Source organism: Ranitomeya variabilis, chromosome 4, assembly GCF_051348905.1.
Source record: "Ranitomeya variabilis isolate aRanVar5 chromosome 4, aRanVar5.hap1, whole genome shotgun sequence".
Taxonomy (NCBI): domain Eukaryota; kingdom Metazoa; phylum Chordata; class Amphibia; order Anura; family Dendrobatidae; genus Ranitomeya; species Ranitomeya variabilis.
Window position 1 is genome coordinate 755,397,624 of NC_135235.1, and position 520,723 is coordinate 755,918,346.

The 520,723-nt window shown below is 46.4% G+C and overlaps 3 protein-coding genes across 3 annotated transcripts; 2 read left to right on the plus strand and 1 right to left on the minus strand.

Moving 5' to 3' along the window:
* The first annotated feature begins 1,175 nt into the window (after positions 1 to 1,175).
* LOC143768270 (uncharacterized) lies at positions 1,176 to 461,114 on the plus strand. The gene is made up of 9 exons (XM_077256964.1): positions 1,176 to 1,266; positions 1,972 to 2,015; positions 2,925 to 2,981; positions 11,549 to 11,698; positions 11,828 to 12,007; positions 12,090 to 12,213; positions 12,297 to 12,394; positions 412,240 to 412,330; positions 459,206 to 461,114. The coding sequence occupies exons 1-9, from the start codon at positions 1,176 to 1,178 to the stop codon at positions 461,056 to 461,058; spliced, it is 2,688 nt and encodes an 895-aa protein (XP_077113079.1). The 3' UTR covers positions 461,059 to 461,114.
* Positions 94,046 to 103,976, minus strand: LOC143767111 (gastrula zinc finger protein XlCGF66.1-like). The gene is made up of 7 exons (XM_077255132.1): positions 103,836 to 103,976; positions 101,456 to 101,605; positions 101,147 to 101,326; positions 100,940 to 101,063; positions 100,759 to 100,856; positions 100,470 to 100,560; positions 94,046 to 94,746 (listed from the first exon to the last, which is right to left on the minus strand). Exons 1-7 carry the CDS (start codon positions 103,974 to 103,976, stop codon positions 94,052 to 94,054), a joined length of 1,479 nt encoding a protein of 492 aa, XP_077111247.1. The 3' UTR covers positions 94,046 to 94,051.
* Positions 330,148 to 380,181, plus strand: LOC143766828 (uncharacterized). Its single transcript, XM_077254808.1, has 7 exons — positions 330,148 to 330,201; positions 366,521 to 366,670; positions 366,800 to 366,979; positions 367,053 to 367,176; positions 367,260 to 367,357; positions 367,556 to 367,646; positions 378,360 to 380,181. Exons 2-7 carry the CDS (start codon positions 366,593 to 366,595, stop codon positions 379,796 to 379,798), a joined length of 2,010 nt encoding a protein of 669 aa, XP_077110923.1. The 5' UTR covers positions 330,148 to 330,201; positions 366,521 to 366,592; the 3' UTR covers positions 379,799 to 380,181.
* Positions 461,115 to 520,723: the final 59,609 nt, after the last annotated feature.

Sequence of the window (520,723 nt, forward strand, 5' to 3'; positions counted from 1 at the left end):
TCTACCACTTTTCAGGTGAAAATCACGATTGTAGGTAGTTTCATTGGAGGACCTCCCGCTCTCACTTTCAGATACACTTGAAGCATCGGATGTATCAGTTCCTGTTTGTTGAGATGGAGTTTCTACCCTCCTCTGTTGCCACTTATTGACTTTACATGTTTCATAGTCCTTATTGTCCCGTATGAGTTTTTTCAGTTTACCACCATTGACATCCTCCTCCCATTTATCCACATCTTTCCCTAGTTCTTTGAACCAGGATTCCAGAGATTCCTTACTCATACCTGTCTCCAACAATTTATAAATGGACTCCAATTCTTTATCCATATCTCTGAGACAATTTGTATTGTGCTCAATTATTATTTTGATAAAGTCCAGAGAACAATTGGAGGCAATATCCATCCATTTTGTTGTCAGTTCTTCACTGTTCAAATCAAAAGTCGGATACAACTGTACCCTGAGGCCTCTAGGAATTATCCTCTTACCCAAATAATTTTCCAGTGAGGCTTTATTCCACCAAATTTTTGTTTTTTCATGTAGAATATTTTTATATTTAAACAATAGTTCTCTGCATCCTGCATTGGCATCTTGCGAAACGTGAATGGTATTCTGCTTAAAAGTACTATCAGCTTTTGATCGCCAAGTCAATTCCTTAGCCTTGAAATCCATATTGGGTAGACACTCTGTTATAACAAACAGCACAATAATTAACATTTGTTATATGTCTGAACACAATCAGGAGGGCACTTCACAACACTTTATTCAACTAATCCCACACAAATTCTTGTGGGAAGAACGAAAAGATCCCATAATTAAAACCAAATGTTTATTAATATTGTTTAAAATTCACAGAATAAAAAAGCAAAATTACCATAGGGGACACCAAAAGACAAGGAAGAAATTCAATAAACCATACTCAGTAGCACTGGGATAGTGTCAGTGGATAAATGAACCCCAACACAATGGTTGTAAGGTAATTAGCACAATGGCTTAATATATCCAATATATATGATGGTAACAAATCCCTGTTTACCCACCATGAGGCAACCTCAGTATAACACACACAGTGGATTTGATATGCAATACAATAGTTACAGGTAATCCAGGATTAACCACATAGGAGCAATAAATGACCACTAAATCCCTAAGACTATAACAGATGGTATTAACTTGTGCTGATGGCGTCCACTCACCCCGACACGCGTTTCGCCTCCTGCTTCTTCCGGGGGCGTGCCGAGGTGAGGGGCAACCATGCTGTTTATATGAGAGGTAAGTATCCAGAACACCGGCAAATAGCGGCGCATCGCGCATGGCTCCGCCCCCATAATGACGCGCTTCCCGTCGACGATCTCTTCGTTTTTCCCACAAGAATTTGTGTGGGATTAGTTGAATATAGTGTTGTGAAGTGCCCTCCTGATTGTGTTCAGACATATATAGAGCAGAATAACTTAGCAAAGCTGGACATGTCTGGACATATCCTGCTAGATAAAAAGTATATATATGTGAATTATAAGAATATATCAAGGTGGTCCCTGATTTCTCCATCTCCCCATTATCTTTGTTTGATGGACTTTCTCATGAACTTTGACATATCGTGCTTTGTTTGGCTTTTTTTTTTTCAAAAAGACTCCATATAAACTGTTCCAAGCTTGACATGTTCATCCGCTATCAGGTTTTCTCCTGAGGAAGAGGTCCTGCGTGACTGTAAAACGCGTTGACTTTGAAAACCTATTTGAATAAACGATTTTAAGGAAATCTCCATATCTGATAATCTTCATCAGCAGTGCAGGTACAGACACATTGTACCCGGATCAGCTATTCTGCTCGGTCTTTGGCCCCGTGTCCGGCAGCAGCTGATTTATGCATTGAACATGTTGCTGAGGTGCCGCTCTATCAGGTGAGTGTAATACTCCTCTATTCTCATTAGATCTTGTTATCAGATAAGACCCTATTTTTCGCTTATTTGTTCCTCAGTATCTCGACTACAAGAAATCTCTGTAACACTTTCAGGTTACTTGGTTAGAAGCCATCAAGAACTGCTTGGACCTTAACGGGGTCCATCTGAAACCTCAATGCAGAAGCCAAATGTTCTGAGAACTGGACCTGCTGTACCACAAATTGCCATTTCTCAAGGTTAACAAATAAATAGTTGTCATGTAAAATCTGGAGAACCTATCTGACATGCTCACCATGCTCCTCCAGAGTACGTGAGGAACTCAATATATCATCCAGGAAAATTACCACAAATCTACCAATCAGTGAGAAAAATATAATTAATGACATTTTCACAGACTGCCAAAGCATTGGTTACCCCGAATGGCAGCATCAAATGTTCAATCTGCCCCTCAGGTGTATTGTGTGCGGTCTTCCATCCGTCACCATGGCGATACGTATAAGGTTATATGTCCCTCTCACGTTAAGTCTGTAAAAACATTTATCTCCCGGTAACTGGCTAAACAGGTCAAGGGTAAGGGGTAAAGGACAGGGAAGGTGAGCTGTGATTTTATTACTCTCTCTGAAGTCCAAGCATGGACGCCGCCCTCCATCCTATTACCAAACCCCCACAGCGACTGGAGAGGGGCATGGCCGTATATGACCCTTAGCCGGACACTGGAAGGGGGTAAATAAGCGAGATTTGGGCATTTTAGCTCCTGGTGTGGAGGCGATAGCACAATCATATGCCGCCATATACTAGACGTCCGGTAACCGGTGATAATCCCCTCATGTGTGGGGTCTATTTGTCTCCAGAGAAATCACACGTTACATTCCACACAGAACATTGTGTAGAAAAGGCGGCGCGAGGTGATTGTGCCAGTAGTGAGGGCGAATAATGGCGGGAATGTCACTGACTGAGGAGAAGTCTCCATGTAGCGTCTTCACTGCGGATCACGTGACCCCTGACTCCTCCCCCTGTGACCTCATCACAGGTCCTGCGCGCACAGAGAGAGCAGCCATATCTGTGGAGTGCGGCTCTGCAGGTGGAGGTATGTGGAGATTCCCCAGTACTGAGCGCAGCCGGGGACATTAACCCCTTCTGCACGGAGGAGACTCTTTTGGGGTTGTTGTTGCCCCTTTATAAGAACCATAACGTTGTTGTTCTGTTTCCTGTAATAGATACATACGAGCCAACTATGGAGGACAGGAAGTGAGGGAGCGGAGTGTTCTCCTAGTACAGGGCCCCTTTCTTGGCCCCACACAGTGTAATGCCCCCATTATGCCCTGTAAGCAGGGTTCTGCCCCACACCCAGCTGCCTCGGGCACTTTACCATGAGCTGGTACCTCAGATTCTTCCCCGCACCCCTTTCCTTTGTTGGCGCCAAATCTGTTCTGCCTTTGGGGCTCTGGCCTTTATAATATCAGTAACTGCGCCATCAAGGTCTCCTGACCAGGTGCACCCTCTAGACTCTTCCCTCCGGAAACCCTCCCTCTTCCCATTGGTGTCACATGGTCCCGTCTGGGCGGCAGATAGCAGTCTGTACAAACGCAGCACAGCCCTGAGGAGGCTTTTTTATGACTCTCCTTTTTACACCCCTTATGTAATATATATGATGGCGCTCACACAGTATAATGTTCCTACAGTACTGGCATCTCTCGTAAAAAAGGGATTTTCACACTACCGCCACACAGAGTATAATGTTCTCATAGTACCGCCATACTCCCACACAGTATAATGTTCTCATAGTACCGCCATACTCCCACACAGTATAATGTTCTCATAGTACCGCCATACCCCCACACACAGTATAATGTTCTCATAGTACCGCCATACCCCCACACACAGTATAATGTTCTCATAGTACCGCCATACCCCCACACACAGTATAATGTTCTCATAGTACCGCCATACCCCCACACACAGTATAATTATTATTATTATTATTATTTATTTATATAGCGCCATTAATTCCATGGTGCTGTACATGAGAAAAGGGGTTACAGATAACGTTTACAGTAAACAAATTTACAATGACAGACTGGTGCAGAGGGGAGAGGACCCTGTCCTTGCGAACTTACATTCTACATCATTCCTCATGCGGTATAAGTGATTAGGCAACTTTACTCTTTGGTTCAGTGATACCAGATTTATATTGTTTTTTTGTTTGGCTGCTGTCACACACTTAAAAAATGCTTTTTATTGCGCATCACCATATCATGTGAGGGCAAATTTTTTGCGAGACGAGTTGACGTTTTTATTAGTACCAATATCAGACACATGATACTCTTTGATCGCTTTCTATTCTGATTTTTGGGAGGAAGAATGAACAAAAATCAGCAATTCAGGATTCTTATTGTTATGTCGCTCCGCATGTGGTAAAATTGATAAGACAGGTTGATTACAGTGATATCACAGTTTTATCTTTTTAATGTTTTGGCGCTTTCACACAAAACAATTTATAGAAAAAAGCTTGCAATTTGTTACCATCTTTTCAGTTAGCCATTAAAAGGTATCAACCACTGAGGACTCTCAATTCTAAATATTATTCTATCTACTGGCTAACACGGTACCAAGATATATATCTTTCCTGTTGAACAAAATATTATTTTTGCATTCCTTTATTTTTAGAGCTATAACCTTTTTATTTTTCCACTGATAGATCTGTATGATGGCTCCTTTTTTGCAGGCAAGATGACGTTTTCAGCAGTACCATGTTTATTTATATTTATTTTTTTGATCGCTTTTTATTCCACTTTTTGTTCAACGGTATGATGACAAAGCATTGTTTTTTTGTCTTGTTTTTTATTTAATTTTTATGGTGTTCACTAAAGGGGTTAAATAGTGGGACAGTTTCATAGGTGTTTGTTCTGGGTGCGACGATACCAAATGTGTACTTTTATTGCTTATATTTTGTTATTCAAATATTTATGGGTACAATATATTTTTACTTTTTATTTTTGATCTTTTTTAAATTTTTACATTTTTTATAAACTTTTTATTTACTTTCTTTAACTTTTTTTTTACTTTGTCCCACTATGGGACTTTCATTTTTTCCAGGCTGATCACTTGTATAGCATGGGGATACAGCAGCATCCCTATGCTATGCAAACTGTCACCGCTGCTCTGACACACAAAGTTGCCGATTATGATACAGCAACTTTGCTAGCTCAGGTCATCATCACGACATTGGGTTACAATGGCAACGATCAGGACCCCACAAAGATGTTGCAGGGTCTCCGATCCAAAGGCAAAGAGGCGGTCTGTTGTGAGCTCGATCACATCACTTAGGGGGTTAAAATACCGCAGGAGCAGTGTGGGACCACTCCTGGCACTGAGTGTCGGGTGTCAGCAGTCAGAATCAGGCGAATCCCAGCGGTGATCGCGTTTGCACAGGTCATGCGAGAGCAAAATCGTCGGGATGTCAATATGACCCAGGTTACAGGGATATATGGATACGTCCAAGGTGGGAAAGGGGTTAACAAAGCCAAACATGAGGAATGACAAGAGACTGCCTTAATAGTGGACAACAACTTTAAGAAAATGCAATTATTGGTTAAAACATTTCCAACATTCTGAACATGGAAAAGGCTTCTCCCCTGTGTGACTGCTCTGATGTTTATTAAGAGTTAATTTCTGTGTAAAATATTTTCCACATTAATCACATGAAAGAGGCGTCTCCCGTCTGTGAATTCTTTTGTGACTAACAAAATCTGATATCTGTTTAAAACATTTCCCACATTCTGAACATGAAAAAGGCTTCTCCCATGTGTGGGTTCTCTGGTGCATAACAAAATCTGATTTATGCTTAAAGGGAACCTGTCACCCCGATTTTTCACTCGGAGACAAAAACACCGCTACACAGGGCATGAGCCGCGCTTCACAAAAGTGTCTCTCCTCCACCCTGATTCCCCACCCAAGCCGCCAAAACCACCCACCAAAGTCGCCGTCCTCGCCCGTCAATCATGCCGGTCTGGCCCGATGGGCGCGGCGACAAAGCCGCCTCCTCCCCCAGATCCCGCCCAGGTCTTATGTTCTCATAATACCACCATACCCCCACACACAGTATAATGTTCTCATAGTACCGCCATACCCCCACACACACACAGTATAATGTTCTCATAATACCACCATACCCCCACACACAGTATAATGTTCTCATAATACCGCCATACCCCCACACACCGTATAATGTTGTCATAATACCTCCATACCCCCACACACAGTATAATGTTCCTACAGTACCGCCATACCCCCACACACAGTATAATCTTCTCATAGTACCGCCATACCCCCCCACACAGTATAATGTTCCTATAGTACCGCCATAACCCCACACACAGTATAATCTTCTCATAGTACCGCCATAACCCCACACACAGTATAATCTTCTCATAGTACTGCCATACCCCCACACACAGTATAATGTTCCTACAGTTCCTACAGTACCTCCATCCCACCACAAAAAGTATAATCTCACAGTACCTCCATCCCACCACACACAGTATTTTGTTCCCACAATAGTGGCTTCCCACAGACACAGGATAATGTTTCCACAGGACTGGCATCCCCCTCACACACAGTATAATGTTTCCACAGTACTGCCATCCCCCCACTTTTTAATGTTCCCACAGTACTGCCCCCTACATGCACAATATGATACTATCCACCCAGGGGAGCACCTATCATGATGCAACTTGAGTCTTTTGCCTTAGGCTGCGCCCCCTGTTGATAAGAAGAGGGTCGGCATCTGTGGGGGTCCATAACACTATGGTTCCTACCTCAATAAATGAGAGTGTCAAGAGCAAAGAGAGTCATGCCGGCTCGGACGTTGCCTGGATTAACAAGGTCCGCGTCCGATGTTGAGGAACCAGGACAATCTGATGATAAATGGGCTACTGGACCAAACCATACATGGACAAGGCAAGAGAACCTGGATCTGATGAAATGATACAGTAACAGCAGATGAAATGGGAGAGGATATATGAAACTCTGGATGGATACAAGACCTGCATGTCCACTAACTGAAAAATGACTAGTCACCCAACGTTTCATTATCATAAAGAGAAAGCTATTATCACAACTTGAGATGGATCAACTGCACTGCAGATCCACCTCACATGAAGACCTGGAAGAACAACATGTGCAACTCCCTGAAGATTCTGATCCAACCCTGCAGCTAGAGAGCACTGCAGCTGGTCTGAATCAGAAGATCTTAGATAAACTAAATACCATCAATACCAGAGATCGACTGCCAAGGCCCAGCAAATAAAGACCACCAGACAGTATGCTAGAGGATGCCAATAGAGCAGCTCTTGCATCAATACCTACCACCACCATAACTCAAACTAATAACCTGATCTATGCTACTGCCTCAGCAATCATGGAAATGCTTGGCTATACAACCAGCAAAAACAACAGAAGTACGTGCTCCCGTTGGAAAAGAAGACTGTAGACAAAGATCAAGGTGTCACGAAGGGAAGTCAGCCAACTATCAGAAATACAGTAGTGTGTAAAGACTAAGAATAAGACCAAGCTGGACAAGTACAAAGCCTGACCCCAACTGAAGAGACTGCTAAACAAAGGCTCACAAAACTTGCTGCAAGACTAGGGAGATACATTGGAGAAGCTGAGGCCAAGAAGATAAATGCCCTGTTCTCCAAAGAACCATCCAAAGTGTAAAAAAAACACAACACCAGTGCAATGTGGCTGCAATATCTGAGAATGAAACACAGCAACCACATAGAGCAGGAAGCAGTCACCATTACAGTAGCAGACATCCAAGAACGGGTCAAGGACATGAAGAGCTGGACAGCAGAGACATGATCCTTACCTACTGGTTAAATAAATTCACAGCGGTACATGAATGCATGGCAATGTGTTATGGTTCTCAATGGCAAGAGAACATAGCCCAGCAAACATAAGAACTAGCTCTTGGAAGGATGGAAACTAAACTGACCATGAACTAAACCTGCCGCACAACTAACAGTAGCCGGGTAGCGTAGCCTGCGTTATATCCCTAGACGCCCAGCGCCGGCCGGAGGACTAACTAATCCTGGCAGAGGAAAATATAGTCCTGGCTCACCTCTAGAGAAATTTCCCCGAAAGGCAGACAGAGGCCCCCACAAATATTGGCGGTGATTTTAGATGAAATGACAAACGTAGTATGAAAATAGGTTTAGCAAAATTGAGGTCCGCTTACTAGATAGCAGGAAGACAGCAAGGGCACTTTCATGGTCAGCTAAAAACACTATCAAAACACCATCCTGAAATTACTTTAAGACTCTAGTATTAACTCATAACATCAGAGTGGCAATTTCAGATCACAAGAGCTTTCCAGACACAGAAACGAAACTACAGCTGTGAACTGGAACAAAATGCAAAAACAAACAAGGACTAAAGTCCAACTTAGCTGGGAGTTGTCTAGCAGCAGGAACATGCACAGAAAGGCTTCTGATTACAATGTTGACCGGCATGGAAGTGACAGAGGAGCAAGGCTAAATAGCGACTCCCACATCCTGATGGAAACAGGTGAACAGAGAGGATGATGCACACCAGTTCAATTCCACCAGTGGCCACCGGGGGAGCCCAAAATCCAATTTCACAACAGCAATGCAGATGAACCAACTGCTGGAAGCAGGCCACCACCCAGCTTGGCTAACACAAGGAAGAACAGTGCTGAACATGAAGGATTCTCACAAAGGAACAGTTCCATCTAACTACCGCCCAATAACCTGCCTTACAACAACATGGAAGCTTCTGTCAGGCATCATAGCCACCAAGCTACAGAACCATATGAACCAGTACATGAATCCAGCTCAGAAAGGCATTGGGACTGACACCAGAGGCTCTAAGCACCAGCTCCTAGTAGATAGAGCAGTCACTCAAGATCCAGACAGACCAATCTCAGCACAGCCTGGATTGACTACAGGAAAGCCTATGACACACACATGGATCTGTGAATGCTTGGCTCTGTACAATGTCAACAGGAAATTAAGAACCTTCCTCAGAAACTCAATGGGGCTATGGAGAACAACATTGGAAGTCAACTCAAGACAACTAGCACAAGTGACTATCAAATATAGCTTATACCAAGGTGGTGCACTGTTCCTATTGCTGTTCTGCATAGGCTTGAACCCCCTCAGTCAGATAATTACAGAGTCTGGCTATGGATACAAGTTCAAGAGTGGAAGCTCCATCAGCCACCTCCTCTATATGGATCAAGCTGTATGCAAGAAATGAATGAGACATCAATTCACTGATCCACCTGACAAGGATCTACAGTGAAGACATCGGGACGTTCTTCAGACTGCAGAAGTGCGGCTGGTTGGTAATAAAGAGAGGCAAGGTAGTCAAGACTAATTGAGTGGAATTACCAGCAGGGCAGATAGCAGATGTACAGACGTACTACAAGTACCTCGGCATCTCACAGGGATATGGTAACCATGATGAGGAGGCAAGGAAGGCAGCAACATCCAAACACACACACACACACATTCAGCTTTATATACAACCCCTGGCAAAAATTATGGAATCACCGGCCTTGGAGGAAGTTCATTCAGTTGTTTGATTTTGTAGAAAATAAAGCAGATCACAGACATGGCACAAAACTAACGTCATTTCAAATGGCAACTTTCTGGCTTTAAGAAACACTAAAAGAAATCAAGAACAAAAATGTTGTAGTCAGTAATGGTTACTTTTTTAACCAAGCATAGGGGAAAAATTATGGAGTCACTCAATTCTGGGGAAAAAATTATGGAATCATGAAAAGCAAATAAAAAAACCCTCCAACACATCACTAGTATTTTGTTGCACCACCTCTGGCTTTTATTCCAGCTTGCAGTCTCTGAGGAATGGGCTTAATGAGTGTCACACAGGACTTTTCATCAATCTGGCTCCAACTTTCTCTGATTGCTGTTGCCAGATCAGCTTTGCAGGTTGGAGCCTTGTCATGGACCATTTTCTTCAACTTCCACCAAAGATTTTCAATTGGATTGAGATCCGGACTATTTGCAGGCCATGACATTGACCTTTTGTGTCTTTTTTCAAGGAATGTTTTCACAGTTTTTGCTCTATGGCAGGATGCATTATCATCTTGAAAAATGATTTCATCATCCCCAAACATCCTGTCAATTGATGGGATAAGAAAAGTGTCCAAAATATCAACATAAACGTGTGCATTTATTGAAGACTAGATGGTGGCCCGATTCTAACGCATCGGGTATTCTAGAATATGTATGTGGTTTATTTATGAAGTTTTCAGAATAATGCAATTTATGCACAGGAGTCGGCCGGCCGGGCGCGATCAATTAGCGAAGCGTGGTTCAAATTCCGCGCCAATTCGCGGCCGGACTGCGCCTGTCGCTGATTGGTCACGCTCGGCCGGCCGCAAACAATCAGTGAAGCCAGGGTCAAGTGGAGGATTATCTACAGGAAGAACAAACGGATTATCCTCTGAAATTCAGGATGTCAGATCCTTCTCTGCCCTGACACCATCTGTCGGGAGGCCCCCAAATACATTATATAGTCGCCCAAACCCCCGAAATCAGTGATTTCATGGAACTTTAGTCTAATGTGTATGGGGACGTTAAAATGTAACTTATTGGAAGCTGCCTCTTGCCCGGCCTAATAGACCTTCATACATTGCAGCCCAGACACCATTATTAGGCATGTAAGTACCGTAATAACTAGGCCGCCCCATACTATCGAGTACTTGGGGGCGGGGGGAGTTCAGCCAAACTCTGTCACCTTCTTAGATGCCATTTTTGCTTTTCACAGCAGCAAGTGGATAAAGTGCCAGGGTTTTTATTGAAGCCTCATCTGTGCCGTCCCTGTGGTGCACATCTATGTTCTGTGCACAAAAAGATTAATTTCTTTTTAATAAATGTTTAACAAGTTAAAAATTATAAAATGTGTCTCCTGCTTTTTCCATGTTTTTTTCTTTCTACAAGAATCGTTGGAACCAATTTTCTTTAGAAACATTTTACATCTGTTTTTCTCTGGTGTTTTTCTCGCAATATAGGAAAGCCTAAGGCCAGAAATAAACCCCATAAATCTCTGTACATGGAGACTTTGGGATCAGATCATTTCTGTCCGTGTTGATTGTGGAAACAAAAAATCTTTTCTAAAAGCCTCAAACTCCTGTGTGTGAATCAGAGCTGAGATCTAACGTTATAGAAGATTACAGTGCGGGGAAGACGGGAAACCTTCATATAGACGGCCGGCGGTGATGGAGTCAGTGACCGACTCTGGCCAAATATGTCTCTAGAGCCGTAGTAGAAGATGAAGATGTCGTCCTCATCATGAAGTAGTTATTTCTCATGTCGCGTGTAATGAATATCTCCTGCAGTATTACTAATGCCGATTCCAGGGTCGGTAAATGAGACGAGAATTAGCGTTATGGAAGATGAGTCTATGAGAAACGTATTCAGCTGCCGACTCCGAGGAAGAAACTGCTTGTTGTCTGTGGCCTAAATATATAGGTTTTATTAGTAGATGTAAAGAAGGAAACTAAATACTGTAAAATAATAAATCTCATATGTTTCCCTTACTATCTCCAGTAATTGTATTATTACACAGGATTCTTATGATGTTACATCGGCTCATCTTCTCATTCAGGTCTCTACAATATCGGATCCTCTCAGTGAAGATCTTCTACAAAAGAGAATTTTCCTGATTTTCCCATCACAGATGGATATGGACAGAGACAAGATGGCGGAGAGGATATTACACCTCACCCTAGAGATCCTCTTCCGGCTTACTGGAGAGGTGAGAGATTCTGATGACATCACATTACATCATTCTTATCTATGGTAATAACAGATGGACAGAACTGGAGAGGTGAGGACTCTGGAAATGTCTGTAGTGAGATTTATTAATGTGTCTCTCCATTACCAGGATTACACAGTGGTGAAGAAGACCTCTAGTGATCGCTGTCAGGACCCTGTGTCTGAGGGATGGGGAAAACCCCTGAGCCCAATCACGAGGCCTGCACCTCACCCCCTGATCCATGAGGACATCAATGACCAGAAGATCCTAGAACTCATCTACAAGATGATTGAGCTGCTGACTGGAGAGGTGACACTGCAGGGAATGCTGGGACATCATACAGTAACACTATGAAGGGATCGGGGAATGACGGTATCATTGTATGTGTCAGGTTCCTATAAGGTGTCAGGGTGTCGCTGTCTATTTCTCCATGGAGGAGTGGGAGTATTTAGAAGGACACAGAGATCTGTACAAGAACGTCATAATGGAGGTTCCCCAGCCCCTCACATCTCCAGGTAATAGACAGGACTAAATACACACGGCCTATAATTATCTGTATGTAAAGAATGAATTCACTCCCTGTATGTGTTTCCTCCAGATCTATCCAGTAAGAGGACAACACCAGAGAGATGTCCCCGTCCTCTTCTTCCACAGGACTGCAAGCAAGAAGATCCCAATGCTCCTCAGGATCATCAGGTAGATGGAGAGAAGGTGTCAGGAGATCTCCCCTATGATGTGTAGACGCCGGTGAAGGTCTTGTGCTCAGTCTTGTTTTACCCACCAGTATTATGTTTTATACTTGTGGAATGAGAACGGTGGAGATGGCAGGATTAGAGCTGATCATAGATTCGACTTCTCCATCTGTCGGTGACTTTTACAATATTTGTTTCAGGGTGAAAATCTGACCCATAGTAATACTACAGAGACATATGTGAGGTGGGATGAGTGGTGTAAAGAGGAGATTCCCACATATGACTACCCAGGTGAGTAGTGACCACTAAATGCAGAGAGGTCACAGATTCTTCTCAGTCACTGGCTGTCATTGCTTTATAGGTGGTATAGTCCGGCCGTATTACCATGATTACCATGAATTCTGGCTGATGAGTTGGGACACACATGAATTTGTTTGTAGGACAATATGCTCTAGCAAGCTATGTGTCAAAAAAATTAAAAAAAATTGATTGGTCCAAAATTTTCCACCTCCACATTTATACCAGGAATGGCAATAAAATTAGGGATGAATGGATTAGCCGAATCTGAAGCCTCCCATCTGGGAAATGCTACATCAAGAGGCAAAGCCCTTTGGACATTGGTGTGCGCCAACTCACGAGCACTAGGGACAGCGCTAATACTGGGCATTGTTCCCTGAGTTGCAGACACTTCTCCAGAAGTGCTATTTGTCCTTCTTTTTGTACTGGTCCTTGTGTGTGAGGATGGACCAGGATCACTGCTCATTTCTGAGCTATCACTGTCGCTGCTCCTAAAGCACTCGAAATCCTCATCCCCATCCGGCACTGCGCTATCTTCGCTGTCATAACATAAAAGTGCATAAGCCTCCTCTGCACTATAAGGCCGGCGCCACACTCAGCTTATGAAAATACGGTCCGTATTTTCCTATCGCCACGACAGCACCCACAACGAGAGAGAGGGGATCCGCCCACCTTCCGGACAGGAACCTACAGGTCAAAAAGGGGCGGTCCCCCTCGCCCTCCAGTTTGGGTTCCTGTCCGGACGGCGGGAGCCTACAGGTTTTCGTTCACTTACCTGGGTCTGCCAAGCCTCTGTGCAGTGTCCAGGTGAGAACGGCAGAGTCGGGGGCCCAGAAGCAGCGTCGGGGGAAGTCCTGTGTTCAGCTTCCCCCCTCGTCTGGCAAGGAGCGGCATGACCGGTCGAGGGTGGCGTTCCCGGGGGAAGGCACGCCGCCCGGGTCGTCCACGCGCGCGCGACGCTGCAGGAGCAGGTCGGCGCTTATGACCCGGAAGTGATCTAATGACTTCCGGAGGAGACCGGGAGGAGGAGCGCGGGACCTTTGAAAAGATGGCAGCGCTTGGTGAGTGGTGTGCGGCAACATGTCTTCCACAGGAGATGCCGAACACCGACAGTTAGGAGAACAGAGGAGCAGCAGCAGATCTCGTAGTGGAGATGTGGCACGCGGGCAGCAGGATCCTGGCAACCCGACGTCACGTCACACCTCACCCCCTCAGAAACCGGTACTCTAATTTCATCAGCAGTGGTGAGTTTGATATCTGAGCCATTGGCTGATACAACTGTCTTCTATACTATGCTTTGTTATAGGGGAAGAAGGTCTCAAAGTCTAAGCATAAGCAGTGTGCGTTATGCACGGAGCCACTACCTGACACCTATTTAAAGAAATTATGTCAGTTGTGTATATGCCGTACGTTAGAGGAAGAGGCCCCCCTCCGTGTATCGGATTTGAGAGAAGTAATAAGGGAAGAAATAAAATCGTCCCTTAAAACTAGACGGCATGAGAAGAGTAGTATGGAAATGGTATCCGATTCCAGCCCTTCGTTGCAAGAGGGTGAGTGCTCGGAGAGTTCATCACCATCCTCCTCAGATGAGGAAGGAAGGCCTTGCTTTTCCACCGACAATATGGAGGCTTTAATTAAGGCAGTCCGTGCAACTATGGGTGTGGCAGAGAGTAAAGAACCGAAAACAACCCAGGAGATCATGTTCGCAGGGCTGAGCCAGAAAAGTCGCAAAGCTTTCCCGGTGGTAGATACCATTAAAGATCTGGTCACACGGGAGTGGGACAAGCTGGATAAAGGGTTCTTACCTTCGGCCGCAAAAAGAAGGTACCCCTTTGAGGATGACACCTTATCCCAGTGGATGAAAATCCCGAAAGTAGACGCGGCAGTAGCCTCTACCTCGAAAACAGCCTCGCTACCATTAGAGGATGTAGGACTCCTTAAAGATCCTTCAGACAGAAAGGCTGACATGCTCCTTAAGAAGGTGTGGGAAGCATCGTCTGGAGCCTTTAAGCCCGCAATCGCAGGCACCTGTATGGCAAGATCAGTTATGGTCTGGGTAACTCAGCTGGAAGAACAACTTAAAGCTAAAGTACCTAGGGATAAATTGTTAAACTCCCTGTCTCAGGTCAGAGAAGGAGCGGCTTATCTGGCGGATGCCTCGATTGATTCCCTGAAATTGGCTGCAAGATCGGCGGGTCTCTCAAACGCAGCCCGACGGGCACTTTGGCTAAAGACCTGGAAGGGGGATGCTCAGGCAAAAGCCAAATTGTGCTCCATTCCGTGTAGGGGTGAGTACCTATTCGGCCCGGTGCTGGATGACATCCTTGCAAAGGCAGAAGACAGAAAGAAGGGATTTCCTAAAACTTTTAATCCCACTTTTAGGAATGCCTTCCGGAGACGCATGCCCTTCAGAAAATTCCAGTCAGACCAGCAGGGATACAATCGTGACTGGGAGACGTCGGATCAAAAGAAGAAAGGTGGATACTATAAAAACCCTTCATCTTTCTCAAGATGTAGACGTAATTACAAATAAAACAGATCTACCAGTAGGGGGAAGACTAAGGTTCTTCTCAGCGGAATGGAAAAGGATAACTTCTAGTGCCTGGATAATGGGGGTAGTTGAGTCAGGATTAAAATTAGAATTTTTGAGAACTCCCCCAAATCATTTTGTTATGACATCACTGGACACTCCGGCCCAACAACAGGCCTTAGAATTAGAGATTCAACAATTGCTTACAAAGCGAGTTATTGAAGAAGTACCAGAACATCAGGAGAAGACGGGGTTTTATTCCCCGCTATTCTTAATCTCTAAACCTGATGGGTCCTTTAGGACTATCATAAATTTACGTAAATTGAATAAATATCTTCAGTACCACGCTTTTAAGATGGAATCCATTAAATCAACAGCTAAGCTTTTGTTTCCTAGGTGCTATATGTCGGTCTTGGATCTAAAAGATGCATACTACCATCTTCCAGTTCACAGAAATCACCAGCAATTCCTCAGGATGGCAGTATGGGTAAACCATCAGATTAAACATTTCCAATTTTTAGCAATGCCCTTTGGCCTGTCCATGGCACCTAGAGTTTTTACAAAAGTTGTGTCGGAAGTAATGGCCCATATCAGGGAAAAAGAAACCCTTGTAGTGCCCTATCTAGACGATTTTTTAATAGTTGGAAATTCAATTGCTCAGTGTACGTCTAGGGTAAATGCCATAATATCATCCCTACAGGAACTCGGATGGATAATCAACTGGGAAAAGTCAAAACTGGAACCCACAAGACGTCAATTGTTCCTGGGAGTTCTTCTAGACTCCGAAGATCAGTCATCCTTCCTACCAGAAGAGAAGCAGAAGATCATTCAAAGGATCACGGCCGTAAGGAAAGCTCCAAACTTAAGTTTAAGAGACGCAATGTCTCTACTAGGATCTTTGACTGCGTGTATTTCGGCGGTAAGATGGGCTCAGGCTCATACCCGAATGCTTCAATACGAAGTTCTTCAAGCAGGAAAAGATCTTCACGGTGCTCTGAGCAGAAAGTTCAGTCTATCACCTGCCACTCTTCACGATCTGAGATGGTGGCTTCATCTTGCACATTTATCAAAAGGAGTTCTCTGGACCATCACTCCGGACAACGTAGTTACAACAGATGCCAGTCCGTTCGGTTGGGGAGCCCATATGGGAGACATTCTAACCCAGGGGTGTTGGTCGATTCAAGAGTCCCAGAATTCCTCAAATCTAAGAGAGCTTGCTGCAGTCAATCAGGCTCTTCTTTGCTTACTACCTTCCCTGAGGAATTCGCATGTGCAGATACAAACAGACAATATGACTGTGGTGGCCTACATCAATCATCAGGGGGGGACAAGATCACGATCCCTAATGACCACTACAGCACAGATATTGTCTCTGGCCGAGAATCACTTACAATCCCTGTCGGCAGTTCATATAAAAGGGGAACTCAATACAGAGGCGGACTACCTCAGTCGCCATTCCCTTCGTCAGGGAGAGTGGTCCTTAAACCAACACATATTCGATCAAATAGTCAAGCTGTGGGGATTGCCGATAATAGATCTGTTTGCTACGAGGGAGAACAGGAAGGTCAGGAGGTTCGCATCCTTACACATAGCAGACCAACCATTCATAGTGGATTCCCTTCGTGTCCGTTGGGACTTCCAGCTGGCATACGCCTTTCCCCCTATGTGTCTAATTCCGATAGTTCTCAGGAAGATCCGGGAGGAAAGAGCCAGAGTGATTTTAATCGCCCCCTTCTGGCCCAGGAGGCCTTGGTTTTCTCTCCTCAGGACAATGTCTGTGACCGATCCCTGGGTATTGCCAGTGGTTCCGGAACTCCTTTCTCAAGGTCCATTTCGTCATCCAAATTTGGAGACTCTTCACTTAACGGCTTGGAACTTGAGAGGGAGCTTCTGAGGGAGAGGGGGTTCTCCGATGCTTTAATAGCTACCTTATTGAAAAGCAGGAAGGAAGTTACTACAAAGATCTATACGAAAATTTGGAAAAAATTCCTTATGTTTTATCAGCAACCATTAGGAGATAATGCTCCGATTTCAGCTATTTTAGAATTCCTTCAAAAGGGCTGGGAATTGGGTTTAGCAGTCAACACTCTAAGAGTTCATGTTTCAGCCTTGGGAGCTCTATATAACAGGGATATAGCTGGTAATAGATGGGTTGCTAGGTTTATTAAGGCATGTCAGCGTTCTAACCCAATCCATATTGTAAGAATACCTCCTTGGGATATAAATTTGGTGCTTGAGGCGTTGACCGAGCCTCCTTTTGAGCCATTAGACTCTATTTCGATAAAAAATTTAACCTTAAAGACAGCTCTACTTTTAGCATTAACGTCTGCCAGGAGGGTCAGTGATATACATGCGTTATCAGTAGATCCTCCCTATCTAATAATTCTCCAGGATAAGATTGTCTTAAAACCTGATCCTGCATACTTTCCGAAAGTAGCAACTAAATTTCATAGAAGTCAGGAGATTTATTTACCGTCTTTTTATGAAAATCCAGGTTCAGAAGAGGAGAAAAAATATCATACCCTAGATGTAAAGAGGGCAATATTAGAATACCTGGATAGGACACAAAGCTGGAGACAGAGTAGGGCTCTGTTTATTTCTTTCCAGAATCGGAAAAAGGGTTCTGGTGTCACGAAGAACTCTATCGCTAGATGGATTAGAGAAGCGATATGTCTTGCCTACTCTGCCAAGGGAGTAACACCACCAGAAGGCATCAGGGCGCACTCCACTCGGGCCATGGCATCATCCTGGGCGGAGAAGGCAGATGTTCCCATTGAAATGATATGTAAGGCGGCAACGTGGTCATCACCTTCCACCTTTTATAAGCACTATCACCTTGATCTATCTGCTAATTCCAGCTTACAGTTTGGCCGTTCAGTACTTAGTGCTGTGATCCCTCCCAGTTAAATAGTCTTTGAAAGTCTCGTTGTGGGTGCTGTCGTGGCGATAGGAAAACCGGTTTTTACGTACTGGTAATAGGATTTTACAGAGTCCACGACAGCACCCATACATTCCCCCCCGTGTTTAGTTACTTATTTCTGCACTCTGTTGGAAGGTGTGCCTTAAGGTACCGTCACATTAAAGCGACGCTGCAGCGATAGCGACAGCGATGTCGATCGCTGCAGCGTCGCTGTTTGGTCGCTGGAGAGCTGTCACACAGACAGCTCTCTCCAGCGACCAGCGATCAGGGGAGCGACTTCGGCATCGCTGAAACTGTCTTCAGCGATGCCGAAGTCCCCCTGTAAAAAAAAAAAAAAAACACTACATACGCACCTTCTGTCGTCCTTCATGTCCCTCGGCGCTTCCCGCACTGACTGTGTCTCAGCGCCGGCCGGCTGTAACAGCGGTGCCCAGCGGTGAACCGCTGTTACTGCAGGTTCACCGCAGTCTCTGCTTTACGGCCGGCTGGCGCTGAGACAGTCAGTGCGGGAAGCTCCAGGGGACGTGACGGACAACTGAAGGTGAGTATGTAGTGTTTTTTTTTTACTTTTACCATGGTATCCATGGTAAATATCGGGTTACTAAGCGCGGCCTTGCGCTTAGTAACCCGATGTTTACCATGGATACCAGTGAAGACATCGCTGGATCGGCGTCACACACGGCGATCCAGCGATGTCAGCGGGAGAGTTGCGACGAAAGAAAGTTCGTCCACTCTACCTGCAACCAGCGATATCCCAGCAGGATCCAGATCGCTGCTGCGTGCCAAACATAGCGATATCGCTTATGCAGGACGCTGCAACGTCACGGATCGCTGGCGATATCGCTGCAACCTCGCCTAGTGTGACGGTACCTTTAGAGATCACTCTATAGAGGTGGTGGTATTTATTAGTGTTTAAGATAATATTGTCATGTACTGATTCATTGGCGGTATCCCTTGTACTCTGGAACACAAAGTGGAGGGCGAGGGGGACCGCCCCTTTTTGACCTGTAGGTTCCTGTCCGGAAGGTGGGTGGATCCCCTCTCTCTCGTTGTGGGTGCTGTCGTGGACTCTGTAAAATCCTATTACCAGTACGTAAAAACCGGTTTTACGGCCGTAATACACAGAAATGTTCCCAAAATAGTGGTCCGTATGTCATCCTTAGGCAGGGTGTGTCAGCGTATTTTGCACATGGCATCCTCCGTATGTAATCCGTATGGCATCTGTACTGCGATATTTTCTCGCAGGCTTGCAAAACCGACATGTAATGGATTTATGTGCTCAAATGTTCGTTAAAACATATATACAGTATGTATATATATATGTATGTCTTTGAGACACACACACACACACATATATATATATATATATATATATATATATATATATATATATACTGTATTTATATTTAATTCAGCGCGAGATATGTGAAAAGCCAGTAATTCAATTGCCGGCTTTTTCTTTCTCCTTCCCAAACCTGACATGATATGAGACATGGTTTACATACAGTAAACCATCTCATATCCCTTTTATTTTTGCATATTCCACACTACTAGTGTTAGTAGTGTGTATGTGCAAAATTTGGGCGCGGTAGCTTGTAAAATAAAGGGTTAAATGGCGTGGCTCCCGCGCAATTTTCTCTGCCAGAGTGGTAAAGCCAGTGACTGAGGGCAGATATTAATAGCCTAGAGAGGGTCCATGGTTATTGACCCCCCTGGCTACAAACATCTGCCCCCAGCCACCCCAGAAAAGGCACATCTGGAAGATGCGCCTATTCTGGCACTTGGCCACTCTCTTCCCACTCCTGTGTAGCAGTGGGATATGGGGTAATGAAGGGTTAATGCCACCTTGCTATTGTAAGGTGACATTAAGCCAGATTAATAATGGAGAGGCGTCAATTATGACACCTATCCATTATTAATCCAATAGTACGAAATGGTTAATAAAACACACACATTATTTAAAAGTATTTTACTGAAATAAAGACACAGGTTGTTGTAATATTTTATTATATTGGTAATCCACCCGAAGACCCTCGTTCTGTAACAAAGGAAAAAAAACCAACAACAATATCCCATACCTTCCGTCGCTCAGGTCAAGTCCCACGAAGTAAATCCATCTGAAGGGGTTAAATCATTTTACAGCCAGGAGCTCTGCTAAAGCAGTGCTCGTGCCTGTAAAACCCCGGGGAATGAATGGATTGCAGTGGAATGACCTGTAGTTACCTTGAGTTGAGGTGATGCGCCCTCTGCTGGATGTCCTCATGAACTGGAGCCTGGGAAAAGTTCCCACGCTCGAGTTCATATGAGGACATCCAGCAGAGGGCGCCTCATCGCGACTCAACGTAACTACAGGTCACCCTGCTTTCCATTCAAACACAATTTTTTGCATACTTTATGTCCCATTGCCTTTAAATGAACTACCCTGATGAATCCCCGTGACTGGGGAGGAAACACGTATGGAGACTTATATATTATATGTAGTGGATGGTTGTTGTCCCTAGCAGGTTATACTTCGGGACTGTCCTTGTTAGGACAGGAGCAATACAAGGGGCACGGCAGGGAGTTTAGTAAAGCCCTATACCCCCTCCCTCTCTTTACTCTCCTATCTAGAGAAGGCAACAGGAGTAACCTGCTGTGGACGTTTGTCGTTCCCATTGGTGAGACCAAACCAATTTTTATCTTGAGAACTGGTTTGCATGAGCACCTTATTCACATGTGATAATTTTGTCATGTTAGTTTGTCCATTTTATCTTAGTGATTAAAAGTTACATTTTAATTATTGGGAGACTCTCCGTGCTATATTCTAACCTCTGTTTATCCATTGATTGATGATGGACTTGACAGGGGACTTGTTTTTTTTGTGAGAGGAGAATTGGTATTATTTTTGCCTACATAACATTGATTGATTCTTTTTATTCAATATTTGGGAGGCAGAATGAACAAACAGTTGAACACCACACACTACTGGTTCATCCAACAAGGTTTTCTATTAGACTGTGAACAGTCATTGTTTGGTAAATAATTAAAGTTTTTACATAGCTTGCCATTTTTATGGATAGTTTAAGTTGAAATGTTAAAAAATATAAAACTCAAGGATATTTTATTAAAAAAATGTTTGTTTTTTTATCTTAGCAGATGACTGTACCAGGAGATCAGAGGGGCAGTTGACATCTTCAGTTTTTAAATCTGATGATCTTGAGATCCTACAAGATACAACCGAAGGGAATGCCATTACTCCAGATATATCATCATCCATTCACAGCAAAGATCTGTCATCTGGTCCTATGAAACAGGTCCCGTCTTCTGATTCATTGCTAACTACTAAGGAAAATCAAAGTCATAAACGAGGCATTAAAAAACAATCTGTTTCTAAAGCAAATAAGTCATTTTCCTGTTCAGAATGTGGGAAATGTTTTAACCGGAAATCAGATTTATTTAGGCACCATAGAACTCACACAGGGGAGAAGCCTTTTTCCTGTTCAAAATGTGGGAAATGTTTTAACCGGAAATCAAATTTGGTTAATCACCATAGAACTCACACAGGGGAGAAGCCTTTTTCCTGTTCAGAATGTGGGAAATGTTTTAAATGGAAAATAAATCTTAATAGCCATCAAAGAATCCACACAGGGGAGAAACCTTTTACCTGTTCAGAATGTGGGAAAGGTTTTAACCAGAAATGGCATCTTGTTAGTCACCAGAGATCCCACACAGGGGAGAAGCCTTTTTCCTGTTCAGAATGTGGGAAACGTTTTAAATGGAAAATAAATCTTGATAGCCATCAAAGAATCCACACAGGGGATAAACCTTTTACCTGTTCAGAATGTGGGAAAGGTTTTAACCAGACATGGCTTCTTGTTAGTCACCAGAGATCCCACACAGGGGAGAAGCCTTTTTCCTGTTCAGAATGTGGGAAATGTTTTAACCTGAAATCAGGTTTGGTTAGGCACCATAGAACTCACACAGGGGAGAAGTCTTTTTCCTGTTCAGAATGTGGGAAATGTTTTAATAAGAAATGTCATCTTGTTAGACATCAGAGCAGTCACAAAGAGGAGAAGCCTTTTTCCTGTTCAGAATGTGGGAAATGTTTTAACCTGAAATCAGATTTGGTTAGGCACAATAGAACTCACACAGGGGAGAAGCCTTTTTCCTGTTCAGAATGTGGGAAATGTTTTAAATGGAAAATAAATCTTAATAGCCATCAAAGAATCCACACAGGGGAGAAACCTTTTACCTGTTCAGAATGTGGGAAATGTTTTAACCAGAAATGGAATCTTGTTAGTCACCAGAGAACTCACACAGGGGAGAAGCCTTTTTCCTGTTCAGAATGTGGGAAATGTTTTAACCTGAAATCAGATTTGGTTAGGCACCATAGAACTCACACAGGGGAGAAGCCTTTTTCCTGTTCGGAATGTGGGATATGTTTTAACAGGAAAGCGCTTCTTGTTAGACATCAGAGCAGTCATACAGAGGAGAAGCCTTTTTCATTTTCTTAATGTGGGAAATACTTTACTTGGAAATCAACTGTTAATAAACATCAGAGACATCACATAGGGGAAAAGCCTTTTTATGATCATAATGTTGGCATAGTTTTAACCAAAATTGAATCTTCTTAAATGGGTTGTCTCTTGTCATTCCTCATGTTTGCTGAAAAAAAGGATAAAACTACTCTTTATTACTTCCAAATGTAAAACTATACTCCTAATTCACCCTCTGGAGGTTAGTCAGTAGGTGACTAATAGAAAAAACATATACCCCACAGTTCAGTATATAGAGTGAGGTAACGTATACACACTCACTCTCCAAGCCTCTCATTTCTACAGGTTTCATCGTCCTCACCAAAGGCGACTCATCAGGAGACTATTTAATATTGACCTATATTTAAGCAAAACTAGACAAAAAAACTAAAACCATGTATCATGTTATCCGAAACAGTCAGAAAACCAGCCACATATTGGCAGATCCCAGACCTCAAACTATATACTTCATAAGTTTATAAGCCACTCCAGTGTCAGGAATAGATAGTATGTGAAAAATACAGTATAATTCTTGTGTTTTTATCCTATAATGACTGCCCTAGTTTGGTATTGTAACAGCTGTTAATTAGTAGTGCAAACTGTCCTAGGCTAAACTCCCATTTTCAAATGGCCCAATATGTACCACTCGGGGAAAAACTTACCTACTGCAAAGATCAATAGCAGCTTCTAATGGCCATGCTGTCGAGGAATGAGGGCAATATCGTTATAAAGACTAGGGATATGTGCAACCATAATGTATGGAGGATCTGTGCTATTATTTAGTATGAAAATGTAACGGAGTGACTGGCCCAGTGTGACATGACCCAGCAACATGCAGCATTGTATCTTAATTAACCAGAAAACTATTTTTAGCAAATGAAGAATAATAGAATGTTATCTGTATGTTGGTTTTCAAATTGGTTTTCAAGTGTTGATTTCTGGTTGGTCAAGAAAACAAACTTTTGTTAAGGCCCCGTCTCACTTAGCGACACTAAAGCGATCCCGACAACGATACGACCTGTCAGGGATCGTTGCTGCGTCGCTATGTGGTCGCTGGTGAGATGTCAAACAGTGAGATCTTCCCAACGATCGCAGCTGCGATCTCACTGTTTGACATCTCACCAGCGACCTGTAGCGACCTGTACAACAATGTCACATGGGAGCTATTATGACGATTCAGTGTCTGAGTCGTCAACGAGGTCGTTGGTAAGGTGTCAAACACAGCGATGTGTGCTACCCAGCGGGACCTCAACGATCAAAAAACGGTCCAGGCCATTCCGACACGACCAGCGATCTCACAGCAGGGGCCTGGTCGCTGCTACGTGTCACACATAGCGAGATCGCTACTGAGGTCGCTGTTGCGTCACAAAACTTGTGACTCAGCAGCGATCTCGCTAGCGATCTCGCTTAGTGAGACGGGGCCTTTAGTGTAAGCCTGGAATATTGACTTTTATTGTGGCTTATCCTTGATCACTAGTGATGTTTGCTGTTATGCTAATTATGCATTGTTTTATTGAGCCAGTTTGTTGACTTCTAAAGCAGAGAGGGAAAAGCTATGCAGATAATTTAAATAATCAAGTAATGCTATTTGATCTCGTCTGCATTCTTACCCTTTATGTAAATACTGAATGTGGGCCACTTGTTAAGTCTAAAAATAGGTTACATGCCTCTGTATAAAGATACTGAGAGAAACAGCCAGAGCGATTCTGCCAAGACATCCATACATCTCAAAAGGACCAGAGAATGGACAGCAGCCATTTTACATCATGGCTCCATTACGAGGGACATGGAGCTATCATTCTATATGTAACAACCTAGGGGTTTTCAGCCTGAGTTGGAAGAATACAGATCTGTTCCATAGACCATCGCTGAACCATGAATATGTTTGGAGAAGCCAGGTTGTGATCCTCAGATCAACTGGCCTTGTACCTTGTATGGACTCGGTGGACTGTCATGTTCCTACACTTGTTGTTACCTCCTCTCTGTGTGCGTGCCACAGGTGGAGTAACCGACCCTGGAATATGAAGCCAGGTTGTGATCCTCAGATCCACTGGCCTTGTAGCTTGTATGGACTCAGTGGACTGTCATCTTCCTACGCTTGTAGTTACCTCCTCTCTGTGCATTCCACTGGTGGGGTAGCGACCCTGGAAGATCTGTAGTCACAGCTGCTATTATCCCGGCGAGTCGGCGGAAGTGCGAGTCTCTAATGTGCACCATCTTGGGATGTTTGCTGGGACTGTTCTATGTGTTATCTGCCTGTTTTGTGGTACAATAAAGCATTGCCACACTGTTTTACCCTCACCCTTTGTTGCCTGAGTAGCATTTTGCCCATGTTAAAAGAAGAGCAGTAGTTCGGTGAGACGATCCCTGGTGCATGCATTTTCGGCTAGCGGGCAGCGCTTATAGCAATCCGGCAGTGACAACCATAGACTTATAGACACAAAAGAGCACAGTGAGGTCAAAAATACTCCGTTGTAAAAAAAATCACAGTAATAAGCAAGTGCTAAATCAAAAGATGGAAAAAACATGGTATTTAGTTGATACTTTTTTTTGCAAAAAAAATGTATACTGAGGTGCTCCACCAATCACCAAGGTATACCCATATAGAGCAGTAATACCTAATGTATATAATCTCTATCTGATGCATTTAAAAACCTGATCATCTGTATAGTACCTGTATAAGCAGGGTTCGGAGGGAATTTTCATGTGGATATGCTGGATGGAACAGCTTTGATGCAAATGACCCATAAGGAGTGGTGGACTCCCTAGTCTTGTAGAAACAAGAGAACAATTACAGAACCAGAAACACATGGGCTACTTGCACAATGAGCAAGTCTGTAGGAACCTGTTCACACACCACCAAGAAACTTGAAGACACAAAAGAGCACAGTGAGGTCAAAAATACTCTGTTGTAAAAAAAAATCACAGTAATAAGCAAGTGCTAAGTCAAAAGATGGAAAAAACAGGGTATTTAGTTGATACGTTTTGTTGCAAAAAAATGTATACTAAGCTGCTCCACCAATCGCCAAGGTCCACCACTCCTTATGGGTCATTTGCATCAAAGCTGTTCCATCCAGCATGTCCACATGAAAATTCCCTCTCTGAACCCTGCTTATACAGGTACTATACAGATGATCAGGTTTTTAAATACATCAGATAGGGATTATATACATTAGGTAGGACTGCTCTATATGGGTATACCTTGGCAACAGAGTATTTTTGACCTCACTGTGCTCTTTTGTGTCTTCAAGTTTCTTGATGGTGTGTGAACAGGTTCCTACAGACTTGTTCATTGTGCAAGTAGCCCATGTGTTTCTTGAACCATAGACCTATGCTGGAGACCTCTGGTTGTCATGCCAACCCATCATTGAGCCGCGATCATGTGACGGGATCACTGATGAGCGGGATTTCTGGCGCGCTTGCTGACATGTGCGAGAAAAGATGTGGCTCAGCGCTGGAGCCCACATCAAAGGGAGGGAGTCTGACAATTTCTAACTAAATGGTATTACTGAAATGCTCTGTGCTGCGGGGACACTGCGCCTCCACCGTGTACAGACAGGAGGGAACCTGGAGACGACACACAGGTATATACTGTATACGGGGGAGAGGACACACAGGTATATACTATATACAGGGGGGAGGACACACAGATATATACTATATACAGGGGAGATGAGACAAAGGTATATACTATATACAGGAGGAGATGACACACAGGTACAGTACAGACCAAAAGTTTGGACACACCCCATTTAAAGATTTTTAATTACTATGAAAATTACTATGAAAATTGTACATTCACACTGAAGTGTTGTGAATTTGGATTCTGGGCTCCCCCGGTGGCTACTGGTGGAATTGAACTTGTGACATCATCTTCCCTGTTCACCTGTTCTGATTAGATCTGGGTGTCGCTATATAACCTGGCTTCTCTGTTAGATGCTTGCCGGTCAACAATGTTATCAGAAGCCTCTCTGTGCTTGTTCCTGCTCCCAGACATCTACTAGATAAGTTGGACATTCGTCCATGTTTTGTTTTTGTATTTTGGTTCCAGTTCACAGCTGCAGTTTCGTTACTGTGTCTGGAAAGCTCTTGTTGATCAGGAATTGCCACTCTGGTATTATGAGTTAATGCCAGAGTCCTAAAGTAATTTCTGGATGTGTTTTGTTAGGGTTTTCTACTGACCATGAAAGTATGCTTTCTGTCTTCTGCTATCTAGAAAGCGGACCTCAAATTTGCTAAAACTATTTTCCTGCTGCGTTTGTTGTTTCATCTCATATCACCGCCAATATATGTGGGGGGCTTCTGTCTCCTTTTGGGCATTTCTCTAGAGGTGAGTCAGGTCTTATATTTCCCTCTGCTAGCATTATTTAGTTCTCCGGCCGGCGCTGGGCATATAGGGATAAAAAGTAGGACATGCTACCTGGCTACTTCTAGATGATGCGGTAGGTTTAGTTCATGGTCAGTACAGTTACATCTTCCAAGAGCTTGTTCCTATAGAGGCTTATGCTAGTTCTCTGGCCATGGAGATCATGACAGTTTGACCGGCCCACTAAAGGGTTAAAATCCTTGGCTGAGAAAGGAGAGAAATAAGAAGTCTGCTGAGAGTTTTTTTTTTTTTTTTTTTTCTCTGTGCTCTTGGTTGGATCACTTGCCAGTCTGTCTATGCTGCAGTCTTTCTTTTTTTTCTCTCTCCTTATAATCTTTGAATGGCTTTGTGTTCACCTGTTAATAATGGATCTTCAGAGTGTAACTGCAGGTTTGAATAATCTCACCACGAAAGTACAAAATTTGCAAGATTTTATTATTCATGCTCCGGTATCTGAGCCGAGAATTCCTTTGCCGGAATTCTTCTCAGGGAATAGATCTAGCTTTCAGAATTTTAGAAATAATTGTAAGCTATTTTTGTCCCTGAAATCTCGTTCTGCTGGAGACCCTGCACAGCAGGTTGGGATTGTGATTTCCTTGCTCCGCGGCGACCCTCAAGACTGGGCTTTTGCATTGGCACCAGGGGATCCTGCGTTGCGCAATGTGGATGCGTTTTTTTTGGCCTTGGGCTTGCTGTATGAGGAACCTCATTTGGAACTTCAGGCAGAAAAAACTTTGATGTCCCTATCGCAGGGGCATAGATTTGTCTTTTTCGTCTGCTTTTCACCCTCAGACTAATGGCCAGACCGAGCGGACTAATCAGACCCTGGAGACATATCTGAGGTGTTTTGTGTCTGCTGACCAGGATGATTGGGTTGCTTTTTTGCCATTGGCGGAGTTCGCCCTCAATAATCGGGCCAGCTCTGCCACCTTGGTTTCCCCGTTTTTCTGTAATTCGGGGTTCCATCCTCGATTTTCCTCCGGTCAGATGGAATCCTCGGATTGTCCTGGAGTGGATGCGGTGGTGGAGAGATTGCATCATATCTGGGGGCAGGTGATGGACAATTTAAAGTTGTCCCAGGAGAAGACTCAGCTTTTTGCCAACCGTCACCGTCGTGTTGGTCCTCGGCTTTGTGTTGGAGATTTGGTGTGGTTGTCTTCTCGTTTTGTCCCTATGAGGGTCTCATCTCCTAAGTTTAAGCCTCGGTTCATCGGTCCGTATAAAATATTGGAGATTCTTAACCCTGTTTCCTTCCGTTTGGACCTCCCTGCATCCTTTTCTATTCATAACGTTTTTCATCGGTCGTTATTGCGCAGGTATGAGGCACCGGTTGTGCCTTCCGTTGAGCCTCCTGCTCCGGTGTTGGTTGAGGGTGAGTTGGAGTACGTTGTGGAAAAAATCCTAGACTCCCGTGTTTCCAGACGGAGACTCCAGTATCTGGTCAAGTGGAAGGGATATGGCCAGGAGGATAATTCTTGGGTCACTGCATCTGATGTTCATGCCTCTGATCTGGTTCGTGCCTTTCATAGGGCCCATCCTGATCGCCCTGGTGGTTCTGGTGAGGGTTCGGTGCCCCCTCCTTGAGGGGGGGGTACTGTTGTGAATTTGGATTCTGGGCTCCCCCGGTGGCTACTGGTGGAATTGAACTTGTGACATCATCTTCCCTGTTCACCTGTTCTGATTAGATCTGGGTGTCGCTATATAACCTGGCTTCTCTGTTAGATGCTTGCCGGTCAACAATGTTATCAGAAGCCTCTCTGTGCTTGTTCCTGCTCCCAGACATCTACTAGATAAGTTGGACATTCGTCCATGTTTTGTTTTTGTATTTTGGTTCCAGTTCACAGCTGCAGTTTCGTTACTGTGTCTGGAAAGCTCTTGTTGATCAGGAATTGCCACTCTGGTATTATGAGTTAATGCCAGAGTCCTAAAGTAATTTCTGGATGTGTTTTGTTAGGGTTTTCTACTGACCATGAAAGTATGCTTTCTGTCTTCTGCTATCTAGAAAGCGGACCTCAAATTTGCTAAAACTATTTTCCTGCTGCGTTTGTTGTTTCATCTCATATCACCGCCAATATATGTGGGGGGCCTCTGTCTCCTTTTTGGGCATTTCTCTAGAGGTGAGTCAGGTCTTATATTTCCCTCTGCTAGCATTATTTAGTTCTCCGGCCGGCGCTGGGCATATAGGGATAAAAAGTAGGACATGCTACCTGGCTACTTCTAGATGATGCGGTAGGTTTAGTTCATGGTCAGTATAGTTACATCTTCCAAGAGCTTGTTCCTATAGAGGCTTATGCTAGTTCTCTGGCCATGGAGATCATGACACTGAAGGCATCAAAACTATGAATTAACACGTGGAATTATATACTTAACAAAAAAGTTTGATACAACTGAAAATATGTCTTATATTCTAGGTTATTCAAAGTGGCCACCTTTTGCTTTGATGACTGCTTTGCACACCCTTGGCATTCTCTTGATGAGCTTCAAGAGGTAGTCACCGGGAATGGTCTTCCAACAATCTTGAAGGAGTTCCCAGAGATGCTTAGCACTTGTTGGCCCTTTTGTCTTCACCCTGCGGTCCAGCTCACCCCAAACCATCCCGAGTGGGTTCAGGTCTGGTGACTGGAGGCCAGGTCATCTGGCGTAGCACCCCATCACTCTCCTTCTTGGTCAAATAGCCCTTACACAGCCTGGAGGTGTGTTTGGAGTCATATATATTTAGTCTGGCTGGGATAGCACGCGTGCGGGGTCGCGTGTGCAACAGATATTAAGTGCAACAGTATAAAGTGCTTGGCAGTTAGACAATGGCATTGAAGCTGATGTTCCTCTCTTCTTCACACGGGTAATTTATCCATCCATTTGTGTGCTGACTGCAAGTGTGAACAGAACCATATCTAGCAAGCTTTGCTCATTGTAATTTATCCATCATCCATTTGTGTGCTGACTGCAAGTGTGAACAGAACCATATCTAGCAAGCTTTGCTCATTGTAATTTATTCATCATCCATTTGTGTGCTGACTGCAAGTGTGAACAGAACCGTATCTAGCAAGCTTTGCTCATGGTAATTTATCCATCACTCCTGTGTTGCTTTTTTCCCTCTGTTTTTGGTTTCTGATTTAAAGTGTTCAAAGCTTTTTTTTTCTCCTTTTTCCCACTGTTTTATGGCCTTGTTAAGCATTGGTTGTTTACCCTGCATATTAATGCCTGCTCTGGCCTTATGCTATTTGGTTAGTTGCTGATTGTTGCCATTTGGTTCATGATGCTAGTAGTCATTTCATATATATTTAGTCTGGCTGGGATAGCATGCGCGCGGTGTCGCGTGTGTAACAGTATAAAGTGCTTGGCAGTTAGACAATGGAAGTTGGACAGGGCAGGAGATGGGTAAGGTGCATACGTTTTTCAAACAGTCATTCTTCTTGGTCAGTCATACTACATTATGCCTTGATCATATCAATCTGCTTCTTATTTGTTTTTACTTCTGCTTTCTCATAACTCGCCTGCCCTTTAACACATTCTGGGCACTCTCTCTCTATATCCACATCTCCCTTCTCCCCTCTCCCATCTATAACTGAGGCACTACTGACATTTCTTACCCACTCCAAACCAGCCACAACCTCCATGCAGCACTCAAAAGTTCATACAAATCATCCCACCACCTGCTCTTTCTGTTTTTTTTCCTTCTACTAGTTGCAGGAGACATCTCCCCCAACCCTGGGCCTCCCTCCACCAGCATACATTCCTCCCCTCCAGCTGCATATAGAAACCCTGCTAATCTTATTAACATTCAGTGCATGCCTTCTCCTATCGCTTTCCACTGTGCTCTCTGGAATGCACGGTCTGTGTGTAACCAACTAACTTACATTCATGATCTTTTCCTCTCTAATTCCCTTAACCTTCTGGCTATTACAGAAACCTGGATCCAGCACTCAGACACCACTGCCGCTGCCGCTCTCTCGTTTGATGGGCTGAAATTTTCACATACCGCCAGACCTGAGAACAGACAGGGTGGAGATGTTGGTTTGCTCCTTTCATCACAATGCGCTTTCCAGGTCATCCCCCCCAGTTCCCTCACTTACATTTCCTTCCTTTGAAGTCCATGCCGTCAGACTCTAAGCCCTTCTCCTTGCGAGAGGCAGTTGTATATCACCCTCCAGGCTCCTCCTGCCTGTTTCTAGACCACTTTGCCACCTGGCTTACTCACTTTCTATCCTGTGACATCCCCACCCTCATCACGGGAGACTTTAACATCCCCATCAATAATCCCCTCTCCCAATCTGCCTCTCATCTTCTTTCTCTAACTTCTTCATTCGGCCTCTCACAGTTTTATAATTCTCCTACACATGAGGACGGGAATACTCTGGACCTGGTTTTCTCCCATCCTGGATCGCTGCCCAACTTTACTAACTCCCCTCTCCCACTCTCGGACCACAACCTTCTTTCCTTCTCTGTCAAGAATTGTCTCCTCACCCAGGACTAGTGTTGAGCGATACCTTCCGATATTTGAAAGTATCGGTATCAGATTGGATCGGCCGATATCGGCAAAATATCGGATCTCGCCGATACCGATACCCGATACCAATACAAGTCAATGGGACACAAATATCGGAAGTTATCCTGGATGGTTCCCAGGGTCTGAAGGAACCGCACACACCTGGCAACTTATAGGAACTTCCGATTCCGATTTCCGATATCACAAAAATATCGGAACTCGGTATCAGAATTCCGATACAGCAAATATCGGCCGATACCCGATGCTTGCGGTATCGGAATGCTCAACACTACCCAGGACACCTCCACTTACCACACTTATCAGAATACATGTACCCAGCAGCTTATGGATGAACCAAATCAGCAGCATGGACATCAGAGGCAAAAACCCAAGAATTATCCTCCTGGCAATAACCCTTCCATTTGACAAGATACTGAAGCCTCCGCCTCAATCTCAGAAGCGTCAATCTCAACCTGAAACGGAAGAGAAACATCCGGTTGACGCAACACAGGAGCAGAAGTAAATCGACGTTTAAGCTCTTGAAAGGCAGAAACCGCCGCAGAGGACCAATTCGCCACATCAGCGCCTTTCTTCGTCAAATCGGTCAAGGATTTAACCACGCTGGAAAAGTTAGCAATGAAACGGCGATAAAAATTTGCACAACCCAAAAATTTCTGAAGGCTCTTTACGGACGTGGGTTGAATCCAATCATGAATGGCCTGAACCTTAACTGGATCCATCTCAATAGATGAAGGAGAAAAAATAAAACCCAAAAAAGAAACCTGCTGCACCCCAAAGAGACACTTAGACCCCTTCACAAACAAAGCATTGTCACGAAGGATCTGAAACACCATCCTGACCTGTTCCACATGAGACTCCCAATCATCAGAAAAAATCAAAATATCGTCCAGATATACAATCAAGAATTTATCAATATAAGTCCGTAAGATATCATGCATGAAAGATTGAAAAACAGATGGAGCATTAGTGAGCCCGAACAGCATCACAAGGTATTCAAAATGGCCTTCGGGCGTATTGAACGCAGTTTTCCATTCATCACCTTGCTTAATACGAACAAGATTATATGCCCCCGAAGGTCAATCTTTGTAAACCAACTAGCCCCCTTAATCCTAGCAAACAAATCAGAAAGCAAAGGTAAAGGGTATTAAAACTTGACCGTGATCTTATTCAAGAGGCGATAATCAATACAGGGTCTCAAGGAGCCATCCTTCTTAGCAACAAAAAAAAATCCCGCTCCCATCGGTGAAGAAGATGGCCGAATATGCCCTTTCTGCAAAGACTCCTTAACATAACTCCGCATAGCGGTATGTTCAGGCACAGACAGGTTGAAGAGTCGGCCCTTAGGAAACTTACAGCCTGGAATCAAATCAATCGCACAATCATAGTCCCTATGCGGTGGAAGAGAACTGGACTTGGGCTCATCGAATACATCCTGAAAATCAGACAAAAACTCTGGAATTTCAGAAGAGGAAGAAGAGGAGATGGACATTAAAGGATCATCATTATGGACCCCCTGACAACCCCAACTAGTCACAGACATAGACTTCCAATCCAACACAGGATTGTGTACCTGCAACCACGTAAAACCCAGCATGATAGCATCATGTAAATTATGCAACACCAGAAATCGACAATCTTCCTGATGGGCTGGTGCCATGCGCATGGTCACCTGTGTCCAAAACTGGGGCTTATTTTTAGCCAAAGGCGTAGCATCAATGCCCCTTAAAGGAATAAGGTTCTGCAAAGGCTGCAAGGGAAAACCACAACGCCTGGCAAACTCAAAGTCCATTAAGTTCAAAGCGGCTCCTGAATCCACAAACGCCATGACAGAAAATGATGACAATGAGCAGATCAAGGACACAGATAACAGAAATTTAGGTTGTACAGTACTGATGGTAAATGAACTAGCGATCCTCTTTGTCCACTTAAGGCAGACTGAAATAACATGAGAAGCGTCACCACAATAATAACACAACCTATTCTGACGTCTGAATCCCTGTTGTTCTGTTCTAGACAGAATCCTATCACACTGCATTGGCTCAGGACTCTGCTCTGAGGACAACGCCACAGCGCGCACAGTTCTGCGCTCCCGCAAGCGCCTATAATCTGAATGGCCAGAGACATAGAATCTCTCAGACCGACAGGCGTGGGAAACCCCACCATAATATCTTTAAAGGATTCAGAAAGACCTTTTCTGAAAATTGCCGCCAAAGCAACATCATTCCATTTAGTCAACACAGACCATTTTCTAAATTTCTGACAATACAATTCTGCTGCCTCTTGACCCTGAAACAGGGCCAACAGATTCCAGGGAAAATGCCCAATCCTGTGGATCGCCACGCAGCAGGGAAATAACGATTTTAACCTGCTGAATGAAATCACCAGAGGATCGAGGTCTCAAAGCAAAAAACAGTTTACAGTTGTTTTTAAAACTCAAAAATTTGGACCTGTCACCAAAAAACAAATCAGGAGTAGGAATCTTCGGCTCTAAAACAGGAGTCTGAACAATATAATCAGAAATTCTCTGTAGCCTAGCAGCAAGCTGGTCTACACGAGAAGCTAATTCCTGAACATTCATGCTAACACAAGACTCCTCAGCCACCCAGAGAAAATAGAGAGGAGGAAAAAAAAAAAAGCAAAGCGAAGCGAACTGCAGAAAAAAAAAAAATGACTCAACACCTTTCTTCCCTTCTTCTGAGATGCATTTAACTCATTGTCGGTCAGTTGTACTGTTATGATCCGGTGACTTTGGAGCCGCATGAAACTTTCTCTGGAGTAGGTGGAAACTGTACTGACCGCAATCCCTGAACTCGCACCGCAACTAGAAGTAGCCGTGGGGTGTGCCTAACAAACCCTAGACACCTCGTCACAGCCGGAGGACTAAATACCCCTATAGATAGAAATAGGAATACTATCTTGCCCCAGAGCAGAACCCCAAAGGATAGGCAGCCCCCCATGAATATTGACTGTGAGTAGGAGAGGAAAGACACACGTAGGCAAAAAACAGAATTCAGCAAAAGAGCCAACTCTAGCTAAATAGAGAAAGATAGGACAGAATACTAAGCGGTCAGTATTAAAACCCTTCCAAAAATATCCACAGCAGATAATACAAAAAGTTCCACAATCTAACTAAAGACATGGAATGTATATCTGCAACTCCTGAGAATCCAACAAGACTGAGAAAATACTGACAATCTAAGCTGGACAAAAAAAAACAATGCATAGAACTGAATTATTAAGCACACAGCATGTGTGCTACAAAAACAAACAGAAACTTATCTTTGCTGATTAGGCAGCAAGGCAGAAGGAACCAAACCAGGACTAACTCCTCCAAGAACCATGGACAACTGGCAAGGACTAATGAATCCTGCACGCCTAAATACCCCAGTCAGAACTGCAATCAGCAGAAACACCTGACCAGGACTGCAACCCAGGGACAACTGCATTACCACCTACAACCACCGGAGGGAGCCCAAAAGCAGAATTCACAACAGGACAATCTCCACACATCTTTAGCCCCCATCTCCTCCCTTTCCTGTCCAGACTTAGCATTGTCACACTTCAATAATACATAATAATAAGAATGCCCTAGATGAAGCAGCACCTTCTACATGCAGAAAGACCCGACACTGACAATGCCAGCCCTGGCACACTATGCAAACGCTATGCACGCTTTCTTCAGCGTTGCTCAAGGTGTGCAGAGCGGCAGTGGAGAAATTCTCTCTTAGCATAAGACTTCATCCACTATAAGTTCATGCTGAAAACCTATAACTCTGCCCTTTATCTGGTCAAACAATCTTACTTCACCACCCTCATCACCTCACTATCCAACAACCCAAAACGACTTTTTGAAACCATAAACTCCCTCCTGAAACCTAAAGTACAGGCCCCCATCACCAACCTCAGTGGTGAGGATCTGGCCACTTATTTCCTAGAAAAAATCAACCACATCCATCAGGATATCTCAGCCTAATCTCCTCAGTGCCTGGATCCCCTTCCCTGCCACACCCCAAGCTCACTAAACATCTTTGAGATTGTTTCAGAAGAAGTTTCCAAGCTCCTCGCTTCTGCTTGGCCTACAACCTGCAACTGTGACCCCATTCCTTCACATCTCCTGCATTCTCTCTCACCAGTGGTCACCACTCACCTGACTAAAATATTTAACCTCTCTCTTTCTTCAGGTATCTTTCCCTCCTCATTTAAACATGCCATCATAACCCCTTTACTTAAAAAACCATCCCTGGACCAGAACTTCACTGCTGACTACAGACCTGTCTCTAACCTTTCCTTCGTCTCTAAACTCCTGGAACGCTTGGTCCACTCCCATCTAATCCGCTATCTTTTGGATAACTCTCTTCTCGAGCCCTTAGAATCTGGTTTCCGCTCTTTACACTCCAGTGAAACTGCCCTCACTAAAGTCTCTAATGGTCTAATAACAGCTATATCCAAAGTCCAAAGGTCATTGCTCTCTGCTGACTCTCCTGGACCTCTCTGCCACATTTGACACTGTGGATCACCAGCTCCTTCTCACTATGCTCCGCTCCATAGACCTCAAGGACACAGCCCTCTCCTGGTTCTCCTCCTACCTCTCTGACCACTCCTTCACTGTATCTTTTGCCGGCTCCTCTTCCTCTCCTCGTCCCCTTACTATTGGGGTTCCTCAGGGCTCAGTCCTAGGCCCCCTCCTCTTCTCTCTCTATGCACGGCCCCTATTGGACAAACAATCAGCAGATTTGAGTTCCAGTATCATCTCTATGCTGATGACACCCAATTATACACTTTTTCCCTGACATCACCCCAACCATATTTCAAAATACCAAGGATTGTCTGTCTGCTGTCTCTACCATCATGTCCTCCGTCTGTCTGAAACTAAATCTCTCCAAAATGGAACTACTTGTGTTTCTCCCTTCTACTAACCTCACTCTACCAAACATCGAAATTACCCTGGAGGGTTCAACCATAACTCCCAAGCAGCATGCCCGCTGTCTTGGGGTCATATTCGACACCGAACTTTCCTTTACTCCCTATATCCGATCACTCACTCGCTCTTGTCACCTGCATCTTAAAAACCTCTCCAGAATCCGACCTTTTCTCACCTTTGAAACTGCTAAGATTCTTACTGTCACTCGTATTCATTCTCGTCTGGACTACTGCAACTCTCTTCTGATCGGTCTCCCTCTTATCAAACTTTCTCCTCTCCAATCCATCTTGAATGCGGCAGCCAGGGTCATATTTCTGTCCAGCCGCTTCACCGATGCCTCCTTCTTGTGCCAGTCATTACACTGGCTACCCATTCGCTACAGGGTCCAGTATAAACTCATCTCTCTCACCCACAAAGCTCTCTGTTGTGAATTCTGCTCTTGGGCTCCCTCCGGTGGTTGTTAGTGGTAGTGCAGTTGTCTCTGGGTTGTAATCCAGGGCAGGTGTTTCTGCTGATTTCAGCTCTATCAGGTATTCAAGGGTGTAGGATCCAGTAGTCCCTGCCAGTTGTCAATTGTTCTTGGAGGGATTGCATCTCTGTCTGGCTCCTCATGCCCTGCTATCAACTCAGCTAAGATAAGTGTCTGGTTTTTTGTCCCTGCAGCATACTTGCAGTTTGCTTTTATGTTCAGTGCAATTTATTGTGTTTTTGTCCAGCTTAGACTTTGTTTGGATTTTTCTGTCTTGCTGGATTCTCTGGAGATGCAGATATACATTCTATGTCTTTAGTTAGATGTAGATTATTGTATTTTCTGCTGTGGATATTTTTTAGAATTTTAATACTGACCGCTTAGAATTCTGTCCTATCCTTTTCTATTTAGCTAGAAGTGCCTCTTTTGCTAAATCCTGTTTTTCTGCCTGCGTACGTCCTTCCTCTTAAACTCACAGTCAATATTTGTCAGGGGCTGTCTATCCTTTGAGGCAAGATAGAATTCCCATTTCCATCTATAGGGGTATTTAGTTCTCCGGCTGTGTCGAGGTGTCTAGGCCGTGTTAGGTACACCCCACGGCTACTTCTATTTGTGGTGTCAGTTTAGGGTTGCGGTCAGTACAGGTTCCACCTACTCCAGAGATAGTCTCATGCGGCTCCAGGGTCACCGGTGTTATGACCCCAGTGGACAGGGTCTCAGAGGAACGTGTAAGTCTGCGAGATTCAAAAATCCAGCTCATAGGGCTGTGGTAACTGGGTTGACCAAATAGCTACTCCTAACGCCAACACTAGAAGTAGCCGGGGATCATGCCTACGGTGATCGCTAGATGACTCACGCCAGCCGGAGAATCTAACTACCCCTAGGAGAAGAAAACAAAGACCTCTCTTGCCTCCAGAGGAAGGGACCCCAAAGCAAGATACAAGCCCCCCACAAATAATAACGGTGAGGTAAGAGGAAATGACAAACACAGAAATGAACAAGGTTCAGCAAAGAGAGGCCAGCTTACTAATAGCAGAATATAGCAAGATAACTTATCTGGTCAACAAAAACCCTATAAAAATCCACGCTGGAGATTCAAGAACCCCCGAACCGTCTAACGGTCCGGGGGGAGAACACCAGCCCCCTAGAGCTTCCAGCAAAGGTCAGGATACAGATTGGAACAAGCTGGACAAAAATACCAAACTAAACAAAAGCAAAAAGCAAGGACGCAGACTTAGCTTGAAATACAGGAACCAGGATCATAGGACAAGAGCACAACAGATTAGCTCTGATTTCAACGATGCCAGGCATTGAACTGAAGGTCCAGGGAGCTTATATAGCAACGCCCCTGAACTAACGGCCCAGGTGAGGATATAGGAAAAGACAGAAGCTCCAGAGTCAAATCACTAATGACCACTAGAGGGAGCAAAAAGCAAAATCACAACAGTACCCCCCCTTAGTGAGGGGTCACCGAACCCTCACCACAACCACCAGGGCGATCAGGACGAGCGGCGTGAAAGGCACGAACTAAATCGGCCGCATGAACATCAGAGGCGACCACCCAGGAATTATCTTCCTGACCATAGCCCTTCCACTTGACCAGGTACTGAAGCCTCCGCCTGGAGAGACGAGAATCCAAGATCTTCTCCACCACGTACTCCAACTCGCCCTCAACCAACACCGGAGAAGGAGGCTCAGCAGAAGGAACCACAGGCACAACGTACCGCCGCAACAAGGACCTATGAAACACGTTGTGGATAGCAAACGACACAGGAAGATCCAGGCGAAAGGATACAGGATTAAGGATTTCCAATATCTTGTAAGGACCAATAAAACGAGGTTTAAATTTGGGAGAGGAAACCTTCATAGGAACAAAGCGGGAAGAAAGCCACACCAAATCCCCAACACGTAGTCGGGGACCCACACCGCGGCGGCGGTTGGCAAAGCGCTGAGCCCTCTCCTGTGACAACTTCAAGTTGTCCACCACAAGATTCCAGATCCGCTGCAACCTATCCACCACAGAATCCACCCCAGGGCAGTCAGAAGGTTCCACATGACCCGAAGAAAAACGAGGGTGGAAACCAGAGTTGCAGAAAAACGGCGAAACCAAGGTGGCGGAACTAGCCCGATTATTAAGGGCAAACTCAGCCAACGGCAAGAAGGTCACCCAATCGTCCTGATCAGCAGAGACAAAACACCTCAAATAAGCCTCCAAAGTCTGATTAGTTCGCTCCGTCTGTCCATTAGTCTGAGGATGGAAAGCAGATGAAAACGACAAGTCAATGCCCATCCTACCACAAAAGGATCGCCAGAATCTGGAAACGAACTGGGATCCTCTGTCTGACACAATATTCTCAGGGATGCCGTGCAAACGAACCACGTTCTGGAAAAACACAGGAACCAGATCGGAAGAGGAAGGCAGCTTAGGCAAAGGAACCAAATGGACCATCTTGGAGAAGCGATCACATATCACCCAGATAACAGACATGCCTTGAGACACCGGAAGATCAGAAATGAAATCCATGGAGATATGTGTCCAAGGTCTCTTAGGGACAGGCAAGGGCAAGAGCAACCCGCTGGCACGAGAACAGCAAGGCTTAGCTCGAGCACAAGTCCCACAGGACTGTACAAATGACCGCACATCCCTAGACAAGGAAGGCCACCAAAAGGATCTGGCCACCAGATCTCTGGTGCCAAAAATTCCTGGGTGACCTGCCAACACCGAGGAATGAACCTCGGAAATGACTCTGCTGGTCCACTTATCAGGCACAAACAGTCTGTCAGGTGGACAAGAATCAGGCCTATCAGCCTGAAATCTCTGCAACACACGTCGCAGATCTGGAGAAATAGCTGACAAGATAATACCATCCTTAAGAATACCAACAGGTTCAGCGACTCCAGGAGCATCAGGCACAAAGCTCCTGGAAAGAGCATCGGCCTTCACATTTTTTGAACCTGGTAAAAACGAGACAACAAAGTCAAAACGGGAGAAAAACAATGACCAGCGGGCCTGTCTAGGATTCAGGCGTTTAGCAGACTCGAGATACATCAGATTTTTGTGATCAGTCAAGACCACCACACGATGCTTAGCACCCTCGAGCCAATGACGCCACTCCTCAAATGCCCATTTCATGGCCAACAACTCCCGATTGCCCACATCATAATTTCGCTCCGCAGGCGAAAACTTCCTAGAGAAAAAGGCGCAAGGTCTCATAACAGAGCAACCAGGGCCTCTCTGCGACAAAACGGCCCCTGCTCCAATCTCTGAAGCATCCACCTCAACCTGAAAGGGAAGCGAGACATCAGGCTGGCACAAAACAGGCGCCGAAGTAAACCGACGTTTCAACTCCTGGAAAGCCTCCACGGCAGCAGGAGCCCAATTAACCACATCGGAGCCCTTCTTGGTCATATCCGTCAAAGGTTTCACAATGCTAGAAAAGTTAGCGATAAAACGACGGTAGAAGTTAGCGAAACCCAAGAACTTCTGAAGACTCTTAACTGACGAGGGCTGAGTCCAATCAAGAATAGCTCGGACCTTGACTGGGTCCATCTCCACAGCAGAAGGGGAAAAAATGAACCCCAAAAAGGGAACCTTCTGTACACCAAAAAGACACTTTGAGCCCTTGACAAACAAAGAATTTTCACGCAAAATTTTAAAGACCATCCTGACCTGCTCCACATGCGAGTCCCAATTATCAGAAAAAAACAGAATATCATCCAGATAAACGATCAAAAATTTATCCAGATAGTTCCGGAAAATGTCATGCATAAAGGACTGAAAAACTGAAGGGGCATTAGAGAGCCCAAAAGGCATCACCAAGTACTCAAAATGACCTTCGGGCGTATTGAATGCGGTTTTCCATTCATCCCCTTGCTTAATGCGCACAAGGTTGTACGCACCACGAAGGTCTATCTTGGTAAACCACTTGGCACCTTTAATCCGGGCAAACAAGTCAGACAACAGCGGCAAAGGATACTGAAATTTGACAGTGATCTTATTTAAAAGCCGATAGTCAATACAAGGCCTCAAAGATCCGTCCTTTTTAGCCACAAAAAAGAATCCCGCACCAAGAGGGGAAGAAGACGGACGGATGTGTCCTTTCTCCAGAGACTCCTTGATATATGAACGCATAGCGGTATGTTCAGGTATCGACAGATTAAACAGTCTTCCCTTAGGAAATTTACTGCCTGGAATCAAATCTATTGCACAGTCACATTCCCTATGAGGAGGCAATGCACTGGACCTGGACTCGCTAAAGACATCCTGATAATCAGACAAATACTCCGGAACTTCCGAAGGCGTAGAAGAAGCAATAGACACAGGCAGGGAATCCTCATGAATACCACGACAGCCCCAACTAGACACTGACATAGCCTTCCAGTCAAGGACTGGATTATGGGTCTGTAACCATGGCAGCCCCAAAACAACCAAATCATGCATTTTATGTAGAACGAGAAAACGTATCACCTCGCGGTGTTCAGGAGTCATGCACATGGTAACCTGTGTCCAATACTGCGGTTTATTTTCTGCTAATGGCGTAGCATCAATACCCCTAAGAGGGATAGGATTTTCTAATGGTTCAAGAATAAAACCACAGCGCTTAGCAAATGAGAGATCCATAAGACTCAGGGCAGCACCTGAATCTACAAACGCCATGACAGGATAAGATGACAGTGAGCAAATCAAAGTTACAGACAGAATAAACTTAGGATGCAAATTACCAACGGTGACAGGACTAACAACCTTAGATATACGTTTAGAGCATGCTGAGATAACATGTGTAGAATCACCACAGTAGTAGCACAAGCCATTCCGGCGTCTATGAATTTTCCTCTCATTTCTAGTCAGGATTCTATCACATTGCATCACATCAGGTGTCTGTTCAGACAACAACATGAGGGAATTTGCGGTTTTGCGCTCCCGCAACCGCCGGTCAATTTGAATAGCCAGGGACATGGTATCATTCAGACCTGTGGGAATGGGAAAACCCACCATAACATTCTTAATGGCCTCAGAAAGGCCATTTCTAAAATTAGCGGCCAGTGCACACTCGTTCCAATGTGTCAGCACGGACCATTTCCGAAATTTTTGGCAATACACCTCAGCCTCGTCCTGGCCCTGAGACATAGCCAGCAAGGCTTTCTCTGCCTGAATCTCAAGATTGGGTTCCTCATAAAGTAAACCGAGCGCCAGAAAAAAACGCATCAATATCAGCCAATGCCGGATCTCCTGGCGCCAACGAAAAAGCCCAATCTTGAGGGTCACCCCGTAAGAATGAAATAACAATTTTTACTTGTTGAGCAGAGTCTCCAGACGAACAAGGTTTCAGGGACAAAAACAATTTACAATTATTTCTGAAATTCTTAAACTTAAATCGGTCTCCTGAAAACAGTTCAGGAATCGGAATCTTGGGTTCAGACCTAGGATTTCTGGTAACATAATCTTGTATACCCTGCACACGAGCGGCAAGCTGGTCCACACTTGTAATCAAGGTCTGGACATTCATGTCTGCAGCAAGCTTAAGCCACTCTGAGGTAAAGGGGAAAAGAAAAAAAAAAATGAGAGAGGGGAAAAAAAAAACTCAAAATTTTCTTTCTTATAATCCCACTTCTGCAATGCATTAAACATTTAATACTGGCCTGGCATACTGTTATGACCCCAGTGGACAGGGTCTCAGAGGAACGTGTAAGTCTGCGAGATTCAAAAATCCAGCTCATAGGGCTGTGGTAACTGGGTTGACCAAATAGCTACTCCTAACAACAACACTAGAAGTAGCCGGGGATCATGCCTACGGTGATCGCTAGATGACTCGCGCCAGCCGGAGAATCTAACTACCCCTAGGAGAAGAAAACAAAGACCTCTCTTGCCTCCAGAGGAAGGGACCCCAAAGCAAGATACAAGCCCCCCACAAATAATAACGGTGAGGTAAGAGGAAATGACAAACACAGAAATGAACAAGGTTCAGCAAAGAGAGGCCAGCTTACTAATAGCAGAATATAGCAAGATAACTTATCTGGTCAACAAAAACCCTATAAAAATCCACGCTGGAGATTCAAGAACCCCCGAACCGTCTAACGGTCCGGGGGGAGAACACCAGCCCCCTAGAGCTTCCAGCAAAGGTCAGGATACAGATTGGAACAAGCTGGACAAAAATACCAAACTAAACAAAAGCAAAAAGCAAGGACGCAGACTTAGCTTGAAATACAGGAACCAGGATCATAGGACAAGAGCACAACAGATTAGCTCTGATTTCAACGATGCCAGGCATTGAACTGAAGGTCCAGGGAGCTTATATAGCAACGCCCCTGAACTAACGGCCCAGGTGAGGATATAGGAAAAGACAGAAGCTCCAGAGTCAAATCACTAATGACCACTAGAGGGAGCAAAAAGCAAAATCACAACACACCGGATCATAACAGCTCTCCACAGTTCTGCACCGCCTTATATCTCCTCTCTCATCTCCGTCTATCGCCCTACACGTGCCCTCCGTTCTACAAATGACCTAAGACTAACATCCCCCGTAATCCGAACCTCGCACCTCTGTCTCCAAGACTTCTCTCGTGCTGCGCCAGCTCTCTGGAATGCACTTCCCCAGACGATCAGACTGATACCTAGCCTCGACCTATTCAAGTGCGCTTTGAAAACCCATCTCTTCAAACAAGCCTACCACATCAACTACTCAGTAAACTACCTTTGCCCTGTTTTCTCCTTCCAAATATTATTCTGAATCTGCACCCTACTATTCATCTGTCTCCACACCCTCCATGCACATGATAACTGCACTTGATACTTGACTATTGCACTTAAATACACAGGCTGATGACTAGACCAAGCAGATTTTTATGAAAATCCCTATTTATTAGAATTGCCAGACCTGAAATAACAAGCACTTTTCACCTATTGTGTCCCCCCATTTCCTTGTAGATTGTAAGCTTGCGAGCAGGGACCTCACTCCTAATGTCACTGTTTAAATTGTCTTAACTTGTATTGAATATATTGTCTGTACATATCCCCTCTTAATTGGAAAGTGCTGCGGAATATGTTGGCGCAATATAAATAAAAAATTATTATTATTATTGTCCTGTTGAAAAATAAATGATGGTCCAACTAAACGCAAACCAGATGGAATAGCATGCCGCTGCAAGATGCTGTGGTAGCCTTGCTGGTTCAGTATGCCTTCAATTTTGAATAAATCCCCAACAGTGTCACCAGCAAAGCACCCCCACACCATCACACCTTCTCCTCCATGCTTCACGGTGGGAACCAGGCATGTAGAGTCCATCCGTTCACCTTTTCTGCATTGCACAAAGACACCGTGGTTGGAACCAAAGATCTCAAATTTGGACTCATCAGACCAAAGCACAGATTTCCACTGGTCTAGTGTCCTTTCCTTGTGTTCTTTAGCCCAAATAAGTCTCTTCTGCTTGTTGCCTGTCCTTAGCAGTGGTTTCCTAGCATCTATTTTACCATGAAGGCCTCCTGCACAAAGTCTCCTCTTAGCAGCTGCTGTAGAGATGTGTCTGCTGCTAGAACTCTGTGTGACATTGACCTGGTCTCTAATCTGAGCTGCTGTTAACCTGTGATTTCTGAGGCTGGTGACTCAGATAAACTTATCCTCAGGAGCAGAGGTGACTCTTGGTCTTCCTTTCCTGGGGCGGTCCTCATGTGAGCCAGTTTCTTTGTAGCGCTTGATGGTTTTTGCAACTGCACTTGGTGACACTTTCAAAGTTTTCCCAATTTTTCGGACTAACTGACCTTCATTTCTTAAAGTAATGATGGCTACTCTTTTTTCTTTACTTAGAATTTGTATTACGGCAAAAAAAGCAGCTAACAGTCTATTCAGTAGGACTATCAGCTGTGCATCCACCAGACTTCTGCACAACACAACTGATGGTCCCAACCCCATTTATAAGGCAAGAAATCCCACTTATTAAACCTGACAGGGCACACATGTGAAGTGAAAACCATTCCCGGTGACTACCTCTTGAAGCTCATCAAGAGAATGCCAAGAGTGTGCAAAGCAGTCATCAAAGCAAAAGGTGGCTACTTTGAAGAACCTAGAATATAAGACATCATTACAGTTGTTTCACACTTTTGTTTTTTTTTGGCAAAGTCGGGTTTCATGAATCGCATCGGCCATGCGGTACGCGATCTTCGCACCAAAGTCGCGTTTCATATGACGCTTTCAGCGCCTTTTCTCAGCCAATGAAGGTGGACGCAGAGTTTGGGCAGCGTGATGGCATAGGTCTCTGTCCCCACCATCTTAGAGAAGGGTATGGCAGTGATTGGCTTGCTTTCTGCGGCGTCAAAGGGGCTATAAAGGGGCGTTCCCGCCGACCGCCATCTTACTGCTGCTGATCTGAGCATAGGGAGAGGTTGCTGCCGCTTCGTCAGAAGCAGGGATAGCGTTAGGCAGGGTCCATTCACCCCCAAACCGCTTGTGCTGTAGCGATTTCCACTGTCCAACATCACCTTTTCTTTGCAGGGACAGTGGAGGCTAGATTTCTGTGCATCAGCTCTGTAGCTTATAAGGCTCCCTGATAGCTGCGTTGCTGTGTGTACGCCGCTGTGCAAACCAACTGCTTTTTTAAAAGCAAAAATCCTGTTGCTCCTTCCTTTCTGCACAGCTATCTTGTCTGTTTGTCCTCAATTTTTGTGTGCAGCAGTCCTTTTTATTGCTGCCTGCCATACTTTTCAGAAATTATTGTAGGGAGATAGTAATTGTAGTACAGTCCCCCTTTTTTTTTTTTTTTTTTTTATATCTTCCAGCCACTTTCAGCCTCTGAAACTGTGTAGTGTAAAACAGTGTGCCTGTATTTTTCTGCACTGTCCCACACCTGAAAAGGGAGAATAATATTGCCAAATCTGTGCCAGTCGTGTCTGTGGTTTCTGCCAGTCATTTTGTGCCACAGAAACTATACTGTGATATAGTGGGCCTGATTAAATCACTAGTCTCCCATTTAAAAAAAAAAAAAGAGGGAGATTTATATTGCCAGTGTGTGCATCTGCGTCAGTCCTGTTAGTGGCATATCTGCCAGCCTCTTTCTGCCAATCAAACTGTGTAGTGTAATACAGTGGGCCTGTTTTCTCTGCTGTTTCCCACACATAAAGAGGGAGATTTATATTTCCAGTGTGTGCATCTGCATCAGTCCTGTTAGTGGCATATCTGTCAGCCACTGTCTGCCACTGAAGCTGTGTACTGTTATACAGTGGGCCTGATTTTCCCTGCAGTCTCACACACCTATAAAGGGAGATTTAAATTCACCACAAGTTTGCGAACACCTTTTAACTGGATTTAAAGTACCAAATACCGTTTGTTTGGTTACATTTTTCAAAGAATGAGGAAGTCTGGTGGAAGAGGTCGTGGTCGTGGCCGTGGGCAGTCATTGCCAGCTGGTAATGATGGTAGTGGTGGTGGAGCATCAGGTGGTCGTGGGAAAAGCAATATAGCGCCTAAGTCTAGAGTTGTTGAGCCAGCGTCATCGTCTGGCTACACAAGGCCTCAAACGCTCCCTTTTCTGGGAGTAGGAAAACCGCTTTTAAAGCCGGAGCAGCATGAACAAGTTTTGGCTTTCCTTGCTGACTCTGCCTCTAGCTCTTTCACCTCCTCTTCGGAAAGTGCAAAATGTAAAAGCATTGCATCGTCAGTTGATGTTCCCGGTCAGGGACAAGTCGCTTCCTTGTGTTCTTCACCCAGAACAACAGAGAAGGATGCGTCAGGCGACACAACGGGTTACACTATGGAGCTCTTTACACATACCGTTCCTGGGTTAGAAAGGGAAATTGTTAACAGGCCATGCCCATTACAAGATGAATCGGACCTGGAGTGCACAGATGCACAGCCACAGCCAGATTATTATGCTGTTCCTTTGACTCAGATCAGAACATTGCCCTCGCAGTGTACTGATCCAGAATCTAACCCTGATGAGACTATGGAGCCCCGTCACGAACGCTATAGCACCGGCTTACACGGTGACCCAGAGGAAGGTGCCCAGGACATAGAAGAGGAGGTCATAGATGACACAGTTGTTGACCCCGATTGGCAGCCATTGGGGAAACAGGGTGCAGGCGGCAGTAGCTCTGAATCGGAGGAGGAGGAGCCGCAGCATTCATCAACATCGCAATAGGTTCCATCTGGCAAACCCGTATCTGGCCAAAAACGTGTGGCAAAAACAAAACCAGTTGTAGGACAGCGTGGCCATCCTGTTAAAGTAGCTCAGTGTGCAATGCCTGAAAAGGTATCCGATAGTAGGAAGAGTGCAGTCTGGAATTTTTTTAACCAAGATCCAAATGATCAGTGCAAAGTCATCTGTAAGAAATGCTCAAGGACCTTCAGCAGAGGTCAGAATGTTAAAAATCTAAATACAGGTTGCATGCGTAGACATTTAACCACCATGCACTTGCAAGCCTGGACTAACTACCAAACGTCCCTTAACGTTGTAGCACCCTCTCACAATGAAGCTAGTCAGCAACGCTACATCCCTTCCCTCACTGTAAGCCCACCATTTACCACACCACCTGCAGTAAATGTGGCAGTTTCCTCGCAAGGCCAAAACAGTCAGGGAATCACCAGGTTCGTGGTAGGAAACACTGTATGTAGGGCAACAGCAAGAATACCATCACCAACCCTCTCTCAGTCTGCCATGTCCACTGGCACCCCCGCTAGTTCCACCCTATGCAGCTCTCCTGTCCAGCTCACCCTACATGAGACACTCGTTAGGAAAAGGAAGTACTCATCCTCGCATCCGCATACCCAGGGTTTGAACGCCCACATTGCTAGACTAATCTCGTTAGAGATGATGCCCTACCGGTTAGTTGAAACCGAAGCTTTCAAAGCCCTGATGGACTACGTTGTACCATGCTACGAGCTACCCAGTCGACACTTCTTTTCGAGAAAAGCCATCCCAGCCCTCCACCAGCATGTAAAAGACCGCATTGTCCATGCACTCAGGCAATCTGTGAGTAGAAAGGTGCACCTGACAACAGATGCATGGACCAGTAGGCATGGCCAGGGGCGTTACGTCTCCATCACGGCACACTGGGTTAATGTGGTGGATGCAGGGTCCACAGGGGACAGCAATATTGGGACAGTTCTTCCTAGCCCACGATCAAGGAAACAGTTGGCTGTAGGCGTTCGTCCCCCCTCCTCCTCCTCGTTCTCCAGCAGAAGCGAGAGCTCATCCACAGACCACAGTCGCACGAACACTCCATCCGCAGCTGGCACTGTTGCACACGAGGTGTCCCATTATGGAACAGCTAGTGGCAAGCGTCAGCAGGCTGTATTGGCAATGAAGTGTTTGGGCAACAACAGACACACCGCGGAAGTTCTGTCCGAGTTATTGCACCAAGAAACTCAGTCATGGCTGGGCACTGTACATCTGGAGGCAGGCAAGGTAGTGAGTGATAACGGAAGGAATTTTATGGCTGCCATAGCCCTTTCACAACTGAAACACATTCTTTGCCTGGCTCACGCCTTAAACCGGGTGGTGCAGTGCTTTCTGAAAAGTTATCCGGGGTTACACGACCTGCTCCTGAAAGTGCGCAGACTTTGCTCGCACATCCGCTGTTCGCCCGTACACTCCAGCCGTATGCAGAACCATCAGCGGTCTTTGAAACTTCCCCAGCATCGCCTAATCATTGACGTTGCAACAAGGTGGAACTCCACACAGCACATGCTTCAGAGACTGTGCGAACAGAGGCGTGCTGTTATGTATTTGTGGGAGGATACACATACACGGGTAGGCAGTTGGATGGCAGACATGGAGTTGTCAGGTGTGCAGTGGTCGAAGCTACAAGACCTGTGTCAAGTCCTTCAGTGTTTTGAGGAATGCACATGGCTGGTTAGTGCAGACAACGCCATAATAAGCATGAGCATCCCCCTAATGCGTCTGCTGATGCAAAGTTTGACGCACATAAAGGAGCAGGCGTTTGCAGCCGAGGATGAGGGAAGCCTAGATGACAGTCAGCCATTGTCTGCTCAGGGAAGTCTACAGGACGAGGTGGCGGGTGAAGAGGAGGAGGACGAGGAGGATGATGGGGATGAGTATTTTTTGGATGAGGAATCTTCTCAGGGGGCAATAGAAACTGCTGGCGTTGCAAGGCCGGGTTCAGGTTTTTTGAGGGAGACATGTGACGTTGATTTGCCCGAAAGTGCTCCTCAACCTAGCACATGCACTGATTTGACAACTGGAACATTGGCCTACATGGCGGATTATGCCTTGCGTATCCTCAAAAGGGACCCACGCATTATAAAAATGATGACCGATGACGATTACTGGTTGGCCTGCCTCCTTGATCCTCGCTATAAAGGCAAATTGCAAAATATCATGCCACATGAGAACCTCGAACAAATATTGGCAACCAAACAATCTACTCTTGTAGACAGTTTGATTCAGGCATTCCCAGCACACAGCGCCGGTGATGGTTCTCACACGAGCTGCAGGGGGCAACAGGGCAGAGGTGTTAGAGGTGCACAAATCAGAAGTGGCGTTGGACAGAGGGGTTTTCTGACCAGGTTGTGGAGTGATTTTGCAATGACCGCAGACATGACAGGTACTGCAGCCTCAATTCAAAGTGACAGGAGACAACATTTGTCCAGTATGGTTACTAACTATTTTTCCTCCATTATCGATGTTCTCCCTCAACCGTCATTCCCCTTTGATTACTGGGCATCCAAAATAGACACCTGGCCTGAATTGGCCGAATATGCATTGCAGGAGCTTGCTAGTGTGCTATCAGAAAGAGTATTCAGTGCTGCTGGTTCAATACTGACCGAAAAAAGGACTCCTCTGGCGAGCCAAAATGTTGATGATCTAACCTTCATTAAAATGAACCACTCATGGATTTCTAATTATTTTGCCCCACCTTTCCCGGCTGACACCTAGCTTTCCTGAACAAAGGTCTTGCTTTGAGACTGGTGTTACTGACTGTTCCAATCTCTTAATTTGCAGCTGCTGTTTGTCCAGCATACGACATGTTTACACCTCCCTAAATGGCCTAACTCCCCCCACGAGGCCGTGGTCTCGCCACTTGGCGCAAGCACCCGTCAGAGTGCCGTTTGTCTGAAGAGGTGGGTGTGCCCACTTTTGGTCGACGGCACTGCCACTGGGTCCCTCATAGTACAATGAAGTGTCTCTGGCGGTGGTGGCGCGCACCCAACGTCAGACACACCGTTGTAACATGAGGGGCCCTGGGCCTGTACCGCCGCCCACGAGAGAGTGTCCCCCCCCCAGCTCAAACAATGCCTGGCACTGACAATAACAATTTGGTGACATGTATGATGCTATTTAAATTAGGCAGGGGCCCTGTCCTACATTTACACCAGTAAATACTTTGCGCCAAATTACAATGTCTGAAAGTCAGCATAGGAGCCCACCCCTGTACCTAAGTATGGCACCTTTTTTTTTTGTGAGACATTAACATCTATTTAGTTTTTTGGAGTACTTACTGTCTGAGGTCCCTCCTTCCAATTGTCCTCCACTCAGCACACCAATGCTGCCTGTGTACCCCTGCCACATAATGGAAGCTGTATAGAGCCTATTTTGTTATTTTAGGCCTACTAAGTCTGTCTGCAGTCCCTCCTTCCAATTGTCCTCCGCTGAGCACACTAATGATGCGTGTATACCCCTGTAGCCTAATTTAAACCGCATCAAGACTGCTTTATTATTTTATGCCTAGGAAGTCTGTCTGCGGTCCCTCCTTGAAATCGTCCTTCGCTGACCTCAACAATGCTGCCTGTGTACCCCTGTAGCCTACTTTAAACTGCATAGAGCCTACTTTCTATTGTAGGCCTACTACCTGTGTCTGTCTCGGCCAGTCCACTCCTTGCAGTTGTCCTCCACTGAACAAAGCTATGCTGCCTGTGTACTCCTGTGACCAATTGTGAACTGCATGTATCCTACTTAATTTTTTGTGCCTAGTAACTGTGTAAGCCTGTCATAACAGTTGTCCTCCACCATAGAACCCAGCTATGCCACTTGTGTACTCCTTTTACCAATTTTGAACTTAATATAGCCTTCATTTTTATTTTAGGCCTACTTCCTGTGTCAGAGCCACTAATTACACATGCCCTCCTCCGCTGAACCACGCTATGCTGCAAGTGTACTCCACTTACCAATTTTGAACTGCATTTTACCTAATTACTTATTTAGGCCTACTTATTGTGTCTGTCTCCCATTACAGTTGTCCTCCACTGTACAAAGCTGAGCTTCAATCTTCAGGCTTTCATTAAGTAGTTGTTGTTAAGATAACAGTGCAGTTTGCCTACTATCTTGTTTGGGGCCTACTAACGGTGTCTGCCGCTCCAAGGTGTTCTCCAGGTTTACTTGCCTGAGCTTCAATCTTCAGGCTCTCATTAAGTAGTTGTTGTTAATATAACACTGCAGTTGGCCTACTAGTGTGGTTGGGGCCTGCTAACGGTGTCTGCCGCTACTTTCTGTTCTCCACTGAACAGAGCTGAGCTTCAATCTTCAGGCTCTCATTAAGTTGTTGTTTATATAACACTGCAGTTGGCCTACTATTTTGGTTGGGCCTAGTAACGGTGTCTGCCACACCTTGGTGTTGTCCTGTGTTATTTTCCAGAGCTTCAATCTTCAGGCTTTCGGGCTAGATTTGTAATATTAAACTGCATTGGGCCTACTAGTGTGGTTGGGACCTTAAAACGGTGTCTGCCGCTCCTGGGTTTTCTCCTGTTTTGTTTTCCCGAGCTTCAATCTTCAGGCTTTTGGCCTTTATTTGTAATATTAAACTGCATTGGGCCTACTACTGTGGTTGGGCCCTTAAAATGGTGTCTGCCTCTCCTGGGTTTTCTACTCCACTGAACAAACCAATGCCGCCTGGTTAGTCCTGTTACCAATTTTGAACTGCATGTAGTCCACTTTATTATTTGGGCCTATATCTGTGTTTCCTCCTCATCCTGCCCATTGCCCAGCCAGTGCTAGATGAGTCTTGTGGTACATTGACCCAGACCACTACATTCCCCTTGCGCGCTACACAGCCACAATCTGACCCTGCTGAAAGTCAGGTTCCCCTTCCCGCATACTATACCACCTTACACAGGGACAAAGAGGAAGGTGCAGATGAAAGTGCAGTTTCCTTCATCAGTTGGGGGGGCATACTCATTGGCGATGTCACAGGCACAGGGCCCCTCAGAGTACGCAGAAGTGTTGCTGCCGGTGGGAGGCGCCCCCGCCGTGCAAACACACCGCCGTACTTTGAGGGGCCCTGTGCCAGTGCCAATGCGAACGAGTGGGCCCCCCCTGCTTGCTCAGGATCACAGCACTTGCAAAGTGGAAATACTTACCTGTCACTGCTCCACCGCCGTGACGTAGTCCACGTTTCCTGGGCCCACTAAAAACTTGAACCAGCCCTACCCCCCACAACTTTAGCCAAATGACCCCCAATTTCCAATGCCCAACTATTATTATAAAGTTAATTAAGATTGACAAGCTTCAGAAACAAGAATGGATGTTTTTGCCATTAAAATGGGCACTGTGTTATGATCCTAGTGGGAGAGGATCTCTGGTATTCCGGCTAAGTCTGCAAAAATCATAGAACAGCTCTAGGAAGGTGGAAACTGGGCCAACCGCATACCTGATCCTAACACACAACTAAAAGTAGCCGGTGAACATGCCTACGTTGATTCTAGACGTCTCGAGCCAGCCGGAGAACTGACTACCCCTAAAGGGAAAATAAGACCTCACTTGCCTCTAGGGAAATTAACCCCAAAGATAAAGAAAGCCCCCAACAAATAATAACGGTGAGGTAAGAGGAAAACACAAACGTAGAGATGAACTAGATTCAGCAAAGTGAGGCCCACTTATCTAGATAGGCAGAAAAATAGAAAGTGAACTATGCGGTCAGCAGAAAACCCTGCAAAAACATCCACGCTGAATATTGAAGAACCCCCGCACCGACTAACGGTGTGAGGGGAGAATATCAGCGCCCTAGAGCTTCCAGCGAGCTAGAAAATCACATTTTGAGCAAGCTGGACAAAAAACACTAATAATGCAACTGATCCAAAGTATGCAAACAGAACTTAGCTTTTCTTGCATGAGACAGATGGCAAGGAATCAGGAGGAGACCAAATTGGACTGAATACATCGATACCAGGCAAGAGACTGAGTCCTAAGGAGAACTAAATAGGGAACACCCACAGATTAATGAAACAGCTGAAGCCCAGGCCTGCAGAAAGACATGACTCATACAATACCGTTCGTGACCACAAGAGGGAGCCCAGAAACACAGTTCACAACAGTACCCCCCCCTTGAGGAGGGGTCACCGAAACCTCACCAAGACCCCCAGGGCGATCAGGATGAGCAGCGTGAAAGGCATGAACCAAATCAGCCGCATGAACATCAGAGGCGACAACCCAGGAATTATCCTCCTGACCATAGCCCTTCCATTTAACCAAATACTGAAGTCTCCGTCTAGAGATACGAGAATCCAAGATCTTCTCCACTACGTACTCCAACTCGCCCTCAACCAAAACCGGGGCAGGAGGCTCAACAGCAGGAACCACAGGCACCACGTACCGCCGCAACAAGGACCTATGGAACACATTATGAATAGCAAATGACGCTGGAAGGTCCAAACGAAAAGACACCGGGTTAAGGATTTCCAAAATCTTATAAGGACCGATAAAGCGAGGCTTGAACTTAGGAGAGGAGACCTTCAAAGGAACATGCCGAGAAGACAACCAAACCAAATCCCCAACACGAAGTCGGGGACCCACACCGCGGCGGCAGTTGGCAAAACGCTGAGCCTTCTCCTGTGACAATTTCAAATTGTCCACCACATGGCTCCAAATCCGCTGCAACCTATCCACCACAGAATCAACCCCAGGACAGTCAGAAGGTTCAACCTGGCCCGAGGAAAAACGAGGATGAAAACCAGAATTGCAGAAAAAGGGCGAAACCAAAGTGGCAGAACTAGCCCTATTATTAAGGGCAAACTCGGCCAGTGGCAAAAAGGTCACCCAATCATCCTGATCAGCAGAAACAAAACATCTCAAATAAGTTTCCAACGTCTGATTAGTTCGCTCGGTTTGGCCATTAGTCTGAGGATGAAAAGCCGACGAAAAAGACAAATCAATACCCATCTTAGCACAAAAGGATCGCCAGAATCTGGACACAAACTGGGATCCTCTGTCAGACACAATATTCTCAGGGATGCCGTGCAAACAAACCACATTCTGAAAGAACAAAGGAACCAAATCGGAGGAGGAAGGCAACTTAGGCAAAGGCACCAAATGGACCATTTTAGAAAAACGATCACACACCACCAAGATGACAGACATCTTCTGAGATACTGGAAGATCCGAAATGAAATCCATGGAAATGTGCGTCCAAGGCCTCTTCGGGATAGGCAAGGGCAAAAGCAACCCGCTGGCACGAGAACAGCAAGGCTTAGCCAGAGCACAAATCCCACAGGACTGCACAAAGGAATGCACATCCCGCGACAAGGAAGGCCACCAAAAGGACCTAGCCACCAAATCTCTGGTACCAAAAATCCCAGGATGCCCCGCCAACACCGAAGAATGAACCTCGGAAATAACTCTGCTGGTCCATCTATCAGGGACAAACAGTCTCTCTGGTGGGCAACGATCAGGTCTATCAGCCTGAAATTTCTGCAGCACTCGTCGCAAATCTGGGGAAATGGCAGACAAAATCACTCCCTCTCTGAGAATACCAGCCGGTTCTGAGACTCCCGGAGAGTCAGGCACAAAACTCCTAGAAAGCGCATCAGCCTTCACGTTCTTCGAACCAGGCAGGTATGAAACCACAAAGTCAAAACGGGAGAAAAACAACGACCAACGAGCCTGTCTAGGATTCAGGCACTTGGCAGACTCGAGATAAATCAGATTTTTATGATCAGTCAAGACCACCACACGATGTTTAGCTCCCTCGAGCCAATGTCGCCACTCCTCAAATGCCCACTTCATAGCCAACAACTCCCGATTACCAACATCATAGTTCCGCTCAGCAGGCGAAAATTTTCTTGAAAAGAAGGCACATGGCTTCATCACAGAGCCATCAGAGCTTCTCTGCGACAAAACGGCCCCCGCACCGATCTCAGAAGCATCAACTTCAACCTGGAAGGGAAGAGAGACATCCGGCTGGCACAAGACTGGCACTGAAGTAAACCGACGCTTCAGCTCCCGAAAGGCCTCCACGGCCGCAGGAGACCAATTAGCAACATCAGAACCTTTCTTGGTCATATCCGTCAAAGGTTTAACTACGCTAGAAAAATTAGCGATAAAACGACGGTAAAAATTAGCAAAGCCCAAGAACTTCTGAAGGCTCTTAACAGACGTGGGCTGAGTCCAGTCATGAATGGCACAGACCTTGACTGGGTCCATCTCCACAGTAGAAGGGGAAAAAATAAAACCCAAAAAAGAAACCTTCTGTACTCCAAAGAGACATTTTGAGCCCTTCACAAATAAAGTATTATCACGCAGAACCTGAAACACCATCCTGACCTGGTTCACATGGGACTCCCAATCATCAGAAAAAACCAAAATATCATCCAGATAAACAATCAAAAATTTATCCAGATATTTCCGGAAGATGTCATGCATGAAGGACTGAAACACAGAAGGAGCATTAGAGAGTCCAAAAGGCATCACCAAGTACTCAAAATGACCCTCGGGCGTATTAAATGCTGTTTTCCATTCATCTCCCTGCTTAATGCGCACAAGGTTATACGCACCACGAAGATCTATCTTGGTGAACCAACTGGCACCCTTAATCCGAGCAAACAAATCAGACAACAATGGCAAAGGATACTGAAATTTAACCGTGATCTTATTCAGAAGACGATAATCTATACAAGGTCTCAAAGACCCGTCTTTCTTGGCCACAAAAAAGAATCCTGCACCAAGAGGGGAAGAGGATGGGCGAATATGTCCCTTCTCCAAAGACTCCTTTATATAACTCCGCATCGCGGCATGCTCTGGTACAGATAAATTAAAGAGTCGACCCTTAGGAAATTTACTACCAGGAATCAAATTTATAGCACAATCACAGTCCCTATGAGGAGGAAGGGCACTGGACCTGGGCTCACTAAATACATCCTGGTAATCCGACAAAAACTCAGGGGTCTCAGAAGGAGTGGAAGAAGCAATAGACACCAACGGAGTATTGCCATGAACCCCCCGACAACCCCAACTTGACACAGTCATAGCTTTCCAATCCAAAACTGGATTATGGGACTGTAGCCATGGCAGACCCAAAACGACAACATCATGCAAATTATGCAGAACAAGAAAGCGAATCACCTCCTGATGTACAGGAGTCATGCACATGGTCACCTGCGTCCAATACTGAGGTTTATTCTCCGCCAATGGCGTAGCATCAATTCCTCTAAGAGGAATAGGAAATTCCAAAGGCTCCAGGACAAAACCACAACGCCTGGCAAACGACAAATCCATCAGACTCAGAGCAGCACCAGAATCCACAAAAGCCATGACTGAGTAAGGCTACGTTCACATTTGCGGTCAGCGCTGCAGCGTCGGGCGCCGCATGCGTCATGCGCCCCTATATTTAACATGGGGGCGCATGGACATGCGTTGTGCTGCGTTTTGCGCCGCATGGCCGCAAGCGTTGGACGCAAGAAACGCATCAAGTTGCATTTTTTTTGCGTCCAACTTTCGGCCAAAAAGGACGCATGCGGCGCAAAACGCAGCGTTTTAGCGTGCGTTTTGCCGCGGTTTTGTTTGCATTGTGCGCTGCGGCGCCGACGCTGCGGCGCACAACGCAAATGTGAACGTAGCCTAAGAAGATAATGAACAAATTAAGGTCACAGACAAAATAAATTTAGGCTGTAAAGTACTAATGGCGACAGGATTAACAACTTTTTTTAAGCGTTTAGAGCATGCTGAGATAACATGCGTTGAATCACCACAGTAAAAACACAACCCATTTAGACGTCTATGATTTTGCCGTTCGGCTCTGGTCAGAATTCTGTAACATTGCATAATTGCATAGAGTCAGGTGTCCGTTCAGACAGCACCGCCAAAGGATTAGCAGATTTGCGCTCCCGCAAACGCCGATCAATTTGAATGGCCAGAGCCATAGAATCATTCAGACTTGTAGGGATAGGAAAGCCCACCATCACATTCTTAATGGCTTCAGAAAGACCATTTCTGAAATTTGCGGCCAGGGCACACTCATTCCATTGAGTAAGCACGGACCATTTCCGAAATTTTTGACAATAGACCTCAGCTTCGTCCTGACCTTGAGAGATAGCTAGCAACGCCTTTTCAGCCTGATTTTCAAGATTAGGCTCCTCATAAAGCAAACCAAGCGCCAGAAAAAAACGCATCAGCATTCACCAATGCAGGATCTCCTGGCGCCAGAGAGAAAGCCCAATCTTGAGGGTCGCCACGCAAGAAGGAGATAACAATTTTAACTTGCTGAGCGGAATCACCAGAGGAACGAGGTCTCAGAGACAGAAACAATTTACAATTATTCCTAAAATTCAGGAACTTAGATCTATCTCCAAAAAACAGCTCAGGAATAGGTATTTTTGGTTCAGACATAGGACTATGGATAACAAAATCCTGAATGCTTTGCACCCTAGCAGCAAGCTGATCCACACTAGAAGTCAGAGTCTGAACATTCATGTCTGCAGCAGAGCTCCAAGCCACTCAGAGTATAAGGGGATGGAAGAAGCTAGACAGACTGCAGCAAGGAAAACAACACAAAAAAAAAAAAAAATACTCAGAACTTCTTTTTAATCCCGCTTCTGCGATGCAATAAACATTTCCTTTAACCCTGGTATACTGTTATGATCCTAGTGGGAGAGGATCTCTGGTATTCCGGCTAAGTCTGCAAAAATCATAGAACAGCTCTAGGGAGGTGGAAACTGGGCTAACCGCATACCTGATCCTAACACACAACTAAAAGTAGCTGGTGAATGTGCCTACGTTGTTTCTAGATGTCTCGAGCCAGCCGGAGAACTGACTACCCCTAAAGGGAAAATAAGACCTCACTTGCCTCTAGGGAAATTAACCCCAAAGATAAAGAAAGCCCCCAACAAATAATAACGGTGAGGTAAGAGGAAAACACAAACGTAGAGATGAACTAGATTCAGCAAAGTGAGGCCCACTAATCTAGATAGGCAGAAAAATAGAAAGTGAACTATGCGGTCAGCAGAAAACCCTGCAAAAACATCCACGCTGAATATTCAAGAACCCCCGCACCGACTAACGGTGTGAGGGGAGAATATCAGCGCCCTAGAGCTTCCAGCGAGCTAGAAAATCACATTTTGAGCAAGCTGGACAAAAACACTAATAATGCAACTGATCCAAAGTATGCAAACTGAACTTAGCTTTTCTTGCATGAGACAGATGGCAAGGAATCAGGAGGAGACCAAATTGGACTGAATACATCGATACCAGGCAAGAGACTGAGTCCTAAGGAGAACTAAATAGGGAACACCCACAGATTAATGAAACAGCTGAAGCCCAGGCCTGCAGAAAGACATGACTCATACAATACCGTTCGTGACCACAAGAGGGAGCCCAGAAACACAGTTCACAACAGCACTGTAGGTGTTTTCCTGGCCCCCACTCACTGCCGACTATGCTTCCCCATTGACTTGCATTGGGTTTCGTGTTTCGGTCGATCCCCAACTTTTCGCGATAATCAGCCGATTGCACTCGACTCGACTTTTGAGAAAGTCGTAGTCGGGTTTCACAAAACCCGACTCGACCCCAAAAAAGTTAAAGTCGCTCAACCCTACTCGCCAATGCTCAGAAGTGTTCCTGCTCTGGATAGTATTCAGGAGAGGGTTTATTCTCAAAAAGGAGAGCTCCCACCCTTCCTAATCTGCTGACCCCTTGTTGTGAATTTGCTTTTTGCTCCCTCTAGTGGTTATTAGTGATTTGACTCTGGGAGCGTCTGTCTTCTCTTATTTGCTCACCTGGGCCGTTAGTTCAGGGGCGTTGCTATATAAGCTCCCTGGACTTTCGGTTCAATGCCTGGCATCGTTGTTTTCAGAGCTAATCTGCTGTGCTCTTGTCTAATGATCCTGGTTCCTGCTAGATTCAGCTAAGTCTGCTTTCTTGCTTTTTGCTATTTGTTTTTGTTTGCATGTTTGTCCAGCTTGTACTAAACTATATCCTGACCTTGCTGGAAGCTCTAGGGAGCTGGTGTTCTCCCCCCGGGCCGTTAGACGGTTCGGGGGTTCTTGAATTTCCAGCGTGGATTTTTATAGGGTTTTTGTTGACCAAATAAGTTATCTTGCTATATTCTTCTATTAGTGAGCGGGCCTCTCTTTGCTATACCTAGTTCATTTCTGTGTTTGTCATTTCCTCTTACCTCACCGTTATTATTTGTGGGGGGCTTGTATCCAACTTTGGGGTCCCTTTCTCTGGAGGCAAGAGAGGTCTTTGTTTTCCTCTTCTAGGGGTAGTTAGATTCTCCGGCTGGCGCGAGTCATCTAGCGATCACCGTAGGCATGATCCCCGGCTACTTCTAGTGTTGGCGTTAGGAGTAGATATTTGGTCAACTCAGTTACCACTGCCCTATGAGCTGGATTTTTGTATCTCGCAGACTTACACGTTCCTCTGAAACCCTCGCCATTGGGGTCATAACAGTATGCCAGGCCAGTATTAAATGTTTAATGCATTGCAGAAGTGGGATTATAAGAAAGAAAATTTTGAGTTTTTTTTTTCCCTCTCTCATTTTTTTTTTCTTTTCCCCTTTACCTCAGAGTGGCTTAAGCTTGCTGCAGACATGAATGTCCAAACCTTGATTACAAGTGTGGACCAGCTTGCTGCTCGTGTGCAGGGCATACAAGATTATGTTACCAGAAATCCTAGGTCTGAACCTAAGATACCGATTCCTGAACTATTTTCCGGAGACCGATTTAAGTTTAGGAATTTCAGGAATAATTGTAAATTGTTTTTGTCCCTGAGACCCTGTTAGTCTGGGGACTCTGCTCAGCAAGTAAAAATTGTTATTTCATTCTTACGGGGCGACCCTCAAGATTGGGCTTTTTCGTTGGCGCCAGGAGATCCGGCATTGGTTGATATTGATGCGTTTTTTCTGGCGCTCGGTTTACTTTATGAGGAACCCAACCTTGAGATTCAGGCAGAAAAAGCATTGCTGGCTATGTCTCAGGGCCAGGACGAGGCTGAAGTGTATTGCCAAAAATTTCGGAAATGGTCCGTGCTGACACATTGGAACGAGTGTGCACTGGCCGCTAATTTTAGAAATGGCCTTTCTGAAGCCATTAAGAATGTTATGGTGGGTTTTCCCATTCCCACAGGTCTGAATGATACCATGGCCCTGGCTATTCAAATTGACCGGTGGTTGCGGGAGCGCAAAACCGCAAATTCCCTCATGATGTTGTCTGAACAGACACCTGATTTAATGCAATGTGATAGAATCCTGACTAGAAATGAGAGGAAAATTCATAGACGCCGGAATGGCTTGTGCTACTACTGTGGTGATTCTACACATGTTATCTCAGCATGCTCTAAACGTATAGCTAAGGTTGTTAGTCCTGTCACCGTTGGTAATTTGCATCCTAAGTTTATTCTGTCTGTAACTTTGATTTGCTCACTGTCGTCTTATCCTGTCATGGCGTTTGTAGATTCAGGTGCTGCCCTGAGTCTTATGGATCTGTCATTTGCTAAGCGCTGTGGTTTTATTCTTGAACCATTAGAAAATCCTATCCCTCTTAGGGGTATTGATGCTACGCCATTGGCAGAAAATAAACCGCAGTATTGGACACAGGTTACCATGTGCATGACTCCTGAACACCGCGAGGTGATACGTTTTCTTGTTCTACATAAAATGCATGATTTGGTTGTTTTGGGGCTGCCATGGTTACAGACCCATAATCCTGTCCTAGACTGGAAAGCTATGTCAGTGTCAAGTTGGGGCTGTCGTGGTATTCATGGGGATTCCCTGCCTGTGTCTATTGCTTCTTCTACGCCTTCGGAAGTTCCGGAGTATTTGTCTGATTATCAGGATGTCTTCAGTGAGTCTGAGTCCAGTGCATTGCCTCCTCATAGGGAATCTGACTGTGCAATAGACTTGATTCCAGGCAGTAAATTTCCTAAGGGAAGACTGTTTAATCTGTCGGTACCTGAACATACCGCTATGCGTTCATATATCAAGGAGTCTCTGGAGAAAGGACATATCCGTCCGTCTTCTTCCCCTCTTGGTGCGGGATTCTTTTTTGTGGCAAAAAAGGACGGATCTTTGAGGCCTTGTATTGACTATCGGCTTTTAAATAAGATCACTGTCAAATTTCAGTATCCTTTGCCGCTGTTGTCTGACTTGTTTGCCCGGATTAAAGGTGCCAAGTGGTTCACCAAGATAGACCTTCGTGGTGCGTACAACCTTGTGCGCATTAAGCAAGGTGATGAATGGAAAACCGCATTCAATACGCCCGAAGGTCATTTTGAGTACTTGGTGATGCCTTTTGGGCTCTCTAATGCGCCTTCAGTTTTTCAGTCCTTTATGCATGACATTTTCCGGAAGTATCTGGATAAATTTTTGATCGTTTATCTGGATGATATTCTGTTTTTTTCTGATAATTGGGACTCGCATGTGGAGCAGGTCAGGATGGTCTTTAAGATTTTGCGTGAAAATTCTTTGTTTGTCAAGGGCTCAAAGTGTCTCTTTGGTGTACAGAAGGTTCCCTTTTTGGGGTTCATTTTTTCCCCTTCTGCTGTGGAGATGGACCCAGTCAAGGTCCGAGCTATTCTTGATTGGACTCAGCCCTCGTCAGTTAAGAGTCTTCAGAAGTTCTTGGGTTTCGCTAAATTCTACCGTCGTTTTATCGCTAATTTTTCTAGCATTGTGAAACCTTTGACGGATATGACCAAGAAGGGCTCCGATGTGGCTAACTGGGCTCCTGCGGCCGTGGAGGCTTTCCAGGAGTTGAAACGCCGGTTTACTTCGGCGCCTGTTTTGTGCCAGCCTGATGTCTCACTTCCCTTTCAGGTTGAGGTGGATGCTTCAGAGATTGGAGCAGGGGCCCTTTTGTCGCAGAGAGGCCCTGGTTGCTCTGTTATGAGACCTTGTGCCTTTTTCTCTAGGAAGTTTTCGCCTGCTGAGCGAAATTATGATGTGGGCAATCGGGAGTTGTTGGCCATGAAATGGGCATTTGAGGAGTGGCGTCATTGGCTCGAGGGTGCTAAGCATCGTGTGGTGGTCTTGACTGATCACAAAAATCTGATGTATCTCGAGTCTGCTAAACGCCTGAATCCTAGACAGGCCCGCTGGTCATTGTTTTTCTCCCGCTTTGACTTTGTTGTCTCGTATTTACCAGGTTCAAAGAATGTGAAGGCCGATGCTCTTTCTAGGAGCTTTGTGCCTGATGCTCCTGGAGTCGCTGAGCCTGTTGGTATTCTTAAGGATGGAGTTATCTTGTCAGCTATTTCTCCGGATCTGCGACGTGTGTTGCAGAGATTTCAGGCTGATAGGCCTGAGTCTTGTCCACCTGACAGACTGTTTGTGCCTGATAAGTGGACCAGCAGAGTCATTTCCGAGGTTCATTCCTCGGTGTTGGCAGGTCACCCAGGAATTTTTGGCACCAGAGATCTGGTGGCCAGATCCTTTTGGTGGCCTTCCTTGTCAAGGGATGTGCGGTCATTTGTACAGTCCTGTGGGACTTGTGCTCGAGCTAAGCCTTGCTGTTCTTGTGCCAGCGGGTTGCTCTTGCCCTTGCCTGTCCCGAAGAGACCTTGGACACATATCTCCATGGATTTCATTTCTGATCTTCCGCTGTCTCAGGGCATGTCTGTTATCTGGGTGATATGTGATCGCTTCTCCAAGATGGTCCATTTGGTTCCTTTGCCTAAGCTGCCTTCCTCTTCCGATCTGGTTCCTGTGTTTTTCCAGAACGTGGTTCGTTTGCACGGCATCCCTGAGAATATTGTGTCGGACAGAGGATCCCAGTTCGTTTCCAGGTTCTGGCGATCCTTTTGTAGTAGGATGGGCATTGATTTGTCGTTTTCGTCTGCTTTCCATCCTCAGACTAATGGACAGACGGAGCGAACTAATCAGACTTTGGAGGCTTATTTGAGGTGTTTTGTCTCTGCTGATCAGGACGATTGGGTGACCTTCTTGCCGTTGGCTGAGTTTGCCCTTAATAATCGGGCTAGTTCCGCCACCTTGGTTTCGCCTTTTTTCTGCAACTCTGGTTTCCATCCTCGTTTTTCTTCGGGTCATGTGGAGCCTTCTGACTGTCCTGGGGTGGATTCTGTGGTGGATAGGTTGCAGCGGATCTGGAATCTTGTGGTGGACAACTTGAAGTTGTCACAGGAGAGGGCTCAGCACTTTGCCAACCGCCGCCGCGGTGTGGGTCCCCGACTACGTGTTGGGGATTTAGTATGGCTTTCTTCCCGCTTTGTTCCTATGAAGGTCTCCTCTCCCAAATTTAAACCTCGTTTTATTGGTCCTTACAAGATATTGGAAATCCTTAATCCTGTATCCTTTCGTCTGGATCTTCCTGTGTCGTTTGCTATTCACAACGTGTTTCATAGGTCCTTGTTGCGGCGGTACGTTGTGCCTGTAGTTCCTTCTGCTGAGCCTCCTGCTCCGGTGTTGGTTGAGGGCGAGTTGGAGTACGTGGTGGAGAAGATCTTGGATTCTCGTCTCTCCAGGCGGAGGCTTCAGTACCTGGTCAAGTGGAAGGGCTATGGTCAGGAGGATAATTCCTGGGTGGTCGCCTCTGATGTTCACGCGGCCGATTTGGTTCGTGCCTTTCACGCCGCTCATCCTGATCGCCCTGGTGGTCGTGGTGAGGGTTCGGTGACCCCTCACTAAGGGGGGGGTACTGTTGTGAATTTGCTTTTTGCTCCCTCTAGTGGTTATTAGTGATTTGACTCTGGGAGCGTCTGTCTTCTCTTATTTGCTCACCTGGGCCGTTAGTTCAGGGGCGTTGCTATATAAGCTCCCTGGACTTTCAGTTCAATGCCTGGCATCGTTGTTTTCAGAGCTAATCTGCTGTGCTCTTGTCTAATGATCCTGGTTCCTGCTAGATCCAGCTAAGTCTGCTTTCTTGCTTTTTGCTATTTGTTTGCATGTTTGTCCAGCTTGTACTAAACTATATCCTGACCTTGCTGGAAGCTCTAGGGAGCTGGTGTTCTCCCCCCGGGCCGTTAGACGGTTCGGGGGTTCTTGAATTTCCAGCGTGGATTTTTATAGGGTTTTTGTTGACCAAATAAGTTATCTTGCTATATTCTTCTATTAGTGAGCGGGCCTCTCTTTGCTATACCTAGTTCATTTCTGTGTTTGTCATTTCCTCTTACCTCACCGTTATTATTTGTGGGGGGCTTGTATCCAACTTTGGGGTCCCTTTCTCTGGAGGCAAGAGAGGTCTTTGTTTTCCTCTTCTAGGGGTAGTTAGATTCTCCGGCTGGCGCGAGTCATCTAGCGATCACCGTAGGCATGATCCCCGGCTACTTCTAGTGTTGGCGTTAGGAGTAGATATTTGGTCAACTCAGTTACCACTGCCCTATGAGCTGGATTTTTGTATCTCGCAGACTTACACGTTCCTCTGAGACCCTCGCCATTGGGGTCATAACACCCCTACTCTGGTAATGCATGGTCCTGGTAGAATGACCTGGTTGTCTACTAAAGGTTTCTTCAGCTGCGGGGGCAGATGTGGAGCATGTAAATATGTAGGAAATACCAAGCAATTTATTTAGAAAGTGAGGCCTGACACAATGGTTATTGGTGACATTATGACTTTCAGTAGTACATGTGTCATATACATGGTTACCTGCAGTATCTGTGATCTCCTATATCGGCTGCACAACACGAGAACTCCGGCAGCCTCGGTGAGCCCCTCAGGGATCCAGTGACCAGAGACATAATCCCTCTAATATATCCAGACATTTTATCAGGTGCACGGAGGTGATCTGAGTGGCTTCCAGTTTTACGGAATGGAAAGGGTCAGTAAGCCCAGAAGGGGCGGAGCTTGGCGACAAAAACTTCTTAGCCGAGAATCCCATTGGATCCCGATGATGGAGACCGCCCGTCCCACCGGTGTAAATAAGCGCACAGATAGAATATTGTGTTATTCCTTGTTTATTATTAAACAAAAATGTATTATTAACCCCTTAGTGACAGAGCCAATTTGGTACTTAATGACCAAGCCAATTTTTACAATTCTGACCACTGTCACTTTATGAGATTATAACTCTGGAACGCTTTAACGGATCCTGCTGATTCTGAGGTTGTTTTTTCGTGACATGTTGTACTTCATGTTAGTGCTAACAGTTCTTCGATATTACTTGCGATTATTTATGAAAAAAATGGAAATATGGTAACAAATTTTAAAATTTTGCAATTTTCAAATTTTGTATTTTTATGCCCTTAAATCAGAGAGATATGTTACACAAAATAGTTAATAAGTAACATTTCCCACATGTCTACTTTACATCAGCACAATTTTGGAAACAAAGTTTTTTTTGTTAGGGAGTTATAAGGGTTAAAATTTGACCAGCAATTTCTCATTTTTACAACACCATTTTTTTTAGGGACCACATCACATTTGAAGTCATTTTGAGGGGTCTATATGATAGAAAATATCCAAGTGTGACACCATTCTAAAAACTGCACCCCTCAAGGTACTCAAAACCACATTCAAGAAGTTTATTAACCCTTTACGTGCTTCACAGGAACTCAAACAATGTGGAAGGAAAAAATGAACATTTACCTTTTTTTGCAAACACTTTAATTCAGAACCATATTTTTTTATTTTCACAAGTGTAAAAACAGAAATGTAACCATACATTTTGTTGTGCAATTTCTCCTGAATACGCTGATACCCCATATGTGGGGGTAAACCACTGTTTGGGCGCACCGCAGAGCTTGGAAGAGAAGGAGCGCCGTTTGACTTTTTCAATGCAGAATTGGCTGGAATTGAGATCGGATGCCATGTCACGTTTGGAGAGCCCCTGATGTGCCTAAACAGTGTAAACGCTCCACAAGTGACACCATTTTGGAAACTAGACCCCTTAAGGAACTTAACTAGATGTGTGGTGAGCACTTTGAGCCCCCAAGTGCTTCACAGAAGTTTATAACGTAGAGCCGTGAAAATAAAAAATCGCATTTGTTTACACAAAAATTATATTTTCGCCCACAAATTCTTATTTTCACAAGGGTAACAGGAGAAATTAGACCACAAAAGTTGTGGTGCAATTTCTCCTGAGTACGTCGATACCCCATATGTGGGGGTAAACCACTGTTTGGGCGCACCGCAGAGCTTGGAAGAGAAGGAGCGCCGTTTTACTTTTTCAATGTAGAATTGGCTGGAATTGAGATCGGACGCCATGTCGCGTTTAGAGAGCCCCTGATGTGCCTAAACAGTAGAACCCCCCCACAAGTGACACCATTTTGGAAACTAGACCCCATAAGGAACTTAACTAGATGTGTGGTGAGCACTTTGATCCCCCAGGTGCTTTACGGAAGTTTATAACGTAGAGCCGTGAAAATAAAAAAATCGCATTTTTTCTACAAAAATGATGTTTTTGCCCCCAAATTTTTATTTTCCCAAGGGTAACAGGAGAAATTAGACCAGAAAAGTTGTTGTGCAATTTCTCCTGAGTACGTTGATACCCCATATGTGGGGGTAAACCACTGTTTGGGCTCACTGCAGAGCTTGGAAGAGAAGGAGCGCCGTTTTACTTTTTAAATGTAGAATTGGCTGGAATTGAGATCGGATGCCATGTCGCGTTTGGAGAGCCCCTGATGTGCCTAAACAGTGGAAACCCCCCACAAATGACACCATTTTTTAAACTAGACCCCTTAAGGAACTTATCTAGATATGTGGTGAGCACTTTAAACCCCCAGGTGCTTCACGGAAGTTTATAACGTAGAGCCGTGAAAATAAAAAATCATTTTTTTTCACTCAAAAATGATTTTTTAGCCTGCAATTTTTTATTTTTATCAAGGGTAACAGGAGACATTGGACCACAAAATCTGTTGACCAGTTTGTCCTGAGTACGCTGATACCCCATATGTGGGGGGAGGGCACTGTTTGGGCACACGTCAGGGCTCGGAAGGGAAGGAGCGCCGCTTGGAATGCAGACTTTGATGGGATGGTCCGCAGGTGTCATGTTGCATTTGCAGAGATCCTGATGTACCTAAACAGTAGAAACCCCCCACAAGTGACCCCATTTTGGAAACTAGACCCCCCAAAGAGATTATCTACATGTGTGGTGAGCACTAGGAACCCCCAACTGCTTCACAGAAGTTTATAATGTAGAGCCATGAAAATAAAAAAAATCATATTTTTTCCACAAAAATGATCTTTTCACCCCCAAATTTTTACTTTCACAAGGGTAACAAGGAGAAATTGGACCCCAAAATTTATTGTGCAATTTATGCTGAGTAGGCTGATACCCCATATGTGGGGGATAAACCACTGTTTGGGCGCATGGCAGAGCTTGGAAGGGAATGAGCGCCGTTTTGGAATGCAGACTTTGATAGAATGGTCTGCAGGCATTATGTTGCGTTTGCAGAGCCCCCGATGTACCTAAACAGTAGAAACCCCCCACAAGTGACCTCATTTTGGAAACTAGACCCCCCAAGGAACTTATCTAGATGTGTTGTGAGAACTTTGAATGCCCAAGTGCTTCACAGAAGTTTATAATGCAGAGTCATGAAAACAAAAAAAAATATTTTTTTCACAAAAAATATTTTTTTAGCCCCCCAATTTTTTTTTTCACAAGGGTAACAAGAGAAATTGGCCCCCAAATGTTGTTGTCCAATTTGTCCTGAGTACACTGATACCCCATGTGTGGGGGGGACCACTGTTTGGGCGCATGGCTGAGCTCGGAAGGGAAGGAGTGCCGTTTTAGAATGCAGACTTTGATACAATGGTCTGCGGGCGTTATGTTGCATTTGCAGAGCCCCAGATATACCTAAACAGTAGAGACCCCCCACAAGTGACCCCATTTTGGAAACTAGACCCCCCAAGGAACTTATCTAGATGTGTGGTGAGAACTTTGAATGCCCAAGTGCTTCACAGAAGTTTATAATGCAGAGTCGTGAAAATAAAAAATATTTTTTTTTTCCACAAAAAAAGATTTTTTAGCCCCCAAGTTTTTATTTTCACAAGGGTATCAGGAGAAATTGGACCCCAAAAGTTGTTGTCCAATTTATCCCGAGTACGCTGATGCCCCATATGTGGGGGTAAACCACTGTTTGGGCGCACGGCAGTGCTCAGAAGGAAGGGAGCACCATTTTACTTTTTGAGCACAAAATTGGCTGTGGCGTTTAGAGACCCCCTGATGTACCTAAACAGTGGAAACCCCCCAATTCTAACTCCAACCCTAACCCCAACACACCCCTAACCCTAATCCCAACCCGATCCATAATCCTAATCACAACCCTAACCCCCAAAACACCCCTAACCCTAATCCCAAAGCTAACCATAACCCTAATCAAAACCCTAAACCCAACACCCCCCTAATCCTAATCTCAACCCTAACCTCAAAACCTAACCCTAATCCTAATACACCCCTATCCTTAATCCCAACCCTAGCCTTAACCCTAATCCCAAACCTAACCCTAATCCCAAATGTAACCCTAATGCCAACCCTAATCCAAATCCTAATCCCAACTCTAACCCTAACTTTAGCCCCAACCCTAGCCCTAACCCTAACTTTATCCCAAACCCTAACTTTAGCCCTAAACCTAGCCCCAACCCTAACCCTAATTTTAGCCCCAACCCTAGCCCTAACCCTAGCTCTAACCCTAATCCTAGCTCTAACCCTAACCCAAGCCCTAACCCTAAGGCTATGTGCACATGTTGCGGATTTTGCTGCGGATCCGCAGCGTTTCCGCAGCTGTGGGTCCGCAGCAGTTTCCCATGAGTTTACAGTACAATGTAAACCTAAGGGAAACATAAAACGCTGTGCCCATGCTGCGGAAAAAACCACACGGAAATGCAGCGGTTTACATTCCGCAGCATGTCAATTCTTTCTGCTGATTCCGCAGCGGTTTTACACCTGCTCCATAATAGAAAACCGCAGGTGTAAAACCGCAGCGGAATCCGCACAAAAACCACGGTACATCCGCGATAAATCCGCAGGAAAAACGCAGCGTTTTGGTCCTGCGGATTTATCAAATCTGCTGTGGAAAAATCCGCAGAGAACCATTCTATGTGTGCACATATCCTAACCCTAACCCTAACCCTACCCCTAACCCTAACCCTACCCCTAACCCTACCCCTAACCCTACCCCTAACCCTATTTGGAAAATAGAAATTCATACTTTTTTTTATTTTATTATTTTTTTCTTACTAAGGGGGTGATAAAGGGGGGGGTATTTACTATTTTTTTTTATTTTGATCACTGTGATAGGATCTCACAGTGACCAAAATAAAAAAAGAGGAAGAATCTTCCTCTGCCCGCCGGCAGATCATGGCGGGCGCACTGCGCATGCGCCCGCCATTTTCTTCCCGGAGCAAGAAGCCGGCGGCCAGAAGAAGAAGCAGGAGGACCCAGGGACACCGGTAAGTATAACAGGGTCCCCGAATCCCCCTATTTCTCTGTCCTCTGATGTGCGATCACATCAGAGGACAGAGAATGACATCGCTTTTTTTTTTTTTTGCGGTCGCCGGTAAACAGTTAATTACCGGCGATCGCAAAACAGCGGTCGGTAAAAACCGACCCCGATCATGTTCTTTGGGGTCTCGGCTACCCCTGGCAGCCGAGACCCCAAGTATCTTCCGGGTCCCGGCGGCGGGTGCACTGCGCATGCGCCCGCCATTTTTTCCCCGGAAAAAGATGGCGGCGCCCATCGGGAGCCACGAGGAGCATCGGGGGAGGTAGGTGAGTATTGGGGGGCTATCGGGGACCACATTTCTCTGTCCTCCGATGTGCGATCACATCGGAGGACAGAGAAATTAAATGGAAAATCGCGTTTTGTTTTTTTTTTGTTGCGACCGCCGGTAAACGGTTAATTACCGGCGATCGCAACTCGGGGTCGGTAAAAAAAACCCGAATCATGTTCTCTGGGGTCTCGGCTACCCCCGGCAACCGAGACCCCAGAGAAAATCCGACTCTGGGGGGCGCTATTCACTTTTTCCACAGCGCCGTTAATAAACGGCGCTGTGGTTTAAGTACCCTTAGCGGCCGCCGTTAAAAGGCGTATCGGCGGTCGTTAAGGGGTTAAAAAAAGAAATCTTTTATTATTAAAACAACTACTAAAAAATAGATAAACATATATATAGAAATTCCTGGACAGGTTGTCTCTATTTCTTTTTTGGGGTTGTTCCATTCTATAATATCGGGATTTTTATTTTTTTTATTTTATTTTTTTTAACCAAGGCAAACATTGGAAGTAATTTAACTCAATTGGGAGCGACATGGCACTGAGCTCAAAACAATAAAATATGTCCACACTCCAATCCAGGAGATCGACACCAATACAAACCAATCATCAACCACATCAGGGGGCTATATACACACTAGACTAATTATTTACTAAATATATTTCTCACGAATTAGGATATATAGATTAAATTATAAAAACTAAATAATTAAATAATTAAAAACATTGTTTATATCAAGGGACAATAAATACATCAGACTAATTATTTGATCATTTTCATGAATTAAAAATATACAGTATATATATAGATTAGCATTTATAAAAAATAGACAATTCTGTATATTTATTACCAAATTAAATGAAAGCCTCAGTGATCTCATTCAGACCCTGCGGTTTCAGGCTCTCTAGTTTGTACATCCAATACACCTCCTTTCTATTTAATTTCATAGTTCTGTTGGGAACCTTTTCAGGGATGTGATCAATGGGACTGATTTTCAAATTATTAAAATCCTTATTATGTATTAGAGTGTAATGTCTAGATAGTCCATGGGTAAGGAGGCACTTTTTGATGTTGTGCCTGTGTGAATTTAACTGTAGATGGAGTGGTTGAGTGGTTCTACCAACATACTGTTTGCCACAAGGGCACTCAATTACATCGCTGGATGTCACACACACCGATCCAGCGCTGACAGCGGGTGATCAGCGACGAAATAAAGGTCCTGATCATTCCCTACGACCAACGATCTCCCAGCAGGGGCCTGATCGTTGGTCGCTGTCACACATAACGAGATCGTTAGCGGGATCGTTGCTACGTCACAAAAAGCATGACGTTGCAACGATATCGTTAACGATTTCGATATGTGTGAAGGTACCTTTAACCGATTAACTTAACCAACTGATTACCATCTCTTTTAACTTAATATCCTGTAAATATAAATTAATGCAAGATTATCCTTCGATGAATTCTGTGTCGACAAAGTTGTATTAACCTTTTGTGAACCATGAACTTTGACACCATATGTCATCTGACCATCTGGCTTCTTTTTTTTTGTTTGTTTGTTTGAACTCTGTTGGTATTTAAACAATGTAAGCACGTTGTATCTGTATGTTGTATGTGGAATTTCCTGAAGAAGAGGTCGCACTGACCTTGAAACGCGTTGAATAAACCACCTTTTAAATGTATTATCCTTGGAACTTCATCATTAAGGCAGCGCGGACTTAACCCACACCTCCTGCACAGTTTATATACTCAGCAGAGAAGCAGACCAGACGCAGGCAAGAACCTTGGAGGAAACAAGACACTGAACAATGTGAGTATATCCTAGCCAATGCCTTTATTTTCTATTTTCTTTCTCTACATGTCCTAATTTTTGCCATTTCTCTCTTTCTGCGTGCCTCAGAATGTCATATTCTTCTGATAAGGAGCAACGTCATGGGCCTTCTCAAGCCGAACATCAGTGAAGTGAGTACTCACCTCCTCAGATTGGTAAGTATTCACTGTCACATCTTCACATGTGACAATTTTTTTTTCCTTTTTTTAGAGCACTTCTTCCACTGTGGCAGAGGGTGAGCAGGAGCAGCGGGGTCACGGTCGGGTGGCATGGCGGCAGCGGGTAAGTATACCTGGCTGACTGTTTACTGTATCCTCACTTTAGTATTCTTGAATCTTCCTTTCTTTACTTTCCTCTTTCTTTACATTTTTCTTCTGGACTCCTTTTTTATCTTGACTTTCCTTATTCATGCCATTTCTCAGCCTCTGTTTTCTTTCTTTTCCTTATGTTAATGCATACAACATTAATGTCTTCATTTATGTTTTAGGTTCCAGAACGGGATGAGGACCTCATTGACAACGATATCCTCATCTCCCTGGTCCATGAGCGAGTCCCGTTGTGGGACACCCGGATTCCACAGCACTCGGACAATGTGACGATCTGGCGGCTATGGAATGAGGTGGCCATGCAGCAGCATGATAAAGACAGTGACAGTTTGGCCACTATGACTAGGCCGCAAGAAATGAGCCCGTCGAGGCTCCCCAGACCGCAGTGCCGATCCCAAAAAGGGAAACAAAAAAGTGGACTATTTTTATTCCTCCCCCTCACCTCCCAATGTGTCTGTTATGTCAGGTTTGTCTCACCCTTCCAGTGTGTGTCAGCCCTCTCATGCGTCGAGCCCCATCCTCGATCTGTCAGACCCCAGTAATTTAATTGCCCCTTCTCCTGCCACCCCTGCGTCGTCCACAGTGAGTCAAGCTTCACAGCTACATACCCCCCGTTTCCAGCACTCTACCCCAAGCAGGCGCAGTTAATTTTTTTTTATTTGTTAAAAAAATAAATAATGTTTTTTGCCCCCAAAAAGGTTTGGTTAATTGTGTATTTTGCCGCCAGCAACACACACCGTGCGCCAAATAAAAAACTGCGTCGCACACTCTATTTTTTGCCAACATCATAGCTCCAGTACAACACTGCAGTTTTGTGTGTCTTTAGTACAGAGATATGAGGTGGGCCAAAAAATTTATACTTGTATTTTATCCATAATCTCTTCCTTCTGCTTAGTCTGTGACTACTGTTTCAGACTGAAGAGAAAATGGCGGCAATACAATGCAGAACTATACTCAACAGGTCAGGTGTCCAAAAACTCATTAGTTAGGACACCTGACCTGGTGAGTAGAGATCTGCCTTGTATAACCTCCATTTTCTCTTCTGTGTACGTAATCTATTTCACACAAAGTGAAGGGGCGATGGTGGTCATACACGGCATATCTATGCTCACCTGGACATGCGTCAGAAATAGTGAATTCCTGAGGCTGTTATATGTGCATCATGAATTCATTATTGCTGACACCTGACTTGATGAGCATAGATCTGTTTTGTATTACAAACAGCCATTGTCTCTTCAGTCTGCATCCAATGGATACTGCAGAACAGAATCAGGACGCTATGACATCAACAACCTTACCAATAAGGGTACTGTCACACAGTGGCACTTTGATCGCTACGACGGTACGATCCGTGACGTTGCAGCGATATCCATACGATATCGCTGTGTCTGACATGCTACTGCGATCAGACACCCTGCTGAGAATCGTACGTCGTAGCAGATCGTTTGGAACTTTATTTCGCCGCTGGATCTCCCGCTGACATCGCTGGATCGGTGTGTGTGACACCGATCCAGCGATGTGTTCGCTTGCAACCAGGGTAAACATCGGGTTACTAAGCGCAGGGCCGCGCTTAGTAACCCGATGTTTACACTGGTTACCATTGTAAATGTAAAAAAAAAAAAAACAGTACATGCTTATCTGTGTGACAGCTCCCCAGCGACCACACAATCACGGCCAGGTCGTATCGCAGGTCGTGATCGTTAAATCACGTAAATCGTATAGTGTGACAGTACCCTAACAACCTGGCTGCCGTCACACTAGCAGTATGTGGTCAGTATTTTACGTCAGTATTTGTAAGCCAATTCCAGGAGTGGAACAATTAGAGGAAAAGTATAATAAACAAAAAATAAACAGAGATGCGGCACTCACCCAAAAAGGGTGAGTGCCGCATCTCTGTTTATTTTTTGTTTATTAGACTATATCCTATTAATGCTGAGCACCTCAAACCTGAGATTTCATGCAGGCTGTTAAATTGGATCCACGTACAGTATATCCGAGTCCGGATGGTGTACTGCTCTGGTGCCGTTCATTTTACAAACTTTTTCTTTTTTTGGTCTTCATATTATTAACATATTTAGCACTTCTGCATTTATCACCCACTCCTGGTTTTGACTTACAAATACTGATGTAAAATACTGACAAAATACTGCTAGTGTGAGGGCAGCCTTGGTTTGTAGAGGAAATACATAGGAGACACGGTGAAGATACCTAAAAATAAAGTTTATTAACAACAAATATTAGTAACATTTAAGAAAATAACTGGTACAGACCAAATGCCAACAGGAGATTTACACAACATTGTCCTGCCATGACACACGTCCATTATCAGAATCAAAAAAATGCAGCAAATTGGTCCCGCATGTGGCCAACTTCAGCAGTTGACCGCAGCGGGTGATGCTGGTAATCTGGCAATGGGTTTCCAACTGGTTCATCCAGTTCAATGTTGGGTCGCTCCTTAGTCATTATGTAATTGTGGAGAACCACACAGGCTTTGACCACATCGTCGACTGTCTCCATTTTTAGATTAATGGCTGTTGCAAGAATACGCCATTTTGAGACTAGAATGCCAAAGGTACACTCTACTGTTCTTCGAGCCCTGGTCAGTCTGTAGTTAAAGATCCTTTTAGTGTGGTTCAAGTCCCGACTGGAATATGGCTTCAGTAGATTTTCAAACATCTGAAAGGCCTCATCCCCAACTGTCATGATTCTCAATGGCGAGAGAACATAGCCCAGCATATATGAGAACTAGCTCTTGGAAGATGGAAACTATACTGACCATGAACTAAACCTGCCGCACAACTAGAAGTGGCCGGGTAGCATGCCTACGTCTTTTAACCCTAGATGCCCAGCGCCAGCCGGAGAACTACCTAATCCTAGCAGAGGAAAAGACAGTCCTGGCTCACCTCTAGAGAAATTTTCCCAAAAGGCAGACAGAGGCCCCCACATATATTGGCGGTGATTTTAGATGAAATGACAAACGTAGTATGAAAATAGGTTTAGCAAAATCGAGGTCCGCTTTCTAGATAGCAGGAAGACAGAAAGGACACTTTCATGGTCAGCAGAAAACCCTATCAAAACACCATCCAGAAATTCCTTTAAGACTCTAGCATTAACTCATAACACCAGAGTGGCAATTTCCGATCACAAGAGCTTTCCAGACACAGTAACGAAACAGCAGCTGTGAACAGGAACAAAATGCAAAAACACACAAGGACAAAAGTCCAACTTAGCTGGGAGTTGTCTAGTAGCAGGAACAAGCACAGAAGGCTTCTGATTACATTGTTGACCGGCAAGAAACTGACAGAGGAGCAAGGTTATATAGCGACTCCCACATCCTGATAGGAGCAGGTGAACAGAGGGGATGATGAACACAAGTTCAATTCCACAAGTGGCCACCGGGGGAGCCCAGAATCCAATTTCACAACACCCAACCATAACAAATGGCACCGGTGGACCTTGAGTGTTGGGGAGAGGTCGTGGCCATAGAAAATTAACATTTTTGCCATACAAATGGTGGCCCATATCCAAGTTCTTAAAAGTCTGGGAATCGTTGCCACGGCCAAACGATAGCTCGGGCTAGCTATTCCATACTGTTCAGGAGAAACCCATTTCTCGGGTTCTGTTGTAGCTAGCATTCAGCCACCGGTGTTGCCTTGAAGCTCTATTAATGCACGTTCTGAATATGTTTCTGGCATATCTATCATACTTGTGCAGCGCGTTCTGGCTTATTCAATATCTTCCCGCTTTTCAGCAACCACATGGACTTAGACAAAAGAGACTTACATGGCTAATTAACATTCCGACAGGAGGGGAAAAGAGCAGAGAGGAGTCTCAAGTTACACAGGGATGGTGCCTAGATCAGCAAAGGCAGTGTAAAGGGGAAGGGGGGTTGGAGCCCACAGCTTGTGTTTAGGACCATGGTCACTGATGCAAAAATCCCTCAGAGCATGGTATTTTTATACCTTATAGCGACAGTCAGTAATAGAGGAGGAGGTGATTCATTTTTGTCATGTTCTCTCTGCTCCTTTCTGGGGGCAGACAATGGTGGGAAACTTATATTCCCAGGGATGCTAGATTTCTCCCACCCGGTCAGGGTCTGCTGAGGTGTTGTGGAGTGGGAAAACTGTTGGTCATAGCAACCAATCACAGCTCAGCTCCTTTTAAACAGCTCTAGTGAAATGAAAGCTGCTTAGTGATTGGTTGCTATGTGGAATGGGCGTGACTTGACACACACACATACATACATACACTTTATATATAAAGTACAGACAAAAAGTTTGGACACCTTCACATTCAAAGATTTCTCTGTATTTTCATATTTTCATGACAATGAAAATTGTACATTCACACTGAAGGCATCAAAACTATGAATTAACACATGTGGAGAAAAAGTGTGAAACTGAAATTATGTCTTATATTCTAGGTTCTTCAAAGTAGCCACCTTTTGCTATGATTACTGCTTTGCACACTCTTGGCATTCTCTTAGAATTTGTATTATGGCAAGAAAAAAGCAGCTAAGTAAAGAAAAACGAGTGGCCATCATTACTTTAAGAAATGAAGGTCAGTCAGTCCGAAAAATTGGGAAAAGTTTGAAAGTGTCCCCAAGTGCAGTTGCAAAAACCATCAAGAGCTACAAAGAAATTGGCTCACATGAGGACCGCCCCAGGAAAGGAAGACCAAGAGTCACCTCTGCTTCTGAGGATAAGTTTATCCGAGTCACCAGCCTCTGAAATCGCAGGTTAACAGCAGCTCAGATTAGAGACCAGGTCAATGCCAAACAGAGTTCTAGCATCAGACAAACTACTATGACACACATACTATGAAGGCTGTTGCTTTGTGTTTTGTGTCACTGGTGTTTATGGAGTAATAAACCCAGGTGAATCTTTCAAGAGAAAAAAATGTCTTGCTGTGTGTTATATCGCTGCCAAGCGAGTATTCCCCTACCCGTTTGTAAGCACAATCTTACACATGTGAAAATTATAAAATGTGTCTTCTGCTTTTTCCATGTTTTTTTTTCTAAGAATTGTTGGAGCCAATTTTCTTTAGAAACATTTCAATATCTTTTTTTTCCTGGTGTTTTTCTTGTAATATAGGAAAGCCTAAGGCCAGAAATAAAACTCATAAACCACTGTACATGGAAACTTTGGGATCAGATAATTTCTGTCCCCGTTGATTGTGGAAACAAAAAAGCTTTTGTAAAAGCCTCAAACTTCTGTGTAAGAATCAGACCTGAGATCTAACGTGATAGAAGATTACAGTGCGGGGAAGACTAGAAACCTTCATATAGACGGCCGGTGTAGACGGTCTCTACCATATCGGATCCTCCCAGTGAAGATCTTCTATAGAAGAGAATTTTCCTAATTTACCCATCAAAGATGGATATGGACAGAGACAAGATGGCAGAGAGGATATTACACCTCACCCTAGAGATCCTCTTCCGGCTTACTGGAGAGGTGAGGACACATTACATCATTCTTATCTATGGCAATAACAGATGGACAGAACTGGAGAGGTGAGGACTCTGGAAATGTCTGTAGTGAGATTTATTAATGTGTCTCTCCAGCGTATGAAAATACGGTCCATTTATTACGGCTGTAATACGCAGAAATGTTACAAAAATAGTGATCCTGTCAGGACTCTGAACATTTTTTACCTTTTGTGCATTACTGCCCTTTTCCAACATGGCGTCTTTGGTCTCATGTGCACTTGTCTTCCTGCTATAAAACTTCACCCCAGCCTTCAGTCTGTGCTAGATTATTCTGCTTTGCATCCAGTTCCTGATTACTCCCTGGCCTTGCACCTGCACCTGCTCCTGTGAACCTGTGTTGGAGATCCTGCCACTCTGCTCTGAGTTCCTGCTGCATACACAAGTCTCCAGTAATCCTCCTTCATCTGCTGCTCGTGTTACTTCCATCTGCATTTGCTGGACATGTAAGCTGTTTGCTGCTCTTCAAAACCTGAGACTATTAACCAGGCCTCCCTGGTTGAGCTAAGATATGATTTGAACTGCCTTATAGCATATCTATCTGTGTCTGGACTAAGTCAAGGATCTATTCAAGTTTCCTCAAGAATAACTGTGCTTCATACACTGCTTGTTTGCATCTACCTCTGAAGTTTCCTATTGACTGTTAAGCTGCGTTTATTATTTGCACCAAGTGTTGTGGATTTGAGTTTCTCTCTGCACCTGTTTGAATCACCGTGTGATAATATAAACTTTAGGTTTGCAGTGTAGCAGTGTATTTTGCGCATGGCATCCTCCGTATGTAATCCGTATGGCATCCGTACTGCGATATTTTCTCGCAGGCTTGCAAAACCGACATCTAATGGATTTTTGTGCTCAAATATTTGTTAAAACATATATACAGTATAAATATAAATATATATATATATATATATATATATATATATATACTGTATTTATATTTAATTCAGCGCTAGATAGCTTAAAAGCCGGTAATTCAATTGCCGGCTTTTCATTTCTCCTTCACAAACCTGACAGGATATGAGACATGATTACATACAGTAAACCATCTCATATCCCCTTTTTTTTTGCATATTCCACACTACTGTTAGTAGTGTGTATGTGCAAAATTTGGGCGCTGCAGCTGTTAAAATAAAGGGTTAAATCGCGGAAAAAATTGGCGTGGGCTCCCGTGCAATTTTCTCCGCCAGAGCGGTAAAGCCAGTGACTGAGGGCAGATATTAATAGCCTAGAAAGGGTCCATGGTTATTGGCCCCCCCTGGCTACAAACATCTGCCCCCAGCCACCCCAGAAAAGGCACATCTGTAAGATGCCGGCTTTTCTCTAACACCGGTGCGTATTTCTCGCAAGTCACACACATGGTCCGTGTGTGTAATCCGTATTTTTCTCGCCCCCATAGACTTTCATTGGCGATTTTTTTTTTGCGCACTACGGTGACAAACACAGCATGCTGTGATTTTCTACGGCCGTACAAGACCATATATTACGGATGCGTAATTTACGGCAGATAGGAGCTGGGCCATAGAGATTCATTGTACCGTATTCAATGTGTATTTTACAGACGTAGTTTATGCGCTCATACGTCCGTAAAACTCGCTAGTGTGACGCCGGCCTTACCAGGATTACACCATGGTGAAGAAGACCTCTAGTGATCGCTGTCAGGACCCTGTGTCTGAGGGATGGGGAAGACCCCTGAGCCCAATCACGGGGCCTCCACCTCACCCCCTGATCCATGAAGACATCAATGACCAGAAGATCCTAGAACTCACCTACAAGATGATTGAGCTGCTGACTGGAGAGGTGACACTGCTGGGAATGCTGGGACATCATACAGTAACGCTATGAAGGGATCGGGGGGATGACGGTATCATTGTATGTGTCAGGTTCCTATAAGGTGTCAGGATGTCGCTGTCTATTTCTCCATGGAGGAGTGGGAGTATTTAGAAGGACACAGAGACCTGTACAAGAACGTCATAATGGAGGTTCCCCAGCCCCTCACATCTCCAGGTAATAGGACTAAATCAGTATGTCCAAAGACATACTGATAGGGAATTTAGATTGTGAGCCCCAACGGGGACGGCGACGATAATGTGTGCAACCTGTAAAGCGCTGCAGAATATGTTAGCGCTATATAAAAATAAAGATTATTATTATTATTATTAAATACATACAGCCTATAATCATCTGTATGTAAAGAATGAATTCACTTTAGGTGTTTCCTCCAGATCTATCCAGTAAGAGGACAACACCAGATAGTGCGGCTATAATGGATACAGCACCTGTGAATGAGCCGATACAAAGAGCCGGCTCCCTGCTGTGAATGAAAGGAGCTGGCTCTGCAGTGTGAGTTTTTTTCTTTCTTGGCTGGTGCCTGCAGGTTATCAGATTCAGCTTAGGCCTCTTTCACACTTCCGTTGGTACGGGTCCATAGCAATGCGTCGGGCCGACGGACGTTGTGAAAGTTTTGCACGACGTGGGCAGCGGATGCAGTTTTTCGACACATCCGCTGCCCATTCTGAAGTCCGGGGAGGAGGGGTGAAGCTTCAGCTGCGCATGCGCGGTCGAAAATGGCGGACTCGACGGATAAAAAAAGTTCACTTGGACGTTTTTTTTTTGTGACGACGGTCTGCCAAAACACGACGGATCCATCGTACGACGGACGCGACGTGTGGCCATCTGTCGCTAATACAAGTCTATGGGTAAAAAACGCATCCTGCGAGCACATTTGCAGGATCCCTTTTTTGCCCAAAACGACGGATGCCAAACGACGGAAGTGTGAAAGAGGCCTTATTGAAGCCTGACTGTGACTGATCTGGGAGGAGCAGTGAGGAGAGAAGCAGATGTGGACTGTAAATAAATACATGTGAGTTACCTTGAGTGCCAAATAAAGATATACTTTTGGCTGTGTGCACATGTTGCAGATTTACCTGCGGATTTTTCTGCACTAAATCCGCAGCTCTTGCCAGGAAACACAGGTGCGTTTTTCATGCATTTTTGGTGTGTTTTTGCTGTTTTGATGTGGATTTATATGCATTTTAGAAAGCTTAAGGGTAAGTTCACACAGGGCATTTTTGCTGCGCTTTCTATGCTAATTTTCAGCTGCTTTTTACAATACCAGCAAAGCCTATAAGATTTCTGAAATGTCATGCACACACATTGGGTTTTTGTGTGATCAGTATTTTGTGCTTTGCTGCATTTTTATTGAACATAGAGCATGTTACTGATTTCAGCGTTTTTGCTGCATTTTTTTTCACCCATTGACTTGAATGAGTGTTGAAAAAAAAGCAGCAAGAACACAGGTATCATTATTTGCTCCGTTTTTGCTGCTGAAAATCCAATGTCATTAGCATGTACAAAGAAGAAAAAAACCACACCAAATACGCAACAAAAAAAAGCACCAAAAACGCACCTAAACCTGAGTTTTTGACGCAGCTTCTTTCCTGCGAAGATCAGGTTTTGCTGCAGAAAAAACAGCAACAAAAAAGCCCTGTGTGAACTTACCCTAATAAAGATCTCTTATTGAACAAAAAAACAAACAAATTTGTCCTACCCACACTCTATTCGCACAGATTAGATGGATAGATAGACAGATAGATAGATGGAATGAGATAGATAGAAGGAATGAGATAGATAGATAGAAGGAATGAGATAGAGATAGATAGATATATGTACAGTATAGTTAGATAGATACATGGATATATATATCTATAGATATATCTGTCTATCTATAAGTATATCTATAGATAGATATATCCATATCCATCTCTATACATATATCCATAGATATATAATACAAGGCCGATGCTTATTAATGAACAATATGTTTAATTTTGATTTTAAAAATGGCGTGGACTCCCGCGCAATTTTCTGCACCAGAGAGGGGAAAGCCGACAGCCAGGGGCCAATATTTGTAGCCTGGGAAGGGGGTAATACCCATGGCCCCTTCCCAGGCTATGAATATCAGCCTGCCGCTGTCTGAATAGACTTTACTGGCTATTAAAATAGGGGGACCCCCCCAAAAATGGCATGGGTCCCCCTATATTTTATAGCCAGAAAGGCTAAGCAGACATCTGCAGGCTGATATTCATAGCCTAGAGAGGGGCCATGGATATTGCCCCCCCCCCCCCCGGCTACAAATACCAGCACGCAGCCACCCCAGAAATGGCGCATCTCTAAGCAGTGAAAGAGTTTAAAAAAAAGACACAGCCAGAATAAAGTATTTTAATATTCTTAATTTCACCATACTTACCATACTCGATCACCTGTAAAAAATTAAAAATAATAAAATAACGGTATACTACCTTTCTGTAATAGTCCAATTAATAACGAATGTCCCACAATGATCTCTCCTATAGAACAGTGACATCAGGTGATGTCACTGCTCTATAGGACCTTCAGTGACACACTTACAGGAGACAATGTCTCCTGCAGTGTATCACTGAGGTTACCTGAGTTCAGGCTCTCACTTTATGGCAAAGCTGAGTGGGAATTTATCCACACAGCAAAGCTGCAAGTGAGAGTACTGAGAGAGAACTATTTCTCACAGCAGCGGAGGGATATAGTGCAGAAGGATACCTTCCGCCATTGTATCCCGGGGCCCCTGGAGAGCGGTTGCATCAGCTGATGTGGCAGCTCTCCATGGGAGATTGTCGTGGTACACTCGTATTAATTGGATATCTGCGGTACAGGGAGTATATTGTTTGTTTATTATGTTAATATTTTTTACAGGTGATCAATGGCTTCGGGATCCAGGTGATTGGTGAGTATGTACTCTGTTGTATGTACTGTATGTCTATATGTGTGTACTGTATGTTGTGTGTACTGTATGTTGTATGTACTGTATGTGTTGTATGTACTGCATGTTGTATGTTGTATGTAGTATGTACTGTATGTTGTACGTACTGTATGTGTTGTATGCATTGTATTTTGCATGCACTGTATGCTGTATGCACTGTATGTAGTATTTTGTATGTATTGCATGTTGTATGTTGTGTGTACTATATGTAGTATGCACTGCATGTAGTATGTACTGTATGTTGTATGTATTGTATGTTGTATTTACTGTACATAGTATGTACTGTATGTAGTATTTTGTATGTACTGCATGTTGTATGTACTGTATGTTGTATGCACTGTATGTAGTATTTTGTATGTACTGCATGTTGTGTGTACTGTATGTTGTATGTACTGTATGTTGTATGCACTGTATGTAGTATTTTGCATGTACTGCATGTTGTGTGTACTGTATGTTGTGTGTACTGTATGTTGTATGTACTGTATGTTGTATGCACTGTATGTAGTATTTTGCATGTACTGCATGTTGTGTGTACTGTATGTAGTATGTACTCTGTTGTATGCACTGTATTTGGAATTTTGTATGTACTGCATTTTGTATGTTGTGTGTACTGTATGTAGAATGCACTGTATGTAGTATGTACTGTATGTTGTATGTATTGTATGTTGTATTTACTGTATGTAGTATGTACTGTATGTAGTATTTTGTATGTACTGCATGTTGTGTGTACTGTATGTAGTATGTACTGTATGTTGAATGCACTGTATGTAGTATTTTGTATGTACTGCATGTTATGTACTGTATGTTGTATGCACTGTATGTTGTACGTTGTGTGTACTGTATGTTGTATGTTCTGTATGTTTTATGCACTGTATGCAGTATTTTGTATGCAATGTATGTTGTATGTACTGTATGTAGTATGTATTGTATGTACTGTATGTTGTATCTACTGTGTGTTGTATGTTATATGGAGTATGCTCTATATGTTATGTTCTGTATGTTGCATGCACTGTATGTACTTTATCTAGTATACACTGTATGTTTACTGTATGTTGTATGTACTGTATGTGTTGTATGTTGTATGCACTGCATGTTGTATGTAGTATGCACTGTATGTTGTATGTATGTGTTGTATGTTGTACTGTGTTTGTACTGTGTTGTATGTAGTATGTACTGTATGTTGTACGTAGTATGTACTGTATGTGTTGTATATTGTATCCATTGTATGTTGTATGCACTGTAAGTTGTATGTACTTTACTTTGTATGTAGTATGTACTGTATGTGTTGTATGTTCTGTATGTTGTATGTACTGTGTGTAGTATGCACTGCATGTTGTATATTGCATGCACTGTATCTAGTATGTTCTGTATGTTGTATGTACTGTATGCAGTAGCCGGATGATGGGACTACTACTGTCCCATCATTGGCTAATGTGTCAATCACTGTTACTGTAGCAGGCATAGCCAGATGGGACTTGTAGTCCCATTGGACGATGCCTGCACCGACACACACACACACACACACACAGACCTCCCCCCCCACCCCGCACAGACCCCTGGTCACTGGCCTCTCACCTGCAGCCAGCACAGTGGAGGGCTGACTCCACCCACACGTGTCACTGGTCACATGGTGGTGACATCATTGAAGGTCCTGGAGCTCCGCTGGGATCTACAGTACAGAGCCAAAGTTTGGACACACCTTCTCATTTAAAGATTTTTCTGTATTTTCATGACTATGAAAATTGTACATTCACACTGAAGGAATCAAAACTATGAATTAACACATGTGGAATTATATAAATAACAAAAAAGTGTGAAACAACTGAAATGATCTATCTATATAATCGTCTAAGGGGTACTTCCATCTGTTTGTCTGTCTGTTTGTCTGTAACGGAAATCCCGCAAAATCCCTGTCACAGCGACAGGCTTAGTCTGGCCGCGAATTGGCCCTTCCCTACTCTCCTCCAGTCAGCACCAGTGTGTCGCCCCATCCCGGACCAACTTTTTACTATTGATGCTGCCTATGCAGCATCAATAGTAAAAGGATATAATGTTGAAAATAAAAAAAATTGTGATATTCTCACCTTCCGGTGTCCAAGGCAGCTTTTCCTGCTCCTCACGATGCTCTGGTCCCACCGTTTCGCTGATTGCTCGCGGCCGGCCGCGACCAATCAGAAACATTCACACGGGATTTAAATCACGCTTCAATGCGCGCGATTTAAACACCGCTTCACTGATTGGTTGCGGCCGGCTGGGCGCGACCAATCAGCGACCATCCCGGACCAACTTTTTACTATTGATGCTGCATAGCAGCATCAATAGTAAAAAGATATGTTAGAAATAATGAAAAAAAACCAAAAAAAAAACATTATATTCTCACCTTCCGAAGTCCACCGCAGCCTTTCGCGCTCCGGTCCCAAGAATGCATTGCGGCAATGCCCCAAGATCAAGTGGCGGTCTCGCGAGACCGCTACATGATCACGGGTTATTGATGCTAGGCATTACTGGGAACAGAGCGTCACTAGGAGCATCGGTAAAGACCTCGGCTGGATCCGAGGGCCGACGGAAGGCGAGTATATAACTTGTTTTTATTTTAAATGTTTTTTAACAGGGATATGGTGCCCACAATGCTATATACTACGTGGCCTGTGTTATATACTGCATGGCCTGTGTTATATACTGCATGGCCTGTGTTATATACTGCGTGGCCTGTGCTATATACTACGTGGCTGTGTTATATACTGCGTGGGCTGTTATATACTGCGTGGCTGTGCTATATACTACATGGGCTGTTATATACTGCGTGGGCTGTGTTATATACTACGTGGCTGTGTTATATACTGTGGGCTGTGCAATATACTACGTGGCTATGCTATATACTACATGGGTGGTTATATACTACGTGGCTGTGTTATATACTACATAGGCTGTTATATGCTACGTGGCTGTGCTATATACTACTTGGCTGTGCTATATATTACATGGCTGTGTTATATACTGCGTGGGCTGTGTTATATACTGCGTGGGCTGTTATATACTGTGTGGGCTGTGTTATATACTACGTGGCTATGCTATATACTACGTGGGCTGTGTTATATACTACGTGGCTGTTATATACTACGTGGCTGTGCTATATACTACGTGGCTGTGCTATATATTACATGGCTGTTATATACTGTGTGGGCTGTGCAATATACTACATGGCTATGCTATTTACTGCGTGGGCTGTGTGGCTATGCTATATACTACGTGGCTGTGCTATATATTACATGGCTGTTATATACTGTGTGGGCTGTGCAATATACTACATGGCTATGCTATATGATACTGAGGAGAACCGAGAGTCAAAACTAGCCAATATAGGTATACAACAAATTAAATTTTATTTCAAAAAAGTTACATACATAAAACTGTACCATAAAGTGGTAAATAGCAACTATATCCTAAGTACATCAAAAAGAGCGATCCAGGGAGCAACAGGACATAAGTAAATTCAGTGGACACTACTTCCCAATCGTGTGCATATCAGTAGGTGCTCTCACACACATGGGACCTGCTAGTCAGTGGCAAGCGGTGATAAAACCAAGCAGTGTGCTTCTAATAGCGTTATCAGATCAATTCCCCACATAACATACGGCAATCGTTACTAGTACAACAGACTAACATAGTTAGATGAATTTACCCATTTGTATGCAGGCGTCCTGTGTAAATCCGGGATCGCAAAACCCCAACGCGCGTTTCGCGTGCAAGTCTCGTCGCTTCCTCAGGGGGCGTGCTATGGCTATGCTATATACTGCGTGGGCTGTGTGGCTATGCTATATACTACGTGGGCTGTGCAAAATACTACGTGGGCTGTTATATGCTACGTGGGCTGTTATGTGTTACGTGGGCTGTTATATGCTACGTGGGCTGTTATATGCTACGTGGGCTGTTATATGCTACGTGGGCTGTTATATACTACATGGGCTGTGCTAAATACGTGGGCTGTGTTAAAAACTACATGGGCGGTGTTATATACTACGTGGGCTGTGTTATATACTACGTGGCTGTGCATTCTAGAATACCCGATGTGTTCGAATCGGGCCAACATTTAGAGTCTTATATTCTAGGTTCTTCAAAGTAGCCACCATTTGCTTTGATGACTGCTTTGCACACTCTTGGCATTCTCTTGATGAGCTTCAATAGGTAGTCACCGGGAATGGTTTTCACTTCACAGTTGTGCACTGTCAGGTTTAATAATTGGGATTTCTTGCTTTATAAATGGGGTTGGGACCATCAGTTGTGTTGTACAGAAGTCTGGTGGATACACAGCTGATAGTCCTACTGAATAGACTGTTAGAATTTGTATTCTGGCAAGAAAAAAGCAGCTAAGTAAAGAAAAATGAGTGGCCATCATTACTTTAAGAAATGAAGGTCAGTCAGTCCGAAAAATTGGGAAAACTTTGAAAGTGTCCCCAAGTGCAGTTGCAAAAACTATCAAGTGCTACAAAGAAACTGGCTCACATGAGGACCGCCCCAGGAAAGGAAGAACAAGAGTCACCTCTGCTTCTGAGGATAAGTTTATCCGAGTCACCAGCCTCAGAAATCGCAGGTTAACCACAGCTCAGATTAGAGACCAGGTCAATGCCACACAGAGTTCTAGCAGAGACACATCTCTACAACAACTATTAAGAGGAGACTTTGTGCAGCAGGCCTTCATGGTAAAATAGCTGCTAGGAAGCCACTGCTAAGGACAGGCAACAAGCAGAAGAGACTTGTTTGGGCTAAAGAACACATGGAATGGACATTAGACCAGTGGAAATCTGTGCTTTGGTCTGATGAGTCCAAATTTGAGATATTTGGTTCCAACCACCGTGTCTGTGTGCGATGCAGAAAAGGTGAGCGGATGGACTCTACATGCCTGGTTCCCACCGTGAAGCATGGAGGAGGAGGTGTGATGGTGTGGGGGTGCTTTGTTGGGGATTTATTCAAAATTGAAGGCATACTGAACAAGCATAGCTATCACAGCATCTTGCAGCGGCATGCTATTCGATCCGGTTTGCGTTTAGTTGGACCATCATTTATTTTTCAACAGGACAATGACCCCAAACACATCTCCAGGCTGTGTAAGGGCTATTTAACCAAGGAGAGTGATGAGGTGCTACGCCAGATGACCTGGCCTCCACAGTCACCAGACCTGAACCCAATCGAGATTGTATAGGGTGAGCTGGACTTAAGAGTGAAGGCAAAAGGGCCAACAAGTGCTAAGCATCTCTGGGAACTCCTTCAAGATTGTTGGAGGATCATTCCCGGTGACTACCTCTTGAAGCTCATCAAGAAAATGCCAAGAGTGTGGAAAGCAGTCATCAAAGCAAAAGATGGCTACTTTGAAGAACCTAGAATATAAGACATATTTTCAGTTGTTTCACACTTTTTTGTTAAGTATATAATTCCACATGTGTTAATTCATAAATGAGAAGGTGTGTCCAAAACATTTGGCCTGTACTGTACATTTACCCTGACCTAAGCTGCAGAGCACAGAGCCCCCATGGCCGGGATATTGGGGTTATGCAGGGGAGCACGGAGCCCCCATCGCCAATATATTGGGGGGGGTGTAAGTTGTCCCTGGCTGGCTGCGTCACCCTGTGGGGTCCAGACTGAGCAGGCATGTTGCGCTTGAGCAGTCTATAAAGGCTTGGGACAGAGTGATGCTCCCAGCGTTATGTTTTAGATATACTGTATATATATATATATATAGCATCGTGATTATTCGCTAATCCCACCCCCTGCACAGTAGCTCCGCCTCCCACCACATTACTACACACAATCCCGCCCCCCAACCCATCACCACACAATCACGCCCCCCACCCCATCACCACACACAATCCCGCCCCCCACACCATCAACACACACAATCTCGCCCCCCAACCCATCACCACACACAATCCCGCCCCCCACATCACCACACACAATCCCGCCCCCCACCACATCACCACACACAATCCCACCCCCCACCACATCACCACACACAATCCCGCCCCCCACCACATCACCACCCATAATACCGCCCTCCACCCCATCACCACACAATCCCACCAACACATCACCACACACAATCACGCCGCCCACCCCATCACCACACACAATCACGCCCCCCATCCCATCACCGCACACAATCCCGCCCCCCACCACATCACCGCCCATAAAACATCACCACCCATAATTCTGCCCCCCACCCCTTTACCACCCATAATCCTGCCCTCCCACCCCATTACCACCCATAATCCCGCCCTCCCACCCCATTACCACCCATAATTCCGCCCCCCACCACATCACCACACAATCCCGCCCCCCACCACATTGCCACACATAATCCTGCCCCCCACCACACATAATCCCGCCCCCCCACATTACCACACATAATCCCGCCACCCCCCCACATTACCACACATAATCCAGCCACCCCCACCACATTACCACACATAACACATTACCACACATAATCCAGCCCCCCCACCACATTACCACACATAATCCCGCCTCCACCACATTACCACACATAATCCTGCCCCCCACCACATTACCACACATAATCCTGCCCCCCCCACCACATTATGACACACAATCCCGTCCCCACACATTAAATTGTACCTGGTAGAAGTCAAGGAAAGATCTTTGAAAATGACGAAAATGACTATACATTTAATTGTGTTTACAGAGAAATTTTTACTTAATTTATGTTTCGTTATGAAATTTGTTTAGATGATGGAATGAATAAAAAACGCACATCTTACTGAATCCAGTTTGTTTTTTATTTTACACTGTGAATAAAATGTATTTTTAGTATTATTCAGATTTTGAATGATTATTATTATTAACTTCATTTTAAGTTAAATTACCACCTGCGTAGGCGCCATTGAATGTTGTCATTATTTACTTTAGTTTAATCACTAGCAGCGTTAATTAGCAATGAGCGCGCCGAGCGATAGCTGGCTGGAAACAGCTAGTGTGTGTGTATATATATATATATATATAAGTGTAAGCATAACGCCCAAACCCATAACCCCCAAGGGGGAGTGGGCAACACTTCATATAGCTCTAAAACATACTAGGAGCACAGAAAATTAACTGTGATCCAAGAAGTGCAGAAGAATTATATTTAAAACACAATCTTTTTATTTACAAATTAATTAAAATACAAACATACATATACAATGAGGTGCCTCTATACAACCGAAAAAGAAATGCGGTCAGCTTGAGCAAGACACTTTATTTTAGGAGCAAAAACCTTGGAGTGTGGCAATTTTTAGCAATATCCAGTCATGCATATACTGTAATTCCCTCAATTCAACCACTACATATGTCCAAAATATAAGAAACCAGTGTGGCTGGATCCTAAAATATCAAATCATAAATATGATCCATTATAATTTAAACACTGCATATGTCCCAGTCATATAAATCAGTTGCGAGTACACCGACTAGTCAAATATATAACACACTACTCCCAGTACTGATCAGGGTATAGCTGCAACCACCGCCATATAATATCTTCTCTAATTTGTACTCCAATACAATCCAGACATATTGCGTGGTGTGCCCCCTGCCCCACACATATTACCTGCTCCGTATCTTCTCTCAACGTGCTCAGCCAAATGGCGTGCTGTATCCGCCTGCCCCGACGCGCGTTTCGCGTATATGTTTGTATTTTAATTAATATATTTCTAAGTGTATTCTATTGTAAGCTGTCAGTGTGATTTTACTGTACACCGCACTGAATTACTGGCTTTCCAAAGGACACCGGTGTGTAAAAATCGGACGGCACTCACATGGTGCGAGCGCTGTGCGGTTTTTTGTTTTTTTTCTCGCACCCATTTACTTACATTGGTGAGTCTCATCTGAGAAACGCAGCAATACGCAAATGCTGTGATTTTTTTCTCAGTCAGATTTCAGCTGAGAGAACTTGCAAATGAGATGTCACCCATTGAATAACATTGGTCAGAGTGCAGTTTGATTTTTTTTTTTATATTGGATTGCACTCTTCCATTTTTCTCTCAAATGGGTATGAAGCCTTATACAAACCTCCCATGCTGGCAGTGTTTCACTGGTGTTGGCGCTTGTGTTCTTGGGGAACTTTTGAGGTTATGTCATGTGAGCCCTGTGCCCAATCAGCGCTGACGTCACTGTCCCCACCTTCAGACAAATCAAGCATCATGAGGCAGAGAGCAGCCGCGGCCCTGACTTCATGTTCATGTTCAATACGTCCGAAGGAAGGAACAGTGAAGCTGCCGCTGATCGGGTGCAGGGCTCGTGTGATGTAACAACCTCACATAAGCCTCGGGACAGTGAGTCTCATCACCGCTGAAGTGGAGCCGGCACGCCAGCAGAGTATGAGTGTTTTTATTTTAATGAGGCCAAACATGAGGAATGAGTTCACGGAGAAAAAAAAGATATATATATACCATATTTTTGGACTAAAAGATGCACCTAGATTTTAGAGGAGGAAATTAGGCAAAAAAAGAAACAAAAATTGTAGTCAATTCTGTACTTAATATCCCCTATCCTGGTATATCTGGCCCCCTCATCACTTTCCTGGTATGCATGGATCTCTCATCCTTATCCTGGTATGCGTGGGCCCCCATTTCATTGTAGTATGCAGGTACCTATATCTATTCTGGCCCCATCCCGGTCCTAGTATGCATGGCCCCATCCTTATAATCGGCCCCCATCAGAAAACATAAAAAAAACAAAACATTACACTTACCTACCTGGTACCCCCTCCCAGCAGCTGCTTTATGCTTGTAAGCAGCACATGGCAGGGACGTCACGAGCAGAGCACAGCTGCCGGAGTACTCGCCGGGACTGTGCGCCCAGAGAGAGGTGAGTATTCATTGCTCAGTAGTGCGCAGTGTCAGCCACTGGTTTCCTGCTGCTGCCGGCGATCACGTGTGCTGCTACGTAAGAGAAATGAATATTCATTGGATTCATTCATCAGTAAACTATTTAATATTGAACTATATTCAAGCGAGACTAGACGAAGAAAACCCTAAAATCATGTATCATGTTAAAGGGAACCTGTCACCCCCAAAATTGAAGGTGAGCTAAGTCCACCAGCATCAGGGGCTTATCTACAGCATTCTGGAATGCTGTAGATATGCCCCCAATGTATCCTGAAAGATGAGAACAAGAGGTTAGATTATACTCACCCAGGGGCGGTCCGGTCCGATGGGCATCGCGGTCTGGTCCGGGGCCTTCCTTCTTCTTATGATGACGTCCTCTTCTTGTAGTCACGCTACGGCTCTGGCGCAGGCGCACTTTGTCTGCCCTGTTGAGGGCAGAGCAAAGTACTGCAGTGCGCAGGTGCCAGGAAAGGTCACAGAGGCTCAGCGCCTGCGCACTGCAGTACTTTGCTCTGCCCTCAACAGGGCAGACAAAGTACGCCTGGGCCGGAGCCGCAGCGTGACTATAAGAAGAGGACGTCATCGTAAGAAGGTGGGAGGCCCCGGACCAGACCACGACGCCCATCGGACCGGACCACCCCTGGGTGAGTATAATCTAACCTCTTTTTCTCATCGTTCAGGATTAGTGTTGAGCATTCCGATACCGCAAGTATCGGCCGATATTTGCGGTATCGGAATTCCGATACCGAGATCCGATACTTTTGTTGTATTGGGAATCGGTATCGGGATCGATATAATGTGTAAAATAAAGAATAAAAAATATTGATATACTCACCTCTCCAGAGGCCCCTGCACCTTACCGCTGTTAACCGGCAGCGTGCTTTGCTTAAAATGAGCGCGTTCAGGGCCTTCCATGACGTCACGGCTTCTGATTGGTCGCATGCCGCTCATGTGACCGCCACGCGACCAATCACAAGCCGCGACGTCATTCTCAGGTCCTGAACTCCTCATTCTAGGAATTTAGGACCTGAGAATGACGTCGCGGCTTGTGATCGGTCGCATGGCGGTCACATGAGCGGCACGCGACCAATCAGAAGCCGTGACGTCATGGAAGGCCCTGAACGCGCTCATTTTAAGCAAAGCAGGCTGCCGGTTAACAGCGGTAAGGTGCAGGGGCCTCCGGAGAGGTGAGTATATCAATATTTTTTATTTTAATTCTTTATTTTACACATTAATATGGATCCCAGGGCCTGAAGGAGAGTTTCCTCTCCTTCAGAACCCTGGGAACCATCGGGATACCTTCCGATACTTGGTGTCCCATTGACTTGTATTGGTATCGGGTATCGGTAACGGCGATATCCGATACTTTTCGGGTATCGGCCGATACTATCCGATACCGATACTTTCAAGTATCGGACGGTATCGCTCAACACTATTCAGGATACATCGGGGGCATATCTACAGCATTCCAGAATGCTGTAGATAAGCCCATGATGCTGGTGGACTTAACTCATCTTCGATTTTTGGGATGACAGGTTCCCTTTAACCGAAACAGTCAGAAAACTAGCCACATAGTGGCAGACCTCAGGCCTCAAACTATATACTTCGTACGTTTATACGCCACTCCAGTGTCAGGAATAGATAGCATGTGACAATACAGTACATACCGTTCAGGGAACACAACTTTCAGAGATAATTTCCATATTCATACTAAATAATGGCACAGATCTTCCAGACATTATGATTGCACACATCCCTAGTCTTTAACGATATTGCAGTCATTTCTTGACAGACCGCAGCATGGCCATTAGTTAGAAGCTGCTATTGATCTTTGGAGCAGGTAAGTTTTCCCTGAGTGGTACATATTGGGCTGTCTGAAAATGGAGTTTAGTCTAGGACAATTTGTCTGCGCTACTAATTAACAGCTGTTACATTACCAAACTAGGGCAGTCCCTATAGGAGAAAAAACACAAGAATTATACTGTATTGTCACATACTATCTATTCCTGACACTGGAGTCGCTTATAAACTTACAAAGTATATAGTTTGAGGTCTGGGATCTGACAACATGTGGCGGGTTTTCTGACTGTTTCGGATAACATGATTTTAGTCTTTTTTTTGTCTAGTCTCGCTTGAATATAGGTCAATATTAAATAGTCTCCTGATGAGTCGCCTTTGGTGAGGACAATGAAAACCGTAGAAATGAGAGGCTTGGAGAGAGTGAGTGTCTATATGTCACCTTCACCCTATATACTGAAATGTGGGGTACATGTTTTTTCTATTAGTCACCTACTGACTAACCATTATGGGTATAGTTTTACATTTGGAATTAATAAAGTTTAGTTTTATCCCTTTTGTCAGCAAACATGAGGAATGACAAGAGACAACCTATTTAAGATGATTCATTTTTGGTTAAAACTATGCCAACATTATGAACATAAAAAAGGCTTCTCGCCTATGTGACGTCTCTGATGTTTATTAACAGTTGATTTCCAAGTAAAATATTTCCCACATTAAGAAAATGTAAAAGGCTTCTCCTCGATGTGACTGCTCTGATGTCTAACAAGAAGTGCTTTCCGGCTAAAATACTTCCCACAATCTGAACAGGAAAAAGGCTTCTCCCCTGTGTGGGTTCTTTGATGGCGATCAAGATCTATTTTCTATTTAAAACATTTCCCACATTCTGAACATGAAAAGGGCTTCTCCCCTGTGTGAGTTCTCTGGTGAGTAACAAGCATTGATTTAAGTGCAAAATATTTCCCACATTCTGAACAGGAAAAAGGCTTCTCCGCTGTGTGAGTTTTCTGGTGACTAACAAGATGACATTTCCGGTTAAAACATTTTCCACATTCTAAAAAGGAAAAAGGCTTCTCCTCTGTGTGAGTTTTCTGGTGAATAACCAGATTCCCTTTCTGGGTAAAACATTTCCCACATTCTGAACAGGAAAAAGGTTTCTCCTCTGTGTGAGTTCTATGGTGAATTACAAGCAGTGATTTCTGTGCAAAACATTTCTAACATTCTGAACAGGAAAAAGGTTTCTCCTCGGCGTGAGTTCTATGGTGAGTAACAAGCAGTGATTTCTGTGCAAAACATTTTCCACATTCCGAACAGGAAAAAGGCTTCTCCCCTGTGTGAGTTGTATGGTGCCTAACCAAATCTGATTTCTGGATAAAACATTTCCCACATTCTGAACAGGAAAAGGGCTTCTCCCCTGTGTGAGTTCTCTGGTGACGAACAAGAATCCCTTTCTGGTTAAAGCATTTACCACATTCTGAACAGGAAAAAGGCTTCTCCCCGGTGTGAGTTGTATGGTGCCTAACCAAATCTGATTTCTGGATAAAACATTTACCACATTCTGAACAGGAAAAGGTCTTCTCCCCTGTGTGAGTTGTATGGTGCCTAACCAACTCTGATTTGTTGTTAAAACCTTTCCCACACTCTGAACATGAAAATGACTTCTTTGCTTTACGAGCAGTTTGTTTTTTAATGCCTCTTTTGTGACTTTGATTTTCCTTAGTAGTCAGTAATGAATCAGAAGATGGGACCTGTTTCATAAGATCGGATGACAGATCTTTGCTGTGAATGGATGATAATATATCTGGAGTAATGGCATTTACTTGAGTTGTATCTTGTAGGATATCAAAATCATCAGATTTAAAAACTGAAGATGTCTGCTGTCCCTCTGATCTCCTGGTACAGTCATCTACTAAGATAAAAAACAATTTTTTTAATAAAATATCCTTGAGTTTTATATTTTTGAACATTTCTACTTAGTTTGCCATTTTTATGGACAGTTTATGTAAAAAACTTTAATTATTTACCAATACAATGACAGTTCACTGTCTAATAGAAAACCTTGTTGGATGAGCCAGTAGTGTGTGGTGTTCAACTGTTTGTTCATTCTGCCTCCCAAATATCGAATAAAAAGAAATCAATCAATGTTATGTAGGCAAAAATAATACCAATTGTCATCTCACAGAAACAAGTCCCCACTCAGGTCCATCATAATGGAAAAACAGAGGTTCCCACACTATTAGTGGCTCAAAGGCTATTGAAAAGCAGCAGGGTCTCTATAAACCACTCCAGCAAAATCTGCTCTCACTTCTGAGTCTTGCAGTGTGCTCAAAAAACATTTAAGATCCCTGTATTTAGCAATATTATAGTGAGAAGAATCCACTTAATTTGCGGTGTGTGTCTCCTGGAGCACAATCTGGGCACTATGTGCTGGATAATAAAATGGCAAATGTGTAATTTTCACTCTCCTACATCCACTGCGTGTTAATTTCCGGAAAGTGGCTGTGGATTTAAAATATTCATTCCTCCTACATACATGGTCAAAATTGTTGGTACCCCTCGTTTAATGACCGAAAAACCCATAATGGTCACAGAAATACCTTGAATCTGACAAAAGTAATAATAAATCAACAATCTATAAATGAACAAATGAAAGTCAGACATTCATTTTCAACCATACTTCTACATAATTTAGAAAAAAATAAAACTTATGAAATAGGCATGGACAGGAATTATGGTACCCTTAACTTAACCTCTTTGTGACCGCCAACGGTAGATAAACGTCGGCGCTAGCAGGCTTTGTTCAGCGCCGATGTTTGTCTACGGTCGGTGGTTTTGTGCTCACTGTGACCCCCACGTACTTTAGAAAGAGAGGATTCCTGCGTACAACGCTTACTGTGACCCCCAACCTCATCGAGACCTGAGTGGTTCAGGTCCTGATGACATCAGAGTCACACCAGCCAATGAGGCAAATAACTAGAAAAGTTTGTTACAGCAACGAACTTTCCCGGGTGATCTGCCTCAAAAAAATGCTGTTTCTCCTCAGATCTCCTGTCAGTGAGAGATTAGAGGAGAAACACTGTTACAAGTGCTGCTGGCAACAGCTGTGTCAGTCAGCGATCTTGTTATACAGTAAAAAAAACAGATAAGGCAAGTTAGGGTTAGTGCTATAGTTAGGCTTAGTGTTGGGGCTAAAGATAGGGTCACTGTTAGGCTAATGTTAGGGTTTATTCTAAAGTTAGGGTTAGGCTAATTAATTAGGCTTTTCTCAATTGTCTCCCCAATAATTTGGTCACATCAGAGTTTTCTATTTCCGGAAAAAGAAAAAAACAAATAAAATGGCCCGTCAGTATTATAGTGCAGGGGAGGCTTATGCACTTTTATGTTCTGACAGAGAAGAAAGTGCAGTGACAGATGGCGATGTGGATTTCGAGGGCTTTAGTAGCAGCGACAGTGATAGCTCAGAAATGAGCAGAGATTCTGGTCCATCCTCACACACAAGGACCAGTACAACAAGAAGGACAAATAGCGCTTCTGGAGAAATGTCTCCAACTCAGGGAACAATGCCCAGTAATAGCGCTGTCCCTAGTGCTTGTAAATTGATGCACACCAATGTCCAAGTGGGAGCTGATAACTCCATTATTACATAAGGCTACAATCTGTATGTTGACAACTACTACACCAGCATACCCCTATTTAAAAGTCTGGTTGAACACAACATGGGGGCTTGTGGGACCGTTTTCAAAAACTGTCAGGGGTTTCCACAATCATTGGTCAACAAAAAGTTCTGAAAGGAGCAGACAGGGGCTTCACACAATGGAGAGCTGCTTGCCCTTAAGTACAAGGATAAAAAACATATTTTCATCCTGATCTCGATCCACACAGATGCCACAAGGGCCGCTGCAGACCAACAGGGATCCACTACTCCTAAACCTGTGTCTGTCATTGACTACAACAAATTTAGGGGGGGGGTGTGGATCTTGCAGATCAGGTTCTACAGCCATAACAGGTATCAAGAAAATCATATACCTGGTATAAAAAAATTAGTCATTTATTTGTTTCAGGTGGCCACATATACTTTTGATTATCAGGAAAAGGTCATTGAAAATTTTGTCCCTGCCAATCCTTTAGAATCTGAAGATGTAAAAAAACTCACTGAGCGACATTTTATTGCACTCATTCCAGCAAGTGAAACAAGAAAGATCCCCCAGAAAAGATGTTGTGTATGTTCCAAGAGAGGAATGAGGCATGATACCCGCTATTATTGCCCACAATGCCCATCATTGCCGGCCTTATGCCTCCATGACTGATTTATAATCTTCCACACAGAACCACATTTTTAAACTGTTTTGACATTCAAACATTTGATTTATTTAGTGACAGACACATCTGAGTAGAGTCAATTTAACAATTTCCGGGGGTAGGTGGGGGATGTCTCCAGAGACACAAGCTGGGCACAATATATTGGGTACTACCATGACATTTTTGCAATTATTGCTCCAAAACTTACACTACGTGTTTCTGGAAATCATCCGTGTAGTGAAAATGGTCACTATATCCATAGATGAATAACCAGAGGGTGTCATTTCCAAAATGGGGTCACTTCAGGGGGATTCTGTTGTTCTGGATTCGTTGAAGCGTTTTAGAGTTATGACCTCATAAAGTGACACTGGTCAGAATTGAAAAAATTGGTCCGATTACGAAGGCAAAAACAGGCTCTGGCATGAAAGGGTTAATATTTTGTTGCACAACCTTTTGAGGCAATCACTGCAATCAAACGACTCCTGTAACTCTCAATGAGACTTCTGCACTTCTCGACAGGTATTTTGGCCCATGACTCAAGAGCAAACTGCTCTAGTTGTCTCGTGTCGGAAGGTTGCCTTTTCCAGATGTTTCAGCTCTTTCCAAAGCCGCTCAATAGGATTTAGGTCAGGGCTCATAGATGGCCACTTCAGAATAGTCCAATGTTTCCCTCTTAGCCATTCTTGAGTGTTTTTAGCTGTGTGTTTTGGGTCATTATCCTGTTGCAAGACCCATGACCTGCGACTGAGACCAAGCTTTCTGACACTGGGCAGCACATTTCTGTCCAGAATCCCTTGGTAGTTTTGAGATTTCATTGTACCCTGCACAAATTCTAGACACCTTGTGCCAGATGCAGCAAAGCAGCCCCAGAACATAAGAGCCTCTGTGATCATAGAGCTGATGTGCCTTGCCAAAAAGTTCCATTTTTGTCTCATCTGTCCATAGCACATTCTCCCAGAAGCTTTGTGGCTTGTCAACATGTAGTTTGGCAAATTCCAGTCTGGCTTTTTTTTTTTTTCAACAATGGTGTCCTCCTTGGTCGTCTCCCATGAAGTCCACTTTGGCGCATACAACGACGGATGGTGCGATCTGACACTGATGTTCTTTGAGCTTGGAGTTCACCTTTAATCTGTTTAGAAGTTTTTCTGGGCTCTTTTGTTACCATTCGTATTATACGTCTCATTGATTTGATAAGCATATTACCCAAGCCCATAAACCCTACACGGGAATAGGCTACACTGCGTAACAAGATTTAAACATAACGATCCTCCTGTGATTCTCAACACTAGGATCAAGAAGTGTTTCACAACATGAGATTTAAAACAGTTCAATTTACTTATTTAAACATCAATAGATAGATAGCAAGACAGTAAAAACGAATGGTGCCTCAGACCAAACAAAACAGAACCGGAGGCCAAGCAAAAAGTGGAACACAGCAAAAATTATTAAGAAAATGGATTTTTTTCTTTTTAATCCAGAGTTTGAGAAGGTATATATGTCTATATAGTCTATAACACATTTGCAACGCTCTCAATTGAGCTCTAATAATATAATATTTGCAACAAACAACTGACCATGCTGTCAGTGGACAGAGGGGAAAGAAAGACAAAAAGTCATAGCCATAGTTTCAGAACAGGTGCTAAGGGCGCAATTCACCCATATAGCGGAACACCCCTGACAAAATACTATCGTATAATCCCTTCAAAACCCCACATATACATATTGCACAAGATCAGTTCCTGAACATATTACATTTGAGCGTGTCCCACAGAAAATCCACTGCCAAGTGACAGGCTGTGCCCCCGAACCCCAACGCGCGTTTCGCGGTTGCTTCTTCCTGGGGGTGTGTCTATGGACAGGCCTCATACGACTTATACTATCACGCAACCAATCGGTGTAAATTGGGAGGAGTTACACTATCAGGAAACCAATAAGTGTACAGAGGCAGGTCTACATTTCTGAATAATATGTGCAACTGTAGTCACAGGAACATCATGCTGCTTGGAGATGGTCTTATAACGTTTACATTTAACATGTTTGTCTATAATGTTCTTTCTAATCTCCTGAAACAACTCTTTCCTTCGCTTCCTCTGGTCCATGTTGAGTGTGAAACACACCATGTCACCAAACAGCACAGTGAGTATCTGTAGCCCTATATACAGGCCAGCAGCGCCTATCCAGTAGCATCTATCTCTTACTTATAGATGCGCCTCCACCGCCGGTGACATTCTGCTGGATGTAATTTTTTCTAAGCCTCCCAATAGCCACAATATTATAGGCATTACCAACAATAATATCAACATTATATGCATTATGTAAAAATGGGGGGCAGGTCAGTGAGGGATCAGCGACCTGTCAAAAGCCAATGCAGATGAATATGTAATCAGAGTACAAAATAAAGCCCCGTCTACCGCCTACCCACAGCCTCGCCCCAGATCACCAAATAAAGCCCCGCCCACAGACCCACCCCAGAGCAGCAGATAAAGCCCCGCCCTAGAAAAGAAACAGAAGATTAGAGAAAATAATATTGCTCCCCATTTCAGGAGAGATTGTGCAGTAATCTGAATTTCTTAGGATCAAAAACAATGTAATTTATGAGGTGGAGTGAATCCATGAAACCAGGGCTGGAGCCAACACATCTCCTGCAGGCGGGAATAAATGTATATTACAGCCATCAGCCACGCACAGCTCAGAGATATATCATGGCACCGGTGTGATGGGTTTATGTAGATTATCACAATCCTCCTGGAAGTTAGTCGGTTTTAATACAAATTGAAAAGTCAGGATAAAGGGAAACTCTGTTATTGAGCAGAAATTCACACTTGGCCTCACTGCACATTTAATGTTGTCAATCATAAAAGTGAAGTTTGGACAGAAAAACTGGACCTGGTCTTGTAGGGACCATATGATCACATTCAGCAGCACAGAAGGGAGAGAAGGGAGATTCATCCGAGAAGATCTCAGGGTTCTAGGAAGCCAACAGCATCATTACCCTCTGCTTTCTTGTCAGCACATTCTATGTACGCTGTGATTTGGCTTTGTAGTTCACAGATCTGGGCAGGTAACAGCTCACAACCTGGTAGATCCACCTACCCCCTGGGTTTAGGAGATCTAAACCCAGGGGGTAGGTGGATCTACCAGGTTGTAAGTTCTATAGAAAAGGGCTTTCAATGACAAAAGTCATTTGAACAGTTTTGGGTGGAGGAGAATGTTGTGGTCTAGAGGCCAAATGGTGATCATGGTAATACGGCCGGACTACACCACCGATAAAGCAGCCACAGGCGGTGATGAGAAGAATCTGTGACTTCTCTGCATTTAGTGGTTACTACTCACCTGGGTAGCCATATGTGGGAATATCCTCTTTACACCGCTCATCCCCCCTCACATATGTCTCTGTAGTATTAATATGGGTCAGATCTTCACCCTGAAACAAATATTGTAAAAGTCAACGACAGATGGAGAAGTCCCATCTATGATCAGCTCTAATCCTGCCATCTCCACCGTTCTTATTACACAAGTATAAAACATATAATACTGGTGGATGAAACAAGACTGAGCACAAGACCTTCACCGGCGTCTACACATCATAGGGGAGATCTCCTGACACCTTCTCTCCATCTACCTGATGATCCTGAGGAGCATTGGGATCTTCTTGCTTGCAGTCCTGTGGAAGAAGAGGACGGGGACATCTCTCTGGTGTTGTCCTCTTACTGGATAGATCTGGAGGAAACACATACAGGGGGTGAATTCATTCTTTACATACAGATAATTATAGGCCGTGTGTATTTAGTCCTGACTATTACCTGGAGATGTGAGGGGCTGGGGAACCTCCATTATGACGTTCTTGTACAGATCTCTGTGTCCTTCTAAATACTCCCACTCCTCCATGGAGAAATAGACAGCGACATCCTGACACCTTATAGGAACCTGACACATACAATGATACCGTCATCCCCCCGATCCCTTCATAGTGTTGCTGTATAATGTCCCAGCATTCCCAGCAGTGTCACCTCTCCAGTCAGCAGCTCAATCATCATGTAGATGAGTTCTAGGATCTTCTGGTCATTGATGTCCTCATGGATCAGGGGGTGAGGTGGAGGCCCAGTGATTGGGCTCAGGGGTCTTTCCCATCCCTCAGACACAGGGTCCTGACAGCGATCACTAGAGGTCTTCTTCACCACTGTGTAATCCTGGTAATGGAGAGACACATTAATAAATCTCATTACAGACATTTCCAGAGTCCTCACCTCTCCAGTTCTGTCCATCTGTTATTCCCATAGAAAAGAATGATGTAATGTGACGTCATCAGAATCTCTCACCTCTCCAGTAAGCCGGAAGAGGATCTCTAGGGTGAGGTGTAATATCCTCTCCGCCATCTTGTCTCTGTCTATATCCATCTTCGATGGGTAAATCAGGAAAATTCTCTTCTGTAGAAGATCTTCACTGAGAGGATCCGATATTGTAGAGACCTGAATGAGAAGATGAGCCGATGTAACATCATAAGAATACTGTGTAATAATACAATTACTGGAGATAATAAGGGAAACATATGAGGAGATTTATTATTTTACAGTATTTAGTTTCCTTCTTTACATCTACTAATAAATCCTATATATTTAGGCCACAGACAACAAGCAGTTTCCTCCTCGGAGTCGGCAGCTGAATACGTTTCTCATAGACTCATCTTCCATAACGCTAATTCTCGTCTCATTTACCGACCCTGGAATCGGCATTAGCAATACTGCAGGAGATATTCATTACACGCGACATGAGAAATAACTACTTCATGGTGAGGACGACATCTTCATCTTCTACTACGGCTCTAGAGACATATGTGGCCAGAGTCGGTCACTGACTCCATCACCACCGGCCGTCTATATGAAGGTTTCCCGTCTTCCCCGCACTGTAATCTTCTATCACGTTAGATCTCAGCTCTGATTCACACACAGAAGTTTGTTTATAGCCTGGGAAGGGGGTAATACCCATGGAGCTTTCCAGGCTAGTAACATCAGCTCACAACTGTATACTTAGCCTTTATTGGCTATTAAAAAGGGGGACCTCCCAAAAAAGTGGCATAGGGTCCCCCTATATTTAGTAACCAGCAAAGGCTATGCAGACAGTTGCGGATTGATATTAATAGCCTAGGAAGGGGCCATGAATACTACTGCGCCCCCAGGCTAAAAAGATCAGCTTTCAGCCGCCTGGAAAAGGCACATATCTAAGATGCACCAATTCTGGCACTTAGCATCTCTCTTCCCACTTGCCATGTAGTGGATATCGCTGAAATTATGATGATGGGAAGGAGACGGTGACCAATACCACACCCCACCGAGCCCTGTCAATTCATAGGCATCATAGCAACCGAGTGGGCTACCTTTATGGATGACACACTCCTGTCTATCCAACTATTGTATGGCAAATATCTCATAGATCCTGGGTTCAATTGTATTTGCACCAAGAATGAGGCTAAGTGAGTAGTTATTAATTGTCGGTGGTAGTCAGTGAGGTGGATGGTACCATATTGTGAATGTAGGGTGCAGTACTGTTGGAACATTAAAAAGTGGGGGGATGGCAGTACTGTGGGGACATTATGCTGTGTGTGAGGGGGATGCCAGTCCTGTGGAAACATCCTGTGTCTGTGGGAAGCCACTATTGTAGGAACAAAATACTGTGTGTGGTGTGATGATGGTACTGGGGGAACTTTTTACTGTGTGTGGGGGTATGGTGGTACTATGAGAACATTATACTGCGTGTGGGGGTATGGTGGTTCTGTAGGAACATTACACTGTGTGGGGGTATGGTGGTGCTATGAGAACATTATACAGTGTGTGGAGGTATGGCGGTACTATGAGAACATTATACTGTGTGGGGGAATGGCGGTACTATGAGAACATTATACTGTGTGGGGGATGGCGGTACTATGAGAACATTATACAGTGTGTGGGGGTATGGCGGTACTATGAGAACATTATACTGTGTGGGGGAATGGCGGTACTATGAGAACATTATACTGTGTGTGGGGGTATGGCGGTACTATGAGAACATTACACTGTGTGGGGGTATGGCGGTAATGTGAAAATCCCTTTTTTACGAGAGATGCCAGTACTGTGGAAACATTATACTGTGTGAGCGCCATCATATATATTACATAAGGGGTGTAAAAAGGAGAGTCATAAAAACGCCTCCTCAGGGCTGTGCTGCATTTGTACAGACTGCTATCTGCCGTCCAGACGGGACCATGTGACACCAATGGGGAGAGGGAGGGTTTCCGGAGGGAAGAGTCTAGAGGGTGCACCTGGTCAGGAGACCTTGATGGCGCAGTTACTGATATTATAAAGGCCGGAGCCCCAAAGGCAGAACAGATTTGGCGCCAACAAAGGAAAGGGGTGCGGGGAAGAATCTGAGGTACCAGCTCCTGGTAAAGTGCCCGAGGCAGCTGGGTGTGGGGCAGAACCTGCTTACAGGGCATAATGGGGGCATTACACTGTGTGGGGCCAAGAAAGGGGCCCTGTACTAGGAGAACACTCCGCTCCCTCACTTCCTGTCCTCCATAGTTGGCTCGTATGTATCTATTACAGGAAACAGAACAACAACGTTATGGTTCTTATAAAGTGGCAACAACAACCCCAAAAGAGTCTCCTCCGTGCAGAAGGGGTTAATGTCCCCGGCTGCGCTCAGTAATGGGGAATCTCCACATACCTCCACCTGCAGAGCCGCACTCCACAGATATGGCTGCTCTGTGCGCACAGGACCTGTGATGAGGTCACAGGGGGAGGAGTCAGGGGTCACGTGATCCGCAGTGAAGACGCTACATGGAGACTTCTCCTCAGTCAGTGACATTCCCGCCATTATTCGCCCTCACTACTGGCACAATCACCTCGCGCCGCCTTTTCTACACAATGTTCTGTGTGGAATGTAACGTGTGATTTCTCTGGAGACAAATAGACCCCACACATGAGGGGATTATCACCGGTTACCGGACGTCTAGTATATGGCGGCATATGATTGTGCTATCGCCTCCACACCGGGAGCTAAAATGCCGAAATCTCGCTTATTTACCCCCTTCCAGTGTCCGGCTAAGGGTCATATACGGCCATGCACCTCTCCAGTCACTGTGGGGGGTTTTGGTAATAGGATGGAGGGCGGCGTCCATGCTTGGACCTCAGAGAGATTAATAAAATCACAGCTCACCTTCCCTGTCCTTTACCCCTTACACCTGACCTGTTTAGCCAGTTACCTGGAGATAAATGGCTTTACAGACTTAACGTGAGAGGGGCATATAACCTTATATGTATCGCCATGGTGACAGATGGAAGACCGCACACAATACACCTGAGGGGCAGATTGAACATTTGATGTTGCCATTCGGGGTAACCAATGCAGTCTTTGAAAATGTCATTAATTATATTTTTCTCACTGATTGGTAGATTTGTGGTAATTTTCCTGGATGATATATTGAGTTCCTCACGTACTCTGGAGGAGCATGGTGAGCATGTCAGACAGATTCTCCAGGTTCTACGTGACAACTATTTGCTAACCTGGAGAAATGGCAATTTGTGGTACAGCAGGTCCAGTTCTCAGGACATTTGGCTTCTGCATTGGGCTTTCAGATGGACCCCATTAGGCTATGTGCACACTTTGAGGTTTTTACCGCGGAACCGCCGCGATTTTGCCGCTGCGGGTCCGCTGCAGTTTCCATTGCGTTTACATTTACATGGAAACCGCTGTGCACATGCTGCTGAAAAACCGCGCAGAAACGCAGCGGTTTACATTCCGCAGCATGTCACTTCTTTGTGCAGAATCGCAGCGATTCTGCACCCATTGGAATGCATTGATCCGCTTACTTCCCGCATGGGGCTGTGCCCACTTTGCGGGAAGTAAGCGGATAATGTGCGGGTGATACCCGGGCTGGAGGAGAGGAGACTCTCCTCCAGGCCCTGGGAACCATATTAGGGTAAAAAAAGAATTAAAATAAAAAATAATGATATACTCACCTCTCAGCGCTGCACGCGGCCGTCCGGTCAGGGTTGATGTGCGAACAGGACCTGCGGTGACGTAGCGGTCACATGACCGTGACGTCACGAAGGGTCCTTCTCGCACATCATGTTTGGAACCGGACCGCCGGGTGCAGCGCCGAGGAGATCGGGACATCAGAGGGTGAGTATATAACCTTTTTTTTTTTAATTTTAACATTACTATTGATGCTGCATATTGCTGCATATGCAGCATCAATAGTATAGGCGGAAACCCGCAGCGGAAACCGCAAAACAAACCGCGATAAATCTGCAGGGATAACCGCAGTGGTTTTGCCCTGCAGATTTATCAAATCCGGACCACGCAAAGTGTGCACATAGCCTTAAGGTCCAAGCAGTCCTTGATTGCTTTTAACCAAGTAACCTGAAAGAGTAAAGGTACCTTCACACTCAGCAACTTTGCAACGAGAACGACAACGATCCGTGACGTTGCAGTGACGTTGCAGCGTCCTGGATAGCGATCTTGTTGTGTTTGACACGCAGCAGCAATCTGGATCCCGCTGTCATCGCTGGATCGGTGTGTGTGACGCCGATCCAGCGACGTGTTCACTTGTAACCAGGGTAAACATCGGGTTACTAAGTGCAGGGCCGCGCTTAGTAACCCAATATTTACCCTGGTTACCATTGTAAAAGTAAAAAAAAAAAAACACTACATACTCACATTCTAATGTCTGTCACATCCCCCGCCGGCGTCCACAGGGTTAAAACTGCTTTCGGCAGCTTCCCTGCACTGAATGTGTCAGCGCCGGCCGTAAAGCAGAGCACAGCGGAGACGTCAGCGCTGTTAATGCCAGCGCTGACACTTTCAGTGCAGGGAAGCTCTCGGCAGCAGCGCTCTTGCTGAAAGCAAGATTGGAATTGGCCCCTACACACGTCCGTCACCAACGGACAGGTGACGTCACCACTCTACCACGCCCCCCGCTCACCTCGCTACGCTGTCAGCGGCGCCATCGGCCGAGGCTACCGCTGATCCACGGCGGCGGGCTTCTTTGGGGGACTGCTACCTCAGGGAGGACGCTCCCTTTGCCAATTATTACCGGACTGTGGATGAAGACATCTTTATGCAAGCGACTATTCCTCGTACAGGACTACACTTCACTCAGTGAGTGCCGTTCAGCGCGGCAACCTTTTTCTATACACTCATTTATAAATGGTGTTATTGAGTTGTGTCAGTAGTTTCCTATATGAGATGTGACCTGGTGTTCTGTAAGTTCTGAAGTCACAGGTATAGTGGTGTAAAGCTGTACACCACTAGTGAACTTGATGGATCAGCATTGGACTGAAAAAGTAGGATTATTGGAAAAGAATCCATTGACCCAGAAGACAAATACGTAACCCAATGGTTAATAAGTAGTGATGCGCGAGCACTAAAATGCTCGGTTGCTCGTTGCTCGGGTCGAGCATATTGGAATACTCGGGTACTCGGCCAGAACAACGAGCCCAATGTAAGTCTATGGGAGACCTGAGTATTTTTACCGCTGCCACGATATGGTATGAAATATATAAGTTTAGTTTCTCTGCCAGCACACGTAGGATGGGCATTAACCCCCTTCACTCTGTGTTTTAGCTTGTCTTGTCAATGAGTGGAGAAGGGTTTATTGCTTCTTGCTGCACATTCCTGACTTTCAGCTTCCAAACCCCTCATCCCCCTCGCCAAGGTATTTATGACCGGCATCCCTACAAGTGGAAAGTGTCCAGCTATAACTGGTATGGAAACTGCTAGAATCCAGGAAAGTCCTTTGTTCTGTTTTTGTAAGATATTAGGCAAACCATTTAAGATAGGAACACGAAAATATATATTCTTAATCTCCATTGGCGGATCTAACCGCCACTCTAAGCATGAGCGTCTAACTCCATCAGGAAAAGAAGTAGGGATTTCTCGGTAAATATACATCCCAAATGGGACATATTTGATCTCATTAGAATGCCAACGATAATCCGAGATGAATGCTGGGTGTGATATGATTCTGACATGTTCTGTAGCGAAGATGCCAGCATTAGATATCTTTAGGGGACATTTAGTTACACTGAAGAAAGAGGCGGGCGATCTTAACTCAGCCCTTTCTGTGAGGTCACCGGCTGAAGGTTATAAGTTGCTGGCAGGCTTTCATGAGTCAGTTTTTCAGTCAGATTGGAGTTTTCACCTGAAGAGCCCTGACGCCAGGTCCTAATGAATTGGGATATATGGGAACTCTAATAGCCTGGTTGCCTGCAATGCTCTGTGTTATGACCCCAATGGCGAGGGTCTCAGAGGAACGTGGAAATCTGCAGAATACAAAAATCCAGCTCATAGGGCAGTGGTAACTGGGTTGACCATATATCTACTCCTAACGCCAACACTAGAAGTAGCCGGGGATCATTCCTACGTTGATTCTAGATGACACGCGCCAGCCGGAGAATCTAGCTACCCCTAGTAGAGGAAAACAAAGACTTTTCTTGCCTCCAGAGAAGGGGACCCCAAAGCTGGATAGAAGCCCCCCACAAATAATGACGGTGAGGTAAGAGGAAATGACAAACACAGAAATGAACCAGGTTTAGCACAGAGAGGCCCGCTTACTGATAGCAGAATAAAGAAAGGTAACTTATATGGTCAACAAAAACCCTATTAAAATCCACACTGGAAATTCAAGAACCCCCGAACCGTCTAACGGTCCGGGGGGAGAACACCAGCCCCCCTAGAGCTTTCAGCAAAGGTCAGGATATAGATTTGGAACAAGCTGGACAAAAATACAAAACCAAAACAAATAGCAAAAAGCAAAAGGCAGACTTAGCTGATATAACTGGAACCAGGATCAGTAGACAAGAGCACAGCAGACTAGCTCTGATAACTACGTTGCCAGGCATTGAACTGAAGGTCCAGGGAGCTTATATAGCAACACCCCTAAGTAACGACCCAGGTGCGGATAAAAGGAATGACAGAAAAACCAGAGTCAAAAAACTAGTAACCACTAGAGGGAGCAAAAAGCAAATTCACAACAGTACCCCCCCCCCTTAGTGAGGGGTCACCGAACCCTCACCACGACCACCAGGGCGATCAGGATGAGCGGCATGAAAGGCACGAACTAAATCGGCCGCATGAACATCAGAGGCGACCACCCAGGAATTATCCTCCTGACCATAGCCCTTCCACTTGACCAGGTACTGAAGCCTCCGCCTGGAGAGGCGAGAATCCAAGATCTTCTCCACCACGTACTCCAACTCGCCCTCAACCAACACCGGAGCAGGAGGCTCAGCAGAAGGAACTACAGGCACAATGTACCGCCGCAACAAGGACCTATGAAATACATTGTGAATAGCAAACGACACAGGAAGATCCAGACGAAAAGATACAGGATTAAGGATTTCCAATATCTTGTAAGGCCCAATAAAACGAGGTTTAAATTTGGGAGAGGAGACCTTCATAGGAACAAAGCGGGAAGAAAGCCATACCAAATCCCCAACGCGTAGTCGGGGACCCACACCGCGGCGGCGGTTGGCAAAGCGCTGAGCCTTCTCCTGTGACAACTTCAAGTTGTCCACCACATGATTCCAGATCTGCTGCAACCTATCCACCACAGAATCCACCCCAGGACAGTCAGAAGGCTCCACATGACCCGAAGAAAAGCGAGGATGGAAACCAGAGTTGCAGAAAAAAGGCGAAACCAAGGTGGCGGAACTAGCCCGATTATTAAGGGCAAACTCAGCCAACGGCAAGAATGTCACCCAATCGTCCTGATCAGCAGAGACAAAACACCTCAAATAAGCCTCCAAAGTCTGATTGGTTCGCTCCGTCTGTCCATTAGTCTGAGGATGGAAAGCAGACGAAAACGACAAATCAATGCCCATCCTACTACAAAAGGATCGCCAGAACCTGGAAACGAACTGGGATCCTCTGTCTGACACAATATTCTCAGGGATGCCGTGCAAACGAACCACGTTCTGGAAAAACACAGGAACCAGATCGGAAGAGGAAGGCAGCTTAGGCAAAGGAACCAAATGGACCATCTTGGAGAAGCGATCACATATCACCCAGATAACAGACATGCCCTGAGATAACGGAAGATCAGAAATGAAATCCATGGAGATATGTGTCCAAGGTCTCTTCGGGACAGGCAAGGGCAAGAGCAAACCGCTGGCACGAGAACAGCAAGGCTTAGCTCGAGCACAAGTCCCACAGGACTGCACAAATGACAAGGAAGGCCACCAAAAGGACCTGGCCACCAGATCTCTGGTGCCAAAAATTCCCGGGTGACCTGCCAACACCGAGGAATGAACCTCGGAAATGACTCTGCTGGTCCACTTATCCGGGACAAACAGTCTGTCAGGTGGACAAGACTCAGGCCTATCAGCCTGAAATCTCTGCAACACACGTCGCAGATCCGGAGAAATAGCTGACAAGATAACTCCATCTTTAAGAATACCAACAGGATCAGCGACTCCAGGAGCATCAGGCACAAAGCTCCTAGAAAGAGCATCGGCCTTCACATTCTTTGAACCTGGTAAATACGAGACAACAAAATCAAAGCGGGAGAAAAACAATGACCAGCGGGCCTGTCTCGGATTAAGGCGTTTAGCAGACTCGAGATACATCAGATTTTTGTGATCAGTCAAGACCACCACACGATGCTTAGCACCCTCGAGCCAATGACGCCACTCCTCAAATGCCCATTTCATGGCCAACAACTCCCGATTGCCCACATCATAATTTCGCTCGGCAGGCGAAAACTTCCTAGAGAAAAAGGCACAAGGTTTCATAACAGAGCAACCAGGGCCTCTCTGCGACAAAACGGCCCCTGCCCCAATCTCCGAAGCATCCACCTCAACCTGAAAGGGAAGTGAGACGTCAGGCTGGCACAAAACAGGCGCCGAAGTAAACCGGCGTTTCAACTCCTGGAAAGCCTCCACGGCAGCAGGAGCCCAGTTAGCTACATCGGAGCCCTTCTTGGTCATATCCGTCAAAGGTTTCACAATGCTAGAAAAATTAGCGATAAAACGACGGTAGAAGTTAGCGAAGCCCAAGAACTTCTGAAGACTCTTAACTGACGAGGGCTGAGTCCAATCAAGAATAGCTCGGACCTTGACTGGGTCCATCTCCACAGCAGAAGGGGAAAAAATGAACCCCAAAAAGGGAACCTTCTGCACACCAAAGAGACACTTTGAGCCCTTGACAAACAAAGAATTTTCACGCAAAATTTTAAAGACCAACCTGACCTGCTCCACATGCGAATCCCAATTGTCAGAAAAAACCAAAATATCATCCAGATAAACAATCAAAAATTTATCCAGATACTTCCGGAAAATGTCATGCATAAAGGACTGAAAAACTGAAGGCGCATTGGAGAGCCCAAAAGGCATCACCAAGTACTCAAAATGACCTTCGGGCGTATTGAATGCGGTTTTCCATTCATCACCTTGCTTAATGCGCACAAGGTTGTACGCACCACGAAGGTCTATCTTGGTGAACCACTTGGCACCCTTAATCCGGGCAAACAAGTCAGACAACAGCGGTAAAGGATACTGAAATTTGACAGTGATCTTATTTAAAAGTCGATAATCAATACAAGGTCTCAAAGATCCGTCCTTTTTTGCCACAAAAAAGAATCCCGCACCAAGAGGGGAAGAAGACGGACGAATATGTCCTTTCTCCAGAGACTCCTTGATATATGAACGCATAGCGGTATGTTCAGGTACCGACAGATTAAACAGTCTTCCCTTAGGAAATTTACTGCCTGGGATCAAATCTATAGCACAGTCACAGTCCCTATGAGGAGGCAGTGCACTGGACTCAGACTCACTGAAGACATCCTGATAATCAGACAAATACTCCGGAACTTCCGAAGGCGTAGAAGAAGCAATAGACACAGACAGGGAATCCCCATGAATACCACGACAGCCCCAACTTGAGACTGACATAGCCTTCCAGTCCAGGACTGGATTATGGGTCTGTAACCATGGCAGCCCTAAAACAACCAAATCATGCATTTTATGTAAAACCAGGAAACGTATCACCTCGCGGTGTTCAGGAGTCATGCACATGGTAACCTGTGTCCAATACTGCGGTTTATTTGCTGCCAATGGTGTAGCATCAATACCCCTAAGAGGAATAGGATTTTCTAATGGTTCAAGAGTAAAACCACAGCGCTTAGCAAATGAGAGATCCATGAGACTCAGGGCAGCACCTGAATCTACAAACGCCATGACAGGATAAGATGACAGTGAGCAAATCAAAGTTACAGACAGAATAAATTTAGGTTGCAAATTACCAACGGTGACAGGACTAACAACCTTAGCTATACGTTTAGAGCATGCTGAGATAACATGTGTAGAATCACCACAGTAGTAGCACAAGCCATTCCGGCGTCTATGAATTTTCCGCTCATTTCTAGTCAGGATTCTATCACATTGCATTAATTCAGGTGTCTGTTCAGACAACACCATGAGGGAATTTGCGGTTTTTCTATCACATTGCACCGAATTAGGTGTCTGTTCAGACAACACCATGAGGGAATTTGCGGTTTTGCGCTCCCGCAACCGCCGGTCAATTTGAATAGCCAGTGCCATAGTATCATTCAGACCTGTGGGAATGGGAAAACCCACCATAACATTCTTAATGGCTTCAGAAAGGCCATTTCTAAAATTAGCGGCCAGTGCACACTCGTTCCAATGTGTCAGCACGGACCATTTCCGAAATTTTTGGCAATACACTTCAGCCTCGTCCTGCCCCTGAGACATAGCCAGCAAGGCCTTTTCTGCCTGAATCTCAAGATTGGGTTCCTCATAAAGTAAACCGAGCGCCAGAAAAAACGCATCAAGATCAGCCAATGCCGGATCTCCTGGCGCCAGCGAAAAAGCCCAATCCTGAGGGTCGCCCCGTAAGAACGAAATAACAATTTTTACTTGCTGAGCAGAATCTCCAGATGAACAGGGTCTCAGGGACAAAAACAATTTACAATTATTCACGAAATTCCTAAACTTAAACCTGTCTCCGGAAAACAGTTCAGGAATCGGTATTTTAGGTTCTGACCTAGGATTTCTGATAACATAGTCTTGTATGCCCTGCACACGAGTAGCCAGCTGGTCCACACTTGTAATCAAGGTCTGGACATTCATGTCTGCAGCAAGCATAGCCACTCTGAGGTAAAGGGGAAGAAGAAAAAAAAAAAAACTCAGAATCTTCTTTCTTATAATCCCTCTTCTGCAATGCATTAAACATTTAATACTGGCCTGGCAAACTGTTATGACCCCAATGGCGAGGGTCTCAGAGGAACGTGGAAATCTGCAGAATACAAAAATCCAGCTCATAGGGCAGTGGTAACTGGGTTGACCATATATCTACTCCTAACGCCAACACTAGAAGTAGCCGGGGATCATTCCTACGTTGATTCTAGATGACACGCGCCAGCCGGAGAATCTAGCTACCCCTAGTAGAGGAAAACAAAGACTTTTCTTGCCTCCAGAGAAGGGGACCCCAAAGCTGGATAGAAGCCCCCCACAAATAATGACGGTGAGGTAAGAGGAAATGACAAACACAGAAATGAACCAGGTTTAGCACAGAGAGGCCCGCTTACTGATAGCAGAATAAAGAAAGGTAACTTATATGGTCAACAAAAACCCTATTAAAATCCACACTGGAAATTCAAGAACCCCCGAACCGTCTAACGGTCCGGGGGGAGAACACCAGCCCCCCTAGAGCTTTCAGCAAAGGTCAGGATATAGATTTGGAACAAGCTGGACAAAAATACAAAACCAAAACAAATAGCAAAAAGCAAAAGGCAGACTTAGCTGATATAACTGGAACCAGGATCAGTAGACAAGAGCACAGCAGACTAGCTCTGATAACTACGTTGCCAGGCATTGAACTGAAGGTCCAGGGAGCTTATATAGCAACACCCCTAAGTAACGACCCAGGTGCGGATAAAAGGAATGACAGAAAAACCAGAGTCAAAAAACTAGTAACCACTAGAGGGAGCAAAAAGCAAATTCACAACAGCTCTGAGAACATGTGAGTTATCTTTTCTCCTTTAAATCCCTTTATGTTATAATTACCTTGTACATATTTGCAATTGTCTCATATTGTAAGATCTATATGGAACTTTTTATAAACACTGCATAAACTTTATGAGTATAATATTTAATACTAGATTCGTTCTCCTGCTCTAAAACGTACCCTAAGTGTAACAACTCTGCTGGCATCACGGCATGGCCTCGCATTTCTCACACTATCTTACCCACTGCTCCAGGCCATGATGTGGTTTCTGTTTTATGCCAGCTCCATGTTCTATGTCTCTGCTCTCTGCATGCTTCATGGTTCTGTGTATAGAGGGGCGGCGCCTGAACTCTCTGGTTCTTATAGCAATCAGGTGCATCTGTCCAATCTGTGCCTGACCAATTGCCAGGAGGCCTCCAGTATATAGTGCAGCTCCTCCCAGTGTTCTGGGCCTGTGCAATGTGTTAGCTCAGTTAGTGTCTTGCTTCTGAGTTTGCCTGGCCTTGCTCTGAGTTACTCCCTCTCTGGAGGATTCTCTGTGTTATTTCCTTGGTCTTGTTGTCCGCCCACCAGGAGGCAGAATATCCTGGTCCCAGTGTCTTTGTCCTTGTGTCTTGTTCCATTGCCTTGTCTGTACTTAGTCTTATCTCTGTCTCCTAGTCTTTGGCTTCCTTCCCTGTTGTCTTTCCTTGTATTCTCAGTCTGCTTTCACTCCGCACTCTTGCAGCTCTGCCTGCTCTGAACCTTTGTTACTTTACCTCTGCTCCTCACTTCTGCATTTCTGCTCCTTTCTACTCAGCTTATCTTCTGCTGTTGCAGTTATCCCTTGCTGCAGCTTCTCTCCACATTCTTTGTGGCTCTGCTCAGCTTTGCTGCAGAGACCCCTCCCGCAGCACCTCTCCGCTCCTTGCGGTTCTACCTGGCTCCGCTCCTTGCGTTTCTACCTGGCTCCGCTCCTTGCGTTTCTACCTGGCTCCGCTCCTTGCGTTTCTACCTGGCTCCGCTCCTTGCGTTTCTACCTGGCTCCGCTCCTTGCGTTTCTACCTGGCTCCGCTCCTTGCGGTTCTACCTGGCTCCGCTCCTTGCGGTTCTACCTGGCTCCGCTCCTTGCGGTTCTACTTCTGCACTTGGCTCTGCCACCAGCTCTTGGCTCCGCCTCCTGCCTGTCTGCACTTGGCTCCGCCTCCTGCCTGTCTGCACTTGGCTCCGCCTCCAGCGCTTGGCTCCGCCTCCTGCCTGTCTGCACTTGGCTCCGCCCCCAGCTATTGGCTCCACCTCCTGCGGTTTTGCACTTGGCTCCGCCTCCTGCTCTTGGCTCCGCCTCCTGCATTTCTGTTCTTGGCTCTAGCTCCTGTGCTTTCGCTCTGCATCCGCTCTTGCGGTCTTTATCTACTTATTCCTAGGTCCTCGTGTCTGAACAGGTTCTTACCCGTTCTACATACCTGCCTGCAGACCGGTCCCTACCGGTTCTTCCAGTGTACCAGTCTTGTCCACCAGTCCTGCCAGAGAGCCAGCCATGCCCGCCTGCCTACCAGAGAGCCAGCCGTGCCCGCCTGCCTGACAGTGTTCCTGTTGTACCCGTCTGCCTGCCTATGTGCCAGCCGTGCCCGCTTGCTTGTCTATGTTCCGTTCCCCGGTGGGATCAGCAGCCACAACCAGACTCCACCCTGGAGTGGTACCTGGTAGCTTCCTATTGCACAAGTCTGACCTCACCATCAGAGGCTCCAGCGAACACCTAGGAAGCTACTTAGTTACGCCCCTTCCAGGGAGGTTTGGTCTGTGGTCCAGTGGGGCCACTCCCCCGCACGCCCGCGCCTACCAGTCTGGGCGCGAGCATGACACTAAGTCTTCTGAAGGGAATTTACGCTACTGTTTTGGGTTAGCTTCGGACCCGTTTAATCGAAGCTGGTGGCGGCACTACCGTGTGCAGGCCTTTGGGTGTTGTAGCGACTGCGGCATTGATAATTATTGTTCCTGCCTGAGTGGGAGTAGTTTATCGCATCGCTGCAGCGTGCCCAATAGCCAGTACATAGCAGGCAGCCTTTCTGGCGACTAATTACCCTAGGTGCAGTACCTAATCTGACCTGAGAGTAAGGGGGGCGCCAGAGAGCTGCAAGTTTTAAGTGGGACTGTAAGCGGGATATACACAAATCCCTGCAGTTCATGGTATATTGAAGAGCAGTGGGATATCTAAAATAAGCCCCTGCTGTAAACTAAGAGGTCAATAGCCTTGTGTGTGTTTTTTCATCACATTGCGGCAGTGGTGGGATAACTAAGATAAGCCCCCTGCACATGTGATAGCCGTCTGTTGGTCTAAAGTCACCCTAATCCGTGACATATTGGTGGCAGCGGCTAAGGGATCGTGACAACCGCAATCCCCCCTGGGGTCCTTTTAAGGTCTAAAAACGTCTGAAAATGATGGAAACACTGCTCAAATGACATGGGAACATCATGGGGATTGCCCCTGGAAGCATTCCTGACTCCTAGTTCACAGCTTTAATAATTTTTTCCGAGATTCATGCCATTTTTCCGGTGCCACAAAAGACACATTAAAACGAACCCAAAACGGGTTTTGCTGGGAAATATGTCAAGGTACATCCTTTGCAGGTTAATGACTTGCCTGTAAGGCCAAATAATTAACCCCAGCCCGAAAATTTCCTCTCCCACTTAGGCTTAGTTCAGATGCAGCGTTTTTGAAGTGTTTTTCAACTTTAACATTGCTTTCAATAACTACAAATGCATTCACTGGGAAATGTCATTGTACCATTCAACACCCCTAGCTGGCCATGTGGTGTGTGATACATAAGGAGACACATCTTGTTTCATTTACGAAGGAGGGACTCTTAAAGTCACAGGGCCTATTTTTACTGGTACATCAGGCGGCATTAATCTTCTTAAAGGGGCATTATTAAACAGTGGGTCTCCTAAACTGTTGTAGCCTATGCTGTGAGTGGATGGGCTGCCAAGAATTACAATGCACCACAATACCCCTGTCATAAGATGTCCAGGGGGGACTCCTGAAAAAGTGTTGCATTGAATTCAAGGCCTGCACTGCTACCAATTCATGCACACCCCAATAAGCCTTAGAACCCACATAGTGCATGTGCCCATGAAAATCTACTTCACAATAAGCATTTTGTACTCCCATACTCCTTGGTTTTACACATTGCCAGCAAGGCCAGCCCTGCTGCATAGTCATACGCACCCCATTAGGCCTTGGAACCCACATACTGGATGGGCCCATGAAAATCCACTTCGCAATATGCATTTTGTACTCCCGTACTCCTTGGTTTTACACATTGCCAGCAAGGCCAGCCCTGCTGCATAGTCATACGCACCCCATTAGGCCTTGGAACCCACATAGTGGATATGCCCATGAAAATCCACTTCACAATATGCATTTTGTACTCCCGTACTCCTTGGTTTTACACATTGGCAAGAAGGCGAGACCTGCTGCATAGTCAGTCATATGCACCCCATTAGGCCTTGGAACCCGCATACTGTATGAGCCCATGAAAATCCACTTCACAATATGTATTTTGTGCTCCATACTCCTTTGTTTTATACATTGGCAGGAAGGCGAGCCCTGCTGCATAGTCATATGCACTCCATTAGGCCTTGGAACCCACATACTGGATGGGCCCAGTAAAATTCACAAGTATTTTTTAATGGTATGATGGTTCCCTCCCAATTGTGTTTGCCATGTTTTTAACACTAAGGTTCAGATACAGCTTTAAAAAAAGGCTAATCCTTGCAATACAAAGCAATTTCATTGCAAACTACAAAATTCAAGGAAGATTGAATAGTGGGAGTGCGTACATTTTTGTAACAATAACATACAAAGGTTAATAAGTACATATAAGGATTACATAAATATACTGATTACGTATATATGAAGATTAACTTCATACAGTCTACTTAGATCATCACCAAGAGGCTTTTAAACATCATCCATCTGGAATATCAGAGAAGCAAGGCCAAGACAGAGAACTCCTGGGAGATTACCTACACTGCATGGGCATCCCCAATTATGCAGGTATCAGCACACTGTACATGTACAGGTACCCCAGGTTTGGCATCTATCTTAGTCATGTTTCTCTGGTCTTATATAGTGAATAACAGTATGTAGTAACTCTAGTTTCACCCAGACCTTCAAGTGGCCACTTTTCAAGGTTGGATGAAACTGAGATATCATGGGCTCATCAGACGAGGGGCCATAAACCCCTAGAAAATAAAAGCCACAAGGATTTAGATCAAACCACCACAGGCAAAGTTTCAGTTAAACTTAATGTTTTACAATGACAAACAGCAAACATGTAGAGGCTTTGAACTGTTTGTGAAGTGAGTAAACAAACATTTATCAAGATTGTGTCACTATGAGCATTGCCTGTCACATCTGTAAATGTTTTACAAGAAATGCAGCTATGTGATTGTCTGAATGCATTCAGTGAACAGTATTTCAATCTTGTTTACAAATCGCCATTTGTATATTCGCCATTTGTACATTTGATGCAGACAAAGTTAAGGCTCTCAAAGAGAGAAACTAATATAGTGGACAAAGCTATATTTTTAATGAACTACTGAGCCAAACTAAAAGCATTGCTTTATCAAATTTATATGAAGTGTATTGTGTCCAATTTGTGCAACCAGGCAACACAAAAAGGAGCTTTTCAAGTGAGCTCTTTAAGGTACACAAATGTGAAGTTTTTGCCATCAAGGATGTGGTTTCACCAATTGGGGGTGCCTTTTTTTAAAATATACTATTGCCATCACAGCCTTCCTTGCCCAAACTTCATGGGTCTATAACAGTACAAATCATGTTCACCCAGGTCATGTCGTCGGAGATAAGGAAGAGACATTGCAGGAGACAGAGTTAAGAATGAGGGCCAATGTAGTGGTGTGTGTCTCTGAGACTTGTAATGCAGTGCATGATCTGCCAAACAATTCCCCATTGGGGATACATTTTTTAAAAATACACTAGTGCCATTGCATGTCCCTAGCCCAAACTTCAACGGCCTATAACAGTACTGAGCATGTTCACACTGGTGATCTAGTGGCAGGTACATTTTAGATTGCAGGAGACCGAGTTAAGAAGTCGACCCAATGGAATGTCATGCCCAATTCCCCAATGTGGGATCCTTTTTTAAAAAAATAAGAGTGTCATCACAGCCCCCTAGGTCAAAATGCATCGTACAGAGCACATTCACCCTGGTGAACTACTGGCAGGCACAGGCCAGATTTCAGGCCACCTAGTTAAGAAGTAGGCCCAATGTAATGTCATGCCCAATTCACCAATGTGTTGTCCTTTCTGGACTTAAAAAAATAGTGCCATCACATCCCTCTTGCCCAAAATTCACTGGCCTATAACAGTACAGAGCATGTTCACCCTGGTGATCTACTGGCAGGTTCAGGACAGATTGCAGGCGACCGAGTTAAGAAGTAGGCCCAATGTAATGTCATGCCCAATTCCCCAATGTAAAATCCTTTTTTTAAAAAAATAAGAGTGCCATCACAGCCCCCTTGGCCAAAATGCACCGTACAGAGTACGCTCACCCTGGTGATCTACCGGCGGGTACAGGACAGATTGCAGGAGACCGAGTTAAGAAGTAGGCCCAATGTAATGTCATGCCCAATTCTCCAATGTGTTGTCCTTTTTAAAAAAAATAAGAGTGCCATCACAACACCCTTGGCCAAAATGCACCGTACAGACCTACTTCACCCTGGTAATATAGTGGTTCTGGATGAAGAGGATGAGGATAAGGAGGAGGATAAGAACAAACAGACCAAATCTGGAAGCGTATACCCATGTGTGATTGTGAAGAGGTGCATGAGAATACACCTCCCCAAAAGAGAGAATGTATTTGAGGTTATGTTTTGCTGTTTTCACTTGGTGGTGTACAGAAGTCTTTCCCAATTCAGGCCTTGTTCATTTTTATAAGAGTCAGCCTGTCAGCATTTTCAGTTGACAGGCGGATGCGCTTATCTGTTATAATTCCACCAGCAGCACTAAAAACCCTCTCTGACAGAATGCTAGCAGCAGATCAGGCCAGGACCTCCAAGGCATAGAGAGCCAGTTCATGCCACGTGTCCAGCTTGGATATCCAATAATTAAAAGGCACAGAGGAATCACGGAGGACATTTGTATGATCTGCAAGGTACTCCTTCACCATCTTCCCAAACATTGCGCTTCTTGTGACAGCACCCTTTGCCTCTGTGCCGCCACAATGAGAGGGTCTGAGAAAACTGTCCCAGAACTTGGCCATTGTTCCCCTGCCTGAGCTGGATTGTACTTCTGTCTCTCTTGGTTGTACAACAAACTCTGACGTCTGCTGCCAGCGTTCTCATATGGGAATTTTCTAAGTAATTCCACCACAAGGACCCTGTGGTACTGCAACATTTTAGTACACCACTCTGCCTCAGGCAGAAGAGATTGAAAGTTCTCCTTGTAGCGTGGGTCTAGAAGTGTCACCAACCAGTAATGAGTGTCACTCAAAATTTTGATAATCTGAGGGTCACGTGAAATGCAGCGCAACATAAAGTCAGCCATGCGTGCCAGACTGCTAACAGGCAAGACTTGCGTGTCCTCACCAACAGGACAACTGACGATGCTGTTCTCCTCATGATCATCCTCCTCCTCCCTGTCCACAGGCCATCTCCGCTGAACAGAAGCTGTTGTGAAATTGGATTTTGGGCTCCCCCGGTGGCCACTGGTGGAATTGAACTGGTGTGCATCATCCTCTCTGTTCACCTGTTTCCATCAGGATGTGGGAGTCGCTATTTAGCCTTGCTCCTCTGTCACTTCCATGCCGGTCAACAATGTAATCAGTAGCCTTTCTGTGCATGTTCCTGCTGCTAGACAACTCCCAGCTAAGTTGGACTTTTGTCCTTGTTTGTTTTTGCATTTTGTTCTAGTTCACAGCTGTAGTTTCGTTTCTGTGTCTGGAAAGCTCTTGTGATCTGAAATTGCCACTCTGATTTTATGAGTTAATACTAGAGTCTTAAAGTAATTTCAGGATGGTGTTTTTGATAGGGTTTTCAGCTGACCATGAAAGTGCCCTTTCTGTCTTCCTGCTATCTAGTAAGCGGACCTCAATTTTGCTAAACCTATTTTCATACTACGTTTGTCATTTCATCTAAAATCACCGCCAATATTTGTGGGGGCCTCTGTCTGCCTTGCGGGGAAATTTCTCTAGAGGTGAGCCAGGACTATATTTTCCTCTGCCAGGATTAGTTAGTCCTCCGGCCGGCGCTGGGCGTCTAGGGATAAAACGCAGGCTACGCTACCCGGCTACTGTTAGTTGTGCGGCAGGTTTAGTTCATGGTCAGTTTAGTTTCCATCCTTCCAAGAGCTAGTTCTTATGTTTGCTGGGCTATGTTCTCTTGCCATTGAGAACCATAACAGTTTGACCGGCCAAAAAGGGTTAAATTAATTGACAGAGAAAGGAGAGAAAAGAGAAGTCTGCTGAAGATTTTTTTTTTTTTTTTTTTTTCCTTCAGTTCTGAGTGTGCTTGTAATTGAATCTCTTGCAAGTCTGCCTATATTGCAGCCTTTCTCTCTCTCTCTCCTTCTAATCCTGGAATGGCTCTGTGTTCACCTGTTTAAAATGGATATTCAGAGTTTAGCTGCAGGTTTGAATAATCTCACCACGAAAGTTCAAAATTTACAAGATTTTGTTGTTCATGTTCCTATATCTGAACCTAGAATTCCTTTGCCTGAATTTTTCTCGGGGAATAGATCTTGCTTTCAAAATTTCAAAAATAATTGCAAGTTGTTTTTGTCCCTGAAATCTCGCTCTGCTGGAGATCCTGCTCAGCAGGTCAGGATTGTGATTTCCTTGCTCCGGGGCGACCCTCAGGATTGGGCTTTTGCATTGGCTCCAGGGGATCCTGCGTTGCTCAATGTGGATGCGTTTTTTCTGGCCTTGGGGTTGCTTTATGAGGAACCTCAGTTAGAACTTCAGGCGGAAAAGGCCTTGATGTCCCTATCTCAGGGGCAAGACGAAGCTGAAATATACTGCCAGAAATTCCGTAAATGGGCTGTGCTTACTCAGTGGAATGAGTGCGCCCTGGCGGCGAATTTCAGAGAGGGTCTCTCTGATGCCATTAAGGATGTTATGGTGGGGTTCCCTGTGCCTGCGGGTCTGAATGAGTCCATGACAATGGCTATCCAGATCGATAGGCGTCTGCGGGAGCGCAAACCTGTGCACCATTTGGCGGTGTCTACTGAGAAGACGCCAGAGAATATGCAATGTGATAGAATTCTGTCCAGAAGTGAACGGCAGAATTTTAGACGAAAAAATGGGTTGTGCTTCTATTGCGGTGATTCAACTCATGTTATATCAGCATGCTCTAAGCGTACTAAGAAACTTGATAAGTCTGTTTCAATTGGCACTTTACAGTCTAAGTTTATTCTATCTGTGACCCTGATTTGTTCTTTATCATCTATTACCGCGGATGCCTATGTCGACTCTGGCGCCGCTTTGAGTCTTATGGATTGGTCCTTTGCAAAACGCTGTGGGTATGATTTGGAGCCTCTTGAAACTCCTATACCCCTGAAGGGGATTGACTCCACCCCATTGGCTAGCAATAAACCACAATACTGGACACAAGTAACTATGCGGATTAATCCGGATCACCAGGAGATTATTCGCTTTCTTGTGCAGTATAACCTACATGATGTGTTGGTGCTTGGATTGCCATGGCTGCAATCTCATAACCCAGTCCTTGACTGGAAAGCTATGTCTGTGTTAAGCTGGGGATGTAAGGGGACGCATGGGGACGTACCTGTGGTTTCCATTTCATCATCTATTCCCTCTGAGATTCCTGAATTCTTGACTGAATATCGTGACGTTTTTGAAGAACCTAAGCTTGGTTCATTACCTCCGCACCGGGAGTGCGATTGTGCCATAGATTTGATTCCGGGTAGTAAATACCCTAAGGGTCGTTTATTTAATCTGTCTGTGCCTGAACATGCTGCTATGCGAGAATATATAAAGGAGTCCTTGGAAAAGGGACATATTCGTCCTTCGTCATCTCCCTTAGGAGCCGGTTTTTTCTTTGTGGCTAAGAAAGATGGCTCTTTGAGGCCGTGCATTGATTATCGGCTTTTGAATAAAATCACGGTTAAATATCAATATCCGTTGCCACTGCTGACTGATTTGTTTGCTCGCATAAAGGGGGCCAAGTGGTTCTCTAAGATAGATCTCCGTGGGGCGTATAATTTGGTGCGAATTAAGCAGGGGGATGAGTGGAAAACCGCATTTAATACGCCCGAGGGCCACTTTGAGTATTTGGTGATGCCTTTTGGTCTTTCAAATGCCCCTTCAGTCTTTCAGTCCTTTATGCATGACATTTTCCGTGATTATTTGGATAAATTTATGATTGTGTATCTGGATGATATTTTGATTTTTTCGGATGACTGGGACTCTCATGTCCAGCAGGTCAGGAGGGTTTTTCAGGTTTTGCGGTCTAATTCCTTGTGTGTGAAGGGTTCTAAGTGCGTTTTTGGGGTTCAAAAGATTTCCTTTTTGGGATATATTTTTTCCCCCTCTTCCATCGAGATGGATCCTGTCAAGGTTCAGGCTATTTGTGATTGGACGCAACCCTCTTCTCTTAAGAGTCTTCAGAAATTTTTGGGCTTTGCTAACTTTTATCGTCGATTTATTGCTGGTTTTTCTGATGTTGTTAAACCATTGACTGATTTGACTAAGAAGGGTGCTGATGTTGCTGATTGGTCCCCTGCTGCTGTGGAGGCCTTTCGGGAGCTTAAGCGCCGCTTTTCTTCCGCCCCTGTGTTGCGTCAGCCTGATGTTGCTCTTCCTTTTCAGGTTGAGGTCGACGCTTCTGAAATCGGAGCTGGGGCGGTTTTGTCGCAGAGAAGTTCCGATTGCTCCGTGATGAGACCTTGTGCTTTTTTCTCGCGTAAATTTTCGCCCGCCGAGCGGAATTATGATGTTGGGAATCGGGAGCTTTTGGCCATGAAGTGGGCTTTTGAGGAGTGGCGTCATTGGCTTGAGGGGGCTAGACATCAGGTGGTGGTATTGACTGACCACAAAAATCTAATTTATCTTGAATCCGCCAGACGCCTGAATCCTAGACAGGCGCGCTGGTCGTTGTTTTTCTCTCGGTTTAATTTTGTGGTGTCCTACCTGCCGGGTTCTAAGAATGTTAAGGCGGATGCCCTTTCTAGGAGTTTTGAGCCTGACTCCCCTGGTAATTCTGAACCTACAGGTATCCTTAAGGATGGAGTGATATTGTCTGCCGTTTCTCCAGACCTGCGGCGGGCCTTGCAGGAGTTTCAGGCGGATAGACCTGATCGTTGCCCACCTGGTAGACTGTTTGTTCCTGATGATTGGACCAGTAAAGTCATTTCTGAGGTTCATTCTTCTGCGTTGGCAGGTCATCCTGGAATCTTTGGTACCAGGGATTTGGTGGCAAGGTCCTTCTGGTGGCCTTCCCTGTCTCGAGATGTGCGAGGCTTTGTGCAGTCTTGTGACGTTTGTGCTCGGGCCAAGCCTTGTTGTTCTCGGGCTAGTGGATTGTTGTTGCCCTTGCCTATCCCGAAGAGGCCCTGGACGCACATCTCGATGGATTTTATTTCGGATCTTCCTGTTTCTCAGAAGATGTCTGTCATCTGGGTGGTGTGTGATCGTTTCTCTAAGATGGTCCATTTGGTTCCCCTGCCTAAGTTGCCTTCTTCTTCCGAGTTGGTTCCTCTGTTTTTTCAAAATGTGGTCCATTTGCATGGTATTCCGGAGAATATCGTTTCTGACAGAGGTACCCAATTCGTGTCTAGATTTTGGCGAGCATTCTGTGCTAGGATGGGCATAGATTTGTCTTTCTCGTCTGCTTTCCATCCTCAGACTAATGTCCAGACCGAGCGGACGAATCAGACCTTGGAGACATATTTGAGGTGTTTTGTGTCTGCGGATCAGGATGATTGGGTTGCTTTTTTGCCTTTAGCGGAGTTTGCCCTCAATAATCGGGCCAGCTCTGCCACCTTGGTGTCTCCCTTTTTCTGTAATTCGGGGTTTCATCCTCGATTTTCTTCTGGTCAGGTGGAATCTTCGGATTGTCCTGGAGTGGATGCTGTGGTGGAGAGGTTGCATCAGATTTGGGGGCAGGTAGTGGACAATTTGAAGTTGTCCCAGGAGAAGACTCAGCTTTTTGCCAACCGCCGGCGTCGGGTTGGTCCTCGGCTTTGTGTTGGGGACTTGGTGTGGTTGTCTTCTCGTTTTGTCCCTATGAGGGTTTCTTCTCCCAAGTTTAAGCCTCGGTTCATCGGCCCGTACAAGATATTGGAGATTCTTAACCCTGTGTCCTTCCGTTTGGACCTCCCTGCATCTTTTTCTATTCATAATGTTTTTCATCGGTCATTATTGCGCAGGTATGAGGTACCGGTTGTGCCTTCCGTTGAGCCTCCTGCTCCGGTGTTGGTTGAGGGCGAGTTGGAGTACGTTGTGGAAAAAATCTTGGACTCCCGTGTTTCCAGACGGAAACTCCAGTATCTGGTCAAATGGAAGGGATACGGTCAGGAGGATAATTCTTGGGTGACTGCCTCTGATGTTCATGCCTCCGATTTGGTCCGTGCCTTTCATAGGGCTCATCCTGATCGCCCTGGTGGTTCTGGTGAGGGTTCGGTGCCCCCTCCTTGAGGGGGGGGGTACTGTTGTGAAATTGGATTTTGGGCTCCCCCGGTGGCCACTGGTGGAATTGAACTGGTGTGCATCATCCTCTCTGTTCACCTGTTTCCATCAGGATGTGGGAGTCGCTATTTAGCCTTGCTCCTCTGTCACTTCCATGCCGGTCAACATTGTAATCAGAAGCCTTTCTGTGCATGTTCCTGCTGCTAGACAACTCCCAGCTAAGTTGGACTTTTGTCCTTGTTTGTTTTTGCATTTTGTTCCAGTTCACAGCTGTAGTTTCGTTTCTGTGTCTGGAAAGCTCTTGTGATCTGAAATTGCCACTCTGATTTTATGAGTTAATACTAGAGTCTTAAAGTAATTTCAGGATGGTGTTTTTGATAGGGTTTTCAGCTGACCATGAAAGTGCCCTTTCTGTCTTCCTGCTATCTAGTAAGCGGACCTCAATTTTGCTAAACCTATTTTCATACTACGTTTGTCATTTCATCTAAAATCACCGCCAATATTTGTGGGGGCCTCTGTCTGCCTTGCGGGGAAATTTCTCTAGAGGTGAGCCAGGACTATATTTTCCTCTGCCAGGATTAGTTAGTCCTCCGGCCGGCGCTGGGCGTCTAGGGATAAAACGCAGGCTACGCTACCCGGCTACTGTTAGTTGTGCGGCAGGTTTAGTTCATGGTCAGTTTAGTTTCCATCCTTCCAAGAGCTAGTTCTTATGTTTGCTGGGCTATGTTCTCTTGCCATTGAGAACCATAACAAGAAGCTAATACAGATGTGTTTGTAGTACTGTCTATAGCGCATGAAAGTAGCTCCTGTTCTTCCTCCTCCTCCTCATTGCCTACCAGTCTGTTATGAACTGGTGGTTTAGGAGCAACATAGGACGTGCTCTGGAGGAGGTGGTACCTTTACTGACCGCAGACCCTGAACTCAACACAACAACTAGAAGTAGCCGTGAGATGTTCCTGTCAATCCCTAGACACCTCATCACAGCCGGAGGACTAACTACCCCTAAAGATAGAAACAGGAAAGCTATCTTGCCTCAGAGAAAATCCCCAAAGGATAGACAGCCCCCCACAAATATTGACTGTGAGTGGAGAGGGAAATGACATACGCAGAATGAAACCAGGATGTAGCAAAGGAGGCCACTTCTAGCTAGATAGATAGGACAGGACAGAATACTGTGCGGTCAGTATTAAAATACCAGAAAAATCCACCACAGAGTTTACAAAAATCTCCACCACCTGACTAAAGGTGTGGAGGATAAATCGGCTTCTCCAGAGCTTCCAGCTTAACTGAATAAATCCATACGGACAAGCTGGACAGAAAAAACATAGAATGAACTGAACTATTAAGTCCACAACATGTGGACTGCAAGAACCAAGCCAGGACTTATCTTTGATGATTTGGTCAGAATAGCAGAGAAATCCAAGCAGAGATGTGAATCCAACCAGGAACATTGACAACTGGCACTAGCTGAATGATAGAGCCAGGCTAAATAGCCGAGCCAGAAGAGACAATCAGTGGAAGCAGCTGCTGACTGCTAAATCCAAGGAGCAGCCGTACCACTTATAACCACCGGAGGGAGCCCAAGAGCAGAACTCACAATAGTGCCACTTACAGCCACCGGAGGGAGCCCAAGAGCGAAATTCACAACAGTACCCCCCCTTGAGGAGGGGTCACCGAACCCTCACCAGAGCCCCCAGGCCAATCAGGACGAGCCAAGTGAAAAGCACGAACCAAATCGGCAGCATGAACATCGGAGGCAACAACCCAAGAATTATCCTCCTGACCATAACCCTTCCACTTGACAAGATACTGAAGCCTCCGCCTCGAAAAACGAGAATCCAAACTTTTCTCAACCACATATTCCAACTCCCCCTCAACCAATACCAGGGCAGGAGGATCAACAGAGGGAACAACGGGCACCACATATCTCCGCAACAAAGATCTATGAAAAACATTATGGATGGCAAAAGAGGCTGGAAGGGCCAAACGAAAAGACACTGGATTGATAATCTCAGAAATCTTATAAGGACCAATAAACCGAGGCTTGAACTTAGGGGAAGAAACCTTCATAGGAACATGACGAGAAGATAACCAGACTAAATCCCCAACCCGAAGCCGGGGACCAACACACCGACGGCGGTTAGCAAAACGTTGAGCCTTTTCCTGAGACAACGTCAAATTGTCCACTACATGAGTCCAAATCTGCTGTAACCTGTCCACCACAGAATCCACACCAGGACAATCAGAAGGCTCAACCTGCCCTGAAGAAAAACGAGGATGAAAACCAAAATTACAAAAGAAAGGCGAAACCAAAGTAGCCGAACTAGCCCGATTATTAAGGGCAAACTCGGCCAACGGCAAGAAAGCCACCCAATCATCCTGATCAGCAGACACAAAGCATCTCAAATAGGTTTCCAAGGTCTGATTAGTTCGCTCAGTTTGGCCATTTGTCTGAGGATGAAATACCGAAGAAAAAGACAGATCATTCCCATCCTAGCACAAAAGGACCGCCAAAACCTAGAAACAAACTGGGAACCTCTGTCAGACACAATATTCTCCGGAATGCCATGCAAACGAACCACATGCTGAAAAAACAACGGAACCAAATCAGAGGAGGAAGGCAATTTAGGCAAAGGTACCAAATGGACCATCTTAGAAAACCGATCACAAACCACCCAGATAACAGACATCTTCTGGGAAACAGGAAGATCCAAAATAAAATCCATGGAAATATGCGTCCAAGGCCTCTCAGGGACCGGCAAAGGCAGAAGCAACCCACTAGCGCGGGAACAGCAAGGCTTGGCCTGCGCACAAGTCCCACAGGACTGCACAAAAGAACGCACATCCCGCAACAAGGAAGGCCACCAAAAGGACCTAGCAACCAAATCTCTGGTACCAAAAATCCCAGGATGACCAGCCAACACAGAACAATGAACCTCAGAAATTACCTTACTAGTCCATCTATCAGGAACAAACAGTTTCCCCACTGGACAGCGGTCAGGTTTATCAGCCGGAAATTCCTGAAGCACCCGCCGTAAATCAGGGGAGATGGCAGAAAGAATCACCCCCTCTTTGAGAATGCCAACCGGCTCAAGGACTCCCGGAGAATCAGGCAAAAAACTCCTAGAGAGGGCATCAGCCTTAACATTCTTAGATCCCGGAAGATACGAGACCACAAAATCAAAAAGGGAGAAAAACAGGGACCATCGAGCCTATCTAGGATTCAGCCGCTTGGCAGACTCGAGGTAAATCAGATTCTTATGATCGGTCAAGACCACAACGCGGTGCTTGGCTCCCTCAAGCCAATGTCGCCACTCCTCAAATGCCCACTTCATAGCCAACAACTCCCGATTGCCGACATCATAATTGCGCTCCGCAGGCGAAAACTTTCTGGAAAAGAAGGCACACGGTTTCATCAAAGAACCATCAGAATTCCTCTGAGACAAAACGGCCCCTGCCCCAATCTCAGAAGCGTCAACCTCAACCTGAAAAGGAAGAGAAACATCTGGCTGACGCAACACAGGGGCAGAAGTAAATCGGCGTTTAAGCTCCTGAAAGGCATCAACCGCCGCAGAGGACCAATTCGTCACATCAGCGCCTTTCTTCGTCAAATCGGTCAGGGGCTTAACCACACTGGAAAAGTTGGCAATGAAACGGCGATAAAAATTAGCAAAGCCCAAAAATTTCTGAAGGCTCTTCACAGATGTGGGTTGAATCCAAGCATGAATGGCTTGGACCTTAACAGGATCCATTTCTATAGATGAGGGAGAAAAAATGAACCCCCAAAAAGAAACCTTCTGAACTCCAAATAGGCACTTAGACCCCTTCACAAATAAAGCATTATCACGAAGGATCTGAAATACCATCCTGACCTGCTTCACATGAGACTCCCAATCATCGGAAAAAATCAAAATATCATCCAAATATACAATCATGAATTTATCAAGATAATTGCGAAAAATATCATGCATGAAGGACTGAAATACAGATGGAGTATTAGAAAGCCCGAAAGGCATCACAAGGTATTCAAAATGGCCTTCGGGCAAATTAAATGCAGTTTTCCATTCGTCACCCTGTTTAATATGAACAAGATTATACGCCCCTCGAAGGTCAATCTTAGTAAACCAACTAGCCCCCTTAATCCTAGCAAACAAATCAGAAAGCAAAGGCAAAGGGTATTGAAATTTGACCGTGATCTTATTAAGAAGGCGATAATCAATACAGGGTCTCAAGGAGCCATCCTTCTTGGCAACAAAAAAGAATCCCGCTCCCAATGGTGACGAAGACGGCCGAATATGCCCCTTCTCCAAAGACTCCTTAACATAACTCTGCATGGCGGCATGCTCTGGCACAGACAGATTGAAAAGTCGGCCCTTAGGGAACTTACAGCCAGGAATGAAGTTAATAGCACAATCACAGTCCCTATGTGGAGGAAGGGAACTGGACTTGGGCTCATCAAATACATCCTGGAAATCCGACAAAAACTCAGGAACTTCTGAAGAGGGGGAAGAGGAAATTGACATCAAAGGAACGTCACTATGAACCCCTTGACAACCCCAATAGTCACAGACATAGATTTCCAATCCAGCACCGGATTATGTACCTGTAACCATGGAAAACCCAGTACAACAACATCATGCAAATTATGCAACACCAGAAAACGGCAATCTTCCTGATGTGCTGGAGCCATGCACATGGTCAGCTATGTCCAATACTGAGGTTTATCTTTGGCCAACGGTGTAGCATCAATGCCCCTCAAAGGAATAGTGCTCTGCAATGGCTGCAAGGAGAAACCACAATGCTTCTAAGTCCATTAAGTTCAGGGCAGCGCCTGAATCCACAAATGCCATGACAGAAAATGACGATAATGAGCAAATCAAGGTCACAGATAAGATAAATTTAGGCTGTACAGTACTGATGATAACAGACCTAGCAACCCTCTTAGTACTCTTAGGGCAATCAGAAATAACATGAGCAGAATCACCACAGTAAAAACACAGCCTATTCTGACGTCTGAATCCCTGCCGTTCTGCTCTGGTCAAAATTCTATCACATTGCATAGGCTCAGGACTCTGCTCAGAGGACAATGCCATATTGTGCACAACTCTGCGCTCGCGCAGGCGACGATCAATCTGAATGGCCAGAGACATAGAATCACTCAGACCAGCAGGCGTGGGGAACCCAACCATAACATCTTTAACGGCTTCAGAAAGACCCTTTCTGAAAATTGCTGCCAGAGCATCCTCATTCCATTTAGTGAGCACAGACCATTTTCTAAATTTCTGGCAGTATAATTCTGCCGCTTCCAGACCCCGACACAGGGTTAACAAGGTTTTTTCTGCATGATCCACTGAATTAGGTTCGTCATACAATAATCCTAGCGCTTGAAAAAATGCGTCTACATTAAGCAATGCAGGATTCCCAGATTCAAGGAAGGGCCAGTTGTACAGTTATGAACTGGTGGTTTAGGAGCAACATGGGATGCGCTCTGGAGGAGGTAGTACCTTTACTGACCGGAGACCCTGAACTCAACACAACAACTAGAAGTAGCTGTGGGATGTTCCTGTCACTCCCTAGACACCTCGTCACAGCCGGAGGACTAACTACCCCTAAAGATAGAAACAGGAAAGCTATCTTGCCTCAGAGAAAATCCCCAAAGGATAGACAGCCCCCCACAAATATTGACTGTGAGTGGAGAGGGAAATGACATACGCAGAATGAAACCAGGATGTAGCAAAGGAGGCCACTTCTAGCTAGATAGATAGGACAGGACAGAATACTGTGCGGTCAGTATTAAAATACTAGAAAAATCCACCACAGAGTTTACAAAAATCTCCACCACCTGACTAAAGGTGTGGAGGATAAATCGGCTTCTCCAGAGCTTCCAGCTTAACTGAATAAATCCATACTGACAAGCTGGACAGAAAAAACATAGAATGCACTGAACTATTAAGTCCACAACATGTGGACTGCAAGAACCAAGCCAGGACTTATCTTTGATGATTTGGTCAGAATAGCAGAGAAATCCAAGCAGAGATGTGAATCCAACCAGGAACATTGACAACTGGCACTAGCTGAAGGATAGAGCCAGGCTAAATAGCCGAGCCAGAAGAGACAATCAGTGGAAGCAGCTGCTGACTGCTAAATCCAAGGAGCAGCCGTACCACTTATAACCACCGGAGGGAGCCCAAGAGCAGAACTCACAATAGTGCCACTTACAGCCACCGGAGGGAGCCCAAGAGCGGAATTCACAACACCAGTCTACGTTGAGAAGACATGAGGCTGGGCTGAGTGTAATCCCCCTGTATGTTTCCTTGCTCCATGTCCTCGTGCTCCGCCTGCAATGCATTCTCTTTGGTTGTGAGCAGAAAGTTTTTCAGAATGCTGTGAAGCAGGAAGGTGATGCTAATTATGGCATCATCGCTGCTCACCATCTTGGTGTAGTCCTCAAAGTTTTGGAGGATGTTACATATGTCTGACATCCATGTCCACTCCTGAGGTCTTATGTGTGGAGTCTGACCTGAAATTCGAAGGCCTTGTTGATGTTAGTAGTCAACAATGGCCCTCTTCTGCTCACAAACCTTTTCCATCATATGCAGCGTAGAGTTCCAGTGCGTAGGAATTTCACACAACAGTCGGTGAGCTGGAAGCTGAAAATGCTGCTGTCAGGACCCTGAACATTTTTTATTACCTTTTTGTGCATTACTGCCCTTTTCCAAGATGGCGTCTGTGGTCTCATGTGCACTATGTCTTCCTGCTATAAAACTCCACCCCAGCCTTCAGTCTGTGCTAGAATATTCTGCCTTTCATCCAGCTCCTGACCTCTGGTGACTCCCTGGCTATATACCTTCTCCTGTGAACCTGTGGGGTTATCCTGCTACTCTGCTCTGAGTTCCTGCTGCATACACCAGTTCCAGTAATCCTTCATCTGCTGCTCGTGTTTGCTTCCATCTGCATTTGCTGGACATGTAAGCTGTTTCTGCTCTGCAAGAACCTGAGACTATTACCCAGACCTCCCTGGTTGAGCTAAGATATTATTTGAACTGCCTTATAAGCATATCTATCTGTGTTGTGGACTAAGCAAGTACTTATTCGTGTCAAGTATCCTCAAGAATAATTGTGCTTCATAGACTTTCTGCGTGATTGCATTTTCCTCTGAAGTTTCCTATAGACTGCTGAGCTGCATTTGATATTTGCACCAAGTGTTGTGGACTTGAGTGGACTCTGCACCTGTTTGAATCACCGTGTGATAATATAGACTTTACCACTTATAAAACTGTGTCCTGTACTTGTCTTGTTCCACGCAAAGAGTCTCCTGAGTTATCCCCTATAATTATTACAGCTGCTGAAGCACGGCAAGGGCGGCTGAAGCTGTAGCTGACTTTCTAAAATGGGCAGACAGACGGTGCACTTTCACTAGCAGATCCGGCAGCTCTGGGTAGCTTTTCAGAAAACGTTGAACCATGAGGTTAAGCACATGGGCCAAGCAAGGTACGAGTGTGAACTCACCTTACCTCAGAGCCGCCACCAGGTTACGGCCATTGTCACACACGACCATGCCTGGCTGTACGTTCAGCGGTGTCATCCAAACATCTGACTGCTCTTTCAGCGTTGTCCACAAGTCTTCTGCATTGTGCGGTTTGTCACCTATGCAGATTAGCTTCAGCACAGCCTGTGGCCGCTTGGCTGAGGCAGTGCTGCAGTGCTTCTGACTGATGCGTTGATTTCAGAGATGGAGGAAGAAGAGGAGGAGCTGCAGGAGCTGTACACTGTGGGGGCAACCCTGATAGACATAGAGCCAGCAATCCTCGGCATGTGGAGGATGTGTTCCATCCCAAGGTCTGACTGGGTCCTGGCTTCCAGTATGTTAACCCAGTGTGCCGTCATGTCATTGAGATGTACTGTCCCTGCCCACAAGCACTTGTCCACGTGTCCGTGGTTAGGTGGACTTTCCCAGTAACAGCATTGTTGAGGGCACGAGTTATGTTGTGGGACACATGCTGGTGTAAGGCCAGTACGGCACACTGGGAGAAATAGTGGCGACTGGGGACTGAGTACCTTGGGAAGGCCGCCGCCATCAGGTTGTGGAAAGCTTCCATCTGAAGAAGCCTAAAAGGCAGCATTTCTAGCGCAAGCAGAAGAGAAATATTAGAAATGAGGTCTGCGGCCTGTGGGGCATTGGCTGGGTATTTCCGCTTGCATTTCAAAGACTGAGTTATAGACAACTGAACGCTGTGCTGGGACAAAATGTGGACGGGCTTGCTGATGGTGCTGCTTGACTGTGGGCCACAACAGGTGCAGGGCTAGAGGCATCTTCACATGCACGGTGTACTGGGGATTGGCTTCTACGCAAAACAGTGGAAGAAGCAGTGGTGTGATCAGCAGGCAGTGGTACTGGAGCCTGGGGTTCGTCCCAAAAAGTCTGGTGCTTTGCTTGAATATGCCTGATCATGCTAGTGGTGGTCAGGCTGGTTGTTTTGAGGATCAGGGTGAGGAATATCCTGGCCATACTCACGGCTACTCAGACTTGACGGTGTGGAAGACAAGGTGGTGGTGGCTAAGTGACTGAAAGCAGTATCCGCTATCCAACTAACAACCATTTCACACTGCTCTTGCTTCAATAGTGGTGTGCTGCGTTCCCCTAGAGACTGGGACAGGAAGATCGAGCGAAAAGATGTGGGTCTTTGTTGTTGCCCACTTTCACCTTGCCCACGGCCTCGTCCTCTGAATGCACCATCAGCATCACGTCCACTTCCCCGTCCATTGCCTCTTGCCCCTTGCCTTAACCATTGTAAATGGACTACTGCATTATTTCAAATGCTCAACACTAGGGTTGAGCGACTTTCATTTTTTTAAGATCGAGTCGGGTTTTGTGAAACCCGACTTTGTCCAGAGTCGAGTCGAGTGCAGTCGGCCGATTATCGCTAAAAGTCGGGGATCGACCAAAACAAGAAACCCAATGCAAGTCAATGGGGAAGCGTAGTCGGCAGTGAGTGGAGGCCAGGAAAACACCTACAGTGCCCATTTTAATGCCAAAAACATCCATTCTTGTATCTGAAGCTTGTCAATCTTAATTAACTTTATAATAATAGTTGGGCATTGGAACTTGGGGGTCATTTGGCAAAAGTTGTGGGGGGTAGGGCTGGTTCAAGGTTTTAGTGGGCCCAGGAAACGTGGACTACGTCACGGCGGTGGAGCAGGGAGAGGTAAGTATTTCAACGTTGCAAGTGCTGTGATCCTGAGCAAGCAGGGGGGCCCACTCGTTCGCATTGGCACTGGCACAGGGCCCCTCAAAGTACAGCGGTGTGTTTGCACGGCGGGGGCGCCTCCCACCAGCAGCGACACTTTTGCGTACTCTGAGGGGCCCTGTGCCAGTGACGTCGCCAACGAGTATGCCCCCCCCACCTGATGAAGGAACCTGCACTTTCATCTGCACCTTCCTCTTTGTCCCTGTGTAAGGTGGTATAACATGCGGGAAGGGGAACCTTACTTTCAGCAGAGTCAGATTCTGGCTGTGTAGAGTGCAAGGGGAATGTAGAGGTCTGGGTCAATGTACCAGCAGACTAATCTAGCAGTGGCTGGGCAATGGGCAGGATGAGGAGGAAACAGATATAGGGCCAAAGAATAAAGTAGGCTAAATGCAGTTCAAAATTGGTAACCGGACTAAACAGGCGGCACTGCTTTTTTCAGTGGAGTAGCAAACCCAAGAGCAGCAGACAGGGCCGGCGTCAGCGGACGGCAGGGTCGGGCAGATGCCGGGGCCCCCTGACTTCTGGGGGCCCCCCGGCCCCCAGGATCCGACGGCAATTTTTTTTTATTTTTTTTTTCTTACTTGGGACTGGCCGCCGACTCGCCGATCCAGAGACAGAGGGGACGGAGGAGACGGAGTCCCCGCTGAAAGCCCCACCCAGCCATATGTTGCCCGGCCCCTCCACGCGGAACGTCCTTCAGCCGTTGCTTGCTGGACCCGGAAGCGAGCCACTGCTGCACCCCGGCGGAATTCCGGACGCAGAACCCGCCGGCTCGCAGGACACAGGTGGCTCTGTCTGTGTCACAGTCACAGAGCCACCGGCTCCAGACCACGGCCGTCGGCCGTCCACTTGCCCATCTCGATCTCCCCATCTCCCCTCGTATCGGCAGGTTCACCGCCGCTGTATATACGCTGCACACCACTGTCACCACACCTGCCCGCCAGAACCAGCAGACAGCAGCCAGTAAGTACTCAATTAACGTCCACTATGTATATACATATGTGTTACTGTGTATATATCATATGTATTTGTATATATGTGTGAGTGTGTGAGTGAGTGTGTGCGTGAGTGTGTGTGTGTGTGAGTGCGTGTGCGTGCGTGCGTGTGTGTGCGTGGCAGCGTGAGTGAGAATGAGTGTGTGCGCACACAGCCAATATAATGAATAAACATTACTTTCCTTGACTGAACTACATGTGGAAGTGCTGCGTTATACACTATATATGGGGGAAGGGGGGGCCCAGGACCATTCTTTGAACATGGGCCCTTTGGCCTCTGTGTCCGCCACTGGTCCTATGTGACATAGGAGCGCAGACACAGGGAGCCGTCCGGTCCGCTGGAGCCACGGCGCATGGCAGCGCAAACTGAGCCGCTGAAGCCGCTGTGGAACATCAGCGCACACTCAACGCCGGGGATGCGAGCATCCTGTCCGCTGAAGCCACTGCCGCTCACCGCCTGACAGCATTTTTGTAAGTACACTGCATGGTATATATATATATATATATATGACCATGCTAGTAACGGTTGGACCCCCTTTTGCCTTCAGAACTGCCTCAATTCTTCGTGGCAGAGATTCAACAAGGTGCTGGAAGCATTCCTCAGAGATTTTGGTCCATATTGACATGATGGCATCACACAGTTGCCGCAGATTTGTCGGCTGCACATCCCTGATGCGAATCTCCCGTTCCACCACATCCCAAAGATGCTCTATTGGATTGAGATCTGGTGACTGAGGAGGCCATTTGAGTACAGTGAACTCATTGTCATGTTCAAGAAACCAATCTGAGATGATTCTAGCTTTATGACATGCACATGGCGCATTATCCTGCTGAAAGTAGCCATCAGATGTTGGGTACATTGTGGTCATAAAGGGATGGACATGGTCATCAACAATACTCAGGTAGGCTGTGGCGTTGCAACGATGCTCAATTGGTACTAAGGGGCCCAAAGAGTGCCAAGAAAATATTCCCCTCACCATGACACCATGATGGATCCATGCTTTCATGTTGTTTACGCCAAATTCTGACCCTACCATCCGAATATCGCAGCAGAAATTGAGACTCATCAGACCAGGCAACGTTTTTCCAATCTTCTACTGTCCAATTTCGATGAGCTTGTGCAAATTGTAGCCTCAGTTTCCTGTTCTTAGCTGAAAGGAGTGGTACCCGGTGTGGTCTTATAATGGCGGTGATGCAGAGAATAATGAAAGTGATGTAGAGATGATGATGATGGGGACATGATGGTGCTGATGCAGAGAATAATGGCGGTGATGCAGAGATGATCGAGACATGATGGCGGTGATAGGAAAAATAATGACGGTGATGCGGAGATGATGGCGGCGATCCCTTTTTATTTTTTTTAGGCTAAAATGGATAGCACGGATCAAGGCCAAGAACTGGCAAGTCAACATGGACCTCCTACAAAGAAGTACAAGTCTGGAAGTCAGAAAAGAAAAGATAAACAGTTATTGGAGGACAAAATCAAGAAGCTACCTTCTATTGATCGTTTCTTCAGGAAGAGTGCATCTAAAGAGAATGAAGAATCTGTGATTTCTACCATGTCTGATGTGCAGCCAAATGTTAGTGGCTCATTAGAAGCGTGTTCCAACATTGAGGAAATAGGTGACATGCCTTTGGATTCTCCAGACCAGCCAGTCCTGCCCTGTCATCCTGGACCTGTGCCAGAACTCAGTGATGATCCAGCAAAATGGCCTGATGTAATCACCAACCTTCAGAGATGCCAAACTATCAAAAGGGGACCTAAACAAGTAAATCTTCACGATTTTCCACTCACAGATTTTCCGGATGGTAGTAAGAGACGATTTTCTTCTGTTCATTATTACAGGGTGATAGGTACTGGAGAAAAGGTTCCACGTGATTGGCTAATATACTCAATGCTTGGTGACTCCATATATTGTTTTTGTTGTCGGTTATTTGACAATCAAAGTAGATCAATATTCTCCAGCCCAGGTGGATTTAAAGACTGGAAGCATGTCGGTGGTAAGGGATCTTTGCACCTCCATGAAGTATCTAGCAGCCACATGTCTAATTATGTCAAGTGGAAAGAGCTAGAGGCAAGCATCAGTTCAGAGAGAACTATTGATAAAGATTTGCGCCAACAACTCCGTTTAGAAGAACAGCGGTGGCGTGAAGTATTGTTGAGATTGTTAAAAGTTATTCGATGGATGGCAAAAAATAATCTGCCATTTAGAGGATCGTCAGATACAGTGTTTACAGAACAAAATGGAATTTTTCTGCAGTTACTGGAGTTAATCTCCGATTTTGATCTGGTTCTGAAGGAACACTTGCAGCGTGCTAAAGAAGGAACCAATGTCCACTACCTAAGTAAGGATATGCAAAACAAGTTCTTGCAACTGATCGCAGAAGCAGTGATTGAAATAATAATTCAAAAGGTAAAACAAGCTAAATTTTTCAGTATAATAGTGGACTGTACACCAGACATCTCCAAAAAAGAGCAGTTGTCACTTGTGCTGCGATATGTGGAGATTGATAAAATAACAAAAACAGTGGAGGTAAAGGAAAGTTTTCTGCAATTCGTTCATGTCACAGAAACAACTGGAAGAAGTCTTGCAGGAGTTGTTTTGGAAAGACTGAGCGAACATGGATTATGTGTATCTGACATTCGAGGTCAATGCTACGACAATGGTGCCAATATGAGGGGGCAATACAAAGGAGTGCAGGCCATAATTTTAGAAAAAAATCCCTATGCCTTTTTTGTACCCTGCTCGCCACATAATTGGAACCTTGTCATTGTACACGCTGCTGAAAGTTCGAGCCAAGCCAAACGTTTTTATGACGTCCTAAATCGCCTTTATACATTTTTCTCTGGAGCGACAAAAAGGTGGGAAGTGGCCAAAGAGCATTTGTCACAGTTGACACTTAAGGCTTTGTCTCAGACACGGTGGTGTGCTCGTCTTCAATCATTGAAAGCTGTTTTATTACAGTTTCCCCAGCTTGTCGAAGCCCTAGAAGTATTTGTACATGGTACTACTACTACATATTCAAGTGACACATACAGCGAGGCAAAGTTTTTATTAGACTGCATATGCTCATACCCTTTTGTTGTCTCATTATGTGTTTGGTATGATGTCCTTCTGCAGGTTAATCAAATTAGCCTGGCTGTCCAGACAAAGACCATTAATCTCGCTGATGTCCTTCCACTTGTCGAATCTGTGACTGCTTCTTTTAAAGAATATTTGTCATCAGGATTCAAAACAGCAGAAAGTAAAGCTGCTGGTATTTGTGAAAAGCTCGATATCCCGATTGTGTACCCAACTCACAGAATGAGAAAAAAAACTCGACAATGCAGTGATAAAGATTGTCAAGAGCCAGCATGCCAGCAAGCAAGTAGTGGATCGTCATTTTTAGACACAAGGACTGAATTTGAAGAAACTTACTTCAAGCCTCTGCTTAACACCGTCCTTGAGGAAATAGATACAAGATTTAATTTTTTGAAACAATTCACTACCAAATTTGGATTTCTAACGGACCTCAAGAAATCAGCCTCTGATGGATCGGTGCTGGAGCAACACTGTTTAAACTTTTCTGATCCAGCAGTTGATGGGGAGGATATGCTGGAAGAATGTAAAACACTGGCTAGGATGTTGCCAGATGATCATCTAAGCCCACAAGAGACTTTGCAGTATATAGTGTCTCACTCACTGTACTTGACATTTCCTAATCTTGTTTTAGCATTGCAATTGCTGTTAACTGTTCCTGTCTCAGTGGCATCAGCTGAAAGGAGCTTCAGCAAACTGAAGCTGATTAAGAACTACCTCAGGTCCCAGATGTCTCAGGACAGGTTAAATGCTTTGGCCGTTCTTTCCATTGAGGCAGAAGAAGCTGAGTGTGTAGATTTTAATGACGTTATACACCGTTTTGCTTCAGAGAAATCAAGAAGAAAGGTTTAAAGGAGCACCTAAGAAAAGTAACTACTGTTAAAGATCTAGCAAAAGGCATAAATTGTTTAAATTTGTTTAGAAGTTTACAACTTACAGAGAAGCTAATTTATCAAAAGTTTCCCTGATATATTGCACTTTCTCTATTTTGCACTAGTGTTTTTATAAAGTTTACATAGTTTTTTTCTAAATAAAATATTTGGGTCTCTGTGGTCCCTGCTGTTTTACTGTCGCCACATGATTTGCTCCACAAGGGGGCCCACTGAGGTTCTGTCGCCCAAGGGCCCATGAAAACCTGGAGCCGGCCCTGGCAGCAGACACTGTTTTAAGGGCCCAACCACACTAGTAGGCCAAATGCAGTTTAATATCTGATACTATAGGCCGAAAGCCAGAAGGTAGAAGCTCAGCTGTATTCAGTTGAGGGCAACACCAGGGAGGGGCAGACACCGTTAGTAGGCCCTAAACACCAATTTTTAAAAACACAGCACTTAATGAGAGCCAGAAGGTTGAAGCACAGCTGTATTCAGTTGAGGACAAACACCAGGCAGGGGCAGACACCGTTAGTAGGCCCTAAACACCATTTTTTTATTTAAAACACAGCACTTAATGAGAGCCAGAAGGTTGAAGCACAGCTGTATTCAGTTGAGGACAAACACCAGGCAGGGGCAGACACCGTTAGTAGGCCCTAAACACCATTTTTTTATTTAAAACACAGCACTTAATGAGAGCCAGAAGGTTGAAGCACAGCTGTATTCAGTTGAGGACAAACACCAAGCAGGGGCAGACACCGTTAGTAGGCCCTAAACACCATTTTTTTATTTAAAACACAGCACTTAATGAGAGCCAGAAGGTTGAAGCACAGCTGTATTCAGTTGAGGGCAACACCAGGCAGGGGCAGACACCGTTAGTAGGCCGTAACCAAAGTTGAAGGCCAAATGCAGTTTAATATCTGATACTATAGGCCGAAAGCCAGAACGTAGAAGCTCAGCTGTATTCAGTTGAGGGCAACACCAGGGAGGGGCAGACACCGTTAGTAGGCCCTAACCACCAATTTTTAAAAACACAGCACTTAATGAGAGCCAGAAGGTTGAAGCACAGCTGTATTCAGTTGAGGACAAACACCAGGCAGGGGCAGACACAGTTAGTAGGCCCTAAACACCATTTTTTTATTTAAAACACAGCACTTAATGAGAGCCAGAAGTTTGAAGCACAGCTGTATTCAGTTGAGGACAAACACCAGGCAGGGGCAGACACCGTTAGTAGGCCCTAAACACCATTTTTTTATTTAAAACACAGCACTTAATGAGAGCCAGAAGGTTGAAGCACAGCTGTATTCAGTTGAGGGCAACACCAGGCAGGGGCAGACACCGTTAGTAGGCCGTAACCAATGTTGAAGGCCAAATGCAGTTTAATATCTGATACTATAGTCCGAAAGCCAGAACGTAGAAGCTCAGCTGTATTCAGTTGAGGGCAACACCAGGGAGGGGCAGACACCGTTAGTAGGCCCTAACCACCAATTTTTAAAAACACAGCACTTAATGAGAGCCAGAAGGTTGAAGCACAGCTGTATTCAGTTGAGGACAAACACCAGGCAGGGGCAGACACCGTTAGTAGGCCCTAAACACCATTTTTTTATTTAAAACACAGCACTTAATGAGAGCCAGAAGTTTGAAGCACAGCTGTATTCAGTTGAGGACAAACACCAGGCAGGGGCAGACACCGTTAGTAGGCCCTAAACACCATTTTTTTATTTAAAACACAGCACTTAATGAGAGCCAGAAGGTTAAAGCACAGCTGTATTCAGTTGAGGACAAACACCAGGCAGGGGCAGACACCGTTAGTAGGCCCTAAACACCATTTTTTTATTTAAAACACAGCACTTAATGAGAGCCAGAAGGTTAACCCCTTAACGACCGCCGATACGCCTTTTAACGGCGGCCGCTAAGGGTACTTAAACCACAGCGCCGTTAATTAACGGCGCTGTGGAAAAAGTGAATAGCTCCCCCCAGAGTCGGATTTTCTCTGGGGTCTCGGTTGCCGAGGGTAGCCGAGACCCCAGAGAACATGATTCGGGGGTTTTTTACCGACCCCCGAGTTGCGATCGCCGGTAATTAACCGTTTACCGGCGGTCGCAACAAAAAAAAAAAAAACGCGATGTGCCGTTTAATTTCTCTGTCCTCCGATGTGATCGCACATCGGAGGACAGAGAAATAGGGTCCCCGATGGCCCCCAATAGCCCCCCGATACTTACCTACCTCCCCCGCTGCTCCTCGTGGGTCCCCATGGGCGCCGCCATCTTTTTTCCGGGAAAAAATGGCGGGTGCACGCGCAGTACGCCCGCTGCCCGGCACCCGGAAGATCTTTGGGGTCTCGGCTGCCGGGGGTAGCCGAGACCCCAAAGAACATGATCGGGGTTGGTTTGCACCGACCCCTGTTTTGCGATCGCCGGTAATTAACAGTTTACCGGCGACCGCAAAAAAAAAAAAAAAAAAGCGATCTGTATTTCTCTGTCCTCTGATGTGATCACACATCAGAGGACAGAGAAATAGGGGGATTCGGGGACCCTAAAATACTCACCCGGTGTCCCTGGGTCCTCTTCTGTCTTCTCCTGCCAGCCGGCTTTTTCCTTATGGCGGGCGCATGCGCAGTGCGCCCGCCATCTGCTGCCATCTGCCGGCCGGCAGGAGAAGACGAGTTGGGGCTAAAATTAGGGTTAGGGTTAGGGTTAGGGTTAGAGTTAGGGTTAGGGTTAGGGTTAGAGTTAGGGTTAGAGTTAGGGTTAGGGCTAGGGTTAGAGTTAGGGTTAGGGCTAGGGTTAGGGCTAGAGTTAGGGCTAGAGTTAGGGTTAGGGCTAGGGTTAGGGTTGGGGCTAAATTTAGGGTTAGGGTTAGGGCTAGGGTTAGGGTTAGGCTACTTTCACACTAGCGTTTTTTGGCTTCCGTCGCAATGCGTCGGAGAAAAAACGCATCCTGCAAAAGTGCTTGCAGGATGCGTTTTTTCTCCATTGGCTTGCATTTGCGACGGATTGCCACATGTCGCATCCGTCGTGCGACGGATGCGTCGTGCTTTGGCGGACCGTCGGCACAAAAAAAGCTACATGTAACTTTTTTGTGCGACGTGTCCGCCATTTCCGACCGCGCATGCGCGGCCGGAACTCCGCCCCCGCCTCCCCTCACAATGGGGCAGCGGATGCGTTGAAAAAACAGCATCCGCTGCACCCGTTGTGCGGCGCTTACAACGCTAGCGTCGGTACGTCGGCCCGGCACACTGCGATGGGCCGAGTACGACGCTAGTGTGAAAGTAGCCTTAGGCTTCTATCACACTTGCGTCGGTACGGGGCGGTCGCAATGCGTCGGCCCGACGTACCGACGCACGTTGTGAAAATTGTGCACAACGTGGGCAGCGGATGCAGTTTTTCAACGCATCCGCTGCCCAGTCTATGTCCTGGGGAGGAGGGGGCAGAGTTACGGCCACGCATGCGCGGAAATGGCGGACGCGACGTACAAAAAAAAGGTTACATTGAACTTTTTTGTGACGACGGGGCTAAAGTTATGGTTAGGGTTGGGGCTAAAGTTAGGGTTGGGGCTAAAGTTAGGGTTAGAGTTGGGATTAGGGTTTGGATTAGGGTTGGGATTAGGGTTACATTTGGGATTAGGGTTAGGGGTGTGTTGGATTTAGGGTTTTGATTAGGGTTATGGTTAGGGTTGAGATTAGGGCTGTTTTGGGGTTAGGGTTGTGATTATCGTTAGGGTTGTGATTAGGATTATGGATCGGGTTAAGATTAGGGTTAGGGGTGGGTTGGAGTTATAATTTGGGGGTTTCCACTGTTTAGGTACATCAGGGGGGTCTCCAAACACGACAGCCAATTTTGCGCTAAAAAAGTCAAATGGTGCTCCCTCCCTTCTGAGCTCTGCCGTGCGCCCAAACAGTGGTTTACCCCCACATATGGGGCATCAGCGTACTCGGAATAAATTGGACAACAACTTTTGGGGTCCAATTTCTCCTGTTACCCTTGTGAAAATAAAAACTTGGGGGCTAAAAATCTTTTTTGTGGGAAAAAAAAATATTTTTTTATTTTCACTACTCTGCATTATAAACTTCTGTGAAGCACTTGAGCATTCAAAGTTCTCACCACATATCTAGATAAGTTCCTTAGGGGGTCTAGTTTCCAAAATTTGGTCACTTGTGGGGGTTTTCTACTGTTTAGGTACATCAGGGGCTCTGCAAACGCAACATAACACCCACAGACAATTCTATCAAAGTCTGAATTCCAAAATGGCGCTCCTCTTCCGAGCTCTGCCGTGCGCCCAAACAGTGGTTTACCCCCACATATTGGGTACCAGCATACTCAGGACAAATTGGACAACAACTTTTGGGGTCCAATTTCTCCTGTTACCCTTGTGAAAATAAAAACTTGGGGGCTAAAAATCTTTTTTGTGGGAAAAAAAAATATTTTTTTATTTTCACTACTATGCATTATAAACTTCTGTGAAGCACTTGAGCATTCAAAGTTCTCACCACATATCTAGATAAGTTCCTTAGGGGGTCTAGTTTCCAAAATTTGGTCACTTGTGGGGGGTTTCTACTGTTTAGGTACATCAGGGGCTCTGCAAACGCAACATAACACCCACAGACAATTCTATCAAAGTCTGAATTCCAAAATGGCGCTCCTTCTCTTCCGAGCTCTGCCGTGCGCCCAAACAGTGGTTTATCCCCACATATTGGGTACCAGCATACTCAGGACAAATTGGACAACAACTTTTGGGGTCCAATTTCTCTTGTTACCCTTGTGAAAATAAAAATTTGGGGGCTAAAAAAATCTTTTTTGTGGGAAAAAAAAATATTTTTTATTTTCACTACTATGCATTATAAACTTCTGTGAAGCACTTGGGCATTCAAAATTCTCACCACATATCTAGATAAGTTCCTTGGGGGGTCTATTTTCCAAAATGGGGTCACTTGTTGGGAGTTTCTACTGTTTAGGTACATTAGGGGTCTGCAAACGCAACATAACGCCCGCAGACAATTCTATCAAAGTCTGCATTCCAAAATGGCGCTCCTTCCCTTCCGAGCTCTGCCGTGCGCCCAAGCAGTGGTTTACCCCCACATATGGGGTACCAGCATACTCAGGACAAATTGGACAACAACTTTTGGGGTCCAATTTCTCTTGTTACCCTTGTGAAAATAAAAACTTGGGGGCTAAAAAATCTTTATTGTTAAAAAAAATATATTTTTTATTTTCACAACTCTGCATTATAAACTTCTGTGATGCACTTGGGCATTCAAAGTTCTCACTACACATCTAGATAAGTTCCATGGGGGGTCTAGTTTCAAAAATGGGGTCACTTTTGGGGGGTTTCTACTGTTTAGGCACATCAGGGGCTCTCCAAACGCGACATGGCGTCCGATCTCAATTCCAGTCAATTTTGCATTGAAAAGTCAAATGGCGCTCCTTTGCTTCCGAGCTCAGCCATGCACCCAAACAGTGGTTTACCCCCACATACGGGGTGTCGGCATACTCAAGACAAATTGAACAACAACTTCTGGTGTCCATTTTCTCCTGTTACCCTTGGTAAAATAAAAATTTGGAGGCAAAAAGATCATTTTTGTAGAAAAAATGCGATTTTTTTTATTTTCACGGCTCTACGTTATAAACTTCTGTGAAGCACCTGGGGGTTTAAAGTGCTCACCACACATCTAGATAAGTTCCTTAAGGGGTCTAGTTTCCAAAATGGTGTCATTTGTGGGGGGTTTCCACTGTTTAGGCACATCAGGGGCTCTCCAAACACGACATGGCATCCGATCTCAATTCCAGCCAATTCTGCATTGAAAAAGTCAAACGGTGCTCCTTCACTTCCAAGCTCTGCGGTGCGCCCAAACAGTGGTTTACCCCCACATATGGGGTATTGACGTACTCAGGAGAAATTGCACAACAACTTTTGTGGTCTAATTTCTCCTGTTACCCTTGTGAAAATAAGAATTTGTGGGCGAAAAAATCATTTTTGTGAAAACAAATGCGATTTTTTATTTTCACGGCTCTACGTTATAAACTTCTGTGAAGCACTTGGGGGTTCAAAGTGCTCACCACACATCTAGATAAGTTCCTTAAGGGGTCTAGTTTCCAAAATGGTATCACTTGTGGGGGGTTTCCACTGTTTAGGCACATTAGGGGCTCCCGAAACGCGACATGGCGTCTGATCTCAATTCCAGCCAATTCTGCATTGAAACAGTCAAACGGTGCTCCTTCACTTCCAAGCTCTGCGGTGCGCCCAAACAGTGGTTTACCTCCACATATGGGGTATCGGCATACTCAGGAAAAATTGCACAACAAAATTTGTGGTTAAATTTCTGTTTTTACACTTGTGAAAATTAAAAAAAATGGTTCTGAAGTAAAATGTTTGCAAAAAAAAGTTAAATGTTCATTTTTTTCTTCCACATTGTTTCAGTTCCTGTGAAGTACGTAAAGGGTTAATAAACTTCTTGAATGTGGTTTTGAGCAGCGTAAGTGGTGCAGTTTTTAGAATAGTGTCACACTTGGTTATTTTCTCTCATATAGACCCCTCAAAATGACTTCAAATGAGATGTGGTCCCTAAAAAAAAATGGTGTTGTAAAAATGAGAAATTGCTGGTCAACTTTTAACCCTTATAACTCCCTAACAAAAAAAAAAATTGTTTCCAAAATTGTGCTAATGTAAAGTAGACATGTGGGAAATGTTATTTATTAACTATTTTTTGTGACATATCTCTCTGATTTAAGGGCATAAAAATACAAAGTTTGAAAATTGCAAAATTTTAAAAATTTTCGCCATATTTCCATTTTTTTCATAAATAATCGCAAGTAATATCGAAGAAATGTTACCACTAGCTTGAAGTACAATATGTCACGAAAAAACAATCTCAGAATCAGTGGGATCCGATAAAGCGTTCCAGAGTTATAACCTCTTAAAGTGACACTGGTCAGAATTGTAAAAATTGGCTCGGTCATTAAGTACCAAATTGGCTCTGTCACTAAGGGGTTAAAGCACAGCTGTATTCAGTTGAGGACAAACACCAGGCAGGGACAGACAACGTTAGTAGGCCCTAAACACCATTTTTTTTATTTAAAACACAGCACTTAATGAGAGCCAGAAGGTTGAAGCACAGCTGTATTCAGTTGAGGACAAACACCAGGCAGGGGCAGACACCGTTAGTAGGCCCTAAACACCATTTTTTTATTTAAAACACAGCACTTAATGAGAGCCAGAAGGTTAAAGCACAGCTGTATTCAGTTGAGGACAAACACCAGGCAGGGGCAGACACCGTTAGTAGGCCCTAAACACCATTTTTTTATTTAAAACACAGCACTTAGAGAGAGCCAGAAGGTTGAAGCACAGCTGTATTCAGTTGAGGACAAACACCAGGCAGGGGCAGACACCGTTAGTAGGCCCTAAACACCATTTTTTTTTTTTAAACACAGCACTTAATGAGAGCCAGAAGGTTGAAGCACAGCTGTATTCAGTTGAGGACAAACACCAGGCAGGGCAGACACCGTTAGTAGGCCCTAAACACCATTTTTTTTTATTTAAAACACAGCACTTAATGAGAGCCAGAAGGTTGAAGCACAGCTGTATTCAGTTGAGGACATACACCAGGCAGGGGCAGACACCGTTAGTAGGCCCTAAACACAATTTTTTTATTTAAAACACAGCACTTAATGAGAGCCAGAAGGTTGAAGCACAGCTGTATTCAGTTGAGGACAAACACCAGGCAGGGGCAGACACCATTAGTAGGCCCTAAACACCATTTTTTTATTTAAAACACAGCACTTAATGAGAGCCAGAAGGTTGAAGCACAGCTGTATTCAGTTGAGGACAAACACCAGGCAGGGGAGACACCGTTAGTAGGCCCTAAACACCATTTTTTTATTTAAAACACAGCACTTAATGAGAGCCAGAAAGTTGAAGCACAGCTGTATTCAGTTGAGGGCAACACCAGGGAGGGGCAGACACCGTTAGTAGGCCGTAACCAAAGTTGAAGGCCAAATGCAGTTTAATATCTGATACTATAGGCCGAAAGCCAGAAGGTAGAAGCTCAGCTGTATTCAGTTGAGGGCAACACCAGGGAGGGGCAGACACCGTTAGTAGGCCATAACCACCAATTTTTAAAAACACAGCACTTAATGAGAGCCAGAAGGTTGAAGCACAGCTGTATTCAGTTGAGGACAAACACCAGGCAGGGGCAGACACCGTTAGTAGGCCCTAAACACCATTTTTTTATTTAAAACACAGCACTTAATGAGAGCCAGAAGGATGAAGCACAGCTGTATTTAGTTGAGGACAAACACCAGGCAGGGGCAGACACCGTTAGTAGGCCCTAAACACCATTTTTTTATTTAAAACACAGCACTTAATGAGAGCCAGAAGGTTGAAGCACAACTGTATTCAGTTGAGGGCAACACCAGGCAGGGGCAGACACCGTTAGTAGGCCGTAACCAAAGTTGAAGGCCAAATGCAGTTTAATATCTGATACTATAGGCCGAAAGCCAGAAGGTAGAAGCTCAGCTGTATTCAGTTGAGGGCAACACCAGGGAGGGGCAGACACCGTTAGTAGGCCATAACCACCAATTTTTAAAAACACAGCACTTAATGAGAGCCAGAAGGTTGAAGCACAGCTGTATTCAGTTGAGGACAAACACCAGGCAGGGGCAGACACCGTTAGTAGGCCCTAAACACCATTTTTTTTATTTAAAACACAGCACTTAATGAGAGCCAGAAGGATGAAGCACAGCTGTATTTAGTTGAGGACAAACACCAGGCAGGGGCAGACACCGTTAGTAGGCCCTAAACACCATTTTTTTATTTAAAACACAGCACTTAATGAGAGCCAGAAGGTTGAAGCACAACTGTATTCAGTTGAGGGCAACACCAGGCAGGGGCAGACACCGTTAGTAGGCCGTAACCAAAGTTGAAGGCCAAATGCAGTTTAATATCTGATACTATAGGCCGAAAGCCAGAAGGTAGAAGCTCAGCTGTATTCAGTTGAGGGCAACACCAGGGAGGGGCAGACACCGTTAGTAGGCCATAACCACCAATTTTTAAAAACACAGCACTTAATGAGAGCCAGAAGGTTGAAGCACAGCTGTATTCAGTTGAGGACAAACACCAGGCAGGGGCAGACACCGTTAGTAGGCCCTAAACACCATTTTTTTATTTAAAACACAGCACTTAATGAGAGCCAGAAGGTTGAAGCACAGCTGTATTTAGTTGAGGACAAACACCAGGCAGGGGCAGACACCGTTAGTAGGCCCTAAACACCATTTTTTTTATTTAAAACACAGCACTTAATGAGAGCCAGAAGGTTGAAGCACAGCTGTATTCAGTTGAGGGCAACACCAGGCAGGGGCAGACACCGTTAGTAGGCCGTAACCAAAGTTGAAGGCCAAATGCAGTTTAATATCTGATACTATAGGCCGAAAGCCAGAAGGTAGAAGCTCAGCTGTATTCAGTTGAGGGCAACACCAGGCAGGGGCAGACACCGTTAGAAGGCCCTAAACACCATTTTTTTATTTAAAACACAGCACTTAATGAGATCCAGAAGGTTAAAGCACAGCTGTATTCAGTTGAGGACAAACACCAGGCAGGGGCAGACACCGTTAGTAGGCCCTAAACACCATTTTTTTATTTAAAACACAGCACTTAATGAGAGCCAGAAGGTTAAAGCACAGCTGTATTCAGTTGAGGACAAACACCAGGCAGGGGCCGACACCGTTAGTAGGCCCTAAACACCATTTTTTTATTTAAAACACAGCACTTAATGAGAGCCAGAAGGTTGAAGCACAGCTGTATTCAGTTGAGGACAAACACCAGGCAGGGGCAGACCAGACACCGTTAGTAGGCCCTAAACACCATTTTTTTATTTAAAACACAGCATCTTAATGAGAGCCAGAAGGTTGAAGCACAGCTGTATTCAGTTGAGGACAAACACCAGGCAGGGGCAGACACCGTTAGTAGGCCCTAAACACCATTTTTTTATTTAAAAACAGCACTTAATGAGAGCCAGAAGGTTGAAGCACAGCTGTATTCAGTTGAGGACAAACACCAGGCAGGGGCAGACACCGTTAGTAGGCCCTAAACACCAATTTTTTATTTAAAACACAGCACTTAATGAGAGCCAGAAGGTTGAAGCACAGCTGTATTCAGTTGAGGGCAACACCAGGCAGGGGCAGACACCGTTAGTAGGCCCTAAACACCATTTTTTATTTAAAACACAGCACTTAATAAGAGCCAGAAGGTTGAAGCACAGCTGTATTCAGTTGAGGACAAACACCAGGCAGGGGCAGACACCGTTAGTAGGCCCTAAACACCATTTTTTTTATTTAAAACACAGCACTTAATGAGAGCCAGAAGGTTGAAGCACAGCTGTATTCAGTTGAGGGCAACACCAGGCAGGGGCAGACACCGTTAGTAGGCCGTAACCAAAGTTGAAGGCCAAATGCAGTTTAATATCTGATACTATAGGCCGAAAGCCAGAAGGTAGAAGCTCAGCTGTATTCAGTTGAGGGCAACACCAGGGAGGGGCAGACACCGTTAGTAGGCCCTAACCACCAATTTTTAAAAACACAGCACTTAATGAGAGCCAGAAGGTTGAAGCACAGCTGTATTCAGTTGAGGACAAACACCAGGCAGGGGCAGACACCGTTAGTAGGCCCTAAACACCATTTTTTTATTTAAAACACAGCACTTAATGAGAGCCAGAAGGTTGAAGCACAGCTGTATTCTGTTGAGGACAAACACCAGGCAGGGGCAGACACCGTTAGTAGGCCCTAAACACCATTTTTTTTATTTAAAACACAGCACTTAATGAGAGCCAGAAGGTTAAAGCACAGCTGTATTCAGTTGAGGACAAACACCAGGCAGGGGCAGACACCGTTAGTAGGCCTTAAACACCATTTTTTTATTTAAAACACAGCACTTAATGAGAGCCAGAAGGTTGAAGCACAGCTGTATTCAGTTGAGGACAAACACCAGGCAGGGGCAGACACCGTTAGTAGGCCCTAAACACCATTTTTTTATTTAAAACACAGCACTTAATGAGAGCCAGAAGGTTGAAGCACAGCTGTATTCAGTTGAGGACAAACACCAGGCAGGGGCAGACACTGTTAGTAGGCCCTAAACACCATTTTTTTAATTTAAAAACAGCACTTAATGAGAGCCAGAAGGTTGAAGCACAGCTGTATTCAGTTGAGGACAAACACCAGGCAGGGGCAGACACCGTTAGTAGGCCCTAAACACCATTTTTTTATTTAAAACACAGCACTTAATGAGAGCCAGAAGGTAGAAGCACAGCTGTATTCAGTTGAGGGCAACACCAGGGAGGGTGTTGTGAATTCGGTTTGTGGGCTCCCCCGGTGGTCTGTTATGGTAGTGTCGCTTATTTGCCTTCCTCCATCTCTGATTACCTGTCGCCACCCTCTTGGGGAGTTTCCTATTTAAGGCTGCTTGGCTGTTAGTCACATGCCGGCCAACAATGTGCTAGTAGCATTCTGTTGCATTCACCTGCCTCAAGTTCCAGTTCAGCTAAGTTGTATTTTGTTTCTTGTTTTGCTATTTTTGTCCAGCTATCTGCAATGTGACTCTTCAGTGCTGGAAGCTCTTGTGGACAGAAAATTACTACTCCAGTGGCATGAGTTGTCACTGGAGTTTAAAGTAATTTCTGGATGGTGTTTTTGAATAGTGATTTTTAGGTCGACCGTGAAGTAACTCTTTCCTGTCCTTCTGCTATCTAGTAAGCGGACCTCACTGTGCTAAATCTGCTGTTCATCCTACGTATGTCATTTCCTCTGAACTCACCGTCAATATCTGTGGGGGCCTACTATCATCTTTTGGGGTTCCTCACTGGAGGTAAGGCAGGCCTGTATATTCCTCTTATAGGGGTAGTTAGATCTCCGGCTGGCGCGTGGTGTCTAGGGCATCGTAGGTACATCCCCCGGCTACTGTAAGTGTTGGGTCAGGTTCAGGTCACGGTCGACCTTAGTTTCCATCACCCGAGAGCTAGTCCGTTTTGTATCTTTTTTCCCATGGTCATTGGGGTAACCATAACAGTTTGGCCGGCCTGTAAAAAATCTATGTGTTAAAATATGCACTAAAGTAGGAAGGAGAAGAAAAGGTTTTTTTTTTTCTGTGTTTGAAAGTGCACCTTAGTTTGCTCATTTGTATTCCTTGCTTAAACTGCAGTCTTCAGCCTTTTTTTTTTCTCCTCTCCTCTTAACCTTTGAATGCTTGGGTTACACCCATTTGAAACAGGGATCCACAGAGTTTAGTTGCGGGTTTGAATAACCTTGCGACAAAAGTACAGAACCTACAAGATTTTGTTATACGTGCTCCAATGTCTGAACCTAAGATTCCTCTGCCTGAATACTTTACCGGAGACAGATCCCGGTTTTTGAGTTTCAGAGAAAATTGCAAATTGTTTTTGTCTCTGAGATCTCACTCTGCTGGTGATCAGACTCAACAAGTTAAAATTGTTATCTCTCTACTGCGCGGCGACCCACAAAGTTGGGCATTTGCATTATCGCCAGGGGATCCTGCGTTGTTAAATGTAGATGCGTTTTTTCAGGCTTTGGGGTTGCTTTATGAAGAACCTAATTTGGAGATTTTGGCTGAGAAAGCCTTGATAGCTCTTTCCCAAGGGCAAGATGAAGCTGAGATATACTGCCAGAAATTCCGTAAATGGTCGGTGCTTACTAAATGGAATGAGTGCGCTTTAGCAGCTAATTTCAGAGAAGGTCTCTCTGATGCCGTGAAGGATGTCATGGTGGGGTTCCCTGTGCCTACAGGTCTGAATGATGCCATGAAATTGGCTATCCAGATTGATCGGCGTTTGCGGGAGCGCAAATCTGTGCACCATATGGCGGGGTCTTCTGAGGAAGAATCTGTGCACCATATGGCGGTATCTTCTGAGCAAAAACCTGTGCACCATATGGCGGTGTCTTCTGAGCAAAGACCTGTGCACCATTTGGCGGTGACCTCTGAAAAGGCATTAGAGCATATGCAATGCGATCGTGTTTTGTCTAGAGGCGAACGTCAAAATTACAGGCGCAAAAATGGATTGTGCTTCTACTGTGGAGATCCAGCTCATGTTATATCAGCATGCTCTAAACGTATAAATAAGGTTGATAAAAAGGTTGATAAATCTTTTTCTACAGGTACCTTGCAGTCAAAATTTCTTTTGTCCGTGACATTGATTTGTACCTTATCATCTGTGACTGTGAATGCTTATGTGGATTCTGGCGCCGCTCTGAGTCTCATGGATTGGTCCTTTGCCAAGCGTTGTGGGTTTGATTTGGAGCCGTTGGAAGTTTCTATTCCTCTGAAGGGTATTGATTCTACACCTTTGGCTAGCAATAAACCACAATATTGGACACAAGTGACTATGCGTCTTACCCCAGACCATCAGGAGATTATTCGTTTCCTTGTATTATATAACCTACATGATGTCTTAGTGCTTGGATTACCATGGTTACAGATTCATAATCCCGTCTTGGACTGGAAATCTATGTCTGTGTTGAGCTGGGGATGTCGGGGTATTCATGGGGATGCACCTTTGGTTCCTATTTCTTCATCTACTCCCTCTGAGATCCCAGCATTTCTGTCAGATTTTTATGATGTCTTTCAAGAGCCTAAAGTTGATTCTCTCCCTCCCCACAGAGAGTGTGACTGCGCTATTGAATTGATCCCCGGTAGTAAGTTTCCTAAGGGTCGCTTGTTTAATTTGTCGGTACCTGAACATACTGCTATGCGGGAGTATATCAGAGAATCCTTGGAAAAGGGTCATATTCGCCCCTCGTTGTCTCCACTAGGGGCAGGATTTTTCTTTGTAGGTAAAAAGGATGGTTCATTGAGACCTTGTATCGACTATCGACTTTTGAATAAGATTACAGTTAAATACCAGTACCCGTTACCTTTACTGACTGATCTGTTTGCTCGTATAAAGGGGGCTAAGTGGTTCACTAAGATCGATCTACGTGGTGCGTATAATTTGGTGCGGATTAAGCAGGGGGATGAGTGGAAGACCGCATTTAATACGCCTGAAGGCCATTTTGAGTATTTGGTAATGCCTTTCGGTCTCGCAAATGCCCCTTCCGTTTTTCAGTCCTTTATGCACGATATTTTCCGTGAATATCTGGATAAGTTTATGATTGTGTATTTGGATGATATTCTTGTTTTTTCGGAGGACTGGGAATCTCACGTTCAACAGGTCAGGAGAGTTTTTCAGGTTTTGCGAGCTAATTCTCTTTTTGTAAAGGGCTCAAAGTGTAGTTTTGGAGTTCAGAGAATTTCCTTTTTGGGATATATTTTTTCCCCTTCATCTATGGAGATGGACCCTGTCAAGGTCCAGGCTATTTGTGATTGGATGCAACCTACTTCTTTGAAGAGTCTGCAAAAGTTCTTGGGTTTTGCTAATTTCTATCGCCGATTTATAGCGGGTTTTTCTGCCATTGCTAAACCTTTGACTGATTTGACCAAAAAGGGTGCTGATGTTGCTAATTGGTCCTCTGCGGCTGTGGAGGCCTTTCAAGAGCTTAAGCGCCGCTTTTCTTCCGCTCCTGTGTTGCGCCAACCTGATGTGTTACTTCCGTTCCAGGTTGAGGTGGATGCTTCGGAGATCGGAGCAGGTGCAGTTTTGTCGCAGAAAGATCCTGACTGCTCAGTAATGAGACCATGTGCGTTTTTCTCCCGAAAGTTTTCGCCCGCTGAGCGAAATTATGATGTGGGAAATCGGGAACTTCTGGCCATGAAGTGGGCGTTTGAGGAGTGGCGTCATTGGCTTGAGGGTGCTAGACACCAGGTGGTGGTCCTCACTGACCACAAGAATCTAATTTATCTTGAGTCGGCCAGGCGTCTGAATCCTAGACAGGCGCGCTGGTCGTTGTTTTTCTCCCGATTTAACTTTGTGGTGTCATATCTGCCTGGGTCCAAGAATGTGAAGGCGGATGCCCTCTCTAGGAGTTTTGAGCCTGACTCGCCTGGTGATTCCGAACCTACCGGTATCCTGAAGGATGGGGTGATATTGTCAGCTGTCTCCCCAGACCTGCGGCGTTCTTTGCAGGAGTTTCAGGTGGATAGGCCTGATCGCTGTCCGCCTGGTAGACTGTTTGTCCCTGATGATTGGACCAGTAGAGTTATCTCGGAGGTTCATTCTTCCGCGTTGACAGGTCATCCTGGAATTTTTGGCACCAGGGATTTGGTGTCTAGGTCCTTCTGGTGGCCTTCTTTGTCTCGAGATGTGCGCATGTTTGTGCAGTCTTGTGATGTTTGTGCTCGGGCCAAGCCCTGCTGTTCTAGGGCCAGTGGGTTGTTGTTGCCCTTGCCTATTCCTAAGAGGCCTTGGACGCACATCTCTATGGACTTTATTTCTGACCTTCCGGTTTCTCGTAGGATGTCTGTCATCTGGGTGATTTGTGACCGTTTTTCCAAGATGGTTCATTTGGTACCTTTACCCAAATTGCCCTCCTCCTCTGAGTTGGTTCCTCTATTTTTTCAGAATGTGGTGCGTTTGCATGGTATTCCTGAGAATATAGTGTCTGATAGGGGTACTCAGTTTGTGTCTAGATTTTGGCGGACGTTCTGTGCCAGGATGGGTATCGATTTGTCTTTTTCGTCTGCATTCCATCCTCAGACTAATGGCCAGACTGAGCGTACTAATCAGACCTTGGAGACTTACTTGAGGTGTTTTGTGTCCGCTGATCAGGATGATTGGCTTGACTTTTTGCCATTGGCAGAGTTTGCCCTTAACAATCGGGCTAGTTCTGCCACTTTGGTTTCTCCATTTTTTTGTAATTCAGGGTTTCACCCTCGGTTTTCGTCCGGTCAATTGGAGTCTTCGGATTGTCCTGGAGTGGATGCTGTGGTTGATAGGATGCATCAGATTTGGGGACAGGTTGTGGACAATCTGAAGTTGTCCCAGGAGAAGACTCAACAGTTCACTAATCGTCATCGGCGTATTGGTCCTCGTCTTTGTGTTGGGGACCTGGTGTGGCTGTCATCTCGATTTGTTCCTATGAAGGTCTCGTCTCCTAAGTTTAAGCCTCGGTTTATCGGCCCTTATAGGATTCTGGAGGTTCTTAATCCTGTGTCCTTTCGTTTGGACCTCCCAGCATCTTTTAATATCCATAATGTTTTCCATCGGTCATTATTGCGGAGGTATGAGGTACCGGTTGTTCCTTCTGCTGATCCACCTGCTCCTGTGTTGGTTGAGGGTGAATTGGAGTATGTGGTGGAAAAGATCTTGGACTCCCGTGTTTCCAGACGGAAACTTCAGTATCTGGTTAAGTGGAAAGGTTATGGCCAGGAGGATAATTCTTGGGTGACAGCATCCGATGTTCATGCTCCCGATTTGGTTCGTGCATTTCATAGTGCTCATCCAGGTCGCCCTGGTGGTTCTGGTGAGGGTTCGGTGCCCCCTCCTTAAGGGGGGGGTACTGTTGTGAATTCGGTTTGTGGGCTCCCCCGGTGGTCTGTTATGGTAGTGTCGCTTATTTGCCTTCCTCCATCTCTGATTACCTGTCGCCACCCTCTTGGGGAGTTTCCTATTTAAGGCTGCTTGGCTGTTAGTCACATGCCGGCCAACAATGTGCTAGTAGCATTCTGTTGCATTCACCTGCCTCAAGTTCCAGTTCAGCTAAGTTGTATTTTGTTTCTTGTTTTGCTATTTTTGTCCAGCTATCTGCAATGTGACTCTTCAGTGCTGGAAGCTCTTGTGGACAGAAAATTACTACTCCAGTGGCATGAGTTGTCACTGGAGTTTAAAGTAATTTCTGGATGGTGTTTTTGAATAGTGATTTTTAGGTCGACCGTGAAGTAACTCTTTCCTGTCCTTCTGCTATCTAGTAAGCGGACCTCACTGTGCTAAATCTGCTGTTCATCCTACGTATGTCATTTCCTCTGAACTCACCGTCAATATCTGTGGGGGCCTACTATCATCTTTTGGGGTTCCTCACTGGAGGTAAGGCAGGCCTGTATATTCCTCTTATAGGGGTAGTTAGATCTCCGGCTGGCGCGTGGTGTCTAGGGCATCGTAGGTACATCCCCCGGCTACTGTAAGTGTTGGGTCAGGTTCAGGTCACGGTCGACCTTAGTTTCCATCACCCGAGAGCTAGTCCGTTTTGTATCTTTTTTCCCATGGTCATTGGGGTAACCATAACAGGAGGGGCAGACACCGTTAGTAGGCCCTAAACACCATTTTTTTATTTAAAACACAGCACTTAATGAGAGCCAGAAGGTTGAAGCACAGCTGTATTCAGTTGAGGACAAACACCAGGCAGGGGCAGACACCGTTAGTAGGCCCTAAACACCATTTTTTTATTTAAAACACAGCACTTAATGAGAGCCAGAAGGTTGAAGCACAGCTGTATTCAGTTGAGGACAAACACCAGGCAGGGGCAGACACCGTTAGTAGGCCCTAAACACTATTTTTTTATTTAAAACACAGCACTTAATGAGAGCCAGAAGGTTGAAGCACAGCTGTATTCAGTTGATGGCAACACCAGGGAGGGGCAGACACCGTTAGTAGGCCCTAAACACCATTTTTTTATTTAAAACACAGCACTTAATGAGAGCCAGAAGGTTGAAGCACAGCTGTATTCTGTTGAGGACAAACACCAGGCAGGGGCAGACACCGATAGTAGGCCCTAAACACCATTTTTTTATTTAAAACACAGCACTTAATGAGAGCCAGAAGGTTAAAGCACAGCTGTATTCAGTTGAGGACAAACACCAGGCAGGGGCAGACACCGTTAGTAGGCCCTAAACACCATTTTTTTATTTAAAACACAGCACTTAATGAGAGCCAGAAGGTTGAAGCACAGCTGTATTCAGTTGAGGACAAACACCAGGCAGGGGCAGACACCGTTAGTAGACCCTAAACACCATTTTTTTATTTAAAACACAGCACTTAATGAGAGCCAGAAGGTTGAAGCACAGCTGTATTCAGTTGAGGGCAACACCAGGGAGGGGCAGACACCGTTAGTAGGCCCTAAACACCATTTTTTTATTTAAAACACAGCACTTAATGAGAGCCAGAAGGTTGAAGCACAGCTGTATTCAGTTGAGGACAAACACCAGGCAGGGGCAGACACCGTTAGTAGGCCCTAAACACCATTTTTTTATTTAAAACACAGCACTTAATGAGAGCCAGAAGGTTGAAGCACAGCTGTATTCAGTTGAGGGCAACACCAGGCAGGGGCAGACACCGTTAGTAGGCCGTAACCAAAGTTGAAGGCCAAATGCAGTTTAATATCTGATACTATAGGCCGAAAGCCAGAAGGTAGAAGCTCAGCTGTACTCAGTTGAGGGCACCACCAGGGAGGGGCAGACACCGTTAGTAGGCCCTAACCACCAATTTTTAAAAACACAGCACTTAATGAGAGCCAGAAGTTTGAAGCACAGCTGTATTCAGTTGAGGACAAACACCAGGCAGGGGCAGACACCGTTAGTAGGCCCTAAACACCATTTTTTTATTTAAAACACAGCACTTAATGAGAGCCAGAAGGTTGAAGCACAGCTGTATTCTGTTGAGGACAAACACCAGGCAGGGGCAGACACCGTTAGTAGGCCCTAAACACCATTTTTTTATTTAAAACACAGCACTTAATGAGAGCCAGAAGGTTAAAGCACAGCTGTATTCAGTTGAGGACAAACACCAGGCAGGGGCAGACACCGTTAGTAGGCCCTAAACACCATTTTTTTATTTAAAACACAGCACTTAATGAGAGCCAGAAGGTTGAAGCACAGCTGTATTCAGTAGAGGGCAACACCAGGGAGGGGCAGACACCGTTAGTAGGCCCTAAACACCTTTTTTTTATTTAAAACACAGCACTTAATGAGAGCCAGAAGGTTGAAGCACAGCTGTATTCAGTTGAGGACAAACATCAGGCAGGGGCAGACACCGTTAGTAGGCCCTAACCACCAATTTTTAAAAACACAGCACTTAATGAGAGCCAGAAGGTTGAAGCACAGCTGTATTCAGTTGAGGACAAACACCAGGCAGGGGCAGACACCGTTAGTAGGCCCTAAACACCATTTTTTTATTTAAAACACAGCACTTAATGAGATCCTGAAGATCGAAGCACAGCTGTATTCAGTTGAGGACAAACACCAGGCAGGGGCAGACACCGTTAGTAGGCCCTAAACACCATTTTTTTATTTAAAACACAGCACTTAATGAGATCCTGAAGATCGAAGCACAGCTGTATTCAGTTGAGGACAAACACCAGGCAGGGGCAGACACCGTTAGTAGGCCCTAAACACTATTTTTTTATTTAAAACACAGCACTTAATGAGAGCCAGAAGGTTAAAGCACAGCTGTATTCAGTTGAGGACAAACACCAGGCAGGGGCAGACACCGTTAGTAGGCCCTAAACACCATTTTTTTATTTAAAACACAGCACTTAATGAGAGCCAGAAGGTTGAAGCACAGCTGTATTCAGTTGAGGACAAACACCAGGCAGGGGCAGACACCGTTAGTAGGCCCTAAACACCATTTTTTTATTTAAAACACAGCACTTAATGAGAGCCAGAAGGTTGAAGCACAGCTGTATTCAGTTGAGGACAAACACCAGGCAGGGGCAGACACTGTTAGTAGGCCCTAAACACAATTTTTTTATTTAAAAACAGCACTTAATGAGAGCCAGAAGGTTGAAGCACAGCTGTATTCAGTTGAGGGCAACACCAGGCAGGGGCAGACACCGTTAGTAGGCCGTAACCAAAGTTGAAGGCCAAATGCAGTTTAATATCTGATACTATAGGCCGAAAGCCAGAAGGTAGAAGCTCAGTTGTATTCAGTTGAGGGCAACACCAGGGAGGGGCAGACACCGTTAGTAGGCCCTAACCACCAATTTTTAAAAACACAGCACTTAATGAGAGCCAGAAGGTTGAAGCACAGCTGTATTCAGTTGAGGACAAACACCAGGCAGGGGCAGACACCGTTAGTAGGCCCTAAACACCATTTTTTTTATTTAAAACACAGCAATTAATGAGAGCCAGAAGGTTAAAGCACAGCTGTATTCAGTTGAGGACAAACACCAGGCAGGGGCAGACACCGTTAGTAGGCCCTAAACACCATTTTTTTATTTAAAACACAGCACTTAATGAGAGCCAGAAGGTTAAAGCACAGCTGTATTCAGTTGAGGACAAACACCAGGCAGGGGCAGACACCGTTAGTAGGCCCTAAACACCATTTTTTTATTTAAAACACAGCACTTAATGAGAGCCAGAAGGTTGAAGCACAGCTGTATTCAGTTGAGGACAAACACCAGGCAGGAGCAGACACCGTTAGTAGGCCCTAAACACCATTTTTTTATTTAAAACACAGCACTTAATGAGAGCCAGAAGGTTGAAGCACAGCTGTATTCAGTTGAGGACAAACACCAGGCAGGGGCAGACACTGTTAGTAGGCCCTAAACACCATTTTTTTATTTAAAAACAGCACTTAATGAGAGCCAGAAGGTTGAAGCACAGCTGTATTCAGTTGAGGACAAACACCAGGCAGGGGCAGACACCGTTAGTAGGCCCTAAACACCATTTTTTTATTTAAAACACAGCACTTAATGGGAGCCAGAAGGTAGAAGCACAGCTGTATTCAGTTGAGGGCAACACCAGGGAGGGGCAGACACCGTTAGTAGGCCCTAAACACCATTTTTTTATTTAAAACACAGCACTTAATGAGAGCCAGAAGGTTGAAGCACAGCTGTATTCAGTTGAGGACAAACACCAGGCAGGGGCAGACACCGTTAGTAGGCCCTAAACACCATTTTTTTATTTAAAACACAGCACTTAATGAGAGCCAGAAGGTTGAAGCACAGCTGTATTCAGTTGAGGGCAACACCAGGGAAGGGCAGACACCGTTAGTAGGCCCTAAACACCATTTTTTTATTTAAAACACAGCACTTAATGAGAGCCAGAAGGTTGAAGCACAGCTGTATTCAGTTGAGGACAAACACCAGGCAGGGGCAGACACCGTTAGTAGGCCCTAAACACCATTTTTTTTATTTAAAACACAGCACTTAATGAGAGCCAGAAGGTTGAAGCACAGCTGTATTCAGTTGAGGGCAACACCAGGCAGGGGCAGACACCGTTATTAGGCCGTAACCAAAGTTGAAGGCCAAATGCAGTTTAATATCTGATACTATAGGCCGAAAGCCAGAAGGTAGAAGCTCAGCTGTATTCAGTTGAGGGCAACACCAGGGAGGGGCAGACACCGTTAGTAGGCCCTAACCAGCAATTTTTAAAAACACAGCACTTAATGAGAGCCAGAAGGTAGAAGCACAGCTGTATTCAGTTGAGGGCAACACCAGGGAGGGGCAGACACCGTTAGTAGGCCCTAAACACCATTTTTTTATTTAAAACACAGCACTTAATGAGAGCCAGAAGGTTGAAGCACAGCTGTATTCAGTTGAGGACAAACACCAGGCAGGGGCAGACACCGTTAGTAGGCCCTAAACACCATTTTTTTATTTAAAACACAGCACTTAATGAGAGCCAGAAGGTTGAAGCACAGCTGTATTCAGTTGAGGACAAACACCAGGCAGGGGCAGACACCGTTAGTAGGCCCTAAACACCATTTTTTTATTTAAAACACAGCACTTAATGAGAGCCAGAAGGTTGAAGCACAGCTGTATTCAGTTGATGGCAACACCAGGGAGGGGCAGACACCGTTAGTAGGCCCTAAACACCATTTTTTTTATTTAAAACACAGCACTTAATGAGAGCCAGAAGGTTGAAGCACAGCTGTATTCTGTTGAGGACAAACACCAGGCAGGGGCAGACACCGATAGTAGGCCCTAAACACCATTTTTTTATTTAAAACACAGCACTTAATGAGAGCCAGAAGGTTAAAGCACAGCTGTATTCAGTTGAGGACAAACAACAGGCAGGGGCAGACACCGTTAGTAGGCCCTAAACACCATTTTTTAATTTAAAACACAGCACTTAATGAGAGCCAGAAGGTTAAAGCACAGCTGTATTCAGTTGAGGACAAACACCAGGCAGGGGCAGACACCGTTAGTAGGCCCTAAACACAATTTTTTTATTTAAAACACAGCACTTAATGAGAGCCAGAAGGTTGAAGCACAGCTGTATTCAGTTGAGGACAAACACCAGGCAGGGGCAGACACCGTTAGTAGGCCCTAAACACCATTTTTTTATTTAAAACACAGCACTTAATGAGAGCCAGAAGGTTGAAGCACAGCTGTATTCAGTTGAGGGCAACACCAGGGAGGGGCAGACACCGTTAGTAGGCCCTAAACACCATTTTTTTATTTAAAACACAGCACTTAATGAGAGCCAGAAGGTTGAAGCACAGCTGTATTCAGTTGAGGACAAACACCAGGCAGGGGCAGACACCGTTAGTAGGCCCTAAACACCATTTTTTTTATTTAAAACACAGCACTTAATGAGAGCCAGAAGGTTGAAGCACAGCTGTATTCAGTTGAGGGCAACACCAGGCAGGGGCAGACACCGTTAGTAGGCCGTAACCAAAGTTGAAGGCCAAATGCAGTTTAATATCTGATACTATAGGCCGAAAGCCAGAAGGTAGAAGCTCAGCTGTACTCAGTTGAGGGCAGCACCAGGGAGGGGCAGACACCGTTAGTAGGCCCTAACCACCAATTTTTAAAAACACAGCACTTAATGAGAGCCAGAAGGTTGAAGCACAGCTGTATTCAGTTGAGGACAAACACCAGGCAGGGGCAGACACCGTTAGTAGGCCCTAAACACCATTTTTTTATTTAAAACACAGCACTTAATGAGAGCCAGAAGGTTGAAGCACAGCTGTATTCTGTTGAGGACAAACACCAGGCAGGGGCAGACACCGTTAGTAGGCCCTAAACACCATTTTTTTATTTAAAACACAGCACTTAATGAGAGCCAGAAGGTTAAAGCACAGCTGTATTCAGTTGAGGACAAACACCAGGCAGGGGCAGACACCGTTAGTAGGCCCTAAACACCATTTTTTTATTTAAAACACAGCACTTAATGAGAGCCAGAAGGTTAAAGCACAGCTGTATTCAGTTGAGGACAAACACCAGGCAGGGGCAGACACCGTTAGTAGGCCCTAAACACCATTTTTTTATTTAAAACACAGCACTTAATGAGAGCCAGAAGGTTGAAGCACAGCTGTATTCAGTAGAGGGCAACACCAGGGAGGGGCAGACACCGTTAGTAGGCCCTAACCACCAATTTTTAAAAACACAGCACTTAATGAGAGCCAGAAGGTTGAAGCACAGCTGTATTCAGTTGAGGACAAACACCAGGCAGGGGCAGACACTGTTAGTAGGCCCTAAACACCATTTTTTTATTTAAAACACAGCACTTAATGAGAGCCTGAAGATTGAAGCACAGCTGTATTCAGTTGAGGACAAACACCAGGCAGGGGCAGACACCGTTAGTAGGCCCTAAACACCTTTTTTTTATTTAAAACACAGCACTTAATGAGAGCCAGAAGGTTAAAGCACAGTTGTATTCAGTTGAGGACAAACACCAGGCAGGGGCAGACACCGTTAGTAGGCCCTAAACACTATTTTTTTATTTAAAACACAGCACTTAATGAGAGCCAGAAGGTTAAAGCACAGCTGTATTCAGTTGAGGACAAACACCAGGCAGGGGCAGACACCGTTAGTAGGCCCTAAACACCATTTTTTTATTTAAAACACAGCACTTAATGAGAGCCAGAAGGTTGAAGCACAGCTGTATTCAGTTGAGGACAAACACCAGGCAGGGGCAGACACCGTTAGTAGGCCCTAAACACCATTTTTTTATTTAAAACACAGCACTTAATGAGAGCCAGAAGGTTGAAGCACAGCTGTATTCAGTTGAGGACAAACACCAGGCAGGGGCAGACACTGTTAGTAGGCCCTAAACACAATTTTTTAATTTAAAAACAGCACTTAATGAGAGCCAGAAGGTTGAAGCACAGCTGTATTCAGTTGAGGGCAACACCAGGCAGGGGCAGACACCGTTAGTAGGCCGTAACCAAAGTTGAAGGCCAAATGCAGTTTAATATCTGATACTATAGGCCGAAAGCCAGAAGGTAGAAGCTCAGTTGTATTCAGTTGAGGGCAACACCAGGGAGGGGCAGACACCGTTAGTAGGCCCTAACCACCAATTTTTAAAAACACAGCACTTAATGAGAGCCAGAAGGTTGAAGCACAGCTGTATTCAGTTGAGGACAAACACCAGGCAGGGGCAGACACCGTTAGTAGGCCCTAAACACCATTTTTTTATTTAAAACACAGCACTTAATGAGAGCCAGAAGGTTAAAGCACAGCTGTATTCAGTTGAGGACAAACACCAGGCAGGGGCAGACACCGTTAGTAGGCCCTAAACACCATTTTTTTATTTAAAACACAGCACTTAATGAGAGCCAGAAGGTTAAAGCACAGCTGTATTCAGTTGAGGACAAACACCAGGCAGGGGCAGACACCGTTAGTAGGCCCTAAACACCATTTTTTTATTTAAAACACAGCACTTAATGAGAGCCAGAAGGTTGAAGCACAGCTGTATTCAGTTGAGGACAAACACCAGGCAGGGGCAGACACCGTTAGTAGGCCCTAAACACCATTTTTTTATTTAAAACACAGCACTTAATGAGAGCCAGAAGGTTGAAGCACAGCTGTATTCAGTTGAGGGCAACACCAGGGAAGGGCAGACACCGTTAGTAGGCCCTAAACACCATTTTTTTATTTAAAACACAGCACTTAATGAGAGCCAGAAGGTTGAAGCCCAGCTGTATTCAGTTGAGGACAAACACCAGGCAGGGGCAGACACCGTTAGTAGGCCCTAAACACCATTTTTTTTATTTAAAACACAGCACTTAATGAGAGCCAGAAGGTTGAAGCACAGCTGTATTCAGTTGAGGGCAACACCAGGCAGGGGCAGACACCGTTATTAGGCCGTAACCAAAGTTGAAGGCCAAATGCAGTTTAATATCTGATACTATAGGCCGAAAGCCAGAAGGTAGAAGCTCAGCTGTATTCAGTTGAGGGCAACACCAGGGAGGGGCAGACACCGTTAGTAGGCCCTAACCAGCAATTTTTAAAAACACAGCACTTAATGAGAGCCAGAAGGTTGAAGCACAGCTGTATTCAGTTGAGGACAAACACCAGGCAGGGGCAGACACCGTTAGTAGGCCCTAAACACCATTTTTTTTATTTAAAACACAGCACTTAATGAGAGCCAGAAGGTTAAAGCACAGCTGTATTCAGTTGAGGACAAACACCAGGCAGGGGCAGACACCGTTAGTAGGCCCTAAACACCATTTTTTTTATTTAAAACACAGCACTTAATGAGAGCCAGAAGGTTAAAGCACAGCTGTATTCAGTTGAGGACAAACACCAGGCAGGGGCAGACACCGTCAGTAGGCCCTAAACACCATTTTTATATTTAAAACACAGCACTTAATGAGAGCCAGAAGGTTGAAGCACAGCTGTATTCAGTTGAGGACAAACACCAGGCAGGGGCAGACACCGTTAGTAGGCCCTAAACACCATTTTTTTATTTAAAACACAGCACTTAATGAGAGCCAGAAGGTTGAAGCACAGCTGTATTCAGTTGAGGACAAACACCAGGCAGGGACAGACACTGTTAGTAGGCCCTAAACAACATTTTTTTATTTAAAAACAGCACTTAATGAGAGCCAGAAGGTTGAAGCACAGCTGTATTCAGTTGAGGACAAACACCAGGCAGGGGCAGACACCGTTAGTAGGCCCTAAACACCATTTTTTTATTTAAAACACAGCACTTAATGGGAGCCAGAAGGTAGAAGCACAGCTGTATTCAGTTGAGGGCAACACCAGGGAGGGGCAGACACCGTTAGTAGGCCCTAAACACCATTTTTTTTATTTAAAACACAGCACTTAATGAGAGCCAGAAGGTTGAAGCACAGCTGTATTCAGTTGAGGACAAACACCAGGCAGGGGCAGACACCGTTAGTAGGCCCTAAACACCATTTTTTTTATTTAAAACACAGCACTTAATGAGAGCCAGAAGGTTGAAGCACAGCTGTATTCAGTTGAGGGCAACACCAGGCAGGGGCAGACACCGTTAGTAGGCCGTAACCAAAGTTGAAGGCCAAATGCAGTTTAATATCTGATACTATAGGCCGAAAGCCAGAAGGTAGAAGCTCAGCTGTATTCAGTTGAGGGCAACACCAGGGAGGGGCAGACACCGTTAGTTGGCCCTAACCACCAATTTTTAAAAACACAGCACTTAATGAGAGCCAGAAGGTTGAAGCACAGCTGTATTCAGTTGAGGACAAACACCAGGCAGGGGCAGACACCGTTAGTAGGCCCTAAACACCATTTTTTTATTTAAAACACAGCACTTAATGAGAGCCAGAAGGTTGAAGCACAGCTGTATTCAGTTGAGGACAAACACCAGGCAGGGGCAGACACCGTTAGTAGGCCCTAAACACAATTTTTTTATTTAAAACACAGCACTTAATGAGAGCCAGAAGGTTAAAGCACAGCTGTATTCAGTTGAGGACAAACACCAGGCAGGGGCAGACACCGTTAGTAGGCCCTAAACACCATTTTTTTATTTAAAACACAGCACTTAATGAGAGCCAGAAGGTTAAAGCACAGCTGTATTCAGTTGAGGACAAACACCAGGCAGGGGCAGACACCGTTAGTAGGCCCTAAACACCATTTTTTTTATTTAAAACACAGCACTTAATGAGAGCCAGAAGGTTGAAGCACAGCTGTATTCAGTTGAGGACAAACACCAGGCAGGGGCAGACACCGTTAGTAGGCCCTAAACACCATTTTTTTATTTAAAACACAGCACTTAATGAGAGCCAGAAGGTTGAAGCACAGCTGTATTCAGTTAAGGACAAACACCAGGCAGGGGCAGACACCGTTAGTAGGCCCTAAACACCATTTTTTTATTTAAAACACAGCACTTAATGAGAGCCAGAAGGTTGAAGCACAGCTGTATTCAGTTGAGGACAAACACCAGGCAGGAGCAGACACCGTTAGTAGGCCCTAAACACCATTTTTTTATTTAAAAACAGCACTTAATGAGAGCCAGAAGGTTGAAGCACAGCTGTATTCAGTTGAGGACAAACACCAGGCAGGGGCAGACACCGTTAGTAGGCCCTAAACACCATTTTTTTATTTAAAACACAGCACTTAATGAGAGCCAGAAGGTTGAAGCACAGCTGTATTCAGTTGAGGGCAACACCAGGGAGGGGCAGACACCGTTAGTAGGCCCTAAACACCATTTTTTTATTTAAAACACAGCACTTAATGAGAGCCAGAAGGTTGAAGCACAGCTGTATTCAGTTGAGGACAAACACCAGGCAGGGGCAGACACCGTTAGTAGGCCCTAAACACCATTTTTTTATTTAAAACACAGCACTTAATGAGAGCCAGAAGGTTGAAGCACAGCTGTATTCAGTTGAGGGCAACACCAGGCAGGGGCAGACACCGTTAGTAGGCCGTAACCAAAGTTGAAGGCCAAATGCAGTTTAATATCTGATACTATAGGCCGAAAGCCAGAAGGTAGAAGCTCAGCTGTATTCAGTTGAGGGCAACACCAGGGAGGGGCAGACACCGTTAGTAGGCCCTAAACACCATTTTTTTATTTAAAACACAGCACTTAATGAGAGCCAGAGGGTTGAAGCACAGCTGTATTCAGTTGAGGACAAACACCAGGCAGGGGCAGACACCGTTAGTAGGCCCTAAACACCATTTTTTTTATTTAAAACACAGCACTTAATGAGAGCCAGAAGGTTGAAGCACAGCTGTATTCAGTTGAGGACAAACACCAGGCAGGGGCAGACACCGTTAGTAGGCCCTAAACACCATTTTTTTATTTAAAACACAGCACTTAATGAGAGCCAGAAGGTTGAAGCACAGCTGTATTCAGTTGAGGACAAACACCAGGCAGGGGCAGACACCGTTAGTAGGCCCTAAACACCATTTTTTTATTTAAAACACAGCACTTAATGAGAGCCAGAAGGTTGAAGCACAGCTGTATTCAGTTGAGGGCAACACCAGGGAGGGGCAGACACCGTTAGTAGGCCCTAACCACCAATTTTTAAAAACACAGCACTTAATGAGAGCCAGAAGGTTGAAGCACAGCTGTATTCAGTTGAGGGCAACACCAGGGAGGGGCAGACACCGTTAGTAGGCCCTAACCACCAATTTTTAAAAACACAGCACTTAATGAGAGCCAGAAGGTTGAAGCACAGCTGTATTCTGTTGAGGACAAACACCAGGCAGGGGCAGACACCGTTAGTAGGCCCTAAACACCATTTTTTTATTTAAAACACAGCACTTAATGAGAGCCAGAAGGTTGAAGCACAGCTGTATTCAGTTGAGGGCAACACCAGGCAGGGGCAGACACCGTTAGTAGGCCGTAACCAAAGTTGAAGGCCAAATGCAGTTTAATATCTGATACTATAGGCCGAAAGCCAGAAGGTAGAAGCTCAGCTGTATTCAGTTGAGGGCAACACCAGGGAGGGGCAGACACCGTTAGTAGGCCCTAAACACCATTTTTTTATTTAAAACACAGCACTTAATGAGAGCCAGAGGGTTGAAGCACAGCTGTATTCAGTTGAGGACAAACACCAGGCAGGGGCAGACACCGTTAGTAGGCCCTAAACACCATTTTTTTTATTTAAAACACAGCACTTAATGAGAGCCAGAAGGTTGAAGCACAGCTGTATTCAGTTGAGGACAAACACCAGGCAGGGGCAGACACCGTTAGTAGGCCCTAAACACCATTTTTTTATTTAAAACACAGCACTTAATGAGAGCCAGAAGGTTGAAGCACAGCTGTATTCAGTTGAGGACAAACACCAGGCAGGGGCAGACACCGTTAGTAGGCCCTAAACACCATTTTTTTATTTAAAACACAGCACTTAATGAGAGCCAGAAGGTTGAAGCACAGCTGTATTCAGTTGAGGACAAACACCAGGCAGGGGCAGACACCGTTAGTAGGCCCTAACCACCAATTTTTAAAAACACAGCACTTAATGAGAGCCAGAAGGTTGAAGCACAGCTGTATTCAGTTGAGGGCAACACCAGGGAGGGGCAGACACCGTTAGTAGGCCCTAACCACCAATTTTTAAAAACACAGCACTTAATGAGAGCCAGAAGGTTGAAGCACAGCTGTATTCTGTTGAGGACAAACACCAGGCAGGGGCAGACACCGTTAGTAGGCCCTAAACACCATTTTTTATTTAAAACACAGCACTTAATGAGAGCCAGAAGGTTGAAGCACAGCTGTATTCAGTTGAGGGCAACACCAGGCAGGGGCAGACACCGTTAGTAGGCCGTAACCAAAGTTGAAGGCCAAATGCAGTTTAATAGCTGATAATATAGGCCGAAAGCCAGAAGGTAGAAGCTCAGCTGTATTCAGTTGAGGGCAACTGTTGTGAATTGGATTATTTGGCTCCCTCTTGTGGTCACTAGCGACATGACACTTTGAGTTTCTTTCCCCAGCTTGGTACCCACCTGGCTCGTTAGTCCAGGGGTGTTGCTATTTAAGCTTCCTGGATTTTCAGTCTGGTGCCTGGCGTCGTTGTAATCAGTTCCTTTCTGTTTGCTCCTGTCTGCTGGTCCTGGTTCTTGCAAAATAAGCTAAGTCCTGCTTCCTTGTTTTTTTGGTTATTTGCATTGCTCTTATTTTTTGTCCAGCTTGCACTAAATGTGATTCCTGATTTTGCTGGAAGCTCTAGGGGGCTGATATTCTCCCCCCGGGCTGTTAGACGGTTCGGGGGTTCTTGAATATTCAGCGTGGAAATTTTGATAGGGTTTTTGCTGACCGTATAAGTCATCTTACTATATTCTGCTATTAGTCAGTGGGCCTCTCTTTGCTAAAGACCTAGTTCATTCTTACGTTTGTCTTTTCTTCTTACCTCACCGTTATTATTTGTTGGGGGCTTGTATCCAACTTTTGGGGTCTTTTCTCTGGAGGCAAGAAAGGTCTATCTTTTCCCTTCTAGGGTTAGTTAGTTCTCCGGCTGGCGCGAGACGTCTAGAACCAACGTAGGTACGTTCCCCGGCTGCTGCTATTTGTGGTGCTAGGATCAGGTATACGGTCAGCCTAGTTACCACTGCCCTATGAGCTGGTTTTTTGTGTTTGCAGACTTGGTAATAACTTCTGAGACCCTCTGCCATTGGGGTCATAACAGTATGCCAGGCCGAAGGTGAATGTTTAATGCATTGCAGAAGTGGGATAATAAGAAAGGAAATTCTGAGGTTTTTTTTTTTTTTTTTTCTCTTTCTTCCTCCCCTTTACCTCTGAGTGGCTTGAGCTTGCTGCAGACATGAATGTCCAGACTTTGATTACTAGTGTGGATCAGCTTGCTGCTCGTGTGCAGGGCATTCAAGATTTTGTTACCAGTAGTCCTATGTCTGAACCTAAAATACCTATTCCTGAACTGTTCTCTGGAGACCGATTTAAGTTTAGGAATTTCAGGAATAATTGTAAATTGTTTCTATCTCTGAGACCCCGTTCGTCTGGAGACTCAGCTCAGCAAGTTAAAATTGTTATCTCTTTCTTGCGGGGCGACCCTCAGGATTGGGCCTTCTCGTTAGCACCAGGAGATCCGGCATTGGCAAATATTGATGCGTTTTTTCTGGCGCTCGGGTTGCTTTACGAGGAACCCAATTTTGAAATTCAGGCAGAAAAAGCCTTGCTGGCTATCTCTCAGGGCCAGGATGAAGCTGAAGTGTATTGCCAAAAATTTCGGAAATGGTCCGTGCTTACTCAGTGGAATGAGTGAGCTCTGGCCGCAAATTTCAGAAATGGCCTTTCTGAAGCCATTAAGAATGTGATGGTGGGTTTCTCTATTCCTACAAGTCTGAATGATTCCATGGCGCTGGCTATTCAAATTGACCAGCGTTTGCGGGAGCGCAAAGCCGCTAATCCTCTGGTGGTGTTGTCTGAACAAACACCTGATTTAATGCAATGTGGTAGAATTCAGACTAGAAATGAACGGAAAAATCATAGACGTCAGAATGGGTTGTGTTTTTACTGTGGTGATTCTACACATGTTATATCAGCATGCTCTAAACGCCTAACAAGGGTTGTTAGTCCTGTCGCCATTGGTAATTTGCAACCTAAATTTATTTTGTCTGTGACTTTAATTTGCTCATTGTCTTCCTACCCTGTTATGGCGTTTGTGGATTCAGGTGCTGCCCTGAGTTTATGGATCTGTCATTTGCCAAGCGCTGTGGTTTTGTTCTTGAGCCGTTGGTAAATCCTATCCCTCTTAGAGGTATTGATGCTACGCCATTGGCGGAAAATAAGCCGCAGTTTTGGACACAGGTAACCATGTGCATGACTCCTGAACATCGGGAGGTGATTCGTTTTCTTGTTCTGCATAAAATGCATGATTTGGTCGTTTTGGGTCTGCCATGGTTACAGACCCATAATCCAGTCTTGGATTGGAAGGCAATGTCTGTGTCAAGTTGGGGCTGTCAGGGAATTCATGGTGATTCCCCGCCGGTGTCTATTGCTTCCTCTACTCCTTCGGAAGTTCCTGAGTATTTGTCTGATTATCAGGATGTATTCAGCGAGTCCAGGTCCAGTGCTCTTCCTCCTCATAGGGACTGTGACTGCGCTATAGATTTGATTCCAGGTAGTAAATTTCCTAAGGGAAGATTATTTAATCTGTCTGTACCTGAGCATACCGCAATGCGTTCGTATATCAAGGAGTCTCTGGAGAAGGGGCATATCCGTCCATCCTCTTCCCCTCTTGGTGCGGGATTCTTTTTTGTGGCCAAGAAGGACGGATCTTTGAGACCTTGTATAGACTATCGGCTTCTGAATAAAATCACTGTTAAATTTCAGTATCCTTTGCCTCTGTTGTCGGACTTGTTTGCCCGGATTAAGGGTGCCAAGTGGTTCACCAAGATAGATCTTCGTGGTGCGTACAACCTTGTGCGCATTAAGCAAGGAGATGAATGGAAAACTGCATTTAATACGCCCGAAGGTCATTTTGAGTACTTGGTGATGCCTTTTGGGCTCTCTAATGCTCCTTCAGTGTTTCAGTCCTTTATGCATGATATCTTCCGGAAGTATCTGGATAAATTTATGATTGTTTATCTGGATGATATTCTTGTTTTTTCTGATGATTGGGACTCCCATGTAAAGCAGGTCAGGATGGTGTTTCAGGTTTTGCGTGAGAATGCTTTGTTTGTTAAGGGCTCAAAGTGTCTCTTTGGAGTACAGAAGGTTCCCTTTTTGGGTTTTATTTTTTCCCCTTCTGCGGTGGAGATGGACCCAGTCAAGGTCCGAGCTATTCATGATTGGACTCAACGCACGTCAGTTAAGAGTCTTCAGAAGTTCTTGGGTTTTGCTAACTTCTACCGTCGTTTTATCGCTAACTTTTCTAGCGTTGTTAAACCTTTGACGGATATGACCAAGAAAGGTTCTGATGTTGCTAACTGGGCTCCTGCAGCCGTGGAAGCTTTCCAAGAGCTGAAGCGCCGGTTTACTTCGGCGCCTGTTTTGTGCCAGCCTGATGTCTCACTTCCCTTTCAGGTTGAAGTGGATGCTTCTGAGATCGGGGCAGGGGCCGTTTTGTCGCAGAGAGGCCCTGGTTGCTCTGTAATGAGACCATGTGCTTTTTTTTCTAGGAAGTTTTCGCCTGCTGAGCGGAATTATGATGTTGGCAATCGGGAGTTGTTGGCCATGAAGTGGGCATTTGAGGAGTGGCGTCATTGGCTCGAGGGTGCTAAGCATCGTGTGGTGGTCTTAACTGATCACAAAAATCTGATGTATCTCGAGTCTGCTAAACGCCTGAATCCTAGACAGGCCCGTTGGTCATTGTTTTTCTCCCGTTTTGACTTTGTGGTCTCGTATTTACCAGGTTCAAAGAATGTGAAGGCTGATGCTCTTTCAAGGAGCTTTGTGCCTGACTCTCCTGGAGTCTCAGAGCCAGCTGGTATTCTTAAAGAGGGAGTAATCTTGTCAGCCATTTCTCCGGATTTGCGACGTGTGTTGCAGAGATTTCAGGCTGGTAGACCTGACTCTTGTCCACCTGACAGACTGTTTGTTCCTGATAAATGGACCAGCAGAGTCATTTCCGAGGTTCATTCCTCGGTGTTGGCAGGGCATCCAGGGATTTTTGGCACCAGAGATTTGGTGGCTAGGTCCTTTTGGTGGCCTTCCTTGTCACGTGATGTGCGGTCATTTGTGCAGTCCTGTGGGACTTGTGCTCGATCTAAGCCTTGCTGTTCTCGTGCCAGCGGGTTGCTCTTGCCCTTGCCTGTCCCGAAGAGGCCTTGGACACACATTTCCATGGATTTCATTTCAGATCTTCCGGTGTCTCAGGGCATGTCTGTCATCTGGGTGGTATGTGATCGCTTTTCCAAGATGGTCCATTTGGTGTCTTTGCCTAAGCTGCCTTCCTCTTCCGATCTGGTTCCTTTGTTCTTTCAGAATGTGGTTCGTTTGCACGGCATTCCAGAGAATATCGTGTCTGACAGAGGATCCCAGTTTGTTTCCAGGTTCTGGCGATCCTTTTGTGCTAAGATGGGCATTGATTTGTCGTTTTCGTCTGCCTTTCATCCTCAGACTAATGGCCAAACGGAGTGAACAAATCAGACTCTGGAGGCTTATTTGAGGTGTTTTGTTTCTGCAGATCAGGATGATTGGGTGACCTTCTTGCCATTGGCTGAGTTTGCCCTTAATAATCGGGCTAGTTCCGCTACCTTGGTTTCGCCATTTTTCTGCAACTCTGGTTTTCATCCTCGTTTTTCCTCGGGACATGTTGAGCCCTCTGACTGTCCTGGGGTGGATTCTGTGGTGGATAGGTTGCAGCGGATCTGGAATCATGTGGTGGACAACTTAAAGTTGTCACAGGAGAAGGCTCAGCGTTTTGCCAACCGCCGCCGCGGTGTGGGTCCCCGAGTTCGTGTTGGGGATTTGGTGTGGCTGTCTTCTCAGTTTGTTCCTATGAAGGTCTCCTCTCCTAAATTTAAGCCTCGCTTCATCGGTCCTTATAAGATTTTGGAAATCCTTAATCCAGTGTCCTTTCGCTTGGATCTTCCGGTGTCGTTTGCCATTCACAACGTGTTCCATAGGTCTTTGTTGCGGCGCTACGTTGTGCCTGTGGTTCCTTCTGTTGAGCCTCCTGCTCCGGTGTTGGTTGAGGGCGAGTTGGAGTACGTGGTGGAGAAGATCTTGGATTCTCGTCTCTCCAGACGGAGGCTTCAGTATCTGGTCAAGTGGAAGGGCTATGGTCAGGAGGATAATTCCTGGGTGGTCGCCTCTGATGTTCATGCGGCCGATTTGGTTCGTGCCTTTCACGCTGCTCATCCTGATCGTCCTGGTGGTCTTGGTGAGGGTTCGGTGACCCCTCCTTAAGGGGGGGGGGTACTGTTGTGAATTGGATTATTTGGCTCCCTCTTGTGGTCACTAGCGACATGACACTTTGAGTTTCTTTCCCCAGCTTGGTACCCACCTGGCTCGTTAGTCCAGGGGTGTTGCTATTTAAGCTTCCTGGATTTTCAGTCTGGTGCCTGGCATCGTTGTAATCAGTTCCTTTCTGTTTGCTCCTGTCTGCTGGTCCTGGTTCTTGCAAAATAAGCTAAGTCCTGCTTCCTTGTTTTTTTGGTTATTTGCATTGCTCTTATTTTTTGTCCAGCTTGCACTAAATGTGATTCCTGATTTTGCTGGAAGCTCTAGGGGGCTGATATTCTCCCCCCGGGCCGTTAGACGGTTCGGGGGTTCTTGAATATTCAGCGTGGAAATTTTGATAGGGTTTTTGCTGACCGTATAAGTCATCTTACTATATTCTGCTATTAGTCAGTGGGCCTCTCTTTGCTAAAGACCTAGTTCATTCTTACGTTTGTCTTTTCTTCTTACCTCACCGTTATTATTTGTTGGGGGCTTGTATCCAACTTTTGGGGTCTTTTCTCTGGAGGCAAGAAAGGTCTATCTTTTCCCTTCTAGGGTTAGTTAGTTCTCCGGCTGGCGCGAGACGTCTAGAACCAACGTAGGTACGTTCCCCGGCTGCTGCTATTTGTGGTGCTAGAATCAGGTATACGGTCAGCCTAGTTACCACTGCCCTATGAGCTGTTTTTTTGTGTTTGCAGACTTGGTAATAACTTCTGAGACCCTCTGCCATTGGGGTCATAACAGGCAACACCAGGGAGGGGCAGACACCATTAGTAGGCCCTAACCACCAATTTTTAAAAACACAGCACTTAATGAGAGCCAGAAGGTTGAAGCACAGCTGTATTCAGTTGAGGACAAACACCAGGCAGGGGCAGACACCGTTAGTAGGCCCTAAACACCATTTTTTTATTTAAAACACAGCACTTAATAAGAGCCAGAAGGTTGAAGCACAGCTGTATTCAGTTGAGGACAAACACCAGGCAGGGGCAGACACCGTTAGTAGGCCCTAAACACCATTTTTTTATTTAAAACACAGCACTTAATAAGAGCCAGAAGGTTGAAGCACAGCTGTATTCAGTTGAGGACAAACACCAGGCAGGGGCAGACACCGTTAGTAGGCCCTAAACACCATTTTTTTATTTAAAACACAGCACTTAATGAGAGCCAGAAGGTTAAAGCACAGCTGTATTCAGTTGAGGACAAACACCAGGCAGGGGCAGACACCGTTAGTAGGCCCTAAACACCATTTTTTTATTTAAAACACAGCACTTAATGAGAACCAGAAGGTTAAAGCACAGCTGTATTCAGTTGAGGACAAACACCAGGCAGGGGCAAACACCGTTAGTAGGCCTTAAACATCATTTTTTTATTTAAAACACAGCACTTAATGAGAGCCAGAAGGTTGAAGCACAGCTGTATTCAGTTGAGGACAAACACCAGGCAGGGGCAGACACCGTTAGTAGGCCCTAAACACCATTTTTTTATTTAAAACACAGCACTTAATGAGAGCCAGAAGGTTGAAGCACAGCTGTATTCAGTTGAGGACAAACACCAGGCAGGGGCAGACACCGTTAGTAGGCCCTAAACACCATTTTTTTATTTAAAACACAGCACTTAATGAGAGCCAGAAGGTAGAAGCACAGCTGTATTCAGTTGAGGGCAACACCAGGGAGGGGCAAACACCGTTAGTAGGCCCCAAACACCATTTTTTTATTTAAAACACAGCACTTAATGAGAGCCAGAAGGTTGAAGCACAGATGTATTCAGTTGAGGACAAACACCAGGCAGGGGCAGACACCGTTAGTAGGCCCTAAACACCATTTTTTTATTTAAAACACAGCACTTAATGAGAGCCAGAAGGTTGAAGCACAGCTGTATTCAGTTGAGGGCAACACCAGGGAGGGGCAGACACCGTTAGTAGGCCCTAAACACCATTTTTTTATTTAAAACACAACACTTAATGAGAGCCAGAAGGTTGAAGCACAGCTGTATTCAGTTGAGGGCAACACCAGGGAGGGGCAGACACCGTTAGTAGGCCGTAACCAAAGTTGAAGGCCAAATGCAGTTTAATATCTGATACTATAGGCCGAAAGCCAGAAGGTAGAAGCTCAGCTGTATTCAGTTGAGGGCAGCACCAGGGAGGGGCAGACACCGTTAGTAGGTCCTAACCACCAATTTTTAAAAACACAGCACTTAATGAGAGCCAGAAGGTTGAAGCACAGCTGTATTCAGTTGAGGACAAACACCAGGCAGGGGCAGACACCGTTAGTAGGCCCTAAACACCATTTTTTTATTTAAAACACAGCACTTAATGAGAGCCAGAAGGTTGAAGCACAGCTGTATTCAGTTGAGGACAAACACCAGGCAGGGGCAGACACCGTTAGTAGGCCCTAAACAATTTTTTTATTTAAAACACAGCACTTAATGAGAGCCAGAAGGTTGAAGCTCAGCTGTATTCAGTTGAGGGCAACACCAGGGAGGGGCAGACACCGTTAGTAGGCCGTAACCAAAGTTGAAGGCCAAATGCAGTTTAATATCTGATACTATAGGCCGAAAGCCAGAGGGTGGAAGCTCCGATTTAGACAGTGGAGGACAATTTGAATTAGGGACTGCAGACAGACTTAGTAGGCTGTCCCCTGTGGACCATGCATCCACCACATTAACCCATTGCGCCTTAATGGACACGTAATCTTCCGTGGCCATGCCTACAGGTCCATGCGTCTGTTGTCAGGTGCACCTTTGTACTCACCGATTGCCAGAGTGCATGGACAATGCGGTCTTTTACATGCTGGTGGAGGGTTGGGATGGCTTTTCTCGCAAAAGAAGTGTCGACTGGTTAGCTTGTAGCGTGGTACAGCATAGTCCATCATGGCCTTATTAATAGTAAATAAAATATATAACTAGGCTCTATGAACTTTTAAATAAGTTCCAGGGGTACACGGGCAGCATTGGTGTGGTCAGTGGAGGAGTATTGCAAGTAGGGGCCGCAGACAGGCTATCAAAGGCCTAAAATAACTAACAATAGGCAGGCATGGCAGTTTAAAATCGGTTACATGGATACACAGGCAGGCAGTATTGTGGTCAGTGGAGGAGTATTGCAAGTAGGGGCCGCAGACAGGCTATCAAAGGCCTAAAATAACAAACAATAGGCAGGCATTGCAGTTTAAAATCGGTTACATGGATACACAGGCAGGCACTCCAGGCAGTATTGTGGTCAGTGGAGGAGTATTGCAAGTAGGGGCCGCAGACAGGCTATCAAAGGCCTAAAATAACAACAATAGGCTCATGGCAGTTTTACATCAGTTACATGGATACACAGGCAGGCAGTATTGTGGTCAGTGGAGGAGTATTGCAAGTAGGGGCCGCAGACAGGCTATCAAAGGCCTAAAATAACAAACAATAGGCTCATGGCAGTTTAAAATCGGTTACATGGATACACAGGCAGGCAGCATTGTGGTCAGTGGAGGAGGATTGCAAGGAGTTTCTGACACAGTTAGTACTCCAAAAAAAAAAAATTTAATGTCTCAGAAAACAACTATAAGTAAAAAAAGGGTGGCATGCTTAGGTACTGGGGTGGGCTCATCTGCAGAGTTTATGACAAAGTAATTTGGCAGTAAATTAGTATTTACTGGTGTCAATCTAGGACACTGCCCCAGACTACTTTAACTAGCATCATAGATGCAACAAATTGGTATTGTTTGTCAGTACCAGGCATTGAATGATGCCAGTGCATAGACTAAACATTGGTGGAGCTGTGCGAGATAATTTTGCACGTGGTAGAGCACAGTTTGAGCTGGGGGGGGGGGACTCTCTTGTGGCCGGCGGTACTGCCCCAGGGCCCCTCATGTTACAACGGTGTGTCTGACGTTGGGTGCGCACCACCACCGCCAGAGACACTACATTGTACTATGAGGGACCCAGTGGCAGTGCCGTCGACCAAAAGTGGGCACACCCACCTCTTCAGACAAACAGCACTGTAACGGGTGCTTGCGCCAAGTGGCGAGACAACGGCCCCGTGGGTGGATTTTTCCCATTGGGGGAGGTGTAAACATGTCGTATGCTGGACAAACAGCTGCTGCAAATTAAGAGATAGGAAGACTCAGTAAGACCAGTCCAGAAGCAAGACCTTTTTATAGGAAAGCTAGGTGTCAGCCGGGAAAGGTGGGGCAAAATATTTTGAAATCCAGGAGTGGTTCATTTTAATGAAGGTGAGATCATCCACATTTTGGGTAGCCAGACGAGTCCTTTTTTCGGTTAATATTGAACCAGCAGCACTGAATACTCTTTCTGATAGCACACTAGCTGCTGGGCAAACAAGCTCCTGCAACGCATATTCTGCCAATTCAGGCCAGGTGTCTAACTTGGATGCCCAGTAATCAAATGGGAATGACTGTTGAGGGAGAACATCGATAAGGGTTGAAAAATAGTTAGTAACCATACTGGACAAATGTTGTCTCCTGTCACTTTGAATAGATGCTGCAGTACCTGTCCTGTCTGCGGTCATTGCGAAATCACTCCACAACCTGGTCAGAAAACCCCTCTGTCCAACGCCACTTCTGATCTGTGCACCTCTAACACCTCTGCCCTGTAGCCCCCTGCAGCTTGTGTGAGAACCATCACCGGCGCTGTGTGCTGGGAATGCCTGAATCAAACGGTCTACAAGAGTAGCTTGTTTGGTTGCTAATATTTGTTCGAGGTTCTCATGTGGCATAATATTTTGCAATTTGCCTTTATAGCGAGGGTCAAGGATGCAGGCCAACCAGTAATCGTCAACGCTCATCATTTTAATAATGCGTGTGTCCCTTTTGAGGGTACGTAAGGCATAATCCGCCATGTGTGCCAAAGTTCCAGTTGTCAAATCTGCGGTTGTGCTGGTTGGAGGGGCTGTTACAGGCAAATCTACGTCACTTGTCTCCCTTAAAAAAACAGAACCCGGCCTTGCAACGCCACTAATTTCTGTTGGCCCAGGAGAAGCTTCCTCATTCAAAAAGTACTCATCCCCATCATCCTCCTCTTCGCCCGCTACCGCGTCCTCTACACGGCCCTGACCAGACAATGGCTGACTGTCATCAAGGCTTTCCTCTTCCTCGGCTGCAGACACCTGCTCCTTTATGTGCGTCAAACTTTGCATCAGCAGACGCATTAGGGGGATGCTCATGCTTATTATGGCGTTGTCTGCACTAACCAGCCTTGTGCATTCCTCAAAACACTGAAGGACTTGACACAGGTCTTGTAGCTTCGACCACTGCACACCTGACAACTCCATGTCTGCCATCCAACTGCCTGCCCGTGTATGTGTATCCTCCCACAAAAACATAACAGCACGCCTCTGTTCGCACAGTCTCTGAAGCATGTGCAGTGTGGAGTTCCACCTTGTTGCAACGTCGATGATTAGGCGATGCTGGGGAAGGTTCAAAGACCGCTGATAGTTCTGCATACGGCTGGAGTGTACGGGCAAACGGCGGATATGCGAGCAAAGTATGCGCACTTTGAGGAGCAGGTCGGGTAACCCCGGGTAACTTTTCAGGAAGCACTGCACCACCAGGTTTAAGGTGTGAGCCAGGCAAGGAATGTGTTTCAGTTGGGAAAGGGCTATGGCAGCCATGAAATTCCTTCCGTTATCACTCACAACCTTGCCTGCCTCAAGATGTACAGTGCCCAGCCATGACTGAGTTTCATTCAGCAAGAACTCGGACAGAACTTCCGCGGTGTCTGTTGTCGCCCAAACACTTCATTGCCAATACAGCCTGCTGACGCTTGCCACTAGCTGTCCCATAATGGCACACCTGGTGTGCAACAGTGGCAGCTGCGGATGGAGTGGATGTGCGACTGCGGTGTGTGGACGAGCTCTCGCTTCTGCATGAGGAGGAGGAAGAGGAGGAGGGGGGCTAACGCCTACAGCCAACTCTTTCCTTGACCGTGGACTAGGCAAAACTGTCCCAATATTGCTGTCCCCTGTGGACCCTGCATCCACCACATTCACCCAGTGTGCCGTGATGGACACGTAACGTCCCTGGCCATGCCTACTGGTCCATGCATCTGTTGTCAGGTGCACCTTTGTAGTCACAGACTGCCTGAGTGCATGGACGATGCGGTCTTTAACATGCTGTTGGAGGGCTGGGATGGCTTTTCTAGAAAAGAAGTGCCGACTGGGTAGCTCGTAGCGTGGTACAGCGTAGTCCATCAGCGCTTTGAAAGCTTCGCTTTCAACTAACCGGTAGGGCATCATCTCTAATGAGATTAGTCTAGCAATGTGGGCGTTCAAACCCTGTGTACGCGGATGCGAGGATGAGTACTTCCTTTTCCTAACAAGAGTCTCATGTAGGGTGAGCTGGACTGGAGAGCTGGAGATCGTGGAACTAGCGGTGGTGCCGGTGGACATGGCAGACTGAGAGAGGGTTGGAGATGGTATTCTTGCCGGTGCCCTACATGCAGTGTTTCCTACTGCAAACCTGGTGATTCCCTGACTGCTTTGGCCTGGTGACGAAAGCTGCACAGATACTGCCGGTGGTGCGGGAAATGGTGGGTTTACAGTGAGGGAAGGGATGTAGCGTTGCTGACTAGCTTCATTGGCCGAGGGTGCTGCAACCTTTAGGGACATTTGGTAGTTATTCCAGGCTTGCAAATGCATGGTGGATAAATGTCTATGCATGCAACTTGTATTTAGACTTTTAAGATTCTGACCTCTGCTTAAGGTAGTTGAACATTTTTGACAGATGACTTTGCGCTGATCATTTGGATGTTGTTTAAAAAAATGCCAGACTGCACTCTTTCTACTATCGGATAACTTTTCAGGCATTGCAGACTGAGCTTCTTTAACCGGATGGCCACGCTGTCCTCCAACAGGTTTTGCCACGCGTTTTTGGCCAGATACGGGCCCGGTAGATGGAACCTGTTGTGATGTTGATGCCTGCTGCGGCTCCTCCTCCGCTTCTGAATTACTGCCGCCTGCACCCTGTTCCCCCAATGGCTGCCAATCGGGGTCAACAACTGGGTCATCTATGACCTCCTCTTCTATGTCGTGTGCAACTTCGTCTGTGTCACCGTGTAAGCCGGTGGTATAGCGTTCGTGACGGGGCACCATAGTCTCCGCTGGGTTTGATTCTGCCTTAGTACACTGCGAAGGCAATGTTCTTGTCTGAGTCAAAGGAACAGCATAGTAATCTGGCTGTGGCTGTGCATCTGTGCACTCCATGTCCGATTCAACTTCTAATGGGCATGGCCTGTTAACTTGTTTCACTGTCTAACCCAGGAACGGTAGGTGTAAAGAGCTCCATGGAGTAACCTGTTGTGTCGACTGACGCATCCTTCACTGTTGTTCTGGGTGAAGGACACAAGGAAGCGACTTGTTCCTGACCGGGAGCATCCACTGATGATGCACTGCTCTGACATTTGGCACTTTCCGAGGAGGAGGCGAAAGAGCTAGAGGCAGAGTGAGCAATGAAAGCCAATACTTGTTCCTCCTGCTCCGGCTTCAAAAGTGGTTTTCCTACTCCCATAAAAGAGAGCGTTCGAGGCCTTGTGTAGGCAGACGACGTTTTTGGCTCCACAACTCGAGACTTAGGTGCTGTACTGCTTTTACCACGACCACCTGATGCTCCACCACCACTACCATCATTACCAGCTGACAATGACCGCCCACGGCCATGACCTCTTCCACTAGACTTCCTCATTGTTTGCAAAACGTAACCAAAGTAACGCTATTTGTTACTGTAAAACAACTTATAAGGTGAACTCTAACTTCTGTAGAATTTATATATACCTTTATAGGTGCCTGACACTGAAAGGAAAATCAGGCCCAATGTTACACACTCGGTTTTCTGTGCCCCAAAAATTTGAGACAGATGGCACACACAGGAGCAGCACTCAAGCAGACTTGCCAATATTTATCTCCCACTAACTATTTTTTTTTTGAAAAGGGAGAATTTACCCCCCCCCAAAAAAAAAAAGAACCAGTATTACACACTGCTTTTCGGTGGGACACAATGAGAGACAGAAGCCACACACAGGACTGGCACGGAGGCAGACTTGCCAAGATTTATCTCCCACTAACTTTTTTTTTTTTTAAAAAGGGAGAATTTACCCCCCAAAAACAAAAAGGACCAGTATTACACACTGCTTTTCGGTGGGACACAATGAGAGACAGATGCCACACACAGGACTGGCACGGAGGCAGACTTGCCAAGATTTATCTCCCACTAACTATTTTTTTTTTTTGTAAAAGGGAGAATTTACCCCCCCCAAAAAAAAAAAGAACCAGTATTACACACTGCTTTTCGGTGGGACACAATGAGAGTGAGATGCCACCCACAGCAATGGCACGGAGGCAGACTTGCCAAGATTTATCTCCCACTAACTATTTTTTTTTGAAAAGGGAGAATTTACCCCAAAAAAACAAAAAGGCCCAGTATTACACACTGCTTTTCGGTGGGACACAATGAGAGACAGATGCCACACACAGGACTGGCACGGAGGCAGACTTGCCAATATTTATCTCCCACTAACTATTTTTTTTTTTTTAAAAGGGAGAATTTACCCCAAAAAAACAAAAAGGCCCAGTATTACACACTGCTTTTCGGTGGGACACAATGAGAGACAGATGCCACACACAGGACTGGCACGGAGGCAGACTTGCCAAGATTTATCTCCCACTAACTTTTTTTTTTTTGAAAAGGGAGAATTTACCCCAAAAAACAAAAAGGCCCAGTATTACACACTACTTTTCGGTGGGACACAATGAGAGACAGATGCCACACACAGGACTGGCACGGAGGCAGACTTGCCAATATTTATCTCCCTGCAGTTATCTCAGAAAAGTATGGCAGGCAGCTAGAAAAAGGACTGCTGCACACAAAAGTGTGGACAAACACACAAGATAACTGTGCAGAAAGGAAGGAAATACAGGATTTGTGCTTTGAAAAAAGCAGTTGGTTTGCACAGCGGCGTACACACACAGCAACGCAGCCATCAGGGTCAGGGAGCCTTCTAGGGCAGCCCAATGAGCGACAGCGCTGAGGAAAAAAAAATGTAGCTTCCACTGTCCCTGCAAACAAAAGGTGGTGTTGGACAGTGGAAATCGCTACAGCACAAGCGGTTTGCAGCTTTATGTACCCTGCCTATCACTATCCCTGCTTCTGAAGAAGCGGCAGCAACCTCTCCCTACACTCACATCAGCAGCAGTAAGATGGCGGTCGGCGGGAACGCCTCTTTATAGCCCCTGTGACGCTGCAGAAAGCAAGCCAATCACTGCAATGCCCTTCTCTAAGATGGTGGGGACTGAGATCTATGTCATCACGCTGCCCACACTCTGCGTCCACCTTCATTGGCTGAGAAATGGCGCTTTTAGCGTCATTGAAACGCGACTTTGGCACGAAAGTCGCGTACCGCATGGCCGATGCAACGCTGGGATCGGCTCGGTTTCATGAGACGCCGACTTTGCCAAAAGTCGGCGACTTATGAAAATGAACGATCCGTTTCGCTCAACCCTACTCAACACAAATGTCTTTATTAGTAGCGAAATAATATGTGATCAGTATGCCTGCAAATCTATGATTTTTCAAACCCAAACACCAGACAGGCCTCAGCCTGACCTAACAAACTGTATTCAACTTTTTTTTTTTAAGTTAATTTATGCAAAATAGTGCTGTATAGAATTTGAGTATCACACAGCCAAAAAATAAGTACACCGGCCTCCAATGCCCAAACTTGGAGCACAGAGATATATGACGGCTGTAACAGAAATACCACACTGGCAAATCTGTGGCCTTTCAATTTTTTTTTATGCTAAATAGCGCTGTATAGAATTTGAGTATCACACAGCCAAAAAATAAGTACACCGGCCTCCAATGACCAAATTTGGAGCACGCAGATATATAAAGCCTTTTTCGGTGAATTTAAAACACCAAAAAAAGGGGGGCACAAGGGTAGCACACACAACAGACAGACTGTATATTTATTCTTTTGGGGGGGAATTACAAAAAAAAAATAGATATATAGACAGTAAATAAGCTGCAGCAGGCAGTTATGGAGCTTTGGGAGGGATGCAGTGGGAGCAATGGACACACATACAGTGCCTGCAGGCCTTGCACTAATGTGGATATGCTGTGCACTACCTACCTAGCGCTGCAATATCGGGACCCACGAATTAGCCCTAAAAAAGACTTTTGGTTTCTGAGGAGTTGTGGATGTAAGAGTTGCAGACCTACACTAACTCTAAAACCACGATTCTGACCCTATCTCGGCAGCAGCTCTCCCTACTCTCGCTGAAACAGGAACAGAATGCGGCGAGCAGGGCGGCACCAGGTCTCTTATACTCGGGGTGATGCTGTGCGGCCCAGCTAATCACTGCACGACCAAAACAAAGATGGCTGCGGCGTTTCATGGCCTGGCAGACAATCCCTGCACCGTGATTGGGTCTCTAAAGTCCACCAAAACTGCTGGGTGGAGACTGCAGTTACCGCCGAATAATCCCAGAAATGCTCGCTGCTCGCCGAGTACACCGAGCATAGTGATACTCGGGCGAGTAACGAGTAGTGGCGAGCACGTTCGCTCATCATTATTAATAAGTAATAAGAATGAATGTCAGGTGTTACATAGTGAGAAATGGAAGTGCTGACAAAACAATAATATGATTGAATCTTGTATGTGACGGCTGTCTATTCGAAGAGCGCGTGTTGGTTCCTGATCGTGGCTGTTCTGGTAACAGGAGACATAAACCTAGTGAGCATGTATCGGGGTCAGCTACTATGGTGGAGCTGATAGAATGTGTAGTGAATGGGAGTAAGGGAAAATGAGGGAGGAGTTGTTGATGAGGGGAGCAATGCGATACAAAGAGCGTCAGCTTGGAGCACCCGCCAGATCCTACGGGCACTTGGTACTGGGTCCCGTCATAATTAAAGGGGTGGTCATGGTGGCAGCGACCCGGTCCGTGGTCCTCAGAGTCCAAATTAAAGGGACGGTCTTTAAAGGGGTTATTAAAATAAGAAAATTTGTGAAGCCACCTGTGGTATTCGGTCAGGGGTCAGCGACGCTGCTTAAAGGGGTCCTCTGGAGAGTGATGGCACTGAGCAAGGATTGTATGGCTTACCACAGGTGAAGCTGGGTCCCCAGGGCTCTAGGGTGTATTTGGCAAAGATAGTTTGATGCCAGGAAAAATCAGAGGACCCAAGGTTGCAGTTTCTTTACCTGTTTTACTGGTGGTTTACGGCCACAGTCCAGGGTACCAGCAACAAGTGACAGTGGAGTCCAGGCAGCCTGGAAATGAGTTGAATTCTCCTTGTCAGGTCAGATTGGGAGTCTTCCACTACGCGCTGTATAATAGTCCTTTGCTGCCTATGGCTTCTTTCAAGGTCCTCTCTCACTCTCTGTCCTGAGAACGTTCCTGCATGGTAGTCAACGCGAGCTGTTTTATATCTATCTATCTATCTATCCACGGTGACTCCGGACTCTGTATGTTGCTGTACCTCAGGGTGTAGATGTGGACAAGTTGCTTTCAATCTCCTGCCCTCTAGTTTCTGCTGTGGGGCATGAAGTCCCACACAGCCTTGGACTCCTGGTGTCTGGTTTCTGCACTCTAGTGCAGAGGGAGCCCAATCGCATCTCTCCTCCAGCTCCTCACTTCTCCTGTGCACCTTCTCTCTTTCCAGACTATACTTACTAACTCCTTCTCCAAGCCAGAATATATATATATATCTAGGGAAGCTCCCCTGAAACTGGGTTTAGAGCTCCCCCTTCTGGCCAGGAGTCAGAACATGTTGCATATACAGGTTACGTGTCAAAGGGATCCTTCTCATTTCCAGGCATGGCATCACTGTCACAACTCCCGGGTAATACTGCTGTGGGAAATGCTGCACAGAGCAGCATGGGAGCTGAACAAAACACCGGGCTACCAACCAGGTTACAAACAGGACCTGAACCATGTGACAGAGTGGGAGGTGGTCAGGGGCGGAGCCTGATGCCGGGGTGCAGAGAAGGGATAAACACAAAAGAGTTGTCAAACAAGCAAAGATCGGAGCAAGGAGAACACGAAGTACCAAAGGGGAGAGACAGGGAATTATCTGAAGTGGAGCCAGAGGTCAGAAATCCAGAAGAACAAACAAACAGAGTATCGCAGAGACAGCAGGGAAACACTTTGTAAACCGGGCACACACTCCGGGGGTCAGACACACCGACTAGAAGAACTTATACCTGACAGCTAAACCTAGTCTGGAGTGAGTATAAATACCCCTCCCAGACTGAAAGGTAGGCGAACAAAATTAATCCTGAGAAAACAGGACATTAACCATGTCCTAACCATGACAATCACCCTCCCTGTAATGAGGCAGGGGAACTCATTCTAAACCCCCATCATAGGGGTTGGGCGGGCTGCAAGGCATAACATCCAGACCTTCTTCAGCCATGCCAAATGGTTTTTCTTCTGGTCTTTGGAAACAAACATGGTTCTATTCACGCTGCCAGGGCGTGGTAAAACCAATAGAATGCACCTTAGGAGGTGCCAACTATTTACAAGGGAAGTTTTTAGTTAATTCACTGTCCATTACCTTATTGTCCATTTAAGATTTTCCATAAGCATAAGCAAACATTTTTAAACAGGTAACACCGATTATTGACATTTTTACATTTTTAGTCCCTGTAACGGGCTGGGATCTGACTTCTGGTACTACGGCTAGATCTACACAGCACAGGCACTGAGGGTGATCTGACCAGGCTCACTAGGCTTGCTATCACTGGTGTTATGCGCTCTCTTATGGCTATGCTACTGGGGATTCTATGTAGTACAGTTGTACCTAATCACCTAAGAGTACTTTCAATCACTGTGGGAATGACAGATTCACAGATAGCAGGGGGTGGATTCTTTTGTTCCACTGCTGGTGTTACATCTGCTGCTTGAGCTCTCTGGTGTAGAGTCTCTTCTGGTTCAAATTGATGTTGAGTCACAACTTTCTCTGGTATTTCCAACTGGGGAAAATTCAAAACAGGTACCACTATCGCTTGATTTACTTGAGTCAATAACTGGGGAAAGTCTCCAAGAATGGTATGGATTCTCTTTTCCTCCTCTTCTGGGGATTGAGGGTTATCTTGGCCTTTCTCTCTGTCTCTCAGTTGGTCAAGGCATACCTTAAGATGATCTCTTGATACCGCTGTTGAGGTTTTTTCCTCCATCTTTGTGTCATGGTCCAGTCCGGAGTTTATTTTCTTCTTTCCTCTCTTGGGACTGGTCATGCAGGGGTTAATCTCCTCAGCCTCATTCTTGAGCTAGCTGGGCTATTTCAGTCCTTCACAGCCTGCTGACCAGTGTTAGTGATAGTTCATGCTTCCCAGCTTGAGCCCCTGACCTGTATTCTGGTTTTGGTGATCCTTGTGCCTCTGACTGCCTGTACCTGTGTATGATTCGATCTGATCTCTGGACTTTGCCTCTTGTTTTCCGTCTCTGACACCATGCTCCCCTACTGGTTTCGACTTTGGCTTGAACCTCGACTTTGTCTTACGTCTCAAGTTTTGGTTACCACGTTCCCGGTAGGCTCTGATTTCTTGCGTGTCCCTGACTATTCTCCTGACTGCCCCTGTGTGCAGTGCTGATATCTCTGTGTATGACCTTAGCTTGTCTGACTTCTCTCACTACCTGTGACACATGTGCCTGAGCTCTGTGTTACTACGCTTAGTGTTTAACCTCTTCTCTCACCAGCTCCCCCTGGTGGAGGTTTCACTACATTATCACTAACCATACATTTAAACAGGATTTTGCATTTTTTTTTCCTCTGGTCATGGATCCGCTGCATAACTTGGCTGATCAGGTGTCCAGTTTGACACAGATGGTGCAGGATTTTTCTGTGAAACACCAGTCCCCTGTCACGTCTCATACCCACTTACAGAAAAAACTGACAGACTGTTTTGACCGTGCAGGGAAGCACCTCTCATGTTGTTAGTCTACCTGGTGACTATGTGGATGTTGTTTTGCACTCTCCAGAACCCTCGGTTAAACTTCCAGACACGTTTTCTGGCGAAAAAGATACATTTCACATATTCAGGGAGCATTGTAAATTATGTTTTTTTCTTAGACCTCGATCGTCTGGGGATGAGACTCAGCGGGTAGGGATTATTATCTTCCTACTTAGGAAGGGTCCCCAATCCTGGGCTTTCTCTCTGCCCCCTACTGCCCCTGAACGGAGGTCGGTTTGAGGCCCTAGGACTTATTTATGACGAACCGGACCGTGTCAGGGTGGCAGAGGACACCATTATGGATCTGGTTCAGGGGAAGCATTCAGCTGAATGGTATAGCTCCGAGTTCCGTCGATGGTCCACTGAGGTTTCTTGGGAGGTCACTCAGACTCTCAGGTATCATTTTCTTCATTTGCAAAGATACTGTTAAAAGTGGAACTTGGTGTGGATAACAGCTTTGTTCATACTTCGGCTTTTGTAGACTGTGGGTCATCCCTGAACCTGATTGACTTTAAGCTAGTGGCATGCAGTAGATTAAGGACAATTAGGTTGGAGACTCCCTTAAAAATTGTGGCTATTGACTCTACACCTCTCACAAAGGATGGTCTCCATTTCATTTCTAAAGAATTCACCCTGAGGGTGGGGGCCCTGCACCAGGAGCGTATGACATGCTTTGTTTTGGATAACCTCCCTGCTGGCCTGGTGTTAGGTTTTTCCCTGGTTGCAACGGCATAGCCCGGTTATTGACTGGGGGTCCCGGGATATTGTTAAATGGGGACCTAGTTGTTCTGAAAATTGTCTTGCTACTGTGTCTAAGTAATCCGTCAGTCTGGAGGGTATACCGGAGTACCTGAAGGACTTTGAGGATGTGTTCTCCGAAAAGCAGGCTGAGATTCTACCACCACACCGCCCATTCGATTGTGCCATTGATCTTGTTTCTGGTGCCATATTGCCCAAAGCCCGTCTGTACAATCTCTCCGGCCCTGAGCGGGCTGCTATGAAGGAGTATATCTCTGAAACCCCTCACTGATCTCACTCAAAAGGGGGCTGATCTCAAAAACTGGTCAGCTCCAACGGTGGCGGCGTTTTCTTCATTAAAAAACCATTTAATGACTACCCATGTACTGATTCAACCTTATTTATCTAAACCATTTATCATAGAGGTGGATGCCTCTGAGGTGGGGGTGGGGGCTGTGTTGTCCCAAGGTCCCACCACATTAACTAACTTAAGACCCTGTGCCTTCTATTCAAGAAAATTTTCCTCAGCTGAGAGGAATTATGATGTGGGTAACCGGGAGTTATTGGCCATTAAATTGGAGTTTGAAGAATGGAGGCATTTTTTGGAGGGGGCAGTTCATCATATAACTGTCATTACTGATCACAAGAACCTGTCTTACATCGACTCCGCCAAACGTTTAACTCCGAGACAGGCACGGTGGTCACTTTTTTTTTCCCGATTTCAGTTTTCCATCACTTTCAGACCAGGGTCCAAGAATGTGAAGGAGGATGCCTTGTCTCGCAGTCTAGATCTAGTATCACCTCCTGAGCCTCCTTCCTCCATTCTTCAGCATGGGGTGGTGGTGGCTGTGGTGTCCCCAAAATTGGAACAGGAGATTCGTGAGGCCCAATCTCTTGCTCCGTCATCCATACCTGAAAATAAGCTCTTTGTGCCTGTCCAGTATCGGTTGAGGGTGCTTCAGGAGTTCCACGACTGCTTAGAGTGGGCATCCTGGAATCTCGGCCACTCGTAAAGCCATCACTAGGCTGTTCTGGTGGCCCTCGTCAACTTCTGACGTCAGAGTTTGTGTCGTCCTGTGAAACTTATGCCCACGCAAAAACCTCCTGCAACCGGCCGGCCGGGGAATTGGTACCACTGCCAATTCCAGATAGACCGTGGACTCATCTGTCCATGGATTTTATCACTGATCTTCCCCCTCTAATGGAAAAACTGTGATCTGGGTAGTGGTTGATAGGTTCAGTAAACAAGCACATTTTGTACCATTATCTGGCCTTCCTAATGCTGAGACTCTATCTAAACTATTAATTGAGCATGTTATCCGGTTGCATGGTGTGCCTGTCAGTGTGGTATCTGATAGAGGGGTGCAATTTGTGGCAAAATTTTGGAGGGCTTTTTGTAAAAGGTTGGGCATTAGTCTGACCTTTTCATCGGCCTACCATCCCTAGACCAACGGTCAGACTGAAAGGACCAATCAGTCTTTGGAACAGATTTTACAGTGTCTTGTCACGTCTAGACAGGATGATTGGTTCTCTGCAATTCCTATAGCGGAATTCGCTTACAATAATCATGTCAATCAGTCCACTGGTAGTTCTCCATTCTTCTGCAATTATGGGTTTCACCCTCATTTTGGTGAGTTTTCCCGGCTGGATTCGGGGCGTCCATGGCTGATTCGGCATTTCTGCGGTTGGGGGAGATCTGGAGGGAGGTTCAGAGAAACGTTGGGGAGGCTCAGGGCAAATGGTGGATATAAATATAGCGTGATTAAAATCTTTGCTCAAAGGTGGATGCAGTCATGAGGATAGACAACGCGTTTCGATCTATGCGATCTTAATCATGTCTCATGATTAAGATCGCATAGATCGAAACGCGTTGTCTATCCTCATGATTGCATCCACCTTTGAGCAAAGATATTAATCACGCTATATTTATATGCACCAATAAGGAATTTCAAGATTTTAGGAGCTGGAGTACACACCTTTTCCTCATCTTACGTTAATCTCCTCAGCCTCGTTCTTGAGCTAGCTGGGCTATTTCAGTCCTTCACAGCCTGCTGACTAGTGTTAGTGATAGTTCATGCTTCCCAGCTTGAGCCCCTGATCTGTATTCTGGTTTTGGTGATCCTTGTGCCTCTGACTGCCTGTACCCGTGTATGACTCGATCTGATCTCTGGACTTTGCCTCTTGTTTTCACGTTTTGGTTACCACGTTCCCAGTAGGCTCTGATTTCTTGCGTGTCCCTGACTATTCTCCTGACTGCCCCTGTGTACAGTGCTGATATCTCTGTGTATGACCTGAGCTTGTCTGACTTCTCTCATTACCTGTGACACCTGTGCCTGAGCTCTGTGTTACTATGCTTAGTGTTTAACCTCTCTTCTCTCACCAGCTCCCCCTGGTGGAGGTTTCACTACACTTTGCTTCTGAGACACACCTTGCTGTTATCAAAGTTTAACTGTAAGATGGTGTATGGTTCTGCTTCCCACTGCTCATCAAGTTTGTGCATTCTTTTTTTCCGCTTTAGAACTTTTTCACCTGGTGGCAAGGGGATTGCAGGGGCACGTTAATTATTGTTTCTCTTTTGCCTCTGTCTTGCCTGGGACAAACTTCTTTTCATGCATTCTTGTACTTGGTGGTATTTCTGCTGCAGCTCTATATCCCAATCTGTATCTGGTTATGTTGTTTCTGGAGTTAGGACTCCCATATCAAGGTCAACAGGTAATTTGGTAGGTCTTCCTCTCATCAGATAGGCTGGAGTGCAGTTGGTGGAATTCACCGGCATATGATTGTACAGATCTACCAAGTGCGGCAACTTCTCTGGCCATGTTTCTCTCTTCCAAAGGCAAGGTCTTCAGTAAGTCAATTACCACCTGATTCATCTTCTCACACATGCCATTTGTCTGTGGATGGTACGGTGTTGTCCTGATCTTCTAATCTGTCTCTGATTATCCCAGCCTCCTTCATCTCTAGTAACATACTCTTGGCACATTGGTAGTGAGCTGGTGGTACAGGCCTGCACCTCTCTTTAATGGGCGGATGACCTCCAGTGGAGATAGGATGTTGGACCCCTTTTACCTGCCCAAAATCTAGTGGGTTTTTGCTGAATACTTGCTCATACTCATGAATCACCTGATAAGCCCAACATTTTTGATGTGAAGGGGTAGAGTCAGTGCCCACATGTTAACTTCTGGCACCAATCCTCCAACTGTCCTGCTGAGCCATTGTCCTCCACCTGGTCGGACAGGACCAAGGGTTCTGTTGCTTGTATTGCATTATCATTAACAGTTAACAGTTTAGCAAGTGTGGCATATCTGGGTACATGGACCTCTTTTTCTCCATAATTAAGGAAGCGTACTGGTTCCCTCCCCTTGTGGACATCAACCACTCTTCTGGCTGTCAGGATGGTGGGCCTACTATCTGAATACACAGGTTCTACCAGGGCCTGGTAGTCTTTACTTCTGAGGCCTATTGCTGCCCGACACCAGATCAACATTTCACTCCTGGGGGGTATTGCAATGGGGATCGGATCACTCACTGTGACGCTGCCAACTTCTCCACCAGACAGTTCTACCTGTTGTCTCTGCATCAGGGCTCTGATCTATTTTTGCAGGACATGCTGCTCACTGGAACCAGCAGTTTCGGCCACCTGCTGTAACAAGACAATAACCTCAGCAAGACAGTTTTTACCCTTCGCCATGACAGCACCCTACTGGAGAGAGGCATCCGCCCCACAGGAACAGGAAACCTACAGAAAGATAAAAGGGGGCGGTCCGCCTTTCCTCCTCTGTTTAGGTTTCCTGTTCCTGCGGGAATGATAGGACTTTACAACTACGGAAAGATACCTGGGTTAGGCAAGTCGCCTGTGCAGTATCTGCGGAATGGCAGGGGCTGCAGCCTGGAAGCAGCGTCGGGGGAGTTCCGTTAGATGGCTCCCTCCTTGTCTGGGGAACCATGTAGACGGCTGGGTCCGGGGAAAGCTGCCTGGCATCATCTGCATTATGCGGCGGCAGCGGTACGGGAGAAGCCATGGCCGACAGGAGTCGGGTGAGTGAGGGCAGCACTCCAATTGCGGTCCAGTGCCAGAATCCTGGACCGAACATGCGCCGACCACCATAAGTCAGATTGCCCCGGAAGTATACAGTGAACTTCAGGGGCATCCAGGCTGAGATCAGCGGAGGGGGGAAGCGCGGGTTTGCGCATGCGCAGTGCCGCACAAAAAAATTTAAAAAAGGCAGCAAAAAAGGTGCACTATTTAACCCCTTCATGACCCAGCCTATTTTGGCCTTAATGACCTTGCCGTTTTTTGAAATTCTGACCAGTGTCCCTTTATGAGGTAATAACTCAGGAACGCTTCAACGGATCCTAGCGATTCTGAGATAGTTTTTTCGTGACATATTGGGCTTCATGTTAGTGGTAAATTTAGGTCGATAATTTCTGAGTTTATTTGTGAAAAAAACGGAAATTTGGCAAAAAATTTGAAAATTTCGCAATTTTCACATTTTGAATTTTTATTCTGTTAAACCAGAGAGTTATGTGACACAAAATAGTTAATAAATAACGTTTCCCACATGTCTACTTTACATCAGCACAATTTTGGAAACAATTTTTTTTTTTGCTAGGAAGTTATAAGGGTTAAAATTTGACCAGTGATTTCTCATTTTTACAACAAAATTTACAAAACCATTTTTTTTAGGGACCACCTCACATTTGAAGTCATTTTGAGGGTTCTATATGGCTGAAAATACCCAAAAGTGACACCATTCTAAAAACTGCACCCCTCAAGGTGCTCAAAACCACATTCAAGAAGTTTATTAACCCTTCAGGTGTTTCACAGCAGCAGAAGCAACATGGAAGTAAAAAATGAACATTTAACTTTTTAGTCACAAAAATGATCTTTTAGCAACAATTTTTTTATTTTCCCAGCGGTAAAAGGAGAAACTGGACCACGGACGTTGTTGTCCAATTTGTCCTGAGTACGCTGATACCTCATATGTGGGGGTAAACCACTGTTTGGGCGCACGGCAGGGCTCGGAAGGGAAGGAGCGCCATTTGACTTTTTCAATGAAAAATTGGCTCCAATCTTTAGCGGACACCATGTCACGTTTGGAGAGCCCCCGTGTGCCTAAACATTGGAGCTCCCCCACAAGTGACCCCATTTTGGAAACTAGACCCCCCAAGGAACTTATCTAGAAGCATAGTGAGCACTTTAAACCCCCAGGTGCTTCACAAATTGATCCGTAAAAATGAAAAAGTACTTTTTTTTCACAAAAAAATTATTTTAGCCTCAATTTTTTCATTTTCACATGGGCAACAGGATAAAATGGATCCTAAATTTTGTTGGGAAATTTCTCCTGAGTACACCAATACCTCACATGTGGGGGTAAACCACTGTTTGGGCACATGGTAAGGCTCGGAAGGGAAGGAGCGCCATTTGACTTTTTGAATGAAAAATTATCTCCATCGTTAGCGGACACCATGTCGCGTTTGGAAAGCCCCTGTGTGCCTAAACATTGGAGCTCCTCCACAAGTGACCCCATTTTGGAAACTAGACCCCCCAAGGAACTCATCTAGAGGCATAGTGAGCACTTTAAACCCCCAGGTGCTTCACAAATTGATCCGCAAAAATGAAAAAGTACTTTTTTTTCACACAAAATTTCTTTTAGCCTCAATTCTTTCATTTTCACATGGGCAACAGGATAAAATGGATCCTAAAATTTGTTGGGCAATTTCTCCTGAGTATGCCGATACCTCATATGTGGGGGTAAACCACTGTTTGGGTGCACGGCAAGGCTCGGAAGGGGAGGCGTGCCATTTGACTTTTTGAATGGAAAATTAGCTCCAATCGTTAGCGGACACCATGTCGCGTTTGGAGAGCCCCTGTGTGCCTAAACATTGGAGCTCCCCTACAAGTGACCCCATTTTGGAAACTAGACCCCCCAAGGAACTTATCTAGATGCATAGTGAGCACTTATAACCCCCAGGTGCTTCACAGAAGTTTATAACGCAGAGCCGTGAAAATAAAAAAATAATTTTTCTTTCCTCAAAAATGATTTTTAGCCCAGAATTTTTTATTTTCCCAAGGGTAATAGGAGAAATTGGACCCCAAATGTTGTTGTCCAGTTTGTCCTGAGTACGATGATACCCCATATGTGGGGGTAAACCACTGTTTGGGCGCACGGCAGGGCTCGGAAGGGAAGGCACGCCATTTGGCTTTTTGAATGGAAAATTAGCTCCAATCATTAGCGGACACCATGTCGCGTTTGGAGAGCCCCTGTGTGCCTAAACATTGGAGCTCCCACAAAAGTGACCCCATTTTGGAAACTAGACCTCCCAAGGAACTAATCTAGATGTGTGGTGAGCACTTTGAACCCCCAAGTGCTTCACAGAAGTTTATAACGCAGAGCCGTGAAAATAAAAAATGTGTTTCCTTTCCTCAAAAATATTTTTTTAGCCCAGAATTTTTTTATTCTTGCAAGAGTAACAGGAGAAATTGGACCCCAAAAGTTGTTGTCCAGTTTCTCCTGAGTACGCTGATACCCCATATGTGGGGGTAAACCACTGTTTTGGCACATGTCGGGGTTCGGAAGGGAAGTAGTGACGTTTTGAAATGCAGACTTTGATGGAATGCTCTGCGGGCATCAGGTTGCGTTTGCAGAGCCCCTGATGTGCCTAAACAGTAGGAACTCCCCACAAATGACTCCATTTTGGAAACTAGACCCCCAAGGGAACTTATCTAGATGTGTGGTGAGCACTTTGAACCCCCAAGTGCTTCACAGAAGTTTATAACGCAGAGCCGTGAAAATAATAAATGTGTTTCCTTTCCTCAAAAATATTTTTTTAGCCCAGAATTTTTTATTTTTGCAAGAGTAACAGGAGAAATTGGACCCCAAAAGTTGTTGTCCAGTTTCTCCTGAGTACGCTGATACCCCATATGTGGGGGTAAACCACTGTTTGGGCACATGCCGGGGCTCGGAAGGGAAGTAGTGACGTTTTGGAATGCAGACTTTGATGGAATGGTCTGCGGGCATCATGTTACGTTTGCAGAGCCCCTGATATGCCTAAACAGTAGAAACCCCCCACAAGTGACCCCATTTTGGAAACTAGACCCCCCAGGGAACTTATCTAGATGTGTGGTGAGCACGTTCAACCCCCAAGTGCTTCACAGAAGTTTACAACGCAGAGCCGTGAAAATAAAAAATCATTTTTCTTTCCTCAAAAAAGATGTTTTAGCAAGCAATTTTTTATTTTCACAAGGGTAACAGGAGAATTTGGACCCCAATATTTGTTGCCCAGTTTGTTGTGAGTACGCTGATACCCCATATGTGGGGGTAAACCACTGTTTGGGCGCACGTCAGGGCTCGGAAGGGAAGTAGTGACATTTGAAATGCAGACTTTGATGGAATGGTCTGCGGGCGTCACATTGCATTTGCAGAGCCCCTGATGTGCCTAAACAGTAGAAACACCCCACAAGTGACCCCATTTTGGAAACTAGACCCCCGAAGGAACTTATCTAGATGTGTGGTGAGCACTTTCAACCCCCAAGTGCTTCACAGAAGTTTAACGCAGAGCCGTGAAAATAAAAAATAATTGTTCTTTCCTCAAAAATTATGTTTTAGCAAGTAATTTTTTATTTTTGCAAGGGTAACAGGAGAAATTGGACCCCAACAGTTGTTGCCCAGTTTGTCCTGAGTACGCTGGTACCCCAAATGTGGGGGTAAACCACTGTTTGGGCGCACGTCGGGGCTTGGAAGGGCGGGAGCACCATTTGACTTTTTGAACGCAAGATTGGCTGGAATCAATGGTGGCGCCATGTTGCGTTTGGAGACCCCTGATGTGCCTAAACAGTGGAAACCCCTCAATTCTAACTTCAACACTAACCCCAACACACCCCTAATCCTAATCCCAACTGTAGCCATAACCCTAATCACAACCCTAACCCCAACACACCCCTAACCACAACCCTAACCGCAACACACCCGTAACCCTAATTCCAACCCTAATCCTAACCCTAATCCCAACCGTAACCCTAATCCCAACCCTAACCACAACTGTAACCCCAACACACCCCTAACCCTATCCGTAACCCTAACCACAAGCCTAATCTTAACCCTATTTCAAACCCTAGCCCTAATTCCAACCCTAACTCTAATTCCAACCCTAACCCTAAGGCTATGTGCCCACGTTGCGGATTCGTGTGAGATTTTTCCGCACGATTTTTGAAAAATCTGCAGGTAAAAGGCACTGCGTTTTACCTGCGGATTTACAGCAGATTTCCAGTGTTTTTTTGTACGGATTTCACCTGCGGATTCCTATTGAGGAACAGGTGTAAAACGCTGCGGAATCCGCACAAAGAATTGACATGCTGCGGAAAATACAACGCAGCGTTTCTGCACGTAATTTTCCGCACCATGGGCACAGCGGATTTGGTTTTCCTTAGGTGTACATGGTACTGTAAACCTGATGGAAAACTGCTTTGAATTCGCAGCGGCCAATCCGCTGCGGATCCGCGGCCAATCCGCTGCGGATCCGCGGCCGATCCGCTGCGGATCCGCTGCGGATCCGCTGCCGATCCGCTGCGGATCCGCGGCCGATCCGCTGCGGATCCGCTGCGGATCCGCTGCCCATCCGCTGCCGATCCGCTGCGAATCCGCGGCCCATCCGCTGCGGATCCGCTGCCAATCCGCTGCGGATCCGCTGCCCATCCGCTGCGGATCCGCGGCCCATCCGCTGCGGATCCGCGGCCCATCCGCTGCGGATCCGCTGCCGATCCGCTGCGGATCCGCGGCCGATCCGCTGCGGATCCGCGGCCGATCCGCTGCGGATCCGCGGCCGATCCGCTCTGTGTGCACATGCCATAACCCTACCCCTAACCCTACCCGTAACCCTAACCCTACCCCTAACCCTACCCCTAGTTCTAACCCTAGTTCTAACCCTAACCCTAGTGGAAAAAAAAAAAAATTTCTTTATTTTATTATTGTCCCTATGGGGGTGATAAAGGGGGGGGGGTTATTTATTATTTTTTTTATTTTGATCGCTGTGATAGAACCTACCACAGCGATCAAAATGTACTTGTAAGGAATCTGCCGACTGGCAGATTCGGCGGGCGCACTGAGCATGCGCCCGCCATTTTGGAAGATGGCGGCGCCCAGCGAGCAGACGTACGGACACCGGGAGGATCGGTAAGTATGAAGGGGTGGTGGGGGGGGTGGATCGGAGCACAGGGGGGGGGGATCGGAGCACAGGGGGGGTGGATATGAGCAAGGAGGGAGCGGACAGGAGGACGGGGGAGCCGGCAGGCGGACGGAGGGGACCGGACCCCATAACGGAGGACTGGGGGGGCGATCGGTGGGTGTGGGGGGGTCACTTTAGTATTTCCAGCCATGGCCGATGATATTGCAGCATCGGCCATGGCTGGATTGTAATATTTCACCAGTTTTTTAGGTGAAATATTACAAATCGCTCTGATTGGCAGTTTCACTTTCAACAGCCAATCAGAGCGATCGTAGCCACGGGGGGGTGAAGCCACCCCCCCTGGGCTGAAGTACCACTCCCCCTCTCCCTGCAGATCGGGTAAAATAGGAGTTAACCCCTTCACCCGATCTGCAGGGACGCGATCATTCCATGACGCCACATAGGTGTCATGGGTCGGATTGGCACGGGTTTTCATGACGCCTACGTGGCGTCATGGGTCGGGAAGGGGTTAAATCAGTAAGCCACTGTAATTCGCCGATGCAAGATGTCATCCCCAGGTGCCATGGACCCTACAGCAGGAGACCCAGTACCCCCACCAAGGATCACTCCAGCAGGGGATCCTCAGATACCGGTCATAAAAGCGACACGGTGGACAGATCCAGGACAGGACCTCGGCCTTCTGATACGGTACTAATAGCTTCACCGGGTGAGTTTTTAACTCTGCCTATTAAGCTGACGCCATCTCCCTTCTTTCTCTCTTTCTCCTTCTCTCGCTATGTCTTATTTTGATCAGATTAAAAAACGACAAAAGACTAAACATAAGGAATGCACCTTATGTAGCCAGCCCCTGCCAGACTCATACCCTAAAAAGCTTTGCAAGGACTGTATAACGGAAACAACACACTGAGCAGCAGTGTCCATTACAGACTTACGTGCCATTATTAGGGAGGAGTTAAAAGCTATGTCCCAGGATAAGCCACACAAAAGTCAATCTAAAATACCAACACCTTCGTCAGATTCCGATAATGACCAAGCAGTACTCTCAGAAGCCTCCTCCTCATCATCATCAGAAATCGAGGGACGTTCATGTTTTCCCTTAGATAGTGTGGACAATTTAGTAAAATCAGTAAGAGACACTATGGGGTGTTTGGAGACAATGGGCGCGCAAACCACGCAAGACATAATGTTTGCGGGTTTAGAGGAGAGGAAAAGGAGATGTTTTCCAGTCATCCCGGCAGTGAAAACATTAATTAAGAGAGAGTGGGAGAAGCAGGATCAGAGAAGCTTTCTACCCTCTGCGTCAAAACGGAAATACCAGTTTAGTGACGATGAGCTACTTACGGGGACCAAAGTCCCTAAGGTTGACGCAGCTGTTGCCTCTACTTCTAAACAGTCCACATTACCTGTTGAAGATGTGGGATGACCCTCTAGATCGCAAAGCTGAGTCGTCCCTTAAAAGATCCTGGGAGGCAACTACAGGCATATTCAAACCGGCAATAGCTAGCGCTTGCACCGCCGGATCGATGCTCATCTGGATTGATCAGTTAGACCAACAAATTGAAAATAAAATCTCAAGGCAAAAATTATGGGCTGCTATACGAGGCGCAGCAGCCTTTATGGTGGACGCATCCGCAGATTCTCTCCGCCTGGCAGCAAGATCTGCAGGTCTTGTAAACAACGCAAGACGGGCGTTATGGATGAAAAGTTGGAAAGGGGACGTGCAGTAAAAATCTAAAATATGCGCAATCTCATGTGAGGGTGAGTTCCTCTTCGGTAAAACCTTAGATGAAATACTCAAAAAGGCAAAAGACAGGAAAAAAGCTTTTCCTGACTCCTCTATTCCTTTTTATAGGAGAGCCTTTAAGAGAAGGCTGTTCGGCAAGAGAAGGCAAACGGACAGGTCGACAACATGGGCCACTAAAGAAGACAAACAGAGAGGTACCATGTTCAGAAGACCCAACCCCCCAAAAGAAAACAAGTACTGATGATATAACCATTCCAGTAGGGGGCAGACTAAAATTTTTCGCCACTCAGTGGGAAAAAATAACAACCAGTTCGTGGATTTTAAATATAATCAGAGATGGAATAAAATTACAATTCTCTCATTTTATTCAGTCGCCATGACAGCACTAATGAGAGAGGGGATCCGCCCTTCAGGGACAGGAAACCTACAGAGATAAAAGGGCGGCACCTCTCTCCCGCATCAGTTGGTTTCCTGTCCCTGACAAGGGACCCTGCAGATATACCTTTAGGAAGAAGGTGAAGAAAGAAGATTCTGGACCCAGATCCGACTCACCGATCCTGGAGGCGGGAGTTCCCCTTCCTCGGTGTTGATCGTGATTCTGGAAGTGCCGCACCACAGAGGGCTGTGGGGGTAGGCAGCAGCAGAGCAGAAGCAGCATTCAAGGGGAGTGCTGTCTTCTTTGGTGTCCCATCGCCGCAGGTACAGGTGAGTACTATGTGGGAGGCCCCTTCTTACGATCGAACGGCGGGTGTCAGGTGCTCCCCTCTAGCTGGGGTATTTCCCCTCTGGGGCTGCATAGCGTTCATAGGCGGCATCGGTGTTCCCCTTTGCGGCAGGGTGGTGCAGTGTTACAGGCGGCGCCTGTGCCCCTCTTCAGCCGTCGCCTGTATATTGGGGGCAAACAGCGCCAGCATTCCCCTCTGGTGGGTGGCTGCGTGGTGGTGTCAGGCGGCGCTGGCATTCCCCTCTAGCACGATCGCTGCATTCGGCGTTCAGGAAGCAGTGCAGCACACCAGAAGTGACACGCGAGAAGGGGCGGGGCCTAGAGCGGCAGCAGACAATGACGTTTGGCGCATGTGCGGCGCGCCCCCACACCACCGCAGGGCCAAGGGGTACCCGGAGCCGGGCCTCTGGGATCTCAGTCCTGGGGTTGTCACGGTGGCTAGACCCGGTCCGTGGCCCTGTCCGTCAGTGGGGGACGTCCGGTGAAATAGGTGGTGATAACGGTGGTGTAGCGGTGCAGTTGTGGGGTGCAGGTCGCGGTAAATAACGAGGACACCAGGTTGCAGTCTCTTTACCTCTTTACTGGAGATCTCTGAGTCCTCAGTCCAGAATACGGTTCACCAGGCTGCGCAAGTCCGGCCGGTCCAATGGCACCTCCAGAGCTCTCTTCACAGGTGGAAATCAGTGCCTTCCTTCTTAGCGCTGTGTGTTGTAGTCCTTCCCTGCTGTGCTCACGGAAAGTACCCCACAACTGTTGTGTCTGTTTCTTAAGTTCCCTCACAACTCGATTAGATGTTCCTCTCTTATTCCATCCCTCCCTGTTATTCAGGTTGGAACGGCACCCGTTTGTCAGGTAGGCCTGGAGTTCTTCCGGGACCCTAGTGACGCCCCTCTCCCGCAATTGCCCCCCAAGACTTCATAGGTGATATGTGGTAGACAGCCCGCCTGAGACTGACTGTCCTGCCGCTGTTTGGAGTATGGCTTAAAGCTGTATATTATTCCACTCCCTCGGTGTTCCGGCCACCGGTAATGCGCCTCAGCAAGGTGCTGCCTCTTTCAACAAAACCCCTGCTGGTATTCTCCGTCTGCTTGATTTCGTTTCTCACTCAGCACAATCTATCTCGCTTCTAGTCCTTTCTTGGGCACCGCCGCTATGCTGAGCAGGCACGGTCCCGTTACGTTCTTTCCAATGCCAAGCCTCTGCCAGGATCCCACCCCTGACAGAGACCCTACTGTCTCTTCCTCCACAACACCCTCTCTCACTAGGTGTTGCTTCGTTCAATCCAGTCAGCGTTCTCTTCTAACTTCCTGCCTGACCCCCAGTTTACCCACTATGGTGGGGAGTGGCCTAATGAATAGCACCCTTAGCTCCCCCCGGAGGCCCTGCTGTGAAACATATTGGTGTCTGTGATACCTGATTGGAGGAACTCCTTCAGTGCCATCGAACGCACCATGGCTCCCCTTAGTGGCGGAGCCACAGTACTGCAACGACCAGGACTCTGGGGCGCTGCACATGCGCAATAGGTCGCGCCGGCAAATTATGGCGGCGCCCTTTCGGATTATCGTTGGGAACAGTGTGCTGAGCGATTTCCATCATGGGAGAGGCTGGATAGGGGTAGCGCTTAGCCTGGCTGGCAGAGTGAGTACCATCGGCGGTGGATCTCGGGGGCAGGGGCCTCCCATATGCTGTGTTGTACCAGGCAGTTCACCAGGATTGGCCTGCTGACCCCCACCTGGGGGAGCTACCTATGGGGGCCAGCTACTTAAAGATTCAGTTTGGGCTACCTCATGCTTCGTATCCATTTTTACAATGGAGTCTCAGGAGCAGGAACCGTTGCATTCTGAGCAACAGTGTCAACCCCTGGAGAAGCCCCAAGCAGCGAGCACCCAGCGACGTTCTAGTGGCAGCAGTCGTCCTGGAGGTGATAGAGCTGATCAATCTTCTAAAGCCGGAAAATCTTCAAGCTGTAAAGATGTTGCTTCGGTTGAGAGGGTCCCCCCGCAATCTACGGTACCACTTAGACATTATAGGGGTAAGTGATCGCCGAGAAAGTTCACTTAGTGATATTTGTCTCCCCTTATTTTCCCTCTTTCCGTATCAGGGAAAAAAGCGGTCCTCTAAATCTAGGCACAAGGAATGTGGTATTCCTCTCCCGGATGATTACATTAAGAAACTATGTGGTCCGTGTATTCAGTGATTAATAGCAGAGGAGATGCCAGATTTCGCTACCAGCCTAAGGGTACCGTCACACCGTGCAATTTTCGTCGCTACGACGGCACGATCTGTGACGTCGCAGCGTCGTATGAGTATCGCTCCAGCGTCGTAGACTGCGGTCACACTTTGCAATCACGGCGCTGGAGCGATGCCGAGGTTCGCTGGTAACCAGGGTAAACATCAGGTTACTAAGCGCAGTGCGGCGCTTAGTAACCCGATGTTTACCGTGGTTACCAGCGTAAAAGTAAAAAAAAACAAACAGTACATACTCACCATCTGATGTCCGTCAGGTCCCTTGCCGTCTGCTTCCTGCTCTGACTGAGTGCAGCCGTACAGTGAGAGCAGAGCGCAGCAGTGACGTCACCGCTGTGATCTGCTCTCACTTTCCGGCCGGCAGACAGTCAGAGCGGGAAGCAGACGGCAAGGGACCTGACGGACATCAGATGGTCAGTATGTACTGTTTGTTTTTTTTTACTTTTACGCTGGTAACCACGGTAAACATCGGGTTACTAAGCACGGCCCTGCGCTTAGTAACCCGATGTTTACCCTGGTTACCAGCGAACGCATCGCTGGATCGCTGTCACACACAACGATCCAGCGATGACAGCGGGAGATCCAGCGACAAAAGAAAGTTTCAAATGATGTGCTACGACGTACGATTCTCAGCAGGGTGTCTGATCGCAGTAGCGTGTCAGACACTGCGAGATCGTAACGATATCGCTACAACGTCACGAATCGTGCCGTCGTAGCAATAAAAATGCCACTGTGTGATGGTACCCTAAGGCAGATGGTCAGGCAAGAGATTAGAGGTTCATCAAGATCCCTATCTCATAGTAGAGGGTCTAAAGGAATAGATCCTGGATCCACAAGTTCATTTGAGGACAGTGACTCAGGGGAGCTGAAGTCGGAGGCTTCTCACACGTCACACGTCATCATCTTCCTCAGACACTCAGAGTACGGTCATTCATGCAGGATGTGAGGTTTAAAGGATTAGACAGTAAATCCCGCAGATGCTTTCCGGTAGTAGAAAAAGTAAGCTCTCTAATTACTAGAGAATGGAAAAAAACGGAAAGGAAAGGTTCTCTTCCTCCATCTTTTAAACAAAAGTATCTGTTGGAAGAGTCCGCATCGGCGACATGGGATAAGGCCCCGAAACTTGATGCAGCCGTGGCTAAGGCTTCCAAGAAATCCTCTCTACCGTTTGAAGATCTGGGAACTTTGAAGGACCCACTAGACAGGAGAGCGGATGTGTTTCTCAAGGGAGCTTGTGAAACTTCAGCAGGGGCTCTCAGACCGTCAATCGCAGCCACCTGTACAGCACGTTCTTTGATGGTGTGGTTAGACAACCTGGAAGATCAGCTTAAAAATAAGACCCCGAGAAACTAAATATTATCCTCCCTCTCTATGATTCAGGGAGCTGCTGCTTATCTGGCTGATGCATTAGCGGATTCGGTTAAGTTGGCAGCCAGGTCGGCAGCATTTTCTAATTCGGCCCGTAGGGCCATCTGGCTAAAATGTTGGCAGGGGGACATGCAGGCCAGATCCAAATTATACAGCATTCCGTGTGAAGGGGCACACTTATTCGGTCCGGTTCTGGATGAATTATTAGAAAAAGCGGGAGATAGTAAGAAACGCTTCCCCTACCTCGGTAGACCCACTTACAGACGAGGCTCTAATAGAAGATGGTTTGACCGAGCAAGATCGAATAAGGAAAAGCCCAGATATGATGCCAATAGAAAGAAAGGTAGAGGCTACATGTTTAACTCCTTTCGAGACAACAGAAAGCCACAATGACTGGCGGACCGTGTAGGAGGCAGACTTTTAGCCTTCTATCCGGCTTGGCGTAATATTTCCAATAGCCCGTGGGTCCTGAACATTGTTAAAGTTGGACTAAAGTATGATTTTCAGATCACTCCTAATGACAAATTTCTAGTAACACCTGTGCGTTCTTCTCCTGCAGAACAACTGGCATTAGAGTCTGAGGTACAGGAACTCCAACAAAAGGGCGTATTGGTGGAGGTTCCTGAAGTACAAAGGGGTAAAGGATTCTATTCTCCCCTCTTTTTGATTAAAAAGCCGGATAATGTGTTTCGCCCCATTATAAACCTTAAGGGCCTGAATAAGTTTTTGTGGATCCCATCATTTAAAATGGAGTCGGTCAAAACAGCAATAAAGCTATTGTTTGACAGGTGTTTCATGGTCATCTTAGATCTTAAAGACGCATATTATCATGTCCCTATACACGCAGAACACCAGCGTTATTTAAGGTCTTATTAGGCGAATCGGTTAAACACTTCCAATACAGAACACTCCCCATTGGTGTTGCAGTTGCTCCTCGGGGGTTCACAAAGATAATGGTGGAGGTCATGGCACATCTTCATGAGCAGGATATTCTTGTAGTTCCATATCTGGATGACCTATTAATAATAGGAAACTCTGAATCACACTGCTCGGCCCAACTATACAGAGTAATGACAGCCTTACAGAGGTTGGGTTGGATAATTAATTTTAAAAAATAACGGTCACAGCCTCTAGAGGTTCAAAAATTCCTGGGTCTCATATTGGACTCAAGGTTGCAGGAATGCCGTCTACCTGATATAAAGGTAGAAAAAATCCAACAAATACTCAAAGTGATTGATAATCCATTGGTAACATTAAGAGGAGCGATGTCACTGTTAGGCTCACTCACGTCGTGTATCACAGCGGTACTTTGGGCCCAGTACCACACCAGAGTCCTACAGTGGGATGTTTTGTACAACACTCGTATCTTAGAGGGTCACTTGGATAGTACCTTTTCCTTGTCTATTACCACTATTCAGTCCTTACGGTGGTGGCTACACACTCCAAACCTGCGTAAGGGTGTTCCCTGGATAAACCATATATCGCGTGTGGTGACCACAGATGCTAGTCCCAAAGGATGGGGTGCACATATGGGTGATATGTGGGTCCAGGGGGTTTGGTCACGTTCTGAACAAAATTTGTCCTCTAACCTTAAAGAGTTATTGGCAGTAGAGCGAGCTCTGAGCCATTTCCTTATGTCCTTACAGGGCCATCACGTCAGGCTATTCTCAGACAATCAGGTAACTGTAGCTTACATTAACCATCAGGGGGGAACCCGGTCCAGATCTTTAATGGAAATGGCGGGTCGTGTCTTACAGATAGCCGAAAATCATCTACTGTCACTCACGTCGCTTCATGTAAAAGGGAAACACAATGTCATGGCCGACTCTCTAAGTCGCAGGAAACTCGGGCAAGGAGATTGGATTCTCAATCAGACCATCTTCGATCAGATCACCCTTCTTTGGGGGTGTCCGGAGATAGACCTCTTCGCCAGCAAAGAAAACAAAAAGTGTCGCCAGTTTTGCTCCCTAAACCCCAGAGACAATCCGTATGCGGTGGATGCCCTCCTAATTCCATGGCACTTCAATATGGCGTATGCCTTTCCCCCATTGAACTTGATCCCGATTGTTCTGAGAAAGATTCGGGAGGACAGGGCTCGTGTAATCCTGATAGCGCCGTTCTGGCCCAGGAGGCCGTGGATTCCTTGGCTGAGGAAAATGTCCATTTCTCAACCGTGGATTCTCCCAGAACTCCCAGACCTCCTCTCACAGGGTCCAGTTCTCCATCCACGTGTGTCCAATTTACATCTGACTGGCGTGGGATTTGAAGGGTCATTACTAAGAAAAAAGGGGTTTTCACAAGGACTTATTAATACTCTATTAAAAAGCAGGAAAGTTTCCACGACAAATAATTATGTTAGAGTCTGGAAAAAATTCATATCTGTTTCAGGATCAGATATGAGTCAAAAGGTCAATATTACTAAAATTCTGGAGTTCCTGCAGAGAGGTCTAGAGATGGGTCTAGCTACAAGCACCCTTAGAGTCCATGTTTCAGCCTTAGGGGCATTGTATAATTGTAATTTAGCTAAAAATTATTGGATTGCTCGATTTATTAAAGCAGCAGCTAGATCAAGACCCATCATTAAGAAAAGACTAGCCCCTTGGGACTTAAACCTGGTTCTTTCAGCTTTAACGGAAGCCCCCTTTGAGCCTATAGAATCTGCTCCTATAAAAGTCCTGTCCTTAAAAACAGCTCTTTTGATTGCTCTTACATCTGCAAGGAGAGTTAGTGACTTACAGGCCCTCTCTAGACAGCCTCCATACATTCAGTTTAGAGAAGATAGGGTAGTATTAAGAACTGATCCCCTTTATCTTCCGAAAGTAGCGTCAAAGTTCCACAGACTTCAGGAAATAAATCTCCCCACTTTTTGTCCTAATCCTAAAAACCAAAAAGAACTCAAACTCCATACGTTGGATGTCAAAAGATGTCTTCTTAAGTATATATCTTTAACAGACCCCTGGAAAAAAGATAGTTCTTTATTCATATCCTTTCAGGGAGTCAGGAAAGGGTTTAGGGTGTCCAAAAACACCTTAGGTAGATGGATTACTGTCCACTTGCTGTGGACAAAGAGCACCATGCGTGCTCGAAACGCGTTCAGCTAACTTATGGCTTCTTTTCTGGAATAGTTGTGCAGTTACTTGCAAGCAGCTTTTTCCGAATTTTAAATATGTGGAAATAAAATTGATGACTTTTACTCCGGAGCTGGATTTTTTTCTTACTCACTCAGCAGAGGACGTTGGGCGGTGGCGTTTTCCTTGCTCGGATGTTCCTGTGGACTCTCATGGATTTGCTGATGGGGGTGAGCTGAAACATAACTTTTTCACTGTTCAAGATGGATTAGGGAGGCGATTTCTTTGGCTTATTCAGCAGGTGGCCTATAAGTCCCGGAAGGCGTAAGAGCTCATTCCACTCGGGCCATGGCGACTTCCTGAGAGGAGAGATCGGAGGTGTCGATTGAGACTCTTTTCTCTGTAATTCTCTCATTAGTGCTGTCATGGCGACTGAATAAATACTCAAGCTACTTACCAGGTAGCTGTGTTTTTCAGGAGCCCATGACAGCACTCCTATATTCCCTCCCTTTCTACTGATATGGCTTATCACCACGATATGTATATATTTATGTATAATAAATTTTCTAAAAATTAGTCACAGGGGAAATGTGTTAAATATTTATGTGCTACTAACCAAAGGAGGTCCTCTCATGCTCTGTAATCCAACTGATGCGGGAGAGAGGTGCCGCCCTTTTATCTCTGTAGGTTTCCTGTCCCTGAAGGGCGGATCCCCTCTCTCGTTAGTGCTGTCATGGGCTCCTGAAAAATACCGCTACCTGGTAAGTAGCTTGAGTATTTCTCCACAAATCATATATTATAACATCCCTCAGCTCGCCTATACAACAAGAGGCCCTTGAGGTTGAAATTCAAACCCTATTATCAAAACGGGTTTTAGTCCAAGTTCCTGAAGAACAGGAAGGTAGGGCATTCTATTCTCCCCTATTCTTGATTTCCAAACCCAATGGTACATTCAAAACAATTATAAACCTTAAAAAGCTTAATTCATTTATTACAAATAATACGTTTAAAATGGAGTCTATTAGATCCACCATAAAGCTACTTTTTCCAAACTGTATGATGGGGGGCATTGATCTAAAAGATGCTTATTACCATCTCCCTATTCATGACAGATACCAGAAATTCTTCAGGGTAGCGGTGACAATCAAAGGCAAGATTCATCATTTCCAGTATGCAGCTATGCCCTTTGGCCTCTCTACAGCACCAAGGATATTCACCAAAGTAATTCTAGAGGTGATGGCCTATCTTCGACAAAAAGAGACATTAATAGTGCCCTACGTAGATGACTTTTTGGTCATCGGAAATTCAGTTTCTCAATGTCCTGACCGCTTAGCTCATGCAATTTCATCTCTACAGGATCTAGGTTGGATCATCAATATCAACAAATCCAGACTTACTCCACTGTCACTCCAAGCGTTTCTGGGGTTCCATCTAGACTCTATAACCCAAAAATGTCTTCTCCCTCAGGTAAAAATATCACTCATCAGACATAAAGTCACAGCTGCGATGGATAACCCACACATGTCCCTAAGGAGACCTATGTCGTTACTGGGATCTTTTATTTCTTGTACCCCCGCAGTCCAATGGGCACAATACCATACCTGGACACTGCAACACCAAATCCTCCAAGAGGAAAGACGACTACTTGGTCACCTGAATGCAAAAATAACTTTGTCCCAGGAAGTTTTAACTTCCTTAACATGGTGGCTAGATTCTAACCATTTGATGAATGGTGTTCCATGGGTAATAACACCATCTTACACTATAAGCACTGATGTTAGTCCTCACGGATGGGGCGCCCATATGGGAAGTAAATTTTACCAAGGGTTATGGGACACGGAAGAATGCCACAACTCATCTAACCTTAAAGAATTAAATGCAGTAAAATACACCTTATATCATTTTCTCCCACAGCTTCGGGGAAAAGACGTCAGAATCCTTTCCGACAACACCACCACAGTGGCATATCTAACCAGACAAGGAGGTACTCGATCAGAGACTCTGATGTCTTCAGCTGGGAAAATTTTGGATCCAGCAGAAGAACATCTATTAACCCTTACTGCGCTTCACAGGGGGGAAAACAACCAGCAGGCAGACTTCTTAAGTCGACACACCTTGAGGCAGGGGAAATGGTGCCTAAACCATCATATCTTCCAAGAGATAGTATCCCTATGGGGTCGTCCTCAAATAGATCTCTTCGCCATAAGAAGAAACGGGCAAGTCCGGAAATTTGCCTCCCTATCTTTAGCAGATCATCCGGACATTCTAGACGCTCTCCAAGCCCCTTGGCAATTCACTCTGGCATACGCCTTCCCTCCGATTATATTATTACCACAGATCATACGGAAAATCAGAAAAGATGGAGCGAGAATTATACTGATAGCTCCATTTTGGCCCAAGAGGACATGGTTCTTGTGGCTACAAACCATGTCGGTCTCAGACCCTTGGGTCCTCCCCTCGATACCCAACCTTCTCTTCCAGGGGCCATTTTTCCACCCTCAGGTGGACAATCTCCATCTGATGGCCTGGAATTTGAAAGGCAAATGCTAAGATTAAGGTGGTTCTCTGAGGGATTGATTGACACACTCCTCCAAAGTAGAAAACATTCTACCACAAAAATATATACAAAAATATGGAAGAAATTCTTACAATTTCATACATCTCCCAACACATCAGAAATTCCAATACAATCTATCTTGGAATTCCTTCAAAAAGGAGGGAACTAGGTTTATCCGTAAATACGCTAAAAGTTCACGTATCAGCACTAGGGGCTCTCTATGGCTATAACATTGCGGGAAATAGATGGGTGTCCCGATTTATCACAGCTTGCGAACGGATAAATCCCGTTAACATACCTAGAATTCTACCCTGGGATCTGAATTTAGTTTTACAAGCCCTAACAGACTCCCCGTTTGTACCAATAGACTCAATACCCATTAAACACCTATCACTCAAAACGGCCCTCTTGGTAGCACTGGCTTCGGCTAGGAGAATCAGTGACATCCAAGCTCTTTCTATAGATCCACCTTTCCTACTGACCTTTCAGGATAAGTTGATTCTTAAACCAGACCGCTCCTACCTTCCCAAGGTAGCAAAGAAATTTCATAGATCACAAGAAATACTCCTGCCCACCTTCTTCAGTAATCCCTCCACTCCTGAAGAACAGAAGTATCACACTCTAGATGTTAGGAGAGTAGTTTCAAAATACATTGAAAGGACCAGAAGCTGGCGACAGTGTAGGGCTCTGTTCATATCCTTCCAGGGTCACAAGAAAGGTCATGGAGTCACAGAAAGCACCTTATCCTGGTGGATCAGGGAGTCTATCAGACTGGCTTATTCCGCGAGGAAAGAAAACCCTCCAGAAGGCATAACAGCGCACTCTACCAGAGCTATGGTATCCTCCTGGGCCAAAAGAGGAGACGTCCCAATTGAAACTATATGTAAGGCGGCAACTTGGTCAGATCCTTCTACTTTCTATAACCACTATAGGCTTGACCTATCATCAACTTCTGACCTAGACTTTGGCAGGACTGTCATCAGCACGGTGGTCCCTCCATAGGTGATGGTCTCTGGAAAATCTCCAGTAGGGTGCTGTCGTGGCGAAGGGTAAAAAGCCGTATTACTCACCAGTAATGCTCTTTTAGTGAGTCCACGACAGCACCCTCTCACACCCCTCCCTAGGGTAATATAGTATATACTAATGAGTAAAATTCCTCTTACCAAACATAGAGCAAATAAGGTTGAAATTTAGATAATGATATTTTGCCTAACACTGGCGGTCCTCCGGGTACTCTGAAATCAAAACTGAGGAGGAAAGGCGGACCGCCCCTTTTATCTTTCTGTAGGTTTCCTGTTCCTGTGGGGCGGATCCCTCTCTCCAGTAGGGTGCTATCATGGACTCACTAAAAGAGTATTACCGGTGAGTAATCCAGCTTTTCTAAGACATTAGTTCCTAAGGTCATCATGGGGTTACATTCTCGCTGGTCAATATCTACAATCACCAGGCCTTGTGTTTTTGAATTCTAACTGCCCCACCTTAATGGTCATCTCCTTGTACCCCATTCGTGGCAAAGGCTGACCATTACTGGCTACTATTGTCAGATCATTATATGGGCCACGGGTGTGAGATCTCTTGGAACGCCTGGAGTGGACCCACAGATTCACGACAATGAACCTCCCAAGGGTGAGCTGACCAGGTAGACTGTTATGACCTGGTGGTTACGGAGCAGCACTGATATGACCTGGTGGGTAAAACAAATCATGGACAAGCTCTGAGGAGGTGGTAGCTTTACTGACCGCAATCCCTACTCCTAGCACCAACACTAGAAATAGCCGTGGAGTGTTCCTGACTCTCCCTAGACACCTCTTCACAGCCTAAGAACTAACTACCCCTGAAGATGGAAACGGAAAACTATCTCGCCTCAGAGAAACTCCCAAAAGGAAAGATAGCCCCCCACAAGTATTGACGGTGAATGGAGAGGGAAATAACAAACACAGAAATGAAAATAGATTTTAGCAAAGGAGGCCAATACTATCTAAATAGACAGAAATAGAAAAGGATACTGTGCGGTCAGTATTAAAACACTAAAAATCCACGCAGAGTTTACAAAAATAACCTCCACACCGACTCACGTGTGGAGGGGCAAATCTGCTGCCCCAGAGCTTCCAACTAGCCTGAATATTTCATAATGGCAAGCTGGACAAAAAGAGACATAACATAAACCTGAACAGAAGATCAAAAGCAAGGCACAACACAAGAACTAGCAGAACTTATCTTAAGCTGAAATGAACTGGCCAACAGAGAAGTTCCAGGAGAGGACTGAATCCAACCAGAAAAACATTGACAGCTGGCATGGACTACAGACTAGAGCCAAGTTAAATAGCAAGGCCAGGGAACCGATTAGTGAAAGCAGCTGCTAAGTTCCACTCGAAACCACCAGAGGGAGCCCAAGGGCAGAACTCCCAAAAATACCATTCATAACCACAGGATGGAGCCCAAGAATGGAATTCACAACAGCCCCCCCCCCTTGAGGAGGGGTCACCGAACCCTCACCAGAGCCCCCAGGCCGATCGGGACGAGCCAAATGAAAAGCACGAACCAAATCGGCAGCATGGACATCGGAGGCAAAAACCCAAGAATTATCCTCCTGGCCATAAACCTTCCACTTGACCAGATACTGAAGTTTCCGCCTCGAAAGATGAGAATCCAAAATCTTCTCCACCACATATTCCAACTCCCCCTCAACCAACACCGGAGCAGGAGGGTCAACGGAGGGGACCATGGGCACCACATATCTCCGCAACAAAGATCTATGAAACACATCATGAATGGAAAAAGAAGCTGGAAGGGCCAAACGAAAAGACACAGGATTGATAATTTCCGAAATCCTATAAGGACCAATAAAACGAGGCTTGAACTTCGGGGAAGAAACCTTCATAGGAACATGACGAGAAGACAACCAAACCAAATCCCCAACACGAAGCCGGGGACCAATGCACCGACGGCGGTTAGCGAAACGTTGAGCCTTTTCCTGAGACAGCGTTAAATTGTGCACCACATGAGTCCAAATCTGCTGCAACCTGTCCACCACAGAATCCACACCAGGACAGTCCGAAGGCTCAACCAGCCCCGAAGAAAAACGAGGATGAAAACCGAAGTTACAAAAAAAGGCGAAACCAAGGTAGCCGAACTAGCCCGATTATTAAGGGCAAACTCGGCCAACGGCAAGAAGGTAACCCAATCATCCTGATCAGCAGACACAAAGCATCTCAAATAGGTTTCCAAGGTCTGATTGGTTCGCTCCGTCTGTCCATTTGTCTGAGGATGGAATGCCGAGGAAAAAGATAAATTAATGCCCATTCTAGCACAAAAGGACCGCCAAAACCTAGAAACAAACTGGGTACCTCTGTCAGACACAATATTCTCCGGAATGCCATGCAAACGAACCACATGCTGAAAAACAATGGAACCAAATCAGAGGAAGAAGGCAACTTAGGCAAAGGTACCAAGTGGACCATCTTAGAAAACCGGTCACAAACCACCCAGATGACAGACATCTTCTGAGAAACAGGAAGATCAGAAATAAAATCCATGGAAATATGCGTCCAGGGCCTCTCAGGGATAGGCAAAGGCAAAAGCAACCCACTAGCACGAGAACAGCAGGGCTTAGCCCGGGCACAGATCCCACAGGACTGCACGAAGGAACGCACATCCCGTGACAAAGAAGGCCACCAAAAGGACCTGGCAACCAAATCCCTGGTACCAAAAATCCCAGGATGACCAGCCAATACAGAACAATGAATCTCAGAAATTACCTTACTAGTCCATCTATCAGGAACAAACAGTTTCCCCACCGGACAGCGGTCAGGTCTATCAGCCTGAAACTCCTGAAGCACCCGCCGCAAATCAGGGGAGATAGCAGAAAGAATCACCTTGAGAATACCAGCTGACTCAAGGACTCCCGGAGAATCAGGCAAAAAACTCCTAGACAGGGCATCAGCCTTCACATTGTTAGATCCCGGAAGATACGAGACCACAAAATCAAAACGGGAGAAAAACAAAGACCATCGAGCCTGTCTAGGATTCAACCGCTTGGCAGACTCAAGGTAAATCAGATTCTTATGATCGGTCAAGACCTCAACACGATGCTTAGCTCCCTCAAGCCAATGTCGCCACTCCTCAAATGCCCACTTCATAGCCAACAACTCCCGATTGCCGACATCATAATTACGCTCAGCAGGCGAAAACTTTCTGGAGAAGAAAGCACACGGTTTCATCACAGAGCCATCAGAACCTCTCTGAGACAAAACAGCTCCTGCCCCAATCTCAGAAGCGTCAACCTCAACCTGAAAAGGGAGAGAAACATCTGGCTGACGCAACACAGGGGCAGAAGTAAAACGACGCGTAAGCTCCTGAAAGGCCTCCACAGCCGCAGAGTGCCAATTCACCACATCAGCACCTTTCTTGGTCAAATTGGTCAGAGGTTTAACCACAGTAGAAAAATTAGCAATGAAGCGGCGATAAAAATTAGCAAAGCCCAAACATTTCTGAAGGCTCTTCACAGATGTGGGTTGAGTCCAATCATAAATAGCCTGAACCTTAACAGGGTCCATTTCAATAGCCGAGGGAGAAAAAATGAAACCCAAAAAAGAAACCTTCTGAACTCCAAAAAGGCACTTAGACCCCTTCACAAACAGCGCATTAGCACGAAGGATCTGAAACACCATCCTGACCTGCTTCACGTGAGACTCCCAATCATCGGAGAAAACCAAAATATCATCCAAATATACAATCATGAATGTATCCAGATACTCCCGGAAAATATCATGCATAAAGGACTGAAACACAGATGGAGCATTAGAGAGCCCAAAAGGCATCACAAGATATTCAAAATGGCCTTCGGGCGTATTAAATGCTGTTTTCCATTCATCACCCTGTTTAATGCGGATAAGATTATACGCCCCTCGAAGGTCAATCTTGATAAACCAGCTAGCCCCTTTAATCCGAGCAAACAAATCAGAAAGCAAAGGCAAAGGGTACTGGAATTTGACCGTGATCTTATTGAGAAGGCGATAATCTATACAGGGCCTCAAGGAGCCATCCTTCTTGGCAACAAAGAAGAACCCCGCTCCCAACGGTGACAAAGACGGGCGAATATGCCCCTTCTCCAAGGACTCCTTTACATAACTCCGCATAGCGGCATGCTCTGGCACAGACAGATTAAAAAGTCGGCCCTTAGGGAACTTACAGCCAGGAATCAAATTAATAGCGCAATCACAGTCCCTATGAGGAGGCAGGGAACTGGACTTGGGCTCCTCAAATATATCCTGGAAATCCGACAAAAACTCAGGAACGTCAGAAGAAGGGGGCGAGGAAATTGACATCAGAGGAATGTCACTATGTATCCCCTGACAACCCCGACTAGTCACAGACATAGATTTCCAATCCAGCACTGGATTATGTACCTGTAACCATGGAAAACCCAGCACAACAACATCATGCAAATTATGCAACACCAAAAAGCGAATATTTTCCTGATGTGCTGGAGCCATGTTCATGGTTAACTGTGTCCAGTACTGAGGTTTATTCTTGGCCAATGGCGTAGCATCAATCCCCCTCAAGGGAATAGGGCTCTGCAAAGGCTCCAAGGAAAAACCACAGCGCTTGGCAAATTCTAGGTCCATTAAGTTCAGGGCAGTGCCAGAATCCGCAAATGCCATTACAGAAAAGGACGACAATGAGCAAATCAGGGTAATAGACAAGAGAAATTTAGGCTGTACAGTACTGATGTTAACCGACCTAGCAACCCTCTTAGTACGCTTCGGGCAGTCAGAGATAGCATGAGTCGCGTCACCACAGTAAAAGCACAGCCCATTCTGACGTCTGAACTCCTGCCGTTCCGCTCTAGTCACAATCCTATCAAATTGCATAGGCTCAGGACTCTGCCCAGAGGACACCGTCATATGGTGCGCCACCTTACGTTCACGCAGGCGCCGATCAATCTGAATGGCCAGAGACATTGATTAATTCAAACCAGCAGGCGTGGGGAACCCCACCATAACATCTTTAATGGCTTCAGAAAGACCCTTTCTGAAAATAGCTGCCAGGGCATCCTCATTCCATTTTGTAAGCACAGACGACTTTCTAAATTTCTGACAATATATTTCTGCTGCTTCCTGACCCTGACACAGAGCCAGCAGGATTTTTTCTGCCTGATCTACAGAATTAGGTTCGTCATAAAGCAGTCCAAGTGCTTGAGAAAATACATCTACATTGAGCAATGCAGGATTCCCTGGCTCAAGGGAGAATGCCCAGTCCTGCGGGTCTCCACGTAGCAGAGAAATAACAATCTTCACCTGCTGAATGGGGTCACCAGAGGAACGGGGTCTCAGAGCAAAAAACAATCTGCAATTATTTTTAAAGTTCAAAAACTTAGATCTATCCCCAGAAAACAAATCACGGATAGGAATTCTAGGCTCAGAAACAGGAGTTTGAATAACATAATCTTGGATACTCTGTACCCTTGCAGCGAGATGATCAATACGCGAAGACAGACCCTGAACCTCCATATTAGCACCTAACTCCTGAACCATCCAAAGATCAAGGGAAAAAAAAAAGACAAAACAAGCTACAAAGGAAAAAAAATGACTCAGAACTTTCTTTTCCCTCTTTTGAGATGCATTTAACACATTGTGGGCCAGCTGTACTGTTATGACCTGGTGAATATGGAGCAGCACTGAAATGACCTGGTGGGTAAAACAAATCATGGACAAGCTCTGAGGAGGTGGTAGCTTTACTGACCGCAATCCCTACTCCTAGCACCAACACTAGAAATAGCTGTGGAGTGTTCCTGACTCTCCCTAGACACCTCTTCACAGCCTAAGAACTAACTACCCCTGAAGATGGAAACGGAAAACTATCTCGCCTCAGAGAAACTCCCAAAAGGAAAGATAGCCCCCCACAAGTATTGACGGTGAATGGAGAGGGAAATAACAAACACAGAAATAAAAATAGATTTTAGCAAAGGAGGCCAATACTATCTAAATAGACAGAAATAGAAAAGGATACTGTGCGGTCAGTATTAAAACACTAAAAATCCACACAGAGTTTACAAAAATAACCTCCACACCGACTCACGGTGTGGAGGGGCAAATCTGCTGCCCCAGAGCTTCCAACTAGCCTGAATATTTCATAATGGCAAGCTGGACAAAAAGAGACATAACATAAACCTGAACAGAAGATCAAAAGCAAGGCACAACACAAGAACTAGCAGAACTTATCTTAAACTGAAATGGACTGGCCAACAGAGAAGTTCCAGGAGAGGACTGAATCCAACCAGAAAAACATTGACAGCTGGCATGGACTACAGACTAGAGCCAAGTTAAATAGCAAGGCCAGGGAACTGATTAGTGAAAGCAGCTGCTAAGTTCCACTCGAAACCACCAGAGGGAGCCCAAGGGCAGAACTCCCAAAAATACCATTCATAACCACAGGATGGAGCCCAATAACGGAATTCACAACAGTAGACCACCCCGTATACAGGGAGCATTAGGGGCAGACCCAAGGTAGACTATTGCCGCAGAAGCTGGAACCCAGAGACAGGTAGTAGGAGGTACAAAATAGAGAAGGTGGGCGTAGGACAGACAGAGCGGGGTAAGATGAAGTACAGTTTGGTAAAAGCCGAGTACAGGCGAGACCAAAGGAGCACTGGGAAGGGGAAGACACAAAGGAAGCAGGACAGGACAGACACCAGACTAACAGAGTACAGAGCGGACACTGGGAAGGCTAGACTGGACGAGGAGACAAGGAAGCCTGGGAAAAGCAGAGATGCTGAACTGGCTGGTCAGATCGGAGACTCTGAACAGGCAGTGCAAAGACAAAGGTGGACCCGAGTCACAGAAGCACAAATGACAGACAGGCAAGGAGCAGAGGAAGGAATCACCTTAAATACATGGAGTGCTGAAGGACTTCCGGGTCACGGTCCTCCAGGATCACAGAGAGGAGATACAGAGCGCCTTTAAATCAGAAAGAGGAAGTGCTGGAGTGGGCAGTGTGCACGCACATGCGACGAGAACCAAGGAGCAGAGAAGAATGAAGGAGAGGATGCGCGCCTGCAGGAGGAGCGTGCCGCAGCAGGTAAGTATGAGTGGGGGGAGCGGCCACAAGAGTGGCTGTGACAGTACCCCTCCCCTTTCTCCCCTCCTTTCTAAGATCAGACAGAAACCTGGATAAAATCTGAGGAGCTTGTATGTTCTCACGGGGTTCCCAAGACCTCTCTTCTGGACCAAATCCCTTCCAATTAACCAAAAAGAGAGTTTTACCTCGAGACTTTTTCATGGCAAGAATGTCCTTAACCTCAAAGACATCTGGGTCGGAGACAGGTAAAGGAGTTTGAGCAGGAGAAACATGAAACTAATTGAAGATGACTGGAGAAGCGGGCAATTTCAGTTTGTAAGCAACATCATTGATACGAGACAAGACCTTGAAAGGACCTACATACCATGGACTCAATTTATACGAGGGGATCTTTAAACAAATAAACCTGGAGGACAGCCACACCTTATCACCTGGCCGGTATAAGGGAGGATCCAGACGTCTCTTATCGGCATGTCTCTTAATCCTGGCCTGTGCCCGTTCCAAGGCAATTTTGGTCTCCTGCCAGACCCTGGAGAACTCCTCGGACAGAAGATCAGCCACTGGCACACCTGAGACAGAAAGTACCTGTAGAGGGATACCAGGATGTTGCCCATAGAAGATGAAGAAAGGAGATTTGGAAGAAGACTCATTGATTTGGTTATTGTACGCGAACTCAGCCCATGGAAGAAAATAAGACCAGTCATTTTGATGACCGTTGGAAAAATGATGGCGATAAGTCATCAGTATTTGGTTTGTGGGCTCTGCTTACCCATTGGTCTGAGGATGATAAGCTGTAGAGAAATCCAAGGTAACATTCATTAGTTTGCATAGAGCTCGCCAAAAACGAGAGGTGAACTGAACTTCTCTATCAGAGACTATGTGCAACTGAAAACCGTGAATCCGGAAGATATGAGCAATGAAGATTCTCGCCAATTCAGGAGCGGAAGGTAATCCTGGCAAAGGGACGAAATGAGCCATCTTGGAGAATCGATCCACGACTACAAAAATGACCGTATGACCAGAAGACCGAGGAAGGTCGGTAATAAAATCCATAGTGATATGCTGCCAGGGAGCCTAAGGAACTGGAAGCGGATGTAGGAGATCAGAGGGCAGATGTCTGGGGATCTTGTTTTTTGCACAGGAAGGGCATGAGGCGACAAAACTTTGAACATCCAGAAGAGACGGCCACCAATAGTGGCGCGTGATGAGAGCGAGTGTCTTCTTGTATCCTACATGGCCTGCTAGTTTTGAGGCATGGCCCCAACATAGGACTCGAGACCTTTCGTTCACCTGGACAAAGGTTTTACGTGGTGGTAAAGAAGACATGCTGACCGGAGCCACAAGAATAATTTTGCTGGGATCCACGATGTGTGCCGGCTCCTCCTCAACATCTGATGCGAGAAATGACCTAGACAAAGCATCGGCTTTGAAGTTTTTGTTTCCAGGACGAAAATGTAATTTGAAGTCAAAACTGGCAAAGAACAGCGACCATCTGGCTTGTCGAGGATTCAATCTTTGTGCCGAGCGGATATATTCCAAATTCTTAAGATCTGTGAAGATCTTGAAAAGCTCCCTCCAACAGATAACGCCACTCCTCCAGCGCCAATTTTATGGCCAATAGTTCCTTGTCACCAATGGTGTAGTTGCTCTCTGAGGGAGAGAAGATTTTGGAAAAGAAACCACAAGTAGCCAGATGTCCTGAAGAGGATCTTTGGGAAAGTACCGCACCAGCACCAATGGCAGAAGCATCTGCCTCAAGAATGAAGGGCTTGTTGACCTCAGGCTGACGGAGTACAGGAGCCGAAGCAAAGGCTTGTTTCAGAGAGCGAAAAGCATCTTCAGAAGTCCAGGTGTGGGTGTTGGACCCCTTGCGAGTCAAAGCAGAAATTGAGGCAAACAGAGTGGAGAAATGTGGGATAAACTGCCGGTAGTAATTTGCGAACCCGAGGAAGCGTTGGATAGCTTTTACACCCGGGGGACGTGGCCAGTTAAGCACAGCAGACACTTTCTCCGGGTCCATTTGCAAGCCAGAGTCAGAAATGATATAGCCAAGAAATGGTAGCGAAGACTGCTCAAAAACGCACTTCTCGAGTTTGGCTTAAAGACGGTTCTCTCTAAGACGAGACATCACTTGGCGGACATCCCTTCTGTGGGAAGCAAGATCTGAGGAGAACACCAAAATGTTGTCTAAATATACCACCACACAGGAGTAGAGTAGATCACGGAAAACATTATTCACAAACTCCTGGAACACCGCTGGAGCATTACACAAGCCGAAAGGCATGACTAAATAGTCATAGTGGCCATCTCGAGTGTTAAAAGCGGTTTTCCATTCGTCACCTGAATGAATACGGATTAGATTGTAAGCTCCGCGAAGATGCAATTTTGTGAAAATTCGGGCTCCCCTCAGGCGATCAAACAACTCAGGAATGAGAGGTAGCGGGTACTTGTTCTTGATCGTGAGATTGTTGAGGCCACGGTAGTCAATACAAGGACGAAGGGACCCGTCCTTCTTAACGAAGAAGAAACCCGCACCTGCAGGGGAGGAGGATTTGTGAATAAAACCTTTGGATAAATTCTTCCGGACGTATGCAGTCATGGCTTGAGTCTCGATAGGAGACAACGGGTAGATTCAACCTGGGGGAGGAGTAGAGCCCGGAACAATATCAATTGGGCAGTTGGAGGGTCGATGCGGAGGTAAAGTCTCTGCCTCTTATTGAAGACATCCAGGAAAGACAAATACGAAGAAAGTAAATTTGAACACACTGAAATTGGACGAGAAGGTTTTTTTTTGCAAAACAGGAAGCTGACAGTTACTATGGCAGAAGAGCCCCCAATGCAGGATTTCGCCAGACCACCAGTCAATACAAGGCTCGTGAGTCCTTACCCAAGGATGTCCAAGAAGAAACGTGTGGGATAAAGAAGGCAGCACATAGAAGATGATCTTCTCACGATGCAGGATTCCAATTTGGAGTTCCAATTCTTCGATTACCAATGTAACGGACTCCCGTAGAAGTTGGCCATCGACTGACGCAATCTGTCGAGGAGTCTCCAGGGATCTGACTGGAATCCGCAATCTCCTAACTGCCTCAAGTTGAATAAAGTTCCCGGCTTCCCCGGAATCTATATAAGCAGAGTCAGAGAAACGTTTATTACCCAGATGTAAAAGAACAGAAAGAGTAAAGGGTTGAGAGGGTTCTGGGATACCTAGGAAGACTTCTCTTACCAGTCCTAGGTGAAGGCGTTTCCCGGCCTTAAAGGACAGGAATGTGACAGGAACGCAAGAGATGGGACGTGCTACCACAATAGAAACAGAGACCTTGAGTTAGTCTCTCTTTCCGACGTTGCTCCACAGGCTTAAGATGATCCACCTGCATGGGTTCTGGGGCAGAATTAGCAGAAGAAAACTCAGACTGAGGACAGGAAGAGCTAGGAGAAACAGGAGGAAGTCGAGGAAATCTCTCTCTAGCGGATTCTCGAAAACGTTTTTGAAAACGTAAGTCAATGCGGGATGCCAACGAGATGAGATCCTCCAAGGAAGTCGGAGTATCACGACCCGCCAATTCGTCCTTAATTCGAGGAGAAAGCCCCAGCCAGAAGGCTCCCACTAAAGCCTCATTATTCCATCCTAATTCGGATGAAAGGGTGCGAAACCGGATAGCGTATTGGCCCACCGAAAGCTTACCTTGTTGAAGGTTGAACAGAGACTCGGTGGTAGAGGCCAAACAACCCGGTTCATCAAGCACCTTGCGAAAAGTATCAAAGAAGGTGGAAAGTTGAGAAACAAGGGGATCATCCCACTCCCAGAGAGGAATAGCCCATGCCAAAGCCTCACCCTCTAAGTGAGAGATTATAAAAGCCACTTTAGAACGGTCAGTGGAATACTGCATGGGAAGTAACTCAAAATGAAGCTGGCATTGATTTAAAAACCCTCTACACAATTTTGGATCCCCACTATAGTGATGAGGTTTAGCCTGACGGGGAGGTGGGTGAGGAGCCAAGGCAAGAGAAGAGACGGGAGCTGAAGACTGGAGGGCGCGAAGACGATCATCAACAGAAGCCATAAAATTTGGAATATATGAGCTTGAGTGTCACGCTGTTGGGCCAGCTCCCGTTGGAGACTTGCTAACTGAGAAGCGTTCCCTGGATCGGAGGCCTGCTGGGATGAGAGACGAGATTCCAAGGTTTTCAAAAAAACATAATCCTAGACTGATTCTCCCTAAGGAACAATAATTCCTTCTGGGTAGAAGTCGGGGTACCAGCAGGGTCCATGACCTGTCTGTACTGTGAGATCTTTTGGAACACCTGGAGTGGACCCGCAGATCCATGACAGCGAAGCTCCCAAGGGTGAGCTGACCAGGTAGACCACCCCCTATACAGGGAGCGTTAGGAGCAGACCCAAGGGAGACTATTGCCGCAAAAGCTGGAACCCGGAGACGGGTAGTAGGAGGTACAAAATAGAGAAGCTGGGTGTAGGATGGACAGAGCGGGGTAAGATGAAGTACAGTTTGGTAAGAGCTGAGTACAGGCGAGACCAAAGGAGCACTGGGAAGGGGAAGACACAAAGGAAGCAGGACAGGACAGAGATACCAGACTAACAGAGTACAGAGTGGACACTGGGAAGGCTGGACTGGACGAGGAGACAAGGAAGCCTGGAAAAGGCAGAGAAGCTGAACTGGCTGGACAGAGCGGAGACTCAGAACAGGCAGTGCAAACACAAAGATGAGCCTGAGTCACAGAAGCACATATGACAGACAGGCAAGGAGCAGAGGAATCGCCTTAAATACATGGAGTACTGAAGGACTTCCGGGTCACAGTCCTCCAGGATCACAGAGAGGAGATACAGAGCGCCTGTAAATCAGAAAGAGGAAGTGCTGGAGTGGGCGGTGCGCACGCTTACCCGACGAGAACCAGGGAGCAGAGAAGAATGAAGGAGAGGATGCGCGCCTGCAGGAGGAGCACGCCGCAGCAGGTAAGTATGAGCTGGGGGAGCGGCGGTGGTCCTGGCAACAGGCACGGCCGCAGAAGGAGTGGCCGTGACAATGGGTAATATCATAGAACCATTGAATCATAGTATATTAGAGTCCGAAGGGACCTCCTGAGTCATCTGGTCCAACCACCTGCTCAAAGCAGGATTCACTAAATCATCCCAGACAGATGTCTGTCCAGCCTTTGAAGACTTCCATTGAAGGAGAACTCGCCACCTCTCGTGGCAGCCTGTTCCACTCATTGATCACCCTAACTGTCAAAAAGTTTTTTCTAATATCTAATCTGTGTCTCCTCCCATTCAGTTTCATCCCATTGCTTCTAGTCATTCCTTGTGCAAATGAGAACAAAGATTTTCCTTTTACAATGTGACGGCCCTTGAGATATTTGTAAACAGCTATTAAGTTTCCTCTCAGTCACTGGACATAGTATTTCAGATGAGGTCTGACCAAAGAGGCGTAGAGGGCAATAATGACTTCACATGATCTAGACTGTATGCTTCTGTTAATACATCCCAGAATTGTATTTGCCATTTTTTGCTGCTGCATCACACTGTTGACTTTCAGTCTGTGATCTATTAGTATACCAAGTCTTTTTCGCATGTGCTGTTGCTTAGCCCTATTCTTCCCATTCTGTATATGCTTTTTTCATTTTTATTGCCCAGGATGTAGTACTTTGCATTTTTCCCTGTTAAAAATCATTCTGTTAGTCGCTGCCCACTACTCCAGTTTATTTATATCTTTTTGAATCCTCTCTCTTCTCTAGTATTAGCTATCCCTCCTAGCATTGTGTCATCAGCAAATTTGATCAGTTTACCCTCAATTCCTTCGTCTAAATCACTCATAAAAATGTTGAACAATACAGGGCCCAGGACAGAGCCCTGTGGTACCCCACTTGAGACATTCTTCCAACTGGATGTGCAGCCATTTTGGACTACTCTTTGGGTCTGATCACTAAGCCAGTTATGAATCCACCTAACAGTTGCCTTGTCCATTCCATACTTAGTCATTTTTTTCAATAAGGATTGTGTGAGATATTTTGTCAAATGCTTTGCTGAAGTCAATATATGCTATGTCTAGAGCATTTCCCTGATCCACCCAGTCAGTGATTCTGTCATAAAGAAATTAAGTTAGTCTGACATGACTTATTAGTTACAAACCCATGCTGACTCTGTTTAACACTTCATTTTTATCAAGGTACTTACATACATGTTGTTTAATAATTTGTTCAAAGATCTTTCCTGGTATAGACATCAGACTCACCGGCCTATAGTTCCCTGGGTCCACCTTCTTCCCCTTTTTGAAGACAGGAACAACATTTGCTCTTCTCCAGTCTTCTGGGACTTTTGCTGTTCTCCATGAATTTTCAAAGATTATGGAGAGTGGTTCAAAAATTTCTTCTGCTATCTCCTTCAATACTCTGAGGTGTAATTCATCTGGACCTGAAGACTTGAATTCATTTATGTTAGCTAAGTTTTTCCTCACTATTTTTCTGTTTATAGATATCCTGGATTCTTCTATTCCCTTAAAGGGAACCTGTCACCACGTTTTTGGAAGATGGGATAAAAATAGCGTTAAATAGGGGCAGAGGTGGGCGTTACATTAGTGTGTTTGTTATGCGTTTATTACCCACCTAAGTTGCCGAAATACCTTTGCAAAGTCTCCGTTTTCGCCTGTCAATCAGGCTGGTCTGGTCAGATGGGTGTGGTGTCTTCACCCAGATTTGGCGTAGTTTTCCGTTGGTGGCGTAGTGGTGTGCGCATGCCCAAGGTCCCGAATCCTCTGCCAGGGGATTTCAAAGAGCGCGGCGTCCGTTATTGCATTGGTGATCGGTGGGCGCGGCCATCTTCCTTTGGCCGCGCGTGCGCAGAAGCGGCGCTCTGCTGGCCGCGGCTTCAGGAAAATGGCCGCCGCGATATCCATCTGCGCACGCGCGGCATCCCGCGGCCATTTTCCTGAAGCCGCGGCCAGCAGAGCGCCGCTTCTGCGCACGCGCGGCCAAAGGAAGATGGCCGCGCCCACCGATCACCAATGCAATAACGGACACCGCGCTCTTTGAAATCCCCTGGCAGAGGATTCGGGACCTTGGGCATGCGCACACCACTACGCCACCAACGGAAAACTACGCCAAATCTGGGTGAAGACACCACACCCATCTGACCAGACCAGCCTGATTGACAGGCGAAAACGGAGACTTTGTAAAGGTATTTCGGCAACTTAGGTGGGTAATAAACGCATAACAAACACACTAATGTTACGCCCACCTCTGCACCTATTTAACGCTATTTTTATCCCATCTTCCAAAAACGTGGTGACAGGTTCCCTTTAATAGGACAGTGAAAATCAGTTGATGTTAGATTTTCTTTCTGAGAGAAAACAGATGCAAAATAGGAATTTAAACGTTCGGCCTTCTCAACATCCTTTCTTACCATTTCATAATTTTCATCCTGTAAAAATCCTATAGCATCTTTGACTTTTCTTTTACTTTTGATATATCCCTAAATCCTTTTTTATTGCTTTTGATGTCTCTTGCAAGCCTTAATTCATCATAGTCAGCCCAGTACCATTTGTAAAGAATGTAAGGCATAGTCGTCACCAGTGCCGGAGTCCAGTAAGGCGTTCATCGGGTTAACATCGATCATAATGGGGAGGAAAGGTCATCCTCTGACGTACTTGGCTCGCCAACTTCGTGGGCCTCCTGGTCGTCTTACTCCTGGGGTTGGCCCTCTGCCCCAGGAGTCGCTTGTTTAAACTGCAGAACCTTGCAATGTGTCCCGCCTGGTTGCAGCGGCGACAAATGGGTCGTCTGTCCTGATGATATCGGTCGTTGTCTCTGATCGGTGGGATCCTCTTCTGTTGTCACCAGGGGAAGTCATCTGGACTGGAAGCCAGCTGGATTTTCTCCTTTGGGGATTCCTGCAGGGACTGCATGGTTCTGGCTAGTGCAGCTACGCTTTTGGTCAGTTCCTGGACCTGGAGGCGCAAACCTGCAGAGGGGTCGTCATCCAGGGTCTGCGCATTGGCCTCAACGTGGGCCTGATGAAAGGATGCCACCTCCTGGTGGTACATAATCACTGGGTGCCTAGGGGCACTGCACGGCTGGAATTTGGTTCATGCAGCCCCCGGATGGCCCTGTCTTTGAAGTGTGCAAAGTCCAGGTCAGGGTTTTGCAAGGCCAGGATGCTCAGCTGTGTCCTGTTGGAACTGGGCAGGAGTCCCTCAAAAAACTGTTCCTTTAATAATTTGTCCCCATCATGCACACTGTTTGGATCAACCTGCTTAATGGCCCGTAGTGCCTCCTGGAGATTAAGGGCATAGTTTTGTGTAAAATCCTGCGCCCTTTGTTTGCACTTAAAAAACCTCATCTTGATTTAGTTTGGCTAATATCTACTCCACAGTTCCTTTTTCAATATCCAGCCAGGATTTTACTTCCTTTGTGCTGCACCAATTAATTGGCCAGTTAGAATGCTGACCTTTCGATGTTCCATCAGGCAGCATTCTTCAAATAGGCTGCAGAGTCTTTCTTTAAAGTCACTCAGCGTGTCGTATTCCCCTGAATATTGTGGTAACCAGGCCGCTTCTGGTATATAGGGCGTGGATAGCTGCATTATGGGAGCTGTAGCTGTGGCTGGGTTCAGCCAGTTCATAGGGGCTGCGGCCAACGCAGGGCCTGGTGACATCATGGGGCCTGTGGCTGCGACCACCACGGGGCCTGGTGGCACCGTGGGGGCTGCAGCCGCCACTGGATCTCCTCCCAGGTCAGACATCTCCCTTCCCCCATGCTAAACTCAACCAGGGAGAGAAACCAACCAACCAATCTATGGATAACCAGAGAAACACCACGCAGGAAATGTATTAAAAAATGCCTTTATTTAATATTGATAGTGGCAATTAAAATAATAAAAATAATAATGTAACTGTGCGCGTAACAGGACTGCAATTATTCTATATAACTAGGACAAATGATAGTAGCAGACCCTATATTTCAATACTCCATCCCTCATGGAAAAAACTGAAAAATTTGCAAAAAGATATATGTAAAATCGTGCACTCCAATCACTCCTATAACTGAGTGTATTAATTCTAAGTAAAATGTATAAAGTGTAAAGTGCAATGTGCAAGGTCATCAAAAACGCATCTCAATAGTGATTGTATTACAAAAAAATCAATATAAGCCAAAGTGCAACGTGCATAGAGAGATTGAGAAAAATAGGCATATACCTTTCAGGGTCGTCCCGTAATCGCGAACCCCAACGTGCGTTTCAGAAGATTTCCTTCATCAGGGGTCTCTATCCACGGTGACTCCGGGCTCTGTATATTGCTGTACCTCAGGGTGTAGATGTGGACAAGATACTTTCAATCTCCTGCCCTCCGATTTCTGCTGTGGGGCATGAAGTCCCACAAAGCCTCAGACTCCCGATGTCTGGTTTCTGCACTCTAGCACAGAGGGAGCCCAATCACAGCTCTTCTCCAGCTCCTCGCTTCTTCTGTGCTCCTTCACTGTCTCTCCAGACTACACTAACTCCTCCTCCAAGCCAGAATATATATATATATTTTTTGTAGCATTTCACCCGCTACGGATCTTGGGGATACTCGCTCAGGTGCGTAGGAGAAAACAGGAGGCACATTCTCATCAGCGTTCAAGTGGGTGTATTGCTCCATAAACCACAAAGCAACAGGAACAACAGGAAAACAGTCTTACATTAGACAGATGAATCCTCAGAATCCTCAGTGTCCATAGTAGAGCTCTCTCTCAGACCTGTAGGCATACAGGCTGTGCTATGTCCAGCACGTAGGCTCTCCAGCCTAAATATGGTCTCTGTGTGCTTCCAGGACGTCTCCACTCCCAAGAGACTCCAACACACAGGCCACACTGCAGTGTCCAGCCAGGACACATGGAAGTGTGTCCACCCTGACAGACTTCCAAACACTCACACCATGTGCTACACACACCTCCCTTACATAGGTGTAACCACACCCAGGTACCTGTCACATGGCCAGTCAGGTGAGCGTGACATCACCACAGGTCCTTACACACAAAACCACCTAACGTGTTCAGACACACCTCTTTGGGTGGGTTTGTAGGTGACTGGACCCACCCATCTCTCCAATCACCTGGAAGCCTTCGCAATGTAAACAAATCCCTCCGCAGTAGATCTGCTTGAGCAAAACATACCCAGGCTTCCATCACAGGGCCACCCACCTCTGCGATACATACCATCCATTAATCACATGACCAGTCGCTATGCCACAATATATATATAGGGAAGCTCCCCTGAAACCAGGTTTAGAGCTCCCCCTTCTGGCCTGGAGTCAGAACATGTTGCATGTACAGGTTACCCGTCAAAGGGATCCTCCTTGTTTTCAAGCATGGCATCACCATCCCCGAAAGGAAGGCAATACCATTGTGGTACCGAAACTCCTGGGGTGCCACAGGCTGATCATTTAGGCTACAGAATGAAGGATCCATAGAAGGAGCAATCTGGATGCCAGAGACAACAAAAAACTGGGGGAACGAACTACACTAATGATGAGCGAGCACACTCAGTAATGCTTGTTACTCGCCCAAACATCGCTGTACTTGGCGAGCACCGAGCATTTCCGGGTTTGCTCAGCAGGAGTTCGGGTCCCCATCTTGCATGTTTGGCGCTCTATAGAGAGCCAATAAACATGCAGGGATTGTCTGCCATGCATTGTAATGCCGTAGCCATGTTGGTTGTGGCATTACAGTGATTGGCTGGCCACACAGCATCATCAGGTCTATAAGAGACCTGGCCCTGCCCTGCTCGTCGCATTCAGCTTCAGATTCAGACAGTGTTGGGAGAGCTTCTGCTGAGATTAAGGCCGGCCTCACACTAGCGAGTTTTACGGACGTATGAGCGCATAAACTACATCCGTAAAATTTGCATAACACATGGCCCAATGATTCCCTATGTCCCAGCTCCTATCTGCTGTATATTACGCATCCGTAATATACGGTGTTGTACGGCCGTAGAAAATCGCAGCATGCTGCGTTTGTCACCGTATTGTGCAAAAAAATTGCCAATGAAAGTCTATGGGGGTGAGAAAAATACGGATTCCACACGGACCAGCAGTGTGACTTGCGAGAAATACGCAGCGGTGTTAGTGAAAAGCCGGTAATTCAATTGCCGGCTTTTCATTTCTCCTTCACAAACCCGACATGATATGAGACATGGTTTACATACAGTAAACCATCTCATATCTTATTTTTTTTTTGCATATTCCACGCTACTAATGTTAGTAGTGTGTATGTGCAAAATTTGGGCGCTGTAGCTGCTAAAATAAAGGGTTAAATGGCGGAAAAAATTGGCGTGGGCTCCCGCGCAATTTTCTCCGCCAGAGTGGTAAAGCCAGTGACTGAGGGCAGATATTAATAGCCAAGAGAGGGTCCATGGTTATTGGCCCCCCCTGGCTACAAACATCTGCCCCCAGCCACCCCAGAAAAGGCACATCTGGAAGATGCGCCTCTTCTGGCACTTGGCCACTCTCTTCCCACTCCCATGTAGCGGAGGAATATGGGTAATGAAGGGTTAATGCCACCTTGCTATTGTAAGGTGACATTAAGCCAGGTTAATCATGGAGAAGCGTCAATTATGACACCTATTCATTATTAATCCAATTGTATAAAAGGGTTCAAAAACACACACACATTATTAATAAGTATTTTAATGAAATAAACACACAGGTTGTTTTATTATTTTATTGCTCTCTCAATCCATCCGGAAGACCCTCGCTTGGCAAAATAATAAACCCACAATATACATACCTTCTGATGACCTGTCACGTCCCACGAGGTAATCCATCTAAAGGGGTTAACTCAATTTACAGGCAGGAGCTGCGCTAAAGCACTCACTCCTGCCTGTAACCCCCGGGGAATGAAGGAATGCTGGGTGATCTGTACTTACATTGAGTCACGGTGAGGCGCCCTCTGGTGGATGAACTCATATGAACTCGAGCGTGGGAACTTTTCCAAGGCTCCAGTTCATGAGTTCATCCACCAGAGGGCGCATCACCGCAAATCAATGTAAGTACAGATCACTGTGCTTTCCTTTCAGCACCCGGGGGATTACAGACACGAGCGAGTGCTTTAGCGCAGCTCCTGCCTGTAAATTGAGTTAACCCCTTCAGATGGATTACCTCGTTGGACGTGACAGGTCATCTGAAGGTATGTATATTGTGGGTTTATTATTTTGCCAAGCGAGGGTCTTCCGGATGGATTGAGAGAGCAATAAAATAATAAAACAACCTGTGTGTTTATTTCATTAAAATACTTTTTAATAATGTTTGTGTGTGTTTTTTAACCCTTTCATACAATTGGATTAATAATGGATAGGTGTCATAATTGACGCTTCTCCATTATTAACCTGGCTTAATGTCACCTTACAATAGCAAGGTGGCATTAACCCTTCATTACCCCATATCCCACCGCTACACGGGAGTGGGAAGAGAGTGGCCAAGTGCCAGAAGAGGCGCATCTTCCAGATGTGCCTTTTCTGGGGTGGCTGGGGGCAGATGTTTGTAGCCGGGGGGGGAAATAACCATGGACCCTCTCTAGGCTATTAATATCTGCCCTCAGTCACTGGCTTTACCACTCTGGCGGAGAAAATTGCGCGGGAGCCCATGCCAATTTTTTCCGCCATTTAACCCTTTATTTTAGCAGCTACAGCGCCCAAATTTTGCACATACACACTACTAACATTAGTAGTGTGGAATATGCCAAAAAAGGGGGTATGAGATGGTTTACTGTATGTAAACCATGTCTCATATCCTGTCGGGTTTGGGAAGGAGAAATGAAAAGCCGGCAATTGAATTACCGGCTTTTCACATATCTCGCGCTGAATTAAATATAAATACAGAATATATATATACACTCACCGGCCACTTTATTAGGTACACCATGCTAGTAACGGGTTGGACCCCCTTTTGCCTTCAGAACTGCCTCAATTCTTCGTGGCATAGATTCAACAAGGTGCTGGAAGCATTCCTCAGAGATTTTGGTCCATATTGACATGATGGCATCACACAGTTGCCGCAGATTTGTCGGCTGCACATCCCAAAGATGCTCCATACAAGGCAGGATGGATCCATGCTTTCATGTTGTTTACGCCAAATTCTGACCCTACCATCCGAATGTCGCAGCAGAAATCGAGACTCATCAGACCAAGCAACGTTTTTCCAATCTTCTACTGTCCAATTTCGATGAGCTTGTACAAATTGTAGCCTCAGTTTCCTGTTCTTAGCTGAAAGGAGTGGTACCCGGTGTGGTCTTCTGCTGCTGTAGCCCATCTGCCTCAAAGTTCGACGCACTGTGCGTTCAGAGATGCTCTTAGGCCTACCTTGGTTGTAACGGGTGGCGATTTGAGTCACTGTTGCCTTTCTATCAGCTCGAACCAGTCTGCCCATTCTCCTCTGACCTCTGGCATCAACAAGGCATTTCCGCCCACAGAACTGCCGCTCACTGGATTTTTTTTCTTTTTCAGACCATTCTCTGTAAACCCTAGAGATGGTTGTGCGTGAAAATCCCAGTACATCAGCAGTTTCTGAAATACTCAGACCAGCCCTTCTGGCACCAACAACCATGCCACGTTCAAAGGCACTCAAATCACCTTTCTTCCCCATACTGATGCTCGGTTTGAACTGCAGGAGATTGTCTTGACCATGTCTACATGCCTAAATGCACTGAGTTGCCGCCATGTGATTGGCTGATTAGAAATTAAGTGTTAACAAGAAGTTGGACAGGTGTACCTAATAAAGTGGCCAGTGAGTGTATGTGTCTGAATGACATATATATATATATATATATATATATATATATATGTATATATATATATATATATATATATATATATATATATATATATATATATATATACTGTATATACAGTGGGGCAAAAAAGTATTTAGTCAGTCAGCAATAGTGCAAGTTCCACCACTTAAAAAGATGAGAGGCGTCTGTAATTTACATCATAGGTAGACCTCAACTATGGGAGACAAAGTGAGAAAAAAAAATCCAGAAAATCACATTCTCTTTTTTTTTAATCATTTTATTTGCATTTTATGGTGGAAAATAAGTATTTGGTCAGAAACAAATGGAGCGCCCCCAGACACAGGGCCACAGCGTACTCAGTACCGGGTCTCTCTCTGCTGGCTCTGTCGATGTCACGGTGGCTAGACCCCGGTCGGTGACCCTGCTAAGAAATAACAGTTCGGCGTGTGGTGCAAGGCGCAATCAATAACGAGGACACAGGGATGCAGTCTCTTTACCTCTTTACTGATGGTTTCAGGATCCTCCATCCAGAGCACTGCCAACCGAGTTGTCCGAGACCGGCCGGTCCAATGGCACATCCAGAGTCCCCTTTGCAGGTGGAAATCGGTGCCTACCAACTAGCGCCTGTATGTTGCAGTCTTCCCCTGCTGAGCACCACGGGAAAGTCCCCACAACTGTTGTGTCTGTTTCTGATGTTCCCTCACAACTGATTCTGATGTTCTTCTCCATCCCCCAGATGATTTGGCTAGGACGCACCCGTATGACGAGTAGGCCTGGAGTTCTTCCGGGACCCTAGAGTCGCCCCTCTCCCACTGTTGCCCCCAATGTCTTCATAGGTGATTTGTGTGAGACAGCCAACCTGTAATCAACTGTCCTGCCTCTGTTTGAAGTAATACTTGGAGTCAATTACTTCCTCGGCGTTCTGGCCACCGGCTACGCGCCTCAGTAGGAAGTTGCTCGATCTTTCAGCACTACTCCTACTGGCTTATCTCCTTGTTGCTTTGATCTCGTTTCTCACTCTTCTCAATGCACCTCGCTTCTTGTCCTTTCTTGGGTACCGCCGCAAGGAAGTGCAGGCGCGGTCCCGTAACGTTCTCTCTTGTTCGCTAGGTCTCTGCCAGGATCCCGCTCCTGACAAGGACCCTCTGAGTCTCTCCCCGCAACACCCTCTGCCACAGGATGTTGCCTGTTTGATTCCCAGTCAGCTTCCCTGTTGTGAATTTGGATTCTGGGCTCCCCCGGTGGCTACTGGTGGAATTGAACTGGTGTCTTCATCTTCTCTGTTCACCTGTTCCCATCAAGATGTGGGAGTCGCTATATAACCTTGCTGCTTTGTTAGTTGCTTGCCGGTCAACAATGTTATCAGAAGCCTCTCTGTGCTTGTTCCTGCTCCTAGACAACTACTAGATAAGTTGGACTTTTGTCCATGTTTGTTTTTGCATTTTTGTTCCAGTTCACAGCTGTAGTTTCGTTACTGTGTCTGGAAAGCTCTTGTGAACAGGAATTGCCACTCTGGTGTTATGAGTTAATGCCAGAGTTTTAAAGTAATTTCTGGATGGTGTTTTGATAGGGTTTTTAGCTGACCATGAAAGTGTTCTTTCTGTCTTCTGCTATGTAGTAAGTGGACCTCAAATTTGCTAAACCTATTTTCATACTACGTTTTGTTATTTCATCTTAATTCACCGCCAATACATGTGGGGGGCCTCTGTCTCCTTTCGGGGTATTTCTCTAGAGGTGAGCTAGGACTTATTTTCCTCTGCTAGCATTATTTAGTCCTCCGGCTGGTGCTGGGCATCTAGAATCAACGTAGGCATGCTACCCGGCCACTGCTAGTTGTGTGTTAGGTTTAGTTCATGGTCAGCTCAGTTCCCATCTTCCAAGAGCTAGTTCCTATATATGCTGATGCTATGTTCTCTTGCCATTGAGATCATGACAGTTTGACCGGCCCACAAAGTGTTAATTGTTTGGGCTGAAGCAGGAGATAGAGAAGTGTTTAAGGGAAATTTTTTTTTTTTTTTTTTTTTTTTTTTCCCTTCAGAGTTTTGCTGTCTAGCCCTTAATTGCTGTCTAGCTGCTTCTTACCTCCTCTTAACCCTTGAATGGCTCTGTGTCCACCTGTTTGTAATGGATCTTCAGAGTGTAACTGCAGGTTTGAATAATCTCGCCACGAGGGTACAAAATTTGCAAGATTTTGTTTGTCATGCACCTGTATCTGAGCCGAGAATTCCTTTGCCGGAATTTTTCTCGGGGAATAGATCTGGGTTTCAGAATTTTCGAAATAATTGCAAATTATTTTTGTCCCTGAAATCTCGCTCTGCCGGAGACCCTGCACAGCAGGTCAGGATTGTGATTTCCTTGCTCCGGGGCGACCCTCAAGACTGGGCTTTTTCATTGACACCAGGGGATCCTGCGTTGCTCAATGTGGATGCGTTTTTTCTGGCCTTGGGGTTGCTTTATGACGAACCTCATTTGGAGCTTCAGGCAGAGAAGACTTTGATGTCCCTATCTCAGGGGCAAGATGAAGCGGAAATTTACTGCCAAAGATTCCGTAAATGGTCTGTGCTTACTCAGTGGAATGAGTGCGCCCTGGCGGCGACTTTCAGAGAGGGTCTCTCTGATGCCATTAAGGATGTTATGGTGGGGTTCCCTGTGCCTGCGGGTCTGAATGAGTCCATGACAATGGCTATTCAGATCGATAGGCGTTTGCGGGAGCGCAAACCAGTGCACCATCTGGCGGTGTCCGCTGAGAAGTCGCCAGAGAGTATGCGGTGTGATAGAATTCTGTCCCGAAGCGAGCGGCAGAATTTTAGACGTAAAAATGGGTTGTGTTTCTATTGTGGTGATTCTACTCATGTTATATCAGCATGCTCTAAACGCACTAAAAAGCTTGGTAAATCTGTTTCCATTTGCACCTCACCGTCTAAGTTTATTCTATCTGTGACCCTGATTTGCTCTTTGTCATCTATTACCACGGACGCCTATGTCGACTCTGGCGCCGCTTTGAGTCTTATGGATTGGTCCTTTGCCAAACGCTGTGGGTATGATTTAGAGCCTTTGGAGACTCCTATTCCTCTGAAGGGGATTGACTCCACCCCATTGGCTAATAATAAACCACAATACTGGACACAAGTAACTATGCGTATTAATCCGGATCACCAGGAGATTATTCGCTTTCTGGTGCTGTATAATCTACATGATGATTTGGTGCTAGGATTGCCTTGGCTGCAATCTCACAACCCAGTCCTCGACTGGAGAGCTATGTCTGTGTTGAGCTGGGGATGTAAGGGGGCTCATGGGGATGTACCTGTGGTTTCCATTTCATCATCTATTCCCTCTGAAATTCCTGAGTTCCTGTCTGACTATCGTGACGTCTTTGAAGAATCCAAGCTTGGTTCGTTACCTCCGCACCGAGAGTGCGATTGTGCCATAGATTTAATCCCGGGTAGTAAATACCCAAAGGGTCGTTTATTTAATCTGTCTGTGCCTGAACATGCTGCTATGCGAGAATATATAAAGGAGTCCTTGGAAAAGGGACATATTCGTCCATCGTCATCTCCCTTAGGAGCCGGTTTTTTTCTTTGTGTCAAAAAAAGACGGCTCTTTGAGACCATGTATTGATTATCGGCTTTTGAATAAAATCACTGTTAAATATCAATACCCATTGCCGTTGCTGACTGATTTGTTTGCTCGCATAAAGGGGGCCAAGTGGTTCTCTAAGATTGACCTTCGTGGGGCGTATAATTTGGTGCGAATCAGGCAGGGGGATGAGTGGAAAACCGCATTTAATACGCCCGAGGGCCACTTTGAGTATTTAGTGATGCCTTTTGGTCTTTCAAATGCTCCGTCAGTTTTCCAGTCCTTTATGCATGATATTTTTCGCGATTATTTGGATAAATTTATGATTGTGTATCTGGATGATATTCTGATTTTTTCGGATGACTGGGACTCTCATGTCCAGCAAGTCAGGAGAGTTTTTCAGGTTTTGCGGTCTAATTCTTTGTGTGTGAAGGGTTCTAAGTGTGTTTTTGGGGTACAGAGGATTTCCTTTTTGGGATATATTTTTTCCCCCTCTTCCATTGAAATGGATCCTGTCAAGGTTCAAGCTATTTGTGATTGGACGCAGCCCTCTTCTCTTAAGAGTCTTCAGAAATTTTTGGGCTTTGCTAACTTTTATCGTCGATTTATTGCTGGTTTTTCGGATATTGCTAAGCCATTGACCGATTTGACTAAGAAGGGTGCTGATGTTGCTGATTGGTCCCCTGATGCTGTGGAGGCCTTTCGGGAGCTTAAGCGCCGTTTTTCCTCTGCCCCTGTGTTGCGTCAGCCTGATGTTGCTCTACCTTTTCAGGTTAAGGTCGACGCTTCTGAGATCGGAGCTGGGGCAGTGTTGTCGCAGAAAAGTTCTGACTGCTCCGTGATGAGGCCTTGTGCCTTCTTTTCCCGTAAATTTTCGCCCGCTGAGCGGAATTATGATGTTGGGAATCGGGAGCTTTTGGCCATGAAGTGGGCTTTTGAGGAGTGGCGCCATTGGCTTGAGGGGGCCAGACATCAGGTGGTGGTATTGACGGACCACAAAAATTTGATTTATCTTGAGACCGCCAGGCGCCTGAATCCTAGACAGGCGCGCTGGTCATTATTTTTCTCTCGGTTTAATTTTGTGGTGTCATACCTACCGGGTTCTAAGAATGTTAAGGCGGATGCCCTTTCTAGGAGTTTTGAGCCTGACTCGCCTGGTAACTCTGAGCCCACAGGTATCCTTAAGGATGGAGTGGTATTGTCAGCCGTTTCTCCAGACCTGCGGCGGGCCTTGCAGGAGTTTCAGGCGGATAGACCTGATCGTTGCCCACCTGATAAACTGTTTGTTCCTGATGATTGGACCAGTAGAGTAATCTCTGAGGTTCATTCTTCTGCGTTGGCAGGTCATCCTGGCATTTTTGGTACCAGGGATTTGGTGGCAAGGTCCTTCTGGTGGCCTTCCCTGTCACGAGATGTGCGAGGCTTTGTGCAGTCTTGTGACGTTTGTGCTCGGGCCAAGCCTTGTTGTTCTCGGGCTAGTGGATTATTGTTGCCCTTGCCTATTCCTAAGAGGCCTTGGACGCACATCTCGATGGATTTTATTTCAGATCTGCCTGTTTCTCAGAAGATGTCTGTCATCTGGGTGGTGTGTGACCGTTTCTCTAAGATGGTCCATTTGGTTCCTCTGCCCAAGTTGCCTTCTTCTTCCGAGTTGGTTCCTCTGTTTTTTCAAAATGTTGTTCGTTTGCATGGTATTCCTGAGAATATCGTTTCTGACAGAGGGACTCAATTCGTGTCTAGATTTTGGCGGGCATTCTGTGCTAGGATGGGCATAGATTTATCTTTTTCGTCCGCTTTCCATCCTCAGACGAATGGCCAGACCGAGCGGATTAATCAGACCCTGGAGACATATCTGAGGTGTTTTGTGTCTGCTGACCAGGATGATTGGGTTGCTTTTTTGCCATTGGCGGAGTTCGCTCTCAATAATCGGGCCAGCTCTGCCACTTTGGTGTCCCCGTTTTTCTGTAATTCGGGGTTTCATCCTCGATTTTCCTCTGGTCAGGTGGAATCTTCGGATTGCCCTGGAGTGGATGCTGTGGTGGAGAGATTGCATCAGATCTGGGGGCAGGTGGTGGACAATTTGAGGTTGTCCCAGGAGAAGACTCAGCTTTTTGCCAACCGCCACCGTCGTGTTGGTCCTCGGCTTTGTGTTGGGGATTTGGTGTGGTTGTCTTCTCATTTTGTCCCTATGAGGGTCTCTTCTCCTAAGTTTAAGCCTTGGTTCATCGGCCCGTATAAGATATTGGAGATTCTTAACCCTGTTTCCTTCCGTTTGGACCTCCCTGCATCCTTTTCTATTCATAACGTTTTTCATCGGTCATTATTGCGCAGGTATGAGGTACCGGTTGTGCCTTCCGTTGAGCCTCCTGCTCCGGTGTTGGTTGAGGGTGAGTTGGAGTACGTTGTGGAGAAAATCTTAGACTCTCGTGTTTCCAGACGGAGACTCCAGTATCTGGTCAAGTGGAAGGGATACGGCCAGGAGGATAATTCTTGGGTGAATGCATCTGATGTTCATGCCTCTGATCTGGTTCGTGCCTTTCATAGGGCCCATCCTGATCGCCCTGGTGGTTCTGGTGAGGGTTCGGTGCCCCCTCCTTGAGGGGGGGGTACTGTTGTGAATTTGGATTCTGGGCTCCCCCGGTGGCTACTGGTGGAATTGAACTGGTGTCTTCATCTTCTCTGTTCACCTGTTCCCATCAAGATGTGGGAGTCGCTATATAACCTTGCTGCTTTGTTAGTTGCTTGCCGGTCAACAATGTTATCAGAAGCCTCTCTGTGCTTGTTCCTGCTCCTAGACAACTACTAGATAAGTTGGACTTTTGTCCATGTTTGTTTTTGCATTTTTGTTCCAGTTCACAGCTGTAGTTTCGTTACTGTGTCTGGAAAGCTCTTGTGAACAGGAATTGCCACTCTGGTGTTATGAGTTAATGCCAGAGTTTTAAAGTAATTTCTGGATGGTGTTTTGATAGGGTTTTTAGCTGACCATGAAAGTGTTCTTTCTGTCTTCTGCTATGTAGTAAGTGGACCTCAAATTTGCTAAACCTATTTTCATACTACGTTTTGTTATTTCATCTTAATTCACCGCCAATACATGTGGGGGGCCTCTGTCTCCTTTCGGGGTATTTCTCTAGAGGTGAGCTAGGACTTATTTTCCTCTGCTAGCATTATTTAGTCCTCCGGCTGGTGCTGGGCATCTAGAATCAACGTAGGCATGCTACCCGGCCACTGCTAGTTGTGTGTTAGGTTTAGTTCATGGTCAGCTCAGTTCCCATCTTCCAAGAGCTAGTTCCTATATATGCTGATGCTATGTTCTCTTGCCATTGAGATCATGACACTTCCCCCTAACTTCCTATCCAACCCCCAGTTTTACCTAATTGTGAGGAGTGGCCTAATACATAGCGCCCTTAGCTCCCCCTGGAGGCCAGACTGTGAAGTGTATTGGTGTCTGTGATACCTGGTCAGGTGGACTCCTTCAGTGCCATCAGACGTACCATAGCCCCCCTTAGTGGCGGAGCAACAGTACTGCAACGACCAGGACTCTGGGGCGCTGCACAAACAATCAAGATTTCTGGCTCTCACAGACCTGTAACTTCTTCTTTAAGAGTCTCCTCTTTCCTCCACTCATTACCTGTAGTAATGGCACCTGTTTAAACTTGTTATCAGTATAAAAAGACACCTGTGCACACCCTCAAACAGTCTGACTCCAAACTCCACTATGGTGAAGACCAAAGAGCTGTCAAAGGACACCAGAAACAAAATTGTAGCCCTGCACCAGGCTGGGAAGACTGAATCTGCAATAGCCAACCAGCTTGGAGTGAAGAAATCAACAGTGGGAGCAATAATTAGAAAATGGAAGACATACAAGACCACTGATAATCTCCCTCGATCTGGGGCTCCACGCAAAATCCCACCCCGTGGGGTCAGAATGATCACAAGAACGGTGAGCAAAAATCCCAGAACCACGCGGGGGGACCTAGTGAATGAACTGCAGAGAGCTGGGACCAATGTAACAAGGCCTACCATAAGTAACACACTACGCCACCATGGACTCAGATCCTGCAGTGCCAGACGTGTCCCACTGCTTAAGCCAGTACATGTCCGGGCCCGTCTGAAGTTTGCTAGAGAGCATTTGGATGATCCAGAGGAGTTTTGGGAGAATGTCCTATGGTCTGATGAAACCAAACTGGAACTGTTTGGTAGAAACACAACTTGTCGTGTTTGGAGGAAAAAGAATACTGAGTTGCATCCATCAAACACCATACCTACTGTAAAGCATGGTGGTGGAAACATCATGCTTTGAGGCTGTTTCTCTGCAAAGGGGCCAGGACGACTGATCCGGGTACATGAAAGAATGAATGGGGCCATGTATCGTGAGATTTTGAGTGCAAACCTCCTTCCATCAGCAAGGGCATTGAAGTTGAAACGTGGCTGGGTCTTTCAACATGACAATGATCCAAAGCACACTGCCAGGGCAACGAAGGAGTGGCTTCGTAAGAAGCATTTCAAGGTCCTGGAGTGGCCTAGCCAGTCTCCAGATCTCAACCCTATGGAAAACCTTTGGAGGGAGTTGAAAGTCCGTGTTGCCAAGCGAAAAGCCAAAAACATCACTGCTCTAGAGGAGATCTGCATGGAGGAATGGGCCAACATATTAACAACAGTGTGTGGCAACCTTGTGAAGACTTACAGAAAACGTTTGACCTCTGTCATTGCCAACAAAGGATTTATTACAAAGTATTGAGATGAAATTTTGTTTCTGACCAAATACTTATTTTCCACCATAAAATGCAAATAAAATGATAAAAAAACAGACAATGTGATTTTCTGGATTTTTTTTTCTCAGTTTGTCTCCCATAGTTGAGGTCTACCTATGATGTAAATTACAGACGCCTCTCATCTTTTTAAGTGGTGGAACTTGCACTATTGCTGACTGACTAAATACTTTTTTGCCCCACTGTATGTTTTTCCGAACATTTGAGCACATAAATCCATTAGATGTCGGTTTTGCAAGCCTGCGAGAAAATCTCGCAGTACGGATGCCATACGGATTACATACGGAGGATGCCATGCGCAAAATACGCTGACACACCCTGCCTACGGAGGACATACGGACCACTATTTTGGGGACTTTTCTGCGTATTACGGCCGTAAAAAACGGACCGTATTTTTATATGCTGAGTGTGAGGCCGGCCTAAGTCAGATGTGGGGGTTTTCAGTTAGTGAGGGTCTACCATCATAGAATCCACAAATCCAACTAAACCAACAGTCCTAAGGACTAATTACGGAGTATATAGATTGCAGTGCTAGCTAAGCAGGGTAGTGCATGTGGCTCTATACATATCAGTGCAAGGCCTGCAGGCACTGTATTTGGGTAAATAGATATCATTGCATACATCAAGAGGGTCCATTCCATTACTGTCTGGTGCTGCCTATTACATATATACATAGCCCCAGGTATCAGTGGCCAGGAATAATTGTTTTTGCATCTTAAAGGGAACCTGTCACCCCGTTTTTTCGGTATGAGATAAAAATACTGTTAAATAGGGCCTGAGCTGTGCATTGCAATAGTGTAGTTTGTGGACCCCGATTCCCCACCTATGCTGCCGAAATACGTTACCAAAGTAGTCGTTTTTGCCTGTCAATCAGGCTGGTCTGGTCAAAAGGGCGTGTTGCCTTCCCCCAGATTTTGCGTAGTTTTCCGTTGGTGGCGTAGTGGTGTGCGCATGCCCAAGGTCCCGAATCCTCTGCCAGGGGATTGAAAAGAGCGCGCTGTTCGTTATTTCATTGGTGATCGGTGGGCGCGGCCATCTTCCTTTGGCCGCGCGTGCGCAGAAGCGGCGCTCTGCTGGCCGCGGCTTCAGGAAAATGGCCGCGGGATGCCGCGCGTGCGCAGATGGATATCGTGGTGGCCATTTTCCTGAAGCCGCGGCCAGCAGAGCGCCGCTTCTACGCACGCGCGGCCAAAGGAAGATGGCCGCGCCCACCGATCACCAATGAAATAACGAACAGCGCGCTCTATTCAATCCCCTGGCAGAGGATTCGGGACCTTGGGCATGTGCACACCACTACGCCACCAACGGAAAACTACGCAAAATCTGGGGGAAGACAACACGCCGTTTTGACTAGACCAGCCTGATTGACAGGCGAAAACGACTACTTTGGTAACGTATTTCGGCAGCATAGGTGGGGAATCGGGGTCCACAAACTACACTATTGCAATGCACAGCTCAGGCCCTATTTAACAGTATTTTTATCTCATACCGAAAAAACGGGGTGACAGGTTCCCTTTAATCCTGATTATTTTATTACAAAGCAATCCAGAGCCCCCTTTTTTTCTCCATTTGCTTGTTGACACTGCAGACTACAGCCAGATCCTTTTCATAGGTCAGCGTAAAAATCCAGCTATTTTCAACGGGTTGCCCATCACAGTGATCACATTTGAGTGCGCAGAAAATTCTCCCATTTTTTGTGGTGCTGTAAATTTTTTTGGAGTGTCTTATACAATTTCTTGACATCATTTTGCTGCCCAAAAAATATTTAGCCACCAGTGCAGATATTTTAAATTGAGTTTTGTACGCCACATGGATCGCATATCATTGCGCTCAAAATTGTGCCATTTTAGGGCTCCATAGAATTTTTTTAGTTGTGCCATTGCCAACTTATTAACACAATTTTACTGGCCAAAAAAAAAATAAAAATACAGGCCTGATATTTGAAAGTGGCCTCTGTCACACTTCTCTATCTGTGGACTACAAATTGTGGCATTTGAGGTTTCCATTTGAACTGTGTTTGCTGTGTGTTACTCTAGTTCTATACACTATTTTGCTGTAAAAAAAACAAACAAAAAAACAAAACAGGCCACATATTTTACCTTGTGGTATCTCCATGACATGCCTCATCTATCTGGGGGCTACAAATTGTGGCATTTGAGGCCTCCATTAAACTATTTTTGCTGTGTGTTACTCTAGTTATTGATACCAGTTTGGTAAAAAAAAATTGTTACCTACAGGGCAGATATTTTAAACTGTGCTTTTCCCACACACGGATCACATATAAGTTCGCTCCAAATTCAGCCATTTGGAGTGAATGTGGAAAATATTGTAGTCCATTTAAAATGGGCAAGGCACGTGGCAACGGATGGGGAAGTGGACGTGATGGTGCATGCAGAGGTCGTAGGCAAGCTGAAAGTGGGCCATAACAAACACCCACATTTGCTGGCTTGACCTTCCTGTCCCAATTACTAGGGGACTGCAGCAGGACAGCAGTATTGAAGCCAGAGCAGTGTGAAAAGGTGGTTGGTTGGATAGCGGATAATACTTCCAGTCTGTTTCACAACAGCACCCTGTTCTTCACATGGTCAAGTCTGAGTAGCTGTGAGCCTGGACCGCATATTCCTCACCAGGGCCGTACTGGGACTAAAATTCAGCCCTGGCATTTGAAGTTACACAGGCCCACTTGTCACATGGTGACTGTATAATATCTTTGTACACTTGTAGGCAGGGCCGGTTTTAGGCAAAGTGGGGCCCTACGCCTAGGCAAAGTTTAAAATGGGACACAAAATGCTAACATATTGCACATCACACAAAAGCATTTCGGTTGTATTTACAAGCGCTGAGTTCAGGCTGCTAAATGAGTTTGATCGACAATACTGAAGTTGTTCAACACTTGTTTCCCGGCCTCTTTCCACCATCTGAGAAAGAATGATGGGACAGAACGATCACTAACAGATCACCATACAGTATCATGTTATCAGCAGCACATCTACAGTTTACATCGGCGATGTGCTGCTGAGAACAATGATTTTTGTTCGGGCAAAAACAATCTGAATATGCAGCATTTTACTTGTTTAGTAAAATACACCCCATAGTCCTCCATATATTATAATGTGCACCACAGTCCTCCATATAGTATAATACACTCCCTATAGTCCTCCATATATGAAAATACACTGCTCAGTCCTCCACAGAGCATAATACACTCCTCATAGTGCTCCATATAGTATAATGCACCGCCATAGTCATCCATGTAGTACAATTCACTTCCCATAGTATAATGCACCCCATAGTTCATATAGTATAACGTATTCCCCATAGTCCTCGATACAGTGTAATGCAGCCCACATATAGTATAATGTAGCCACCACCCTACAGAATATAATGCGGAAACCACAGAGTATAATGTAACCCCATAGAATATAATACAGCCCACCTCCCCATAATATATAATGTAGCCCCCCATAGAATATAATGCAGCCCCCCATAGTATATAACACAACCTCCCCCATAGAATATAATATAACCCCACAATAGTATATACCACAGCCACATAGTACATAACATGGCCTCCCCATAGAAGATAATATACTCCCCATAGTATATAGCAAAGCCCGCATAGTATATAGCACAGCCCGCATAGTAGATAACAGCCCACACAGCAGTATACAGCACAGCCCGCACAGTGGTATATCCAGCACAGCCCGCACAGTGGTATATACAGCACAGCGGTATATTCAGCACAGCCCGCACAGTGGTATATACAGCACAGCCCGCATAGTGGTATATAAAGCACAGCCGCACAGTGGTATATAAAGCACAGCCCGCACAGTGGTATATACAGCACAGCCCGCACAGTGGTATATACAGCACAGCCCGCACAGTGGTATATACAGCACAGCCCGCACAGTGGTATATACAGCACAGCCCGCACAGTGGTATATACAGCACAGCCCGCACAGTGGTATATACAGCACATCCCGCACAGTGGTATATTCAGCACAGCCCACACAGTGGTATATAAAGCACAGCCCGCACAGTGGTATATAAAGCACAGTCCGCACAGTGGTATATAAAGCACAGCCCGCACAGTGGTATATTCAGCACAGCCCGCCCAGTGGTATATCCAGCACAGCCTGCACAGTGGTATATACCGCACAGCCCACACAGAGGTATATACAGCACAGCCCGCACAGTGGCATATAAAGCACAGCCCGCAGAGTGGTATATTCAGCACAGCCCGCACAGTGGTATATAAAGCACAGCCCGCACAGTGGTATATTCAGCACAGCCCGCACAATGGTATATTCAGCACAGCCCGCACAGTGGTATATTCAGCACAGCCCGCACAGTGGTATATAAAGCACAGCCCACACAGTGGTATATACAGCACAGCCCGCACAGTGGTATATTCAGCACAGCCCGCACAGTGGTATATACAGCACAGCCCGCACAGTGGTATATCCAGCACAGCCCACACAGAGGTATATACAGCACAGCCCGCACAGTGGTATATCCAGCACAGCCCACACAGTGGTATATCCAGCACAGCCTGCACAGTGGTATATAAAGCACAGCCCACACAGTGGTATATACAGCACAGCCCGCACAGTGGTATATACAGCACAGCCCGCACAGTGGTATATCCAGCACAGCCCACACAGAGGTATATACAGCACAGCCCGCACAGTGGTATATCCAGCACAGCCCGCACAGTGGTATATCCAGCACAGCCCCACAGTGGTATATAAAGCACAGCCCACACAGTGGTATATAAAGCACAGCCTGCACAGTGGTATATAAAGCACAGCACACACAGGTATATACAGCACAGCCCGCATCTCCTCTCTCCTCCTCCTCCCCCCAATAATGGCCCCACAGTCCAGTAAAAAAACAAACAAAAAAAAAAAAACACTCTCCTCACCTTTCCTCGTGCCCCGCGTTGCTTCCTGCTCCTGTCTTGGCGGCTGCAGTCTGCCCGGGACACAGCAGGTGCGCGATGATATGACGTCATCGCACACCCGCAGTATCAGAGGCATAGCAGGGAATGATGGGAGAGGGAGCGTCTGTAGACACTCTCTCCTCCATCATTGCATTCAACTGTACCTGCGTCATAGACACCGGTATAGTTGAATGCGACGGCGGGGGGGTCAGTCGGCGGCGGCGGGGGGAGGCGGATCGAGCAGCCCACGACTGGCACAGGCCCTTCTGGCATTTGCCAGAAGTGCCCGATGGCCAGTCCGGCCATGTCCCTCACCCTGATCCTCCTTCCTCCCATCATGCTGAGTGCCCAGAGACAACTGATCCCACACTTGGACACTGCGAAGAGCTGTTCACTTTTCCATTTATAGATTCAGGCCTCTCGCCCTCTCTACTTAAAGCAGGGCAAGATGAGATTCCATGTAGCGATGCCCAAATATTTGAGCAGCCACAGTCACACGAAGGCGACAGTGGGAACGTGTCACAAGGGGTGGATGATGATGAGACACAATTGCCAGAAAGTCAGGAGGACCAGGGTGTGGAAGTGGAAGATGAGGTGTTGGATGATATAGTAACTGACCCATCCTGGCAGGAGGACATGCAGAGCTACGACAGCAGCACACAGGGGGAGGGAGGCGTAGCACCCCAACAGGCAGGACGAAGCAGTGTGGTAGCTGCAGACAGAAGGCGGGCAACCGTTCCCCGTAACACCAACATGACGGAAGTTGCCAGTCCAACTGTTAGGTCTTCCTGAGTCTGGTTGTTTTTAAAAAAAACTCTGTCAATAACCCCAATTAGGCCATTTGCACCACCTGCCATGCCAGCATCAGCAGGGCTAGCAAAACTAGCAGTCTGACGACCACCCGCATGATCAGGCACATGGCAGCAAAGCGTCTGACATTGTGAGCCGAACCCCAGGCTCAAGGGACAGTGTCTGCGGGTTACACCACTGCTTCATCCACTGTTTTGCGTGCAAGCGAATTTCCTGTCCACGGTGCATGCGAAGAGGCCTCCTGCCCTGCCCTTTCGTTGCCCACACTCAACTAGCACCATCATCAAGCATGTCCACGTCCCTGTCCCAGCGCAACCTTAAGTTGTCCATACTGGGGAGTCATTGAAACGAAAGCTGAAATACACAGCCAATGCCCTACAGGCCTAAATTTACACAATTCTCATCTGCTTGCGCTCAAAATGTTGCCCTTTAGGCTTGTGGAGATGGAAGCTTTCCACAACCTGATGGTGGTGGCCATCCCAAGGTGTACGGTTCCCAGCTGCCACTATTTCTTCCGTTGTGCCGTCCCGGCATTACACAAGCACATGTCCCACAACATTACCCTTGCCCTCAACAATGCTGTTATTGGGAAATTCCTCCTAACCACGGACACATGGACAAGTGCTTGTGGGCAGGGACAGTACATATCACTGACAACACACTGGGTAAACATAGTGGAAGCCAGAACCCAGTCAGACCTTGTGATTTAACATATACTCTTGTCACCGAGGATTGCGGGCCCTACATCAATCAGGGTTGCCCCCACAGTCTACAGTTCCTGCACTTCCTCCTCCTACTCCTCAACCTCCATCTCCGAAATGAGCACATCAGTCACAAGCTTAAAGTACTGCAGCACTGACTCATCCAAGCGGCAACAGGCTGTGCTGAAGCTAATCTGCTGAGGTGACAAACCGCACAATGCTGAAGAGTTGTGGACAGCTCTGAATCATAGAATAATAGAATGGTAGAGTTAGAAGGGACCTCCTGGGTCATCTGGTCCAACCCCCTACTCAAAAGCAGGATTCACTAAATCATCCCAGAAAGAGGTCTGTCCAGCCTTTGTTTGAAAGCTTCCATGGAAGGAGAATTCACCACCTCTCATGGCAGCCTGTTCCACTCATTGATCACCCTCGCTGTCAAAAAGTTTTTTCTAATATCTAATCTGTGTCTCTTCCCATTCAGTTTCATCTTATTGCTTCTAGTCTTTTCTTGTGCAAATGAGAATAAAGATGATCCTTCTACAATGTGATGGCCCTTTAGATACTGTAAGAGTCATGTCGGTCTGGTAGTCGGGGGCAGGTATATCTCGCCCAGGTATTTGTCCTATGTGAATTAGGCCGCTCAGTATCTTCAGGATACCGAGGGGTTAATAAGTGCAGGAATAAAGGCTGACCAGCTGAAGGTTTCAGGTGTCAGCCTGGGGCACACAGAATGCCTGTCTGTGTGAGGCAAACGTGAGTGAGAGCTGTGCTTGTGACCTGTGTAATGTTAGCTGGGTGGGAGAAGCCCCCCCAGTTGTTAGATAGGAACGTATTTGTATAGTTAGCGCCGGACAGGCAAGGATTTATTTTTATGTTTTGTTTTCTGTATTTGCTTTCACTTTAATAAACCTGACCTGAGGTCAGTCTACTTGGAAACCTGCTGTTGTCTCAGAGTTTAATGCACAAACCACGTGACCTTTGACCCCAGCAAAGGCGATCCCGGAGTGTTTTGTTACATTGTGGTGGAGAACGCGGGCACTCCGTGGCACAGGCGACAGTATGGAAGACGTGGTGAAAGCCCTAGTACAGTCCGCTGCCGTACAGCAGGAAGCTAACCGCTTGATGGCCGCACAGCTGAAGGACTTGGTGGACGTGACAACTGCAGACCGCCAGCTTCTCCAACAGGTGGCGCAGCGCTTGGTGAGCATGCCTGAGGCTAACCCGGAAGCAGAGTCCAGGAGAATCCATGTGAGTCGGTACTGGCAAAAGCTGACCGCAGAAGATGACGTCGAGGCGTACCTGACAACGTTTGAGCGGACAGCGTTGAGAGAGAAGTGGCCGAAGAAACGATGGGCTGATCTAATTGCTCCGTTTCTCTCCGGTGAGGCCCAAAAAGCTTACCATGCCTTGGACCTGGAAGTCGCTCAGGACTTTGAGAGGCTGAAAGCTGAGGTCCTGGCCCGGCTGGGTGTGACGACGGCTGTCCGTGCGCAGAGGGTACATCACTGGACCTATCAGCCAGATAAACCACCGCGATCGCAGATGTTCGACCTGATCTACTTGATAAAGAAATGGCTGCAACCCGAGGTACTGACAACTCCGGAGATAATCCAGCGGATCGTTCTGGACAAGTACCTGAGAGTACTACCACCGGCGCTGAAAAAGTGGGTGAGCCAAGGAAATCCCGCGACAGCGGATCAATTGGTGGACTTGGTGGAGCGTTATTCTGTGGCGGAAGGACTTCCTGATGATACCGCTACTACCCGAACTGTACCTCCTCCTCGTGGAACCGGTAAGACTGTTCCAGGGACTGCGGGGGAAGGAAAATTGCCAAAAACTGTGGGGGAGGAACACAGGACTGCTCGCACCCCGAGATCAAGGGTGTCGGACTCTGGTTTCAATAGGGGGCCTGTTAGGTGTTTACGTTGCCATGAGAAGGGCCATGTTTCTGCAAACTGTCCTGTTACCACTGAACCCATGCAGTGCGACGTTACGGACTCTAAGAAACGCATGTCTTTGGTTACACGGCTAGTAAGTGTGAATGCGGGTCAAAATGATACAGCGAAACACCTGCGTGAATTGTCTGTAGATGGGAAAAATGTTGTGGCATTGCTACACTCTGGAAGTGTGGTGACTCTGGTGAAAGCCAGTCTGGTGGCACTTCCATCTGGTCTGTCTGATAAATTTTCTGTAACGTGTGTGCATGGTGACACCTGCTCATATCCTACAGCGGTCATATGTATCTCCACTCCCAATGGGTCTGTGCAACACAAAGTGGGACTCGTTCCCGCATTGTTACATGATATAATCCTGGGCAGGGATTTTCCTCATTTCTGGCAGTTGTGGGAGAATCAGTTGCTCCTTCACGGTAGCTGTAACCGTGAATCTTCCCCCATGCCATCTGGAGGTCCCGAGTTCCTAGACGAGACCCCACAGGAAGATGTTGCTGGGGAGGTTATTGAATCTAACCTTCAGTTCCCCTTCTCAGTTATGGCGGGGGAAACTGAGGAAACTGAGGAAACTCAGCGAGAGGCGGAGGCAGACAGCCATCCAGCACCCTGCCTACCCGATTTGGGAGTTCAGTTGGATGACTTCCACAGCGAACAAATGAAAGATCCTACCCTGACTCAGGCTAGGAAAAATGTAAAAGTGATAGATAGCGTACCCGTAGAACCTGACACTAGGCTAGCGTACCCGTACATGGTTCTTGAGAATGATTTACTCTACCAGGTAGAGAAAAAAGGGGAAGACACTGTGCAACAGTTAGTGGTACCCAAACCTTATCGGCGGAAGGTACTGGACCTGGCCCACGGACATATAATGGGGGGACATCTGGGGGTACAAAAAACCACAGAAAGGATATTGCATTGTTTTGTGTGGCCCGGAATACACAATGATGTGCGTAACTATTGTGAGTCCTGTCCAGAGTGCCAAATCTCTGCACCTAAACCTCGGTTCTGTAGCCCTTTGGTACCCCTCCCTATTACTGGGGTCCCGTTTGAGAGAATTGGGATGGATTTGGTTGGGCCCCTTCCCCGGTCCGCACGTGGGCATCAACATATCCTCGTCATCATGGACTATGCCACTCGTTATCCTGAAGCCATACCTTTGCGTAACACTGCTACCAAAACGATCGCCAAAGAGTTGGTACAAGTGTTTAGTCGGGTGGGAATTCCAAAAACAGATACTCACCGACCAGGGGACTCCCTTTATGTCAAGGGTGATGAAGGAGCTCTGCGGGCTCTTACAAATAGACCAGTTGCGTACGTCTGTCTATCACCCCCAAACAGATGGCCTGGTTGAGCGGTTCAATAAAACCTTAAAACAGATGCTCCGGAAGGCGATAGACAAAGATGGGAAGAACTGGGATTACTTGTTACCCTATTTGCTGTTTGCCATTAGGGAAGTTCCCCAGTCTTCCACAGGATTCTCGCCTTTCGAGCTATTATATGCTCGTCGTCCCCGTGGACTGTTGGACGTCGCAAAAGAAACCTGGGAAGGTCAAGTCACTCCCTTTAAAACGGTGATAGACCATGTAACGCAAATGCAGGACCGGATTGCTGCTGTCATGCCCCTTGTTAGGGAACATATGTTACAGGCCCAGGGAGCCCAGAGGCAAAGTTATGATAGAGGCGCCAAGGTCCGTACGTTTGCACCCGGGGATAGGGTGTTGATCCTAATCCCTACGGTGGATAGTAAATTTCTGGCGAAGTGGCAAGGCCCCTTTGAGGTCATAGAACGAGTTGGAGAAGTGAACTATAAAGTGCACCAGCCTGGTAAGAGAAAACCAGAGCAGATTTATCATGTGAATCTGATAAAACCCTGGAAAGACCGCCCTGCCCTAACAGCGGATCTGCCCCGTCCGGTTTGCTCACCTACCATACCGGAGGTGCAGATTGCCGAGACTCTCTCTGAACGACAAAAATCTGAGGTTAAGCAGTTTTTGTTACAGAACCAACAGTTTTTCTCGGAAAAACCTGGCCAGACTAGGCTAGTGAAACATGAGATTGTCACAGAACCTGGTGTCACAGTTCATGTGAAGCCATACCGGATTCCGGAAGCACGCCGTGAAGCCGTCTCCCGGGAGGTGAAGGCCATGTTGGACTTAGGAGTCATTGAAGAGTCACACAGCGCCTGGTCCAGTCCAATCGTGTTGATACCTAAGCCGGATGGCTCTATACGGTTTTGCAATGACTTTCGAAAACTGAATGCGGTTTCTAAATTTGATGCCTACCCTATGCCCCGGGTCGATGAGTTGATCGATCGGCTGGGTAAAGCCCGATATATTACGACCCTGGATCTAACAAAGGAGTACTGGCAGATCCCTCTGGCCGAGGCGGCCAGGGAGAAGACGGCATTTGCTACACCGGAAGGGCTGTTCCAGTATATCTACATGCCGTTTGGACTTCACGGAGCCCCAGCAAGGTTCCAGAGATTGATGGATCGAGTCTTGAGGCCCCACAGGCAGTACGCCTCTGCCTACCTAGACGACATCATAATTTACAGCGTGGACTGGGAAGCTCACCTCCGGAAGGTACAGGCGGTGATTGATGACCTGAGAGACGCAGGTGTTGTGAATTTGGATTTTGGGCTCCCCCGGTGGCCGCTTGTGGAATTGGACTTGTCATCCTCTTTCCTGTTTCACCTGGTTCCATCAGTAGTGGGTGTCGCTATTTAAGCTCATTTCTCTGGTGGTTTCTTGCCGGTCAACAATGTTATCTGATGCCTCTCAGTGCTTGTTCCTGCTTCTAGACTACTACTAGATAAGTTGGACTTTTGTCCATGTTTTGTTTTGCCTATTTGTTCCAGTTCACAGCTGAAGTTTTGTTACTGTGTCTGGAAAGCTCTCGTTGATCAGGGATTGCTACTCTGGCGTTATGAGTTAATGCCAGAGTTTAAGGTAATCTCTGGATGGTGTTTTGTTAGTGTTTTTCTGCTGACCATGAAAGTATACTATCTGTCTTCTGCTATCTAGTAAGCGGACCTCAAATTTGCTAAGACTATTTTCCTGCTGCGTTTGTTGTTTCATCTGAACTCACCGTCATTATATGTGGGGGGTTACTGTCTTCTTTGGAATATTTCTCTAGAGGTGAGCCAGGTCTTATATTTCCCTCTGCTAGCTATTTAGGTCTTAGGCCAGAGCTGGGCATCTAGCTATAAATAGGAAATGCTACCTGGCTATTTCTAGTTGCGCGGCAGGCTTAGTTCATGGTCAGTATAGTTCCATCTTCCGAGAGCTTGTCCCTCTATAGGCTTGCTGTGATCTCTGCCTGCAGAGATCATGACAGTTTGACCGGACTCTCCTGGTAATTCTGAACCCACAGGTATCCTTAGGGAGGGAGTAATTTTGTCGGCCGTTTCTCCTGATCTGCGGCGGTCCTTGCAAGAGTTTCAGGCGGATAGACCGGATCGTTGTCCGCCTGATAGACTGTTTGTTCCGGATGATTGGACCAGCAGAGTCATCTCTGAGGTACATTCTTCTGCATTGGCAGGTCATCCCGGAATTTTTGGTACCAGGGATTTGGTGGCAAGATCCTTCTGGTGGCCTTCCCTGTCACGAGATGTGCGAGTCTTTGTGCAGTCATGTGACGTTTGTGCTCGGGCCAAGTCTTGTAGTTCTCGGGCTAGCGGACTGCTGTTGCCCTTGCCTATTCCTAAGAGGCCTTGGACACACATCTCGATGGATTTTATTTCAGATCTGCCTGTTTCCCAGAAGATGTCTGTCATCTGGGTGGTCTGTGACCGTTTCTCTAAAATGGTCCATTTGGTTCCTCTGCCCAAGTTGCCTTCTTCTTCTGAGTTGGTTCCTCTGTTTTTTCAGAATGTTGTCCGATTGCACGGTATTCCTGAGAATATTGTTTCTGACAGAGGTACCCAATTTGTGTCTAGATTTTGGCGGGCATTCTGTGCTAGGATGGGCATAGATTTGTCTTTTTCATCTGCTTTTCACCCTCAGACTAATGGCCAGACCGAGCGGACTAATCAGACCCTGGAGACATATCTGAGGTGTTTTGTCTCTGCTGACCAGGATGATTGGGTTGCTTTTTTGCCATTGGCAGAGTTCGCCCTCAATAATCGGGCCAGCTCTTCCACCTTGGTGTCCCCGTTTTTCTGTAATTCGGGGTTTCACCCTCGATTTTCCTCCGGTCAGGTGGAATCCTCGGATTGTCCTGGAGTGGATGCGGTGGTGGACAGATTGCATCACATCTGGGGGCAGGTTATGGACAATTTGAAGTTGTCCCAGGAGAAGACTCAGCGTTTTGCCAACCGTCATCGTCGTGTTGGTTCTCGGCTTTGTGTTGGAGATTTGGTGTGGTTGTCTTCTCGTTTTGTCCCTATGAGGGTCTCTTCTCCTAAGTTTAAACCTCGGTTCATCGGCCCTTATAGAATATTGGAGATTCTTAATCCTGTTTCTTTCCGTTTGGACCTCCCTGCGTCCTTTTCCATTCATAACGTTTTTCATCGGTCGTTATTGCGCAGGTATGAGGTACCTGTGGTACCTTCAGTTGAGCCTCCTGCTCCGGTGTTGGTTGAGGGTGAGTTGGAGTACGTTGTGGAGAAAATTTTGGACTCTCGTGTTTCCAGACGGAGACTCCAGTATCTGGTCAACTGGAAGGGTTACGGCCAGGAGGATAATTCTTGGGTCAATGCATCTGATGTTCATGCTTCTGATCTTGTTCGTGCCTTCCATAGGGCTCATCCTGGTCGCCCTGGTGGATCTGGTGAGGGTTCGGTGCCCCCTCCTTGAGGGGGGGGTACTGTTGTGAATTTGGATTTTGGGCTCCCCCGGTGGCCGCTTGTGGAATTGGACTTGTCATCCTCTTTCCTGTTTCACCTGGTTCCATCAGTAGTGGGTGTCGCTATTTAAGCTCATTTCTCTGGTGGTTTCTTGCCGGTCAACAATGTTATCTGATGCCTCTCAGTGCTTGTTCCTGCTTCTAGACTACTACTAGATAAGTTGGACTTTTGTCCATGTTTTGTTTTGCCTATTTGTTCCAGTTCACAGCTGAAGTTTTGTTACTGTGTCTGGAAAGCTCTCGTTGATCAGGGATTGCTACTCTGGCGTTATGAGTTAATGCCAGAGTTTAAGGTAATCTCTGGATGGTGTTTTGTTAGTGTTTTTCTGCTGACCATGAAAGTATACTATCTGTCTTCTGCTATCTAGTAAGCGGACCTCAAATTTGCTAAGACTATTTTCCTGCTGCGTTTGTTGTTTCATCTGAACTCACCGTCATTATATGTGGGGGGTTACTGTCTTCTTTGGAATATTTCTCTAGAGGTGAGCCAGGTCTTATATTTCCCTCTGCTAGCTATTTAGGTCTTAGGCCAGAGCTGGGCATCTAGCTATAAATAGGAAATGCTACCTGGCTATTTCTAGTTGCGCGGCAGGCTTAGTTCATGGTCAGTATAGTTCCATCTTCCGAGAGCTTGTCCCTCTATAGGCTTGCTGTGATCTCTGCCTGCAGAGATCATGACACGCAGGCTTAACGGCGAATCCTAAGAAATGTCACATCGGCCTTGAAGAAGCCCGATACTTGGGCTACGTGATTGGCAGAGGAGTGGTTAAACCCCAGATCGACAAAATACAGGCAATTCAGGGCTGGCCGCAACCAGTGAACAAGAAACAAGTTCAAGCTTTCCTGGGCATTGCCGGCTATTATCGCCGGTTCATACCCAACTTTGCGGCCATGGCTACCCCCTTGACGGATCTTACCAAAGGGAGGGATTCCGTCATGGTAAAATGGACCTCAGCGGCTGAAGAGGCCTTCCACAATCTGAAACGGGCTTTGTACTCTCAGCCCGTACTAGTGACTCCTGATTTCAGCAGCGAGTTTGTGGTGCAAATGGATGCTTCTGATACTGGTATCGGAGCTGTACTTTCCCAGGTAAGGGACGGAGTCGAACACCCGGTCCTCTACCTCAGTCGGAAACTGAATGTACATGAGCAGAGGTATGCCGTGATTGAAATGAGTGCCTAGCCGTCAAATGGGCTCTCGACTCCCTCAAATATTACCTGGCAGGTAGGAAGTTTAGGCTGGTCACGGACCATGCCCCTCTCAAGTGGATGCATCTCCACAAGGACCGTAATAGTCGGGTAACCCGGTGGTTCCTTGCTCTGCAGGCTTACTCGTTCACGGTGGAGCACCGCCCCGGGGTGCAGATGGGGAACGCTGATGCCCTGTCCCGAGTACACTGTTTCGAGAGTATTCTTGCTCGACCTGAGTGGTCTGAGCAGGGGGGTAGGATATGTAAGAGTCATGTCGGTCTGGTAGTCGGGGGCAGGTATATCTCACCCAGGTATTTGTCCTATGTGAATTAGGCCGCTCAGTATCTTCAGGATACCGAGGGGTTAATAAGTGCAGGAATAAAGGCTGACCAGCTGGAGGTTTCAGGTGTCAGCCTGGGGCACACAGAATGCCTGTCTGTGTGAGGCAAACGTGAGTGAGAGCTGTGCTCGTGACCTGTGTAATGTTAGCTGGGTGGGAGAAGCCCCCCAGTTGTTAGATAGGAACGTATTTGTATAGTTAGCGCCGGACAGGCAAGGATTTATTTTTATGTTTTGTTTTCTGTATTTGCTTTCACTTTAATAAACCTGACATGAGGTTTGAAAGAGCAGGCAGATTGGTGGCTGACACAGCTGAACCTACAGCCAGGCATGGTTGTGTGTGACAATGGCCGGAACCTGTTGGCAGCTCTGAGGAGAGGTGAGCTTACACACATGCCATGCCTGAACCTTTTGGTTCAGTGGTTTCTCAAAACCTACCTAGAGGTGCCGGATCTGTTTGTCAAAGTACGCTGCCTGTGTGCCCATTTTAGAAAGTTAGCTACAGATTCAGCCGTCCTTGCCGTGCTTCAGCAGCTTTTGCAGCTTCCGGTTCACGGACTGGTGTGTGATGTCCCCACGCATTGGAACTCTACACTGCATATGTTGGAAAGGATTTGTGAGCAGAAGAGGGCAGTTGTTGACTACCAGCATCAACAAGGCCGTTGGCATTCAGTTCAGACTCCACACATAAGACCTAAGGAGTGGACATGGTTGTCAGACACATGTACTATCCTCCAAAACTTTGAAGACTCCACCAAGATGGTAAGCGGCGATGATGCCATAATTAGCTTCACCATCCCGCTTCTCTGTGTTCTGAAATGCTCTCTGCTCACAATGAAAGAGGATGCATTGCAGGCGGAGCATGATGAGATGGATCAAGGAACCATACAGGGTGATTACACACAGCCCAGCCTCATCTCATCCCAATGTGGCTTGGGTGATAATGAGGAAGAGGAGGAAGAGGAAGATCAGAAGCTACTTTCTTGCGCTATAGACGGTACTACAAGCACTACTGTCATACCGTCTGTTCAGTGTGGATGGCCTGAGGATGAGGAGAGCATGGTCAGTCTTCCTATTTATGAGGACATGGAAGGCTTTCCTGTTACCAGTCTGGCACACATGGCTGACTTTATGTTGCGCTGCCTTTCCCGTGACTGTCGTATTCTCAAAAATTTGGGTGACAGTCATTACTGGTTACTGGTTTTAGACCCACACTACAAGAAGAACTTTCAATCTTTTCTTCCAGAGGCAGACATGTCTACTTAAATGGTGCAGTACCAAAAAGCCCTTGTTGCAGAATTATTTAAAAAAAATTTCATCTCTAAACGATGGTGGCAGAGGTCATAGTTCGTTGGACAACCAAGCAGCACGGGTGAGAGACACAACTCCAATCCAGCAGAGGCAGGGGAACACTGGCAAAGTTCTGGGAGAGTTTTCTCACACCCTCCCATCGCAGTGGCCATGAGGCACGAGGTACTGTCACAAGGAGTGCAAAGTTTTGGAAGATGCTGAGGGAGTACCTTGCTGACTGTACCACCGTCCTCCATGATTCCTCCATGCCTTATAATTATTGGGTCTCAAAGCTGGATAGGTGGCATGAACTGGCACTCTACGCCTTGGAGGTCCTAGCCTGTCCTGCCACTAACATTTTGTCAGAGCGCGTTTTTAATGCCACTTGTGGAATTATAACTGAAAAAAGAGTTAAATTGGGCCAGACTTCTGTACACCACCGCATGATAACAGTGAAACATAAACTCAAATCCAGATTTTTTGGGGGGAGGTATATTCCCATGCACCTCTTCAAATCCACACATGGGTATACGCTTCCTGATTTTTGGCTATTTGCTGTTATCCTCCTCCTTGTCCTCATCCTCATCATTCACCACCACTAGATCACCAGGGGTGCTTATGATGCCCTTAAAATAAATGTTGACACAGTAAGTTGATGCGTACCCCCCAGGGTGAAATGTTTGCCATCCCATACACTTAGTGTATGGGCATTACAAGTATAGGACACCCCTCCTTTAAACTGGGAAAACATTTTTCGGAGGCTGTTTTCCGCGTCTCTTCCAACACCACCACTAGATCTAGATCGCCAAAGTGAACGTGTTCCGTGATGCATCAGCCACATTACTGTTGGCAAGGGTGTTTATGATTCCCTTAAAATAAATGTTGACACAGTAGGTTTATGTGTACCCCCAGAGTAAAATGTTTGTTAGTATATGGGCATTACAAGTAAAGAACACCCATTCTTTAAACTGGGAAAAAAATTTCAGAGGCTATCTTCCACGTTTCTTTCAACACAACCACTAGATCACCAGGGTGAACATGTTCTGTCATGAATCCCACCGTATACGTCCGGGATCCCACTGCTGCCATAAATATGTCACGGATCCCTCTGTGCTGCCACCGATCCCACCAGGATCCCAACGGATATGTCAGGGATCCCACCAATCTGTCACAGTTCATGGGGAATATATCTTTATCATCACCTCCACACACACCAATTTGTCACGAACCGGGGTTGTTTGGTTGCCCCTGGTTCCTTCTGAAGGGGATTTATCTATATCCCACTTCCCAGTTATGGTTTGGAACTTGCAGCTCTCTGGTGCCCCCTTACCCTCAGGTCAGACTAGGTACTGCACCTAGGGTAATTAGTTGCCAGAAAGGCTGCCTGCTATGTACTGGCTATTGGGCATGCTGCAGCGAGGGCGATATAACTACTCCCACACAGGCGGGAATTATAATTACCAATGCCACCGTTGCTACAAAGCCTCCCAAATGCACCGAACAAAGTATGCTGTCACCAGCTCAGATTCTCTTAATGATTAACGGGTCCGGAGCCAACCCAAATTAGTAGCATGATTCACTTCAGAGGACATGACAGTTCGTTTAGAGCATGAAGAGACAAGCTAGCAATTTTATATTTTACTCCATAAAAAGGTAGGCAGTCTTTACAAAGTATTAAAAAGATATTACAAAGAAGAGAAATCATGTGTACATTACAAATAAAAGAAGGATTAAAATTGAAAAATCACTTACATAGTTTTCAGATCATTTCATATAATCATGGCTAGCCTGTGGGCTTTGTAGGATCCACACATCTGGATGCATGTCCCATCTATATACAATCCCTGGCAAAAATTATGGAATCACCGCCCTTGGAGGATGTTCATTCAGTTGTTTAATTTTGTAGGTAAAAAGCAGATCCCAGACATGGCACAAAACTAAAGTTATTTCAAATGGCAACTTTCTGGCTTTAATTAACACTAAAAGAAATCAAGAATAAAAAATGTGGTAGTCAGTAATGGTTACTTTTTTAATCAAGCATAGGGAAAAAATTATGGAATCACTCAATTTTGAGGAAAAAAATTATGGAATCATGAAAAACTATCAAACAAAAAACACTCCAAAACATCACTAGTATTTTGTTGCACCACCTCTGGCTTTTATAACAACTTGCAGTCTCTGAGGCCTGGACTTAATGAATGTCAAACAGTACTATTCATCAATCTAGCTCCAACTTTCTCTGATTGCTGTTGCCAGATCAGCTTTGCAGGTTGGAGCCTTGTCATGGACCATTTTCTTCAACTTCCACCAAAGATTTTCAATTGGATCGAGGTCCAGACTATTTGCAGGCCATGACATTGACCTTATGTGTCTATTTCCAAGGAATGTTTGCACAGTTTTTGCTCTATGGCAGGATGCACTATCATCTTGAAAAATTATTTCATCATCCCCAAACATCCTTTCAATTGACGGGATAAGAAAAGTGTCCAAAATATCAACATAAACTTGGGCATTGAATGAAGATGTAATGACAGCCATCTCCCCAGTGCCTTTACCTGACATGCAGCCTCATATCATCAATGACTGTGGAAATTTGCATGTTCTCTTCAGGCAGTCATCTTTATAAATCTCATTGGAACGGCACCAAACAAAAGTTCCAGCATCATCAGCCTTGCCATATGCAGATTCGCGATATGACTTTCATCCAGTCATCCACAGTCCACGATTGCTTTTCCTTAGCCCATTATAACCTTGTTTTTTTCTGTTTAGGTGTTAATGATGGCTTTCGTTAAGCTTTTCTGTATTGTAAGAGTCATGTCGGTCTGGTAGTCGGGGGCAGGTATATCTCGCCCAGGTATTTGTCCTATGTGAATTAGGCCGCTCAGTATCTTCAGGATACCGAGGGGTTAATAAGTGCAGGAATAAAGGCTGACCAGCTGGAGGTTTCAGGTGTCAGTCTGGGGCACACAGAATGCCTGTCTGTGTGAGGCAAACGTGAGTGAGAGCTGTGCTCGTGACCTGTGTAATGTTAGCTGGGTGGGAGAAGCCCCCCCAGTTGTTAGATAGGAACGTATTTGTATAGTTAGCGCCGGACAGGCAAGGATTTATTTTTATGTTTTGTTTTCTGTATTTGCTTTCACTTTAATAAACCTGACCTGAGGTCAGTCTACTTGGAAACCTGCTGTTGTCTCAGAGTTTAATGCACAAACCACGTGACCTTTGACCCCAGCAAAGGCGATTCTGGAGTGTTTTGTTACATTGTGGTGGAGAACGCGGGCACTCCGTGGCACAGGCGACAGTATGGAAGACGTGGTGAAAGCCCTAGTACAGTCCGCTGCCGTACAGCAGGAAGCTAACCGCTTGATGGCCGCACAGCTGAAGGAGTTGGTGGACGTGACGACTGCAGACCGCCAGCTTCTCCAACAGGTTGCGCAGCGCTTGGTGAGCATGCCTGAGGCTAACCCGGAAGCAGAGTCCAGGAGAATCCATGTGAGTCGGTACTGGCAAAAGCTGACCGCAGAAGATGACGTCGAGGCGTACCTGACGTTTGAGCGGACAGCGTTGAGAGAGAAGTGGCCGAAGGAACGATGGGCCGATCTAATTGCTCCGTTTCTCTCCGGTGAGGCCCAAAAAGCTTACCATGACTTGGACCCAGAAGTCGCTCAGGACTTTGAGAGGCTGAAAGCTGAGGTCCTGGCCCGGCTGGGTGTGACGATGGCTGTCCGTGCACAGAGGGTACATCACTGGACCTATCAGCCAGATAAACCGCCGCGATCGCAGATGTTCGACCTGATCTACTTGATAAAGAAATGGCTGCAACCCGAGGTACTGACAACTCCGGAGATAATCCAGCGGATCGTTCTGGACAAGTACCTGAGAGTACTACCACCGGCGCTGAAAAAGTGGGTGAGCCAAGGAAATCCCGCGACAGCGGATCAATTGGTGGACTTGGTGGAGCGTTATTCCATGGCGGAAGGACTTCCTGATGATACCGCTACTACCCGAACTGTACCTCCTCCTCGTGGAACCGGTAAGACTGTTCCAGGGACTGCGGGGGAAGGAAAATTGCCAAAAACTGTGGGGGAGGAACACGGGACTGCTCGCACCTCGAGATCAAGGGTGTCGGACTCTGGTTTCAATAGGGGGCCTGTTAGGTGTTTCCGTTGCCATGAGAAGGGCCATGTTTCTGCGAACTGTCCTGTTACCACTGAACCCATGCAGTGCGACGTTACGGATTCTAAGAAACGCATGTCTTTGGTTACACGGCTAGTAAGTGTGAATGCGGGTCAAAATGATACAGCGAAACACCTGCGTGAATTGTCTGTAGATGGGAAAAATGTTGTGGCATTGCTAGACTCTGGAAGTGTGGTGACATTCTGTGAAAGCCAGTCTGGTGGCACTTCCATCTGGTCCGTCTGATAAATTTTCTGTAACGTGTGTGCATCCTGACACCTGCTCATATCCTACAGCGGTCATATGTATCTCCACTCCCTATGGGTCTGTGCAACACAAAGTGGGACTCGTTCCCGCATTGTTACATGATATAATCCTGGGCAGGGATTTTCCTCATTTCTGGCAGTTGTGGGAGAATCAGTTGCTCCTTCACGGTAGCTGTAACCGTGAATCTTCCCCCATGCCATCTGGAGGTCCCGAGTTCCTAGACGAGACCCCACAGGAAGATGTTGCTGGGGAGGTTATTGAATCTAACCTTCAGTTCCCCTTCTCAGTTATGGCGGGGGAAACTGAGGAAACTGAGGAAACTCAGCGAGAGGCGGAGGCAGACAGCCATCCAGCACCCTGCCTACCCGATTTGGGAGTTCAGTTGGATGACTTCCACAGCGAACAAATGAAAGATCCTACCCTGACTCAGGCTAGGAAAAATGTAAAAGTGATAGATAGCGTACCCGTAGAACCTGACACTAGGCTAGCGTACCCGTACATGGTTCTTGAGAATGATTTACTCTACCAGGTAGAGAAAAAAGGGGAAGACACTGTGCAACAGTTAGTGGTACCCAAACCTTATCGGCGGAAGGTACTGGACCTGGCCCACGGACATATAATGAGGGGACATCTGGGGGTACAAAAAACCACAGAAAGGATATTGCATTGTTTTGTGTGGCCCGGAATACAAAATGATGTGCGTAACTATTGTGAGTCCTGTCCAGAGTGCCAAATCTCGGCACCTAAACCTCGGTTCTGTAGCCCTTTGGTACCCCTCCCTATTATTGGGGTCCCGTTTGAGAGAATTGGGATGGATTTGGTTGGGCCCCTTCCCCGGTCCGCACGTGGGCATCAACATATCCTCATCATCATGGACTATGCCACTCGTTACCCAGAAGCCATCCCTTTGCGTAACACTGCTACCAAAAGATCGCCAAAGAGTTGGTACAAGTGTTTAGTCGGGTGGGAATTCCAAAACAGATACTCAACGACCAGGGGACTCCCTTTATGTCAAGGGTGATGAAGGAGCTCTGCAGGCTCTTACAAATAGACCAGTTGCGTACGTCTGTCTATCACCCTCAAACAGATGGCCTGGTTGAGCGGTTCAATAAAACCTTAAAACAGATGCTCCGGAAGGCGATAGACAAAGATGGGAAGAACTGGGATTACTTGTTACCCTATTTGCTGTTTGCCATTAGGGAAGTTCCCCAGTCTTCCACAGGATTCTCGCCTTTCGAGCTATTATATGCCCGTCGTCCCCGTGGACTGTTGGACGTCGCAAAAGAAACCTGGGATAGTCAAGTCACTCCCTTTAAAACGGTGATAGACCATGTAACGCAAATGCAGGACCGGATTGCTGCTGTCATGCCCCTTGTTAGGGAACATATGTTACAGTCCCAGGGAGCCCAGAGGCAAAGTTATGATAGAGGCGCCAAGGTCCGTACGTTTGCACCCGGGGATAGGGTGTTGGTCCTAATCCCTACGGTAGATAGTAAATTTCTGGCAAAATAGCAGGGCCCCTTTGAGGTCATGGAACGAGTTGGAGAAGTGAACTATAAAGTGCACCAGCCTGGTAAGAGAAAACCAGAGCAGATTTATCATGTGAATCTGATAAAACCCTGGAAAGACCGCGCTGCCCTAACAGCGGATCTGCCCCGTCCGGTTTGCTCACCTACCGTACCGGAGGTGCAGATTGCCGAGACTCTGTCTGAACGACAAAAATCTGAGGTTAAGCAGTTTTTGTTACAGAACCAACAGTTTTTCTCGGAAAAACCTGGCCAGACTAGGCTAGTGAAACATGAGATTGTCACAGAGCCTGGTGTCACAGTTCATGTGAAGCCATACCGGATTCCGGAAGCACGCCGTGAAGCCGTCTCCCGGGAGGTGAAGGCAATGTTGGACTTAGGAGTCATTGAAGAGTCGCACAGCGCCTGGTCCAGTCCAATCGTGTTGATACCTAAGCCGGATGGCTCTATACGGTTTTGCAATGACTTTCGGAAACTGAATGCGGTTTCTAAATTTGATGCCTACCCTATGCCCCGGGTCGATGAGTTGATCGATCGCCTGGGTAAAGCCTGATATATTACGACCCTGGATCTAACAAAGGGGTACTGGCAGATCCCTCTGGCTGAGGCGGCCAGAGAGAAGACGGCATTTGCTACACCGGAAGGGCTGTTCCAGTATATCTACATGCCGTTTGGACTTCACGGAGCCCCAGCAACGTTCCAGAGATTGATGGATCGAGTCTTGAGGCCCCACAGGCAGTACGCCTCTGCCTACCTAGACGACATCATAATTTACAGCGTGGACTGAGAAGCTCACCTCCGGAAGGTACAGGCGGTGATTGATGACCTGAGAGACGCAGGCTTAACGGCGAATCCCAAGAAATGTCACATCGGCCTTGAAGAAGCCCGATACTTGGGCTACGTGATTGGCAGAGGAGTGGTTAAACCCCAGATCGACAAAATACAGGCAATTCAGGGCTGGCCACAACCAGTGAACAAGAAACAAGTTCAAGCTTTCCTGGGCATTGCCGGCTATTATCGCCGGTTCATACCCAACTTTGCGGCCATGGCTACCCCCTTGACGGATCTTACCAAAGGGAGGGATTCCGTCATGGTAAAATGGACCTCAGCGGCTGAAGAGGCCTTCCACAGTCTGAAACGGGCTTTGTGCTCTCAGCCCGTACTAGTGACTCCTGATTTCAGCAGCGAGTTTGTGGTGCAAACGGATGCTTCTGATACTGGTATCGGAGCTGTACTTTCCCAGGTAAGGGACAGAGTCGAACACCCGGTCCTCTACCTCAGTCGGAAACTGAATGTACATGAGCAGAGGTATGCTGTGATTGAAAAAGAGTGCCTAGCCATCAAATGGGCTCTCGACTCCCTCAAATATTACCTGGCAGGTAGGAAGTTTAGGCTGGTCATGGACCATGCCCCTCTCAAGTGGATGCATCTCCACAAGGACCGTAATAGTCGGGTAACCCGGTGGTTCCTTGCTCTGCAGGCTTACTCATTCACGGTGGAGCACCGCCCCGGGGTGCAGATGGGGAACGCTGATGCCCTGTCCCGAGTACACTGTTTCGAGAGTATTCTTGCTCGACCTGAGTGGTCTGAGCAGGGGGGAGGATATGTAAGAGTCATGTCGGTCTGGTAGTCGGGGGCAGGTATATCTCGCCCAGGTATTTGTCCTATGTGAATTAGGCCGCTCAATATTTTCAGGATACCGAGGGGTTAATAAGTGCAGGAATAAAGGCTGACCAGCTGGAGGTTTCAGGTGTCAGCCTGGGGCACACAGAATGCCTGTCTGTGTGAGGCAAATGTGAGTGAGAGCTGTGCTCGTGACCTGTGTAATGTTAGCTGGGTGGGAGAAGCCCCCCAGTTGTTAGATAGGAACGTATTTGTATAGTTAGCGCCGGACAGGCAAGGATTTAATTTTATGTTTTGTTTTCTGTATTTGCTTTCACTTTAATAAACCTGACCTGAGGTCGGTCTACTTGGAAACCTGCTGTCGCCTCAGAGTTTAATGCACAAACCACGTGACCTTTGACCCCAGCAAAGGCGATCCCGGAGTGTTTTGTTACAGTATGTAAAACCCATTTCCTTAAGGCGGTTTCTTACAGTTCGGTCACAGTCGTTGACTCCAGTTTCCAACCATTCGTTCATTTCTTTTGTTGTGCATTTCCTGTTTTGGAGACATATTGCTTCCGGACTTGACGCCTTGATGTCTTCCTTGGTCTACCAGTATGTTTGCCTTTCACAACCTTCCCATGTTGTTTGTATTTGGTCCAGATTTTAGACACAACTGACTGAACAACCAACATCTTTTGCAACATTGCGTGATGATTTACACTATTTTAAGAGTTTGATAATCCTCTCCTTTGTTTCAATTAACATCTCTTGTTTTGTAGCCATGATTCATGTCAGTCCACTTGGTGCAACAGCTCTCCAAGGTGTGATCACTGCTTAGATGCAGAATAAAGAGCAGATCTAATTTGATGCAGGTGTTATTTTGGGGTATGAAATTTTACAGGGTGATTCCATAATTTTTTCCTCAGAATTTAGTGATTCCATAATTTTTTCCCTATGCTTGGTTAAAAAAAGTAACCATTACTGACTACCACATTTTTTGTTCTTGATTTTAGTGTTTCTAAAAGCCAGAAAGTTGCCATTTGAAATGACTTTAGCTTTGTACCATGTCTGTGATCTGCTTTTTTTGTCTACAAAATTAAACAACTGAATGAACATCCTCCAAGGCCGATGATTCAATAATTTTTGCCAGGGGTTGTAGCGGCTACACCCTGGACACAAAGACACTGCAAGAATGCTGTCTCACTAAGTTACTCTAGCCCAAAACCCAGGCACTACCCCTGTGGTAACATCACTTAGAGGCTGACACCTCCCATTTACGTAGAGCTATGTTAACTATTTTTATGCATAACTTGCTGTGTGAACCTCGCATAAGTACGACTCCATGCTCATGATGTTCCCCACGTCAGGGGCGTTCTTTTAAGTGTGAACACGGAGAAATTACATGAACCTCTTACTGAGAAATCCGCACTTTGCACTCGTTGTGTTTAGCTGCTAGCACTTGCAGTGAGTGATAGATCTATCGATGGACATCTGGAATGTATAATTCTTATAACCCTAGCCCCGATAGGTGCCCTTATATATCACATTAATAGAACAAAGAAATGCCTGCAGTTGAAAGTGGCTATACCAGTTTTGGCTGGTATTGGTTGGGAGGAGGTAATGAGTAGTTTTCACAGAGACTGGTATTTGCAGCTAAGCCATAAAACTTCAGTGATTCTAGTGAGGGTTTTGAATTACACACATAGAAGCAGCAGGCAGAGAGAGAAGAGGGGGGTCAGGATGGCCCACAGCGTGTCTTGTAAAGTTAGGTAGATACTCAAACATGGCATATTCACATTATAAATGTTAACACGGTAGGTTGATGTGTACCCCCCAGGGTGAAATGCTTTACAAGTATAGGACACCCCTCCTTTAAACTGGGAAAAAAAAAATTTGAGGCCATCCTCCATATTTCTTCCTTGGGTGATTGGAGTGCGTGCAAATTTGGGGCAGGCCTTGTATTCACTTCATGAGCAAACTTTATGTGACTTAAAAAAAATAAATAAATAATGTGAACTTGGTTTTCCTGTGGCCATCCAGTACATAGGTTCAAAGGCTTATTGGGGTGCGTGTAACTTTGTGGCAGGTCAGGCCTTGCACTTAATGCATAGGCTAACAGTATGGTGGTACCAAATGAAAAATAATGGGAGCTTTGGTTTCATGTGGCCATCCAGGATGTCTGTTCAAAGGGTTATTGGGGTGAATGTAATTTTGGTGCGGGGCAGGCCTTGCATTCAATGCATATGCTAACAGTATGGCAGTACCAATTAAATAATGTGAACATGGTTTTCCTGTGGCCATCCAGTATGTGGGCTCAATGGCTTATTGGGGTGCGTGTAACTTTGGGGCAGGGCAGGCCTTGTATTCAATGCATAGGCTAACAGTATGGCGGTACCAAAATGAAATGAAAAATAATGGGAACTTTGGTTTCATGTGGCCATCCAGGATATCTGTTCAAAAGGTTATTGGAGTGCGTCCAAAATTGGAGCAGGCCTTGCATTCACTTCATGGGCAAACACTATGGGAGTACAAAATTAATAATAATGTGAACTTGGTTTTCCTGTGGCCATCCTGGAAGTCTGTTCCAAGGGTTATTGGGGTGCTTGTAACTTTGGGGCAGGGCAGACCTTGCATTCAATGCATAGGCAAACACTATGGGAGACCCACTTTCTTATAATGGGAACATTTTTTTCAGGAGGCCCTCAGGTATGTATCATAAAAGGGTAATTGGGGTGCGTCCTAATTTTTGGCAGCCCAGCCACTCACTGCATAGGCAATAACAGTAGAGGAGACCCACTGTATAATAATGGCCCTTTAAGAATATTAATGCCGCCTGATGCCCCTATAAAAATAGGCTTTGTGACTTTAAGAGTCCCTCCTTCTTAAATGAACCAAGATGTGTCTGATGATGTGTCACACACCACATGGCCAGCTAGGGTTGTTAAAGGTTACAATGACATTTCCCAGTCAATGCATTTGTATTGGTTGAAAGCAATGTTAAAGTTGAAAAATACATCAAAAACGCTGCGTGTGAACATAGGCCAAGTGGTGGAGGAACATTTTTTGGGGGGTACTCTATTTTGCCTTACATACAAATTATTACCCTGGAAACGATGCTCCTTAACATATTTCCCAGGAAAATACATTTTGGTTTTGTTTTTGTATGTTTTATTGTGCGCCTGTAAAAGTGGCGTCACACTCTGACAACATTGGTCACATCTATGACCGAGGAGCCAGAAATGCTTCCAGGGGTCTTCCCCATGATGTTCCGGTGTCATTTGAGCACTGTTCCCATCGATTTCTGACATGTTTAGACCCTAAAATGACCCCTGGGGGATCGCGGCAAAAATGCTCTGGTTTCCCATAGACTGACATTGGGCTCTTTGCTTGGGTCGAGTTCCCGAGTATTCCAATTTGCTCGACCCTGAGCTCGCCCATCACTAAACTACACACACAGGAATTGTTGACAAGTGTGCAGTATATAATATAGTAAATATCGGGATCGGAAAAGAATAGTTACTCGATGTGATATAAATAAACTATGTGTTATTATAGTAGAAATGTATGAAAACTATATTATAAATAAGAGCGATAAATATGACAATGACATTTATGGAAGTATTAGAAGTATGGTAAAAATATTACAATAATTAAGATCCCCAATGAACAGACCAATAAAATGTATTATGAATATGACAATAAACTGTTATAATAAATAATACAATTTATGAAGTCACAAAAATACATCTGTGATTTCACTGAGTCCATTTGCAGTAAGGTGTTTAGTTTATAAATCCACAAGATTTCTCTCTGATGTAGTTGTCCAGTGCGATTCTGAGCCTGTGGGGGAATCTCCTCTGTGGGGAATATTTTCCGTTGTTTGTCATCTTTATTGTGTTTGATGGTGCAGTGGCGTGAAAGCCCATGTTTGAGAAAACCCTACTGAATCTTGGAACGGTGTGAGCTCAGCCTTTTGTGGGGGGTTGGGTCGTCCTTCCCACATATACATTCTGACATTAGCATATAATCACATAGATGACAGAACTGGTGGAACATGACATGGGACTTTTCATAGGGAGAATGTCACCTGTAGAAATAAGGGTGAATTCAGAGAGACCATGGCGGGTCACATGACAACATAGACAATTTGTCAGATCGCACGTAATGACTTTATTCGGAAGACACGCCGCTTTTAGTGAATCTTCCATCTTCTGTTTTATCTTTCTTGGTGCTAGGACATTTTTTAACCCCTTTACCCCCAAGGGTGGTTTGCACGTTAATGACCAGGCCAATTTTTACAATTCTGACCACTGTCCCTTTATGAGGTTCTAACTCTGGAACGCTTCAACGGATCCCGGTGATTCTGACACTTTTTTCTCGTCACATATTGTACTTCATGATAGTGGTAAAATTTATTTGATATTACCTGCGTTTATTTGTGAAAAAAATGGAAATGTGGCAAAAATATTGAAAATTTTGCAATTTTCCAACTTTGAATTTTTATGCAATTAAATCACAGTGATATGTCACACCAAATACTTAATAAGTAACATTTCCCACATGTCTGCTTTACATCAGCACAATTTTGGAACCGAAATTTTTTTTGTTAGGGAGTTATAAGGGTTAAAATTTGACCAGCAATTTCTCATTTTCACAACACCATTTTTTTTTAGGGACCACATCTCATTTGAAGTCATTTTGAGGGGTCTATATGATAGAAAATACCCAAGTGTGACACCATTCTAAAAACTGCACCCCTCAAGGTGCTCAAAACCACATTCAAGAAGTTTATTAACCCTTCAGGTGTTTCACAGGAATTTTTGGAATGTTTAAATAAAAATGAGCATTTAACTTTTTTTCACACAAAATTTACTTCAGCTCCAATTTGTTTTATTTTACCAAGGGTAACAGGAGAAAATGGACTCCAAAAGATGTTGTACAATTTGTCCTGAGTACGCCGATACCCCATATGTGGGGGTAAACCACTGTTTGGGCGCATGACAGAGCTCGGAAGCGAAGGAGCGCCATTTGACTTTTCAATGCAAAATTGACTGGAATTGAGATGGGACGCCATGTTGCGTTTGGAGAGCCCCTGATATGCCTAAACATTGAAACCCCCCACAAGTGACACAATTTTGGAAAGTAGACCCCCTAAGGAGCTTATATAGAGGTGTGGTGAGCATTTTGACCCACCAAGTGCTTCACAGAAGTTTATAATGCAGAACCGTAAAAATAAAAAATCATATTTTTTCACAAAAATTATCTTTTCACCCCCAATTTTTTATTTTCCCAAGGGTAAGAGAAGAGATTGGACCCCATAAGTTGTTGCAAAATTTGTCCTGAGTACGCTGATACCCCATATGTGGGGGTAAACCACTGTTTGGGCGCATGGGAGAGCTCGGAAGGGAAGGAGCGCCGTTTGACTTTTCACTGCAAAATTGACAGGAATTGAGATGGGACGCCATGTTGCGTTTGGAGAGCCACTGATGTGCCTAAACATTGAAACCCCCCCACAAGTGACACCATTTTGGAAAGTAGACCCCCTAAGGAACTCATCTAGATGTGTTGTGAGAGTTTTGAACCCTCAAGTGTTTCACTACAGTTTATAACGCATAGCCGTGAAAATAAAAAAAAAAAAAATTTCCCCCAAAATTATTTTTTAGCCCCCAGTTTTGTATTTTCCCAAGGGTAACAGGAGAAATTGCACCCCAAAAGTTGTTGTTCAATTTGTCTTGAGTACACTGATACCCCATATGTGAGGGGGAACACCCGTTTTGGCGCATGGGAGGGCTCGGAAGGGAAGGAGCACCATTTGGAATGCAGACTTAGATGGAATGGTCTGCAGGCATCACATTGCGTTTGCAGAGGCCCTAATGTACCTAAACAGTAGAAACCCCCCACAAGTGACACCATTTTGGAAAGTAGACCCCCTAAGGAACTCATCTAGATGTGTTGTGAGAGCTTTGAACCCCCAATTGTTTCACTATAGTTTATAACGCAGAGCCATTCAAATAAAAAATATTTTTTTTCCACAAAAATTATTTTTTAGCTCCCAGTTTTGTATTTTCCCAAGGGTAACAGGAGAAATTGGACCCCAAATGTTGTTCTCCAATGTGTTCCGAGTACGCTGATACCCCATATGTTGGGGTAAACCGCTGTTTGGGCGCACGGGAGAGCTCGGAAGGGAAGGAGCACTGTTTTACTTTTTCAACGCAGAATTGTCTGAAATTGAGATCGGACGCCATGTCGGGTTTGGAGAGCCCCTGATGTGCCTAAACAGTGGAAACCCCCCAATTATAACTGAAACCCTAATCCAAACACTCCCCTAACCATAATCCCAACGGTAACTCTAACCACACCTCTAACACAGACACACCCCTAACCCTAATCCCAACCCTATTCCCAACCGTAGATGTAATCCAAACCCTAACCCTAACTTTAGCCCCAACCCTAACCCTAACTTTAGCCCCAACCCTAACTGTAGCTTTAACCCTAACCCTAACCCTAACCCTAGCCCCAACCCTAACCCTAACCCCAACCCTAGCCCTAACCCTAGCCCTAACCCTAGCCCTAACCCTAGCCCCAACCCTAACCCTAACCCTAGCCCTAACCCTAACCCTAGCCCTATCCCTAGCCCTAACCCTAATGGTAAAATGGAAATAAATACATTTTTTATTTTTTTTATTTTTCCCTAACTAAGGGGGTGATGAAGGGGGGTTTGATTTACTTTTATAGTGGGTTTTTTAGCGGATTTTTATGATTGACAGCCGTCACACACTGAAAGAAGCTTTTTATTGCAAAAAATATTTTTTGCATTACCACATTTTGAGAGCTATAATTTTTCCATATTTGAGTCCACAGAGTCATGTGAGGTCTTGTTTTTTGCGAAACGAGTTGACGTTTTTATTGGTAACATGCTCGGGCACGGGAGATTTTTTGATCGCTTTTTATTCCGATTTTTGTGAGGCAGAATGACCAAAAACCAGCTATTCATGAATTTCTTTTGGGGGAGGCGTTTATACCGTTCCGCGTTTTGTAAAATTGATAAAGCAGTTTTATTCTTCGGGTCAGTACGATTACAGCAGTACCTCATTTATATCATTTTTTTTATGTTTTTGGCGCTTTTATACGATAAAAACTATTTTATAGAAAAAATAATTATTTTGGCATCGCTTTATTCTGAGGACTATAACTTTTTTATTTTTTCGCTGATGATGCTATATGGCAGCTCGCTTTTTTGCGGGACAAGATGACGTTTGCAGCGGTACCATGGTTATTTATATCTGTCTTTTTGATCGCGTGTTATTCAACTTTTTGTTTGGCGGTATGAGAATAAAGCGTTGTTTTTTGCCTCGTTTTTTTTTTTTACGGTGTTCACTGAAAGGGTTAACTAGTGAGAGTTTTATAGGTGGGGTCGTTACGGACGCGGCGATACTAAATATGTGTACTTTTATTGTTTGATTTTTTTTATTTAGATAAAGGAATGTATTTATGGGAATAATATTTTTTTTTTTCTTTATTTAGGAATGTTTTTTTATCTTTTTTTTTTTTTTTACACATGTGGGAATGTTTTTTTTTACTCCTTTACTTTGTCCCAGGGGGGGACATTACAGATCGGTGATCTGACAGTGTGCACAGCACTCTGTCAGATCACCGATCTCACTTACAGCCGTGCAGGCTTACAAGCACCTGCACGGCACCAGAAGTAATCCCTGCAGGACCCGGATGCAGCCCCACGGCCATTTTGGATCCGGGGCCTGCAGGGATAGGAGGTAAGAGACCCTCGCAGCAACACGATCACATCGCGTTGCTGCGGGGGTCTCAGGGAAGCCCGCAGGGAGCCCCCTCCCTGCGCGTTGCTTCCCTGTACCGCCGGCACACCGCGATCATGTTTGATCGCGGTGTGCCGGGGGTTAATGTGCCGGGGGTGGTCCGTGACCGCTCCTGGCACATAGTGCCGGATGTCAGCTGCGATAGGCAGCTGACACCCGGCCTCAATTGGCCGCGCTCTCCCCGTGAGCGCGGCCGATCGTGCTGGACGTACTATTCCGTCCTTGGGAATTAAGGCCCACCCCACATGGACGGAATAGTACGTCCAATGGCAGAAAGGGGTTAATGATGGAGTCGAAATGTCAAAAACGGATTTAGGTAATGTTTTTCCCACTCCAGCTGTCTGACATGCTCACCATGCTCCTCCAGGGTACGTAAGGCCGGAGTCACACTAGACCGTAATACGGCCGAGTGCAATGCGATAAAAAAATAAAATAAAATAATAATAACCGCATAGCACTCGGCCCAATGTTAATCTATGGGGCACTCCTATTATCCGTTGTTTTCTCGGCCGTATTCAGGATCTGAGTGAAATCACAGCATGCTGCGATTGTCAGCGTATCTCGGCCAAGAATGGCCAATGCAAGTCTATGGGTGTGAGAAAAAAATAAAAAATCGGATTACACACGGACCATCAGTGTGACTTGCGAGAAATACGCACTGGTGTTCTATAGAAAAGCTGGTAATTCAGTGCGGTGTACAGTAAAATCACACTGACAGGTTAGAATAGAACAGATAAAGTGAATGTCTACACATAGTATAGGTAATATATATTTCATACAGTGCTAGATAACAGAAGAGCTGGTAATTCAATTGCCGGCTTTTCCTATCTCCTTCCCAAACCCGACAGGATATGAGACATGGTTTACATACAGTAAACCATCTCATATCCCTTATTTTTTTTTTACATATTCCGCACTAATAATGTTAGAAGTGTCTGTGTGCTAAATTTGGGGGCTCAAGCTGTTAAAATAAAGGGTTAAATCACAGAAAAGACTGACGTGGGCTCCCACGCAATTTTCTCCACCAGAGCGGTAAAGCCAGTGACTGAGGGCAGATATTAATAGCCTAGAGAGGGACCATGGTTATTGGCCCCTCTCTGGCTAAAAACATCTGCCCCCAGCCTCCACAGAAGAGGCACATTTGTAAGATGCGCCTATTCTGGCACTTAGCCTCTCTCTTCACACTCCCGAGTAGCGGTGGGATATGGGGTAACAAAGGGTTAATGTCACCTTGCTATTGTAAGGTGACATTAAGCCAGGTTAATAATGGAGAGGTGTCAATAAGACACCTATCCATTATTAATCCTATATTAATAATGGGTTAAAAAAAACACACACATTATGAAAAAATTATTTTAATGAAATAAAGACACATGGTGTTGTAATATGTTTTTATACGCTCAATCCAATTGAAGACCCTTGTCACCTGAAACAAAGTTAAAATAAAAAAATTCAATATCCCATACCTCTCCGGCGTTACAGTCAAGTCCCACGATGTAAATCCATCAGAATGGGTTAAATAATTTTACAGCCAGGAGCCTGCTAATGCAGCTGTGCTCCTGCCTGTAAAAACTGGGAAATGAATGGAATGAAAATTGCGCGGGAGCCCAAGCCAGTTTTTTCTGTGATTTAACCCTTTATTTTAACAGCTAGAGCCCCCAAATTTTGCACACAGACACTTCTAACATTATTAGTGAGGAATAGGTACAAAAATAAGGGATATGAAATGGTTTACTGTATGTAACTAGTGTTGAGCGATACCTTCCGATATCGGAAAGTATCGGTATCGGATTGGATCGGCCGATATCGGCAAAATATCGGATCTCGCCGATACCGATACCCGATACCAATGCAAGTCAATGGGATGAAAATATCGGAATTAAAATAAACCCTTTCTTTCCTTGTAGGTTCATTCTACATAAAGGAAAACATCTAAGAATAATGTAGGATGTATTGGGGGAGGTGGCGGAGACATTAAAGGCATAGAGGTTTAGCCCAATCAAATAGAATAGCAGGAATTTTTTTTTTTTTTTTTTTAAGACGTTCGGAGTTACAAAGATATTGACTATGTTAAGATTTTTTTTATTTTGTCAGATATTGATGTTTCACTACTTCCACGCCCTTCACCTTTTTTTTTTACTTCTCCCACACTTTCTTCTTCATCATCAGCATCTTTGACATCAACTTCTTCACCTTATTCATCTTCTTCTTCATCTTCTACCTATTATTTTTTTGGGTTACATTCTTCATATTCTTTTTATTCAACTATTATTCTTCTTCATATTCTACTTCATCATATTCTTATTTGTGACAGGCATTCCTGTAGTTATCTATAAAACTTTGCAGATTACACCTTCCGTTCTGCCTGTCACAAAAGAGTTACATTTGTCCGTGTTCAGTTTGGCCTGCAGCATCAGGCTTTATCCAGGGGCACCACGAGGAGGAACGGACTCACCCCCATACACTGCTTAGTCTTCTTCTGCTTATAATTTAGATAATATATTTTGCTCTGATATTTAGTGTTATGCTTAATGTTCTTCTGCTCTTTGTTCTGCAGCCACTTGTTCTTCTGCTTCTCGGTCTTCCATGTCATCTCCAGGGTCGTCGTCTCCGGGGTCTTCGTCGTCATCGGGGTCGTCGTCATCTCATTGGTTGTCGTCTCTGGTGTCGTCGTCATCTTAGGGGTGGTCTTCCGGGTCGTAGTCTTTAGGGTCTTGAACTTGGAAATGTAGCAGAAGGTAAAAGAAGGCTGAGAAATTGCCGAGAACCAGCTGATGGAACTGGAACTCGGATGGCTACCCGAAGGTCCAAGAGCCAATGGAACTACCGAGGACCAGCTGACATTACTGGAACCCGGTTACTAAGCAGGAGGTACCCATGCCAGAAAGCACTACCAAGGACCACCTGACGTTGGTGGAACTCGGATACCCAGAAGGAGGCACCTAAGTCAAAGGCTCTGCCTGGAACCAGCTGACGGTACTGGAACCAGGATGGGGAGCAGAAGGTACAAGAGCAAAAGACACTGCCGAGAACCAGCTGACGGTACTGGAACCCAGATGGGTAGCCGAAGGTCCAAGAGCCAATGGAACTACCGAGGACCAGCTGACGTTACTGGAACCTGGTTACTAAGCAGGAGGTACCCGTGCCTGAAAGCAGTACCAAGGACCACCTGACGTTGGTGGAACTCGGATACCCAGAAGGAGGCACCTAAGCCAAAGGCTCTGCCCAGAACCAGCTGACGGTACTGGAACCAGGATGGGGAGCAGAAGGTACAAGAGCAAAAGACACTGCCGAGAACCAGCTGATGGTACTGGAACCCGGATGGGTAGCCGAAGGTCCAAGAGCCAATGGAACTACCGAGGACCAGCTGATGTTACTGGAACCCGGTTACTAAGCAGGAGGTACACGTGCCTGAAAGCACTACCAAGGACCACCTGACATTGGTGGAATTCGGATACCCAGAAGGAGGCACCTAAGCCAATGGCTTTGCCCGGAACCAGCTGACAGTACTGGAACCAGGATGGGGACCTATTCAAGATTGTCTTCCTAGAGCCCCAACTAGCGGTGTTGGAGCAAAGGGTCAGCAGGGGGAGCAGAGTGTAGGCTGAAGCCTGCACTGGAGGCAGTTTTAGGTATGTTGTGTCTGCGTGGCGTTTGCAGGACACGTTGCCGGCTACACAGCAGGGGAACAGCTGGCGTTGCTGAACCCCACTGACACATTGGCGGGTGTTTTCTCTGTGCAGCTAGCACTTCTGGGCACCAACTGGCGGTGTTGGAGCCCAGGGTCTGCAGGAGGAGCAGAGTGTAGGCCGAAGCCTAATTGAACCAATTTTAAAGGTAACCTTTAACCCCCCCTCAGGTGGTACAAACTAGAAGAGCCACCTTGTGCAGCAGTAATACTGCACAAGTCAAAGGTTGCTCTTTTAATTTTGTTCCTTGCACACGCTAAATGAAACACGTATAACATTTAGCCCCTTATACAGTCAAACTCTCTTGGAGGCGGGAGTTTCCTTCTTAATGAGACACAGCACAGCTGTCAAAAATACCACCTTGGTGCTGGGCGCGGCCTCCTGAGCATCGCTTTTTGCTGTATAGGAGTATGCGCTGTTGTGTTTTCCCTTGGCCATGCGCTGTTAGCGCTGCCCGTCATCTGACATCATTCGATGTCAGCCGCCGGTGCGGTTCGCGATGCCCACGAATCCCAGCCCCGCAGTGTCTTTTCATTTATTCACACTGCGGGGCTGGGATTCATGGCCTTGCGCAGTAAATATGTTCGCCTCTCACTCGTGTCCTTACACCTGCTTCAGACTGTGCGGCGTCAGCTGATCCCATATCGCATGCCACGGCCATGAAGCCACACAGTCTGAAGAAGGCGGAAGGAGATGAGTGACAGTCGAAGATATGCATTGCTCATGCCCATCAATCACACCCTCACAGTCAAAATAAATAAGACACCGAGGGGCACTGTGTCTGGCAGGGCGGCCGCAGAGGCGCAGCCAGCCAACCAATGATGTCAGAAGGTGGGCAGCGCTACCAAGGGGGTTGCTGTGTGTCATTACAAAGGAAAGTCACACCTCAGGGACGGTTTAATGGTCTCAGGGGACACATTTTATACGTGTTGAGTTCGACGTGTGCAAGGAGAATAACTTAATGAGCCACCTTGTACAAATGCAGCATTACTGCTGTACAAGGTGGCTGTTATACATACAAACGCCTGGGGGGGGACAGGTGTTATGACCCCAATGGCAGAGGGTCTCAGAAGTTATAACCAAGTCTGCAAACACAAAAAACCAGCTCATAGGGCAGTGGTAACTAGGCTGACCGTATACCTGATCCTAGCACCACAAATAGCAGCAGCCGGGGAACGTACCTACGTTGGTTCTAGACGTCTCGCGCCAGCCGGAGAACTAACTAACCCTAGAAGGGAAAAGATAGACCTTTCTTGCCTCCAGAGAAAAGACCCCAAAAGTTGGATACAAGCCCCCAACAAATAATAACGGTGAGGTAAGAAGAAAAGACAAACGTAAGAATGAACTAGGTTTTTAGCAAAGAGAGGCCCACTGACTAATAGCAGAATATAGTAAGATGACTTATACGGTCAGCAAAAACCCTATCAAAATTTCCACGCTGGATATTCAAGAACCCCCGAACCGTCTAACGGCCCGGGGGGAGAATATCAGCCCCCTAGAGCTTCCAGCAAAATCAGGAATCACATTTAGTGCAAGCTGGACAAAAAATAAGAGCAATTCAAGTAACCAAAAAACAAGGAAGCAGGACTTAGCTTATTTTGCAAGAACCAGGACCAGCAGACAGGAGCAAACAGAAAGGAACTGATTACAACGATGCCAGGCACCAGACTGAAAATCCAGGAAGCTTAAATAGCAACACCCCTGGACTAACGAGCCAGGTGGGTACCAGGCTGGGGAAAGAAACTCAAAGTGTCATGTCGCTAGTGACCACAAGAGGGAGCCAAATAATCCAATTCACAACAGACAGGTTCCCTTCAATTTCAGTTGTTGTGTCTGTGTGGCGTTTGCAGGACACGTTGCCGGCTACACAGCAGGGGAACAACTGGCGTTGCTGAACCCCACTGACACATTGGCGGGTGTTTTTCTCTGTGCAGCTAGCACTTCCGGGCACCAACTGGCGGTGTTAGAGCCCAGGGTCTGCAGGAGGAGCAGAGTGTAGGCCGAAGCCTGCACTGGAGCAAGTTGAAAGGGAACCTTTAACCCCCCCCAGGCGTTTGTTGCTGAAAGAGCCATCTTGTACAGCCCTAATGCTGCAAATGGAAAAGGTGGCTCTTTTAATTATGCTCCTTGCAAACGCTGAACTAGACACTTATGAAATGTGTCACCTCACACCGTAAAACCGTCCCGTAGGTGGTACTTTCCTTTGTAATGTGACGCAGCACAGCCATCATTCCTACCCCCTTGGCGCCGTGCGCCGCCTTCTCAGCGTTGTTTGATTCTGTCATGGAGCCTGCGCTGCTATGTTATCCCTTGGCCAGGCACACTTAGCGCTGCCCGTCTTCTGACATCATTTGTTGTCAGGCTGACTGCGCCTGTGCAGCCGCGCTGGCCGAGATCCCGCCTCGCAGTGTCGTCTAATGTAATCCCACTGCGGGCCTGGGATCCATGGGTATGTGCAGTGCATATGCTCAACTCTCACTCCCCTCTCTCCGGCTTCTTCAGACTGTGCGGCGTCACAGCCGTGGCATGCTATTAGGGATCAGCTGACGGCGCACAGTCTGAAGAAGGCGGAGGGAGATGAGTGAGAGCCTGAGGTGAAGATATGCACTGTGCATGCCCATGGATCCCAGGCCCATAGTGTGATTAAATCAGAAGACACTGCGAGGCGGGATCCCGGGCAACGCGGCCGCACAGGCGCAGCCAGCCTGACACCAAATGATGTCAGAAGACGGGCAGCGATAAGTGCGCCTGGGCAAGGGATAACATAACAGCGCAGGCTCTGTGACAGAATCAAACAATGCTGAGGAGGCGGCGCACGGCTCCAAGGGGGTAGGAATGACGGCTGTGCTGCGTCACATTACAAAGGAAAGTACCACCTACGGGACGGTTTTACGGTGTGAGGGGACACATTTCATAAGTGTCTAGTTCAGCGTTTGCAAGGAGCATAATTAAAAGAGCCACCTTTTCCTTGTACAGCATTACTGCTGCACAAGGTGGCTCTTTCAGTAACAAACGCCTGGGGGGGGACAGGTTCCCTTAAACTTCAGTAGTTGTGTCAGCGTGGCGGTCGCATGACACGTTGCCGGATGCACAGCAGGGGAACAGCTAACGTTACTGAACCCCAATAACAGAGGAGGGACTTGACTGTGCAGACAGCACTTCCGGGCAGCAACTAGCGGTGTTGAAGCCCAGGGACAGCAGGAGGAGCAGATTGGAGGTATTGCCGGATACACAGCAGGGGAGCAGCTGACGTTACTGAACTACAATAACAGAGGAGGGACTGTTGACTGTGCAGACAGCACTTCCGGGCACCAACTGGTGGTGTTAGAGCCCAGGGACAGCAAGAGGAGCAGATTGGAGGTATTGCCGCACACACAGCTGGGGAACAGCTGATGTTACTGAACCCCAATAACAGAGGAGCGACTGTTGACTGTGCAGACAGCACTTCTGGGCAGCAACTGGCGGTGTTGAAGCTCAGGGACAGCAGGAGGAGCAGAGGAACAGAGTGTAGGCCGAAGCCTGATTGGAGCAAGTTGAAAGGGAACCTTTAACCCCCCCCCCAAGGCGTTTGTAGCTGAAAGAGCCATCTTGTGCAGCACTAAGGATGCAAAAGGAAAAGGTGGCTCTTTTAATTATGCTCCTTGCAAACACAGAACTAAACACTTATAAAATGTGTCCCCTGATACCGTGAGACCGTCCCGGAGGTCAGACTTTCCTTCATAATGGGACGCAGCACAGCCATCATTCCTACCCCCTTGGTGCCGTGCGCCGCCTCCTCAGCGTTGTTTGAATCTGTCCCGGAGCCTGCGCTGTTATGTTATCCCTTGGCCATGCACACTTAGCGCTGTGTTGTGAATAGCACTTTTGTGAGTTCTGCCCTTGGGTTCCCTCTGATGGTTGCAAGTGGAACTGCTGCTTCTTGGGTTTAGCTTTAGCAGCTGTGTTCACTTATCGCCTCTGCTCACTCTACTATTTAACCTGGCTCTGGACTTCAGTTCATGCCAGCTGTCAATGTCTCAGGATTGGATTCAGTTTTCTCCTAGGATATTTCTCTTGGCCTGTCCATTTCAGCAAAAGATAAGTTCTTGCTAGTTCTTGTTTTGTCCATTTGCTTTGGACTTAATTGCTCTGTTCATGTTATGTTTCTTTTGTCCAGCTTGTCATTATGATACTTTCAGGCTAGCTGGAAGCTCTGGGAAGCATATTTGCCCCTCCACACAGTGAGTCGGTGTGGAGTTCATTTTTGTATAATCTGCGTGGATTTTTAGTTTTTAATACTGACCGCACAGTATCTTTTCCTATTTCTGTCTATCTAGACTAGAATTGGCCTCCTTTGCTAAAATCTGTTTTCATTTCTGTGTATGTAATTTCCCTCTCCACTAACAGTCAATATATGTGGGGAGCTATCTTTCCTTTTGGGGAATTTCTCTGAGGCAAGATAGTTTTCTGTTTCATCTTAAGGGGTAGTTAGTTCTTAGGCTGTGACGAGGCGTCTAGGGAGAGATAGGAACGCTCCACGGCTATTTCCAGTGTTGGCGTTAGGATTAGGGTTGCGGTCAGTAAAGTTACCACCTCCTCAGAGCTTGTCCCATGTTTCGTTTTAACCACCAGATCATATCAGTGTTACTCCTTAACCACCAGGTCATAACAGCGCTGCCCGTCTTCTGACATCATTTAGGTGTCAGGCTGGCAGCGCCTGTGCGGCCACGCTGCCCGAGATCCCACCTAGCGGTATCGTGTAATGTAATCCCACTGCAGGCCTGGGATCCATGGGCATGCGCAGTGCATATCCTCGCCTCTCACTCCCCTCCTTCCAGCTTCTTCAGACTGTGCGGCGTCACGGCCGTGGCATGCTATTAGGGATCAGCTGACGGCGCACAGTCTGAAGAAGGCGGAGGGTGATGAGTGAGAGCCTGAGGTGAAGATATGCACTGCGCATACCCATGGATCCCAGGCACGCAGTGTGATTAAATCAGAAGACATTGCGATGTGGGATCTCGACCAGCGCGGCCGCACAGGCGCAGCCAGCCAGACACCAAATGATGTCAGAAGACTGGCAGCGCTAAGCGTGCATGACCAAGGGATACATAACAGTGCAGGCTCCAGGACAGATTCAAACAACGCTGAGGAGGCGGCGCACGGCACCAAGGGGGTAGGAATGACAGCTGTGCTGCGTCCCATTACGAAGGAAAGTCCCACCTCCAGGACGGTCTCTGTTATGATCCTTAGTGGCTGAGGATCACAAATAGACCAGCAAGTGAATAAACTAAGGACTAGCTCCAGGGAGATGGTAACTGGACTGATCGCAAATCTGAACCTATCCAACACAACTAGAGGTAGCCAGTGAACGTGCCTAAAAAATTCCTAGACGTCTCGAGCCAGCCTGAGGAACTAGCTACCCCTAAAAAGAAAGAAAGACCTCGCTTGCCTCCAGAGAAATAATCCCCAAAGATATAGAAGCCCCCAACAAATATTAACGGTGAAGTAAGAGGAAGGCACATACATAGGGATGAAATCAGATTCAGCAAAAGAGGCCCGCTAGTACTAGAAAGCAGAAAATAGAGCAGGGGTCTATGCGATCAATAAAAAACCCTTACAAAATATCCATCCTGAGATTTCAAGAACCCACGACCCGACTAACGGTGTGTGGGGAGAAACTCAGTCCACTAGAGCAACCAGCAAGCAAGGGAATCACATTTTAGCAAGCTGGACAAGAAAACATGATAAACACTGCTGATCAAAAAATGAGCAAACAAAACTTAGCTTGTCCTGGATGGACTGGGAGCAAGGTAGTCAGAAGGAATCTGAGTAGCACTGATTACATCGACAGCCGGCAACAAGTGAAAGTAAAACAGAGCTATATAGGAACCTCCCAGAGGATAACGAATCCAGCTGATAGCCAGAGACCAGCAGGATAACAAACAAAGCCACCAGGGGGAGCCCAAAGCAAAAGTCACACCATACCACCAGTGACCACAAGAGGGAGCCCGAAAACAGAGCCCACAACAGTACCCCCCCCCCTTGAGGAGGGGTCAGCGAACCCTCATGAAAACCCCCAGGGCGATCAGGATGAGCCACATGGAAGGCACGAACCAAATCGGCCGCATGAACATCAGAGGCGACAACCCAAGAATTATCCTCCTGACCATAGCCCTTCCACTTAACCAAATACTGGAGCCTCCATCTAGAAATACGAGAATCCAAGATCTTCTCCACCATGTATTCCAATTCTCCCTCAACCAGCACCGGGGCAGGAGGCTCAACCAGAGGAACCACAGGCACCACATACCTCCGCAACAACGAGCGATGGAACACATTATGAATAGCAAATGATGCCGGGAGGTCCAGACGAAATGACACAGGGCCAAGGACTTCCAGAATCTTATAAGGACCGATCAACCGAGGCTTGAACTTAGGAGAGGAGACCTTCATAGGAACGAAGCGAGAAGACAACCACACCAAGTCCCCAACGCGAAGTCGGGGACCCACACAGCGACGGCGGTTGGCAAAGAGCTGAGCCTTCTCTTGTGACAGCTTCAAATTGTCCACCACATGATTCCAAATCTGATACAACCTATCAACCACAACATCCACTCCAGGACAGTCAGAAGGCTCCACCTGACCCGAGGAAAAACGAGGATAAAACCCCGAATTACAAAAAAAAGGAGAAACCAAAGTAGCAGAACTAGCCCGATTATTAAGGGCAAACTCGGCCAACGGCAAAAAAGTAACCCAGTCGTCCTGATCAGCAGAAACAAAACATCTTAAATAAGTCTCCAAGGTCTGATTAGTTCGCTCGGTTTGGTCATTCGTCTGAGGATGGAAGGCCGACGAAAAAGACAAATCAATGCCCAATTTAGTACAAAAGGTCCGCCAAAATCTAGACACAAACTGGGATCCTCTGTCAGAAACAATGTTCTCAGGAATCCCGTGCAAACGAACCACATTTTGAAAAAACAGTGGAACCAACTCGTAAGAGGAAGGCAACTTAGGCAAGGGTACCAAATGGACCATCTTAGAAAAACGATCACACACCACCCAGATGACAGACATTCTCTGAGAGACAGGGAGATCTGAAATAAAATCCATGGAAATGTGCGTCCAAGGCCTCTTCGGGACAGGCAAAGGTAACAGCAAACCACTGGCACGAGAACAGCAAGGCTTAGCCCGAGCACAAATTCCACAAGACTGCACAAAGGAACGCACATCCCGCGACAAGGAAGGCCACCAAAAAGACCTGGCCACCAAGTCTCTGGTACCAAATATTCCAGGATGGCCTGCCAACACCGAAGAATGAACCTCGGAGATGACTCTGTTGGTCCATCTATCCAGGACAAACAGTCTCTCCGGTGGACAGCGGTCAGGTCTATCCGCCTGAAACTCTTGCAGCACACGTCGCAAATCTGGGGAGATGGCAGACAAAATCACCCATTCTCTAAGGATACCAGCCGGCTCTGAATCTCCAGGAGAGTCAGGCACAAAACTCCTAGAAAGAGCATCAGCCTTCACATTCTTCGAACCAGGCAGGTACGAGACCACGAAATCAAAACGAGAGAAAAACAACGACCAACGAGCCTGTCTGGGATTCAGCCGTTTATAATTTTGCCGTTCACTTCTGGTCAGAATTCTGTCACATTGCATAGATTCAGGTGTCTGTTCAGAAGACACCGCCAAATGGTGCACAGGTTTGCGCTCCCGCAAACGCCGATCAATCTGAATGGCCAGAGTCATTGACTCATTCAGACCTGCAGGTGTAGGGAACCCCACCATGACATTCTTAATGGCTTCAGAAAGACCTTCTCTGAAATTTGCAGCCAGGGCACACTCATTCCACTGAGTAAGCACCGACCATTTCCGAAATTTCTGGCAGTACACCTCTGCTTCATCTTGCCCCTGCGAGAGGGCCAATAACGCTTTTTCAGCCTGGTTCTCAAGATTAGGTTCCTCATAGAGCAATCCAAGGGCCAGAAAAAACGCATCCACACTAAGCAATGCAGGATCCCCTGGTGCCAATGCGAAGGCCCAATCTTGAGGGTCACCACGCAAAAAGGAAATGATAATCTTAACTTGCTGAACGGCATCACCAGAGGAACGAGGTTTCAAAGAAAGAAACAACTTACAATTGTTCATAAAATTCAGGAACCTAGATCTATCTCCAGAAAACAACTCCGGAATAGGTATTCTAGGCTCAGACATAGGACTGTGAACAACAAAATCCTGAATACTTTGAACCCTAGCAGCAAGATGATCCAGACTTGAAGCCAAGCTCTGGACATCCATGTCAGCAGCTGAACTCAGAGCCACACCAAGATTAAGAGGAGGAGAGAAGCTAGCCACAGCAGCTAGACACACGGCAACAAAAAAAAAAAAAAAATCTCAAGGCTTCTTTTCTTCTGCTTCTGCCATGCAATTAACACTTTATGGGCCGGCTGTACTGTTATGATCCTTAGTGGCTGAGGATCACAAATAGACCAGCAAGTGAATAAACTAAGGACTAGCTCCAGGGAGATGGTAACTGGACTGATCGCAAATCTGAACCTATCCAACACAACTAGAGGTAGCCGGTGAACGTGCCTAAAAAATTCCTAGACGTCTCGAGCCAGCCTGAGGAACTAGCTACCCATAAAGAGAAAGAAAGACCTCGCTTGCCTCCAGAGAATAATCCCCAAAGATATAGAAGCCCCCAACAAATATTAACGGTGAAGTAAGAAGAAGGCACATACATAGGGATGAAATCAGATTCAGCAAAAGAGGCCCGCTAGTACTAGAAAGCAGAAAATAGAGCAGGGGTCTATGCGATCAATAAAAAACCCTTACAAAATATCCATCCTGAGATTTCAAGAACCCACACACCGACTAACGGTCTGTGGGGAGAAACTCAGTCCACTAGAGCAACCAGCAAGCAAGGGAATCACATTTTAGCAAGCTGGACAAGAAAACATGATAAACACTGCTGATCAAAAAATGAGCAAACACAACTTAGCTTGTCCTGGATGGACTGGGAGCAAGGTAGTCAGAAGGAATCTGAGTAGCACTGATTACATCGACAGCCGGCAACAAGTGAAAGTAAAACAGAGCTATATAGGAACCTCCCAGAGGATAACGAACCAGCTGATAGCCAGAGACCAGCAGGATAACAAACAAAGCCACCAGGGGGAGCCCAAAGCAAAAGTCACACCATACCACCAGTGACCACAAGAGGGAGCCCGAAAACAGAGCCCACAACAGGTCTCACGGTATCAGTGGACACATTTTATAAGTGTTAAGTTCTGCGTGTGCAAGGAGCTAAACTAAAAGAGCTACCTTTTCCTTGTGCAGCATTACTGCTGCACAAGGTGGCTCTTTCAGTAACAAACACCTCGGGGGGGGGGGACAGGTTCCCTTAAATTTCAGTTGTTGCGTCAGCGTGGCGGTCGCAGGAAACATTGCCGGCTACACAGCTGGGGATCAGCTGACGTTACTGAAACCCAATAACACTGGGTCGTATGTTTTGACTGTGCAGACGGCACTTCTGAGCCTCAACTGGCGGTGTTGGAGCCCAGGAATTATAGTTCAGATGGTAGAAAGATGAACACAACAGGAGACCTGGATACTGTAGACACCAAATTATTTAATGAGGAAGAGGAGTGGCAAATTCCTGCGAGATCCAGGCCTGGTTCATTTTCAGAAAAGTAAGCCGGTCAACGTTATCGGAGGATAGTCACATGTGACGGTCTGTTAGTACACCACCTGCAGCACTAAAGACGCGTTCCGATAATACACTAGCCGCAGGGCAAGCCAGCACCTCCAATGCATACTGGCTTAGCTCTGTGTTGTGAATTCCGTTTCCGGGCTCCCTCCTGTGGTCATGAGTGGTACTGTGTGAGTTCTGTTCTTGGGCTCCCTCTGGTGGCCTTTAGCGATACGGCTGGTCTTTAACTGGGTTCCAGCTGCCTGGTTTTCTGCTACTCTGGCTGCCTATTTAACTCCACCTGGACCTTTACTTGTTGCCTGCTGTTGTTGTATTCAGTACTGGTTTGATCTCTCTTGGACTTCCCTTGTGACCTGTCTCCTCCTGGAGAAGCTAAGTCTTGCTAGTTCATGTTTGCTCATTGTTTCCATGAAAATGTTTCTCACTATATGATGAGTTCAGTCCAGCTTGCTTATATGTGATTTTCTTGCTTGCTGGAAGCTCTGGGGTGCAGAGTTGCGCCCCTCACATCGTGAGTCGGTGTGGGGGTTCTTGTATTCTCTGCGTGGATAATTTTTGATAGCATTTTGTACTGACCACACAGATTCCTTGCTATCTTCTGACTATTTAGTGTTAGCGGGCCTCATTTGCTAAAACCTGTTTTCATTTCTACGTTTGTGTTTTCCCCTTCACTCACCGTTATTATTTGTGGGGGGCTGTCTAAACTTTGGGGTTTTCTCTGAGGCAAGTGAGGCTTTGCTTTCTCTCTAGGGGTAGCTAGTTTCTCAGGCTGTGAAGAGGCGTCTAGGTTTTTAGGAACACTCCACGGCTGCCTATAGTGTGTGTGGATAGGATCAGGGTTGCGGTCAGTAAAGTTCCCACATCCCCAGAGCTAGTCCTATATTCAGCTTTACTTATCAGGTCAGTTTTGTTATCCTTACCACCAGGATCATAACAGTACAGCAGGCCAGTAAAGTGTTAATGCATCGCAAAAGAGGGATAAGAGAAGCCCCGAGTTCATTTTTTTTTCCCTCTGCAGTGTGTCTAGCCTCTCTCCTCCCCTTAATCTCTGGGTGGTTCAATATTCAGCTGCAGATATGGACAGAGTCTGTCCTCTAGTGTGGATCATCTCACTGCAAGGGTACAAAGCATTCAGGATTATGTAGTTCACAGTCCTATGTCAGAGCCTAAAATACCGATTCCTGAGTTGTTCTCTGGAGATAGATCTAGGTTTTTGAACTTCAAAAATAATTGCAAATTATTCCTTTCTCTGAGACCTCTTTCCTCTGGTGACCCTGTTCAGCAAGTTAAAATTATTATTTCTTTGTTACGTGGTGACCCTCAAGATTGGGCATTCTCCCTGGTGCCAGGAGATCCTGCATTGCTAAATGTGGATGCGTTTTTCCTGGCGCTTGGATTGCTTTATGGAGGAACCTAATCTAGTAGACCAGGCAGAATAGGTTTTGCTGGCTCTCTCTCAGGGTCAGGATGAAGCAGAGGTTTACTGTCAGAAGTTTAGGAAATGGTCTGTGGTCACTCAATGGAATGAGTGTGCCCTGGCAGCGATTTTCAGAAAGGGTCTTCCTGATGCCCTTAAGGATGTTATGGTGGGGTTCCCCACGCCTGCGGGTCTGAATGAGTCAATGTCTTTGGCCATTCAGATTGATCGGCGTTTGCGGGAGCGCAAACCTGTGCACCATCTGGCGGTATTTTCTGAGCAGAAGCCTGAGTCTATGCAATGTGACAGGATTCTGACCAGAATTGAACGGCAAAATCACAGACGTCAGAATGGGTTGTGCTTTTACTGTGGTGATTCTGCTCATGTTATCTCAGATTGCTCTAAGCGCACAAACAGGTTCGCTAAGTCTGTCACCATTGGTACTGTACAGCCTAAATTCATTTTGTCTGTTACTTTGATTTGCTCTCTGTCATCCTACTCGGTTATGGCTTTTGTGGATTCAGGTGCTGCCCTTAATTTGATGGATTTGTCATTTGCCAGGCGCTGTGGTTTTGTCTTGGAGCCTTTGCAGTTCCCTATTCCACTAAAGGGAATTGATGCTACGCCATTGGCCAAGAATATTTGAAAAAACTGACCGTCACATCCATACATAGTGTAACCAAAAGAAACAAAAAATCAGGCGGCACTGTCTTATTGTGTTCTGGCTCCTCAGTGGAAATCAAGAACATGTGTCCTACTATGCCGTACTTTAGAAGACTTCAGGTGCTCCTTCAGGGAAAACAATCACTTAATCCAAATTATCTTGCAAGAACGAATAATGAGGGCACTCACCCGTCTTCATTAAAATTATTCCTTTATTAGCAAAACTGCATCCAGAGAACCAATATGGCCGGGGGAGAGAGAGGGGGCCTCAGCCCGTGTGAGCAGAGGAGTACGACGACGGCCGTTTCGCGCGGTCCTGCGCTTCTACGGGTCCTGCTGCGATTAAAACACCTGGGCTAGGAGGAGGAGTGCTCAGTCAGAAGGCTAAATAATATATTTGAAAAAACTGACCGTCACATCCATACATAGACTAAGTGTGAACAGGTGCTGAACCTAGAGTAGCCAACTCATATATATAGTCAAGTAATAAAGGCAGCACACTGCAGCGCTAAAACATGCAAACATGAAACATGAAAACTGAACTGCAATACTGCACTAGAAATATGAAAAATGAGAGCGTTTAGCGCATAAAAATGGCCAATTTTATGTGTACCTGATAGCCCCTTTACGGCATCTCTCGTATATCAGGTCCTACGCTTGCCTACCTCGCTGAGAATAAACGTCTCCATGTGAATAGGTACCTGTGAAAACCTCTTCCTAGACTCACATTCTCTCTCTCTGTGGAGGGGTACCGAACCTGCTGCGATTAAAACACCTGGGCTAGGAGGAGGAGTGCTCAGTCAGAAGGCTAAATAATATATTTTCACAGGTACCTATTCACATGGAGACGTTTATTCTCAGCGAGGTAGGCAAGCGTAGGACCTGATATACGAGAGATGCCGTAAAGGGGCTATCAGGTACACATAAAATTGGCCATTTTTATGCGCTAAACGCTCTCATTTTTCATATTTCTAGTGCAGTATTGCAGTTCAGTTTTCATGTTTCATGTTTGCATGTTTTAGCGCTGCAGTGTGCTGCCTTTATTACTTGACTATATATATATATATATATATATATATATATATATATATATATGAGTTGGTTACTCTAGGTTCAGCACCTGTTCACACTTAGTCTATGTATGGATGTGACGGTCAGTTTTTTCAAATATATTATTTAGCCTTCTGACTGAGCACTCCTCCTCCTAGCCCAGGTGTTTTAATCGCAGCAGGTCCGGTACCCCTCCACAGAGAGAGAGAATGTGAGTCTAGGAAGAGGTTTTCACAGGTACCTATTCACATGGAGACGTTTATTCTCAGCGAGGTAGGCAAGCGTAGGACCTGATATACGAGAGATGCCGTAAAGGGGCTATCAGGTACACATAAAATTGGCCATTTTTATGCGCTAAACGCTCTCATTTTTCATATTTCTAGTGCAGTATTGCAGTTCAGTTTTCATGTTTCATGTTTGCATGTTTTAGCGCTGCAGTGTGCTGCCTTTATTACTTGACTATATATATATGAGTTGGTTACTCTAGGTTCAGCACCTGTTCACACTTAGTCTATGTATGGATGTGACGGTCAGTTTTTTCAAATATATTATTTAGCTTTCTGACTGAGCACTCCTCCTCCTAGCCCAGGTGTTTTAATCGCAGCAGGTCCGGTACCCCTCCACAGAGAGAGAGAATGTGAGTCTAGGAAGAGGTTTTCACAGGTACCTATTCACATGGAGACGTTTATTCTCAGCGAGGTAGGCAAGCGTAGGACCTGATATACGAGAGATGCCGTAAAGGGGCTATCAGGTACACATAAAATTGGCCATTTATATGCGCTAAACGCTCTCATTTTTCATATTTCTAGTGCAGTATTGCAGTTGTTTTCATGTTTCATGTTTGCATGTTTTAGCGCTGCAGTGTGCTGCCTTTATTACTTGACTATTGGCCAAGAATAAACCTCAGTACTGGACTCAAGTGACCATGTGCATGACTCCTGCACATCAGGAGGTGATTCGCTTTCTTGTGTTACATAATTTGCATGACGTTGTCGTGTTGGGTCTGCCATGGTTGCAGGCTCATAATCCAGTCCTGGATTGGAAAGCAATGTCCGTGTCAAGTTGGGGTTGCCAGGGAATTCATGGCGATGCTCCTTTGGTGTCAATTGCTTCATCTACTCCTTCTGAAGTCCCTGAATTTTTGTCGGACTACCAGGATGTATTTGATGAGCCCAAATCCAGTGCCCTACCTCCTCATAGGGATTGTGATTGTGCTATAAATTTGATTCCTGGTAGTAAGTTCCCTAAGGGACGACTTTTTAATTTATCTGTACCAGAACATGCCGCTATGCGGAGTTATATAAAGGAGTCTTTGGAGAAAGGGCATATTCGCCCGTCCTCGTCCCCTTTGGGTGCGGGGTTCTTTTTTGTGGCCAAGAAGGATGGTGTTGTGATTTTGCTTTTTGCTCCCTCTAGTGGTCATTAGTGATTTGACTCTGGAGCGTCTGTCTTTTCCTATATCCTCACCTGGGCCGTTAGTTCAGGGGCGTTGCTATATAAGCTCCCTGGACCTTCAGTTCAATGCCTGGCATCGTTGAAATCAGAGCTAATCTGTTGTGCTCTTGTCCTCTGATCCTGGTTCCTGTTTTTCAAGCTAAGTCTGCTTCTTTGCTTTTTGCTTTTGTTTTGTTTGGTATTTTGTCCAGCTTGTTCCTATCTGTATCCTGACCTTTGCTGGAAGCTCTAGGGGGCTGGTGTTCTCCCCCCGGACCGTTAGACGGTTCGGGGGTTCTTGAATCTCCAGCGTGGATTTTTATAGGGTTTTTGTTGACCAGATAAGTTATCTTGCTATATTCTGCTATTAGTAAGCTGGCCTCTCTTTGCTGAACCTGGTTCATTTCTGTGTTTGTCATTTCCTCTTACCTCACCGTTATTATTTGTGGGGGGCTTGTTTCTTGCTTTGGGGTCCCTTTCTCTGGAGGCAAGAGAGGTCTTTGTTTTCTTCTCCTAGGGGTAGTTAGATTCTCCGGCTGGCGCGAGTCATATAGCGATCACCGTAGGCATGATCCCCGGCTACTTCTAGTGTTGGCGTTAGGAGTAGCTATTTGGTCAACCCAGTTACCACAGCCCTATGAGCTGGATTTTTGTATCTTGCAGACTTACACGTTCCTCTGAGACCCTGTCCACTGGGGTCATAACAGGATGGTTCTCTTAGACCCTGTATAGATTATCGCCTTCTAAATAAAATCATGGTCAAATTTCAGTATCCTTTGCCACTGCTGTCCGATCTGTTTGCTCGGATTAGGGGGGCTAAGTGGTTCACCAAGATAGATATTCGAGGAGCTTATAATCTTGTGCGTATAAAGCAGGGCGATGAATGGAAAACAGCATTTAATACGCCCGAAGGCCATTTTGAGTACTTGGTGATGCCTTTTGGGCTTTCTAATGCCCCTTCCGTGTTTCAGTCCTTCATGCACGACATCTTCTGAGAGTATCTGGATAGATTTATGATTGTGTACCTGGATGATATTTTGGTCTTTTCTGATGATTGGGAATCTCATGTGAAGCAGGTCAGGATGGTATTTCAGGTCCTGCGTGCCAATGCCTTGTTTGTGAAGGGCTCTAAATGTCTCTTCGGAGTCCAGAAGGTTTCCTTTTTGGGCTTTATTTTTTCTCCTTCTACTATTGAGATGGATCCAGTCAAGGTCCAGGCTATTTATGACTGGACTCAACCTACATCAGTGAAGAGTCTTCAGAAGTTCCTGGGCTTTGCTAATTTTTACCGTCGCTTCATCACAAATTTTTCTAGTGTGGTTAAACCTTTGACGGATTTGACCAAAAAGGGTTCTGATGTGACGAATTGGTCCCCTGCGGCTGTGGAGGCCTTTCAGGAGCTGAAACGTCGGTTTTGTTCGGCTCCTGTCTTGCGTCAGCCGGATGTCTCTCTTCCTTTCCAGGTCGAGGTTGATGCTTCTGAGATTGGAGCAGGGGCTGTCTTGTTGCAGAGAAGCTCTGATGGCTCTGTGATGAGGCCATGTGCTTTCTTTTCAAGAAAGTTTTCGCCTGCCGAGCGGAATTATGATGTTGGTAATCGGGAGTTGTTGGCAATGAAGTGGGCATTTGAGGAGTGGGGACATTGGCTTGAGGGAGCCAAACATCGTGTGTAGGTCTTGACGGATCACAAGAATTTGACTTATCTCAAGTCTGCCAAGCGGTTAAATCCTAGACAGGCTCGATGGTCGCTATTTTTCTCCCGTTTTGATTTCGTGGTTTCATACCTTCCGGGTTCAAAGAACGTGAAGGCTGATGCCCTTTCTAGGAGTTTTGTGCCTGACTCTCCAGGAGTTTCTGAGCCGGCTGGTATCCTCAGAGAGGGGGTGATTTTGTCTGCCATCTCCCCTGATTTGCGACAGGTGCTGCAGGAATTTCAGGTCAATAGACCTGACCGTTGTCCACTAGTGTTGAGCATTCCGATACCGCAAGTATCGGGTATCGGCCGATACTTGCGGTATCGGAATTCCGATACCGGGATTCCGATACTTGCCGCGTATCGGATACCGGAATCGGAAGTTCTAAGATTCAAAAAGCAGAAATTCAGCCAATGAGATTGATTCCAAGTGTGGGCACATCCTGTTTAGCATGGAGGGCATGAAACTACTGGCAAGGCTGTGATTGGCTGGTGTAATGATGTCATGATGCAGTTTAAAAGTCGCTGGCGCCATTTTGCGATCACTCTGCTGTGAATTCAGTTAGTGACAGGACGCTGTTTGCTGACTGAGGGACAGTTTAGAGATAGCGATTTGCTTCTTTGTGCTTTCCAAAGGCTAATTTAGCAACCGCTGTGTTCACCTACTATTCACCTTGCTTTTGCCTTGTAGCGCTGTTTTCACAGCGATCTGCAGGGTCTGTGTGTGTGTGTGTGTGAGTGCAGCCCAGTCTCCAGCCACATAGGCCATCCATAGTTGGTTGTATTCAGTTCAGGGAGGGTGGTTCATTGCCTCATACTGTTCCTTTTTTTTTTTTTTTTCCCAAGTAGTGTAGTCTGCTGCTAATTTATTCAAAAAAATCCTATTAGTGTCTTTCCACCCGTCTCCAGCTAATTTGTGGAAAAACACTACATAGGATAAAGTAGAGGAGGGTTTTTGGGCCTTGCAGCGCCGTTTACGGCTGTCTGCACGGTCTCCGTGTGACTGCAGCTCGCCCTGTAATCTGTGAGCAGCTGTAGCCTGGTTGTCTCCAGCTCAGGGTTTTTCACTGCGTCATACCGCCAAATCAATTTTCTTTTTTTTCAAAGTAGTGTAGTCTGCTGCTAATTAATTTAAAAAAATCCTATTAGTGTCTTTCCACCCGTCTCCAGCTAATTTGTGGAAAAACACTACATAGGATAAAGTAGAGGAGGGTTTTTGGGCCTTGCAGCGCCGTTTACGGCTGTCTGCACGGTCTCCGTGTGACTGCAGCTCGCCCTGTAGTCTGTGAGCAGCCATAGCCTGGTTGTCTCCAGCTCAGGGTTTTTCACTGCGTCATACCGCCAAATCAATTTTCTTTTTTTTCAAAGTAGTGTAGTCTGCTGCTAATTAATTTAAAAAAATCCTATTAGTGTCTTTCCACCCGTCTCCAGCTAATTTGTGGAAAAACACTACATAGGATAAAGTAGAGGAGGGTTTTTGGGCCTTGCAGCGCCGTTTACGGCTGTCTGCACGGTCTCCGTGTGACTGCAGCTCGCCCTGTAATCTGTGAGCAGCTATAGCCTGGTTGTCTCCAGCTCAGGGTTTTTCACTGCGTCATACCGCCAAATCAATTTTCTTTTTTTTCAAAGTAGTGTAGTCTGCTGCTAATTAATTTAAAAAAATCCTATTAGTGTCTTTCCACCCGTCTCCAGCTAATTTGTGGAAAAACACTACATAGGATAAAGTAGAGGAGGGTTTTTGGGCCTTGCAGCGCCGTTTACGGCTGTCTGCACGGTCTCCGTGTGACTGCAGCTCGCCCTGTAATCTGTGAGCAGCTATAGCCTGGTTGTCTCCAGCTCAGGGTTTTTCACTGCGTCATACCGCCAAATCAATTTTCTTTTTTTTCAAAATAGTGTAGTCTGCTGCTAATTTATTCAAAAAAATCCTATTAGTGTCTTTCCACCCGTCTCCAGCTAATTTGTGGAAAAACACTACATAGGATAAAGTAGAGGAGGGTTTTTGGGCCTTGTAGCGCCGTTTACGTCTGTCTGCACGGTCTCCGTGTGACTGCAGCTCTATCTGTTGTCAGTTCAGCCCCCAAAAAATAAATAAATAATAAAGTTCACCAAACACACCAGTTACACCACTTTACATTTCTGTAGGCCACATTAGCTCATATTTGTGTCTAGTCCACACTTTAGATAATTAGTGCTTCTTATACCTGTTAGGAGGAGTTGCTCAGGAATAAGCACACAAATCCGTTAGTACTTTTCTGCTTATCTTTATCAGTCAACCAAGATGAAGAAGGCAGTGAGTAAGGCACGGGGGCGTGGGAGCCGTCGCGGAGCAGGGAGGGGACGTGGGGATTCTGTGCCTGCTGCGGGCACCGGTGACTCATCAGCACCCACTTTCACCAGGCAACAGTCGTTCATGCGAAGCTTTGTGTCCGAGCGCCGTACACCGCTGCTGCGTGAAGAACAAATTGAAGCTGTTGTCGGATGGATGGCAGCTAATGCATCAACTTCCATTAGTGCCACATCCTCTCAGACACAGAGCACTGGAGAGCAGCCATCTGTCTCTTCACCACCTGCCAAATTGCCCAGGCAGACAGAGAGCCCAGGACAGGAGCCGTCTCTACTTCTGTTCTCTGAATCTCTTGGCTTGGAAACAGGGGGCCAGCCAAGCAGCATTGGAGAAATGGAAGAAGAGGCAGGGTGCAGTGATGCCCAACAGCTTTTTCTGTCTTCCTCTGAAGAGGCGGGTGGGCCAGTGGCTCCGGTCACCACATCGCAGGCCGCATCAGCTGATGATGACACTCAGGTGCCACTTACTGGTGCGTGCTCTGCTGCTGAGACTACCCAGGAGGAGCAGTTGGGGGCAGAGGGTAGTGTAGATGATGAGGTCCTCGACCCATCTTGGCGTGAGGGACAGGAAGGTGGTGGGAGCAGCTCTGAGGAAGAGATTCCCCGTACGGCCCAAAGAGGGAGAGGGAGGGGGAAGACTGCGGATCCTGCAGCCTCCGCTTTGGCACCCGTTAGGAGCATGTCTCTTCCAAAAGCCAAAAAGGGCGCTCCCAAGACTTGCAGTGCCTGGTCCTTTTTTGACACAGTTGCAGATGACATTTGCTATGTCAGATGCAACGTGTGTCATCAAAAAGTCAAAAGAGGTCGAAATGTCAGCAACCTCAATACCTCCAACATGTGGAAACATGTGCGCAACAGGCACCCGGCGGAGTTAGAAAAACACACTGAAGAGGTAGGCCAACCAACAGCGGCAGCTACCACCTCTTCAGCTCGTGTTGCCTCTTCCTCTACCTCACACGCAGCTGGTTCGGCGTCCTCCCAGGATCGCCGTGGAAGAACCTCTGCCCCTGTTGTCCAGAGACCCGCTGTAATTCCACCCGCAGCGCCACTTTCCCAGTCATCCACACACTCCCAGCCCAGTCTACAGCCATCGGTAGTACAGGCATGGGAGAAAAGGCGGCCTTTCTCGTCAAACCACCCACGAGCACAGGCTCTGACTGCAGGCATTGCCAAACTTCTGTCACTGGAAATGCTGTCATTCAGGCTGGTGGAGACTGACAGCTTCCGTGACTTCATGTCATTGGCAGTCCCACAGTACAAAGTGCCCAGCCGCTTTTACTTCAGCAGGCAAGCCGTCCCTGCCCTGCAGAAGCATGTGGAGGGACACATAAAACACGCGCTACTGAACGCCGTCAGTAGCAAGGTCCACCTCACCACCGATGCGTGGACCAGTCAACATGGACAGGGGCGATACCTTTCCCTCACTGCCCATTGGGTTAATGTCGTTGAGCCGGGTACAGACCGTGCGAGTGGCGCAGGACGTGTCCTGCCCACTCCAAGGATTGCAGGAATCCATTCTGTACGCATTGACTCCTCCTCTTACACCAGTTCCTCAGAATCATCGCTGCAGGAGCCGTCACAGTCCACCTCCACATGGACCCGTGATGAACGTGTACCTGTTACGACCGACATGAGCACAGCCGTGGCCAAACGTCAACAGGCCGTCTTGAAATTAATTTTCTTGGGGAATCGTAGCCACACAGCGCAGGAGCTCTGGAATGCCATCAAGCAGGAGAGCGATGTGTGGTTTGTGCCAGCGAATCTCCAGCCAGGCATGGTAGTGTGTGATAATGGCCGAAATCTGGTGGCAGCTCTGGGCCTCGGCAACCTCACTCACATCCCATGTCTGGCACATGTGCTCAATTTGGTCGTGCAGAGCTTTTTGAGGGACTATCCGGATCTTGATGCACTGCTGCACAAGGTCCGCCTAGAGTGTGCTCACTTGCGGCGTTCCAGCACGGCAAAAGCGCGCATTGCGGCTCTGCAGCGCCGACACCGCCTGCCGGAACATCGCATCATATGTGACCTACCTACCAGGTGGAATTCCACGTTACATATGTTGGAGCGGTTGTGTGAGCAGCAGCAAGCTGTAATGGAGTACCAGCTGCTTCAGGCGCAAAAAAGTCGCAGTCAGCGCCGTACAGACTTCACAACCACAGAGTGGGCCACTATGAATGACGTCTGCCAGGTTTTGCGTCCCTTTGATTATTCCACGCGGATGGCGAGTGCAGATGATGCACTAGTCAGCATGACTGTCCCCCTTATCTGCCTGCTTGAAAAATCACTGCAAGCGCTAAGGGATGATGTTGTGGAAGAGGTGGAGGATGAGGATTCACCATTTCCATCATCTTCTGGACAGTCAGCGCCACGTGGTTCCTCACAAACGCGTAGGCAGGGGACCGTTTGTGAGGAGGATGAGGAGGAGTCAATGGAGGAGGAAGACATCCGTCCAGAGGAGGGAGTTACACAATTGTCCAGTACTCAGTGTGTACAGCGAGGGTGGGGTGATGACGAGCGGGCAGAGATCACGCCTCCAGCAGGGGACAGCGTTTCTTGGGCAGTTGGCAGTCTGCAGCACATGGTGGATTACATGCTGCAGTGCCTGAGAAACGACCGCCGCATCGCCCACATTCTCAACATGTCTGATTATTGGGTGTTCACCCTCCTCGATCCTCGCTACCGGGACAACGTAGAAAGCCTCATCACACCGTTGAACCGGGAGCGAAAAATGCGGGAGTACCAAGACACACTGGTCAATTCCATCATCTTCTCCATTCCAACTGAGAGAAGTGCTGCTAGTGCATTCCAAAGCAGCTCAGTGCGTCCAGGCCGTGGTGGAGGCTCTGCACAAAGAGGGAGCAGAAGCAGTGCCTCTGCCCAAGGCAAGACCAGTATGGCCGAACTGTGGCACAGTTTTCTGTGCCCGCCACAAAAGTCTACACCATCACAGACGGCTCCAGTCAGCAGGAGGCAACGGTTCCGTCAGATGGTGACAGACTACATGTCTTGCCCTCTTGCTGTACTCCCAGACGGCTCTTCCCCTTTCAAGTTTTGGGTCTCAAAGCTGGATACATGGCCAGAGCTAAGCCAGTATGCATTGGAGGTGCTGTCTTGCCCTGCGGCCAGTGTATTATCGGAACGTGTCTTTAGTGCTGCAGGTGGTGTACTAACTGACCGTCGCATGCGACTATCCTCCGATAACGTTGACCGGCTTACTTTCCTGAAAATGAACAAGGCCTGGATCTCGCCGGAATTTGCCACTCCTCCTCCTGATTGAATAATTAGGTCACTGTATACGTTATCCAGGTCTCCTGTTGTGTTCATCTTTCTACCACCTGAACTTAAATTCCTGGGCTCCAACACCGCCAGTTGAGGCTCAGACGTGCCGTCTGCACAGTCAAAACATACGACCCAGTGTTATTGGGTTTCAGTAATGTCAGCTGATCCCCAGCTGTGTAGCCGGCAATGTGTCATGCGACCGCCACGCTGACACAACAACTGAAATGTAAGGGAATCTGTCCCCCCCCCCCCAAGGCGTTTGTTACTGAAAGAGCCACCTTGTGCAGCAGTAATGCTGCCCAAGGAAAAGGTAGCTATTTTTGTTTAGCTCCTTGCACACGCAGAACTTAACACTTATAAAATGTGTCCACTGATACCGTAAAACCGTCCCGGAGGTGGGACTTTACTTCGTAATGTGACGCAGCCCAGCCGTCATTCCTACCCCCCCGGCGCCGCGCACCGGCTCCTCAGCGTTGTTTTATTCCGTCCTGGAGCCTGCGCTGTTATGTTATCCCGTGGCCAGGCACACTTAGCGCTGCCCGTCTTCTGGCATCATTTGGTGTCTGGATGGCTGCGCCTGTGCGGCCGCGCTGGCAGAGAGCCCGCCTCGCAGTGTCTTCTGATTTAATCCCACTGGGGGCCTGGGATCCATGGACATGCGCAGTGCATATCTGAACCTCCACCTCTCACTCATTTCCCTATGGCTTCTTCAGACTGTTCGGTGTCAGCTGGTCCCTAACAGCATGCCACGGCCGTGACACCGCACAGTCTGAAGAAGCCATAGGGAGATGAGTGAGAGGTGGAGGTTCAGATATGCAGTGCGCATGTCCATGGATCCCAGGCCCCCAGTGGGATTAAATCAGAAGACACTGCGAGGCGGGCTCTCTGCCAGCGCGGCCGCACAGGCGCAGCCATCCAGACACCAAATGATGCCAGAAGACGGGCAGCGCTAAGTGTGCCTGGCCACGGGATAACATAACAGCGCAGGCTCCTTGACGGAATAAAACAACGCTGAGGAGCCGGTGCGCGGCGCCGGGGGGGTAGGAATGACGGCTGGGCTGCGTCACATTACGAAGGAAAGTCCCACCTCCGGGACGGTTTTACGGTTGCAGGGGACACATTTTATAAGTGTTTAGTTCTGTGTTTGCAAGGAGCATGATGAAAAGAGCCACCTTTTCCTTTTGCATCTTTTGTGCTGCACAAGCTGGCTCTTTCAGCTACAAACGCCTTGGGGGGGGGTTAAAGGTTCCCTTTCGACTTTCTCAGGCTTCGGCCTACATTGTGTTCCTCTGCTTTTCCACCTGTCCCTGGGCTCCAACACCGCCAGTTGCCGTCCAGAAGTGCTGTACGCACAGTCAACAGTCCCTCCTCTGTTATTGGGGTTCAGTAACGTCAGCTGTTCCCCTGCTGTGTGTGTGGCAATCCCTCCTACCTCCTCCAACCTCCTCCTCCTCCACCCGTCCCTGGGCTCCAACACCGCCAGTTGCCGTCCAGAAGTGCTGTACGCACAGTCAACAGTCCCTCCTCTGTTATTGGGGTTCAGTAACGTCAGCTGTTCCCCTGCTGTGTGTGTGGCAATCCCTCCTACCTCCTCCTACCTCCTCCAACCTCCTCCTCCTCCACCTGCCCCTGGGCTCCAACACCGCCAGTTGCCGTCCAGAAGTGCTGTACGCACAGTCAACAGTCCCTCCTCTGTTATTGGGGTTCAGTAACGTCAGCTGTTCCCCTGCTGTGTGTGTGGCAATCCCTCCTACCTCCTCCAACCTCCTCCTCCTCCAACCGTCCCTGGGCTCCAACACCGCCAGTTGCCGTCCAGAAGTGCTGTACGCACAGTCAACAGTCCCTCCTCTGTTATTGGGGTTCAGTAACGTCAGCTGTTCCCCTGCTGTGTGTGTGGCAATCCCTCCTACCTCCTCCAACCTCCTCCTCCTCCACCCGTCCCTGGGCTCCAACACCGCCAGTTGCCGTCCAGAAGTGCTGTACGCACAGTCAACAGTCCCTCCTCTGTTATTGGGGTTCAGTAACGTCAGCTGTTCCCCTGCTGTGTGTGTGGCAATCCCTCCTACCTCCTCCAACCTCCTCCTCCTCCACCCGTCCCTGGGCTCCAACACCGCCAGTTGCCGTCCAGAAGTGCTGTACGCACAGTCAACAGTCCCTCCTCTGTTATTGGGGTTCAGTAACGTCAGCTGTTCCCCTGCTGTGTGTGTGGCAATCCCTCCTACCTCCTCCTACCTCCTCCAACCTCCTCCTCCTCCACCTGCCCCTGGGCTCCAACACCGCCAGTTGCCGTCCAGAAGTGCTGTACGCACAGTCAACAGTCCCTCCTCTGTTATTGGGGTTCAGTAACGTCAGCTGTTCCCCTGCTGTGTGTGTGGCAATCCCTCCTACCTCCTCCAACCTCCTCCTCCTCCAACCGTCCCTGGGCTCCAACACCGCCAGTTGCCGTCCAGAAGTGCTGTACGCACAGTCAACAGTCCCTCCTCTGTTATTGGGGTTCAGTAACGTCAGCTGTTCCCCTGCTGTGTGTGTGGCAATCCCTCCTACCTCCTCCAACCTCCTCCTCCTCCACCCGTCCCTGGGCTCCAACACCGCCAGTTGCCGTCCAGAAGTGCTGTACGCACAGTCAACAGTCCCTCCTCTGTTATTGGGGTTCAGTAACGTCAGCTGTTCCCCTGCTGTGTGTGTGGCAATCCCTCCTACCTCCTCCTACCTCCTCCAACCTCCTCCTCCTCCACCCGTCCCTGGGCTCCAACACCGCCAGTTGCCGTCCAGAAGTGCTGTACGCACAGTCAACAGTCCCTCCTCTGTTATTGGGGTTCAGTAACGTCAGCTGTTCCCCTGCTGTGTGTGTGGCAATCCCTCCTACCTCCTCCTACCTCCTCCAACCTCCTCCTCCTCCACCTGCCCCTGGGCTCCAACACCGCCAGTTGCCGTCCAGAAGTGCTGTATGCACAGAGCCAAACACCTCGCCAATGTGTTAGTGGGGTTCAGCACCGCCAGCTGTTCCCCTGCTGTGTATACGGCAACGTGTACTGCGACCGCCACGCAGGCACAACAAGTTAAATGTAAGGGAACCTGACCCCCCCCCCCCCAGGCGTTTGTTACTGAAGGAGCCACCTTGTGCAGCAGTAATGATGCAAAGGGAAAAAGTGCCTCTTTTCGTGATGCTCCTTGCACATGCTGAACCAAACACTTATGAAATGTGTCCCCACACAGCGTTAAACCGTCCGGTAGGTGGAACTTTCCTTTGTCGTGTGACGCAGCACAGCCATCATTTTTACCCCCTTGGCGCCGTGCGCCGCCTCCTCAGCGTTGTTTTAATCTGTCCCGGAGCCTGCGCTGTTAGGTTAGCCCTTGGCCATGCACACATGTTGCGCTGCCCGTCTTCTGACCTCATTTGGTGTCAGGCTGGCTGCGCCTGTGCGGGTGCGCTGGTCGAGATCCCGCCTCGCAGTGTCGTCTAATGTAATCCCACCGCGGGCCTGTGATCCGTGCCCGTGCGCAGTGCATATCCTCTCCTCTCACTCCCCTCCCTACGGCTTCTTCAGACTGTGCGATGTCAGCTGGTCCCTAATAGCATGCCACGGCCGTGACACCGCACAGTCTGAAAAAGCCGTAGGGAGGGGAGTGAGAGGAGAGGATATGCACTGCGCACGGGCACGGATCACAGGCCCGCGGTGGGATTACATTAGACGACACTGCGAGGCGGGATCTCGGCCAGCGCACCCGCACAGGCGCAGCCAGCCTGACACCAAATGATGTCAGAAGACGGGCAGCGCAAAATGTGTGCATGGCCAAGGGCTAACCTAACAGCCCAGGCTCCGGGACAGATTAAAACAACGCTGAGGAGGCGGCGCACGGCGCCAAGGGGGTAAAAATGATGGCTGTGCTGCGTCACACGACAAAGGAAAGTTCCACCTACCGGACGGTTTAACGCTGTGAGGGGACACATTTCATAACTGTTAGGTTCCGCATGTGCAAGGACCATAATTAAAAGAGCTAAGTTTACCTTTTCCAGCATTAGTGCTGTACACAATGGCTCTTTCAGCTACAAACGCCTGGGGGGGGGGGGGTTAAAGGTTTCCTTTCAACTTGCTCGAGTGCAGGCTTCGGCCTACACTCCGCTCCCCCTGCTCCTCCTGCTGACCCTGGGCTCCAACACCGCCAGTTGGGGCCCGGTACTGCTAGCTGCACAGAGAAAAACACCTCGCCAATGTGTCAGTGGGGTCCAGCACCGCCAGCTGTTCCCCTGCTGTGTAGCCGGCAACGTGTCCTGCAAAAGTCACGCAGACACAACACACCCAAAGCTGCCGCCTGTGCAGGCTTCGGCCTACACTCCCCTCCCCCTGCTCCTCCTCCTCCTGCTCCTCCTCCTGCTGTCCCTGGGCTCTAACACACCGCCAGTTTTTGCCCAGATGTGCTAGCTGCACAGAGAAAAACACCAGCCAATGTGTCAGTGGGGTCCAGCACCGCCAGCTGTTCCCCTGCTGTGCAGCCGGCAACGTGTCCTGCAAAAGCCACGCAGACACAAGAACTGAAATTGAAGGGAACCTGTCCCCCCTCCCCCAGGCGTTTTTACGTTATCCAGCCACCTTGTACAGCGGTAATGCTGCATGTGTGCAAGGTGGCTCAGAAACGTATTCTCCTCGCACATGTGGAACTGAAAACACGTCTGCAATGTGTCCTCTGTGTGACCATTTAACCGTCCCGGTGGTGTGACTTTCCTTTGTAATGACACGCTGCAACCCCCTTGGTAGCGCTGCCCGTCTTCTGGCATCATGGTTTGGCTGCCTGCGCCTCTGCGGCCGCCCTGACCCACACAACGCCCCTCGGTGTCTTATTTATTGGGACTGCGAGGGTGTGATTGATGGGCAGGATCAGTGCATCAGTTCGCCTGTCCCTCCTCTCCTTCCGCCTTCTTCGGACTGTGCGGCTTCATGGCCGTGGCATGCGATAAGGGATCAGATGACGCCGCACAGTCTGAAGCGGGTGTAAGGACCCGAGTGTGAGAGGCGAACATATGTGCTGCGCCAGGCCCTGAATCCCAGCCCCGCAGTGTTTTAACAATGTTAAGACACTGCGGGGCTGGGATTCATGGGCATCGCGAACCGCACCGGCCGACATTACATGATGCCAGAAGATGGGCAGCGCTAACGGCGCTAGGCCAGGGGATAACACGACAGCGCAGACTCCTGTACAGCAAATAACAACGCTCGGGAGGCTGCACCCAGCACCAAGGTGGGATTCTTGACACCTGTGCTGCGTCTCATTACAAAGGGAACTCTCGCCTCCATTACACAGTTTGACTGTCTAAAGGGCTGAATGTTATACGTGTTCCATTCAGCGTGTGCAAGGAGAAAAATTACAAGAGCAACCTTTGACTTGCGCAGCACTGCTGCTGCATAAGCTGTGGCTCTTCTACTTTGTAACCCCTGAGGGGGGGTTAAAGGTGACTTTTGAAATCGGTTCAATTAGGCTTCGGCCTACACTCTGCTCCACCTGCAGAGCCCGGGCTCCAACAACGCTAGTTGCTGTCCGGAAGTGCTGGCTGCACAGAGCCAAACACCTCGCCAATGTGTCAGTGGGGTCCAGCACCGCCAGCTGTTCCCCTGCTGTGTAGCCGGCAACGTGTCCTGCAAAAGTCACGCAGACACAACACACCCAAAGCTGCCGCCTGTGCAGGCTTCGGCCTACACTCCCCTCCCCCTGCTCCTCCTCCTCCTGCTCCTCCTCCTGCTGTCCCTGGGCTCTAACACACCGCCAGTTTTTGCCCAGATGTGCTAGCTGCACAGAGAAAAACACCAGCCAATGTGTCAGTGGGGTCCAGCACCGCCAGCTGTTCCCCTGCTGTGCAGCCGGCAACGTGTCCTGCAAAAGCCACGCAGACACAAGAACTGAAATTGAAGGGAACCTGTCCCCCCTCCCCCAGGCGTTTTTACGTTATCCAGCCACCTTGTACAGCGGTAATGCTGCATGTGTGCAAGGTGGCTCAGAAACGTATTCTCCTCGCACATGTGGAACTGAAAACACGTCTGCAATGTGTCCTCTGTGTGACCATTTAACCGTCCCGGTGGTGTGACTTTCCTTTGTAATGACACGCTGCAACCCCCTTGGTAGCGCTGCCCGTCTTCTGGCATCATGGTTTGGCTGCCTGCGCCTCTGCGGCCGCCCTGACCCACACAACGCCCCTCGGTGTCTTATTTATTGGGACTGCGAGGGTGTGATTGATGGGCAGGATCAGTGCATCAGTTCGCCTGTCCCTCCTCTCCTTCCGCCTTCTTCGGACTGTGCGGCTTCATGGCCGTGGCATGCGATAAGGGATCAGATGACGCCGCATAGTCTGAAGCGGGTGTAAGAACCCAAGCGAGAGGCGAACATATGTACTGCGCCAGGCCATGAATCCCAGCCCCGCAGTGTTTTAACAATGTTAAGACACTGCGGGGCTGGGATTCATGGGCATCGCGAACCGCACCGGCCGACATTACATGATGCCAGAAGATGGGCAGCGCTAACGGCGCTAGGCCAGGGGATAACACGACAGCGCAGACTCCTGTACAGCAAATAACAACGCTCGGGAGGCTGCACCCAGCACCAAGGTGGGATTCTTGACACCTGTGCTGCGTCTCATTACAAAGGGAACTCTCGCCTCCATTACACAGTTTGACTGTCTAAAGGGCTGAATGTTATACGTGTTCCATTCAGCGTGTGCAAGGAGAAAAATTACAAGAGCAACCTTTGACTTGCGCAGCACTGCTGCTGCATAAGCTGTGGCTCTTCTACTTTGTAACCCCTGAGGGGGGGTTAAAGGTGACTTTTGAAATCGGTTCAATTAGGCTTCGGCCTACACTCTGCTCCACCTGCAGAGCCCGGGCTCCAACAACGCTAGTTGCTGTCCGGAAGTGCTGGCTGCACAGAGCCAAACACCTCGCCAATGTGTCAGTGGGGTCCAGCACCGCCAGCTGTTCCCCTGCTGTGTAGCCGGCAACGTGTCCTGCAAAAGTCACGCAGACACAACACACCCAAAGCTGCCGCCTGTGCAGGCTTCGGCCTACACTCCCCTCCCCCTGCTCCTCCTCCTCCTGCTCCTCCTCCTGCTGTCCCTGGGCTCTAACACACTGCCAGTTTTTGCCCAGATGTGCTAGCTGCACAGAGAAAAACACCAGCCAATGTGTCAGTGGGGTCCAGCACCGCCAGCTGTTCCCCTGCTGTGCAGCCGGCAACGTGTCCTGCAAAAGCCACGCAGACACAAGAACTGAAATTGAAGGGAACCTGTCCCCCCTCCCCCAGGCGTTTTTACGTTATCCAGCCACCTTGTACAGCGGTAATGCTGCATGTGTGCAAGGTGGCTCAGAAACGTATTCTCCTCGCACATGTGGAACTGAAAACACGTCTGCAATGTGTCCTCTGTGTGACCATTTAACCGTCCCGGTGGTGTGACTTTCCTTTGTAATGACACGCTGCAACCCCCTTGGTAGCGCTGCCCGTCTTCTGGCATCATGGTTTGGCTGCCTGCGCCTCTGCGGCCGCCCTGACCCACACAACGCCCCTCGGTGTCTTATTTATTGGGACTGCGAGGGTGTGATTGATGGGCAGGATCAGTGCATCAGTTCGCCTGTCCCTCCTCTCCTTCCGCCTTCTTCGGACTGTGCGGCTTCATGGCCGTGGCATGCGATAAGGGATCAGATGACGCCGCATAGTCTGAAGCGGGTGTAAGAACCCAAGCGAGAGGCGAACATATGTACTGCGCCAGGCCATGAATCCCAGCCCCGCAGTGTTTTAACAATGTTAAGACACTGCGGGGCTGGGATTCATGGGCATCGCGAACCGCACCGGCCGACATTACATGATGCCAGAAGATGGGCAGCGCTAACGGCGCTAGGCCAGGGGATAACACGACAGCGCAGACTCCTGTACAGCAAATAACAACGCTCGGGAGGCTGCACCCAGCACCAAGGTGGGATTCTTGACACCTGTGCTGCGTCTCATTACAAAGGGAACTCTCGCCTCCATTACACAGTTTGACTGTCTAAAGGGCTGAATGTTATACGTGTTCCATTCAGCGTGTGCAAGGAGAAAAATTACAAGAGCAACCTTTGACTTGCGCAGCACTGCTGCTGCATAAGCTGTGGCTCTTCTACTTTGTAACCCCTGAGGGGGGGTTAAAGGTGACTTTTGAAATCGGTTCAATTAGGCTTCGGCCTACACTCTGCTCCACCTGCAGAGCCCGGGCTCCAACAACGCTAGTTGCTGTCCGGAAGTGCTGGCTGCACAGAGCCAAACACCTCGCCAATGTGTCAGTGGGGTCCAGCACCGCCAGCTGTTCCCCTGCTGTGTAGCCGGCAACGTGTCCTGCAAAAGTCACGCAGACACAACACACCCAAAGCTGCCGCCTGTGCAGGCTTCGGCCTACACTCCCCTCCCCCTGCTCCTCCTCCTCCTGCTCCTCCTCCTGCTGTCCCTGGGCTCTAACACACCGCCAGTTTTTGCCCAGATGTGCTAGCTGCACAGAGAAAAACACCAGCCAATGTGTCAGTGGGGTCCAGCACCGCCAGCTGTTCCCCTGCTGTGCAGCCGGCAACGTGTCCTGCAAAAGCCACGCAGACACAAGAACTGAAATTGAAGGGAACCTGTCCCCCCTCCCCCAGGCGTTTTTACGTTATCCAGCCACCTTGTACAGCGGTAATGCTGCATGTGTGCAAGGTGGCTCAGAAACGTATTCTCCTCGCACATGTGGAACTGAAAACACGTCTGCAATGTGTCCTCTGTGTGACCATTTAACCGTCCCGGTGGTGTGACTTTCCTTTGTAATGACACGCTGCAACCCCCTTGGTAGCGCTGCCCGTCTTCTGGCATCATGGTTTGGCTGCCTGCGCCTCTGCGGCCGCCCTGACCCACACAACGCCCCTCGGTGTCTTATTTATTGGGACTGCGAGGGTGTGATTGATGGGCAGGATCAGTGCATCAGTTCGCCTGTCCCTCCTCTCCTTCCGCCTTCTTCGGACTGTGCGGCTTCATGGCCGTGGCATGCGATAAGGGATCAGATGACGCCGCACAGTCTGAAGCGGGTGTAAGGACCCGAGTGTGAGAGGCGAACATATGTGCTGCGCCAGGCCCTGAATCCCAGCCCCGCAGTGTTTTAACAATGTTAAGACACTGCGGGGCTGGGATTCATGGGCATCGCGAACCGCACCGGCCGACATTACATGATGCCAGAAGATGGGCAGCGCTAACGGCGCTAGGCCAGGGGATAACACGACAGCGCAGACTCCTGTACAGCAAATAACAACGCTCGGGAGGCTGCACCCAGCACCAAGGTGGGATTCTTGACACCTGTGCTGCGTCTCATTACAAAGGGAACTCTCGCCTCCATTACACAGTTTGACTGTCTAAAGGGCTGAATGTTATACGTGTTCCATTCAGCGTGTGCAAGGAGAAAAATTACAAGAGCAACCTTTGACTTGCGCAGCACTGCTGCTGCATAAGCTGTGGCTCTTCTACTTTGTAACCCCTGAGGGGGGGTTAAAGGTGACTTTTGAAATCGGTTCAATTAGGCTTCGGCCTACACTCTGCTCCACCTGCAGAGCCCGGGCTCCAACAACGCTAGTTGCTGTCCGGAAGTGCTGGCTGCACAGAGCCAAACACCTCGCCAATGTGTCAGTGGGGTCCAGCACCGCCAGCTGTTCCCCTGCTGTGTAGCCGGCAACGTGTCCTGCAAAAGTCACGCAGACACAACACACCCAAAGCTGCCGCCTGTGCAGGCTTCGGCCTACACTCCCCTCCCCCTGCTCCTCCTCCTCCTGCTCCTCCTCCTGCTGTCCCTGGGCTCTAACACACCGCCAGTTTTTGCCCAGATGTGCTAGCTGCACAGAGAAAAACACCAGCCAATGTGTCAGTGGGGTCCAGCACCGCCAGCTGTTCCCCTGCTGTGCAGCCGGCAACGTGTCCTGCAAAAGCCACGCAGACACAAGAACTGAAATTGAAGGGAACCTGTCCCCCCTCCCCCAGGCGTTTTTACGTTATCCAGCCACCTTGTACAGCGGTAATGCTGCATGTGTGCAAGGTGGCTCAGAAACGTATTCTCCTCGCACATGTGGAACTGAAAACACGTCTGCAATGTGTCCTCTGTGTGACCATTTAACCGTCCCGGTGGTGTGACTTTCCTTTGTAATGACACGCTGCAACCCCCTTGGTAGCGCTGCCCGTCTTCTGGCATCATGGTTTGGCTGCCTGCGCCTCTGCGGCCGCCCTGACCCACACAACGCCCCTCGGTGTCTTATTTATTGGGACTGCGAGGGTGTGATTGATGGGCAGGATCAGTGCATCAGTTCGCCTGTCCCTCCTCTCCTTCCGCCTTCTTCGGACTGTGCGGCTTCATGGCCGTGGCATGCGATAAGGGATCAGATGACGCCGCACAGTCTGAAGCGGGTGTAAGGACCCGAGTGTGAGAGGCGAACATATGTGCTGCGCCAGGCCCTGAATCCCAGCCCCGCAGTGTTTTAACAATGTTAAGACACTGCGGGGCTGGGATTCATGGGCATCGCGAACCGCACCGGCCGACATTACATGATGCCAGAAGATGGGCAGCGCTAACGGCGCTAGGCCAGGGGATAACACGACAGCGCAGACTCCTGTACAGCAAATAACAACGCTCGGGAGGCTGCACCCAGCACCAAGGTGGGATTCTTGACACCTGTGCTGCGTCTCATTACAAAGGGAACTCTCGCCTCCATTACACAGTTTGACTGTCTAAAGGGCTGAATGTTATACGTGTTCCATTCAGCGTGTGCAAGGAGAAAAATTACAAGAGCAACCTTTGACTTGCGCAGCACTGCTGCTGCATAAGCTGTGGCTCTTCTACTTTGTAACCCCTGAGGGGGGGTTAAAGGTGACTTTTGAAATCGGTTCAATTAGGCTTCGGCCTACACTCTGCTCCACCTGCAGAGCCCGGGCTCCAACAACGCTAGTTGCTGTCCGGAAGTGCTGGCTGCACAGAGCCAAACACCTCGCCAATGTGTCAGTGGGGTCCAGCACCGCCAGCTGTTCCCCTGCTGTGTAGCCGGCAACGTGTCCTGCAAAAGTCACGCAGACACAACACACCCAAAGCTGCCGCCTGTGCAGGCTTCGGCCTACACTCCCCTCCCCCTGCTCCTCCTCCTCCTGCTCCTCCTCCTGCTGTCCCTGGGCTCTAACACACCGCCAGTTTTTGCCCAGATGTGCTAGCTGCACAGAGAAAAACACCAGCCAATGTGTCAGTGGGGTCCAGCACCGCCAGCTGTTCCCCTGCTGTGCAGCCGGCAACGTGTCCTGCAAAAGCCACGCAGACACAAGAACTGAAATTGAAGGGAACCTGTCCCCCCTCCCCCAGGCGTTTTTACGTTATCCAGCCACCTTGTACAGCGGTAATGCTGCATGTGTGCAAGGTGGCTCAGAAACGTATTCTCCTCGCACATGTGGAACTGAAAACACGTCTGCAATGTGTCCTCTGTGTGACCATTTAACCGTCCCGGTGGTGTGACTTTCCTTTGTAATGACACGCTGCAACCCCCTTGGTAGCGCTGCCCGTCTTCTGGCATCATGGTTTGGCTGCCTGCGCCTCTGCGGCCGCCCTGACCCACACAACGCCCCTCGGTGTCTTATTTATTGGGACTGCGAGGGTGTGATTGATGGGCAGGATCAGTGCATCAGTTCGCCTGTCCCTCCTCTCCTTCCGCCTTCTTCGGACTGTGCGGCTTCATGGCCGTGGCATGCGATAAGGGATCAGATGACGCCGCATAGTCTGAAGCGGGTGTAAGAACCCAAGCGAGAGGCGAACATATGTACTGCGCCAGGCCATGAATCCCAGCCCCGCAGTGTTTAAACTATGTCAATACACTGCGGGGCTGTGATTCATGGGCATCGCGAACCGCACCGGCCAACATTAAATGAGGTCAGAAGATGGGCAGCGCTAACGGCGCTAGGCCAGGGGATAACACGACAGCGCAGACTCCTGTACAGCAAATAACAACGCTCAGGAGGCTGCACCCAGCACCAAGGTGGGATTCTTGACATCTGTGCTGCGTCTCATTACAAAGGGAACTCGCGCCTCCAACACAGTTTGACTGTATAAAGGGCTAAATGTTATACGTGTTTCATTCAGCGTGTGCAAGGAGCGAAATTAAAAGAGCAACCTTTGACTTGTGCAGCACTACTGCTGCATAAGCTGTGGCTCTTCTACTTTCTAACCCCTGAGGGGGGGTTAAAGGTTACCTTTGAAATTGGTTCAAGTAGGCTTCGGCCTACACTCTGCTCCCCCTGCAGAGCCCGGGCTACAACACCGCTCGTTGCTGTCCGGAAGTGCTGGCTGCACAGAGCCAAACACCTCGCCAATGTGTCAGTGGGGTCCAGCACCGCCAGCTGTTCCCCTGCTGTGCAGCCGGCAACGTGTCCTGCAAAAGCCACGCAGACACTTGCTCTTGTACCTTCTGCTCCACATCCTGGTTCCAGTACCGTCAGCTGGTTCCGGGCAGAGCCTTTGGCTTAGGTGCCTCCCTCTGGGTATCCGAGTTCCACCAACGTCAGGTGGTCCTTGGTAGTGCTTTCAGGCACGGGTACCTCCTGCTTAGTAACCGGGTTCCAGTAACGTCAGCTGGTCCTCGGTAGTTCCATTGGCTCTTGGACCTTCGGCTACCCATCCGGGTTCCAGCACCGTCAGCTGGTTCTCGGCAGTGTCTTTTGCTCTTGTACCTTCTGCTCCCCATCCTGGTTCCAGTACCGTCAGCTGGTTCCGGGCAGAGCCTTTGGCTTAGGTGCCTCCCTCTGGGTATCCGAGTTCCACCAACGTCAGGTGGTCCTTGGTAGTGCTTTCAGGCACGGGTACCTCCTGCTTAGTAACCGGGTTCCAGTAACGTCAGCTGGTCCTCGGTAGTTCCATTGGCTCTTGGACCTTCGGGTAGCCATCCGAGTTCCAGTTCCATCAGCTGGTTCTCGGCATTTTCTCAGCCTTCTTGTACCTTCTGCTACATTTCCAAGTTCAAGAGACTAAACACGATGACCCGGAAGAACACCCCTAAGATGACGACGACACCAGAGACGACAACCACCGTGATGACGACGACCCTGGAGACGATGACCCTGAAGACCACCCCGATGACGACGACCCCGGAGACCACCCCGATGACGACGACCCCGGAGACGACGACCCTGGAGACGACGACGACCTGGAAGACCGAGAAGCAGAAGAACAAGAGGCTGCAGAACAAAGAGCAGAAGGACATTAAGCATAACACAAAATATCAGAGCAAAAAAATATTATGTAAATTATAAGCAGAAGAAGACTAAGCAGTGTATGGGGGTGAGTCCGTTCCTCCTCGTGGTGCCCCTGGATAAAGCCTGATGCTGCAGGCCAAACTGAACGCGGACAAATGTAACTGGTTTGTGACAGGCAGAACGGAAGGTGTAATCTTCAAACTTTTATAGATAACAACTACGGGAATGCCTGTCACAAATAAGAATATGATGAAGAAGTTGAATATGATGAAGATAATAGTAAAATAAAAAGAATATGAACAATGTAACCCAAAAAATAATAGGTAGAAGATGAAGAAGAAGATGAATAAGGTGAAGAAGTTGATGTCAAAGAAGCTGATGATGAGGATAATTAAGAAGAAAGCGTGGGAGAAGTAAAAAAGAAGGTGAAGGGCGTGGAAGTAGTGAAACATCAATATCTGACATAAAAAAAAAAAAAAATAACATAGTCAAATTCTTTCTAACGCCGAACTTCATAAAAAAAAATAAAAAATCCTGCTATTCTATTACATTGGGCTAAACCTCTGTCCCTTTAATATCTCCGCCACGTCCCCCAATACATCCTACATTATTCTTAGTTGTTTTCCTTCATGTAGAATGAACCTACAAGTTTATTAAGGGTTTATTTTAATTCCGATATTTTCGTCCCATTGACTTGCATTGGGATCGGGTATCGGTATCGGATTGGATCCGATATTTTGACGGTATCGGCCGATACTTTCCGATACCGATACTTTCCGATATCGGAAAGTATCGCTCAACACTATTGTCCACCGGAGAGACTGTTTGTCCCGGATAGATGGACCAGTAGAGTTATTTCCGAGGTTCATTCTTCGGTGTTGGTGGGTCATCTGGGGATTTTTGGTACCAGGGATTTGGTGGCTAGGTCCTTTTGGTGGCCTTCCTTGTCGCGGGATGTGCGTTCCTTTGTGCAGTCCTGTGGGATTTGTGCTCGGGCCAAGCCTTGCTGTTCTCGTGCCAGTGGATTGCTTTTGCCTTTGCCTGTCCCGAAGAGGCCCTGGATGCATATTTCCATGGATTTTATTTCGGATCTTCCAGTCTCTCAGAGGATGTCTGTCATCTGGGTGGTTTGTGATCGTTTTTCTAAAATGGTCCATTTGGTGCCCTTGCCTAAGCTGCCTTCCTCCTCCGATTTGGTTCCACTGTTTTTTCAGAATGTGGTTCGTTTGCATGGTATTCCGGAGAACATTGTGTCTGACAGAGGATCCCAGTTCGTGTCCAGATTTTGGCGGTCCTTTTGTGCTAAGATGGGCATTGATTTGTCTTTTTCGTTGGCCTTCCATCCTCTGACGAATGGCCAAACCGAACGAACTAATCAGACCTTGGAAACTTAACTGAGATGTTTTGTTTCTGCTGATCAGGATGATTGGGTGACTTTTTTGCCATTGGCTGAGTTCGCCCTTAATAATCGGGCTAGTTCTGCTACTTTGGTTTCGCCGTTTTTTTGTAATTCTGGTTTTCATCCTCATTTTTCCTCGGGTCAGGTTGAGCCTTCTGACTGTCCTGGGGTGGATTCTGTGGTGGATAGGTTGCAGCAGATTTGGAACCACGTAGTGGACAATTTGACGTTGTCACAAGAGAAGGCTCAGCGCTTTGCTAACCGCCGTCGCTGTGTGGGTCCCCAACTTCGTGTGGGGGATTTGGTATGGTTGTCTTCTCGTTATGTTCCTATGAAGGTTTCCTCTCCTAAGTTCAAGCCTCGTTTCATTGGTCCTTATAAGATTTTAGAAATCCTCAACCCGGTGTCATTTCGTTTGGACCTCCCAGCATCGTTTGCCATTCATAATGTGTTCCATCGGTCATTGTTGCGGAGGTATGTGGTGCCTGTGGTTCCTTCTGTTGATCCTCCTGCTCCGGTGTTGGTCGAGGGAGAATTGGAGTATATGGTAGAGAAGATCTTGGATTCTCGTATTTCGAGACGGAAGCTTCAGTATTTGGTTAAGTGGAAGGGCTATGGTCAGGAGGATAATTCCTGGGTTGTCGCCTCTGATGTCCATGCGGCCGATTTGGTTCGTGCCTTTCATTTGGCTTGTCCTGATCGGCCTGGGGGCTCTGGTGAGGGTTCGGTGACCCCTCCTCAAGGGGGGGGTACTGTTGTGAATTCCGTTTCCGGGCTCCCTCCTGTGGTCATGAGTGGTACTGTGTGAGTTCTGTTCTTGGGCTCCCTCTGGTGGCCTTTAGCGATACGGCTGGTCTGTAGCTGGGTTCCAGCTGTTGGTTTTCTGCTACTCTGGCTGCCTATTTAACTCCACCTGGACCTTTACTTGTTGCCTGCTGTCGTTGTATTCAGTACTGGTTTGATCTCTCTTGGACTTCCCTTGTGACCTGTCTCCTCCTGGAGAAGCTAAGTCTTGTTAGTTCATGTTTGCTCATTGTTTCCATGATAATGTTTCTCACTATATGATGAGTTCAGTTCAGCTTGCTTATATGTGATTTTCTTGCTTGCTGGAAGCTCTGGGGTGCAGAGTTGCGCCCCTCACATCGTGAGTCGGTGTGGGGGTTCTTGTATTCTCTGCGTGGATAATTTTTGATAGCATTTTGTACTGACCACACAGATTCCTTGCTATCTTCTGACTTTTTAGTGTTAGCGGGCCTCATTTGCTAAAACCTGTTTCCATTTCTACGTTTGTGTTTTCCCCTTCACTCACCGTTATTATTTGTGGGGGGCTGTCTAAACTTTGGGGTTTTCTCTGAGGCAAGTGAGGCTTTGCTTTCTCTCTAGGGGTAGCTAGTTTCTCAGGCTGTGAAGAGGCGTCTAGGTTTTTAGGAACGCTCCACGGCTGCCTTTAGTGTGTGTGGATAGGATCAGGGTTGCGGTCAGTAAAGTTTCCACATCCCCAGAGCTAGTCCTATATTCAGGTTTACTTATCAGGTCAGTTTTGTTATCCTTACCACCAGGATCATAACAGCTCTGGCCATGTATCCAGCTTAGAGACCCAAAACTTGAAAGGGGAAGAGCCGTCTAGGAGTACAGTAAGAGGGCAAGACATGTAGTCTGTCACCATCTGACGGAACCGTTGCCTCCTGCTGACTGGAGCCGCCGGTGATAGTGTAGACATTTGTGGCGGGCACACAAAACTGTGCCACAGTTGGGCCATACTGGTCTTGCCTTGGGCAGAGGCACTGCTTCTGCTCCCTCTTTGTGCAGAGCCTCCTCCACTGCCTCGACGCACTGAGCTACTTTGTAAAGCACTAGCAGCACTGCTCTCAGTTGGACTGGAGAAGATGATGGAATTCACCAGTGTGTCTTGGTACTCCCGCATTTTACGCTCCCCGTTCAACGGTGTGATGAGGCTTTGTACATTGTCCTGGTAGCGAGAATCGAGGAGGGTGTACACCCAATAATCAGCCATGTTGAGAATGTGGGCGATGCGGCGGTCGTTTCTCAGGCACTGCAGCATGTAATCAACCATGTGCTGCAGACTGCCAACTGACGAAGAAACGCTGTCCCCTGCTTGAGGCGTGATCTCTGCCCGCTCTTCATCACCCCACCCTCGCTGTACACACTGACTACTGGACAATTGTGTAACTCCCTCCTCTGGACGGATGTCTTCCTCCTCCATTGACTCCTCCTCATCCTCCTCACAAAGTATCCCCTGCCTACGCCTTTGTGAGGAACCTACCCACCAGGTGGAATCCCACGTTACATATGTTGGAGCGGTTGTGTGAGCAGCAGCAAGCAGTAATGGAGTACCAGCTGCATCAGGCGCAAACAAGTCGCACTCCGCACCGTTCAGACTTCACAACCACAGATTGGCCACTATGAAGGACGTCTGCCAGGTTATGCGTCCCTTCGATTATTCCACGCGGATGGCGAGTGCAGATGATGCACTAGTCAGCATGACTGTCCCCCTTATCTGCCTGCCTCAACAAACACTGCAAGTCACAAGTCACAATTGTGACTCCTCATCCTCCACCTCTTCCACAACATCATCCCTTAGCGCTTGCAGTGATTTTTCAAGCAGGCAGATAAGGGGGACAGTCATGCTGACTAGTGCATCATCTGCACTCGCCATCTGCGTGGAATAATCGAAGGGACGCATAACCTGGCAGACGTCCTTCATAGTGGCCCACTCTGTGGTTGTGAAGTCTGAACGGCGCGGAGTGCGACTTCTTTGCGCCTGATGCAGCTGGTACTCCATTACTGCTTGCTGCTGCTCACACAACCGCTCCAACATATGTAACGTGGAATTCCACCTGGTGGGTAGGTCACATATGATGCGATGTTCCGGAAGGCGGAATCGGCGCTGCAGAGCTGCAATGCACGATCTTGCCGTGCTGGAACGCCACAAGTGAGCACACTCTAGGCGGACCTTGTGCAGCAGTGCATCAAGATCCGGATAGTCCCTCAAAAAACTCTGCACGACCAAGTTGAGCACATGTGCCAGACATGGGATGTGAGTGAGGTTGCCGAGGCCCAGAGCTGCCACCAGATTTTGGCCATTGTCACACACTACCATGCCTGGCTGGAGATTTGCTGGCACAAACCACACATCGCTCTCCTGCTTGATGGCATTCCAGAGCTCCTGCGCTGTGTGGCTTCGATTCCCCAAAGAAATTAATTTCAAGACGGCCTGTTGACGTTTGGCCACGGCTGTGCTCATGTCGGTCGTAACAGGTAAACGTTCACGGGTCCATGTGGAGGTGGACTGTGACGGCTCCTGCAGCGATGATTCTGAGGAACTTGTATATGACGAGGAGTCAATGCGTACAGACTGGATTCCTGCAATCCTTGGAGTGGGCAGGACACGCCCTGCGCCACTCGCACGATCTGTACCCGGCTCAACAACATTAACCCAATGCGCAGTGAGGGAACGGTGTCGGCCCTATCCATGTTGACTGGTCCACGCATCGGTGGTGAGGTGGACCTTGCTACTGACGGCGTTCAGTAGCGCGTGCTTTATGTGTCCCTCCACATGCTTGTGCAGGGCAGGGACGGCTTGCCTGCTGAAATAAAAGCGGCTGGGCACATTGTACTGTGGGACTGCCAATGCCATCAAGTCACGGAAGCGGTCAGTCTCCATGAGCCTGAATGAGAGCATTTCCAGTGACAGAAGTTTGGCAATGCCTGCATTCAGAGCCTGTGCTCGGGGGTGGTTTGCCGAGAATGGCCGCCTTTTGTCCTATGCCTGTACTACCGATGGGTGTAGACTGGGCTGGGAGTGTGAGGATGACTGGGAACGTGGTGCTGTGGGTGGAATTACAGTGGGTCTCTGGACAACAGTGCCAGAGGTTCTTCCATGGCGATCCTGGGAGGAAGCCATACCAGCTGTGTGTGAGCTGGAGGAAGAGGCAACACGAGCTGAAGAGGTGGTAGCTGCCGCTGTTGGTTGGCCTAGGTCTTCAGTGTGCTTTTGTAACTCCACCGCGTGCCTGGTCCGCACATGTTTCCACATATTTGAGGTATTGAGGTTGCTGACATTTCTCCTTCTTTTGATTTTCTGATGACACACCTTGCATTTGACAAAGCAAATGTCATCTGCAACTGTGTCAAAAAAGGACCAGGCACTGCAAGTCTTTGGAGCACCCTTTTTGGCTTGTGGAAGAGGCATGCTCCTAACGGGTGCCGAAGTGGAGGCTACAGGCTCCGCAGTCTTCCCCCTCCCTCTTTGGCCCGTTCGGGGAATCTCTTCCTCAGAGCTGCTCCCACCCCCTTCCTGTACCTCACGCCACGATGGGTCAAGGACCTCATCATCTACACTACCCTCTGCCACCAACTGCTCCTCCTGGGTAGTCTCAGCAGCACAGCACGCACCAGAAAGTGGCACCTGAGTGTCATCATCAGATGCGTACTGCGGTGTGGTGACCATAGGCACTGGCCCACCCGCCTCTTCAGAATCAGAGAGACAAAGCTGTTGGGCATCACTGCACACTGCCTCTTCTTCCATTTCTCCAATGCTGCTTGGCTGGCCCCCTGTTTCCAAGCCAAGAGATTCAGAGAACAGAAGTAGAGACGGCTCCTGTCCTGGGCTCTCTGACTGCCTGGGCAATTTGGCAGGTGGTGAAGAGACAGATGGGTGCTCTCCAGTGCTCTGTGCCTGAGAGGATGTGGCACTAATTGAAGTCAATGCGTTAGCTGCCATCCATCCGACAACGGCTTCAATTTGGTCTTCACGCAGCAGCGTTGTACGGCGCTCTCCTACAAAGCTGCTCATAAAGGACTGTTCCCTGCTGAAACTGGGTGATGATGAGTCACCGGTGCCCGCAGCAGGCACAGAATCCCCATGTCCTCTCCCTGCTCCGCGCCCACGTGCCTTACTCCCTGCCCTCTTCATCTTGGTTGACTGATAAAGATAAGCAGAAAAGTACTAAGGGCTTAGTGTGCTTATTCCTGAACAGCTCCTAACAGGTATAAGAAACACTAATTTTCTAAAGTGTGGACTAGACTTTAATATGAGCTAATGTGGCCTACACAACTGTAAAGTGGTGTGTTTGGTGAACTTTATTATTTTTTTTTGGCAGAACTGACTACAGAGCGAGCTGCACTCACACGGAGACCGTGCAGAGAGCCGTAAACAGCGCTGCAAGGCCCAAAAAACCTCCTCTATGTTATTCCTATGTAGTGTTTTTCCACAATTTAGCTGGATACGGGTGGAAAGCCACTAATAGGAAATATTAGAAAAAATGTGCAGCAGCCTGCACTATTAGCAAAAAAAGAAAATGTATTTTACGGTATGAGGCAGTGACGCACCCTGAGCTGGATACAACCGGCTGTGGCTGCACACAGACTACAGGGCGAGCTGCACTCACACGGAGACCGTGCAGACAGCCGTAAACGGCACTGCAAGGCCCAAAAAACCTCCTCTATGTAATCCTATGTAGTGTTTTTCCACAATATACAGTCATGGCCAAAAGTATTGACACCCCTGCAATTCTGTCAGATAATACTCAGTTTCTTCCTGAAAATGATTGCAAACACTAATTCTTTGGTATTATTATCTTCATTTAATTTGTCTTAAATGAAAAAACACAAAAAGAATTGTCCTAAAGCCAAATTGGATATAATTCCACACCAAACATAAAAAAGGGGGTGGACAAAAGTATTGGCACTGTTCGAAAAATCATGTGATGCTTCTCTAATTTGTGTAATTAACAGCACCTGTAACTTACCTGTGGCACCTAACAGGTGTTGGCAATAACTAAATCACACTTGCAGCCAGTTGACATGGTTTAAAGTTGACACAACCTCTGTCCTGTGTCCTTGTGTGTACCACATTGAGCATGGAGAAAAGAAAGAAGACCAAAGAACTGTCTGAGGACTTGAGAAACTAAATTGTGAGGAAGCATTGGCAAATCTCAAGGCTACAAGTCCATCTCCAAAGACTTGAATGTTCCTGTGTCTACCGTGCGCAGTGTCATCAAGAAGTTTAAAGCCCATGGCACGGTGGCTAACCTCCCTAGATGTGGACGGAAAAGAAAAATTGACAAGAGATTTCAACGCAAGATTGTGCGGATGTTGGATAAAAAACCTCAACTAACATCCAAACAAGTTCAAGCTGCCCTGCAGTCCGAGGGTACAACAGTGTCAACCCGAACTATCCGTCGGCGTCTGAATGAAAAGGGACTGTATGGTGGGAGACCCAGGAAGACCCCACTTCTTACTCTGAGACATTAAAAAGCCAGGCTGAAGTTTGCCAAAACTTACCTGAAACAGCTTAAAATGTTTTGGAAGAATGTTCTCTGGTCAGATGAGACAACAGTAGAGCTTTTTCGGCAAAGGCATCAACATAGAGTTTACAGGAGAAAAAAAGAGGCATTCAAAGAAAAGAACACGATCCCTACAGTCAAACATGGCGGAGGTTCCCTGATGTTTTGGGGTTGCTTTGCTGCCTCTGGCACTGGACTGCTTGACCGTGTGCATGGCATTATGAAGTCTGAAGACTACCAACAAATTTTGCAGCATAATGTAGGGCCCAGTGTGAGAAAGCTGGGTCTCCCTCAGAGGTCATGGGTCTTCCAGCAGGACAATGACCAAAAACACACTTCAAAAAGCACAAGAAAATGGTTTGAGAGAAAGCACTGGAGACTTCTAAGGTGGCCAGCAATGAGTCCAGACCTGAGTCCCATAGAACACCTGTGGAGAGATCTAAAATGGCAGTTTGGAGAAGGCACCCTTCAAATATCAGGGACCTGGAGCAGTTTGCCAAAGAAGAATGGTCTAAACTTCCAGCAGAGCATTATAAGAAACTCATTGATGGTTACCGGAAGCGGTTGGTCGCAGTTATTTTGGCTAAAGGTTGTGCAACCAAGTATTAGGCTGAGGGTGCCAATACTTTTGTCTGGCCAATTTTTGGAGTTTTGTGTGAAATGATCAATGTTTTGCTTTTTGCTTCATTCTCTTTTGTGTTTTTTCATTTAAGACAAATTAAATGAAGATAATAATACCAAAGAATTTGTGTTTGCAATCATTTTCAGGAAGAAACTGAGTATTATCTGACAGAATTGCAGGGGTGTCAATACTTTTGGCCATGACTGTAGCTGGATACAGGTGGAAAGCCACTAATAGGAAATATTAGAAAAAATGTGCAGCAGGCTGCACTATTAGCAAAAAATGACAATGAATAGAACAATATGAGGCAGTGAACCACCCTGAGCTGAATACAACTGGTTGTGGCTGCACACAGACTACAGAGTGGACTGCACTCACACACACACACAGACCTTGCAGATCGCTGTGAAAACAGCGCTGCAAGGCAAAAGCAAGGTTCTCACGCAGTGGTTGCTAAATTAGCCTGGGAAAAGCACAATGAAGCAAATCGCTATCTCAACTGGCCCTCAGTCAGAACACAGCGTCCTATGCCTAACTGAATTCACAGCAGAGTGAGCCCAAAATGGCGGCAGCGTTTTTTATAGTGCATCATGACATCATTTCAGCAGCCAATCACAGCCTTGCCAGTAGTTACATGCCCACCTGTTGTGAATTTGGATTCTGGGCTCCCCCGGTGGCCGCTTGTGGAATTGGACTTGTCATCCTCTTTCCTGTTTCACCTGATTCCATCAGTAGTGGGTGTCGCTATTTAAGCTCATTTCTCTGGTGGTTTCTTGCCGGTCAACAATGTTATCTGATGCCTCTCAGTGCTTGTTCCTGCTTCTAGACAACTACTAGATAAGTTGGACTTTTGTCCATGTTTTGTTTTGCCTATTTGTTCCAGTTCACAGCTGAAGTTTTGTTACTGTGTCTGGAAAGCTCTCGTTGATCAGGGATTGCTACTCTGGCGTTATGAGTTAATGCCAGAGTTTAAGGTAATCTCTGGATGGTGTTTTGTTAGTGTTTTTCTGCTGACCATGAAAGTATACTATCTGTCTTCTGCTATCTAGTAAGCGGACCTCAAATTTGCTAAGACTATTTTCCTGCTGCGTTTGTTGTTTCATCTGAACTCACCGTCATTATATGTGGGGGGCTACTGTCTTCTTTGGAATATTTCTCTAGAGGTGAGCCAGGTCTTATATTTCCCTCTGCTAGCTATTTAGGTCTTAGGCCAGAGCTGGGCATCTAGCGATAAATAGGAAATGCTACCTGGCTATTTCTAGTTGCGCGGCAGGCTTAGTTCATGGTCAGTATAGTTCCATCTTCCGAGAGCTTGTCCCTCTATAGGCTTGCTATGATCTCTGCCTGCAGAGATCATGACAGTTTGACCGGCCAATAAAGTGTTAAAGACCCAGGTTGAGAAAGGAGAGTTATAAGAAGTCTGCTGGAATTTTTTTTTTTTTTTTTTTTCCTCCAGTCTGCCTTGCTGCAGTCTTTTTTCTCTCTCTCCTCCTAATCTCTGTATGCTCTGTGTGCACCTGACAATAATGGATCTCCAGAGTGTAACTGCGGGTTTGAATAATCTCATCACGAAAGTACAAAATTTACAAGATTTTGTGGTACATGCTCCGGTATCTGAGCCGAGAATTCCTTTGCCGGAGTTCTTCACAGGGAATAGAGCTAGCTTCCAGAATTTCCGAAATAATTGTAAGCTTTATTTGTCCCTGAAGTCTCGTTCAGCTGGAGACCCTGCTCAGCAGGTTAGGATTGTGATTTCCTTGCTCAGGGGTGACCCTCAAGATTGGGCCTTCTCATTGCCAGCAGGGGATCCTGCGTTACGCGATGTGGATGCGTTTTTTCTGGCCTTGGGCTTGCTTTATGAGGAACCTCATTTGGAACTTCAGGCAGAAAAAACTTTGATGGCACTATCTCAGGGGCAAGACGAAGCTGAAGTTTTCTGCCAAAAATTCCGTAAATGGTCTGTGCTTACTCAGTGGAATGAGTGCGCCTTGGCGGCAACTTTCAGAGAAGGTCTCTCTGATGCCGTTAAGGATGTTATGGTGGGGTTCCCTTTGCCTGCAGGTCTGAATGAGTCCATGACAATGGCTATTCAGATTGATAGGCGTCTGCGGGAGCGCAAACCGGTGCACCATCTGGCGGTGTCTATGGAAAAGACGCCAGAAAGTATGCAGTGTGATAGAATTCTGTCCAGGAGCGAGCGACAGAATTTTAGACGGAAGAATGGATTGTGTTTCTATTGTGGGGATTCTACTCATGTTATATCGGCATGCTCTAGGCGTACAAAGAAGCTTGATAAGTCTGTTTCCATTGGCACCATTCAGTCTAAGTTTATTTTGTCTGTAACCCTGATTTGCTCTTTGTCATCCATTGCCACGGACGCCTATGTTGACTCTGGCGCCGCTCTGAGTCTTATGGATTGGTCCTTTGCCAATCGTTGTGGTTTTGATTTAGAGCCTTTGGAGACTCTTATTCCTCTGAAGGGGATTGACTCCACCCCATTGGCTAATAATAAACCACAATACTGGACACAAGTAACCATGCGTATCAATCCGGATCACCAGGAGATTATTCGTTTCCTGGTGCTGTATAATTTACATGACGATTTGGTACTGGGATTGCCATGGTTGCAGTCTCACAACCCAGTCTTGGACTGGAGAGCAATGTCTGTGTTGAGCTGGGGATGTAAGGGTATTCATGGGGACGTACCTTTGGTTTCTATTTCGTCGTCCATTCCCTCTGAAGTCCCTGAGTTCCTCTCTGATTATCAAGACGTCTTTGACGAACCCAAGCTTGGGTCGTTACCTCCGCACCGTGAGTGCGATTGTGCCATAGATTTGATACCGGGTTGTAAATATCCAAAGGGTCGTTTGTTTAATTTGTCTGTGCCGGAACATGCTGCTATGCGGGAATATATAAAGGAGTCTTTGGAAAAGGGACATATTCGTCCATCTTCTTCTCCCTTGGGAGCTGGGTTTTTCTTTGTCTCAAAAAAAGACGGCTCTTTGAGACCATGTATTGATTATCGGCTTCTGAATAAGATCACTGTTAAGTATCAATACCCATTGCCATTGCTTACTGATTTGTTTGCTCGTATAGAGGGTGCTAAGTGGTTCTCTAAAATTGATCTTCGTGGGGCGTATAATTTGGTGCGGATCAGGCAGGGGGATGAGTGGAAGACCGCATTTAATACGCCCGAGGGCCACTTTGAGTATTTGGTCATGCCTTTTGGTCTTTCTAATGCCCCTTCAGTTTTCCAGTCTTTTATGCATGATATTTTCCGCGATTTTCTGGATAAATTTATGATAATATATCTGGATGATATTCTGATTTTTTCTGATGACTGGGACTCTCATGTCCAGCAGGTCAGGAGAGTTTTTCAGGTTCTGCGGTCTAATTCTTTATGTGTGAAGGGGTCTAAGTGCGTTTTTGGGGTCCAGAAAATTTCCTTTTTGGGGTATATTTTTTCTCCCTCTTCCATTGAGATGGATCCCGTCAAGGTGCAAGCTATTTGTGACTGGACTCAGCCCTCCTCTCTTAAGGGTCTTCAGAGATTTTTGGGCTTTGCCAACTTTTACCGCCGATTTATTGCTGGTTTTTCGGATGTCGTTAAACCACTGACTGATTTGACCAGACAAGGCGCTGATGTTGCTAATTGGTCCCCTCATGCTGTAGAGGCCTTTCAGGAGCTTAAGCGCCGTTTTGCCTCTGCCCCTGTGTTGCGTCAGCCTGATGTGAATCTGCCTTTTCAGGTTGAGGTTGACGCTTCGGAGATCGGAGCTGGGGCAGTGTTGTCGCAGAAAGGTTCCGACTGCTCCGTCATTAGGCCTTGTGCCTTCTTTTCTCGCAAATTTTCGCCCGCAGAGCGGAATTATGATGTTGGGAATCGGGAGCTTTTGGCCATGAAGTGGGCGTTTGAGGAGTGGCGCCATTGGCTCGAGGGGGCTAGGCATCAGGTGGTGGTATTGACTGACCACAAAAATTTGATTTATCTTGAGACTGCCAGACGCCTGAATCCTAGACAGGCGCGCTGGTCTTTATTTTTTTCTCGCTTTAATTTTGTGGTGTCATACCTACCGGGTTCTAAGAATGTTAAGGCAGATGCCCTTTCTAGGAGTTTTGACCCGGACTCTCCTGGTAATTCTGAACCCACAGGTATCCTTAGGGAGGGAGTAATTTTGTCGGCCGTTTCTCCTGATCTGCGGCGGTCCTTGCAAGAGTTTCAGGCGGATAGACCGGATCGTTGTCCGCCTGATAGACTGTTTGTTCCGGATGATTGGACCAGCAGAGTCATCTCTGAGGTACATTCTTCTGCATTGGCAGGTCATCCCGGAATTTTTGGTACCAGGGATTTGGTGGCAAGATCCTTCTGGTGGCCTTCTCTGTCACGAGATGTGCGAGTCTTTGTGCAGTCATGTGACGTTTGTGCTCGGGCCAAGTCTTGTAGTTCTCGGGCTAGCGGACTGCTGTTGCCCTTGCCTATTCCTAAGAGGCCTTGGACACACATCTCGATGGATTTTATTTCAGATCTGCCTGTTTCCCAGAAGATGTCTGTCATCTGGGTGGTCTGTGACCGTTTCTCTAAAATGGTCCATTTGGTTCCTCTGCCCAAGTTGCCTTCTTCTTCTGAGTTGGTTCCTCTGTTTTTTCAGAATGTTGTCCGATTGCACGGTATTCCTGAGAATATTGTTTCTGACAGAGGTACCCAATTTGTGTCTAGATTTTGGCGGGCATTCTGTGCTAGGATGGGCATAGATTTGTCTTTTTCATCTGCTTTTCACCCTCAGACTAATGGCCAGACCGAGCGGACTAATCAGACCCTTGAGACATATCTGAGGTGTTTTGTCTCTGCTGACCAGGATGATTGGGTTGCTTTTTTGCCATTGGCAGAGTTCGCCCTCAATAATCGGGCCAGTTCTTCCACCTTGGTGTCCCCGTTTTTCTGTAATTCGGGGTTTCACCCTCGATTTTCCTCCGGTCAGGTGGAATCCTCGGATTGTCCTGGAGTGGATGCGGTGGTGGAGAGATTGCATCACATCTGGGGGCAGGTTATGGACAATTTGAAGTTGTCCCAGGAGAAGACTCAGCGTTTTGCCAACCGTCATCGTCGTGTTGGTTCTCGGCTTTGTGTTGGAGATTTAGTGTGGTTGTCTTCTCGTTTTGTCCCTATGAGGGTCTCTTCTCCTAAGTTTAAACCTCGGTTCATCGGCCCTTATAGAATATTGGAGATTCTTAATCCTGTTTCTTTCCGTTTGGACCTCCCTGCGTCCTTTTCCATTCATAACGTTTTTCATCGGTCGTTATTGCGCAGGTATGAGGTACCTGTTGTACCTTCAGTTGAGCCTCCTGCTCCGGTGTTGGTTGAGGGTGAGTTGGAGTACGTTGTGGAGAAAATTTTGGACTCTCGTGTTTCCAGACGGAAACTCCAGTATCTGGTCAACTGGAAGGGTTACGGCCAGGAGGATAATTCTTGGGTCAATGCATCTGATGTTCATGCTTCTGATCTTGTTCGTGCCTTCCATAGGGCTCATCCTGGTCGCCCTGGTGGATCTGGTGAGGGTTCGGTGCCCCCTCCTTGAGGGGGGGGTACTGTTGTGAATTTGGATTCTGGGCTCCCCCGGTGGCCGCTTGTGGAATTGGACTTGTCATCCTCTTTCCTGTTTCACCTGATTCCATCAGTAGTGGGTGTCGCTATTTAAGCTCATTTCTCTGGTGGTTTCTTGCCGGTCAACAATGTTATCTGATGCCTCTCAGTGCTTGTTCCTGCTTCTAGACAACTACTAGATAAGTTGGACTTTTGTCCATGTTTTGTTTTGCCTATTTGTTCCAGTTCACAGCTGAAGTTTTGTTACTGTGTCTGGAAAGCTCTCGTTGATCAGGGATTGCTACTCTGGCGTTATGAGTTAATGCCAGAGTTTAAGGTAATCTCTGGATGGTGTTTTGTTAGTGTTTTTCTGCTGACCATGAAAGTATACTATCTGTCTTCTGCTATCTAGTAAGCGGACCTCAAATTTGCTAAGACTATTTTCCTGCTGCGTTTGTTGTTTCATCTGAACTCACCGTCATTATATGTGGGGGGCTACTGTCTTCTTTGGAATATTTCTCTAGAGGTGAGCCAGGTCTTATATTTCCCTCTGCTAGCTATTTAGGTCTTAGGCCAGAGCTGGGCATCTAGCGATAAATAGGAAATGCTACCTGGCTATTTCTAGTTGCGCGGCAGGCTTAGTTCATGGTCAGTATAGTTCCATCTTCCGAGAGCTTGTCCCTCTATAGGCTTGCTATGATCTCTGCCTGCAGAGATCATGACACCCACCATGCTGAACAGGATGTGCCCACACTTGTAATCAGTGCTCATTGGCTGAATTCGTGCAGTTTGAATTCTGGGAACTTCCGATTACGGTATCCGATATGCGGTAAATATCGGAACTCGGTATCGGAATTCCGATACCGCAAATTTCGGCCGATACTTGCGGTATAGGAATGCTCAACATTATATGTAACCATGTCTCATATCCTGTTGGGTTTGGGAAGGAGATAGCAAAAGCCAGCAATTGAATTACCGGCTTTTCTGCTATCTAGCTCTATATGAAAAATTAACATATATATATATATATATATATATATATATATATATATATATATATATATATACATACATACATACATACATACATACATACATACATATGTCCCACTCATAGATATATATACAGTCATATGAAAAAGTTTGGGCACCCCTATTAATCTTAAGCTTAATGTTTTATAAAAACTGTTTTTTTTTGGCAACAGCTATTTCAGTTTCATATATCTAATAACTGTTGGACACAGTAATGTTTCTGCCTTGAAATGAGGTTTATTGTACTAACAGAAAATGTGCACTCTGCATTCAAACAAAATTTGACAGGTGCATAAGTATGGGCACCCTTATCATTTTCTTGTTTTCAATACTCCTACCTACTTTTTACTGACTTACTAAAGCACTTTTTTTGGTTTTGTAACCTCATTGAGCTTTGAACTTCATAGCCAGGTGTATGCAATCATGAGAAAAGCTACTTAAAGTGGCCACTTGCAAGTTGTTCTCCTGTTTGAATCTCCTCTGAAGAGTGGCATCATGGGCTCCTCAAAACAACTGTCAAATGATCTGAAAACAAAGATTATTCAACATAGTTGTTCAGGGGAAGGATACAAAAAGCTGTCTCAGAGATTTAACCTGTCAATTTCCACTGTGAGGAACATAGTAAGGAAATGGAAGAACACAGGCATAGTTCTTGTTAAGGCCAGAAGGGGCAGGCCAAGAAAAACATCATAAAGGCAGAGAAGAAGAATGGTGAGATCTGTCAGGGACAATCCTCAGACCACCTCCAGAGAGCTGCAGCATCAACTTGCTGCAGATTGTGTCACTGTGCATTGGTCAACTATACAACGCACTTTGCACAAGGAGAAGCTGTATGGGGGAGTGATGCGAAAGAAGCCGTTTCTGCAAGCACGCCACAAACAGAGTCGGCTGAGGTATGCAAAAGCACATTTGGAGAAGCCAATTTCTTTTTGGAAGAAGGTCCTGTGGACTCATGAAACCAAGATTGAGTTGTTTGGTAATACAAAAAGGCGTTATGCATGGTGGCAAAAAAACACAGTGCGTTGTATAGTTGACCGATGCACAGTGACACCATCTGCAGCAAGTTGATGCTGCAGCTGTCTGGAGATGGTCTGAGGATTGTCCTTGACTGATCTCACCATTCTTCTTCTCTGCCTTTATGATGTTTTTCTTGGCCTGCCACTTCTGGCCTTAACAAGAACTGTACCTGTGTTCTTCCATTTCCTTACTATGTTCCTCACAATGGAAATTGACAGGTTAAATCTCTGAGACAGATTTTTGTATCCTTCCCCTGAACAACTATGTTGAATAATCTTTGTTTTCAGATCATTTGACAGTTGTTTTGAGGAGCCCATGATGCCACTCTTCAGAGGAGATTCAAACAGGAGAACAACTTGCAAGTGGCCACTTTAAGTAGCTTTTCTCATGATTGCATACACCTAGCTATGAAGTTCAAAACTCAATGAGGTTAGAAAACCAAAAAAAGTGCTTTAGTAAGTCAGTAAAAAGTAGGTAGGAGTATTGAAAACAAGAAAATGATAAGGGTGCCCATACTTATGCACCTGTCAAATTTTGTTTGAATGCAGATTGCACATTTTCTGTTAGTACAATAAACCTCATTTCAAGGCAGAAACATTACTGTGTCCAACAGTTATTAGATATATGAAACTGAAATAGCTGTTGCAAAAAAAAACAATTTTTATAAAACATTAAGCTTAAGATTAATAGGTGTGCCCAAACTTTTTCATATGACTGTATATATATATATATATATATATATATATATATATATATATATATATATATATATATATACACATACATACACACACAGTATATGACTGTATATATGTTTTTACGAATATTTGAGGCCATGGATCCATTCTATGTCCATTTTGCAAGCCGGCGAGAGAATCTTGCCGTACGGATGCCATACGGATGACACATGGATATTTTTTGGAGAAAAAAAAAAAATCGCATCCTCACATTGAACGAGGATGCGGATCACTGTTCAGGAAATTTTCTGCGTATCTCGGCATCAAAAACGGACCGTATTTTTATACGTTGTGTGTGACTCCGGCCTAACTCAATATATTATCCAGGAAAATTACCACAAATCTACCAATCAGTGAGAAAAAATATAATTAATGACATTTTCAAAGACTGCCAGAGCATTGGTGAACCCGAATGGCAGCATCAAATGTTCAATCTGCCCCTCAGGTGTAATGAATGTGGTCTTCCATCCGTCACCATGGCGTATACGTATAAATTTATATGTAGTGCTGAGCATTCCGATACCCGATATTTGCAGTATCGGATGATATTCGCTGTATCGGATTTCTTATACTGAGTTCCGATACTTTTAAGATATCGGATACCGTACTCGGAAGTTCCCATGGTGCAATGATGCACTATAATGGAGTGTGGGCGGTGCGTGGGCGGAGATGGCGTGTCTCTTTGTGCGGGGTCTGTGCGTGACCGTGGGGGGTCTGTGCGGGCCTGCCGGATGTCTGTACGGGCCTGCTGGGGGTCTGTGCGGGCCTGCCGGGGGTCTGTACGGCCTGGGCCTGCCGGGTGTTGTGTGTGTGTGCAGACATCGTCTGATGGGACTACAAGTCCCATAGGGCTATGCCTGCTACAATGACATTGATTGACACATTAGCCAATGATAGGACATTAGTAGTCCCATCATCCGGCTAATGTGTTGAATGTAAAAAAACAAACATACATACTACATACATACAACATACATACATACTACATACATACATACTACATACATAGTACATACTGTAGCGTTTCCTTTACTTCGGGTCTTGGGGGACACTCGCTTTGCACGGGAATAACGCATACAGGCACGATATCTCACACAAACTAAGTCCATTCCGGTTTATTAAAGCGTCATAAACCGCACCGTAAGCCAGGTTACACATCACATGCTTACACATAGTCTGTTACTTTACCACGCGTGGCTTTACAAAGCATTCAATAGTCACGCCTTATCTCTTCAGTCACCAGGTGACTGCACAGTTCAGCAACTGTCATATGTTAGCGCACAGTTTATTACAGTTCATTGCATGCATGAGAGGGGTTGCCTCTCAAGAGCTTCGGCTCAACACACTGACTCCTGCCAGTGCTGGTTCACAGGGAAACTGCCTCACTGGGATCACCATCCTTGTGACCAGGGCACCTCGGATAGTCCAGACCCACAGTGGGAACTGTAGCTTCCCCAACACAGAAACCGTCTCAGGCTCTGTAGATACAGCCTTTCCATGCGCTTCCAGGAAATCCAATCACAGGCACTTCCAACACACAGGCCATCAGTCCATGATCTTACCAGGTGCTTGCAGGACTCCAGTCCATCCCAGGACAATCCAACACCCTGACCATTCCAGGACTCACACGCTCACCAGGTGCTTGCAGGACTCCAGCCCATACCAGGACAATCCAACACCTCAAGCATTCAGTCCATAGCCTCAGCAGTGCTTCCAGGACTCCAGCCCACTTCAGGACAATCCAACACACAGGCTATTGCAGGACTCACTCTCTTCAGTGCTTCCAGGACTTCTACAATGCCAGGAGACTCCAACACTGACCATCCACTAGGTCCATGGTCTCAGATGCTTCCAGGAAGACTCCACTCACAGGAGCTTCCAACACCGACCGTCCATGACATTGCACATGGACCAAACAGATCCATACGCTTTAACCATGTGATCCACACCCTGGTCACATTATCTAGGTGTAACCACTCCCCTTTAGTTTGACCCTCCCATCTCTCATAACTAGCCCTGCCAGTCCTCCATTAGCATTACTCAATTAGTTGTGGGACTACAGGTCCCAGCACACCAACCTAACTTCAGACTGACAGCGCAGAGTGTCTTCCTCTGCAACACACACACCGGCCATTTACACTCCTGCCGGACTTTGTCTCATCACATTTATGCCTCCAAGCACATCTTGAAGCGCGCACACAGCGCCCCCTGTCTGTAACGTGGGTCACTGCACCACAATACATACATACATACGTACAACATACATACAACATACATACAGACATACAGTACATATAACATAGATTACATACTCACCATCACTTGTCACTTTGTTCCCCTGAAGCCAGTGTCATCTGTAAAAAAAACTAAAATAACAAACAATATACTCCCTGATCCACAGAAATCCACGAGTGTCCCACGACGATCTCCCATGGAGAACAGCAGCATCAGCTGATGCGACCGCTCTCTAGGCGCTCCGGTAATACAATGACTGGAGGGAAGGTATCCTTCTGCACTGTATTCCTCCGCCGCTGTAAAAAAAAATAGTCCCTAGTCTCACTTTTGGCATTGGTGTGTGAGAAATGTCCCACGCAGCAATTGCCATAAAGTGAGACTCTGAGAGGTTACTATAGTTCAGTGATGCACTGCAGGAGCCATTGTCTCCTGTCAGTGTGTCACTGGAGGTCCTAAAGAGCAGTGACATCACCCACAGACTCCATTTCTGTGGCGGCTGCGGACTGGTATTTGTAGCCGGGGGGGGGGGGGGGGCAATATCCATGGCAACTTTCTAGGCTATGAATATCAGCCCGCAGCTGTCTGCATAGCCTTTCTGGCTATAAAATATAGGGGGACCCCACGTCATTTATTTTTGGGGTCCCCCTATTTTAATAGCCAGTAAAGGCTACACAGACAGCTGCGAGCTGATATTAATATCAGGATACAAATATTGGCCCCCAGCCGTTGGCTTTCCCTCTCTGAAGAAGAAAATTGCGCAGGAGCCCATGCCGTTTTTTTTTTTTTAAATTAACCGCTCATTAAGGCCTCTTTCACACTTGCATCAGTACAGGTCCGTTGCTATGCGTCGGGCTGATGTACGTTGTGAAATTTGTGCACGATGTGGGCAGCGGATGCAGTTTTTCAATGCATCCGCTGCCCATTCTGTAGTTCGGGGAGGAGGGGCCGGAGTTTCGGCCGCGCATGCGCGGTAGAAAATGGCGGACGCAACGGACAAAAAAACATTCACTTGAACGTTTTTTTGTGCTGATGCTCCGACAAAACATGACGGATCCGTTGCACGACGGACGCGACGTGTGGCCATGCATCGCGATCCGTCGCTAATACAAGTCTATGGGTAAAAAAACGCATCCTGCGAGCACATTTGCAGGATCCGTTTTTTTCTCAGAGTTGTATTGGCGCCGGATCGCGATGGATGGCCACACGTTTCATCCGTTTTTAGCCGGATCCATCAAAAAACCTGTTTCCGCCGGACAGAAAACACATACAGAGGAACGGTTTTTCTGTCCGGCGAAAAAACACAGCGACGGATCCAGATTTGAATCACGCTTCACTGATTGGTCGCGCCCGGCCGGCCACGACTAATCAGTGATATTGTCGCGGAATTTAAACACCGATTCGCAGATAATGTATATATTTTACCTGGAAAATCCTGTGTAAAAATTGCATTATTCTTAAATCTTCATAAATAAACGACATACATATTCTAGAATACCCGATGTGTTAGAAGTGGGCCGCCATCTAGTGATATAAATATATATATACCTATTCTATGTGTATCTATCTATTCTATTGTAACCGGTCAGTGCGATTTTACTGGACACCGCACTGAATTACCGACTTTTCTAAGGACATTCTCGTCCGAGAACCACAGCAATCTGCAGCATGTTGGGAGTTTTATCTCAGTCCGATTTTGGCTGAAAAAAAACTTGCAAATGAGCCGTCACCTATTGAGTAACATTGGTCCCAGTGCAGTCCGATTTTATTATCAGATTGCACTCGTCCGTTTCTCACACAAATGAGTATGAGCCCTTAGCCGGACACTGGAAGGGGGTAAATAAGCGAGATTTCGGCATTTTAGCTCCTGGTGTGGAGGCGATAGCACAATCATATGCCGCCATATACTAGACGTCCGGTAACCGGTGATAATCCCCTCATGTGTGGGGTCTATTTGTCTCCAGAGAAATCACACGTTACATTCCACACAGAACATTGTGTAGAAAAGGCGGCGCGAGGTGATTGTGCCAGTAGTGAGGGCGAATAATGGCGGGAATGTCACTGACTGAGGAGAAGTCTCCATGTAGCGTCTTCACTGCGGATCACGTGACCCCTGACTCCTCCCCCTGTGACCTCATCACAGGTCCTGTGCGCACAGAGCAGCCATATCTGTGGAGTGCGGCTCTGCAGGTGGAGGTATGTGGAGATTCCCCAGTACTGAGCGCAGCCGGGGACATTAACCCCTTCTGCACGGAGGAGACTCTTTATAAGAACCATAACGTTGTTGTTCTGTTTCCTGTAATAGATACATACGAGCCAACTATGGAGGACAGGAAGTGAGGGAGCGGAGTGTTCTCCTAGTACAGGGCCCCTTTCTTGGCCCCACACAGTGTAATGCCCCCATTATGCCCTGTAAGCAGGTTCTGCCCCACACCCAGCTGCCTCGGGCACTTTACCAGGAGCTGGTACCTCAGATTCTTCCCCGCACCCCTTTCCTTTGTTGGCGCCAAATCTGTTCTGCCTTTGGGGCTCCGGCCTTTATAATATCAGTAACTGCGCCATCAAGGTCTCCTGACCAGGTGCACCCTCTAGACTCTTCCCTCCGGAAACCCTCCCTCTTCCCATTGGTGTCACAATGTTCTCATACTACCGCCATACCCCCACACACAGTACAATGTTCTCACAGTACCTCCAGCCCACCACACACAGTATAATGTTCCTACAGTACTGCTATACCCCCACACACAGTATAATCTTCTCATAGTACCGCCATACCCCCACACAGTATAATGTTCTCATAGTACCGCCATACCCCCACACACAGTATAATGGTCCTACAGTACCGCCATACCCCCACACAGTATAATGTTCTCACAGTACTGGCATCTCTCGTAAAAAAAAGGTATTTTCAAACAACTGCCATACCCCCACACACTGTATAATGTTCCTACAGTACCGACGTACCCCCATACACAGTCTAATCTTCTCATAGTACCGGCATATCCCCACACACAGTATAATGTTCTCACAGTACCGCCACACCCCCCCCACACATTATATTGTTCCTACAGTACCTCCATCCCACCATACACAGTATAATCTTCTCATAATATCGTCATATCCCCACACACAGTATAATGTTCCTACAGTACCTCCATCCCACCACACATTATAATGTTCCTACAGTACCGCCATACCCCCACACACAGTATAATGTTCCTACAGTACCATCATCCCACCACACATAGTATAATGTTCTCATAGTACCGCCATACCCCCACACACAGTATACAGTTCCCACAGTACCATCATCCCACTACACACAGTATTTTGTTTCCACAATAGTGGCTTCCCACAGACACAGGATATTGTTTCCACAGGACTGGCATCCCCCTCACATACAGTATAATGTCCCCACAGTACTGCCATCCCCCACTTTCTAATGTTCTCACAGTACTGCCCCCTACATGCACAATATGGTACCATCCACCTCACTGACTACCTCCGACCACCGACAATTCATAAATACTCACTTAGCCTTATTCTTGGTGCAAATACTAATGAACCCAGGATCTATGAGATATTTACCATACAATAGTTGGATAGGCAGGAGTGTATCATCCATAAAGGTAGCCCACTCGGTTGCTATGATGCCTATGAATTGACAGGGCTCGGTGGGGTGTGGTAATGGTCACCCTCTCCTTCCCATCATCATAATTTCAGCGATATCCACATTCCCATGACGGTGATACCACTGAATAGATTAGTGAATCAGGGAGTGGAAAGCTCCTGATCCACCATTCAGCCTTCGCTTCTGAGTCTGCACTGCAGACCCAATGACGTCACTACATCACACCTGTAGTACGGAGCCTCAGTACTCACACCGCACAGACCAGAGCAGCGCACCTCAGGAACCGGGTTGGGTGAGTAGTGTGTTTTTGATTTTTTCAAATATCAGGAATTGTGGGGGCATCATATTAAGAGAAGAGCTGTTGGGACTCTCATACTGAATGTGTGGCTGGTAGGGGCCATTATACTGGGGTTGTGGTGGAATGTAAATGCCTCCATACTGAGTGGGGTGTTTTATTTTGTGTAGCAGGTTGTGGTGGCCATAATTAGAGATGAGTGAATATGTTCGGAAAACAATCATCAAACATAAATTCGGCATGAATATGGTACATTTACTTTTTTAGGATAGAGTCGAGTGAAATCGGCCGATTATCGCCAAAAGTCGGGGATCGACCGAAACACGAAACCCAATGTAAGTCAATGGGAAATCAAAGTCAGTCTCTCTCTCTCTCTCTCTCTCCTCCGTGCAAAGCATAGGTTGTGTTGGACTGTGGAAATCGCTACATCCCAAATGGTAATATGGCGTTTATGCCCCCTGTGACGCCGCAAAAAGCAAGCCGGAACCTATGTCATCACGCTGCCCACACTCCTTCATTGGCTGAAAAAATGGCGGGGAAAGCGTCATACGAAACGCGACTTTGGCGCGAAGATCGCCGACCGCGTGGCCGATCCAACGCTGGGATCGGGTCGGGTTTCATGAAACCCGACTTTGCCAAAAGTCGGCGATTTATGAAAATGACCGATCCGTTTCGCTCAACCCTAGTCCCTAACACTATGGTGCCTACCTCAATAAACATGAGAGGGTCACGAGCAAAGAGAGTCATGCTGGCTTGGACGTCGCCTGGATTAACAAGGTCCACGTCAGATGTCGAGGAACCAGAACAATGTGATGTAAAATGGGCTACTTGACCAAACCATACATGGACAAGGCAAGAGAACCTGGATCTGATGAAATGCTACTATAACAGCAGACCAAATGAGAGAAGATATATGAAGCGTATGAGGAAACTCTGGATGGATACAAGACCTGCATGTCCACTAACTGAGTAACAACTAGTCACCCAACATTTCAATATCATAAAGAGAAAGCTATTATCACAATTTGAGATGGATCAACTGCACTGCAGATTCACCCCACATGAAGACCTGGAAGAACAACATGTGCAACCCCCTGAAGATCCTGATCTAACCCTGCAACTAGAGAGCACTGCAGCTGGTCTGAAACAGAAGATCTTAGATAAACTAAATAACATCAATACCAGGTATTGACTGCCAAGGCTCAGCAAAGAAACACCACCAGACAGTATGCTAGAGGATGCCAATAGAGCAGCTCTTGCATTAATACCTACCACGACCATAACTCAAACTAATAACCTGATCTATGCTACTGCCTCATCAATCATAGAAATGCTTGGCTATACAACCAGCAAGAACAACTGAAGTACGGAAAAGAAGACTGTAGACAAAGATCAAGGTGCCCCAAAGGGAAGTCAGCCAACTATCAGAAATGCAGAAGTGTGTAAAGATCCAAGAGTAAGACCAAGCTGGACAAGTACAAAGGCCCCAACTGAAGAGACTGCTAAACAAAGGCTCACAGCACTCACTGCAAGACTATGGCGATACATTAGAGAAGCTTAGGCCAAGAAGATAAATGCACTGTTCTTGTCACGGGGAGACTAGGTGGGCAAGAGCTAAATAACCCGGGCCCCTGCAATTTCCCTCAGACTAGGGAAATCCTGACTGACCCTCTACCTGAAGTTTACACTGAAGGTGTGCATGTCCAGGCCTCGAACCTCACCCTGTCTCCTGGACTCAACCCTAGGCTGAGACCCCCGCCCACAACCCAGTGAAGACAATACACCAATACCCACAGATATAACAGACAAGGATAATGGAAAATATAAGCCACGCTGCAGTCACTCGGGAATATACTATAAATGTGTAGGGCAAAATAAATACAAATATAGGAAGGAGTAAATAAGACAAAGGAAGATACACCACCAGCAACGAATCTCCAACTACCAGCTCACCACTCCAGACCGAGATAACAACGCACAAGACAGAAGCTATAATCGGCGACGCCCTATGCTCAGGAGAACTATTTAAAGGCAATGGGCATGGACCAGCTTCCAATCCGAGCGTGAGATAAATCCAGAACAGCTAGATAAAATCCAGCCGACGCCAATGAGCACATAGTGGTCAAAAGCGGAATTACCGCTGTCTGTCGAACGACCTGGTCTGAACAGCATCCGACATGACAGTTCTCCAAAGAACCATCCGAAGTGTAAAAAACACAACACCAGTGTAATGTGGCTGCAATATCTGAGAATGAAACACAGCAACCACTTAGAGCAAGAACCAGTCACCATTACAGAAGCAGACATCCAACAGCGGGTCAAGAACATGAAGAGCTGGACAGCACCTGGCATAGACATGATCCTCACCTACTGGCTAAAGAAATTCACAGCGGTACATGAATGCATGGCAAAGCAGATGAATCAACTGCTAGAAGCAGGCCACCACCCAGTTTGTCTAATACAAGGAAGAACAGTGCTGATCATGAAGGATCCTCACGAAGGAACAGTTCCATCCAACTACCGCCCAATAACCTGCCTTACAACAACATGGAAACTTCTGTCAGGCATCATAGCCACCAAGCTACAGAACCATATGAACCGGTACATGAATCCAGCTCAGAAAGGCATTGGGACTGACACCAGAGGCTCTAAACACCAGCTCCTAGTAGATAGAGCAATCACTCAAGACTCAAGATCCAGACAGCCCAATCTCAGCACAGTCTGGATTGACTACAGGATAGCCTATGACTCAATGCCACACACATGGATCTGTGAATGCTTGGCTCTGTACAATGTCAACAGGAAATTAAGAACCTTCCTCAGAATCTCAATGGGGTTATGGAAAACAACATTGGAAGTCAACTCAAGACAACTAGCACAAGTGACCATCAAATGCGGCATATATCAAGGTGATGCACTTTTCTCATTGCTGTTCTGCATAGGCTTGAAACCCCCTCAGTCAGATAATTACTGAGTCTGGCTATGGATACAAGTTCAAGAGTGGAAGCACCATCAGCCATCTCCTCTACATGCATGACATCAAGCTGTATGCGAAAAACGAACGAGACATCAATTCACTGATCCACCTGACAAGGATCTACAGTGAAGAATTTGGGCTGTCCTTCAGACTTGAGAAGTGTGGCCGGTTGGTAAAAGAGAGGTAAGATAGTCAAGACTGATTGAGAGGAATTACCAGCAGGGCACATAGCAGATCTACAGACATACTACAAGTACCTATGCATCCCACAGGGATACGGTAACTATGACGAGGAAGTAAGGAAGGCAGCAACATCCAAATACCATCAAAGGGTAAGACAGGTCCTGAAGAGCCAGCTCAATGGGGAGAATGAAATCCGTTCCATCAATACATATGCTGTCACACCGTTAACGGTGATAAAGGGGCAGAATGGCGTACTGGAACCCGCACCTGTCCCTGCCACTATAAAGGGTCCCTGGCTTACCCTTATCTCAGGGGTACCTATAATGGTTAGGAGGCCTGAGCCGCCAGCATATTCCTGTCTCCTGTGCAGGCCCTATCAGTGGCCCCCTCTCCCCCCCAGGGAGGAGGACAGCACAGTGTATTAATATGACAAGTAAATAGGGTATGCAGACAAGGTAACTAAAATCTCATCAAACTCACCAAATGCTCACACAGCCACAGAGGAAACACAGAGAAGGGAATGGGGGGAAAACTAGGAAGGAAAACAGGTTTAACATGCACCCAAAACAGCAGACAACAATCTCTGTAAATAAACCTCCAAGCTCTTGTAATGAGCTGGCCGGCTCTGACTGTTCTGTTATCATTGACATAGGATCTGCTGACATAGAATCTGTGACAGACACTGCCCCCGTGTGGCCAGAAGTTATACCTATACCAAATGTAATTACAGAGAAACAAACTGTATTGGCTAAGCTCCCCCCTGTTATGTCATGTGACCAGGAAGGAGGAAGAGAGGAAAAAGAGCCCGGGAAATCTGTCTGTGCAGAGAGAAGTCTGTGTATGCTGGTGCCCTCCTGTGAATGCGATATAACAGATTGCCTGGACGATTCCCCTCTCTTGAAAGCTGACTTTCAGATCCAGCTCCCAGGAACTGTAAGCGGGTCCTCTGTTGAGAGGCCGAATATTCACTCAGCGGTGACATCTCCACAGATCCTGAACCCACGAACTGTAAGCGGGTCCTCTGTTGAGAGGCCGAATATTCCACCCCTACCTGCCGTACCCCAAGGACTACAGTCTGGACCTGAGAGACGGAGCTTTGTTTAATCCCTGCAGAGACAGACAGGCCTGCGACGTGGGAAGATAACCTCCTGGAGTAAAGAGACTGGTAACGTGTGGATAGGGATAGTGAGGGAAAGTTTATTATTACACGTTAATTCTGTGAATAGGCATTTTTTGTATTGTCTACAATTGTGTTCCGCTGTGTTAAGAAAATGTTTAACAGTAAAGATACGTTTGTTAAAATGGAATCTGAGTGTGGAAGTTTTGCTGGGCCAGATCATGGATATACATGGGCGAACTTGCCCTCGGTCACTTCATCTGGCGTAGTCGGCAGGATCTGTGCCCAGCAAGATTCCCACCCAGGCCCAGTATACAGTCAGAAACCGCCGCCGGTGTCCATTGTAAACCAGGTCAGGAAATTTGGCGGGCGAAACTACCCCGTACCAGAGTGGGCGGAACAAGTGCGGATACTGGGAGAAATGTATAATATTGACCCTAAGACCTTGGCAGAAATGGCGGTACTGACGCTAGAGGGGGAGGCATGGACGACAGTCAGACTGGAGACGGTCAGGGGGCAGCGTGTGTTAGAGGATTTGGTGCGGGTGCTGGAAAAGACCTATGGACCTACTACGTACCAGGGAACACTGCGATACCTGTTCTTTAGACGGACACAGCTTGAATGGGAAGACATTCCCCAGTATGCAAATGCCCTTCAGGTACTCCTTGAACAAGTCTGTGCAAGAGGGGAACAACTGGCTACTATAGCTCCTCGTGACCTGGTACTGAGAGACCAATTCGTTATAGGGCTGAGAGACCAGTATCTTAACCGTACGCTACAGGACTTGATTCGGATGACGCCGACTCTCACCTTCGCTGAAGTCAAGCAGGAAGCCATAGAACGTTCTAGGGGACCCGTCATGGATGTGGGGACTCAAAGAGCTGCGTGCAGATCCATATTAAACAGTAACCAGCCCAACAGTGACACTGAGGAGCTGAAACAGATGGTAGCAGATTTACAGCAACAGGTGTCACAGTTAACACTAGAACGGCAGAGAGACCAGCGGATGCAACCTAGCCGTCCTGCGGGACCGTGTTGGTCATGTGGTGACCCCCGTCATAGGGTGAATCGTTGTCCTCAACGAACAAACCATCAGTTACCACGACGAACAGAATATCAGCTACATCCACGAGCAGAGCCGCCACGCCAGGTCTCACCACAATGGCCGCCGTTAAACTAGACACCCCTGCAGCTGAGGCTCGAGCAGCAGGGGGGGACAGAGAATGGGGTGTAGAAAAACAGAGCCAGCAACGGAGTAATCTTGCCTCGAGTAGTCCTACACTTGAAGTTATTCTGGAGGGAGTTGCAGTACAAGGATTGATGGACACTGGGTCGCAAGTGACCACGATCTCTGAACAGTTTTATGAAAAGTACCTCAAACCAAGGACTGCTTGTGATCCAGATACCACCATTAAGATAATTGCGGCTAATAACCTACCCATTCCAGTAACCGGAGTCGCCTGGATGGATACGAAGGCCTGTGGACAAGACCTAGGGAAACGAGGAATCGTCATTGTCAAGGAAGGCTTCGGCTCCGAGACTCCAGTAATAATCGGAATGAATATCTTGAAAGACCTGGATCTTATGCTGTTGAAAAGAAAAGGGCCCAAGTACTGGCAGAAAGTTACCAAACATAAACCAACTCGTCTGGCGTTCCAGCGCGTAATCCGGACCGTTGGACTTCAACAGATGGCAAAGGAACAACTACCCCTAGCAGCCATTAAAGTGCCCCGCTGTACCCGGATTACTTTGCCCGCTGAAAAAGAGACAGTCATTTCCCTGCCTCTTAACACCAACCGACAACTTGAAGGAGTTGAAGTGTTAATCGAACCGAGGGCTCCAAGTGGGGGTAAGCTAAACCCACTAGTCGCCCGCACCCTAGCCGTCGTGAGGAACGGAAGAGTCCCTGTCAGGCTAAACAACACCGCAGACGTAGGTGTAGCTCTCGAGGCTGGTATGCAACTTGCCAGAGTATATGCTCTACCCACAGAAGTGAACCCCATGGGACCCTTACAATTCACCCCGTCTACAGAAGATGGCCGGACGGTAACTGTCTCAGCCATAAATGCTCAAGCAGATGATGAAGACATTGGGCGAAAACTACTGGAAAAAGTGCAACTGGACCCTTCCCAGTACACCAAACAGGAAGTGTCTCAAATGGAGAAACTACTGCGAGAACACCAAGACTCCTTTGCAAAGCATGACACTGACTTCGGGTACACCACCAGTATCCAACACGAGATTCCCACGGGCGACACTGCCCCTATTCGCGAGAGGTACCGACAAATACCACCTCAACAATACCAGGAGGTGAAAAGCCTCTTAGAATCTATGCTACACGCCGGAGTGGTGCGGGAGAGCCAGAGCCCATGGGCTGCACCCGAGGTGATAGTCAAAAAGAAAGATGGATCCCTGAGATTTTGCGTAGACTACCGTCGGCTGAACGTTTGCACGATCCGGGACTCCTATCCACTCCCCCGGATCGAAGAGTCACTGACCGCCCTAAAAAAGGCCAAATATTTTTTGTCTCTAGACTTGGCCAGTGGATATTGGCAGGTCCCCATGAGTGAGAGGGACAGAGAAAAGACCGCCTTCATCCTTCCCATGGGCCTGTACGAGTTTGACCGGATGCCATTCGGCTTGAGTAACGCACCAGGGACCTTTCAAAGACTGATGGAACGCTGTCTGGGAGATTTCAACTTCGAATTCACGCTGATATACCTTGATGACATCGTGGTATACTCCGCCACCTTTGAGGATCACCTTCACAAGCTTGGCAAAGTGTTCCAGCGCTTGAAGAAACACGGCTTGAAGTTGAAGCCCAGCAAGTGCCGTCTATTCCAGCAGGAGATCGATTACCTGGGACACCGGATCTCAGCCGAAGGTGTCCAACCCTCTCCAGAGAAGATAGCAGCTGTCCGAGAATGGCCACAACCAACTACCATCAAAGAAGTCCAGGCTTTCCTGGGGCTAGCGGGCTATTACCGCCGATTTGTCAAGGACTTTGCCCGGCTTGCGGAACCACTGCATGAGACCCTCCGAGGGACCGCGAACAGTCCCAGAGGACGACGCATCAGCTGGGGGCCCGACCAAGAAAAATCCTTCCGGGCGCTTCAAACTGCTCTGACATCACCCCCTATTCTGGCATTTGCGGACTACACCTTGCCGTTCCAGTTATACACCGACGCCAGCCTTCAAGGTCTCGGGGCGGTCCTCTCCCAAGTCCAAGATAACAAGGAACGCGTAATAGCCTATGCCAGTAGATCCCTCCTGTGATACCTAGAGAGATGGATATCACTAATACTGTGGGAGACACCGATACCGGGGATGTAGAGGTAGAAGACATACCTACCCCGGCTCGCCTGACTGACACGTCTGATACCCTTACCTCCTCGACTGACTTACCAACTGGGGCAGAGAGTGGAGTGACTGATCGGGGAGAGAGATTAGCACCCGTTAGGCGGACAGCTAGGACCACCGCAGGAGTGCCCCCGGGACAGTCCTACAGAGACCAATATGTGTGGCCCTCTTCACAGCCGGGTCCTGCAACCTCCCACAGCCATCGCCGCACAGGAGTCAGTCGTTGACAGGGACTGCCAACCTTCAAGTGGGGGGGCGTGTAATGAGCTGGCCGGCTCTGACTGTTCTGTTATCATTGACATAGGATCTGCTGACATAGAATCTGTGACAGACACTGCCCCCGTGTGGCCAGAAGTTATACCTATACCAAATGTAATTACAGAGAAACAAACTGTATTGGCTAAGCTCCCCCCTGTTATGTCATGTGACCAGGAAGGAGGAAGAGAGGAAAAAGAGCCCGGGAAATCTGTCTGTGCAGAGAGAAGTCTGTGTATGCTGGTGCCCTCCTGTGAATGCGATATAACAGATTGCCTGGACGATTCCCCTCTCTTGAAAGCTGACTTTCAGATCCAGCTCCCAGGAACTGTAAGCGGGTCCTCTGTTGAGAGGCCGAATATTCACTCAGCGGTGACATCTCCACAGATCCTGAACCCACGAACTGTAAGCGGGTCCTCTGTTGAGAGGCCGAATATTCCACCCCTACCTGCCGTACCCCAAGGACTACAGTCTGGACCTGAGAGACGGAGCTTTGTTTAATCCCTGCAGAGACAGACAGGCCTGCGACGTGGGAAGATAACCTCCTGGAGTAAAGAGACTGGTAACGTGTGGATAGGGATAGTGAGGGAAAGTTTATTATTACACGTTAATTCTGTGAATAGGCATTTTTTGTATTGTCTACAATTGTGTTCCGCTGTGTTAAGAAAATGTTTAACAGTAAAGATACGTTTGTTAAAATGGAATCTGAGTGTGGAAGTTTTGCTGGGCCAGATCATGGATATACATGGGCGAACTTGCCCTCGGTCACTTCACTCTTAACACCACGCTCCTTCCCACTTCAAGCCAGGCAGCTGAACTGATCACTGACAACAGCTGTAGTCAAAGGTGAATCTATATAGGAGAGGAGTTTACAAAAAGCAAATCAGCTGAGAGACTCAGCTCTCAGCAACAAGGTTTAACTCCTGCCCTGCTGGCACAAGTCAGCCAGGTCAGAATTCAGGAGAACAGCTTCTGTTCACCGTGTGTGAACGAGGCCCAGAGCGCTGCGGTTCTCTGGAACCTCTCTGTCGCGGTAGCCCCGTGACATATGCCCTGCCAAAGAAGAGATGGAAGCTGCAGATGTGAAGACACGAAAGCTCCTCACCATGCATGGAAGTCTCCACCCTAAGTCTAACACCCAAAGATTGTATACCAACAGAAAGGAGGGTGGTCAAGGCTTGATAAGCATCCAAGCCACCATCACGGATGAAACAAGGAGCATCCAGTAATACATCAGAAAAATGGCACCAAAAGATAAGATGCTGAGAGAAAGCCTAAGCCAGCAACAATAACAGATCTGGAAGGGAGAACAGGAACACGAAGCGCCATGGCAAGAAAAGCCACTGCATGGGATGTACCATCGACAGATAATGGAGGTGGCTGACATGGAGAAATTCTACGAATGGCTGGAGAAATCCTACGAATGGCTGGAGAAAGCTAGACTCCGAGACAGCACAGAGGCACTAATCATAGTGGTACAAGAGGAAGCACTGAGTAGAATCCATAGAAGCAGGAATATACCACATAAGACAAGTCCCAAGGTGCAGACTATGCAAAGAAACCTCAGAAACCGTCTAACACATAGTGGCAAGATGCAAAATGCAAGCAGGAGCAGCATATACTGAACTCCACAACCAAGTTGCGGGAATTGTATACAGGAACCAGAAAAAGTGGTGGAGAATGAAAGGGCTAAAATCCTGTGGGACTGCAAGATCCAGACGGATAAGCAGGTGTTGGGTAACCAACCAGATATTGTGATAGTAGACAAGGATCAGAAGACAGCAGTGATAATAGATGTGGTAGCAAGTGACAGCAGCATCAGAAAGAAGGAATATGAGAAGCTGGAGAAATACCAGGGCCTCAAATGAGAACTGGAGAAGATGTGGAAGGTGAAGGCAACAGTGATTCCAGTGGTGATAAGAGCAATTGGAGCAGTGACCCCTAAGTTGGAATGAATGGCTACAACAGATCCCAGGAGCAGCATCTGAGGTCCTCTGTCCAGAAAAACGCAATGGTGGGAACAACTAAGATCCTGCGCAAGAATCCTCAAACTCCCAGGTCTCTGGTGGAGGACCCAAGAATGAGAAAGGACAACAAAGACCACCTCCATCAGGGGTGAGAAGGAAGTTTTTTTTTTTATAGATGTCAGTGACACAGTGTATATATATATATTGCATAAATAGATAGAAGAAATGCCAGTAATTCAGCAGCCACAGTAGTGTAAAATCACTGCAGGAGCCGACAGGATAGAAGACATGGATTACATACAGTAAATACAAATAGAATAGGTAGATTTATAGATGTCAGTGACAAATACAATTAGTACAGTGTGTGCAGCTTACTGTACATGTATTTAATAAAAAAATAATTTTTCTTAAAAAATGGCGTGGGCTCTGCGAGATCCACGTTAGCACTGTGAGGAAGTCACACAATGCAGAGGCGAGTTCACCAGGAGAATTTCACTGCGGTGCATTTCAACTCGCCTCTGCGCTGTGCGACTTTCTCATGGTGCTAGCGGGGATCTCACTGAGGTCACTGCAGTTCAGCCCGGATGGGAACACAGCCTCAGTGACGTCACCGCTAGTCACTGATGCTGCGTTCCCAGCAGCTCATTCACCAGTGGTTATCAGCCTGGACGGTCACATCTTGGCACCGTCCAGGTTAAAAACTATTTCTCCTGTAGACATGGATTATTTCTCCTGTAGACGTGGGTCAGATCGACAGACAGGCATGGTATATTATTGTTTTTTTATTTTAGTTTTAGTACAGGAGATTGAGGGCTTTGGTGGAATTAGGCGAGGTCGTAAATATGGTTTAATTGAGATTATTAAAGGAGTCTGTCATTTTTTTCAATTCACTTTATTGTTGCTGTGTCTTTATTTACCATATAACTATAGGATTAGTAATGAATAGGTGTCTTACTCTTCATTACCAGGCCGTGGCCTTGATGTCACCTGACATTACAAAGGTAACATCAAGTACACAAATTTGAACCCCATTTGCCACCGCTACAGGGCAAGTGGGAAGAACTGGGCTAAGCACCAAGTAGATGTGCCTTTTCCGGTCAGCTGTGGGCTGCTATTTTTAGGCTTGGGGCCAATATCCATGGCCCCTTACCAGCCTGAGAATACCAGCCCCCAGCTGTCAGCTTTAGAAAGGCTGGTTGTCAAAAAATGGGGGGACCCCATGCCATTTTTTTAATATTATTTATTTAAATAATTAAAAAAAGAGCGTGGAGACCCCTTTATTCTTCATAACCAACCTTGCTGACAGTTGAGGGTTGCAGGCCCCAGCTGTGAGTTTTGCTTTGGCTGATTATCAAAAATAGAGGGAACCCACTATTTTTTTTATTATTATTTACGGTGTAAGAGCGGCTGATGAATACTCCCTATCATCCGCTCCCGCTCTCACACTGGGCGTTTATGCTGCATTTTATATGCTAATTTTCAGCTGCTTTTTCCATTACGAGCAAAGTCTATGAGATTTCAGAAATTTTATACACACTTATTATTATTATTAAATATTATTATTTTTTTTTGTCATCAGAATTTTGTGCTTTGCAGAGATTTTTTTGACATAGAGCATGTCACTTCCATCGTTTTTCACCCATTGACTTGAATGGATGGTTAAAAAACGCAAATACGCAGGTTGACTTTTTTTGCAGCGTATTTCCAGCAGAAAAGTCAAGGACATCCGGATGTGACCTCATACTCGGCTTTGCTACCTCTAGATGGCAGGCTGCATGATGCATCATTGCAGCCAGTCATTGAGCAGTGGACCCGAACCCCATTCACTTGATTGGGGGGCCCGACAATACTGTGTTTGACACTCTGTCATATGCATGACAGCGCCGCAAACACCGCTTCTGAACGGCCGTGAAACCATCCCTGACTGTCAGAGAGCCGCAGTTCCCCCACTGTCAAAAGACAGCGGGAGCGCTCAGCTGTGATCGGAGGTATACAGGTTACCTCCAGTCACTGGTGTCGGCTGATGGGACAACTGCTCCCATCATCCGACACCTGCTGCCGCTAATAACAGTGAGTGCAGGAGCGGATGATAGGAGTATTCATCAGCTGCTTCTGTGCGGTAAATACCTAATTTAAAAAAAACCTGCGTGGGTTCCCCCTATTTTTAATAACAAGCTAGGCAAAACTCACAGCTGAGGGCTGCAACCCTCAACTGTCAGCTTCAGCAAGGCTAGTTATCAAGATAGAGTGGTCCCCACACTGTATTTTTTATTATCCCGCTGAACTCACCTCTGCACCATGCGACTTTCTCACGGTGATAGCGGAGTTTCTCACCGAGGTCACCACAGTTGAGCCTGGCTGGGAACGGAGCATCACTGATGTCACCGCTAGACACTGAGGCTGCGCTCGCAGCAGCTCATTCACCGGTGGTTCTCAGCCCGGACAGTCACATCTTGGCACCGTTCAGGTTGGAACCTATTTCTCCCCCAGACATGGATTACAGCGTGGGACAGAACAATGAGGAGGTGAGGGATATTGTTGTTTTATTATTTTTGGTTTCTTACAGGAGATCGAGGGCTTGATGGAATTAGGCAAGGTCGTAAGTATTGTTTAATTGAGATTATTAAAGGAGTCTGTGTCATTCTTTCAATTAACCCCTTAATCCCATATGACGTACTATCCAGCCGAGGTGACCTGGGACTTAATTCCCAGTGACGGGATAGTACATCATATGCAACCGGCAGCAAACACGGGGGTGGGGCGTGGCCGACTATCGCAGCTGACATCCGGCACTATGTGCCAGGAGCGGTCACAGACCGCTCCTGGCACATTAACCCCCGGAACACTGCAATCAAACATGATCGCAGCATTCCGGGGGCATAGGGAAGCATCGCGCAGGGAGGGGGCTCCCTGTGGGTTTCCCTGAGACCCTTGGTACAAGGAGATGTGCTCACCTTGTACCAAGCGTCTCCTCCCTGCAGGCCGCAGATCCAAAATGGCCATGGTGCTACTTCTGGGTCCTGCAGGGAGGTGGCTTACAAGCGCCTGCTCAGAGCAGGCGCCTGTAAGCCTGGAGCAGTGCATGTCATATTGCTGATCTGACACAGTGCTCTGCAATTTTCCAACTTTGAATTTTTATGCAACTAAGCAACTCATCTAGATGTGTTGTGAGAGTTTTGAATAGGGTTGAGCGACTTTCATTTTTTTAAGATCGAGTCGGGTTTTGGGAAACCCGACTTTGTCCAGAGTCGAGTCGAGTGCAGTCGGCCGATTATCGCTAAAGGTCGGGGATCGACCGAAACACGAAACCCAATGCAAGTCAATGGGGAAGCATAGTCGGCAGTGAGTGGAGGCCAGGAAAACACCTACAGTGCCCATTTTAATGCCAAAAACATCCATTCTTGTTTCTGAAGCTTGTCAATCTTAATTAACTTTATAATAATAGTTGGGCATTGGAACTTGGGGGTCATTTGGCAAAAGTTGTGGGGGGTAGGGCTGGTTCAAGGTTTTAGTGGGCCCAGGAAACGTGGACTACGTCACGGCGGTGGAGCAGGGAGAGGTAAGTATTTCAACGTTGCAAGTGCTGTGATCCTGAGCAAGCAGGGGGGCCCACTCGTTCGCATTGGCACTGGCACAGGGCCCCTCAAAGTACAGCGGTGTGTTTGCACAGCGGGGGCGCCTCCCACCAGCAGCGACACTTTTGCGTACTCTGAGGGGCCCTGTGCCAGTGACGTCGCCAACGAGTATGCCCCCCCCACCTGATGAAGGAACCTGCACTTTCATCTGCACCTTCCTCTTTGTCCCTGTGTAAGGTGGTATAACTTGCGGGAAGGGGAACCTCACTTTCAGCAGGGTCAGATTCTGGCTGTGTAGAGTGCAAGGGGAATGTAGTGGTCTAGGTCAATGTACCAGCAGACTCATCTAGCAGTGGCTGGGCAATGGGCAGGATGAGGAGGAAACAGATATAGGGCCAAAGAATAAAGTAGGCTAAATGCAGTTCAAAATTGGTAACAGGACTAAACAGGCGGCATTGCTTTGTTCAGTGGAGTAGCAAACCCAAGAGCAGCAGACACTGTTTCAAGGGCCCAACCACACTAGTAGGCCAAATGCAGTTTAATATCTGCTACTGTAGGCCAAAAGCCAGAAGGTTGAAGCTCAGCTTTATTCAGTTGAGGACAAACACCAGGGAGGGGCTGACACCGTTAGTAGGCCCTAACCACCAATTTTTTAAAAAACAGCACTTAATGAGAGCCAGAAGGTTGAAGCTCAGCTTTATTCAGTTGAGGACAAACACCAGGGAGGGGCATACACCATTAGTAGGCCGTAACCAAAGTTGAAGGCCAAATGCAGTTTAATATCTGATACTATAGGCTGAAAGCCAGAAGGTTGAAGCTCAGCTTTATTCAGTTGAGAGCAAACACCAGGGAGGGGCAGACACTGTTAGTAGGCCGTAACCAAAGTTGAAGGCCAAATGCAGTTTAATATCTGATACTATAGGCCGAAAGCCAGAAGGTTGAAGCTCAGCTTTATTCAGTTGAGGACAAACACCAGGGAGGGGCTGACACCGTTAGTAGGCCGTAACCAAAGTTGAAGGCCAAATGCAGTTTAATATCTGATACTATAGGCCGAAAGCCAGAAGGTTGAAGCTCAGCATTATTCAGTTGAGGACAAACACCAGGGAGGGGCTGACACCGTTAGTAGGCCCTAACCACCAATTTTTTAAAAAAACAGCACTTAATGAGAGCCAGAAGGTTGAAGCTCAGCTTTATTCAGTTGAGGACAAACACCAGGGAGGGGCAGACACCGTTAGTAGGCCGTAACCAAAGTTGAAGGCCAAATGCAGTTTAATATCTGATACTATAGGCCGAAAGCCAGAAGGTTGAAGCTCAGCTTTATTCAGTTGAGAGCAAGCACCAGGGAGGGGCATACACCATTAGTAGGCCGTAACCAAAGTTGAAGGCCAAATGCATTTTAATATCTGATACTATAGGCCGAAAGCCAGAAAGTTGAAGCTCAGATTTAGACAGTGGAGGACAATTTGAATTAGGGACTGCAGACAGACTTAGTAGGCTGTCCCCTGTGGACCATGAATCCACCACATTAACCCATTGCGCCGTAATGGACACGTAACCTTCTGTGGCCATGCCTACAGGTACATGCGTCTGTTGTCAGGTGCACCTTTGTACTCACAGATTGTCAGAGTGCATGGACAATGCGGTCTTTTACATGCTGGTGGAGGGTTGGGATGGCTTTTCTCGCAAAAGAAGTGTCGACTGGTTAGCTTGTAGCGTGGTACAGCGTAGTCCATCATGGCTTTATTAATATTAAATAAAATATATAAATAGGCTCTATGAACTTTTAAATAGGTTCCAGGGGTACACGGGCAGCATTGGTGTGGTCAGTGGAGGAGGATTTCAAGGAGGGACCGCAGACAGGCTATCAAAGGCCTAAAATAACAAAAAATAGGCTCATGGCAGTTTTAAATCGGTTACATGGATACACAGGCAGCATTGTGGTCAGTGGAGGAGTATTGCAAGGAGGGACCGCAGACAGGCTAAGGAGGGACTGCAGACAGGCTAACGAAGGCCTAAAATAACAAAAAATAGGCTCATGGCAGTTTTAAATCGGTTACATGGATACACAGGCAGCATTGTGGTCAGTGGAGGAGTATTGCAAGGAGGGACCGCAGACAGGCTAAGGAGGGACCGCAGACAGGCTAACGAAGGCCTAAAATAACAAAAAATAGGCTCATGGCAGTTTTAAATTGGTTACATGGATACACAGGCAGCATTGTGGTCAGTGGAGGAGTATTGCAAGGAGGGACCGCAGACAGGCTAAGGAGGGACCGCAGACAGGCTAACGAAGGCCTAAAATAACAAAAAATAGGCTCATGGCAGTTTTAAATCGGTTACATGGATACACAGGCAGCATTGTGGTCAGTGGAGGAGTATTGCAAGGAGGGGCCGCAGACAGGCTAAGGAGGGACCGCAGACAGGCTAACGAAGGCCTAAAATAAAAAAAAATAGGCTCATGGCAGTTTTAAATCGGTTACATGGATACACAGGCAGCATTGTGGTCAGTGGAGGAGTATTGCAAGGAGGGACCGCAGACAGGCTAAGGAGGGACTGCAGACAGGCTAACGAAGGCCTAAAATAACAAAAAATAGGCTCATGGCAGTTTTAAATCGGTTACATGGATACACAGGCAGCATTGGGGTCAGTGGAGGAGTATTGGAAGGAGTGTCTGACACAGTTAGTACTCACAAAAAATAAATAGATGTTAATGTCTCGCAAAACAACAACAACAACAACAAAAAAAGGGTGGCATACTTAGGTACAGGGGTGGGCTCATCTGCTGAGTTTCTGACAAAGTAATTTAACAGTAACTTAGTATTTACTGGTGTCAATATAGGACACTGACCCAGAGTACTTTAACTAGCATCATAGATGTCAACAAATTGGTATTGTCAGTGCCAGGCATTGAATGATGTCAGCGCATAGACTAAACATTGGTGGAGCTGTGCGAGATAATTTTGCACGTGGTAGAGCACAGTTTGAGCTGGGGGGGTGGGGGAACTCTCTTGTGGCCGGCGGTACCGTCCCAGGGCCCCTCATGTTACAACGGTGTGTCTGACGTTGGGTGCACACCACCACCGCCAGAGACACTTCATTGTACTATGAGGGACCCAGTGGCAGTGCCGTCGACCAAAAGCGGGCACACCCACCTCTTCAAACAGCACTGTAACGGGTGCTTGCGCCAAGTGTCGAGACCACGGCCCCGTGGGGGGAGTTTTCCCATTGGGGGAGGTGTAAACATGTCGTATGCTGGACAAACAGCTGCTGCAAATTAACAGATTGGAACACTCAGTAAGACCAGTCCACAAGCAAGACCTTTTTAGAGGAAAGCTAGGTGTCAGCCGGGAAAGGTGGGGTAAAAAAATGTGAAATCCAGGAGTGGTTCATTTTAATGAAGGTGAGATCATCCACATTTTGGGTAGCCAGACGAGTCCTTTTTTCGGTTAATATTGAACCAGCAGCACTGAATACTCTTTCTGATAGCACACTAGCTGCTGGGCAAGCAAGCTCCTGCAATGCATATTCTGCCAATTCAGGCCAGGTGTCTAATTTGGATGCCCAGTAATCAAATGGGAATGACGGTTGAGGGAGAACATCGATAAGGGATGAAAAATAGTTAGTAACCATACTGGACAAATGTTGTCTCCTGTCTCTTTGAATAGATGCTGCAGTACCTGTCCTGTCTGCGGTCATTGCGAAATCACTCCACAACCTGGTCAGAAAACCCCTCTGTCCAACGCCACTTCGGATCTGTGCACCTCTAACACCTCTGCCCTGTAGCCCCCTGCAGCTTGTGTGAGAACCATCACCGGCGCTGTGTGCTGGGAATGCCTGAATCAAACGGTCTACAAGAGTAGCTTGTTTGGTTGCTAATATTTGTTCGAGGTTCTCATGTGGCATAATATTTTGCTATTTGCCTTTATAGCGAGGGTCAAGGATGCAGGCCCACCAGTAATCATCATCGCTCATCATTTTAATAATGCGTGGGTCCCTTTTGAGGATACGTAAGGCATAATCCGCCATGTGGGCCAAAGTTCCAGTTGTCAAATCTGCGGTTGTGCTGGTTTGAGGGGCAGTTACAGGCAAATCTACGTCACTTGTCTCCCTTAAAAAAACAGAACCTGGCCTTGCAACGCCACTAATTTCTGTTGGCCCAGGAGAAGCTTCCTCATTAAAAAAAGTACTCATCCCCATCATCCTCCTCGTCCTCCTCCTCAACTTAAGGTACCTTCACACGAAGCGACGCTGCAGCGATAGCGACAACGATGCCGATCGCTGCAGCGTCGCTGTTTGATCGCTGGAGAGCTGTCACACAGACCGCTCTCCAGCGACCAACGATGCCGAGGTCCCCGGGTAACCAGGGTAAACATCGGGTTGCTAAGCGCAGGGCCGCGCTTAGTAACCCGATGTTTACCCTGGTTACCAGCGTAAAAGTAAAAAAAACAAACAGCACATACTCACCTGCGCGTCCCCCAGCGTCCGCTTCCTGACACTGACTGAGCTCCGGCACTAACAGCACAGCGGTGACGTCACCGCTGTGCTTTCACTTTCACTTTAGGGCCGGCGCTCAGTCAGTGTCAGGAAGCAGACGCTGGGGGACGCATGTAAGTATGTACTGTTTGTTTTTTTTACTTTTACGCTGGTAACCAGGGTAAACATCGGGTTACTAAGCACGGCCCTGCGCTTGGTAACCCGATGTTTACCCTGGTTACCAGTGTAAAACATCGCTGGTATCGTTGCTTTTGCTGTCAAACACAACGATACACGGCGATCGGACGACCAAATAAAGTTCTGAACTTTTTTCAGCGACCAGCGACATCACAGCAGGATCCTGATCGCTGCTGCGTGTCAAACTAAACGATATCGCTAGCGAGGACCCTGCAACGTCACGGATCGCTAGTGATATCGTTATAAAGTCGTTTCGTGTGAAGGTACCTTTAGCCCGCTAACGCGTCTTCTACACGGCCCTGACCAGACAATGGCTGACTGTCATCAAGGCTTTCCTCTTCCTCGGCTGCAGACGCCTGCTCCTTTATGTGCGTCAAACTTTGCATCAGCAGACGCATTAGGGGGATGCTCATGCTGATTATGGCGTTGTCTGCACTAACCAGCCGTGTGCATTCCTCAAAACACTGAAGGACTTGACACAGGTCTTGTAGCTTCGACCACTGACAACTCCATGTCGGCCATCCAACTGCCTGCCCGTGTATGTGTATCCTCCCACAAAAACATAACAGCACGCCTCTGTTCGCACAGTCTCTGAAGCATGTGCAGTGTGGAGTTCCACCTTGTTGCAACGTCGATGATTAGGCGATGCTGGGGAAGGTACAAAGACCGCTGATAGTTCTGCATACGGCTGGAGTGTACGGGCGAACGGCGGATATGCGAGCAAAGTCTGCGCACTTTGAGGAGCAGGTCGGGTAACCCCGGATAACTTTTCAGGAAGCAATGCACCACCAGGTTTAAGGTGTGAGCCAGGCAAGGAATGTGTTTCAGTTGGGAAAGGGCTATGGCAGCCATAAAATTCCTTCCGTTATCACTCACTACCTTGCCTGCCTCAAGATGTACAGTGCCCAGCCATGACTGAGTTTCTTTCTGCAAGAACTCGGACAGAACGTCCGCTGTGTGTCTGTTGTCGCCCAAACACTTCATTGCCAATACAGCCTGCTGACGCTTGCCACTAGCTGTCCCATAATGGCACACCTGGTGTGCAACAGTGGCAGCTGCGGATGGAGTGGATGTGCGACTGCGGTCTGTGGACGAGCTCTCGCTTCTGCAGGATGAGGAAAAGGAGGAGGGGGGGCGAACGCCTACAGCCAACTCTTTCCTTGACCGTGGGCTAGGCAGAACTGTCCCAATATTGCTGTCCCCTGTGGACCCTGCATCCACCACATTCACCCAGTGTGCCGTGATGGACACGTAACGTCCCTGGCCATGCCTACTGGTCCATGCATCTGTTGTCAGGTGCACCTTTGTAGTCACAGACTGCCTGAGTGCATGGACGATGCGGTCTTTAACATGCTGTTGGAGGGCTGGGATGGCTTTTCTAGAAAAGCAGTGCCGACTGGGTAGCTCGTAGCGTGGTACAGCGTAGTCCATCAGCACTTTGAAAGCTTCGCTTTCAACTAACCGGTAGGGCATCATCTCTAATGAGATTAGTCTAGCAATGTGGGCGTTCAAACCCTGTGTATGCAGATGCGAGGATGAGTACTTCCTTTTCCTAACAAGAGTCTCATGTAGGGTGAGCTGGACTGGAGAGCTGGAGATCGTGGAACTAGCGGTGGTGCCGGTGGACATGGGTGACTGAGAGAGGGTTGGAGATGGTATTCTTGCCGGTGCCCTACATGCAGTGTTTCCTACTACTAACCTGGTGATTCCCTGACTGCTTTGGCCTGGCGACGAAAGCTGCACAGATACTGCAGGTGGTGCGGGAAATGGTGGGCTTACAGGGAGTGAAGGGATGTAGCGTTGCTGACTAGCTTCATTGGCCGAGGGTGCTGCAACCTTTAGGGACATTTGGTAGTTAGTCCAGGCTTGCAAATGCATGGTGGATAAATGTCTATGCATGCAACTTGTATTTAGACTTTTAAGATTCTGACCTCTGCTTAAGGTAGTTGAACATTTTTGACAGATGACTTTGCGCTGATCATTTGGATGTTGTTTAAAAAAATGCCAGACTGCACTCTTTCTACTATCGGATACCTTTTCAGGCATTGCAGACTGAGCTTCTTTAACCGGATGGCCACGCTGTCCTCCAACAGGTTTTGGTTTTGCCACGCGTTTTTGGCCAGATACGGGCCCGGTAGATGAAACCTGTTGTGATGTTGATGCCTGCTGCGGCTCCTCCTTCGCTTCAGAACTACTGCCGCCTGCACCCTGTTCCCCCAATGGCTGCCAATCGGGGTCCACAACTGGGTCATCTATGACCTCCTCTTCTATGTCGTGTGCAACTTCGTCTGTGTCACCGTGTAAGCCGGTGGTATAGCGTTCGTGACGGGGCACCATAGTCTCCGCTGGGTTTCATTCTGCCTCAGTGCACTGCGAGGGCAATGTTCTGGTCTGAGTCAAAGGAACAGCATAGTAATCTGGCTGTGGCTGTGCATCTGTGCATTCCATGTCCGATTCAACTTCTAATGGGCATGGCCTGTTAACTGTTTCACTGTCTAACCCAGGAACGGTATGTGTAAAGAGCTCCATGAAGTAACCTGTTGTGTCGACTGACGCATCCTTCACTGTTGTTCTGGGTGAAGGACACAAGGAAGCGACTTGTTCCTGACCGGGAGCATCCACTGACGATGCACTGCTCTGACATTTGGCACTTTCCGAGGAGGAGGCAAAAGAGCTAGAGGCAGAGTCAGCAGTGAAAGCCAATACTTGTTCCTCCTGCTCCGGCTTCAAAAGTGGTTTTCCTACTCCCAGAAAAGAGAGCGTTCGAGGCCTTGTGTAGCCAGACAACGAACCTGGCTCAACAACTCGAGACTTAGGTGCTGTACTGCTTTTACCACGACCACCTGATGCTCCACCACCACTACCATCATTACCAGCTGACAATGACCGCCCACGGCCACGACCTCTTCCACTAGACTTCCTCATTGTTTGCAAAACGTAACCAAAGTAACGGTATTTGTTACTGTAAAACAACTTATAAGGTGAACTCAAACTTCTGTAGGATTTATATATACCTTTATAGGTGCCTGACATTGAAAGGAAAATCAGGCCCAATGTTACACACTAGGTTTTCTGTGCCCCAATAATTTGAGACAGATGGCACACACAGGACCAGCACTCAAGCAGAAATGCCAATATTTATCTCCCACTAATTCTTTTTTTTTGAAAAGGGAGAATTTACCCCCCCCAAAAAAAAGGTATTACACAGTGGTTTTCGGTGGCACTCAATGAGAGACAGATGCCACACACAGCAATGGCACAGAGGCAGACTTGCCAATATTTATCTCCCACTAATTATTTTTTTTGTTGAAAAGGGAGAATTTACCCCCCCCCCCAAAAAAAAGGCCCAGTATTACACTGCTTTTCGGTGGCACACAATGAGAGACAGATGCCACACACAGCAATGGCACAGAGGCAGACTTGCCAATATTTATCTCCCACTAATTATTTTTTTTTTAAAGGGAGAATTTACTCCCTCCCCCCCAAAAAAAGGCCCAGTATTACACAGTGGTTGTCGGTGGCACACAATGAGAGACAGGTGCCACACACAGCAATGGCACAGAGGCAGACTTGCCAATATTTATCTCCCACTAATTATTTTTTTTTTTTGAAAAGGGAGAATTTACCCCCCCCCCCCCAAAAAAAAGGCCCAGTATTACACAGTGGTTTTCGGTGGCACACAATGAGAGACAGATGCCACACACAGCAATGGCTCAGAGGCAGACTTGCCAATATTTATCTCCCACTAATTATTTTTTTTTTTGAAAAGGGAGAATTTACCCCCCCAAAAAAAGCCCAGTATTACACAGTGGTTTTCGGTGGCACACAATGAGAGACAGATGCCACACACAGGACTGGCACAGAGGCAGACTTGCCAATATTTATCTCCCTGCAGTAATCTCAGAAAAGTATGGCAGGCAGCTATAAAAAGGACTGCTGCACACAAAAGTGTGGACAAACACACAAGATAGCTGTGCAGAAAGGAAGGAAAAACAGGATTTGTGCTTTGAAAAAAGCAGTTGGTTTGCACAGCGGCGTACACACACAGCAACGCAGCTATCAGGGTCAGGGAGCCTTCTAGGGCAGCCCAATGAGCTACAGCGCTGAGGAAAAAAAAATGTAGCTTCCACTGTCCCTGCAAACAAAATGTGGTGTTGGACAGTGGAAATCGCTACAGCACAAGCGGTTTGTGGCTTTATGTACCCTGCCTATCACTATCCCTGCTTCTGACGAAGCGGCAGCAACCTCTCCCTACACTCAGATCAGCAGCAGTAAGATGGCGGTCGGCGGGAACGCCACTTTATAGCCCCTGTGACGCCGCAGAAAGCAAGCCAATCACTGCAATGCCCTTCTCTAAGATGGTGGGGACTGAGATCTATGTCATCACGCTGCCCACACTCTGCGTCCACCTTCATTGGCTGAGAAATGGCGCTTTTAGCGTCATTGAAACGCGACTTTGGCACGAAAGTCGCGTACCGCATGGCCGACCTCACACAGGGATCGGCTCGGTTTCATGAGACGCCGACTTTGCCAAAAGTCGGCGACTTATGAAAATGAACGATCCGTTTCGCTCAACCCTAGTTTTGAACCCTCAAGTGTTTCACTACAGTTTATAACGCATAGCCATGAAAATAAAAATAAAAATTCCCCCCAAAATTATTTTTTAGCCCCCAGTTTTGTATTTTCCCAAGGGTAACAGGAGAAATTGGACCCCAAAAGTTGTTGTTCAATTTGTCTTGAGTACGCTGATACCCCATATGTGGGGGGGAACCACCGTTTGGGCACATGGGAGGGCTTGGAAGGGAAGGAGCGCCATTTGGAATGCAGACTTAGATGGAATTGTCTGCAGGCATCACATTGCGTTTGCAGAGGCCCTAATGTACCTAAACAGTAGAAACCCCCCACAAGTGACACCATTTTGGAAAGTAGACCCCCTAAGGAACTCATCTAGATGTGTTGTGAGAGCTTTGAACCCCCAATTGTTTCACTACAGTTTATAACGCAGAGCCATGCAAATAAAAAATATTTTTTTTCCACAAAAATTATTTTTTAGCCCCCAGTTTTGTATTTTCCCAAGGGTAACAAGAGAAATTGGACCCCAAAAGTTGTTCTCCAATATGTTCCGAGTACGCTGATACCCCATATGTTGGGGTAAACCCCTGTTTGGGCGCACGGGAGAGCTCGGAAGCGAAGGAGCACTGTTTTACTTTTTCAACGCAGAATTGGCTGAAATTGAGATCGGACGCCATGTCGCGTTTGGAGAGCCCCTGATGTGCCTAAACAGTGGAAACCCCCCAATTATAACTGAAACCCTAATCCAAACACACCCCTAACCCTAATCCCAATGGTAACCCTAACCACACCTCTAACCCAGACACACCCCTAACCCTAATCCCAACCCTATTCCCAACCGTAGATGTAATCCTAACCCTAACTTTAGCCCCAACCCTAACTGTAGCCCTAACCCTAGCCCCAACCCTAACCCTAGCCCCAACCCTAACCCTAGCCCCAACCCTAGCCCAAACCCTAGCCCCAGCCCTATGCCTAGCCCTAAGCCTAGCCCTAACCCTAGCCCTAACCCTAGCCCTAACCCTAGCCCTAACCCTAGCCCTAACCATAGCCCTAACCATAGCCCTAACCCTAGCCCTAACCCTAGCCCTATCCCTAGCTCTAACCCTAACCCTAGCCCTAACCCTAATGGTAAAATGGAAATAAATACATTTTTTAAATTTTTTTGGTGATGAAGGGGGGTTTGATTTACTTTTATAGCGGGTTTTTTAGCGGATTTTTATGATTGGCAGCCGTCACACACTGAAAGAAGCTTTTTATTGCAAAAAATATTTTTTGCGTTACCACATTTTGAGAGCTATAATTTTTCCATATTTGAGTCCACAGAGTCATGTGAGGTCTTGTTTTTTGCGGAACGAGTTGACGTTTTTATTGGTAACATGCTCGGGCACGGGAGATTTTTTGATCGCTTTTTATTTCGATTTTTGTGAGGCAGAATGACCAAAAACCAGCTATTCATGAATTTCTTTTGGGGGAGGCATTTATACCGTTCCGCGTTTGGTAAAATTGATAAAGCAGGTTTATTCTTCAGGTCAGTACGATTACAGCGATACCTCATTTCTATCATTTTTTTTATGCTTTGGAGCTTTTATACGATAAAAACTATTTTATAGAAAAAATAATTATTTTGGCATCGCTTTATTCTGAGGACTATAACTTTTTTATTTTTTCGCTAATGATGCTATATGGCAGCTCGTTTTTTGCGGGACAAGATGACGTTTGCAGCGGTACCATGGTTATTTATATCCGTCTTTTTGATCACGTGTTATTCAACTGTTTGTTTGGCGGTATGAGAATAAAGCTTTGTTTTTTGCCTCTTTTTTTTTTTTTTTTTACGGTGTTCACTGAAGGGGTTAACTAGTGATATAGTTTTATAGGTGGCGTCGTTACGGACGCGGCGATACTAAATATGTGTACTTTTATTGTTTGATTTTTTTTATTTAGATAAAGGAATGTATTTATGGGAATAATATATATATATTTTTTTTCTTTATTTAGGAATTTTTTTTCTTTTTTTTTTTTTTACACATGTGGGAATTTTTTAAAAAAATTTTTTTCTTTGTCCCAGGGGGGGACATTACAGATCGGTGATCTGACAGTGTGCACAGCACTCTGTCAGATCACCGATCTCACTTACAGCCGTGCAGGCTTACAAGCACCTGCACGGCACCCGGAAGTAATCCCTGCAGGACCCGGATGCAGCCCTGCGGCCATTTTGGATCCGGGGCCTGCAGGGATAGGAGGTAAGAGACCCTCGCAGCAACGCGATCACATTGCGTTGCTCCGGGGGTCTCAGGGAAGCCCGCAGGGAGCCCCCTCCCTACGCGATGCTTCCCTGTACCGCCGGCACACCGCGATCATGTTTGATCGCGGTGTGCCGGGGGTTAATGTGCCGGGGGCGGTCCGTGACCGCTCATGGCACATAGTGCCGGATGTCATCTGCGATAGGCAGCTGACACCCGGCCGCGATCGGCCGCGCTCCCCCCGTGAGCACGGCCGATCGTGCTGGACGTACTATTCCGTCCTTGGGAATTAGGGCCCACCCCACATGGACGGAATAGTACGTCCAATGGCAGAAAGGGGTTAAACAAATAAACGCAGGTAATATTAAATAAATGTTACCACTATCATGAAGCCCAATATGTCACGAGAAAACAATGTCAGAATCACCAGGATCCGTTGAGGCGTTCCAGAGTTATAACCTCATAAAGAGACAGTGGTCAGAATTGTAAAAATTGGCCCGGTCATTAACGTGCAAACCACCCTTGGGGCTTAAGGGGTTAAAGGACTTTTTTTCTGGATGACTGTGTTTTCTTACAATGTGACTATGGGGTTAATAATGGGGGTGTCTCATTGATGCCTCTCCATTACTAACCTCAGGTTTGATGTCTCCGGACAATACAAAGGTGACACCAACCCCCAAACTATTACCCCACTTGACACCGCTAAAGGGCAAGGGGGAAGACAGAGGCTAAGTGCCAGAATTGGTGCATCTTAGAGATGTGCTTTTTCTAGGGTGGCTGAGAGCTGACGTTTTTTGTTAAAGGGAACCTGTCACCCTGTTTTTTCAGTATGAGATAAAAATACCGTTAAAAAGGGCCTGAGCTGTGCTTTACAATAGTGTATTTTTTGTCCCCTGATCCCCCACGTTTGCTGCCGAAATACCTTACCAAAGTTGCCGTTTTCGCCTGTCAATCACGCTGGTCAGGTCAAAAGGGTGTGGTGAAATGGCTTTTTCTCCCCAACCTCTTGCTTATCTTCCCGGCGTTGGCGTATTGTTTTGCGCATGCGCAACTGCTGAATGCACTGCGCAGCGGCAGACAAAGAGCGCGATCTGCGCTATTCACTGGCTTTTCCATGGCAGCAGCCATCTTCCTGAGGCCGCGCGTGCGCAGATGGAGTGCTTTGCTGCCCGGGGCTTCAGGAAAATGGCCGTGGGATGCCGCGTGTGCACAGATGGAGATCGCAGCGGCCATTTTCCTGAAGCAGAGATGCGAACTCAGTTGCAGTCTTTACCTGGTTTACTGAGGGTAGCAGGGTGCCAGCAACAGGTGTAGATGAAGTCCAGGCAGGCTGAAGACAGGTGGAAACCCCTTTAACAGGTCAGTTTGGGAGCCTTCCACTTTGCGCTGGTCTATTAGTGTCTTGCTACCTGTAGCAAGAGATGGCAACATCACTGTGGTACCTAAACTCCTGGGGTGCCACATTCCCCCTGTTAAATCCAGTACTCCCGGACTGGGGAAAGAAAACATAAACAAACAGGTTAGATGGTGGTGCAAAACATTTTGAAAAACATTTCAACAGGTATAAACTTTAGGCTTCCCTTTATGGGAGGCACTTTTAGCTTAAACGTTGCAAACATATTTACAAAAGTAAAACTGGCCTTATACCAGGGTGCCCGTGTTCATAAATAACAGTACAGATGCGAGGGATCCGTCATAAACCCCCAATGTAGGCTTTGGGTGGGCTACAAGTATATTCACACCTGGTGTTCGCCACGCCAGATGGTTTTTCTTCAGGTCTGTGAACAAACAAGGCCTTACCCACGCTGACAATGTGGGTAGAACCAAAGGTGCACCTTGAGGGTGCCAACTATATGCAGAAAAGTTTTTGCTAATTCACTATCCATTACCCTATTGTCCACATAAACTTTTCATATCAAAAGCAAACGTTTTAAAATGGGTAACAACAATTATTGACATCTCCTTCTTAGTCCCTGTAACGAGCTGGTATTGGACCTCTGGTACTACGGGTAGATCTACGCAGCACAGGGATAGATAGGGACCTAACGGGGTTCACTATTCTCGCTACCACTGGTGTTGTGCACTCTCTTGTGGCTACACTTCTAGTGATTCTACATAACTTCTGGGGCTACTTCTACTCACTGTGGGTATGACAGATTCACCGAGAGCAGGGGGTGGATTCTCTGGTTCCACTGCTGGTGTGACGTCTGTTGCTTGAGCCCACTGGTGTAGAGTCTCTTCTCGTTCAGGATGGTATTGAGTCACATCTGCATCTGATATTTCCAACTGGGGAAAAGTCAAGACATGCATCACTATGGCTTGATGTACTTGAGTCCAAGACTGGGGAAAATCTCCAAGAACGGTATGTATTTTCTTTTCTTTTCTTCTTCCGTGGTTTGAGAAACACCTGGGTCTTTTTCCTTGTCTCTCAGTTTATCAGGCCACACTTTAAGATGATCCATTGATACCGCAGTCAAGGTTCCTCCTCCATCTTTGCTTATGAGACAGACTTTAGCATTGTCAAAGTTCGATGGTAAGATGGTACATGGTTCTGCTTCCCACTGGTCATCAAGTTTATGCATTCTCCTTTTTCGCTTTAGCACTTGTTCACCTGGTGACAAGGGAATTGCAGGGGCACGCTGATTGTAGTTTCTCTCTTGTTTTTGTCTTGACTGGGACAAGCTTCTTTCCACACATTCTTGTACTTGGCGGTATTTCTGTTGTCGTTCAGTATCCCAGTCTGCATCTGGTGAGGTTGTTTCTGGTGTTTGGACTCCCATTTCAAGATCAACAGGTAATTTGCTAGATCTTCCTCTCATCAGGTAGGCTGGAGTGCAGTGGGTGGTATGTGATTGTACAGATCTACCAGATCAGGCAACTTCTCTGGCCATAAGTTTCTTTCATCCAAAGGCAAGGTCTTCAGTAAGTCGATTACCACTTTATTCATCTTCTCGCACATACCATTTGTCTGTGGATGGTACGGTTTTGTTCTTATCTTCTTATATCCATACAGGTGACAGAACTCCTGAAATACTTCTGCTTCAAAGGCTGGGCCTTGATCAGTGAGTACCTTTTCATGGTATCCGTGTGGTCGACAAAAGTGCTGTTGGAAGGCCTTCGCTGCTGTTTTCGCTGTCTGATTTTTGACAGGCACGACTACCAGGAATCTGAAATAATGGTCCACAATGGCCAGAGCATAGACATAGCCTGACCAGCTTGGAGTTAGCTTCACATGGTCTAAGGCTACCAGCTCAAGTGGCTGTTTGGTGACTATGGGCTGCAAGGGAGCCCTCTGGCTGTCACGGTCCTTTCTTCGCAGGTTACATGGGCCACACTCTCGGCACCACTTTTCAATAGCTTGTCTCATGCCAATCCAGTAGAACCTTCTACGGAGTAGGATCTCTAACTTCTTCTATCCAAAGTGTCCTGCTCCATTGTGGCACGCTTCCAGAACCATTGGTGCATCTTGTCTTGGGACTACCACCTGCCAGACCAGCTCGTGGGTACGTCGACATTCCTCCGAAACAGCTTCCCGTCGTACATAAACAATTTGCTTTTCTCCTTCCACAACTGCTGAGTCTCTTGTGGAGCATCTGGACCAGGGTGTGAATCTGCTTGTGTCAGCAACTCTTTGACCAGACGAACTGCGGGGTCACTATCCAGCATCTCTGCCCATCCATGGTGGGGCAATGGGTTCAGCTTGGCTTCTCACCTGTCTTTGCATTTGTTCCTCACATAATGGGAGAACTGTCACCCCAGGGTGATGGAAAGCTGGTAACTTTATCTCTTAAAGTGCTTCCGGCTCTTCTCCCACGTCTGATAAATTGGGCATCCTGGACAGTGCATCGGTATTTGCGTTACTGTGCCCTGCACGTTACTTGATAGTGAATTCGTAGTTGGACAATCGGGCCATCCATCGCTGCTCCAATGCTCCTAGTTTTGCCATCTCCAGGTGGGTCAGCAGGTTGTTGTCTGTGAAGACAGTGAATCTTGCCGAGGCCAGGTAGTGCTTGAAGACTATGGCGAGGAACTCCAGCTTGAAGGAACTGTAGTTTTCAGGGTTCCTTTCAGTGGGATGAAGCTTCCTGCTGGCGTAGGCAATTACTCTTTCTTTGCCTTTCTGCACCTGGTACAATACTACCCCCAATCCCACATTGCTGGCATCTGTGTAGAGCACAAATGGTTGGTCATAATCAGGGTAAGCCAGTACCTCATCTCCCATGAGAGCCAATTTCAACTGAGTAAAGAATCCTTTCAGCTTGTCGCTCCACTCAAATGGAGGACCTTTGTTCTTGATCTTCTTGGATTGGCCCACTAACAGGTCTTGCAGTGGTGAGGCTATCTTAGTAAAGTCTTTAATGAACTTTCGGTAGTAGCCTACCAACCCGAGGAACTGCCAGACTTCGTGGCTGTTGCTGGGTTTCGGACAGTCCCTGATCACGGTGACCTTGTCAGGGTCTCATTCGGCGCTTACTACATAGCCCAGGTACTGCACTTTGGGTTTTAGCAGGTGACACTTAGATGGCTTTACCTTCAAGCCAAAGTTAGACAGAGCTTCAAACACCTTGGCCAGGTGCTTCAGGTGGTCCTCATATGTCTTGGAGAAGATGATATCATCCAGATACAACAGGACGGTTTCAAAATTCTTGTGCCCGAGACAGCACTCCATCATCCTCTGGAATGTTCCTGGCGCGTTGCACAGTCCGATCAGCATGTATTTGAATTCAGAGAGGCCCATCGGTGTCGTGAAGGCAGTCTTTTCTTTATCCGCCTCTGCCACGGGAACCTGCCAATACCCACTAGTGAGATCTAAGGTGGAGAAATAGCAGATTTTAAAGCAGCTAATGACTCTTCGATTCTGGGCAATGGGTATGCATCCTTGTGTGTAATGTGGTTTATCTGCCTGTAATCAACATACATCCTCATTGTACCATCCTTTTTCCTGACAAGGACTTATGGAGCTGCCCAGGGGCTACAACTATCTCTGATTATCCCAGCCTCCTTCATCTCTCGTAACATACTCTTGGCACATTGGAAGTGAGCTGGTGGTACAGGCCGGTACCTCTCTTTAATGGGCGGATAATCTCCAGTGGGGATATGATGTTGAACCCCTTTTACCTGCCCAAAATCTAGTGGGTGCTTGCTGAATACCCGCTCATACTCATGGACCCCTCGATAAGCCCCATGTTTTTGGTGTGAAGGGGTAGAATCCTTGCCCACGTGTAATTTCTGACACCAATCCTCCATCTGTCCTGCAGTGCCATTGTCCTCCGCCTGGTCGGATGGGACCAAGGGTTCTGTTGCCTTTATTTGCATTATCATTAACAGTAAACAGTTTAGCAAGTGTAGCTTATCTGGGTAAGGGTACCGTCTCACAGTGGCACTTTGGTCGCTACAACGGCACGATCCGTGACGTTCCAGCGATATACTTACGATCTTGCTGTGTCTGACACGCTACTGCGATCAGGGACCCCGCTGAGAATCGTACGTCGTAGCAGATTGTTTGAAACTTTCTTTTGTCGTCAAGTGTCCCGCTGTGGCGGCATGATCGCATCGTGTAACAAAGGTGTGCACGATATTCTCCACCTGTTTGCTGATTCTACATCGCAAATACGTCATGAAATTATCGCTCCAGCGCCGTGCATTGCGAAGTGTGACCGCAGTCTACGACGCTGGAGCGATAATGGAGCGACACTGGAGCGTCACGGATCGTGCCGTCGTAGCGACCAAAGTGCCACTGTGAGACGGTACCTTAAGTGGACCTCTTTCTCTCCACAGTTAAGGACACATACTGGTACCCTCCCCTTGCGGACATCAACCACCCCTCTGGCTGTCAGGATTGTGGGCCTACTGTCTGAATGCACAGGTTCTACCAGGGCCTGGTAGTCTTTACCTCTGAGGCCTATTGCTGTCCAACGCCATATTAACTTGTCACTCCTGGAGGGTATTGCAATGGGGATCGGATCACTCACTGTGACACATCCAACTTCTCCACCAGACAATTCTACCTGTTGTCTCTGCACCAGAGCTCAGATTTATTTCTGCAGGACACTTTGCTCACTGGAACCAGCAGTTTCGGCCACCTGTTGTAACAAGACAATAACCTCGGCAAGACAGTTTTCTATGACCTTAGTACGTAAGGTAATCATGGGGTTACATTCACGTCGGTCAATATCAACAATCACCAGTCCTTGGGCCTTCAATTCTACCCGCCCCACCTTAATGGTTACCTCCTTGTACCCCACCTGTGGCAAAGGCTGACCATTATTGGCTACTATTGTCAAATCACTATCTGGGCATGGGTAATATCAGAGTCTGCCCAATACCGTTTGTAGAGAATGTAAGGCATAGTCGTCACCTGAGAGCCGGTGTCCAGTAAAGCGTTCATTGGGATACCGTCGATCACAATGGGGAGGACTGGTCTTCCTCCGACGTACTTGGCTCGCCAGTTTTGTAGCCCTGCTGGTCGTCCTACTCCTGGGGGTTGGCCCTCTGCCCCAGGGGTCACTCGTTTAAATGAGAGAACCTTGCAATATGTCCTGTCTAGTTCAGCGGCGGCAGATAGGTCGTCCGTCCTGATGATAGCGGTCCTTGTCTCTTCCTCGGATCGGCGGGATCCTCCTCTGTCGTCGCCAGGGGTAATCATCCGGGCTTAAAGCCAGCTTGATTTTCTCCTATGGGGATTCCTGCAGGGACTGCACGGTCCTGGCTAGTGCAGCGACTTTTTTAGTCAGTTCCTGGACCTGGAGGCGCAGTCCTGAGGAGGGGTCATCATCCAGGATCTGTGCGTTGGCCTCAACGGGGACCTGATAACGGGGTGCCACCTCCTGGTGGTACATGATTGCTGAACGCCTAGGGTGCACTGTGCGGCTGGGCTTAGGTTCATCCAGCACCCGGATGGCCTTGTCTTTAAATTGTACAAAGTCCAGGTCAGGGTTTTGCAAGGCCAGGATGCGCGGCTGTGTCCTGTGGGTGCTGGACAGTAGTCCTTCAATAAACTTCCTTTTATAGCTTGTCTCGATCCTGCACGCTGTTAGGGTCAACCTGTTTAATGGCCCATAGTGCCTCCTAGAGACTAAGGGCATAGTCCCGTATGCTATCCTGGGTTCTTTGTTTGCACCCGAAAAACCTAATTTTGATTTCTGCAGCTGTGCGGGTGTCAAGTGTTTTTTAGTTAGGCAAATATCTGCTGAACAGTTCCTTTTTCCACATCCGACTAGGATTTTACTTCTCTTTGGCCAGTTAGAATGTTGACCTTTTGATGTTCTGTCAGGGAGTATACTTCAAATAGGCTGCAAAGCCTTTCCTTAAAGTCACTTAGTGTATGGGACTCCCCTGAATATTGTGGAAGCCAGGCCGCTCCAGGTATATAGGGCATGGACAGCGGCATTATAGGAGCTGTTACTGCGGCGGGGTCCTGCCTGTTTGTAGGAGCTGTGGGCACAGCAGGGCCTGGTGGCATTATGGGACCTGCGGCTATGTCCACTGTGGGGCCTGGGGACAACATAGGACCTGCGGCTGAGAACGCTGCCAATTCTCCTCCCGGGTCAGACATGTCCTTTCCCCTTGTTAACCTTGTAGGGATGACATCTCTCCGGAGTCTGCAGCGATCCCTCCTGTGTGCGGTAAGTTGCTCCTTTCGTTATTCCTTCTGGGGCTCCTGCACGGCGTCCTCACTTGCAGCTCCTCTGTACGGCGTCCTCACTTGCGGCTTCCCTCTCCGCATGGCATCTCCACTTGCGGCTCCTCTGGCAGCGTGGCACTCACTTCCTCTTCGCGCTCTTTTGCTGGCAATGCCCATGAAGGTACGTCTCCTTCCCCTCGCGCTCCATGTGGCGCGGCTATGGTGGCTTACAGGACAAGTGTCACAGTCTCTGGTACACAGTACCTGGCGATGCCAGGGCACGTAATCCTGTTCATGACGCCAAAGTTGAGTCGCCCGATAGGGCTTTGGGTACTCGTTACCGGGTCCGGTTGCACTTAAAGGAGATGTCACGGTGCCTGTGACACGGTCTGTGCCCTGGGCACTCGAGCTAAAAAGGGATAGGTCTTTAAAGGGTTTAATAAAGTCTGTATTTGTGACGCCACCTGTGGTTCTCGGTCAGAGGTGACTGACGCTGCTTAAAGGGGTCCTCTGGGGTGATGTTACTGCAGCAAGATGGTGATGCTTCCCACAGGTGAAGAGGGGTTCCCAGGGCTCCCAGTGTAGTGGGCAAGGATGGTGGGTTGCCAGTAAATAAACGGAGGACACAGGGTTTCAGTCTTTACCTGGTTTACTTATGATAACAGGCCACAGTCCAGGGTACCAGCAATAGGTGTAGATGAAGTCCAGGCAGCCTGAAGAGAGGTGGATACTCATTTAACAAGTCAGTTTGGGAGCCTTCCACTTTGCGCTGGTTTATTATTGCCTTGTTACCTGTAGTGTCTTAGCAAGGTCCTTATTCTCTCCTGTCCTGGGACAGTGCCTGCATGGTAGGTAGCTTGAGCCGTTCCTCTGAAGTATCTTTGCACGGTGACTTCCGGGCTCCATAATGCTGCTGTACCTCAGGTGTGGTGTGGGCTATTTACGTAAAGTCCTATGCCCTCCGGTTCTGCTGTGGGATTTGCAGTTCTACACAGCCTCGGGCTCTAGCTTTCAGGAGACCTAATCGCAGCCCTCCTTTAGCTTCGGATCAATCATCTGTGCTCCTTCCCTGTCTCTTGTCTCTGCCAGACTAAATAACTCCTCCTCGAGACCAGGGTGTATATTGAGGGAAGCTTCCATAAAACTGGGTTTAGAGCTCCCCCTTCTGGCCTGGAGTCAGAATGTGTTGCATGTACGGCTTACCTGCCAAAGGGATCCATCCCCGAGAGGAAGGCAACATCACTGTGGTACCTGAACTCCTGGGGTGCCACATGTACATCTATGTTCTGGTGCACAAAAAGATTAATTTCTTTTTATAATAAATGTTTAACATGTTAAAAATTATAAAATGTGTCTTCTACTTTTTCCATGTTTTTTTTTTCTTTTTACAAGAATTGTTGGAGCCAATTTTCTTTAGAAACATTTTAATATCTGTTTTTTTATTCTGGTGTTTTTCTTGTAATACAAGAAAGCCTAAGGCCAGAAATAAACCCCATACATGGAGACTTTGGGATCAGATCATTTCTGTCCACGTTGATTGTGGAAACAGAAAAGTTTTTCTAAAATCCTCAAACTTCTGTGTGTGAATCAGCTGAGATCTAACGTGATAGAAGATTACAGTGCGGGGAAGACTGGAAACCTTCATACAGACGGCCGGCGGTGATGGAGTCAGTGACCGACTCTGGCCAAATATGTTTCTAGAGCCGTAGTAGAAGATGAAGATGTCGTCCTCATTATGAAGTAGTTATTCTCATGTCACGTGTAATGAATATCTCCTGCAGTATTGCTAATGCCGATTCCAGGGTCGGTAAACGAGACGAGAATTAGCGTTATGGGAGATGAGTCTATGAGGAACGTATTCAGCTGCCGACTCCGAGGAAGAAACTGCTTGTTGTCTGTGGCCTAAATATATAGGATTTATTAGTAGACGTAAAGAAGGAAACTAAATACTGTAAAATAATAAATCTCCTCATATGTTTCCCTTATTATCTCCAGTAATTGTGTTATTACAGGATTCTTATGATGTTACATCGGCTCATCTTCTCATTCAGGTCTCTACAATATCGGATCCTCTCAGTGAAGATCTTCTACAAAAGAAAATTTTCCTGATTTACCCATCAAAGATGGATATGGACAGAGACAAGATGGCGGACAGGATATTGCATCTCACCCTAGAGATCCTCTTCCGGCTTACTGGAGAGGTGAGAGATTCTGATGACGTCACATTACATCATTCTTATCTATGGCAATAACAGATGGACAGAACTGGAGAGGTGAGGACTCTGGAAATGTCTGTAGTGAGATTTATTAATGTGTCTCTCCATTACCAGGATTACACAGTGGTGAAGAAGACCTCTAGTGATCGCTGTCAGGTCCCTGTGTCTGAGGGAAGGGCAAGACCCCTGAGCCCAATCACGGGGCCTCCATCTCACCTCCTGATACATGAGGACATCAATGACCAGAAGATCCTAGAACTCATCTACAAGATGATTGAGCTGCTGACTGGAGAGGTGACACTGCTGGGACATTATACAGTAACACTATGAAGGGATCGGGGGATGACGGTATTATTGTATGTGTCAGGTTCCTATAAGATGTCAGGATGTCGCTGTCTATTTCTCCATGGAGGAGTGGGAGTATTTAGAAGGACATAGAGATCTGTACAAGAATGTCATAATGGAGGTTCCCCAGCCCCTCACATCTCCAGGTAATAGACAGGACTAAATACACACGGCCTATAATTATCTGTATGTAAAGAATGAATTCAGTCCCTGTATGTGTTTCCTCCAGATCTATCCAGTAAGAGGACAACACCAGAGAGATGTCCCCGTCCTCTTCTTCCACAGGACTGTAAACCAGAAGATCCCAATGCTCCTCAGGATCATCAGGTAGATGGAGAGAAGGTGTCAGGAGATCTCCCCTATGATGTGTAGATGCCGGTGAAGGTCTTGTGCTCAGTCTTGTTTTATCCACCAGTATTATATGTTTTATACTTGTGTAATGAGAACGGTGGAGATGGCAGGATTAGAGCTGATCACAGATGTGACTTCTCCATCTGTCGGTGACTTTTATAATATTTGTTTCAGGGTGAAGATCTGACCCACATTAATACTACAGAGACATATGTGAGGGGGGATGAGTGGTGTAAAGAGGAAATTACCACATATGACTACCCAGGTGAGGAGTATCCATTAAATGCAGAGAAGTCACAGATTCTTCTCAGTCACTGGCTGTGGCTGCTTTATCGGTGGTGTAGTTATGCCGTATTACCATGATCACCATTTTGCCTCTAGATCACAACATTCTCCTCCACCCAAAAGTGTTCAAATGACTTTGGTGATTGAAAGCCCTTTTCTATAGAACTTACAACCTGGTAGATCCACCTACCCCCTGGGTTTAGGAGACGCTGTTACCTGCCCAGATCTGTGAACTACAAAGCCAAATGACAGCGTACGTAGAATGTGCTGACAAGATAGAAAATCACTTGAAGAACAATATGATGATGGGCCTGTAAGAGAAAGCGGAGGGTAATGATGCTGTTGGCTTCCTAAAACCCTGAGATCTTATCGGATGAGTCTCCCTTCTCTCCCTTCTGTGCTCCTGAATGTGACCATATGGTCCCTACAAGACCAGGTCCAGTCTTTCTGGCCAAACTTCACTTTTATGATCGACAGCATTAAATGTGCAGTGAGGCCAAGTGTGAATTTCTGGACAATAACAGAGTTTCCCTTTATCCTGACTTTTCAATTTTTATTAAAACCGACTAACTTCAAGGAGGATTGTGATAATCTACATAAACACATCACGCCGGTGCCATGATATATCTCTTGAGTTGTGCGTGGCTGATGCCTGTAATATACATTTATTCCCGCCTGCAGGAGATGTGTTGGCTCCAGCCCTGGTTTCATGGATTTGAGTTGCCCGACAGGGCCGTGGGGTGCTCAGTACCGGGTCCGTTACTTAAAGGGATGTGTTCTCGGTCAGAGGTGACCAATGCTCTTTAAAGGGGTCCTCTGGGGGCAATGGTGCTGCAGCAAAGATGGTGTCACTTCCCACAGGTGAAGCGGTGTCCCCAGGGCTCTCAGTGTATTTGGCAGGGATGGTGAATGCCGCAAATAATTGGAGGACACATGGTTACAGTCTTTACCTGGTTTACTGAGATGGTATTCAGCCTCAGTCCTGGGTACTGGTAACAGGTGTAGCTGGAGTCAGGCAGCCTGAAAACAGGTGGAAATCCCCTTGACAGGTCAGTTTGGGAGCCTTCCACTATGCGCTAGTCTAGCGGTGGACTCCGCGTCTGGCGGCATTCACGCCTACACCTCGCTCTTCTAAAGCACTTCTCTCTGCATACCTCGGCTGTGTTCCCCCAGCATAGAATTTGCGTGGCCCACTGACTTCCGGCCCCATTCATCACGTGTATTCCGTATACGTAACTGAAGAAGGTTCATGTTGAACCGAAACGTTTTGAGTATACTGCAAAATAAATTCTTCTGTTCCAGCATCCTAAGTTGAGTGCTAAGTTTTATGTTGATTAAGTATATGGCGTGGGAGCCTAACTATAGCACCACTTCGTAGCTGTGCTCACGGTGTTGTTTCACAAGTAAGGGATCAGCGACCTGTCCTAAGCCAATACAGATGCATATGTAATCAGATCACCACATAAAGCCCCGCCCAAGAGCTCCACATAAAGCCCCACCTACCAGCCGCCCACAGCATCACATAATGCCCCGCCCACAGCATCACAAAGCCCAGCCCACAACACCAAGCCCCGCCCACAGCCCCGCCCCAGATCACGAGAATCTCATTAACTGAAAACTACATATACAGATTAAACAACAACAACAAGACGGATTTCATCACCAGGTATCAGTGTAATTAGTATAACGGCACTGACCTGACAGTGTCTGTAGTCACTGAGCACAATCCTGCTGACAGGTTCCCTTTAAGACATCTCCGCTCTGCACTAATATTCACAGTTCTCTTTAAATGTGTAATATTTCTTCTTGAGACTGTTCAGTTTAATCATTTCAGTAGATGTTATTGTCTATAGTCAGTTTTTGATTACAGTAGTGTCCCAAATCCTCTGATTTAACCTCTTCCCGCAGCCAGTTTTGTGTTCTTAATCAGGCACCATTTTTTTCTTTGGAGAGCCACTAAGTGCCAGAATAACAGAATCCCCCCTGAAGTGACCCCATTTTGGAAATGACACCCCTCTGGGAATTCATCTATAGATGTAGTGACCATTTTCACTACATGGATGATTTCCAGAAACACGTAGTGGAAGTTTCAGGCTGTGTGCACACGTTCAGGATTTTTTGTGTTTTTTCGCTATAAAAACACGATAAAAACACTTAAAAAACGCATACATATGCATCCCATAATTTATAATGCATTCCGCAATTTTTGTGCATATGTTGCATTTTTTTTTCCATGAAAAAAACACATCGCGGTAAAAAACGCAGCATGTTCATTAATTTTGCGGATTTCCCACCATATTACTGTATTGGGAACCTCCGGAAAAAACGCAAAAAAAGCGCAAAAACCGCGAGAAAAACGCGAAAAAAAAACCGCATGCGGATTTCTTGCAGAAAATGTCCCGTTTTGTTCAGGAAATTTCTGCAAGAAATCCTGACGTTTGCAAATAGCCTTGGAGCAAAAATTGCAAAAATGTCATTGTAGTGCCCAATATATTGTGCCCAGCTTGTGTCTCTGGAGTCATCCCCCACCTACCCCTGGAAATTGTTAAGTCAGCTCTACTCAGATGTGTCTGTCACTAAATAAACCAAATGCTTGAATGTCAAAACAGTCTAAAAACGTTGTTCTGTGTGGAAGATTATAAATCAGCCATGGAGGCAATAGGCTGGCAATGATGGGCATTGTGGGCAATAATAGCGGGTATCATGCCTCATTCCTCTCTTGGATCATACACGACATCTTCTCTGGGGTTTTTTTCTTGTTTCAGTTGCTGGAATGAGTGCTTTATTCCAAACCTTGCCCTCTTAGATGAATAAATTGCTTGAGGTGCAGTCTTCCTTTGAATTTTACAAGGGACTCTGTTGTGAATTCCGTTTCCGGGCTCCCTCCTGTGGTCATGAGTGGTACTGTGTGAGTTCTGTTCTTGGGCTCCCTCTGGTGGCCTTTAGCGTTACGGCTGGTCTGTATCTGGGTTCCAGCTGCCTGGTTTTCTGCCACTCTGGCTCCTATTTAACTCCACCTGGACCTTTACTTTTTGCCAGCTGTCGTTGTATTCAGTACTGGTTTGATCTCTCTTGGACTTCCCTTGTGACCTGTCTCCTCCTGGAGAAGCTAAGTCTTGCTAGTTCATGTTTGCTCATTGTTTCCCTGAAAATGTTTCTCACTATATGATGAGTTCAGTCCAGCTTGCTTATATGTGATTTTCTTGCTTGCTGGAAGCTCTGGGGTGCAGAGTGCGCCCCTCACATCGTGAGTCGGTGTGGGGGTTCTTGTATTCTCTGCGTGGATAATTTTTGATAGCAAGGAATCTGTGCGGTCAGTACAAAATGCTATCTTCTGACTATTTAGTATTAGCGGGCCTCATTTGCTAAAACCTGTTTCATTTCAACGTTTGTGTTTTCCCCTTCACTCACCGTTATTATTTGTGGGGGGCTGTCTAAACTTTGGGGTTTTCTCTGAGGCAAGTGAGGCTTGCTTTCTCTCTAGGGGTAGCTAGTTTCTCAGGCTGTGAAGAGGCGTCTAGGTTTTTAGGAAACGCTCCACGGCTGCCTTTAGTGTGTGTGGATAGGATCAGGGTTGCGGTCAGTAAAGTTCCCACATCCCCAGAGCTAGTCCGATATTCTGGTTTACTTATCAGGTCAGTTTGGTTATCCTTAACACCAGGATCATAACAGTACAGCTGGCCCGTAAAGTGTTAATGCATCGCAAAAGAGGGATAAGAGAAGCCTTGAGTTCATTTTTTTTTCCTCTGCAGTGTGTCTAGCCTCTCTCCTCCCCTTAATCTCTGGGTGGTTCAGAATTCAGCTGCAGATATGGACATTCAGAGTCTGTCCTCTAGTGTGGATCATCTCACTGCAAGGGTACAAAGCATCCAGGATTATGTTGTTCACAGTCCTATGTCAGAGCCTAAAATACCGATTCCTGAGTTGTTCTCTGGAGATAGATCTAGGTTTTTGAACTTCAAAAATAATTGCAAGTTATTCCTTTCTCTGAGACCTCGTTCCTCTGGTGACCCAGTTCAGCAAGTTAAAATTATTATTTCTTTGTTACGTGGCGACCCTCAAGATTGGGCATTCTCCCTGGCGCCAGGAGATCTTGCATTGCTAAATGTGGATGCGTTTTTCCTGGCGCTTGGATTGCTTTATGAGGAGCCTAATCTAGTAGACCAGGCTGAAAAGGTTTTGCTGGCTCTCTCTCAGGGTCAGGATGAAGCAGAGGTTTACTGTCAGAAGTTCAGGAAATGGTCTGTGCTCACTCAATGGAATGAGTGTGCCCTGGCAGCGATTTTCAGAAAGGGTCTTTCTGAGACCCTTAAGGATGTTATGGTGGGGTTCCCAATGCCTGCGGGTCTGAATGAGTCAATGTCTTTGGCTATTCAGATTGATCGGCGTTTGCGGGAGCGCAAACCTGTGCACCATCTGGCGGTATTTTCTGAGCAGAAGCCTGAGTCTATGCAATGTGACAGGATTCTGACCAGAATTGAACGGCAAAATCACAGACGTCAGAATGGGTTGTGCTTCTACTGTGGTGATTCTGCTCATGTTATCTCAGAATGCTCTAAGCGCACAAACAGGTTTGGTAAGTCTGTCACCATTGGTACTGTACAGCCTAAATTCATTTTGTCTGTTACTTTGATTTGCTCTCTGTCATCCTATTCGGTTATGGCTTTTGTGGATTCAGGTGCTGCCCTGAATTTGATGGATTTGTCATTTGCCAGGCGCTGTGGATTTGTCTTGGAGCCTTTGCAGTTCCCTATTCCACTAAAGGGAATTGATGCTACACCATTGGCCAAGAATAAACCTCAGTACTGGACTCAAGTGACCATGTGCATGACTCCTGCACATCAGGAGGTGATTCGCTTTCTTGTGCTACATAATTTGCATGACGTTGTCGTGTTGGGTCTGCCATGGTTGCAGGCTCATAATCCAGTCCTGGATTGGAAAGCTATGTCTGTGTCAAGTTGGGGTTGCCAGGGGATTCATGGCGATGCTCCTTTGGTGTCAATTGCTTCTTCCACTCCTTCTGAGGTCCCTGAGTTTTTGTCGGACTACCAGGATGTATTTGATGAGCCCAAATCCAGTGCTCTACCTCCTCATAGGGATTGTGATTATGCTATAAATTTGATTCCTGGTAGTAAGTTCCCTAAGGGACGACTTTTTAATTTGTCTGTACCAGAACATGCCGCGATGCGGAGTTATATAAAGGAGTCTTTGGAGAAGGGACATATTCGTCCATCCTCCTCCCCTCTTGGTGCAGGATTCTTTTTTGTGGCCAAGAAGGATGGTTCTCTGAGACCTTGTATAGATTACCGTCTTCTAAATAAAATCACGGTCAAATTTCAGTATCCTTAGCCATTATTGTCGGATCTGTTTGCTCGGATTAAGGGGTCCAGTTGGTTCACCAAGATAGATCTTCGTGGTGCGTATAACCTTGTGTGTATTAAGCAGGGGAATGAATGGAAAACAGCATTTAATACGCCCGAAGGCCATTTTGAGTACTTGGTGATGCCTTTTGGGCTTTCTAATGCACCTTCCGTGTTCCAGTCCTTCATGCACGATATCTTCCGAGAGTATCTGGATAGGTTTATGATTGTGTACCTGGATGATATTTTGGTCTTTTCTGATGATTGGGAATCTCATGTGAAGCAGGTCAGGATGGTATTTCAGGTCCTGCGTGCCAATGCCTTGTTTGTGAAGGGCTCTAAATGTCTCTTCGGAGTCCAGAAGGTTTCCTTTTTGGGCTTTATTTTTTCTCCTTCTACTTTTGAGATGGATCCAGTCAAGGTCCAGGCTATTTATGACTGGACTCAACCTACATCAGTGAAGAGTCTTCAGAAGTTCCTGGGCTTTGCTAATTTTTACCGTCGCTTCATCACAAATTTTTCTAGTGTGGTTAAACCTTTGACGGATTTGACCAAAAAGGGTTCTGATGTGACGAATTGGTCCCCTGCGGCTGTGGAGGCCTTTCAGGAGCTGAAACGTCGGTTTTCTTCAGCTCCTGTCTTGCGCCAGCCCGATGTCTCTCTTCCCTTTCAGGTCGAGGTTGATGCTTCTGAGATTGGAGCAGGGGCTGTCTTGTTGCAGAGAAGCTCTGATGGCTCTGTGATGAGGCCATGTGCTTTCTTTTCAAGAAAGTTTTCGCCTGCCGAGCGGAATTATGATGTTGGTAATCGGGAGTTGTTGGCAATGAAGTGGGCATTTGAGGAGTGGGGACATTGGCTTGAGGGAGCCAAACATCGTGTGTAGGTCTTGACGGATCACAAGAATTTGACTTATCTCAAGTCTGCCAAGCGGTTAAATCCTAGACAGGCTCGATGGTCGCTATTTTTCTCCCGTTTTGATTTCGTGGTTTCATACCTTCCGGGTTCAAAGAACGTGAAGGCTGATGCCCTTTCTAGGAGTTTTGTGCCTGACTCTCCAGGAGTTTCTGAGCCGGCTGGTATCCTCAGAGAGGGGGTGATTTTGTCTGCCATCTCCCCCGATTTGCGACGGGTGCTGCAGGAATTTCAGGCCAATAGACCTGACCGTTGTCCACCAGAGAGACTGTTTGTCCCAGATAGATGGACCAGTAGAGTCATTTCCGAGGTTCATTCTTCGGTGTTGGCGGGTCATCCTGGGATTTTTGGTACCAGGGGTCTGGTGGCTAGGTCCTTATGGTGGCCTTCTTTGTCGCGGGATGTGCGTTCCTTTGTGCAGTCCTGTGGGATTTGTGCTCGGGCCAAGCCTTGCTGTTCTCGTGCCAGTGGCTTGCTTTTGCCTTTGCCTGTCCCGAAGAGGCCCTGGACGCATATTTCCATGGATATTATTTCGGATCTTCCAGTCTCTCAGAGGATGTCTGTCATCTGGGTGGTTTGTGATCGTTTTTCTAAAATGGTCCATTTGGTGCCCTTGCCTAAGCTGCCTTCCTCCTCCGATTTGGTTCCACTGTTTTTTCAGAATGTGGTTCGTTTGCATGGTATTCCGGAGAACATTGTGTCTGACAGAGGATCCCAGTTCGTGTCCAGATTTTGGCGGTCCTTTTGTGCTAAGATGGGCATTGATTTGTCTTTTTCGTTGGCCTTCCATCCTCTGACGAATGGCCAAACCGAACGAACTAATCAGACCTTGGAAACTTAACTGAGATGTTTTGTTTCTGCTGATCAGGATGATTGGGTGACTTTTTTGCCATTGGCTGAGTTCGCCCTTAATAATCGGGCTAGTTCTGCTACTTTGGTTTCGCCGTTTTTTTGTAATTCTGGTTTTCATCCTCATTTTTCCTCGGGTCAGGTTGAGCCTTCTGACTGTCCTGGGGTGGATTCTGTGGTGGATAGGTTGCAGCAGATTTGGAACCACGTAGTGGACAATTTGACATTGTCACAAGAGAAGGCTCAGCGCTTTGCCAACCGCCGTCGCTGTGTGGGTCCCCGACTTCGTGTGGGGGATTTGGTATGGTTGTCTTCTCGTTATGTTCCTATGAAGGTTTCCTCTCCTAAGTTCAAGCCTCGTTTCATTGGTCCTTATAAGATTTTAGAAATCCTCAACCCTGTGTCATTTCGTTTGGACCTCCCAGCATTGTTTGCCATTCATAATGTGTTCCATCGGTCATTATTGCGGAGGTATGTGGTGCCTGTGGTTCCTTCTGTTGATCCTCCTGCTCCGGTGTTGGTCGAGGGAGAATTGGAGTATGTGGTAGAGAAGATCTTGGATTCTCGTATTTCGAGACGGAAGCTTCAGTATTTGGTTAAGTGGAAGGGCTATGGTCAGGAGGATAATTCCTGGGTTGTCGCCTCTGATGTCCATGCGGCCGATTTGGTTCGTGCCTTTCATTTGGCTCGTCCTGATCGTCCTGGGGGCTCTGGTGAGGGTTCGGTGACCCCTCCTCAAGGGGGGGTACTGTTGTGAATTCCGTTTAGGGGGTCCCTCCTGTGGTCATGAGTGGTACTGTGTGAGTTCTGTTCTTGGGCTCCCTCTGGTGGCCTTTAGCGTTACGGCTGGTCTGTATCTGGGTTCCAGCTGCCTGGTTTTCTGCCACTCTGGCTCCTATTTAACTCCACCTGGACCTTTACTTTTTGCCAGCTGTCGTTGTATTCAGTACTGGTTTGATCTCTCTTGGACTTCCCTTGTGACCTGTCTCCTCCTGGAGAAGCTAAGTCTTGCTTGTTCATGTTTGCTCATTGTTTCCCTGAAAATGTTTCTCACTATATGATGAGTTCAGTCCAGCTTGCTTATATGTGATTTTCTTGCTTGCTGGAAGCTCTGGGGTGCAGAGTGCGCCCCTCACATCGTGAGTCGGTGTGGGGGTTCTTGTATGGAAATGTTTTCTGTTGGGGTGTAAACCTTTAAGAACTTTTCTGTCAAGTCTTCGATGATGGGTCTGATTTTGAATAGTATGTCATGTTCTGGGGCATCTCTGGGCAGGCATTGACTGTTGTCATTAAAATGCCAAAATCTCATGAGCATTTTCATAATGGGTCGTAGGAAGAATGGCAGAAAACATTGGGGTGGCTTTGAACAGGGCGGTTGGGTCAATATGCTCGTTTTGTTTTTGTTTGTTTTTTTAACAAGCCCCATAGCGAATGTAAGTCTTAAAATTTTTTTTATTTCTAGGACATTAGATGTGTCCATAAATTTGACCTAGCATAATAGGATCGTGGATTCTGGCTGATGAATTGGGGCATATATAAATTTGTTTGTAGGATAATATGCTCTAGCAAGCTATCGGTCAGAAGCGAATTTAAAAAAAATTAACTGGTCCAAAATTTTCCACCTCCACATTTATACCAGGAATGGCATTAAAATTAGGGATGAATGGAGTAGCCGAATCCGAAGCCTCCCATCTGTGAAATGCTACATCAAGAGCCAAAGCCCCTTGGAAATTAATGTGCACCAACTCACGAGCACTAGGGACAGCGCTAGTACTGGGCATTGTTCCCTGAATTGGAGACATTTCTCCAGAAGCGCTATTTGTCCTGCTTGTTGTACTGGTCCTTGTGTGTGAGGATGGACCAAAATCACTGCTTATTTCTGAGCTATCACTGTCGCTGCTACTAAAGCCCTCAAAATCCACATTGCCATCTGACACTGCACTTTCTTCGCTGTCAGAACATAAAAGTGCATAAGCCTCCTCTGCACTATAATACTGACAGGCCATTTTACGCTTTTTTTTTTTTCGGAAATAGAAAACTCTGACGTGACATGACTGATGTGACCAAATTATTGGGGAGACAATTGAGAAAAGCCTAATTCTTTAGCCCCACCCTAACTTTAGAATAAACTCTAACTTTAGCCTAACAGTATCCCTAACCCTAACAATAACCCTAACTTTAACCTAACAGTAACCCTAACCCTAACTTTAGCCTAATAGTAACCCTAACTTTAGCCCCGACACTAACCCTAACTATAGCACTAACCCTAACTTTACCCTAACAGTAACCTTAACTTTAGCCCCAACACTAGCCCTAACCCTAACCTGGCTTTTCTGTTTTTTTTTTTACTTTATAACCAGATCGCTGACTGACACAGCTGCTGCCAGCAGCACTTGTAACACTTTTTCTCCTCTAATCTCTCACTGACAGGAGATCTGAGGAGAAACAGCATTTTTATGAGGCAGATTGCGTGGGAAAGTTCGTTGCTACAACAAACTTTCCTAGTGATTTGTTTCACTGGTGTAACGCTGATGTCATCAGGACCTGAACCAATCAGGTCTCGATTACGTTGGGGGTCACAGGAAGTGTTGTGCGCTAGAATCCCCATGTTATAAGGTATGTGGGGGTCCCGATGAGCACAAAAACCGCTGACTGTAGACAAACAGCGCTGCACAAAGCCATTCTAGCGTCAATGCTTATCTACCGTTGGCGGTCACAAAGCGGTTAAGTTGAGGGTTCCATCATTTATGTCCAGGCCTATTTCATGAGTTTTATTTTTTTTATTTCTGTGGAAGCATGGTTGAAAAGCAATGTCTGACTTTCATTTGTTCATTTTCATAGATTTTTGATTTATTACTTTTGTCAGATTGAAGTTATTTCTTTGAACATTGTGTGTTTTTCTGTCATTAAACGAGAGGTACCAACAATTTTGACTACGTGTGCAGGAGATATGAATATTTTGATTCCACAGCCACTTTCTGTAAATTAGCACGAAGTGGATGTTGGAGAGTGAAAATGACACATTTGTCATTTTATTACCCAGCACATAGTGCCCAGATTGTGCTCCAGGAGACCTACACCGCAAATTAAGTGGATTTTTCACGCTATAATATTGCTAAATACAGGGATCCTAAATGTTGTTTGAGCACATTGCAAGACTCAGAAGTGAGAGCGGATTTTGCTGGATTGGTTTATCGAAACTCTGATGCTTTGCAACAGCCTTTGAGCCACTAATAGTGTGGGAACCTCTGTTTTTCCATTGACAGATAATGTACCTGAGTGGGGACTTGTTTTTTGTGAAATGAGAATTGGTATTATTTTCGCCTACATAACATTGATTGGTTTCTTTTTATTCAATATTTGGAAGTCAGAATGAACAAACAGTTGAACACCATGCACTACTGGCTCATCCAACAAGGTCTTCTATTAGTCTGTGAACTGTCATTGTTTTGGTAAATAATTAAAGTTTTTTTACATAGCTTGCCATTTTTATGGCCAGTTTAAGTAGAAATATTCAAAAATATAAAACTTAAGGATATTTTGTTAAAAAAAAATTGTTTTTATTATCTTAGCAGATGACTGTACCAGGAAATCAGAGGGACAGCTGACACCTTCAATTTTTAAATCTAATGATCTTGAGATCCTACAAGATACAACTGAAGTGATTGCTGTTACTCCAGATATAGCATCATCTATTCACAGCAAAGATCTGTCATCCCAGGTCCCATCTTCTGATTCATTATCGACTACTAAGGAAAATAAAAGTCACAAAATTGGCATTAAAAAACAAACTGCTCCTAAAGCAAAGAAAACATTTTCATGTTCAGACTGTGGGAAATGTTTCACACATAAATCACTGCTTGTTACTCACCATAGAATTCACACAGTGGAGAAGCCTTTTTCCTGTTCAGAATGTGGGAAATGTTTTAAATGGAAATCATATTTGGTTAATCACCATAGAACTCACACAGGGGAGAAGCCTTTTTCCTGTTCTGAATGTGGGAAATGTTTTAACCAGAAAGGGACTCTTGTTACACACCAAATAACTCACACAGGAGAAAAGCCTTTTTCATGTTCAGAATGTGGGAAATGTTTTACCTGCAAACAGAATCTTGATGAACACCAAAGAACTCACACAGGAGAGAAGCCTTTTTCATGTTCAGAATGTGGGAAGTGTTTTACATACAAAGGGCATCTTGTAAGACACCGAAGAACTCACACGGCAGGAGATAAACCTTTTTCATGTTCAGAATGTGGGAAATGTTTTACAAACAAATGGCTTCTTGTTAGTCACCAGAGAACTCACACTGGGGAGGAACCTTTTTCCTGCTCAGAATGTGGGAAATGTTTTAACCGGAAAGGAAATCTTGTTAGTCATCAGAGAACTCACACAGGTGAGAAGCCTTTTTCCTGTTCAGAATGTGGGAAATGTTTTAAAGGGAAATCAGATTTGGTTTGTCACCAGAGAACTCACACAGGGGAGAAGCCTTTTTCCTGTTCTGAATGTGGGAAATGTTTTAACCAGAAAGGGACTCTTGTTACACACCAAATAACTCACACAGGAGAAAAGCCTTTTTCATGTTCAGAATGTGGGAAATGTTTTACCTGCAAACGGAATCTTGATGAACACCAAAGAACTCACATAGGAGAGAAGCCTTTTTCATGTTCAGAATGTGGGAAGTGTTTTACATACAAAGGGCTTCTTGTTAGACACCGAAGAACTCACACGATAGGAGATAAACCTTTTTCATGTTCAGAATGTGGGAAATGTTTTACAAACCAATGGCTTCGTGTTAGTCACCAGAGAACTCACACTGGGGAGAAACCTTTTTCCTGCTCAGAATGTGGGAAATGTTTTAACCGGAAAGGGAATCTTGTTAGTCACCAGAGAACTCACACAGGGGAGAAGCCTTTTTCCTGTTCAGATTGTGGGAAATATTTTAGCCGGAAAGCGCATCTTGTTGGACATCAGTGCAGGCACACAGAGGAGATGCCTTTTACATTTTCTTAATGTGGGAAATATTTTACTTGAAAATCAGATTTGGTTCATCACCATAGAACTCACACAGGTGAGAAGCCTTTTTCCTGTTCAGAATGTGGGAAATGTTTTTACCAGAAATGGCATCTTGTTAGTCACCATAGAACTCACACAGGGGAGAAGCCTTTTTCATGTTCAGAATGTGGGAAATGTTTTACATACAAAGGGCATCTTGTTAGTCACCAGAGAAATCACACAGGGCAGTTGCCTTTTTCCTGTTCAGATTGTGGGAAATATTTTAACCGGAAAATGCTTCTTGTCAGACATCAGTGCAGTCACACAGAGGAGAATCCTTTTACATTTTCTTAATGTGGGAAATATTTTACTTGGAAATCAACTGTTAATAAACATCGGAGATGTCACGTAGGGGAGACGCCTTTTTTTATGTTCATGTTGAAATCGTTTTAACCACAATTGCATCTTCTTAAATGGGTTGTCTCTTTTCATTCCTCATGTTTGCTGACAAAAGGATAAAACTAAACTTTATTAATTCCAAATGTAAAACTATACCCATAATTCACACCCCGAAGGTTAGTCAGTAAGTGACTAATAGAAAAAACATCTACTAATACCTAAAAAAAACTTTATTAAATATTTAGACAAAAAACAACACAAAGGCCTTGAGCCTGCAAAGGCATGGATTTGGTGCCATTGAAAAAAACTAAATGTATAGACCTAATGTATTAACCCCTATAAAGCCCTAACTTGGCACCCTAGCTTGTACGCAAAATGGCACCCCCGCTCACCGACGGCTACCCCTAGATGCACCCTATACGATCCCTAAATAGGTGTGGGGTGCACGAAAATTAACAACTCCTCTGATTTAACAAACATAATTCCATGGTGAAACAGAAAAATAGAGAGGGAGGTGGGGTTAAATCCTGATGAGGTAATCTCCCAAGAGATGTACACCTACTCCTCATCAGGAATTCTATATATATCCAATGGCAGAAAATTTAAACAAATCAGATGAAAAACCATAGATTTAGACAAAATAATAGACCGGATTTCTGAATGAATAAGGGATGGCACAATAAAGCCTAGATTCAGTCAACCTTACAGCACCCCTGATCAAACCATCCCTACCTGGCTGTGGAGGTTGGCACCCTACAGCAAATGATGCAAAATGGCGCCCCCGCTCCCATCGACTCACCCTCACTTTCCTTATCTGTTAACCCTCTCTGCTCTCTAATACGAGATAGTATAGGCGAGAGGGAGACACCAAAAAGTGCAGGGGAAACTCACAATGAGTGATAGGGACAGAAACTCAACCAAGACCCCACATTTAAATCTTAATGTATTCAGGGACGATATCCTTACTGAAGTCCACTATATATTTTTAACGCAAATACATTTTTATTAAGAATACAATTACAATTTACATGTTATATTCTTGTTTTCAGTACAAATTTTCCCGCATACCCCAACCCCATTATTCCCAACTTATCCCGCCCCCTCCCAACAAGACAGCCCTTTTCTTTTCAAATCACGACCATCAATGATACTGAATAAATATCATCCCATTTAGAACAACGAGCCTCCTACTGTATTTTGTTCTCACCAACTCAAGTCCTTATCACACCCATCCCATATGTCGAACCTATCCCATTTCAAGCCACGGAGACCACAATTTATCAAACATTTCTATTTTCCCTCTTATAAATCCTTTTTTCCAATATCAGACACTGCTTCACATATTGGAGGAATTCTCTTCTTGTAGGCGGTTCGTCCTTAATCCGATTTTGTGCTATTATATTTCGGGCCATATACAACCATCTGGCACTTGCTATCTTCAGGGTGTTATCCACTCCAATCTCATCCACATATCCCAGCAAACACACCCTCGGATCCCTTGGCACCGTGCATCTATACGCTCCTTCCATCCTACTCAAGACCACCAGCCATAAAGCAGCCAATCTCGGACACGTCCACATCATATGAAATATGCCAGCATCTGCAGACCCACACCTCGGGGACTCCGAATCTTCATGCAATCCCGCTCTATACAATACTGCCGGAGATTTGTAGACTCGTGTATTGTATAAAGCTGTGACAAAGTCCACTATATATACAGATTATATTATAGTACTGAGCCAATACCAAATTAGCACAATCACTGTAATAGTAATTTGTGGGTTAAACCATCCCCATATATCAGCAGCAGTAGGATTATTTAGACCTTAATACAACAGTGGTATACCAACAGTATTGCGCTCACCAAAAAGTACCACATGGACAGTCAAATGATTCCCTCAGATACCTTATTGCACTATCCCCAAAACATAAGATATTAGTGGGGCCTTAGCTGAAATCCAGATGGTATATGAATACCTCAACGCGTTTCCCTTCCATCATACAAGTTCATCAGGAAGCAGATGGCTGGGCCGATGCCGGAAGATGAAAAGACAGTCAGCCTTCAAGACATACTCATTGCAGGTGACACCAATGGCACCAAATCCATGCTTTTGTAGGCTCAAGGCCTTTGTGTTGTTTTTTGTCTAAATATTTAATAAAGATTGTTTTAGATACTAGTATATGTTAGTCCAGTCTAAGATAATACAAGTATATCAATATAAAAGTTACAGAAAAAACATGTACCCCACAGTTCAGTATATGGGGTGAAGTGACGTATACACACACACTCTCCAAGCCTCTCATTTCTACGGGTTTCATCGTCCTCACCAAAGGCGACTCATCATGAGACTATTTAATATTGACCTATATTCAAGCGAGACTAGACAAAAAAACCTAAAATCATGTATCATGTTATCCGAAACAATCAGAAAACTAGCCACATATTGGCAGATCCGTCAACTGATTCCTTATGTTTGACCTCATTAAAATAAAACACTCATACTTCCCTGGCGTGATGGCTCCACTTCAGCCGTGTTGAGACTCACTGTCCCGGGGCTTATGTGAGGTTGTTACATCACACGAGCCCTGCACCTGATCAGCAGCAGCTTCACTGTTCCTTCCTTCAGACGTTTAGAACAAGAACAGGAAGCCAGGGCCGCGGCTGCTCTCTGACTGCTTCATGGTGCTTGATTTGTCCGAAGGTGGGGACAGTGACATCAGTGCTGATTGGGAAAAAGTGCTCACGTGATGTAAAAACCTCAAAAGAGCCCCAAGAACACAAGCGCCAACACCAGTGAGAAATGAATTACAGGAAAATCGTATTTTGTTGACCTTCAAAAATAACACCTATAGGGAGAACCTATATAATTGCCAAATTGTACAAAAACATGATGCGTGCATTCAAGGTGTGAATGTTATATGTTAGTTTTATAGGATAAACCAAATACCAACAGAAAATAAACGACCCAAAACAAACATTTATCAGTAAAAATAACTCTTTATTAGGTAAAGTATAACAGAATTGCACCATTTTCCGATACCCGTCGCATCTCCATTTTTCATGATCTTGGGTTGGGTGAAGGCTTATTTTTTGTGTGCCGAGCTGACGTTTTTAACCCCTTCACCCCCCAAGGGTGGTTTGCACGTTAAAGACCAGGCCAATTTTTACAATTCTGATCACTGTCCCTTTATGAGGTTATAACTCTGGAACGGTTCAACGGATCTTGGCGATTCTGACATTGTTTTCTCGTGACATATTGTACTTCTTGTTAGTGGTAAAATTTATTCGATATAACTTGCGTTTATTTGTGAAAAAAATGGAAATTTGGGGAAAATTTTGAAAATTTTGCAATTTTCCAACTTTGAATTTTTATGCCCTTAAATCACAGACATATGTCACGCAAAATACTTAATAAGTAACATTTCCCACATGTCTACTTTACATCAGCACAATTTTGGAACCAAAATTTTTTTTTGTTAGGGAGTTATAAGGGTTAAAAGTTGACCAGAAATTTCTCATTTTTACAACACCATTTTTTTTTAGGGACCACATCTCATTTGAAGTCATTTTGAGGGGTCTATATGATAGAAAATACCCAAGTGTGACACCATTCTAAAAACTGCACCCCTCAAGGTGCTCAAAACCACATTCAAGAAGTTTATTAACCCTTCAGGTGTTTCACAGGAATTTTTGGAATGTTTAAATAAAAATGAACATTTAACTTTTTTTCACACAAAATTTATTTCAGCTCCAATTTTTTTTATTTTACCAAGGGTAACAGGAGAAAATGGACCCCAAAAGTTGTTGTACAATTTGTCCTGAGTACACTGATACCCCATATGTGGGGGTAAACCACTGTTTGGGCGCATGGCAGAGCTCGGAAGGAAAGGAGCGCCATTTGACTTTTCAATGCAAAATTGACTGGAATTGAGATGGGACGCCATGTTGCGTTTGGAGAGCCCCTGATGTGCCTAAACATTGAAACCCCCTACAAGTGACACCATTTTGGAAAGTAGACCCCCTAAGGAACTTATCTAGATGTGTGGTGAGCACTTTGACCCACCAAGTGCTTCACAGAAGTTTATAATGCAGAGCCGTAAAAATAAAAAAAATCATATTTTTTCACAAAAATGATTTTTTTCGCCCCAAATTTTTTATTTTCCCAAGGGTAAGAGAAGAAATTGCACCCCAAAAAGTGTTGTGCAATTTGTCCTGAGTACGCTGATACTCCATATGTGGGGGGGAACCACTGTTTTGGCGCATGACAGAGCTCGGAAGGGAAGGAGCGCCATTTGGAATGCAGACTTAAATGGATTGGTCTGCAGGCGTCACGTTGCATTTGCAGAGCCCCTGATGTACCCAAACAGTACAAACCCCCCACAAGTGACCCCATATCGGAAACTAGACCCCCCAAGGAACTTATCTAGATGTGTTGTGAGAACTTTGAACCCCCAAGTGTTTCACTACAGTTTACAACGCAGAGCCGTGAAAATAAAAAATCTTTTTTTTCCCACAAAACTTATTTTTTGGCCCCCAGTTTTGTATTTTCCCAAGGGTAGCAGGAGAAATTGGACCCCAAAAGATGATGTCCAATTTGTCCTGAGTACGCTGATACCCCATATGTTTGGGTAAACCCCTGTTTGGGCACACGGGAGAGCTTTGAAGGGAAGGAGCACTGTTTTCCTTTTTCAACGCAGAATTGGCTGGAATTCAGATCGGATGCCATGTCCCGTTTGGAGAGCCCCTGATGTGCCTAAACAGTGGAAACCCCCCCAATTATAACTGAAACCCTAATCCAAACACACCCCTTACCCTAATCCCAACAGTAACCCTAACCACTCCTCTAACCCAGACACACCCAACCCTATTCCCAACCGTAAATGTAATCCAAACCCTAACCCTATCTTTAGCCCCAACCCTAACTGTAGCCCCAACCCTAGCCCTAGCAATAACCCTAGCCCTATCACTAGCCCTAACACTAGCCGTAACACTAGCCCTAACCCTAAACCTAGCCCCAACCCTAGCCCTAACCCTAGCCCCAACCCTAGCCCTAACCCTAGCCCCATCCCTAGCCCCAACCCTAGCCCTTGCCCTAACCCTAGCCTTAACTCTAGTCCTAACTCTAGCCCTAACCCTAATGGGAAAATGGAAATAAATACATTTTTAAATTTTTTTATTTTTCTCTAACTAAGGGGGCGATGAAGGGGGGTTTGATTTACTTTTATAGCGGGTTTTTTAGCGGATTTTTATGATTGGCAGCCGTCACACACTGAAAGACGCTTTTCATTGCAAAAAATATTTTTTGCGTTACCACATTTTGAGAGCTGTAATTTTTCCATATTTGAGTCCACAGAGTCATGTGAGATCTTGTTTTTTGCGGGACGAGTTGACGTTTTTATTGGTAACATTTTCGGACACGTGACATTTTTTGATCGCTTTTTATTCCGATTTTTGTGAGGCAGAGTGATCAAAAACCAGCTATTCATGAATTTCTTTTGGGGGAGGCGTTTATACCGTTCCGCGTTTGGTAAAATTGATAAAGCAGTTTTATTCATCGGGTCAGTACGATTACAGCGATATCTCATTTATATCATTTTTTTATGTTTTGGCGCTTTTATACGATAAAAACTATTTTATAGAAAAAATAATTATTTTGGTATCGCTTTATTCTCAGGACTATAACTTTTTTATTTTTTTGCTGATGATGCTGTATGGCGGCTCGTTTTTTGCGGGACAAGATGTCGTTTTCAGCGGTACCATGGTTATTTATATCAGTCTTTTTGATTGCATGTTATTCCACTTTTTGTTTGGCGGTATGATAATAAAGCGTTGGTTTTTGCCTCGTTTTTTTTTTCTTACGGTGTTTACTGAAGGGGTTAACTAGTGGGGCAGTTTTATAGGTCAGGTCGTTACGGACGCGGCGATACTAAATATGTGTACTTTTATTGTTTTTTTTATTTTATTTAGCTAAAGAAATGTATTTATGGGAATAATATATATTTTTTTTCTTTATTTAGGATATTTTTTTTATTTTTTTTTTTACACACGTGGGGAATTTTTTTTAAAACTTTTTTACTTTGTCCCAGGGGGGGGGGGACATCACAGATCATTGATCTGACAGTGTGCACAGCACTCTGTCAGATCGACGATCTGCTGTGCAGGGCTGCAGGCTTACCAAGTGTCTGCTCTGAGCAGACACTCGGTAAGCCACCTTCCTCCCTGCAGGACCCGGATGCCGCGGCCATCTTGGATCCGGGACCTGCGGCGAGGAGGGAGGTAGGAGACCCTCGGAGCAACGCGATCACATCGCGTTGCTCCGGGGGTCTCAGGGAAGCCCGCAGGGAGCCCCCTCCCTGCGCGATGCTTCCCTATACCGCCGGTACACCGCGATCATGTTTGATCGCGGTGTGCCGGGGGTTAATGTGCCGGGGGCGGTCCGTGACCGCTCCTGGCACATAGTGCCGGATGTCAGCTGCGATATGCAGCTGACACCCGGCCGCGATCGGCCGCGCTCCCCCCGTGAGCGCGGCCGATCGCGTATGACGTACTATCCCGTCGAGGGTCAGATAGGCCCAGGTCACCTCGACGGGATAGTACGTCTAAGGTCACAGAGGGGTTAATAATGGAGAGGCGTCAATTATGACACCTATCCATTATTAATCCAATTGTATGAAAGGGTTAAAAAAACACACACATTATTAAAAAGTATTTTAATGAAATAAACACACAGGTTGTTTTAATATTTTATTGCTCTCTCAATCCACCTGAAGACCCTCGCTCTGAAAAATAATAAACCAACAATATACATACCTTCAGATGATCTGTCACGTCCCACGATGTAAATCCATCTGAAGGGGTTAAATAATTTTACAGCCAGGAGCTGCGCTAAAGCACTCGCTCGTGCCTGTAAACCCCGGGTACTGAAAGAAAAGCAGGATGATCTGTACTTGCCTTGAGTTGCGGTGACGCGCCCTCTGCTGGATGTCCTCATATGAACTTGAGCGTGGGAACTTTTCCAAGGCTCCAGTTCATGAGGACATGTCCGTAAAACTCGCTAGTGTGACGGCGGCCTTAGTGTGTGTACGGCGGACACGGGGAGGGGTCACGTTTTATGATGTCACTGTGGCTTCTGTATGTATTGGAGCAGGGGATCCTCTAGGGACCTCGATGTGGATTACGCTGGACCTTGTGGATCTCATTGAACCTGCAGGTGTTTTTTTTTTTGGTAAATGGGTGAAAGAGGGTGTCTGTTTTTATATTTTAATTACATGTTTTTAGTCTGTGTTTCTTTATTTTTACTTACAGTGTTAGTAAACGGGGTGTTTCATAGACACCTCTCTATTACTAACCCTGGGCTTGATGTCAGCTGTGATTTTTGGCAAATCACAGTTGTAATTATACTTACAGCCCTGGCAAAAATTAAGAGACCACTGCAAAATGTCCAGTTTGTCTGATTTCTCTCTTTATAGGTATATTTTTGAGTAAAATGTAAATTGTTCTTTTATTCTATAAACTTCTGACATGTCTCAGAATTTTCAAGCAATAAATTTAGTATTTTTTTCTAACAAAGAAAAATGGTCAAAATAAAAAACCCCAGTGCTTTCAGACCTCAAATAATGCAAAGAAAACAAGTTCATAATCATTTAGAAACAACAGAACTCAGGAAGAGTTCAGAAATAGTGATGAGTGAACGTGCTTGCCACTACTCGTTACTCGCCCGAGTATCGGGGTACTCAGCGAGCAGCGAGCATTTCCGGTATTATTCGGCGGTAACTGCAGTCTCCACCCAGCAGTTTTGGCGGACTTTAGAGACCCAATCATGGTGCAGGGATTGTCTGCCAGGCCATGAAACGCCGCAGCCATCTTTGTTGGGATGATGCTGTACGGCCCAGCCAATCACTGCACGACCACGAGTATAAGAGACCTGGCGCGGCCCTGCTCGCCGCATTCTGTTCCTGTCAGAATCGTGGTTTTACAGTTAGTGTAGGTCTGCAACTCTTACATCCACAACTCCTCAGAAACCAAAGGTCCTTTTTAGGGCTAATTTGTGGGTCCCGATATTGCAGTGCTAGGCAGGCAGGGCACAGCATATCCACATCAGTGCAAGGCCTGCAGGCACTGTATGTGCGTCCATTGCTCCCACTGCATCCCTCCCAAAGCTCCATAACTGCCTACTGCTGCTGCAGCTTATTTACTGTCTATATACCTATTTTTCCTCCTTTTTTTTTCCAAAAATTCCCCCCCCCCAAAAAAAAAAATGCAGTCTGTTCTGTCAGACTGAGGCCTGTTGAAAAGTTATAGTTTGTCAGGCATACGTAGCATAGTTGTGTGTGCGACCCTTGTGCCCCCCCCCTTTTTTTTTTTTTTTTGGTGTTTTAAATTCACCGAAAAAGGCCTCATATATCTGCGTGCTCCATGTTTGGTCATTGGAGGCCGGTGTACTTATTTTTTGGCAGTGTGATAGTCAAATTCTATACAGCACTATTTCGCATCAAAAAAATTCAAAAGCCACAGATTTGCCAGTGTGGTATTTCCGTTACAGCCGTCATATATCTCTGTGCTCCAAGTTTGGGCATTGGAGGCCGGTGTACTTATTTTTTGGCTGTGTGATACTCAAATTCTATACAGCACTATTTTGCATAAATTAGCTTAAAGAAAAAAAAATGAATATAGTCTGTTAGGTCAGGCTGAGGCCTGTCTGGTGTTTGGGTTTGAAAGATCATAGATTTGCAGGCATACTGATCACATATTATTTCGCTACTAATAAAGACATTTGTGCTGAGCATTTGAAATAGTGCAGTAGTCCATTTAAAATGGTTAAGGCAAGGGGCAAGGGACGGGGAAGTGGACGTGATGCTGATGGTGCATCCAGAGGACAAGGCCATGGGCAAGGTGAAAGTGGGCAACAACAAAGACCCACATCTTCTCGCTCGACCTTCCTGTCCCAGTTTCTAGGGGACCGCAGCACACCACTATTGAAGCCAGCGCAGTGTGTAACGGTTGTTGGTTGGATAGCGGTTAATGCTTCCAGTCACTTAGCCACCACCACCTTGTCTTCCACATGGTCAAGTCTGAGTAGCCGTGAGTATGGACCGCATATTACTAACTCTGATTCTCATTCCTCCCACCAGGCCGAGTGCCCTGAGACAACTGATCCCACACTTGGACACTCTGAAGAGCTGTTCAGTTTTCCATTTCAAGATTCAGAAATCTCTGCCAGTCAACTTGAAGTTGGGAAAGATGAGATCTCATGTAGAGCTGCCCAAAGCTTTGACCAGCCCCGTTCACACAAAGGCGATGGTGGGAAAGTGTCACAAGACGTGGACCATGATGAAACACAAATGCTAGAAAGTCAGGTGTGGGAGCAGGGTGCGGATGTGGAAGACAAGGTGGTGGATGACATAGTGTTTGACCCAACCTGGCAGGAGGACATGCATAGCGAGGACAGCAGCACAAATGGGCAAGGAGGAATATCCCCCCAACAAGCAGGAAGAAGCAGTGTTGTGGCCACAGACAGAAGACGTGCATCCGTTCCCCGTAACACCAACATGACTGAAGTTGCGATTCCACCTGTGAGATCTTCCCGAGTCTGGCTATTTTTAAAGACTCTGCCGATAATCCTAAACAGGCCATTTGCAGCACCTGCCATGCCCGCTTCAGCAGGGGTAGAAAAACAACCAGCCTGACCACCAGCATGATCATGCACATGCAAGCAAAGCACCTGACTTTGTGCCCGAACCCAAGGCTCCAGGACCACTGCCTGCTAGTCACACCACTGCTTCTTCCACTGTTTAACGTAGAAGCCAATCCCCAGTACACCGTGCATGTGAAGATGCCTCTAGCCCTGCACCTGTTGTGGCCCACAGTCAAGCAGCACCATCAGCAAGCCCGTCCACGTCCTTGTCCCAGCACAGCGTTCAGTTGTCTATAACCCAGTCTTTGGAACACAAGCAGAAATACCCAGCCAACGCCCCACAGGCTACAGTCCTCAATTCTAATATTTATCTTCTGCTTGCGCTAGAAATGCTGCCTTTTAGGCTTTTTGATATATATATATATATATAAACGCCGTGTGCACAGCTGTATTATCGGTGCAGAGACTAGGTTCCCAAACCATACAGTAAATAATGAAGAAGTCTCGCACTAAACTTAAATCTTTTAGATTGATAGATTTAATGGTATTGGAGTAGCACTGGAAACGTTTCAGCCCTTATCGAGCTTTCATCAGTCACGTGCTGTGCCTTTTAGTGTGTGTCAACCATATCTTTAGTTAGAATGCAGATCATGAATTGTGCAGTAGATGGCTGTTATGACCCCAATGGCAGAGGGTCTCAGAAATATTTACTAAGTCTGCAAACACAAAAACCAGCTCATAGGGCAGTGGTAACTGGGCTGACCATATATCTAATCCTAGCACCACAAATAACAGCAGCCGGGGAACGTACCTACGTTGATTCTAGACGTCTCGCGCCAGCCGGAGAACTAACTAACCCTAGAAGGGAAAAGAAAGACCTTTCTTGCCTCCAGAGAAAAGACCCCAAAAGTTGGATACAAGCCCCCAACAAATAATAACGGTGAGGTAAGAGGAAAAGACAAACGTAAGAATGAGCTAGGTATTTAGCAAAGAGAGGCCCACTAGCTAATAGTGGGTCATGAGCTTCTTTATTTTGGCCAAAATACCAACTAATACCTCACATAAAAATCATTTTTTTTGTGTGTTTTTTGCACTTTTTTCCGGGGTGCAGTTGGGCCCATTTTTCTCTTGTAAACTGTGGTGTCTGTTCACATGGGGTGCATTTGGATAGCGCTGGGCAGGCCCGCCTGATCTAATAGAAGGGTGTCACTACTAGGCCTGCCTGGATGCTGTGCATCTCCATTGTGTGAACAGCACCACATACAAGTCTTTTTTGTGCAGCAATGTGCCAAGCAGCTACCCCCTCCATTAGTTTGGTAGGCTGTGAGTGGCTGCCTCATCGGTTATGCTGCACCTGTGTTTTTTCCATCTTAACCACATGGGTCCACTGCATCCTGATAGTGCATTTGTTTGGAGGCCTAGGCAGGTAAGCATCTCTGCCATGTTTTGCTGTTTTTTCTCATTTTTGGAGGATCTCTGAATCCTCTTTTTGTGCTTTTAGCTTTCCACTAGCTAATAGCAGAATATAGTAAGATAACTTATATGGTCAGCAAAAACCCTATCAAAAATATCCACGCTGGAAATTCAAGAACCCCCGAACCGTCTAACGGCCCGGGGGGAGAACACCAGCCCCCTAGAGCTTCCAGCAAGGTCAGGAATCACATTTAGTACAAGCTGGACAAAAATGAGAGCAAGCAAATAACCCAAAAAACAAAGAAGCAGGACTTAGCTTAATTTAGCACGAACCGGGACCAGCAGATAGGAGCAAACAGAAAGGATCTGATTACAACGATGCCAGGCACTGGACTAAGGATCCAGGAAGTTTATATAGCAACACCCCTGGACTAACGGCCCAGGTGGGTGCAAACTGAGGGAAGAAACTCCCAGAGTAATATCACTAGTAACCACAAGAGGGAGCCAAAAAGTCTAATTCACAACAGATGGCTGCCTTTAGATAACGTGGTGTATATTAATGGTATGCAAAATGCATAGAAATGCTGTGTTTCAGTGTGTCAGGTCATACCTGGAGGGGAGCTGCCAGCATAGAAGTGGGGGCTGGAGGGAAGCCGCCTGGACGTGTGTGTTTGTTACCCTCTCAGACGCGGTGTCCACCGCTAGCGGTAACAGAGAGGGTAACAAACACACACGTCCAGGCGGCTTCCCTCCAGCCCCCACTTCTATGCTGGCAGCTCCCCTCCAGGTATGACCTGACACACTGAAACACAGCATTTCTCCTATGCATTTTGCATACCATTAATATACAGCACGTTATCTAAAGGCAGCCATCTACTGCACAATTCATGATCTGCATTCTAACTAAAGATATGGTTGACACACACTAAAAGGCACAGCACGTGACTGATGAAAGCTCGATAAGGGCTGAAATGTTTCCAGTGCTACTCCAATACCATTAAATCTATCAATCTAAAAGATTTAAGTTGAGTGCGAGACTTCCTCATTTTTTTAGGCTTTTGAGACGGAAGCTTTCCGCAACCTGATGGCGGCAGGCGTCCCAAGGTACTTGGTCCCCAGTCACCACTATTTCTCCCGGTGTGCTGTACCGGCATTACACCAGCATGTGTCCCACAACATTACCCGTGTCCTCAACAATGCTGTTATGGGGAAAGTCCACCTAACCACGGACACGTGGACAAGTGCTTGTGGGCAGGGACGGTACATCTCACTGACGGCACACTGGGTTAACATAGTGGAAGCCGGGACCCAGTTGGACCTTGGGATGGAACACATCCTCCCCACACCGAGGTTTGCAGGCCCTACATCAATCAGGGTTGCCCCCACAGTCTACAGCTCCTGCACCTCCTCCTCTTCATCCTCCATCTTTGAAATCAACACATCAGTCAGAAGCTAGAAGCACTGCAGCACTGCCTCAGCCAAGTGGCAACAAGCTGTGCTGAAGCTAATCTGCATAGGTGACAAACCGCACAATGCAGAAGAGTTGTGGACAGCACTGAAAGAGCAGTCAGATGTTTGGATGACACCGCTGAACCTACAGCCAGGCATGGTCGTGTGTGACAATGGCTGTAACCTGGTGGCGGCTCTGAGGCAAGGTGAGCTCACACACGTACCTTGCTTGGCCCATGTGCTTAACCTCTTGGTTCAACGTTTTCTGAAAAGCTACCCAGAGCTGCCGGATCTGCTAGTGAAAGTACGCCATCTGTCTGCCCATTTCAGAAAGTCAGCTACAGCTTCAGCCGCCCTTGCCGTGCTTCAGCAGCGTTTTCAGATTCCAGCTCACGACTGTTGTGTGATGTCCCCACGCGCTGGAACTCTACGCTGCATATGTTGGAAAGGATTTGTGAGCAGAAGAGGGCCGTTGTTGACTACCAACATCAACAAGGCCGTCGAATTTCAGGTCATATATTATTAACCTTTGTATGTTATTGGTAACATATACAAAAATGTACGCACTCACACTATTCAATCTTAATATTCCTTGAATGTTGTAGTTTGCAATGAAATTGCTTTGTATTGCAAGGATTAGACTTTTTTTTAAGCCGTATCTGAACCTTAGTGTTAAAAACATGGCAAACACAATTGCCAAATTCTCCTGTAAATAATTCTGCAAAGAGGGAACCATCAAACCATAAAACATACGAGTGGATTTTCAGGGGCCCATCCAGTATGTGGGTTTCAAGGCCTAATGGGGTGCATATGAATTGGTAACAGGGCAGGCCTTGAATTCAAAGCAACACTTTTTCAGGAGTCCCCCCTGGACATCTTATGACAGGGGTATTGTGATGCGTCGTAATTCTTGGCAGCCCATCCACTCACAGCATAGGCTACAACAGTTTAGGAGACCCACTGTTTCATAATGGCCCTTTAAGAAGATTAATGCCGCCTGATGCACCAGTAAAAATAGGCTCTGTGACTTTGAGTCCCCCGATCAGAAATGAAACAAGATGGGTCTGCTTATGTGTCACACACCACACGGCCAGCTAGGGGTGTTACATGTTACAATGACATTTCCCAGTGAATGCATTTGCAGTGGTTGAAAGACGCTTCAAAAAACGCAGCGTCTGAACTAAGCCTAAGAGGCCCGTTATCGCACACCACCAGGCCAGGATTTAGGTCCAGCGGCACCAACCACTCATCAGTCTCGTTTATTCCTTGTCCACAGCTCTTGCGCAGTATGGAACTTGTCCCCCAAAATGATGAGTTTGAGAACAGCCTACTGTCTTTTCCCCCTGGCTGTGTTGAAGTTGCTGGTGCAAGTCTTACTGCTAGGTGATGGAGTAAGCGGAGTAGGAGGCCACATGGGCAGAGCAATGCCCAACAATAGATGTAGGACATGTGCTAGAACGCCTTCCTCCTGTCCCAGCTGCCACATTTACCCAGTGTGCAGATAGGGAGATGTAACGTCCCTGCCCATGCTTACTGGTCTACGTATCGGTAGTTATCTGGACCTTGCCACTGATGGCGTTGCACAGTGCACACCTGATTTTGGTTGCAACATGTCTGTACAAGGCGGGATGGCCAACTTGAAACATTAGGTGTTGGATGGGAACCACATACTTCGCAACAACCACCACCATTTTTTTTTAAATGTTTCTTCTCCATCAGCTGGAATGGCAGCGTTTCAAAGGCCAGGAATTGGTAAATGCGGTTATTCAGGACCAGGGCCTGTGGGTGGGTAGTGGGGTATTTCTTCTTTCTCTATGGGGTTTGGGTGATGGAGAGATGAACACTTCCATGGGACAGGGTGGAGATGCTTGGTGACACTGCTGGTGGTGGTGCTGTCACATCCTGTCTTTGCGGGTAGGATGTTGTTCGTGAGCTGGATGAAGATGTCAAGACCGCAGCAGAAGAAAAGCTCACATCTGTCATGTTTTTTAAGGTGTCTGCTCTACTGCAGCTCATAGTAAAAACTCAGATGCAGGTGGTGCTCAGGTTAAGAAAATGTTAAAAAAAACAAAAAAAAAAAACAATCAGAAGTGACTGCTTTACATGCATCTTCATGCCATCCATCACATGTCATCAGAGCTGTACCGGTGGGGCAGTTCCTCCGGCTGCGGAGGATCTGCTCGACCGAATCGGACTTTGAGCGACAGGCTAAGGAACTTCAGATGAGATTTCTCAACCGTGGATACAGTAAATGGGCTATTAAGAGGGCCTATAATAGAGCAAGATTTGTGTCCCGAGAATCTCTGGTCTATAATCAGACATCTAGTGGTTCGAGGCAGTCTAATAGACAGCTACGCTTTGTGACGAACGTTAATTCTCAGGCTCACAAGATCCGTGAAGCTCTATCTAAATCGTGGCCAATTCTTAGGGTAGATAAAACTATTTCTAAAATTTTACCTGATCGCCCTCTTGATTTCTTTTAGGCGTGCGAGGAACCTTAAAGATCACCTGACTAGGAGCCATTATGAGGGAACACCGAGGGGTACTTTCCTCGATAATGCCCCCCTTCGATTTGGTTCCTCACCCTGTGGCCACTGTGTGGCGTGTCCTAATATGGATCGGACCCATGGTTTTTCCGATTCTAGTGAAAAAAAGACATTTGATATTAAAAAAATAATAAATTGCACAACACGTTGTGTTATTTATTATGCCACATGCCCCTGTGGCTTAATATACGTAGGGCTTACATCACGTAACTTTAAGATCCGTATACGTGAGCACGTACGTGGAATCGAGGCGGCAGCTGACCCTACACTCGATACTGTGAAACTAAAAACACTAGGGTTGAGTGACCTTGACTTTTTTAGGGTCGAGTCATGTTTTGCGAAACCCGACTTTTGGATAAGTCGAGTCGGGCGAAATTGGCCGATTACTGCGCAAAGTCGAGGATCAGCCGGAACACGAAACCCTATGCACGTCAATGGGGATTAATTTTTTTTTTCTTTTTCTCTCTCTCTCTCCCTCCGTCCCAGCACAGAAAATTTCGTATTACACATTCCAAATCGCTACTGCGCACAAGCGATAAAATGATGATCGGCGTGCACGCCCCTAACCCCTGTCATCACTCTGCCCACGCTCCTTCATTGGCTGAAAAAATGGCGCTAAACGCGTCATACGAAACGCGACTTTGGCGCCAAGATCGCGTACCGCATGGCCGACCCCACACACGGATCGGGTCGGGTTTCATGAGACGCCGACTTTGCCAAAAGTCGGCGACTTATGAAAATGAACGATCCGTTTCGCTCAACCCTAAAAAACACTCCCTAGACATTTTAGGGAACATCACGGATGTGATGGAAAATTGATTAGGTTCAGGGGGATTGATAGTTTGGACATTGGTATTAGGGGTGGCAAACTAACTACTAGGCTTGCACGCCTTGAGGCGAAATGGATCTGGACGTTACAGACAACTCACCCCCTTGGTCTCAATGAAAACCTAAGTTTCGCCCCTTTCTTGTGACCATCTGACTGTTGAGCTTTCTTGCTGATAACATATTCGTACCCAGCTATTTTTAATGCTTTTACCTGTTTTTTTAGTTTTAGTGTATTAAGGATATCTTCTTGGCCATATCCGTGAGGTTTTTTCCATTTATGTCGTATACCTTGGTGAAGACTTCCTGTGAAGGCGGCTGAAGAGAGAGAGAGAGGAAAGAGAGAAAAAAGAAAAAGACTTTGAATCGAAGTGGAAAATCGGCTCTCTATTACCATATAGTGGACTTTTTCTGCACTGCATTCAAATCAAAAAGACTATCTGAAAGATTAAACTAAATTCGTCTATTTGTATATGGCTATTTCTCTCTGTTATATTAACTATTGACATACGTATTTTACTTGGGAGGAAGCTATGCATGTCTGATTATAATATTAATATCTTATGTATTTATTGTCTTTTTGATATATTTTTTGCGCTGTCCTTATACAATATTTCTCTATCTTAAGGCTAAGTATATATAAAAAGTAAAAGAAATTGTTAGAACTGCCTTTAGCTTGATAGCAATATCTATTATAGATCGCCGTACTTTCTGTCTCTTCCTCTTTTTCTCCTCCCCTGTACCTTCCATGATACTTCCGTACTCGGTTGTATTCCGCGCATGCGCCCGCCGGTAGATCCTCTGGTGAATGGTGATTCAGTGTTTACTGTGGGCGGATCACGTGGGGCCCCATGTGTATCAGCCCACACAACCTGGATGACGCCATCTCCCTTTGTTGTACTGGTGGCTGCTAGGATACGCGCGGCTACTTCCGGGTTACGTCTGACTTGTACTTCCGGTTTCTGGCCTATTTATGCTGCACACTTTCCACTCTGCTTCATGCGCCCCCTGACGAAGGTGTTCCGAAACGCGCGTTGGGGCGGACACCGGGACTCCATACCTGTCAAATACTACAACTTTGGGGTGATGTGTTAATTATCTTTATCGCTCATTTTTTCTGCATTATGCCGTATTGGACTGCATGTGAATTGTGGCACTACTATGGATAGGACATAGCGATTCTCTTAGGCTACGTTCACATTTGCGTTGTGCGCCGCAGCGTCGGCGCCGCAACGCACAACGCAAACAAAAACGCGGCAAAACGCATGCACAACGCTGCGTTTTGCGCCGCATGCGTCCTTTTTTCTATTGATTTTGGACGCAGCAAAAATGCAACTTGCTGCGTCCTCTGCGCCCGGACGCATGCGCCGCAGTGACGCAAAACGCAAGTGCACCGCATGTCCATGCGCCCCCATGTTAAATATAGGGGCGCATGACGCATGCGGCGCCCGACGCTGCGGCGCGGACCGCAAATGTGAACTTTGCCTTAATGCGCCTTTGTGATATAGGCTGAGTCCCCCTTTTTTGTTTCCGTAACTTTGACCTAATATGCTGAGAGTTTGAATAAGAATCTTTTGATATGGGTCAGCAGGCGGATTTCCCGGTGCTCTGTTGGCACTAGTTGTTTTTATATTCCTGTTGGGCGACTGTGTTGTCATCATTGCCCTCCTGCCTTGCACTGTTAATAAAGCAATTTTATCAAAAGACACAAGGTTGTCTCTTTGGATTTCCCCCCCCCCCCCCCCCCGCTTGCATATTATTTGGATAACTGTCTTGGTCCAATATTAGGGCAAAAATAATCCCATCTGGGAGTGATTGTTATTTAGTATATTTTTGTTTGTTATAATTTCCCAGATGGTACGTCATAGATATTGTTTGCCTTTGGTTACCCCTATTTTTCTACAGATCAACTATGTCATCTCCTTGAAGCAGGTACACCTCCGCCACGACCTTCATTTGATGCTCTCCTCATGTCACCCCCCAACAATAATTCCCAGAAGAGAAGAGGCTGAATTAGGGCACACTGAACCAGGCTTCATTACTGGCAGCGTGCATCAGGTTGTTACGGCATGCTGCACGAGGGTGGTAAATAAACAGTATACAGTAATTGTCTACATTTTTCTTTAAAAAAAAAAAGTCTTAGTTAGTCACCGGTTAACGGTGTTTTTCGGAGTCCATGACAGCACTACGGAGAGAGGGGATCCGCCCTTCAGGAACAGGAAACCTACAGATACATAAGGGCGGCACCTCTCCCACGCATCAGTTGGTTTACAGAGCACAAGAGGACCACCAAGGTTAATAGCATACATAATAAACAATGATACAAATAACTAACTATTCACTACCCGTGAATTATATAAATAAAGGAAGAGGTGTACACCCAGAACTTAAGAAGACGGGAGGGTATGTACAGGTGCGGTCATGGACTCCGAAGAACACCGTTAACCGGTGAGTAACTAAGACTTTATCGGTCGTCCATGACAGCACTACGGAGAGAATTACAGAGAGTAACTAACTAGGGAGGGACTACAGCTTGCAGCACCCTTACACCAAATGAAAGGTCAGAAGAGGCACCCAAGTTCAATCTATAATGGTTATAGAATGTGTGTGGAGAAGACCAAGTAGCAGCCTTACAAATTTGGTCGATCGACACCTCCAATCTTTCCGCCCACGAAGCCGCCATAGCTCTAGTGGAATGCGCTTTCAGACCTTCAGGCGCCGGCTTGCCCTTTGAGATGTATGCCAGCGAGATAGCCTCCCTGATCCATCTAGCTAAAGTAGATTTTGATGCCCTGTGACCCTTCCTACTACCCTGATAGATAACGCCCTATTCGTGTCCTATCTTCCAGGGATCAGTTACTGCCAGATATTCCAGGATACATCTTTTCACATCTAAAGTGTGTAGCTTCCTTTCCTTATCGTTAGTAGGATTGGGGAGGAAGGATGGAAGAACTATTTCCTGTGTTCTGTGGAACCTGGACACTACTTTAGGAAGATATGCTGGATCAGGGGATAGTATCACTCTATCATCCCTAAGCTGCATGTAAGGGGGAACCCTGGATAATGCTTGGATGTCGCCTATCCTACGCGCCGATGTTAGGGCCACCAGGAAGGCTACTTTAAGTGATACATTTTTAATAGAGGCTGATGCAATTGGCTCAAATGGGGCCTCTGTCATGGCCGAGAGGACTAGGTTCAGGTCCCATGGCATGACCCTATTCTTCACCATTGGCCTAGACCGTTTTGTCGCTCTGATGAATCTGCTGACCCAGTGATTCTCAGCAATGTTGCAGCCAAAGAGGGCCCCTAAGGCTGATACCTGCACTTTAAGTGTATTTGGGGATAACCCCATATCCAACCCCTTCTGTAAGAATTCTAAAATCTGGTCTATTGGTGTTGACTGACCAGCTATTACCCCCGAGTTTTGAAGGAACCTCTTCCAGATCCTAACATAAATCTTTGTGGTGATTATTTTTCTGCTCTTCAGCAGAGTGTTAATGAGGCCCGGAGAGAACCCCCTATCTTTTAACAGCGCCCGCTCAAAATCCACGCCGTCAGATGAAGGCCAACCGCCCGAGGATGGTAGACTGGGCCCTGGGACAGGAGATCCGGGATGTCTGGCAAGACCCATGGGTCGGATATCGACATAGCCCTCAGGCATGGAAACCACGTCCTTCTGGGCCAGAAGGGGGCAATTATCACTGTGGCTTTGTCCTTCCTGATTTTCCTCACCACCAGAGGAAGTAGAGACAGGGGAGGAAAGGCGTAGGCTAGCCTGAAGTTCCAGTCTATGAGGAGGGCGTCTACTGACAGAGGATTTTCTCTGGGGTTGAGAGAGCAGAATTGTGCCACTTTCCTGTTTTCTTTTGTGGCAAACAGGTCTACCTTTGGTTGACCCCATCTTTCCACGATGAGGTTGAAGATGGAGTCGTTCAGGGACCACTCCCCCTGCCTCAATGTGTTGCGGCTTAAGAAATCCGCTGTAGTGTTTTCTGCCCCTCTTATGTGAAGAGCCGTCAATGAGAGAAGATGTTGCTCTGCTAGATGGAATAGACAATCTGCTACGCACATTAGGGATTTGGAACGAGTCCCGCCTTGGTGATTTATGTACGCCACGGCGACCCGATTGTCCGAGAATACCTGCACGTGGTGGCCCTGTAGATAGACAAGGAGTGATTTAACTGCCTGTTCCACAGCCGTTAACTCCTTTAGGTTGGAAGACATTTCTATCTGATCCCGATCCCAAAGCCCCTGGATCAATGTATCCCCCATGTGAGCCCCCCATCCAGAAGGGCTAGCGTCCGAGGTGACTATACGAGTTACATTATATTCCCAGGGGACCCCTGTGGACAGGTTCTCTTGGACTAGCCACCATCCGAGGGATATAATAGCGTCTTGGGATAGGGTCATCAGGCTCTCCAGATATCCCCCCAACCTTTTTTGTTGTAACAGCACCTCGCCCTGAAGTATCCTCGTATGATACTGGGCCCATCGGACCGCTGGAATACAGGACGAGAGAGAGCCCAACAGAAACATGGCTCTTCTAAGGGACATGGTGGGGTTTTTAGAGGCATTCAGCACCTGAAGGTGCAGGCGATCAATTTTCTCTTGAGGCAAACGGCATTCCTGAACCTGGGAATCCAGGATCAGGCCTAGAAATCGCTGCACCGTCATGGGCTGTAAGCGTGATTTTTTGACATTTAGCATCCACCCCAGACGCTCCAGAGCAGACATCACTCAGACAGTGATCCGCCGTTTTACCTACGATAAGGAGATCGTCCAGGTAGGGGATTATTAGAATGTTGGACTCATGCAGGTGTGCCATAACGTCCGCCATAACTTTGGTAAACACTCGAGGGGCGACCGATATACCAAAGGGGAGGGCCCTATACTGGAAGTGTCTGATTACCCCATCCAACCTTACCGCCACCCTCAGGTATCGTTGGTGACCTGCATAAATAGGGATATGGTAATAGGCGTCCTTCAAATCCAATACTACCATAAAGCAGTTTTTAAACAGCAGCTTTATTGCGGTGTTAATAGTTTCCATCTTAAATGATTGGACGGTCAGGAAATTATTAAGAGCCCTAAGGTTAATAATTGTTCTGAAGGAGCCATCAGGTTTACTTATTAGAAATAGAGGAGAGTAGAATCCTCTACCCTGTTCTCCTTCCGGAACCTCTGACAGGACATTCTTATTGAGCAGGTCGTGAACTTCTGCTTCCAGGGCCGCCTGTTCTGCTGGAGAGGACCTGAGTGGGGTAATTCTGAAGAAGTTCTGAGGGAGAGAAGAGAACTCTAGCCGCAGACCCGTAGCTATTAACCCCAAAATCCAATCACTACTGGAGACTTTGGACCAGGCCGGGTAGAAGGCAGATAGTCTACCTCCCACCGGGGCGACTAGTCATTGGGGTGGTTTTTTGACCTCACGGGATGGCTCCTGACGTCCTCCACCTCCAAACATAAATCCAGTACCTTTCTTCTTTTTCTCATCCCATCTGCTCTGGTCTCTGGCTGGTCTCCTCCGAAAGAATCTCTTCCCTGCAAAGGGACGCCTGTAAGAGGTAGTTGGTAGATTGGGAAACTTTTTCTTCTCGTCTCCAGCTTTCTCCAGCAGTTCGTCTAGGACTGGACCAAACAGGTATTCCCCTTCGCATGGGATAGAGCACAGACGAGATCTGGATTGAAGGTCACCCGGCAACATTTCAGCCATAGGGCCCTGCGTGCTGCGTTTGATAGTCCGGCCGCCCTAGCCGCCATTCTTGCCGAATCCACAGATGCGTCCGCGAGAAAGGCAGCGGCATTCTGAATTGTTGGCAGGAATTTCAACATAGAATCTCTGGAAACACCGCCTTCCAACTTAGACCCTAGCTGATCCAGCCAGACCATCATCGATCTGGCTGCACATGTTGCGGCTACAGCAGGTCTCAGGGCACCCGCCGACATCTCCCATGTCCCTTTAAGGAATGAGTCAGCCTTCTTATCGAGAGGGTCCTTTAGGGAAGCCATGTCGTCGAAGGGGATCGATGATTTTTTAGACGCCTTAGACACCGCTGCATCCAATTTCGGCGCCTTATCCCATGTATTCACCATGGGGTCCTCAAAGGGATATCTGCGTTTAAAGGCAGGTGGAAAAGAGCCTTTCTTCTCCGGTTTTTTCCATTCCCTTTTGATGAGGTTCTGGACCTTGTCATTGAGCGGAAAAGACCTACGTTTTTTAGGGTCTAGACCGCCAAACATTAGGTCCTGTGTAGAGAGTTCTGGCCTTTCATCAGCCACACCCATGGTGGATCTAACTGATTTAATAAGTTTGTCCATTTGGTCCAATGGGAAACAGAACCGGTTAGACTCCTCTTCCGAAGAGGACGCTGAGGAGACAGAGGCGTCTGACTCATTCTCCCTACTAGGGCCAGCGGACGAATCCGAATCTGAGGCGCTAGGCTCCCTTCTTCTTTTGGAAGACTCCCCCCGGGACAGGGATTTCAGGGAATCCTTCACCTCCTTCCTGATAATCTCCCTAAGGTTTGATGTGAAATCCGGAGACTCTTCCGCCACCTATGGGAGCGGAGAAAAAGGCTATGTAATTTATCTGGCGCTACCGCTATCAGTGTTCCCATCAATTTATTTCCTACCGTCTGCCGTACACACGACTGACAAAGTCTCTTAGGGTAGGCGTCAGGCAAAGGGCAAGCGCATAGCGCGCACTCCTTGTTTTTTGATTTACCAGCGCTTTTTTTCCCCTACGGAAATAAACATAGGAAAAGACTGCATCAGGGTACATTCACGAAGATCTCTTACCCAGGCAGTAGCGGTAGGTACCGGATTACTGGGGGGTCGGTCCAGATCCTTCTGTTTAGATCTGCGACTGGTCTGGTTACTGCGTCCGCGGGTCTTCAGCTGGGGGTTCGCATGGGACTTCTCCGAGGATCCGTCCTGCTCCTGCTCCAGCAGACCGAGGGCAGCTTCCGGCTCATCCATAGCTGCAGATGGGCTCACAAGCAGTGCTGCAGCATTCTGTTTGGCTATAAATAGCCCTTCCCCCGGATCCGGAATCAGTGCAGGTGTGTGGCCAAATCCATCCCCCCGACTTGCAGGTCACTGCTCCACCCCCCCCTGCACCCAAACGCCCCCCCCCCCCCCCCCCCCGCATGCAGGACAGTGGCGTTTTTAGAAAAAAAACGGCCGGTTTTTGACTTCCGGTCCTGGCCCCGCCCCCTGTGCGTCACTTCCGGTTTCGGGCAGAGCGCTCAGGAACGCGCCCGGAAGCCGGGGAACGGTGCCGCCGGACCACCCAGCCGCCCCCCGCTACACTACCGCCGCTTCCGCGGCCGCAGCCCAGCGGTGACCGCGGCAGAGGCCGGCGTCCGACCCCCAGCTCCGGTCCCGAATCGAAAGGAGCGCACAGGACGCCGCACCGCACCAACGGGGATCAGAGTGGGGAAGACCGAGGCCCAGGGGGGTGAGCCGACCCCGGGGGGGACATACTCACCTCGCTGACCACTGGGGATGGACCTCCTCCGGACGTCGCTCCACACTGCACCGCTCACTGTCGTGGAGCCCTACCCGGACCCACCGTGGCGCTTCCAGGGACCCGCACTGCCCGAGGTAGGAGACCCCCTCGCTACCTGGGTCGGACAGCCGGCCTGGGTATTGATAGGTGAACGAAGTTGTATCTGCAGGGAATCCTGTCCTCCAGGAACAGGAAACCAACTGATGCGTGGGAGAGGTGCCGCCCTTATGTATCTGTAGGTTTCCTGTTCCTGAAGGGCGGATCCCCTCTCTCCGTAGTGCTGTCATGGACGACCGATAAAAAAGAATTAGTAAAATATTAAAATTTGAGAATCAGCAGTGGTTGATACCCTTTTAAAGGAGAAGTATAGGAGGACGCTTACAGCAGTGGATACAGAAAACGCGGCCGTCCTCATCCAGGAGGATTTGTTCTCACTCCTCATTGCTGAGCTCGCCCAGGTTTATTATTCTTACAGGACCATTTTCAGTTTTCCATATTACAGAATTGTATCTTTATAAATGTCGCACTGATGGGCCATATGGCATCCAATGTTTACAGCTAGTCCGGCTGTATGGGCTACATGGAAGTGCGGGTCCGGTCTACTGGTGAGGACGTCCCTACAGATAGTTTCCCCAATAACCTGCAATGTGTGAACTCTGCCTGATACAGATCCAACTGCGTTACTCTCCACTAATGTCACCCCAAGCTTAAGGATTATAGAAATGAAAATTCAACTCACAGCTGTCAAACAAGTTTATTACAAGTCAAATCGTTAGAAATAAAAAAGAGAAATAAAAAAAAAATAAAAAAGAGAAATATATAAGTATGCATACATACAAATCAATAAAGAGTTTTAGAAATCAAAACAATGAATTAAACATTAAAGACAGATTAATGACAAAAAAAGCAAAACACATTTTGTACCAAAGTCCCCTGTGCTTTAGCTGCAAAAATTGTATTGTGGTGCTTAAAAATGGGACCTGTGACCCCCAAAATCGAGGGCGAGCTAAGCCCACCAGCATCAGGGGCTTATCTACAGCATTCTGTAATGCTGTAGATAAGCCCCTGATGTATCCCCCCCAAAAAAAAATGAAAAAAAAAGAGGTAAGATTATACTCACCCAGGGGTGGTCCCGGTCCTGTCCGATGAGCGTCGCGGTCCGGCGCCTCCCATCTTCATCAGATGACATCCTCTTGTCTTCACGCTGCGGCTCCAGCACAAAGTACTGCAGTGTGCAGGCCCCAGGCCTCTCTGAGCTTTCCCGGCACCTGCGCACCGCAGTGCGAAGACTAGAAGAGGACGTCATCCTATCAAGATGGGAGGCCCCGGACCGGACCGCGACTTGGATCAGACCGCCCGCGTGAGTATAATATAACCTCTATTTCTCATCTTTTAGGATACATTGGAGGCTTATCTACAGCATTACAGAATGCATTACAGAATGCTGGAGATAAGCCCTGATGCTGGTGGGCTTAGCTCGTCCTCGATTTTGGGGGTTTCAGGTTCCGTTTAACACAAAATTCCTCTCTCAGTGAATACACGCGGGGAGACAGACCCTAGCAAGACAAAATAAAATCGAGAAAAAGGGAGGCTTTTTTTTGTAGGAATTATACTCATCTGACATTATCAGACGCCCAGTGTCAGCCCTTTGGGTCCTCACATGGATTGTGGGGGCACCGCCATTCCACTTGGTGAAGAGAAGTCCAGTGATGAGATCTGCAGCGAGGTCACTGCTCCGGGGACACAGGATGGGGAAAAGCCACAATACCTAGAAGAAAAGAGAAAAAATCATGCAGAAAGCGCGATACAAGTAGTGGCCGACACCAGTGGCCCCCGGGCTAATACTGAGCAGCACAGCGTGCGAGGGGAGAATAAAGCCAGGGACCTGGAGACATTGGTGTCAGGCAGAGGTCATAGGTCAGTCATCAACCTGACAGCAGGTGCCCCCAATAATATTAATGAGAAAATGTTTTATGTAAAAAAAAAACAAAAAAAACACAGGCCCGACTCCTCCCCATCAGGGAGAGATTCTCTTGCTAAGTAATATCAATCCCTCAGATCTCCATCATCATTCATCCCCCCCCCTGTTCCCCCCACCGCAAGTGACATCACACACTGACTGCACAGCACGTGACATCAGCCCCCCAAACCACAGCCCCATTCTGCAGGTAGACCCCCCTGCACGCAGATCCCCCACGCAGGCAACATGACCCCCTTCCCAACAGACACCCAGCTACCAAGGAACATGACCCCTTCCCCAGGCTGGCCCCTCCAGCACGCAGCCCCATGCAAGCAACATCACCCCTTCTCCCCAGGCAGACCCCCACCTACCTGATCTGTGACTATGGAGAATGACCCCAAATCCCGCACAATATCCTCGGACTCCGCCCTGACATCCCCAGCCCCCTCCTGTCTGCTCTATGGAGGAAGAGGCGCCGCCCCCTCCGGTCACATGGCCATGACGTCATCACAGGTCCTTTACCGCCCTGGATTCGGCCTCTAGCAGCCATATCTGTGGAGTGCGGCTCTGCAGGTGGAGGTATGTGGAGATTCCCCAGTACTGAGCGCAGCCGGGGACATTAACCCCTTCTGCACGGAGGAGACTCTTTTGGGGTTGTTGTTGCCCCTTTATAAGAACCATAACGTTGTTGTTCTGTTTCCTGTAATAGATACATACGAGCCAACTATGGAGGACAGGAAGTGAGGAGCGGAGTGTTCTCCTAGTACAGGGCCCCTTTCTTGGCCCCACACAGTGTAATGCCCCCATTATGCCCTGTAAGCAGGTTCTGCCCCACACCCAGCTGCCTCGGGCACTTTACCAGGAGCTGGTACCTCAGATTCTTCCCCGCACCCCTTTCCTTTGTTGGCGCCAAATCTGTTCTGCCTTTGGGGCTCCGGCCTTTATAATCTCAGTAACTGCGCCATCAAGGTCTCCTGACCAGGTGCACCCTCTAGACTCTTCCCTCCGGAAACCCTCCCTCTTCCCATTGGTGTCACATGGTCCCGTCTGGGCGGCAGATAGCAGTCTGTACAAATGCAGCACAGCCCTGAGGAGGCTTTTTTATGACTCTCCTTATTACACCCCTTATGTAATATATATGATGGCGCTCACATAGTATAATGTTTCCACAGTACTGGCATCTCTCGTAAAAAAGGGATTTTCACACTACCGCCATACCCCCACACACAGTATAATGTTCTCATAGTACCGCCATACCCCCACACAGTATAATGTTCTCATAGTACCGCCATCCCCCACACAGTATAATGTTATCATAGTACCGCCATACCCCCACACACAGTATAATGTTTCCACAGTACTGGCATCTCTCGTAAAAAAGGGATTTTCACACTACCGCCATACCCCCACACAGTATAATGTTCTTATAGTACCGCCATACCCCCACACACAGTATAATGTTCTCATAGTACCGCCATACCCCCACACACAGTATAATGTTCTCATAGTACCGCCATACCCCCACACAGTATAATGTTCTCATAGTGCCGCCATACCCCCACACACAGTATAATGTTCTCATAGTACCGCCATACCCCCACACACAGTATAATGTTCTCATAGTACCGCCATACCCCCACACACAGTATAATGTTCTCATAGTACCGCCATACCCCCACACACAGTATAATGTTCTCATAGTACCACCATACCCCCACACAGTATAATGTTCTCATAGTGCCGCCATACCCCCACACACAGTATAATGTTCTCATAGTACCGCCATACCCCCACACAGTATAATGTTCTCATAGTACCGCCATACCCCCACACACAGTATAATGTTCCACAGTACCGCCATACCCACCACACAGTATAATGTTCTCATAGTACCGCCATCCCCCACACAGTATAATGTTATCATAGTACCGCCATACCCCCACACACAGTATAATGTTTCCACAGTACTGGCATCTCTCGTAAAAAAGGGATTTTCACACTACCGCCATACCCCCACACAGTATAATGTTCTTATAGTACCGCCATACCCCCACACACAGTATAATGTTCTCATAGTACCGCCATACCCCCACACACAGTATAATGTTCTCATAGTACCGCCATACCCCCACACAGTATAATGTTCTCATAGTGCCGCCATACCCCCACACACAGTATAATGTTCTCATAGTACCGCCATACCCCCACACACAGTATAATGTTCTCATAGTACCGCCATACCCCCACACACAGTATAATGTTCTCATAGTACCGCCATACCCCCACACACAGTATAATGTTCTCATAGTACCACCATACCCCCACACAGTATAATGTTCTCATAGTGCCGCCATACCCCCACACACAGTATAATGTTCTCATAGTACCGCCATACCCCCACACAGTATAATGTTCTCATAGTACCGCCATACCCCCACACACAGTATAATGTTCTCATAGTACCGCCATACCCCCACACACAGTATAATGTTCTCATAGTACCACCATACCGCCACACACAGTATAATGTTCCTACAGTACCGCCATCCCCCCCACACAGTATAATGTTCTCATAGTACCGCCATACCCCCACACAGTATAATGTTCTCATAGTGCCGCCATACCCCCACACAGTATAATGTTCTCATAGTACCGCCATACCCCCACACACAGTATAATGTTCTCATAGTACCGCCATACCCCCACACACAGTATAATGTTCTCATAGTACCACCATACCGCCACACACAGTATAATGTTCCTACAGTACCGCCATCCCCCCACACACAGTATAATGTTCTCATAGTACCGCCATACCCCCACACAGTATAATGTTCTCATAGTACCGCCATACCCCCACACAGTATAATGTTCTCATAGTGCCGCCATACCCCCACACAGTATAATGTTCTCATAGTACCGCCATACCCCCCACACACAGTATAATGTTCTCATAGTACCGCCATACCCCCACACAGTATAATGTTCTCATAGTGCCGCCATACCCCCACACAGTATAATGTTCTCATAGTACCGCCATACCCCCACACACAGTATAATGTTCTCATAGTACCGCCATACCCCCACACACAGTATAATGTTCTCATAGTACCACCATACCGCCACACACAGTATAATGTTCCTACAGTACCGCCATCCCCCCACACACAGTATAATGTTCTCATAGTACCGCCATACCCCCACACAGTATAATGTTCTCATAGTACCGCCATACCCCCACACAGTATAATGTTCTCATAGTGCCGCCATACCCCCACACAGTATAATGTTCTCATAGTACCGCCATACCCCCCACACACAGTATAATGTTCTCATAGTACCGCCATACCCCCACACAGTATAATGTTCTCATAGTGCCGCCATACCCCCACACAGTATAATGTTCTCATAGTACCGCCATACCCCCACACACAGTATAATGTTCTCATAGTACCGCCATACCCCCACACACAGTATAATGTTCTCATAGTACCACCATACCGCCACACACAGTATAATGTTCCTACAGTACCGCCATCCCCCCACACACAGTATAATGTTCTCATAGTACCGCCATACCCCCACACAGTATAATGTTCTCATAGTACCGCCATACCCCCACACAGTATAATGTTCTCATAGTGCCGCCATACCCCCACACAGTATAATGTTCTCATAGTACCGCCATACCCCCCACACACAGTATAATGTTCTCATAGTACCGCCATACCCCCACACAGTATAATGTTCTCATAGTACCGCCATACCCCCACATACAGTATTTTGTTCCCACAATAGTGGCTTCCCACAGACACAGGATAATGTTTCCACAGGACTGGCATCCCCCTCACACACAGTATAATGTCCCCACAGTACTGCCATCCCCCCACTTTCTAATGTTCCCACAGTACTGCCCCCTACATGCACAATATGGTACCATCCACCTCACTGACTACCTCCGACCACCGACAATTAATAAATTCTCACTTATCCTCATTCTTGGTGCAGATACTAATGAACCCAGGATCTATGAGATATTTACCATACGATAGTTGGATAGGCAGGAGTGTATCATCCATAAAGGTAGCCCACTCGGTTGCTATGATGCCTATGAATTGACAGGGCTCGGTGGGGTGTGGTATTGGTCACCCTCTCCTTCCCATCATCACAATTTCAGTGATATCCACATTCCCATGATGGTGATACCGCTGAATAGATTAGTGAATCAGGGAGTGGAAAGCTCCTGATCCACCATTCAGCCTTCACTTCTGAGTCTGAGACTCCGTGCACTGCAGGCACAATGACGTCACTACATCACACCTGTAATACGGAGCCTCAGTACTCACACCGCACAGACCAGAGCAGCGCTCCTCAGGAACCGGGTTGGCTGAGTAGTGTGGTTTTATATCAGGAATTGTGGGGGCATCATATTAAGAGAAGAGCTGTTGGGACTCTCATACTGAATGTGTGGCTGGTAGGGGCCATTATACTGGAGTTGTGGTGGACTGTAAATGCCTCCATACTGAGTGGGGTGTTTTATTTTGTGTAGCAGGTTGTGGTGGCCATAATTAGAGATGAGCGAATATGTTCAGAAAATGATCGCCAAACTTAAATTCGGCACAAATATGGTACATTCGGATTCATGATCGGTAACACGAGCATCACACATCCTCCATCCCATAGCCCAGTGCCCATATACTATTATTATTTATATGGCACTATTGATTCCATGGTGCTGTACATGAGAAGGGGTTACATCAAAATACAGATATCACTTACAGTAAACTAACAATGACAGACTGATACAGAGGGGCGAGGACCCTGCCCTTGCGGGCTTATATTCTACAGGATGGTGGGGATGGAGACAATAGGTTGAGGGTTGCAGCAGCTCCGGTGTTGGTGAGGCGGTATCTCCGGTAGTGGTGAGGAGGCAGCGGGGTCAGTGCAGGCTGTAGGCTTTCCTGGAGAGGTGGGTTTTCATGGTTGATAGTCGAAGGAAAGATATTGGGAGATTGTTGGAGCCATTTTTCTTTAGAAACATTTTAATATCTGTTTTTTTTTCTGGTGTTTTTCCTGTAATACAGGAAAGCCTAAAGCCAGAAATAAACCCCATAAATCTCTGTACATGGAGACTTTGGGATCAGATCATTTCTGTCCGCGTTGATTGTGGAAACAAAAAATCTTTTCTAAAATCCTCAAACTTGTGTGTGTGAATCAGACCTGAGATCTAACGTGATAGAAGATTACAGTGCGGGGAAGACGGGAAACCTTCACATAGACGGCCGGTGGTGATGGAGTCAGTGACCGACTCTGGCCACATATGTCTCTAGAGCCGTAGTAGAAGATGAAGATGTCGTCCTCACCATGAAGTAGTTATTTCTCATGTCGCGTGTAATGAATATCTCCTGCAGTATTGCTAATGCCGATTCCAGGGTCGGTAAATGAGACGAGAATTAGCGTTATGGAAGATGAGTCTATGAGAAACGTATTCAGCTGCCGACTCCGAGGAGGAAACTGCTTGTTGTCTGTGGCCTAAATATATAGGATTTATTAGTAGATGTAAAGAAGGAAACTAAATACTGTAAAATAATAAATCTCCTCATATGTTTCCCTTATTATCTCCAGTAATTGTATTATTACAGGATTCTTATGATGTTACATCGGCTCATCTTCTCATTCAGGTCTCTACAATATCGGATCCTCTCAGTGAAGATCTTCTACAAAAGAGAATTTACCTGATTTACCCATCAAAGATGGATATGGACAGAGACAAGATGGCGGAGAGGATATTACACCTCACCCTAGAGATCCTCTTCCGGCTTACTGGAGAGGTGAGAGATTCTGATGACGTCACATTACATCATTCTTATCTATGGGAATAACAGATGGACAGAACTGGAGAGGTGAGGACTCTGGAAATGTCTGTAGTGAGATTTATTAATGTGTCTCTCCATTACCAGGATTACACAGTGGTGAAGAAGACCTCTAGTGATCGCTGTCAGGACCCTGTGTCTGAGGGATGGGGAAGACCCCTGAGCCCAATCACGGGGCCTCCACCTCACCCCCTGATCCATGAGGACATCAATGACCATAAGATCCTAGAACTCACCTACAAGATGATTGAGCTGCTGACTGGAGAGGTGACACTGCTGGGAATGCTGGGACATTATACAGTAACACTATGAAGGGATCGGGGGATGACGGTATCATTGTATGTGTCAGGTTCCTATAAGGTGTCAGGATGTCGCCGTCTATTTCTCCATGGAGGAGTGGGAGTATTTAGAAGGACACAGAGATCTGTACAAGGACGTCATAATGGAGGTTCCCCAGCCCCTCACATCTCCAGGTAATAGACAGGACTAAATACACACGGCCTATAATTATCTGTATGTAAAGAATGAATTCACTCCCTGTATGTGTTTCCTCCAGATCTATCCAGTAAGAGGACAACACCAGAGAGATGTCCCCGTCCTCTTCCACAGGACTGTAACCAAGAAGATCCCAGTGCTCCTCAGGACCATCAGGTAGATGGAGAGAAGGTGTCAGGAGATCTCCCCTATGATGTGTAGACGCCGGTGAAGGTCTTGTGCTCAGTCTTGTTTTATCCACCAGTATTATATGTTTTATACTTGTGTAATGAGAGCGGTGGAGATGGCAGGATTAGAGCTGATCATAGATGGGACTTCTCCATCTGTCGGTGACTTTTACAATATTTGTTTCAGGGTGAAGATCTGACCCATATTAATACTACAGAGACATATGTGAGGGGGGATGAGCGGTGTAAAGAGGAGATTCCCACATATGACTACCCAGGTGAGTAGTGACCACTAAATGCAGAGAAGTCACAGATTCTTCTCAGTCACCGGCTGTGGCTGCTTTATCGGTGGTGTAGTCCAGCCATATTACCATGATCACCATTTTGCCTCTAGACCACAACATTCTCCTCCACCCAAAGCTGTTCTAATGACTTTGGGCATTGGGCATTTTCTATAGAACTTACAACCTGGTAGATCCACCTACCCCCTGGGTTTAGGAGACACTGTTACCTGCCCAGATCTGTAAACTATAAAGCCAAATGACAGCGTACGTAGAATGTGCTGACAAGATGGAAAATCACTTGAAGAAAAATATTCTGATGGGCCTGTAAGAGAAAGCGGAGGGTAATGATGCTGTTGGCTTCCTAGAACCCTGAGATCTTATCGGATGAATCTCCCTTCTCTCCCTTCTGTGCTGCTGAATGTGATCATATGGTTCCTACAAGACCAGGTCCAGTCTTTCTGGCCAAACTTCACTTTTATGATCGACAACATTAAATGTGCAGTGAGGCCAAGTGTGAATTTCTGGACAATAACAGAGTTTCCCTTTATCCTGACTTTTCAATTTGTATTAAAACCGACTAACTTCAAGGAGGATTGTGATAATCTACATAAACCCATCACACCGGTGCCATGATATATCTCTGAGCTGTGCGTGGCTGATGGCTGTAATATACATTTATTCCCGCCTGCAGGAGATGTGTTGGCTCCAGCCCTGGTTTCATGGATTCACTCCACCTCATAAATTACATTGTTTTTGATCCTAAGAAATTCAGATTACTGCACAATCTCTCCTGAAATTGGGAGCGATATTATTATTATTATTATTAGGATTCATAGTAGCTCCAATGGTCCACCATAAATGAATGCAACTCTGGTTTACTGTATAATCTGTATTTGTAGTTTTCAGGCATTGAGATTCTCGTGCTCTGGGGCGGGGCTGTGGGCGGGGCTTTATGTGGTGCTCTGGGGCGGGGCTGTGGATGGGGCTTTATGTGGTGCTCTGGGGTGGGGCTGTGGCCGGGGCTTTATGTGGTGCTCTGATTACATATGCATCTGTATTGGCCTATGACAGGTCGCTGATCCCTCACTGACCTGCCCCCATTTTTACATAATGCATATAATAGTGTTGATATTATTGTTGATAATGCCTATAATATTGTGGCTATTGTGAGGCTTAGAAAAAAAATTGCTTCTAGCAAAATGACACCAGAGGCGCCTGTCCAGTAGCATCTATCTCTTACTTATAGACTGTGCAGGAGCCGCCATCACCGGTGACATTTTGCTGGATGTAATTTTTTTTCTAAGCCTCACAATAGCCACAATATTATAGGCATTATCAACAATAATATCAACACTATTATATGCATTATGTAAAAATGGGGGCAGGTCAGTGAGGGATCAGCGACCTGTCATAGGCCAATACAGATGCATATGTAATCAGAGTACAACATACAGCCCCTCCCCAGAGCACCACATAAAGCCCCGCCCACAGCCCCTCCCCAGAGCACCACATAAAGCCCCGCCCACCGCCCCACCCCAGAGCACAAGAATCTCATTAACTGAAAACTACAAATACAGATTAAACAACAACCACAAGACTGATTTCATCACCAGGTATCGGTGTAATCAGTATAACGGCACCGACCTGACAGTGTCTGTAGTCACTGAGCACAATCCTGCTGACAGGTTCCCTATAAGACATCTCCGCTCTGCACTATTATACACAGTTCTCTTTAAATGTGTAATATTTCTTCTTGAAACTCATCTGACAGAAAATATTTGAGCTTCCGATAGTTTAGATTGTGAAGTCACCGAGCCCCGTGCTCTAATTACCCCAGAGAGGTTTCACCACTAGCTCCTCATTTATTACTGATGGAGACTGTTCAGTTTGAGCATTTCAGTAGATGTTATTGTCTATAGTCAGTTTTTGATTACAGTAGTGTCCAGAATACTCTGATTTAACCTCTTCCTGCAGCCAGTTTTGTGTTCTTAATCCGACCCCATTTTTACAATCTGACGTGGTCACTTTATGTGGTGATAACTTTGGAATTATTCACAAAGGATAATAGAAAACAAATGGATCTTACAAATTATTTTCCCATTACGTCCCTCCGGACAGCACCATGGAGGTCGTTCTTCCTTGACCTATAGCGGGACAGGATCACAGAGAGGTTAAAAGGCCCCTCCCACCTCCACCGTTTTTCCTGTCCCTTCAGGGGATGGTTGTATGAGAGGTTGCTCCAGGAGTGAAGATAGAAGATGGCATCCAAACCTTCCTCTGTCAAGTAGCCCGAGGCTGAAACCCTCCTGGGTGGGAGTCCCTCAGCCACAGACACCAGCGAGCGGACGAGGCTCCTGGGTAGAGTCGCTTCCTCCCGCAGTGGAGACTCTTGGCTCTGACGCCAGCCGGCAAGCCATTGCTACTTCCGGAAGTTGCGCGGTGGAGAAGGCCGTCACACTTCCACTGACATCAGAGCAGGACGCTGGGGCATAAGGTCGGCGTACGTTTCACGGTAGAAAGCGGAAGTGCAGAACGAGACAGGCAACAGGCTGGTTTCCTGGATCTCGTGGGGCACAGGAGAGGAAATCATTGGCAGCAATGCAGCATTCCTGACGGGTTGACGCTTCCCTTCAAGATGGGCTCTTGGCATTACCAGGTCTCCCTGTTTTCTAGCAGGTATGGAGCCAGCACAGGTGAGTGCATGATGGAATGTCCTGTTGATGGTCTAGGCCTCTGGGCTGATGCTAGTCTCATGCCTTTGTGCCAGAGCTGTGCCTACAGCCTCATGTGCTGAGGTGTGTTTCCACATATATACGCAGCTAGGCCTTGGACCTCTAGGCTATAATAAGACCATATGTCCAGGCTACATCTCAGGATTTGACTTCAGTTAGTTGCATGTCTCCATTGCACAGAGCCTTATGATTGAGCTTCAGGGTGACTTTTTTGAAGCACGTTTTCCATTTTTTTCGTTCCATAAACAGATGTTTCACTATTCTTTGCAACTTAACTACTCCATCCATAGGAGGGCACAGGGTGTTAATGCAGCACGTCTTCTCCATGAAGACTGTCCTCCAGCTGGGGCTCATTAATTAGCTCCTTTGGGTGGGGTAAGTCTGACAAATGAGATGGTACTATTCAGGGTTGAGATTTATCCGGAACTCTGAGAGATTGCTCTCTTGCTTGTAACTGTGGGCCTGCTGGCACCTTCAAGCATGGCTGTAGCTCTATGCATCATGTTACATCATAGGACCTCTATGCATCATATTGTATCACAGTGCCTGTGTTAGGTGTTGAGTTCCCGCCGCTGCACAGGGGGAATCTCGAACCACCTCTTCTGCAGTCTCCCATTCTTCACCAGTCGCAGTGGAGCCTGCTCAGCAGAGACATCGGTTCCAGCGTCTGGCTCAGGCAGATACTGTGCGCTTGGTTACTGCTGCCCTTCCAGGCCCAGCCATAGTAACCAGCACTGATCAGCGGCAAGCAGATGCTCCTGGGACTAAGTCCTGCTTTTCCTCCACTGAGCATGCCCAAGGAACAACGTCTCATTGGAGGTCGGGGGTCACATGCTCAGGTCCTGTAGCAGCTCCTATTGGACCACTAGGAAGGTCCCGGAGTGCTTCCGCTATAAATGGTTCGCATGGCCACACTGCCATGCGCTAGTATAAACTTGATATCAAGTGTTTGTAGATGTATGTCTGTCGATGGATGAAAGCTCCTTAAGCTTCCTTGTGTCGATGAATGTTCGCGAATGGTGGAAGCTACCTAGCGCCCGACAGTGCGATCTGCACACTTAGCACACGTACAGCATCTATTTGCAGTGCCCGTCTATACGGCACCGTGCACATTCAGTGCGCTTTCCTGACAGTTGGTCAGTGTAGGGTGGGAATTCCCAGTTGGACTCTGCATCTGACTCAGGGCGTCATCAAAGCCACCGAGGGTCAGAGCGAGTCCAGTCACCAGTTTAGTGGGGGTGATTCATAGGGATCCCACTAGTGTCTTCAGCTGCTCCCTGTGACTGTTAACAGAGCGCCGCGTGTTTATAGCGACTCTGTGAAGCAACAGAGTTCGCTTTCATTCACACTGGGTGAGGTCTAACCCATGTGTGAGCAAGCGTCCATCCGCCATTACTCAGCAGCAGGTATCATCCCTGCACGGTGGACCCCGGATTGCGAACGCACATTATATTCTCTAATATTATTATTTGGTGCGTTCCGCCAGTCCTGACAGTCTGTGCATCATATTGCATCATATTGCATCACAGTGCCTCTGTGCATCATATTGTATCATCGTGCCTCTGTGCATCATATTGTATCACAGTGCCTCTGTGCATCATATTGTATCATAGTGCCTCTGCATCATATTGTATCACATTGCCTCTGTGCATCATATTGTATCACAGTGCCTCTGCATCATATTGTATCATAGTGCCTCTGCATTATATTGTATCACATTGCCTCTGTGCATCATATTGTATCACAGTGCCTCTGTGCATCATATTGTATCATAGTGCATTTGTGCCTCATATTGTATCATAGTGCCACTGTGCATCATATTGTATCATAGTGCCTCTATACATGATATTGCATCATAGTGCTTTTTTGCTTCATATTGCATCATAGGGCTTTATGTATCAAAATGTGTCAGTGCTTATGCTCATCATATTGCATCATAGTGCTTCGGTGACCCTGTGCATCATGGGGTATCATTAGGGTGTCATAGTTCCTCTGTGTTTCTTAGTACTTCGGTTCTTGTGCATTTTGTGCCTATGGCTGTGGGCCTCTGGGTTAGACTTTGGCTTGTGCCTTATTGCGTGGCTGCACATTGTATTGTCTGTGTCACGGATCCCACCGTGACTGTCACCAATATGTCACGGTTCACACCGCAAAGGCCACCAATATGTCATGGATCGCTGTGACCTTTTGCCAGCACACCCCTATCACATGTGCAGGGGGGCTTATCTTAGTTATCCCTCCACTGCTACAATGTGATGCAAACACCAATAAGGCTATTGACCTCTCAATTTACCACAGGGGCTTATTTTAGTTATCCCACTGCTCTGCAATATAACACGGACTGCAGGAATTATGTATAGCCCGCTTTACAGTTCGGCTTGAGAACTTTCAGCTCTCTGGCGTCCCCTTACCCTCAGGTCAGATTAGGTACTGCACCTAGGGTAATTAGTTGCCAGAAAGGCTGCCTGCTATGTACTGGCTATTGGGCACGCTGCAGCAAGGGCGATATAACTACTACCACTCTGACAGGAACAATAATTATCAGTGCCGCCGTCGCTACACAGATTCCCAATTGCACAGGACAAGGTATGCCGCCACCAGCTTCGTTTTACCGGGTCCAAAGCTAACCCAAAACAGTAGTGTAATTCACTTCAAAGGCTTAGGGTACGTTTTAGAGCAGGAGAACAAAACTAGTAATTTAAATATTTTACTCCGTAAAGATCAGGCAGTGTTTATAAAAAGGTATATAAAGATGTTACAATATGAGACAGATTATGTATGTACAAAGCAATTATAAAATAACAGGGATTAAAGAAGATAAAAACTCACATGTTCTCAGATCATTTCAGGCAAAACCATGCTAGTGGACGGAGCCCAGAAATCCCAGTGCATAGTAACAGCTCCTCAGGCAAGACTGAAGGCTGGGGGAAGTGCAGGAACTTATAACTGTAGCTTTGTGACATCACTAAAAGGCTGGTTAATGATATGCACTGAGGTAAGAGATATTTACGTTCCCAGACTCTGGAGACAAAAGAAATTCCTGACTGAGAAGGGAGGGCCAACAGGTGGCTTTGCAGGATTGGTCACCTGCAGTTTAAAGCCACACCCTGCTCACACACTAGCTTCATGTTTCCCAGTGTCTGCCATAGGGCTGGTTTCTTGTATTCAGGGGGGAGCGAGATAGAGGGGGGTCAAGGCTGCCATGTGCTTTCAGGACCATGGTCACATGTGCAAAAATCCCTCGCTATGGTATTTTACATTATCGTGACACCTCCCCCTTTTGAACTGCGCTCCGGAGGCAGGACCTCTCGGTGCTCCTCCATGCGCACCTCAGCCGGTTCACCCTGGTGGGCCAACCCATCAACATTGCCATGCTCTGGCTTCATGGTGCCCCCACTTACCCGGTGCCCCAGGTGGTGGACCTCACTCATGCTCATCTGGCACTTTCCCGGCTTGATAGTCTATCCGGCTCGGTCAACTTGCCTTGGCACCTCCTCGAGATGCTGCAGGTGTTCGTCCCAGGAGGAACTAAAGATGGCAATGTCATCCAAGTACTCCACCGTGCACTTCTCCAGTCCCTGAAGCAGGTCGTTGACCATCCGCTGGAAAGTGGCAGGGGCATTCTTCATGCCGAAGGGCATGACCGTGGACTCGTACAGTCCGAAGGGTGTGATAAAGGCGGACTTCTCCTGCGCCTCGGGGCTCAGGGGAATCTGCCAGTATCCTCGACTCAGATCCAATAAGGTCAGGTATTTTGCGCCAGCTAACCTCTCAAGCAGCTCCTCGATGCACGGCATTGGGTGCGTGTCAGAGGCTGTGATGGCTTTGAGCCCCCTGTAGTCCACACAGAATCGAGTGGTCCGATCCTTCTTTGGCACGAGAATTACAGGTGAGGCCCACGCACTCTTTGACCGTCGAATCACCCCCAGCTGTAACATCTCATCGATCTCCTGGTGCATAACCTGCTGCACCTGGTCGGAGATTCGATAGGGTGTTCGCCGTAGTGGGGCATGATTCCCGGTGTCCACCTCGTGGACTGCTAACTCAGCCCTTCCAGGTCGGTTGGAGAACACGGCCCGGAAGGGTTCCAGCTTGGTCCGCAACTGTGATCGCTGAGGTTCGGTTAGTGAGGCGCTTACCTCCACGTCCTCAATAGAACCACCGGCCTTGGCCTGAGCCAGCATGTCCAGGAGGGTGTCTTCCTCCCCATCTTTGGGTAGGCTGCAGACCGGTAGGACAAAAGGTTCACGTTCGTGATGAGCCTTCATCATGTTGACGTGAAAGGTCCTTCGCCTACCCCGAGCGTGGTCAAGCGTGACCAGGTAGGAGACCGGGTTGAGCTGTTGGTGGACGATGTACGGGCCCTCCAAGGCTGCCTGAAGCTTATCCTTTAGTACGGGGACCAGCACCCACACCTTTTGACCCACGTGGTAGGTCCGCTCCCGGGCGTTCTGGTCATACCAGTGCTTCTGGTTAGCCTGAGCCTGCGTCATGTTGTCATGCACCAACTGCGTCAAGGTCTGCATCTTGTCACCGAAGCGCATGACATACTCCACTATAGACGCTTCAGAAGGGTTCTGCTCCTCTTCCCAGGATTCCCTTACCAAGCCAAGGTGTCCCCGGACTCGCCTGCCGTTCAGGAGCTCGAAGGGGAGAACCCTGTTGAGGCCTGTGGAACCTCTCAGTAAGCGAATAGCAGATGTGGGAGGTACTGCTCCCAGCCACGCCCTTGGGTCTCAACCAGCATGCGTAGCATATGTTTGAGGGTACCATTGAAGCGTTCACACAAGCCATTGGTCTGTAGGTGATACGCACTCAATACCAGGCACTTCACCTGCATTCTCTTACAGAGAGCCTCCATTAGGCGAGACATGAATTGGGTCCCTTGATCAGTAAGCACCTCCGTGGGAAATCCTACACGTGAAAACATAGCCAACAGGGCATCCGCCACCTAATCTGCCCTAGTTGACTACAGAGCTACTGCCTCTGGGTACCGGGTAGTGTAGTCTACCACAGTAAGGATGTATTGCTTTCCAGAGCTGCTGGGAACGGCCAGCGGGCCCACAATGTCCAACGTGCTGGGGATGGCCAGCGGGCCCACAATGTCCAACGCGATCCTCTGGAAAGGCTCCTCTATCACTGGCAAAGGGAGCAGGCCCCGCCTTCCCCACTCTTTGACAGGTGACACAGGAGCGGCAGTAGTTTGACACATCTGTCCCCATCTTAGACCAATAGAAGTGTTAAGACAGCCAGGCCTTAGTTTTGCTGATCTCCAAGTGTCCGACCAGCGGGATCTCATGGGCAATCCGCAACAACTCACTCCGGAATTGCTGCGGGATGACCAGCTGTCTTTCCCTCAACCACTCCTTTTGCGATTTTCCAGGTACTCTCTCCCGGTACAACGTTCCTCGTTCCCAGAACACCCTCTCCTTATCAGTCTGGGCGTCTCGGCGAGTTGTCTCAAACTCTCTAGGCTGGAACTCTCTAGGAGGGAACCCTCTGGGACCTGCTCTGGGTCCATCTCTGGTCCAGTCACCCGTGACTGCAGCGGGTCCAGAAGGTAGAACGTTAACTGCATTCCGTGTACTCTGACTGCGGGTGACAACAGCTACGTAGGCTGTCTCCCTGGGGATTTCCACAGACCCATCAGCCGACGCTGCTATGGTTACTACCTCCCCATCCACCCCTAATACCTCAGGAGCAGGGCTACTTATGGGCCAGTTACCTTCCTTTTTTTTTTTTAATCAGATAAATTTTTATTAAGGAAAATCCAATGATAACAAATGACATCAGGCTGTTATTCACAGATAATCATATATTTTATGAACATAACTTCCCCCCCCCCCACTTCGAGACCCCCTTACTGCTTTCCCAAATTCCCATCCGAAATTCCTTCCCCAATTCAAATACAGTTGTATAGTATGAACATCATCTATAACATTATGTATCCTCCCCACAATTCTAATTCCATTCTATCCATGGCTGCCATATCTTTTGAAATACATCTAGTTTATTTCTCTTAGTATAGATACTTTTTTCCAATAAAATTATATGGTCCGCCTGCGTAAGAAAGTCTCTTCTAGTCGGAGGCTCCTCCATGATCCAGAACCGAGCTATCAATTTCCTTGCTATGAATAACAAGTCTAGCAATCGCCAGTTTAACCATAGATACCGCTGCTATTTCTTCCACATAGCTTAATATACAGACCAAAGGGTCTCTGGGAATTACACACCTATATACCAATTCAATCCGATTCAATACAACTGTCCAGAAGGCAGACAATCTAGGGCAGTGCCACAGCATGTGTAACATGTCTGCCTGTTCCTGCGAACATCGTGGACACTCGGAATCTGACGGCCAGTTACCTTCCTTGGTGGCACTGGTCAATTGCATGACATCACCTTCCTCATGGTTCCCATGTATCTCCCCATTTCCTGTAGCACCGACACTTGCCCCTGCTAGGGGTTCTTCAGCCGTCTCACTCCGCAGAGCGACGTGGTTGAGCACTCCTGTACCTATGGAGACACCAACCTTTACAGAAAAATCATTATCTGGTTTAGTTGGCACATTTACATCACTTTCAGCATCATTCCTATGGAAAAAATGGTTATCAGATGCATCATTACTAGATAAAGCATGGTCAGGTAACACATGTGATTGCCCATCAGCATCACTTCCTTCACCCCGCTCCCGGCACCCCAATCAATATAAACCCGGGCCATTGGCAAGGGACAGCTGATCACCCCAATCCCAGTGACAGTTAGGGCTTTCCCTGGAATGATCTCTTCAAGGGCAGCCAGATCGGGTCGGATGAGGGTCCGTTCAGCCCCCATGTCCTTGAGGCCTGTAGTGACATGGCCCCCCTACTGTGACGTGCTGCACGTTGTCACACACCCTCCCAGCCACCCCACCCATCAAAAGAACTGCTGCGTTAGGCCCTGGAGCTTTGGCTGGGGGGTTCTTCTGCTTGTCTGGACAGTGGGGGCTGATATGACCAGTCCGCTTGCAGAAGAAACACTGGCGAGGTTCGGTGGTAGGTCTGGTGCTATTAGCCATGGGGACAGGACCTCTGGTGTGTTGGCTGGCAGGGGTACTTAAAAATTCAAGAAGGCGGAGGTCACTGCTGTATGTACAAATATTGGGGCTCACCGTGGACTTGAAAAACTACAATCTAACCAAGAGAGAAAAGATCATGTCCACCCATATGGGAGCACCACCAACATATATATAGAAAATGCAAAATTTTATTGGTAAACTTCACAGAAAATCGTGCAACACCTACAAAGACAATTCACACAGAAAAAAAGAATAAAAACATTTAAAAGTGCAACAAACAGCACAAAGCTTGTACAGAAGTCATATCCTTTTATAGGGAAAATGACAACCCGCAACCCTATCCCCTCCAAGATAATAATATGATGCAGTGGCCTAAAGTATAACCATATACAATATGATCAGTATACAAAACAAACTATTCCCATATGTAATTCTCAGATCAAAAAAATGCAATATATGCATATGTATAAAGACCTACTGATAGCACAGTACCATATGGCCTTGTACAATAAATCCTGACAGGAAAAGGAGTCAATACCCAAACGGCTCCCAAACATGGTCACATGAATCAAAGGACCACTAAGTATAATAGGGTCCTATATATCTAAGTCAAGCATATACATGCACCTTGTAGGGTCCAAATACTAGAGTCAGGCTATGGCCATATGCTTGCTGATGGAGGAACAAAGAGGGGAGAAGAGGATGTGGGGTAAAAGCCCACGCATATCGCCGCAGCAGTAGCGGCTTCTTCAGGGAAGGATTGCATACAGTGTGAAATACCAATCAATATTTATATGAAATCACGATGGGGTAAATGGTGATCACCTGTTAGGAGACGGCGGTCGGGAAGCACATGGGGCAGACAGGTCACAGCCATATTGTTAATCCCCATGGTCGGAGTGTTATCAATAAAGTTGTATAATAGCGAAATCCACGCATGCGTACTGGAAAAAACAGTCCTGCACAGGCGCACCAACGATGGATTCAGGGAGCAGATAGATATCATATACAAATGCGCCTGCGCTCCAGCCAAGGTTAGAAAACGTACTCCCATTGGAAACCAATGGAAAAAGAAACACAAAATTTAGAGACATTGATCGCCAAGTTAGTGACTAAAGTTAGCATGCTTTTAGTATCACAGCGTATTCGCAAGGTCCTCGCATGCGCATTAAGAAAAACGGCACAGGCGCGTCAGCATAAGATATCACCAGGCTAACGCCGCAGAGACTGGGCATGCGCACAGACTCATGGCGTACTAGGAGGATAAATGTTGTCCAAAAAAAACCTGTTACGTGTACTAGACCACTAGGGAAGAAGAAAAAACAATTGTAGGAAAATGAATAAGAATAAAAATAAAAGGCAACAAGTTAAATTGACCCAGGGGAAGCACACAAGTATGTTTGGTACCAAAAGAACAAACGATGATACATATTTATATATGCCTGCACACAGAGGCCAAAAGCAGAGTCAGACAGATGCATGATATAGCTGAAGCTATATAGGATAATGAAGGGAGGGATGGGGGGAGGGGGGGAAGAAGGAGAGGAACAGAACATGAACATGATAAATGTACAAAAGCCAAAAAATATATATCCAATAAGAGATGGCTTAAGACGGAGAGTTCTTAAAAGGCCATGTACCTATTTAAGAAAATAGATGATGCAAACAGCTTAGAAAAGCGTACCATGAATATAAGTATCCCTGTCTAAACAGGCCATATAAGGTATGCCCCATATTATATATAGACAAAAAATGGCCAAGGGAAATATTCCCAACAATGAAAAAAAAACCTACCTATGTGGTATTAATCAGCACACACAGCAGTGAGGGGAAAACAACTAGAGGTGCGCCATATGGTACCGTGATAGAACATCTCTAGCAGACCTGCACAGATTGCAAAGCACGCATAATGCAAAAACCTCCTATTCTCAGCTCTAGACCAAGTCAATTCTGTCATGGATATGCCTTTGTTTATATACACTATTGATTCTTGAGATGACAAGATGCAATGCATTGTATAGGAGACGTAAAACATGCTGTAAAAGCTAAAGTTCAAGACACCCTGGCCACGTCCTATCCTCAATTAGCCAAAGGCAATCAATCAAGCTTAAAAGCCAGTAAAGAGAAGCTCCTCATTAAGTCCATTTGGCGACATACTTTTAAGATTGTAAATCCAGCGTGACTCTCTTCGGAGCAGTTCCTTTGTTAGGTCTCCCCCACGAATATTGCTCACAACTTGGTCGACAATCATAATACGTATGTTCTGATGTCTGCTGTTGTGATGTTCCAGGAAGTGGAGTGCAACAGATGAGATGGTTTTGCCATTTTCAATATCCGCCTTGGCGTCGACAATATTCGACATGTGCTGTTGAAGCCTCCGCCTTACTTCCTGGGTTGTCTGACGTATCTCTTTGGACCTGAACAGATCAATAAGTAGACTACGTTCCTTGATCTGCAGTTGGAGTATTGCCTCGCTTTTACTTCTGGAAAAATCGGCAGAGTAAGGCTAGGTTCACATTGCGTTAGGGCAATCCGTTAAGCGCATAGCGCTAGCGGATTGCGCTAATGCAATGTATCTATAGGGATCGTGCTTGCCGATCCCGCTAGAGCAGATCCCCGATCTGTGCTAGCGAGAAACCGACTTCGGACGCACCTCGGACGCTGCAAGCAGCGTCCGAGGTCCGTCAGAAAATAATGGCACATCGCTAGCGCGTGCCGAAAATGGCATGCGCTAGCGATGCGCTAGAGATCAGATTCACATTGCCGTCAATGGGTGCGTTAACGGACCCGTTGCATGGCGTTAATTGCGACAATTTCGCCATGCAATGCAGTCCGTTAGCGTTAACCCATTAACGCAATGTGAACCTAGCTTTAGAATGTCAATGGCAGTAATATAAGGACATACGTTGCAGTTCCCACAAGGAAACGTTCCCTTTACCCGATTTCCTGTCCCTAGCCTCACAGTTGGCCTTTTAAAGTGGCTAGTGGTGAGAACATCCTTGAGGTTCTCAGCTCTCCTAGCAATAATTCTTGGTCTATCTGATAAGAAAGGCCTCAGTTTCAACTCACTCAAGAGTATCCCCCAATGCCTACCCAATATGTCATAGACATCCTGCCATTGATTGTTATATACTGTGATTAGATTAATGGTTGACATGTTTTCCCGAGCTCTCGGTTGTAGAAGACACAGTCTGTCACTTTGTTGTGAGTGTTCAAAGGCTCGTGCTATGATCTTTCGCGGGTAGCCTCTTTTTGACAACCGAGTGGTAAGATATCATGCGCCCCTTCACAAAAATCCAAACCACAGTTTCACCTTACCCTCAGAAATTGGCCCTTCGGAAGATTGTTGCGTAGATGCTGGGGGTGAAAGCTTGAGAAGTGGAGAAGATTATTCGTGGCTGTGGTCTTACGAAAAATCTTGGTTTGAATCCGGTTGCCAACCTTCATCACTTTTAAATCCAAAAATTCCACCGCTGTCATGGAAAAAGAAGCTGTCAGAGAAATATTTAACGCGTTATTGTTGAGTGTGGTAACTAAACTCCTGCAATCGATTTCAGAGCCCGTCCATAAAACCAGCAAATCGTCAATATATCGATACCAACGAAAAATGTTGGTTTTGAAGTCTTGCAAAGGGTGCACCTGTGTCTCCGCCCACCACCCCATAAAAAGGTTGGCAAAAGAGGGCGCACAGCGGGCACCCATGACTGTACCGGAGATTTGCTTGTAAAACAGTCTGTCAAACACAAAATAGCTATTGGATAAGACAAAGGACAAAAGATCCAAAATGAAGGATTGATGTCTACGGTCACCTATGATCTGCTGATTCAAAAAATATGAGACCGCCTCAATGCCCAATGCATGTCCAATGCAGGTGTACAATGATGTGACATCCATCGTGACAAGAATGTTATTCTCCGGAACCATCAGATCTTGCAGTTGTCGAATCAGGTGGTGGGGGGGGGGGTCCTTGATGTAAGAACCTAGATGGGTAACAAGTGGTTGCAAGAAATGATCCAGGTAAATACAGGGCCTCTCATACAAACCGCCAAAGCCCACCACAATTGGCCTACCAGGTGGTTCATGGGTCGACTTGTGGATCTTCGGAAGAAGATATAGGGTAGGAACAATAGGAGAAGCCGTGGTCAGGAATTTAAATTCCTTGTTGTCCAGAACATTGTTATGCTTAGCGGAGATGAGAAGATGATCCAACTTCTTTTTGAAAATACCTGTGGGATCAGAGGGCAAGACTTGATAACAATTGGCATCACTTAGCTGGCGTCGTGCTTCTTTAAGGTACATGTCAATAGGCCACAGTACAATATTCCCACCTTTATACGCCTCTTTTATGATAAAAGATGGGTTCTCTTTTAATTTAGTCAGGATCTGTCTCTTTTGTCCTCAAATTTTCACCTTGATGTTTTTTATGCTGGAGTCTAGCTACATCCTGACTTACCATGTCATAAAAGATTTGGATGGTGGAAGATACTGTGAACGAAGGCGTAACTTGTGAAGGCAGATGCCAGGACCTGTGACCATCCCGGGTACCGGAATCCTCGTTTTCCTCCAAAAGTTGTAAAAGGTCACTTGTCTCTTATCCTGAGGCAAAGAGTCGACAATAGAGGGCTGATGATGTATGAGTTTGAAGACCAATTTTCTACATTCTGTTGGCCACAGGGACAGGACCTCTGGTGTGTTGGCTGGCAGTGGTACTGGCGTTGGTTGCAGGCTTACCCCCTCTCCAGCTGGTGGTGACTGGCTTCCACACCTCTGATTTACGGTTGGCCTTGTAGGCATCGGCAATCTGCTCTGCTTTCATCACGTCTTTGGGTTCTCGGTCCATCACGAACTGTCGCACTTCAGCTGGGCAAAGATGTAAGAACTGGTCTTTGATCATCAGGTCTCCCAGCTGCTCAAAGTTGGTCACTGACAGTCCTTGAATCCACTGGTTAAAGTGGGTCCTGAGTCCATGCACCACATCGCCGTAGCTGTCATGTGAGCCACGTTGGAGGTTCCGGAACTTTCTATGGTACACCTCGGGTGTAAGCTGGTACTTGGCTATCAGGGCCTGCTTGATGGCCTCATAGTCACCATCCTGTTCTTGAGGGAGGGCAGCAAACGCCTCCAGAGCTTTGTCTCTCAGCCCTGGTGTCAGGTATCATGCCCATTCTTCTGTAGGCAGCTGGTACTGTCTGCAGGCTTTCTCAAAGTCCCGCAGAAAAGTGTCCAAGTCCCCGTCCTTTTCCATCACAGGAAAGTGCTCGGACCGGGGCTTCGGTGTTATGAACTGGTGGTTTAGGAGCAACATGGGACGAGCTCTGGAGGAGGTGGTACCTGTACTAACCGCAGTTCCTGAGCTTAACACAACACTAGAAGTAGCCGTGGGATGTTCCTGTCACTCCCTAGACACCTCATCACAGCCGGAGGACTAACTACCCCTAAAGATGGAAACAGGAAAGCTATCTTGCCTCAGAGAAAATCCCCAAAGGATAGCCAGCCCCCCACAAATATTGACTGTGAGCGGAGAGGGAAATGACATACGCAGAATGAAACCAGGATGTAGCAAAGGAGGCCAATCTAGCTAGATAGATAGAACAGGACAGACTACTGTGCGGTCAGTATTAAAAACTAGAAAAATCCACCACAGAGTTTACAAAAATCTCCACACCTGACTAAAGGTGTGGAGGATAAATCTGCTTCCCAGAGCTTCCAGCTTAACTGAATAAATCCATACTGACAAGCTGGACAAGAAAAAACATAGAATGTGCTGAACGATAAAGCCCACAATATGTGGACAGCAAAAGAACAAGCAAGGACTTATCTTTGCAGAACTGGTCAGAATATCAGGGAAATCCAAGCAGAGATGTGAATCCAACCAGGAACCATTGACAACTGGCACTGGCTGAGGGATAGAGCCAGGCTATATAGCCGAGCCAGAATAAACGATCAGTGGAAGCAGCTGCTGACTGCTAAATCCAAGGAGCAGCCGTACCACTTAAAACCACCGCATTTGCAGGCGGGCTAACTGCAGCTGGTACTCCCGCTCCGCTTGCCGCTCGGCTCTCTCCGCCTCCTGCTGGGCCTGGGCCTCTCGCTCGGCTCGCCGGGCCTGGGCTTCTCTCTTGGGCCTGGGCCTCCTGCTGGTATTGCTGAATCAGCTGCAGACGTCCCTCACTTTCGTCAGCGGGGAGTTGCTCCAAGGCCGTCAGCAGGTGGGGGTCCAATTTGCCCTTGTTGCTAGTAGGGCCGGCATTCAGTTGTTGGACCTTTGCCACAGCACCACCTCTGCTTGGGTGGGGTTCTGCGCCCGCTGGGCTCTGGCCGTTGTCCTGTTGCACCAGAGCCTTGACCAGTTGGCCTTTGTTTTTGTTCGTGGCGTCGATCCGCCACACCCCGCACAGGGCAATAAGAGTGTCCTTCTTAAGCTGCTTATACTACTCTTCTCCAATTGCAGCCATGGTTGTCAAATAAAAGATAGGAAAGAAAAACGAAGAGAAAGGGAGGGGATAACTACTAGTACACACAATTGTCTCAGGACTAATAAACACTGAGTTCGTTCTCCAAACTTATTTGCGCAGAGTCTTCGCAAGAACTTTGCAAGTTTTTAGTGAGAGGAATGATTGCTCAAACCAGATCACCAATGCTTTATGATCCCACCGCGCTGCCTCCAATATGTCACGGATCCCACCGTGACTCACCAATATGTCACGGTTCACACCGCAAAGGCCACCAATATGTCACGGATCCGGGTGACCTTAGGCCAGCACACGGCTATCACATGTGCAGGGGGGCTTATCGTAGTTATCCCTCCACTGCTGCAATGTGATGGAAACACGAAGGCTATTGACCTCTCAGTTTACCGCAGGGGCTTATTTTAGTTATGCCACTGCTCTGCAATATAACACGGACTGCAGGGATTTATGTATATCCCGCTTTACAGTTCGGCTTGAGAACTTGCAGCTCTCTGGCGCCCCCTTACCCTCAGGTCAGCTTAGGTATTGCACCTAGGGTAATTAGTCGCCAAAAAGGCTGCCTGCTATGTACTGGCTATTGGGCACGCTGCAGTGAGGGCGATATAACTACTCCCACTCTGACAGGAACAATAATTATCAATGCCGCCGTCGCTACAAAGATTCCCAATTGCACAGGACAAGGTATGCCGCCACCAGCTTCGATTAACGGGTCCGAAGCTAACCCAAAACAGTAGCGTAATTCCCTTCAAAGGCTTAGGGTACGTTTTAGAGCAGGAGATCAAAACTAGTAATTTAAATATTTTACTCCGTAAAGATCAGGCAGTGTTTATAAAAAGGTATAGTACAGACCAAAAGTTTGGACACACCTTCTCATTTAAAGATTTTTCTGTATTTTCATGACTATGAAAATTGTACATTCACACTGAAGGCATCAAAACTATGAATTAACACATGTGGAATTATATACTTAAAAAAGTGTGAAACAACTGAAATTATGTCTTATATTCTAGGTTCTTTAAAGTAGCCACCTTCTGCTTTGATGACTGCTTTGCACACTCTTGGCATTCTCTTGATGAGCTTTAAGAGGCAGTCACCGGGAATGGTCTTCCAACAATCTTGAAGGAGTTCCCAGAGATGCTTAGCACTTGTTGGCCCTTTTGCCTTCACTCTGCGGTCCAGCTCACCCAAAACCATCTCGATTGGGTTCAGGTCTGGTGACTGTGGAGGCCAGGTCATCTGGTGTAGCGCCCCATCACTCTCCTTCTTGGTCAAATACCGTATTTTTCGGACTATAAGGCGCACCCAGGTTTTAGAGGTGGAAAATAGGGAAAAAAATATTTGAAGCAAAAAAATGTGGTAAAATATTTAATAACATAAATAACATACTATTATATGTGGTGTTAGTATATATAATAGTACGTTATTATGTTGGAAGCTGCGGGACCAGTGTGGTGTCTGTGAAGTACGATATGAAATCGCTGGAGGGTGAGTATAAGAATGGGGGCACAGGGCTGATATTGAAAGCACCACTCCAGCACTGCAAAATAGCGCTGGAGTGCTGCTTTAAAATCCCATGGGAGAACTATAACTCCCAGCATGTCCTGCAGATCCTATGACGTGCTGGGAGTTATAGTTCACCAAAGGAGTGGCAGAGTGCTTTATTGTGTTTTGTAAAGACTAACCTTACTGTGGCAGCCAGCCACACTGTGGTGAGGTACAAGCATCCCATGGCTGCACACACAGAGCCCTCCATGTTGTTGTTGCCTTTCCACAGCGCAGGACATAAGAGGAAGCAGCAGATTCTAGGTGGGAGCCTGAAGGACCTGTGATGATGTCAGAAGAGGGAGGGCTCTGAGCTGCCATGTGATGCTCCAGCCCGCCCACTTCTGACTTCACACAGGTCCTATTTGTGCACCACAGACAGCTCAGCGTCCAGCACAGGCAGGTAGGCAGCGATCTCCTGGCCCCAGCTGCTGCTGCCTCCTCCCCCGGACACACAGATTCTCCCCGGAATCAGTGCTGGGGAAACTGTGTGTTGCTGCTTAAGTGCAGTATTCATTTGCTGCTCCCGTCTCACCGCTCAGCTGATCGGTGGGCGGGGAGCAGCTAATAAATATTCACTGCACTTAATCAGCGGGGCCATGTGGTTTCCCTAGCAGCTGATTCCGGCAGCGGGGACATCCTGAAGTGGGATAACAGTGCGATCCCACTCGCTGCTGCCCCCCTCCCCACATGCTATATCCGTACTATAAGACGCACCCACACTTTCCTCCCAAATTTGGAGGAAAAAAAGGGCGTCTTATAGTCCGAAAAATACGGTAGTCCTTACACAGCCTGGAGGTGTGTTTGGGGTCATTGTCCTGTTGAAAAATAAATGATGCTCCAACTAAACGCACACCGGATGGAATAGCATGCCGCTGCAAGATGCTGTGTAGCCATGCTGGTTCAGTATGCCTTCAATTTTGAATAAATCCCCAACAGTGTCACCAGCAAAGCACTCCCGCACCATCACATCTCCTCATCCATGCTTCACAGTGGGAACCAGGCATGTAGAGTCCATCCGTTCACCTTTTCTGTGTCGCACAAAAACACTGTGGTTGGAACCATAGATCTCAAATTTGGACTCATCAGACCAAAGCACAGATTTCCACTGGTCTAATGTCCATTCCTTGTGTTCTTTAGCCCAAAACAAGTCTCTTCTGCTTGTTGCCTGTCCTTAGCAGTGGTTTCCTAGCAGCTATTTTACCATGAAGGTCTGAAGCACAAAGTCTCCTCTTAACAGTCGTTGTAGAGATGTGTCTGCTGGTAGAACTCTGTGTGGCATTGACCTGGTCTCTAATCTGAGCTGCTGTTAACCTGCGATTTCAGAGGCTGGTGACTCGGATAAACTTATCCTCAGAAGCAGAGGTGACTCTTGGTCTTCCTTTCCTGGGGCGGTCCTCATGTGAGCCAGTTTCTTTGTAGCGCTTGATGGTTTTTGCCACTGCACTTGGGGACAATTTCAAAGTTTTCCCAATTTTTCGGACTGACTCACCTTCATTTCTTAAAGTAATGATGGCCACTCATTTTTCTTTACTTAGAATTTGTATTATGGCAAGAAAAAAGCAGCTAACAGTCTATTCAGTAGGACTATCAGCTGTGCATCCACCAGACTTCTGCACAACACAACTGATGGTCCCAACCCCATTTATAAGGCAATAAATCCCACTTATTAAACCTGACAGGGCACTCATGTGAAGTGAAAACCATTCCCGGTGACTACCTCTTGAAGCTCATCAAGAAAATGCCAAGAGTGTGCAAAGCAGTCATCAAAGCAAAAGGTGGCTACTTTGAAGAACCTAGAATATATGACGGAATTTTAGTTGTTTCACACTTTTTTGTTATTTATATAATTCCACATGTATTAATTCATAGTTTTGATGCCTTCAGTGTGAATTTACAATTTTTATAATCATGAAAATATAGAAAAATCTTTAAATGAGAAGGTGTGTCCAAACTTTTGGTCTGTACTGTATATAAATATGTTACAATAGGAAGGAACAGTCCTGTGTTGTTAAGCACATGCAGCTGATTATTGGTCAGTACAGTCCTCATTGTGTGGTGGCTGGGGCTATCACCATACTTTTGCTGGGCAATAAGGTTTTTTATAAACCTATTCTGGGGCTGCGGTGTTTATAAGTATCTATCACAATAACTGGAATTCACTGCGGTTCATTATTGGTATTTCAGTGTATGTGTTTCACTCTCTGTTTCTGTTCCATACCTTGTTTACCACATTCATACTGAAATTGGCCATTATAGACCTATATCAGACACTCACTACGGTCATTATCTTTGCGGATTTCTTTAGATAGCTATATTTCTTCTGATCATTCGGATCATTTCTATATCTAGCCTGGTTTTTGCCTGGGACTTTGGTCTTTGGGCTTCTGTACCTACCCTGGGACCTTTACTTTGGTATTCTTCATGGTGCTGTCCGGAGGGACGTAACAGAAAAAAGGAATTGGACCTACGGGTAATTCTGTTTCAAGGTAGTCCCTCAGGACAGCACCCTTATTTCCCTCCCTTATGTTTGTCTTTAGGCTTGCACTGGATCAATCTTCCGGCAGATAGTTCATCCGTTGGGTCGCCATGGCTCGAGCTTAAGATGAAGTCGTTAAATGGTTTATTACATACGCATTTGTAAGGGTGCGTTAAGACCATTTCCTTCCATCCTTCTGTGGTACTTTGAAAATACGCTGGAGGGTAGAGGTGGGAGGGGCCTTTTAACCTCTCTGTGATCCTGTCACGCTATAGGTCAAGGAAGGAGCACCTCAATGGTGCTGTCCTGAGGGACTACCTGGAAACAGAATTACCAGTATCTCTAATTCCCTTTTTTATGAGACAGATCGCCCGGGAAAGTTCGTTGCTACAACAAACTTTCCTAAATGATTTGTCTCATTGGCTGGTGTAACGATGACGTCATCAGGACCTGAATCAATCAGGTCTCGATGAGGTCGGGGGTCACAGGATGCGTTGTGGTCCGGAATCCCCTTGTTATAAGGTACGTGTGGGGGTCCCGATGAGCACAAAACCGCCATCCGTAGACAAACGTTGGCACTGCACAAAGCCCTGCTAGCGCCGACATTTATCTACCATTGGCGGTCACAAAGCGCTTAAGTTAAGGATACCATCATTTCTGTCCAGGCCTATTTCATAAGTTTTTTTTTTTTTTTTTTTAACTTCTGTGGAAGCATGGTTGAAAAGCAATGTCTGACTTTAACCCCTTCCCGACCCATGACGCCTATGCGGCGTCATGGAATGATCGCATCCCTGCAGATCGGGTGAAAGGGTTAATTCCTATTTTACCCGATCTGCAGGGAGAGGGGGAGTTGTACTTCAGCCTAGGGGGGGTGGCTTTGCCCCCACGTGGCTACGATCGCTCTGATTGGCTGTTGAAAGTGCAACAGCCAATCAGAGCAATTTGCAATATTTCACCTATGAAAATGGTGAAATATTGCAATCCAGCCATGGCCGATGCTGCAATAGCATCTGCCATGGCTGGAAATCATGTACTGGCCCCCCCCACCGCCCCCGATCTCCTCCCCAGTCGTCCGTTATGTGGCCCGGTCCTCTCCGTCCTCCTGCCCGCTCCCCCGTCCTCCTGCCCGCTCCCCCGTCCTCCTGTCCGCTCCCCCCGTCCTCCGATCCCCCCCCCTGTGCTCCGATCCACCCCCCCACCACCCCCTCATACTTACCGATCCTCCCGAAGTCGGTCCGTCTTCTCCCTGGGCGCCGCCATCTTCCAAGATGGCGGGCGCATGCTCAGTACGCCCGCCGAATCTGCAGGCTGGCAGATTCGTTACAGGTACATTTTGATCGCTGTGGTAGGTTCTACCACAGCGATCAAAATAAAAAAATAATAAATAAACCCCCCCCTTTATCACCCCCATAGGTAGGGACAATAATAAAATAAAGAAAATATTTTTTTTTCTTTTTCCACTAGGGTTAGGGTTAGAACTAGGGGTAGGGTTAGGGGTAGGGTTAGGGTTACGGGTAGGGTTAGGGTTAGGGGTAGGGTTATGGCATGTGCACACAGAGCGGCTCGGCCGCGGATCCGCAGCGGATCCGCAGCGGATCGGCCGCGGATCCGCAGCGGATCGGCCGCGGATCCGCAGCGGATCCGCAGCGGATTGGCAGCGGATCGGCAGCGGATTGGCCGCGGATCGGCAGCGGATTGGCCGCGGATCCGCAGCGGATCGGCAGCGGATTGGCCGCGGATCTGCAGCGGATCCGCAGCGGATCCGCAGCGGATCCGCAGCGGATTGGCCTCGGATCTGCAGCGGATTGGCTGCGGATCCGCAGCGGATCCGCAGCGGATTGGCCGCGGATCTGCAGCGGATTGGCCGCGGATCCACAGCGGATTGGCAGCGGATTGGCCGCGGATCCGCAGCGGATTGGCCGCTGCGAATTCGAAGCAGTTTTCCATCAGGTTTACAGTACCATGTACACCTAAGGAAAACCAAATCTGCTGTGCCCATGGTGCGGAAAATTCCGTGCAGAAACGCTGCATTGTATTTTCCGCAGCATGTCAATTCTTTGTGCGGATTCCGCAGCGTTTTACACCTGTTCCTCAATAGGAATCTGCAGGTGAAATCCGCACAAAAAAACACTGGAAATCTGCTGTAAATCCGCAGGCAAAACGCAGTGCCTTTTACCTGCAGATTTTTCAAAAATCGTGCGGAAAAATCTCACACGAATCCGCAACGTGGGCACATACCCTTAGGGTTAGGGTTGGAATTAGGGCTAGGGTTGGAAATAGGGTTAAGAATAGGCTTGTGGTTAGGGTTACGGATAGGGTTAGGGGTGTGTTGGGGTTACAGTTGTGGTTAGGGTTGGGATTAGGGTTACTGTTGGGATTAGGGTTAGGATTAGGGTTGGAATTAGGGTTACGGTTGTGTTGCGGTTAGGGTTGTGGTTAGGGGTGTGTTGGGGTTAGGGTTGTGATTAGGGTTATGGCTACAGTTGGGATTAGGGGTGTGTTGGGGTTAGTGTTGAAGTTAGAATTGAGGGGTTTCCACTGTTTAGGCACATCAGGGGTCTCCAAACGCAACATGGCGCCACCATTGATTCCAGCCAATCTTGCGTTCAAAAAGTCAAATGGTGCTCCCGCCCTTCCAAGCCCCGACGTGCGCCCAAACAGTGGTTTACCCCCACATTTGGGGTACCAGCGTACTCAGGACAAACTGGGCAACAACTGTTGGGGTCCAATTTCTCCTGTTACCCTTGCAAAAATAAAAAATTACTTGCTAAAACATAATTTTTGAGGAAAGAACAATTATTTTTTATTTTCACGGCTCTGCGTTATAAACTTCTGTGAAGCACTTGGGGGTTGAAAGTGCTCACCACACATCTAGATAAGTTCCTTCGGGGGTCTAGTTTCCAAAATGGGGTCACTTGTGGGGTGTTTCTACTGTTTAGGCACATCAGGGGCTCTGCAAATGCAATGTGACGCCCGCAGACCATTCCATCAAAGTCTGCATTTCAAATGTCACTACTTCCCTTCCGAGCCCTGACGTGTGCCCAAACAGTGGTTTACCCCCACATATGGGGTATCAGCGTACTCACAACAAACTGGGCAACAAATATTGGGGTCCAAATTCTCCTGTTACCCTTGTGAAAATAAAAAATTGCTTGCTAAAACATCTTTTTTGAGGAAAGAAAAATGATTTTTTATTTTCACGGCTCTGCGTTGTAAACTTCTGTGAAGCACTTGGGGGTTGAACGTGCTCACCACACATCTAGATAAGTTCCTTGGGGGGTCTAGTTTCCAAAATGGGGTCACTTGTGGGGGGTTTCTACTGTTTAGGCATATCAGGGGCTCTGCAAACGTAACATGATGCCCGCAGACCATTCCATCAAAGTCTGCATTCCAAAACGTCACTACTTCCCTTCCGAGACCCGGCATGTACCCAAACAGTGGTTTACCCCCACATATGGGGTATCAGCGTACTCAGGAGAAACTGGACAACAACTTTTGGTGTCCAATTTCTCCTGTTACTCTTGCAAAAATAAAAAATTCTGGGCTAAAAAAATATTTTTGAGGAAAGGAAACACATTTATTATTTTCACGGCTCTGCGTTATAAACTTCTGTGAAGCACTTGGGGGTTCAAAGTGCTCACCACACATCTAGATAAGTTCCCTTGGGGGTCTAGTTTCCAAAATGGAGTCACTTGTGGGGAGTTCCTACTGTTTAGGCACATCAGGGGCTCTGCAAACGCAACCTGACGCCCGCAGAGCGTTCCATCAAAGTCTGCATTTCATAACATCACTACTTCCCTTCCGAACCCCGACGTGTGCCAAAACAGTGGTTTACCCCCACATATGGGGTATCAGCGTACTCAGGAGAAACTGGACAACAACTTTTGGGGTCCAATTTCTCCTGTTACTCTTGCAAAAATAAAACAATTCTGGGCTAAAAAAATATTTTTGAGGAAAGGAAACACTTTTTATTTTCACGGCTCTGCGTTATAAACTTCTGTGAAGCACTTGGGGGTTCAAAGTGCTCACTACACATCTAGATAAGTTCCCTTGGGGGTCTAGTTTCCAAAATGGAGTCAATTGTGGGGAGTTCCTACTGTTTAGGCACATCAGGGGCTCTGCAAACGCAACCTGACGCCCGCAGAGCATTCCATCAAAGTCTGCATTTCAAAACGTCACTACTTCCCTTCCGAACCCCGACGTGTGCCAAAACAGTGGTTTACCCCCACATATGGGGTATCATCGTACTCAGGAGAAACTGGAAAACAACTTTTGGGGTCCAATTTCTCCTATTACCCTTGGGAAAATAAAAAATTGTGGGCTAAAAAATCATTTTTGAGAAAAGAAAAATTATTTTTTATTTTCATGGCTCTGCGTTATAAACTTCTGTGAAGCACTTGGGGGTTCAAAGTGCTCACCACACATCTAGATTAGTTCCTTGGGAGGTCTAGTTTCCAAAATGGGGTCACTTGTGCGGGAGCTCCAATGTTTAGGCACACAGGGGCTCTCCAAACGCGACATGGTGTCCGCTAATGATTGGAGCTAATTTTCCATTCAAAAAGCCAAATGGCGTGCCTTCCCTTCCGAGCCCTGCCGTGCGCCCAAACAGTGGTTTACCCCCACATATGGGGTATCATCGTACTCAGGACAAACTGGACAACAACATTTGGGGTCCAATTTCTCCTATTACCCTTGGGAAAATAAAAAATTCTGGGCTAAAAATCATTTTTGAGGAAAGAAAAATTATTTTTTTATTTTCATGGCTCTGCGTTATAAACTTCTGTGAAGCACCTGGGGGTTATAAGTGCTCACTATGCATCTAGATAAGTTCCTTGGGGGGTCTAGTTTCCAAAATGGGGTCACTTGTAGGGGAGCTCCAATGTTTAGGCACACAGGGGCTCTCCAAACGCGACATGGTGTCCGCTAACGATTGGAGCTAATTTTCCATTCAAAAAGTCAAATGGCACGCCTCCCCTTCCGAGCCTTGCCGTGCACCCAAACAGTGGTTTACCCCCACATATGAGGTATCGGCATACTCAGGAGAAATTGCCCAACAAATTTTAGGATCCATTTTATCCTGTTGCCCATGTGAAAATGAAAGAATTGAGGCTAAAAGAAATTTTGTGTGAAAAAAAAGTACTTTTTCATTTTTGCGGATCAATTTGTGAAGCACCTGGGGGTTTAAAGTGCTCACTATGCCTCTAGATGAGTTCCTTGGGGGGTCTAGTTTCCAAAATGGGGTCACTTGTGGAGGAGCTCCAATGTTTAGGCACACAGGGGCTTTCCAAACGCGACATGGTGTCCGCTAACGATGGAGATAATTTTTCATTCAAAAAGTCAAATGGCGCTCCTTCCCTTCCGAGCCTTACCATGTGCCCAAACAGTGGTTTACCCCCACATGTGAGGTATTGGTGTACTCAGGAGAAATTGCCCAACAAAATTTAGGATCCATTTTATCCTGTTGCCCATGTGAAAATGAAAAAATTGAGGCTAAAATAATTTTTTTGTGAAAAAAAAAGTACTTTTTCATTTTTACGGATCAATTTGTGAAGCACCTGGGGGTTTAAAGTGCTCACTATGCTTCTAGATAAGTTCCTTGGGGGGTCTAGTTTCCAAAATGGGGTCACTTGTGGGGGAGCTCCAATGTTTAGGCACACGGGGGCTCTCCAAACGCGACATGGTGTCCGCTAAAGATTGGAGCCAATTTTTCATTGAAAAAGTCAAATGGCGCTCCTTCCCTTCCGAGCCCTGCCGTGCGCCCAAACAGTGGTTTACCCCCACATATGAGGTATCAGCGTACTCAGGACAAATTGGACAACAACGTCCGTGGTCCAGTTTCTCCTTTTACCCTTGGGAAAATAAAAAAAATTTCGCTAAAATATCATTTTTGTGACTAAAAAGTTAAATGTTCATTTTTTACTTCCATGTTGCTTCTGCTGCTGTGAAACACCTGAAGGGTTAATAAACTTCTTGAATGTGGTTTTGAGCACCTTGAGGGGTGCAGTTTTTAGAATGGTGTCACTTTTGGGTATTTTCAGCCATATAGAACCCTCAAACTGACTTCAAATGTGAGGTGGTCCCTAAAAAAAATGGTTTTGTAAATTTTGTTGTAAAAATGAGAAATCACTGGTCAAATTTTAACCCTTATAACTTCCTAGCAAAAAAAAAATTTGTTTCCAAAATTGTGCTGATGTAAAGTAGACATGTGGGAAATGTTATTTATTAACTATTTTGTGTCACATAACTCTCTGGTTTAACAGAATAAAAATTCAAAATGTGAAAATTGCGAAATTTTCAAAATTTTTGCCAAATTTCCGTTTTTTTCACAAATAAACTCAGAAATTATCGACCTAAATTTACCACTAACATGAAGCCCAATATGTCACGAAAAAACAATCTCAGAATCGCTAGGATCCGTTGAAGCGTTCCTGAGTTATTACCTCATAAAGGGACACTGGTCAGAATTGCAAAAAACGGCAAGGTCATGAAGGGGTTAATTTGTTCATTTTAATAGATTTTTTGATTATTATTACTTTTATAAGATTCAAGTTATTTCTGTCACTATTGTGGGTTTTTCTGTCATTAAACGAGGGGTACCAACAATTTACACCACGTGTGTAGGAGGAATGAATATTTTTACTCCACAGCCACTTGCCGGAAATTCACACGCAGTAGATGTTGGAGAGGGAAAATTACACATTTACCATTTTATTACCCAGCACATAGTGCCCAGATTGTGCTCCATGAGACACACATCACAAATTAAGTGGATTCTTCTCGCTATAATGTTGCTAAATACAGGGATCCTAAATGTTGTTTGAGCACACTGCAAGACTCAGAAGTGAGAGCGGATTTTGCTTGATTGGTTTATAGAATCCCTGTTGCTTTTCAACAGCCTTTGAGCCACTAGTATAGTAGTGTGGGAACCTCTGTTTTTCCATTGAGAGATGATAGACCTCAGTGGGGACTTGTTTTTTGTGAGATGAGAATCGGTATTATTTTTGTCTACATAACATTGATTGGTTTATTTTTATTTGATATTTGGGAGGCAGAATGAACAAACAGGTGAACACCACACTACTGGCTCATCCAACAAGGTTTTCTATTAGACTGTGAACTGTCATTCTCTTGGTAAATAATTAAAGTTTTCCCTTCCCCTATGACAGCACCCCTGAAAGAGGGGAGCCGCCCAGTCAGGACAGGAACCATACTGAAAATAAAAGGGCGGTACTTCTCCTTCGATTCAGTTGGGTTTCCTATCCTGACAGAGACCCTCGTGCTGAAAACGGCGGAAGATTTTTTGCCTACTTACCCACTCCCGTCCCGGCGTGGAAGAACAGGCAGGGCCTGTGTGCTGGACCTAGGGTGCAGGAAGAGCCCACGGTACCTTTGGGCCTCAGTGTCCGAACGGGCGTCGGTGCAGCACGGTCGGGTGTCCAGGGCTCCTCTGTGGCTGCCGCGCCACCCTCCCCCCTCTGCCGGCGTCCAGGAGGGGTAGCCGCTTCCGAGTCGCGCATCTGACGTCACGCGCAAGGAAAACTGGGAATGGGCGTGCCTGCATGACGTCGGGGGCCGAATCCAAGATCGCGGCACCCATGACTAAAACCCCGGCCGGCAAAAAATTACTTAGACGGCGTGACAGAGGATGGAAGGGGCAACCATTGGGCACCGGATGAGGCGGGGAGTGCAGTGGATCCCTTAGGGTATGTGTCCACGTTCAGGATTGCATCAGGGTTTGGTCAGGATTTTTCATCAGTATTTGTAAGCCAAAGCCAGGAGTGGGTGATAAATGCAGAAGTGGAGCATATGTTTCTGTTATACTTTTCCTCTAATTGTTCCACTCCTGGTTTTGGCTTACAAAAACTGATGAAAAATCCTGACCAAATCCTGATGCAATCCTGAACGTGGACACATACCCTTATAAATTGGGGATTACCACAGAAAACGCACTCATGCCCAGAACTTCATCATGGAAGTGGGAGAGCAGCAGCAGCTGCCGTAGCAGCAGCAGTAGCTCTTGCCAAATGCCTTGCCGAGCCACCAGCATACCAGGATAAGTAGCTGCTCAAATGGTAGGAGCAGCAGTCGTCCTGTCCAGCAAGACTCCTCGGCGTCCAGAAGGGACGCTGTACGTGCATCTGTCCAGCCTCCGAAACCGTTACCCTTGACTGTCAGCGGTGGTGAGTGATCTACGTGAATGTCACCCTTATGGTAACAGGGTCCATTTTTTCTGCTTGATCACTAGGGGTCGAGGAAGTCTAGCGGTAAATCAAAGAACAGAGAATGCGCCCTTTGTAAAGACGCTTGCAGTTCAGTGGCAGAAGGATCTCTGCGCTAACTGCATTAATAAGACTATACAGGAAGAAACCCCTAATTTTCTCTTCGCCACGACAGCACACACTGAGAGAGAGGGGATTCGCCCCTAGGATCAGGAAACCTACAGAGAGATAAAAGGGGCGGCTCCCCTCGCTCCTCAGTTGGTTTCCTGTTCCTAGACGGGAATCTGCAGAGATTATGCTCTGAAGTTTGATCTAAGAAGAGGAATGCTTGCCTGGATAGCCACCTGTGCAGTTTCTTATAAGAGCGTCAGGGGCTCCAGTGCGGGTGACAGGGTCGGGAGAATGTTCCTTTATGGCTCCCCCTCCTCTGGGTAGAATGACAGGAGTCATTTCTTACCAGTGCCTTCAGAAGATTGAATTCAAGGCATGGAAAGTTCCTTATACACGCGCTACTGCAACAGTTTCTCTGCTGGGACACTGATTGCGGGTATACCCTGCCAAGGAAGCACTGCCTCAAGGGCCAGGAGGTAAGGCGTGCACTATATAAGTCGATCGCACGCGCCTACCTGAATTTCTGAAATTACAGAAAAAGGACTGGCACATCCAAACTAGTGTGAATAGGTGCATACCAGGAGCAGCTACCTCCATATACAATATACAAAAAAAGGTTGCACTCTATTGTGCCAAAGCATGTCAAATTTGAAATACATGAAATATGAACAGCAAAATGGCTTTTGAACATTAGGAAAAATATTTGAGATGCTTTGCACAAAATTTGGCCAAATAGTGTGAGTCCATCAACCATCGTCAAGGTGGCCTCATTAATCTGATGGGTCCCTGACCTCCCTGTCCAAATGTGAACAATTACCGAAGGTGGTTTTTAATTACATCTAATCACATTTAGTTCCGACCAACCCATATATGTAGGCTTTACTGAGAGAGGTGTCTACATTCACCCATGCATTCAGAAATTAGCCTTTGGTAAGTGTTCACATTTATTATATTTCATATCTGTCATCTACAATTTAAAGCAATTCCCTTTGGTTTATCTATGGCACCCCGTGTGTTTACTAAATTAATGTTGGAGGTAATGTCTTATTTACGGGTTAAAGATACCTTAATTATCCCATACTTAGATGACCTCTTAATAGTATGCAATTCCCCCCTGCAATGTGAACAAAGACTAGGAGAAATAGTTTCTTCTTTACAGGCCCTTGGCAGGATGATTAACTGGGAAAAATCCAGACTACGGCCTGTGACCTGTCAGATGTTCCTAGGGCTTCATCTGGACTCAGTGAGCCAAAAATGTCTGCTTCCTGATGATAAAAAGTAATCTATAATTAATAAAGTAGGCAAAACAATTAGTAAACGTAGTATCTCTTTAACCCATTCCTGACATGCGCCGTACTAGTACTGCTCTGCGGTTCCCACAAGCCGCACTACTAGTACGGCGGCACGATCGTGCAGCCTCACGCTGAGCGCCACGGCAATCGTGTGCAGGTGTCAGCTGCTAGCGCCTATCGTGGGCATTTAACCCCTCTGATGCCGCTGTCAGTAGTGACAGCGATACAGCGGGGCATCGCACAGGGACGGGGGCTCTCTGCGCTCTCCCACCGGAACAACGCGAAGCGATCGCGTTGTTCCGGTGTCCTGGAAGAAGTCCCCGGATCCAAGATGGCCACGGGGCTTCTTCTGGGTCCTGAAGTGAGGTGGCTAGCCGGCGCCTGCTCACAGCAGGCGCCGGAAAGCCTCCTGCACTGCCCGTCACATCGCTGAACTGACACAGTGCTATGCAAAGTGTCAGATCAGCAATCTGATCTAATATAGTGACGTCCCACCCTGGGTCAATATACAAGAAAAGGTTGCACTCTATCGTGCCAAAACACGTCAAATATGAAATACATGAAATATGAATAGCAAAATGGCTTTTTGAACATTAGGAAAACATTTTTGAGATGCTTAGCACAGAATTTGGCCAAATAGTGTGAGCCCATCAACCATCGTCAAGGTGGTCTCATTAAACTGATGGGTCCCTGACCTCCCTGTCCAAATGTGAACACTTACCGAAGGCTAATGTCTGTATGCTTGGGTGAATATGGACACCTCTGTCAGTAAAGCCTACATATGGGATGGCCGGAACCAAGTGTGATTAGATGTAATTAAAAACCACATGGTGAAGGGAGGAGTGCTCAGTCAGTAAGCTAACATAGAAATGACAGAAAAAATGACTGGCACATCCAAACTAGTGTGAATAGGTGCATACCAGGAGCAGCTACCTCCGTATATAATATACAAAAAAAGGTTGCACTCTATCGTGCCAAAACACGTCAAATATGAAATACATGAAATATGAATAGCAAAATGGCTTTTTGAACATTAGGAAAACATTTTTGAGACGCTTAGCACAGAATTTGGCCAAATAGTGTGAGCCCATCAACCATCGTCAAGGTGGTCTCATTAAACTGATGGGTACCTGACCTCCCTGTCCAAATGTGAACACTTACCGAAGGCTAATGTCTGTATGCTTGGGTGAATATGGACACCTCTCAGCAAAGCCTACGTATGGGTTTGCCAGAACCAAGTGTGATCCCTTCACCATCTGGTTTTTAATTACATCTAATCACACTTGGCTCCAGCCATCCCATATGTAGGCTTTACTGACAGAGGTGTCCATATTCACCCAAGCATACAGCAAAAGAGTAAAAGTACACGTATTTGGTATCGCCGCGTCTGTAACGACCTGCTCTATAAAAGTATCCCACTAGTTAACCCCTTCAGTGAACACCGCAAAAAATAAATAAAAAACGAGGCAAAAAACAACGCTTTATCAAACCAGCGAACAAAAAGTAGAATAACACGCGATCAAAAAGACGGATATAAATAAACATGGTACAGCTGAAAACATCATCTTGTCCCGCAAAAAAAGCTGCCATACAGCATCATCAGCAGAAAAATTAAAACTTATAGCTCTCAGAATAAAGCGATGCAAAAACAATTATTTTTTTATATAAAATAGTTTTTATTGTGTAAAAGCGCCAAAACATAAAGATATAAATGAGGTATCGCTGTAATCAAACTGACCTGAAGAATAAAGCTGCTTTATCAATTATACCACACGTGGAACGGCCCCCCTAAAAGAAATTCAGGAATTGCTGGTTTTTGTTCATTTTGCCTCCCAAAAATCAGAATAAAAACTGATCAAAACATGTCATGTGCCCAAAAATGGTACCAATAAAAACGTCAACTCGTCCCGCAAAAAACAAGACCTCACATGACTCTGTGGGCCAAAATATGGATAAATTATAGCTCTCAAAACGTGTTGATGCAAAAACTATTTTTTGCAATAAAAAGCGTCACTTAGTGTGTGACAGCTGCCAATCATAAAAATCCGCCAAAAAAACGCTATAAAAGTAAATCAAACCCCCCTTTCATCTCCCCCTTAGTTAGGGAAAAATAATAAAAGTTTAAAAAATGTATTTATTTCCATTTTACCATTAGATTTAGGGTTAGGGCTAGGGTTAGGGTTGGGGCTAAATTTAGGGTTTGGATTACATTTACGGTTGGGATTAGGGTTAGGGGTGTGGTTAGGGTTATGGTTGAGATTAGGGTTAGGGGTGTGTTTGGGTTACTGTTTCAGTTAGAATTGGGGGTTTCCACTGTTTAGGCACATCAGGGGCTCTCCAAACGCGACAAGGGTTCTGATCTCAATTCCAGCCAATTTTGCGTTGAAAAATCAAACGGCATTCCTTCCCTTCCCCCGCTCTGCCATGTGCTCAAACAGTGTTTTACCCCCATATATGGGGTATCAGCGTACTCAGGACAAATTGAACAACAACTTTTGGGGTCCAATTTGTCCTGTTACCCTTGGAAAAATAAAAAATTTGGGGCGAAAAGATCATTTTTGTGAAAAAAAAAAAGGATTTTTTTTTTTACGGCTCTACATTATAAACTTCTGTAAAGTACTTGGGGGCTCAAAGTGCTCACCACACATCTAGATTAGTTCCCTAGGGGGTCTACTTTCCAAAATGGTGTCACTTGAGGGGGGTTTCCACTGTTGAGGCACATCAGGGGCTCTCCAAACGCGACATGGTGTCCGATCTCAATTCCAGCCAATGTTGCATTGAAAAGTCAAACGGCTCCTTCCCTTCCGAGCTCTGCCATGCGCCCAAACAGTGGTTTACCCCCACACATGGGGTATCAGCGTACTCAGGACAAATTGCACAACAAAGTTGGGGTCCAATTTGTCCTGTTACCCTTGGGAAAATAAAAATTTGGAGCAAAAAGATATTTTTTTGTGAAAAAAATATGATTTTTTTTTTTACGTCTCTACATTATAAACTTCTGTGAAGCACTTGGAGGTTCAAAGTGCTCACCACACATCTAGATTAGTTCCTTAGGGGGTCTACATAGTTCCTTATGGGGTCTACTTTCCAAAATGGTGTCACTTGTGGGGGGTTTCCACTGTTTAGGCACATCAGATGCTCTCCAAACGCGACATGGTGTCAGATCTCAATTCCAGAAAATTTTACATTAAAAAGTCAAATGGCGCTCCTTTCCTTCCGAGCTCTGCCATGCACCCAAACAGTAGTTTACCCCAACATATGGGGTATGGTCGTACTCAGGACAAATTGTACAACGACTTTTGTGGTCCAATTTCTCCTGTTACCCTTGGTAAAACAAATTGGATCTGAAGTAAAAAGTTTGTGAAAAAAGTTAAATGTTCAATTTTTTTTAAACATTCCAAAAATTCCTGTGAAGCACCTGAAGGGTTAATAAACTTTTTGAATGTGGTTTTGAGTACCTTGAGGGGTGCAGTTTTTAAATGGTGTCACATTTGGGCATTTTCTGTCATATAGACCCCTCAAAGTCACTTCAAGTGTGAGGTGGTGTTGGGTTGAACAATTAATAAAATGTTCAATTCTCTAGTTGCCTACTCCTGGCCTAATGGATATTGATCATGTGCACTAAAGAAATACATCAGACACAGTCAGCTGTAACTCTCCTTGATCAATGTGTGGCTCAGCTCCAAGAAGGGCTTTATTTGGCTTAAAACACATCTTATATATTTTCTGTAAGGGGGCTCGGTTAGCTCTAAAATGGGAGTGTTCGGATGTATTCCATTGGTTAGTGGGTTGGGCAATGAGCAAGTCCATGGGCGGATCCATGAGGTCATCAGGGTGGGTTGGTACATGAGGCCATCAGGTTGGGCGTCACCGTGGGTTGATCCATGAGGTCATCAGGGTGGGCGTCATCTTGGACACCAACACATGGTCTGCTGATACAGGAAATGGCGGCCATCTTTAGTGTCTTCATTGTTCATCTTGGATACCAGAGCACATGGATCTGATACAGGAGATGGTAGCCATCTTTAGCGTCTCACTTTGATCTAAGGAAAACTTATGTAAGGTTAAACAATACATGTTATGGGTTGCTTCTCTCAATTACCTTATGTCTTGAGGTTAATTAAGTATTTGATATTATGGCTCTCCTCAACAGTCCCCCCTAAATACTTTATTAACCTTTTTTTTTTTTTTTTTTATCTTGATCCCACCGTGGTTCCCTAACCCACCGGTGTTAAGTGTCACTATGACATCAGAGGCTTCATGACAATACGGATGCTATAGACACCAGAGAATGTGTGACTGATTATGGGTATACCGAGGAGGTATATCGGAGCGCGTTACCCATGTCTTCGGGACTTTCCTACCTGCTGGATCTATTACTCTCCAATCTCCCATCTCCATGGTTACATAAAATACACATGTGTGACTAACCCTGATGTACACATCCTAGATCTGACCGTCTCGCCCGGGAGGGGGGAATTGGAGTTTTCACCAGTTTGAGACAAGTTTTCCCTTGTGGAAAACCTCCCTTTGTAGCTGGACTTTGACAAGCAGGTCAGATCCTACTCTGTCCCTAACTGTCTAACAAGTTTATAATGTGAGAGATGGATCCAGGAGGCGCACAGCAACCCTGACTGAAGTATGAGTAGTCAGGAGCACTTGGTAGGGACCCTTAAATCTCGACTCCAGGGATGTCATTCTGATGAACGTCTTTACCAGCATGTAATCACCAGGTTGGAAAGTATGGGTACCTTCACTGGAATCTGGACCTGGAATGGATGATAAAACTTGTACATGTGTTATTGACAGTTCTTTAGTAACAACAATTACATAATTTACAAGAATATCACTTCCTAAGGCTAGCTGTTGTGGAAAATATTGACCCAACCCTGGAGGCCCCCCAAAAAGAATCTCAAATGGTGTAAGTTTTTAGTGGGACCCCTTGGAGTGTTTTTGACTGAGTATAAGGCAACGGGCAAAATGTCTGTCCAAGTCTGACCTCCTAACTGGCTTTCAGTATTTTATTTTTCAAGGTGCCATTCAGTGTTTCTACTTTCCCACTGCTCTGTGGGTGATAAGGAGTATGTAAACCCAAATCAGCTTCCACTAATGTTCATAGTTCCTTAGACAGTGCTGCAATGAATGCGGGTACTTGGTCACTCTCAATTACCTCTGGGACCCCATATCTGCATAATACTTCAGTCACCAGTCTCTTAACAGTCACTCTGGCTGTCATGTTGGTTACTGGATAGGCTTCGGGCCATCATGAGAACATGTTAGTCACTACCAGTACATACTCGTACTTCCCTACTTTTGGCATTTGAATACGATCGATCTGAATTCTCTGAAAGGGATAGAGTGGTTTAGCCAAATGTTTCTGAGTAACTTTCTGAGGCGGTGCTGGATTGCATGTTGCACACACAAGGCAGGACTTGACATATTTTTGGGTGACAGTAGAGATCCCAGGTGCCATATAAGTCTTCCAAATTAGGTCATTCATCTGATTCTTGCCTCTGTGGGTGATACCATGTGCCCATTCTGTCACCGAGGGGTTCAGATTACGGGGTAGACAGAGCTTTTTGTTCACCCTCCAGACTCCATCTTCATCCTTTTTAGCTCCTCCTTCTTGCCATGACTTCTTTTCATCATCTGATGTCTTGCCTTGATGTAGATGGATAATCCTCATAAGAGAGGCTTTAGTCCCTTCTTCAGTGTCTTGTGACACGTACACCACTGCTTTCTCTTTCCCAAATGGATCCACAGCATAGGTCTTTGCTGTTTTGTCAGCAAAGAAGTTCCCCTTTGCTTCTGGAGAATCCAATCTCCCGTAAGCTTTGATCTCGATCACTGCAACCTCTGAAGGTAGATCCAGAGTGACCACAAGTTCTTGCATGGTAGCAGCATGTTTTACAGGAGTTCCACTGGACGTTAGGTATCCTCTGGCTGCCCAGATACTGCCGAAGTCATGAGCCACTCCAAAAGCGTATCTTGAATCCGTGTAGATGTTGACCACCTTCTCCGTCGCTTCCTGACAAGCCAACGTCAAAGCTTTAAGTTCCGCTTCTTGTGCAGACGTGCGGTGGTAGCGATCCAGCTGAGATGACCTGGTCATGTGTAACCACGGCATATCCCATATAGAATCTTCCTGTTTCATCTGCAAATCTGGAAACATCAGTGAAGAACGTCAGGTCAGCATGTGGGAGTGGGTCTTCAGACACATTTTTCTTGGAGGCTGCTTCTTCCTGCATTTGTTCGAGACAGTCATGATCCTCTGAGTGTGTAGAAGCATCTTCTCCGAGAGCATCAGTATCATCATCCACATCCCCCCTGGAAAGAGGAAGCAGCATGGACAGTTTGAAGATGCTGCAGCGGACAACAGTGACATTATCCGGAACCAAGAGCGAACATTGGAGTCTCATATGACGCTGCACCAACAGATGTTTAGGTTCCAAGAATAGCAATTATGTCATGTGGAGCCATTAAGAGAACTGGATGTCCTTAGATGATTGTTATGGACCTGGTGGTTAGGAACACTTGAAGCGACCTGATAGGTAAACCAGAAATATAGGACAAGCTCTGGGGATGTGGGAACTATACTGACCGCAACCCTGATCCTATCACACACACTATAGGCAGCCATGGAGCGTTACCTAACTCTCCCTAGACACCTCTTCATAGCCTGAGAGCTAGCTACCCCTAGAGAGAAACAAAAGCCTCACTTGCCTCAGAGAAATTTCCCCAAAGTAAAGGCAGCCCCCCACAGATAAAAACAGTGAGTTAAGAGGAAAATACAAACATAGAAATGAAAACAGGTTTTAGCAAATGAGGCCCGCTAATAACTAAATAGTCAGAAGATAGCGAGGGAACTGTGCGGTCAGTAAAAAATGCTACAATAATATCCACGCAGAGAATACAAAAAGACCCTCACACCGACTCACGATGTGAGGGGCGCAACTCTGCACCCCAGAGCTTCCAGCTAGCAAGGAAATAGCATATAAGCAAGCTGGACTGAACTCATCATATACTGAGAAACATTTTCCAAAAGCAATAAGCAAAAATGAACTAGCATGAACTTAGCTTCTCCTGGAGGAGACAGGTCAAAAGGGAAGTCCCAGAGAGATCTGAACCAATACTGAGTACAACGACAGCTGGCAACAAGTAAAGACCTAGGTGGAGTTAAATAGGCAGCCAGCACAGCAGAAAACGAGGCAGCTGGGAGCCCAGCTAAAAACCAGCCGTATCACTCAAAGCCACCAGAGGGAGCCCACGAACAGAACTCAACAAAGTACCATTCATGACCACAGGAGGGAGCCCGAGAACGGAATTCACAACAGATGATATCAGAATTTGGGATTCCAAGAGCTGGTGCAAACTGTATGGCCTGTTTAAGAGCGTAGAAAGCTTCCACGGATTTGGTACATAGTGGAAACGCTGACGTCTTGAGGTCATTGTACAATGGCTGCATCAGCTTTGAGGCATCTGGAATCCTTTAGCGACAATAAGTGATAGGTCAGCCAACTCATCCGAGGCCCTTGTCTTAGGTTCTTGGCAGAACTCAACACCAGAGTCCCATGTCTCGTCACTGGCAAGTGAGTCATCATTGAACAAGATATACATAACAGGCCAATATGCATCGCCTGCTTTAAGATTTGGCAAGGAAATGAGATCTTGCCACTTGGCTGGCTAAGTACTTTGGATTTGAAGCATGCTTTCTGTAGAAAGGTATCGGCTGTTTTTCTGGATCTGGAACTTGGTTCAACAGAGTAGCAGCTTGCTGGGGTGTAAACTTGACGTAGAGGGTGGGCTCCTCAGACATGAGCATTGGCACTGTTGGTGGTGGCACCTGAGGCGGGAGTAGAGATGGCACCGGGAGTTCAGATGTAGTCCCTTGTATATGAGGAGCAGGAGGAGGAAACAGTCCTGGAATGAGGGGCTCTATTTGGGCAGCTCCAGTGTCATGGTGTGGGGTCCAGGTGACGTAGGCAGTCTTAAAAGCTTTAAACAGTCCTGTCCTTATTAATGCGAGTTATTGCTGCACAAAGTTGTTGAGCACTAACGTCTGGATAAATAGGGTCAACAGTAAGGGTCACAGCGTGTATGATCATTCTACACGAGAGATTGCCAGCTTTAGTCACCGCTATGTCCCCAACAGCTATCTGATCACGTGACTCAACAATGATTTGACTGTCAGCTTGAATAGTCACCCCTCCTGCTTCCACTCTAGCTCTAGCTACACCTCCATTGTGCTGTAACCGAGAATTGGCAGCATTAACAATAGCGTCTGTCTCCATTTTTGTTATGTCACCCTTTCCCACCACTAACAATGGTCCCTCAGGAAGTTCCTTTTCAAAAATAGGTTGCCAACATTCCCTCCCCTTTGTGCTTCCTGTGTTGCTGGTATCCTCCTCCCAGATTGAGCCCCCCTTGTTACAGTTGCCACCGTCCCATACAGGTGTGCGCTTGGCTGCGAGACTGCCTGTGAGGTACCAGGTATAGGGTTAGGTAGACTGCGTGAGAGTGCTGTTGTAGTGGAAGCATTGGGAGGAGAGGCCGCTGCTTGAAGCATCTCATGTGGGTGTGCGGCTAAATTGGCAGTGGAAGTGACAGTAGAAAGGGTTGGTGCCGGGGACAATCCAGGTGGGAGTATTGCTGGATTCATGACAGGTGTGATAGGGGAAAGGGTCGGTGCCCCACTGGAAACCACTGAGACGGGAAACATGGGTAAAGCCTGTTCACTTCCCGAAGGAATATAGTATTGGCCATCAGTGGTCATTACTGGGTAACAAGGATTTAGTGATGTGGTGTGTAGCCTTAATCTGAGATGTTCACCACCAGGAGCAGCACATTTGCCATCCACAAAAATGGCTGCTGCCATCATTAACACATTTTCCATCCACAAAATGGCCGATATTAGAATTAAAACATTTGCCATCCACAAAATGGCTGCTGCCATCAGAATAAGCACATTTGCATCCACAAAATGGCCGCTATTAGAATTAAAACATTTGCCATCCACAAAATGGCTGCTGCCATCAGAATAAGCACATTTGCCATCCACAAAATGGCCGCTATTAGAATTAAGACATTTGCCATCCACAAAATGGCTGCCGCCAGCATTACATTTGGCACATGGCTCTGGGCCACCATTATACGGTGGTGGCCGCTCACAGGATATATTTTTGTAATACACACAACTCAAAACGCTATTCTTTCTATTCCTTTCCTCTTCTACCCAATTTCCAATTTTTTTTTTTCTCTATACAGACTTTCAGAGACTCTTTCTTCTGCCCTAGCAATAGACAACAATCCATTATCTTCTAGGATACCTTTTCTTTCTTTTAAGACAATCTTCTACTCCAGGGGCTGTAACCATCCAACCAACCATTCCACACAACTTCCACTAATTTACACGAGTCTAACTTGCCATCTGAATTTGACTTAGTGCCCATACGGCAGAACTGCATTAATTTCTCCATCGTTCTATAGATATACAGTATATCTATCTATCTATCAAGATAACAAACACCAAGCAAACAATAAGACGGGGGAGATGACTCAAACCTGAGATTCTAAAGGGAACTGAGTCTGCAGTACTCAGTTCCTATTGATTCTTGTCACGTGGTCCCTGTCTGACTTCCGTGGTCTGTACTTTACAAACCAATTATTCCCTACTTTGTCAAATTGCTCCCTAACTTACCAGTCCCCGTGCTGAGTCAACTCACTCGATGTCACGGGGCAAAAAAAAAAAGAAAAACTATACATTTAATTGGCTCGAACTGAGCCAATTCGCTCCAAGTTTTAACGAGCCGCTACACAATTTATTATGCCTGAACTGAGTCAATTCACTCCAAGCTTTACCGGGCCCCCCTAGGCCGAGTCAATCACTCCAGGTCCTAGTCTCTCTTATACAGAACTGAAAATCTTATCACAGGCGACAACCGTATACCACACGCCAAATATGTTGGGTTGAACAATTAATAAAATGTTCAATTCTCTAGTTGCCTACTCCTGGCCTAATGGATATTGATCATGTGCACTAAAGAAATACACCAGACACAGTCAGCTGTAACTCTCCTTGATCAATGTGTGGCTCAGCTCCAAGAAGGGCTTTATTTGGCTTAAAACACATCTTATATATTTTCTGTAAGGGGGCTCGGTTAGCTCTAAAATGGGAGTGTTCGGATGTATTCCATTGGTTAGTGGGTTGGGCAATGAGCAAGTCCATGGGCGGATCCATGAGGTCATCAGGGTGGGTTGGTCCATGAGGTCATCAGGTTGGGCGTCACTGTGGGTGGATCCATGAGGTCATCAGGGTGGGCGTCATCTTGGACACCAACACATGGTCTGCTGATACAGGAAATGGCGGCCATCTTTAGTGTCTTCATTGTTCATCTTGGATACCAGAGCACATGGATCTGATACAGGAGATGGTAGCCATCTTTAGTGTCTCACTTTGATCTGAGGAAAACTTATGTAAGGTTGAACAATACATGTTATGGGTTGCTTCTCTCAATTACCTTATGTCTTGAGGTTAATTAAGTATTTGATATTTTGGCTCTCCTCAACAGTGGTCCTTAACCCCTTCCCGACCTTTGACGCATACGCTGCGTCATGAAAGTCGGTGCCAATCCGACCTGTGACGCAGCGTATGCTTCATGGAGGGATCGCGTCCCTGCAGATCGGGTGAAAGGGTTAACTCCAATTTCACCCGATCTGCAGGGACAGGGGGAGTGGTGCTTCAGCCCAGGGGGGGTGGCTTCACCCCCTCGTGGCTACGATCGCTCTGATTGGCTGTTGAAAGTGAAACTGCCAATCAGAGCGATTTGTAATATTTCACCCCAAAAAACGGTGAAATATTACAATCCAGCCATGGCCGATGCTGCAATATCATCGGCCATGGCTGGAAAACCTGATCTGCCCCCCCACCGCCACCGATCGCCCCCCCAGTCCTCCGTTATGTGGGCCGGTCCCCTCCGTCCGCCTGCTTGCTCCCCCGTCCTCCTGTCCGCTCCCTCCTTGCTCGGATCCACCCCCCCTGTGCTCTGATCACCCCCCCTGTGCTCCGATCCACCCCCCCACCACCCCTTCATACTTATCGATCCTCCCGGTGTCCGTACGTCTCCTCGCTGGGCGCCGCCATCTTCCAAGATGGCGGGCGCATGCGCAGTGCGCCCGCCGAATCTGCCAGCAGGCAGATTCGTTCCATGTACATTTTGATCACTGTGATAAAACCTCACAGTGATCAAAATAAAAAAAATAGTAAATAGTAAATGACCCCCCCTTTATCACCCCCATAGGTAGGGACAATAATAAAAAGAAGAAAATATATTTTTTTTCTTTTTCCACTAGGGTTAGGGTTAGAACTAGGGTTAGAACTAGGGTTAGGGGTAGGGTTAGGGCATGTGCACACAGTGCGGATTGGCCGCGGATCCGCAGCGGATTGGCCGCGGATCCGCAGCGGTTGGCTGCTTCAAATTCATAGCAGTTTTCCATCAGGTTTACAGTACCATGTACACCTATGGAAAACCAAATCCGCTGTGCCCATGGTGCGGAAAATTCCGTGCAGAAACGCTGCGTTGTATTTTCCGCAGCATGTCAATTCTTTGTGCGGTTTCCGCAGCGTTTTACATCGGTTAGTCAATAGGAATCCGCAGGTGATATTCGCACAAAAAAACACTGGAAATCCGCTGTAAATCTGCAGGTAAAACGCAGTGCCTTTTACCTGCAGATTTTTCAAAAATCGTGCGGAAAAATCTCACACGAATCCGCAACGTGGGCACATAGCCTTAGGGTTAGGGTTGGAATTAGAGTTAGGGTTGGAATTAGGGCTAGGGTTGGAAATAGGGTTAAGATTAGGCTTGTGGTTAGGGTTACGGATAGGGTTAGGAGTGTGTTGGGGTTACAGTTGTGGTTAGGGTTGGGATTAGGGTTAGGGTTGGGATTAGGGTTAGGGTTGGGATTAGGGTTACGGGTGTGTTGGGGTTAGGGTTGTGATTGGGGTTACGGCTACAGTTGGGATTAGGGTTAGGGGTGTGTTGGGGTTAGTGTTGAAGTTAGAATTGAGGGGTTTCCACTGTTTGGGCACATCAGGGGTCTCCAAACGCAACATGGCACCACCATTGATTCCAGCCAATCTTGCTTTCAAAAAGTCAAATGGTGCTTCCTCCCTTTCAAGCCCCGACGTGCGCCCAAACAGTGGTTTACCCCCACATATGGGGTACCAGCGTACTCAGGACAAACTGGGCAACAACTGTTGGGGTCCAATTTCTCCTATTACCCTTGCAAAAATAAAAAATTACTTGCTAAAACATAATTTTTGAGGAAAGAACAATTATTTATTATTTTCACGGCTCTGCGTTGTAAACTTCTGTGAAGCACTTGGGGGTTGAACGTGCTCACCACACATCTAGATAAGTTCTTTGGGGGGTCTAGTTTCTAAAATGGGGTCACTTATGGGGTGTTTCTACTGTTTAGGCACATCAGGGGCTCTGCAAATGCAACGTGACGCCCGCAGACCATTCCATCAAAGTCTGCATTTCAAATGTCACTACTTCCCTTCCGAGCCCTGACGTGCGCCCAAACAGTGGTTTACCCCCACATATGGGGTACCAGCGTACTCCCAACAAACTGGGCAACAAATATTGGGGTCCAATTTCTCCTGCTACCCTTGTGAAAATAAAAAATTGCTTGCTAAAACATCTTTTTTGAGGACAGAAAAATGATCTTTTATCTTCACGGCTCTGCGTTGTAAACTTCTGTGAAGCACTTGGGTGTTGAACGTGCTCACCACACATCTAGATAAGTTCTTTGGGGGGTCTAGTTTCCAAAATGTGGTCACTTGTGGGGGAGCTACAATGTTTAGGCACACAGGGGCTCTCCAAACGCGACATGGTGTCCGCTAATGATTGAAGCTAATTTTCCATTCAAAAAGCCAAATGGCGTGCCTTCCCTTCCGAGCCCTGCCGTGCGCCCAAACAGTGGTTTACCCCCACATATGGGGTATCATCGTACTCAGGACAAACTGGACAACAACATTTGGGGTCCAATTTCTCATATTGCCCTTGGGAAAATAAAAAAATTGTTGCGAAAAGATCATTTTTGAGGAAAGAAAAATATTTTTTTATTTTCATGGCTCTGTGTTATAAACTTCTGTGAAGCACCTGGGGGTTTTAAGTGCTCACTATGCATCTAGATAAGTTCCTTGGGGGGTCTAGTTTCCAAAATGGGGTCACTTGTGGGGGTGCTCCAATGTTTAAGCACACGGGGGCTCTCCAAACGCGACATGGTGTCCGCTAAAGATTGGAGCCAATTTTTCATTCAAAAAGTCAAATGGCGCTCCTTCCCTTCCGAGCCCTGCCGTGCGCCCAAACAGTGGTTTACCCCCAGATATGAGGTATCAGCGTACTCAGGACAAATTGGACAACAACTTCCGTGGTCCAGTTTCTCCTTTTACCCTTGGGAAAATAAAAAAATGTTGCGAAAAAATCATTTTTGTGACTAAAAAGTTAAATGTTAATTTTTTCCTTCCATGTTGCTTCTGCTGCTGTGAAACACCTGAAGGGTTAATAAACGTCTTGAATGTGGTTTTGAGCACCTTGAGGGGTGCAGTTTTTAGAATGGTGTCACTTTTGGGTATTTTCAGCCATATAGAACCCTCAAACTGACTTCAAATGTCAGGTGGTCCCTAAAAAAAATGGTTTTGTAAATTTTGTTGTAAAAATGAGAAATCACTGGTCAAATTTTAACCCTTATAACTTCCTAGCAAAAAAAAAATTTGTTTCCATAATTATGGTGATGTAAAGTAGACATGTGGGAAATGTTAACATGAAGCCCAATATGTCACGAAAAAACAATCTCAGAATCGCTAGGATCCGTTGAAGCGTTCCTGAGTTATTACCTCATAAAGGGACACTGGTCAGAATTGCAAAAAACGGCAAGGTCATTAAGGCCAAAATAGGCTGGGTCATGAAGGGGTTAAAAAAAATGGTTTCCTAAATTTTATTGAAAAAATGAAAAATCGTAGGTCATCTTTTAACCCTTATAACTTTCTGACCAAAAGATATTTTGGTTCCAAAATTGTGCTGATGTATAGTACACATGTGGGAAATGTTATTTATGAACTAATTTTTGTGACACATCTCTCTGATTTAAGGGCATAAATATTCAAAGTTCAAAAATTGCTAAATTTTCTAAATTTTCGCCAAATTTCCGATTTTTTTCACAAATAAACGCAAGTCAAGCCGAAGAAATTTTACCATTATCATAAAGTACAATATGTCACGAGAAAACAGTCTCAGAATCAGCAGGATCCATTGAAGCGTTTCAGAGTTATGAGCTCATAAAGTGACAGTGGTCAGAATTGTAAAAAATGGCCTGGTCAGGAAGTTGAAAATAGGTTTCGGGGTGAAGGGGTTAAGGAAAAGCATGTCCTTATTGAGTTCATTAACCTCTTGTATTCCCGCAGTACAGTGGGCTCAGCTACATACTAGGAAATTTCAAAAATTTGGATTACAGGAAGATAGCATGCTGCAGGGGCAATTGGAACGTACACTATTCCTGCCATTAGATGTAGTCCACTCCCATAGATGGTGGTTAAACCCGGTTAATCTCTCGGGCGGGGTTCATTGGGTGATTGTTGTTCCTTCAAACATGATTACCACAGAAGCTAGTCCCTTTTGCTGGGGCGCACATTTTAGGAACGAAATAGTCCAGGGCCGGTGGTCTAGATCAGAGACTAGTGACTCTTCTAATGTGAAGGAGTTAAAGGCGATATATTATACCATATTTAACTTTCTTCCGCAGCTACAAGGCTCCCATACAAGGATTCAGTCCGACAACACCGCCTCAGTAGCTTACCTAAACCATCAAGGAGGTACGCGGTCAAACGCCCTCATGAGCATTACAGCAAACATTATGGAGCTAGCCGAGAAACATCTTTTGTCCCTGTCAGCCGTACACATCAGGGGTATAGACAACTCCCCAGCAGATTTTCTCAGCCGCCACACCCTGTATCAGGGAGAATGGATGCTCAGCAAGCGAATCTTCAGGATGATAACTACCAGATGGGTTGTACCTCAGATAGACCTGTTTGCAACAAGATGCAACATACAGGTCAAAAGATTTGCCTCATTATGCAGGCAGGACACTCCAGACGTATTCGACGCCCTGCAGATCCCATGGACATTCAATCTGGCCTATGCCTTTCCCCCATGGAATCTTCTTCCTATAGTCATCAGGAAGATAAGGGAAGAAGGGGCAAAAGTACTGTTGATAGCTCCATTTTGGCCCAAAAGGCCATGGTTCTCATGGCTAAAAGCAATGTCAGTTTCCAATCCTTGGATTCTTCCGGAGACCAGAGACCTACTCTCACAAGGCCATTTCTTCCACCCTCAAGTCAAGGGCATGAACTTGACGGCATGGAATTTGAGAGGCAATTATTAAAGCCTAGAGAATTCTTAAAGAGTAGAAAACCATCCACAACAAAAATATACACTAGAATCTGGAAAAAATTCTTAGTTTTATATAGTAGATGTAGCTACGGAGGTGCCTATATTTCCCTTATTAGAGTTGCTACAAAAGGGACGTGAATTAGGCCTTTCAGTAAATACCCTAAAAGTTCATATTTCAGCTCTAGGGCCCTTTATAACTATGACATTGCAGGTAATAAATGGGTATCTCGTTTTGTATCTGCGTGCCAACGTTCAAACCCTGTCTATATACCACAGGTCCCACCATGGGATTTAAATTTAGTGCTGGATGCTTTAACAGAACCTCTCCAGATAGCCTCAATACAATATATCTCGTTAAAAACTGTTATTAGTAGCTTTGGTGTCTGCTAGGAGAGTGAGTGACGTCCAAGCTTTATCAATTGATCCACCTTTCTTATCAATATGGCTTGATAGGATGGGTTTGTCTTTAAGACTATTCTATCTTCCCAAAGTTGCTACTAAATTTCATAGATCACAAGAAATCTTCCTTCCTACTTTTCATGAAAACCACTCGACACCAGAGGAAGAGAAACTACATACCCTGGACGTAAAAAGGGCTCTTTTGAGCTGCTTAGATAGGACTAAGGCCTTGAGACAGAGCAGGGCTCTCTTTGTGTCTTTCCAGGGTAATAAGAAGGGTTCCAGGGTCACGAAAAATACGCTGTCTCGCTGGATTAGAGATGCCATAGTGCTGGCATATAAGGCCAAATGAAGAGAACCACCAGAAAATGTGGGAGCACATTCTACAAGAGCCATATCGGCTTCCTGGGCGGAAAAGGCGGACATTCCAATAGATCTTATATGTAAGGCCTCAACCTGGTCTTCTCCTTCTACCTTTTATAGGCTCTATAGGCTAGACCTATCATTTTCATCTGATTTTGTCTTCGGAGTATCAGTTCTTGAAACGGTGGCCCCACCCAGGTGATTGTCTCTGTAAATCTCTAAGTGGGTGCTGTCGTGGCAAAGAGAAACAAACGGATTACTTACCGGTATTGCTCTTTTATAGAGCCCACGACAGCACCCACTCACATCCCTCCCTTTTGTATAGTTGCACGTGGTATTTTGGTGGTGAGGAGTTAATTGTAGACTGTATATAAAAGGAAATTGTAGATATGTAGATATGTATATATCATTGATTTTGGAGCTTGTTGACTAAAACATGGTGGCGGATCCTCCCATTCTCTGTAATACAACTGAGGAGAGAGGGGGGGCCGCCCCTTTTATCTCTCTGTAGGTTTCCTGTTCCTAGGGTCAGATCCCCTCTCTCTCTGTGGGTGCTGTCCTGGGCTCTATAAAAGAGCATTACCGATAAGTAATCCTATTTTTCTATTAGACTGTGAACAGTCATTGTCTTGGTAAATAATTAAAGTTTCTTTTAACATAGCTTGCCATTTTTATGGACAGTTTAAGTAGAAATGTTCAAAAATATAAAACTCTAGGATATTTTATTGAAAAAAATTGTTTTTTTTATCTTCGCAGATGACTGTACCAGGAGATCAGAAGGACCGTTGACCTCTTCAATTTTTAAATCCGATGATCTTGAGATCCCACAAGATACAACTGAAGTGAATGCCATTACTCCAGATATATCATCATCCATTCACAGCAAAGATCTGTCATCTGATCCCATGAAACAGGTCCCATGTTCTGATTCATTACTGACTGCTAAGGAAAATCAAAGTCACAAAAGAGGCATTAAAAAACAAACTGCTCCTAAAGTATTTTCATGTTCAGAATGTGGGAACTGTTTTAAACATAAACAAGATTTGGTTACTCACCGTAGAGCTCACACAGGGGAGAAGCCTTTTTCATGTTCAGAATGTGGGAAATGTTTTAACCAGAAATCACATTTTGTTGCACACCAAAGAGCTCACACAGGGGAGAAGCCTTTTTCTTGTTCAGAATGTGGGAAACGTTTTACTCAGAATTCACGTCTTGTTACACATGAGAGAACTCACGCAGCAGAGAGGCCATATTCATGTTTAGAATGTGGGAAATGTTTTAAATGGAAAATAAATCTTGATAGCCATCAAAGAACCCACACAGGGGACAAGCCTTTTTCCTGTTCAGAATGTGGGAAATGTTTTAGCGACAAACGGCATTTTGTTAATCACCAGAGAACTCACACAGGGGAGAAGCCTTTTTCATGTTCAGATTGTGGGAAATGTTTTATCCAGAAATCAGGTTTGGTTAGGCACCATAGAACTCACACAGGGGAGAAGCCTTTTTCCTGTTCAGAATGTGGGAAATGTTTTAACCAGAGATCAGCTTTTGTTATTCACCATAGAACTCACACAGGGGAGAAGCCTTTTTCCTGTTCAGAATGTGGGAAATGTTTTGTACATAAATCAATGCTTGTTACTCACCATAGAACTCACACGGGGGAGAAGCCTTTTTCCTGTTTAGAATGTGGGAAATGTTTTGCACATAAATCATGGCTTGTTACTCACCATAGAACTCACACGGGGGAGAAGCCTTTTTCCTGTTCAGAATGTGGGAAATGTTTTGCACATAAATCAAAGCTTGTTACTCACCATAGAACTCACACGGGGGAGAAGCTTTTTTCCTGTTTAGAATGTGGGAAATGTTTTGCACGTAAATCACTGCTTGTTACTCACCATAGGACTCACACAGGGGAGAAGCCTTTTTCATGTTCTGAATGTGGGAAATGTTTTAACCAGAAATCACATTTTGTTATTCACCATAGAACTCACACAGGGGAGAAGCCTTTTTCCTGTTTAGAATGTGGGAAATGTTTTAACCATAAAGCGAATCTTGTTAGTCACCAAAAAACTCACACAGGAGAGAAGCCTTTTTCATGTTCTGAATGTGGGAAATGTTTTAACCATAAATCACATTTTGTTATTCACCAGAGGGCTCACACAGGGGAGAAACCTTTTTCCTGTTCAGAATGTGGGAAATGTTTTATCAAAAAATCAGCTTTGGTTAATCACCAGAGAACTCACACAGGGGAGAAGCCTTTTTCCTGTCCAGAATGTGGGAAATGTTTTCACCGGAAAGTGCTTCTTGTTAGTCACCAGAGAACTCACACAGGGGAGAAGCCTTTTTCCTGTTCAGATTGTGGGAAATGTTTTAACTGGAAAGTGCTTCTTGTTAGTCACCAGAGAACTCACACAGGGGAGAAGCCTTTTTCCTGTTCAGAATGTGGGAAATGTTTTAGCCAAAAATCAGATTTGGTTAGCCACCATAGAACTCACACAGGGGAGAAGCCTTTTTGCTGTTCAAAATGTGGGAAATGTTTTAAATGGAAAGCTCTTCTTGTTAGACATCAGAGCAGTCACACAGAGGGGAAGCCTTTTTTATTTTCTTAAAGTGGGAAATATTTTACTTGGAAATCAACTGTTAATAAACATTCCATGTCAAATAAGGGAGAAGACTTTTTTTATGTTCATAATGTTGGAATAGTTTTAACCAAAATTGGATCTTCTTAAATGGGTTGTCTCTTGTCATTTCTCATGTTTGCTGACAAAAGGATAAAACTAAACTTAATTCCAAATGTAAAACTATACCCATAATTCAGCCCCTGAAGGTTAGTCAGTAGGTGACTAATAGAGAAAACATGTACCCCACAGTTCAGTATATAGGGTGAGGTGACGTATACACACTCACTCTCCAAGCCACACATTTCTACGGGTTTCATCGTCCTCACCAAAGGCGACTCATCAGGAGACTATTTAATATTGACCTACACTCAAGCGAGACTAGACAAAAAAAAAAAACTAAAATCATGTATCATGTTTCCAAAACAGTCAGAAAACTAGTCACATATTGGCAGATCCCAGACCTCAAACTATATCTACTATATAATTGTCTACGGGGTACTTCCGTCTGTCTGTAACGGAAATCCCACATCACTCACCGGTCTCGCCAGCTGCCTGTCATGGCTGCCGCGACCAATCAGCGACAGGCACAGTCCGATTAGTCCCTCCCTACTTCCGTCCAGTCAGTGCCCGGCGCCCGCTCCATACTCCCCTCCCAGTCACTGCTCACACTGGGTTAATGCCAGCGGTAACGGACCGCGTTATGCCCCGGGTAACTCACTCCGCTACCGCTGCTATTAACCCTATGTGTCCCCAACTTTTTACTTTTGATGCTGCCTATGCAGCATCAATAGTAAAAAGATGTAATGATAAAAATAATAAAAAAACAAAAAACCTGCTATTCTCACCTTCCGTCATCCGACGATGCGCTCGCACCTGCCGCCATCTTCCGTTCCCAGAGATGCATTGCGAAATTACCCAGAAGACTTAGCGGTCTCGCGAGACCGCTAAGTCATCTGGGTAATGTCGCAATGCATCCTGGGAACGGAAAATGGCGGCAGCCGCATGCTCATCGCCAGAGCTTCGCTGGATCCCGGCGAGTGAGTATAGAACTATTTTTTATTTAAATTTTTTCTTTTAACAGGGATATGACACTTATATATACTATGTGGGCCGTGTTAGATACTGCATGGCTGCTATATACTACGTGGCCAGTGTTATATACTGCGTGGGCTGTGCTATGTACTAAGTGCCCTGTGTTATATACTGCGTGGCCTGTGTTAAAAACTACGTCGCCTGTGTTAGAAACTGCGTGGCTGCTATATACTGCGTGGGCTGTTATATACTGTTAGGGCTGAGTTATATACTGCGTGGCCACTGTTATATACTGCATGGCCTGTATTAACGCAGGCCACGTAGTATTTGTCTGCTATATACTACATGGCTCCTATATACGACGTGGCCTGTGCTATATACTATGTGGCTGCTATATACAGTGGGGCAAAAAAGTATTTAGTCAGTCAGCAATAGTGCAAGTTCCACCACTTAAAAAGATGAGAGGTGTCTGTAATTTACATCATAGGTAGACCTCAACTATGGGAGACAAACTGAGAAAAAAAAATCCAGAAAATCACATTGTCCGTTTTTTTTATCATTTTATTTGCATTTTATGGTGGAAAATAAGTATTTGGTCAGAAACAAACAATCAAGATTTCTGGCTTTCCCAGACCTGTAACTTCTTCTTTAAGAGTCTCCTCTTTCCTCCCCTCATTACCTGTAGTAATGGCCCCTGTTTAAACTTGTTATCAGTATAAAAAGACACCTGTGCACACCCTCAAACAGTCTGACTCCAAACTCCACTATGGTGAAGACCAAAGAGCTGTCAAAGGACGCCAGAAACAAAATTGTAGCCCTGCACCAGGCTGGGAAGACTGAATCTGCAATAGCCAACCAGCTTGGAGTGAAGAAATCAACAGTGGGAGCAATAATTAGAAAATGGAAGACATACAAGACCACTGATAATCTCCCTCGATCTGGGGCTCCACGCAAAATCCCACCCCGTGGGGTCAGAATGATCACAAGAACAGTGAGCAAAAATCCCAGAACCACGCGGGGGGACCTAGTGAATGAACTGCAGAGAGCTGGGACCAATGTAACAAGGCCTACCATAAGTAACACACTACGCCACCATGGACTCAGATCCTGCAGTGCCAGACGTGTCCCACTGCTTAAGCCAGTACATGTCCGGGCCCGTCTGAAGTTTGCTAGAGAGTATTTGGATGATCCAGAGGAGTTTTGGGAGAATGTCCTATGGTCTGATGAAACCAAACTGGAACTGTTTGGTAGAAACACAACTTGTCGTGTTTGGAGGAAAAAGAATACTGAGTTGCATCCATCAAACACCATACCTACTGTAAAGCATGGTGGTGGAAACATCATGCTTTGGAGCTGTTTCTCTGCAAAGGGGCCAGGACGACTGATCCGGGTACATGAAAGAATGAATGGGGCCATGTATCGTGAGATTTTGAGTGCAAACCTCCTTCCATCAGCAAGGGCATTGAAGTTGAAACGTGGCTGGGTCTTTCAGCATGACAATGATCCAAAGCACACCGCCAGGGCAACGAAGGAGTGGCTTCGTAAGAAGCATTTCAAGGTCCTGGAGTGGCCTAGCCAGTCTCCAGATCTCAACCCTATAGAAAACCTTTGGAGGGAGTTGAAAGTCCGTGTTGCCAAGCGAAAAGCCAAAAACATCACTGCTCTAGAGGAGATCTGCATGGAGGAATGGGCCAACATACCAACAACAGTGTGCGGCAACCTTGTGAAGACTTACAGAAAACGTTTGACCTCTGTCATTGCCAACAAAGGATATTTTACAAAGTATTGAGATGAAATTTTGTTTCTGACCAAATACTTATTTTCCACCATAAAATGCAAATAAAATGATAAAAATACAGACAATGTGATTTTCTGGATTTTTTTTTCTCAGTTTGTCTCCCATAGTTGAGGTCTACCTATGATGTAAATTACAGACGCCTCTCATCTTTTTAAGTGGTGGAACTTGCACTATTGCTGACTGACTAAATACTTTTTTGCCCCACTGTACATACACTCACCGGCCACTTTATTAGGTACACCATGCTAGTAACGGGTTGGACCCCCTTTTGCCTTCAGAACTGCCTCAATTCTTCGTGGCATAGATTCAACAAGGTGCTGGAAGCATTCCTCAGAGATTTTGGTCCATATTGACATGATGGCATCACACAGTTGCCGCAGATTTGTCGGCTGCACATCCCAAAGATGCTCCATACAAGGCAGGATGGATCCATGCTTTCATGTTGTTTACGCCAAATTCTGACCCTACCATCTGAATGTCGCAGCAGAAATCGAGACTCATCAGACCAAGCAACGTTTTTCCAATCTTCTACTGTCCAATTTCGATGAGCTTGTACAAATTGTAGCCTCAGTTTCCTGTTCTTAGCTGAAAGGAGTGGTACCCGGTGTGGTCTTCTGCTGCTGTAGCCCATCTGCCTCAAAGTTCGACGCACTGTGCGTTCAGAGATGCTCTTAGGCCTACCTTGGTTGTAACGGGTGGCGATTTGAGTCACTGTTGCCTTTCTATCAGCTCGAACCAGTCTGCCCATTCTCCTCTGACCTCTGGCATCAACAAGGCATTTCCGCCCACAGAACTGCCGCTCACTGGATTTTTTTTCTTTTTCGGACCATTCTCTGTAAACCCTAGAGATGGTTGTGCGTGAAAATCCCAGTAGATCAGCAGTTTCTGAAATACTCAGACCAGCCCTTCTGGCACCAACAACCATGCCACGTTCAAAGGCACTCAAATCACCTTTCTTCCCCACACTGATGCTCGGTTTGAACTGCAGGAGATTGTCTTGACCATGTCTACATGCCTAAATGCACTGAGTTGCCGCCATGTGATTGGCTGATTAGAAATTAAGTGTTAACAAGAAGTTGGACAGGTGTACCTAATAAAGTGGCCGGTGAGTGTACATACATACATACATACATACATATTCTAGAATACCCGATGCGTTAGAATCGGGCCACCATCTAGTATTTCATAAATGTATAAGCCACTCCAGTTTCAGGAATAGATAGTATGTGAAAATACAGTATAATTCTTGTGTTTTTTCTCCTATAGGGACTGCCCTACTTTGGTATTTTAAGCTGTAATTAGTAGTAATTGTCCTAGACTAAACTCCGTTTTCAGATGGCCCAATATGTACCACTCAGGGAAAACTTACCTGCTCTAAAGATCAATAGCAGCTTCTAACTAATGGCCATGCTGCGGTCTGTCAAGGAATGAGTGCAATATCGTTATAAAGACTAGGGATGTGTGCAATCATAATGTCTGGAAGATCTGTGCCATTATTTACACTGTGTTCCAAATTATTATGCACATAGAGTTTAGGAGTGATAAGGTTAGAATTTTTTTGTTTGTCATTTAAACTCATTGATGGTGATGTGTGTCAGGGCTCTTTATATCACTGAAAGCAATTGCAGAGACCTGTGCAAATTAGTTTGGCAGGTGTGTCCAAATAAAGGCAAGACTACTTAAGAAGGCTGTTCCACATTATTAAGCAGCCTACATTTTTTGCCAAAATGGGAAAGAAATAGGATGTGTCGGCTGCTGAGAAGCAACAAATTGTGGAGTATTTAGGTCAAGGCATGACTACAATCAACATTGCCAAGACACTTCATCGTGATTATCGCACAATCAAGAAGTATGTAGCTGATTCCCAGCACACGTGTGCGTGCTGATGAGGAAAAATTGAGGACTCTTTCCAACAGGCAATTGCGTAAGGTTAAAAGAGCAGCTGCAACAATGCCTTGTCATAGCAGCAGACAAGTTTTTGAAGCTGCTGGTGCCTCCAACGTCCCCAGAACAACAAGATGCAGGGTCCTTCAGAGGTTTGCAGCTGTGCGTAAGCCATCCTGTCGACCACCTCTATCCACTGCAACAAGCAGAAACGGCTCCAGTGGGCCAAACAATACATGAAGACTGACTTCCAAACTGTTTTGTTCACCGATGAGTGCCGTGCAACGCTCGATGGTCCAGATGGATGGAGTGGAGGATGGACACCCCATGAAAACAGGGCTAAGGCGCCAACGAGGAGGTGGAGTAATGTTTTGGGCTGGAATCATGGGGAGAGAGATTGTCGGCCCCTTTATGATCCCTGAAGGAGTAAAGATGAACTCCATAATCTATGTGGAGTTTCTAAAACAACACTTCCTGCCATGGTTCAGGAGGAAGAACCGTGCTTTCCGCAGCAAGATCATTTTCATGCATGATAATGCACCGTCTCATGCTGCAAAAAGCACATCTGCATCTCTGGCTGCTATGGGCATAAAAGAGGACAAACTTATGGTGTGGCCACAATCTTCCCCTGACCTCATCCCCATTGAGAACCTCTGGAGCATCATCAAAAGGAGTGTCTATGATGGCGGGAGGCAGTTCACATCTAAGCAACAGCTCTGGGAGGGGATTCTGTCCACATGCAAAACAATTGAAGCAGAAACCATCCAAAAACTGACAAATTCAATGGACGAGAGAGTTCAGAAGCTTCTTTCGAACAAGGGGTCCTATGTGCAAATGTAACATCACCTAGAATAAAGTTTTCACTTGAAAACTGTTTGATTTCATTTTCTAATAAGCTGATAATGCTTATAACTTCACAATTGACCATTTTTTTTGTTCAAAATAAAAAAAAAGGTTGAAAACTCTGCTGTGCATAATAATTTGGAACATGCATTTTGAGTGTTTATTTTTTTTAAAAAGATACTGTTTTCATAGGCAGTTTTTCCCAAAACATTGCAATTATACTGGAATAGTAGATGACTGGAAAATAACAATGACTGCCATTCAGATAGGTAATTTAGAGAAAATATGAGGAAATATTTTTTGCATAATAATTTGGAACACCGTGTAGTATGAATATGGAGATTATCTCTGGAAGTTAAGTGTTCCATGAGCGGTATATACTTTATTTTCACATACTATCTATTCCTGACACTGGAGTGGCATATAAACTTACAAAGTATATAGTTTGAGGTCTGGGATCTACCAATATGTGGCTAGTTTTCTGACTGTTTCGGTTAAAATGATACATTATTTTAGGGTTTTCTTCATCTAGTCTCGCTTGAATATAGTTCAATATTAAATAGTCTCCTGATGAATGAATCCAATGAATATTCATTTCTCTTAAGTAGTGGCACACGTGACCGCCGGCAGCAGCAGGAAGCCGGTGGCTGACACTGCACTGCTGAAGAGCAATGAATACTCACCGCTCTCTGTGCGCACAGTCCCGGCGAGTACTCCGGCAGCTGTGCTCTGCTTGTGACGTCCCTGCCATGTGCTGCTTACAAGCATAAAGCAGCTGCTGGCCTCGGAGCAGGACACTACGAGGGAGCGCCGGGTAGGTAAGTGTAATTTTTTTGGGGTGCACATACGATCTTTTGATTGCCCGTTACTGCATTATAATGCAATGTTGCGGTGACCAAAAATCGTAATTCTGATGTTTTGACTTGCATTACGCCATTTAGCGATTAGGTTCAGTCTTTTCTTATACTGATAATTTAAGCGATTCTGAACACAGCGATACCAAATATGTGTGTTTGATTTTTTTATTTTATTTTGAATGGGTCGAAAGGGGGTGATAAGAACTTTTTTTTACTTTTGGCATTGTGAAGACATACATCATTGTATCTTAATTAACCAGATGACTATTTTTAACAAAAGATGAATAAAGGTACCGTCACACTAAGCGACGCTGCAGCGATACAGACAACGATGCCGATCGCTGCAGCGTCGCTGTTTGGTTGCTGGAGAGCTGTCACACAGACCGCTCTCCAGCGACCAACGATGCTGAGGTCCCCGGGTAACCAGGGTAAACATCGGGTTGCTAAGCGCAGGGCCGCGCTTAGTAACCCCAAGTTTACCCTGGTTACCAGCGTAAAAGTAAAAAAAACAAACAGTACATACTCACCTTCGCTTCCCCCGACGTCCGCTTCCCGCACTGACTGAGTGCCGGCCCTAACAGCAGAGCGGTGACGTCACCGCTGTGCTGTACTTTCACTTTCCGGTCCTGGCGCTCAGTCAGTGCAGGAAGCGGACGCCGGGGGACGCGCAGGTGAGTATGTACTGTTTGTTTTTTTTACTTTTACGCTGGTAACCAGGGTAAACATCGGGTTACTAAGCGCGGCCCTGTGCTTAGCAACCCGATGTTTACCCTGGTTACCAGCGTAAAACATCGCTGGTATCGTTGCTTTTGGTGTCAAACCTGACGATAAACGCCGGTCTGACGACCAAATAAAGTTCTGAACTTTCTTCAACGACCAGCAACATCACAGCAGGATCCTGATCGCTGCTGCGTGTCAAACTAAACGATATCGCTAGCCAGGACGCTGCAACGTCACGGATCGCTAGCGATATCGTCTAGTGTGACGGTACCTTAATAGAATGTGATCTGTATGTTGGCTTTCAAATTTAAGTGTTGATTTCTGGTTGGTCAAGAAAACAGACTTTGTTTGTGTAAGTTGGTAATATTGACTTTTATTGTGGCTTATCCTTAATCACTAGTGATGTTTGCTGTTATGCTAATTATGAATTGTGTTATGGAGCCAGTTTGTTGACTTCTAAAGCAGAGAGGATAAAACTATGCAAATAGTTTAAATAAACAAGTAATGCTACTTGATCTCTCTCCATTCTAAGGGTACCGTCTCACATAACGATTTACCAACGATCACGACCAGCGATACGACCTTGCCGTGATCGTTGGAAAGTCGTTGTGTGGTTGCTGGAGAGCTGTCACACAGACCGCTCTCCAGCGACCAACGATGCCAAGGTCCCGGGTAACCAGGATAAACATCGGGTTACTAAGCGCAGGGCCGCGCTTAGTAACCCGATGTTTACCGTGGTTACCAGTGTAAAAGTAAAAAAAAAAAAAAACGTACATACTCACATTCCGGTGTCCTTCAGGTCCCTTGCCGTCTGCTTCCCGCTCTGACTGAGTGCCGCCGTACAGTGAGAGCAGAGCGCAGCGGTGACGTCACACTGAAATGTGAGTATGTACGTTTTTTTTTTTTACTTTTACGCTGGTAACCACGGTAAACATCGGGTTACTAAGCGCGGCCCTGCGCTTAGTAACCCGATGTTTACCCTGGTTCCAAGCGAACGCATCGCTGGATCGCTGTCACACACAACGATCCAGCGATGACAGCGGGAGATCCAGCGACGAAAGAAAGTTCCAAACGATCTGCTACGACGTACGATTCTCAGCAGGGTCCCTGATCGCAGTAGTGTGTCAGACACTGCGAGATCGTAACTATATCGCTAGAACGTCACGAATCGTGCCGTCGTAGCGATGAAAATGCCACTGTGTGACGGTACCCTTACCCTTAATGTAAATACTGAATGAGGGACACTTGTTCAGTCTAAAAATAGGTTACATGCCTCTGTATAAAGAGACTGAAAGAGAGATCCTGCCAAGACATCCCTACATCTCAAAAGGACCAGAGACAGGACAGCAGCCATTTTGCATCATGGCTGCATTACAAGGGACACGGATCTATCATTCTATAGGAAACAACCTAGGGGGTTTCAGCCACGGTTGGAAGAATACAGATCTGCTCCATTGAACATCGCTGAACCATGGATACATTTAGAGAAGCCAGGTTGTGATCCTCAGATCAACTGGCCTTGTATGGACTGTCATCTTCCTAACACAATTCCATCCACAGCTGGAAATAACACAATTTATTACCCTGGCGACACAGACCCCCCTCTGCCACAGACTACAGGGGGCCTGTTATGACCTGGTGGTAACGGAGCGGCACTGATATGACCTGGTGGGAACGTAGCAGCACTGATATGACCTGGTGGGTACGGAGCAGCCCTGATATGGGGGGCTATCTTTCCACCCAATCATCCTGATCCGCAGACACAAAGCATCTCAAATAGGTTTCCAAGGTCTGATTGGTTCGCTCAGTTTGGCCATTTGTCTGAGGATGAAATGCCGAAGAAAAAGACAACTCAATGCCCATTCTAGCACAAAAGGACCGCCAAAACCTAGACACAAACTGGGAACCTCTATCAGACACAATATTCTCCGGAATGCCATGCAAACGAACCACATGCTGAAAAAATAATGGAACCAAATCGGAGGAGGAAGGCAACTTAGGCAAAGGTACCAAATGGACCATCTTAGAAAACCGGTCACAAACCACCCAGATAACAGACATCTTCTGAGAGACAGGAAGATCAGAAATAAAATCCATGGAAATATGCGTCCAGGGCCTCTCAGGAACCGGCAAAGGCAAAAGCAACCCACTAGCACGGGAACAGCAGGGCTTGGCCCGGGCACAGGTCCCACAGGACTGCACAAAAGAACGCACATCCCGCAACAAAGAAGGCCACCAAAAGGACCTGGCAACCAAATCTCTGGTACCAAAAATCCCCGGATGACCAGCCAATACAGAACAATGAATCTCAGAAATTACCTTACTAGTCCATCTATCAGGAACAAACAGTTTCCCCACAGGACAGCGGTCAGGTCTATCAGCCTGAAACTCCTGAAGCACCGCCGCAAATCAGGGGAGATGGCAGAAAGAATCACCCCCTCCTTGAGAATACCAGCCGGCTCAAGGACTCACGGAGAATCAGGCAGAAAACTCCTAGAAAGGGCATCCGCCTTCACATTCTTAGATCCCGGAAGATACGAGATCACAAAATCAAAACGGGAGAAAAACAAAGAACATCGAGCCTGTCTAGGACTCAACCGCCTGGCAGACTCGAGGTAAATCAAATTCTTATGATCGGTCAAGACCACAACGCGATGCTTAGCTCCCTCAAGCCAATGACGCCACTCCTCAAATGCCCACTTCATAGCCAACAACTCTCGATTGCCGACATCATAATTACGCTCAGCAGGCGAAAACATTCTGGGGAAGTAAGCACACGGTTTCATCAAAGAGCCATCAGAACTTCTCTGAGACAAAACGGCTCCTGCCCCAATCTCAGAAGCGTCAACCTCAACCTGAAAAGAGAGAGAAACATCTGGCTGACGCAACACAGGGGCAGAAAACGACACTTAAGCTCCTGAAAGGCCTCCACAGCCGCAGAGGACCAATTCACCACATCAGCACCTTTCTTTGTCAAATCGGTCTGAGGTTTAACCACAGTAGAAAAATTAGCAATGAAGCGGCGATGAAAATTAGCAAAGCCCAAAAATTTCTGAAGGCTCTTCACAGATGTAGGTTGAGTCCAATCATGAATGGCCTGGACCTTAACAGGGTCCATTTCAATAGCCGAGGGTGAAAATATGAAACCCAAAAAAGAAACCTTCTGAACTCCAAAAAGACACTTAGACCCCTTCACAAACAGTGCATTAGCACGAAGGATCTGAAATACCATCCTGACCTGCATCACATGAGACTCCCAATCATCGGAGAAAAGATATCATCCAAATATACAATCGTAAATTTATCCAGATACTCCCGGAAAATATCATGCGTAAAGGACTGAAACACAGATGGAGCATTAGAGAGCCCGAAAAGGCATCACCAGATATTCAAAATGGCCTTCGGGCGTATTAAATGCTGTTTTCCATTCATCACCCTTTTTAATACGAACAAGATTATACGCCCCTCGAAGGTCGATCTTGGTAAACCAGCTAGCCCCTTTAATCCGAGCAAACAAATCTGAAAGCAAAGGTAAAGGGTACTGGAATTTAACTGTGATCTTATTGAGAAGGCGATAATGTATACAGGGCCTTAAGGAGCCATCCTTCTTGGCAACAAAAAAGAACCCCGCTCCCAACGGTGACAAAGACGGGCGAATATGCCCCTTCTCTAAGGACTCCTTTACATAACTCCGCATAGCGGCATGCTCTGGCACAGACAGATTGAAAAGTCGACCCTTAGGGAACTTACAGCCAGGAATCAAATTAATAGCACAATCACAGTCCCTATGAGGAGGCAGGGAACTAGACTTAGGCTCATCAAATATATCCTGGAAATCCGACAAAAACTCAGGAACTTCAGAAGAAGGGGAAGAGGAAATTGACATCACAGGAATATCACTATGTATTCCTTGGCAACCCCAACTAGTCACAGACATAGATTTCCAATCCAGCACCGGATTATGTACCTGTAACCATGGAAAACCCAGCACAACAACATCATGCAAATTATGCAACACCAAAAAGCGAATATTTTCCTGATGTGCTGGAGCCATGTACATGGTCAAATGTGTCCAGCACTGAGGTTTATTCTTGGCCAATGGCGTAGCATCAATCCCCCTCAAGGGAATAGGGCTCTGCATAGGCTCCAAGGAAAAACCACAGCGCCTGGCAAAGTCTAAGTCCATTCAGTTCAGGGCAGCGCCAGAATCCACAAATGCCATTACAGAAAAGGATGACAATGAGCAAATCAGAGTAACAGACAAGAGAAATTTAGGCTGTATAGTACTAATGGCAACAGACCTAGCGACCTTCTTAGTACTCTTAGGACAATCAGAAATAGCATGAGCAGAATCACCACAGTAAAAACACAGCCCATTCTGAAGTCTGAATTCCTGCCGTTCTGCTCTAGTCAAAGTCCTATCACATTGCATAGGCTCAGGACTCTGCCTAGAGGACACCGCCATATGGTGCACCACCTTACGCTCACGCAGGCGCCGATCAATCTGAATGGCCAGAGACATTGATTCGTTCAAACCAGCAGGTGTGGGGAACCCCACCATAACATCCTTAAGGGCTTCAGAAAGACCCTTTCTGAAAATAGCTGCCAGGGCATCCTCATTCCATTTTGTAAGCACAGACCACTTTCTAAATTTCTGGCAGTAAATTTCTGCTGCTTCCTGACCCTGACACAGAGCCAGCAAGATTTTTTCTGCCTGATCCACAGAATTAGGTTCATCATAAAGCAGTCCGAGTGCTTGAAAAATGTATCTACATTGAGCAATGCAGGATTCCCTGGCTCCAGGGAGAATGCCCAGTCTTGCGGGTCTCCACGGAGCAGAGAAATAACAATCTTCACCTGCTGAACGGAGTCACCAGAGGAACGGGGTCTCAGAGCAAAAAACAATCTGCAATTATTTTTGAAGTTCAAGAATTTAGATCTATCCCCAGAAAACAAATCAGGAATAAGAATTCTAGGCTCAGAAACCGGAGTCTGGACAACATAATCTTGGATACTCTGTACCCTTGCAGCGAGATGATCAACACGCGAGGACAAACCCTGAACCTCCATATCAGTACCCAAATCCTGAACCACCCAAAGATCAAGGGGAAAAAAAAGACAAAACAAGCTACACAAAAAAAAAAAAATGACTCGGAACTTACTTTTCCCTCTTTAGAGATGTATTTAACACATTGTGGGCCAGCTGTACTGTTATGACCTGGTGGTAACGGAGCAGCACTGATATGACCTGGTGGGTACGGAACAGCACTGAAATGACCTGGTGGGTACGGAGCAGCACTGAAATGACCTGGTGGGTACGGAGCAGCACTGATATGACCTGGTGGGTAAAATAGATCATGGACAAGCTCTGAGGAGGTGGTAGCTTTACTGACCGCAATCCCTAATCCTAACACAAACACTAGAAATAGCCGTGGGACGTTCCTGTCACTCCCTAGACGCCTCTTCACAGCCTAAGAACTAACTACCCCTGAAGATGGAAATAGAAAACTATCTCGCCTCAGAGAAATTCCCCAAAGGAAAGATAGCCCCCCACATATATTGACTGTGAGTGCAGAGGGAAATGACAAACGCAGGGATGAAAACAGATTTTAGCAAAGGAGGCCAACTCTGACTAGATAGACAGAAATAGGAAAGGGCACTGTGCGGTCAGTATATAGAACCTAAAAATCCACGCAGAGATTACAAAAATAACCTCCACACCGACTCACGGTGTGGAGGGGCAATTCTGCTTCCCCAGAGCTTCCAGCTAGCCTGAATATTTCATAATGACAAGCTGGACAAAAAGAGACATAACTTTAACCCCTTCATGACCCAGCCTATTTTGGCCTTAATGACCTTGCCATTTTTTGCAATTCTGACCAGTGTCCCTTTATGAGGTAATAACTCAGGAACGCTTCAACGGATCCTTGCGGTTCTGAGATTGTTTTTTCGTGACATATTGGGCTTCATGTTAGTGGTAAATTTAGGTCGATAATTTCTGAGTTTATTTGTGAAAAAAACGGAAATTTGGCGAAAAATTTAAAAATTTTGCAATTTTCACATTTTGAATTTTTATTCTGTTAAACCAGAGAGTTATGTGACACAAAATAGTTAATAAATAACATTTCCCACATGTCTACTTTACATCAGCACAATTTTGGAAACAAATTTTTATTTTGCTAGGAAGTTATAAGGGTTAAAAATTTGACCAGTGATTTCTCATTTTTACAACAAAATTTACAAAACCATTTTTTTTAGGGACCACCTCACATTTGAAGTCAGTTTGAGGGTTCTATATGGCTGAAAATACCCAATAGTGACACCATTCTAAAAACTGCACCCCTCAAGGTGCTCAAAACCACATTCAAGAAGTTTATTAACCCTTCAGGTGTTTCACAGCAGCAGAAGCAACATGGAGTGGAAAAATTAACATTTAACTTTTTAGTCACAAAAATGATCTTTTCGCAACAATTTTTTTATTTTCCCAAGGGTAAAAGGAGAAACTGGACCACGAATGTTGTTGTCCAATTTGTCCTGAGTACGCTGATACCTCATATGTGGGGGTAAACCACTGTTTGGGCGCACGGCAGGGCTCGGAAGGGAAGGAGCGCCATTTGACTTTTTGAATGAAAAATTGGCTCCAATCTTTAGCGGACACCATGTCGCGTTTGGAGAGCCCCCGTGTGCCTAAACATTGGAGCTCCCCCACAAGTGACCCCATTTTGGAAACTAGACCCCCAAGGAACTTATCTAGAAGCATAGTGAGCACTTTAAACCCCCAGGTGCTTCACAAATTAATCCGTAAAAATGAAAAAGTACTTTTTTTTCACACAAAATTTCTTTTAGCCTCAATTTTTTCATTTTCACATGGGCAACAGGATAAAATGGATCCTAAAATTGGTTGGGCAATTTCTCCTGAGTACGCCAATACCTCATATGTGGGGGTAAACTACTGTTTGGGCACATGGTAAGGCTCGGAAGGGAAGGCGCGCCATTTGACTTTTTGAATGGAAAATTAGCTCCAATCGTTAGTGGACACCATGTCGCGTTTGGAGAGCCCCTGTGTGCCTAAACATTGGAGCTCCCCTACAAGTGACCCCATTTTGGAAACTAGACCCCCCAAGAAACTAATCTAGATGCATAGTGAGCACTTAAAACCCCCAGGTGCTTCACAGAAGTTTATAACGCAGAGCCATGAAAATAAAAAAAATATTTTTCTTTCCTCAAAAATGATTTTTAGCCCGGAGTTTTTTATTTTCCCAAGGATAATAGGAGAAATTGGACCCCAAATGTTGTTGTCCAGTTTGTCCTGAGTACGATGATACCCCATATGTGGGGGTAAAACACTGTTTGGGCGCACGGCAGGGCTCGGAAGGGAAGGCACGCCATTTGGCTTTTTGAATGGAAAATTAGCTTCAATCATTAGCGGACACCATGTCGCATTTGGAGAGCCCCTGTGTGCCTAAACATTGGAGCTCCTACACAAGTGACCCCATTTTGGAAACTAGACCTCCCAAGGAACTAATCTAGATGTGTGGTGAGCACTTTGAACCCCCAAGTGCTTCACAGAAGTTTATAACACAGAGCCATGAAAATAAAAAATTATTTTTCTTTCCTCAAAAATGATTTTTTAAGCCACAATTTTTTATTTTCCCAAGGGTAACAGGAGAAATTGGACCCCAAAAGTTGTTGTCCAGTTTCTCCTGAGTACGCTGATACCCCATATGTGGGGGTAAACCACTGTTTGGGCACATGCCGGGGCTCGGAAGGGAAGTAATGACGATTTGGAATGCAGACTTTGATGGAATGGTCTGCGGGAATCATGTTACGTTTGCAGAGCCCCTGATGTGCCTAAACAGTAGAAACCCCCCACAAGTGACCCCATTTTGGAAACTAGACCCCCCAAGGAACTTATCTAGATGTGTGGTGAGCACGTTCAACCCCCAAGTGCTTCACAGAAGTTTACAACGCAGAGCCGTGAAAATAAAAAATCATTTTTCTTTCCTCAAAAAAGATGTTTTAGCAAGCAATTGTTTATTTTCACAAGGGTAACAGGAGAAATTGGACCCCAATATTTGTTGCCCAGTTTGCTGTGAGTATGCTGGTACCCCATATGTGGGGGTAAACCACTGTTTGGGCGCACGTCAGGGCTTGGAAGGGAAGTAGTGACATTTGAAATGCAGACTTTGATGGAATGGTCTGCGGGCGTCACGTTGCATTTGCAGAGCCCCTGATGTGCCTAAACAGTAGAAACACCCCACAAGTGACCCCATTTTGGAAACTAGACCCCAAAAGGATCTTATCTAGATGTGTGGTGAGCACTTTCAACCCCCAAGTGCTTCACATAAGTTTATAACGTAGAGCCATGAAAATAAAAAATAATTGTTCTTTCCTCAAAAATTATGTTTTAGCAAGTAATTTTTTATTTTTGCAAGGGTATCAGGAGAAATTGGACCCCAATAGTTGTTGCCCAGTTTGTCCTGAGTACGCTGGTATCCCATATGTGGGGGTAAACCACTGTTTGGGCGCACGTCGGGGCTTGGAAGGGAGGGCGCACCATTTGACTTTTTGAACGCAAGATTGGCTGGAATCAATGGTGGCGCCATGTTGCGTTTGGAGACCCCTGATGTGCCTAAACAGTGGAAACCCCTCAATTCTAACTTCAACACTAACCCCAACACACCCCTAACCCTAATCCCAACTGTAGCCATAACCCTAATCACAACCCTAACCCCAACACACCCCTAACTACAACCCTAACCCCAACACACCCGTAACCCTAAATCCAACCCTAATCCTAACCCTAATCCCAACCCTACCCACAACTGTAACCCCAACACAACCCTATCCCTATCCTTAACCCTAACCACAAGCCTAATCTTAACCCTATTTCCAACCCTAGCCCTCATTCCAACCCTAAGGGTACCGTCTCACATAACGATTTACCAACGTTCACGACCAGCGATACGACCTGGCCGTGATCGTTGGAAAGTCGTTGTGTGGTCCAACGATGCCAAGGTCCCGGGTAACCAGGGTAAACATCGGGTTACTAAGCGCAGGGCCGCGCTTAGTAACCCGATGTTTACCGTGGTTACCAGCGTAAAAGTAAAAAAAAAAAACCGTACATACTCACATTTCGGTGTCCTTCAGGTCCCTTGCCGTCTGCTTCCCGCTCTGACTGAGTGCCGCCGTACAGTGAGAGCAGAGCGCAGCGGTGACGTCACTGCTGTGCTGTGCTCTCACTTTCCGGCCGGCAGACCGGATGTATGTACGGTTTTATTTTTTTTACTTTTACGCTGGTAACCACGGTAAACATCGGGTTACTAAGCTCGGCCCTGCGCTTAGTAACCCGATGTTTACCCTGGTTACAAGCGAACGCATCGCTGGATCGCTGTCACAACGATCCAGCGATGACAGCGGGAGATCCAGCGACGAAAGAAAGTTCCAAACGATCTGCTACGACGTACGATTCTCAGCAGGGTCCCTGATCGCTGCTGCGTGTCAGACACAGCGATATCGTATGGATATCGCTGGAACGTCACGGATCGTACCGTCGTAGCGATCAAAGTGCCACTGTGAGACGGTACCCTAACTCTAATTCCAACCCTAACCCTAAGGCTATGTGCCCACGTTGCGGATTCGTGTGAGATTTTTCCGCACGATTTTTGAAAAATCCGCAGGTAAAAGGCACTGCGTTTTACCTGCAGATTTACAGCAGATTTCCAGTGTTTTTTTGTGCGGATTTCACCTGCGGATTCCTATTGAAGAACAGGTGTAAAACGCTGCGGAATCCGCACAAAGAATTGACATGCTGCAGAAAATACAACGCACGGAATTTTCCGCACCATGGGCACAGTGGATTTGGTTTTCCATAGGTGTACATGGTACTGTAAACCTGATGGAAAACTGCAACGAATTCGCAGCGGCCAATCCGCTGCGGATCCGCAGCCAAATCCGCTGCGGAACCGCGGCCAATCCGCTGCGGATCCGCGGCCAATCCGCTGCGGATCCGCGGCCAATCCGCTGCGGATCCGCGGCCAATCCGCTGCGGATCTGCAGCCAAATCCGCACATGCCATAACCCTAACCCTAACCCTACCCGTAACCCTAACCCTACCCCTAACCCTACCCCTAGTTCTAACCCTAACCCTAGTGGAAAACGAAAAAAAAATATATATATTTTCTTTATTTTATTATTCTCCCTACCTATGGGGGTGATAAAGGGGGGGGGGGTATTTATTATTTTTTTTATTTTGATCGCTGTGATAGAACCTACCACAGCGATCAAAATATACTTGTAAGGAATCTGCCGGCTGGCAGATTCGGCGGGCGCACTGAGCATGCGCCCGCCATATTGGAAGATGGCGGCGCCCAGCGAGGAGACGTACGGACACCGGGAGGATCGGTAAATATGAAGGGGTGGTGGGGGGGTGGATCGGACCACAGGGGATGTGATCGGACCACAGGGGGGGTGAATTCAAACAAGGAGGGAGCGGACAGGAGGACGGGGGAGCCGGCAGGCGGACGGAGGGGACCGGACCCCATAACGGAGGACTGGGGGGGCGATTGGTGGGTGTGGGGGGGTCACTTAAGTATTTCCAGCCATGGCCGATGATATTGCAGCATCGGCCATGGCTGGATTGTAATATTTCACCATTTTTTTAGGTGAAATATTACAAATCGCTCTGATTGGCAGTTTCACTTTCAACAGCCAATCAGAGCGATCGTAGCCACGGGGGGGTGAAGCCACCCCCCCTGGGCTGAAGCACCACTCCCCCTGTCTCTGCAGATCGGGTAAAATGGGAGTTAACCCCTTCACCCGATCTGCAGGGACGCGATCATTCTGTGACACAGCATATGCGTCACAGGTCGGATTGGCACCGACTTTCATGACGCATACGCTGTGTCACAGGTCGGGAAGGGGTTAAACTGAACAGTAAGTACAAGAACTAGCAAGAACTTATCTTATGCTGACATGGACAGGCCATCAGAGAAATTCAAGGAGAAGACTGAGTCTAACCGAGAAAAACATTGACAGCTGGCATGAATTACAGACCAGAGCTCGGTTAAATACCAAGGCCAAGGGAGCCCATTAGTGAAGTCAGCTGCCAGGCCAAACTCCAGGAGCAGCAGAGGGAGCCCAAGGGCAGAACTCCCAAAAGTACCATTCATAACCACAGGAGGGAGCCCAAGAACGGAATTCATAACAGGGGCCCAGAATCAGGAACATGAAGGCATGAAGCAGACAAACCACAGATTAAAGAAAGAAAGAAAAAACATATTTCTCCAACCCAGGAACCATTTTACTTGGTGTAACAGCGTCACCCTGACAATACCGGGTTCACTGTATACCTATTTATACAGCTAAAATTAATGCCGCTCTACATGAGGCCTTCTATACAATGTCTAACTAATGGGATTATTGAAATGCTCTGTGCTGCGGGGACACTGCGCCTCCACCGTGTACAGACAGGAGGGAACCTGGAGACGACACAGGTATATACTGTATACAGGGGAGATGACACAGGTATATACTATATACAGGGGAGATGACACAGGTATATACTATATACAGGGGAGGACACAGGTATTTACTATGTACAGGGTAGGACACAGGTATATACTATATACAGGGGAGGACACACAGGTATATACTATATACAGGGGAGAGGACACACAGGTATATACTATATACAGGGGAGAGGACACACAGGTATATACTATATACAGGGGAGAAGACAGGTATATACTATATACAGTGGAGATGACACAGGTATATACTATATACAGGGGAGATGACACAGGTATATACTATATACAGGGGAGATGACACAGGTATATACTATATACAGGGGAGGACACAGGTATATACTATATACAGGGGAGGACACAGGTATATACTATATAAAGGGGAGGACACACAGGTATATACTATATACAGGGGAGATGACACAGGTATATACTATATACAGGGGAGGACACACAGGTATATACTGTATACAGGGGAGAGGACACACAGGTATATACTATATAGAGGAGACGACACAGGTATATACTATATACAGGAGGAGATGACATACAGGTATCTACTATATAATTGCCTAAGGGTCATTTCCGTCTGTCCTTCTGTCTGTCACGGATATTCATTGGTCGTGGCCTCTGTCATGGAATCCAAGTCACTGATTGGTTATGGCAAAACGCCCACGACCATTGCCACGACCAATCAGCGACGGGTGCAGTCAGGTGGCAACATGGCCGCTCCTTCCTCCCCGCAGTCAGTGCACACTCCATACTCCCCGCAGTCACTGCTCACACAGGGTTAATGCCAGTGGTAACGGACCGCATTATGACACAGGTAACTCACTCCGTTACTGCCGCCTTATTAACCCTGTGTGACCAAGTTTTTACTATTGATGCTGCCTATGCAGCGTCAATAGTAAAAGCATCTAATGTTAAAAATAATAAAAAAATTATATACTTGCCTTCCGCCGCCTTTCCCGCTCCTCGCGACGCTCTAGTAACCGCTCCATGCAAGCGGCAGGTTCCGGTGGCAAGGATGGTATGCGACAAGGACCTACCATGACGTCATGGTCATGTGACCGCGACCTCATCACAGGTCCTGCACGCCTGCGCGAGAAGGACCTGCCGTGAAGTCACGGTCATGTGACCGCGACGTCATCACGGGTCCTGCGCTACCAACCCTGGGACCGGAAGCTGCCGGTGCACCGCACACAGGCGGCATGACTACAAGTGCTCCCTCGGAAGGTGAGTATATGTTTATTTTTTAACCTGTGACATACGTGGCTGGGCAACATACTACGTGACTGGCCAATATACTTCGTGACTGGCCAATATACTACGTGGCTCTGTGCTGTATACTATGTCGCTGTGCAATATACTACGTGGCTCTGTGCTGTATACTACGTAACTGTGCAATATACTATGTGGCTGGGCAATATACTACGTGACTGGGCAATATACTACGTAAGTGGGCAATATACTACGTGGCTGGGCAATATACTACATAGCTGGGCAATATACTACGTGGCTGGGCAATATACTACTTGGTTGGGCAATATACTACGTGACTGAGCAATATACTACGTGGCTAGGCAATATACTACGTGGGCTGCGCAATATACTACGTGACTGGCCAATATACTACGTGACTGGCCAATATACTACGTGGCTCTGTGCTGTATACTACATAACTGCAATATACTACGTGGCTGGGCAATATACTACGTGACTGGGCAATATACTACGTAAGTGGGCAATATAATACGTGGGTGGGCAATATTCTACGTGGCTGGGCAATATACTACGTGACTGGGCAATATACTACGTGGGCTGCATATTCTAGAATACCCGATGCGTTAGAATCGGGCCACCATCTAGTCTACTATATACAGGGGAGATGACACACGGGTATATTATATATACAGGGGAGAGGACACACAGGTATATACTGTATACAGGAGGAGAGGACACAGGTATATACTGTATACAGGAGGAGAGGACACGGGTACATACTTTGTACAGGGGAGAGGACACACAGGTACATACTATATACAGGGGAGAGGACACACAGGTACATACTATATACAGGGAGAGGACACAGGTATATACTATATACAGGGGACAGGACACACAGGTATATACTATATACAGGGGAGAGGACACACAGGTATATACTATATACAGGGGAGAGGACACACAGGTATATACTATATACAGGGGAGAGGACACACAGGTATATACTATATACAGGGGAGAGGACACACGTGTATACTATACACGGGAGAGGACACACAGGTGTATACTATACACAGGGGAGATGACACACACAGGTATATACTATATACAGCGGAGATGACACAGTTATATACTATATACAGGGGAGATGACACACAGGTATATACTATATACAGAGGAGAGGACACACAGGTATATCCTTCCTCTAGTGTTAGGGTCGTGACCGACCCGTTTTAGGTTTTAAATGCATACAAATTGTACATACATTTGTTTATTGCATCAAGACTTTTTGACTTTTTCAGGAACTTATTTTTAAACAAAATACAATAAAATAAAACTATTTTACTAAATTGTAAAATGCTCTTATTAAAATTTTAACATTTGTGTTGGGGTCAATTTCGACCCAGGTCTAATATAAGAGTAAAAAAACAATAATAAATCCCAAAACTGAACTCATAAACACAATATAAACCAACAGCCCACAGCCAGCTCTACCTCCAACAACTTGAGTTAGGGACATGTCCAGGCATGTATGACCAAATCAGCTTAGAGTTGGTAGTTTGCAGAGTATACATCTCCAGTTTACACATGAAACAATGAGGAGAAGATTTGATGTAAGCCAAATTCTGGATTATATCTTAGATGATAATGAATCAGAGGACACACAGCAGCAAACTGATACAGATAAAGAGGTTTCTGAGGAGGAAGATGATGTGGAGTATCAACCGGAAGACACAGACCGTTCTAAACAGTCTGATGAGGAGGTCACTGGTGCTGAAGCTGCTCCCGCTGAAAGATTCAAATCCAAAAGTGGCAAGATCAGTTGGAGCTCAGTACCTCCAGATGTACATGGCAGGGCAGATGCTGCAAATGTCATAAAAATGACCCCTGGGATCACAAGGTTTGCTGTGACAAGAGTAAGTGACATCAAGACATGTTTTGATCTGTTTATGCCATTGTCAATAAAGAAAGTAATTATTGCTATGACAAACCTTGAAGGAAAAAAAGTCCACGGCAACATGTGGAATGACCTTCATGATGATGTCCTAGATGCCTACATTGGTGTTCTTCTCCATGCTGGAGTGTACAAATCCTGCAATGAGGCCACTGATCGACAGGCAGGAATATTTTCCGGGCAACAATGTCACTTCAAAAGTTTCAAATGATATCAAGAGTCCTCAGATTTGACAACAGACACACCAGAACAAAATCTGACAAACTTGCTCTCATCAGGGATGTTTGGGAGAAATGGGTGCAGCTCCTTCCACTGATGTTCAACCCAGGGCCAGAGGTGACAGTAGATGAACGTTTTCTCCCTTTCCGCGGAAAATGCCCTTTCCGGCAATACATGCCAAGTAAGCCAGGCAAATACGGCATAAAAATCCGGGCAGCCTGTGATAAAAAAAAATAGCTATGCATGGAATCTACAGATTTACACAGGCAAGTCAGCAAGCGGCATCCCTGAAAAAAAACAAGGAAAACGTGTAGTCCTCAATATGACTACTAGACTGCAGGGTCACAACATTACTTGTGACAGTTTTTTTTACCAGCTATGACCTTGGACAAGAACTTCTCAGGAGGAAAATCACCATGGTGGGCACAGTGAAAAAAAGAACCTGAGCTGCCCGCTGAATTGTTGCAGATGAAAGACAGGCCTCCACTTTCCTCAAAGTTTGTTTTTACAGACCCCACCACTGCTGTTTCATACTGCCCCAAAAAACGACGGAATGTGGTACTGATGTCCACACTTCACAAAGATGCAGCTGTGTCATCAGGAAGTGACAAAAAGCCCAGAATCATCCTGGACTATAACAAAAACAAAGGAGGAGTGGACAACCTGGACAAGCTGACTGCCACCTACACTTGCCAGCGAATGACTAGGAGATGGCCAATGGTTGTATTTTACAACATCCTTGATGTGTCAACATGCAATTCATTTGTGTTGTGGACCCGCATTCACCAAGGATGGAATTCAAAGAAAAAAAAAACAAAGCGGAGGATGTTTCTTGAGGAACTAGGAAGATCCCTTGTCAAGGCGCACATTGACCAAAGGGAACGAGTGCCTCGAGACCCAGTCGCTGCAGCCTTGGTCCGACAACTCCAGAGCTCAACAAGTGCTTCGTCCACACCCACAGCAACACAAAGAGCATCATCACCAGCATCCTCCTCAACCAGGCCTGCCTCAACATCAACCACAACAGCCACAACCCCAGTGAGACCACCTGATTCTAAAAGAAAGAGGTGTCAGGTCTGCCCTAGCAATAAGGACAGAAAGACAAACACATCGTGCTTCGCCAGCAAAAAATACCTCTGCAAAGAACACACAAAAAGTGTCACTTTTTGCCACACATGCATCCAAATACTAATGCATCTAAAAACTAGTACTTGATTTCTGTTGATTTGATTTGCTTGATTGATTGTTGTTTGTTTGCTTGACCTAGAAAAGCTACTTTTTATTATTATTTCTATTAATGTTAATATAATTTTCATCTTTTATTTGTATTAAAGTTCTATACAAAAAAAATCTGTTTTTTGCCTTTTTCATAAAGTAGTTAGATATGGGTCAAAATTGACCCGTAACACCATAGATGTTACTAGAGTTAATAATATAAAATATATATATGTATATTTTTTTTACATTTAAGAAATGTGTTCTAAAACCCTTCAGTAATAGTCAGGTAATACAACAAACTTTTTAAAGTTTATATTATTCTCTTCAGGTTCATTTGACAATATTTTTATATTGAAAATGAAGGGTATGCTCTCAAATGAAAGGCCCAGGGGGCCACAACAAAAATGATAAAATCAATCCTTCCATGGCTGAGAAACCCTAACAATGTAAGAGGTAAGAAACAAATTGGATCATAAATAATTGTTTTTAGGGTGTCCTAGGGGTGATTTAAGACACGGGTCAAAACCGACCTGTTAACATAAGAAAGAGTAACAGAAAGCTAACACTAGAGGAATATACTATGTACAGGGGAGAGGACACAGGTGTATACTATATACAGGGGAGATGACACAGGTATTTACTGTATACAGGAGGAGATGACATACAAGCATATACAGGGGAGATGACATACAGGTATATACTGTATACAGGAGGAGACGACATACAGGTATATACTATATACAGGGGAGAGGACACAGGTATATACTGTAAAAAGGACATCATATACAGTGGGGCAAAAAAGTATTTAGTCAGTCAGCAATAGTGCAAGTTCCACCACTTAAAAAGATGAGAGGCGTCTGTAATTTACATCATAGGTAGACCTCAACTATGGGAGACAAACTGAGTAAAAAAAATCCAGAAAATCACATTGTCTGTTTTTTTAACATTTAATTTGCATATTATGGTGGAAAATAAGTATTTGATCAGAAACAAACAATCAAGATTTCTGGCTCTCACAGACCTGTAACTTCTTCTTTAAGAGTCTCCTCTTTCCTCCCCTCATTACCTGTAGTAATGGCACCTGTTTAAACTTGTTATCAGTATAAAAAGACACCTGTGCACACCCTCAAACAGTCTGACTCCAAACTCCACTATGGTGAAGACCAAAGAGCTGTCAAAGGACACCAGAAACAAAATTGTAGCCCTGCACCAGGCTGGGAAGACTGAATCTGCAATAGCCAACCAGCTTGGAGTGAAGAAATCAACAGTGGGAGCAATAATTAGAAAATGGAAGACATACAAGACCACTGATAATCTCCCTCGATCTGGGGCTCCACGCAAAATCCCACCCCGTGGGGTCAGAATGATCACAAGAACGGTGAGCAAAAATCCCAGAACCACGCGGGGGGACCTAGTGAATGAACTGCAGAGAGCTGGGACCAATGTAACAAGGCCTACCATAAGTAACACACTACGCCACCATGGACTCAGATCCTGCAGTGCCAGACGTGTCCCACTGCCTAAGCCAGTACATGTCCGGGCCCGTCTGAAGTTTGCTAGAGAGCATTTGGATGATCCAGAGGAGTTTTGGGAGAATGTCCTATGGTCTGATGAAACCAAACTGGAACTGTTTGGTAGAAACACAACTTGTCGTGTTTGATGGATGCAACCAGTATTCTTTTTCCTCCAAACACCATACCTTCTGTAAAGCATGGTGGTGGAAACATCATGCTTTGGGGCTGTTTCTCTGCAAAGGGGCCAGGACGACTGATCCGGGTACATGAAAGAATGAATGGGGCCATGTATCGTGAGATTTTGAGTGCAAACCTCCTTCCATCAGCAAGGGCATTGAAGATGAAACGTGGCTGGGTCTTTCAACATGACAATGATCCAAAGCACACCGCCAGGGCAACGAAGGAGTGGCTTCGTAAGAAGCATTTCAAGGTCCTGGAGTGGCCTAGCCAGTCTCCAGATCTCAACCCTATAGAAAACCTTTGGAGGGAGTTGAAAGTTCGTGTTGCCAAGCGAAAAGCCAAAAACATCACTGCTCTAGAGGAGATCTGCATGGAGGAATGGGCCAAAATACCAACAACAGTGTGTGGCAACCTTGTGAAGACTTACAGAAAACGTTTGACCTCTGTCATTGCCAACAAAGGATATTTTACAAAGTATTGAGATGAAATTTTGTTTCTGACCAAATACCTATTTTCCACCATAATATGCAAATTAAATGTTAAAAAAACAGACAATGTGATTTTCTGGATTTTTTTTTCTCAGTTTGTCTCCCATAGTTGAGGTCTACCTATGATGTAAATTACAGACGCCTCTCATCTTTTTCAGTGGTGGAACTTGCACTATTGCTGACTGACTAAATACTTTTTTGCCCCACTGTACAGGTGTATATTATATACAGGGGAAGGGACACAGTTTTATACAGGGGAGATGAAACACAGGTACTGTATATCTAATATATAAAGCTGAATGTGTGTGTGTATGTCCGGGATTGGCATCTGCACCGTCGCAGCTACAGCCACAAAATTTTGTAGTCACACATCTGGACCCCTAGAGCGTCATAGGCTATATGTTGTGAGGCAAAATTTTAACCCCTCGCGTTCCAATTCACCAATTTTGGCCCTATCTACATAATGGGGAAAAAGTTAAAGGAAAAGTGTTGGAGGCAAATTGACAGCTGCCAGATGTGAACAAGGGGGACTTAAAGAATGAGAGCGATGGCGCCAAAGAGTATATACCGTACAGTTGCTAAGGTGGGGCCCCGACATGGGATACTCGCCACACACGGGGATAGGAACACACACAAAATGCGCCACACACTACCACGTGCTTGAACACATATACCACCCTCAGCACACATTTCACCACACATACACCAACCTCGCCACATAAAAGTCGAAACACAAAAGTCGCCACTCAAAACTTGCCACACGCAAAATTCGCCACATGCAAAACTAGGCTCACGCAAAACTCGCCACACGTGCAAAACTCACCTCATGGAAAACTCACCACATGCAAAACTTGCACACTCGGAAAGATTGCCACATGCACAAAAGTTGCAATACATGCAAAAGTTGCCTCACACAAAAGTTGCACATACTCAAAACGCACCACACATAAAACTCACCACGCGCAAAGCTCGCCATGCACAAAACTTGCACACATCTTGCTAGACTAACCTGTCACATGCAACTCTATACACAAAAAGTTGCTACACGCATGTCGCAAACACAAAACTCATCTCACAAAAGATATGACATACAGGTATTAACTATATACAGGGGAGAAGGCACACACGTATATACTATGTACAGGGGAGATGACATACAGGTATATACTATATACAGGAGGAGATGACATACAGATATATCCTATATACAGGGAAGATGACATACAGGTATATACTATATACAGGAGAAGACATACAGGTATATACTGTATACAAGGGGACATGACATACAGGTATATACTATGTACAGGGGAGATGGCATACAGGTATATACAGGAGGATATGACACACAGGTATATACCATATACAGGGCAGATGACATACAGGTATATACTATATACAGGGGAGATGACATACAGGTATATACTATATACAGTGCAGATGACACATGTATATACTATATACAGGGGAGATGACATACAGGTATATACTATATTATTATAGCGCCATTTATTCCATGGCGCTTTTCATGTGAGGAGGGGTATACATAATAAAAACAGGTACAATCATCTTGAACAATACAAGTCACAACTGCTCCACGAGGAGAGAGGACCCTGCCTGCGAGGGCTCACAATCTATAAGGGATGGGTGAGGATAGAGCTGGTCATGCAGTGGTTTGGTCGATCGGTGGTTACTGCAGGTTGTAGGCTTGCCGGAAGAGGTAGGTCTTCAGGTTCTTTTTGAAGGTTTCGATGGTAGGTGAGAGTCTGATATGTTGTGGTAGAGAGTTCCAGAGTAGGGGTGATGCGTGAGAGAAATCTTGTATGCGATTGTGGGAAGAGGAGATAAGAGGGGAGTAGAGAAGGAGATCTTGTGAGGATCGGAAGTTGCGTGCAGGAATGTACTGGGAGACGAGGTCACAGATGTATGGAGGATACAGGTTGTGGATGGCTTTGGATGTGATGGTTAGGCTTTTGTACTAGAGTCTTTGGGTAATGGGGAGCCAGTTAAGGGATTGACAGAGGGGAAAGGCTGGGGAATAACGGGGGGACACGTGGATTAGTCGGGCAGCAGAGTTTAGAATAGATTGGAGGGGTGCGAGAGTGTTAGAGGGGAGGCCACAGAGCAGGAGGTTACAGTAGTCGAGGCGGGAGATGATGAGGGCATGGACTAGGGTTTTTGCAGATTCTTGGTTTAGGAATGTACGGATCCGTGAAATATTTTTGAGTTGAAGGCGGCAGGAAGTGGAAAGGGCTTGGATATGTGGTTTGAAGGAGAGATCAGTGTCAAGGATTACCCCGCGACAGCGAGCTTGTGGGTCTGGGGAGAGTGGGCAGCCGTTTACTGTAATGGATAGGTTCATTGGGGGGGTCGCGTGAGATGGGGGAAATACAATGAATTCTGTTTTGTCCATGTTAAGTTTTAGAAATCTAGCGGAGAAGAAGGATGAGATAGCGGATAGACATTGAGGGATTCTGGTTAGTAGGGTGGTGATATCTGGTCCAGAGATGTAGATGTGTGTGTCATCAGCATAGAGATGATACTGAAAACCGTGACATTCTATGAGCTGTCCCAGGCCAAAGGTGTAAATGGAGAAGAGCAGGGGCCCTGGAACTGAACCTTGCGGGACTCCGACAGATAAGGGGCGAGGTGAGAATGTGGTGTGTGAATGGGAGATGCTGAATGTTCGGTCAGTTAGGTATGATGAGATCCAGCAGAGGGCCAAGTCTGTGATGCCAAGGGATGAGAGGGTCTGTAGTAATAGGGAATGGTCCACTGTGTCAAAGGCAGAGGACAGGTCCAGGAGGAGGGGGATAGAGTAGTGTCGCTTGCTCTTGGCGGTAAATAGGTCATTGGTTACCTTAGTTAGGGCAGTTTCAGTGGAATGGTGTGACCAGAAGCCTGATTGTAAGCGGTCGAAAAGGGAGCAGGAAGATAGATGAGCGGAGAGTTCAAGATGGATGTGTTGTTCCAGTAGTTTTGAGGCATGGGGAGAAGTGATATAGGGCGATAGCTAGATACAGAGGATGGGTCAAGAGAGGGCTTTTTGAGGATAGGTGTGATTGAGGCATGTTTAAAGCTTGAGGGGAAAACACCAGTTGTTAGTGATAGGTTGAAGAGATGGGTTAGAGTTGGGATGAAGACTGGCGAGGTTTTGGGATGAAGTGGGAAGGGATTGGGTCAAGTGCACAGGTGGTGAGATGCGATCTTGAGAGTAGAGTGGAGAGTCAATCTTCTGTAATGGTGGAGAAGTTGGATTTGGAGGTGGAGGGCTGGGTAGTTGTGAGGAAGGGCTCTGGGTGTTGTTGACTAAAACTGTCTCTGATGTTCTCAATCTTCTGCTTGAAAAATAAAGCAGAGTCTTCAGCTGAGATGAGTGGGGAGGGAGGAGGTGCTGGGGGATGGAGGAGAGAGTTGAAGGTGTTGAATAACTGTTTAGGGTTGTGAGACAGGGAGGATATGAGAGATGAGAAGTAGGTTTGTTTAGCTGTGGCGAGTGTGGTCTTGCAAGTATTGAGGGACTGTTTGAATGCGATAAAGTGATCATTGGAGTGGGATCTTTTCCATCTCTGCTCTGCAGCCCTGGAAGCTCGCCTCAGTTCTTTGGTCAGGCTGGTGTGCCAGGGCTGTCTGTTGATTTTGCGAGCTTTGGTATGTGTGAGGGGGGCAAGAGATTCCAAAGCTGCAGCTATTGTGGCATTATATAGAGCGGCAGCGTCATCTGCATTGTGTAGGGAACTTATGTCTGTGAGAGGGAGAAGGGATTCAGAGAGTGAATGTAGATCAAGGTGTTTAAGATTTCTGCGAGGGTGTGCAAGTTTGTGGGGTGGGGATTGTAGACAAGGAGTGGAGAGGGAAGAGAATGTGAGTAGATTGTGGTCAGAAAGAGGAAGAGGTGAGTTAGTGAGGTTAGATAGGGAGCAGAGGCGGGTGAAGATGAGGTCCAGTGTGTGACCATCTTTGTGGGTGGCTGTAGAAGACCATTGAGTGAGGCCGAAGGAGGAAGTGAGAGATAGAAGTTTAGTGGCAGCTGAGAGGGAAGTGTCAATGGGTATGTTGAAGTCACCCATGATGATAGTGGGGATGTCCGCAGAAAAGAATGAAGTGGTCAAAGAAGGTGGTGGCTGGCCCTGGGGGGCGGTAAATGACAGCTAGTTGGAGGTTGGCGGGGACATAGATGCGCACAGAGTGCACCTCAAAGGAAGGGAGGGTAACAGAGGGTGGCAGTGGGATTGGGGTGAAGGAGCAGGTACCTGACAGGAGAAAACCAACTCCTCCGCCGTGCTTGCTGCAGGGGCGGGGGGTGTGAGAAAGGTGGAAGCCACCATAGGAAAGTGCAGCAGGAGAGGCTGTGTCAGAAGGGGGTGAGCCAGGTTTCAGTGATGGCGAGGAAGGAAAGTTTGGTAGTAACAAAAAGATCGTGGATGTAGGAAAGCTTGTTGCAGACAGAGCAAGCATTCCACAGAGCTCCTTTTAGTGGGACTGGGGAAGTGGGGGTTGGGCGAATGGGTATAAAGTTAGAGAGGTTACAGAAATTTGTGATGGATGGGAGGTAGAACTGACTGTGGGGATGTGGTGAAGAGGACCAAGATTTGGAGAGATATCACCAGCAGTGAGAAGGAGCAAAGAAAGTGTTAGCAGGTGGGAGCAGGAGAGGGCATGAGGTGGCTGTCTGTGCTTGGAGACAGGATTGTATGTTAAGGAACAGTTCTGAGGATGAGGTGAAATGGATGGGGAGGATTGAAGAGGAGATGAACAGTTCTTTAGGGATTAGGAGTTTGCAGAAAGTGAAGAATTATAGGCGTGAAAGTGAAAACAAACAGAAACATTGTTTACAGTGACTGTGTCCAGTTACCTTCAGTTCAATTCTGGCTTTAATTCTAAATTAATCTTCACACGTCTAGGACACACTTATAGGAATCACACAGCAGACTAAAGTCATTGCAGACTTGTGCTATGCAATATATGTACAACTATGTGCGTTCAGTTGTGAAGCAGAGAGGAGTGGTCTTTGCTCATCTTGGTCAGAATTAAAGGTGGACCAGATGCATACAATCAAGCATTGAGTAAACAAGGTCATAAATAACACTGGGGTAAGCTGGGGTTAGCTAAAAGGCATACCATGAGAATGCTAGGAGCAGAGGAAAGTCTGTGTGGAAAGTTGGGTGATGTACTATGTGCACTTCATAGACAGACAAGGCAGGAGAGCAGACTGGAGAGCTGGGTGGATAAATATACCATGAGAATGCTAGGAGCAGAGGAAAGTCTGTGTGGAAAGTTGGGTGATGTACTATGTGCACTTCATAGACAGACAAGGCAGGAGAGCAGGCTGGAGAGCTGGGTGCATGAACATACCTGTACGAAGAATAGACATGCTGGTTAGAGTGCGATGGTGGCAGATAGCAGGGCACAGTCTGTATACATCCTTCTGGTTTTAATTCTAAGTTAATCCTCACACTTCTAGGACACACTTATAGGAATGAGCATGTTAGTGAGGTTGGGGAGTGGGATGGGGTCAAGTGCACAGGTGGTGAGGTGTGATTTTGAAAGGAGGCGAGTAAGCTCTCCTTCAGTGATGTTGGAGAGGAAGGTTATTAGGGAAGGGCAGAGGTCTGGCATATGGAGTGGATGGGGTGGTGGGACAGTAAAGGTTTGCCTTGTTTGGTCGATCTTGTTTTTGAAGTAGGTGGCAAAGTCCTTGGAAGAGATGAGGGAAGTTGGAGGTGGCAGTGGTGGGCGGAGGAGAGAGTTAAATGTAATTTACTGAATGATTGTATTATTAAGTAATTTCTCATTTTGCTACTCATTTCCCTAATGTGTGGCAGAATGTGATTGTTTATAACACAATTTTTAAATGCCCCTCATTTAAGTCCAGTGTTATTTAATAATTATGGTAACATACAATACCATCTAAGGCTAATTTCACATTTGCGTTTAAATCCGCAGCGTTTAAAACGCATCCGTAAGTGGTTGAAAAAAACGTATGTAAACGTGCACAAACGCAGCGTTTTTTAGACGCATGCGGTAGCGCATGCGGTTAAAAACCGCCGCGTTTGTACACGTTTACATGCGTTTTTCCTGCGTTTGCATTATTATATCCGCATGCGTTTTGTATTCCTATATTTATCATTAGGGACGCATGCGTTTTTGTTTATTCGCGTTTTGCCGCGTTTGACGACGCAGTGTCTACACATGTTTTTTCTTGTGGAACGCATGCGTTCACGAACGCAACTGCTTGTGAACGCATGCGTTCATATAGACAGCAATGCGTTTTTTTGCCGCAAACCTTGCGCAATCGACCGCATGCGTTTCCTGGCGGCAAATTGACGCCTCTAAAAATTACTACATGTTGCATTTCCGCGCCAAGCCGCAAACGACGAAAAACCGCATGCGTCGTCAAACGCGGCAAAACGCAAGAAAACAAAAACGCATGCGTTTTTAATGTTACAGATAGGAATACAAAACGCATGCGGATCTATGCGGTACAAACGCTGCGGACACAACCGCAAATGTGAAGCCAGCCTAATATAATGCTTTTTTATATATATAATTTACATGCTGGGATTAAATTTAGTTTGATGACATAGTTGGCGCGTTGAGATTCCAATATTATGTTGCAGTTTCACTAGTGTTGAGCATTCCGATACGGCAAATATCGGGTATCGGCTGATATTCGTGGTATCGGAATTCCTATACTGAGTTCCGATACTTTTGCAATATCGGATACCGGAATCTGAAGTTCCCATAATGCTATAAGCCAGTTTCATTTAATTCAGCCAATGAGGATTCCTAAGAAGTGTGGGCACATCCTTTTATGCATGTTAGTCATGTAACTACTGGCATGGCTGTGATTGGCTGCTGAAATTATGTCATGATGCACTTTAAAAGTCGCCGCTGCCATTTTGGGTTCACTCTGCTGTGAATTCAGTTAGGGACAGGATGCTGTGTTCTGACTGAGGGTCAGTTTGAGATTGCGATTTGCTTCATTGTGCTTTACCCAGGCTAATTTAGCAACCGCTGTGTGAGAACCTTGTTTTTGCCTTGCAGCGCTGTTCATGGCTGTCTGCAAGGTCTCTGTGTGAGTGGAGGTCACTCTGTAGCCTGTTCTGCAGCCACAACCGGTTGTAGACAGCTCAGTGTGTGTCACTGCCTCATTCTGCTCCATTGTCCATTCTTCAATTAGTGCTGCCTGCTGCACATTGTTCCTGATTTATCCTATTAGTGGGTTTCCATCCGTTTCCTGCTAGATTGTGGAAAAACACTATATAGGAGTACATAGATGAGCTTTTTTAGGTCTTGCAGTGCCTTTCACGGCTGTCTGCAAGGTCTCTGTGTGAGTGCAGCTCACTCTGTAGCCTGTTCTGCAGCCACAGCTGGTTGTAGTCAGCTCAGCGTGCGTCACTGCCTCATACTGTTCTATTGTCCTTTTTTCAATTAGTGCTGCCTGCTGCACATTTTTCCTGAATTATCCTATTAGTGGTTTTCCATCCGTATCCTGCTAGATTGTGGAAAAACAATATATAGGAGTACATAGAGGAGCTTTTTTTGGCCTTGCAGCGCCATTCACAGCTGTCTGCAAGGTCTCTGTGTGAGTTCAGCTCACGCTGTAGTCTGTTCTGTGAAAAAAAACAAAAAGTTAATAAAGTTTACCAAACACTCCACTTTACAGTTGTGTAGGCCACATTAGCTCATATTAAAGTCTAGTCCACACTTTATAAAATTAGTGTTTCTTATACCTGTTAGCAGCTGTTCAGGAATAAGCACACTAAGCCCTTAGTAGTTTTCTGCCTATCTTTATCAGTCTACCAAGATGAAGAAGGCAGGGAGTAAGGCACGTGGTCGTCATCATCCCCCAGTTTTAGCAGGGAACAGTCCTTCATGCGCAGTTTGTAGGAGCTCGCCATACCCCACTGCTGCGGGACGAACAAATTGAAGCCGTTGTAGGATTGATGGCAGCTAACGCATAGACTTCAATTAGTGCCACATCCTCTCAGGCACAGAGCACTGAACAGCAGCCATCTGTGTCTTCACCACCTGCCGAATTACCCATGCAGTCAGCGAGCCCTGTACAGGAGCCATCTCTACTTCTGTTCTCTGAATCTCCTGGCTTGGAAAGAGGGGGCCAGCCAAGCAGCATTCGAGAAATGGAAGAAGAGGCAGTATGCAGTGATGCCCAACTGCTTTGTCTCTCTGAAATTGAAGAGGCGGGTGGGCCAGTGCCTCCGGTCTGCACACCTCAGTACTCATCTGATGATGAGACTCAGGTGCCACTTTCTGGTGCGTACTGTGCTGCCGAGACTACCCAGGAGAAGCAGTTGTTGGAAGAGGGTAGTGTAGATGATGAGTGTTACCCCACGGCATCCAGAATATGTTGAGTTATATGTATATATGTATGTGAGATGCATCAGCCCACAGGCTGCGTCCCTGGGCAGAGGGGACAAAATATCCCCATTCTGTCCTCCCCCACCTTTCTTATTTCCACAGTAAATATCAGCAGGCTCCGGCCCCCTGCGGCTATTGTAATGTATGTCTGGCCTGCTGCTTTTCTATTGGTCTGCCCTCTGTATCTGTGTGATATATTCTGTGTCCTGTGAATAAAGTGTTGTCAGACTGGAAATACGTGGAGAAGCAGTGAGATTTTATATGCACCCATGTAACCAAGCAGTTCCAGCCAGCGTCCTTCATTCAGACTCCAGCCAAAGCAAAGTGGACCTCTTGAAACATGGGGTGGTACTGAAAGAGGTACCCCAGCACGGTTTTTCCCTTTACACTGGTGGCAGACAGCGTGATGTGATACCCCTTCTACAGGAGGAAAGGAATGAATGGAAAACAACTACCAGAAGTTAAAGAGGACTACATTAAAAGATCTGGTGGAAGCCCAAGGGTTAATCACCAGCAACAAAACAAAAGCGGATTTGATAGCAGCCATCATGGAACACGACAGTGCAGTGCCCCCCAATGTGAACGTGGAGGAGACTGAATTCCAGAGGGAGGTAAAGAACAGACTGGCATTCTATGGCCCGAACCCTGCAGTAGAGATCATACGAGAGGTGATGGCTGATGTGTGTACTGATCTGAAGGAAAAGATGGCCGAGCGGACCAGGATAGAGCTAGCCAAGATGGAGATAGCAGAGCGGACCAAAGTGGAGCTGGCCAAGATGGAGATGGCAGAGCGGAGAGAGGAGAGTCAGTTAGCAGGGGGAGCTCTGGCCTCCGACCAGGTACCTTCAACAGTAAGCCACAAAAAGATCCAGTATAATGCCTTCCGACAGTTGGAAGAGCAGAGGAAGACATTGATGGCTTTCTGCAGGACTTTGAGCGGCAGTGTGCCCTTCAACAAGTGAAGCCGGAGGAACGGGTTCAGATTCTGGCCAGCAAGCTGACAGGCCGGGCAGCGGACGCCTATCGCACGGTACCTGATGAGGACTGTATCGACTATGATCGGATCAAAGAAGTGATCTTGGCCCGATATGCGCTGACACTAGAGGCATACCGCCAAAAGTTCCGCGGACTTATAAAACGAGTAACCGATACCCGGCGGTCACTGCTACAGTGGGTACAAGGGAGCCAAGCAACCACTAAGGAGGACGTCCTGCAGCTGGTCTTGTTAGAACGATTCTTTATTTAATGGACTATCCCCTGAGACACAGGAATGGCTTCGGGACAGGCGGCCAATGACTCTTGTGAAAGCCGCTCATCTGGCCGATGAACATCATGATGCCAGGAGGCCTCAGTTGTCCGGATCAAAGATGGTCCCTAGGGGTCCGCCCAGGGCCGGCGTCAACACCCGGCCTAGTCGGGCAATTGCCGGGGCCCTGACGAGACAGGGGGGCCCACTCACACAGTCATAGAGCCATCTGGCTGCTTTAACCCTTTCTACCCTTTCAATTTGCGCTGGCACAAGCATCTTCTCACTGTCAGTGCAGGGCCAGGCACACATAGGGGTTAATTAAGGACACAGCCAGCGTGACATTGTGGGCGGAGAGTTCTCCTGCTCTGAATCTCCTGACTGTGTGCACTGCTGAACTTATCAAGGAGACGGAGCTGCTACCAGCACCTGAGTGAGTGCAATGCTATATCGCTGTATGTTCTGACAGTCTGGGACTGGGTGACCTGGGGCGGCCATGGGCTGGGCGGCTGCAGCTGAGATATATATATATACTACAGCAGCCGCCCAGCCCAGGCCCCCAGCACAGCCTGTATAGATACAGTGTATATAATATATATATACAGGACAGGTGCTGGGGGCCTGGGCTGGGCGGCTATTGAAGTATATACACTGCACAGTACCACTCCCCTGTATATATACACTGTACAGTACCACTCCTGTCCTGTATATATACACTGCATAGCACCACTCCTCCTGTATATATACACTGCACAGTACCACTCCACCTGTCCTGTATATACACTGCACAGTACCACTCCTGTCCTGTATATATACACTGCATAGCACCACTCCTCCTGTATATATACACTGCACAGTACCACTCCACCTGTCCTGTATATACACTGCACAGTACCACTCCTCCTGTCCTGTATATATACACTGCACATTACCACTCCTCCTGTCCTGTATATATACACTGCATAGCACCACTCCTCCTGTATATATACACTGTACAGTACCACTCCTCCTGTCCTGTATATATACACTGCACATTACCACTCCTCCTGTCCTGTATATATACACTGCATAGCACCACTCCTCCTGTATATATACACTGTACAGTACCACTCCTCCTGTCCTGTATATATACACTGCACAGTACCAGTCCTCCTGTATATATACACTGCACAGTACCAGTCCTCCTGTATATATACACTGCACAGTACCAGTCCTCCTGTATATATACACTGCACAGTACCACTCCTCCTGTATATATACACTGCACAGTACCAGTCCTCCTGTATATATACACTGCACAGTACCACTCCTCCTGTATATATACACTGCACAGTACCACTCCTCCTGTATATATACACTGCACAGTACCACTCCTCCTGTATATATACACTGCACAGTACCACTCCTCCTGTATATATACACTGCACAGTACCACTCCTCCTGTATATATACACTGCACAGTACCACTCCTCCTGTATATATACACTGCACAGTACCACTCCTCCTGTATATATACACTGCACAGTACCACTCCTCCTGTATATATACACTGCACAGTACCACTCCCCTCTATATATACACTGTACAGTACCTCTCCCCTGTATATATACACTGCACAGTACCGCTCCTCCTGTATATATACACTGCACAGTACCTCTCCCCTGTATATATACACTGCACAGTACCTCTCCCCTGTATATATACACTGCACAGTACCGCTCCTCCTGTATATATACACTGCACAGTACCGCTCCTCCTGTATATATACACTGCACAGTACCTCTCCCCTGTATATATACACTGCACAGTACCTCTCCTCCTGTATATATACACTGCACAGTACCACTCCTCCTGTATATATACACTGCACAGTACCTCTCCCCTGTATATATACACTGCAGAATTTACAATAGCTATCACTCATGTAAGAAGTGAAATCTGGCATTGTACTATACCTATATTTCTCCGCTGTATCTGGGCATCATGAATCGTGATATATTTTAAAGGGGGGGGGGGGGCCCACTGAGACTCTTTCGCCCGGGGCCCTCAAAAACCTGGAGCCGGCCCTGGGTCCGCCCATAGACCTGGAGGCTCCCAAACCACCGAAGATTGTAGGGGGACCAGCTAGAAACCCGGCCTACCACAGTTCCCCTGGGACGCGATGTCACACCTGCCGTCAGCTGGGTCACCTGCAAAGACAATGTCCCAACCGGACTCAGCATACCCAGTGGCCAAAGGTGGGAACAGCTACCTTCAGCCGGGCCGCTGTTCACTGCTACCAAGGCAAAGCTGACCCGGCATTGGGGGCTACGACTAACCAAGGGGTGGAAGAGATAAAGGAAGTGCTGCATGAAGTAGACCCCGTGCAGGCAGCTCAGGCAGATAATCGACAACAGCAGACAGGTCGTGTGGGTTAATGGGAAACGTATGCAGGGACTAAGAGATTCAGGGGAAACTTTGACCCTTGTGAAGCCTCATCTCGTCCGGGACCAAGAGAAGATGGACCGGACAGTGGCAGTCCGTGTAGCATGGGGAGCCATACATCAACTGTCCACTGCCAGGATTCACCTGAACTGGGGAGTCGGGGATAGCCTTGTTGAGGTCAGCTTGATGGAGGATTTGCCTGCAGACGCCTTGCTGGGAAATGACTTGGGGCCCATGTTGTCTGCCTTCTCGGTTGCTGATCTGGCTGAGACATATCCTGTGACCACCCAGAGACAAGCTCGAGCTGCAGAGGCGGAATCACACTCAGAGGAGGCCCAGGTAAGACATCCCAGCCTTACACGTATTCCCATAGCCAGACACATTTCTTGGGCCACCCCAGATTAATTTAAGAGGGAGTTACTTGAGGATCCTTCATTGGAGGGATATTTTGGGAAGGCACAGGAGGGGAGAGGGGTACTGGAAGGGGAACAGTTTATATGGAAGCAGGGACTCCTCTACCGGATCACAGAGCAGCACCACACAGGGACGAGCCCCACGATAAAATGACAGCTGGTAGTTCCCAGGAAGTATAGGCAGGAGTTACTGCAAATCTCTCATGACATACTCTTGGCCGGGCACTTCGGCATCAGTCGCACCAGGCATCGTCTGACACAAAACTTCTTTTGGCCGGGGGTAACCTATGATGTTCATCAGTACTGCCAGACCTGTGACAGTTACCAGCGCATTGGCAAGAGGGGAGATCGATGCAAGGCCAAATTATGCCCCCTCCCCATTGTGGAGGAATCATTTAGCCGAGTAGCGGTCGATCTGATAGGGCCGTTAGCCAAACCCAGTCTGTCAGGGAAAAGGTATATATTGACTGTGTTAGATTATGCCACACGGTTTTCAGAGGCGGTTGCGTTACCTAACATACTGGCAGAGACGGTGGTGGCTGCCCTGCTCCAGGTTTTCTCACGGGTTGGATTTCCCCTGGAGATTATCTCGGACCAGGGTACCCAGTTTACAGCAGAGGTGACCAACCAACTGTGGAAGCTGTGCAGCGTAAAGTCCATTAGAAGTGCCCCGTACCACCCGCAAACCAATGGGTTGTGTGAACGCTTTAATGGGACGTTAAAACAACTCATTGGGACTTTTACCAGGACCTACAGGGATTGGAAGAAATTCTTGCCTCACCTCCTGTTTGCCTATCGGGAGGTGCCCCAAGAATCCACGGGGTTCTCCCCGTTCGAACTGGTATATGGGAGACGGGTAAGGGGACCCCTAGACTTAGTGCTACAACCCTGGGAAGGGGAGGGCATCATAGAAGGGGTACCTATTGTACCCTATGTGCTGGAATTCCGGGACCGCCTACAGGAGCTGACCCAGGCTGTACGTGGGAACATGCAGGTGGCCCAGCGGCGCCAGCACATATGGTACGATCGGAGGGCCAGAGAGCGCACCTTGGAAATAGGACAGAAGGTCCTGGTGTTAGAGCCCACTAGGCAGAACAAGTTCCAAGCTGCATGGCAGGGGCCCTACCAGGTAGTGGGGAAAATAGCCGACACCACCTATAATGTCGCCGATTGTGACGACCCCAGGGTTATCCGCATGTTCCACGTGAATATGCTGAAGCCCTACCGGGAGCGCCCTGAAGAGGTAGTGGCCATCTGTGCACCTGAAGCAGAGGATTTAGCCAGACTTCCCTTGCCTGATGTCTTAGGGGAAAGGAATCAGTCTAAAACATGGGACCAGGTACACTTGGGTGAAGACCTAGGCCCCCGGGAGAGACAGCAGGCGGAGGAGTTGTTGAGGCAGCGACAGAGGATGTTTTCGGGGAGACCAGGGTACACTCACCTGGCACAACACAAGGTTGAGACCCAGGATCAGACCCCCCTGCGACAACCCCCCTTCCGCATCCCTGAGTCTGTACGAGAAGGGATGCGACAAGAGATACAAGAGATGTTAGGGGTCATTGAAGAGTCAGATAGTCCCTGGGCATCCCCCGTAGTGTTAGTGCTTAAGAAGGATGGGACTACATGGTTTTGTGTAGACTATCGTAAGCTCAATGAGAAAACAGTGACGGATGCGTATCCCATGCCGCGTGTGGATGAGTTGTTAGACCGGCTGGCGGGGGCAAAGTATTTGACCACCATCGATCTATGCAAAGGCTACTGGCAGATTCCCCTTAGTCCTGACACTATTCCCAAGTCGGCATTTGTCACTCCGTTCGGCTTATTCCAGTTTTGAGTTATGCCATTCGGGATGAAGAATGCCCCGGCGACCTTCCAGAGGCTGGCTGATCGGCTTCTGGATGGTCTCTAGGACTATGCTTGTACCTACCTGGACGACATCGCCATCTACAGCGCGACATGGGAAGAGCATCTAAATCACCTAGAAACAGTATTGGACAGGATCCACAAGGCCGGAATCACCCTGAACCCAAACAAGTGTCACGTGGGCAAAGCAGAGGTTCAGTATTTAGGGCATTAGGTGGGAAGTGGGAAACAGAGACCAGAACCAGCCAAGATTGAGGCCATAGCCAAATGGCCCACCCCACACACTAAAACCCAGGTCATGGCGTTTCTAGGGACAGCGGGGTATTACAGGAAATTTGTTCCCAATTACAGCAGCGTAGCCAAGCCCCTCACTGATCTGACCCGTAAGAACCAACCCCGCCAGGTAACCTGGTCCCAGAGTGTGAGGCAGCCTTCCGCCAGCTAAAGGACGCCCTCACCAATACCCCTGTATTGGCCGCACCCGATCCAACTAAACGTTTCCTTGTTCACACCGACGCTTCTATGTTTGGATTGGGGGCAGTACTGAGCCAAGTCGGGCTGGACGGCCAAGAACACCCGGTAGCTTACCTGAGTCAGAAACTACTGCCCCGTGAAGTAAGCTATGCGGCCTTCGAGAAGGAGTGCCTGGCGGTAGTATGGGCACTCAAAAAGTTGCAACCATATTTGTATGGACGACAGTTTTCCCTCCAAACAGACCATAATCCCCTAGTCTGGCTTAATCGGTTGCCCTACAACCTCTGGACTTCACCATCCACTACAGACCCAGCAAACAAAGCGATAACGCCGATGGACTAAGTCGACAAACAGAACTTGTACCAACCCCATAAACTTCGGACATCCCCAAACCGATCCGTTAAGGATCAGACTGTGTATGCCGATCGCGTCGCTGAAAAGGGGAGACGTGTTACGGAACCCCACAGCATCCAGAATATGTTGAGTTATATGTATGTATAATAGGTTCCATGTGAGATGCATCAGCCCACAGGCTGCGTCCCTGGGCAGAGCGGACAAAATATCCCCATTCTGTCCTCCCCCCACCTTTGTTATTCCCACAGTAAATATCAGCAGGCTCCGGCCCCCTGCGGCTATTGTAATGTATGTCTGGCCTGCTGCTTTTCTATTGGTCTGCCCTCTGTATCTGTGTGATATATTCTGTGTCCTGTGAATAAAGTGTTGTCAGACTGGAAATACGTGGGGAAGCAGTGAGATTTTATATGCGCCCATGTAACCAAACAGTTCCAGCCAGCGTCCTTCATTCAGACTCCAGCCAAAGCAAAGTGGACCTCCTGAAACACGGGGTGGTACTGAAAGAGGTACCCCAGCATGGTTTTCCCCGTTACAATGAGGTCCTTGACCCATCATGGCGTGAGGTACAGGAACGTGGTGGGAGCAGCTCTGAGGAAGAGATTCCCAGGAACGTCCCAAAAAGGAGGGAGGGGGAAGACTTCGGTGCCTGTAGCCTCCACTTCGGCACCCATTAGGAGCATGCCTCTTCCAAAAGCCAGAACAGGCGCTCCCAAGACTTGCAGTGCCTGGTCCTTTTTTGACACAGTTGCAGATGACATTTGCTTTGTCAAATGCAAGCTGTGTAATCAGAAAGTCAAAAGAGGGAAAAGTGTCAGCAACCTCAATACCACAAATATGTGGAAACATGTGCGGACCAAGCATGTTGTGGAGTTACAAAAACACACTGAAGACCTAGGCCAACCTACAGCAGCACCTACCACCTCTTCAGCTTGTGTTGTAGCCTCTTCCTCCAGCTCACACACAGCTGGTTCGGCTCCCTCACAGGATCGCCATGGAAGAACCTCTGACACTGTTGTACAGAGACCCAGTGTAATTCCACCCACAGCACCACGTTCCCGGTCATCCTCACATTCCCAGCTCAGTCTACAGCCATCGGTAGCACAGGCATGGGAGAAAAGGTGGCCATTCTCGGCAAACCACCCCCAAGCACAGGCTCTGAATGCTGGCATTGCAAAACTACTGTCCCTTGAAATACTGTCATTCAGGCTAGACTGGTGGAGACTGACAACTTCCGTAACTTGATGGCATTGGCAGTCCCACAATACAACGTGCCCAGCCACTTTTATTTCAGCAGGCAAGCCGTCCCTGCCCTGCAAAAGCATGTGGAGGGAAACATTAAACATGTGCTACTAAACGCCATCAGTAGCAAGGTCCACCTCACCACCGATGCGTGGACCAGTCACCATGGACAGGGACGATACCTTTCCCTCACTGCCCATTGGGTCAATGTTGTGGAGCCAGGTACAGATCTTGCGAGTGGCGCTGTACGTGTTCTGCCAACTCCAAAGATGGCAGGAATCCAGTCTGTACACATTGACTCCTCATACTCCAGTTCCTCTGAATCAGCGCTGCAGGAGCCGTCACAGTCCACCTCGACATGGATCCGTGAACACTTACCTGTTACGACTGATATGAGCACAGCCATGGTCAAACGTCAACAGGCCGTAATAAAATTAATTTCTCTGGGGAATCGAAGCCACACAGCGCAGGAGCTCTGGAATGCCATCAAGCAGGAGAGCGACATGTGGTTTGTGCCAGCGAATCTCCAGCCAGGCATGGTAGTGTGTGACAATGGCCGAAATCTGGTGGCAGCTCTGGGCCTAGGCAACCTTACTCACATCCCATGTCTGGCACATGTGCTCAACTTGGTCATGCAGAGTTTTTTGAGGGACTATCCGGATCTTGATGCACTGCTGCACAAGGTCCGCCTAGAGTGTGCTCACTTGCGGCATTCTAGCATGGCAAGATCGGGCATTGCAGCTCTGCAGCGGCGATTTCACCTTCCGGAACATCGCATCATATGTGACCTACCCACCAGGTGGAATTCAATGTTACGTATGTTGGAGCAGTTGTGTGAGCAGCAGGCAGCAGTAATAGAGTACCAGCTGCATCAGGCACAAAGAAGTCGCACTGCACACTGTTCAGACTTCACAACCTCTGAGTGGGCCACTATGAAGGACATCTGCCAGGTTTTGCCTTTGATGATTCCACGCGGATGGCGAGTGCAGATGATGCACTAGTCAGCATGACTATCCCCCTTATCCGCCTGCTTGAAAAAACACTGCAAGCACTACGGGAGGAGGTTATGGAAGAGGTGGAGGATGAGGAGTCACAAATGTCATCTGCTTCTGGACAGTCTGCGCAACGTGGTTCCTCACAAACGCCTAGGTAGGGGACACTTTGTGAGGAAGATGAGGATGAGTCAATGGAGGAGGAAGACATCTGTCCAGAGGAGGGAGTTACTCAATGCTCCAGTAGTCAGTATGTAGAGCGAGGGTGGGGTGATGCAGAGGAGGAAGAGATCACGCCTCAAGCAGGGGACAGCGTTTCTGGCCAGTTGGCAGTCTGCAGCACATGGTTGATTTCATGCTGCAGTGCCTGAGAAACTACAGCTGCATCAACCACATTTTCAACACGGCTGATTATTGGGTGCACACCCTTCTAGATCCTCGCTACCGGGACAACTTACAAAGCCTCACAACACCGTTGAACCGGGAGCGTAAAATGCGGGAGTACCAAGACACACTGGTGCATTCCATCATCTTCTCAAGTCCAACCGAGAGCAGTGCTGCTAGTGCTTTACAAAGCAGCTCAGTGCATCAAGGCAGTGGAGGAAGCTCTGCACACAGAGGGAGCAGAAGCAGTGCCTCAGCACAAGGCAAGACCAGTATGGCCCAACTGTGGCACAGTTTTGTGTGCCCGCCACAAATGTCTACACCATCACAGACGGCTCCAGTCAGCAGGAGGCAATGTTTCCATCAGATGGTGACAGACTACATGTCTTGCCCTCTCACTGTACTCCCAGACGGCTCTTCCCCCTTCAAGTTTTTGGTCTCTAAGCTGGATACATGGCCAGAGCTTAGCCAGTACACATTGGAGGTGCTGGCTTGCCCTGTTGCTAGTGTATTATCGGAATGCGTCTTTAGTGTCGCAGGTGGTGTACTAACAGATCGTCACATGCAACTATCCTCCTATAACGTTGACTGGCTTACTTTTCTGAAAATGAACAAGGCCTGGATCTTCCAGGAATTTGCCACTCCTCTTCCAGATTAAATAATTGGTTGGCAACAGTATCCAGGTCTCCTGTTGTGTTCATGTTTCTACCACCTGAACTGTAATCCCTGGGCTCCAACACCGCCAGTTGCTGCTCAGAAGTGCCGTCTGCACAGTCAACACATGACTCAGTGTTAAAGGGTTTCAGTAACGTCAGCTGATCCCCAGCTGTGTATCCGGCAATTTCTCCTGCTCCGTCCACACTCACACTGCAACTGATATTAAACTAGCTCAAATTAGGCCTCTGCCTACACTCTGCTTCTGGATTCCCTGGGCTCCAACACCACCAGTTGCTGCTCAGTAGTGCCTTCTGCACAGAGAAAAACACTAGCTCCTGTGTTAGTGGGGTTCAGTAATGTCAGCTGTTCCCCTGCTGTGTATCCGGCAATTGCTCCTGCTACCTCTACACTCACACTACTTCAGAAATTAAACTTGCTCCAATTAGGCCTCGGCCTACACCATGATTGACCCTGGGCTCCAACACTGCCAGCTGCTGCTCAGAAGTGCCATCTGCACAGTGAACACTTGCTGCCGTGTTATAGGGTTTCAGTAGCGTCAGCTGATCCCCAGCTGTGTATCCGGCAATTTGTCCTGCTCCGTCCACGCTCACACTACAACAGATATTAAGCTGCCTCGAGTGTAGGCCTCAGCCTACACTCTTCTTCTCCTGGATTCCCTGGCCTCCAACACCGCCAGTTGCTGCTCAGAAGTGCCATCTGCACAGAGAAAAACACTAGCTCCTGTGTTAGTGGGGTTCAGTAACGTCAGCTGCTCCCCTGCTGTGTATCCGGCAATTGCTCCTGCTACTTCCACACTCACACTACTTCAGAAATTAAACTTGCTTCAATTAGGCCTCGGCCTACACCATGATTGACCCTGGGCTCCAACACTGCCAGTTGCTGCTCAGAAGTGCCATCTGCACAGTGAACACTTGCTGCCGTGTTATTGGGTGTCAGTAATGTCAGCTGATCCCCAGCTGTGTATCCGGAAATTTGTCCTGCTCCGTCCATGCTCACACTACAACAGATATTAAACTGCCTCGAGTGTAGGCCTCAGCCTACACTCTGCTTCTCCTGGATTCCCTGGGCTCCAACACCGCTAGTTGCTGCTCAGAAGTGCCGTCTGCACAGAGAAAAACACTAGCTCCTGTTCTAGTGGGGTTCAGTAACGTCAGCTGCTCCCTTGCTGGGTATCCGGCAATTGCTCCTGCTACCTCCACACTCACACTACTTCAGAAATTAAACTTGCTCCAGTTAGTCCTCGGCCTACACTATGATTGCCCCTGGGCTCCAACACCGCGAGTTGCTGCCCGGAAGTGATGTCAGTAAAGAGAAAAATGGTGTGCACTAGGATTAATAATTGGCGAGGTGCTGGTGTAGTGGACTGGATAAGTCTATAAACATTATTATTATCATTTATTGCTATAGCGCCATTTATTCCATGGCGCTTTACATGTGAGGGGTATACATAATAAAAACAAGTACAATAATCTTGAAGAATACAAGTCACAACTGGTACAGGAGAAGAGAGGACCCTGCCCGAGAAGGCTCACAATCTACAAGGGATGGGTGAGGATACAGTAGGCGAGGGTAGAGCTGGTCATGCAGCGGTTTGGTCGATCGGTGGTTACTGCAGGTTGTAGGCTTCTTGGAAGAGGTGGGTCTTCAGGTTCTTTTTGAAGGTTTCGATGGTAGGCGAGAGTCTGATGTGTTGTGGTAGAGGGTTCCAGAGTAGGGGTGATATTATCAATATGAATAATATACACCGCACACTCTGGGAGTACACTATGTTCCAAATTATTATGCAAATTACATTTTTCTCAGATTTTCCTAAAAAGTTGGGGCAAATGACAGTCAGTCTAATAAAAGTCATCACCCGTTAGAATATACATTGAATTTTATTGAGAAACCTCCCAATGATAACAGTATAATCTCCAAAATGAATACTAACTCAAAATGCACTGTTCCAAATTATTAGGCACAGTATAATTTCTAAACATTTGATATGTTTTAAAGAACTAGGAACCTTAAAAGGGCCCTACCAGCTGTTTCCCCATTATTCTGGCCCAAAACATGACTCCTCCACTCCTTGCTGACGTCTCAGCCTTGTTGGGACATGGTGGCCATCCACTACTCCATCCATCTGGACAATCCACAATTGCTCGACACTCATCAGTAAACAAGACTGTTGGAAAATTAGTCTTCATGTATGTCTGGGCCCATCGCAACCGTTTCTGCTTGTGAACACTGTTCAGGGGTGGCCGAATAGTAGGTTTATGCACCACACAAAGCGTTTGAAGGATCCTACACCTTGAAGTTCGAGGGACTCCAGAGGCACCAGCAGCTTCAAATATCTGTTTGCTGGTTTGTAATGGCTTTTTAACAGCTGCTCTCTTAATCCGATGAGCTTGAGTGGCAAAAACCTTCCTCATTCTGCCTTTATCAGCACGAACACGTCTGTGCTCAGATTCAGCCACAAATCTCTTCACAGTATGATGATCATGCTTAAGTTTTCGGAAAATATCTATTGTTTTCATCCCTTGACCAAGGCATTGCACTATTTGATGCTTTTCAACAACAGAGAGATCCTTTTTATTTCCCATATTGTTTGAAACCTGTGACCTGCTTAATAATGTGGGACATCATTTTTAAGTAGTTTTCCTTTAATTAGAATCACCTGGAAAACTAATTATCACATGTGTTTCAGGTTGATTTCAGTGATCCATTGAGCCCTGAGACACAATGCTGTCCCCGAGTTTATTTGAAAAACAAAACAATTAAATCTTTATGACACTTAAATCCAATTTGCATAATAATTTGGAACACAGTGTATATAATGCAAAGATAGTGGAATTTATTTGTGCTACATTAAACATAAGATTCAATAATGTAGAAGGCGACCAGAAGTTTAAGCTGACGTTTCGACTCGTCCTGAGTCTTTATCAAAATAGGTTCCTTAGCAAGTGAAATAGAAGTAAATGTAGTTAAATCCCTTGCAGGTTTAGAGTATTCTGTAAAAACTGTATTAATGGGGTGGAGTTATAGATAGCCGTCCCGACGAACGTGGGGTCTGGAGGAAGTGCAGTCTGAGCGGCGCTCCTGCGCCTAGCTGAGTGTGCTGTCTACACAGTCAACACCTGCTCCAGTGTTATTTGGGTTCAGTAACACCAGTTGCTCCCCTGCTGTGTGTGCGGCAAGTTCTCCACTCAGTTTCTAGCATTGACCATGGGCTTCAACACCACCAGTTGCTGCCCGGAAGTGCTGTCTGCACAGTCAACAGTTGCTCCTCTGTAATTGGGGTTCAGTAATGCCAGCTGCTCCCCTGCTGTGTGTGCGGCAAGTTCTCCCCTCAGTTTCTAGCATTGACCCTGGGCTCCAACACCGCCAGTTGCTGCCCCAGAAGTACTGTCTGCAGTGAACTGTTGCTCCTCTGTTATTGGGGTTCAGTAACACCAGCTGCTCCCCTGCTGTGTGTGCGGCAAGTTCTCCCCTCAGATTCTAGCATTGACCCTGGGCTCCAACACCGCCAGTTGCTGCCCAGAAGTGCTGTCTGCACAGTCAACAGTTGCTCCTCTGTTATTGGGGTTTAGTAACACTAGCTGCTCCCCTGCTGTGTGTGCGGCAAGTTCTCCACCCAGTTTCTAGCATTGACCCTGGGCTCCAACACCGCCAGTTGCTGCCCGGAAGTGCTGTCTGCATAGTCAAAAGTTGCTCCTCTGTTATTGGGGTTCAGTAACGCCAGCTGCTCCCCTGCTCTGTGTGCGGCAAGTTCTCCCCTCAGTTTCTAGCATTGACCCTGGGCTCCAACACCACCAGTTGCTGCTCGGATGTGCTGTCTGCACAGTCAACAGTTGCTCCTCTGTTATTCGGGTTCAGTAACGCCAGCTGCTCCCCTGCTGTATGTGCGGCAAGTTCCCCCCTCAGTTTCTAGCATTGACCCTGGGCTCCAACACCACCAGTTGCTGCCCAGAAGTGCTGTCTGCACAGTCAACAGTTGCTCCTCTGTTATTGGGGTTCAGTAATGTCAGCTGCTCCCCTGCTGTGTATGCGGCATGTTGTCCTCTCAGTTTCTAGCATTGACCCTGGGCACCAACACCGCCACTTGCTGCACGGAAGTCCTGTCTGCACAGTCAACAGTTGCTCCTCTGTTTTGGGGGTTCCGTAACGCCGGCTGCTCCCCTGCTGTGTGTGCGGCAAGTTCTCCCCTCAGATTCTAGCATTGACCCTGGGCTCCAACACCGCCAGTTGCTGCCCAGAAGTGCTGTCTGCACAGTCAACAGTTGCTCCTCTGTTATTTGTGTTCAGTAACGCCAGCTGCTCCCCTGCTGTGTGTGCGGCAAGTTCTTCCCTCAGTTTCTAGCATTGACCCTGGGCTCCAACACCGCCAGTTGCTGCTCGGAAGTGCTATTTGCACAGTCAACACTTGCTGCCGTGTTATTGGGGTTCAGTAATGTCAGCTGATCCCCTGTTGTGTATCCGGCAATTTCTCCTGCTCCCTCCACACTCACACTACTACAGAAATTAAAGGGAACCTGTCCCCCCAGGCGTTTGTAACTAAAAGAGCCACCTTGTGCAGCACTAATGCTGCACAACGAAAAGGTGGCTCTTTTAGTTACGCTCCTTGCACACACTGAACTAAACACTCATAAAATGTGTCCCCTCATACCGTGAAAGTCCCGGAGGCGGGACTTTCCTTCCTAATCAGACGGGGCACAGCTGTCATTCATACCCCCTTGGCACTGTGTGCCACCTCCTGAGTGGGGCGGGATCTCGGGCAGTGCGGCCGCACAGGCGTAGTCAGCCTGACAACAAATGATGTCAAAATATGGGCAGCGCTAACTGCGCATGCCCAAGGGATAACATAACAGCGCAGGCTCCGGGACTGATTCAAACAACGCTGAGGAGGCAGCGCCCGGCGCCAAGGGGGTATGAATGATGGCTGTGCTGCGTCTCATTAAGAAGGAAAGTCCCGCCTCCGGGACGGTTTCACGGTATGAGGGGGCACATTTTATAATTGTTAACTTCAGCATGCGCAAGGAGCATAAGTAAAAGAGCCACCTTTTCCTTGTGCAGTGTTATGATCCTTAGTGGTTGAGGATCACAAATTACTCCAGCAAGGTAACTAACAAAGGACAAGCTCTAGGGAGGTGGAAAACTGGACTGACCGCAAATCTGAACCTATCCAAACACACTAGAGGTAGCCGGTGAACGTGCCTAAAATTCCTAGACGTCTCGAGCCAGCCTGAGGAACTAACCACCCCTAGAGAGAAAGAAAGACCTCTCTTGCCTCCAGAGAAATAATCCCCAAAGATATAGAAGCCCCCAACAGGTAATAACGGTTAGGTAAGAGGAAGGCACATACATAGGGGTGAAAGCAGATTCAGCAAATGGGGCCCACTAATTCTAGATAGCAGAAAATAGGAAAGGGATCTATGCGGTCAGTAAAAAACCCTTACAAAATATCCACACTGAGATTTCAAGAACCCCCGCACCAACTAACGGTGTGGGGGGGGGGGGGGAAACTCAGTCCCCTAGAGCAACCAGCAAGCGAGAAATCACATTTTAGCAAGCTGGACAAAAAACATGATGAATGCTGATAATCAGAAAATGAACAAACAAGGAACTTAGCTTGTCTTGGAGAGACTGGGAGCAAGGTAGTCACAAGGAATCTGAAGAGCACTGAATACATTGGGAGCAGGCAAGGAACTGAGTCTCCATGTGAGTTAAATAGGAAACCAACCAAGGATAACGAACCAGCTGATGAGCCAACCTGCAGAAAGACAACACTACACAGTACCGCTTGTGACCACTAGAGGGAGCCCAAAAATAGAGTTCACAACAGTACCCCCCCCTTGAGGAGGGGTCACCGAACCCTCATCAAAACCCCCAGGGCGATCAGGATGAGCCGCGTGGAAGGCACGAACCAAATCGGCCGCATGAACATCAGAGGCGACAACCCAGGAATTATCCTCCTGACCATAGCCCTTCCACTTTACCAAATACTGAAGTCTCCGTCTAGAGATACGAGAATCCAAAATCTTCTCCACCACGTACTCCAATTCACCCTCGACCAGCACCGGAGCAGGAGGCTCAACAGAAGGAACCACAGGTACCACATACCTCCGCAACAAAGACGTATGGAACACATTATGGATGGCAAACGATGCTGGGAGATCCAAACGAAAAGACACCGGGTTAAGGATTTCCAAGATCTTATAAGGACCGATGAAGCGAGGCTTGAATTTAGGAGAGGAGACCTTCATAGGAACATACTGAGAAGACAGCCACACCAAATCCCCAACACGAAGTCGGGGACCCACACCGCGGCGGCAGCTGGCAAAGCGCTGAGCCTTCTCCTGTGATAACTTCAGATTGTCCACCACATGGTTCCAAATCTGCTGCAACCTATCCACCACAGAATCCACCCCAGGACAGTCAGAAGACTCAACCTGACCCGAGGAAAAACGAGGATGGAAACCAGAATTGCAGAAAAAAGGCGAAACCAAGGTAGCAGAACTAGCCTGATTATTAAGGGCAAACTCGGCCAATGGCAAAAAAGTCACCCAATCATCCTGATCAGCAGAAACAAAACATCTCAAATAAGTTTCCAACGTCTGATTAGTTTGCTCGGTTTGGCCATTAGTCTGTGGATGGAAGGCCGACGAAAAAGACAAATCAATGCCCATCTTAGCACAAAAAGTTCGCCAAAACCTGGACACAAACTGGGATCCTCTATCAGACACAATATTTTCAGGAATGCCGTGCAAGCGAACCACATTCTGAAAAAATAGAGGAACCAAATCGGAGGAGGAAGGCAACTTAGGCAAGGGCACCAAATGGACCATCTTGGAAAAACGATCACATACCACCCAGATGACAGACATCTTCTGAGATACTGGAAGATCCGAAATAAAATCCATGGAAATGTGCATCCAAGGCCTTTTCGGGACAGGCAAGGGCAAAAGCAAACCGCTGGCACGAGAACAGCAAGGCTTAGCTCGAGCACAAATCCCACACGACTGCACAAAGGAACGCACTTCCCGCGACAAGGAAGGCCACCAGAAGGACCTAGCCACCAAATCTCTGGTACCAAAAATCCCAGGATGACCCGCCAACACCAAAGAATGAACCTCGGAAATAACTCTGCTGGTCCATCTATCCGGGACAAACAGTCTCTCTGGTGGACAACGGTCAGGTCTATCCGCCTGAAATTTCTGCAGCACTTGTCGCAAATCTGGAGAAATGGCAGACAAAATCACTCCCTCTCTGAGAATACCAGCCGGCTCAGAAACTCCCAGAGAGTCAGGCACAAAGCTCCTAGAAAGTGCATCAGCCTTCACGTTCTTTGAACCAGGCAGGTATGAGACCACGAAGTTGAAACGGGAGAAAAACAACGACCAACGAGCCTGTCTAGGATTCAGGCGCTTGGCAGATTCGAGGTAAATCAGATTTTTGTGATCAGTCAGGACCACCACACGATGTTTAGCTCCCTCGAGCCAATGTCGCCATTCCTCAAATGCCCACTTTATAGCCAACAACTCCTGATTACCAACATCATAATTTCGCTTGGCAGGCAAAAATTTTCTAGAAAAGAAAGCACATGGCTTCATCACAGAGCCATCAGAGCTTCTCTGCGACAAAACAGCCCCTGCTCCAATCTCAGAAGCATCAACCTCGACCTGGAAGGGGAGAGAGACATCTGGCTGACATAAGACTGGAGCTGAAGAAAACCGGTGCTTCAGCTCCCGAAAGGCCTCCACGGCCGCAGGAGACCAATTAGTCACATCAGAACCCTTCTTGGTCAAATCCGTCAAAGGTTTAACCATGCTAGAAAAATTAGCGATGAAACGACAGTAAAAATTAGCAAAACCCAAAAACGTCTGAAGACTCTTAACAGACGTGGGCTGAGTCCAGTCATGAATAGCCTGGACCTTGACTGGGTCCATCTCCACAGTAGAAGGAGAAAAAATAAAACCCAAAAAGGAGACCTTCTGTACTCCGAAGAGGCATTTTGAGCCCTTCACAAATAAAGCATTAGCACGCAGGACCTGAAACACCATCCTGACCTGCTTCACATGGGACTCCCAATCATCAGAAAAGACCAAAATGTCATCCAGATAAACAATCATAAATTTATCCAGATATTCTCGAAAAATGTCATGCATGAAGGACTGAAACACAGAAGGAGCATTAGAGAGTCCAAAAGGCATCACCAAGTACTCAAAATGGCCTTCGGGCGTATTAAATGCTGTTTTCCATTCATCTCCCTGCTTAATGCGCACAAGGTTATACGCACAACGGAGATCTATCTTGGTGAACCAGCTGGCACCCTTAATCCGAGCAAACAAATCAGACAATAGTGGCAAAGGATACTGAAATTTGACCGTGATTTTATTCAGAAGACGATAATCTATACAAGGTCTCAAAGAACCGTCCTTCTTGGCCACAAAAAAGAATCCTGCACCAAGAGGGGAAGAGGATGGGCGAATATGTCCCTTCTCCAAAGACTCCTTTATATAACTCCGCATCGCGGCATGCTCTGGTATAGACAAATTGAAAAGTCGTCCCTTAGGGAATTTACTACCAGGAATTAAATTTATAGCACAGTCACAATCCCTATGAGGGGGCAGGGCACTGGACCTGGGCTCATCAAATACATCCTGGTAGTCAGACAAAAACACAGGGACCTCAGAAGGAATGGAAGAAGCAATAGACACCAACGGAGTATCACCATGAATTCCCTGACAACCCCAACTTGACACAGACATAGCTTTCCAATCTAAAACCGGATTATGAGCCTGCAGCCATGGCAGACCCAAAACGACAACATCATGCAAATTATGCAGAACAAGAAAGCGAATCACCTCCTGATGTACGGGAGTCATGCACATGGTCATTTGCGTCCAATACTGAGGCTTATTCTCAGCCAATGGCGTAGCATCAATTCCCCTCAGAGGAATAGGAAATTCCAAAGGCTCCAGGACAAAACCACAGCGCCTGGCAAACGACAAATCCATCAGATTCAGGGCAGCACCTGAATCCACAAAAGCCATAACCGAGTAGGACGACAAAGAACAAATCAAAGTAACAGACAAAATAAATTTAGGCTGTATAGTACCAATGGTGACAGGTTTAGCGATTTTTTTAAGCGTTTAGAGCATGCTGAGATAACATGAGTAGAATCACCACAGTAAAAGCACAACCCATTTTGACGTCTATGACTTTGTCGCTCAATTCTGGTCAGAGTTCGATCACATTGCATAGACTCAGGTCTCTGTTCAGAAAATACCGCCAAAGGATGAGCAGATTTGCGCTCCCGCAAACGCCGATCAACCTGAATGGCTAAAGCCATAGAATCACTCAGACTTGTAGGGATGGGAAACCCCACCATAACATTCTTAATGGCTTCAGAAAGACCTTCTCTGAAATTTGCAGCCAGGGCACACTCATTCCATTGAGTAAGCACTGACCATTTCTGAAATTTTTGACAATACACCTCTGCTTCATCCTGACCTTGAGAGAGGACCAGCAACGCTTTTTCAGCCTGATTCTCAAGATTAGGCTCCTCATAAAGCAGTCCAAGAGCCAGAAAAAATGCATCTACATTAAGCAATGCAGGATCTCCTGGCGCCAGAGAGAAAGCCCAATCCTGAGGGTCGCCACGCAACAAGGAGATAACAATTTTAACTTGCTGAGCGGAATCACCAGAGGAACGAGGTCTCAGAGATAGAAATAACTTACAATTATTCTTAAAATTTAGAAACCTAGATCTATCTCCAGAAAACAACTCAGGAATGGGTATCTTTGGTTCTGACATAGGGCTATGAATAACAAAATCCTGAATACTTTGCACCCGTGCAGTAAGATGATCCACACTAGAAGTCAGAGTCTGAATATTCATGTCTGCAGCTGAGCTCAAAACCACCCAGAGTTCAAGGGGATGAAAGAAGCTGAACAGACTGCAGCAAAGGAAAAGCGGGAGGAGAAAAAAAAAATGTACTCAGGTCTTCTTTTAATCCCACTTCTGCGATGCATAAAACACTTCTAGGCCTGCTCTACTGTTATGATCCTTAGTGGTTAAGGATCACAAATTACTCCAGCAAGGTAACTAATAAAGGACAAGCTCTAGGGAGGTGGAAAACTGGACTGACCGCAAATCTGAACCTATCCAAACACATAAGAGGTAGCCGGTGAACGTGCCTAAAATTCCTACACGTCTCGAGCCAGCCTGAGGAACTAACTACCCCTAGAGAGAAAGAAAGACCTCTCTTGCCTCCAGAGAAATAATCCCCAAAGATATAGAAGCCCCCAACAGGTAATAACGGTTAGGTAAGAGGAAGGCACATACATAGGGGTGAAAGCAGATTCAGCAAATGAGGCCCACTAATTCTAGATAGCAGAAAATAGGAAAGGGATCTATGCGGTCAGTAAAAAACCCTTACAAAATATCCACACTGAGATTTCAAGAACCCCCGCACCAACTAACGGTGTGGGGGGGGGGGGAAACTCAGTCCCCTAGAGCAACCAGCAAGCGAGAAATCACATTTTAGCAAGCTGGACAAAAAACATGATGAATGCTGATAATCAGAAAATGAACAAACAAGGAACTTAGCTTGTCTTGGAGAGACTGGGAGCAAGGTAGTCACAAGGAATCTGAAGAGCACTGAATACATTGGGAGCGGGCAAGGAACTGAGTCTCCAGGTGAGTTAAATAGGAAACCAACCAAGGATAACGAACCAGCTGATGAGCCAACCTGCAGAAAGACAACACTACACAGTACCGCTTGTGACCACTAGAGGGAGCCCAAAAATAGAGTTCACAACAGTGCAGCATTAGTGCTGCACAAGGTGGCTCTTTTAGTTACAAACGCCTGGGGGGGTTACAGGTTCCCTTTCAACTTGCTCCAATTAGGCCTCAGCCTACACTGTTTCTCCTGTAATCCCTGGTCTCCAACACTGCCAGTTGCTGCTCAGAAGTGTCTTTGGCACAGCTACTCCCACCTGCCCAGCCTGGTTCCAGCACGCCAGCTGTTTCCGGGTAGTGTCAAGGTCACTTTGCCTCCAATACGTTGTCTTGTCGGGTTGCGGTCGGGTTAGCCAACTCTATGGTGCCTGCAGTTTAGGTGCTTCCTATGTGGGCTGCGGGAACGGGCAATCAAGGCTGGTTCCATAGTGCCAATAGGACCAGCTCCCCCTGTAGGACTGTGGGTTTTCAGTAACTACGGCCGGCTCGCGGCCTAGCAATTTTTTTTTCCTGTGGACCTTCTGCTGCCTATCTGAGTTCCAGCACCATTAGCTGGTTCTTTGGAAGACAATTTTAAATAGGTCCCCCTGGTGAAAGTACCGTCAGCTGGTTCCAGACAGAGCCTTTGGCTTAGGTGCCTCCTTCTGGGTATCCGAGTTCCACCAACGTCTGGTGGTTCTAGGTAGTGCTTTCTGGCACGGGTACCTCCTGCTTAGTAACCGGGTTCAGTACCATCAGCTGGTCCTCGGTAGTTCCATTGGCTCTTGTACCTTCGGCTACCCATCCGGGTTCCAGCACCGCCAGCTGTTTCCCGGCAGTGTCTTTGGCATGGGTACTCCCTCCTACCCAGCCTGGTTCCAGCATGCCAGCTGTTTCCGGGTAGTGTCAAGGTCACTTTGCCTCCAATACGTTGTCCTGTCGGGTTGCGGTTGGGTTAGCCAACTCTATGGTGCCTGCAGTTTAGGTGCTTCCTATGTGGGCTGCGGGAACTGGCAATCAAGGCTGGTTCCGTAGTGCCAATAGGACCAGCTCCCCCTGTAGTACTGTGGGTTTTCGGTAACTACGGCCGGCTCGCGGCCTAGCAATTTTTTTTTCATGTGGACCTTCTGCTGCCTATCTGAATTCCAGCACCATTAGCTGGTTCTTTGGAAGACAATCTTGAATAGGTCCCCCTGGTTCCAGTACCGTCACCTGGTTCTGGGCAGAGCCTTTGGCTTAGGTGCCTCCTTCTGGGTATTCGAGTTCCACCAACATCTGGTGTTCCTTGGTAGTGGTTTCTGGCACAGGTACCTCCTGCTTAGTAACCGGGTTCCAGTACCGTCAGCTGGTCCTCGGTAGTTCCATTGGCTCTTGTACCTTCGGCTACCCATCCGGGTTCCTGTGCCTGCAGCTGGTTCTCTATTAAAGATCAGGGTCACCTGCACACTATATAAATTGGTGCTTTCAGAGGAAAAACAAGTCAATATAGTAGAGCAACCTCAAGCACACCAAAAAAGAAAGTGTTTATATCTTGAATCAATGATTACATTTTATTCTGGGAATTCACAGCCATGAAAAGAAACGTAACAGAAGAAATTTGTCCCCAATGTTTCGACCACAAATGGTCTTTTTCAAGGGTTCATTCTATGTAAACAAAATATAATATAGTGTAAATACATAATATAAGTACATATACAGTATAAGTACATATACAGTACATACATAAAGTAACAAGTTAATACCAAAAATTGGTAAATACTCCTTTGTGTTATACATGCAAAAATAAATACAATCTGAATGTATTGTGAATTCATACATAAAAAAGGGGGGGGGGGAAAAAAAGAAAATTACATTCCATTTAATTCTCATGCCGATTATATACTGGGTAGTCTCTTGTGTACCACTGGCCTCTATTGAGTAATAAACAGAACAAAAATTGAATATAACTCACATGGTAAGTATGTACCCTCTGTAACAAAAACACTCCGGGATCGCCTTTGCTGGGGTCAAAGGTCACGTGGTTTGTGCATTAAACTCTGAGGCGACAGCAGGTTTCCAGGTAGACTGACCTCAGGTCAGGTTTATTAAAGTGAAAGCAAATACAGAAAACAAATCATAAAAATAAATCCTTGCCTGTCCGGCACTTACTAAACAAACACGTTCCTATCTAACAACTGGGGGGGCTACTCCCACCCAGCAAACATAACACAGGTCATGAGCACAGCTCTTACTCACATGTGTCTCACACAGACAGACATTCTGTGTGCCCCAGGCTGACACCTGAAACCTCCAGCTGGTCAGCCTTTATTCCTGCAGTTATTAACCCCTCGGTATCCTGAAGATACTGAGCGGCCTAATTCACATAGGACAAATACCTGGGCGAGATATACCTGCCCCCGACTACCAGGCCGACATGACTCTTACACCTCCCCATAGGAGATCAGTACCGTGAAAAATAGAGCATAATGATTATATGGATTAAATAAAGCTACCATCTCATTATATAGCATGCATGCAAAATCAAGTGGTGCCTGCCATATCTTGTGTGGCACTTGAAATAAAACAGCAAAAAATATATGACAGCTAAATATACTGTATATACCATCTCAGAAATATACCCCTATAATGAGCAGATCTCCACAGAAAAAGGAAAGGTAAAAGTAGATAAACCGCAAGGCAATACACCCACGTGTAGTGTAGAGATTAAGGTTACCTGTAACCATGAACAGCATCTTGAACGGCAAGTCCCAGAAAGATAGTATATCCCGGTGTAGAAGGACCTTTTATAGGGTGGTGATGTCACATCCTGCAGATCACGTGTGTAGTGAAGCCGAGTGATCCCAGAAAAAGCCGAAAAGACAAGTCAGAGGTGCGCCTGCGCTAAACCGAACATAGCCGAAAGGAGCCGATGTTGAGAAAGAGAGAAGGGAAGGAGGCATGCAGGGAAAACGATGCACAACACATGCGCTGTTATGCTGAATGCTGTGCTGAAGCTCAGAGGAGCCAAGAGAAAAAGAATTGCAGAGCGCATGCGCTGTGAAATGCCAGAGATATAGTAGTAGCTGAGGAAAAGAAATACTAACAGAAATATTGGCAGAAAAGAAAAGGAAAAACATTAAGTAACCTGTAAGAATAAAGAAAAAGGAGTTATTAGAATAATTGTTACATATATTTTATATCCATTTTAAACCATGTAACTATATGATCAATAGGTAATCTCGTCCTCCCTATTAAGACCCCATGGTTCCGGATCTGGGGAGAAAGTTTCTCCTCTCGTAATGTTGGAACATTGTAAGCAATGTAGACAAGGGAACGTGCCCCGCTTCTGTGTAAGAAGTGTTCTTTGTATGAACTGGGGTTTGTTCAATCCAATGTCAGCCCTAACTAGGAGATTTCTAAGGTTTGGGGGTTTCCTGTAACACATAATTGGGATGTCATTAAATTCAGGTATGTTAAGATAGACCTTACCCAGTAAATTCCAATGACGTAAAATGCAACTTTTTATCATATACAGATATGGATGATATGTGCTAACAAAGGGTATTCTTTGTCTACCCGTACTATTCCTTCCATTCCTAATGTTGTTCTTTGCCCTTTGAAGTGTTTTCATAGGGTATCCATGTTGTAGGAACCTATCTGACATTTCCTGTTGTCGTGCTGTTTTTTTCTCCTCATTTGATACAATACGGGATACATGATGGAATTGGGATGTTGGTAAAGACTGCTTAACGTGTCGAGGATGACAACTGGTATACTGTAATAAGCTGTTTTTGTCTGTTAGTTTGCAATAAAGATCCACATCAAAATTTCCATCTGCTTTCAATGTTACCAATGTGTCTAAGAAATTAATAGACGTTGTACTCATGTGCATAGAAAATGATAGATTAGGGATACAGGTGTTCATATCTTCTACAAACTGAAGAAGAAGTTCCTCTTCACCCCTCCAAATCATAAAAACATCATCTATATACCGTTTCCAGTATACAGAGTGTGTTTGAAATAATGGATGTGTATAGACATAAGTTTCCTCAAATGCCGCCATGAAAATATTCACGTATGGTGGTGCCATGTTTGAGCCCATAGCTGTCCCGATTTTTTGAATGTAATACTGATCCCCAAACAAGAAAAATGTTTTATGTAATATTAAAGATAGTAAATCTAAGCAAAATTGGAGCTGATCTGAGGAAAAAACAGTATACTCTGTCAAGAACCACTGGACCGCTTTAATCCCTCTCTGGTGGTCAATGCATTGTTTACATCTAAAGTGAAGAGTATGCACCCAGGGATCACGGGAGTGATGACACGTAACTTAGATAAAAAATCTGTTGTATCTTTAAGATATAAAGAAATGTTGTGTAGCAAAGGAGTGAGAATATGATCCAAAGTAATGGCGAGAGGTGACAAGATAGAATTTGCTGACGCCACAATGGGCCGCCCTGGTGGGTTCATTAAATCCTTATGCACTTTAAGGAGTATGTAAAATACAGGTGTCATCGGCTGGGTATTAATGAGATATTCACTTAATTTCACATCAATCGTGCCCCTTTCCTTATATGTCTTAAGAATCTGGCATATCTCCTTTGCTACATCAAAAGTAGGGTCCTGTTATGGACTGGTGGTTTAGGAGCAACATGGGACGTGCTCTGGAGGAGATGGTACCTGTACTGACCGCAGTTCCTGAGCTTAACACACCACTAGAAGTAGCCGTGGGATGTTCCTGTCACTCCCTAGACACCTCGTCACAGCCGGAGGACTAACTAACCCTAAAGATAGAAACAGGAAAGCTATCTTGCCTCAGAGAAAATTCTGTGAGTGACTGTGAGTGGAGAGGGAAATGACATACACAGAATGAAACTAGGATGTAGCAAAGGAGGCCAATCTAGCTAGATAGATAGTACAGGACAGAATACTGTGCGGTCAGTATTAAAAACTAGAAAAATCCACCACAGAGTTTACAAAAATCTCCACACCTGACTAAAGGTGCGGAGGGTAAATCTGCTTCCCAGAGCTTCCAGCTTAACTGAATAAATCCATACTGAC

What these genes read in the sequence shown, in the direction of transcription:
- LOC143768270 (XM_077256964.1), top strand. Translation starts at nt 1,176, where the DNA reads ATGGCGTCCACTCACCCCGACACGCGTTTCGCCTCCTGCTTCTTCCGG. An exon ending in CCAGCCCCTCACATCTCCAG is followed by an intron (nt 12,214 to 12,296) that starts GTAATAGACAGG and finishes TGTTTCCTCCAG; the next exon opens with ATCTATCCAGTAAGAGGACA. An exon ending in ATGCTCCTCAGGATCATCAG is followed by an intron (nt 12,395 to 412,239) that starts GTAGATGGAGAG and finishes TATTTGTTTCAG; the next exon opens with GGTGAAGATCTGACCCATAT.
- LOC143767111 (XM_077255132.1), bottom strand. Translation starts at nt 103,976, where the DNA reads ATGTCACTGACTGAGGAGAAGTCTCCATGTAGCGTCTTCACTGCGGAT. An exon ending in GTGCGGCTCTGCAGGTGGAG is followed by an intron (nt 101,606 to 103,835) that starts GTATGTGGAGAT and finishes CTTCTCATTCAG; the next exon opens with GTCTCTACAATATCGGATCC. An exon ending in TCTTCCGGCTTACTGGAGAG is followed by an intron (nt 101,327 to 101,455) that starts GTGAGAGATTCT and finishes CTCCATTACCAG; the next exon opens with GATTACACAGTGGTGAAGAA.
- LOC143766828 (XM_077254808.1), top strand. Translation starts at nt 366,593, where the DNA reads ATGGATATGGACAGAGACAAGATGGCGGACAGGATATTGCATCTCACC. An exon ending in TCTTCCGGCTTACTGGAGAG is followed by an intron (nt 366,671 to 366,799) that starts GTGAGAGATTCT and finishes CTCCATTACCAG; the next exon opens with GATTACACAGTGGTGAAGAA. An exon ending in ATGCTCCTCAGGATCATCAG is followed by an intron (nt 367,358 to 367,555) that starts GTAGATGGAGAG and finishes TATTTGTTTCAG; the next exon opens with GGTGAAGATCTGACCCACAT.